The sequence below is a fragment of the Ceratotherium simum genome, chromosome 36, assembly GCF_057802395.1.
Source record: "Ceratotherium simum simum isolate JZ-2026a chromosome 36, ASM5780239v1, whole genome shotgun sequence".
Taxonomy (NCBI): Eukaryota; Metazoa; Chordata; class Mammalia; order Perissodactyla; family Rhinocerotidae; genus Ceratotherium; species Ceratotherium simum.
The window spans coordinates 6,041,746-6,618,461 of record NC_141935.1 but is presented as its reverse complement, the minus strand read 5'-3'; the positions used below and the strand labels follow the sequence as shown (position 1 = coordinate 6,618,461).

The window sequence follows — 576,716 nt, the reverse complement described above, 5'->3', positions numbered from 1 at the left end:
GAGGAAATTGAGGTTCAGTTACACTAAAAACAAAAGGAAATAAAAAAAAAAACTTGCTCAAAGTCACACCTTTAGTAAATGTCAGAGCTGGACTATGAGAGAGTCCTAGACTGATGGCTCTAGCACGTGATCACTTAGTCATGCTGGAATTGTTGTACACAACAGCTGAGCTGACTTTCCCTAAGCACACCTCAGATTGAATGGAAAGATAAAGACTTACCAGTAAAAAAAGGTAACTGTTGTGGTGGTGAGTCATCTCCAGCTCTGAGATGCAGAAATGTCTTGAGCAAGGGCTAAAGCCTTAATAGCCCCACTAATTCCCAGTTCCAATATTGTTTCCTGGAATGAACTTTTACAACTATGAAGAAGCTATTTAAAGCCTTCATTAACAAACTTTAGCATCTCACCATGAAGGATATTTAAGAGCAAAATGACCTGAAGTAGAAGTAAGTAATCTGTGGATAGAATAGAGTTCTGCTCCAGGCACAAGTACTGCTGTACACAAAATGCTGAAGAAGAGGAGGACTACAGGCTATCTATCCATGGTAAGACAACCCTTCTGTCTTCATGAAGATGCCAGAGGAATCCACCAGAGGTAGGAGTTGCTAAATTCAGATATGGAGCTAATGGGAGACCAATTTGAAATTATTTAGGAATAATGATAAATTTACAAGACTGAGGCCCTGAGTTCAGTGCACAGTAGTGGTAATTATGGGGCCAATGCCCTAGAAATGGTGGGGCAGAGAGAGCGAGAATCTAATACATGCATTGCACTTGATTGAAGGTTTCTCAATCCAGATACTCTCTGGATTGTTTTGGTGTTTGGAGGAGGTTCTTCTCTAGCTACCATAGGGCAGCATAATATGCCATCCCAAAATGTGCCTCCTTGGCTTGATTATTTTTAAGAACAAAACACTCAGGAAGAAACTTTGTCCCCCTAACTGCCTAAAAGAATTTAAGATAGCAGGCCTGTTCCAGGAAGGACCTATCACCATAGATAACTATAGAATAATATGAACTAGGTGTGGTAGACAGGGAGGAACCTAGCAAGGCCCATTTGATCAAAGTCCTCTCCATGTTCCATTGTCTCTGCAAGGCATGGCAAACATTTGTTTACCAAACATTTCCTTTTCATCTCCATGTGAATTGCCTTCCTCCTCTTTGAAGTCCCAAACCACTACCCCCAACATCCTACTTTGTCTTTAGCTGAAGACGATATTTAAGGCGGTGTCTTTGGCCTTTTTGCCAAGTTACTCAGTTTTCCTCTCCCATGTATACATATTATTAAATTTGTTTGATTTTCTCCTGTTATTCTGTCTCATTTTAATTTAATTCTTAAACAACCAGAAGAACCTAGAAGGGTAGAGGACTAGTTCTTCCTCCCCTACACTACTAAATCCCCCAACATTCACCTCAATAGACAGTGGGGCCATTGTTAGGTCTATGAAGAGTAAATGTCATGGAAAACATCTCAATGCAAGCCCAGGCAGCCTGAGGCATTCTGTCACAATTCATGTGTGAGGAGCCATCCTGTGTTTTGAAAATAGGACCTATCACAATGAAACTAGATGAGCTTGGGTTCCATATCATTTTGTACTATTCACTAATTCACAATCCATCTGAAAACAAACAACAACTAATAGGAAGCTGGCATACAGTAGCTGAGTCTCATTTCCTGCTCTCTCAACACAACTCCAACATCATTATTGAGATTTTTAAGAACTTCAATTCATTCTACAGAAAATTGTAACTTTTTTACAAAAATATGTTATGAAATAATCTGTCACATTTGCTCAATTTGATCATTTGATATAAATGAATATTTAATTTAATGATTTGTCACCAAACAAAATGGCTAGTGTCTATGTTGGTATGCAGAAATATACTAACTCTTTTGAAATCAATATAATGACTGGTATTTTTGCCATCAACATTATTTGAATAAACCGTGCCCTTAAATTCATCCAGTTATTGGAAACAATAAAACACTTTCAATATATACTGTGTATATATAATATGAGCACATAATTCAATTTATTAAGTAGCTAAACTAAGGCTGCATCCTTCAATATGTTATTTTGTGTAAGAGCAGAATCCTATATAGCATTTAATGCAAATATAGGGAGCAAAAATGACAGGAATGTTCTGGCCATCAAACAAAAGAAATTGTTAAATTGTTTTTGTTTGCCCTTAGGAAAAACAATCTTTTTGAAACATTGGAAAACTGCCTTGAAAGATGTATACGTATATATATATACATAGCCAATTTGCATCTTAGTAAACTAGTTCTTTAATTATGTGTACTTACCTATAAATTTCAAAAATATATTATGAGTCATTTATCCCCAAAGTTTGTTCTTTTTAGATTTAGGAATCTGAAATAAGTACATTAACATGTAACTAACATAGTATGAAAAAAAGATAAAGAGTCTATAGGTATTTCAGTTAGTTTTCACCATCTCTGTTAAAATACTTGAAAGTAACCCTAAGGCTGTGCTCCCTAAGCTGGAACATGTACTATGGTAGGCAGAATTCCAAGATGTCATTGTAATTCCCATCTCCTTGTTTCAATGCCTCTTGTGTAATTCTTGCCTTTTAGTGTGGATGGGACTAACAACTTGCCTCTAACCAGTAAAATATGCCAAAAGGATTTTGCAGATGTAATTTAGGTCACTAATCAGTTGACTCTAGGTTAATCAAAAAGGAAATTATCCTTGGTAGATCTGACCTAATGAGAGTCTTTAAGAGTCTAGAGGTGACATACTTAAAATGGTAGAGACACTCTCTTTCCTTATGGTCCTGAAGAGATAAGCTGCCATGAGTTTAACAACTTCAAGGAAATGAATTCTGCCAGCAACCACATGAATTTAGAAAAGGACCCGGAGATAGAGATGAAACTGTAGCCCTGGCTGACACCTTCAATACAGTTTTGTCAGAACCTGAGCAAAGAATCCAAATGAGCTGTGCCCAGACCTCTGACTTATGGAGATTGTAAAGTAATAAATGGCTGCTGTTTTAAGCCACTAAATTTATGGTAATTTGCTATGCAGCAATAGAAAACAAATACATGTGGTATGCAAGTGTATATTCAATGTCACAAGATGATAAACATGGACCAAATTAATGGAAATTGTGTATTTACTAATTTTGGAGAAGAATCACTATCTCTAAATTTTTTAAGAAACACACTTATTTTATGGATTAAAATTCAAAATTCACATAAACTTTTAAGAGACAACCTGAGTGTTCAAAGATATACGATGTTTACTAAACTCTGAGACCCTCGAGTGTTGTTTTTACTTCCCACTAAACTTAAGTGTTGTGAATGAAAAGATGAATGACACTCCTCCATCTTCCATGCCTGAGACAATTTTGGTATTGACTAGATGTCCTTGTAAACATATTGTTGAGATTTACTAGCTAGAAGATAACCCAGGGGCTGTTTAGGGTTGCCATGTACCAAGGTCTTATCTCAGAATAGTTTTAGCAGAGTATGCCTCATATATCTAGATTCCTTCTCATAAATAAACTGGCAATTTCTGGATATGAGCCACAGAAGCACTGGAATAAAAATTAGTCTTTTTTTTTTTTTTTTTGTAGCTTCTTTAGCTACATGATGAATGGAGTATAAAAACTTAAAGACTCCAACCTTCAGTGGCTCCCGTGGGCTATCTTTGATAGCGCAGATCGTTTATGCTCCCAAAATGCGCCCCAATGCAAAAAAGGGAATTTCTCAGGAAAGTGCATTGGATTGCTTGGGGCTTCAGTTACTAAAGCTGGCATGTGCACCTTCTCCAAGCTTCATGCGGAGGGAGCAGGAGTGTGGAGCAGGCCTGTGTTCGCTTTGCCTGCCTCAGAAGATGTGCTGGCATGTGCGGCTGTGTAAGCATGTTAGAGACTGTGCAGATGAGGGATTCAAGCCTTGAGGAGATGAGAGGCTTTCTCAAGCTCTCTCAGCAGCCAGTGGCAGTGGCTTCTTGTTTTAATGTTTTGCTAATCATAAGGAAGGCTTGGTGTTGGGTAGCACTTGTGATTCATGTGAGTCTTTCTGATGGTTCACCTATTCATGCTAGTACAGAGGTTTTACCTGTAAATGTAAGAGGAACACTCCAGAAGGCAGTTACAGTAAATGAAGGTCCAGATCTAAATTAGCCCAGGACCTTTTTCAAAATGTAGATTCACAGGTAGTCTACAATAAGACTATTAAATTAGAACATTGGTGGTGTGACAAGACTTACGTACTCTCGTTAACTTCCCCTAAATGACACTGAATGTTAAATGCTCAATTAGAATTATGGCTTTTAAGATGTGAAAAGATTGAGGAGTCAACTTTAGTAATCAAATATAAGCACATTAAAAAAAATGGGTTGTTTTTATTTCAAAATTTTTTGGTTTTTTAAAACAATAGCACATGATGTTAGCGAGTTTTAGTGAGTGTGTGGAGGATTTGATTTTCTAAGTGGTAATGTGAGTTTATACAATTATTGTAGAAGATATTGTAGCATTACACATCAAAATGCTTAAAACATTCATATAACACTTTGACTCCCTAGTTTTACTTTGACAAATACATTAGGAGGATATGATCATGGAGGCAATGCTAAAACGCTTTTCAATAGTAACACGATGGTATTTCAAGTTTCTATGCTTTAGTGAAGGAAACTATCTTTCCTAGAATATCCCTAATTCCTTCCCATCATAGAATAAGAGCAGATATTGTATCTTATTATCTTTGTAATCCTATTGTAATTCCTTGGGACATGATAATTCCTGAATGAATAAAAATAAAATCTATGTCTGACTTCTCAGATGAAGAAAGTGATATGTCACATTGGTTTACATATTTTCTTCCTCAGAGATTTATCATGCATATTTTGTTTTCAAATTAAGAAATAGGCCCCCTGTTTTTACAAATGAATACGTACAATGATGTTTGAAACACCCTAGTGTTTATTTTTCCTCTCTTCCATATATTACTTGTACAAAATTAGACCTGAGAATAAATTCTCCTGGTAAATGGAAACGTGAATATATCCTATGCTAAGGATGTATTCCTCTCCAAGCAATCACTGAATTGAGCCAACTTTTCTGTTTGGTTATTTGTTTTTTAATTATCCTGGTTGATACACTGTCAACAACCTCCTGCCTCTCTGAAATGGCTTAGTGACTTCATTTGGGTTTTATCTTAGAAGTTAAAATTTCCTGAAATTACTTAGGGATTAATTAGTTAGGTTGCTTTCTAATTAGAAAATTGCTGTTGATTTTTGGGATAGTGTAGGAAAGTTCCTGGTTGCCTGAGGCCACATCCAGAACGGTGATGGAATTAGATTTGCCCAAAAGAGTGCAATTTGGGTATGTGTATGCCTTCTTGATGGTTTGTGAGTTCATGAGAAATGAGACAAAAAAGAAAATGGGAATAAAGTAGCTCTGCCAAAATCTTCTGCTGTGATTATTTTTTATATCCAGTCTAAATGTTTATTTGAATAATGTTTTTGATATTTTCAAACGAATGTAAAAACATAATTTAGCAAGCATATATCAAATTCTTACCTTGTGCTGAGGTAGAAAATAATCCTTAAACACACACACACACACAGACTATCTCAAAGATTTGAGGGTTGACTAACACATTGCCTAAGATTGAATGTCATTTTTGTAGCTGCTGTAAACAGAAATGGATCAATGGGCAAAATTTCAAGGAGGTAGTTTTCATCTCTTCGGAAGAGAAATCTCTTGACATGCAAAGCTATAGAGAAAAGAAAGGTGCATTATTGTGAAGTGATCCCTTCTGATTGAAAATTTGCTTAATTAATTTATCTTTTAATGTATGTAGAGTATATTTCACTCTGTGGTGTACAGTTCTGTGTTTTGACAAGTGTGGTATGGTCACTTTTGTCATTTTTTAGCCATTATAACATGTATGTAGTGGTATGTTACTGTAGTTCTAATTTGCATTTCTCTAAGGACTAATGATGTTGAGCATCTTTTCATATTCTTATTGTTAATCATATATCTTCTTAAACTCTATTAAATAGAGTTTTTCTTTGTTTTATTTCATCAGTGTTTTCTAGTTTTCAGTGTACAGATCCTGTACACATTTGGCTCTACTTGTACCTATTTACTCCATTTTTTGGTACTATAAGAAATGATACCGGGGGGGGGGGGGGGGCGGAGTCAAGATGGCGGCGTAGGCAGACTCTGAACTCACCTCCTCCCGTGGACACAGCCAATTTACAACTACTCGTGGAAAAATTACCCCTGAGACAGAACTGAAAACTGGATAAGAGGAACTCCTGCAACAACAGACAATCCTAACTGGGGTAGAAGAGGCAGAGACTCCCTTCTGGAGAGGAAAAACGCCACCTTCACAAGCCGCCAGCTTCACGGCCGCCGGGAGCAGCTCACAGGTACGCAGCCTCCCTGGAGGCGCGGGGCCCTGAGCCGGGGAGCGCCCCCGCTGTGGGCATTTTGTGGACCCAGCACAATTGAGACCAGCGGCATAATATCTGACTTTGCCTGCTACTAAAGCATTGGGTAGCACCCCCAGAAAACCCGGTTCACAAAGAAACTAAAACTGGCTCTTAAAGGGCCCACACGCAAACTCACCCGTTCCAGAAAGCATCCTAAAATCACCAGAAAGAAAGGTGCACAGTGCTTCGGTGACAAGAGACTCACCTAATAGGCCCTGAGTGCATCTCGGTGAGGGGTGAGACCTCTCCAGGGACTGGGACATTGGCGGCGGCCATTGTTGTGGCCTGGTGTGAGCATGCTGACACAGACGCCATTGGAGTTCTCCCTGAGACCTGCTAGCCCAGGGTCTGCTCCACCCGCTAGAGCACCGATTTAATCCAGCTCAGCCAGGGCAGGCAGCCCACCCTAGAGACTGGCCCCACCCAACAACAAGCCCTCAGGCAACGTGTGGGCCTGCATAGATTGGTGACTGGATTCTCTGCAGCCTGGCAACTGAGCTGACTTGAGCGGGGCAGGGTGTGCACAAGGAGCGGGTGGAGAGTGTGGGGCGGTGGCAGAGAGTGTGGGGCTCCCGCCGTGGAGAGACTGGGTCCACTTGGGGAGGTCGGGGCACTCACACGGGGCAGGACTGTGTAGACTGTGTGTGTGGACCTGTGGGCGGCAGGGCTTCTCAGCCACAGAAGACTTGTACTTCTCAAAGACCCACATAGGAGGTTTGCTCCACCTTCCAAAACCTGAAACAATTGGGTGCTCCTGTGCCTGAGGCCAGCCCCACCCAGCTGCAATCCTCAGAGAGCTGACAAGAGACCTAATAGGCTAGAGGCTTACAGCAATTGTAAGGCCCTGAGCCTAACAACCTGCCACGGTGGGGGCCTACTCACTTAAAAGAAATACTGCAACACAAATGTGGTATTAGAACTTGCAGCCAACTGTGCTGGGGCTCCCCACAGCTGATAAAGAGACTGAAGGGCCCACAACAACTACAAGCAGCTGAGCATTACAACAGCTGGCCAGGAGCATAACTCAGCCTCCCTGGGCGCCTACAGGGAGGGCAAACAGGCCACAGCAGAAGGATACACGTGGCCCACATAGGGGTCACCCCTGGAACATTGAGAACTGAGAGAAGCACACTGGAAGCCTCCTAAGCCATCACTTACATAAGGTCACCTATCCAAGAGCAGGAGACGTAGCTGACCTACCTAATACGTAGACACAAGCACAGGGAAAGAGGCAAAATGAAGAGGCAAAAGAATACATTCCAAGTAAGGGAACAGGACAAAACCCCAGAAAAGGAACTTAGTGAAACAGAAATGAGCAACCTACCTGACAGAGAGTTCAAACTAAGAGTGTTAAGGATGCTCACTGATCTGGGGAGAAGAATAGATGGACTCAGTGAGAATGTCAACAAAGAAATGGAAGATATAAAAAAGAACCAATCAGAAATGAAGAATACAATACTGGAAATGAAAAACTCATTAGAGGGACTCAAAAGCAGAGTAGAGGATACAGAAGAACGGATCTGTGAGCTGGAAGAAAGACTAGAAGAAATTACCCAAGGTGAACAGGTAAAAGAGAAAAGAATTAAAAAGAGTGAGGACAGTCTAAGGGACCTCTGGGACAACATCAAGCGCACTAACATCCGTGTTATAGGTGTCCCGGAAGGAGAAGAGCGAGACAAGGGGGCAGAGAATCTGTTTCAAGAAATAATAGATGAAAACTTCCCTAACCTAAGGAAGGAAACAGACATCCAGGTACAGGAGGCACAGAGAGCCCCAAACAAGATAAACCCAAAGAGGCCCACACCAAGACACATCATAATCAAAATGTCCAGAATTAAAGATAAAGAGAGAATCCTAAAAGCCGCAAGAGAAAGACAAGTTACATACAAAGGAAACCCCATAAGGCTATCAGCTGACTTCTCAGCAGAAACCTTACAGGCTAGAAGAGAATGGCATGATATATTTAAAGTGCTAAAAGGAAAAAACTTACAGCCAAGAATACTCTACCCAGCAAGGTTATCGTTCAAAATGGAAGGAGAGATCAAAATTTTCACAGATAAGCAAAAATTAAAGGAGTTTGTCACCAAAAAACCAGTGTTACAAGAAATGTTAAAGGGACTGATTTAAGGGGAAAAGAGAAGACCACAAATAGGAAAAATTATCTATTTCCACGATTAGAACGTAATGGATACAAATGCACAAAAAAGAGGTTGGATATGATATTAAAAACATAAAAGGAGGGAGGAGGGTAGTTGAAGAGTACAGCTTTCAGACAGAGGTCAAACTAAAGTGACCATCAATTCTGTATAGAAGAAGTAAGGAACAGAGAAGGACTACTAAAACACTGAGGAAAAAAAAAAAAGTTAAAAAATGGCAGTAAGTACATACTTATCAATAGCTACTTTAAACGTCAATGGACTAAATGCTCCAATTAAAAGGCATAGGGTGGCTGACTGGATAAAAAAACAAGACCCATATATATGCTGCATACAAGAGACACACTTCAGACCTAAAGACACTCACAAACTGAAAGTGAAGGGATGGAAAAAGATACTCCACGCAAATGGCAATGAAAAGAAAGCTGGGGTAGCAGTACTCATATCAGACAAAATAGACTTTAAAACAAAAACTATAAAACGAGACAAAGAAGGGCATTACATAATGATCAAGGGAACAATCCAACAAGAGGATATAACACTTGTAAATATCTACGCACCCAATGTAGGTGCACCTAAATATATAAAGCAATTATTAACAGACATAAAAACAGAAATAGACAGTAACACAATAATAGTAGGGGACTTTAACACTCCACTTACACCAACGGATAGATCATCCAAACAGAAGATCAATAAGGAAACATTGGCCTTAAACGACACACTAGAACAGATGGACCTAGTAGATATATACAGAGCATTCCATCCAAAACGCGAAGAATACACGTTCTTTTCAAATGCACATGGAACATTCTCCAGGATTGATCACATATTAGGCCACAAAACAAGTCTCCATAAATTTAAGAAGATTGAAATAATACCAAGCATCTTTTCTGACCACAAAGGTATGAAACTAGAAATCAACTATAGGAAGAAAATCAGAAAAGCCACAAATACATGGAGATTAAACAAAATGCTACTGAACAACGACTGGGTTAATGAAGAAATCAAAGAAGAAATCAAAAATACCTGGAGACAAATGAAAATGAAAATACGACATGCCAGAATTTATGGGATACAGCAAAAGCGGTTCTAAGAGGAAGTTTATAGCAATACAGGCCTATCTCAACAAACAAGAAAAATCTCAAATAAACAATCTAACAATGCACCTAAAGGAACTGGAAAAAGAAGAACAAACAAAGCCCAAAATCAGTAGAAGAAGGGAAATAATAAAAATCAGAGCAGAAATAAATGAAATAGAGACCAAAAAACAATAGAAAAATTAATAAAACCAAGAGCTGGTTCTTTGAAAAGATCAACAAAATAGACAAACCTTTAGCTAGACTCACCAAGAAAAAAAGAGAGAAGGCGCAAATAAGTAAAATCAGAAATGAAAGAGGAGAGGTTACAACACACACCTCAGAAATACAAAAGATTATAAGAGAATACTATGAAAAACTATATGCCAACAAATTCGACAATCTGGAAGAAATGGATAAATTCTTAGAATCATACAACCTTCCAAAACTGGATCAAGAAGAAGTAGAGAATTTGAATAGACCAATCACCAGTAAGGAGATCGAAACAGTAATCACAAACCTCCCCAAAAATAAAAGTCCAGGACCAGACGGCTTCCCTGGTGAATTCTACCAAACATTCAAAGAAGACTTAATACCTATCCTTCTCAAACTCTTCCAAAAATTGAGGAGGGGGAAGCTCCTAACTCATTCTCTGAAGCTGACATTACCCTGATACCAAAACCAGACAAGGACAACACAAAAAAGAAAATTACAGGCCAATATCACTGATGAACATCGATGCGAAAATCCTCAACAAAATACTAGCAAATCGCATACAACAATACGTTAAAAGATTATACACCATGATCAAGTGGGATTTATTCCAGGTATGCAGGGATGGTTTAACATTCGCAAATCAATCAACGTAATACACCACATTAATAAAATGAAGAACAAAAATCACATGATCATCTCAATAGATGCAGAGAAAGCATTTGACAAGATCCAGCATCCATTTATGATAAAAACTCTGAATAAAATGGGTATAGAAGGAAAGTACCTCAACATAATAAAGACCATATATGAGAAACCCACAGCTAATATCATCCTCAATGGTGAAAAACTGAAAGCTATCCCTCTAAGAACAGGAACCAGACAAGGATGCCCACTGTCACCACTCCTATTTAACATAGTATTGGAAGTCCTAGCCAGAGCAATCAGGCAAGAGAAAGAAATAAAAGGGATCCAAATTGGAAAGGAAGAAGTGAAACTGTCACTATTTGCAGATGACATGATTTTATATATAGAAAACCCTAAAGAATCCACCAGAAAACTTTTAGAAGTAATAAACGAATATGGTAAAGTTGCAGGATACAAAATCAACATACAAAAATCAGTTGCATTTCTGTACACTAACAACGAAGTAGCAGAAAGAGAAATTAAGAATACCATCCCATTTACAATTGCAACAAAAAGAATAAAATACCTAGGAATAAACTTAACCAAAGAGGTGAAAGATCTGTACACGGAAAACTATAATGCATTTCTGAAAGAAATTGAAGAAGACACAAAGAAATGGAAAGATATTCCGTGCTCTTGGATTGGAAGAATTAACATAGTTAAGATGTCCATACTTCCTAAAGCCATCTATAGATTCAATGCAATCCCTATCAAAGTTCCAACAACATTTTTCACAGAAATAGAACAAAGAATCCTAAAATTTATATGGAACAACAAAAGACCCCGAATAGCTAAAGGAATCCTGAGAAAAAAGAACAAAGCTGGAGGTATCACACTCCCTGATTTCCAAATATACTACAAAGCTATAGTAACCAAAACAGCATGGTACTGGCACAAAAACAGACACACAGATCAATGGAATAGAATTGAAACCCCAGAAATAAACCCACACATCTATGGACAGCTAATCTTTGACAAAGGAGCCAAGAACATACAATGGGGAAAAGAAAGTCTCTTCAACAAATGGTGTTGGGAAAACTGGATAGCCATATGCAAAAAAATGAAAGTAGACTCTTACCTTACACCATACACAAAAATTAACTCGAAATGGATTAAAGACTTGAATGTAAGACCTGAAACTGTGAAAGTTCTAGAAGAAAACATAGGCAGTACGCTCTTCGACATCAGTCTTAGCAACATCTTTTCAAACACCACATCTGACCGGGCAAGAGAAACAATAGAAAAAGTAAACAAATGGGACTACATCAAACTAAAAGCTTCTGCACAGCAAAGGAAACCATCAACAAAACGAAAAGACAACCTAACAATTGGGAGAAGATATTTGCAAACCATACATCTGATAAGGGCTTAATCTCCAAAATATATAAAGAACTGATGCATCTCAACAACAAAAAAACTACCAACCCAATTAAAAATGGGCAAAGACCTGAACAGACATTTCTCCAAAGAAGATATACAGATGGCCAACAGACACATGAAAAGATGTTCAAAATCACTAACTATCAGGGAAATGCAAATCAAAACTACAATGAGATATCACCTCACGCCCGTCAGAATGGCTATAATTAACAAGACAGGAAACAACATGTGTTGGAGAGGATGTGGAGAGAAGGCAACTCTCATACACTGCTGGTGGGAGTGCAAACTGGTGCAGCCACTATGGAAAACAGTATGGAGATTCCTCAAAAAATCAAAGATAGAACTACCATATGATCCAGCTATTCCACTGTTGGGTATTTATCCAAAGAACTTGAAAACACCAATTTGCAAAGGTACATGCACCCCTGTGTTCATTGCAGCCTTATTCACGATAGCCAAGACTTGGAAGCAACCTAAGTGCCCATCAAGGGACGAATGGATAAAAAAGCTGTGGTATATATACACAATGGAATACTACTCAGCCATAAGAAACGATGAAATCCAGGCATTTGTGACAACATGGATGGACATTGAGGGCATGATGCAGAGTGAAATAAGTCAGAGGGAGAAGGTCAAATACCGTATGATTTCCTTCATTAAGTAGTAGATAATAACAACAATAAACAAACACATAGGGACAGAGATTGGATTGGTGGTTACCAGAGGGGAAGGGGGGAGGGAGGAGGGTGAAAGGGATAATTGGGTTCATGTGTGTGGTGATGGGTTGTAATTAGTATTTTGGTGGTGAACATGATGTAATCTATGCAGAAGTAGAAGTACAATGATGTACACCTGAAATTTTTACAATGTTATAAACCAATGTTACTGCAATAAACAAAAAATTAAAAAAAAAAAAAAGAAAAAAAAAAAAAAAAGAAATGATACCGTTTCTTTAATGTCAAATTACAAAGGTTCATTGCTAGTGTACAGAAATATGATTGAATTTTATATCTTGCAACCTTACTTATTTCTTATTTACTTAGTTCTAGGAGTTTTTCTGTAGATTTTTTTTGGAGGGGGTGAGGAAGATTATCCCTGAGCTAACATTTGTGCCCATTTTCCTCTACTTTATATGTGGGACGCCTGCCATAGCATGGCTTGATAAGTGGTGTGTAGATCCGCACCCAGGATCCAAATCTGCAAACCCTGGGCCGTGTGAACTTAACCACTATGCCACTAGCCGGCCCTCTCTGTGGATTTTTTTTGTATTTTCTATGTAAATAATCATTTCAACTGCAAATATGCATACTTTTATTTCTTCCCTTATATTCTGTATGCCTTTTATTTTTTTCTTCTTGTCATATTTCATTGGCTATAAGTTCCAGTGTAATATTTTATAAGAGTGCTGAGGAGGACATCCTTACTTTGTTCCTGATCTTATAGAGAAAATATTCAGACTTTCATCATTAATTAAATTATTTGTAAGGTTTTTTTTTTGGTGGATGCCCTTTATTAGGTTAAGGAAGTTTTCTTCTATACCTAGCTTATTGTGAGTATTTATCACAAGAGGGTATTGAATTTTGTGAAATATATTTTCTGCATCCATTGAAATGATAATATAATTCTTCTTCTTTAGCTTGTTAATTTGATGACTTAATGTTAATTGATTTTTCAGTGTTGAACCAGCCTTGCTTTCCTGGGGTAAACCCTCATTCTTAACCAAAGATTTTATGGAAAGATTATCCCAAAATAGAGACATGAACCAAGGACCCCCCCCAATTTGAACAATTGTAATAATGGACAGTATAACCAAAGAAGGAAAAAAAAAATTTTAAGTAAGAAGATATGAAAAGGATAACAAGAAAAAAAGTCTCATTTCTAACCACTTTTTAAATTTTATTTAATTAATGTTTTTTCAGTTCATATGTCTTCTAAGTCTATGTATATGCTAAGATCATGCTAGCTACTTTCATATATATCTTCAGGTGTAAACACATGCACACACAAACACACACACAACCCTAAAATGTATAATGTTTCAAAATATGACAGGCATTTATTTTATTTCCTTACAAAATTAAAACTGCTGTTTCTTACTAGCAGTCATACCTCTCCTGATTGGTGATATAATAACTCAGTCTTCAACACTGGGTTCTACCATACTCAATATTTGACTTCCAGGATCATTACACCTTTCCAAGGCATGCTGGCAAAGAGAAATAGCAAGGAGGATCACATGTGCGTGGTCTTTATGGTAGAAGTCTGGGAGCAGCAAACATTACACCCTTTACATCCCAATCGATGGCACTCAGTCACATGACCATGCCTTACTGCAAATTAAGCTGGGCTGAGTGGTTGAATTGTGTGCCTAGGAAGAAGAGCTTCCTGGTCTTTCTCATGGCCACCAATGATTTTATGGTTGATCTTGAATATTAAGATACTCATAACCAAATTTACAAATACATGACTTGAATTTTTTGGGTTTTCTTTGTCTTTAAAAACTGCATCCTATAAACACATATATTAATAGAGTTAAAATTAATGTAAAGTAATGCTTCAATTTTTCACATGAAATTCTTTCTAATACTTGAAGCATATTAACTTATATTTATGGCTATATATTTATATATATTTATGAATTGCTTTTGTTTCAAGAAAATGCTTAAATTTTTCTTCATAACAATATAGTTTTAAAAACTGACAGATTGATGGCCTTTTGTATACATTTAAGCAAGTGTTTTCTCAGATATGAGGGTATAAAATATATACATACACACTTGGTATATGTCATATATGTAAATATAGCAGTCCATATAAAATATTCATATGTTCATATTCAGTGTCATAATTTTGGAAATAAATTTTAAAATATAATATAATTTATATAATTTATCATAAAATACAATTTTGAGATTTTATTATATTTTATATAATATCAATCAACAAGCTGATAATAGATCTGTTCAGATACAGTTTTACAAAGTTTTAACCATTAGCATGAATTCAGTTCTTTAAGAAACTGCTTCCCCAGAAGCACAGAAAATGCTTCCCCAATTTTCTTCAAAGTACTTTGAGTCCTTCACCCCAAATGTCATACTAGGAAAGAACTAGAGAAAGTACAAAAGGTAAGAATGTGTGGAAATATGGCTTAATGATGAAATTTAGTAAATTAGAAAAATTGACCTCAAAACAAAGATTTAAATATTGTGAATAATTGAGATATTGTTGATATTAATAAGACAAATTAAATTACAGAAACTTATGCTTAGTGGAACCAAGCAATTCTTTTTTAAATTATAACTGCAAATAAAATATTTGACATCTAAGATGAGCCTAACATATTTGTACACAGTGCTTTTAGGGAAAAAAATAGAATAGCATCATTTTAAAATTATATATCATGCAAGACTGGATTTTAATGTGCTTCAGAATACCTCAAAGATGATATCAAATACAACACTGCTACAGCAAAAATGCTATGTTAACAAGCACCCTATTTGTGCTTCATAATAAAATAATATTTACATTTAGATTTAGATTTTATTATGTTGGTGTTTTATTTACACTTTGAGTTATAACATAAATAACACTAGGCTAAATCAAGTTTAGCCTAATTTCATTTTTCACAAACTTTGCTTTTATACCTATTTGCATAATTTCTAGCAAAGAGTAATCATAGTAATTCAGCTATCTATAACCTTTTCTAACCATGTCATTCATAATTGCAGAAAATAGAAATTAACCTTTCTAGGAGCTCAGTAGCATAATGTTGTTTGCTGTCAACAAAAAGGTAGCAGGTGTGGCAGTGGGCAGTAATGATTTGTCAACCTAAGTAAACCATGATGGTGGTATCAAGAAGGAAATTATGCAAATATAAAAGTAATGTTTCTCAGTACTATTATTAGCTCTCTGCATCAGCAGAATGATATGAAAACTAAATCACTTCTGAATTTCCAAATGATATTTTCCTCACGGTAGAGTGTTTTTTAGATTCCTTTTTAGATTCTGTGAGTGCAAAATTAGACACATAAAGGTGCATAATAAATTGTAAATGAGTTGAATGTAAACTAAAGATAGTCATAATTAGATAATATTGTATTCTCTCACATGAATTTATTAATTTTTTAATAAATGCAACAGTTTTCAGCATTTATGTTACTTAGATGTGTAATAACACATTAGGATTCCTTCTCTCCTTTACACATGTTTAAGTTTCTTAGTAAATGACATGTCAAAAATATTCTGTACTTCATGGTGGCTGACTCAAACCTACAATTTGATTTTGAGGAGTGAACCTTCCCTAGCGATGTGAACTTCAAAAAGTAAATTAATCTCTCTTGACTTTTAATTTCTTTATCTGTTAAAAAAAGGAAATAGTAACCACTCTATTTATCTTAAATTGTCATTGTAAGGGTTGATGATACTATGTGTACAAAATCACTTGGTCAATTTTAAAGTACAATATGTCATTTAAATATAATTGTTACTTAATATGGCTAGACAAAAATTAAACTCCACCAAATAAGTCAGTCAATGTTGAGAGAAAATATGTAATCCATCGTTTGAAGAATCCAAATATTGAAGTCTCATTGGGTTTGCGTTTTTCTGATTATGTCCAAAATCTGATAAATTAAAAGGATATCAAATAGCAGAATAATCTGGTTAAATGCAGAATCCTCCACTCTACCACTTCTACTTGACAAAGGACTAGGTTAAAGATAAGCCATATCACATTTAATAAAACTAAAATGTCTGAGGCGGGCATATGAGTCCCAACAAGAGAAAGGTGAAGAACAGAGAAGTGTTCTCCTCTGTCATAGACTTAAAAACATCAAGAATTGGGATTTTCACATGGACTACTTTATTGCCCAAGACCATACTCATAATTTCTAAGCCAATGGTTCACAACCTCTCTATGAATCCATTAAATTCTATTCAACAAAATTTCTGTGGTAGAATAAAGATGGCCACAAAGTCTTTGCTGATCCTTCCATTGAGAGGTAGATTCTAATTCCCCTCCCACTGAATCTGAACTGGCTTTACAGACTTGCTTGACTGACTGAATGTAGTGGAAGTGACATTCTGGAACCGGCAAATCTAGGTCATAAGACACCTCATAGCTTTCACCAGAACAACTTAGAACACTCATTCTAGGAACACTGAGTTGCCAAGTAAAAGATCAACTACCTTATTCACGATAGCCAAGACTTGGAAGCAACCTAAGTGCCCATCAAGGGACGAATGGATAAAGAAGCTGTGGTATATATACACAATGGAATACTACTCAGCCATAAGAAATCATGAAATCCAGCCATTTGTGACAACATGGATGGACATTGAGGGTATAATGCAAAGTGAAATAAGTCAGAGGGAGAAGGTCAAATACCGTATGATTTCCTTCATTAAGTAGTAGATAATAACAACAATAAACAAACACATAGGGACAGAGATTGGATTGGTGGTTACCAGAGGGGAAGGGGGGAGGGAGGAGGCTGAAAGGGATAATTCGGTACATGTGTGTGGTGATGGGTTGTAATTAGTATTTTGGTGGTGAACATGATGTAGTCCATGCAGAAATAGAAGTACAATGATGTACACCTGAAATTTTTACAATGTTATAAACCAATGTTACTGCAATAAACAAAAAATAAAAAAAAAATTAAAAAAAAAAAAAAAAGATCAACTACCTTGCTGAACAGGCCACACGGAGAGGCTCTGAGACTCCCTGGAGAGTGTGAGGCCAGCTGAACCCAGCCTTCCAGCCATTCCTCTCAAGATGCCAGGAATGACCACCTTGGAGACTCCAGAACAGGTAGCTGTCAGCTGAAAAACACCAAATGATCCACGTTGATATCAGGTAAAATAGAAGAAGGGACAAGAAGGAGGGCAAGCTGATCCTTGCCCGAATTTCTGACCCACAAAATCATGAGATATAATATAACGTTTGTTGCTTTATGTCACAAAGTTTTAGGGACGTTTTTAAGCAAAACACATGGAAACTAAAAATTTTAGGAAAACCAAGAAAAAGACTCTATACCACTTTTATAATAAATCTTGATATATGTCAGTATTAATAATAATAGTAACGTATCAGGGAGAGGGTGAATATTACAGAGAATTTTGGATGTGTGAATTAATCCTGGACCAAGGCATTTGGAGAGACTTCTCACTGAAGGTCACTTTCATTGGAATACCAGATGCCAATCAGATCTTACATTGAGATTTTTAGAAAGTCATTTTAATCTACCCTGAAAAAGAATGATTTATATTCTGTTGGGTCGTTTTACATGGGTTTTATGCTTAATAATTCTACATTAATTTCTTCATGTGTTGAGTGAAAAACAAATTCAACAGCTACGAAAAAAGGGCCATATGATCAAACCATTAGGACCAATGATTGGAAACCCTCATGTTTTTTCCTCAACTTTAAAAATGACGTTTTGTTTCTGATGTGATAGGTTTAGTTTGTGCTCCTAGAAAATAGGTATAGTCAATGCTGCTTATAAAAATCATGCAAATAATATTTTGAAAAACATTGTCTTCAAAAATTCGTAGGTGGGGATATCTCTGACAAGTACAGGTGGAAGAGATTCAAAATGGAAACCCTAGCACATAAGTCAACAAATATATGTTCTTAGTAACCTGGGTTCTGTAGTAAATAGAATATGAAAGTTGGCAAAGAGTACCATTCCTTTCAACCCAACTGCTTTTAAAAGAAATTGAATGCCTTTTTGATTTAGAGGACAGAGATATAAATCTTATAAAGACATTTCAATTTTTTCTAGAAACAAAAAAGATAGGTCCTTTTAAAAAAATAAACCACAGAATTGTCATCTTAAAATAGTCAAAATTACATAAAATACATACACGAAATCCCCTTGGGAAGAAATAATAGTGATGATTACAAATACCCAAATTAACACTGAAGAGGACATCTTTTCCCACAGCATCGTTCATATGGGCTGAAGAGGACATGACATCAAATGAATCCTTTACCTCTTCCCATCATACACTCTGCAAAATGGAAAGAATTGTCACGTTTTCAAACAAAAATAATTTTTTTATTTCACTTTAAGATGACGAAAAGTAACCATTCTGGGTGTCACGAAGTAATTGTTCTATAAAAGCAGCCACAGAATTCTTAAATTCAGGTGCTGAAGATGAGAGGAAAAAAACAAGATTATCATTATTCAAAAATATAAATAAATAAATACATAAGAACATGTGTTTTCCTCTAGTAAATAGATTAAATATCTGTATCAATGTCATTAAGAATTTAAGAAAATTTAAGATATATCTCCCCATTTCTGTTCTGAAAAATAAAAAAAATTAAATAAAATTGGAAAGCACCCTACTTGACATATAATAACAAATAAAATTTCTCCACTATCTGCCCAAGTAGAGTAAGCTTATTAACACAACAAAGAGAAAAGTTATTAATGTGTTTTTTACAGAAACTGGCACTATAATAATTTATATTAAAACTGGAAATATACCTAGAAACATCCTTCCCCAGATGTGCCTTCACAAGATGTCTCAGCACCTGTCTGGCTCTTCCTGAAACATTCTGGAAAGCACGTGGTGTAGAGAAGGCTGAAGTTCCTCCAACACATGCGGTCATTTTTATGCATAAAATCCCAGGAATTCAGAGATAATCCAATCGGCAGTCAACAAATAGTTAACCTATGCTTCTCAGCAAATAAACATCTGTCTTTGTCACTTCTATTTTTAAAATCATATAAATTAACACTTAATTAGTCTTTAAACCACAGCTTGTCTGGAAACATGGCTCATGGCGGCCTTTGCAACATCAACACTTCTCCTTTTCTATAAGATTATTCTCAAGAGTAAGGGTCAATTCTTGCAGCAAGATCCATACAATAGCTTTTTCTATTCACATCATACTGTTGGGGTGTTCTTAGGTGTTTAAAATATTTTGGAAAAGCGGAAATGCATAAAAGCAGGATTCATTTTTGTATCTGTCTTTGTTTTTTCCCAGTGATGTCTATGAGGAATTAATTTCTCCAAGCTGGAGAATATTCTATTTCTAAACAAGGATTAGGCCACTGGGGCCACCTAAATGTAGCAACATATGAATATTTATGCTTCAATTCCTGTCAAAATTATGAAAATAGATTGTTATAAATAATATGACATAGAATATTTACATGGCGGTGTGGTGGCGTCTAAGCAGATATTAGCATAAGAGATCTGAATTTATAGCGCACAATCCGCCCAGCACAGCCTCTCAGCAATCAGTGCCTGAGAGTGCATAAGTTTTAAAAGCTTTCTAAGAATGCATTCCTGTTAACCCAAGTGGTGTCAAAAGAAATTTCATCTCTTTTTGACAGAAATTGAAGGTGAGATAGAAAAGTACAGCAATGGGGCTTTACTGACCTTCTTAAGCAGGGACTTAAAAGAAATTAAATCTTTCTTAACTTTCTTAAGAAAGCAAGAGATAATGCAGGAACCCCAGTCACCAAGTCCTTTCAGTAAAACGTTTCAACATACTAAATAGCATTGCCGAAACCGAAAAGTAAAACTGATTATACCACCAAATTTGGCAAAGATGTGGAACAGATATATATATACACGTATATATAAAATATATAAATATTTTATGAATATGTCTATAAAAATATATAAATAAATTTATTAAATTATGTGCTTTTAAAATTTGCACATTTTTATGTCAAAGTTACCTTAATACAGCATGTAAAAAAGTATAGATCCATTTCTGAAAGTTGGTTTGCCTATAGCCAAAGTCCACAATTCCTGGTCTTCTTTGCATCCAGTTGGGGCCATGTGACTAGTTCTCACCATAGAATATGAATGGAAATAATGTGTTCCATTTTTGGACTGGGATTATTAAATGGCAGATGTGCATTTTTCAATATCTGTCCCCTTCCAGTAGCTGGAAGCAGACAAGTCTGAGGAACCAGGGCCCCTCATCCCTTGGACAACCCACAATACCCACACAGAATTATTGTGACAGAAAAATAAAAATTACTGTGAAAAAGCAATAAAATTTACTCTGTTAAGCCATTGAAGTTAAGGGTATATTTATTACAGCCTTTAGCATTAACATAGCAAATACATATAACAAAAGAAAAAAGTTACAATTATGTTCGTTAAATGTGAATCAACAATTATATCTTCTTTTTGGTAGTGGAAATAGATTGAGCATTAATTATTATACAGCTTATAAAAACCTAATATGCATTATAATTTTATATATTATAATCATCAATTTTACTCTCTAACAGAAAAAAATCAATTTTGTGTGATAAAGAAGTGAAATAAAAGTTTAGATAAACACTAAAGTTTCTCAGTTTTTATGCACTTTAAAAGATGGAATACAGAAATGAAAGTTTAGTAAAAAATATATATATATTTCCTCATTTCCAAATGTCAATTGAACTTGCATAGCTCATTTCCATCTACAGTTGTAGTTAAACCAAGCAGCTGTACTAATTATTAACAGAAACATGATGGAAGATGCCCATGTATAGAAAAGGATCTACAGAAAGGGAAAAGGAAGAAATGGTGATTTTCTGAGGCAGATGATTTGATCTTCTCTACATTTGTTTACGAAACAAAGGAGTTTCTAATATAGGGAAAATTTAAGTACAAATATATACAGTATATATACAGTAAATAAGTGTATTTAAAAAATGTAAAAAACTGTATAAAAAAATATACAGGGGCCAGCCTGATGGTGTAGCAGTTAAGTGTGTGCGCTCCGCTGTGGCGGCTGGAAGGTTTGCAGGTTCTGATCCCGGGGGCTCACCGACGCACCGTTTGTCAAGCCGTGCTGTGACGGCGTCCCATTTAAAGTAGGGGAAGATGGGCACGGATGTTAGCCCAAGGCCAATCTTCCTTGGCAAAAAAAGAGGAGGATTGGCAACAGAATTTAGCTTAGGGCTGGTCTTCTTCACACACACACACACACACACACAAATATATATATATATATACACACACACACAAGTGTATATTATTTTTATATCATTTTCTGATGCCAAATAAAAGTCGTTCAGAGAGAAATCAGTTTAGAGAGAGAGCTATTGCAACATTTCTCTTTCTACTCTTTCTTTAGAAATGGCAGTTAATGCTCTAGGTAGCCTCTTTTGATATTTTAATATTAAAATCTTCCAAAGACTTACTACCACATCAAAATAAATTCTTAAACTTCTTACTCAGACGTACAAATCCCAAAAAGATCTTGTCCTGTCTACCTCTTTTACATCATCACATACAGTTCTCATAATCACTTACTATATTCCAGACACAGTATCTAACACTCATACTTTAGAAATTGGTGGTATGAACATAGAGCAGATGGTTACTAGTCTTATCAAGGTGATTATTTTGTAATGTAAATAAATATCAAATCACTATGTTGTGCACCTGAAACTAATACAATATTTTATGTCAACTACACTTCAATAAAAAAAATTAAGGAAATAAAAACAATGAAGGGATTAGACTACCTAAAAAAGAAAAATAAAAAAAAAGAAATTGGTGCTGACTTTTTCTCTACTCAGAATGATGATCAACCCAATTTTTGCAAGGCTAGATTCACCTTGTCACTGGATCTAACTCAGCCTGTCATTAAATGTCACCTCATCAGAAGAGTCTCCCTTGACGTCTAACCTCTCATCCAGAGACATCTTATTTTAATTTTCTGCACATCACTTATAATAATCTGATATTTTGAATTTATATGATTAAATATTACCTCTCTCCATAAGACAAGCTTCCTAAGAGCAGAACATTTGTCTGCTTTGTACCTAGAGTGTCAGAGCAGAGTTGCCTGGGACAGCAGTCAACCTGATGGCTACACGTCCTTCTGCCACCATTTTTCTTTTCTCCATGAAGAAACTTTCTTGGTCTACACTCTTGCTTCTGTTGGAGGAGGTTTTGAACTATCCTCGCTCTCCACACTTTAAATAGCTGGCAGCAAACATACACAGCCAAACCTACCCTTTCATCCATTCCCATTCCCAATACCTAACTTCAACCATGCGTTAGGTAAACACAAGCTCCAAAAGTCCAGGAGCTGGAACTGTAGAGCTTCCTTTGCTGTCTTCAAAAGGCATAAGTCAGTGTGGACTCTTACAAAATTGTAAGAATATTAGGCTCTCAAGAATCGATAGAGCCATCTGACCATTATATTTTTGAATTTAAACCAATGTTTGCCATTACTCTTTTTCCCATTAATAAAAATTTTTACATGTGATCTGGTATACAGGTTCCCAAATTATATCCAGTTATGTAACATCATTTATATTACTAAAAAATCATCTGGCCTCTGTGTAGCGAATAGAGGATAGGGGAAGGGCAGAATGAAAGTATGAGGAACAATTATGGGGATGTTGAAGCAGTCCAGGTGATGGATGTTGGTACCTTGTATTGGATACATCCCATTGGAAAGAAATAAACCATTTCTGTTTAGGTTGCAAAGATAGAGGAGTGAAGCGGGAGTGAGAGAATAAGAGGAAGCAAGGATGTTTCCTTAGTTGCAGACTTGATCAACTGGGCAAATTGTGGTATCACTTAGAGATGGAGAATACCAGCGTGGTAGATTGTAAAAATAGCTACACTTTGCAGTTTCTCTCCTCAAGAGGTGGAATCTATTTCCCAGTTCTTAAGTCTAGATTGGCCATGTGACTTTTTCTAGCCTATGGAACATCAGCAAATGTGACACCACAAAGACTTGAAAAGTACTTGCGTATTTGAATTTACTTTCCTACAGAACTTAGAAATTTCCTGCCGTCTTGGAGAAAATTCTAGAATACCCTGTACACATGGAAAGAGGACCAAGTTGATAGTCATCTCAGCCAAAGCCTTTATGAAACATCCGTAGCTGTTGATATACCAACTGACAGACAATCGAGCCAATCAGTACAGACCAGAAGAACTATCCAGTTGAGTCAAAACCAATTGCCAATCTGCAGAATTGTGAGCTAAATAAATAGTTATTATTTTAAACCACAATTACTTGGAGTTTGTAGTAGTGACCTATTGTGTAACAAAGTGCAACAAACTTAGTAACTTAAAATAACATACGTTTATCATTTCACAGTTTTCATGGGTCAGGATTCAGGGCACGGCTTAGCTGGGTCCTCTGCTGGTGGTCTCTCAAGGTTGCAGTTACGTGTCAGTAAGACTGTTTTCATCTAGAAGTTTGACTGTAGAAGAATGTACTTTCAAATACACTCAGGTTGTTGGCAGAATTGTTTCCTCATGGTTGTAGGACAGAGGGCTCAGCTTTTTGCTAGCTTTTGGCTGGAGGTTGCCTTCAGCTACTGAAGGTTGCCCACAGTTCCTCGCCATACGGCTTTCCCAACATGACTGCTTTTTACTTCACTAAGTCAGCAAGGAGAGTCTCTAGTTGAATCTGCCAGCAAGACTGAGTCATACATAAGGGAACATAATCAAGGAAGTGACATCATATCGCCCTTGCCATCTTCTGTCAGTTAGAAGCAAGTCACAGGTCCCACCCAGGGGAGGAGATTACACAAGGTCACCAACTCGCTAGAATCTATCTGCCACAAGGTACTTTGTTACACAGGAGCAGTTAACTGATATAAGCAGGTAAGAGGAGGTTACTTTTACAAAGACATTATGATATTGTGCTTAAATTCTGTAGCTAGACTGCCTGAGTTTATACCCCAGGTCTGCCACTTAGCTGAGTGACGTTGGGCAATTCATCTAACTTCATCATTAACTATATGCACAATTGCTCTTTTAATAATGTTTACAGATTTTTTTTACCTATGGAAATCCATATTAATAACAACCAGACAAGTCACAACTATACTGATACCTTCTGCTCATATAATAAAAAGAAAAGGAAAATTGAAATAAGATGTTGTATATCTGTCACAACTTTGTACTCAAACACAACTTACCAGTAAGCAAAAATAAAAAAAAAATCTCTCTCAGCATTGGCACTGTAGAAACAACACAAAGCAAAGTGGTGCTCTGCCTCAGGCAGCTTTCAGTGACATAAATATTGAAGCCACTGAAACATTAAGCTTTAATTTGGGATTCACGCTGCAGTGATTTTACTGTGTTGCGTAGTCTGCTAGGATCTCCCACCTGTTTTTGCGTAAATTCCGAAAGTAGGAAACTGCTGAAATTTAAGGAGGTGTTTACTTAAACTTGATTCTCATTTGTCACATCTGAAAAGGCAGGATGTAACAGCTAAGAGAATAAACATTGTGATGCTAACAAAATAATTCTTGTAAACTTTACTCTTCTGTTTAAAGTAGAAACTATCTATAAATGGTCTTCCATTGCACGTATCATTTACCCATCTGATCTATAATGTATATTACCAACTTGATTTGTATGTTATATTACAATTTAGGCTGAGTATTGAGTTTCATACATTAAAATAACATATAAATGAAGCATTATTATTTTTATTCCTACGTTTTAAACATTTAAGTAATTCAAGAGTATATTAAAACAAGTTTGACATTTCCCTACTTTAGAGAAATAATTCACTCATCATATATAAACAAAAAATTGTGGAAACATAACTATATTGTTTTAATTTATTAATGGCAAGTTGATGACATCATAGATTTAGAAATACTTGATACCCTGTTAATTTTTGTACATGGAGTTCTTACATGTTTCTGGATCTTTTATAAAGCAAAATATATTCTTTATTGTAGTATGCTTCTTGCTCATACACAAAAATGACTTAGTATCCTCTGCCCTACACTCTCTTAATGGTTCATTGTCATTACTTAAAGCCCTGATGTCCTAGTTGTTAAAATTCGGTGCTCTCACTGCTTCAGTGGCCAGGGTTCGTTTCCCAGTCCAGGAACCTCAGCACTCGCCTATCAGTAGCCATACTGTGGTGGTGGCTCACACAGAAGAACTAGATGGACTTACAACTAGAATATACAACCATGCACTGGGGCTTTGGGGAGAAAAAAAATATGTGTTAATGAAAAAATGTTTTCTTAGGAAAAATATCTGAAGTTTAACTCATTTAATTTCATCAAAAAGCTTTGTTATTACTAGGCAAATACACCTTCTTTAAGTTATTTAGGTCACTACAAACTGGTGAGTTGGAAAAAGTAACTTGTGGAATCATTAGGACGCTAAGATGAAAGAAAGAGAGAAAGCAAAGCACTGCGTATTAAGCATAATGATCTGCACCTGGCTTCAATCACGACTTTCTTCCTAAGCATCAACCATTTTGGAATACAAATATCAGTGCTTGCACAGCTGGAATACAATGCTACTTCCTAGAGAGTGGAAAGTCATGAAGAGTACACAAATACACCACAATATGATGTTTGTTTAAGATTGGACGATGAAATTTACTGAGGGGTAGGATTGTTTAAAACATGTTTGGTTTGTTCGGAATGACTTTTCTCAGATACCCTAAAAGTAAATACAGAGCAGATCATTTCACTGCCCGTCTGTGATTGATTTACAAGGAGCCTATAAAGACACGCATGATTACCATCTAATGTGGGAGCTAGGGCTGCTGTCCGAAAATAAGCCTCCGTGGATGGCTCCAAGGGTAGAAACTCTCCTACCAAGGGAACAGACTTGATTTTCCACTTATCTTTTAATGACTTTCTGCAGGCAAAAACCTGGAGCCAAAATCCTATTGACATCTGTTTGTTGGTATGGGTCTTATTTAGATCCCCAGTACTAGGTAATTATTCATTATTTGTTGGCAATAGGACTTTGCAGCTCACAATGTTTCACAACATTTAAGCTGTAATAAATAAAGTCATAAACAAAACTCTTCTCCTAAATACTCACTTATATATAGCATCAGCAAAACAAACAGGGGAACTTATAACAATTTATTGCCAGATAGTCACTGCTTAAAGTTCACCTTCATCATTAACAAATGCAAGGGAAGAAAAGTGTGAAGTTTTTCATTTTAAATCATGTGCGATATTTTAATGATCAAGGACGTCTCATATTGTAATTTTTTTCTATTAAGTCATCCTGAGGAGTATTTTATTTTATCTTTAATATTTATTTTTAAGACATTATGATTTTACTGAAGAATAATGGGTTTTGACTTACAAAAATGTGGATTTGAGGTTAGATCTGACTTTAGAGATCTAGGAAAATCACAACCTTTCTGAACCTCTTTGCTCATGTATTATATGGAGATAACATTTACCTCATAAGGTCGTGGTGCAAAATAAGTTAATAGACATAAGGTGTATGACATCATTATCTAAATAATGTTTTATTTTCTCCCTAAACTCTTCCACTACTTTGTTTGAAGTATTTAGTTTAAGTATAAATAAATGCTGACCAAATGAAGTGCAGCATTGAAAGACAACCCAAGCCAATTCAATTTAAAGCTAGGTATGTGGGCCACCTACATGATAGAAATACTAGTTAGTCACTTATAATTGTGAGAATGACCCAAATATGGACCATGTTTATGATAGGCTGTAAAACATTCCCCAAGATATCAGGACTTAATCCCCAGGACCTATGAATATTACCTAATAGGACAAAAATATGTGATATATAATGATTTTGAAATGGGGAGATTATCTTAGATTATGTAGGTGGGTCCTAAATGTTATCACATGTGTCCATATAAGAGAAAAGGAGAAGGAGCCTTAACACAGAAGAGAGAACACACAAAGAAACACAGTGGAGTAGACAATGGGTCCACAGAGGCAGACGTTGGAGTGATATGGCTGCAAGTCAAGGAATACTGGCACCACCAGAAGCTGGAAGAAGCAGAAAGAAGATTCTCCCCTGGAGCCTCCAGAGGGTGTATGGTCCTGATGACACCTTGATTTTGGTGCAGTGATACTGATTTTGGACTTCTGGCACCCAGAACTATGAGAGACTATAGTCTTTTGTTTTACATCATCGAGACAGTGGTTATTCATTACAACAGTCTCTAGATACTGATACAGTGTTCTTTATTGTTTATAGAGGAGTGGGATTTACTAACAAATGATCCATGATAAACACTACAAGTATGACCCAAGGGCTAGAGGACCATGAGAGAGTAACTACTGAGTCACAAGATGTGATATTTGAGTAGGCATTGAAGGTTGCATAGGTTCAGGGGAATGACAAAGAAAAAGACATTCCAAATGCATTACATACATGAAGGCGAAAAGGAGGGTTAAAAAGTCAGATAAGCACTAGTCAGTGTTGGTTTTTTCTTGAATGTGAACTTCCTCCACTGAGATGGAGGAACTGTGCAGAGAGAAGTCTAATTGTGACACCTAGAAGTAAAGGACAGAATGGAAACAACTCTTGGGAATTGGAGTGAGATATTTGCATGGATAAGTGTGTGAGCAAGCGGAAATGCAAGAAACAAAAGAAATACAACTGATAGACGTTCTTCACTTGAATATCTGAACCTTATGCACTACAGAGACATCTTGATAACTCTCTTTATGTAATAATATATATGCTCTGAAAGAGGAAAAGTAACTTGTCTGGTCCAAGGCACACCGTAGGGTGCAAAGTGGAGTGGGATGCAGGCTGGTATGGTGTATAGAGTCCAGGTATGATGGATAATGGAGACTCTGAAAGAAAACTAAGTAGATAGATTGAAGAGACAGACACATCCCTTAGCAAGATCTGATTAAGAGTCCCAACCTCACATTAGTGAAAGGAAGTTGAAGGAACATCAAAACCACATTGTTTTTAGATATGTTTGTCAACAGTAGTTGTTTTAGTGTTATTGCTATGTGGTGAGTGTGACTGGGTCATCATATTAAATTAGCCGTTGAGGGGGCCAGTCCCGTGGCTTAGCAGGTGGGTGCTCGAGCTCTGCTGCTGGCGGCCTGGGTTCCGATCCCGGGCACGCACAAATGCACTGCTTCTCTGGCCATGCTGAGGCGGCATCCCACATACAGCAACTAGAAGGATGTGCAACTATGATGTGCGGCTATCTACTGGGGCTTTGGGGAGAAAAACGGAAAAAAAGGAGGAGGATTGGCAATAGATGTTAGCTCAGGGCCGGTCTTCCTCAGAAAAAAAGAGGAGGATTGGCATAGATGTTAGCTCAAGGTTGATCTTCCTCAAAAAAAAAAAAAAAAAACTGTTCAGTAAATTACATTTATTTAATTGCTTTGTGTGTGGTTCATGTATCTGAGATGAACGTTTGTATTGCTTGTCCCTGAGTTAAAATACCCATTCAGGTATTTTTGTGGAGAACAATATTTCTAAGGGAATAGGGTGGAAAAAAACATAGCCGATATTTTGAATCCCAGCATATGCAAATTAGGTAAGTATTACCATTTTAATAAAAATGTCTCAACCATTTTTCTTTCTTTCTAATTTTGAAGGAGCTTATTCATGCAGAGGGAAGACTATCTGCAAAGATATTGAGACATGAATAGGCACGGCCTTTGGGAAAACTAGAAAAAAATATCAGTGCTTGGAATATTGGGTCTACGGCCAGAAAAAAATATAGAAAAGACTCAACAGGTGATTTGCAGCAATATTGAGAAGATCTTATGTGGCAAGACAAAGAGTTTAGAGGCAATGTACATAGGATGAATTAAAGAAGAAAAACTGGAAGCAGAATAACCATGTAAGGCAAAAGAAACTAAGAATGGGAAAGAATTTTAGACAAGAGGAAATGCTGAACTAAAACAATAGCAAAGCCACAGAAAGGATAGGTAACATTTAGTATAGAGGGCTCATTTTGAGGACACTGTGGAATGACAAAATGAGGCAGCAAATTCATATCCTCCTTTTGTCCCTCAATATACTTTCTGATCTGATTATTACAATAGTACTTAGGTCTCCAAGTTTGACTATGTCAAGTATTTATAACACTGTTGAGTTTATGTCTAATATTTAATATGTAGTAAAATACAAGTGAACAGAACTATAATGATAATCTATATAAAGAAACAAAAACTAAAAGCTTTTAAATTTCTCATCAAGTTGTATAGGTTTGTCTAAAATAAAAATACATATTTTTCAGATAATATTGTCTCCGGTAATAGTTAGCAGAGATATCAAATGCTGCATTTCATTCTAAGCCAATTCAAGTTAAAATAAAAACTCTATCACTTAAAAAGTTAATAATACTGGTAAATATATAAGTGGGAAGAGTTACTCAAATTTTGGGAACTATTAATTCATGTCCAGGGAATAGAGTTTGGTGTAAAGAAAAATATTAAAAAGAAACTTGATTATTGATCTAGAACAATAATAACAAACAAAAATGTGTTTTTTCCCAAAATAGCAGTTTTATAGCACGAAATTTATTTTTCTGATTTTTAAAACATTCTATTGATTTATTGAAATGTAAGGTATATGCTATAGCCAGATAAAATCTTATTAAAATTTGATGAGACTCCTACCAATCACAGGAAAAGGAATCGGCTTTGGAAATTAAAATTATTGCCTAAAAGAAGCTATGTGTGAGGTATTTGAATAAACTATTGAGACAAAGGAATTAAAAATTCATTTTTCATTTGCCACAAAAATGCTAGATAGAAGAGGGTGTATTTATTGGTTTTGGCTAATAATACATTGCCTTACCCTAATGGAAAAGTAATTTGAATGCCTCAGCCAATAAAAGTTTTGAGTTGATTTTTTAGTTTAAAATAATATTTGTATAACTGTATAGCTATATTTTTTGTTGCATTTGCCATACTAATTTGATCACAATACCAAAACGTTTTCATCAATGGAATTAGTGGTCCCCCTAAGCAGACTTTTGAAAATGCTGAAGTAAGTTCATGCTTCACTGAACTAAAATAAAAGAGATGTATTATTTTCATTGTCCTGTGACTTTGTATGGACAACATTCTTTAATACAGGAAATATAATAAAAGTTTTTGAAATTACAAAGTAAAGTTCATTCCCTTTTTTTCTGTGTGAGGAAGATCAGCCCTGAGCTAACATCCGTGCTAATCCTCCTCTTTTCGCTGAGGAAGACCGGCTCTGAGCTAACATCTGTTGCCAATCCTCCTCCTTTTTCTCCCCAAAGCCTCAGTAGATAGTTGTATGTCATAGTTGTACATCCTTCTAGTTGCTGTATGTGGGATGCGGCCTCAGCATGGCCGGACAAGCGGTGCGTCAGTGCGCGCCTGGGATCTGAATGCGGGTGGCCAGTAGCAGAGAGCACGCACTTAACGGCTAAGCCACTGGGCCGGCTCCAAAGTTCATTCACTTTTAAGTTTCAGAAATCCACCCAACCAAGGTAAGATGAGAAAAGAGAGTAACAAAAATATACCAAGACCCTTGCAGTAGCCAGCTGAAGGATTTGAAGACTATGAAAAAAATCAGAGTAAGGCAGATACTCTTTCCTAATTCTCAAACTCTTTCACATATTCTCTCTCTCTGTCTGTCTCTCTCTGTCTCTGTCTCTCTCTCTCACACGCACACACCCACATCTTTCCCAAGTTTCCCTCCCCTTCATCTGCTACTTGCTCTTACTTCTTGCTGTAGGTTATTATTCTCAGATTACTCACCTACTTGCACACGACACACAGTGTCTGCTCAAACACTGGCTGTGCGCTGAGACTTCTGTTCAAAACCTGATTGTTAATTGATTATTTTCTGTGCATTGTTGTTGTTATTGTTGTTTTATGTTCAATTTTGTAGGAGGAGAGGAGAAACTCTACTAATACCATTGATTGACATATGAAATTAGGATATATAGGGAAAACATAGAAAAGAAATTCCAGATCTAAAATTGATATCAGATGCATAGTGTTGTTGCTTGCAAAGTAATATCAATCTGTCTACAAGCAATACATAACACTAAATATTTGTATCTTTTCTCCATATTAAAAAAAGTGTATAAAACAACCATGATGCAAAAAGTTGATAAGGACTGGAAGGAAAAAAATCCCAAAGTAAAGTTTAACGTAAGTGGTTTATTCTGTAAGTGAATAAATACATGCCATAATTATAAGTGATTTTTTTTGATCACTTGCGCTTAATTGTCTCCAGAGAACAGAGCAAACTGTTACAGTCAGCTTTGTATTTCTTCAGTAAAATAATTAACTGTAACGTAAGATGTTTAGTTTTAATGGTAGAGTATGGTTTAACACTCGGAAGAATTAAGTAATGTTTTTAGATGTTAATTTCCTACTATCTGTAAAAGTATATGGATTTTACTTGTCTGTAATTATCAGCATGTGGAATCTTCTAGATAGAAAAATGACTTATTTACCATGCATACAACGCCTTTCTACAAAAGGCATACAGAGTAAAGGTCTAATTATAAACTCATCAATGACATTGATTCTCTTGCTCCCAAGGTGATGGTATTAGAAGATAGGGTCATTGGAGGATGATTAAGTCATGAGAGAGGAACCCTCATGAATGGGATTAGTGCCCTTATAAAAGAGACCCCAGGGAGCTCTCTCCCCTTTCTGCCATATGAGCACATGGCATGAAGACAGCCATCTATGAAACAGGAAGCAGGTTCTCACCAGACACCAAATCTGCTGGCACTTTGATCTTGGACTTCCCAGCCTCCAGAACCATGAGAAATAAATATTTGTTGTGTAAGTCACCCAGTCTATGGTATTTTTGTTATAGCAGCCTGAACTAAGACAAATTATATAGATTATATGTAATCTATAGGCTGACACTTTATGTTAATTATATACAATTATATCTCTTTCCCCTCTGTGGTTTATAGGGAAACAATCTTCCCAAACAAGGTCTTCCTGAGATTGGATTCTAACAGATGCATTGGCATATTTTATAGGGTTAAAGCCATTCTTATCAGATTCTAGATGATAGCCCTGCCTTTCAATTACTCCCTGTCTGATTTCACTTCCTACCACTCTCCCCTCATCTCAGTCTGCCTTTTTCAGTGTTTCATAAGCAGGGTAATCACTCTCAATGCAGGGTCATTGCATAGAGTTTTCTTCCCTACTAAAACTTTGGGTTGTCTTTTACGTCAGCTGACGGTTGTTAAGAAAAAAATGAAAATCAGTTTCATCTGAGACAAGATACCGGATGTCTGGCCAGCTTCTTTTGGTGGGATAATTTAGGGCATTCTAGACATGTTTTCCGGAGATTCTTTAGAAGTGAAGAAAGACTTCACTTCTTTAGTGAAGTCGCAGTAACTGCTGACAGTAGAGGTGCACGTAGAGCATCCTCATGTTCTGGAAAATTTACGAGAAATAGTAGGAAGGTATTCTTCTAGTTGTAGAAGAGGGGAGGTGTCAATATGATAGATTTCTCAGATGCAGTAAAATATCTAATCACATATTCCTAGTCAGATGGCTGAAATGCATAGTCAGCTTGAAACTCAGCAAGTACTTGGAAGAAAAGGAAAATGCTTGGGAAATTTCACAAATACAAAAAGATCATATTTGAGGAAAAGCAAGTTAACTGAGTATGATTCCTGTAAATAAGATATTTAAAAGAAAAAGCAAAATAGAGAACTTTTGGAGACAGCATGAAAAAGGAACATTTTGTAAATTTAGGAAATTGTAACAGATGATTAATTTGTATCAACATATGAACTAAAGCACAAGAGGAATATAATGGATATACGACGTTATTTTTCCCCAATTTGTGCGTTTCTTTATTCAAAAAATAAAACTAAGTATTAGAGATAGAAGAATTAATATTATATAGACATGTTCCTCAGAAACTCGAAGTCTAGCGAATTGAGATGCTCAGAGGTCTGGAGATATAGGTTAAATGCTGCGTTAAGACCTCATACTGAATCTCTCATAAAGACTAAAATGTTAAATTGTCATACTTTTCCCCGTAAGTGGAATAAAGAGATCAAACATTGCATTATCAACACTCCATCTCCTGCTGTTGGAATATGTCCTTGGGCACTCAGAGCTGAAAGTCAGAAGGTCCACCACTTCAAAAGCTTTAGTAAAACCTTGGTAAATAAAGCTGTATTATTTTCTCCACCATCGCTTTCTGGTTTCCTACTCTGCTCTCAACCTCCTTGCTGTTCTGAGACGTGCCAGGCCCATTCTCCTCACCAGTCTTTTGAATTGCTCTTTCCTCTGCTTGGAAAGTCCTTCTCCCAGATGTCTGCATGACCCATTTCTTACCTCCTTCAGGTGTGTACTCACATGTTCCCTCTACAGTTAGTTCCTCCTCACTTACACTATTCAAAATTACAACTCCCCATCCTGGCACCCCATCCCCGGGTCTTTCTTATTGTTGTCAATAGTACTTTTCACCATTTAACATCTTATACATTTACTTATTTATTTTGTTTATTGTCTATCTCCCCTCACTAAAATGTAAACTCCATGAAGATAGGGATTTTACCTATTTTATCCAATGTTATATCTCTGTAGTCAGAACAGTACCTGGCACATAGTAGGTACTCAAAAAATATTTGTGGAGGGAAGAAGGGAAGGAAGGGAAATAAGGATTTTCTGTTGAAGTCCTATTATAGCAACAAAGGATTAACTTGTCCACAGGCCCAAGAGCAGTAAACATCAGTTAACTTCTGTAATAGTTTTGGTGGGCTAATGTGAGTGCAAAGAATTGAGAAATGTACACTTTGATGTGCTCTGTCTACTCTGGACTGAATAGCCTGCAAAACCATCAATAATGCTCTGGAATGGTTATGCATGTGCTCAAACATATACTCCATTTTACATGTGCCTTTGGAATTCAGTGGTAAGAACTTGAACCTAACCGTTGTCCTCCTAAACATACATCTATACGTGGTTATTGCTGATGGAACTGGAGGGAAAAAGATGGAAAAGAGGTTGATGATAAAAAAGAAACAGCCGTGTGAGGACACAGAGAAGGCAGCCATCTGCTAGCCAAGGAGAAATGCCTCACCAGAAACCAACCCTGCTGGCACCTTGCTCTTGGACTTCAGCCTCCAGAACAGGGAGAAAATAAATTTCTGTTGTTGCAGCCACCCAGTGTTTAAGCCACCAAACCAGCAGGATGGCAGGGAAGTGGAGATTACAGAGTTGGCTAGTAACATTTCTGATAGCAAGACACCTAGAGGAAGTGATTTCTTTAGATGTCACCCACAAACCAAGTGTGTATGTCTGACACCCTTCAGTTTTCAGCATTCAAAAATAACGAAGTATCTTTTTAAATTTTTGAATAATTTATTCATGTTCTATGTTCTATTTAATGTCTCTCATTTAAATTTCAGTGTTGCTCCATGAGTTAAATTCACTGACTGTAAGAAATAATCTCCATGAAGGCAGGGACATTTTTGCCCTGTGCAGTGGCATATATCCAGTACTTATACAGTTTATAACACATTATCCATAGGTCCCCAATGAATATTTTTTAATATAAGGGAATATTAAAGCATGGGTAGTTTAAGATTCCTAAAGGCTTTGGAAAAAAATTAGATCAACATTCTTATAAAAATACAGTTCATAATTTTTGAACCAAATAAAATGCCTTAAAAATGTTAAAATAATGTATCCTAATGTATTAATCAATATAAATCATCCTTCATGGTATATATCCTAGAACTAACAAAGCATGTCTTAATGACTCTGTATTTCTTCCAGCAATTCGTCCTAAATTGTATTCTGAATAAAAACCTAGCTTCAAAGAACAGCGGTTAGTTAACTTCTGAAAGTCTTAAAGATCTCAATTTATATTTTGCCTTATTTTAAGTGAATAAATGTAGATAGACATTTAAAACTTCATGTAGAAAAAAAATAATTTTTCTGACATATCTAAAATCAGTGAATGGATCTGAAGCAATTCATTTCATTCTGCTACAAATTGAAGAAAACCCAACTGGCATAAACAGTAATTAGATTTAAGGCAATGTTCTGTAATACACGTTCAGCTTCTGTAGAATAATCAGCTGCTTGTAAAATGTGACAATCTCTTCCTCTTAAGAGAGGAGCAGAAAATCTCTTGAAAAGCAGAAAATCACACGAATGGAGGAAGTTAAAAAAAAATCTATGGATGAATAATAAACTTGAATTTGAACAAGCAGAAAAAATGTGATGCTGGTTTCCATAAAAATATTATAGAATGTTAGTATTTCCATTAATTTCTTCTTATAAATTTTCAGATTTAGCATAAATCATTTAACTGTTTAGAAACTATAAACTCTATATTTTATCCTATCTGGAACAAAATGTAACATCAGAGTACACAATGTCCAACATAAAATCTAAAACTATTTCTAACACAGCTCAGTCGGTCATGCTCACAAGTATTTCAACTTATTTTCAGATTAAATTTGTTGCAACGGTTTCAAAATAAAGTACCGTATCTGAAATCTTAGCACATCTTTTATTTGAATCAAACTACTTCAAACTGAGTCACTTTTCTCTGATTAAAGCCTTGGCAACCACCACTGAGAGCTTGCTTTTAACATATCAATTCACAGACTCCAAGAATTCTACTTTTTGTAAAGTTCACTCAAGGTTTGACAAATAATTTTCAGATTTCAATTCAGGGGAGGAATGGAACCAAGAGAACCTACTGAAAGATGGTCACCTTTTCTCCTATTTTCTATTCCTGCTGAAAAACTTGTAAATATAAAAATTAAAAACAATAATGATAGAGGGAAGTTTATCAAACTGGAGTCGAGGAACCCATCTAGTTTTCTGCTGGCAAGATAAAGTCAGGATGCCACCACCAAGATAAAGAGGCATAGCTCCTGTCCAGCACAGCATAAGCTTCTCAAATATTTTCTAGCATTTTCCCTTTTTGCAGAAACTACACCAACTTCCACCACTATCTTAAAATGCAGCTAAGAGAATAGAGTGAGGGAAGAAGGGCTCTAAACTTGCTTAAAATTCATCAACCAAACCTAAACACTTGACTCTGAGGAGGATTCCCTCTGAAGGTTATTCAGAATTTATTTACTTTTTATTTATACACCATGAATAACTGATTTCTCATAAGGCAGAAAACACACAAAACAAATTTTAGTTAACAAATTGGTTGTTTTATAAAATCAGACATGACAACTACAAGGATGGAAATGGGCAAATACAGTTTTTCATTATAACACAATCAGGTCAAAATGATAGCCTAAATGATCAAAAAGATATCACTTCTGTTTAGTATATTTTATTTAAGAAAACAAGAAGGCATGCATTAAATGATTTAGAAATATTTCCCCAAATGGCAAATTTTTAGATTGTTGTCAATGGGCAATAGGCAGATTATTTACAAAAACAATAGACAAGAATGTAGAACTTCATCCTTAAGGTTACTTTTTAAATAAGGAGCAATCCTCTGTGGAAGATTCTTGTTGGAAAAGGCTGGTTTCTTCAGTAGCTTACCAAGTACTTAGGGCCTCAAGAGAATTGCTTCAAATCATTTGAACCAGACTAGTAATAAGAAATAATACCAATAGTATCTTTCCCCCTTAGATGAGTAATTTAGTCACTGGTCAACGGTAAATTGGGTGGATTTCTATCCAATTTGTGGAAGCACTTGGACAGAGAAATGAATAATTTCCTATAAAGGGTTGAGTTTGTAAAAGAGTATGTATCTTTTTGGTTATTTGGGATTGAAAATATAAAGTAATGAAAATCAAACAAGTAGAAGTCAAATTGTGATTAAGATACCCAATGTATTTTCTAATTTAAATAGATTGAGTCATAATATAAAGAGAAAAATGTTCCTTTCTTCCCACTTCTGTCTCCACCTGCCATTCCAACTTCTGCTCTCCTATGTGGCTTCAGAATAAGCTACCAGATTGCAGTGGCAAGTTAAACAAGGCCATTGATGAATATAGAAATGGAGAACCTCAGTGCACCTTTATACCACTATGCCAGGGCTTTGACTACAAAGCATTTTGTGGGTAAATTTAAGAAGACCTGAATTTCAAAATTGACTTAGAACCCAGGAGGCGAGATTCAATGACTCCATACTTGAGTTCGTTACATTTGTTCTCTCACAAAATATTTTTCTGCTTTTAAAAATGTCTGATATAAGAAATAAAGTAGTGCCCTTCCCCTCTCCAAAAAATTACAAAATCCTTAGCCAAGATATTTTAGTGAGTGACTTGCTATATCCAGAACAAATAAAAATGAGAACCAGTTTTTGGCCAGTACCTAAGAATGTTTTCTTGTTTCTTCCATTTCTCGTAGAAATCTGACTAGGGAAAGGATGGGAAAAAGAACAAAGATCTAACCAATAATCCCTATAAATTCCTGAGTCATGTAATTTGTACTTTTTGGAGGAAAAGAACCCCAGGACTTCTATAGAGCTAGCACTTTAAAATACAAGGCTATGAGAACTAACAGTTTCACGATCTCTGGATAATTCAAAAGAGAGAACTCATAATAACAAGATTATTCACTGTTCTGAGGTATATTCTCTATTCATCAAAAGAAGAATATTTGTAGCTCATGTTCTTCTCGAATTTTATTTGGGAAGCAAATATTCCAAAGGAAATTATGCTGTGTACATATTGAAGAAAAGAAGATTCTGCATTGCTTTACAAATTCAATGAAACCTAAGTAACAATAACTTAAGAAAAACACATTCTACAGTGAAAATAGTTTTTGACCTTGTACAACACTGTCAGGTCTTCAGCATCAGGAAGAGATCATTATTCCCAGCATGGTGCCATATATATTGCAAAGTGTAGCATCCAAAGAATTTTTTGTAGAACACAATTTTGTCATATTATGTGCTTAAGAAAATTAGCCATTTGGGACAAAAAAACTTTGGTTTGTGAGTTAATTCTTCGTTGACTTGAATTCTGAATCGAAACTGAATGTGGAGGGGCTGACCTGGTGGCGCAAGCAGTTAAGTGCCCACGCTCCGCTGCAGCGGCCCGGGGTTCGCTGGTTCAGATCCTGGGCATGCACTGACGCACCGCTTGGCAAGCCATGCTGTGGCGGCGTCCCATATAAAGTAGAGGAAGATGGGCACGGATGTTAGCCCAGGGCCAGTCTTCCTCAGCAAAAAGAGGAGGATTGCCAGATGTTAGCTCAGGACCAATCTTCCTCACAAAAAAAAAAAAAAAACTGAATGTGGAAAACAGTAAAAAATAATATAACTTCATAAAATGCTGTGAAGTTCAAATGAGTTTCCTGTGTGTCGAAAGTGTCCTAAAAAGGACAAAGTACTATAAAAAAGCTTCAGTTTGTGATGATCATCACTAATAATGATAACAAAAGTGTTTGCTTCAAGATTTTACTATTGCAATACAATGCAAGTTTTCAGAAATGTAGGAGTTACAGGATTAATAAAAATATCAAGATATTTAAAACGAACCGTTCACTACAGCCATCACGCCGTGATCGGATTCCCAGGAATTGACAATATGAATTAAATAAAATTTAGTACAAAATAAAGATAACAAGATGTGTATCAAGTAAGATAAAATAACTTTCAAGTTTTTTTCATATTGCAATAATAGAAACAATTAAACTATTAGGGAAAACCTATGTATAAAAAAGTATATATAAAATTTTAGGGAAAACGTATATATAAAATTTACATATGAAATAACAAAATAATTCACTGCAATGTTGTATTTAAGCTCTGATGGTATTAATAACATAGTATTCTAATTTACATAGATTATAGATGCCCTAAGAATAAATGTTTGCCTTCATACATTATGTCCCAGAATTCATACTCTCTTTGATCTTGCAAACATTACTACATATTATTAAGTGCCTATTGATTTAGGCAGTAATCAGTTTTCTTTTCAATGTGTTTGATAATGCATGTATTTGCGTAGAAGGCATCCTCTAAGATGCCCACAATGATCCCAGGATCCTGGTATTTGAGCCCTTGTGTGATGCCCTCCCCTTGAGTGTGGACTGGATGTATCGACTTGTTTCTAAAGAACAGAATATGGCAGAAGTGACCAGATGTCACTCAGATTAAGCTACAAGAAGACTGTGGCTTCTGTCTTGGTGCTCTCTCTCATTCTCTTGCTTGCTCTGAAGGACACCAGCTGCCACGCTGAGTGGCCGTGTGGAGTGTCCCTCTGTGGTGGGTTTGAGGATTTAAGTGCTGATTGAGGAAAAAATAAGCTCACGAGCCGGCAGTGTTACACCACAAGTTTTTAGGGGCAGTGCCTAGGCAGAGTTACAGGGTGAGGGGATGTCCCTCACAACAGGGGACCTTCCAGAGACTGTGACATGGGGCCACCGTCCAGAAGGGGAGGAGGACAAGGGAACTCCAGGAGGAGTGGGGAGTTAAAGAAGAGGTTAGGGATCCAGGTGATGCCACTCAGCAGCAAAGTGGGGAGGTTCTGGATCCCAGAGCTCCCAAGGCCAGCGGTAATTTGGGGTCTTTTATAGCCACAAGGTTTGTTCTAAGTATGGCTAGCAGATATTGGGTACAATTTCATGGAATATCCAAAGGGTGAAGTCTTTAAATAGCTAAAAACAGGTTTGTTTGAGTCATATTCAAAGAAATTGGATGCATAAGAATTTTAGTTTTGTGCCAGTGGGCTTTGAGTTAATGGTCGTAGACTGCTGTGAAGAAGTGAATAACATAGGGCCAATACAGAAGGGCCATCTTTGGCACATTTAAGTAACACTCACGTGACACAGAACTGAGTTTTTCAGCCAGTAGCCAGAGGTGACGAGGTCTATCAACAGCCACCTGGGTAGCTTGAAATCAGATCCTTCCCCAAGCAAGCCTTGAGATGACTCTAGTCCCAGTGGACAATTTGATTACAGTCTTATGAGACCATGAGCCAAAGATGCCCAGGTGAGCCACGCCCAGAGGCCAGAGCCACAGAAACTATAAGATATTAAACGATGGTTGTTTGAAGCTACTAAGCTTTAGGGGAATTTGTTCCCCAGTAACTATTATTATAAAGGAGATAACCTTATGTTATCTTTACCTAGAGCACTTTAAGAAGTTTATTGCTATTTTAGATTAAAAAAAAACTGAATTTCACCTTTCCAAGTTGGAGTGGGTATTCACTCAATAAATTTAGTAAAATGAATGCTCATTATTCCCACAAATTGTATAATTTGAGTAAAATGAATTAAAAACGAAGTATCTTTTTAAATATGTTATATTTATTAGGGTAATGATACATCTTATGATAGAGAAGCTCAGAAATACGTAATGGATCCAATCAGAGAGAAATTTATTTCTTGTCTAACAGAGTCTAAAATCACTAGCCTGACTGGTGAGCAGACTTTCCTTTAAAAGGGAGGAGTAGGGACCAGGCTCCTTCTGTCTCTGCCACCTTCAATAAATGGTTTTCCAAAGTCATCCTCATTTATAAGTTACTATCATCATTCAAATCAAACTAGCATAAGGTGAAAAAACTAGAGTAAAAAAAAAAAATTGGAGGAGGAATATCTACTTCTTAATCACCTTGGCCTAAAAAGGCTATATATCACATCAACTCTTATTCAGTTGGTAAAACTTGTCACACAGTCACATCTAAATGAAAATGTAGGGCTGGAAAATACAGTCCTTGGCGAGGCATCCACTTCCCGGACAATATACTATTGCCAAGAAAGCATGCATCTTTGGTCTGCCTTATGGATACATATATTTCCAGATACTGAATGGAACGTATTTTCCCCCCCTCCCCAAGAGCAGCAACACAGAGCATAAGATGATTTAAACTGACTGCAAAAATTGTTAGGCTTCATGCTAGCATGTCTGATGATAAAAGAATGATACTATTTCACTTATAGAAATATGAAGCAAGATGTTTTGGCCAATATTCATCTTTTCATTCAACTTTTAATATTCATATATTCCTATATTAAATTCTGTGAACCTGTATAGTTCTCATATTTCTCCTTGTGTGTTTTAAGTTTTAGTTTTAAATCAAGACAGGAAAATGCCAATGAAATCAGATGCATGCTTTTAGAAATGGACCAAAATAGAAAGCAATAAAGACCTAGTTAATGAAGATGATTAGATAGAATTTTTTTTAGCATTTAGTGCATGTATAATATAGTTGGGGCATCAAAATAATAGAGTTTAAGTGTGAGTTATACCACTTATTAGATGTGGAATTCTAACATCTCGTTACAGGCTTGCAGTTCTAAGGAAATTTATTTTAACGACGAATCTCACTATTAACACTCCACGGTCATCCCTTTTCCACAGTTTTGCCATCCAATACCAGGAAAATTAGGTGATAATACAGACTAAAACTCTGACATTATGAATTTAGGGAAAGGGAGACTTATTAATGATGTAATAAGAAAAATATGTAATTATATACCAAATGGAGGCCACAGGAGCTTATATCAGAGTAACTCTACCACCAAATATAAATATAAAAGATGGAAAAAATATTTACAATACCTGGAAGATATTTGAGGGCAACAAACATAAGCAAGACTTGAGGATTCCATTACTCAAGAGAAAGAACAAGGAAGTTACATTCCATTGACCACAGCTTTGTCCTTGAGTATATTTTGCAAATCACAGCAATGGAGAAGTAGAACCCAAGTTGAAGGCAGCACTTTTCACAGGACTGAGAAGGCAGAGTTTGAAATGTGAGACTGCCAAAATGACTAAGTCTTGAGGGGGTGGGTGTGAGGGTGGACAAAATCCCTCAAAGGAGGGAACCACAGTGTAGCAGTCGGACAGACAGACAGTGTAGCAGCAGAAGGTGGTCTTCATAATTCACACTTCCTAGTGTTTATAGCTTGTGTGGTCCTCTTTCCTTGAGTGTGGACAGGATCTGTGGCTTGCTTTAAACCAATAAAATAAGGCAAAGACGATAGTCACTTCCATGATTACATTACATGAGATTGTGTTTTGCTAGAACACTCCCTCCTTTGCTGGTTTTGAGGAAGCATGCAGCCATTTGTGAGAGGCCAAGAAAGCAAGAGCAGCCTCCAACCAAGAACCAGGTATGAATTGAGGGTGGCCTCTGACTGACAACCAGCAAGTCATTGAGGCTGCCAGCCCTACAACAGCAAGGAACCACATGAGCTTGAAAGTGGATTCTTCCCCAGTTGAGCCTTGACATGAGACCACAATGCCAACCAACAATCTTATTGAAGTCACGTGAAACCCAGAAGCAACAGACCCAACTAAGCTGTGCCCACATTCTTAACCCACAGAAACCGTGTATTAATAAATGCGTGTTGTTTTAAACCAATAACTTTGTGGCAACGTTGCTAAACAGTAATAAATAACTAATAAACACAATCCAAGACTCTACTCAACAATTTCCTCAAAATTGTGTTTCCTTACTCTTTTCTGCAAAGAGCTAGATAGTAAATATTTTAGGCTTTGAAGACCATATAGTACATGTGGTAGCAACTCAGCTCCGCTGTTGTGCAAGAGCTGTCATAGGTGATACATTAATAAGTGAGCGTGGCTGTATTCAAGATAATTTTATTTACAAAAACAGGTGATGAGCTGTATTTGGCCTTTGAGTCATAGTTTGTCAATCCCAGGTCTAAAATCACCAGTTAAATGACAGAGATTGCCAAACTGAATATAAAATCAAAAGCCAACTAAATGTTTTCTCGGTTATCGATAGACTAAGTAGGCAGAAAATCAAGAATATAGATGACCTAAAGAGCACTATCAACAAATTGTTGTAATTGACATTTATATAACACTCCATGCAACAGCAGACTATACATTCTTATCAAGGTCATATGGAACAGTCACTTTAACAATGTTCAAAGACATAAACCTTAACAAATTAATTAAAATATAATAAAAATTACATAAAATATTTTATTGATTGATAGCAGAATTAAGCTAGATATCAATAACAGAAAAATAAATGGAAAAACCCCAAATATTTAGAAATTTAAAATATGTTTCTAATAAAACATGAGTTGAAGAGGAATAATAGGGAAAACGGAAAAATATTTTGAATTAAATAAAAATGAGAATGCAAACTATCAAAATTTAAACCTTCAGATTAGAGAAAAATTTATAATATTAAATGTATGTATTAGAAAAGAAGAAATACCTAAATCAGTAACCTAAGCCTGCACCTTGGAAAATGAGAGTCAAAAAAGTAACTTAGACCTAGAGCAAACAGAAGGAAATAAATCATGAATATTACACCAAAAAATAATAAAATTGGAAACAGAAAATTAATGAAACCAAACGCTGGTTGATAAATCTGTAGCCAGCCTAACCAAGAAAAAAAATAAATTTGATGGACCAATTTCTTGAAACACGCAAAATACTAAAACTCATTCAAGAGAAAGTTGATAACTTGAATAACCTTGTGTCTATTACAGAAATTGAATTTGTAGTTAAAACCATTTTAATAAAAGTAAATTCTAGGCCCAGATAAACTCATTAAGGCATTCTGTGAAACATTTAAGGAACAAGTAACACCAACTGTATAGAAAATAGAAGAGGAGGGAAGACTTAACTCATTTTATGAGGGCAGCATTATTCTTATAACAAATCCAGGTAAAAATATTAGAAAAAAAGAATTTAGTTGCAAAAATCCTTAACAAAATAGTAGAAAATCAAATCATGAAATATATAAAAAGGATAATCATGAAGACTAAGTGGGATTAATCCCAGGTATTTAAGTCTGGTTTAAGATTTGAAAAATCAATTGGTAAAATTAAAGTTATTAACAAAGTAAATAAGAAAAAAACCATAAGATCATACTAATATACACAAAAAAAGTATTCAAGTATTCAACAAAATTCAACATTCATTTATGATTTAAACTCTCTGCAAACTAGGAATGTAAGAAGACTCCTTTACCTAATGAAGAGTACCTTCAAAAACCCTATGGCTAACATCATACTTAAAGATGAGAGGCTGCATACTTTTTCCCTAGGATCACAAACAAGGAAAAGATGTCTCTCTGTCACCTAGTCAACATTGTACTGGAAGTCCTAGCTAGTGCAATAAGGCTGGAAGGAAGGAAGGAAGGAAGGAAGGAAGGAAGGAAGGAAGGAAGGAAGGAAGGAAGGAAAAGAAAAGTACACAGATTGGAAAGGAAGAATTAAAACTCTTTGTATTCACAGAAGACATGATTTTCTATGCAGAAAATTCCAAAAATTCTAAGAAAACAAAAAGCCTCTTGGAACAAATGAGTTTAGAAAGGTGGCAAGATACATGGTAAATATACATAAATCAAATGTATTGCTTTATATCAAAAAACTATGTACAGGATCAGGATGGTAAAAACTAAAAAATACTAATGAAATAATTCACAGAAAATCTAAGTAAATGGAAAGATATACTGTGCTCATGGGTTAGAATACGCAAACTTATTAAGATGTCAATTTCCCCAGATTTCATTTTTAGATTCAGAAAAATCTCTATCAAAACCACAGCATAAATCTTTGTAGTTATTGATCAGTTAATTCTAAAATTAATGTAGAATGGCAAAGGACCTAGAAGAGCCCAAAGAATTCTGAATAAAAAGAACAAATTTGGAGAGCTGACGTTAGATATCTCAAGACTTATTATAAAACTAAATTAATCAAGAGAGTGTGGTATTGGAAAAAAGATAGGCACATTCATCAAAGAAACTGAATAGAGAGCCTAGAAATGGACACACAGAATATAGTCAATTAGTTTTCAACATAGGTATAAAGGCAAATCCGTAGAGAAAGGAAAACCACTTCAACAAGTGGTACTGGAACTATTGGATGTACATGTGCAGAAAAATTTAAACAATATGTATCTCAAAACTCATACAAGCATAATTCAAAATGGATCATAAATCTAAATACAAAATGCAAAGCTGTTGTTATGAAAGGTTTGGGGATTCGATCGGAGACGTAAAAGACACTTTCCACTCCAAACAAATGGACTGAAGGTATATTTTATTATATAGAGGATAGTAAAGGCGATAGTCTGCAAACAGATCCAAATAGGTCAAATATTAAGAGGGAAAAAACATCAGCCCGACTGGAAAGGGAAAACACCTACATCGGCTGAAGAGAAATGACACAAATCAACCGGAAAGAGAAACACCAGGTTGACCGAAAAGAGAACACATCAAATCAATTACTTCATATCAAATCAATTACTTCACATCAAATCAGTTACTCACAATATCCACGCCCCACTGCCGGGAGAGCCCTGTCAATCGACGCGGCTGGACAAGGATCACACGTCCTGGGCAAGGTGCCCCTTCCACAGGTGGAACTCTCACCGGGTCTCAGTCTCCAGCAGTTTATATAAGCAGTTACAGAGTTTACAGATCAAGCATCCAGTGTTTCCATGCACAAATGGTTATCAGTGGCGTACGTGCAGTGAGCCCCTTGGCTAACGTCCCAGCCCAGTAGTTGTGTACGTGCATTGTTTTCTTTGGTTATTGTCTTAGCCCGGCACAGATGGCCAGTCCATCCGGTGCTACGACGCTCCAAGAGCCTTGAAATGTTACAACTTGTAACTCTCTCCGTGGGAGAAAGGCCAGTTCCCGGGAAAAGGCCAGTTCCCACCACACAGAAAGCAGCTTTGTATTTCTTTTTTGTGCATGTGGTGTCTTATGGTTAATGGAGACGGCCACGGCCGAATATGTCTTGACATGAGTACAGCCATGTTTGGCCGCTCCATTGACCTATAGCCACCAGCACAAAAAAGAAATACAAAGCTGCTTTCTGTGTGGTGGGAACTGGCCTTTCTCCCATGGAGAGAGTTGCAAGTTGTAACATTTCAAGGCTCTTGGAGCGTCGTAGCACGGGATGGACTGGCCATCTGTGCCGGGCTGGGACGATAACCAAAGAGAACAATGCACGTACACAACTACTGGGCTGGGACGATAGCCAGGGGGCTCAGCGCACGTACGCCACTGATAACCATTTTGTGCATGGGAACACTAAATGCTTGCTCTGCAAACTCTGTAATTGCTTACTCTGAAAATTACTGATGGTATAAAAACTGCTGGAAACTGAGACCTGATGAGAGTTCCACCTGTGGAAGGGACACCTTGCCCAGGACGTGTGATCCTTGCCCAGCCGCGTCGATTGACAGGGCTCTCCCGGCAGTGGGGCGTGGATGTTGTGAGTAATTGATTTGATGTGAAGTAATTGATTTGATATGAAGTAATTGATTTGATGTGTTCTCTTTTCGGTCAACCTGGTGTTTCTCTTTCCGGTTGATTTGTGTCATTTCTCTTCAGCCGATGTAGGTGTTTTCCCTTTCCAGTCGGGCTGATGTTTTTTCCCTCTTAATATTTGACCTATTTGGATCTGTTTGCAGACTATCGCCTTTACTATCCTCTATATAATAAAATATACCTTCAGTCCATTTGTTTGGAGTGGAAAGTGTCTTTTACGTCTCCGATCGAATCCCCAAACCTTTCATAACAGAGCTATCTCATTGAACATTGAAGCCATTGATAGTAATACCAGAAGGAGGAAAAAAATATTCATAGATTTAAAGCTACTGCAGACCTGCCCTAAACAATCTTAAAACCAGCTTAAAAGTGATCAAGCTGATCTGAAAGTAACTTAACTGCCTATTGTGAAAAAAATAATCAACATTCTATCTAGAAATCCGTAATGTAACACTCATGATATGCAATAAATATTTTTTCAAAAATTACCAGATGTGGGGGCAGCCCAATGGTGTAGTGGTTGGGTTCGTGCTCTTCACTTTGTTGGCCCAGAGTTCACAGGTTTGGATCCTGGGCACAGACCTGTGCACTGCTTACCAAGCCATGCTGTGGCAGGTGTCCCACATATAACGTAGAGCACAGATGTTAGCTCAGGACCAATCTTCCTCAGCAAAAAGAGGAGGATTGGCAACAGATGTTAGCTCAGGGCTAAACTTCCTCACAAAAAAAAACAAACCAAAAACACCAAAATTACCAGATGCAAAGGACCAGAAAAGTGTGATCAATAAGCAAGAGAAAAATGTCAGTAGAATCAGACCTAAAAAGAGCAGAGATCATAGACTTGGAAGACAACGTTGTTAAACCATCTTAAATAGAAATATTTAAAGAAAAACAAAAACTTAATGAAGAAAGGAAAAAAAAGAACTTCTAAAGCTGTAAAACTCAATATTCGAAATAAAAAGTTTACAGGATGGGCTTAATACCAGATTAGAGAAGGCATAGGAAAAGGTCAGTGAACTTGAAGATATGGCACCACAAACTCCAGATTGTTGAGACAGAAACAAAAATCTAAAAAGAACACAAAGAAGAAAGGAAGGAAAGAAGGAAGCAAAAAGGAAAGAAAAAAGGAAGGAAGGAAAAGGCATCCTTCGTGGGGCAGTATCAGTTTACTATGTATGTAACTGGAGTCCAAGAAAAAGAGGAAGGGATAAAAAATATTTGAATAAGATGTGAAGGAATAGTGGCTAAATAGTGTTCAAAATTGATGACCTTTATAAACCCACAAATCCAAGAAATTGGTGAGAAAATAAACGAAGTCTTTTAGAAACAGTGTTCTTGTGTCCTGGGGAGAGAAGAGCATGCGTGTGTCTGGAGTTGGGGAAAGGAGAGAACGAACGATATTCTCAGTCTTAGAGTGCCTACAGCACAGCACAAAAAGACATCCTTACATTTCTTTAATAAAACATCCTATTAACTCACATATATTCATCAATGAAAGTAGAGAATCAAAAAGAAAAAAGAGCAGAAATCAATTCACAAAAACAGAAACAAATGCTTAAAAAAAGCAAAGAAAAAAGTTCAAATTCTCTAATAGTGAAATAAATGCAAATTTAAAGCAGAAACAATTTTTGGCCATGAGAATGACATCGTTTGTTTTTGTCATTTTTGTGGTTATGTATTGATGATATCCTAACTTTTTGGCATAAATGTAGTGTTCAATAGGATTTGTGAACATAAATTTATAGTTATTATATAGGACACTATGAAAATCTAAGGACAAATCAATCAAATCAATGGAAATCATTAACAGTCAGTGAAAAATATCTCAATGTGCATGCTCCAGAGGTGGTAAGAGTGGTAGTTTTATCTTTCTCCTTGCTGGCTACAAAATAAAAATATTATCTATATTAGACTTTTGCCCATCTTCCCTGGATACAATATATACAACTCAAGTCTAGATTTTCTTCTAAACCTTAGTATTGTGATATTTGTAACAGCAGATATTTATAAAAGGCTATATTGAGATTTGGTATTTATAAAAGGCTATAAATATCCTTTGTGTGGACAATTGGGATATCCATTAACACATTAATTCATTTAGACTTACGCATTCCTCAAATGCTTTGCTCCCTTGAACCAAGTCCCAGAAGAAGTGTCAGTATCATACTCTTGCCTTCTGAATATATATTATATGTTATGTAATATATATAATGCAATATAATATGAAATTAGAAATAGAGAACATTTGGACAATTAATGTTCATTAAATGTCAGCTACTTACCAGGTTTAAGAGAAGGACATAACTGTCCTTAATCAAATTTATTCTATGTCTCTTGGAGATTACTTCATGAAATACTCTTCCCTGTGGATTGCTACATTTTAATTAAAACTGTGATAACTGATCGCAGTCTTGGGATAAATTTGCTTCAACTTTACATATTTTTAAATTGCTTTTATATTCAGAAACTCACTCCACCTTAAAAGTACCTCAGTATACTAGCAGCAAGTGTTTTAAAAGGCCCGTTTAAAATATAATGAAACTGAGGTCTATAGATTTACAAGAAATAAAGACTGGGATGTCCATCGTCTTAATTCAGTATTCTCTCCTCTATGGCAGTGACTTATAAATTGTCTTCTTTAAACCCTAGAGTTATACATGGGGTACAAGTATGCTAATAAACATGCTTTGTGTCTCTGCCACAGATCATAATGTAGATGCGTTTTAAAACTTTGGTTTTAGGTTATTGATGCATTTCAGGATGACTAGGAGTGGAAGAGTGTTCTTAATGTTTTACTGGAATTTAAAATAAATACTTATAGGTTTAATAAGCTTCTGTCAGCTGTTGGAACTGTAGGTGTATTTTATGCAAGTATTCATGAAGATTTTAGACAGAAGTCTATCCCTTTGAGTCCTACCTAACCGTAGGCATAGGCTTAAATGATGATATTGTTTATTCATATTTCATCTCATTCTTTACACTTCACGGCCTTTAAATATGTAGGGAATCACAGAGTTGAATTGCCCTGATAGGCTTATACTAATTTCCCTATAGCAAATTAGTTAAGTATGTATACATATGCAAATATGATGGTGTTTGGCAGTTTAACTATAATTATCAGTGGGCTGTTACACTATATGGCATATAAATAGGAAAAATAGGCTAAATTATAGTTATAATAAATAACCCTTATATGCATTTGTAATATATATATCTCCCAATCACAAATATATATCCATATATATTAGACATACGTGAAATTTGCAATTGGTATAGCTTGTTATAGATTTGTATAGTAACATACGAATTTTTATAACGTGTGCATTTTTATAGTCATTACTTTTCTATTAATTCACATGTGTTTCTTTTGTACTCAGAAGTCAACGAAAAATACAAAAATCTAAAGATACTCATTTCATTTTGTTTGTAGTCATCTTATCTAAGAAAATATCACAGAAAAAGATAACCAATATTTTCATGGTCATAAGGATTCTAATGAAAAAGAAAGGTAGGTAAGACTCATTGATGCTTAATGGTGAATAGACCTAGAAGAATGAAAATTTTAAATAGATCATGAGGAGTGATTTGAAATCTGATCTGCACATAGTACCCACTCCTAACTACTGCAGCAGTGAAAAACTATGCATATGCCATGATCAGATTTACATAGAGAGCCCTTTATCCCTCACAATTCAAGGATTATTTAGAACTGTATCGGGAGAGCCCTGGTACAGAATGCCTTTGATGGGCACAGTGGTTGAAGTTGTTTTGAAAAAGGTGTATGAGAGAGGAAATAACAAAGTTAAAGAATATCTTTAAAAATATTTTAAACATAACACTTCATTTCAGATTTTAGAATGAGAGAATATAATTAAAATAACTGAAATCTGAAACATCTAAAAATGATATAAAAAGTCAAAAAAGGATGTTTTGATCAATACATCAAAAGTTTTTATTGTATGTTAGAGAATAACCTTGATGCATCATTGGTCGATTTGCAAAAGTAGGCAAGTTTTTGTTTGTTTGTTTTAAAGTTCGAATTCAAAGTACTGTGTCATACCAGATGAATTAACCAGTTAGTTAGGAACTATAGAGATCAGCATGAATTCATCATGTACTTACTCTACAAATATAGTTCAGAAGCTTGGGCTAGAGAGATTCAGAGAGAAATAAAATAATTACCTTTCTTTATGATACCACTGATGAAAATATAAAGCTTTATACAGTTATTAATGATTTGCCAAATCCTAAACCATTATAATTGCTCAAGTTATTTCAAGAAAAACAAGGTAGTCTAAATTCTCTACAATTCAAGAAATATAGGTTCTCTAAATCAGAGTGAAAGGCAGTGTAGTGGAATAAAACAAATGTGAGTGTGTGGGTATGTGTGTAAATTTGACTCTGGTGCAGAGTCCAATTTTTAGCCCTAGTACTTATTTACATGGCATTGGGAAAGCTACTGATTTCTTTGGGACACAGTTTTCTTCTGTAAAATAGTATTGATAATACGTACCTTGTACTGTTGTTGTAGGTATTCATGTTGACAGATGTAAAGTTCCTTGCTCAATGCCTGGCACATAGAAAGACTCAATAAATGTTGTAAATTATTGTCAACATAGCAAATTACCGGGAAAAACTAAATAGTAAATTTATTCGGTTCTTAAAAACTCAGAAAAGAAATATGCAATCATTTATATTTAGTAAAATCCTGTTTATCAGTAATTTAGAAAGCGATAGATACTATTCTTTTGTCAAATATTTTCTGAATGTCACTTCTCCATAGGAAATACAGATATTAAAAGGAGATAAGTACAAGAGAAGTCACACCTCAAAACTGCGTATGGTTAATATCTACTTTTAGATACTCACAAATTTCATAGTAATTTATAGTTTTTAAAGACGGTTTCACAATATGGATAGAATGATTACATAGTATGATTCTGATTACATTTGTATTTCTTTCTCCTGTTCCTCTCATCCATATATACTCTATTCCAGCCATTAAAAATTATTTGCATTTCTCTGAATACCCCAAATTCTTTCACAACTTGTGCCTTTAATGATGCTGTTCCCTTGGCCAGGAATGTCTTTCTTTACTATAGACTGTAAGCTACAAATGAGCAGGATTTGTTCTCTGCTTTTAATGCTCCGTGCTCACTGTATATCAAGTAGATAATATCTGTAGAAAGAATGAATATCCCTCAAGAGAATTCCTCTTTTTTCCTCAAGATTTGTCCAAGAAAGTTTCAACTTCTTCCTTGGTAAATCCTTGTCTTGTACATTTTTACAGCCATCTGCAGAATTACATACTTTATCCTTTGAGCTTGCAAAACATCCCATGTTTGTGCCAGTATAAAATTTAAGATCAACAGAATCTGTTCAGAAGTGACTACAGAAAAGGAAGAAATGTCATTATCTTCTTAGAACTCTCTCTAAAATAATTTTTTCATAATACATGTAGCAATTCTCAGATTCACAATTCTGTAGCCCCAAAGATGTAGTACAATGTTGTGATGTGGTCTTTAATAAATCGTGATCCTTCTCAAATTAAAGCTCATTTAAGGTAAACTGTAAAAGTCTATCATAATGTTTCTACATGGCTTTTGATGAAACCATGCTTTTATGATAGATTATGAAAATTTAAATAGACCAGTTACTATAGATCCCAAACCATAAAAACACAATTAATACCTATAGATTTGGAACACTGACATCTCCAGGTATCACAGATTTTTGTAAATTTTTTAAAAATAGAAAATACGTAGGGCTGGCATGGTGGCATAGTGGTTAAGTTCATGTGCTCGGCTTCAGCGGCCTGGGGTTCACTGGTTCGGATCCCGGGTGTGGACTTACATACTGCTCATCAAGCCATGCTATGACGTGATCCACATACGAAAAATAGGAAGATTGGCACAGATATTAGCTCAGGGACAATCTTCCTCAAGGAAAAAGAGGAAGATTGGCAATAGATGTTAGCTGATGGCCAATATTCCTCACCAAAAAAAAAAAAAGAAAATACATAACCAATTAATGATTGCAAGTTGAGCTATTAGGAGGAAAAAGAAAATCCATAGATTATAGAAATTCAGCTAGTGGAAGGAAAATAGCAAATGAGAAAATTAACTAAATTTATATAATTGCAAAACTGCTTGAAGTTTATTTTAAGCAGAATTTAAGACAAAACACAACACATCTTGATATTTTCTGTTTTTCTAGGAGTGTAGTAAAAAACAAACATAACAATACTTTTCTAGGTGGAGAAAATGGGTCAAAAGTAATTCTTTTTAAATTTATGTGTATCATACATTTTGCCCATGGACCTGCTGTTCCCAGTTTAGATTAGAAATTGAAAGTACAAACTCCTTGGCTCTTGAAATCCTCTGTTCTTCTCTTTGTTTTGCTCCGGACTGCATTAGCAACACGTCCCAGTTTATTATCATCAGCATCTATTTTTAAAAACTGTTGGTCAGAGAGCGTTGGTCATTGTTGGTCTTAGGGTTTTCTAAAGTGATTTATATCATGCCTGCTTCCCTTCTATGAGTTCTGTGGTTGCCTCTCTCTTTCTCTGTGACATTTTCATATTGTATAGGAAACAGCCTCAAAATAGCCTAAGAAGTTGTATGTCTAGAGGATTCATGGATTATAGCCTCTGTTTTCTTTCTGTAGCCTGCAATTATACTTTTTACTGTAAATTTGTAGACATGGTGATAGTGAAGAAGTGAGAGAACAGCCAATTATTTCTCGAAAATTTTCTGTGGTAGACATGACTTTTCCCTTAGAGCTGCTCCTAATTTTCCACGTGAAAATAACTTTTCTTTCATAGAAGTAAATATTGTAGTTTGAAAATTGTAGCCAATCTCAGATCTGTTTAATTCAATAAAATCCTAAGCCTGGCTCTTCCTAAATAATTTACTATTTAGTCTACTAGTCCACAGACTTTACACCATTCATAGCAATTTCCCTTATTTTCTAAAACACTAAACTTTAACTCTCAGCTAGTGTTCTGTACTTTATGTATTTTTTATAATTGATGCATTCTACTATAAGAAGATTAAAACATAGAGTCAGCTAATTGGATAATAGTGTTAAATTAATTTAGCATTTCTTTTTTACCTCAAGTTGTATTTTTTTTCTTTCTTTTTTTTTTTTTATCTTGAATTGTCTGTTTGTTTTTGTTTTGTTTGTCATGGGTATTGTAGCTTTAAGGCTAGTAGATAAAACAGGAATAGACTTAATATTAAAAACTGCAAATGATTTTATGCTCACCATGAGCTGAATTTGACCAAGCTGATTGATCAGTGATATTATTATTCAATAATCACAGAAAGACAATAATTGGTGAACACAAATATACTAGAATGTAACTTTTAAATCAAGTCCTATATTATTAAACAACTTGCATCATTAGCAAAAGAATGTATTCTCCAAATCATTCATTCATTTATTCATTGAATAAACTTGCCCTGAGTAATTTTACCAGTCACTGTGTCTTTGAACAATGACCTGAAAAGAATTTTATTTCACCTCATATATCCCTGCCCTAAATTTAGTATTTTCTTGTTGTTGTTGTTGAGGAAGATTGGCCCTGAGCTAACATCTGTTGCCAATCTTCCTCTATTTTGTATGTGGGATGCCACCACAACATGGCTTGACGAGCAGTGTGTAGGTCCACACCCAGGATCATAACCCGCAAACCCCAGGCCACTGAAGGGGAGAGCACAAACTTAACCACTATGCCACCAGGCCAGTCCCTAAATTTAATATTTTAATATGTGAAAATTTTAGAATAGCAATTTTCTATTTTTATATGAAATGATTAAATGTTTAGAGTTGCATAAAGTAAGGCAACACGTAATATACAGTCCCAGTTTTTATCACTTTTGTGTTGCCGTGATATAATCTAATAATCTGGAAGTTTTAAACTCATTAGACTTGAATTAAGTCACCAAAAACTAATTAGCTATTTCTTATTTGCATTCATACCTCATATTCAGGCAGTGTTAGGCACTTTAGATTCATTAGTCTAATTTCTCTTTAATTATGTTTTTATTCTTGATTTTTCATTATGAAATTTTCTTATAAATGTAGAAGTTTTGACAAGACAAGAAGCCAGAAGAAAATGTAAAAGTCTGCAATCCTACTTACCAGCTATAAAACACACTGTTAGTCTTATGTTTACCTATAAAAATTTATTCTGCTGGGCAAAACAGTGAGCATTTAAATGCATTTCTTTTTTTTTTTTTTAATTTTATTTATTTATTTCTTTTTCCCCAAAGCCCCAGTAGATAGTTGTATGTCGTAGTTGCACATCCTTCTAGTTGCTGTATGTAGGACACGGCCTCAGCATGGCCCAAGAAGTGGTGCGTCGGTGCGCGTCCAGCATCCGAACCCAGGGCCGCCGGCAGCGGAGCGCGCTCACTCAACCGCTAAGCCACAGGGCCGGCCCTAAATGCATTTCTTTATGAGAATTTTGTTATCCATATATAAACATTTATTTTTTGGAAAAATTGGCATTCTCCTACATCTAAGTAAACTGTTGTCTACATCTTAATATTAACACTATAATTCTGAGCATTTTCCAGTATTACTAAATATGCCTTGAAAACAGTTTAATGTCACCATAATATTAATGTGCTATACTTCATGATTTAAGATATCCAAGTATATCTTTTCAAACATTATTATAACTGTTATAGTAAAAAAATATATATATAGTAAAATACCTATATGTTTCCACAGTTCTGATTATTTCCTAATTTTGTATAGAAAATACAACGAGTTAAATATGTAACTTGAAAGTCTTTGGTAGGTATTATAAAAATAATTTCGAGTTATGCCTGTTGTTTGCACCTCATGGAACACTACTTCCTTTCTCATGCTTTATGATACAACAGTGAAATGCTTATCAGTTTCGCGCATATGTCTTGCTATATTTTGTCTCTGGATTTTTGCCTAACTAAATTTTATTCAATAATTAAAATTTAGTCCAAGAGCCACTCCAGAAAGCTTTCCGTAATCTCCTTACGCTGGATGAGATGGCCTTTCTTGTCCTCTCGTGATGGGCTGTACATATCCTGAAATAGGACATGGATATTTCTAGGTCTCACCCAAGAATGATTGTCATACCTCTTCTTGTACCCCCTGTGATCAGCACAATGCCTGGCACATGGTGGACATAAAATAATTCTTTTAAAGTTAATTAATCATCCAACTGATATACATTATTCAGTCAATGAATTTGATGCTCACAATGAACTTTCCATATGGGCAAATATTATCTTCCACACTTCATATCGAAATAAATAAGCATAAAATAGATGACTTGCCTGGAGTCATACAGCTAGAAAATGTATTAAGGGTTTTTCTGCAGCTAGATACAGATTTTATGAATCCTACTATATTAATTTTCTCAAATAGTGAAATTTGACATGGGACATCTATGCTGAAAATGGCCAAATAGGAAAAATAGGTTTGGATCTTAGGAAGTATGAGATCACAATAAATATCACTATCTTTGGCTAGATGGTATTAATAGTGGATTTATCTTATCTTTTCTATCATTCTTTATTTCGACATTTTTAATTTCCTTTTAATTAAAAAAAAATGAATGGGCTGTCATTACATAATACATGATATAATAAATCTTTATTAATAATTATTCATAAATGAATCTATTTAAAGAGAGAAGATATGAAACATACAATATTATTAAAAATATTATACATCATAACAGTATTTGAAACATGTTTTGTCAAAAAGCATCTTGTTGGCATGTATATAAGATTGTTCTTTTTTAAAAAACTTGGTTTCAGCTAGAGGAGTATTTCTAGAAAGTCCATTTGTATCTACCACAATAGCTTCCAATGTTTTAAAATGGCATTCTTTATCAGTAAAATGGCATGGTGGAAATAGCATGAGTTTTGGAATCAAACAGACCATAGGATTGAGCCCCAGGTCACCCCACTTCAGGATATATGATGATAGGAAACATTATACTTTCTCATCTTCATTGTATAATGGAGATGGAAATAAATGCCCTGATAATGGTACTGGAGGCTTAAACAAGGTAATAACATAAGCAATCTTATATGTTGTAGATATTCAATAAATGAGAGTTTCATTCTGTTTCCACCTTTTTGGGAGTAAGATGGTGTTGCCAAACAAAATGGTGGGGAAAATAAATGTTGGGTCTGTCCAGACTGGCTTGTATATCCCATGTAATGAGTTTTCCTTTGGATGATCATCAGATTTATGATAGAAGACTCTGGGCCCTTAATTGTAAACAATTTTGGTGTGAATATATAAGGTTGGTTTGAATTTTGAACAAGTACGATTGATTGGTTGTGATGTAGTATAGCAGTGAATTAGCTTGGGTTGTTTAGTGGCAGCTGATAAAATCAATAGCCTTACCTAGTTAACTTCACAAAGAGAATTGCTGTGTCTTCATTTTGAGGCAGTTTGAGGCAGCAGTTACAAACTGACTACTGCCAGAAATGTTCTCTCTCCTCCAACTAGAGAAAGCATAGCTCTTGGCAAATCGAGGGAGCTGTAGACCGTGAAATGAATCCCAGTTCTTCTAGCCCTTGTGAGGTGTTGAGATTTCATGTGGCCAACAAATAATATTATATTTCTTTACCAAAGCCCAAACCAACTGAGAGACATAGTAGTAAACTAAATGTCAAAATATCAGTGTTATTACTCAAAAGCAGGATTGAGGGATGTAGTTAAGATAAGGGGTTACAGAGGGCTTCTGAATGCTTCTCTCAGAACTGGACGGTCTTCCTCACTGAGTCACTGGCAGACCTGGCCAATCATTGATCCCTTCTCATAAAGGCCAACAGTTTACTTGAAGGGAACGAGCAGATCAGAGTGTTCCCTGTCTGCAGGCTGGCAGATCCACAAGAATGAGAGCCTGGAAGAGACGGAGAAAACTCAGTCGCTTCTCCCGATTTCACCAGCCAGCTCAGCTAGTTTTCTTTCCTTAGAAAGCAGTTACTAAGAGGTGTGAAGTAAGGCCCAGTGCGTTAATGTAGAGCAGTGGTTCTCAAAGTGTGGTCCCCAGACCAGCAGCGTCAACATGACCTAAACTTATTCAAAAGGGAGTTTCTCAGATCCCATCTCAAACCTACTGAACCGGAGACTCAGGGTACAGGGCTCAGCAATCTGTGTTTTAACAAACTATACAGGTGATTCTGATGAAAGTTAAAGTTTGAGAACCACTGAGGAGAGGAAGTCTCCCATGTTAGTTTTCTATTTCTCTGTAACAAATGACCACAAATTTAACAGCTTAAAATAACGCCTGTTCATTATCTCACAGTTCTAAGGGTCAGAAGTCTAGGTGGGCTCATCTATGTTCTCTTCTTAGAGTTTCAAGCCAAAATCAAGGTGTTGACCAGGCTGTTCATCTTATCAGGAGAATCTGGGGAAGAATCTGATTCCAAATTCATTCAGGTTTTTAACAGAATTCATTTCCTTGATATTCGTTTCCTATAGCCTGAGGTCGCATTTTCTTGTGGGCTTTTGGTGGAGGGTCACTCCCAGATGACAGGAGCAGCTCTCAGGTCCATTCTATCTTTCTCCTTCTGTCTTAAAAGCCCACAACAGAATATCTTCTCATGCCAAATCTTTGTCACACTTCAAATCACTTCGATTTCTCCTTCCTCTACTAGCTAAAGAAACTACTCCCTGCTTTTAAAGAGCTCATGTAATTAGATTAGGTCAACCTGGATGGTCTGGTAACTTTTATTTCTACATTTTAAAATAATTTTCCGCATTTCTCAAACTTTCAATAATCAACATATTTCTCTTATATTTTAAAAAAATCCTTGTTTCAGAACAGATTTTGGTCTTACCTTGTATAATGTTTAATTGGTCATCTAAATGAATAGAACCATATCATTCCTGTGAAGCAGGAGAAAATTGGTAATTTTGTGGGTGCCGAGCACGTGAACTGCTGTTTAGATGGATGAAAATTTCCTGCTTTCCAAGTCTTGTTGAGAGACAAGCATTTCAGATCCCGAATTTCTTAGCACCTCTTGGGAGGTAGAGCTATTATTGCACTTCCCTTAGGCTCAGCTTATCAGATATCCCTGCCCTGGATATTGTATCTAAATATCTAAAATTTTTTAAGCTAATGGTGCAGAAACAGAGAAGACATTTCACTTTGGCAACACAATATTAGCAGCAACATTTACTCTCCAGATAAGCAGATGTAACAGTGACTCCCCAGTTTTCTTCCCAAATTGTGAAAGTTTTATCAGAGAATTTCTCTGGAACCTGTTCAATAAATAGAGATTTTACTACCATTCCACTACCATTATGATTATGTGAATATCAGTTGCCCAAATATAACAACTAAAAACTCTTGACAAGATTAAAAAAGAAAAATGCCTGAAGACACGGTAGAGCAGGCAGCCACTGGAAGGTAGTGAAAACGTGGAAAAAGGAAACAATGCTGAGAAATAAGGATAGAACAGTCCGTACCATGTGGGGTGGCCAAACTCCAGTAGAAAATCCACACTCTTTCTGGCTTAAACTAGAGGACAGGGTTTAGGGTAACCACAGCCATTCTAATGAGGAGTGGAAATTCTGGAAAAGAGAGAGGGCAAGATGGTAAAACCTAAAATACGTCAAACTCAAGAAGAAATAGATTTCCCAGCGTCAAAAGAAAATTCAGAGACCTTTCCTCGATATGAATATTTTATTGAGCAGGAAACAAACTGTTTGCAAACAGGGAGACTTCAAAACTGAAAGTTACAGTTCAGTTTATAAGGCACGAATGAGGAAGTACATTGTCTTCTATTGTGATTGGTTACTAGAAACTTATGTTCCTTTTTGAGTCGTAGACTGTATGTACTTGCGGACTTGTGTGTAGCTGATTGGCTAGGAAGCTGCAAGAGTACACTGACATGAAGAAAGCTTAAGTTTTGCTTAAGGTCAGAGTCAGCATTTGGGGGAAATTGGGACAGTTTAACTTCTGGTTCCGTGGCTATGGGTGATTTGCCTAGAGGTACATCCAAACTGTGGCCTCCATTTTTGTTTTTTCTTTAACACTAATAATAATAATACTTCTTCAATCATAACAAAAATTTTAATTATTTTATAGTTTACAAAGCACTATTACATACTTTAACTTCATTAGAAATTATACAATACATAAAAAATTATTTTTATTTTCAGAAGGAGATTCTGAGTGTTTAATTAACTTGCCTAAGATCAGAGAAAGTGATACAAATGAGTACCAAAAACTGATAATATGGCTTTACATTTTTGTGGTCTTTCTTCTTGATCCAGAGAATTTGATTATGTGGATCTGAGGTGGAGTCCAGACATTAATATTTTAAACATGTGTCAAGGTGGCTTTGATGCATGTGGTTCTTGGATAAGAAATCTAGTGAGGATGGAATGGTGGAGATTCATCGAGAAGAAGAATGATTGCAGAGGACCACCCCAGTCCACCCCAGTCCTGCTGAAGACTGCCTGCTTTAGTTTTCCCATTTTCTTGGCCAAGGTAAAGCTCATTCTGCATTTTAAGTTCTCAGTATGTGTCAGACCTAGTATCAGAAGTTTTTATACCCTTCATCTATTACTGCTCAAAACAACCTATCAGAGTAGGCATTCCAAACTCCATATTATAGATGACTAATCTGTAGTGCAGAGATTAAGTAACCTGATCAAGGAACACAGGCAGAAAGTATGTTAAATTCTAGTCTATTTGATTCCTTCTAGTAAGTCGTGTGTTATCCTAAGCCTTTCCTGACAGTTAAACTACTCTCGTGCACGAAAATTCAAAATACAAGAAAGAAATATGCGAAAAAAAGATGTTATTTTCCTGAACTTCTTTCAAAATATTTATTATAAATAGGCGGGGAAGAACCTTTTTCCTAAATCTAGTGACTGTTTCAGGGGAAATTTTTCTCAACCTCTGATACTAACATCTTAATATTAGCAGATCAGTTCCTATAATTTCAGATGCTTATTAAAGAAAGGAGTTTATTTAATATCACAAATTTCATTTAAAAATAGTTTATTAAAGATTAGAATTATTCAAATAAGCTTGTAATGACAAAAATAAGTCTTTAATTTCGAAAGAAAAGGCACAAACGATTGGAATATTTCCATTGATAACACATATTTTTTAACTTTCTTTTTTTCCCGTTAATGGTGACTTACATTTTCTTTTACACTGAACTCTCTACCTCCCCAGTAAGGAGCTGCTCACTCTGTTCTACCTCTTCCTCTGCAAGTAAAACTTGGCCTAAAAATGTCTTGGTTCTTTGTTGACGTAAAATCAACCTTACTGAAATTTCCTCTTAATGTGAAGTACATGTATTTTGGTAGAAAATACCCTGGATTTAGATTTTCTTTGTCTTCACACTGAGCTGTGTAACATTGGTAGAGTGCCTTACATCTCAAATTTTACTCCACTGTAAAACAGGAATTAAAATACCGTTCCCAAAGCTTACCGTAAGGAATATTAAATATATATGTCAAATGTTTTTATACAATAAAACAATCTTTGCCTACAACAGACTCATATTTGCCAATGAGATTTTTTAGTTCAAATGACTGATTATCCAAGTAGATAGTAGCTGTTTAACACCTGGGTAATAATCACTAAGCCTTCGACGTTGGACTTTCCTATTTAGGAGTGAATGGTGCAGAAGCACATTAATTTATCAGAATTAAACTCATCAGGCGCCGTTTGCCTTAGAGTTTTAAAATTGGTCTTTTGGCCATACTGAATCCCAAATATGAAAAGTTCTTATCTAAATAATTTATATCTCTAGAGCAGTTACAAGTCAATTCTTGGAATATTTGTAAAAGAAAAGAACAGACTATCTGAACTGAATCATTCATCTCCCGATATGACTTTTTGAATAGGTTAAATCTTCATTATTAACCTTCTTAAATATATCTTTACCTCTTGTTGTTTAATATTAAATCACAGTAAAAGATGTAAGATGTCTCATTCCTGGAATTTTAGCATGATTACAGCTTTTAAAATGAAAATTATAATTCTCTAGTCTAGAAAGATATGATTAAAGTGTAAAAATATTTAATATTACTGTATTTGTACTCCAAAAGTTAACTTTATCTATGTTTTGTTTCATTCATCATAACTGGTTTAATGAGTAATATTATTTAACAAATATATATTTCCTCTAAGACAATTTGAGGTTGCAGTATTAACTGGCCTAGTAAGCATTCTGAACTTGTCAGAGAGTTTTCACATATTACTTTAGATCAAGTGAAATCATATTTCTAAGTATCCATTCACCAGTGCTAAACTAATGGGCCATTACTACAATCCTGTTTACCAGTGAACAGGATTTTGTTCCTTCTGTTTTGAATAGACCGCCTGTAGTTAATGATTCTACATAGGCATTAATCATATCCTCTATCAAATAGCCTAATGATGCTGAGGAGGTGGTATCATTATGGTGCTAAATTATATTTTGCCTGACAGGGGAGGAAAATTCTCTTTTAATAATTAATAAAGAGATAGGTAATGAGAACAAGAAAATGACATATTGAAAGTATTATTTTAATTTTCACTTAGAGAAAAAATTATTTGCAAAAAGTGAGCTGTCCTTTTCATCTCTTTGCCCTTATTTCTTGTCAAGGTATAATGTAGTTTGTGTTATGAAGTTCACAGTTTAGTTTGGACATGAGAAAGGTGCTTTCAAGGTATGTTGGAGTATTATATTTTTCTTACACTAAGCATCACTTGTAAAACTTAACTAGATTATATCCTAACAGCAAAGGTATATTTTACTGGTTTTATATTTGCGAAAATGATTTCAGAACTATGAAGCCCTGTATAAATGGGCTGGAACTCATTGTCAGTTTTAAATTTTACCCACAATTAATTGACAACTATTAAAAACTCACACACACACAAAAATAAACCAATTAAAATAGAGAGACTTTGGAAGAACACTATGCAGAAGAGGATGAATATTGCAGATTAAGATTTCTGGGGGATAATTATAATTGGAAATTAGCAGTAGTTTGCTTTAAAATGAAGGAATAGAAAAGCTTCCATTTTAAAATCTAATTAATTATGGAAGGATAGTAGAGTCATTCTTGATGCCTACCTTTTCCTTATTTTCTACATTATATATACAATCACTTACTAACTGTTGTTAATCTTACCTCCTTTACATCCGTCACACCATCCAGATAGTCTTCTAGATCAAAACAAGATCAACCCAATTTATCGCTATCCTCTCTGGTCTGTATTCATGCATCATCCTTAGTGACACTTCCATCTTCGTATGGGCTTTCTCTTCCCCATGTTCTTCCATCCCCCAAAATTACCTTCTGAAACACAGAACTCGTCAGGTCACCGTGATTAAAAATTCCACTTGATGGGTAATTTTATGTGGCAACTCGGCTAGGCTATAGTGCTCAGTTGTTTGGTCAAACAATGGTCTGGATGTTGCTGTGAAGGTATTTTTAAAAATGGGATTAACATCCAAATCGGTAGACTTTGAGTAAAGCAGTTTATCCTCCATAGTGTGGATGGGATTCATCCAATCAGTTGAAGGCAATGATTGGTTTCCCCAAGAAAAAGCAAATCTCTTCAAGACTTCAACACAGAAACCCTGCCTGCCTGAGTTCCGGCTTTCTCTCTCTCTCTCTCTCTCTCTCCACATATTTTTGTTGGTGGTGCCATTGAGTTGATTCCAACTCCTAGCGAACCTGTGTCCAGCAGAACAAAATCCTGCCTGGTCTTTTTACACCATCCTCTCCCCTTCCCGGGCTATATCTGCTAGTCATAGAGTTTTCATGGCCAATTTTTCAGAAGTGGGTGGCCAGGTCCTTCTCCCTAGTCTGTTTAGTCTGGAAACTCTGCTGAAACCTGTCCACGTTGGGTGACCCTGCTGGTATTTGAAATCCTGGTGGCAGAGCTTTCAGAATCCCAGCCACACACAGCCAGATGGGTGGTGAGGTTCCCTGACCAGGACATGAATCTGGGCCATGTTGGTGAGAGCATCAGGTCTTAACCACTAGAGCATCTGGGTTGGCTATACACAGATACACACACACATACACACATATATATATATATACACACACACATATAAGTACATATGTTTATATATGTATTTTTATATTTTAGATAGATAGGTAGATAGATAGATAGATAGATATCTGTTTCTCTGGAGAATTCTGACTAATACCTCTCCCCATAACCTTAGGATAAACTATAAGCTTAATATCAGGTGCTCTATGGCCACCTTACATGTTCAGCCTCATCTCTCTCCAATCATCTAGCTCTCTGCTCATGTTGAATCAGCCGTTATCTCTTTCTCATCTTCTGGTCTGCATATATGGCCTTGGTATATTTGCCCCATTCAATACCTGGTTACTATCCTTTAGAACTCAACCCACTCGTCATCTCCTTTTCCTCCTCCATTCCCCATGCCTGCAAAACTGGATTAGGAAGTTTCTGCTCCTAGAGCATTCTTTGTGTACCATTATGATACCATTTATCACACGATAATCATGGATTTATTGTATAGCTCGCCACTGTAATTTTCTCAAGGGCAAAGACTACCTTTTAACATTGAGTACAAGCAGATAAGAACCTACATTTAATTGTATTTTTCTTTCCATCACCAGAGTCTATTGCTATTCTAGGCCTTATTAATTGTTGAATGAATCAATTTGTAATCAATTCATTGGATCATGTAACACTACCAAGTAAAGGCTGCTAGATAGGCTACTTCTTTCTCTTTCCTGTTTACTTTATTCATTTGTAAATATACTTAAAATACATGAATATTTTATTTTTTGAAGGAGATTTGAAACTACTGTAGATTTAAGAATAGAAGGAGAAAGAAGTGACATCAAAGTCTTTTATTGTGCATAACAAATGGAACTCTGTGTCAAATGTTCAATCTAAAGAAGCTGATATACTTTAATAAGAGTGTTCATTGTGTGTAAGCACTGGTCTAAATATGTTATGAACTCAAAGTATGAAGTAGATAATGTTCTTACCATCTGAATTTTACAGGCAAAAACCAAGGTACTGAGAGTTTGAGCAATTTACCACAGATCACACAGATAGAAAGGGACAGAGGTGGAAAGGTGAACCCACAAAGTTTAAATCTAGCATCTATGTGCTTAACCACTCTATAATATCTCAATTTGTGAGGTACCAGATACACACTTGGGGAACGATAAATATGTGTAACTAGCTAGCCATCTGTTTCTTCTAGTTCAGCCATAGATTATTTGTGCAATAGCTCTTGTTAAATTTAGTCAATTTAAGCAGTTAAACAAAAACAGTAATTTGTAATCAGTGACTATAAACTTCTGGTTATTCTCTTTCTTATGTTTATTTATTTTCAATATGTAATTGGCCCACACTTCTAAAGTCACTTCAAATACATTGTAGCCAGAGGCTAAAAACCAAACAAAACAAAGCAAAGAAAAATAAAAACAAACAGATAAACATAAATCTTTCTCATGGTAGTACCTTCCTAAATGTGATAACCTGGTCTAATTTGGGTGTTAATTGCCAGTAAGGAAGAGGTGATATAAAAAAAAAAAGTTTCCTATACATTTTGGAGTTTGTGTTTAATAATGGTGACCCAATATGGTTACCTAGTTTCACTTTAGAAGTAGAAAAGATATGTTTCTTAGACATTTTTAACATTGAGTACATGCAAATAAGAGTCTACATTTAATGTTAGCAATAATCTGTGTACAGTAACATGAGCATTAGCTTCTTTAAGAATCCATTGCCAGTTACCAAGTGACAGCTGTGAGCCATTTGTGTGCAGATTGCTTAAAATGGACAATCTTAGAATTTAACACGTTATTATTGAACTCTATCTCTCTGTAGTAGATGGAGATAAACCTATAATAAGAATTAAGGGAGGGGCTTTAATTCTTTTTTGTCATGTTCTTTAAAGACCAATCTAAGGCATCTTTTATCTACTAAAGAAAATAGACAATTGAATTGTTTCACTTATAGTGTACTACTAAGTTATACTCTTAAAATAAATTGTGTATTATATATATATATTTACTTATTTATGAAAGCTACAAATGCAGAGAATGGAGATTTTCTTAGGCCATACAGAGAAAAGGTGGGTTTGTAGTGGAACGCTGGTAGGATGGTTCCGGGACTGGGAATCTATTCAGGGCCCAGGGCAGCTCTGGGGCCCACACGGTCTCTCTTTTGTGGGTCTTAGCTTCTTTACACAGAATTGCTCCACTCTCAACTTGCTCCTGTCTGGCCAGTCCTCTCTGGAGTTGCTAGTCCAACAGCAGGAGGTTGCTGCTCTGATTGGTCAATATCTATCACCTCTACTGGGCAGTGCCTTTAGTGACAGGCCCTGTCATGGTTTGCTGGTCAGTGCTGGGAGTCCAGGCCCTGGGTCAGGAGCCAGTGGTACTTCAGAGAGTCACCAGCTCTGCACAAGACCTGGCCTAGCCCTACTTCTCTCAGCCAAGGGCTGTAGGTTGAGCAGTTCTTGCCAGAGGGGACATTGGCCATAATACGTCCTGGTCTGGTCAGGGTAGCTGTGCTGTCTTATATGAATCACCAAGGAGGAAGGGGTTCAGTACAGTTTAAGCCATGCCCAAGACAAAAGAATCGAAACTATTACAGTGGACACATTGTTAAGCCCAATAGAAAACATGTTTATGTCAAGGATCAGATAGAAACATGAATGCTGTAGTCCTCCTCAGCTCAGTCTTCAGTTTATAACCTTTCCATCTGGGCTAAATTCCCATGGGGTCTGGGAATCATAGATGACAGATTATCTAGGAACTCTGATGTATATTTTTTATCATTAAAAAAAAACATAGGACACTGCACAGATGCAAGTTTCAAGCCTTAGCAGTGCCCTTTGATAGCTATTTGATCTTGGCCATGTCACTTGTCCTATTGTATCTACCTATCTGATTGTTACGAAAAAAGCAAGATAAGGCACGGAAAGGATCACTCAATTTTTGTTTGCTGTTTCTACTTTTACTAGCATAACCATTTCTAGGCTGCCATTTTTTTATTTCGATTGACAATGAGAACACACTTTGTTCTCAAACTATGTAACCAGCAGTAGAAATAACAAAGAAGTCAACAGTTTTCTCTTCCTAAAATTTCTATTTTCTCCCTACAGTTCTTCTTCACGGAGAGATTATTTCTTGATCTTTGTGGTGGATGTTTCTGGATTTCAGGCCATTCCTCTCCCCACTAATGAAAAGCCAGTTTTAGCTATGTCCCAAATGATCAGTCTTTCGTTCCCACATGACTGGACAATTTGAGTCCGGTTAGTTTCAGAAAGGTTTACCCCCTGAAAATTCATTTATTAAATTTCCTTTTAAAATGTTTCAAAAACTTTGGCGGAAGGGGTCAAAAATCAAAGGAGATCATACAGAAGCAATCGAAGGATTTAAAAAATAACTTTTCTTTGAAAAAATAACTCTTTCAATTTCTTAAATCTATGTTTTAAATGACAAAAGAACCACATGTTAGTTATAATAAATCCAAAAATGTAGAATATATATATGTAGACATATGTATAAATGAATACCACCACTTCCCCACCTCCTGCAACAAAGTAATCCATGTTAATAGTTTGTTCTGTAGCTTTCCATACCATTTTACATTTTCATGTTACAGTTTGTGATTAGTAGACGATCATTTTCAGATCATTTGCTAAATTTTCACAGCAATCAATACTTACAGAATTATTACTTTTAGAGTAGTGTTCACGATAGCCAAAAAATTTCTAAGATAATAATTTTGTAAGAAGGATGGTGTTGCTTTTTAAGAACGCAGACCAATGTAGGATCATTTAGGAAACTATCACCTAATGTGAACTTATAATATTTAAGCTTACTAAGAATGCCCACAATAAACAAACGTTCTTCTGTTGCATGAGCCTCCTGTGTTATTTCAAGTATTAGAAATCTTGTCAAAATTACTTGAAGCACAAAATTTTCAGAAGTTTTTGGACTATAAATGGAAAGAGGACCAATAGTGAAGGTCCACTGGGTAAAGTGGTGTTCAATAACATGAAACTCTGATTTGGTGCAATTGCCAACCCAAGTTAGTTTCTCAAACTGGGTAAGCAGCCTAGGATATCTTTAAATTTTCAATTTGTCTTTAAATAAAGAGCTGCTACAACTCACTGCACCTTAAAAAGTTTTAAAGGGTTTCCCTACTTCATCAGACCTTGGAACATCCATTGTGGTCATCTTCAAACAGTTCCTGTTGCAGTCTAGTATGAATGCTACTTAGATGTGACCAACAGAATTAGTCAGAATTAAAGAGAAGAGCCAAAATTTTAAGTCCTTTAACATGAGGTCATATCAGCCATTTAGCTTGATTTTCACCCTACGTTTCAAAGGCATTGTTATTAAAATTACTCATATTTCTATTATATTTAAAAAACATATTTTATGTTTAAATTTTCTACATGTACTCTTTTTTTGTGATTCTATCCATTTTTATGGCTTTTAGATATTTAGATTTCATAATCTTATCTTCTCAAATGTAATGCTTTGTTTGATGGGTTTGCAAACCCTGAAATATTTTAATTCCTGTTATCAATGATCACAACAATTGATTCCCTACTGCAAACTCTTTGAAACAACAGTGTCATTCAGTGATTCTAAGGTTATGCCTATTAAGTGAATATTAGGAATTCACTTTATTTGTTACCTCATACTAAAGGAAAATGTATTTATTTAAAAAGAATCATGCAGCCCAAGAAAAATACACCTTGAAAATAACAGCAGGGACTCTATTACCTGGACTTCGTTCCTGAAATTATTGCTTTTAGAGTCATACCAATGGTGTAGAGAATCAAGTTCTCTAGTTTTGGGGAGAAAGGCATATACCTCTACCCTTTTAGGTTCTTCAGGCTGGGCTAAGAACTAAATTGACATAAGATATAATAACAGGAGAAAATTAAACAAGTTAAATAACACGTATTCATGGGAGAAACCCAGGAAAACTGAGTAACACCAAAATGGATGAAGCCACCACCTTAAATACTTAAATCTTCTGCTAAAAACAAAGAAAGATGTTGGGGGTAATGGTTTGGGACTTCAAAGGGGAGGCAGGCAATTCATATGGAGATGGAAAAACAAACGTTTGGTAAACAAATGTTTGCCATGCCTTGCAGAGACAATGGGAGGTGGAGAGGACTTTGATCACATGGGGCTTGCTAGGTTCCTCCCTGTCTACCACATCTAGTTCATATTATACTATAGTTATCTATGGTGATAGCTCCTTCCTGGAACAGGCCTTCTACCTTGAGTTTTTTTAGGCATTTAGGGGGAAGGTCAAAGTTTCTTCATGAGTCTTTTTTTCTTAAAAATAATTAAGCCAAAGAGACACATTTTGGGGTAGCAAATTCTGCTCCCCTACACTAGTCAAGTAATAAAATGTATATATTTCTTGGGAAAGGTGACATATTGATTTGCTAACCCATAGTAGTATATGGAATCAAAATGACTAATTTGATTATCTAGATGGTACTGGAGACTAGCACATAAAGCTAAAAAAAATATATTAAATAAGAGATAAGTTTAGATTGTGGCTTTGGGCACTATGGTAGGTTGAATAATGGCCCCCAAAGATAGCCAGGTCCTAATCATCCAATCTGTGAATGTTATCTTATATGGCAGAAATGTTTCACAATTATGATTAAAGTAAGGATCCGAAGATGGGGAGATTAAACTGGATTATGTGGGTGGGCCCTCAGTGAGATCACAAGTAACTTTATAAAAGGGATGCACAGGAGATTTGACTTAAAAGAAACAGCCAGTGTGAGGGCTAAAGCAAGACCCTATACTGCTGGCTTTGAAAAGGGAGGAAGGGGCCCACCAGCCAAGACACGCAGCTTTGGAAGCTAGAAAATGCAAGGAAATGGATTCTTCCCTAGAGCCTGCAGCGGGAGTACTGCCCTGCCAAACCTTGAACTTGGCCTGGTGAAACTAATTTCAGACTCCTGACCTTCAGAACAGTAAGAAAATAATCTGTGTTGTTTAAACCACCAAGTTTGTGGTAATTTATTACAGCAGCCATAGGAAACTAATACAGGGATTGGTATGCCTTTATTATTTGGTTTGTTATTTGCCTAGTATTTAAACTGTGATTTGAATGAAGGCCCTGTAATGGGAATCCCTGTTTTTCCATGAATGACACTTAATAGGTATTCAGGAAGTGGCCATGACATTGATGATAGCAATAATAGTACATATAAAATAAATGGCAAACTGGAAAAGATGGATTAACAATATCTCAGGTTGGGGGAATGATTTAGAGGAGCCAGGGTCTCATGAAATAGGCATTCCATTTTATATAAATCTGAAGTGTTACATAATTTTAAATTTTATAGTATAAATTTAATACTAAACTCATCAGCAAAATGGAACAAATAATACTTAATTCACAAGTGTGATGTGAAGATTGAGGAACATAAAATCTTGGGCATAGCCCTAATATATAATGGATAACAAGTAAATCTTAATTAGTTCCCCTCTTCAGATCTGGAGTCAGAATGGCACACTGGCTACAAATAAAACATGGAGAAAAGGAGCAGAATGTTTTAAATTTTAGCATTTATAAGTAGATCCAGGTACAATTATTGTTGAAGGTAGGTGTCCCAACACATACGAGAACAAAGAGGCTGCTACAAGAACATGACTTTTATGGGAAGAAACACACAGTTACACCTCAATTGTGACATTATATGTTCCTATAAGTTCTGAGTTGTTTCTTTATCAACATATATGACATTCAAATCTAGTCTATAAGTAGAAATAACCGCAGGTCCAGAGACCTAAGGAGTAGAAATTTTACAATGGCAACATCAATCATCCAAGACTGTAACTAATTCTGCATATGGTGGCTTGGTGCAACTAGAAACTGAACAAGCAGATGATCCAGAAGAACACTTGGAATCTTTCTTATCTATTAAATGACAATTTCTTGAAAAAGCCTTCCCACTCTCTTCTAAAATGGAGGAATGGAATTAAAAAAAAAATTAATTCAAGAAAACAATTTGGACAGTTAATACACTATCCATCTAGCCATGTAACTTTTGAAGTTTATCACAAATGAGAAGATTTGGACTATCAGAGAAATCAAAAATGAGATTTAGAATGTAGTTTACATTAGATGCTCAGTAAATGAATTGTGATGTAATAAATAAATGAATCTGTGCTAAAATAATGAATAAAGATTTTATCTGACATGTCATCAAAATCAAAACTCTTATTTTGAAGGTATAGTAGAGAAAAAAGTACTTGGCAGCTGTCGGGCACAGAGAGAGAATCTCCCTCTGCCCTTTTCTTTAAGGTTCGTATGGCTGGCCAAATAATTAACAAGACAGGTTAGCAGGAGAAAATAATACCAAGTTTAATAACATGTATACATGGGAGAAACTCAGAAACGAGCAACTCATCCCTCTGTCTAAGCTGCTTGCTTAAGTATTGCAGCTAAAGGCGAGGAGCGTGTTGGGGGTGGGTAGTGGCCTGGGACTTCAGAGGGCAGGAGGACAATTCTTTTCGGGGTCATCTATAGATAACGTGGTCAGGGAGAGACAGAGTTTTTGATAAAAGGGGCTTGGTGCCCCTCCCATTGTAACATCTATTTTACATTATCTTTATAGCCATCATGATAGAAGATCTGTTCCAGGAAGGAGCCACCATGTCAAATTCTTTAAGCAGTTATCGGGGGAGGTCAAATGTCCTTCAGAGAAAACAATCAAGGTAAAGAGATATATTTCAGGGTGGCCAAATTTTGATCTCCCACACAGCTTTAAAAAAAAATCGGGATGGAGGTAAGATGGGAAATGCATTCGTTAGGTTTTAGTTTCATGGTTTATATCAAAATAAAAATTATTTTGTTGGATTTTTACCAAGTCTATTAATTTCCTAGGGCTGCTGTAACAAAGTGCCACAAACTGGGTGGCCTAAAATAGCAGAAATTTTATTCTCTCACAGTTCTGGAGCCTAGAAGTCTGAAATCAAGATGTCAGCAGGGCCGTACTGCTTCTGAAAGCTCTGAGGAAAGTCTACACCTCTCTCCTAGCTTCTGGTGGTTGCTGGCAATTCTTGGCATTCCTAGCTGTGTCACTCTGTCATGGCTAGCTGCCCCGGAGAAACTCAAAGGTGGGTTTGGAAGCGTTTAACTATTTTTCCATGTTGTTTTTCTCCCTTTTGTTATGTTAAGGAGATGCAAACACTAACCACTCTGAAATTGACCAAGCCTCACCACAAGAGCTACGGCCAGGACCTGTGTCTTATTTTTAATGCTAAGATCTCTTAGCCCTCATTATTGTAACCTGCAGCGTATGAGAGCATGTTTTCCAACTGAGCCTGCTCAAGTGAATACCTGCCACTCCCTTTTGAATATTCTTTACCCATCCGAAATAAAAGGTCCCTGCTTCCCTTTGTTCAAGGACTCAGGACTTTGGAAACGATTCCTCAGGATCTCCTATTTGCTGCAAATACACTTTACTTTGTGAGACAACTTCCCCTGGTGTAGAGCCTTATTTAACTCACCAGGAGGCCAGCCCACTTTGTTCAGTGACAACTCCATTCTTTGCCTCTTGGCCTATTTCCCTCTTTTTTGTGTCTATGTCTCTGTGTTCAAATTTCCCTCTTCTTATAAAGACACCAGTCATTGGATTTAGGGTCCACACTAATTCATGTGACGTCATCTTAACTAATTACATCTGCAAAGACCCTGTTTCCAAATAAGTTCCCATTCACAGGTCCTGGGTGGACAGGAATTTGGGGAGGCACACTATTCAACCCAGTAAACCAAGTCTTTCTCCCCAAAGTTTCTTTTAGGAGTGTTCTATTGGTGGTGGTGTTTTTTTACAATATAAACTAGGTATATTTTAAAAATATTGAAGTCATTTTTCTTTTTCTATGTTTAAATATTTTCCTGCCTTAATTCAGTAAAGTTTATTAATCACAAGTAGATTGAAGACCTATTATTTGCTAATTTTCAAGTGACTAGTTACAAAAGGATTTTGTATAGTTTTTCTCGTGTCTTTATGGTGACTCAGACGATAACTCATTCCTCCTTTTTTGGTAAGTGTATAATTTTGTTCAAACTGCAGCTTCATTTTCCTCCAAAGCTTTTTAATACCACAGCATTTTCAGATGATTTGAGTATTTTTTTTCTTTTACATTGATCCATGTCTAAAATAATGGTGCTTTTCAGAGGGCTCGACACCATGCCTCCCACTTCAGTCCTACATTTTCTTTCGCTGATAATGGTTATGCAATTGGAAGTGACTTTTTTTAACATTTGAAGCTATCATCTCTTATTATTATTGCTTTTTTCTCATTCTATTTCTAAAGAGAGGGAGCTGAAACGTAGTACTATCCAACCACAAAATTGTTTTTACTGATTTTAGTAAAATGATGGAATTAATACTTAGTAAAACTCATATTCTTGTCTGTGGCATTTTTAATAAAATTCTCATAGAAATATATTAAGTTCTTTGGAAAAATATAATGGCTTTTAAAAGTATAGATGATCTTAAACTAAAATTCTTATCTCATTACTATCTTATAAGAATAAAAGACATGTTTTTATTTTAGGTATTTTTCTATATATCTGGTAGTTATTTTAATTTTAAAAATTGTCTTATAATGGTTAAATATAAAACCAAATAGGAAGGATACTTACATACTTGTGTTTTAATATATATGTATATAACAGGATGAATATACGTTATCTAGTACAACCATATAAACCCTTCAAAATTGAAATGATTGAAATTGAGGCTTTTTCTATTCCATCTCACTAAAATCTCTTTAAATTAGAACTTGTGGTTCACTGAGTTTTAAGATACCCTTGATGTTCAAAGTCATCTTAGTGGCAGGAAGGGGTTGCTGAGATATCCGCATAGAGCTGTTGGGTTCTTCCCATCTCCACGGTTATGTCCCTAGGCCTCCAGGTCCCTGAGTGCTCCGCTGGTATCTTATAGTAGCATTTGTAATTAATGAGCACAGGTCTGTCCTTTGAGCTCTGGCAATGCTCAACTGGCTCTGTGGCTTGAAGTTTGGCTGTGACCCCCCTTAGGTCCCTGACCCAGCATGTTATAGGTCCACTTCCCCTCCTTCTGTAGTGACCCACTCAGGCACACTCACCAGCTAGCACCTATGACTCGCTAATGTTTCACACGTCAGGCCATGCATGAACCTCTGTAAGTAGTCCAGACCACAGAGGTCTCTTGGTGGCTAAATTCAAGACCTCTGTCAGCCAACCAGCAATGTGTCTAATAGTATGCTTTCACCAGGTCAACTCATGAGGCCTTCTCCTTACAGAGTTAGTGAGAAACGTCTATCTTAGGTCTCCTTCATAGTTGAATGTTTGTAAAGCCACATCCCAGGCTCAGATATGAGAGGGATTAAGAAAAAGCTGGAGCCTTAACACTGGTCCACAAGCCTTCATTAGGAATTCTTAGGGCTAGATGTGTTTCAGAGTTCAGAATTTGGGGGGTTTTAGAAAGGCGATCATGTGCATATACTACATATTTCATTATATGCTCAGTGGGATCTGGGATGGTACTCCCAATAAAACACATTAACATTTCTGTAGCTAGATATACAGATAGACACACACACTCACAATAAGTGTGAGAAACAAAGATAAGATATAGCCTCCTAACAGTTCAAGTTGATTTCTGCCCATCATTCCTATAGTAGAAATGAGGACAAATAACCCAGACCACCAGACTAGACGTTACTATGCTAAGAATAGCAAGGATATCCCTGCCTCCTGGGAGGCAAAACAAATTTATAAAGGATCCTTCTCTCTCTTCACAAACCCCAACTTTCACATATTTCCTTACTCACAAAAGGCCAAAATCTACTCCTCCTGCTTTGGCTCAATAAGTATCCTGGGTCAAACTTAGGTAAGGAGGGCTGCAAAGAGATATAATTTAAAAGAGCAATTGAACATCAGTAATCTAATATTAGCATGTTTTCACGTATACTATGCTAAGCAGAGGTGAGGCCATGATTCACGTCCCAGTTTCTCTAGCTGCAGAGTCCACTCTGAACCACTATATTGTCTCTCATCCATACTTATGAACTTTCCTTGGATACTTACTGTGTGTAAGACTTTTTAAAAATGTTCACAAATATTAAATCATTAATCTCACAATAACTTTGGAAGGTATTATTATTCACATTTTACAAGTCATGAAACTGTGGCACAAAAAAGGACATTAACTTGACCAAGTTGACATGGGCAATAAGGGAAAGAATCAGGATTTGAATTCAGGTATCTGACAACCTTTCTACTATCTCTCAGGACAGAATCAAGATTCTAGATACAATCCATTTAGAAAGGATTCTACCCTCCAAATGACTCATGTACTATTGAAAACTTTATATTTGCTGCAAGCTAAATAGAAACCACTAATTTTTTACTGTTGTTTGTAATATTTTTTTACTTATATTTTAAGCAAAATCTATCCTTCAGTGATATCACGTGGAGAAGTTTCAGTCTACCTTTGTCATCATGCTATGTGATGAGTTTCTTACTGTAATGAGCTCTGAATAAAAAGGAAGTTAATGAAGAACTTAAGAATTAAGTGAAAGGCACTAAGGCCTTAGTTCCAAAGGAAGTGAAATAAGACACTCAGATCTCTTCAATTCAGATGATCACTGTTGGTGTTTAAGTCACTCTCTGAAATCTTTCTTGGCCTGAACATTGCTGGAGACAAGCCAAAGCCAACTCTGTATTTCAAAGAGAAAACTGTATAGGAAAAACTAGACCTGGTTTCTAACCTCCATTTCATCATTTCCTAACTATGTACATTTATACCAAATGCTCTTTAAATATGCACAATTGGCATAAACAAATTTCTGAGATCCATAAAGATTAAAAATTAAGATAGTGAATGATAAATTTCTTTGAAAAATAAGACACATACATATATATATATAAATAATGTGTTTTACCAGTTTGTAACTACAAATTTTTAAATTATTGTAGGCAAAAATCATCACTCGATGCTAAAGCCCTTGGGTTAGTTAGGCAACAAGATATTCAAGCATCAAAGTGTCATTCCACAGATTCATTACTTATTAATTGCAAAGGGAATAAAAGGACGTTTACAAATCTGGTGCATGCCATCCTTAAAAAGTTATAAAAAGCTTACTTAGCATTGCTAATAATGACAAATTGATGTTGTACTGAGAAGTACACATATAACCTATGTAATATTCTCGGGGAAAAATGATTCTAATTAGGAGGAAAGAATCAGATTCAAATTAAAGTTTATTCTACAAGCCAACTATCCAGTACTCTTAATATAAGACCAAAGCAATAAAAGCTGTAGAATGACTAAAGGAGGCTCAAGAAGACTTGAAAATAAATATGTGATTTTCAACTGGCTCCTAGATTTAAAAAATGTAAAGTCATTATCGGGTCAACGAGAGAAATATGAATATGGATTGTATGTTAGATTATATTATGATAGTAAGGTTAGAATTCTTAAACCTGATAAAGGTATACTAGTAATGCAGGAGAATACCTTTTTTTTAGGAGATATGATGCAATAACTAGGTTGAAATGGTTAAGTTAAAAAAAATAGTGTGTTTGTGTGTGGGGGTGTGTGGATAAAGAGAGAGAGAATGGAGAGAGAGAGAGAGGAAATAGGAGAAATAAAGAGAAAGAGAAAAAGCCAACATGGCAAATGTTAACAAATGATAACTCTAGTTGAAGGAGGAATAGATGAGTGTTTACTAAACTATTCTTTTTTTAAAGACTTTATTTGTTTAAAGCAGTTTTAGGTCCACAGCAAAATTAAGAGGAAGGTACAGAGATTTCCCATGTACCCCTTTCCCCACACCTGCATAGCCTCCCCCATTATCAACATTCCCCACCAGAGTGCTACATTTGTTAGAATTGATGAATGTACACATTGACACATCACAATCACCCAAAGTCCATACTATACACTACCATTCACTCTTGGTGTTGTACATTCTATGAGTTTGGATAAATGTATAATGACACATATCCATCATTATAGTATTATATAGAGTATTTTCACTGCCCTAAAAATCCTCTGTGCTCTGCATATTCATCCCTCCCCCTCTCCAATCCCTGGCAACCATTAATCTTTTTACTGTCTCTATAGTTTTGCCTTTTCCAGAGTACCATATTGTTGGAATAATACAGTATGTAGCTTTTTCAGATTAACTTCTTTCACTTAGTAACGTGCATTTAAGGTTCTATATTTTTTCATGGCTTGATAACTCATTTCTTTTTATTGTTGAATAATATTCCATTGTCTGGATGTACCACAGTTTAGTTTTCCATTTACCTATGGAAGGAAGTCTTGGTTGCTTCCAAGTTTTAGCAATTATGAATAAAGCTACTGTAAATATCTGTGTGTGGGTTTTTGTGTAAACATACATTTTCAGCTCCTTTGGGTAAATACCAAGGAGTGCAATTGCTGGATTTTATGGTAAGGGTATGTTTAGTTTTGGAAGAAACTAAAATTTTGCAGAAAAATTTTATTTTAAAGAAGTCCAGCCTCTTAATTATTTTTTTTGTGAATTGTGCCTTTGGTCATCGTCATACCCGAGGTCATCTAGGGTTTCTCCTATATTCCAGAAATTTTATAGTTTTGCATTTCATGGTTAGGGCTATGATCCACTTTGGGTTAATTTTTGTGAAGGGTGTTAGTTCTATGACTAGTTTCACTTTTTTGCATGTGGATGTCCAGTTGTTCCAGCATCATTTGTTGAAAAGATACACTATTCTTTTAAGGGGAGAAAATTTGTTACAGATATAAATATAATTGTAAACATTCAATGTTTACTTGTGATTTATTTGTGATTTGGGGACAAGATTTCTGTAAAACTGTTGGGAAGCACAGTGTTCTGATGATGCTCCCAATGGTGCAAACTTGCTGCTTAACTTCCTTTTCAGTTTCTGTGTTGGTCATGGGTTAAATAATCTACAGTCTTTTTATTTCCTAATTTCTGTGAACATGAAATATCAGATTTGAACTGATTCATACAAGTACTTGAGGAAGAGTCAGTTAAGAGAAACCTAACATGTTGTTTAGCATGGCCTAGACACAATCTTAGAATCAGTGGAATGCATTTTAGGAAAAAGTGGAGGAGGAGCCCTTGGTATAGAGATGAGTAACCTTAGCTCTACTTCTGCCTTTATCCAGCATTTTCCTATTGTATTTCAGTTTACTCCCCTTCGTCAATATTCTAATTCAAAAATTATCCGAAAAATGCCAATTTTCATGAAACACTTTTTCAACATAGAATTGTTCACTTAACACAAAAATGAAATACAAATCACCAGTGTTTTTATTGCTTACAAGACAGGAGTTGGACAACAATTTGATACATTGATGTAAAGTATTCAGGTAATTATCATAAAATTTTGAAGTTCATAAAAAATCACTACACTCAACAGACCTTCATAACACTACATAACAGATTGATTTTTAATGTAGTGTAGTGATTAGTCTCAGTGAGTAGAGATTACTGACTATAATTAGTTTTGGTGACTTAGGAAAAATATTATCTATGGTGATTGATGATACTCTAGCTATGTATATGAGAGTCAATAATTAAATTGAATTACATTCAAAGCATAGAGGGATTTTATGCCATTTTATTTGTGTATAATATATTTATTGTCCTTATCTCAGAGTGCTTCTGTAATGTTTTGGCCACTCTAATTTTATTTCCATGGGTTTATATAAAATTTTTAGTATTATTTAGTTGGAAAATTTCAAATCTGATGTGTAATACTGCTTTACATACACACTTTTGATAGACTATTTCCAAACAATTATTCTGATTAAGGGATATTTTACAAAATATTTTCTATTGCAAACAATCTTGTTTTTTTCCTCTGAGACTGTGATTATGTCAATGCTAATTGAATAAACCAATGGTTTGATCAGTCTAATTAATTTCCTTGATTCATGTTATAGAAACCTCTGACTAATATAGAAAATTATACAATTTATTATCTTAGTCAAATCTACATCCCAGATGCTAAAATAATGAGCCCAGTGTGTTACATTTCCAAATTTTATGTCAATATTTTGTATAATCTCCCTTCATCAAAGAATCTATGCTCAAAATAGAATGACTGAATTATAATATTCCAAAATATAGACATGATCCTGTCTTCTCTTTCCCGGATTTCTTTTCCAACGCCTCCTTTACCATTCTAAGAAAAGGATATTACACACATTTCGTATGACTTGCATAGTCCTCACTGACCTGACCCCACAGATGTTTCCATCTAATCCTAGAATAGTTGCGAAGCTCAGCTCACTCTAGACCATCAATCTCCAACAGTCTGTGCACTGTCATGTTTTAATGCCTTTACTTATGTTTGGTTTGGTAGCCATAACAAAGTCATAAGTGTTCTCGCTCACCTTCTTTTCCAAGAGAATGGTAACACTGTACTTTTTTGCTCCCTTTGAAGAGAGATGTGGACATACGGCTTACCTTGGCCAGTTAAATGTGAGCAGAAGCCTGTCAATTCCAGGAAGGAGCTGTAAGAGCTAGTGAATTAATTACTGTACCCTCTTCCTTTCCCATGAGGATCACAGAAACATGTATTGAGATGAGTCTCCATGAGCCGAAGCTCCTGAGTGTCTACAATGTGTAGAGCTTCTATCAGTCAGGGTCCAGGCAAGAACTAGAATTCAACTCACTTGATTCAAATGAAGATAATTTAATGAAGTACTACTTAGAGAAGTGGGGCCAGGCTTAAGGAAAATCACAATAAATGTTGAGGCCCCCAGAGGTGAAGGTGGGGAAGAGAACATTCCAGATGGAGGAAGTAGCATATGCAAATGCTGGGGTGCAGCTGAGTATGGGTTTTTCAGCCACTAAAACAAACAATATTATAGCTAAACTACAGAGATTAAGAGGGAGATAATCATGAAATGAGAATGAAAAAGTAATACTAATACTATGGCAAATTGATGTCTAAATGAGTGAAAGCCACTACTCAAAGTTCTTTATATATATTAGCTTATTCAATCTCTAAAACAATTATATGAAGTAGATACTACTAACAACTCATCCGAGAAGCGAGGCTCAGAGAAGAAAACATCTTGACTAGTTCACTCAACTGAAGTGTGAAAGAGCTTACATTTGAATCCAGGCAGTGTGGCTCCACCACTCTTGTTTATAATGATTATGCTAAACACGCTCAGACAGCTGAGTGAAGGACCGTGCAGGACTTACATGCCAAACGAAGGATTTTTTCTCTTTCTCCCAAGAGAAACAGAAATCCATTGAAGAGTTTTAAAGGGCAACCTGAACAGATGTGGTTTCTAAAATGGCTATTCTTTTCATAGTGCGGAGAGCTGACTGGAGAACAGAAAGTACATATTAATGATACTAATTAGGAGGAATCTGTATTAGTCCAGGCAAGAGATGGTGGTGTTTGGCTTAGAGTGATAGTGGTATTGATGTAGAAAAATATGAATGACTTTGAGAGATATTTAGGAAGTGAACTTGAAAAATCTCAGTGGTCAGCTGCATATGGGACAGAGAGAGTGGAACCACTAAGGACAGCTCCTAGGATACTGCCTTAGAAAACTGAATTCATCATGGGGTTGCTCATTAAAAAGGGAATAGCGAGCGAGAAACAGTAAAAGAGAGATGGTGAGTTTGGGCTGGGATTGGTTGACTTGACGTTCATTTATCCATATGGAGATCCCGATTAAGTAATTGATGGTGATGTCTGGGTCTCACTAGAGCTATAAATTCAGAGACTATTTTCTAGAGTGACATTTAAGGCAATAGGCATGGATCAGATTACCAGGAGAGAGAATGTAGAGTGAAAAAAAAAATGGGGTCTGGGACCAGGTCTTAATTGCTCTGACATTTAACAGCTAGGTAGAAGAGGTAAGTTTTTAGCAAAGAGGTAAATTCTCAGCAAAGAAAAATATGAGAAAAAGACTATAAATAGTACAAAGAAGAATACAAAGACGAACATAAGCAGATACTTAGAATGGAAAGAATAGAGAGCTGCCAATGAAACTAAGAGGGATTGTTTGAAAAGAAAGAGAGGCCACAATTTTGAAAGTTGATAAGCGTTCAAGCCATTAGAAAAATACGTTAATTGTTCTTGGTGTCAGATATTACCTTAGAAACCAGTTATTATAAATTTCCTATTGTTAGTATGTGAAATTGAGATCCAAAGAAATTGAGGGATATGAAACATATATTTTTTTGTACCATGTTATGTTTAGTATCCATCATCATTTTCTCATTTAACTATGTAAAATGGTTAAAATGCTTTACGTAATCATATCAGGAGAAATATGTTGTCATTTATTGGGGAAAATGATCCAAAATTTGGAAATAAGGGAATATGATGTATCCTTTCAATGTTATGCAGGGACATTGTTTAAAAGAACCACCCAAAGATTATTTAAATCTCTAAGAGAATATGCCTGAGTTAGACTTTGCTCTTTACTATTGGATTAGTGTCTAGACACTGTAAAGTCACATCTTAGCTTATAGGTTTCTCAACAGTAAACAAAAAGATAAACCCAAAGTTTCTGATTTCACTGCCCTATGAGATATTAATCCGTGTCATGTCTAACCTGGTATTTTTAATACTTCTTATTCTAATATTTTTAAGCGTCTGTAACAGTTCTTCAAATGTTCTTTGAATTAGCTTTACTATCTCTCTGGTCCCCTCAATAATGAAATAATTTTTTGATATATTCACTTTATCTTTGTATGAGTAACATATATTTTTTAAAAAGTTATACTTCAGCATAATCAGTTGGTTTACTAGGTTAAATTATTGTTTTAATATAGTAAATGGTCCAGCAGTCACCTGAAAACACTTGATTCACTACAGATTATCTGATAAAATACCAAAACAATAGCTTACCTGAATATATTATTCTCTACCAATTATATTTTACTATGCATAATATGATATCAAAATTGAACGATTTCCGAGACTGGCCCAGCGGTGTAGTGGTTCAGTTCACATGCTCCATTGGAGGCCCAGGGTTCGCGACTTACGCATTGCTCATCAACCCATGCCGTGGTGGGGTCCCACGTACAAAAATAGAGGAAGATTGGCACAGATGTTAGCTCTGCAACAATCTTCCTCAAGCAAAAAGAGGAAGATTGGCAACAGATGTTAGATCAGGGCCAATCTTTCTCACCAAAAAAAAAAAATTGAACTATTTCCATCTCAGTTTTAGGCTGAGGCTCGAACACAGAAAATGCCAACTCTTCTCATATTCCATATTGAATTGTGAGTCCACTATTTGAAATGGGGTAGAAAGCAAGCTTTTTTTTTTAATCTTAAACTTCTCAACCTCATAAAGACAATAAAGGTGTAAGGATTTAGAGATTAAGAGAAGACTTTTAGAGAAAGTTCTTGATGTGCTGTGAGTCCCAAACACAGTCCCAAAAGGAAAAGAGTGGGAGGCACTTCCCTCTTCATACAATGTGAAAAGATAGAGGATTTAAAAAGACCACTCAGATGCTTGATATGGGTCCCCTTGAGCTTGAGGTACATTGTTGTCTGACTCATCTCCTCCTACAGAACAAAAGACTGTATCACTAGATGTTATCACATCAAGTCAAGGATAGAGGTGTCTGAGCTGAAACTGGCCTTCTGTTGAGAACTGACAATAGTCAATTTCTTCACACTGTCACTTGTAAGACCAGAGCTTCAAGTGATTAGAGGGGCGTGAGCATTCTAAGCACTCTCTCTCAAAGTCCCACAACCAGGTGAAAGCAAGGCTTAGACTAAATTCTACCACATTCATAGAAAACTTCATTTACTAACAGACCCCAAACAGTCATGGGACCTATTATGGTAGCAGTATTCAGTTCCACATTTGCTAAGTTCAGCAGTATTCATTTCTACATCTAGAACATTCTCATCTTGTAAGACTACAGATTCCTCCATAACATGGGGACACATTGCACTGAATAAAGGCATGGACCAGACCCCTACTCGGGAAGATGTTAGGCTGTGAGCTCCCTAGAGCTTGTTCATGGACCAAGCGCCTGTCCAAGTTTACTAGTCAATAACCATATCTTGGCCACACTTATTTAGCGAATATATATAAATATATTTCTAAATTCCCTTATGCTGATTAACAAATCCTCTAGTGCAGGTTAAGATAATGATAGTTCAACAGTTTTTAATTGAAACATAGCTTTGACTTTAAAATTCTTCTGTGGATTCCTTCTTTCTTTCAGTAGAAATGGAAAAAGTTCTTAATTTTTAAATGCTAACTTACTACCCCTGGAGTAAGTTTTCCTCATTAAAGTATTTCAACCGTTAACCAAGTCCCTACAGGATATAATACAAATACACATTGTGTAAATACCACACATGTGATGTTGAATTATTTTTAAATAAATTCCTGACAGTATAAGACCTAAATTTCTATAGGTTTTCCTGGCAACAGAATGGGTAGGCTGTTTGCATGGGACAAGATGTAGGCAATAGCCAAGAGTATCCAGCCAGAATAGAGTTGCTTTTGGTCTCCCTTAAGGGAACCACAGGAGAGAGGCTCCCAGTGACAGGGCAGTGGGCTGTGAAGAACCCACAAATCATGAGAAAGTGTCCATTTTAAACATCTACCAGGCAGGCACAACATTACTAATCAAGTAAGAACTTTCACTCCATGCTCCAACCCCTAGTGTGGATTGAAAACTTCTTTGACGGTGAGATGAGTTTCAACTTGAAATGAAGTTCATACTGTTTAAATTAATGCACTGGACTGAACAAAATAATCACTGAACTGAGAACATGTGGAAACTGGAAGTTACTTGAGGATTTTTGTTATCTGAAAGTGACCACGCAGGCACTGGGATATGGTCTACTTTTCACCCGAGGGAAGCAAAGGCAAAATGAGTCTCATGGCATGAGGGGAGTGGACAGTGATGGAGAAAAATAAGGTTCCTTCATATTTGCACTCAATGAATCCCATTCTTTCAATATAATGATTTCGATTCCAAATTCTGTCACAGAAAAGTAACTCGGGTAGCTCAGGGGTCAAAGTTAAATGTTTAAGTTCCACATGCTAGCACAGTCATTCCTCGTATCTGTAGGGGATTGGTTCCAGGACCCCCGTAGATGTTCAGGTCCCTGATATAAAATTGCATGGTATTTCCATATAACCTGTGCACATTCTCTCATATACTTTAAATCATCTCTAGATTACTTACAATACCTAATACAATGTAAATGCTATGTAAATAGTTGTTATACTGTATTGATTAGGGAATAATGACAAGGAAAAAAGTCTGTACATGTTCAGTATAGGTGGAAGCCATGGATATGGGGAGCCACGGATACAGAGACTTTTGTTACAAAAAGTCCCTCTACCTTACCTTTCAACATCCTAAAGACTTTTAATTGAAATGTCCAGAAATTCACACATATCACAATTAAGAGAGGGGAAGTGTCAAGTACTTTGTGATCCCATCCTATTACACTAATGGCTAGGAAGAAGAGATTGCCTTAAATGACAAGATATGTGGGGCAGAGGTTCTGGCCACACTAAAGTCTACTGAACCATCACTTCTTGGGCTAAGGGCAGAGGCAGGGGAGATCTGTGTCTAGTGGGAAACATAAGCCGTGGTGAGAAAGTACTGCCTGAAGTTATGAGTGGTCATGTCTAGAAAGTAGTAACTGTATTTAGGTACCCCATCCCAGTCACTATCCCAAGTTCTGAAGGGAGTTTTCCTACAAGCACAGTTCTTTGAAGAAAGCTACTGTCTTAATGTTTCACTCAGTTAAAAGAATACCATATCATTACAGACGTACGCCGAGTAAGTAATTTTTTTGACTAGCATTTTAGTCCATAAAGAGTCAGCCTCACATGGATGTCTTCTCCTCCTCTCCATGTCACAATCAGTATTTTCATCTTCTGCATGAAAGGCATGACTTCATTTTAGCAGTATACTGCCGAGTTAGAGCCTGGGAGAATTTCATCCCTGGCTTTATTCTGGGATGAAGATAATAGACAATACTTTGTAAACCTCCATAGGAATAACTGCTTCACTCAGATTATTCAGAGTGGAACATCCTTAAAACAAACTTTTATTTTTTACTGTTCACGGTCTTTCATATCATAACTTTAATGAGTTAATATGCTAAGGGAGATTCTTTTACAGTAAGAGTGAGAAAAGGAAAGAAAGATCAAGTAAGTCAGGGAAAGTGAAGACACCATCCTGCCTCGTAAGTTTAGTACACTTTATCTGCAGTTCTTCAAAATTTCAGATTTTAAATAATATATCAACTGATGGCTAAATAATGTCATTCAATATGCCTTCCACCAGCTATCTATTACATACAGGTTTTCTCTGGGCTATAGTTCTTTTCTAACAATCTCTAAAGTGACCATTCTTACTGCTTTTGGCTTTAAAAAATATATTCCAGAAACAGTATGATTGGAGAAAAGATTGCAGATTGGACAGGAATTCGAATAACATTATAATTTTTATGCATTGTTAATTACCTTTTCTGCTTGCAGCAGCTCCAAACTTCCACTGTTTGACATCATTATGTTCACTCATCACGTATATTTCTCCAGGAAATTATCAAATGTGCCAATAAATTTATGGAAAATTATTGTCAACTAATTTTAGAATAAAATAAATGACTTATGAAATATTATACTTGATGTATGGTCCTTGATAAATTAACACTAGTTTTTACTGTCCTCCGTGACACTTTTGTTTGCATACATAGAACTTCCTAGGGTGACCTGATTCTGCAATAGAACAAGAGTCACCCCTAGATTTTAGAGGAGGAATGCATGCTTGTGAGGAGTTACTGTTGACCAGCTACGTTGTTCAGGTGTTCACACTACTTAGCAGTAGGTGAAGAACTGTGTGCCAGAGGTAACATGGCAGAGCTGTTCAACGTCATCCTGACATTGTCATAAACCAGTGTCACCACTGATCAAGTTTCCTCATCTAAGTACAAACCCCCCACTCCCCTCTATAAACTGACTCTCACTGTACTCTCACGCCTTGATATCCAATATTAATCAATGATGAATCCAAAACCCTATAATCAGTGAGAAAACTGTATTCTTGGTTAGGTGAAATAAGTTATAATTAGAGCTAAATGGACTGCATGCTGTTATTCTTAGGATAACTATTAGTAATAAATGAACTATAGATACACACGTTTCCTTTGAGATCATTTCAAAGAAGAAATGAGAAATGTAAAGAACTAGAGAAAATTTAATATAGTATCCAAACAGTGCATCCCCAATTAAAATTCACACAGTGCATAGCTTCCCTTCAGAATAAAGGGTTAATCAAGTTCCCTTAAAGGAGACTGCATGCCAACAAAAGCAGAAATAAGAATTGGGAATAGAACTGGAATGAACTTTTCCATGAACTCATAAGATGTAAAATAAATGTGTGTGTGTGAGGTTAACAAATATGGGAGAAAAAAGAAGGATCTGCGACCTTTCTGCTTTCTGCTCTAAAAAGAATATGTTCAGGAAGTTCTGAAGATTCTGCACTTAAGAAATATATTGATAGAATGAACTCATAAAACTCCCAGTTATAGGAAATGTAATTTTTAGGAATTGCTCAACAGGAAAATAATAAGCAGGCAAATACCTGCACAAAATATAGAGAGTCAATCTTGAGGATTAGTAATCCTGCGATTTTTCCGTGAAGACTTTGAGCTGCTGCTATGTTTGTATTTGTCATAAAATAAAACAAGTAAGTACTTATATTAAAACTTGAGAGAAAAAAATCACTTTTTCTTATAGCCTAGTAAATTGCAATCAATACTCTGCTTACCTAGTAGTTGAGATATTTTTATCAATTTATCTGCTATTACCAAAGAAATGTCATGCAGAGGTAATTACATGCTGTTCCCACTTTTTGAAAAGTAGTGTTTTATCAAATACTGCTTGGATATCTATTGGCCCTGCACAAATTCAAGGGGAATCTGGAGAAACTACTGAGGGAAATGTATTGTACTTTACAACTTCATTTCAAAGTTTTGTAGCATTAAATCTCTAACTGCTAGTTATAAGACAGTTATGTGCATCTATTGGTCTTTTATTATTTCAGCAATATTTCTATAGAGGCCCATGTTTAAAAAATACATTATTTTACTTATTGACTGAGACCTTGACTCCTTTTTTTGGTTAAGTATAAGTCTTCTCCTTTAGGTCCATATGTTTTCATAGTTTATTAGCAAGAACAGAAGACAATATTATAATGGGTAACGTCATCGAGCATTTACCGTATGCCAGGTACTGTATGAAGGACTTTACATGAATTAGCTTATTTAATCTGCACAACAAATCTTGGAAGTAGATATTTTGTTATCATCTCAGTTTTACCAATGAGAAGAAATAAGGCACAGAGACATTAAGTCATGCTGCTGGTTGCACAGCAGGCGAGGAACAGAGCTAGGCTTTAAAGCCTGTGGTTATCTCTGAAGCCCAATGCCTGCCCGCAATGCCATATTCCCTCTGCTATAGAAAACTCAGCCAAACAAAAGGAAAAGAACGTTTCTTACAAACAGCCAGCCTTTCAGGCAAAATCACCAGAGGCTTGCAAAAGGTGATATTATTTAACATAAGTAAAAATTACTACAAAGCAAAAATGTTGTAAGCAGCTTAGGAAGAAAAATAAAAGGGTAAGTATAAATAAATGGTTTCTGTACGTGAACCATGTACTGCGATAATGCCAAAACCTCTCTAATGGTGTGCACATGAAGTATTGTTTTAAAACATAATACATCAAGGACTTAACATATTAGGGGATTATTGTTCCTTTGACATGTTGGCTCAAGGGTAGGGGGAGGATGACTTTATCACAGGCAAACTATTGTTTTTTAAAGACTACAGAATTATTTGTTTTCATGCTATGGCATATAATAATTTTTAAATGAAAATGTCCTATGTTTAATATTATGTTTGAAAAATTTTTGCACAACCTCTCGGCAGCAGATATTGGAGAATCAAATGTAAGAGCGCCTCTCTGTGGTGGGAAGTTATTACTATTTTTAAAGAGAAAAACTGACATAGTCTAGTCATCACCGACTTTTTCAGGAGCTAATGATTTTTTTTTGGATTTTCTGAGCCATTTGTTTTTCTCCTGAGTCTTATTTTCCCTCTTTTTTTCTATTAATTATTGCTAGCAGAGAAAGATAAGCAATATTTAGGGTATTATGCAACCCCTGCCTTTCAGAGAAAAAGGCATGACTTAATTCTGGATCTTGAGGAAAATAAAGGGTAAATTAGTGACGCCATATTTCTTTCCTCTATACTTCTAAGAAAGAATGTACAGTAGTCCCCCCCCCTTATCTGTGGTTTCTCTTTCCGTGGTTTCAATTATCCATGGTCAACCAAGGTCCAAAAATATTAAATGGAAAGTTCCAGAAGTAAACAATTCATAAGTTTTAAATTGCTGCCGTTCTGAGTAGCATGAAATCTTGCACTGTCCCACTCTTTTCTGTCCAGGACATGAATCATCCTTTTGTCCAGTGTATCATGCTGTATATGCTCCCTGCCTGTTAGTCGCTTAGTAGACGCCTCTGTTATCAGATCGACTTTCACAGTATCACAGCGCTGGTGTTCAAGTAATCCTTATTTTACTTAATAATGGTCCCAAAGCGCAAGAGTAGTGATGGTGGCAATTTGGATGTGCCGAAGAGAAGCCATAAAGTGCTTCCTTTAGGTGAAAAGGTGAAAGTCCTCAACTTAATATGGAAAGAAAGAAAATCATATGCTGACTTTGCTAAGATCTATGGTAAATTTTATTACAGTACATTGTTATAATTGTTCTCTTTTATTATTAGCAGTTGTTAATCTCTTAATGTGCCTAATTTATAAATTAAACTTCATCACAGGTCTGTATGTATGGGAAAACACATAGTATATATAGGTTTCAGTACTATCTGTGGTTTCAGGCATCTACTGGGGGTCTTAGAACAAGTATCCTCTGTGGATAAGAGGAGGCTACTATATTACTATTCATTTCCAAAATAAAAAGGAAATATTTCAGTGTAGGTTCCACCAGAGAAGCAGATCACGTAGAAATTATATACATCTATCCATCTTCCCTCCCCAACTACCTGTGTTGTGGACTCTAACCTCCAATATCAGACACAAAGCAACAGTCTTAGCTAGACAATTGCATAAAGTCAAATCCCTAGGATTTGTGCCTGATGCTGGAGCTTAGTATTCACGAAGTAAGCAATGAGGGGGAGAAGATGTATGTAAAGCAGAGCAAGAACAGTCAGGAGCCCATAAACACAAGCTGGAGGCCATGAGAACTGACTGAAACCTATGTCAATTCTTATCGCCTCTGACCTTGGCTGTGTGGTTATCCTGCAGAAGTCAAGGCTTTCACCCTGGAACTAAATGCTCACACTGGTCCAAGAGTAGAAGAAGCTGAAAGAAGATCCAGTGGAAGGTGAGGCAATTGCAGACCTGGTCACTGCCTCTCACCAATGAGATAAGCCAACAGATAAATGACAACATGCGTGAGCTACAAAATGACTGCTGCTTCATTCCCTCCCTCCAGTTTCCCATAAGAAATTCTGTTGTACTCCACCCTAACCAGAAACATACAGAAAAGAAAATTCTGGAAAATGTAGTTAGGCCTAGCCAAGTGGAAACATCACAAAGCCACCACAGTTCATGCCTTGTTAACTTGGCACCCATACATGTCTCCTTAGACTATATTATCTCCAAATATTGAAAACTTCAAAGTCATGCTTCCACCTAACATGGTATGACTATCCCAGATACAATTGAAAACAGATTAACCCTTTCCACAGAAAGAATACAAAAATCTCTCTTTTTTGTCTTTGGGTGATATTCATTTTTCTACTAGTTGATTGATACTCCCTCATCGAGAACATGCAGCTTAAATACAGAGATACAAATTAACTACTATTAACAGATCTTATTTTACATGATTAGAGGATGAAAAAGAGGATTAAAAAATTGTGTGATGTGTGTGTGAGATATATCACACACACACATACATATACACACAAACATATTCATATCAAAATAAGAAAGAAATACTCTTAACTATCGTGTTTCTCCATCTGGTCACGTGGTCATACCTGGTGTGTATAGCAAGCTTCTTCCATTAGCATTTCACATACCCTAGGCCCTCAGCAAGCACTTCTATTGGTCATGTTTCTTGCCTGTGGAGTTACCCAAGCCTTCATTCCTGAAGGATCTGGGCCAATAGTAGTCCAGCCTGAATTGGGTTATGATAGTTTTCCAATGACTTTTATCACAGGACATGAGAGTACTAAGAGGCACCCTGGAGGATCTCATGCATTCCATACATATTCTCCTTTATCTGCATTGTTTAGTAGCAACCCAATTTCACCTTGATGGAAGAATCACTCCAACTAGTGCAGAAACCCCATTCTTTGCCTGTTAATTCAGGAGCCTCATCTGGCTACGTCAAAGTTTCAACCTCTAGTTCAATGCAGTCATTGCCGTGTTTCCTGGCAGAAGCATTACTCTCTTTGGAACTAAGATCTCTAGACTCATAGGACTTGAAGTCATGGGGATGAGAAGCAAACATTTTGCTAATGGATCACCTGCAGTAGTAGTGAAGGAGCCTCTCCCATTTCCCTCCCTTGATTTGCTAACCCATGAACTCTGACTGTGGGAGACATAGCACTATACATGAATGCTGAGCATACAGAACATCCTGGAGATATTACTCAGCCCTGAAAGGTATTGCCATCCAGCTGGCACCATAAATGAGTCTTCATAAGGCCGTTCCACCATTCTATCAGCTGTTCTATAAGGAAAATCATGGCTAGACTAGTTAATTCCATAGGAATGGACCTATTGCCATATTTCATTTGCTGTGAAATAAATTCCTTGGTCAACAATGATGCTGTGGGGAATAGGATGATGTTGGGTAAGGCATTCTGTAGTACACAGAAGGTAGTCTCGTTTGCAGTCTAGGCATTCAGCAGTGCCTGTAGCCAGTAGACCTTGGTGAGTGGAAGTCCATACTGCTGAGCTTATGCAAACCTCCATCCCTATCACCATGGCCACTTTTTTCTAAGCCCATTTATCAATGACAGGAGTGGCTAGGGAAAGAGATTGACTGGTGTCCACAGAACAGGTCGTCCTACCCAACTGATTATTAAAATCCTTTTCTGTTGGCATCACCATTTGAGACACAACTATGTTTACATCATGTGTCTATTTGGAGAGGTATCTACATGTAATTCTTGTCACCAGTTTTTTCTTTCTATTTTTGTGAGGAAGACCGGCCCTGAGCTAACATCTGCCAATCCTCCTCTTTTTGCTGAGGAAGACTGCCCCTGGGCTAACATCCATGCCCATCTTCCTCTACTTTATATGGGACGTGGCCATAGCATTTCCTGACAAGTGGTGCATTGGTGCGTGCCCGGGATCTGAACTGGCAAAACCCTGGCCGCCACAGCGGAGCGTGCGCACTTAACTGCTTGTGCCACTGGGCCAGCCCCTTGTCACCAGTTTTTTAATCTCTTTCCTTCCAAGACCTTGACCACCCAACCAAACAATTGGCCATAACCCTGCACCTCTGGATATTTCTCCTTCCAAGCAAAATGAACAACCAAGTGCACTTTTCAAGTTCTGCCCATTGGGAAGATTCCCCTTCACCACTGTCCTTCTGGGCTATCCCACGGTGGAGCTGTAGTGCTGCAGCTGACCTCTATTGAGAGGTACCTCAGTATTGTACAGGACCATAGATTAACCAGACCTGAGTTTTCTTTTCCTCATTCAATTGATTATAGGGAACTTCTCATGAGACCGTAGATGTGGGCTGGGAGAGAGGAGTTATTATAGCAGGAGTAGGGACCAGGGGCACTTGGGTCCTTTCCTTGTGCAACTTACTTGTGTCTTCAGGGCCTGTCAAGCTCCATCACATATACTACTTCCATTTGATAATGGAGTGCTGCTGTGCATGCCCAACTTTATGGCTTGATGGGTCAGACAACATCCAACTCAAGATGGGCAGTTCACGTTGCATGGTAACTTGGTGGTGGTCCATAGTCAAGTCTTCAGCCTCAGCTAAAGCCCAGTAGCAGGCCAAGAGCTGTTTCTCAAGAGGAGAGCAGTTATTCACAGGGCTTTTTTCCAAAATTGTTAACAGTCAAGGCAGCAATTCACTTATGATGGTCTGCCCAAGGCTCCAGTCAGCATCCTTATCTGCCACCAACACATCACGCACCATCAGATGTGCTGGGCCATATGGCGGTCAGGGCTGATTGTTACATACACACAGCAGCCTGGACCTGTTGCAGAGCTTTCTCTGCTTCGGGGCCTGACTCAAAACTGCAGGTTTTGAGTCACTTGGTAAATGGGTTGGAGTAGCAAACCAAAATAAGAATTTCTATTAAGTCATATAGTCTTTGAGGTAGTTGAAATGATTTCCTGGAGACATACAAATTTAATATTGTATAAGTATACTCTGATTTCTAGATAATAACCAGAAGTTCAAATTGGATTTGGAGACATTTATAAAGATACATGATAAGGGAATTTCAAAATGTCCATTTGCCACTCTTTAAAGATTTGATGGTTTCTTAATCAAAAATAAAATGTATTTCAATTAATGCCTCCATTCATTGTCCATATGGTAATGTGTACCTGTGGTTCTATTAATGTGATAATTTCTTTGGTTAAAAATCCCTGAAAATATTAATGTAGTAAGTTTAATAATTTCAGTAGAATCAGTTCATGCTGATTTCTAGAGGTCAAATATTAAGATTGAACACAAAAATCTGTAAATGAAAATCCATAAAATGTGGTACTGTATCGGTAAATATAAATAATGGAGAAAATTGAAAGGAATGTTGATGATTTAGCCTATAAAAGAGAAAGCTAAAAGGAACTATGTTTTGAAGAGGATGTAAAAATTCCTTCTCCAGTGAATTCAAAAGAAAGAAAAAAAAAAAACAGAAAGGAAGGGAGGAACGAAAGAAGGAACGAAAGAAAGAAGGAAGAAAGATAAGTGCAGATTCTCAGTGCTGAAAGTGCACAATATAGAACGAAAAATGACAGAAGAAAGGGATGTATTTGGATTTCTTTTAGCTTCATTTTTGTAATTTATGTTTATAGTCCAGAAATCATAAATGTTTCTACTCATCACTAATATTTAATAGTAAGGTGAAGCCAAAATTTTGAGTAAACAGATGATTTCTACTATTAAAAAAATGCTCTGCTCCACTTCTTGTTTGCCTAGATCTGTTTCCACCATGGATAATTGTTTGGCCCCCTTCTCTGCTACAGGTATGCAAATTAAACAGAAGGTTTATTCAACATGCTGTGTACTCAAGTTAACGCCTTATTAAGATACAGTGAATTTGCTAATTTATTTGCTATATTTAAGACCAATACTTTACTGTATGCAGATTTTATTCCATTTTTTTGCAAGAGGGGCTGATGCAAACCTCTGATCTACCAATGCAACTGTTAAGAACTCCTCCTCCTTTTGTTCAAGTGCCAATACTCATTTCTCCATGCTGTGACTTTTACTGCTTTCTTATGTGGAGACTGCCTAGTGTCTCATCCTTCAGGAAGCCCTTTTTAGTCAGCAGCATTGGTGAGCGGGCTCCTTGTAGGGATACAGAGGATTAACTGCAAGCTCTCCTGCTGTTCTCAGTCAGCCACCAGCTCTATAACTGGTTCAAACAGATGTTTCTCTTTTAGATCTTTAAGAACTATAATTGGGTGGAAAAATAGCATGTTTCACTTAATTCAATTTACTACTTGCATTCATTTGCTAGAAAACATTTAAATCCACAAAAATATGTTGTTTTGAATAAATGAAGGGACTATGAGGTATGTGATTCTGTCCATAAATCAATAAAATATATTACACAATAGATGACACTACTAAAGGCCAGCTTAACTCAAATTCAGAAAATTCTGTCTGAACTTATGCTCAACTCACTTGATAACAAAGATCTTGATCTAGTCTCAAGTTCTCTGAGGTAAAGTAAATGAATTATCTATCTGGGTTACTGCTACATATCTATCTTCTGCCTAGAATATTAAACATCTAATAATTTTTAAGTAAATATATTAAATATATATGGTATATATTTAAATATTTAAATATATATAGTATGTGTCATATATATTTAATATATATGATACGCATTTAATATATTGAGTATATATAGTAGTAATATATTAATTATCTATATGATGTGATATACAACAGAATAATTAAAGGAAAAGTATGAAAATATAATTGCATTATTATTTCTTATGTATATAGTACATACCTTTGTTATATGCTAATATCAATAAGTTCTTTTGATTTACTTCGTATTTTAATAGACACTAAAACCAGTGTAAAAGGATATATAGGAAAAACCCAACATATTAAAGTAATTATTAATTTATGTGAAAGGATCTAAAGAAATGATAAGCTTGAGAGATGGAGTATTCATAAAATGCAATCTTTGATTTTGAAATTTTTATTGACAGATGAGTGTGGTTGAACCAACATGGCAAAGTCTCCGTTCAATTGATCATTCAACATTTTGTATTTGTTGCTGTTACATAATATTTTTACATTCATCTGAATTTGAACCAATATGGTACAATAATTTATCAGAATGCTATATAATTATATTTATGGGTTAGTTGACCATTTTGATCAGTACGACCCAGTAAGAATTTTCTTCTGGATATTTCTTTTGTTAGACACATCTTATTCAAGATTATTCACTATGGTTTACATATTTTTAATATGAAGTAGAAGACTATATTACAACTTAGATTTTGTTTTAGAACATCTTAGGAAATTCTGTGGAGCCATAATTTTGGAGTTGGGCCTAGAGCTAACATTAAATGTATAAATTGTTTAATAATTTAATGTTAGAATTTTACTGTATGTAGTTGTTAGGCTTCTAAACATTTTTATGCAGTATTTCTGGGATAATTTACACTAAAATTAGCTCTTAAAAATCTCATAAAATATGAGAGTTAACTGTAAATCCAGGGAATCACTTTTAATTTTAATTTGCTTCACCATGGCATGGTAGATATCAACAAAGTCATCTTTCTTACAGAATGAAGAATATCTGTGTATATGGCACATAATTTTCTTCTTTAATAAACACCTTATCATTTCAATGAGGCAGTTTGTGGGGCATATTAATGAGTTCAGAACACATGGGAAAGCTATTTTCTATCTCTTCATAAAGTCATAAAAAATCATTTGTTAGACCAAAGGAAGTCACATAGTGAAAACCTAAATAACTATAAATATTAACCTTTATTCAAGTCATATCATCATTCAAATTTAGCAGGTAGGAGAGGGCATTCCTAAAATGCTTAATCAGAAATATGGCACATAAAATTTTTTAATAGCAAAACATCATAAAGTCCACCAACAAAATACTAATGAAAACATTAGTGTTACCACACCAGGTCTATTTTTGCCCACTGCTCAGAAAGCCAATCACTGAGACAACGATGTTGCAGAGAGAGGGTTTATTAATCACAAGGCAGCCAAGTGTGGAAACAGGAGAATGAATCTCAAATCTGCTTCCCTGAAAATAGGGACTCGGATATTTATGGGGAAGGGGGCAATGTAGTCTGAAATGATTGGAGGTGAGGAGAGATGAGGTAACTGATGATCTGCGCAAGTATAGTCGGGCTTTATGCCTCTTCGTAGGAAGTATGTTCACAGAATGGCTGCATTAGCATGCTCTGAGGGTGGAGTTCCAACCTCTTGCTGTCAAAAATTTGCTTATTGGACACATGTCTGCATGGGTCCAGTTGATAGATTGGTGGTCTCAATCCTGCTTGAAGTGGACAAGGAGTTCAGTTCCTGAAAAAATTAGCTCAAACATCCATTACCATGGTGACCCCAGGTCCGGGTGGATGTTACCTATAGGAACCTAGTGGGAGTCAGATAGCATAGTGCCTAAACAGCACAGTTAATAATGAGTAAGTTTATCATGTAGATTTAAGTCCTTGCCTTCCACTCTGATAAGTTTCTAGGTAAGGCCATTCCCCCCTTCTTCCTGGTACAGGGAAGAAGATACTTTTAATTTACTTTTTTTGTGTGTGAGGAAGATCAGCCCTGTGCTAACATCTGCCAATCCTCCACTTTTTTGCTGAGGAAGATTGGCCCTGGGCTAACATCCGTGCCTATCTTCCTCCACTTTATATGGGACGCTGCCACAGCATGGCTTGCCAAGTGGTGTGTCAGTGTGTGCCCGGGATCTGAACCAGCGAACTCCAAGCCACCGCAGCAGAGCGTATGCACTTAACCACTTGCGCCACCGGGCCGGTCCTGGAAGAAGATACTTTTACAAAGGGAGATTTTCTTTACAAATGTAAATGTCTCTTATGAAGGGCAACCAGAACCAAGAATGGGCTTAGCATGGACCCACCTGGATACCCAGAGATGTCTATGGTAATGGCCTGTTCTGGTGGCAGGCCTCCCATCCCAAACTCCTTTGGTTAGTTAGTGGGGGTGGGGGTCAAATTGTCATTCAGGCAGAGACACATTTTGAAGTGGCCAATTCCAATCCTCCATAGTTAGTAGCTGCTTAATCATCAAGGCTAACTGTTTGCCAATTTCATTAGTTAAAATTAAAAAAACTCATTTATCAGAATCATAAACTGTGTCATATTTCTGATGCTCTACAAATTATAGTCATCATTTTGTCACTCTATTTTAGGTACAATAAACGCCTCAATCTAGTTCCATAAGCCTCAAAAACATGTTCAGTTCTGTTATGGACAGGTTTTCTCCTATTCATATCTTTCTTTCTATCTCTCAATCCATCTTCCATTTCACAAATTTATTATAGTGTCTTGGACCATCTACCTACACCCTTCTATATACTCTCAATATTACCAAAGAATTCTGATAATTTTTGAAAGTCAAATCGCCCTGTTAATTTTCTCTCTCATTAGTAGGGAGTGTCACTTTGAGGCAAATTATATTTCCTCTCCCCATTTTCTCACCCCAACACTTTAAGTCATAAGTATTCAAGTTAAAGAACAAAAGAAAGTCTTCAAGGAAAAGACAAACCACAATATAATGATGTAAAAGCCAATCAATTCATGTAGAAATTTAGATAATAGAAACCTAGCTTCTTATAATGGGAAAGAATCCTTTCCATGCATGCAGAAAGCTCCTATGTAATATCCTGGAAATATGGTTAATAGTCTGCTTGAATAATTCTAGTAGTGGGGAGCTCACTAACTTATTAAAAAGTTCATTTTATTACTGAACAGCTTTAAAATTTGAAAGTTCCACCTGATCATTGTCCATTTTTCCACTTAGATCATGAACAAAGTTCAAATGTAATGTAGTTGACTTCTTCTAGACTCTGAACAGAGACAACTTCCCTGGATTTGTGTACTTTGTATTCCAGATGACTTGACAGCAAATAGACACTTTGGATTCACCATTCAAAATATCCACATGTAAAAATGTCTTACCTGTGAAATTTTATAAAAATGATAAAATGTCTTCTTGATAACTGAACTCGTGCTCTGAAATGAGAACCCAAACACACAGGGAATTACAAATCTCCCTTTCCTCCTCACTAAAGATATGGGGAAACTCTTAACCCATGTGCCTGAAATGACTATTCTGGTCTGGCCTGGATCCTACATAGCATGCCCTCTATAGTTTTTTCCCTTTTCAGAGTGATCAGTAAACACATTTGCTTCTTTTTAACCAAGCATGCCAATCTATTGCTTTTGCCCTGGCTTAAAATATAATCTTTTATACTAAGCATTATGTCTTTAAGAAATAACCTTGCCTTCCTCCAGTGTCCCTGGCTAGATGCTGACTGCGAATGCATAGGGATTGCCTGAGATCTGGACACTATGAAGATGGGAGGGAGATTAGCAAGTGAGGAGAGTGGGCATTAAAGCCCTTTTGCAAGGCAAATCCAATCCTGCTCAGCATTTTAACTCAAAAAATGTAATACATCTCGAGAGGAGTGACATCTCCCCTTAGACTCTCCCCCACAAGAAACAATGAAAAAGACATTCATATACCAACAGAGGACAGTCACACAACACAAAAGACGTCTGAGAGACACACAGCCAAACTCTGAAGATGGAAGTGATGGATCCCCTGAAGGAAGTGAAAGGAGGTAAGGAGAGCTCCTCTACCTCCCCAATGGAAATGACTTGGGGGCCACTTGGCTCTCAGAGAGGGAGGGAAAAGGTGGCCCTCCATGGGGAAACTGTTGCTCTCCAAGTTCCCTCACAGCTGTGGGAAACTCCCATACAGAGGTGACTGAATTGTTGTGAGGGTGTCTTCATCAAGCTATCACCCCACGAGAGCAGATAGTGTGGGAAGAACGAGAAACCCCCAGGATCGGGCAGGCAAAAGAAAGCACCCCTCCCCCAGCCCATTGCCCCAGGAAAGCACAACGGATTGTGACAGGCTCAGAATACATAGCTCTTGACCCCTATTCCAGTGGTGGCAGGTGAAAGCTGCTACCAGATGTTATAACTATGTGGAGAAACAAATCTATGCCATCAAAAAGTATGAAAAAATATATTAAATCTCCAGACCAGAAGGAAAATGATGAGCACCCAGAAATCAATCCTGAAGGCACAGAAATTTATATTCTAAATGACAGAGAATTCAAAATAGCTATCATAAAAAAGTTCAATGAGTTACAAGAAAATTATTTCTTTGAACAGGTAAACAGTTCAATAAAATCAGGAAGTTCTTCACAAAAGATATTGAAACTATAAAGAAAAACCATTCAGAAATGGTGGAGATGAAAAACACAATGGAAGAGATAAAGAAAAATCTGGAATTGTTAAAGAACAGAGCTGAAAATATGGAGGATAGAATTAGAAATCTAGAGGATAGGAATGCAGAAATGTTCCAGATGGAGGAGGACAGAGAACTAAGACTAAAAACAAATGAAGAAATTCTCTGAGAAATATCCAACTCAATTAGGAAATGCAACATAAGATTATAGGTATTCCAGAGGGAGAAGAGAGGGAAAGGGAGCAGAGAGGCTGTTCAAAGAAATAATAGCTGAGGACTTACCAAATCTGGTGACAGAGCTGGAAATACAAGTGAATGAAGTCAATAGATCTCCTAACTATATCAACATAAAAAGACCCTCTCCAAGGCACATAGTAGTAAAGATGGGAAAAGTCAATGACAAAGAAAAAATATTAAGGGCAGCAAGACAGAAAAAAATAACATACAAAGGAACTCCTATCAGGCTCTCAGCAGATTTCTCAGCAGAAACTTCACAGGTTAGGAGAGTGGAATGATATATTCAAAATTCTGAAAGACAACAACTTTCAGCTAAGAATACACTATCTAATGAAAATATCCTTCAGATATGGTGGAGAAATAAAAACTTTCCCAGATAAACAAAAGCTAAGAGAGTTCATCACCACAAGACTCCCACTACAAGAAATGCTCAAGAAGGCCCTAGACCTGATTAAAAAAAAAAAAAATAGAAAGGCGATACAAAGCCTTGAGCAAGGAGAAAAATAGGTAGATAAAATCAGAAAAATTGCAGGTCTCTATCAGAACAGGTTAGCAAACACTTAATTATAACATCAAAAACAAAGGGGAGGAAAACACCAAAAATAAATATAACCTTGTTACTTTAACCAGAAACTCACAACACAAGACGGAATAAGTTGTGACAATAATAACTTAGAAAAGGAAGAGGAAAGGGATGGAATCAACTTAGTCTAAGGAAATAAGAGGCTATCAGAAAATGGACTGTCTCATCTACGAGACTTTTTATACAAACCTCATGGTAACCACTAAACCAATAATGAGAACAGAGACACATATGATAAATAAAGAGAAAACTAAGAAAAGCATCATAGAGAACTACCAAACTGAATTGGCAGTCTGAAACACACAGGATGAGAAACAAAGGAAATGCAGAACCGGAAAATGAGCAATAAAATAGCAGCCTTAAGCCCTCACATATCAATAATCACCCTAAATGTAAATGGATTGAATTCCCCAATCAAAAGACACGGAGTAGGGGGATGGATTAAAAAACAAGACCCAACAATATACTGCCTCCAGGAAATACATCTCAGCTCTAAAGACAAACACAGGCTCCGAGTGAAGAGATGGAAGACAATACTCCAAGCTAATGGCAAACAAAAGAAAGCAGGTGTTGTCATACTTATGTCAGACAAAGTAGACTTAAAGACAAAACAGGTAAAGAGAAACAAAGAGGGGCAATATACAATGATAAAAGGTACACTCCACCAAGAAGACCTATCACTTATAAATACATATACACCTAACACAGGAGCACCAAAGTACATAAAGCAACTATTAACAAACCTAAAAGGAGATATTAACAACAACACAATAATAGTAGGGGACCTTAACACCCCACTGATATCAATGGATAGATCATCAAGGCCAAAGTCAATAAGGAAATAGTGGACTTAAATGAAAAACTAGACCAGATGGACTTAATAGATGTATATAGAGCACTCCATCCAAACACAGTAGGGTATACATTCTTCTCCAGCACACATAGAATATTCTCAAGGATAGACCATATGTTGGGAAACAATGCAAGCCTCTATAAATTTAAGATGGATATCATAACAAGCATCTTTTCTGACCATAATGCTATGAAACAAGAAATCAATTACAAGAAAAAACTGGGAGAGTGACAAATATGTGGAGACTAAACAACATGCTACTGAACAACCAATGGGTCATTGAAGAAATTAAAAGAGAAATAAAAACATATCTGGAGACAAATGACAACGAAAATACACCGTACCAACTCATATGGGATGCAGCAAAACCAGTTCTGACAGGGAAACTCATAGAAATACACACCCATCTTAACAAACAGGAAAAATCTCAAATAAGTAATTTTAAACCATGCCTAACAGAATTAGAAAGAGAAGAACAAATAAAGGCCAAAGTCAGCAGAAGGATGGAAAGAATAAAAATCAGAGCAGAAATGAATGAAATTGAAACTAAAAAAAAAAAAACAGTAGAAAGGATCAATGAAACAAAGAACTGGCCCTTTGAAAAATAAACAAAATTGACAAACTGTTAGCCAGAATCACTAAGAAAAAAAGAAAGAAGCCTCAAATAAATAAAATTAGAAATGAAGGAGGAGAAATTACAACAGATACCACAGAAATACACAGGATTATAAGAGAATACTATCAAAAACTATATGCCAACAAATTCAACAAAGTAGAAGAAATGGACAAATTTTTAGACTCATACAACCTCCCAAAACTGAATCAAGAAAAAATAGAGAATCTGAATAGACAAATTACAAGTAAAGAGATTGGAATAGTAATCAAAAACCTCCCAAAAAATAAAAGTCCAAGACCAGATGGCATCTCTGGAGAATTTTACTAAGAATTCAAAGAAGATTTAATATCTATTCTTCTCAAACCATTCTGAAAAATACAGGAAGATGGAACACTTCCTAACACATTCTATGAAGCCAACATTACCCTGATACCAAAGCCAGACAAGATCAATACAAAGAAGGAAAATTACAGGCCAATATTGCTGATGAACATAGATGCAAAAATCCTCAACAAAATATTGGAAACTGAATACAGCAATACATTAAAAAGATCATATACCATGATCAAGTGGTATGTATACCAGGGACACAGGGATGGTTCAACATTCGCAAATAAATCAATGTGATACACCACATTAACAAAATGAGGAATAAAAACCACACAATCATCTCAGTAGATGCAGAGAATGCATTTGACAAGATCCAACATCCATTTATAATAAAAACTCCCAACAAAATGGGTATTGAAGGAAAGTACCTCAACATAATAAAGGCCGTATATGACGATCCCACAGCCAACATCATACTCAACAGGGAAAAACTGAAAGCCATTCCTCTGAGAACAGGAACAAGACAAAGGTGCCCACTCTCACCACTCTTATTCAACATAGTACTGGAGGTTTTGGCCAGAGCACTTAGGCAAGGAAAAGGAATAAAGGGAATTCAAATAGGCAATGAAGAAGTGAAACTCTCGCTGTTTACAGATGACATGATTTTATATATAGAAAACCCTAAAGAATCCATCGGAAAACTATTAGAAATAATCAACAACTACAGCAAAGTTGCAGGGTACAAAACCAACTTACAAAAATCCGTTGTATTTCTATCCTCTAACAGCAAACTAACAGAAAGAGAACTCAAGATGACAATCCCATTTACAATGGCAACAAAAAGAATAAAATATCTAGGAATAAATTTAACCAAGGAGGTGAAAGACCTATACAATGAAAACTATAAGACATTATTGGAAGAAATTGATGATGACATAAAGAAATGGAAAGATATCTCATGCACATGGATTGGAAGAATAAACATAGTTAAAATGTCCATACTACCTAAAGCAATCTACAGGATGCAATCCCAATCAGAATCCCAATGACATTCTTCACAGAAAGAGAACACAGAATACTAAATTTCATATAGGGCAACAAAAGACCCTGAATAGGTAAAGCAATCCTGAGAAAAAAGAACAAAGCTGGAGGCATCACAATCCCTGACTTCAAAATATACTACAAAGCTATAATAATCAAAACAGCATGGTACTGGTACAAAAACAGACACACAGACCAATGGAACAGAATTGAAAGCCCAGAAATAAAACCACATCTATGGACAGCTAATTTTCGACAAAGGAGCTAAGAACATACAATGGAGAAAGGAAAGTCTTTTGAGTAAATGGTACTGGGAAAATGAGACAGCCACATACAAAAGAATGAAAGTAGACCATCATCTTTTGCCATACACAAAAATTAACTCAAAATGGATCAAAGACTTGAAGGTATGACCTGAAACTATAAAATTCAAAGAAGGAAATATAAGCAGAACACTCTTTGATGTTAGTCTTAGAGGGATATTTTTGAATTCCATGTCTACTTGGACAAGGGAAACAAAAGAAAAAGTAAACAAGTGGGACTTCATCAGACTAAAGAGCTTCTGCAAGGCAAAGGAAACCAGGATCAAAATTAAAAGACAACCCACCAGCTGGGAGAAAATATTTGCAAATCATATATCTGACAAGGGGTTAATCTCCATAATATAGGAATAACTCACACAATTGATCAACAAATAAAAGAAACAACCCAACCAAAAAATGGGCAGAGGATATGAACAGACACGTTTCCAAGGAAGATATACAGATGGCCAATAGGCACATGAAAAGATGTTCAACATCACTAATCATCAGGGAAATGCAAATAAAAACTACACTAAGAGGAGCTAGCCCAGTGGCGTAGTGGTTAAGTTTGCACGTTCTGTTTCGGCAGCCCAGGGTTCACTGGTTTGGATCCTGGGCACAGACCTACTCACCGCTCGTCAAGCCATGCTGAGCCTCCCACATAGAGGAACTAGAAGGACCTGCAGCTAGGATATACAACAATGTACTTGGGCTTTGGGGAGGGAAAAAAAAGACAAATAGAGGAAGACTGGCAACAGATGTTAGCTCAGGGCCAATCTTTCTCAAAAAAAAAAAAAAAAAGGAAATATTCCTTTAAAAAAACCCATGTTTATTAAAAACAAACAACTATACTAAAAAATCACCTTATACCCATTAGAATGGCTATAATCACCAAGACAAAAAATAACAAATGTTGGAGAGGTTGTGGAGAAAAGGGAACCCTCATTCACTGCTGGTGGGAATGCAAACTGGTGCAGCCTCTATGGAAAACAGTATAGAGATTCCTCAAAAAATTAAAAATAGAGATGCCCTCTGATCCAGCAATCCCACTACTGGGAATCTATCCCAAGAACCTGAAATCAACAATCCAAAGAGGCTTACACACCTCTGTGTTCATTGCAGCATTATTCACTATAGCCAAGATGTGGAAGCAACCCAAGTGTCCCTCAACTGATGACTGGATAAAGAAGATGTGGTATATATATACAGTGGAATATTACTCAGCCATAAAAAAAGACAAAATCATCCCATTTGCAACAACATGGATGGACCTGGAGGATATTACGTTAAGCGAAATAAGCCAGACAGAGGAAGACAAACACCGTATCACTTCACTCATATGTGGAAGATAAAGTAACACACGGACAGAGAGAACAGTTTGGTGGTTACCAGAGGAGAAGGGGGTTGGAGGGTGGGCACAATGCATAAAGGGGCGCATTTATATGGTGACTGACAAACAATAATGTACAACTGAAATTTCAAAATGTTATAAACTATTATGACATCAATAAAAAAAAGTGTCACATCTCTTCAGCATTGGGCCAATGCCTATGTAACAATAATGGTCCCCAAGTATCAATAGCTGAGAAATTTACCATGTTTGAGTTTTACAGAGGACTGGAAAACCCACCAGCAGACCTTTAGCAGTTAAGGACAGCAGCTGTTGTCTTGGTCGGAAGATATTTGGGCTGGTACAAACACAATTTTAATTTTAAACATGTTCATATATACACCATCCTGTATGCCTTTCAACCAAGACATCAAGTACCATCTTGAAGTATCTGTATTATATCAACCAAGTGTGTAAAACTAAAAAGCCTACCCCTCATTTTAAGTGACAGAGGCTCAGGCATTTATCTACCCTATCACAATGGTATCAGTACTGGTTCTTTGCTTATACTTATATTGTCTAAAGCCTTACTGCTTTTTAGCTACACATAATACAAATTAATACTTTATCTATAGTCTGTAGTACGTCCAGATAATCAGAAGTAAGACATTGAAAATTAGAACTATTATAAAGGTACAATATTTCTAAAGATGTGTTTTACTTAATTTGACTCAAAAAAACTGCAAGACAATAAAAATAGAACAAATGTGGGGCTGGCCCGGTGGCCCAAGTGGTTAAATGCACACGCTCCGCTGCGGCGGCCCAGGGTTCACCGGTTCGGATCTCGGGCACGCACCAATGCACCGCTTGGCGAGCCATGCTGTGACGGCGTCCCATATAAAGTAGAGGAAGATGGGCACGGATGTTAGCCCAGGGCCAGTCTTCCTCAGCAAAAAAAGAGGAGGATTGGCAGATGTTAGCACAGGGCTGATCTCCTTACACACACACACAAAAAAATAGAACAAATGAGTCTGCTATTTGACACAAAACTAAGTTGACACTAAGTTGTGCTAGTTTTGACACAAAACTAAATTGAATTGTGTGGAGTGTACACTTAAGGAATTGTTTAGACTTTTTGCTTGGAAAACACACTCTTACAATGGTTTCAAATGCATGAGAACAACCCAATGATTTACTTATTTTTCCCAGGTTAAGGGTATTGACCTTACATTTATTTGTTATTTGAGGAATTTTTCCAAACAATTCTGCAAAAAAGTGTGAAAAGTAGAGACAGGAGTTTCTGCAGATGATAAAAGAGATTCTTTATACTATGTCTTCGAAAAGGAGAAAACACATATTAAAGATTAAGAAAGCAGAAAAATTAGCATTCAAGTATTGCATTAAATTCAGAGAGAAGTTTCACTAAATGAATAATAAACATATGGAGCATGTCACCAAGGAGACCAATTAAAAACGTTATAAATCAAAAGTACTGTCATCATTTCTAGTGGAACAGAAGTAAAGGGAATAAGACAAGAATACAAGTAAATGTTTTGTTTATTGATGAAGTTCAGCCGTTATTATTTCTTTTCTTAATACGGAATATACAAATTAGTCTCTGTTGGCGTAAGTTCCTGACAGCAATCTCGCCTCTGTATATACAATTTTTTTTTTCCCTTTTTCTCTCCAAAGCCCCAGTAGATAGTTGTATGTCATAGTTGCACATCCTTCTAGTTGCTGTACGTGGGACGCCGCCTCAGCATGGCCGATAAGCATGGCTGGGATCCGAACCTGGGCCACCAGTAGCGGAGCGCATGCACTTAACGGCTAAGCCACGGGGCCAGCCCCTGCATATACAATTTTTTAAATGCACATTTTTCCCATCAGAATTCTATTCTAAAATACCCAGTCTTGTATTTTTATTCTCCCATGATCCTAATCATTCGTTTTGGAATGACTACATAAAATTCTGATTTTTCTTAGAGAAAATTTTGAAGATTTACCTTTTTGGTATTATTATAATAGATCAACACACAGCCAGTTCTACATACCGAAATAAACTTTTACACGTGGTAGAAACGCGTACCTTCCTTCACTTCCTAAATGCCTTCACTGTTTCTCCAAATGTCGCTTAAAGAAGTAAAAATTTAATATTTCTGGTTAAGGCATCCTGATCTTTCTGTTAAAATGCAAATTCCCCTAAATAGATAATGTATTCAAACATAATCAACTGTATTCTCTAATAGGATCTGTTTATTGAATGACTTTCCAGCTTGACAACTGATTGAGAGAAACTGTAACCTGGGTTAGGGTAACTTTGATAGTGCAGAGAGAGTTGAGGGTGTTGCAAAGAACAGAGTTTTGCTCATCTCTAAATAATAGGCAGATAGGGAGACAAAAAGGAAGGACATAGGCCAGAAAATGGATGGGAGAAAGAGTGGGGACAGCAGAAAGGATATGGAGACAAATTTTTTTAAATAACTAATTTCACAATGTAATCGCTACATTTGAACTAGCCAATGTGTTTTATTATCTTAGCTCTATCATTAAATGTTTACGAATTATTATGAAAATAAAATAGTGTAAATCAGTTTATCAAAACTAAGATTTAAAAGTTTTAAAATTAACATTTATAAAGCATTTGGCAGAAAATGATGAAATAGACCTGGTGTCTGTTCACTCACTCTGCAAGTAATTGTTGAACACTTACTGTGCACAATCAACTGTGCTTACACATAATTCACAATGGGGCATAGGGTATGAATGATATTTCTTTAGCACCCTGCAATTGGTTCTCGCAAATATTTTCATACCTTCTGACTATTTTAATCCTATAGGCTTTAAAATTTTGAGTAGTATTTGAGGATTACAGTACTAAAAGATGAGTTATTTTATAAGATGACCATTCAGAAGGGAAGAGAGGAGAAATATTGCATCAGAATGATTTATGGAGTTGCATTTTTTTAATTAATGTTGTGCTTATTTTAGAGAGGATTTGGAGCACATATACTTGGAAGATCTATGTGTCTATGGTATTTTAAACTTTTGTTAATGACTTCTGGAAAGGAAAATCATGTTATCTATAATAGATTCAGAATTGATACATTTGGGTATCAAGTTTCTTTGGAAAGAAATGATGGCTCATTGAAGTGTTTTCTAAATCATTTCATAGTCCAATATAAAATTTTAGTAGTAGATGCAATCTTTAGGAATTGCTGTTTAGGTAAATTATTGTATATTTCATTTAGTTTCCTATTGAACTATATAAAATTGGAGCTGGATACTTCTGGAGAATAATTTTAATGCTAAGATGTTATTGAAATGCATAACAGAGTGTGGCACACTATAAATTATATTAAAACCAGTATTTTCTGATTTAATGTTCTGATTAACATGTCATAAATATATAGATGAAAGATAACCAGTTTGCTAAATATTGGGATAAAAGCTTCTGGTATATTTATATATAAGCAGTACACAAAAGAGTGCCAATTGCATTGTAAAAAACTTAATAAGTATTGTTAAGTGAATGAATGAATTTAAGTTTAAGTAGACAAAGTGACTGCTTCCTTGAGCCGCTCACGTTGAACTCAAATCAATACATTTCTTGAAAATATTCTGTTTAAAGTTCTGTGTTAACCAAAGATGTAAATCTAAGTTGAGAACAAAAAACAAGAAGGAAATAGAAAAATCGAGAAGGGAGGAGGAGACAAGAGAGGAGGAGTAGGGCGTTAGGAGGAGGAGGAAGGAGAAGAGGAGACGAGAAGGAAGAGAATGTACCATTTACATCTACCTCTGGCCTCCTCTTCCCTCCTCTTAGTACCTTTCATCCCTTCCTTGGTACATCCATCCCCAATTCCTACTAAGGGGATCAGAGCTACCATGATATTTCTGGGATACCACTGAACTTGCAGTGGCCCATTAGTGGCTTGTCCTGGGAATCATCAATGCCATAAATCTCCCTCAGAATACTTACAAAATATTCTATTCACACATTATTCTGCAACAACACCCTCAACAACATTCTAAATTGAAAATTACCTAATAAGATCATGAGTAACCTTCTAGTTTGTAATTAAGGGTGATTGCTTCCTAAGCTATTCCTTGATCACCAAAAAAAAAAAAAAAAAAAAAAAAACCTAAACAAAACAAGCAAACCAACAAACAAAGAAATCGTGTTTCTTAATCTACGCCTAAAATGCCCAGCATTGCCAGGGAAAATTAAACCACACTGCACATCTAAATGTAGTTCAACAACTTAATGTTTTAGTTTTGCAAGAGGGCATTTGACTCTGCTGATTAGTCTCTCTTCTCAACTGCTCTTTCAAACTATCCCTCTCCTCAAATCCCCGTCTCTGGTGGACTCCCTGGTAACTCTCAAATGATGATTCATAATTCATAAACTCCCTCAACTTTTTACACCCATAGAGAAATGTCTGTGTCTCCACCTTTCCCTCCAGTCTCATAAATAATAAAAACATAATAATACCCTGAGTTAACATATACAAAGAATTGTGCTAAATACAGTCATTATCAATAATTAAGTTATTCAGTAATTACAACAATACTCTGAGATAAATACTAAAATTGCCACCATTTTTTTAAATAACAAAAACGAAGTTTAGAGAAGTTAGGTAATATTTTCCATTATCATGTAGTTAGTAAGTAGCAGAACCAGTATTTTAACCCTCCTGGTTGGAGACCTCCTCCTCGTCACTTTCACCTAAATTGAAAGAGACTAAATGTTCTCCTTTGGACCAAATTGAATCCTCAGCTTGTGTCACAGTACTTTCTCCATAATTATCCATTGGGGAAGTAAACGGAAGACAGTTTGAAGAACGAGATGTGGGCAATAAATTTGTTTCTTAATTTCCCAGCCTCTTTTCTTACCTCTACTGATGGCGCTTATTCTACATTAGCACTCTACTTTCTAATAATATTTAAATTCTTTTAGTTGTTTTCCATTATCTGTGTACTCCCTCACCTCCGAGCCTTCAGAGACGTCTTTCCTTCTGCCTCCCTCTTCATAGCAACCTGTCATACCCCACACCTGACTTCTGCTTCATTTATGGCTTCTGTTTATACGTTGCTTCCTCTCTGACGCTTCTATGACTCCCCAAAGGCAGATTCGCGTCTTCTCCAGTGTTCCCCTATAGAAGTGTGTATCTCTGCTATTTTGCAACTTATCTCGGATTTTAATTACTTATGTAATTAACTTCATTTCCCTCTAGCCTTAAGCTCTTTGTGGACAGATGCTCAGGCATTCTTGTTCTGTGTATTATCTCTGGGATCTGACTGAGTAACTGCCAGAATTGATGTGCATGATTGATACTCAGTAAACATGTTTTTAATAAATAAACCTCAATTTCTCCTTTATAGCCAAGAAAAACCATCTTCTTCAGGGTTTTTTCTACACTCTGTAGTAACTCTTTTGTTCATTCATTGATCTGGTACTTAAAGGCTACTGAAATCCAGAATTTTATTCTTAGTTATCTTTCCTCACTCTAACTTCTTTCTTTGGAAAATTTATCCACATCCAACAGTTTCCACTTGTAATATGCTAATTTACTTCAAATCATTCAATATACTGTGCTCGGGCTTCTATTTTCTTCATTTGTCTCATATAGTCAACTTCTATTTATACTTGAATGTCCTATATGCACCATGTATAAAAATAAGCTTATTTTCCCCCACAATAAACTTGTCCCGTATTCTCTGTCCATGAAAGGTACCAGCAATTACCTAGTACCTTAAGCTAGAAGCCTAAGGGGTATACAGGATAGCTTTTCTTTCTTGCCCATGTTATAGCTTTTCTATACCAAAATATAATTTATTTTCCCCTCCTTGCCATCTCTGCTACTACTGTATTAGGTTAGTACTTTATTATTTTCTTCATGTAATAATGATTTCTAATATATAAAAATTCTCCATTTTTCACAATGCATTATAAATGAATTTTCAAAAATACAACTGTGATTCTGTAATGCTCTTATTTAAAATTCTTTACTGGTTCCCATGATCTTCAGAACAAAACTCCAAACTCCTCTATATTACAAAACATCCTTCATGTTCTGGATAGAAATATAGCACTTACTTCCCAAAATTCTTCTTCTACTTTATCTATACCCTCACTATAGGTTCTAATCATTCTGAATGAATTAATTTTCTGAAAATTAGACATATTCAGTTTTGTCCCTGGCTAACAATATGGGTCTCAAGATTCATTTCAAGTAGCACCTCCGCTGAGATATTTTTCCTATGACCTCAAGAAAATGTCCCCAAGCTATGACAATGTAGCATTATTTGCAAAATTCTCTCATAGCGTGTATCACATGCTGTTGTCATTATTGGGTTGTGTTTCCATCTCCCTCATTAAATACCGGCTCCTTGAGAGCAGGGAACCTCGTCTATTCTTGGACCCCTAGAAACTAATACGATGCCTGGCACTAAGGTTTTTTGTTGTTGTTTTTCTTTTATTAACTTGGTAGTGGGAACTAAATCACTACCATTGTAATTATAAGCATCAGGGATAGGCCATTTGGGGATATAGGTTGCATATTCTCTTAATACATTATGTTTGAAGAGGGCTTAAATATTTCAATTTGTTTGGATATTAATTTTAAAATTTTGTAAATTATAGCAGTTATTAATCATTCTCATTTTACAAGTAAGACTAATTTTCTCTGAATCCTCCAATGTTGTGATGTCATCACATCTTCATCACATTACATCTTAGAAAGCATGTCTTCCCAAACCTACTCCTAGCCCAGAGACCATTGTTGTCGCCCTATTACATTTCTTTTGCTTCCTCAGATCCTTTAGTCAAAATCTTTGGATAAATTAGTATTTCATGAGAGAGAAACTGAATGACAATAATTCTAAATGCAATTGAAATTTAATAATGGTCAGTATGGCCATTAGAAATTGTGATTGAGGAAACATAAAAATTCTGTATAACAAGTATTTAGGTATACATGGATAAAGAGAGACACACACATATGCACGTATAAATATATATAAATACGCACGAGTTTATATGTACTTTTACGTGTATATATACACGCATATGTTCATATACAAACATATGTGTATATATATACATGTATGATATATATTCATTGCATACATTTGAGTTTAAAATTGCATAGTAATTAACCTCTGTATCTGTATCTCATTCTATGTAACAAATCATACATCTTATTTCTTACAGAGAAAAAGGCAATAGTAATTTATGACACTAGTATTGGAAGTCATATTTAATTTTATTATTTTCAATATATTGGAAGTCATATTTAACCATATTGTTTTCAATATTTTATACCCATAAACTATTGGTTTGTAGTATTACCAGATTGGTCTTTCAAGTAATGTTATAATGATACTATATATAAAGCATAAGGAGATATTTATGAAAGAAAATCATACGTTTCTTATGATTGTACTTATCAGAAAAATTCCTTTTGTTTTTTCTCTTCTGATAGGGAAAGAGATTCTGAAATCATACTTTATAGTTGTACATTAATGTCCTCATCTTTTCTTTGCCATAGTTTCAATAATGATTTCCTGTTCAGATTCATTACCTAGAATTATTAGCTACCAGAGAAATATCACTCTCAATGTAGTTTCAGTTCCTAAGGAAGTCATGAGGGAAAAATCAGAGAAGAATGTTAATAGATTACTAAGTTCTAAACCGGGTAAATTACTATGCTACAATTATCCAGAAAGTATTATATGGAGAACGTTGTTATTAGTCATCAAACAGTAAAGTCACAAGATAACTATCCTTTAGTTGACACTATGACGTATCTTTCCACTGTCTCTCCCTCAATTACTCTGCATTCCAACCCTGCCCTTGGTGGTAGGGCTTTTATTGTTGTTTTAAAAAGTCAGAAGCGTCAATATAATCTGTGAGTGAATAAATCAGTGTTGGAGGAGGTCATCAAGAAGACATGACTGGTTTGACCCACAAGCTGGACCCCGTCCATGGAATGTGCATTCTGTTTGCCTTCCCTGCTCCCAGAAGCTGCCCCAAGGATACAGCTTTGAGATAGTAATGTGACGATGAGACTATCTGGACTGTGTACATGACTGAACCCAGTTAAGGTCGCTATATAAACTAAGATTCTGGAGGGTGGGTGCGGAAATCCACTGTCTTGCAGGCACACAAGACAATTCTTGTAAGTAAGCTCTCTTGCTCATTAAACCTGCCACCTAGCAAACTGGAGTGGGCTGCCTCTTCCTTCAGTCTCTCCCCACCCTGCGTCCACAGAAGCCGATTTCAACTTCCCTTGGAAGCTCCTGGGGTTGTGAAGCAGCAGTCAGTCTTTTTATCTACATCTATACTGACATCTAAGCCCATGTCCCTATCCATATCTAGATGCTTCAAATATATAATGAATATGATAATCATAACAGAAATTGGTAAACATTCTTACATATTTTATATCAACATGATCTTCCCACTATCAAATAGAAATTTCCCATAATTCCCAAAATATCATGTTCATATTGATGTAATTGTAAATATTTTATTACCTTTAAAATAAAGGCCGTTATTAGAAGTATTTGGGGTATAGAGATAGCTGAATAATACAGACTCCCATGCCAAAATGTCGTTAATTTTATATCATGTTTTCTTTAAAAAATTAGGATTGCTTCCATACTATCTTTTGCATAGATAATGACATACAAGTTTTCAATTTTATTCGTAGCCAAATAAATGATATGATATCTGTGTTAACCAGATTGAATAGTTGCTTTTTTGTGCAGAGAAGTATCATTATAGCAAAAGCAAAATAAGGGTCATTTCTTTTTCTCTCAATTGGTACCTTTATTCAATTCAGACATTTTTTATAGCTGAGCATTTTCTCAGTGTTTTTCTATTCTCTTAGTCAAAGCTGCACATCTAAGATTGCAAATGAACAGTTCAATTTCAGAAATGTTGTGAATGTCAGTTAGACTGCAGGCTTTTCCTGGTTACTCTGTTAGAATTCCTTTCCCTGAAGACACCGTTTTTATTACATTCTCTATATCATGTAACAAATTGCTAGCATCCTGCAGACAGAAAGTCAAAAGTCAGTTTTAAACCTGATGTGAAATTGATTCACCATCTTTAGCAGAAACACATACCAATAGGAAAATTAAAAATCTTATTATCTCCTGCTATGATGTCTTCTATTTTCTTCCACAGAAAGAAAAAGACAATGGTATTGGATAATTTATTTAAGCATACCAGTATAGAACTATTTGATCCTCTAATGTTAAATTTTTTACATTGGTTGTTTAATTTTAGCTCTGTTTAATTTATTACTTGAAATTAGAGCATAAACGTTCAGTGTTTTGATTCAAGCAGCACAATTTTTATTTCTGACTTTTATTCTTTTTTGATATTAAATCTTTATAATTCAATAAATAAATAGATAAATAAAGAAATATCACATTTTAATGAAAAGCCTATTTTCAATGAAAATCTACTTTCTAGTATCCTAACTAGCCAAGCTAAAAAAGTAAAATTAGCTTTTTTCAATAGTCTTTGTTCTAAAATACTTAACATTTCTTGCTGCTATTTACGCCTATTCTGTGTGTTGTTCTTCCTATGCTTTTTTTGGATTATTTCTTCCTGCAACTATTTCAGACCCTGATTATTTTCATGCGAGGTTTAATTCAGGTGATTTTACTGAACTTATGCTAAATAACATCTTAGTTATAAAGAATACAAATATGAAACAAGCACAGACTCTGTCCTTCAGTGTCACAAAAAATGGAGAAAGCCAATATTTATTGAACACCTACTGTGTGCCAGACTGCCTCTGGTATGTGTTACAGGCTCTACTGCTCATGTTCAAACTACCCTGCAGAGAAGGTAGAGAGAACTGAGAAATAGGTAAGAGAAAATAATGAGATTCTGCACAGGGAAATGGTATGTAACACAATACGTGTGTGGAAAAAATAATAATCTGAAATACAAACGAAAGGGCAAGAGTTACCTAGAAGGCTGTAATGCCACACAAAGCACTGCGAGATGGTAGATAGCAAACTGTATATGAGATGATAATAGACATTCAAAAGGCCAATTATTCCCTGTGCTTCGTGTCAAATTGCATTCTGCTGCCAAGCAGTGAGATGATGGTCTCCATGCATTAAAAATAAAAGCAGCACATGATAATTCACCTGCTTCTGTTGGGCAATATGTCATGAAATATATAGGAAACTGGTGAGTAAAAGTTAATTTAGCACATGGTTCTGGATGTTAGTAATATATGTTCAGAGCTATTGTGGGGATGGGAGAGGAGGTGATAACGCTAAACCATTCACCATCAAAATATAGTTCTGCTATGAACTGCTGACAATTGGGTTTCAAATCTCCTTTTCTGTGAAATTCTTTGCTCTTCACTTTGTGCTCCACAGACCCTTTGTCACATCAGTATCATTTCAGCCTTGTTCATCAACACCAGTCTACACTGTCCTACTGAAGAATTTCTCAAGTTCAATTTCTTTTGGCAGTAGGGATATTGGTTAATGTTTAATTTATGACTATAACTTTATTTTCATTTATATCTCTTTAACTTCAAGAATACCTGATAATGGTGGAAAAACCATACACGCTATTTGGAACCTGAGGAAAAAACTGTTTAATCTTGTTAAATCGCTTATTACCAGTTTCATTTGGGCAAATAATTTAACTACAAGACTTAGATTTCTTATCTAAAAGATGTAGATAATAAAAATTTGCTTGTAATATTATTATCTCTTGAAAAAAGTGTTTCTGAAAACTACCAGAAACCCTTCAAATGTTAGTTTCTCTTCTCTTTCACTTTAAAATAATGATATTTTATTTTTTTAAAATTTGTGTGAATGAACAACATGAACTTTATCTGGCATTTTCTCCTCTGTAATCTTTATGCAGTTGGACTGAAAAGTGTTTCCACATTGTCTGAAATACAGTTTGATTAATTAAAGAAATATTTTTTATAGTGCACATTATGAAATTCTCTAAAATTAATGAGATTAAAATTTTCATTTCATACCCAATATTTACTATTATGCTAGTGATAAGATTGGATTCATAATGTTTCATCACTTGACTCAGAACTAAAATGTGAGACTTAAAATCATGTGCATGGTTTCTTGTGTTAATCATGGCAAGATATTAACATCAATATGAGGTAAAAGGCAGATGAAATTCCACAGACCATTGAATCAATAACTTCATATTGAATTATCCTACATGATTCTACTGTGAATGATATAAAAGGCATATCACAAAATGATCCCTAACTTTAAGTGTTATTTTCTTTTTGAAGTAACAACTCTTTATATTCTAAAAAATAGCTTATTTTTGTCATTATGAAAAACATAAGCATGGAAAAAGAAAGAGTGATGGATTAATTTTTAAAGAAAAGATAAAATACATAATCACTGAAACTTACAAAGTCTGATTTTGGTATAAGATTTCTACTACTACGTGATGGTCATTAGGAATCAAATGTGAATTCCCTTTTTTTTTTTTTGTGAGGAAGATCAGCCCTGAGCTAACATCCATGCTAATCCTCCTCTTTTTGCTGAAGAAGACTGGCTCTGAGCTAACATCTATTGCCAATACTCCTTCTTTTATCCCCCAAAGCCCCAGTGGATAGTTGTATGTCATAGCTGCACATCCTTCTAGTTGCTGTATGTGGGACGTGGCCTCAGCATGGCCGGAGAAGTGGTGTGTCGGTGCGCACCCGGGATCTGAACCTGGGCTGCCAGTAGCAGAGCGCGTGCACTTAACCGCTAAGCCACCCGACTGGCCCCTGAATTCCCTTTTTATGGTAGGAATCAGCATCATTTCAACCCTAAAGGTTTGGTAAAGTTTCATTTTTTGTTTTTTGTTTTATTTGTGAGGAAGATTAGCTCTGAGCTAACATCCATTGCCAATCCTCCTTTTTTTTTGCTAAGAAGATTGGCCCTGGGCTAACATCCGTGCCCATCTTCCTCCGCTTTATATGGGATGCCGCCACAGCGTGGCTTGACTAGTGGTGCGTTGGTCTGCACCGGGGATCTGAACCTGTAAACCCCAGGCCACAGAAGTGGAGTACGCGCACTTAACCACTATGCCATTGGGCTGGCCCCTTGTTTTGTTTTAAAATCAAATGTCAGTCTAATTCAATGTAGTAATTTTAATTTAGAAGTTAAATACTAACCTAAACTCTTGTGCATTAACCTGGAAGTTATTCTTTTATATTATATTCCATTGTTATAAAAGGGAAAAAGTGTTTGTCTATAAAGGCCATCAAAGAAAAGAAAAAAAAGTAGTGAAGCATCGTGTTCAGAAAACAAGCATCTTGTACATACACATAACCTTCAAGTAAGCCCTTGGGTGGAGCCATTCCAAGTTGAATCTAACCCGGCTGGAGTTCACAGCACCCCCTGACCAGGGCTCTCTCTCCTGGCACTGACATCAATGGAGGAGCAGTCGTCAATCCTGTCTACACCAGGGGAACTCCGTTATCTTCTTGATCGTCAGTCTTTTATGCAAGTTGAGCACCAGACTCGTACCTTTCACACTCTAAGAAAGACATATCAACACTTCCAAAGATCTCTCATTCTCAGGTGATCCCATGATGGTGCTGACCTTCTAGAGGTCTTGGGTTTGGCCTGTGGGAATTACCATGCTTCTCCCCCTCCAATGGCTTGGGGAAGGAAAACACCACAGTATTCCCTACTACTCAAAGGGCTGTTTGCAAAGAAATCCTGACTTTGATCAAGCTCCTTCATGGCCCTCCAGGTTTCTCCTACACAGAGAATGGAAGGAGAGGGTGGGCTGGTGAGTCCAGAAGACATTTTTGGCCACTTTTTAAAGAATTCCGCCAGGATGTGTCCAGCATCTCTCTTTTGAATGTGTGGGTATTTAACGCTCGTTGTCATCAACAAGAGGGCATCAGATAAAACTCTGAGACAACAGGAAAAGCCAGTTTGATATCCTCCTAACAAATACCATTAAATCCTCACAACTTGTCTTTGCAGGTGTTATTTGTTTTACAGGACAATAGCGTAAGGAGGTTAAGTAACTGGCCTAGTATCACACGGCTAGAAGGAAGAATTTCAGGAACTCCCAAGCAAATCTCTTAAACCCATTACAATTCTACAAGGTGAAATCTTAGTAGGCACATAAGTTTATTGGCTTATGTTTGTCAAGGACCCTCCTCAAGTTTAGGGCAGCAAGACTGATTTCTAGTTTCCTTCGCTGGATTAAATTGGGCCATTAATATACTGTCAGGATTTTTAGTAATTGGTTCAGGAAGAGAACAGAGCCAAGTCCACATGGTGAAGTTCTTCAGGTCTTGTATTAATTAGATGGAGTAAGATAGCGTAAGGGCAAATAGCCAAAAATGCAGTGCCTTATAGAAAAAAAAATAATTCGTTACACTCAGAGTATTTTAAGCAGGTTGACTGTTGTGTTTCATGTGTTTTTTTAGGAAGAGAAGTAACAGATTGTAACTTTGCCATTCCATAGAGTATTGTCATCATTGTCAAGGCCAAAGCTAGGCTGATATATGCAGATTCCAGCTAGAGAGAAGGGAAAAGTGTTTATGAGACATATATTACCGTCTGAAGGCTCCATCAAGGAAGTGGCACATCTCCACCAATTCCATGGATGAGGACTTAGTCACATAGCCACACTTAACTACTAGAGGAGGTTGGATAATCCACAGAAAGACTGTGACTTACCTTATGTTACCTGAAAATCAATGATAAATTGATTTCATTTCATTTTCCTCCTTAACTAGAGGAGGTTGGATAATCAAGTACAGCTGGGCAGCCAAGTACCTGACTATAATTCTAGTATGATGGAAGAAGGGATAAACAAATTATTACGGGAAACTAGTGATATTTGACTTTGGCCTACCGTAAGAGACAACTGCAGAATGCAAAAACTGAGCAGATGTGGAGAAAAGACAATAAAGTTTGGAGAAGGGACACCACACACAAAGGCAATGGGTGCCCATAATATATGATCGGGACAATCATGTCAGACCCAGGGATGACAACGATATTTACAACACACATGACAGAGTTGAATGTTTGACAGCAACGACAAATAAGGTTGGGTAGGGAGGAAAGAGCCAGATTTGCAAGGGGAGTTAGAGGGTGTGCAAGAGAGGATATAGTGGAAATTGTGTGGTTTAGTAAAAAAGCACAATCAAAAATAAAACTTGAACAAAGAGCCCAGACACTTGGATTCCAGGAATGAATTTATCATTGATTTTCAGGTAACATAAGGTAAGTCACAGTCTTTCTGTGCATCAGTTTCCTCACCTAGAAAATGAGGATATTACAATATTATTAAGAAATTTTGCAGCTCTAATACTCTCAGTTGTGTGAGAAGAAACTCTAAACAAAAGGAGCTGCAGAAGGTTGTGGCAATTGGAATGACATACTAGAAGCACTATTTCTGGAAGTTTAGTGGTATAAGAAGGCATTTCTGGAGGCAGAGAAAACAACAAAGCTGACCTCATAAAATCCTGCTTGCATAAAAGATTTAACAAATTCTGTACTAGGATGATGAGAGTGGGATTTGAAAGGAAGGTCCAACTTCTAGAACTGTGCTCTTCAATATGGTAGCCACCAGCAACAGGGGGCTATTTTTTTTTAAATGTAAGACCTTTATTGAGGTATAGCTGACATACAATAAATTGCATATGTTTAAAGTATACGATTTAATGCGTTTTGACACCACAATCAAGATAATACCCATATGTGTCACCCCTCTACATTACCCTCTGCCTCTTTATAAACCCATCCTTCCACCCCTTGTAATTCCCTTCCATTCCCAGGCAACCACTGAACTGTTTTCTGTCACTAATGGTAAATTTGCATTATCTAGGATTTTGTATAAATGAATCATACAATATGTTTTCTTCATTTTCTTAAAATCTAGCTTCTTTTTTTTGACAAATTATTTTGAGATTCATCCGTGCTGTTGTGTATCTCAATAATTCTTTCCTTTACACTGCTGAGTACCATTGCATTGTATGAATGTACCACAGTTTGTTTATCCATTCACTTGTTGATGGACTTAGGTCATTTCCAGTTTGGGGCTATCATGAACTAAAGCTTTTATGAACATCTGTGTGTAAGTCTGGTTTTCATTTCTTTTGGGTAAAAATGTAGTTATAGAAGAGCTGAATCATACAGTAACTGCATGTTTAACTGTTTTAGAACCACCAGGCTGTTTTCTAAAGTGGTTATACCATTTTACATTCCCACCAATAGTGTACAGGGGTTCCAGTTAATTCATACCCTTATCAACATATGATATGCCAGTATTTTTAATTTTAGCCTTTCCAATAGGTTTATAGTGGTATCTGGTGATTTTAATTTGCATTTCCCTCATAAATACTGAGGCTAAATATTTTTTCCACATTCTTATTTGCCATCAATATATCTTCCTTAAATGTGTCTTTTCAAATATTCTGCCTATTTTTAAAACTGGATTTATATAATATTCCGAATTCATGCCTTTCATCAGATGTGTCATTAGCAAATAGTTTTCCCAGTCTGTGGCTTCCTTTTCCATCCTCTTAACACTGACTTTGAAAAAGTCAAATTTGTAAATGTGTTATATTATGGATCATATTATTTTATTTTGTTATCTGTCTAAGAAATCAGTTGCTAATTCAAAGCCACAAAATTTTTCTCCTGTTTTCTTCTAGATTTTACAGCCTTAGATTTTACATTTAGGTCTATAATGCATTTTGACTTAATTTTTGCATATGGTGCACGGTATGAAACAAAGTTCATTATTTTGCATACGGATGAAAAATTGTTCCAGCTGCATTTGTTGAAGAGACCATCCTTTCTCCAATAAATTGCCTTTGACCTTTCTCGTAAATCAATTGACCATGTATATGTGAGTTGGTTTCTGTACTCTATCCTGTTCCATGGATCTATCTATCTGTCTTAAGACCAACACCACACTGTCTTGATTACTATAGCTTTATAGTAATTCTTGAATTCAGGTAGTATAACTCCTCCAAATTTACATCTCCCCATAAATTTTAGAATCTATTTGCCACTTTTTACAAACAAGCAAACAACACATGCTGTGTGGGGACGCATTGGCATTTTGAAAATATTGAATCTTATAATCTATGAACCCAGTGTATCTCTCCATTTATTTATATCTTTTTTATCTCTCTCAGCAATGTTTTATAGTTTTAAGTGTACAAGTCTTGCACATCTTTTGTCATATTTATCCCTTTGGGTGCCTTGATCTTGGACTTCTCGCCCTCTAGAACCGTGAGAAATAAATGTATGCTGTTTAAGCCACCCAATCCATGGTACTCGGTTGTACAGCTCAAACTGACTTAAGACAATGGCATAATACAGTGATAATGTTTGTACGGCATGCTAGAATAAGCAGGAGGGGAGTTGGGTACGTTTATGGAACTGGAGACAATAAATTCATTACTTTTCCATTTCATAATTATAATAAAATAAAATAGACAATTTATTAAATACTGAATTTGCGTGATATTTCCAAATAAGAGCTTCCAAATAAGAGTTTCAAGGTAGTTTATATTCCATGCTCATCCACAATATTTCATATCTAATGGTGCTCTAGATCTTTGCATCAGAACTGATGTATCATCTATAAAAAGTTCTCTACTTCTCTGTTCAAGTTCCACCTTTTATGTGTACCTTCTTTTGTGTATTAACTATCAAAGACACTTGATAGCTAAAGCACTGGGGAGCATAAAGCAAGGAGAATTTCAGTAGGATTGAATCTATAAGTTGTTCTCCTTGTGTGGAAATCAGAGGTCTATAAAATATAGTCATCGACAAAGGGGACACCTGGGTAATGACAGGTGGGCAGATTTCAGAAGACCTCATCAGGGCAAATTAACCAGGGAAGAATTATATCTTTAGCTATAGTACCTTGGTTGCCTTGAGCCATGAAGAAAAATAGCAAGAGTAATATAAGTTCAGTACGTAACGGATAGAACGTTCAAAGAAAACTGGACACTGCCCAAGGCCATTTTGTTAGGGCTTCAGTTTTCCTGATCTTCATATTGGGTACGAGATATTTATTATTTTCAAATGGACCCATCCAGTTCAGGTAACTCTCCCTAAAAGTATTTGACTCATTGATGAAACTAAGAGCTTTATAAAATTAAGAAACAGATTTATTTGAAAATTATTCAACTATATATATATAGTATATTTATACTATATATATAAAATATATATATATATATAGTTTTTCCATTACATATTAAGTCATTTCCAAATAAATATATATAATTTTTTTATTTACAAATTGCATCCAGGGAATATGAGTGTATTTTTGTGTAGAAACTGTTGACTGACTGGAGTTTTCCTGATTAATTCTTTTATACTTAATCACATCTCAACCGGAAGTAACCATATCTGAATTTTAAGATATCTTTTTACCCAATATACTAACGTTCATTTATTCCTTGTTTTTCTGAGTCCAGAGGTAGTCTAGGTCAATCTCCTTAGACAGAACCTCCAGTCTACTACTAGGCATGGCTGAAAATTTCTGAAAGACCAGCAAATTTTAACTTTGTTCAAACACCTTCCCAGTTCACCATCTCTCACTCTCATCTTCTGAAGTAACTGTGACTACAGCTCCCGAGGCCTTCTAGGATTCTGCAGCCACAATTTACTTATTTCTTATCGACTTTTCTCTCTACAAGCCTAGGGTTCAGATTTTCATGTACTGATGCAGTCATTGACAATCCATCTTTATATTTTTTAGCTTCTAGAATTTTGTTGATGTATCCTCTCTCCTGTTTTCCTTTTCTTCTCTCTCTTCCCTTCACATTGTCATGTTTTAGATGCTGTATAAATAATATCTACTTTTCAGTACGTACTACCTTCCTCCTTTTTTGCTCAAAGGCACCATGGCAAATTCTGTGGACTGACCACTCAAAGCTACACTCAGACCTCATTTTCCAAGGCTTCCCTTAGATTAGAATAGGAAAAATATAAAATACATGTCCTGCCTACCTTTTGGTTGGGTATGGCCCTTTAAAAAAAGGCAGAAGCCATGGGGGCTTTTAAGATGGCATTTAAAAAGAGCCTGTCAGCCCAGGGTTCACTGGTTCGGATCCCAGGTGCGGACCTACACACCGTTTATTAAGCCATGCTGTGGCAGCATCCCGCGTATAAAGTAGAGGAAGATGGGCACAGATGTCAGCCCAGGGCCAGTCTTCCTCAGCCAAAAGAGGAGGATTGGCATCAGATGTTAGCTCAGGGCTAATCTTCCTCAACAACAACAACAAAAAAATTAAAAAAAAATAAAATAAAAAGAGTTTGTAAGGCCCGTTTTGATTTGGTTTTGGTTTTTGGTCTTTTCCTTTCTCCTCTACTCCTTCTAGAGTCTTAAGGTAATGCTTAGACTCTCACCCTGAAAACATTCGTCTTAAAGCTACATGATAACAATAAGAAGAGAAAGTTAGGATCTTTGTGTACTCAGTAACATTCCTAAGTGGCTACAGAAACCCTGGACTGCTGAATCTAGGCTTCTTCATACTGGGAATAATCAACTTGTTGTTTCTTAAGCTACTATTTATCAGCCTGTCTTAACTGACACAGCCCCACTGTCTAAGCAGCACGTGCTTAGTGTCCATGTATTAATGAACATCTAGACCTTTAAAAATCCAAAAGTAAAGAAATATTATAGCTCTAGAGTTCACTCTTACAAATTATTCTCTCTAAAAGTAAATACTTTCTTTTTAAATATTGACAGACTAAAACTTTCTTAAGCTTAAAAGCCCCACTCTTTGCTTTCAACTTCTCATATTTCATTTTTTAATTGTCCCTTGCCGTTATGGTGACCATATATTTCAGATCATATGCCACTAGATACTCTTTTAGGAGCCTATTTCAAATATTCTACATAAGGAAGAATGTAATCAACATACATAGATGCTTTAGCTGTCTTCTTTCAATATACAATAAATATTGGGACTCAGAATAAATAACAGTAAATATGTCACTGGCAAAGATATCAACAACAATTTTAATATGACAATACATAAATTATTTACTCCTATTAAATAAAAAGAAAACATTCTATAAGAAAGCATGTCATATTGATTTCTGTAAGTTCAAAGTGCTGAAACATCTTCTCAATACTTTTCGTTAATTATGTGGTTAATTAGAATGTTCGGAAAAAATACATTGAAAAACTGCCTGGTTTCCTGAAAGCATTGATGTTAGAAACAAATTACGTGCAGAGGGAATTGTGTGATGTATTTGCCTTAGACATCGAGTCCCAGGGGCATTATAAACAGCAACAAGTACCGTTTTTGTCACGCTAGTGTTACCTTTCACTGTAGTTGAGACATTTGACAAGAAAAGTCTCCACGCTACAATACACACACTCCCCGGACACCTGAGGCTTTCAACAGTCTTAATCCAGCTTGTTGGATTTCAAGAGTTTCAATAAATCAGAAAAACCAGGGGGGTTCTTTTCTCCATACACACTGCACAAACAGGAATCATATTATTGCAAAGTTGGAGAAGATTAGTGACTATGCCATCTGCCTTTATTTTTTTATTAACACCATTTTTATTCTCAAGTGAAATAAGTTTGGGAATTCTTAACTCAGTGTTGAAGTTGGACCATATCACAACAGAAATAAATCAGCTTCTCATTTTTTTTTATTTAATGCCACATGACAATATTCTAGAAAAAGTGTGATTTGGTTACAGTAGAGATTAAAGCTGATACTTTTCCTTTGATACAATTTAGGGAGTAATTGAACTTTGAATAACATTTATACAATTCTGCATCATCTTTCAGTTGACATGTTGTTATCAATACCTCAATCCAGGTTAGCATCACCTTTTGCTTGGATTAACAAAATAGCCTCACCACCAATCTTCCCAGAGATTTCCTCTAATCAATATTCCATCCATAGGTATCGTTCTAAAATCCAAATCACGTCACTCCCCTCCTTGAAACTTCTAATAGCTTCCCTTTGCTTTTCCACTCAACCCTCTTAAATCCTTCCTTATGATCTCTGTAACAACAGGTATAAAAGCCCTCTCTGTTGTTGTTAGAATTACCACACTTATTTCCAATACAAATTTTCATGAAGAATACAGTATTATTCTCTTTGCTTGGACAAGACTCTACTCTCATTCACCCAGCATCACTTTCTACTCATTCCTTAAAACCTCAGCTTAAAAATCCCATGATCAGGAAGTTCTTCCTAATCCCTGAGGCTCAGCAATTCCTCTATTTTATAATCTCACAGTAACCTGTATTTCTCTTGTACAACAATTGTGAACAAATTACTAATTGTATGTCTGTCATCCTTCCTAGAATCGAATTTCTATGAGGACAGTTCTGTCTGTTTTGTTCATCACTGGACCATCATCAACCTGAATAGTAGAAAGTCAATAAATATTTCTCGAATATACAAATTAATATGCTTCGCAATTCCAATGCACAGCCATAGCAATGACAGATAATAAAATGCTAAACTAATGTGTAATTATCATTGTAATGTACCTAGAGAGCTCTGTCATTGACAAATTAGGTAATCTATAGTGTACAGTTAGCACTGTGCAAGCTATGTGCCTTAAACTTTCACCACCATCTAAAAAAGGATGTTGGATAAAATGAGCAAGAGTGACGTTGATATAGGAATGACCTGAATAATCTCTAATTTTGTAAAGGAAAGCATTCAAAATAACTAGTTCCTTACTATTAGTTATAAATAACCTGCAAAACATCTCACAGTATTGTGGTTGAGGACCAGCAAAGTAGGCTATAAATACTATGAAATATCTTCTAGACTAAAGACAGATTTTTTTTCAAAACATTCAATGAAAATTATTTCAGACTCTTTTTTAAGTATTTAAATTTTGCCCTGAATTCCTAATTGCTATTAGATAAGAATAATAGATGAAGATAACAATATTGCAATGCATCTATAAGTTATTTCGATTGAATTTTGTCTAATTTTGTGGGGTGGGGAATAATATTTACCTTTTCTAGGCCACTGCCCTTGAACTCACTAATGCATAAGAGAAGAGGTAAGAGTGAAGAAAGTTAAAAGCTAAGGAAGGTCTTCATCTCACAAAATTGTTGGAAATGCTAAAGGTATCTTGGAATGAATCCCATGAGCTAACCCATCAGAACTAACCCATCAGAGTCATCTCTGAGGTTGCTCTGAAGGCAAGAGTTCATGAGCACAACACTCATCTGCCCTCTAAGAATTAGGGAACACAAATAAATGTGTCACTGATGCTGCATAGCCACCCAAACTACCTTTGGCCTCTTTGGAGGCCAGAGAATGGATAATGGAACACTACAGCAGAAAGAACTCAAACTTCCCCAAGTTTGCTTACTAGCAGAAAGGACCAAAAGGAAAAGGAAGATGGCCTCTGTCTCTTTTCTGGCTCATTAATTGCAAACAAGAGCATCTACATAAGAAGACCTAATCTGCATCTTGAACCCTAAGCATCCAAGCTAGGAAGGGTGGAAGAGGCCCATATGTTTTTAAATCTACTGAATGGAGAATATAGCTCACTTGCAAACTCATTTCCAATAGTGACAAGGCAAACTTTTACAGGACAGTTTATGAAGGTAACCAGAATGCTATAACTTCTACGCTGAGAGCATTATTCTTCTTCATAAACCCCTTGGTTCCTCACCTTGAGAGAGAGAGAGTGTTGGGTGAGAGAACAGTAAATCCTACAAATTGTATCCATTACTGATCTGACATTTACCTTATATTTTTCACTTTGTTTTTATCAATGTTAATTTCTTACTTGAAGCAGTACTAGTATACTAGTGTCTACTATTTCCACCATTTGTGAGGGTATATTATTTGTCAGGACCACACGCAGACACACAAATATACAAATACATATATGTTATTTTAATTAATGTCCAATTTTATTTATTCTACACACCAACTGATGATTATTATTAATTTCATATGAGAGATGAAGAACCAGAGACATCAAGAGATGAAATAATCTTCCCAATGGCACACAGCAAAAAAATAAACAAAAAATAGAAAAAAATAATAAAGTGACCACATAGAAATCCAAATCTGGATCAATATGTGCTTATTAAACTAACTAGCAAATCTTTAACACTCAAAATAGATTGGTATCTAACAACATTGTTGTTATCACACTAACATTACTAAATGCAACATAAAATAAAATTTCAATCAGTTTAAAGCAAATAGAAAATTGATAATTTTGGACCCTTTGTTGGTATGTATGTTATAATACTTAACCATTAAATTTTTCTAAAAATTTTCTCATAGCTGACACAAAAAACAAAACTTGTTAAATTATAAAGGTTTCAAGTTAGCCTCATAAAATTAACTGTCATCTTCAGCCTAACAGTATAGGCTACAGAACTAAAATGTCTTTTTTGAAAAAGTAAAGCCAGAATAAAATTTAAAATATGGCATAAATATTATCTAAAATGAGTAATGGGCAAATAAAGAGCTCTGTATTATAAGTATTGTTTAAAATATTACAATCTTTATATATGCAATTTAAGTTGAAAATAATACATTGAACTCTATAAAAAGCTTTATTTTAAAGTTTAAGAAAGAAGACAAAAACAATACAACTAGGAAATAGTCCTAATTTTTTCACTTAACAAGTATTTATTAACATATACAATGTTCCAGACAGTACTTTGAGCACTGGGAGATAAAGGATGGGCGAAAGTTGATATTGCCCCTACCTTCACTGAACCTTATATTAGTAAGAGATCCAGGCATTAATCAAATTATCAAAAAATAAGTAGAAAATTATAATTGTGATGAATATACGAAGGCAGGGCACATGACAGTATGAAGGCATATGACAAAGACACTTGACCTTGTCAGTGGATTTTGGAATTTGAAGATAAATAGTTGGTTAAGAATTGACTCAGTGAAGGTTTGGGGGAACAGAAAATGAATACCTGGTAAAGGAGATATTAACAGATTCAACAATAAAAAATTCCACCAGCCGGTTAACAATATAATGAGTTATTTTTCTGTCTTTCTCTGTGTGCTGTAAAGAGATCCTCCGTTGGAGAATGGAGGACGTTTTAGACACACACACATACACACACACTCATATTCTCTGTATGATACACATTTAGAGAATAACACACACATACACACATATGTATGTATGAAAGATCAAATGGAATAATTTAAGAAATTTGGAGGGAAAAAACTCAAACTCAGATCCTCAGTCTTGGTAGAGAACAATAGCCTTGACTAGTGGCCAAAAAGGATTTTAGCCTTAGTTATACTTTCTTTCTTTTCTGGTTTGTTTGTCTTCCTTTTTTCCTTTTTTTTTCCCTCTTTAGATATAATCTATTAATCAATTAGTTGTGTAGTTTAAAGTTAATGTAATTAACTTGATAACCCAAAAATGCATTCATGGCTACATATTTTTAAATATTCATTTTACTGAAAAAAATTTCTTGAGTTATGCTTAGAGTAATACATTTTGTTACATATTAAATATTGATTACTTAATGTTTTAATGAAATTTTATGGTGCATATGAAGTAATAAACAAAGTTTCAACTCGTTAATGTCAAATGAGTAATTATTACACCAATATTATATGTTACTATAAATTTCTATCATCACCTCCCCCCCAAGTGTGTGAATTGCTATTCACAACCCAGGTTCAATTAAAGAATTCTAGACTTGCTTACAGGGCTATACAATGTCCAATTTCATAAAATTCTAATTCTCCAGTGAACACTTGCTACAGCAAAACAGTACCATATAGACTCTGCAACCCAACAGACACATGCATAATTTCCAACCACCACTAATTGCATGAGTGAATCATTTAATTTATCTCAGCTACAATTTTGCATTTGAAAAATAGACATTCTAAAATTAAACTTCAGGGTGGTTTTGAGGATGAAGATAATGTGTTTAAATTACCTGCCACCTTTGATGTGCTTACTAAATTTGCCACAATAGATGCAATCCAGTGAAAAGAAAATTAGACTGGGGATAATATGATTTAGCTTTAAGTCCTGGCAAAAGCAATGAGCTATTAGACTCTTCTATAGGACACTTAACTTCTGAGAGTCTATTTTCTTATATATAAAATAGAATAAAACCTGCCATGCAGTTCTATGAACATCAAATGAGATAATATATGAGAAAAAGTAGTAAAACTAAAATTGATGCCATTGATGCTCTTCACGTAGGATCTATGAGAGCTTCCCACATGGTGTTTGTGTAAGTGGCATTGGTTGGCCAAGGAAATAGCCAAAAAGAAGTAGGTAGGCTGCGACTACTCAATTGCACTCTAAATATCTAGAAAAAAGTCCCTTCCACTAATTCCTATTCCATTGTCCACTCCACCAAACCCCACGACTTCATCTTTGCGTAAAATCACACCACCTATGGGACGGAGAATGGAAGTAGCACCCAAAGAGACCTGTGTTGGATTTTGCATCAGGGTCAATTTGCACTAGTTATTCCACTGATGTGAGGGTGCTGTATTTATGAGTTACGATTCTTCTTACTAATAGGTCCTATTGCTTTATGTACTGAAAACAAGAGAATTTCCATTCCATCACCAAGGTGATGGTAATCTTACTTCAATCTTTATTTATTCTTATCTAATTTTAAAGACGTAGAATGAATGCACATGTTTTTTGCTTTTAAAACAATAGACGAGCACAGCAGATGTATTACACAAAAGAGTAAAGTCTTATGTTTATAGTATTTGGAATTATATCCTTTTCAAATGGTATTTGAGATCTGTATGAAAAACTGTAGAGGGAAACTGATGAAAACAAGCAAATATAACCATATTGTTCTAAATTGTTGCCTTTTAAATTCACATAACTCCCCTGATTTTTTAATTTCTCATATATCCATATAATGTAGAATATGTTTAAATGATAATAGGGTAATTCTTTGCCATCTTATTTAACACTACTACTTCAACACACACACACTTGTGCCTCCATGTACATATCACACACAATATCAAATACTATCATCAGCCTTACATAGAGTGAAACTTACTGTCGGCACTGCTCTATTTAAGACTGCTTTTTTAAAGAAAGCATACAGCCTTGGTTTTTCTTTCTCTGAGGATTATGATGTTGCTTGAACAATGGCAGCAATTTCAATCTGGTGTAAAAAAAAATACGAACAAAAGAAGAGAAAAAGAAAGAAATTCAGAAAGCAGGGGATTTAACTGGAAAAGAAACAATGAATTTCTCTCTGACTCCATCATATGTGGTAAAAATCCTGTTGTGCATACCTTAGATACCGAGGTTTATTAATATTTATGAATCCTAAATGAAAGTAGATATGCATACTCAAGTTTAAAAATCAGAGATTTATGAAAGAAAAATTATTCAGTAACTTGACACAGGTTCGCATTTTGCCTTTCACCAAAATGAATGAACATCAGTTTGCCTGGGCATTATAATCGATTAATCCTGGATCAATTGCTGCAAGAGCCATTTCAGACGGAATAAGGATAATTATTCGGAAAGTGTCCTTTCAGATAAATGGTTTATGATATCCATTACCCTATGTTTTGCCAGTATGACTTTTTAAAATAATATTTTATTGAAGAGTAGGCGAGAAATAAAAGACTGAAAAATTGAACCATCTCAAGGGTTTGAAATAAATTTCATATCTGTCATAGTTAATACATGAGAAATCAAGTAATTTACGTTTACACTGCAATAGAATTCCAAACAAATTATATTAACTATCTGTTTTGTATTATTCATATGTACCCCTGTAAATTTGATTTCTTTCCAGAAAATTTCAAGCCTCATTTTTAAGGCTGCAGCTAAAATGCGATGCATGATTTCCGCTAGATGTCATATATCCCTTTCTGATAATATTTTATGAGTCTCTGTGGAGTCATTTTTAAATTTAATGGAATAAAAAGATAAATGCTATTATACTATAATAATAAATCCCAAACTTTCATAAATTATTTTTCTATTACAACAAGAATCATAAAATTTGAGGATTCCACAAATATTTCTTGAGAATTTCACTATGGCTTCTTGGGATTCTTGGTTCTGAGGATAAGAAAAATAAAAAATGAATGGTCTCAATGATTTCATAATTTATTACAAGAGTCACACACTCTTACAAGCAATTATCAAAGTGATCAGAACTATGAATTCAGCATCATGAACTATGATGCAGCATTATAAAGAACATTCTCAGCAGGGATGAAGGAGCAATAAAGTATACTGTTTGTGGAAAGTGAGATGAGGCTGTTATGGCGGGAAATGTTGATTGGTATGAATCCGAAAGTTCTAGAGAAATGAGAATAGTCTAGAGTGCCAGAAATACCTGCAAACTGGCTATGACATTGTGACTTTGGGTTTAATTTACTCATTCATATGTACTTAATGCATTTATGAAGGCAATAATGCCCTTTTTACAGAGATAATGCATCAAATTTGGGATTGAACGCACGCTGCCTGGCACATATAAGTTCAGTAATTTCTAGCTATTAATTTTATTCACAAAGAAAGTAACATTTGAACTCATTCTAGAAAATGACTACTACTTCTCTAGATGGAGTATAGAGAATGCTAATTTCAATTTGGGAGAAAACGTAGACAATAGATAGAAATGGAAATGTAGCACATGTACATGGAATACCAAATATTCTGTTACGACTAGAAGCAGTACAGAGAGAGTGGTGGGAGATAGGGCTGGAGAAGTAGACTGGGTCCTGAGAGTAAAATATTTCATGAGTGTGAGAACCAAGAATGAGTGACGGAGGGCTCAAGCGGGTAGTGATAAATTATCTATAAATAAAATTTATTTTCAATTAATCAATATGAGCAATACTATCACATGATACTCTATCTATATTATATGTTGAATAAAAATCCAAAACAGTTTAGCCGGTGCCATGATACTTCCAGTGATACATTCTCTTTCCATACTTTTTCCCTTTCTTTTTTAAAACTATAAAATAATACAATGCACAAACAACAGAGAAATAACTGAAACCCATGTAAAAACCAAGTTTTAATCAATGTAAACATGTTGTCATCCTTACTTCAAATTTTTTGAAAAGCAAAACCTTATGTAAAAATTAGAACTGCCAGAGACTAACTTTGGGCGTGATCACATGAGAAGTTCCAGTGACCTGTTCTCCAGGGATATTGGTGAAAATTATTAAAACACATACACACAACCATTTAAAGCCTCTGCAAATGGTCCTAAGAGCAACAAGCAAACGAAAAGAGCAGATTCAAGAAAATCTACAAAAATTTGTTGAGAAAGAGGAGAACCTGTTGTTTGAATCCAAACCATTCCCTCCCTCTGCATCTTCCATCACAGGGAGACAGAGACTCTACTCCAGACTGCAGCAGCCAGAAGCACAAGGTTCCTTTTCTCCCAGCTCCCAGTTAGAGAATATTCTTTCAGAGAAGCATGACTTGAGAGTTTCTTATCTTGTCCCAGCTACATATTGCTGAGGCTAAATGCCAGAGTATTGCAGTCAAGAGAAAACTGAAGTGGCTATACTAATACCAGACAAAATAGACTTCAAAACAAAAAATGTTACTAGGGTTAAAAAATATTTTATAATGAAAAAAGGATCAACTCATCAGGAATATATAACAATTATAAATATATATGCAGTCAACACCAAAGCACCTAAATAGGTAAAGCAAACATTGACAGATCTGAAGGAAGAAATAGACATCAATGCAATAATAGTAGGAGTCTTCAGGACCCCATTCTCATAATGAATAGATCATCCAGACAGAAAATCAATAAGGAAACAGAAAACTGTGCAACACTATGGATCAAATAAACCTAACAGACATATGCAGAACATTCTACTCACAATCAGCAGAATAAATATTCTTAAGTGTGCATGGGACATTCTCTTGCATACGTCATGTGCTAGGTGACAAAATAAGTCTTACCAAATTTAAGAAGATTGAAATCATCCCATGTCTCTTCTCTCATCACAAGACAATGAAACTAGAAATCAATAATAGAAAGAAAATGAGAAAATCCACAAATATATGAATACTAAACAAAACATGCTTAAACAACCATTGGGTTAAAAGAAAATTCAAAAAGGAAATTAGAAAATATCTCAAGACAAATGAAATAAAAATGCAACATATCAAAATTTATGGTTGTAGCAAAAGTAGTACTGAGATGGAATTTTATAGCAATAAATGCCTACAGTAAAAGAGAAGCAAGATCTCAAATACACAAACCTAATTTTACACTTCAAAGAACTAGAAAAAGAAGAACAAACTAAGCCCAAAATTAGCAGAAGGGAGGAAATAATGAAGATTCAAGCAGAAATAAGTGAAATACAAACTAGAAAAACAACAGAAAAAATAGATGAAACCAAGAGTCGGGTTTTTTTGAAAAAATAAATAAAAACAAAAAACTCTTAGCTAGAATAAGAGAAAAAGAGAGCAGGCTCAAATAAATAAAATCAGAAATAAAAAAGGAGACATTACAACTGATACCCCTGAAACAAAAAGAATCATAAAGGATTGTCATAAACAATTATACACCAACAAAGTAGACACACTAGAAGAAATGGATAAATTCCTAGAAACATGCAACCTACCAAGACTGAATCAGGAAGAAATAGTATGCCTGAACAAACCAATAACAAATAAGAAGATTGAAGTGCTAATGAAAAAACCCTCCCCTCAAAAAAAGCACCGGACTAGATGGCTTCACAGGTGAATTCTCTCAAACATTTAAAGAAGAATTAATACTAATCCTTCCTAAACTTTTCCAAAAAATAGAACGAGAGGGAGCACTTCCAAACTCATTCTGTGAGGCCAGCATCATCCTCATACTAAGTCAGAAAAAGACACCACAAGAAAAGAAAACTACAAGCTAGTATCTATGATGACCATAGATGCAAAAACACTCAACAAAATGCTAGCAAACTGAATCAACAGTACATTTAAAAGATCAGACACCACAACCAAGTAGGATTTATCCCTGGAAAGCAAGGATGGTTCAACATTGATGCAAATCAATTAGCATGATATACCACATTAACACAATGAAAGAAAAAAATCACATGATCATCTCAATAGATCAGAAAAAGCATTTGACAAAATTCAAAACCATTTTATCATAAAAAATATCAACTAATTAAGTATAGAAAGAACCTACCTCAATATAATACAGGCCATTTATGAGAAGCCCACAACTAACATCCTACTCAATGGTGAAAAGCTAAAAGCTTTCCCTCTAATATCCAGAACAAGTCAAGGAGGCCCACTCTTGCCTCTACTATTCAAGATAGTACCGGAAGTCCTAGCCAGAGCAATTAGACAAGACAAGAAAAGAAAAGTCCTCAAAATTGGGAAGGAAGAAATAAAATTATCTGCTTGTACATGACATGATCTTACATATAGAAAACCCTAAAGACTCCACACACATACACACACAAAAAACTGTTAGAACCAATAAACGAATTAAGTTATGTTGCAGGATACAAAATCAACACACAAAAATCAGTTGCAATTTTTATACTCTAACAATGACTTATTTGAAAAGGAAATCAAGAAAACAATCCCATTTACAATTGCATCAAAAGAATAAAACTCTTAGGAATAAACTTTACCAAGGAGGTGAAAGACTTACACTGAAAAGTTTAAAACATTGATGAAATAAATGAAAGAAGACACAAAAATGGAAGGACATCTTATATTCATGGATCAGAAGAATTAATGTTATTAAAATTCATTTAAGTTATTAAAGTTCATACTACTCAAAGCTAAAAATTCAATGAAATCCCTATTAAAATCTCAATGGCATTTTTTATAGAAATAGAAAAAAAAACTCCTACAATTTCTTTTGAACCACAAAAGACCCCAAATAGCCAAAACTATTTTGATCAAGAAGAACAAACCCACAGATATCATACTTCCGGATTTCAAAATAAATTACAAATCCCTGGTAGTTAAGACAGTATGATATTGGCATAAAACAGACATATGGACCAGTGGAACAAAATAGAGCACCTGGAAATAAATCCACTCATATATGGTCTGCTGATTTTCAACAAGAGTGTCAAGAACACAGAATAGGCAAAGGAAGCTCTCTTCAACAAAAGGTGGTGGTAAAACTAGATATCCACAATCAAAAGAATGAAATTAGACCCTTATCTTACACCATAGACAAAAATCAATTCAAAATGGATTAAAGACTTAAACATTAAGATCTGAAATCATAAAACGTGAAGAAAAAAGTCACAGGGATAAACAGACAAGTGGTATTAAATCAAACTAAAAAGCTTTTGCACAGTGAAGGAAACAATCAACACAATGAAAAGGCAACCTAAGGATTGGAGAAAATGTTTTCATACCATGTATCTGATAAGGGGTTAATATAAAAAATATATAAGGGCGCCTAACACTCAATAACAAAAACAAACAAAAAACCCACCTCGTTTAAAAATGGGCAAAGGATCTGAATAGACATTTTTCCAAAGAAAGACATACAAATGGCCAATGGGTATATGAAAAGGTGCTTAATATCCCTAATCATCAGGAAAATGCAAATCAAAATCACAATGAGATATCACCTCATGCTCGTTAGGATGGTTATTATCAAAGAAAAAAAGATAATAAGTGTTGTTGAGCATGTGGAAATAAAGGAAACCCTTGCACACTGTTGGTGGAAACTTAAATTGGTGCAGCTATTATGGAAACAGTATGGATGTTCCTCAAAACTTAAAAATAGAATTACCATTTGATCCAGCAATCCCACTTCTGGGTATATATCCAAAGGAACTGAAGTCAGAGTTTCGAAGAGATACCTATATTCCCAAGTTCATTGTAGCATTATTCACAATAGCCAAGTATGGAAACAACCTAAATGCTCATCAATGAAGTAATGTATAAAGAAAATGTGGTATACACATATAGTGGAATATTATTCAGCCTTCAGAAAAAGGAATTCCTGCCATTTGTGACAGTGTGGGTGGACCTGGAAAACATAAGGCTAAGTGAAATATGCCAGACACAGAAGAACAGATACTATATGATGCCACTTTTAGGAGGAATCTAAAATGGTCAAACCCATAGAACCAAGAAGTAGAATAGAGGTTACCAGGGGCTGAAGAGAGGGGGAAATGGAGAGATATTGGTCAAAGGATACAAAGTTTTGGTAATGTAAATGAAGAAATCTAGAGATCTGCTGTACAACATAGGGCCTATACTTAACAACACTGTGTCATGTACTTAACAACTTGCTAACAGGGTAGATCTTATGTTAAGTGCTCTTACCACAAAAGAAAAACCAATATAAAAAAATGCAGGAGGAGGAATGGGAGGAAACATTTGGAGATGATGGATAAATTTATGGCTTTGATTATGGGGATGGTTTCATGGCTTATACAGCCATACAGATGTACTGATCTCCAAACTCAGTAAGTTGTATGTATTAAATATCTATAACTTTTGTATATCAATTATACCTCAATAAAGTGATTTTTTTTAAAAAAAGAATTTGTCTCATGTATTTGTAAAGCCACATAGGGGTAAGGAGGAATGGATACAAAGATCACCAGGAAACTTTTGGGTGTGATGATTACATTTATCTTGATCGTGGTGATGGTTTCACAGGTGTACACATGTCAAATCTTATCAAAGTGTATGTTTTAAATGTCAAGTACACCTGAATAAAGCTGTTTTTAAAAAAGAAAAAAATAATTTAAAAATCAATATCCAAAGGCACCTAAAGAAAATACACTCTACACAAGTCTGTTGCTTCTAAAATAACATTAGGAAGGAAGATTGATAATTGAAAAATAAATTTATTCCATGCCCCAGCTTGTAGACCAAATTGTTGCTAGAGCTGTGACCTTTGAAATCTTCAATTACTTATTAGTAACTGAATTTTACTTCTGAGTTTCTTCACAGAGATTGCCCAAGAATTCATATCAATCTCTGAGCAAAAGGTCATGGTGTTCTGCCATGTAATATGGGTTTTCATTATTTCCTTAGAAACTATGACATTTTCAAAATGTCAGCATCAGAAAAAACTAGAGTTTTTTTATTCTTTCTTCTTGATATCTACTATGAAGTATATTACATGGAATACATATGAAAGAAGTTCACATTGTGATGTGCAATAAGTCATGATACATAATAGTAATATAGAGGAATTTTAAAAAATATTCCTTAAAGAATTTAAAGGCAAATTGAGGTATGTTTCTAAGTTACCTAAGAATATAGATTGCATGTGTATTATCAACCATATTTTCCACTTTAACCTATCTGACACAATTTTTTTGTGGAGTCTGAAGTCACATAACAAATCAGTGAAATTCATATGTAGTCTTAAAATTAAGAATATAGAAATCAATAAGATATGCCATGTAAATTTAGACTAATTAAATAAGCATAAATAATTTTCCCACCAAAGTAAAAATGCTTTTAAATGGTTCTGTTAAAAAAAGGAAAATTCCATTAATTTAGTAGTTAACTAAAATCAATACTCTATTGATTTTTAGGCATGTTATTCTGATCTCTACTCAGTACAAAATTTAGAAAGCAATTTCTCTTAATCGATTGTATATACATCCATAGACAACTAGTAGAAATACATCACATACTTTTTCATTTAAACTGGCATTTATATTTTCTAAGACCTCTGACTTCCATTAGGCTACAATAATTTAATATTTGCTACATTATATCCTATTAAGTTTAATTTATTCATTATTAATACTGGAATTTTGGAAGTATATGGTGAAAACCAAAATCATATCTAGATATATTTTTTTTCATGAGGAGACCAGCCCTGAGCTAACATACAATGCCAATCCTCCTCTTTTTGCTGAGGAAGACTGGCCCTGGGCTAACATCCATGCCCATCTTCCTCTACTTTATTGGGAGACCACCACAGCATGGCGTAACCAGCAGTGCGTCTGTGTGCACCCGGATCCAAACCGGCGAACCCCGGCTGCTGCAGCAGAGCACGCGCACCTAACCACTTGTGCCACCGGCCGGCCCCCCATATTTTATTATTTTTGACAGCTTTTTCATGTCAGCAGAGTAGGAGATCATGTGTGAATTCGAGAAGGCTCTGCTCCCTGGTTGTCCTTTATTTCTCATAGGATCAGGCCTATGGAAGGTATTATGTGAAAATCAGTATTTTTCATCAGAGGGACACATAGTTGTTTTCAGAAAAAGAAAGGCCTAACTAAGTTGTAAGTTGTAGTCCTCATTTTACTGTTTTTCTTTTCTAATAACTAACTAAAGCAATTGCTGTGATTGTCTACTGAATGAGTAGCATCTGAAAGATGCATTAGGATTGACTGTAGATTTTTATTATTCTAAAAGTGAGATGGGGTGATTATCATCAATATATTAATCATAAGGCTTGTGATTAGATATGAAATCAGCAGCCATGACACTGCATTGTATCCATACAATAATATTACTTGAACTATATGATGCTAAAAAATATCACATAACATGAATATAAGGGGAAATAAACTTTGGCATCTATTAACCACTGATCACCAGAGTTGATTCAGCTGGAATTCCTTATTCTTATGGAGAAACTGGTACAGGACATGCCTTACAGCAGTAAACTACTATGAAACTGGAAAATTTTGAGGCAACAAAAATTCCAATGCAGGAATACAATCCTTGAAAGAAGGAAAATGCATAATTTTAGACCCATGTTTGGACTGGATTCTTGCCTGGGGGCACTTTTCGCTGCACGTGAAGGGAGGTTGAGTCCAAACAAAACACGACAGTTCCACTACATTGAGAGTACAAAGGTCAAGTCTGGAAAGGAGGCAGGATCCTCAGCGTCGACAGGAGACAGAGCTGCACAGAGGAAGGGCATCAGCTATTTGCATGGGGATTCATCATGTTTCCTTAGGTAACAGCAGGGCTGTAATGTGCTAGCCAAGACTCCATGAAGGCACCTGAGAGTGCCCACTGCCAGTTGCAAAGCCCAACAGATGTCCAGAGATTACTTAATACAGGGAGAGGTTAGAGTTCCAGTCCAGCCAGAGTTGGGAGATTCTTGTCAACCTGAAAGACCAAAGTTTAGGAGTAAAGTCCATTTCTTATTACTGAGGACAAAACTAAAATAGATCTGCCCTAACCAAGAATGAAAACTAGGCCTGACAGGATCAAGAGGATTCTTCGGTAATTCAACTGCCTGCCATAACAAATCGCAGCAATGAGATAGCAGAAGTGTACAGATCTGAACACCAGCTGAATTAATTGACATTTACAAAATGTTATATCCAAAAAGATAAAAGATAATTGAATGGTTCCATATCTGCTTTTTAAAAATTGTTTGTATATAAAAACCTTAAAAAAAAAAAAACTCGAGGCCCAGGTGGTTTCACTGGTAAATTATACCAAATCATATCAAACATTTAAGGAAGAAATAATATCAGTATTACAGATGTGATTCAGCAAATCTGTTCTGCTTACCATTTCCTCCCATTCAGTTCCATAAGTATTCATTCCTGACTTCTTTTTGATGTAGGAGAATATCGAAGATAATACAATTATAAAAATATGCACCCTGTGGCAGAAACTGCCTGGTTATTTGCCAACATTCATTTTATCTTGACACACTGAATAAATCTTATTGACCAGGCTCCTTATAAAATCACACATGGTTGTTCTCACCAATGGAATGAGAATAGAATTGGCCTGTGTCACCTGTAGCCAAGGTAGTTGAGAGCTGGTGTACCTTCACCACAGTCTGAATCTCACTTGCCTGATAGCCAGAGTAAGAGAACTCAGCCCTTCAAACATAGTAGGGTCATAGGTACAAGAAACGTGGGTCTCTGACACCTGCATGGAGCAGCCCTGCTTTGAACATCCTCACTCCAGTGATGCAATCATATATCCACCTGTAATGTGAATGAGAAAAAAACCTCAATTATGGTAAACCACTGAGATTTTAGGTTTGCTTTTATAGCAGTTCATCCACCCTAACTAAAAACACCTCCACACTTCACCTCCTCATGACAAACATTATAGTTAAACAGATACTTAAGAAATGCAATATTTTATAATTTTTAAGTCACTCTAAGTTTTCCCTCTCAGTTATGACACTCACCTACCTAAATAAACCTTTGATTTAAGCTCGTTTAATTCTCCTGGTTACATTTCACTTAAAGCGACTATCTTACTCATAATTGGCAAATTCACAGAAATTCCACATTTATTATTCAAAGGCCATCCTATTAAAGAGTCATTAATATCTTCCCTTTCATATAGACTCATATTTTTCTATGCACACAATGAACCTCCATTGAATCCTAAGTAGATATACCATCTTATAACTATTGTCCTTAGAAGAGGAAGGTTATTTCTAAACATGACTGGTTTGATGCTGGTTGAAAGCATGTAATCCTAAATTGATGGTAGAAATACATTAATCAGTAAAATTTACATTCATTAAGAGACAGATGAACAAGCTGAAGGTAGTATAAAATGGTAGGAAAAAAACAGTGATTACAGAGTCTGCAAGTTGACTCATAATTAGAGCTTTGTTATTAAAAGTATTTCCTTAGGCAAGTCTTCTAAATATAGGAGTCTAAGTTTCCTCACTAAAACATGATGGCAGTTAGTAGATAGCATTTATTGAGATCCATTGCTGTGGAACAAATTACTTAGGGCTTAAAACAAACATTAATCAGCTCATAGTTTCTGTAGAACAGGGACCCAGGCCTCATGGTGCAGGCCTGGCAGAGAGGAACAGCAGCTGCGGTGTGAGGGATCCTAGATCCTTCTTCCCCATCTCTTCTACAAAGCAAAGACTTCAACTGCTTCAACAGGCCTAGTAGAAGACAAGGCAAGTCCACTCCAAGTATAAAACTATTATCTCAGCCTCCACTATCCTAGACAAAACGTTCACATTTCAACAACAACAACAAAAATCATAAGGAGACAAAGCAATCTATAGGACAACATCCGTATATGATTCAGATACTGCAATATCAAATAGTGAATTTAACATAACCATGTTTGTTATGTTAAAGGCTATAGTGGACAGTATGCATGATCAGATGAGGAATTTTAGCAGAGATGAAAATTATAAGAAAGAATCAAATGGAAATAGTCAAAATTTTTAAAAATCTTATACTGGATAAGAAAAATGCCCTTGACAAGCTCATCCTTGACCCAACACAGCCAAGAAAAGAATCAGTGACCTTGAAGGTATATTTAAGACACACCAAGATAAATCTGCAAAAATTATACAAACTGAAACACAAAGAGAAAAAGAAGATTCAGATGGGGGAGGGGTTTCTCAAGAGCAAACATTCTAAGAGACAAAAAGTTAAAGCTGTTAAGAGGCAGAGCATTATTCTGTCCTATTCTATTGACCAAAATAGGCACAATTTCTGCCTAGATACAAGGGGGGGGAAAGGCATTATACTTCTTGATGAGGAATAGCCAGTGTCACATTGCACAGGAGCATGTGGGATGGGAGTTATCACTGCGGCCATCTTTGTAAAATATAATCTGTCACGTTAATATTTATTAACTTTCCAGCATGTGAAATTGCTAGATGCTTTAAGATATGTAGTCCCTGAATCAGCTAGCCATCTGGAATGGAGTTTGGCAACAAAAATTTAAATAACATAATACAAGGTAGAATGTGCCAAATATCATAATAAGCAAAGAACAGAGTGCTGCGGAGTTCCAAAGGAAATAATCAACATTCCAGTGGGAAGAAATTGAAAAGTAATGCATGCAAGAGTCAGAATGTGAGATGACCCTTGAAAGAAAGGTAAGATTTTTACAGGTGAGAAAACAGGAAGGAACATAATAACTAGTGATTATTCTATTTGTGGAAACAAACAAAAAAAGATAGGAAAAGCTTCTGGAATCTTTGTAGGAAACAAGAAAGAAGACCGTGAATTAAAGAGCACTGAAAGATTAAAAAAACAGACAAGTATGTGGATTTTAGAGAGCAGAAGGAAGAATATATGAATTTGAGAGCTAGCAATGCATCAGGAAGTGTTCTGGGTATCTTAAGTATCTTAACTCACGTTATCTTCATAGCCATCCTGTAGGTTTTAGTACAAATAAAGGAAGTGGGGCTTTCAGAGTTTCAAAAACTTGCCCAACTCAGAATAGAGAGTCAATTCACGTCCAATTCAGAGCCCATATTTTATACATTTCACCAAGTACCTCTCCTTGAGTGGATCTGATTTGGTATTTAGTGGAGATTCATATAAGGGTGCGGACAAGACGGTACAATGATTTTAGTTGTGTTTTAGAAAGATTTAACTGTCTTGAAAAGAGAAGTCAAAGAAGGCAAGGAGAGCAGTCAGGAGGCCACTACAACATTCCATTACAAGAGACATGAGACCTTAAATTATTGCCAGACTCAAAAAATGGAAATGAGAGAACAGATTTAAAGGGACTTGCAAACTTAGCATAAGACTTGACAACCAACTGTGCATGCGTGTATGTGATATGTGGAGAGCAGTGGGTCAACAGTTAAACCAGAGCAAGAGAGTGACTAGCACAAATTTTGTCAGAGAAGGCGGTTGAAGATATATTGGTCTTCGAGATAGAGATGAAATTTTTTTTAAAAAGATCAACCGTAAAAATAACAACTGACATTATCAAAAAAGAGATCTGAGGGCATCACAGAAAAGGCATTAGTGATAGCCTTGAATATTAAGGATAAAAATTCTCTGAAAGCTCTGTAAGCTTAGCTACTGAAAATATATGAGAGGCAGGTGGAGTTTACGATGGACCTGGCATGTGGTTTTGTTACCTGCAAAGAGTTCTGAGTATTTAGAAATGAGCCAGCTATAAAACCTTCAGCAATATCTTACTGTTTCTGAACCAGGCAGAGGCCCTTGATAACTGAAATATTAAAAACTGAACGTATATCACAATTCTAAAGTTTTACTAGTCTATTCCTCTCAAAGAATGATCCAATATTTTTATGGTAGGCAGATGGTCATTTTTCAGTGAAACACCCACCTCCCCTTACTGAGAAACAAAAGGAATGGGATAACATTTCTTTCAGATTTATCAGCATGGTCTCTTCCCTTGCAAACTGTTGATTCATAAAGTAATACTGTGTTTCTATAGTAATTTTAATTAAAGTCAGTATTATATATTAGCTTAATTTTACCCCTACATCTCCCCTGAGAGGAGGAAAATTATGATATCGTATTCTCTTATCTCCTTTAAATAATTGTGGAAAGTGCTACCTAGAAGGATGAATTAACTTACCCAAAGTCTTACAGTCATAAACTCAGCACAGATATTAGAACCCAAAACTCCCAACACCTGGAATTGATATTATTTCTCCCAAATTGAAATTCTTCTTTTTGTCAATAACAAAAAACGAGATACATGTAGCTAAATAATATTCTATTCCATGCCCATGCCCAACCTATTTCCAGGTTTTAAAATTCTTTACCCCCAAGAAATACACATACTCAAAAAAAAAAAAAAAAAAAACTATATGTACAGAGGGAACAAGAACTAACCGGCCAGCACACAGGGGCTCTGCCGCATTTCCAGCCCAGCTTCAATCTTGCTCATAGATTTACAGAGATATTACAGACCTGTTCTCACTCAACCCGCACGACTCTATGAGGTAGCTTTTAAAATACCAATTCAAAAATGTGGAGCAGAGTGATGTCGGAAAGATGGCAGAACAGGAAAACCTAGACACTCCTTCACCCACAGAGATGCAGGTCTGACAACAAACTGCTAAAATACCTCGGTGAGAAATCCAGAAACCAGTTAAAAGATTCCTGTAGCCAGGTGAGCAGAAAGCCAATCACATTGAAGCTGGGTTGGAATTTAAGATATTCTTTACTCTGTCTCGTTCAGAGACCCTCCCCTTACCACCTTCACCTGCACTGCCCAGAGCGTTTGGGAGTGAAAAGGAAAAACCTCAGTCTTCTACCTTCTGGATAGGAAAACACCTAGTTCTCTCCTCTTGTGAGTCTCTGAGTCTCTTCACACAACACTCTTCACAGAACACTTCACTTCTGACACTTCTGGTCGCCAAATGTGTGGAGGTTTTCCCCCCACACCAAGCAATTCTTTGTGACACCAGCTAGGTGTGTTACAGTTTAACTCAATTCTGACACTGTCTACCCAGAGATAGCATCAGATCCCACAGGCTAAGGGTTCTGTCCCACAAGACTGCCCCCACGCCACTTCAGATGCCAAGCGCAAATAGGAGGTTCCTTGGTTACCCACAATTTCTGTCCAATTTGGCTACAAATCAGAGGTTCCCATGACCCCTTCCTGGGGTTTGATTAATTGCTAGAGTGGCTGACAGAACTCAGGGAAAAATTATTAACATTGACCAGTTTATTAAAGGATATGATGAAGGATACAAATGAACAGGCAGATGAAGAGATACATAGGGCAAGATCTGGGAGCATCCTGAGCTCAGGGGATTCTGTCACTGTGGAGTTGGGGTGTTTTACCCTCCCAGTGTGGATATGTTCACCAACCTAGAAGCTCTCTGGACCCCATACTATTCAGATTTTATGGAGGTTTCTTCAAGCAGGCATGATCAATTATTAACTCCATTTCCAAAATACTAAGCTTTTAATCATGGCTTTGTCTTCCTGGTTACCAGCCGCCATCCAGGAGTCCACCCAAAGTCACCTCAATAGAACAAAAGACACTCCTATCACCCAGGAAATTACAAGATTTTCAGAAGCGCTGCCAGGCACTGGAGTCAAAGACCAAATGTTAGAACAAATGATGCCTCTAGTGCTCTTATCACTTAGGAAATTATAAGAGTTTCAAGAGCCCTGTGGAACTGGGGCAGAGACCAATATATATTCTTCTATTATCTCACAGAGAGGATACCTCCAACTCCCATCTTCCCCGTTGGAAAAGAGAAAGAAGTGGAATATCCATCCAACTGACTTTTTGGGGGGCTGCCGAGGGACTGGTGTCTGTCTTGCCTGTATCCAAGTACAGGAACAGGATGCTAGGTTGAGGGTATCTGAGAACAAAGACATAAACCATGCACCAGAGTCTGCAGTACCACAGACAGAAACTAGGTGGAGACCCAGGACCACAATTTACTTCAGCATCAGAGAGGTTGCAATATCTCAGACAGACATCAGGGGAGCTTCTGAGTAGAAACCAGCAAACCTTCAAAAAGGAGATTACACACACAAGCCAATTGGACCTAACAGACATATATAGAACACTCCACCCAACAACTGCAGAATATACATTCTTCTCAAGTGCACGTGGAACATTCTCTAAGATAGGCTACATGTTAGGCCACAAAACTAGTCTTAACATATTTAATAAGGTTGAAATTATACAAAGTATTTTCTATCGCCACAGTGGAATGAAACAAGAAATCAATAGCAGTAGGAAAATCTACAAAAATATGAAAATTAACATACTCATAAACAACAAATGGGTCAAAGAAGAAATCACAAAGGAATTTAGAAAATATCTGGAGACATATGAAAATGAAAATACAACATACCAAACTTATGGGATGCAACAAAAACAGTACTAAGAGAGAAGTTTATAGCAGTAAACATTTACATTAAAAGAGATGAAAGATCTCAAATCAATGACTTAACTTTACATGTCAAGGAACTAGAGAAAGAACAAACTAAACCCAAAGTCAGAAGAAGGAAGGAAATAATAAAGATTAAAGCAGAGATAAATAAAATAGAGAACAGAAAAACAGAAAAGAATCAATGAAACCAAGAATTGGTTTGTTGAAAAGTTCAACAAAATTGACAAACCTTTAGCTAGAGTAAGAAAAAAATCAATGAGACCAAGAATTGGTTTGTTGAAAAGTTCAACAAAATTGACAAACCTTTAGCTAGAGTAAGAAAAAAAGAGCGAAGTCTCAAATATCTAAAATTAGAAATGAAAGAGGAGACATTACAACTGATGTCACAGAAACAAAAAGACATACTAGAGACTACTAAGAACAATTATACATCAACAAACTGGATAACCTAGAAGAAATGAATAAATTCCTAGAAATATACAACCTACCAAGAAAGAATCATGAAGAAATTAAAAATCTAAACAGACCTGTAACTAGTGAGATTGAAGCATTGATCAAAAGCATTAATCCAAAATGCTTTCTCCCAACAAAGAAAAGACCAGGAAGTTTCAATGGCGAACGCTATCAAACACTTAAAAAAGAATTAACACCAATCCTTCTCAAATTCTCCAAAAGAATCAAAGAGGAGGGAATACACCCAAACTCATTCTATGAGGTCAACATTACCCTGACACAAAACCCAAAGACACAACAAGAGAAGAAAACTACAGACCAATATCCCCGGTGAATTTTGGCAAAAAAAAATCATAAACAAAATACTAACAAATAAATTGAACAGCACATTAAAAGGATCATACATCATGAACAAGTGGGATTTACACCTAGAATGTAGGGATGGTTTAACATATGAAAATCAATCAATGTAATACACCACATTAACAAAATGAAGGACAAGAACCACATTATCATCTCCATGCAGAAAAAGCTTTTGACAAAATTCGACATTCTTTCATGATAAAAACACTCAATAAACTAGTAACAGAAGGAAACACTCTCAACATAATAAAAGCCATTAATGAAAAGCCTACACCTAGTATCATACTCAATGACGAGAGACTGAAAGCTCTTCCTCTAAGGTCAGGAATAAGGCAAGGATGCCCACTGTCACCACTGCTATTCAGTGTAGTCCTGGCAGTTCTAGCCAGAGCAATCAGACAAGAAAAGAGAAATAAAAGGCATACAGATTTGAAAAGAATTAAAATTATCTCTGTTCACAGATGATATGATAATCATATGTAAAAAAAAAAAAAAAACACTAAAGATTCCAAGAAAAAATAATGTTAGATCTAATAATCAAATTTCTGCAGGATACAAAATCAGCACTCAGAAATTAGTTACCTTTCTATACACTAGCAATGACCAACCCAAAAAGGAATGTAAGAAAACAATCCCATTTACTAAAGCATCAAAAAGAATAAAATACTTAGGAACAAACTTAACCAAGGAGATGAAAAACTTGTGCACTGAAAACTACAAAATATTGTTAAAAGAAATCAAAGAAGATACAAATAAATGGAAAGGCATCCCATGATCATGGACTGGATAACTTAATATTGTTAAAATGTTCGTATTACATAAATATAGGAAAGTGTAAGGAATTGGTTCCATTACTATAATCAACCTATTAATTCCCAAACTATATACAGGACGGTATATTTTACACATTGTTCTGCACCTCCCTTTTACTGCATTAAATATCATCTAGATTATTTTCTATCAGTTCATAAGGAGCCTCTTAGCCATATTTCATAACTGCCTAGTAGTCTATGGTGTACCATAATTCATTTTATTCTATACCTTTTGTTTAAGAAACAATGTTGTCTGTAGCCTTATGTATTAGTAAACTAGTCATTTTGAACCTGAAACACTATATCTATAGATTAGGTTTCTAGAAGTTGAATAACTTAACAAAAAGAGAATGTGCATTTGTAACTTTTATAGATATTGCAAAAATTTTACCATAAAGTTTGATCCAATTAATACTCCCAGCAGAAATGTGTGAGTGTACTGGTTCCCTATACTCTTGCTCCACAACATTTAATCTAACTTTTTGAACTTTGCCAATATGATAAGTAAAAAGTAATGTTTCAATGTGGCTTAAATAAATAAATGTGGCTGAACATCTCTTCCTGTGTTTAATAACCATCTGTACTTTCATTCATAGTCTTACTTGGTTATTGGTTACCTAATGCCAGTGATTGAATTTGAATTTTTATAAATGAAAATGTGTGTAGTCTTCTCAGCCGTTTGAGAATTCCTACAAAGGTGTTTACCCTGCTTCTTGGATATGTGTTTGACTTAGCCTGATTTATATGCTTAATTTGCTCATTCTCCATTTTTTTGCATTTTTATTAGTATATATCAATTCTTTTTATTCGCCCCTGGACACTGGAGATATACATTTAAATAAGACCCTTACCCATGAAGGAATTATAGTTTTGTGGTAAGACAATTAAAACAGAATGATAGGGCCGGCCCTGTGGCTTAGCGGTTAAGTGCGCACGCTCCGCTACTGGCGGCCCGGGTTCGGATCCCAGGCGCAGACCGATGCACCACTTCTCCAGCCGTGCTGAGGCCGCATCCCACATGCAGCAACTAGAAGGATGTGCAACTATGACATACAACTATCTACTGGGGCTTTGGGGAAAAAAAAAAAGGAGGAGGATTGGCAATGGATGTTAGCACAGAGCTGGTCTTCCTCAGCAAAAAGAGGAGGATTAGCATGGATGTTAGCTCAGGGCTGATCTTCCTCACACACACACAAAAAAATCCAGAATGATAAGTCATACAATAGTCACGCATAACAATATATAGGACCACATGGAAAATTGCCTAATCCAGAATTGGGGACACAAGAAAGTGTTACTGAGGGTCAATCTTGACAGTTAAATAAAACTCAAACAGTAAAATAATGGAGGGAGGGCATTTATTAAAGTGAGAGGAACATTTCTTGTGGCTCAAAGTCAAGAAAATACACTTTTAATGTAAGAAATGTAAATCAAAAATATTCTTTGGATTTCAAAAGTTGAAGTAGTCTTGGAACTAGAGTTCCACAGCAAATGTGAAGGTAAGTTTTGTGAGATGTGAGGCTGGAGAGATAACTAAAAGTAAAGGAGTCTGGAGTTTACACTAAAGATCTCTAAAGGATTGTAAGCATCCAAGTGACAGAAAGAGCTATGCATTTTAGGGAGAACACATTGATTCGGTAAACACTGGTGAATGAATTGGAGCAGTAATAATGGTGGAAGTAATAATGCAGCAAGAAATCATGTTCACTGAATGTGAGGAGTCAACAAAAGGTCAGCGGATGGTCATGCAAACCAGACTGCATTTACCTGCAATGCATGATTTTAAATGTCTGGAATTGTGTGGAAGTGACTTTCAGAAACAAGGAGAATATAAAACTGCCCCAAACTTGAAGATATGCGGGATCCAAAGTTACAGAACAGTATAGAGGAGCACATGGGAAGTTACCTAATCCAGAACTGGGGGCACAGGTAAGTGTCTAGACTGAGGTGTTAGACACTGAGCACCCTCCAATTTGGAGATCTGATATCAAGTGGCATCGTTAGGGATGGAACTAATTTTTTTTAAAGGCAGAAGATATATTGAACATTCTGTAAACAGGTTAAAGATATATTTTGCTTATCATATAGTGAACTTTGCAGAGCTCGCAATCAAAAGTGTGACGAGCAAGAGCCAGCCCTGATGGTCTACTGGTTAAGATTCCGTGCTCTCACTGCTTTCGCAGACTGGGTTTGTTTCCCGGTCGCAGAACCACACCACCCGTCTGTCAGTTGCCATGCTGTGGCAGTGGCTCACACAGAAGAACTAGAAGGACTTACATCTAAGATATACAACCATGCACTGGGGCTTTAGGGAGATGAAAAAAAAAAGAGGAAGATTGGCAATAGATGTTAGCTCAGAGCAAATCCATCCTTGCAAAAAAAAAAAAAAAAAAAAGGAAGGTGTGAAGAGCAGAGTGAAATGGAAGGTTGGACGACCCTGGGAAAAGAATCTCAGGGTATTTTGAGGATGAGAGTTAAGGAAAAACAATAGGTGACCTGAAGGGGATAACATAATGGGCTAACAACAAAGAAGAGAAGGAGGTAAGTAATGCGAGATTAATCAGCCTCAAACGTTCAGATAAAATCCAACATGAAAAAGCCAACGGAGGGGCCGACCCGGTGGTGCAGCATTTAAGTGCGCTCTCTCTGCTTCGGGGGCCTGGGGTTCGCAGGTTCGGATCCCGGGAGCGCAGGTTCAGATCCCAGGCGTGAACCAACACACCGCTTATCAAGCCGTACTGTGGCGGGGTCCCATATAAAGCAAAGGAAGATGGGCACGGATGTTAGCTCAGGGCCAGTCTTCCTCAGCAAAAAGAGGAGGATTGGCGTTGGATGTTAGCTCAGGGCTGGTCTTCCTCACAAAAAAAAAAAAAAAAAAGCCAGTGGAGGTGTAAGCTGAGGCCTTAGTTGGAGGTGAGAGGTTTGGCAGAGCCAGCAGGAAGTCTGAACTTGATTTTGTATGTGTTTGTTTCCCAGGAGTACTTGGGGACTCATGCAGACCTCCCTCACCTAGAAACTTTTGTTTCATTGATAATTTCCTTTTTCTCATTATTTATGAAGTAGCTAGATCATCTCAGCTAACAGTTGAGCTTTAAGAAAAGTTTCATTTTCTATATAATAATAGAACTGCATTTTCCTGTGGAAGTAAATATGCTGTGAAATTTCTGAGCTTTCTGTGTCACATCTGTCTCAGAGTCTATCAGGGGAGAGAAACTAAAATTTTAAAAAATATATTCACTTGGTGTAAAGTTATGAACTTGACAACAGAAAAGGCATAAAGAGAAGTCGTCATAGAAGGAGCAATTGCAGGGAGCAGCTACCACACCTGGACCTGGATGAACAAATGGAAAAGGCTAGAGTTACTCAACTCAGAAACTTGGGGAAAAGGCCCTGAGGTGCTGAGATCAGACCTCAGAGAAGCGCATGCTGCTTCTTGGCTGGTGCCGGCATTTCTGAGTTTGGAGAAGGCACCCCGTGGACTGGGACTCAGACCTCTGAGTGGGGGCATCTGAAGGAGAGCATTGAGACTGGTCCTGTGTTAGAAAAATTGCCAGCTGGACTCAAATGCTGCATGATAAGGTACTGTTGTTGCTGGTGCAAGAAAAGGTCGCTGGGATGATTCCCACAGGAACACGAAGCCGACAGGAAATGAAGTGGAAGAAATGAATCCCAAACCTCTGAGTCTGCTTCTAGCAGCTTCGATTGGTGGAGTTTAACAGGGAGACAGCTGGCAAAGCAGAAATGCGGTTTGCAGAATTCCAGCCCCAGAGTGTCTGTGGTTGTCACCCTGTGGCAGCTGCGTGTGACTGTGATGCTGAAAGTTTTGTCACTGGGATTTCAAATGTCAGCAGGGTCACCCACGGTGGACAGGTGTCAGCGGAGCTTCAGACTGAGACAGACTAGGAAGAAGGACCCGGCCACCCACTTCCGAAAAAATTGGCCATGAAAACCCTATGAATAACAGTGGAGCACTGTCTGATAGAGCGCCGACAACAAACAAACAAACAACAACAAAGCCCCAGTGTCACAAAGCTGAGTATACAAGGATGGAGTTAGACCTAAGAGACAATAGCTTAATAACCAGCACAATATACATTACATACAGTGTATAAAATATGCCTGAATACCTGAAGGAGAGAGACTTCCTATGTGTAATCGTATGTGTATGCGTGTGTGTATGTGTATATAACGTATTTACTACAAAGACTCCCCCTAGGGTGCAATTAAAAAGCCTTTGTCCTTTAACCATCCTTGACATGAACTTTTTTTAAATGTTGTACTGTGGATTTATTTTAATTTTGTTTTTCTGGCACTGTTTCTTTACCTTTAGTAATCTGATTTAATATTTGAATAAATTGTCTGCTAGAAATATTACCCATTGCAGCAATAAAATCTTATTGGCTTTAGTACATGAAAAATGCATTAATATCTGGCTTGGATCTCTAGCTGAGCATCCTGCTTCGTTATGAGAGAGAGGAATCCGCAAATCTGCCATCTGCCAGCGTCTCCCCCGGTACAGACTCTTCTTTTGCCTGCTACTTCACCTGTGAGCTGAATACTCACAAACGCGGTTTTCCAGGATGGTGGTGTTACGCTTGGCTCCTCTGGCACCAGCGTTTGGCAATCCATTTGTCTGACTATCTTAAATCATGCAAACAATTTTTTAAAATCTTCTGTGCACTTTTCATCAGGCTTAAATAATCATCTTTTTCTAATTTAAATTGCATTTTCATTCACTGAAATAGAAATAAAATACAAATATTTATGTGCATATAGTAAAGCCATTAGTAGAGCTACAAAGGCAAATTAATATACATTTAAGTAATTTGAGTGCTATTTTTTCACAGAAGCTTAAGCCTTTAGAGGCAAAAGGCAGTCTGAATTCTCATGAAAGTTTGCTCAAGGAAAGGAACAAACAACAAAAGGCTTAAAAGAAGTAAATCATTAGAAAGAATAGTGAGGGCCGGCTCCGTGGCTTGGCGGTTGAGTGCGCGCGCTCTGATGCTGGCGGCCCGGGTTCGGATCCCGGGCGCGCCCCGAGGCACCACTTCTCCGTCCAACGCGAGGCCGAGTCCCACGTACAGCAACTAGAAGGATGTGAGCCTATGACATGCAACTGTCTACTGGGGCTTTGGGGGGAAAAAAATGAACAAATAAAAAATCTTAAAAAAAAAAAAAAAAAAAAAAAAAGAAAGAATAGTGATACATGTATATTTTTAAATTGAAGTATAATTTACATACAGTGAATGCACAGATTATGTGTGTCCAGTTTCATGAATTTTGACAAATACATACATATATGTGTATATAACCCACATCCCTATCAAGATATAGAGCATTTCTAATTGATATATATTTTTTAAAAATTCTATTTTTAAGAACTAAATTTCTCCTAGAGCATAACTAAATTTCTCCTAGAGCATAAGTTACTGATGCAGTCCTTTTATGGAAAAACTGACCAACAGAAAAGGATGATATTAAAATGCACATATTTCACTAAGATTTTTAGTAAATATTTGTCCTAATAATATTTCAGAACTTAAATATATATTCGTTCACATCATTTTGTTTTAAATATTGGGGGTGCTATAAGATTGGAGGTTCATATTCACATAACCTAAATAGTTATTATTATTCTTTAATGAGTCCTGTTATAAGGCTGTGCAGCTGTATAGAAAATAAAAAATCACATGAATTAAGATTAGTTCTGTGACAGAAGGATAATGCATTCAAAGTATTGGAAGTACAAGTTTAAACGATAACATTTAATGATAATATTTTAGAGAATAAGCTTACTGTATTATATAAATTAAAAGATGATAATCTGATGTTTCACTTGGAAAAGAAAACCTAATTGTGGATGGAGAAAGAAAGTAATTTGTCTAAATTGGAGCTCAGTGTAATAAAGAACTATTTTTAGAATGTTTATTCTAAGTACTGTTTAAGAAATATGAGACCGTGCTAACATTACAATAAAGACACCCGATGTAAACTGAAAAAACTAGAACTTTGTATTGGTGGGTTTCAATTATATCATAAAAGCCAGTATAAATTGATCTTACTTTTCCCCAAAGAATTGAGGCATAATTAAATTACTTTTAATTTTTTTCCAATATTTTAATGGAAATTATGAAAGGATTCCAAGCTACTACATATGTTGTGGTAGCCAGGCTTCAAAATGGCCCCTAATAATTCCTGTGTCTTGGCATTCACGCCTCCTGTAATCCCTTCCCATATTGCTTAGATCTGACCTGTGTAAGCAATAGGATATTGCAGAAATGATGTGTCATTTCTGAGGATAGGTCATAGAAGATCGTGTTTCTGTCTTTGCATGGTCTTAAATCACTGCTCTGGGGGAAGCATTTTGCCATGTCATGAAGACACTCAAGAAAACTTATGGAGGGACACAAGTGGTGAGGAACCGAGGCTTCCCATGAATAGCTGGGAAGAAACTAAGGCTTCTTGCCACAGTCATGGGAGTGAGCCATGTTGGATTGGTACCTGCAGCCCCAGGCAAGCCTTGGGTTAATTGAAGCTGTGGCAGACATCTTGACTGCCACCTCATGAGTCACTCTGCGTCAGAACCACCGGCTATACTACTCTTAGAATCTCATCCTAATCTATAGAAACAACGTAAGATAATAAATGTTTACTGCTGCTTTAAGTGACTATATGTTTTAATGTGTTGAGCATCAATGGGTAACTAATACAAATGTGTTTAATATTAACCGTGAATTCATTGTTACAGTGATTTTTAGGCATCAGTAAGTAACTGATACATACATGTTCAATATTAACTTTGAATCTTATGATTTCATGTGAGAAGAAACTCAGAGTTCTACTTAAGATTACTCCAAATCAGTCATAAAAGTTTCTCATGTCCTTGAAGACTAGCGTGGAAATTATTGTAAGGTTATTCAGTAATTGCACATTGAAAAATGGGCCTGAACTTGGAAAGCTTTCTTTTTAGCCTAAGAGCCTGTGCACGCAGAGTATCAAAGGAGAAGGGATAACTGCATAGACATGAGGATTATGATAATCATAGGTGATCATTAAAGGTATCAGATGTAGCAGAAAGATCATTCTGAGGCCAATAAGCCAATGTGTATAAAACCTAAAGATTCAGTGATGTTCTTGACACAAATTTGAAAATGAGAATTTCCTTGAGAGGTAAGCTGGTACAATGCCATGCACATTGGATGTGACTAGTCATTAGAGGAACCAAACCTATGGACAGACTCTACACTAATGACTGAAGAGTCTTGGGGAAACACAACTGAAATCAAGGTGACTTGAGTGCTGTCTCAAAGAAAAAACAACTGTAATGTGACTGTAATATATACAGACCTAGATTGTTTATTTTGTCCCAGTTTGTAGGAAAAATAATAAATTCAACGTTTTTCCAGTAACAAATGTCATAAGACTTTTTCAGAGAACTTGAAAAGTTGATACAAAATTTCATATGCAAAAATAAGAGGCCAAAAATGTCCCAAGAAATCATGAAGAATGAGTGTGGGGGCAATTCATCCTACCAAATAGCTTTCTAAATTTGGTAGGAATAGACAAAATAATAGAGAGCTGATAAAAAAATATGTATGATAAGTTAATATATGACAGAAGGGTATTATAAATAAGTAAGGAAAAGATGGACTAGTCAAATATATATATATATATTTAAATGCATATATTATATATACATATATTACAACTATCCATGTGGAAAAAACTAAATTGTATCCATATTTCAAATCATACAGAAAAATAACATGCAGATGGATAAAGTTCAAATGTGAAAACTCGGACCATCAGAGTAAGCATGGAGACTATCTTTAAGATATCAGAATCAAACAAGACTTCTTAAACGAGTATCAAAAAACATGAACTATAAATAAAAAGAATGAAAAATTGTCCACATTAACATATATTTAAAAATTCTTTAAGTACAAAGACAACACAAAACTAGGAGTAGATTGGAAGAGGATATTTGCAATGCATATTATCAGCAAAGAATTAGTTTCCAGAGTGTATAAATGCCTCCTACAGTAAGAAAATATAAAAATAATAATAACCAATAGAAAATATTGCCAAAGTATAAGAATATACCTGAAATGCAAGTAATACATGGAAAGATTTCCAGCCTTATTAGTAGTCAGAAATGCAAATTGAAACATTTTATTGTTTCAATAAACAATAACAGTATTGTTACTAATTTTTCAGCCAGATTGACAAAATATGATTAATCTACAAATATTAAATATTGTCGAGGATATAAAAAAATAAGAACTCTTACAGATTGCTGCTAGAAGTGTGATTTGGTTTAACCATTGTAGAAGCTAATTTAAGAAAATCCATTAATTTAGAAAATGTGTACACCCTAACACACAATAATGACTTTTATACGTTTACCCTCCAAAAATTTTATTTTTCTGCACAAGAATGTTTGTCATAACACTGTTTCTAGTAAAAAAACTGGAAACAATGAAACTGTGCCCCATTATTAGGAAAAATAAACTATTCCTAATTCATACAAAGGAATATTGTACTTAATATGAGTGAGTGAAATCTACATACGGTACCATAGATAAATCTCAAAATTCAAACCCAGAAGGAAAGGAGCAAGTTGAAAACAGATATACTGAGTAAGAGATTTATGTAAAGGTTTGAAGCACACGTAGTTATATACTGTATGCACGGAAATGAAATAAACCAAATCCCTCTGAGGAGGAAGGAGTCAGTGGAGAAATGGGAAGGATGGGGGAATGACTTTTAGCTCTATCTGGTTTATTAAATATGGCAAAATGTTAACATCTTTTTAATTGTGGGGTAGGTATATAAAATCGTATTATGTGATGGATAATAAGAAATTCCAGAAAGGAACAGATACATGCTGCTGGAATATTCTAAAATAAAATGAATGAACAAATATAGTTGAAAGAACAAAGGATGAATGGACTTGGAGTCAGGGGCCCCAGGCCCCAGTGTTTGCTTTGCCGCCACCTTCTGCTGTGATGGGGAAAGTTAATATTCCCTCTGGGCCTCACATGGTCACCGAGTGCCAGCTTTGACATTCCAAGAACCCCAGGTCTGTGGCTGTGAGACATAAATGAATCTCCTCACAACAGTATTTAGAAACAATTTAGAAAAGTAAAATAAAATAGGTATTATTTAGCATCAGAATATCACTGTAAATGTTAAATTGAGTCTCCTTTTGTTTACTTCTGGAGTTTGTCTTTCAAAGTGATAGTTATAATGCTACATCTTGGGTGCTTGGGGGAGCCCTTTCCAACAGACTCTTAACCTATCTGCCTAAAAACAGAGTCATGAAAAGCTGGGCATGAATTGAAAAGATGGAATTTCCTCCTGGAGCAAGAGAGCGACTTGGAGAATACTTCTGTATTCTATAAATGCTCTTTCAAACTAAGTACCAGTTCATATGCATAAAAATATATATGTGAATTTGTACTAAGACAGAATCAGAGGAAGCATTTATTTTGCCAACATGTGATTCCTCTCTTAATTTTCGAAAACAAAATGCTCCTTACTAATGTCAAATCTGGACTTTGCTGAAGCTAATACTTCCACAGCCCCCGGTTTCATTATGAACCTAGATTTGATAAAGAATTATAAAACTAGACTGATAAAATTGGACGTGTATTGGGCTGGCCCGGTGGCAAACCAGTAAGTTCCAGCGTTCTGCTTCAGTGGCCCTGGGGTTCACCAGTTCGGGATCCTGGGCGCAGACCTACTCACTGCTCATTAAGTCATGCTGAGGCAGCATCCCACATAGAAGAGCTACAACTCTACAACTACGATATACAACTATGCACTGGGGCTTTGGGGAGAAAAAAGAAAAACAAAAGACAAAGATTGGCAACAGATGTTAGCACAGGGCCAATCTTCCTCAAAAAAAAAAATTGGACGTGTATTAGATTTCAATACAGAATCAGATGGTACACATAAATACACACTCAGAGTTGCAAAGATGGCACCATAAACACCTGTCTGCATCTACAACCTTGTTTCAGTTCATGCACACATCCATGTTTTGAGTACCCAACATATACGAGGCACTAGGATGGCATATACAGTGAGAAGATAGATATATCTGTTCCCACTGCATAAAAACATTAATGGGAAAAGTGAATAATAAATAAATAAATAGTTATAAGTATAGCAGGATGCTCAATAGAACTATCTATATCTCATTTTCAGTCAGTGCCCCAACACAAATGAAGCCACGCCAAAGTAAGGTGGGAGACTGCCATGAATGACTTCCATGGAGGAAGAAAAGAAAATAAAATTAAATATCTGCTCTGTCCAGAAAAGATGGATGCTAGATGAACACAAAAGGACCAATCCATTAGCACTTTTCCAGTCCTTTTATCCCCACTCCTACTCTACAGCTCAGTCCCTGGATGGTGAAAAGATCCTGTGGGTGATAAGTTAGGAGAAACAGGGCAGAAACACTAGGTGGGAAAGAGAGGAGAAATTGACTATGGTCCCTCCTTCTCCAGGGCCTCAAACAGGGCAAGAGAAAGTCTTTACTCTAAATGAAATTTGATTTTTTTAATTACTCTTACACTGGGGTAGATACATTAATTACTAAATTAAGTCTTATGACCAGAAGTAACCAAACAGATTTTACTATTTAAAGGTGACCAGGAAAGTCCTGGGACTTGTCCTGAAATTCATGCAAATGTGAAAGGGAAAATTAATCCCATGGTGCAGGTATAAAAACACAGAGAGGGAAATAAACAACTTTTAAAAAAAATTATATATCATGAATGTTGCTTGTTCAATGTGATGTGATGAGCTGTCAGAAGAGAAGTCGAGTGTGCTATGAGAGTCTATAAAATAAGGATCTAAGCTTGTCTGGAGATCAGAAAAAACCTCCCAGGAGATGTGGAATTTAAGCTCTCACAGAAGGATGAGTAGAAATTAGTTAACTAACATGTATTGTGTGTATCATCTATATCAGATACTGTATGGTGTAAGCATGTAGATATTGTTACTATTTCTATTTCACAGACAAGGAAATTGAACTGCAGAAAGTTTGATAAACTTGCTTGAGTTATTAACTAGTGAATGGTGGTACCAGGATTCAAATTGAGATGTATAGGATTTGAGAGTTTTAGTTCTTAATCAGTATGCTAGATTGCCTCATGAAGTCTGGTTCAATCTGGACTCAATAGGCAATTTAAGCAAAGACAACTCTGATGCTACAGAGATATTAGATACTTCTGGAGAACTGGGACCACTATACCTAAAGGAGAAAGACAACTTCTACTATAGACAAGGGTTGGTGTCAGGATGGTGACAGAGCCAGTTACCTACATGTTATGTTTTAAGGGGCATTAAAAGGACCCCTGACTCCAGTATATCTCCCTCATAGCATTGTCTTTATACCTAAAATTCTAATAGGCAGTCCCATGACTTAATGTATTGACAAGATCTAATCAAATATATATTTATTTTCTCTTACCAGATAAATTTTATTACCCTAGAAAAAAAAATTATCACGTTAAATTCTGAATAATAGAGGCTAAAGGAATAGGGCAAAGAGTGTGATGTTTTGAAGAAAGGATAAAGATTTAGGATGCAATATCTTTTCTGGAGATGTAGACCTGGAATTTCATCAGAACTGGAAATGCTATGAAATAATCTTAAGACACAGAATTGGTGAGAAGTAGGGAAAACTATGGTAGTGAAAATGCAGAAAATATACATGTAAAAGAGAGAAGATGCACAAGTTGAGGGGACACTGTCTTGACAGCTTTGACTGGCCAGTTCCAAAGCTAAAATTAGATTGAGCCTACATGTGAACCCCATACAATTGTGTGATGATATTTATTGGTTTTGATAAATAGTATGACTGGGAACCTTATCAGAGTAAATTGTGGCAATTCAAGCTTGCCTGCATCATTTGATAGAGAAAATGAGTTTTGTAGATGTAACTAATGTAAAATACATTATATTGTAATGAAGTATAAGCAGGTAGGAAATAAAATTTATAAGTTGATGCTTATAAAGCAATGCAAAAAATTTCCCCTGGTAAAAATATCAGCTCAATTAATAGATATTTACTGAAAAGACTATAATATGTATGGGGTATAAGGTAATCCATCAAACAAAGTGTCTTTATTCATTGATAGGAGGATTATCTATGGCAAGGAAGGGCAAAAGATAAGTTGATAATTTAAAATCTTGTAGATAATTTAAACCTAAAATGGCAATTAAATGATTCATAATGTAGGGAATATCATCGTTTTCATCTCATTCTTTACTGGAAGGCTAGAAAATAGAGAGTTCTGCCTTCCTGGAAGTATTAGACAAGTAGATTCAACCCTTCATTCTCTCTCTCACAGGCTCCTCACCATGCAGGAGTGACTTGTCCACTTGTCTGACTGGGGAGATTCGCAAAAGCTCAGAGAACACATGGATCACGCAGTCTGGGATCTTTCTTTTTAAGGAATGGCCCTCCCACTACATCAGCTTTGACTCCTTGTGTTCCATCGCTAGGGGAGGCTTCATCCCTTGATGGGGTTTTGCATTTCCAAGCTATACTTCTTGGCACCATCAGAGTCAGTGTAAACCTCATTCTCCCCTTGGTTAGTTCCCAAGGTCTGGACTGGGGAAGGCAGAGAAGCCCTGATTCTGACTTCAAGTCCAATCCCAATCAATGTTCCCCAGTGCAAACCTACCAGAAATGAATCTTACATTTTTATCTCTCTGGTCCTGGGTCTATTTCTGCTTCAAATTCAGAGTGGAAAGGTTGGGATAATTTGATTATTATCTTCAGAGACTAAACATATAAGAATTTTTGAATACATATACTCACTTACATCTAGAAAGTTTAGACTTGTTTTTTCTTCTTCTATTACTTTTAATATATAAACTATATAACTATGTTTTACACATTAATTTTGTAATAATTTGTTTAAATATTTGTCTGCCTCTAGTAAACTGTGAGCTTGATGAGGGCAGTAATCCTGTCTGTTTAGTTCACACCTCCATGACCCGGGCCTAGTGCTATGCCCAGCATATAGATGGTTCTCAGAAAATACTTTAGTAAGTGAATTAAACAATTATTTATTGAATTCCCATCATTCTAGTTCCCCAGAATGCTATACTAAACATTATAGATATGATTCCAGGTTTCAAAGAACTTTGCATTTTCTATCGTCTCTCTTAAAACCTCTGTCTCAGTGACCTGAATGGTAGCGCCTCTCACGAATTAAATGTCCACTGAATAAACACTGAGAATGTGCTTGTGATGTTATCAGAACTGTCTATGGGTCGAGGAAGTGAGAACTCTCGAAAATTTAACTTGCAAAAATTTTACTTTTATTCCCTTTATTACAGAATCAAGATCCTCGTATAATTTCAGGTTACTCTTGCTTATTTTCTATTTTTATCCTATTGAGAGCTAAGCGGATAACATCCACAATTCAGCATGGCCTTTTGGATTTCAAAACAGAAAGAATCATTTTTCAGGAGACAAACTTTCCTGCTAAAATGCTTTTCTGCCTTCCTCTCCTCACTCCTTCCATGAATAATTCATTCCTTGCCTACAAGGTTCTTCTTTCTAGGAATAGTTCATTCAGTAGAGGTAGTAATGAGTGTTGAGAAAAAAACAGCTGAGAAAAGGGATAAAGTGACTGACGGGGTGGGGTGTGGAGTTTGATATATAATATATTTCTCTGATGGGTGATAATTGAGCAGAAATCTGGAATAAAGAGAGGGAGAAAGTCATGCCAAACTGTGGATGGAAAATGTTCTGAGCACACAAAACAGAGAGTGCAAAGGCACAGAGAGGAGAATTTGTGGTCGCCTTGAGGAACGCCAAGAAGGCCAGTGTGGAATGGGCCATAATGGCTGTTGAAATGAAACGCTGCCCATCTCTCTCTGTCCTCTCTCTTTCCCTTTGACCTCAGTTCTTGCTGGGCTACGCCAAGAACCTCCTAAAACGTTCTCTTCTCCTTTTTTTAACAAAAGCCTCAGACGCTATTGTTAAGCCATAGTAGGATGTAATCAACTTCTCAAGCTGTAATTGCGTGTGACTGCAAGAAACTATAGGACAGGCATACGTTCAATACAAAGGCAATCCTGCAACTCTTAGAGGCAAGTTGATCACTTCAAACCACTTATGTGTTTGTCTTAGCTTCCCCCACTTGTTTCCAGACTTATTCAAGAATTTACAAATTTAAATTTAAAACAGAATAAAACACATTATATTAAACACTTTATATTAAAACAAAATAGAAATCTTGAACCCTCTCCCTCAGCAGTCCATTTATTCAGTAAATCCTTCACATTTACTTTCCTAAATACCTCCCTTATTTATCGTCTTGGAAAATGAGCCAGATGCTATACATAGTAGCTTTTGGGAGAATTAAGACAAGAGGCTCAGCCATCATCAACTTATGCCTATGTTATAGCAACAATATTCCTTACCCCAACCTCAGACTATTCTCTAAAGCTATTTTTGTTCCGAGAACACTGATTTGATCACATCATGATCTTGCAAAAAACTCTCCTTGGCCTCACTTTGTTTAGAGGATAAAGTCCAAACTCTTCAGCACGGGCTAAAAGGCCTTTAAATTGGACCTTGACCTGATCTCCAGATTTGGTTTCTAGCTCATCCTCCACAACGTTGCTTATATTCTTGCGCCATGGTTTTCAACTCTAGCAACCTATCGGACTCACCTGGAGAGCCAATGCCCAGGTCCCACCCCAGAAAAATTAAACCAGAATCACTGTGAGTGCAGGCTGGGCAGCAATATTTATTAAAATTCTCTAGATGAGTCTAACGTGCATGTGTCTGAAAAGTGGTTGAAAATTACCACTACCACGAACTGCTGTTTCTGTTGGCAATTTAGCCTAATTTTCAGGTGTATTCATTCAAAATCAATAAAGGAGGGAGGGATGTAAAGGTGACCACATTGAGCTCTTATTACTTAAACATCCACAGGTTTCTCTGTTCACATGTCCTTTCAGGCTGCTTGGAACAATCTCATGCACCTTCTCAAACTGGCGGCCTCCTATTTATATTTCAAAATTTAGCCTAAATATCACTCCTTGACAATGTCCACAATTTCACAGGACAGTTTGAATTTCTCTCTCTTAAAACATTGTAGAAAGATTACTTGCTCACCAGCCAACCTCCTGCATAACTAACTATCACACCCTTAAGGGCAAGGAACCAGATATTTTTTATCTGTTGATCTGCTCTGTTTCTCTTGAGAGCTATAACCAATGAGGTAAGAGGAAAATTGGAGGAATGTGGAGTCCCAGAAGCTGATGGAAGACAGATTTTTGAAAAGGAAGAAATAATCAGTTTTTTAAATGCTGCTGATAGGTCAAAGAAGATGAGGACCAATGATTGATCATTATGTTTAGAAGAAGGAGATTATTTGTGAGCTATAAAGGTAATATAGTGTAGTGGCTAGGAGTATGGACCTCAGAGGCATCTACCCAGATTTTAATCCCACCTCCACTTCTTACTAGCTACCTTGCGGTTTGTCATGAGGATTAGACAAACTACCAAATAGTCTTATAAAATGTTTGGAACATAGTAGTATTATATTAGTGGAGCTATTATTAGTAATATTTTTGCATAAGCGTATGTTTTGCTAGAGTGCAGAGAATAAAATCCTATTTGGAGTAAGTTTAAGAGAGATTTGGAGGAGAGAAAGGAGTATGTGTATTCTTTTGACTATTACCATAAAGGAAAGCAGGGAAATGAGTTAATAGCTGGAGGGCAATATTAAATCAAGAGAGAGCTTTTATTTTTAAGAAAAGAGAAATAACAACATATTTGCACGCTAAGGGGAATGTTTCAGTAGAAAGAAAATTTCTCAGTGCAGGAGAAAGTTAGCGGAATTACTGAAGTAATGTCCTTGAGGAGAGGGAGAAAAACTTGGGAACTGGTGTGCAAGTGGAAAGATTGGACTTGCAAGTGCAGTTTACCTGTGGTAAAAGAAGGCAAAGACAAGATTATGATTCCTGAAACTTTGGGCACAGGAATGGTAGGTGGATGGTTATGGTGGGGGAAGACTGTGGAAGTTCTTTTCCAATTGTTGTGATTTTCACATTGGGATAGAAGGCAGAATCATCAGCTGACCAGAGGGGAGTTGGTGGAGCTTTGAGGAGAGAGCTGGGGATGTGAAATAGTTGCCCAGGAGAGGAACTGGACTATTGCAAGGTGGCATTATGGGCCCGCTTAAGATTCAAGGTTATGAAACAAACACATAGAGACAGAGATTGGATTGGTGGTTACCAGAGGGGAAGAGGGGAGGGAGGAGTGGGAAAGGGATAATTTGGCACATGTGTGTGGTGATGGATTGTAATTAGTATTTGGGTGGTGAACATGATGTAATCTATGCAGAAATAGAAGTATAATGATGTACACCTGAAATTTATGCAATGTTATAAACCAATGTTACTGCAATAAACAAAAAATTAAATAAAATAAAATATGCACTATTAAAAAAAAGATTCAAAGTTATGAATTTAAAGTGAGATCAGTCAGTATTTGTGTGTGTTTTTCTCCTGTCTCATTCAGCAACATAGCTGCAGGTACAGAAATATCACAGAGCTGGAATAAATGAGCGTGTGGCGGATTTGGCAAAAATGCAGAGGAGAAACAAAGGAGTCGTGAGTGGGTGCAAAAGAGTGGTTATAATGGTGAACCATTGATGTTAAGGTGGGTTAGATGGTCAGTGATTATACGAATGATCTGAGGGAGGGTGAAAATGGAGGAGGAGCAGTGGATTATAGGTCCAGGTGGGGTCGAAAGCCACACAGACATGAGTTTAGGTGATTGAATTCATGTGTTTCTCTTTCCTTCCCCTCACACCACGTGCAACTTACCTGGCTACCTACCATTCATCCTTCACCTCTTCCCTTCCCTGTGGCCTCCTCCAGAAAACCTTCCTGAGCCCCACAGATTAGGCTGACTGCTCCTCCAACGTGCTCCTGTAACACTCCACGCTTATTGATCACGATCCACTAAAGCAACTGAATTATCCACCAGACTTGTCATGTCACTTGACTGTAAACTACTTGAGGGCAAATTCTGTGCTCTTTACATGGCAAAGTACCCGGTAGGAAGTAAGCATTCAAAAAATGTTTTGGGAGGCACATGAAAATATCTGTGAGAGAATCAATAAGGTGTATTGATTCAAAATCAAATAAAGGAGGGAGGGATACAAAAATAACCACACTGAGCCTCTTATTACTTCTCAAACATCCATAGGTTTTTATGTTCACAGGTCCTTTCAGGCTGCTTGGAACAATCTTATGCTCCTTCTCATTCTGGCAGCCTCCTATTTATAATTCAAAATGTAGCCTAAATCCCACTCCTTGAAAATGCCACAATTTCACAGATCAGTTAGTAACTTCTAGCTCTAACCACCACAGCACTTTGAATTTCTCTCAAAATATTGTAGAAAGATTACTTATTCACCAGCCAGCATCCTGCATAACTAACTATCACACCCTTGGTGTGGTAGATGGAATAATGGCCTCCAAAGAAGTCCACATCCTAATTCCCAATCAGTGATTTTGCTGCCTTACATGGCTAAAAGGCCTTTGCACATTTGATTAAATTTAAGCTAGTGAGATTACCCTGAATTATCTGGATGGGTTCTATGTAATCGTAAGGGTCCTTATAAGAGGGAAGTCAGAGGAGCTGTGAGGATAGAAGCAGAGGATGAAGTGATGCGCTTGATAATGGAGGAAAACGCCATAAGCCAAGAAATGCAGGCAGCATCTAGCAACTAAAAAAGGCAAGGATCTGGATTCTCCCCTGGAGCCTTGAGAAGGAACACACACCTGGATTTTAAGATTCATTTTGGACTTCTGACTTCTAGAACTGTAAGATAATAAATTTGTCGTGTTTTAAGTCAATAAGCTTGTGGTAATTTGTTACAGCACCAGTAGGAAACTAATAGACATCGTAATTAAACTGATTATTCCCTTGAACTGTAAAGAGTACACTCTTTAACTCTGTAAAGGGGCTGAAGCCACTCCTAGCAGATATCATTGTCCTAAAGGCTGAATTTCTATCTCACTCCCACAGCAACACTGCGATAGCTTTCCTCTGCCTTCTATTACCCCATCATTTGATCTTAAAGATGGAGAATTAAATGAATTTCATTATGATGATAGATAAGTGTGACACAGTTTTATCTTTATGCCATGTGTGGTTATAAGATGATAAGAAAAGCCCCAGGATTATAGACTTGTTTCATTTTAGTTGTAGATAACATTAGATGTATTCCCATTCTTACACACTTTATAGCAATCCCTTATGTGATTTAGTCTCAGAAACTGTTTGGCAAATAACATGCAGGTGAATTCAAATTTGAGAAAATGGCAACCAGCTAATAGCTTTTTGCACAGTCAGTTGTGAAAGTGACTTACAGTGACACAATATATTATACACACTAAAATATTTAAGCTTTCTGGACATATCATGAATCGTAAGGCAATGGCTATTTTATTTTTGATGCAGCTAAATGCATCCGTAGCTTGATGGCCTTCATAAGTAATAATCTGAATTGCCTATCAGAGAAAAGTTCTGGAGTTATTTACAAAGAAGAAACTAACCCAATAACCCAAGGTGTCACCATTTTATGAAGAAATAAAGTGAATCTGGCAGCCAAGAATAATGCAATGAGATAAGCCACACACTTGAAATCTTATATTTCACATAAAAAAAAGTCGTCATAGAAACTATTTATATACATCTATAGGTTTACTGAAATAGAATTCATATAAATTGCGTAGCTGATCAGCCAAAGAGCTGAGTCTGAAGGTCCTTGTAATGACTCCAATCACCAAAATGTCTATACAAATTCATGTCTTCGACAGCCATGTCTTAGGCTGACTACTTCTAAGTTTCCTCTTTCCCTCAATTCCTCTAAAACAAAGGCTATTTATTCCATAGAGTGTGTCTTATCTCTGTCATCTGTCTATGGCTTAATTGAACCAGTTGTTCCAGAAGATGCTCTCCATATAAGCTTTAATTTTATTCAGTTGTAATTATGCAGATTAAACAAAAATCTGTTTTCCTTACATTTGACCTATGACTTCTGTTCATTTGTAGCTTCTTCACAAAAGACTTTTTTCAAGTCCTTTCATTTTTTTATTTATACTATGTTCAGAGATAATCTTCATTTCTGCATAATTCATAATTATTGCTGTATTGTATAATTATTGCTTAAAGGGAGAGCACGAATATTATGGAAAGAACATAGTCTTGTGAGACCATCACTGGTATTATTTAGTTGCACATACTAAGTAAAGTTACTTACCATCTTCAACTTCGTTATCCTCCTTTGTAAAAATGGATATTAACAATTTCTGTTAGGAGAAAGAACAATTCAGAGTGTTTAGAGGAAATAAGAAGATAGAGCGAAAGCATCAAATACCAAGCTTGGCACGCTTGAAATATGATATGTTTTCTCTTCTTTCAGTGTTTAAGGATATTGGTGTCTTGAACAGGGCAAGCCCTAGCCAAAAGAGGGAGGGACACCATATTACCTTTGGCAATGTCCTACCCAGAAGCAGCAGCAGCTACAACCATCCATCCTTACCCTCTGATTCCTTTAGCCCTGCATTTCTCTAAGTGTGGTTCCGGGACCCCTGGAGGTCCCTTGCAGAGGGTCCATGAGGCCAAAAATATTTTCAAAATAACACTAAGACAAGATTAGTCTTTTTCACTCTTATTCTCTTAAATCTATTCAGTGTAGTTTTCTAGAAGCTGCATGATGCCTTTATTGCAATGGAGTAAAGGAAGAAGCAAATATGAGAATCTAGCTGTCTTCTATTAAGCCAGTGGTCAAGAGATTTGCAAAAATGTAAAACAATGCCACTCTTCTCACTATATTTTTGAAAAATAGTTATCTTCCATAAAAAATATGTTGTTATTTATGTTAAAATGCAATGGGTGTACTATTGTTAATTTTAAGCAGTAAATTAGTTAATATTTTTAAACGTCTCAGCTTTAGTTTCTAATCTCGATTAGATTATCTCTAATCAAGATAATCTGCAAGCACAAAAACTTTGGGGAGGTTCCTCAATAATTTTTGCTAGTGTAAAACAGGTCCTGAGAAGAAGGTGTTGGAACTGCCACTTTAGATTTTCTTCTCTTGGTGGATCACTCATTGTCACCTCATTCCATTGGAGTCACTTTACTACTCCACTGCTTTCTACTGTAACATGACTTGTTACGGTTCCCTGTGAGTATTAATACATAAGACCATCTTTAGGGCTTAAATATATTCAACCATGACAGATACATGCAAAGTCCTGCCTTACTAGAAGAATTCAAATGCTCCAGTCTATATCTGCTAAGCCCACGAAGGAAGACTGCTCAGAACAGGGGATATGGGATCTTCTCAGTTGTACTGGATATGAAGGCACTCTTCTCTCATATGCAGTCTAAATCCTGGACCATTCATCTCCCTACATGTCTTTGGATCCTGCCTTGAAGTTTGTCCCTCCAACCAAGAAGGAACTCTAGACACTGAAGCCTGCTTCTCTGCTCGGATGTTCCACCTTGCTTCTTCCCTACAATAGCAGCATGGACTCTGACATCAGCATCTTGCTCAAGAATGCTGGCATAAACTAGCTTCTTCCTGTCAAGTTAACTTATTCCTAGGGAAAGGCTTATTGTCTTGTGCCTATGAACTACTAGAGTCTTCAAAAGAACATTGATTTAAAAAATTATTGTGCCCTGACCCTGCTAGATTTTTAGAATTTTTAGAATATCACACTCTAATAAGGGTTTGGTTTTTATTATTGTGTTTTGTTTGTTTGGGAAAGCTGTGTTTTGAGTGCATTTCAATTCCCGTAGCCTAGAGCTGTGTTGTCCAACGTGGCTATTGAACACTTGAATTGAGCTGTGTTGTTAGTGTAAAATACACACCAGGTTTTGAAGACTTAGTACAACAGGACACAGTCCTCTTTGTTCTGTTCTTCCCACTTTCACTCTTCTCTCCCTGCAATCCATTCTCCATGTAGTAGCCATAATGAAATCAATGAATCACTCCTCTAGATTGTCAAAGTCATGAATAACAAAGAGGCGGAGAAACTAACAGACCAGAGGAGACCACAGGTCCATAACAACTAGACCAGAGGAGACTAAAGAGCGTGACAACTAAACGCAATGGGAAATTTGGTAAAATCCAAATACAGTCTGGAGTTTAGTTACTAGTAATGTACCAATGCTTTACAGATTTTGTAAGTTCTTGCAAATGGACCATGGTATTGTAAAATGTTAACAATGAGAGAAGCTGGGTGAGGTGTACACAGGAACTTTCTGTATTATCTTTACAACTTTTCTGTAAATCTAAAATTATTCCAAAGTATAAAGGGTATAAAAATTAAATCAGATCATGCTATCCCTTTCCTTTGAGCCCTGCAGTGGTTTCCTATTTTTCATACAATGAAACTAAACTCTTCTCATAGCTCACAAGGCCCCTGGCCACCTCTCTGTGCCCATCTCAAATGCCCCCTTGCCTTTCCCACTATTTGGCCACTTGGGCTTCCATTCTTCTCCTTGAGCGTGTCAAGGTAATTCTCACCTGAGGTTCCTTGTAGTTACTCTTTCTTCTGTCAAGAACCTTCAAGACATTCCATGGCTGGCTACTTCCACCATTCTTATCTTAGTTTACTTATCTCTTCAGAAAATTTTGTCATAATCTTCCTACCTTAAGTTACCTCTCTCCCCTGGTGGCACTCAATGTCTTACTTTGTGATACACAGTATCTTTGTTTATGTGTGTATGTATGTATTACTTTATAGAACTTATCACTATATGAAATTAAATCTTTTCTGCTTACTATCATATTTTTTTTCTATTTCTCTCAACTCAAATATAAGCAGAATATTCTCTATTTTATTCACCGTTGTATATCCAGCACTGAGAAAAGTCCTGGTCTATAGTAGGAATGTTCTGGTTATTTATTGCTGCATAATATTCTGAAAGTTAGTGGCAGTAAACAATCCCATGGTTTGGGGGTTCAGCAATTCAAATAGGGCACAGCAGGGATGGTCTATTCTTGTTCCCCAGTGTTGGAGCCTCAGTTGGAATGGAGCAAATGGCTCACCTGGAATATGCAACATGTCCCCTTCAGTCACACGGTAAACTAGGAACATCAGTCAGAGGCCTCACTTCTTCTCCATGTGGTCCTCTCCAAGGCTTCCTCACCGCATGGCAGACGGGTACCAAGAGAAAGCAAGCAGAGATTGCCAGTCCAGTAGAGGACTATACCCAGAACTTTCTTTTACCTTATTCTGTTCATCAAAGCAGTCATAGGCCAGAGTCAAAGAGATAGAAAGAAGGACTTCACCTTTCTATGGAGCCATGGCAAGATCACAAGGTAAAAGAGCTTGTGGGATGGGAGATAATCTGGCCACAACAATTCACATGCAAAAAACACTCACACCATACCTCATATACCCAAAACATCATCCAATTATGGCATTAGATCAAAATTTGCTACATGGTATCAGAGGCCTCAGCCGAGATAACGCAAACAACAGGCGGTGAAGCATGAAAGATGGCTTCTTCCTCTTCACTAAGCACCCAAGATGTAGCATTGTAACTATCACCTTGAAAGACAAACTCCAGAGTTAAATAAAAGGAGACTCAATTTAAAGTTTACAACGGTATTCTTATGCTAAATAATACATATTTTATTTTACTTTTCCAAACAGTTTTCTAAATACTGTTGTGAGGAGATTCACTTGTGTTTCACAGACACAGACCTGGGGTTCTTGGAATGTGGAAGCTGGCACCCAGGGACCATGTGAGGCCCAGAGGGAATACGTGACTTTCTCCATCACAGCAGAAGCTGGTGGCAAAGCAAACGTTAGGGCCTGGGGCTCTTGGCCGCAAGTCCATTTCATCCTCACTAATGTGGTGGGCAGTTGATACTGGCTGTCATTTGGGAGCTCAGCTGGGACTGCCTGCTGGAAGTACGATTCCTATTCATTTGGGTCTCTCCAGGGATCTATTAAAGCTGGCTTCTTAGAGGAATGAAACAGAAACTTCCAGGCCAAACAAGGCCTATGTTTGTATTTAATCTGTCAAAGTAGTCAGAGGGCCACGCAAATCAAAGAGGTGGGGAAATAGTGTACAATAGTGTGACGTTTCCAAATATGACCCCTTGTGGCACAATGCCTAAATCTGTACTCTTGTTTTCACCTAATAGTATCCTGTGACCTTGTACAATTTACCTAAATCGCTAAGACTTGGTCTCCTTGTCTATACAATGAGAACGAAAATAATGAGGAATTTATTGTGTTGTTATAAGGATTAAGTGAGTTAATTCAAATAAAGTATTAAGAGCAGTCTCTGGCAAAGAAGGGTCAATTTTTATTATCTCTGCATTTTTCTTCAGCCCTATTGTCTAAATTCTTATTCCTATGTTTAAAGCCTTCTAAGGAATATAGATTTTCTGGGAGCTAGCATATAGCCTTTTCCTACTGAGCTCTGATTATGTTTTTTATTTCTTAATTTATTATACATTATGAAAGATAAGAGAATATAGGATTAGCTTCTGGAGGGATAAAAGAAAGTTGAAATGCAGCAATAGAATATTGTTCTATCAGGAAGCTAACATTATTAGAATTTTACCTACATCACTTTCTTTTTTTTTTCTTGATATAAGATGTGCCAAACATTGGTGATATGATATTCACTGTATAAAGTAATTCGACTCCCTTAGGAATATCACAATTATCTAGAATGTCATCCATAATATTATTTTAACAGTTCAAGAGGTATAGCCTATGACTACACAAACAAGTTCACTATTTTAAGCAACAAAAAAAGAAGCCCCAATGACTGAAGGAAATTTATTATATTCCTAATAGTGGTAACTTTGTTACAAATTCTCACTTACATATAATCAATTTTACTAGAAAAGAATTTGCACAGGACCGTTTTATAACTTCAAAAGCTAGAATAATGTAAGTGGCATTTTGCTATACAAAAGTTAAGAAGATATAAGAATTTTTGAGCTACATTTATTCATAACCAAAATGAATATATAAATATGCACTTTGCAAAGTGTACACACTGATTCCATCAGGAATATTGATTGGAAGTAGCGGAAACTAAGCCAGCCCATTTAAGCAGAAAATACTTAAACAGATATTGAATAATTAATAGATGTCAGTAGCTCACAGAATCACCAGGAATACTGCAAACTAAGGAGAGTCATCCACAAAGTCCTGAGGAGTGGATCCTGTCATGCCAGGAACTGGACCACTGTTGCTGTCACTTGCTCTTCACGGGACACCACCTAACACTGCCTGTGCTGCAGCTGGAAACCTGGTAATGCTGGAGAGATTTTCCCATAACCCCCTACTGCTTTCTCTCTCTAGATCCAGCTTCAACATCGTGGGCAGGTTCACCTGATTGGCCTAGCCTAGATGACATACCCAAGCTAAAGGGATGCTAGGAAAGCAAGTAATTGGTGTCCTCAGCATTAGTGGGCTCGTCCTTCTACCCAGATATATAAGTTGTGAGATCCTCTAAATATGGGGTTCAGATTCAAAGTACAAAAAAAGAAAAATGCCCATTACAGAAACGTTTATGATTATGCCAAAATGTACTGGAAAATAATAGTATAACTTTTTTTTTTTTTTTTTAAAGATTTTATTTATTCATTTTTTCCCCCCAAAGCCCCAGCAGACAGCTGTTATGTCATAGGTTCACATCCTTCTAGTTGCTGTACGTGGGACTCGGCCTCACGCCGGACAGAGAAGTGGTGACTGGGGCGCGCCCGGGATCCGAACCCGGGCCGCCAGCATCAGAGCGCGCGCACTTAACTGCCAAGCCACGGAGCCGGCCCTAGTATAACTTAACTATAAATTTATTTTACTGTTTTAAAATATGCACTGATATATTGCAGCGTTTGTTTTTTAAGGTCAGAAGAAATGTTTTGCACTTTCTAATTATAAATAAAATATATCCTTAAAGCTAGGGTGAGGTAATAACTTGGAAATTCCTTTTTTTGTTCTATACGTGGGATTGAAAATATTTCTGTCATATTATTGTAAATATGTTATGATTTATCTCAATTAGCTACTAAGGTAGTAAAAGTAAACTAAGAAAAAGTTCTCAACACCATATACACAAAATCTGTGTGTGTACATGTCTGTGTTTCAAACCAGGTTTGGATATAGATTGAAATCAAACTGCAATTTTGAACAGCATGCTCAAGTTCCTCATTGGTATCCAATCTAAAAAGCATTTTTTTCTATCTCTAATACAACTTATAAAACACACGTGAAATACAAAAAATAAAATATTAAAATAGGAACTAATGAGATGTGGATTCAAGCATAATACATGTCGAAAAAGGAAAATTATTTTATTTCTAATGTGCATATTTTGTATTCAAATTTCTTTGAATCTGTTTTATGAGTAAACTTGAAGGGAAATCTCTAAGTTATCTTGATCTCTTTGTAAAGCATTGATTGGTTGGTGTTAGTGAAATGGATCTTAAACTATGAGCAAAAAAGTTACAAAGAAAGAGAAGAAAAATTTAGCATGAATTTTAAGTGATGGTAATGAATAGTGTACAATTAACATTAAATTATGATACTATTTGCCTGGGGAACAAGTAAGTGGTCTCCCCGCAAGCTCCTCCAGAGTTCCCTAAGGGAAATTTATGTACAGAGAATGAAGCAAGAAAAGTAACATTTTGTCATTAATTGGGACTTTAGTATCACATCCCCAAAGCAGAATTCTTGTGAGCTAATCGGCCCCCAAATATTTTATATCTTCTGATCACTGTATTCAATGCCAGAGACAACAAAATAAACAATCAACATGGTACTTGCCCTCTCGGAGCTTATAGTTCAGTGGGAAACACAGATCAAACAAATTACCTCAGAAAATTAATTGAATAATTCAATCTGTGGTAAGTGGCGCAGACAAGGTGCATGGGAGTGTCTAATAATAGACCTAATTCATGGTGGAGAGCTGAGAAGGGGCTTGAGCTGAGATTAATTAAGATGAGGTTTGAAGGATAAATAAGAGCCCGATGGAGAGAGGAATGAAGAGGAGCTGCAGGTTGGAAGGCTTGGAGGGGAGAAAAAAACACATGAGAAATTTGAATTTGCATAAATTCAGCACAAGGAGTGACAGGGAGGGTGGCGTAAGGAAAGTCTTCAAAGTGAGGTGAGGGCAAAATCATTGGGACCTTGCAAAGCTCTTTGTGGTTTGTAGCTTTGTCTAAAGGTGACAGGGATCTATTGTCCTAGGGAATGATATATGATTTGCATTTTGCAAATATTTTTCTAGCTCAGATCGAAACCGGGAACTAAGGAGTTAAAAATTCATCCCTAGAGGGCTCGCCCAGTAGCGTAGTGGTTAGATTCGTGCTCCACTTTGGCGGCCCAGGGTTGGCAGGTTTGGATCCTGGGTGCAGACATAGGCACCGCTCATCAAACCATGTTGTGGTGGCATCCCATGTAGAAAATGGAGGAAGACAGGCACAGATATTAGCTCAGGGCCAATCTTCCTCAGCAAAAAGAGGAAGACTGGCAATGGATGTTAACTCATGGCCAATCTCCCTCACCAAAAAAAAAGAAAAAAAATCTTCCCCAGAACAAAAACTTTGAGATAAGCTTTGCTAACTGCAGCTGTGCACATTCAACATGATCACTGTTGTTCAAAACTAACCAGGTCTGTCTGTCCCTCCTTAGGATACGAGTGAGCTATCTTTCCCAGAAATTCAAGGTCCAGATGTCAAGATTCAGTCTTCAGGGCCAAACACAGGCTGGTGGGAAGGCACCAACTAGCAAGGCCACATGCTCCCCGTCCCCTACCTAAAACCCCAGTACACACTCTCCCTCCCTTACCTAAAACCCCAGATAAAAAACCTCTACCTTTTTCCCTTCAAGGAGATGGATCTGAGTTCTAACTCCTATCTCCTTCTCTGGCTGCCTTTCGGTAATAAAAAAACTCTTTCCTTGCCACAAGCCTGGTGTTTCAGTCTTTTTTTCTTTATTGGCCCTATTGTGCAACAGGTAAGCGAATGTATGTTTGTGACTGGTAGCATAATGAGGAGAATGGGTTGCTTGAAAAAATTCATGGAAGAGGGCAGAACAGTAAGTGCCAACTGCAGAATCTGGGCAGACAGCTGAACCCTGGGAAATTCCTTACCTGAACTAATGGCCTAGAAGTAAAGAAGACCAAATTGTCAACCCTCCTATTACCTTAAGTCTAAACACAAAGCAAGTTCTCATGGAAGCATTCAGTGGCAAGTTCTAAGAGTGTGTTTGCCTGTGTTGTTTAAATTGTCTGCTGCTTTGTACCCCATGAAATATGTTTAGCAAGATTCAAGGATGTGTTTGAGTCAGCAGGATCTGAAATGCAAGTGGCCTGTCACTGCCTAAAAATCAAAACTAACATCTGGCTATGATATCAGAATGTATTGGCATGAAATCTACCTGCTAACATTACACAACTTTGGGGTTTTTCACAAAAATAATTAGCATATTTTATGAAGCTTTTCCATTTTCAACAACTATTTTAAATCTTCTCACTAAGGAGGACATTACCCAGTCATATTAGACAAAGCCCAAACTCTTTTTCTCTTTGGATGAAGTGAGTATGTACGTGTGTGTGTATGTGTGTGTGTGAGTATATGAGTATTGGCAGTGAGAATGTGGGCAGGGCAGTAGAAAGGGCGTATAATAGAGAACTTTTGACCTTAAAGCCTAATAATCAACTTAAAAAAAATGACACGGATTATGAATCCAATGACTGAATCACGTGTTCTTTTTAATGTATATAAGTCTCAGTGTGTGATATCCTGTACCCAGTGATCATAGTGAACAATGAATAACTCTGAGATTAATGAGACTCACCTGACTTAGTATAGCTGTGTGTTGAATTGCTCAAGCCTTGGTAATAAAATACCAGGACTGAAGGAATTCTGAAATGGCCCTCCACCCAGATGGCATCCTCTGAAACTAAAATCTCTGGTAAGAATTTTGAGATCAAAAGCTTGCAATCCTGAGTGACCTGACCAGCATTGCTAATCGCTCAGCCATAAGTGCCAACAGCACCGACCTCCCTGTACATCCTTTAAATAGTAATCTTTGCTAGATTTGTTGAAGTGGTGTCTGAGGCTGCTCTTACCATCAATCCAAACAAACTGTTGACGTGACAGCTGTGCGCATTTCTGGCAGAAGTATGACTATTTGGATTCTGAAAGCATCATGGCCTACTTGTGGATGCACACTTGGGGTCTATATCCCAGCGAAGACATAAAAGGTGCATTTCTGAACAAGTAGGAGAGCCGCAGCAGGCACTGGCCGAGATGCAAAGACTGAAGTCCAGTCGGCTCCCCGGGGGCCTTGTGAGAACCTGCTCCTCTGATGTTGCAAACGTGGCTACAGAGACCACGCCGAGGGCAGCCTCTGGCAGAAGTCAGAAGAGTTCTACAGCATCAGTCGTTGGCCTTTGGGATTAGATGTCCATCTGATCCAGCTGCTCACTACCCACCCTTTAAAAGACATTTATGAGCCTCCCACCAGGCACTGTCTGTTGCCAGACATGCTGCTGAAGACACCAAATAGCTCTGAGACCAGTGATTCTGATGACTACATATGTAAGGAAAACATTTAATTATGAAAGGAGCAGATTTTTAAAAATTCACTAGTTTAATGATAATAGCAATTAACCCCAACTCTTTGGAGAGAGACAGCACCTGCAGGCAGAAACAGGCCCCAAACATTTACTTACCTGCAACAGATGTCACTGAATGTCACATGGAAGTTGATAAGCAGATCGAGCTAGAAAACTTTAATTGATTGCTAAGGACTAAATATGGGCTATGGTGACAGTGTGACGCCTTGGTGGCTGCAGACAAAGGTGGATTCACAGTCTTTTGTAGGCTTTTCCTCCAAGAACATCACCAGGCTTCTACAGTGAAGCTTGGGGGATCCTGATAAAGGTTTACCTATGTTGCTGCCTAGGAGATGCGAGAGCAGTCACCACTCAAACTCTATATGGATCCATCTCCTCTCTATCCTCTGTGGAAAGCTTTCATCTGCCTGGGGAAGGACCACAAGACTTTTATCCTGAGGGCAAGGTAGAAACCTACAACACCTGGCATATGAGAAGTGGGAAAAAACATCTCTCCCCCTGGGGATGGGGCAAGAATGCATATTAGCTCAACATTATATCTACAGTACATAACAGCTGGAAAACTTGTGAAAATCTTATCCCAATGTCCAGGTTTGTAGTGCCTGCCTAAGAGTGAGGCTTAATCAGAACAGCAGAGAATACCCCCTACCTCACTCCACCCACCATGCTAACAAGCATGAAATAAAGATAGAAGTGGAATGCACCTGAGAGAGCTGCGACAGGCAGATTTTCTTGAGGATCAGCACAAAGCAGAGGAAAAGACAAGCAGGGAAAAGACATTCAGGGATAAAAACACTGGCAATTCACTCACCATAAACACAAGGTATGACCAGAGTAATTTGAAATCTCTTGTGCAGTGAGAATAACCACAGCAGCAAAAAGCATTAAACTCAGTCCAACTCCTGAGGAGACTGACACAAATCCCCACACAAAAGTCCTGTCAGAAGGAAAAGAGGATTCACTTGCAGGAAACAAAGATATTTACTTAGTATCAACTGTCTTATACAACATGTCATATACATATATACACACACACACATATAAGAGGCACAGAAAAATGATTAGCATGTGAAAGGTATGAAAGGGAAATGTAAAGAACATCCAAGATAAAATACATATTTTCATCAGAGAGATGGAAACTCTAAGAATCAAATGGAAATTGGCAACCTGCAAGATAGATCATTAAAAATTATTTAAAAAAATGAAATGGAAAGAAAGAGTGGGTGGGTAAAACAAAATGACCAGAGCATCCAAGAGCTGTGGGACAATATCAACTGGTCTAATATATGTAAACTTGAAATTCCAGTTGGAGAAGACAGAGAGAAGGGGGTAGAAAAAATATTTGAAAAAATAATGGTGGGGAGATAGACATGAAACTGCAAATCCAAGAAGCTCAGAGAACTCCAAGCAGTATGAATAATAATTTTAAAAACTTTAGTATGTCATATTCAAACTGGTAAAACACACAAACAAACAAAAAAGGAAAAAAGAACATCTTGAAGGCAAAGAAAAAAGACACATTAACTCAGTAGGAAAAGGATAAGAATTTTCGCAGATTTCTTGTCACAATCCATGCAAGCAGGAAGAAATGGAGTGACATCCTTAAATGCCAAAGAAAAAAATAAACTATCAACCCAGAATTCTACTCTCAGAGAAAATATCCTACAAAAGAGAAGGAAAATTAATATTTTTTCAGTAAAACAATAACTAAAGGAATTTCTTGCTAGCAGACCTTCTATATAAGAAGTATTAAAGAAAGTCTTCTGTAACAAAGAGTGAGATGTAGGTCAGAAACTTGGGTTTACAAAAAAAAATGAATTTTCAGAAATTAAATAATTTAAGGTAAAATATAACTTTTTTTATCTTTATGCTAAAAGATAACTGTTTAAATGAAAACTAGTTACAACATACTGTGCAATTGTAGCAGATGTAATAGTGAAATGCATGACAAAATGATGCAAAGGATGGGAAGGAGAAATTGAGATTACACTATTATAAGTGTCTCATATTGCTTGAGAGGTGGTATGCTACTCTGTGAATGTAGACTCAGATTACTTAAAAATGAGTATTGCAAAGCCTAGGAAATCACTGAATTAGTTAAAAAGAGGCATTAACAATCAGTCAATAGAGGACATAAAAAAGAATCATAAAAAAGACTCAAACTCTGAGAAAGCAGGCAATGAAGAGGAAAAAAGCAAAAAACAAATGGAAAAATAGAAAACATCTAGATCTTAGATTAATTGAGGCATATTAACAATCACTTTCAATGTGAATGAACACTTCAGTTAAATGTCAGAGATTGTCAGATTGGGATTTAAAAAGCTAAACTCACCTCTATGCTACCTACAAGAAAAAGTACTTTGGAAAAAGTTCTTCACTTTCAGGGTCTGGATTTCCTCCCTGGCAAACCGAAGTGGTTGCACTTGTGAAATCTAAATTGTCTTCCAGATTAAGACTCTGGGTTCTATTCCTTCTCACCATACTTTGCATCTATAGGCAGAGATGCTGAATATGACTGAATAATGTAATAAGCTCACAGTCTAAATTAAACAGTCACAGGAAATACATCCTAGGGAAGAAGATTGAAATGGGGCCAAATTCCTTACAACCAGACCCATGATCAATAATCCGACACTTTGCATTATGGAGAAAAATTGATATTTGATTTACCATGTTGGGAAAGGTTTGTAGAAATTAGGCACTATGAGATGGTGCCTGAGAAAAAAGAAATAGATTGAAATGGCCCCTCATTCCAGCATAAGGAGTGGACCACAGGAAGTCTAAATTTGGAGATATTTGGTGCATGTGCACTATTAACACTTAATATGAATAACACAAATTTTGATGGCGTTTTTCCTATTACACTTTTTACACTCATGTTTCTTATAAAATAAAGGTTCTTATTTTTATCTTATCAAGCCCTTAGATTCTAAAATATTTTAAAAGTTTAATGATAATATACTTTCTTTAACTTTTTCTAGAATGTTTAAAAAGTAACTTCAGGGACCGGCCCAGTGGCATAGTGGTTAAGTGCGCACGCTCCACTTCGGTGGCCTGGGGTTCACAGGTTCGGGTCCCAGGGCACGCACCGATGCACCACTGGTCAAGCCATGCTGTGGTGGCATCCCATATAAAATAAACGGAGATGGACACAGATCTTAGCCTAGGCCCCATCTTCCTCACACACACACACAAAAAAGGTAAGTTCATAGGTGGAAATATTTCTGATTTTAAATGAGTTTGCGTATATAATGCATGATAAATAGCTTTTTCTTATCTCAAATATAACCTTGGTTTTTAAAAATATTAAAAACTTTATTTTTTTTGGTGAGGAAGACTGGCCCTGAGCTAACATCTGTGCCAATCTTCCTCTATTTTGTATGTGGGACGCCGCCACAGCATGGCTCGATGAGTGTTGTGTAGGTCCACGCCCGGGATCCCACCCTCAGACCCCAGGCTGCTGAAGCAGAGTGCATGAACTCAACCACTATGCCACAGGGCCAGCCCCTTAAATACTGTTTAAAGTATTAAATTAGCCTTGCAGAGAGTAATAAGATCTTTCTCAATAATTTATATACTGCTAAATTTTTGAATTTTAAATAACACAAAACCAGTTCTTAAAATTACAATAAAATCAATAAAAAAGACAGCGTTGTGTAAGCCTAATATAGTAGATTACAGTAGTTGTAGGAAGCTTTATATGCTGATAAACCTAGCCTTGATCTGTTTGGAGTGGAAAACTACTTTAAATTGGGCCACAAGATGGTGCTATCGCAAAGCAATTCCGAAAATAAGCCAAATATATTTCAAATTGTTTGTACTTGGTGTTTCTTAACAAGCCGAGCCCTTAAATGTAACAATTCTCATCACTTAGTGTCTTCCTCCAACTTACTCTGTATGTCAAGATCTGTTCCATGTCTGCATTTTTGTGTCTTTTTTTCTCTCACACCCATTGCTGACTGACTACCCCTCAAAGCAGATCTATTAAGACTACTTTTTTGAAAATTACATGCAATGTTGGTAAAATAATATTTCAAAAATAAAAGACAATGTACTCCTATTTGTATCCATTATTGTGATTTCTTTCTTTCTTGTTATTTAACAGAGAACATATTTCCCTCTCCCAGACCCACAGTGTCAATTAATGGAACAGGCACAAACAGAACAAGCCCTTGGGAAGATAACAAGCTGAATAACAGGCTGAAAGAATATTTTCACTTATTCGATCAGGTCCTTCTCCTTCCTCACCATCTGGATCTCCATGTGTTGAAAGGTTTGCCCAGCCAGCAGAGGAGCAAACAATTAAGGACCTTCTCCAAGACACACAGAAATTGAGAGGAATTCTTAACAAAGTATTTTTCCCAGATGATTTGACATCCTTCACACCGCATCCTGTGGTCTGTGTCAAAAGGGGATGGTTACTAACTGTTACTGTTCTATGAGGCTCAGAAAAAAAAATTCAGGATTGTAATACCGCAATTTGTCTAGAATCTAAATGTAATAGCTGAAGGTCCTAGAGACCCTCAGTGTGTCATTTAGAGGATAGCAATTTAAGGGTTTGTTGAAGCAGAGAATAAACTGTAGTAGAAATTGCAGAGGCTAATGGTCCAAGAATAAAAAATGAGATACTCTATGCACTCTGAAGATTATTCAGTTGTAAATCTAGAGAGAAAACTTAAATTTCTCCAAGTGTTTATGGAAAATCATTTCTGCTGTACTTGTTAGCAGAGAATACATTCAGGAGACCTCTTCTGGACGAGTGGTAGGCAAGCTTTTTCTGTTGCAATTACTCTGCCAGCAAGAGCAGTCATAGAAAATATGTGAGCAAATAAGCATGACTGTGTTCCAATAAAGTTTAGTTGCAAAAATGGGTGGATTTAAATACTTGGGAATAAATTAAACAAAAGAAATGCAAGACTTGTACACTGAAAACTGCAAAACATTGCTGAAAGAAATTAAAGACCTAAGTAAGTGGAAAGGTATCCCAGGTCCCTGGATCAGAAAACTTAATATTGTTAAGACGACAATACTCTCTCAATAATTCAAAGCAATCCCTATTAAAATCCCAGCTGACATTTTAAGCTAATCCTAAAATTTATATGGAAATGCAAAGGATCAGAATAGCCAAAAAATCTTGAAAAGAATAAAGTTGGAGGGTTCACAATTCCTGATTTCAAACTTGTTATAAAGACACAGCAATCAAGAGACATAGCCATTCCCTGGGTGGATAAAGCTGAGTGAAAAGAATCACTATTCTCTGGAACTCAGAGCAGATTTACATCTCATACCACATTAACATTATCGAGATTCATTACTTCAAATGTGTAATCAGTGCCGGTTATGTAGCAGGCATTTTGTGAGGCTCAGAGCTTAAACAGGTAAGGTTCTTGACCTTGTGGCTCTCACAATCTCTTGGGGGAAACAGGTAAAATTTAAACCCACAAGTGCATCATTCTGATAAATAAATGGCAAGCAATAGGACATATTGGAGTATATGAGGAAGCCATTTGGTGTAAAACTAATTCGATCTGACCTTGTCTTTCCAAAACGGCATGGCATGGCCTTTGAACATGCATTGTATATCTGCTTTAAGCATTTACCATGTCCCAAAGACAAGAACAAATGCCTTTAAGGTAAGCATGCAAGTTCCCCCACATTGGCATTTCCTTAAGGATAAGCATTTCTCCCTAGGCTAGGATTTGATTGCTGTGCTCATCCTCTGACCACCCAACTCAAGACAACAGACCTGCTACCTGCTGTGTCATTCAATTGCTGTGCCGACAGGGCAATCTTGTGACTATTGTAAAAGGGACACTGCAATCATATGTGATACATGCTCTTTGACGGTATATAACTGCTCTGTACACCCCACTTCTTTGGTGCCCTTCCTTCCTTGGTGAAGGAAGGCCACTGGCTATATGATCCTCAAATTTGGCTCATAATAAACTTATCCCAATTTTGATTTATAGATTGATTATAGATCATTTGCTTCGACAATTCCAATACATGAATTATTTTCCAAAAGTATTGATTATGGTCCAATAAACCTGAAAATCTCGCACAACAAAATATCTAGAAATGCCAGCTAAAATATCACATACAGACTATGGGATCATATTTCAGAACATAGCAGAATGAAAAGTATTTTCCCATAATAGGATTTGAATATTCCTGATATTTGAAGCTCAGTGAAACTTTGTACAGCAATCAAAAATTAGTCAAAAAAATTAATTTCATTTGCTTTATGTAATCTTGGTCAAAACACTTAAACTTACAAATGTAAAATGATAAGTTTTGATTAAATAATATTTTATCTCAAAATTACTAAATTTCATTTATCCAGATTCCCTCACTCTCTCATTCATCATTCTCCTTGTCACTGATTTAACACATATTTACTAAGCAACAACTGTGGCCAATCTCTGTTACAGGTGCTGAGGACGGAATGTTGAGCAAACAGACATAATCTCTGCTCTCAGGGAGTTTAAACTAGCAAGGGCTTACAGATATTAATCAAATCCAACAAATGTGCAATAACACTTGAGATACATACTGCAAAAAAAAAAAAAAGTATTTGGTGCTATAAAAGCTTACCCTTGCCAATAAATACTATCTTTCTGAAGTGTCTTGCATATTTTCACACCTTATAACTTGTCTCCATGCTTCCAATTTTTACTCAAACTGAAACATCTTAACCACTGCTGCTGGATCAATTTTCTCCTCAAGCAGGAATTTGGTATTGCCAATCTGCTGTTCATTTTTAACTTTCTCCCACCTCCAAAAAAATTAGAAAATTTCTTGTTATCATATTACAAATCTCCATTTACTTAATCTCGTCCTGGCTTTACTCTCCTCTCTCTTATTTCTATTCATGTGTGTTTGCTTTTTCTACAGAAAATCAGGACTGTCTTCTTTGCTACACAGGATCTAATGTTTTCTGCTCCATGTATGCCTTCATTCATAATATTCTGCCTACTTGAACGTTGTTATAATTTGTAGACATAGATTTTAGGAACATTCTTGGACCATCTCAGAGTTCGCAGAATGCTTGCACATCACGCATATTTGGTCACTAATGCTAATTAACTGATCAGTTTTCTCACATGTTTGTTAAATAACAGATGTTGAAATTGATCTTCTGGGGGGGTGAACTCAAGATGGTGGCGTAAGCAGACTCGGAACTCACCTCCTCCCGTGGACACAGCCAATTTACAACTACTCATGGAAAAATTACCCCTGAGACAGAACTGAAAACTGGATAAGAGGATCTCCTGCAACAACGGACAATCCTAATTGAGGTAGAAGAGGCAGAGACTCCTTTCTGGAGAGAAAAAACGCCGCCTTCACAAGCCGCCAGCTTCACGGCCCCTGGGAGCAGCCCACAGGTCCACAGCCTCACTGGCGGCGCCGGGCCCTGAGCCGGGAGCGCCCTCGCTGTGGGCATTTTGTGGATCCAGCACAATCGAGACCAGCGGCATAATATCTGACTGTGCCTGCTACTAAAACATTGGGGAGCACCCCAAGAAAAGCTGGTTCACAAAGAAACTAAAACCGGTTCTTAAAGGGCCCGCACGCAAACTCACCCAACCTAAAATCACCAGAAAGAAAGGTGCACAGTGCTCTGGTGAAAAGAGACTCACCTAATAGGCCCTGAGTGCATCTCAGTGAGGGGTGAGACCTCTCCAGGGACTGGGACATTGGTGGAGGCCATTGTTGTGGCCTGGTGTGAGCTTGCTGACACAGAGGCCATTGGAGTTCTCCCCGAGGCCTGCTAGCCCAGGGTCTGCTCCACCCGCTAGAGCACCGATTTAATCCAGCTCAGCCAGGGCAGGCAGCCCACCCTAGAGACTGGCCCCACCCAACAACAAGCCTCAGGCAACTTGTGGGCCTGCATAGATTGGTGACTGGATTCTCTGCAGCCTGGCAACTGAGCCAACTTGAGCGGGGCAGGGAGTGCACAAGGAGTGGGTGGAGAGTGTGGGCGGTGGTGGAGTGTGTGGGGCTCCTGCCGTGGAGAGACTGTGTCTGCTTGGGGAGGGCAGGGCGCACACACAGGGCAGAACTGTGTTGAATGTGTGTGTGGACCTGTGGGTGGCAGGGCTTGTCAGCTGCAGAAGACTTGCATTTCTCAAAGACCCACATAGGGTGTTTGCCCCACCTTCCAAAGCCTGAAACAATTGGGTGCTCCTGTGCCTGAGGCCAGCCCCACGCAGCTGCAATCCTCAGAGAGCTGACAAGAGACCTAATAGGCTAGAGGCTTACAACAATTGTAAGGCCCTGAGCCTAACAACCTGCCACACTGGGGGCCTACTCACTTAAAAGAAATACTGCAACACAAATGTGGTATTAGAACTTACAGCCAACTGTGCTGGGGCTCCCCAGACCTGATAAAGAGACTGAAGGTCCCACAACAACTACAAGCAGCTGAGCATTACAACAGCTGGCCAGGAGCATAACTCGGCCTCACTGGGCGCCTACAGGGAGAGCAAACAGGCCACAACAGAAGGACACACGTAGCCCACATAGGGGCCACCCCTGGAACATTGAGAACTGAGGGAAACACACTGGAAGCCTCCTAAGGCATCACTTACATAAGGTCACCTATCCAAGAGCAGGAAACGTAGCTGACCTACCTAATACGTAGACACAAGCACAGGGAAAGAGGCAAAATGAGGAGGCAAAAGAATACATTCCAAGTAAGGGAACAGGACAAAACCCCAGAAAAGGAACTAAGTGAAACAGAAATGAGCAACCTACCCGACAGAGAGTTCAAACAAAGAGTGTTAAGGATGCTCACTGATCTGGGGAGAAGAATAGATGAACTCAGTGAGAATGTCAACAAAGAAATGGAAGATATAAAAAAGAACCAATCAGAAATGAAGAATACAATACTGGAAATGAAAAATTCATTAGAGGGACTCAAAAGCAGAGTAGAGGATACAGAACAACGGATCTGTGAGCTGGACGAAAGACTAGAAGAAATTACCCAAGGTGAACAGGTAAAAGAGAAAAGAATTAAAAAGAGTGAGGACAGTCTAAGGGACCTCTGGGACAACATCAAGCGCACTAACATCCATGTTATAGGTGTCCCGGAAGGAGAAGAGCGAGACAAGGGGGCAGAGAATCTATTTCAAGAAATAATAGATGAAAACTTCCCTAACCTAAGGAAGGAAACAGACATCCAGGTACAGGAAGCACAGAGAGCCCCAAACAAGATAAACCCAAAGAGGCCCACACCAAGACACATCATAATCAAAATGTCCAGAATTAAAGATAAAGAGAGAATCCTAAAAGCCACAAGAGAAAGGCAAGTTATATACAAAGGAAACCCCATAAGGCTATCAGCTGACTTTTCAGCAGAAACCTTACAGGCTAGAAGAGAACGGCATGATATATTTAAAGTGTTAAAAGGAAAAAACTTACCCAGCAAGGTTATCATTCAAAATGCAAGGAGAGATCAAAAATTTCCCAGACAAGGAAAAATTAAAGGAGTTTGTCAACAAGAAACTAGTGCTACAAGAAATGTTAAAGGGACTGATTTAAGGGGAAAAGAGAAGACCACAAATAGGAAAAATTATCTATTTCCATGATAAGAGGGTAATGGATACAAATGCACAAAAAAGAGGTTAGATATGATATCAAAAACATGAGGGAGGAAGGGAGTTAAAGAGTACAGCTTTGAGACAGAGGTCAAAGTAAAGTGACCATCAATTCTGTATAGAAGAAGAAAAGAACAGAGATGGACTACTAAAACACTGAGAAAAAAAAAAAAGTTAAAAAATGGCAGTAAGTACATACTTATCAATAGCTACTTTAAATGTCAATGGACTAAATGCTCCAATTAAAAGGCATAGGGTGGCTGATTGGATAAAAAAACTAGACCCATATATATGCTGCATACAAGAGACACACTTAAGACCTAAAGACACTCACAAACTGAAAGTGAAGGGATGGAAAAAGATACTCCACGCAAATGGCATTGAAAAGAAAGCTGGGGGAGCAGTACTCATATCAGACAAAATAGACTTTAAAATAAAAACTGTAAAAAGAGACAAAGAAGGGCAATACATAATGATCAAGGGAACAATCCAACAAGACGACATAACACTTGTAAATATCTATGCACCCAACGTAGGTGCACCTAAATATATAAAGCAATTATTAACAGACATAAAAAATAGAAATAGACAGTAACACAATAATATTAGGGAACTTTAACACTCCACTTACACCGATGGATAGATCATCCAAACAGAAGATCAATAAGGAAACATTGGCCTTAAACGACACACTAGAACAGATGGACCTAGTAAATATATACAGAGTATTCCAGCCAAAAACCAAAGAATACACGTTCTTTTCAAATGCACATGGAACATTCTCCAGGATTGATCACATATTAGGCCACAAAACAAGTCTACATAAACTTAAGAAGATTGAAATAATACCAAGCATCTTTTCTGACCACAACGGTATGAAACTAGAAATCAACTATAGGAAGAAAATCAGAAAAGCCACAAATACGTGGAGATTAAGCAAAATGCTACTGAACAACGACTGGGTTAATGAAGAAATCAAAAAAGAAATCAAAAAATACCTGGAGACAAATGAAAATGAAAATACGACATGCCAGAACTTATGTGATACAGCAAAAGCGATTCTAAGAGGGAAGTTTATAGCGATACAGGCCTATCTCAACAAACAAGAAAAATCTCAAATAAACAATCTAACAACGCACCTAAAGGAACTGGAAAAAGAAGAACAAACAAAGCCCAAAATCAGTAGAAGAAGGGAAATAATAAAAATTAGAGCAGAAATAAATGAAATAGAGACCAAAAAAACAATAGAAAAAATTAATAAAACCAAGAGCTGGTTCTTTGAAAAGATCAACAAAATTGACAAACCTTTAGCTAGACTCACCAATAAAAAAAGAGAGAAGGCACAAATAAGTAAAATCAGAAATGAAAGAGGACAGGTTACAGCAGACACCTCAGAAATACAAAAGATTATAAGAGAATACTATGAAAAGCTATATGCCAACAAATTCAACAATCTGGAAGAAATGGATAAATTCTTAGAATCATACAACCTTCCAAAACTGGATCAAGAAGAAGTAGAGAATTTGAATAGACCAATCACCAGTAAGGAGATCGAAACAGTAATCACAAACCTCCCCCAAAATAAAAGTCCAGGACCAGACGGCTTCCCTGGTGAATTCTACCAAACATTCAAAGAAGACTTAATACCTATCCTTCTCAAACTCTTCCAAAAAATTGAGGAGGGGGGGAAGCTCCCTAACTCATTCTACAAAGCTGACATTACCCTGATACCAAAACCAGACAAGGACAGCACAGAAAAAGAAAATTACAGGCCAATATCACTGATGAACATCAATGCAAAAATCCTCAACAAAATACTAGCAAATCGCATACAACAATACGTTAAAAATATTATACAACATGATCAAGTGGGATTTATTCCAGGGATACAGGGATGGTTTAATATTCACAAATCAATCAACATAATACACCACATTAATAAAATGAAGAATAAAAGTCACATGATCATCTCAATGGATGCAGAGAAAGCATTTGACAAGATGCAGCATCCATTTATGATTAAAACTCTGAATAAATGGGGATAGAAGGAAAGTACCTCAACATAATAAAGACCATATATGAGAAACCCACAGCTAATATCATCCTCAATGGTGAAAAACTGAAAGCTATCCCTCTAAGAACAGGAACCAGACAAGGATGCCCACTGTCACCACTCCTATTTAACATAGTACTGGAAGTCCTAGCCAGAGCAATCAGGCAAGAAAAAGAAATAAAAGGGATCCAAATTGGAAAGGAAGAAGTGAAACTGTCACTATTTGCAGATGACATGATTTTATATACAGAAAACCCTAAAGAATCCACCAGAAAACTGTTAGAAGTAATAAACGAATATGGTAAAGTTGCAGGATACAAAATCAACATACAAAAATCAGTTGCATTTCTATACACTAACAACGAAGTAACAGAAAGAGAAATTAAGAATACCATCCCATTTACAATTGCAACAAAAAGAATAAAATACTTAGGAATAAACTTAACCAAAGAGGTGAAAGATCTCTACATCGAAGACTATAAAACATTTCTGAAAGAAATTGAAGAAGACACAAAGAAATGGAAAGATATTCCGTGCTCTTGGATTGGAAGAATTAACATAGTTAAGATGTCCATACTTCCTAAAGCAATCTATAGATTCAATGCAATCCCTATCACAGTTCCAACATTTTTCACAGAAATAGAACAAAGAATCCTAAAATTTATATAGAACAATAAAAAACCCTGAATAGCTAAAGGAATCCTGAGAAAAAAGAACAAAGCTGGAGGTATCACACTCTCTGATTTCAAAATATACTACAAAGCTCTAGTAACCAAAACAGCATGGTACTGGCACAAAAACAGACACACAGATCAATGGAATAGAATTGAAGGCCCAGAAATAAACCCACACATCTATGGACAGCTAATCTTTGACAAAGGAGCCAAGAACATACAATGGGGAAAAGAACGTCTCTTCAACAAATGGTGTTGGGAAAACAGGATAGCCACCTGCAAAAAAATGAAAGTGGACCCTTATCTTACACCATATACAAAAATTAAGTCCAAATGGATTAAAGACTTGAATGTAAGACCTGAAACTATGAAACTTCTAGAAGAAAACATAGGCAGTACGCTCTTCGACATCGGTCTTAGCAACATCTTTTCAAGCACCATGTCTGACCGGGCAAGAGAAACAATAGTAAAAATAAACAAATGGGACTACATCAAACTAAAAATCTTCTGTACAGCAAAGGGAACCATCAACAAAACGAAAAGACAACCTAACAATTGGGAGAAGATATTTGTAAACCATACATCTGATAAGGGCTTAATCTCCAAAATATATAAAGAACTCATGCATCTCAACAACAAAAAAACTACCAACCCAATTAAAAAATGGGCAAAAGACCTGAACAGACATTTCTCCAAAGAAGATATACAGATGGCCAACAGACACATGAAAAGATGTTCAAAATCACTAACTATCAGGGAAATGCAAATCAAAACTACAATGAGATATCACCTCACACCCGTCAGAATGGCTATAATTAACAAGACAGGAAATAACATGTGTTGGAGAGGATGTGGAGAGAAGGGAACTCTCATACACTGCTGGTGGGAGTGCAAACTGGTGCAACCACTATGGAAAACAGTATGGAGATTCCTCAAAAAATCAAAGATAGAACTACCATATGATCCAGCTATTCCACTGTTGGGTATTTATCCAAAGAACTTGAAAACACCAATTTGCAAAGGTACATTCACCCTTGTGTTCATTGCAGCGTTATTCACAATAGCCAAGACTTGGAAGCAACCTAAGTGCCCATCAAGGGATGAATGGATAAAGAAGATGTGGTATATATACACAATGGAATACTACTCAGCCATAAGAAACGATGAAATCCAGGCATTTGTGACAACATGGATGGACATTGAGGGTATAATGCAAAGTGAAGTAAGTCAGAGGGAGAAGGTCAAATACCGTATGATTTCCTTCACTAAGTAGTAGATAATAACAACAATAAACAAACACATAGAGACAGAGATTGGATTGGTGGTTACCAGAGGGGAAGGGGGGAGGGAGGAGGGTGAAAGGGATAATTCAGTACATGTGTGTGGTGATGGGTTGTAATTAGTATTTGGGTGGTGAACATGATGTAATCTATGCAGATATAGAAGTATAATGATGTACACCTGAAATTTTTACAATGTTATAAACCAATGTTACTGCAATAAACAAAAAATTAAAAAAAAAAAAGAAATTGATCTTCTGTGTATAAGAACTTACATAGAACACCATAGCCGCCCATGTATATAACTTTGGTATATGAGAACTGGTCATTTCTACACAGTAATAATTAATATTTGTTGAGTGCTTATTAAATATATTAACTCTAGTAAATCTCACAACAACCTTCTGAAGTACATAGCTTTATGGCCATGTCATTACGAAGGAACTGGCGCACTGAATCAAGTAACTTGGCCAGTGGTCATATAAATAGTAAATTGGGGGCTTGGAGACTCACCCAGGCTGTCTGATTTCAGACCCCACACTCTTAATTACTTTGCCATAATGCCAACTTAGTCCCATTAAACAAAATCAATTTTAATCCATCAAAGCAAAATACATTCATGGCACCTGTACAGAAATGAGGCTCCATTGAAGCTGGTTCTTCAATGACTGAGAACAATTCTGTTAGTAATTACATACTTTTATTAATGGAAGAATTCATCTTCCTACGTTAGAAACAGATTTTTACTTTTTTGTTTTCTAGGTATGCTGCTTTGGGAAAGTTGCTTAACTTCTCTAGGGCTGTTTCCTTGTCTGAAATGCAGATGATAAAATCGACCTTACGTGATTGTTAGGAGCGTTAACAGACAGAATGAATGCAAAAGTGCACACTGCAGACCTCGACAATTTACACATCCCAATGATGCTGTGTTCAAATTGCCTCAAAATACGCTGGCTTGAAATAAAAAGCATCTATTTTTGCTTATTTCTGTGGGCCCTCTGGGGGTCAGCTGATCTGGGTGGATCACGGCTGGAGGATTTGACTCCACGCAGCAGGTGGGTTCAAGAGTGCCTTTGTCCCTCTCATCCTCCTTGGACTAGCTGCTTTGTTGGGACACATTCTTCTTACTGCAATGATAGAAGAGCAAGAGAGCAAGTCCAACCCAGCCCACACATCTCAAGCTTCTGCTTGGACCGTGTCTGTTTACATGCCGTTGGCCAGAGTAAGTCATGAGGCTAGACATAAAGTCAAGGGGCAGGAAATTGCTCCCTGCCTCTAGTAGAAGGAACTGTACATTCACAAGACAGTGTATGGAGAGAGGGAAGCGTGAAAATAGAGCAAAATTCAGTCTCTAACTCATGGAGACTGTGCACACATCAAGTCAAGCAAACTGTCATCTACAGAAGCCAAAATGACAGTGATAGTTATTTCAATTGGCCTTCATATAGTCAGTGACATAGATTTACAGAAATTATTTCTTATTCAATAAATTTTGAGGGCCGGCCCTGTGGCTTGGTGGTTAAGTGCGCGCGCTGCGATGCTAGCAGCCCGGGTTCGGATCCCGGGTGCGCATTGAGGCACCACTTCTCTGTCCATCCTGGGGCCGAGTCCCACATACAGCAACTAGAAGGGTGTGCAGCTATGACATACAACTATCTACTGGGGCTTTGGGGGCAAAAAATAAAATAAATAAAAAAAATCTTTAAAAAAAAAAAAATAAATAAATTTTGCTTCAGGTCCACACAACCATTTCTTTCTGCCCTTTTTTTTTTTTTAAACTTTGGCTAGAAAAACAAGAATAAAAGTTTAAATCAATCTTCTCTTCTCAGTCATATCTAAAATGCACTACTAACAGTGATTATTAAGTAGGTTTGGCTCTTTTCCCAATATTTGTGGTAATAAGCTATAGCACTCTAAGTGATAGTTTAAAAATACTAAACAAATTACATATAATTCCACCAATCAAAATGTCTTATTAAAATAATAATAATATTTAGCCTTAGTCAGAGAGCTGTTATTGCAATTTTATGTCGGCATTACCTGGCTTGACAATATATTCTAAAACTCTTACAATGTTCAGAAACTGTCACACAGAATTCCTATAAATAGCAACGTTTTTCTCTGCCTGAGAACCGAGCCACTGACAGAGCTTCAAGAGAACATGTCTTAGTTATGTGACGGCATGGTGTTTCAACACTGAAGCCCCAAATCAAAGATTTGCCCATTTGATCACAGGCTGCCCTGAAGAACCACAGGCCTTCCTGGCAGGGTAGGGCCTTTATTGATAAACTTAAGGCACAAAAGCCCAGCAGGGCACATGCTCTCTTTAGGCCTGCAGATCCCCAAATGAGGAGTGGATGGACAGGGGATGAGCTCTGAATGTTCTCAGTTCCTGCTCCCAAGTTTATCCTTCTGAGAGGCCAAGAATGTTGCCCTGATGACTGTCTTTACGTCTTGGGAAACATCAGGGGTATGGATAAGTGTTCTAATACATGTCTAGAAATGGATTGTTAGCCATAATCAGAGATACAAACATATATATCCAAAAGTATTAATTACAATATTCATTATAGTGCCATATAGGGAAAAGGGCCTAAATATTCATTATATAGTCAGGATTCATGAAGCAGAATATAAAGAAGGTGGGTTTGGGGCCGAATAATTGACCATATGAAAATAGTTACATTCTGGTGTATGTAAATGATGGGATATTATGTAGTTTTAAAAAGAATGTTTGAATAATGCATCAAAGCTTTGGAAAGCCCCACAGTATAATACTAAGTTTAAAAATCAAGATGCAACGCTGCAGATGCATCTAATATTCAATATACATACTACATTGAGATAGTCCTACAAGCAAAAGCATAAATATATTAATAGAAAATATGTTTGGATGCTGGTATTGTGGATTATAATGATTGTATTTTTTATGTTTTGATGTATAGCCCTAAATTTCTATAAGCGTATGTATAATTAATAATAACACAAATTATTTAGATATAGTGTGTGCATTTGCCTTATTCAGGCAAAAACACTGTTGAGATAAGTCTTAGTGATAAAGTGTTCTATTTTTTTTTAATATCCCCTGATTATGGATACAGATTTATTGATGTTAGATGATTTCTCTTTACTGATTGGATTAAATTTTGCATTTCCAATTTTATATTCTGTAAAAATATTGTACTATAGCTACACTTGTGGGAAAGCTTCTATTGATCATTTTTATTGTAGGAAATCCCAAGTTTTCACCCTCCTGTTGAAAGCTGCAGAGCACTCCCTTCTCAGGTTTAACTAAATTCTTGACCATACTTCAGATTATAAAATCATACTATGATAAATTCAATGTTATTCTTTTCTTCCATTGGTATAATACATACAGTTTACAAATTTCTTACATATACCAAAACTACTGAGGATAGATATAATAGAAAAAATTCTTTACTGGTTTCAAAAATACGTACATTTACGTGTATTCACAGATATGTACACACACTCATTTTAGACAATATCTTAGGCAGTGGATACAGTGATCATTGAAATATACAATAATTGCTGTGAATGTAATGGAAAATAGACATTAAGCAAATGATAACAATGTAACTGTGTAACAAATGGTGACCATATAAATGGTGCTGTGAATAAGTATAATGGGGGATGCAGTGTAGATTGGAGGATAAGAAAAGGATTTTGAGTAAGAGATTTTGACGCTGAGACCCAATGTATTTAAATTTGGGTATGTAGAGGAGGAAGAAATATTCTTTGACCCTCTAGGTTCTTCCGGCTGGTCTAAGAATAAAATTGACATGAGACAGAATAACAGGAGAAAATCAGAGAAGTTTAATAACATGTACATATGGGAGAAACCCAGGAAAACTGAGTAACTCGCCAAAATGGCCAAAGCCACAATCTTAAATATTATCTTCAGCTAAAGACAAAAGAAGATATTGGGGGTAGTGATTTGGAACTTCAAAGGGAAGGAAGGCAATTCTCATGGAGATGGAAAAGCAAATGTTTGGTAAACAACTGTTTGCCATGCCTTGCAAAGAAAATGAGATATGGAGAGGACTTTGATCAAGTGGGCCTTGCTAGGTTCCTCCCTGTCTAGCACACCTAGTTCATATTATGCTATAGTTATGTGTGGAATTAGCTCCTTCCTGGAACAGACCTTCTATCTTAAATTCTTTTAGGCACTTAGGGGGGAAAGTTTCTTCCTGAGTCTTTTGTTCTTAAAAGTATTCAATCCAAAGAGACACATTTTGGGATAGCAAATTCTGCTCCCCTTCAATGGAATGAGTAGAAGTTAGATGGTCAAAGGTAGGAGGAATATAATTTGAGGCAGAAGAAATGTCGTGTGTATATCTTCATTAGAAAAAGAGCATGTGGCATATTTGAAAAACTGAAAACAGTTCAAAGTGAGTGAAACATAGCGAACAAGAGGTGAGACAGAGATGTAAAAGCAGAGTCAGATCATACCTATTAGAACTGCTAATTATTTTGGTCTCTATTCTAGAGTATTGAGAAAGAAGCCTTTGGATGATTTTAAGTAAGAATCAACTTAAATTTTTGAAGAATGTTTCTGACCATAATTTGGAGCAAAGAATGGAGGAGGGCAACGTTGGGTTTGGCAGGTTTATTAGAGTAGCCCAGGAGTAGGCTAGTGTCTGTACTGGTCTAGGAAAGCAGTGGTGAGAATATAGGATTGGAGTCATTTAGGAGGTAGAAATAACAGGACTTGGGAATTAACTGGTGGGTCGAAGTAGTAATGAAGGAGAAGAGGAAAATCAAAGATGGTCTTCAAGTTTGTCTTTAGACATTTCAGGATCTCTTTCTTGTGCTACTATAAAACAATAGCTTTGTGTTTATATCCTGTGAGCAGATGGCAATCTGATTGGGGTGATAAAAAATGGGTATCATCAGCTGAATATATTTTTAATAATTTTCAACAGAGATCTACATCTGAACTTTTAAGGTCCTCATGTCAACCATTTTTTAGTTAATGACAATGTACAATTGCAACATAATATTTTGAGGTGTCCAAATCTACAGCGATCTTCTTCTATAAAAGTCATTTGCAATTTCATCAGCCGGGTACCAACACCAGTGGTTTCGTGCTCTCCAGAGCCTCTGACATAACCAGCTGGAACGAGTACTGGCTCCAAGAGCATGCTCAACTCTTACTCTTTTCAACAGAGACTTCTGTGACTTTAAGCAATCCTCCTCTTGCATCAGCTCAGTAAGGAATGGGCACAGACACAACTTCATCTTTGTTGGCTCTCAGAGCACCATCTCTGCCATGGGGAGTTGATGCTAGGTGACCAACCACCTTTACATGGGGGAAAAATGCCCCACCATTTAGCTTCTGCATGTCCCAGGGCCAAGCAGCTGCCTCTGTGAAAGTAGGTGCAGTGAACCATTGCAGGATGCAAGATGTGACAATTACGACACAGATAAGTCTAGAGAACTGGTCAATATTGTATACACAAAACAAATTACTTACCCTTGATCATCATCTATACCCTGTAGTTTATTCTGTGATAATATTGGAAGAGTTACAAAGAAACAATTGATTTCAGACTCAGATGAAAATTGTCTTCTATCTATGATACAAAAGGATGTTAAATTACTTTACTAAGTCACTTCAAGGTTATACGAATTTGGTAATTACTTTGGTGAATATTTTATATAAAGAGGTAAACAAAAGGAGTGTGTTGAGGAATATTGAAAGATATCAGGGAAGTTTAATTCTTTTAATATCAAAAAATTGCTCTGAAAGTCCAAATAATTATGAGGCAGGGAGATCTTGTCAATATCTTTTAATAACGGGTAAAAAAAACTTTACAAAACTTATGGGAAATATTGTGAAATACTAATTTTTTGCTCTTGCAAATTCTTAGTAATACACTTTCGATAGTTTGTTATTTACAGTATGTAGATATTAATATTTCAGCAAACTCAAGAAAAAAATGATAGTATGACCCCAAAATGACTTAAGTAAAATAATTTTATTAACTGATTTTAATTTTTAGTATTATCTAATAAATATCACAACCATATTGATAAATAGGTAGAAATTTTTCAACAGATAGATTCCTTGTTCTAAAACTATGTGCCCTGAAATATTTATATGGCCAAGTGATCAAAGAACCATCTTCTCTTCTGCTAATTTAGGCTTTTGAGTTTGTAACAGTGACTTGGAGGTAACTGATTCCTCTTCCTGCTGCCTCGAATTCGAACGCAACTCGTTTCCTTGTGCAAGAATAAATCTTAACTTCACTAAAGTGAGAAATGAGGATTGCTGACACTAACTTGGGAGACATTGACTACTTCCAAATAAAAACTTTGGGGCCGGCCTGGTTGCATAGTGGTTAAGTTCGCGCGCTCTGCCTCAGCAGCCGGGAGTTCGCAGGTTCGGATGCTGGGCGCAGACATACGCACCACTCATCAAGCCACACTGTGGCGGCATCCCATATACAAAATGGAAGAAGACGGGCACGGATATTAGCTCATGGCCAAACTTCCTCATCAATAAATAAAAAATAAATGAATAAAATAAAGAACTTTGCTCCTGTAGTTAGCGATAATAAATCAAGAACTGCTACTTAATTATTTTCAGCAACATGTTTTACGGTAGAAATGTCAGTCATTTCATAGTCATTTCACAGCATGCTTTTTTTGCCAAAAACATTAAAAATCAATTAGTTTTCGTTAAAAAGTTATCATAAGATATTTTTCAAAATCAAGTCATTTGTAGCTTAGTTGGCTCGAACATCTAAAATTGAAATACTTTTCAAGTAGTTGTTGTTTTCTCAATATTTTTTGTCCAAGTTTGAATCCTTAGTTAAGGTAAAAATATTTTCATTATATTTATATTACTCCAATGATTTTGACACTTGTACTATTCCAATGAATATGTATTTGTAAACTCTTTTATCCTAAAATTAGATCATTGTCTGCATTGGACATGATCCCAGATAAAACTACTTTTATTTTTATATTAGGACACTGAGATTATGGTGTTTATTTATTAGTGCTGTAGAGCCAAATCTGTCCTGCCAAATATATGCCACAAAGTGCCAGTTTCCTTGTGAGATCATATGAATGTTATAGATTGAATGTTTGTGTCTCCCTCAAATTCATATGTTGAAATCCTACCCTCCAATGTAATGGTATTAGGAAGTGGGCCTTTGGGAGATAATTAGGATCAGATGAAGTCAAGAAAGTGGAGCCCTCAGGAATGTGATGAATGCCCTCATGAGAGTTTGAGGGAACTTGCTTCTCTCCACTCTCTGCCATGTGAATGTATGATGAGAAGACGGCCATCTACAAACCAGGAAGTGGGTTCTCACCAGACACCAAATCTGCCAGCACCTTGGTCTTGGACTTCCCAGCCTCCAGACATGTGAGAAAATAAATGTTTGTTGTTTAAGCCACCCAGTCTATGGTGTTTTTGTTATAGCAACCTGAGTGAAGTAAAACAGCAATTGGCACTGAGAAGTGGGGTACTGTTGTAACAAATACGTAAACACAAGGTAGTGGATTTGGAACTGGATATGGGTAGAGGATGAAGGAGTTATGTTACATAACTTATAAGTTACATAGCAAGTTATACCCTTGTTAATAGTGGCAAAGAACTTGGCTGAATTGTGTTTGTGTTCTAGTGTTTTATGGAAGGTAGAACTTGTAAGGGATGAAAATTGGATATATAGCTGAGGAGACCTCTAAGCACACTTTTCAGGGTGTAGCTGAGCTCCTCCTGACTATTTGTAGCAAAATGCCAGGACAGAGAAGTGACTTAAAGATGTAATTGTTAAGGAAAAAGGAAGCTAAACTGACAGATTTGGAAAATTCTCAGCCTATCCATGTTGCAAAAAAATGGGAACACTAAACGTGTGGCCAAGAGACCATTTGATAAGAGGATTAGTATGGATCAATGGAAGCCAAACGCTATTCTTCAAGACAGTGGAAGAATGATCCAGAAGACAAAGATCATTAGAGCTGCCACCCTCATCACAGGCGCAGAGTGCAAGGACCCAGGGGCCAGAGCGGTTTTGAAGGAGGAGCCCCTGTGCCAGCAGGACTTTAGCATGCACTGCCCAATCTTGCCTCAACTCCGTGGGCTCCACCCCTTGCACTCTGATGCAGCACTCCTAGGCCATCCCCGGTGTGGCTCCAGAGGGTCTCATTGCAACATGGCCACGGTGGCTGCCACTCCAGAAGGCACAGGCTGCAAACTTTGGCAGCATCTGCACAGACTATCTTTGCCAGCCTGCAGAGTGCACGGGTCTGGGGGGCATGCCTGCCTTCACCTAGGTTTCAGAGAATGAATGTGCCTTGAGCCATGAATGTAACATCCCATCCCAGGAGGACCACAGCATGGAGGGTAGCCTGGCAGAGAGCTGCTGCAGGGGCAGCGCCCAGGCACAGAGCCACCACGGGCAGGGCCCAGGCAGAGCGCTGCTGTGGGGCGGTCCACTGAGCTGTGCAGTGACATTCTAAGGCAGATTGTTGAGTCAAAGAGGGTTATTCTTAAGCCTCCGGCTCTAATGGAATTTGTCCCGTTACATTTTGGACTTACTTGGGACCTCTCACTCCTTTCTTCTTTCCTATATCTCCCTTTTGGAATGGGAATGTCTATCCTATGCCTGTGCTACCATTGTGTTTTGGAAGCACATAACCTGTCTGCTTTCACAGGTTCACAGCTGGAGAGGAATTCTACCTCAACATAAATTACTTGTACCTGAGTCTCGCCCATATCTAATGTAGATGATATTTAGATGAGATTTCGGACTTTAGACGTTAGAGTTGATGCTGATAGGAGTTAAGACTTTTGGAGCTGTTGGGATGGAATGAATGTATTTTGCATGAGAGGACATGAATTTGGGGGAGCCAGGGGCAGAATTATATGGACTGAATGGTTGTATCCTCCCCAAATTCATATGTTGAAGCCCTAGCCCCCCAGTATGATGATATTAGGAGGTTGGGTCTTTGAGAGGAAATTAGGATTAGATGAGATCATGAGGGTGGTAATCTCATGAATGGAATTATGCCCTTGTAAGAGTCCCAAGAGAGTTTGTTTCTCTCCACTTTCTGCCAGGTGTGGATAAAACAAGACATCCATCTAAGAACCAGGCAGTGGATCTCACCAAACACTGAATCTGCTGGCCTCTTGATCTTGGACTTCCCAGCCTCCAGAACGGTGAAAAATGAATGTCTGTTGTTTAAGCCACTCAGTCTATGGTACTTTTGTTACAGCAGCCCAAATGGACTAAGACAATGATAGACTGACAGATCTTTTGGGGGTCTCATTCTGTGGTCTCTATTAAAATTTGGAATCCATTACATTTGATGCAAATTGATATAATATTTGAAATATGACAATATCTATATTAAAAAGTACTGACAACTCTAAAATTATTACTTTAGCATTATACAATGTATTTGTGCCTATATGGCTGTGCAATGTATTTACAAACCTCAACATCTGTATCTACCTCAGGTCTAGTAATGAGCATCACGTAGTCCCTGTCTCTCGCAAGTTGAGAGTTTTCAGAGAAGAAGAAAAGTCTTTGAATTTCAACGACCGACTCAAGCTTTCTTATTGTATATGAATATCAGTAACATACAGATAAAAGAATCTCATTCTATAAATTGTGGAATGTTTCCTCTTGGACTTGTATTTAATGTTCAAATGCAAACATATCTAGCCTGCTGATACTTGAAATGAAACATATTTGTATATGGGAGAAAAGGGAAAATATAAATTTTGTGTAGAACTATATATTTCTTTGGAGTGTGATTAAATTATAGTGCCATTTGTTAAAGATTTCTGCTGTTATATTTACGAAGACAGATCATTGCTTTGTTTCTACTGAAACATTTTTAGATATAAGTAATAAAATATAATTCTGCTGAATACTAAGATGGTACATAGACTTTAATTATAAGCCAAATAACTGTTTTTTTAGAAACATTTGCTACGATCTTAGATTGATCTACCATAATTAAAGCTGACCTGACCCTGCAAATAAAATAGACCGGAGAGGGGCTTGCCGGGTGGCTTAGCGGTTAAGTGTGCGCGCTCTGAGGCTGGCGGCCCAGGTTCGGATCCCGGGCATGCACCGACGCTCTGCTTCTCCAGTCATGCTGAGTCCGTGTCCCACATACAGCAACTAGAAGGATGTGCAGCTATGACATACAACTATCTACTGGGGCTTTGGGGGAAAAAATAAATAAATAAAATTACAAAAAAAAAATAGACCGGAGAGAAGTCCTATAAAAAGAGCAGAGAAGATCAAAATGAAATAAACGTGGTCTAACGCTCCACGGGATGAACATTGTCTGTCTTTGAAGTTTCCCAGCAGGTGCTGTTCAATTTGTTGTATTTTCCCAAAATCTGTCCTTCAGATTGCAGTCTTTGGAATCTGATATCACCATTATCTCAGACTTAATCAGATGGAGAACTGCTATATGTGCATCATGTCTCAGCCAGAGTCCAATCTGGAAAGAGAAACCACAAGTGATTTGGACAGAGAAAACTTAATAGAGAGAATCATTAACTGTAGCAGAGCTTTGGCATAATGACCAACAGGGTAGTCATAAGTAAAGAGAAGTTGAAAATAATACAGAAATAGCAGATATAAGGAGCCGGCATTATCTTCAGGGCTGAGATAAAGTGCCCCGTGAAGAGACTCCAGGACTGAAATCCAGACTCTGTTGGAGATGGCACAGCTGTGGCTCAGAATTGCAGTCAAGTCATTGTGGTGCTGCGCTGGTGGGACTTGCTGGAAATAGAGGGAAAGTGGTTCATGGGGCAGTGACTCACTGGAGGCGCTTGGCCACAAAACTGTCCAAGGCGGTGCTGAGGGAAGCTGCTGGCCGGTGGGTGTGTTGACTTCCCTAAATTCTAGGAGCCATTCTCTGGAGAAACCGCCCACACTCCAGGGGCACCAGGAGGCTGGTGCTGGGGAAGCTGCACTTGCTGCAGGAGTCAGTCATTTGGAAGAAGAGAGCAGGCTTTTCTTGGGACTTCTTGTCTGTGCTCATTGGTATTTCCCACTATCCATCCACGATACACAGGAGGCAAAAAGAAAATGGAAGGAACTCCCCACCATGCTGTTCTTCAAGTCCCGGTGTCCTAGTCCGTCTTGCTTCTTCTCTCCTCTTTTCAGTCACTTGTGCTTGTTTGATACCTAATATCTAGGGGTTCTAGCTGTACTTAGCAGGAAGAGTAGGGAGGGATGTGTCTACTCCATTTTCCTGGAACCAAAAGTCTACCTTTGCATTTAAAATTATTTTTCTTTTCTCTAACCAGTACTTATCTGTCCATTAAATTAGTGTATTGGGACACTATTCTCTGTTTTGTAAAAAAAAAATATTTTTCTTCTGGCACCTACGTTAGTTTTTTCCATCACTTTCTTTTTTTTTCTTCTTTCCATTTCTTCACTTCCTCTTCTCTATCTCCAGGCTCCCTGTCCTTCCCTCCTCCCTTCTCCTTTCCTGCCACAGAGTAATTCAGAACCTATTGTATGAAGAAGGAATTCAACAACAGTTTATTCATGGCTATCTTTTCCAATGAGATCACCTTCATGTTTATGTTGCCTCTGAAATATGAAAGTGACAAATGCATTTTGTAGCTTCAAAACATAATTTGCCTAAACAATTAAAGTTTTGGCAAAAAAACACGAAGAGTTTTCATCATCAGAAATAATTTTATTATTTATTTTAAAGCAATTCAATGTAACCAGTAGCAAAATGGTACATAGACAATAAACAGAACCAATTCCCGTAGGGTTACAAGGACTAGTATTGACTTGATGTTTTATTTTCATGTGCAAGTGTAAGTATTTTAAAAAGGCAACAGTTTGTTAAAAGGCTTTCATAAGCATGTTTTTATTCTTTAAGTAACAGAAAGACTAATAAACTATCATTATTATAGCAAGCTGATATGAATTGTGTCAAATATTAAATTTGGACTAATGTTCATAATCAAAAATAATTATTGTAAAATTTATGAAACAAAATTTTCAGTTTTACAGGAAATATCCTCATGTCCTAGCTTAAAAGCCTAGTCTTGCCACCTGTCATAATGCAAAAATACTAAACTTGTGGGGACATCTTGTGGGGAAACAGAAGATTTGTAATATCTTACATTTATTCCTGAAAATAACTGTAATGGAGTAAAGAAATGGCAACTCAAACAAACATACTTGACTATTGATGTGCAAATATGAAACATGTTCATTAAATTCATTACTGTTCTCCATTACATATATCAGTTCAATTCTGCCTTTAGTTTGAATAATTTACATGTATGTGTTTGTCAAATATATTTCACCTGTGTTTATAACATATACATGTATATATGCATACAATCTTTGTTTTAAGATATGCTTCCAATTTTAAGTAACATGTTATAAATTCTGCTTCCCTGTCTGGTTAAAGAAAATTAAAAATAGGCTCTCACTGTTTTAGGGGAAATTCTTGGTGTTCTTGTCGTTCCGAAATGAGAGTAATGTAAAATACTAAAAAACAACAACAACAAATAGGCATTTCATATTCTCTAAGCCAAATTATACAATGGCTATAATCTATAATTTCACATTTTATGGTTTATATTTTTATTTCCACAGAATTATTTGGGGGAACGTTAGGCTTTCTTTATCCATGTTTCTTTAGTCCTTCTATTTTCCTTTCAATTTATCTGCTTCCTTATGAAAAGAAAAGATAAAATGTCTCTTTGTAGTCTTATATGTCTTATTTTCTGTTGAATTAAAATTCAATGTCAAGTTCAGAAATAAAAACAAATACAAAATTAGAAGAAAAATATCTTTTTAAGTTTACCAATGTCTCCCTCATGGGAATACCTTAACACATTCCAACTACCTGGCAAACCATTCTCTTGTGCTTTACAGTCTGTTTCTGAAGTGGAATAAATCAATACAGATAAAACCATTGGTGTCACCAAGGGTCAATTTATATTTAATTTGAAACTGTCAAATTCTGCATGATTTATGTCAAATTTAAACAGTAAAAGCAACTTGTCTTTATTATATGCTTTTTTTCCTCACAATGTTAAAACATAGTTCTTATAGATGATTTTTCAAAATTAAATCAAACTTTTTAAAATACCATTTTTTTGTGGATGATTATTTCAATACTAAAGGCATAAAGGGGGACTTTTCATATTTTGAAATGTCTTTGTATTTCATAAAAAGTATAATTTTGCTTCTTTGAATTTTAAAGTATCTTTCTAATGAAATATACTGTATAGATACATGAAAAATATTAAAGCTCAAGAGTCTATTGAAAAATCATTACTGCATATTTCAGCTAATGATCCAATACTTGGATTAAATTTAAGTCAATGAATGTGTTTTAAGTACTGTCTCTGTTAGGCGTTCTTTTAGGAGAACAATAAATATTTGCTTTTTAATACACTTTTCTTGGCATACAAGGTATGTCAGACATAAAATTAGCAAAAGTTCAGGTCCTTGATATTTCTTTTTGTTTGTTTTGGTTTCTTCAGTGTAATCAAACATGCTATGAACATCTGAAACTCTAAAACGAATATGATAGAGTTTCATAAGAGAAGGTAACAAAAAAGGTTAAAATGACTTAAGGATTTATATTCTAAAGCAAACTATGATTCTTACACAAAAGTCAGCCACACAAGTTTGTTTGTTAATCTCTGTGCAGAGAAGACTAGACATTTATGATGAGCTCCATTTTATAAAACAGCCACTTTAAAGAATTGAATATGACATTTAGTATTTAAGAGGGGCAACAATCATCTACGTCCATTATGATGCACCAAATACAGTTGGATTTTCAGTTTAATTTCATAAAACTTTAACACATTTTAAAATTGGCTTCATACAGTTTGGATTATTGTCAAACAATTAAATATCAGATTTAAATTTTTGTGTTTTGATTTGGGTTTTCAAAATCATTCCATTGATGTCTTTATATATCAATAGGAGTACCAATAAGCAGTACTTTAAATTTCAAAATAATCTACACTTCTAAGAGAATAGATTTTTTAAAATATGAGAGAATTGAATATACTCCAATCTAGTTTATTACATGCCAGCAACATTTTTTTTTTCTCTAAGATTTAGAGTTGTTCCAAGCAAGATCCTTGTAGGAAAAAAAAAAAGAGTCTCTTATTTTCTTTTTATCAAAGCTGAGTTTCTTCCCGAGAGTCTTGAGTGGTGGTGTTACAGATGCTGTTTTTCCGACTGGGTTCACTGTTTGGAAGGTATGCCAGTGGATCTGGTCGGATTAAGTATCTAATAAAAGAAAACAAAGAAAATAACTGTAATAATATATAAAGGCAAAACTAATCCACACTAACACTTCAGAATGCTACTTCAAATTTATCTGCTCAGTTTTTATGTTATCTAAACTGTGTCTCTATATATAGCATTGGTAGGAAAACTCACTGTTTAGTTGGCCCATAGAATTTTGCAGGGCTTGTATTATTTCTATACCTAAGAAGATTATGATGATGAATGCTGCTGACTTAAGTATCATTATCTTTCAGTTATGACCCATTTCACCACTTTCTTCTTATCAAAGGTTTATGTTTCATTTTAGTATTTTGTTGATGTATTATCCCCTACTTTGGCTATTTTTCTATCAAGGAGATGCAATTCCTAGGCATGATTCTTTTATTACTTAACTCCTCTTAGTCTTATTTTTATCATTCATAAATAAATTTGATATAAATAATTTCTATAGTCTTTTTAATTGAAATAGTCTATGATTCTATAAAATTAATGATTTAGTAAATGTTATGGAGAACATTATGTGTAGATAATATTTTATCTGGAAATTTATTAGTCTAACATTTAGATTATGCTATAGTAAGCAATTATGCAAAAGAACAAAAAATAATTCTTAATTCATTCTACTAGTAAACAGGAAAATGTTCTTCTGCCAAACTCACACATTTCAATAATGTTAGAATTTGTTTTAAGAGAGATGTTTTACTTCAGACTGTCAAATGATATGAGCTTCCACTTCTTGAGTGCCTCTAGAATACTGAGCTAGGATCTGGAAATATAAAAAGTCACAAACCCTGGCCCCTGTCCTGCAGAACATTATTCGAGTTTAATTTATGAAGCAGATCTAAAAAGAAGCAGAAATTCCAAACATCATGGAAAGAGAAAAAGAACAGAGAGAATTAGGGAACACTTTATTGGAGAGGTCGGCTCTAGCTGCTCCCAGGCTGGAGTGGAGAGGAGCAGAGAGGCAATCCCAGACTTGGACAGTAGGGCGTACAGGGGAGGGATGTTCCTGATGTGTTTAGAAAACGTTTGACTTTAGAAGACTGGTTAGACCAGAAAATAGCGGTAGGTAAACTCAGGAAGAAAAGTAGAAAACAGCTAATGAAGGACTTGAAGCTTCAGGATAAGTAGTTTCAATTTCTGTTCCAAAAGCAGTGGGAAGCCACTGAGGGTTTGTGGGGGAGGAAGGAAAGTAACTATACGTAATGCAGCATTCCAAGCAAGTCTTGTTTCAGGTTCAAATGAAATTAGTATTTCATAGTTTTATAATAATTTTAGTAGGGGAAAAAATGAACAGAGAAACTAATTTAAAAGTAAGAACTCTAATGAAGATTGTGCTTTTCCTCTTGAAAACTAAAGGAAAACTATTCATAAAATAGGTCCCTTAATGAAAATGAGAAAAGGTAATTTAAAACTCTGCAGTTTATTTTCTTCCATCAAATAAAAGTTGAGATTAGTGTCCTTGGATCTATTAACTGGATTTTGTTATCTATGCACTCTGCTTTATAATTATTTAAATATCAATAGCATTGTAGATCGATGAAGAAAACTAATAGTGCCCATTAAGCTTTTTAACGCCATATCATCTAGTGATTTATTGTTCTTTGAATCAAATTAATGCTGCTCCTTCATTTAAAATGAACTTCTGAAAGTGATTTTTTAGAAAAATATAGAAGGTGTGAGTATAATCCATTATCCCCTAAAAACATTGGTGTAGCTGCAAAAGTTTCTTTCCCTATTATTATCACTACTAAACCTATGAGTCTATAAAATAAATTTCTTAAATGTGTTTTTATGTACTACTGGTCACAGTAGGCATTTTTTTCATGATATTTGTCATTGCTCCAGTTATACTAAAATTTAATTATTCCAATGCCACCAATACAGATCATTGCAAAAAAGGTCTTTTATAGCAGTCAAACAGATGTTTTAGCCTAAAAGTAATAAAAAATACTAGTATCCAAAAGGCAGAAAATGTCATGTTTATTTTACCTGTATACCTTCCAACATACATATTTTATTTGTAAGTTTAAAAGTTCGGGGAATTATTTCAAATTATAAGTATCTATTTGATGGAAGGACATGTTCATAGACTCAAAAGGTTAACAATATCTTCCCATTCTATCAAAAATAATCATGGTAAATAATTATATTAGGCTCAAGAAACTTAGAATTTATTATAGAATACGAATAAGGTAAGCATAGCTTTTAAAAAACTCTATATAGTTAACACAGTTAAAATTAACTTGAAAAAGAGGCCTGAGAAGGTTGGACTTACGGGGCAGATTGGAGAATTAATAAAAATTGCCTGATTTTATGAGTTTAAAGGAAAGAAGACATATATAAATATGGACACAAGAAAAAAAGAGCAGTTTTGTTTTATTATAGTAATATAATAAGTGAAGTCTCCAGAATGGGCAGTTGAAAGCCAGGTGCATCATAAATAAGATATTTTCATCTAACTTGAAGTCCTCTGTAAATTCAGCATCACCCCTGGATGTAATTTTTGACAGCTGCCTTAAGAACTCTAACAGCTGAAATTACCTTTCTGATCCCCCAAAGCTCCTATATTCTAACCAGTATCATCAGATGGCAAAATAAAGCATTATTATACTTGCTAGCTGTATCTTAGGTGCGTTGTAAAAATCTTTTCAAGCTGATTTTGGGTTAAAGTCACCCCTGCTGATGTATTTTCCGAAGAAGTTTGTGAAACACATTCATGTCTCTGCACTAAAACTGAATGCTAGTCAACAATCCAATATTCATTCTTCTACTTTTTCTAATTTATGTATCTCGTCTTTGGAAAAGTCATTCTCTTTTTAGCTTTATTCATCTAGAAGATGAAAAATAAATGTTTTCTATATAGAACTAGCTCCTCTTTAAAGCTCAAGAACTCTATATGTTTTCTAGTCATTTCCACTGAGCACATTGAACAATGTAACTAAACTCCAGCCCATCATCTCTCTTTCCTCCCCAGCCAACAACTTTTTCCTGCTTAAAAAATTGCCTCCCTATTCTGACTTGTTTCAGTGAACCAGCATTTTTTTTTTTGCAATCACATAGATTTGAAATCTTAAAGCCATGTTAGACTCCTTCTTTTCCATTTCCCACACCAATGAACAAGTCTCACTCTGCCTTCAAAAATTTATCTACATAGGAGCTTGCCTTTACAATCCATTATCCTGATGCCATGACAGATTCTTATCTCCCTCACACCTGCATAACCGCTTTTTAGCTGGTTTCTCTCTTTAAAGGCTTACTTCAACCCTAATCCATCCTGCCAATCAACTCTATTGCTTCTTGCAGAGCTCTTAAAAAAAAATAAATTGTACTCTTTCCATCCAGCCAAAATCGCCCACAAAACTGGCAACATATAAAAGTAGGCTTCTATCTAATTCTTGGCATATTACTAGCTTTAGTTCTAAACCACTTGCATGGAAACATTTTATACTCTGCATCACAGAATGTTCTCACTCCTCCTAGGCTCTGACCTAATTACAAATATTCCTGACTATAGATACAAGCACATCCTGTGGACCTAACACCCACAAAGACTTGTAGATCTTTCGCATTTATTTTATGTCACTAATATGATCTGGAGTTGGCTACTGGGGCAAGCAGCTCTTGATCTGGCTCAGCCTCAGGACCATGGACTTCAGGGCAGATTCTTATTAAGAATTTCTCTTCTAGGAATATACCAATTGCCAAAATGTCTTTTGTAAAATATTGCTACTTTCTTGCTCATGTATCTAAGTGCTATCCATTGCCTGTAAGGTTGAGTTTAAATTCCCTATTTTGTCATCTAAGGTCCTTCCAAAGTCAGGTTTAATATGTTTCCAATATTATGTTTAACTAATTAATAGCAGAAATGCTAATAGTACAAACCTTTTATTCTGGTCAAACCGGACTATGTAGTGTTGCCAAATGGAGCACATTATGCATCCCCACGTGGTGCACTTTCTCAAGCCATTTCCCTGTTCTGGAACATCCTTTGCTCTCCACCTACACAAATCCTATCTACCCTCCAGAGTCTAGTTCAAACCTTATATCCTTTGTAATCACTGTAACTCACAATAAGGCCTTCCTCCTTGAATTTGGAAAAACACTGTCTCACTCAACTGACGTTTACTTCATTAGTGACAAAGTCATATTATATTGCTATTAAATTTTTATGCTTAAATTGTAGTTTTGTTAATTAGAATGTAAGCACTTTGAAATCAGAAGAAATGTCCTTATTCTTCTCTGTATCATAGTTTCAAGGCAACATTGGTACAACTGTACATGCACAGTACATAGTTTTTGACAAAGCAAATTACTACCTTTTCCTAGTAAGTGTTTTGACCTGTTTCATTTTGGCTTTTAGGAACACTAAGGTATTTAGAACTAGAGAGTATGGTATATTCCAGGTTTTCCTTTGGGCTGTCTTCTTCTTATTTCACATATTTGCTTTCATTTCCCCAAATACATATTAGCTCACAGAATACAGAATTTATGCTGCTATTTCCTTGTTTTATACCTCTGCGATCCTACAATGCTTTTTTATAGTATTACACACAGGAATACATATAAAATGCATTTATTTATTGAACACAAACATTAGAATTGGACTTTCTAAGCATTTACATTGTAAGAAAAATAAGGAGCTATAATGGTGGAAATAAAAATATAAAAATAAATAAATTCGTGGTTTTCTAAAAATAAATGCCTCTTGTGAGACATGGGTCAACTTACACAACATCGTTCAGCTCCAGTCTGGTATCTGGAGATGGATTAATCAGGATGTAGGAGAGGGTACTTTGATGGTCATTCATTTCATCTAGAACATAAATAAAAGCCAAGTTTGTTATACTGCTTACAGAAAATTACAGGAATTATTGTAGAGCGTCTTAACTTCAAACCATATAACTGTCAACAAGAACTTACTATAGTTTTGCCCACAATACAATTGTGTACATAACTTTGACTATTTTCAAATTGCTGTCATTGGAAATATCTGACAGGTACTCATTTTTTGTTACAATAAATGGTAAAAATAAAGTATCTACTTCTGTTCAGAACAGCCACAGTTATATTCTACCCTTTTTGTGTGTGTGTGTGAGGAAGATCAGCCCTGAGCTAACATCTGATGCCAATCCTCCTCTTTTTGCTGAGGAAGATTGGCCCTGGGCTAACATCTGTGCCCATCTCCCTCTACTTTATATGGGACGCCACCACTGCATGGCTTGACAAGCAGTGTGTTGGTGCTTGCCCATGATCCGAACCTTGCGAACCCCAGGCCGCCAAAGGGGAGTGCGCACACTTAACCGCTGCGCCACCAGGCCGGCCCCTTTACCCTTTATTACACTGAAAAAGTATTTCTATTAAAGAAATAGCTAGACAAGACGTTCACTTGATTTATTATGCCTTTTCAATTATAAAAAATAATTGTGGTTATAGATGGTTACGCCAGACAGGAATATTCATATGGGATATGCTGTGAAAAATCATCTAATGACATTGTGTTTAGAAAACACCACAGAAATATATCTAAAAAGGTGAAGGCCCTAAATATGTTTGACTTCATTACATGATGTATCTAATATAAGCCATCCTAATGTTTTTGCAGAATGTAAAGAATCACATGGAAGAGAATTTAACTGTCAGTTTTAAGAGAAGTATACTACTGAATCATTTCTTTTTCCTCTAAAATAATATATATTTTTAAAATAAAAAGCTGTGCCCTTTTAATTTTATGAATTCACTCTGAAGACATCATCAGGCTTCAAGTTTGAAGAGCTAACTTGACATTACATAAGACACCGAAAAAGAAAACAGCTTTAGGATCTCCAATTTTAGCTGCCAAGGCTATGATAAGACATAAATGTAAAGCCATGTGGACGCACACTTCAATAAACATTAACCCTCCCAAGAGTAAAGTCTTCAGGCTGTGAGGGAACTGTTTAAAATCCTGCTCTGGAGCCATAGCATCCTTCTGGCCACCTCAGTTGCAGACAAGTTTGGATCCTGAGAGAAGTACCAAATTTTGCAGTTTGACCCAAAAATCTAAGAATACATTTCATACCAAAAGAGATACATCGATATTCAAATAACTGCATAAAATTAAAGTAAAGGTCTTTTTCAGGATAACATAGATGAATAATTTACTGCACTGGAAAATACATATTCTTTTCATAAAATAATGTCTACCATTGTGTTCATCTAACTAGAAACCTGTCACTTGAATGGGAACGACTTAATATTTTCAGTTATGATATTGCAAGTTGATATGCAGATATGTGCCCTATTTTTAAAGTCTATAAATGAAAATCCTTAGCACAAAGTCAGATAAACTGCAGTATTGAACCCACAAAAACTTTGCCAGTAAAACTATTATAATCATAAAATCATCAAATTAATATTCAAATAAAGCAATATATTTGGTTGCATATATCTCTGGGGTAGATACCAGGAATTGCATCCTGCTATAAGGATACAGTTGCCAGGCAAAATAGAGAATTCTCAGTGAAAATCTTTTATTTTATTATTATTTTTTTTGTGTGTGAGGAAGATCAGCCCTGAGCTAACATCTGCCAATCCTCCTCTTTTTGTTGAGGTAGACTGGCCCTGTGCTAACATCCATGCCCATCTTCTTCTACTTTATATGGGACGCCGCCACAGCATGGCTTGCCAAGCGATGCATCGGTGCGTGCCTGGGATCCAAACTGGCGAACCCGGGGCCGCCACAGCAGAGTGTGCGCACTTGACAGCTTGTGCCACTGGGCCGGCCCTCCAGTGAAAATCTTAATTTCAGATAATTTTTTAACATAAATATGCCCCGTATATTGCCATGCGACATACTTATACTAAAAAATGATTTGTTGTTTTTCTGCAATTCAAATTGAACTGGGAATCCTATATTTTTATTTGCTAAATCGGTCAATTATACCTAGGGGTAGCTGACTAATTCAACTGGCTAGAGATTGGAATCCCAATGAGTATATAATGATGAGCTCACTCCAGACAAGGTACAATTCCAACTCAAAGCACATTGTATTGGCAGTAGATTACCAGGATCATCTTTCTTTATAAAAAGAAATTTTTATTTATTTATGCTTCCTGAGAAATTTTCCCCTTGTGTGAATTTCCACAATGGCTGGACAAAGGAACAGAGATTGATAGCACATTCTGGAGACTAAAGCATAATACTCTAAACTGTAATAGGTCTACTAGAAAATCTCCATCTCCTTTGGCTAGGTAGAAGTCAATTTCTTATATAAACAGTGGCATTTAGAAGTTTCTTATATAAACAGTAAACATTGTTGAACAGTGGCATTAGAAGGAAAACAATTTTAACAAATAACTTCTCAGCCAATAGCAATACTCAACCTTTCTCCTTGATTATTAACATGATGCTGTACTCGTTTTTGGTTCTGGGATCAAGTCAAAATCTATTGGTGACTTAGTTTGCCTGTTACAAATGTAAACACTGTCTAGATAACTGAGCACTTTATAGCAGTAGATATAACTATTATGTCAATATTATTTTCTGCTTGGGTAGCCTGTTTTATTTATCATTCTGAAGATTTTAATGTTTTCATGGACTCCAGGAATGGCAGCAAATGTTTTGCTAATGTGCTCAACTCAATGATCCCATATAGTTTCTCTTGAGACATGGGTAACATCACAGAGTTCATCACTCCTGGTTTCTTTCCTCACCCACCCCTCACTGACTTCTCCTGAGTGTTAGGTTAAAAGAAGCGAAAAGAAGTTGCCGAGTTCAAAGCCATTCTCTCTTTCTCTTTCATGTCTGCCTTGCTGTAGAGTTAATTCTGGTCTGCTTGCTCTCTGCCATGCAGCTTTGTTGGGAAGTTCTGTGGTTCACCCTCTTTCTCTTTGTGACTTTGTGTTTAAGAATTAGGAAGTGAGGTTTGAAAAGCCCATTATCGTCACATATCAAAACAACGTTCAACAATCTAGTTTTATCAGCCGTAAGTCTGGTATTGTTGTCTCTATGGGTCATTCCCTATGTTTAGTTTTTAGTTGTTTCTGTATTCTGGAGGGGAATATGTGGTAAGTTTCCTGGATCTTTAATATCCTACCATAATCATCGTCATTGGTGGTGGCAAAGACACAAGTGGATTAAATAAGACTCTTTAACAAAAATATAATAACATGTGTAGTGAATAAAATAAATTTTCTTTGAAAAATTTGGCTCATGAACCAGAATCGAGATTCTATTTCCTATCCACCAAAAATATTTACTAAGGAAATCTGTTTTGAGGATATTCACTGTGTTTCTGATAAGTAATCTTTGATCTTGGCATAATAAAAAGTTTAAATTGTTGTACTGAAATTGTTGCATCATTGACATAATTATCTTAATGAAACTATTCTCATGAAAAATTGAAATAAATGTACTAGAATATTGAAAATGTTAAAAGAAATTCTATAGAGTCAAATTCAACAATTACTAGCAGTATTTACCAAGAAACTTATTTTGCTATATTAATTGGCATATACAATTATTCAATCAAAATCTTCATGTAGCAAATATTCTGCCTAGAATGTTTCATGTAAAATAGATCATATTAGAAAGGAAATAGAATTATACTCCTATTGTTTTTACAAAATAATCAAGTGACTCCCATTCCACACACATAAACGTCATTTTTTTGGTTTGTTTTGGTTTTTAAAATTTTCCTGTTGAAATATTTTAAGAGCAGTTCTGAAAGAAGAGAATAAAATTTGATAAGAAAGAAGTTTAAATCTTACATATATTTGTATAGTTTCATTAAATAATAGTTTCAAAAACACATATCCATTATGTGTTGTGTAATCAGAGAAACATTTCAAATAATACAAAGAGTATCATTGAGAAGCTCAGTTAAGAACAAAGGCTCTGAAACCAGAGTACCTGAATTGAAATCCTGGCTTTCCCAATTACTCACGCTGAGACCTTAGGCAAATTACTTAATTTCATTTCATCTCTCTGTGCTCAGTTTCCTCACCTGTAAAATGGGGGTAACAATAGTGCTATCTAATAGATTATTGTTAGAATAAATTATAAATCAATAACAAATACAATTTAAAATTAATATATTCATATAAATATATAGTTCCTAGAATCATTACCTGATTCATATCAAGTGCTATATAAAGATATCCTATCGTTATTGTAGCAGGACAAGTCAGTCTATAAGTTGTATATAATAATTGTGTACGTATTGTGATATGAAGGTGTTGGCATGCAAAGATAAGGAAGAAAAGTATTCCAAGAGAACAGCAAATGAGAAAGGCTGAGATGGTTGAATTTTAGTTGCAGAAAGCAGACCCTTGGGGATGGGCTAAAGTGAGCAAGGAGGAAATTAACTGTTGAAAAGGCAAGCTAGGACAGATCCTGCAGGGCTTTATAGACCTTGATCAGAAGTTTGAATTCTATTATAAAAGCAAGGGGAAGCCACTGAAAGGTTGTAAGGGTGGGAGATTTGGTGGCATGATCTTATTTCCTGTTAAATATATCACCTTGGCCGCTCCATGGGAAATGAACTTTGGGGGCTCAAATTGGACTCAGGAATAGTAGATGAACAGTACAGAAGCCCAGGTGAGAGATGATGGTGGTTTGGTAGCAACGGAAATGGAGGAAATTTGGAAGAAGGGAGGGAAAGATAGATAGAGCGCTTGAAAGAGGGAGAGAGAGAGAGAAAGAGAGGAGGATAGAGAGAAAGACAGGGTGGGAGGGAGAGGGAGGGAGGGAAGGAGAGATAGAGTGTTTTAAGATGGGAGACACCACAATATATTTGAATGCTGATGAAAAAAAGATAGTAAAAAGGAAGAAATCGGTGCTGTAGCAGAGTGAGGGCACACTTTTCTTCAATCACTACAAGAATATTTTATCAGAGAAAATACTCTCAGTTGCACAGTGTTTATTTCTCCTACATAGTCCGATAATCCAAATAATCAGCCAGATAACCCACTGATGATTACATTTTCCCTCACCTGAACCTCTATACACATTATGTATTATCTACTTGTAAAACTGCCAAGTTCATAGTACTGATCTAATCTGCTCATGTATTCCAGTTTAGTACCAGACTATGTTTATGAGTACAACTATTTGGTCCATTTTACTGAACTTACCAGTCTATTTTAGGAGAAAAAAATGGTGGTTGCAGATAAGGATAAAAGAATAATTCTATGTAATCACCTCTATTTAAAATGATTTTCATTACCTTCCAATAATTTAGAACTATTTTTATGATACACAAGATAAAAATCAAGAAGTGTACTCTCTTAACCTCCCTTCATATAAACATTCAGAAATCAAGATTAGATGAAACAATTAGCAGAACAAGAAGCACGATATAAAGCGAAGCTTCAGAAATTGCTCAGTTTCAACTCTGCCGTGAGCCCCTCCATCCTTTACTAGCTTCATACACAAAACTAGTTACTTTAGACTCAATTTTCCCTTTAAAATGGATTATTCAATATTCAATCTTTTAAAATCTGTATTACTACCTTTTATAAATACGAAAGGACCAAAACCACTTGCTTTTTTTTAATGTGATAGAGAATTTTTTAAAAAAAGTGAACTATGTGTCTAAAAACATATTTTCTCTTCCATGGTGTGAAGTTTAGTTTAGTTTTGTTTTGTTAAAATGCTTTCCTCCACTGCTTCCCCGCCCCTTACCAAGGATTGACGTACAGAACTATTGCGTGTCCCTGGGGAATGGAAGCTCCTCGAAAAACGCTAGTTTCTTTCAAAATACTATAATGACAGCTATTTTATATTAAATGATGTGAGCCAAAACTATACAGATTGCCTGCAAAGTAAGCAATGTAGGTACGGTTATTTTTAAATAGAACACTGATTACATTTTCAAGTAATGGGTTCAATATGTTTTCAGGTGAAATACTTCTAAATTTAAAACTATGACTCTAGTTGATAATCTGAAAAAGTAAAATCAATATACTACAGAAAGTCTAAAATATTTTGGAAAGACCAAATTTATTATTATTATTTTCATTTTAACAATTGAACCCACTGCTTTAAATTTATAAGTACTTTACCTGAAATAGTGCCTGAGGTTGGAAAAAAATATATTGAACATATTATTTGAAGAATTTGAACATAAGTATATAGCATGTTTTCCAATTTTGCTGCTGTCCTGTAGTACTTCCATATGACTTACAGGAGGCATTTTTTTTTTTTTTTTTTTGGTGAGGAAGATCAGCCCTGAGCTAACATCCATGCCGATCCTCCTCTTTTGGCTGAGGAAGATTGGCCCTGAGTTAACATCTGTCCCCATCTTCCTCTACTTTATATGGGACGCCGCCACAGCATGGCCTGACAAGCGGTGTGTCGGTATGCATCCAGGATCTGAACCTGGGCCACCAGCAGCAGAGCGCGTGCACTTAACCACTACACCACGGGGCCGGCCCCCAAGGAGGCATTTTTATGATTAGTTGATAATCATAATTTATCATATGATATTCATTATTTTGTTCTTCTATTTACTAATGTTAACTGGGCATGATTAGAGTCATAAACAATTTTAAATCTGGGGATGCAGCAATAAACAAGATAGGCATTTTAACAATTTTCTTGAGAGGCAGTACACTATGTAATACAATCTTCAGACTAGGAGTCAGGCATCTTTAGTTACAAGTTTACCTATTGCTATAAGTTAACTGTAAACTCCCTTTATTATTTTAAGCATATCACTTAAGTTCTCTTAAAATAATCATCGTTGTTCTGTTTATCTCATAGACTTGTAAAACAAAATAAGAAATTCACTAATTCCAAATGCACATTCAAAGAGTTTTGATGAATGCATACAGTAATGCAACCTCTACAATAACCATGATATAGAATACTTCTATAATGCCAAAAAGTTCCCTCCTGCCCTTTTGCAGTCACTTCTCTCCTGTCACCCCCAATCCTTAGGAAACACTGATTTCTAGGAACAATCACTTTTATAAGAGTCATACAGTGTGTTTCTGTGTGGCTTTTTTCCTCTTTGCATAGTTTTTGACAGGCATCCATGTTATTGCATGGATCTACTTTGATATTAATATAGCCACTCCAGTTTTCTTTGGATTTGTGATTGCATTAAATATAATTTTATGCTTTTACTTTTAACCGATTTGTTTCTTTAAATTTTAAGTGGGTTTTTTCCAGACAATATAGAGTTGGCGCTTGCTTCTTTTAATCCCATCTGATGACTTTTGCCTTTTAACTGAAGTTTAATCCATTTATATTTAAAATAAATATCAATATAGTTGGGTTTAAACCTACCATCTTGTTAGTTGTGTTTCGCTTCTCCCATGGGTTCTTTGCTCCTCTTTTCTTCTTTCTCTGCCTTCTTTGGACTCATTGAAGTTTTAAAAATTTCTTGCTATAATCATTCCATTTTATTTGCACTATTGATCTTTAGTTATATCTTTTTGATTTAGTTGTTTCGTAGTTTCTCTAGGTCATGGGTTGGCAAATGTTTTTTCCATAAAGGGCCAGACACTAAGTATTTCAGTCTTTTGAGGCCATATGATCTCCATTGTACTTAAACTTGTGTGTACACTGTAAAGTGAAGCAGCCATAGACAATTCATAAATAAGCAAGGATGGTTGCAATTTTTACAAAAATGCTGTAGTTTGGTTTGCTGAAGTTTGCTTTTCCCTGCCCTAGGGCTTACAACATACAGCTTTAACTTATTAGTAGCTACTCTTAAATAATATACCACTTCACATGTAGTGTAACAGCCTCACTATTTTATTTCCATTTCTCTTTTCCTATTGAGTTATTGCCATACATTTTTGCTTCTACATATGCTATAAACCTCACAATGTTTGTTATAATCAGTAAATTATCTTTGAACAAAATTAAAAAAATAGAAACATATCTTTTATATTTACCCATATTACCTTTTTGTTGTTGTTGTTTAGATCTAAAATTCTACATGGCATCATTTTCCTTCTGTCTTAAGAAATTCTTTTAACATTTTTTCATAGTTCAGAGCTGTTGTTAACAAAGTCTCTCAGCTTTTGTTTGTCTAAAACTTTCTTTATTTGCTTTCATTTTAGAAATATATTTTTACTGTGTATAGAGTTTTAGATAAATTATTATTTTTTTCAGAGCCCTAAAGATGTTTCTCCATTACGTATTGGTTTGCAAAGTTTTTGATAAGAAGTGTGCTGTCATCCTTATATTTTTCCTCATTCATGAAGTCTCCTTTTTCTCTGGCTCCTTTTGAGGTGTTTTATCATTGGCTTTTAGCAATCTTGCATATTGTGTCTTGGCATTATTTTATTTGTTATAATTATATTGCTTGAGTTTCACCAAGCTTCTTAGATCTTGAATAGAGTTCCCATCAAATCTGGAAAAAAATTGGTCGTTATTTCTTCAAATATCCATTCTCTTCTCTCCTTCCAAGACTCCAATTACGATTACTTTAAATTGTCCTTCCAGTAACTAACACTCTTTGTTTTTTTTATTTTTTTTCTCTCTATTCTGCATTTTGGATAGTCTATGGCATTGGCTTTAGGTTTATTAATATCTTCTTCTGCAATAGTTATTTTGATGTTAATCCTATCCAATATACTTTTCATTTTGAATACTGCATTGTGAATTCTAACCTGCGAGAGATTCAGTATGTTTTTTTTTATATCTTCAGTTTCTTTCCTTATTAAGCTCTTGTTTTCCTCTACCCATCTTGAGCAAATAGACTATATGGTAATAACTACTTTAATATTTGTGTTTTCTGGATCTATTTCTATTGATTGATTTTTCTACTGGTACAGGTCGTATTTTCTCATTTTGGGTCCACATGCTTGACTTCTAGCCTGTAAAAGGCTTAACTCATTTGTTTCCCTTTTCTCAGGGAACAAAGTTATATGTTTTCTTATATCCATTGTCTACACACTACTGATTTCTATTTTTTCTAGTTATTTAAACTAAGAGCATAAACAGTTGTCAGAATTGGAAGTTTCTTCTTGTTTTAATCCATTTAGAAAGCTCTTTTTTTGCTATCTCATTGACTATTTCTACTCAAGCCATAATAAAATGTTGAAAGTAAAAAGTTCACTCAACCAATTAACTTTTTTTCTCAATGACAAAAAATATTTTTATTTTATTCAAATTGGCCACATTTTTCTTACACATACGCCAAAATACAGCATTTGAATTTCCAACTGTAAAGATAAAATATATGTATATTTAAGTGCAATTAAGTTAACTATGGCATTAAATTACGTAGAAATATTGATATCATTGAAAAATTAGTGTCCTGGGAAGGATCTGATACAACTCCATGAAACAACACTTTACAGTTTTAATTTAGGGAGATATGGAAAATTTATTGCCCAGATATTTTCATTTACTATAAATCATTATCAGCTCAGCAATTACCCCCTTTGAAAGCTTAATTACTTTATTTATTAAGAAAAGCATTGAGTTTTTTTTTCTATTAACATTCTATATACAGAATGAGATCAACATGAAACAAATCCATGTGTGTATCCTGTTTCTGACTGCCTCCTTGTGAGAAAGGATCGGTTCTGCAAATATAGAATAATATAAAATTATCCATTTTCTAGGAATCTATACTAGGAGTATATTGATTGTATATCAATATTATTGTATTCATTTATATTGAGAAAAGGTAAATAATATATTTCAAAAAAGCAATAAAAATTCAGTGTCAATTTCTTTCGAAATAACACATTGTTGATCAAGTCACTACAGTGATCTCAAATACTTATATTATTCCTCCTAAGTACTACAAGTTGCAAAACATTCTAGAAGAAATATCTAGCTATGGTGCCTTTTCCGTTTATGGTAATTTGTTTTAGAATACATTTGTGAATCATTTTGTGATAGAAAAAGATACCTGACATTGATTAAGATTTGGGGGAATTTTTAATTAAAAACTTAAATGAAAATGATCAATGATTTATAAAAGAGTCTGAAATAGAAGCTGATGGTGTTACTATTACTACTACTATTACTACTATACTGCTACTACTACTACTACTATTACTGCTATTACTATTGCTATTAATACTACTACTGCTGCTACTGCCACCAACACCACCACCACCACCACCACCATATCTATCATAGGTTTGGGATAAGAAAGGAATAACAACCCTTTCTTGTTAATTTTGCTTATTTCTTTCCCATAAGAAAGGGAATGACTAAGAATTAAATCAGTATGTTAGCTATAAAAACAGTTCTTGGTTGATCTATCCATTATCTCAGGCAAATTGTAAATTTACAAAGAAACTAAGGCTTTCTGATGGATGTAATGAAAGCCAGCATCTCACTGATAGTTAGCTCTTAGTCACTTAAAAGGATTCCTTTTTTTCCTCCTTGGTGTTTCATATTTTACTAACAGTATGAAACTTACAAAAATCCATGTCAAAATTGGTTGGCACCCATAGCAGCCATCACATCATGAAGACTTGCTTGCCAATTTACACTATTAAAAATGTATGTCATTCTATGGGCTAAACATTAAGAATGTGTCAACAGAAAGAATAATTTTTAGTCACTGTGAGAGCCATTCTAAATAGATTGTTGAAGAATAATGCCAATTATTAACATAAGAACAATAATTATTCATATTTGCAGTGTAGTTTATAATTAAAAAATCTTTTTTTCACAAAAATTCTGTTATTTCATATCACATCCCTTAGGGAGGACTTTAATTATACTTATTTAATGGTCAAAGAACATGAAGTTCAGAGAGACAATGACTTGCCCCAAAACACATAGCTTGTTAGTAGTATGTAATGCTGTGAACTTTGACGTGACTAAGTTTTTAAGATTATATTGAAGAAATTTCCCAAAAAATTTCAATGAAAAGCCCGCAGAATTTGTAGATTGCCACTTTGGCTATTTTTCCAAAACATACAGGTCCTCAAATTCCATCTCCCAAACCCATGGGGCCAGATGTGTTCCAGAACTAAATTTTTTAGCTTTAGAAAGCAATATTGGGCATATAATGTACATTATGTGATATCCTCAGCAGGATGTGTAGCAGCAGACAAATTCATATTTCTGTAGCAAAACATATGAATATTCACAACAAATAGGATAAATAAAGGTTAGAAATAGTTTCAAGCAGTTTAGGTCAGTTTCTGCATTTACATAAGTTTTAGTGTCAAATTTACTTAAAAACTCAGTTTTCAAAAATTTTAGATTTTGGAATTGCAAGTGAGGGATTATATACCTGTAATCTAATCAATATCTTTTGATGGATAGATATATGTTTATCTCAGATAATAGATGCATGAGCGTTTATATTATTTTAAGCTAGCCTGTAGAGACAGGCCCTGTATCAGGAAATGTTAAACATTTTATCCTTTGGTTTTTGAAGACTTACTTTTCTTTTGGAATTAAATACAATAAAAAACATAAGTTGCATCTTTAAAAAGAAATTTAATGGTGCTAATAAATTTGCGGGGAAAAAGTGAGTACTTTTTCTGACTTAATCACCTTGGGTAACGTGATTTAACGTCTCCAAGCTTCGCTTTCATCTCTCAAAAAGTAAACAAAATGTGTCTCCACTAATCCACAGTTGCGAGTTTTCATGTACTATTACATAAGCATAACACAGGTATAAAAAACTTGCTGTTGGTCTTATAATTTTCTTTAACGATTTCTTTTTGATACTTGTCTTCATAGTTTCCCTCAATCACTGCCAATTCCTTCGTGATCATCAAGCAGTATTTTCTAGTCTCAAGCAGCAAAGTTTCAAAATTTACTGAAGCAGGGTTATCAACTTGGTACCTTTGAGGTTTTTTTTAGGCCTGACATATCTTTCATTATTAAAGAAAGACTAACATTTTTCTCAAATTTTAAACTCTGACATCAATCATGAAATTATTAGGCCACATAAGAATGGCATCCCATGTAAGCCATGGTTCATGAGAGCACCTTCTATGAATCATAATTTTACATCCATCAATTTCTGGTCAACCAAAAATAATTTGGAAATATTTGGCCTAGCATGTCTTATATTTTATGTCTTATGTCTTATGTATTATGATAGTGTGTTGACTGCCCTAAGTCATTAGTGACTCACTAAAAGTTACTGCCAATTGTTTCAAAGAAAAGTTATACAAAACCTCACAGAGCTCAGTGGTAGTCCTGTGCCATTTTATTCTATTTATGATTAAATTATGCAAAAGAGGTCATGTTTGTCTAGGCAGTTATGAAAAAACAAATCTGTAGTTAAAATTTTATTCCATAGACAGAATTATTAAACACAGATATTTTAAATTTGCTTTATTGTCAATTTTTGTTTGAAAAATACCACAGCTTCTTTAATTTATGAAGCATGGATCAAATCTTTATTTAACATAAATTTAGCTGGTTATACTTTAAACCTTAGTTTGAAGATCACAGAAGAAAGTATATTTCTAAGAGTGTCTTTGAAAAGATAAGCCATCCAAGTCCTAAGCAGAATTTATAATAATTATATTTAGCCACATGTCTCTCTTTAAAATATTATAGTAATTATTATTACTTTGGCCATCATTGTTTCATTATGTTATTTTAAATTATCTGTGTATTTAGCTTTTTTTAACCTTCTATATTTCATACCACAATTCAGAAAATTTTGCTTTCTACTGCACACTAGGCTTTATCTACCTACTAGTTACTCTATACCAGGAACTGGAAATATAGACGTGGACAAGTGACAGGTAATTCACACCTTCAGGAAACATAGTTAATTATCAGATATTAACAATTTAGAGACTTTTAAAATTTTAAGTATTTTTCAATGTTTCTTTATGATTTACCTATTATTTGAGATAGTTTTTTATTTCTTTAGACTGTATAAAAATAAATTTTCCAATATATCATTTCTGAAGCATCATTGTTCAGCAAGTTTGATAATTTTGAGGTGGTTTTCAACTATGTTTGAGGCAAATACTTAGTTGAAAACTTAAATTCAGAAGAAGAACAGAGAAAGAGGACCCAGGAAAGGATAGTGTTGTAGACAGATCAAGGAAAATAAGGATGATTTGTATTTGAGAACGTTCTCTGAAGAGGGGGTAGGAGAAGGAGAAACGTGTTAAGTGTAAATGTGAGATGATAAAGTGAAGAGGTGGCGTGTAATTAGTTTGATAAAAGAAAGAAAAGAGGGAAGGTGAAGACTAAGGGGTGTGTGTGTGCATCTGTGTGTGTTTGCGTTAGGATAAGGGAAGGAGAACTGGTTCCTTAAAAGAGGAGCTCGGAGAAAGAAAAGAGAGAAACATGAAGGATTAGGAAAAAGTGAGATTAGATGGTAGAAATGGTTTTCAAAGAGCCATGAAGAAGTAAGATTAAAAGTAAAGAAAAACAATCTTTTCTTTTTACCTGGATCAAACAACTTAATTATAAAATTAATTCAGAAGAGGAAACATTCAAATATAGCTAGAAAAATACTGAAAAAGAAAAGTTCAGGGCCTCTAGGTCTACTAGATATTAAAATATACTATAAAGGTGCTAATTAAAACAATGGGTGCTTTTGTCTGAATAGGCAGACAGATTCTTGTAACACAATAGAAAGTCTATAAATAGACAAAATGTACAAATTTGGGATCTGAAAAAAGCGGGATCTAAAATCATTAGAAGGGTGTATTTTAATAAGTATGTTGTGTAACTAAACATGGAAAAAATATATTGGAAAAGATAAAAATGTGTTCCCTTGCTCATCCTATATAACAGAATACATTTCAAATAGATCAAATATTTAAAGGCAAAATGTGAAACCAAATAAGTACTAAAAGAAAATGTGAGAGATTTCCTCTCTAAATTGGGAGAGAGGAAAACTTCTCTATTATTCAAAATCAATAAGCAATAATGGAAATGACTAAAAAGTAATTATATTAAGAATATTGAATAGCAAAAGTAAAAGAAAACACCTAAGCTGAGAAATAAATATCTGTAATTAATATACATAGAATTAATATACTTAATACATAAGCAGCTTCTAAAAATATTAGAGAATAAGAATAAATTATAAAAATTGGCTAGAGAAATAAATAATTCACAGAAAATGGCTCTTAACCACATGAAAAATATGCCAAACCTCATTATACTAAGAAGTTACACTGTGAAGCCATCTTTTTAAACCTATTAGATTGGCAAAATATCCAAAAGTCTCTTAACACAGTCTGTTGGCAAGGTTTTGGGAAAACAGACTCATATTCTGTTGGTAAAACACAAAATTTTAAGGAGGAAAATTTGGCCAAGACCAAATATATATATAATATATATAATCTTTAATCCAGTAATCTCATTTTCAGAAATACATCTGAAGGATACATTGGGAAAAATATGAAAAGATGTATACATAAGCCTATTAATTGCAAGAATCTTTGTAATCACAAGGGACATAAGGGACTAGTTTAATAGACTATGGTACATCTATGCAATGGAGTATTAGGCAGCTGTAAAAAAGAAACAAGGACTATTTCTATACCCAACTAAGCCTGTGATCTCTAGGATATACTCTTAAGTGAAAGAAGCAACGTGGAAAAAAATAATATCATGCTACCATCTATATTTTAAAATTTATATTTAAAAAATGGAAGGATAAATCATAAAGTAAAAAAATGTTTACTCATGAAGGAAAGAGATTATGTGGTGGTGACAGGGATAGATGTTAAATTTCTTTGACTATACCTTACATTAAACATTTGATTTTGGAACTTTATAAATAGTTTACATAACTAAAAAAAATAAATAAATTTTAGAAAAAGCAATCCCTAATCATCGAAAAAAGAAATAAGTCCAAATTTATATCCAATTGGTGGTGTAACCACACCAAGAATTACTATTCCAAAACTTAAACAGAATCATTTTGCTATACATCCCTATTGGGCTATACCATAAAGAAAAAAATGCATAAACAAAAGAAAAATACATGTTTTTAGCAATTATATTGTTGATATTAGCATCATATTATTATTCTGAGTTTTATGTATATTGTGAAAAAATACAATATGATTTTATAATTCTATCATTTCTGTCGTTGTTGATAACCATTAATCTCAGCGTGGGAGAAAGAAAGTACAGATATAAGACAGAAAAAGTTAAATAAAAACCCTATAGTTCTGGATTTTAATTGTAAGTATCTGTATGAACACATGAGATATTTTGTATCTATCTATCTATCTATCTATCTATCTATCTATCTATCTATCTATCTGTCTATCTATCACTATCTATCTCATAGCTCTGTTTGCTGAAAAGACTTAGAAACAATGACAAACCCTGTAAAAATGAGCATCTCAAAAACTTGATTACTATCTTGAAGTATCATTTCCCACTAAAAGAAACTGAGGATCCTGGAAGAGATGATTTATTCCAGGTGGGGAGCATTTAGTCCTACAGAGAGCAAGGAAAGTCTATCATAGATGATTGACATCATGACAAAAGGGATTCACGAGGCAATTTGAAGAGACTTCCACTGGTAAAACTTAGGACAACCTGATCAATAATATAATAATTGCAATGGATTAAAACATATCAGATACATTTAAATTCATGAGTTCATAATAATAACAAAAAACTGGTTAAAAAAAAGGAAAAGAGGGGGAATAGAATGGGCAAATTTAGACAGCAACCTCAGAGCATAGGAAACCACAGAACAAAGAGTGAGTTTCTTCAAGAAATAGATTGCATTAGAAAAAATATGAAATGGGGAAACTCAAAAATGATTTAAACTTGTCACTTATCTCAATCTGTGGACCTTAATTGATTCTTATTTAAATAAATTGTAAAAAATTATGACATTTGTGAGATAATTGGAAATTTGAACACAAAGCAAATAGTTGAAGATATTAAAAAATTATTTTTAAGCGTGAAAATGATAGGTGGCTGTATTATTAAAACTAGTCCATAAATTATAGAAGTGTATACTGACATACTTGATGTCTGAAATTTACCTAAAAATAATATGAGAAGTGAGGGAAATTGGTGGGAATCTACATGAAACAAGACAGGCCATGAGTTAATAGCTGTTGAAGCAGGATAGTGAGTACATGTGGATTCATTATAATATTCTTTCTACATTTATTCATGTTTGAAATTTTCTGTTTTAGAATTATAAAAAAAAATTAGAGAGATTAGTCTCGCACAGAAGGACACCCTTTACTCTGAGACTGCAGACATTCTGAATTATTTTCAAAACACTCACCTTTCCACTCTTGCCATCATTCTCAACAAATAATTCTTACCATCATATGAAATGTTACTCAACTTCTTGTCAAAATACCTACACATTTACTGCATTTAAAAACATGGACCTTTTCCTCATTTCCAAATATCTAAGCAAAGGGTTCCAACCGTGATCGTTTTCCTGTATTTTCAACTTCTTCACTAATGGCTCAGTCTTAATAAACATCCTCCTATCTCTCTGTCTTCATAACAAGTAGTCTCTCTTCCCTCTCCACTTTCCCAAACAGGGCTCTCCCTATTCCTCACCTTTCCTTCACAATGAAACTTACCAAAAAAAATATCTACAGTGGCAGAGACTGATAGTTGTCTCTCGATAGCCACTCTTCTTGTCTTCTTTAATATTAGATGTGGCCACCAAAAATAAAACATACTTCCTTGACAGTGGGCCTTAGTGGAAATGGCGTGTGCAACTACTTGGTGGTATCTTTTAACTGCACAGACAACCCTTTCTTCTCTGGTATCTCCCTTGTTTCCGCTGGATGAAATGTGGACAAAATAATTAGAGTTCCAACATCCGTCTTGTACCACGACATGACTTTGGCAATGGAAGCAACAGATGGCGGTGCAATAAGATAAAAGATTAAATTTCCAATACCTCGGGGTCCCTAATATATTTAAATCTACTATATCCAAATCCTTACCTAACATCATTCCTCAAACTACTCAAATCTGGCTTACACATATACCATTTTACCGGTGCTGTCCTCACTGAGGTCATCAATGACCTATCACTATACTTGCAATACCATTTGGCACTATTAATCATGGCCTCCTATTTCTCTAGTCCAACACTTTCCAACATTTTTTCACATCATAGAACACACAGGACATAATATTTGTACTCACATTGGGGTAACAGACAAAACTGTTTATGGCTGGAAGAACAAGTCTGAGGGATGCCTCTGACCACTCCAGGCGCCACCTGGCCTTCTGAAGGTAAAAGGTTAATGGCATGATAAAACATGCAACCAAATGATAGCAGACTGTTGTGCTATGGCACATCTTTTGGGTAAAACTCAGTTCTAGACACTTCAGTCTCTTGTTTTTTAAAAATATTTCTTCTCTTAACATTCCAGAAATGCGAGTATTTTCTAGAGTTTCTCGTAGTCCTTTACCTGGGGTTATTTCATCTAATCTAGTGCCTTTAATTAAAATCTATATGCTGATGACTCTCAAGTCTCTATAAACATCTCACTCTTTTTCTTGAGCACCAGACAGCAGAAATTCAGCTTCTTATGCAACATCACCTATTGGAAGTTTTCCAGGCACTCAAATTAAATTTATCTTCACTACACCGTATTTGTCTTCTTCTTCTAAACTTAGTGACTGTCACCACCATACACTTAGTTGTTCAAACTAGAGTCCTCAAAGTCATCTTTTGACTCTTCCCTTTCCCTCTCCTTTATGTCCCATACCCAATAAGTCAAAAGAAATCTGTTCATTCTCTCAGAGCAGGCCAGATCTACTTAGAAAAAATTGGATTATGACTCGTGGTTAAATCAGTAGCACGCATTGTGTATGAAGTATTTAAAAACATTTTTCATCTGTAAAGCACTACAAAATATTGACAAAAATATAGGAAGAACATATGGTAGAGTGGAAACATAAAAAGATATAGAGTCAAAAGTCATGAGTAAAAGTACTGACTCCAGTGTATATAGGCTAGGTGACCCATGGAAATCATTTATATTTGAGACCTGCTTTTTCACCTGTAAGCACTCCATCTGTTCATGCATTCAATGTGCAGGTACTGGGTTCCTACATGTCAGGAAATGTGTGATTTGTTGAGGATACAAAGATGAAAAGACGAGTGAGACATTCCCTTTCCCTCAAGGAAGGAAGGGAAACACGCAAAATAATAAGTGTTTTAGAGTATGCATCCTCAATGGAAATCATATTGCCCCCAAGTGTGCAAGATTTGTGGGTTTTTTTTTTTGTAGTGGGCAAAAAAATTTACTCTTTATATGTATAAAGCACACATATACATACAGTACTTAGATATACAGTAGATCTGTGATATTAACTGAATGCCAGTTCTGGGCTAATAAGCACATTACTATTCATTATTCCATTGTCCTCCACAACAACCTACAAGATAGGTATTATTATTTCCATTTCATAATGATAGATGGTTTGGAGAGTTTAACTACTTCAATAAATTTACTGGCTGACACTAGAACATAAGTTCATAAATGAGTCTTGTCTGAGTAGGTCTTTGTCTGAGTAGGTCATTGTTCTATTCCCAGTGCCTGGAACAGTTCCTGGCACTGAGAGGGCAGCCCAATAATATCTGTTGAATGGGTGGATTATTGTGAGTTAGGAATATGTGGAGAAGTCCAGAAGCCCATGATGTGTTAGATTCCAAATCCGGTTTCCCTAATCTTTATGTTATTGAAGGTGTCCAGTACACGGCTTTAGAATGGATTAATTGATCCATGGATAGATAGATGGACAGAACGGTCAGAGAGAGAAGAAAAGAGAGGAAAAAGAAGAAAAGAAAGAAGAAAAGAGAGGAAAAAAAGGTGGAGAATATCCCTTTTGATCTATAAGAGCTAGTGTGGGAATTAAAACAACAAATTTATATAAAAAAAAGGAACCATAGAGAATAACTAAATGCAAGGTACCTGATAGAAGCTTCTTTGGCAAAAACATAATATGTTCCCTGACGATTCTCCCATGTAGTCAGTTCCTGCATTTTTATATCTCTTAGAGTCAAATTGTTATCTGCCACACTGCTTACGGACCAGCCTGTGGTTCTAATGCTCACAAAGCACTGCTGGAATTTGGGTGAACAATTATTTACCAAAACTTTTCCAAAAAAGTAAAAATTGCTGAATAATTAATTAATAAACTAACAAAAATACACATAAATATAGGACTATATTTCTACAAGAAATACAATCATACTTAATGTCATTAAATTGTCAAAGAGCTATTAATATAATTTTTTCAATGAAAATCATCTTTTTTCCCTTTAATTTGCTTCTTAGTGTAAGATCTCATGTGGTTATAGTAAAATTATTGGTCATGGATAAGTCTGCACTACATTTATGTTAGTGAACTATAATTATGAATTTCAATTACATATGGAATCCTGACTCAAACACATTTCATCTATATGTCCGTGAGCAAGGTCTTTAACTTCTGAGCTTCAAATTCTGACACCTATCTAATCAGAGTTATAAAGAGTAATAGGAAAATATACGTACAGCATCTAGCATAATATCCTGGCATAGAGGAGGTATTCACTAAACATGGTTTCTTTTCTTGCTCAAAGAAACACAGGTAACTTCTTTTAAACCTTACCTAATTCAATAATTAAAATTTCTCCCTATTTCCATTGTTTTGAGTTGAGACTTTAATAATAAAGATGAGGTGGTGGCCAATATGGAATTCATTCCGTTTTATCCTTAACCTGCATGATACTGACACTATCTTAGCGCTGGCTTACTCAAGTTATATATATAACAAAACAAAACATCTTATTTATCATTCGGTTTTCCCCTAAGTTGACTAAATTTCTTTTTAAATAAAATTCATACACTGTTAGATGATATATTTTAAAATTATTTCTGTATTATTTAAATTGTGCTATATGATCTATATTGCAATCACACATCAACATAGTAACCTAACAATTATTGAGACAAATCTGCACTATATGAGATCAAGCACTATTTGAGCTTCAAATTAAAGATTTTGAAGACTTTTTGTTTTTTGGACCACAAGAAACTAAATAAATTTTATAGGAACATTTTGGTTCATCTATGGCTGGTACATTTAGTAACTTGCCAATGCCTCAAATTCATTTTATCCCAGGACCCAGAATAAGATGTGGGGTGTGTGTTTGTGTGTGTAGGAGAGACTTTGGAGTCAGACTGAACTGGATATAAATCTCAGCCATGCTATTAATAGCTAATTAGCAAGTTATTTGACTTAGTTTCCTTATCTCTAAAATGGAAGACTTTTTGTGAAAATTAAAATGAAGATAATTCATGTATTGGGTTTAGCATAGTGCCTAGAGAACTAATCAAATACTTAAAATTTTTAGCACTTTATTTTTATCATCATCATCATTTTCTGTAGGAGATTAAATATGTGTGACTAGTCCCTTCAAATTGACCTGTGAAACAAAAATGCGATTCTTAACTTACTAAATTAGAGCCAACTATAGAACGACTAATGGCAAGAAATCACAAGTCCATATCATACAATACTTTTAAAGAGCCTACCATAGCCCACTGTAGAAAGACCCAAGTGTTTCATTCTATTTTTCACAAGCTCAGCAAGCTCTTGTCTTTCTGACCTCCTGTAGAAGTTCAGTCGCTGCTGGGTGATTTTCTCAGCTGTTTTACCGGAGTGTTTGGGACCTTTTCTGCTCAGCCTTCGGGCCCACTGCATGCTCTTTCTCCGCAGCAAGGGATGGTCAGACTGGTCACTGGAGGTCGAGTTGCGGTGGTTGCTCCGATGATGACCTTGTTCTTTGGAGTCTTTAGTGTCTTCCCATTCTTCCACACTGATAGATATTTGAGACTTTAAAGGAAATGGATATTGACAATTAGATATTTTAGGAATAACTTTAGCCTGGAGTTATACTAATATTTTTTGTTAATATCTTCATATAATTATATATCTCATGAGTTTTCACAGAAAGAGCAAAATGATAATCGATACTAATTTTCTGTTACTAAAAATATTATTTGAAAATACATTCTTTTGAACTTATATATGAACAAGATAAAATATGTTTGCATCCTCCAATATAAGTCAAAAGATTTACTTTTTTATGCGTCAGTTATCTTATCAAATGACTACCAGCACAGAGTTGTTTGAAACGACAAACACAAACAGCTAGACATCTTATAATTTTATTCAAATAAAGTCCATGCAGTGGACTTTTCTAAATCTACTACAAGTATTTCACGTAAAATTTCAATAATGATTATAAAAATTGTTTTGTTTTTTGAATTAATATTTATAAATGCTTTTAAACTATTGCTCTTTCTAAAGATGGCATTAGAATGAACTTTATAAAAGCAAATTTTTTTACTCCCTCATATGACCCAGAACAAAAAGCACTTTTTAATTCATGCATTAATTATTCATCAAATAAAATGTTTTCTGATTAAATTATTAAAACATATTTTAGGAACTGTTCTCAATATTCTAAGTGAAAAAATATGTTGCAAATATTAATATTTCATAAATGTATTCTAGAATCACAAATAAAACCTAAGTCAGGCTATTTTCCATAGGTGGGAAAAACAATGAACAAACTCATAAAGTCTACTTTGATTTACTCTCTTATTACTAAATCTGATTTTAAAGTAAGAACCTCTCCTTTGATTATAGGCCCTTAATAAATAAAAGCTTCCTGTTTTAAAATTGTTGCTTTTCATACCAGGAAGTCGTATGAAATGCCACATGATCAAAGCAGAAAGTCTTACTTTCTAAAAGCATGCACATGCAAATTAATAGCCTCCTGGACTTTAGTGTACACAAGAGCAGCATTCATGAATCTGCTAATTGTGTTTCCCATCTATGGATGGAAGTTTGAGCTTCAGCTCTAACATGCATGTGTTGCCGGCTTTCAAATAGAACTGAAATTACCAATTTAAGTAAGGTCAGGAGGTACGTCCAATAAAATCCTTTAGAAGTGAATATAAATTATGGAAGCTCCGTTAATGCCTTACATACAACTCCTAGTGGCAAGCTATGAAATTACCTCACACTTAAATTCAATAAATAATGTAAATATTCATCCACATTTGTTTCAAAACAGTACTGTATCAGGGTGAAATCAAAAATAATTTATTTAACCTTCATGTCTTCATGATAAGAGAACAGTTCATAAAAAAATTTTTACAAACGTTATTTAGCTATCAGAATTTAAATTGGAAGTATTAAAATTTTTAATGCCATGGGTTTGCAATAATGGATAACTTTATAAGTGTTAACTTACTCTAGTCTCACCTACTTGATAATATACCGAAAATCCTCTTCTATGGAAGTAAAATACATAAACACTTGAGTACTATCTAGCATCAGTAAAGAATATCAATCTTTTTTCAGTAGTTTGTTTATATGTACTTTGTAGCAAAAATGAGTACGTTAGTTCATTCATATTTAGACACTTGGCTTGCAGTTTGAATTTTTTGTACTTTTATTGTCAGAAGCCTAATATAATTATTAACTTGAAAAATCAAGATTTAATACTAATGTTTGTGAGAATGAAAAAAGATATTTGCATATTGCTATGGTCTGATCTGAATGTCTGTGTCCTCTCAAAATTCATATGTTGAAATCCTAACCCCAGAGACTAAGGTATTAGTAGGTGGGGGATCTTTGAGAGGCGATTTGTTCACGAGAGTAGAGCCTTCATGAAAGGGATTAGTGCCCTTATAAAAGAGATCCCACAGAGCTCTCTAGCCCCTTCCACCAAGAGAGGATACAACAAGAAGTCTGTGACCAGAAGAGGGCCCTCACCTGACCATGCTGCCACCCTGATCTCAGACTTCCAGCCCCCAGAACCGTGAGCAATAGTTCTCTTGTTTATACACTACCCAGCCTGTGGTATTTTGTTATAGCAGCCCAAACCAACAAAGGCACATATTTTATATGAAATGCTTCTAGGAACATATAGTTCAAAAAGGAAATGAAAAATTTATACGGGTACTTCCAGCAACTTTCATATAAATTTAAAACATTATCATTTTTTGAAAGTTACATTATTTTCCAAATATTTATCAAACCTAATATGGTTGAAAAAAGGCTAAAAACATTTCTTCACAAGAAAAACAACTGAAAACTTTATAAATGAGAAAGTGTTTCTTATGCTTAAAATAGCTTAATTACATTCATTGTTTTCAGGGAGGTAGAAAGTGTCAGATTCACAAAATATATCAAACATTCTTTTCTACACTCCACACACACACACACACACACACACCCCCCCCCTCTCAATTCAACTTCCTCTCAGTTTTTTATTGAACAGTTGTTCATGTCACAGGTTACTGAGCAATCTGTGGAACAAAGTGGTATTTTAAAACAAATCCATTCACTCAGTAGTTTGAAAGCGACTGTTGGTAATCTGGATTCCTGACTCCCTTAAGAAGAGTTTTATAGCCTTTATAACAGACTTAAACTGTGCTATTTGATTTGCGATTGAAGACATTCTGAAATATTGCTAAAGAAGAAAACAGAGGAAAATGAAATCACTGAGGATGTGTTAGCTTAACTTTTTATAAAAGAATTTGTATCTAATGTTCTCCATTAAAGAAAGGTTAAATTATTAAAATATTTGAGAGATCATGTAAATTTAAATCCATAAGCACCATGGCTAGTGACCCTGGGTCCTATGGAAATTTCTTCTTATTAAAAACAAATCCACAGAAAGATGTTTCCCTATTTTCCATAAAAGCTCAGCTTAATATGTTCCTTTCATCTCTGATCTAAGAAGAGACAGAAAAGAACTAGTTACATTGTATTTAGATGTATTTTCAGAATCACAGGAATAATCAGAGAATAAGTAACATTATAGTCTAAAAACTGCTGGATTTGGAATCAAATACTAGGTTGTATTTTCAATCACATCAGGCCAATACTTCATGACTTGAGCAAACCAAGTGAGCTTCTTGAAAAATAGTGATAATACATATCCCGGTTTTTATGACAAAAACAAACAAAACTTATGAGAATCTAGTGGTAAATCTCTAACATAAATCCTAAAGCCAAATAATTACTCAAGAATTCAGGTTCAAATAACAGCTTTTTTCAAGCTAATCATTGGGTCGAATAATAAAAACTATTTCAATCTCTTGATCTCATTTTCCATATCTAAAAATAAAATATTCATCTACATGTTCTCTTAGGTACATTTCAATTTCATCTATTATTCTATGAATATAAGGTTTACCCATAGTAGGTGGAACCTCCATTAACTCACCATTCCAATTTGATAACTTCAAAAGTAAAAATTTAATTTTATATCCAAGTGAAAATAATTCCAGCTTCTCTATTTAGAAACAATGTAAGTAATCCACAAACATGCCATTAGTTTTCTACTACTGTCGAACAGAGCACATCTCCCTATCCTCTCTTCTTTTTCCTTCTCTCTCTCTCTCATATCTAGCATCTATCTTTCTGTTATTATCCCTGAAGGAAATTCAAGCCTAGTCACTTTTATTTTTATGAGGTAAGTCTCCTTTTTTATTATTTGTTCTAAATTTACACATTAAGTTGTATATTCACACATCTTTGGTGATGTGGTTTTCTGTGTATGTGCGAGTGTGTGTGTGTTTAATTAAATCTTTGCTTTCTTTGGCATCTGTGGAAACCTAGCTAATTTATTGTCTTGCTATTATTTCTCACTTTGGTGGTTATTTTTTCCCCTGAGCCGTCAAAACTGTTATTCAGAAACAACTAGTGTACAGGGGTTTCAATTGTCTAATGCCTTTCCTAGTGCCTTAAGCCCGGAAAATCTTACTTTTTTCTTCCTTCTTTAGAACCTTGAGTACTATCATCATGTAATTGCTAACAACATGGTGGCTGTCTTCTCCTAGAATTTAAATAGCTCATCTGAGTCCTATTAAAGTGACTTATAAATATGTAGATGATAGATAGATGGCATATATGTTACTTATTTTATTTTTCATCACATGTTTAAGAACTTACTCCAAAAGAACTACTTCAGTTTTCTAATTTATACAGACTAAAATATGGGGAATGTATGTGGGAATGGATAAGGGAGAGGGATAATGGTGGAAGAAACACAAATTTGGATCACACAGAATTTAGTGATATGGGCTCACTAAGCAGAGGTTCTGCATTTAAAGTTGCAGGCTGGGGAGTTAGAAAGGACTCAAACAGATTGGTTGGTTCACTGAAAAATGGACAAAAAAGTGGGCCGCAGTAAGTAAGCTGAAAATGCTGGACCTAACATGGTTTAATCTAAAGCAAGGGATTCAAAGGCTCAGGGAGATTGGATTGTAAGAGTAGATTTGTCATGTAAGACCTACTGACCCACACTGAGAGGGTCCCAAAGGCATACCTTTCATCACAATTATGAGAAATAAATTTGTGAGGGGAACCCCAGTATCCTTGAAGAGCTCACGGCCCTTCTCTCTAGGCCACAACTTAGAGTAGCAATGTTACTGCACAAAATTGGGGTTATCTTCCCTGATGCACATAAAGAGCCAATTATTATAGCATCAGCTTTTGAGAAAAGAAAAGAGCTTTATTGTGAGATTGATCTGCAAGGAGACAGGAGGCATAAACTCTCAGATCTGTCTCCCTGATTCAGGATTTGGGGCAAAATTTAAGAGGTTATGGAAAACAGGCTGGTACATGGAAACACTGGTGGGGCAGGTGTCGATTGGAGGGCTTTCAGTATTTATGGTAAGGTTTTCAACATTTATGGTAAGGTGTGGAAGGGGTTTTAACACCAGATCTTCCTACACAACGGACCCCTTGCTTCTGATAAGAGTTCGACTTTTGAGTTCCAGTTGTATCCTGGTCCTTTGGTTCTCTGGGGGGAGAATCTTTGGTTCCGGGGTCATTTCAGGTCAAGATTTTCTCCTCTGCACATGCTTTGTCTATGTGACTCTGCAAATTTTCTGAAAAACAACTCTCAGTTCCTCTGTTGATAAGACGAGCTCAGTTTGGACTGGTCTTAGAGTGCCCGTGTTTATAGCAACTGCAGTCACTCACTTGGGAAACCTAAATGCAATGGGAGTAATTAGATCCCAAAGGGTCTAGTCAAGTGGTGGCACTCAACGCCAAAGGCAAGGTGGGCGTCATTACTGCGATGAACAGCAGAGTCAAAGCAGCAATCAGAATAGTCTGACTTGAAAAGATGTTCAATATCACTAATTATCAGGGAAATGTAAATCAAAACTACAATAAGATATTACCTCACACCCATCAGAATGGCTATAATCAACAAGACAAGAAATAACAATTGTTGGAGAGGATATGGAGAAAAGAGAACCCTCATACACTGCTGGTGGGAATGCAAACTGGTGCAGCCACTATGGAAAAGAGTAGGGAGATTTCTCAAAAATTAAAAATAGAAAAACTATATGATCCAGCTATCCCACTACTGGGTATTTATCCAAAGAACATGAAATCAACATTTCAAAGAAATTTATGCATCCCTTTGTTCATCGCAGCATTATTCACAATAGCCAAGATGTGGAAGTACCCAAGTGCCCATCAAAGAATGCATGGATAAAGAGGATGTGGTATATATATACAATGGAATATTACTCAGCCATTAAAAAGACAAAATTGTGCCATTTGTGACAACATGGATGGACCTTGAAGGTATCACGCTAAGTGAATTAAGTCTGACAGAAAAACACAAACACCGTATGATTTCCCTCATATGTGGAAGATAAACAAACACATAAATAAGGAGAAAAGATTGGTTGTTACCAGAGGAGAAGAGGTCGGGGGAGGGCGAAAAGAGGTAAAGGGGCACATATATATGGTGACAGATAAAAACCAGACTATTGGTGGTGAACACGACGCAATCTACACAGAAACTGAAATATAATCATGTACACCTGAAATTTACACAATGTTATAGGCCAATATGACCTCAATAATAATAAAAAAAAGAATAGTCTGACTCACACAGACCCATGGCATTGGCTAATCGATCATGGTGTTCCTAAATGTGAAATACATAGGAAGCCTATTAAATTCTTACTTGATCTGCATAAGCAGAAAACTTTTAGGTCAAGTGAACAAAAATCTAACCTGAATCATAAATATAGAAAGTAACCAGCCCCTCAGGAAATTCCCAGATTTGAGCCAGTTTACAGACGCGGGACCCCTTGAGTGAAAGAGTGGCTGGTTCCTTTTGAGGAAGGACCCCAGTATACTGCCAAAGATTTATACCAATAGTCTTTTTCCCAGCCTTCCCCGAAGGGACATATGACCTTTTACCAGGGTAACTGTGCACTGGGAAAAAGAAAATAATCAGAACTTTTGGAGACTACTGGACACTGGGTCTGAACTGATACTAATTCCAAAAGACCCAAAACATCACTTTGGTCCACCAGTTAGAGTAGGGGCTTATGGAGGTCAGGTGATCAATAGCTCAGGTCTGTCTCACAGTGGACCCAGTAGGTTCCCAAACCCAACCTGTGGTTATTTCGCCAGTTCCAGAATGCATAATTGGAATAGATATACTCAGCAGCTGGCAAAATCATCACATTGGATCTCTGACCATACTCAACTTGTGTGGTGGGAAAGGCCAAGTAGAAGCCACTAGAACTGTCTCTAGCTAAGAAAATAGTAAACCAAAAGAAATACTGACTTCCTAGGAAGGGATGGCAAAATTAGTGCCATCATCAAGACTCGAAGGACGCGGGTGTGGTGATTCCCACCACATCCCCATTCAACTCGTCTATTTGGCCTGTGTAGAAGACAGCTGGGTCTCAGAGAATGACAGTGGATTATCCTAAGCTTAACCAGGTGGTGACTCCAACCGCAGCTGCTGCACTTGAGGTGGTTTCACTGCTTGAACAAATTAACGCATCTCCTGGTACCTAGTATGCAGCTATTGATCTGGTAAACGTCTTCTTCTCCATCCCTGTCAATAAGGAACTCCCGAATCATTTTGTCTCAGTTGGCAATCCAGCAATACATCTTCACTGTCCTACCTCACTGGAATATCAACTCTCTGGCCCTACGTCATAATTTAGTTTGCAAGGATCTTGATACACTTCCCTTACACAAGATATCACACCAGTCCATGACACTGATGACATGCTGATTGGCCTAGTGAGCAAGAAGTAGCAACTACCCTAAACTTATTGGTAGGACATTTGCATGTCAGAGGGTGGAAAATAAATCTGGCAAAAACACAGGGGCCTTCTACTTCAGTGAAAATTCTAGGGTCCAGTGGTGTGGGCCATGTCAAGATATTCCTTCTAAGATGAAGGATGAGTTGTTTCATCTGACTCCTCCTACAACCAAAAAAGAGGCACAACATTAGTGGGCCTCTTTGGATTTATGGGCAACATGTTCCTCATTGGGTGTGTTACTCTGGTCCATTTACTGAATGACCCCCCAAACTGCCAATTTTTTAGTGGACCCCACAGAAGAGAAGGTTCTGCAAGACCTTCAGGCTGCTGTGCAAACAGCTTTGCCACTTGGGCTATGTGTTTTAGCAAATCCACTGGTGCTTGAAGTGTCAGTGGCAGAGACGGATGCTGTTTGGAGCCTTTGGCAGGCCCTTATAGGTGAATTGCAGCTCAGGCCCTTAGGATTTTGGAGCAAAGCCCTTCCATCCTCTGTGAATGACTTTCCTCCTTTGAGAATACAGGAGACCCCTTAAGGCCTTTCTTAGTATTATACTCTGTGATTTAGGTCAATGGATGGCTGCAGCAACCCATTCTGGACAGAACTACTCATGGCCTAGACCATCAGTCAGGAATGAAGGTTCCAGTCACTTACCCAGGGGAGGTGCTTGCTGAAGGCAAAGAAACTACAAAATACAAAGGGTAGTGGAAGAAAGTAGTTATAAATACCAGCTATGACCACATGAACAGTTACAGAAATGAGGGCTGTAATTGCCATGCATATTTCTTCCTTATTTTGTTATGAATATATTTGCCTGTGTGTGTGTATTAAGCAAATATTTTTGTTTTCTTCCTCCTCTTATCCTTGATCATGTAACATAAGATGTATAGATTTTATATCATAGTATTTAAGTATTGCTAATTTTACATTTTAATGTTAATTTACATTTACATTGTTTATTTTGTTTAGAAAAAATTGACATTGTATTTAAGTTACAGGATATCAGGGAGATGAGTAAACACCACTCAAGGACTTTAGCTCCTCTTTTGTGAAGGAGTTAGTGTGTTTCCATTTGTATGCAAGATAGCTGTATCGTGTTAGGTAGAATCAGGACCTTGTTCAATTGTCTTTATTTGGAAATTAAATATGGCTTAAAGAGATGTGTAAGGGTGCCAAATTGACGAGTGGACTTGTGATGGTTAATTTTACGTGTCAACCTGACTGGGCCACCAGGTGGCCGGACGTTGGGCCAAACATTATTCTGGGTGTGTCTGTGAGAGTGCTTTTGGATGAGATTAACGTCTGAATTGGTAGGCTGAGTAAAGCAGATTCTCCTCCCTGATGTACGTGGGCCTCATTCAATCAATTGAAGGTCTGAAGAGAAGAAAAGGCTAAGTTAGAGGGAACTTCCCCTGCCTGACTGCTTCAGCTAGAACCTTGGTCTTCTCTTGCCCTTGGACGGAAAATTCCACCACTGGCTCTCCCGATTCTCAGGCCTTCAGACTCAGACTAGAACTATGCCATCAGCTCTCCTCGGTGTCCAGCTTACCAACTGAAGGTCTCGGGACTTCTCAGTCTCTATAATTGCATGAGCCAATTCCTTATAATAAATATACATACACATACACCACATATATACATCCTGTTGATTCTGTTTCTCTGCAGAACTCAGATTAACACAGTGCGTTACAGCTCTTTACCCTATGCTCTTGGTGCAGGTGTGGAATCATCAGTCTCAACATCCTGACCAGATTTTGGGTGGAGGTGTCCATCCTATGAAGTTTGGTCTCAACAATTGGCACAGCAAGCAGAGAATCGAGGCAATGGCCACCGCCACTGAGGGTCTTTCTTCTTTTGCTTTGGCTTGTTAACTGGTTGTGCTCCTGCTGGTAAGCATGCTTTGTGAGTTGTGTTGCTGTCTACTGTCGAGATTGTGCTTTGACCTGTGTAGTTTTATGCTGCATTTGTTGAGTTCTTTCAAGCTTCTGTTTAGATTTAATCAATCTAATTTGGAAGTTTCAATAATTGGCATTTAAGGACAGGAGTAAGGGATTGGGGCTCCTGGGAAAGTGGCCCTTTGTCATATGTCTCAGGACTATCTGTGGGTTTCATATTGAATTGTGTGTCTAGATTCCAATGAGAAGCATGACTGACACTAAGTTCAGAGGAGCGATGCTTACCCTGTGACCATGGGTTGTGTGTTTCAACCAGGTATGGGTTTCCATTCTATAGAGCATTCAGGGCAAGACTGATACCCTGTGCATTATACAGGTCCATTGTGCAGCTGCTTGTGTGGAGGAAGAGGAGTTGCCATGCAGAGGTCCACACCCCTGAAAACAGATAGCCCACTAGGACCCTACAAATTGCTTCTGCTTCTGCTGCTGCCTATGCCTCTGTAACAACAAAGACCCCGATCCCCACAGTTATAAGAAAAAGTACCCGTGGGCATAGCCAAAGGGTTAATTCAAAACTGAGTTAAAATCCAATAAAGCAACCGTTGCCATCAGGGAGGCCCATAACTCTGATGATACTGATTTGAGACCCTCTGGAGGAGGAGACTTACAAATATGGGCAGGGTAGAAAAGATCCCCCAAAGTGTCTAACACCCGAAGACAACAGCAACAAAAAGCTGGGGATACACGAGGAGGAAACAAGATTACTGGATACATGGGAGGAAGCAAACTCCTGAAAGAGAAGTCCACAATTTGTCCTACTTGAAAATTCCTAATTTGCTAAAAGAATTTATGTAAGACAAAAAGACAAAAGGGAGCTGATTGGATTTGTGCCTTTGCAACGCAGGTTCCAAATGAACTTGAACATCTGAGGTGTAACCAACTGGCAAACTTTCAGGGCCTCTTTTTTTTTTTTGAATTGGGGTTCAAATTATAGTTATGACTGGAGATCCCACTAAATTTAAACAAAGTACCCTAAATATGGAGAGTGTGCTAAAATTAAGGCAATCCCTACACTCAAGGGAATCATCAAATATAAAATAGAGGACAAATAAGTAAGCTTCATCTTAACCATCAGAACTATTGCCTTGCTTAAATTCTCCATGGTCAGAACACCTACTGCCCTAAAATATCCCCTAGTAGACATGAACACTCTGATTCAATGAGTAACAAGTTAAAATGAAATGAAATAATAAAATCTTTGGCACTTACAATCGGTTTGACAAAATGGGACTGTATGAACCTTCTGTCTGCCCAATATAATTAGTTAATATGGCCTGCAAGGACTGAACAGGGCTTTCAAAGATTGAAATCCATTATATAAGAACTATTTAGAAAAGAGATGATAACCACCACAGTTTCTCCATTTAACATCTCAATTTGACCCATTTTTAGATCTGGAAAGAATGAATAGAGCCCCACAGTAGAGTATGTCTACCTCAATGTCCTGGTCCTACATATTAAGGTCCCACACCCAATGTTATTGAAATTACTGCCTCCATTCAATCAGCAGTTGGTAAATATTTTGCAGTCATAGATTTGACTAATATGTTCAGCGTAGTGCTGAACATATGGCCGCACAATGGACCTGTATAATGCACAGGGTATCAGTCTTGCCCTGAATGCTCTATAGAATGGAAACCCATATTTTGACAGCCTCTCAGCTAGTTTCCCTTCACCTCTGGAGGGACACAATACTCTTTTACCTGGCTACACATAAAGTACCTCAACAGCCCTGCAATCACACACAATCTTTGCAGGCAAGATCTTTACTGCAGGAACACAGGTGTGATGATTTCTCTTCCAAGGAGATTTTTTGACACACTCATTCAGGAAATACAAGCATTCACAAAGGAGCTCACAAAAAGGGAAGGGCCATTGTCCCACACAAAGTACAAGGTCTATCAACTTAGTAAAATTTCTGGGCGCTATTTGGTCAGTCAAAAGTTGCCCCATCTCTGACACTGTCAAGAAACAATTACTGACGGACAATATTAAGACAAAGCTAACATGTCTTATGTCTTTTTAGGTTCTAGAGGCAGTATATTCTTCATTTACAATTTTTTTAAAGCTGTTATGCTGTTGCAAATTGGCCCACACTGAATGAGGTCTGTTTCAACAAAAGTTTCTAGATTCTCTCCAAAGTGCAATACAACAGGTAATTTCATTAGTTTTCCCTTTCCCTCCTCTGCTCCCCACCCCTAGATTCCTTCACCATAGAATCCTTCACTAGTACCCTCTGGAGACTCTGAACCACTCAAAATGGCCAAATTACCCATGGGCTTCCAGCGTAAGAAACCATCCTCCTTGGTCACATGCCGTACACCATTAGAGCAGCAGTTTCTAGCTGCATACTAGGCTCTACTGCAATCAGAGCCTCTCACAGGCCCTGAGCCCATGACGCTCTACACTCAGCTGCTCATTATGGCTTGGATCATGGAAATAGCACCCTGCAAGGTTGGCATGGCTATCAAGGCCTCCCTGCTAAAATGAAAATGGTACCTACAGGAAACAGCCAAACTTGAGTTCTCTAGCATATCCTGCTTACAGGAGGGGAAAGCCTTCTCTGTCCTCAGTCTCTTGTCAGATATCATGGTGCTAGAGATGGTCACCCTTATCCCAGATCCCTTGGTCACTCAGGGAGCCCCTTGGGATCAACTGAGTGAGGCACGTATGGATGACCTCAAAACCATTCAATGTGATGGATCTTGCTGGAGAATGCTGTGTTGGGTCTCTTAAGAGGACATCCCTGATAAAGAATAGAGCCCAAGGCCCAGTACAATTGGCCAAACTTCAGAGAGTCCTCTTAGCACTGGGTGCCCTGGATGATAATAGGTCCCATTTGCACATTTTTAGAGACTCTTGTGCCATTCTAGCATCTGGTTGTCTGGTCAAGACAATGGCAGCAACAATTCCTTATCCAACATTGCCTTTTGTGGGGTAAAGAAATGTAGTAATCTCTTGTCTCATAGATACACAAAATATAAATCAAGACCACTCATGTTGTTACACATATTAAAACCACAATACAAGGCTCATCAAAACATTCCTTATTTCCTTCTGAGTTCCAGACATAATATAAACACAATATTTACATTTACATAGTGACCAAGCAAACATTTCATTTCTCCAAAATACATGACACTGGGCTTTTGAACAAGGCATGCAAGGGGACCTTCATCTCCCTACCAATCACAGGCTACAGGCCTGTGTATTATGTGTTGAGAAAGATACCTGTGACTGAGTTCAATAAATATATATTGAATATTTGTGCAAGACCCTGTCCAAGGCACCTGGGGTACAACAATGAAAAGATGGGTGTGGCTTAGAGATAACCCCCTTATTTCAAGTTTTATCTCTCAATATCCTCAGTTGAGGAGTATGAAGTAGAAAAGAAATAAGAAATTAAGAGTATGAGAATATATAGAAAACTTGACTATCATGGAGGCCAAGGAAGAAATATTTTTCATGGAAAGGAATGGGTGATGAATATTATCAAATAGTTCTTACTATAACTTTTTTTCTCTTCTAATATCCATGTCATAAATAATATCTATTGTAGTAGAGACCTGGAGGAGGAGGAGAAGTAATAAGAGGGCATTAGTTTACTTAGCACCATAGCATTGCCTCTGATGTGAGTTTTTTTAATATAGGTTATGCATCTTCCATTCGTACAAGTATGGTATAGAGGTTACTGGTGACCTTGAGAAGTGAATTTTCTAAATAGCAATTTGCAATATTTAAGGGTTAATATTTCTCTAAAGCATTCATAACTCTTTTGAGGTGTGGTGTTCAGAAATATTTTTAAGTGTTTAATGAAGTTGCTTTTACGTCATGTTGCTACATCATATGGCTCTACTGATGCCACTAACACTAAAACTTTTTTCATTGTTTTTCTTATGGAGTCAGACAATCTCCACATTCTTTCACCGGGCAGTAGTGGAATGTTTTCATCTTCTCTGAAGGTATAGTACTTCTTTTCTCCTCAAAACAATTCATAAGTTCTTTTAAAGGTGGAGAGATAATATGATCAGCCTCAGAATTATCATTACTGCACATTTTCTAATGACTTTTTTTGTAGGTCTCAAGACATTTCTTCACTCTTCTAATAGTTATTTAATGTTGACTGTAGTGTCGCATGTTGATATGTGTCCCATAGGTCAAAGTCTGGCCCAAATCAAGACTGATTTCATCATCATTAGCTTTTGGTTTATAAGGAAACTAAGAAGTGGTTTTCCTTAACCAAATGATTTGTTTTATGTCCAGAAATAACCAAATGTAAGAGCATATTTGATTTCTACATAAAACGACCTTTTTGGGTATATATGTTTAGGTTTTTATGAGTTATACACGCTTACATATGTGTGTAGAGTATATTCTTATACACCTGAATAGCTTTAAACTCCCAAATTGACTTACAAACAAACAAAATCAACAAATAGAAGAGTATTGTATAAGTAGACAGGTTTAACATACCCTTAAAGGCATTCAAATGGTTTGTATAATTAGAATCAGTTTCACTGCCAGCTCTGTCATTTTCACAGTACAGTTTTCACTTATCATTTTCCAGAGTTACAGGACTATATAGCCTAAAGCAATGGTGCTGAACATGTGTATATGTGTGTGTATGTAGACCCTACACGCTGTAGGGTAGCTCAGGAGGCTACCATTCTGTCACCTCCAGCACACTACAGTCCAGAAGAAAGGAATGAAGCACGTAAAGTTTTGAAAAACTATTACAATGATTCTGAGTACAGCACCAATTCCACTACATCAAAAACATTTTAAACACACACACAACCACGCACACCCACACACATACACAATCCCATTCTCTTTTCCACCATTTGAGAACCGCTGCCTAAAGCATATGCCAGTTATGGATAAATGAGCCTGGGGAAAGAAAATTTCTCTGATATATGCAATGTCTTAATGAAAGAATAGATACAGACTTGGTAGGCAGGAATATTCATATTCTTATGTAAAGAATCTACATAAAACAGTTCTATTGATCCAAGTACACTATTGTTTACAGATCACCACTCCCTTATGAAGACCTAGGTGACTTAGATCAATCTGATAATTTTCCACTAGGTTCTGATTTTGTAGACTCCAGCAGCCATTCAACAAGGAGGTGTGACTAAAGGCTTAATTACTTCCTTTGGCAGTGCAAAGTGAAAGGATGATCTCCACAGGGTTTAAGATGTTAAATGGACACAATGCCACGGCTACATATTTAACTTAAATCAAATAGATTGGATGCATTTAAATAGCTTCTCGCTAATAAGTGTGCCAGTAAGACTCTTACTAAGTTAAAAAAGTAAATAATGCAAGTAAGAAATGCTTTCCTGGGGTTGGAAATGAGCAAGAATCAGTAAAGCTAGAAAATATTATAAATAAAAATTGTAAAATAAAGTATAAAAATTCAAGAGTAAAATTTTTATAAGCGAGAAAGTAAAAGAAAATTACAAATGAGCTCAGACTCATGGAGTGTGTGTGTTCGAATTAGAATGAACTTGAAGTTAGTGAATATATCTATGTTTGACTAATATTACAAGGTATTTATCCAAGTAACAAGAATACTTAGTATTACCTTATTTATAAATTTAAGTGTATTGACAAACATTTTCTGAGGCAATGTCATCCACTCAAAAAGGATGCACCAGTGAAAAATGATGCAATAACATCTATGTTACTCTAGGTACTTGGTCACAGAATTATTTGCCACTTACTCTGAAAATTCACTTAACACCTTCCTTCCTTTTTCTAACTTGTGAAATGATAATAATATGCTCCCTACAAAATATTTCTTCTGCTCTATGTTGGGAATCGGCCAAATTCACATATAGACAGTAAAAGGAGAAGCCAACATTTAAACCCAGATCATCTGATACAAGTCCGGTGTTCATTTGGCCAGGCAAAATACTTGGATAAATGATTTGTACCAAGAATAGGACTGAAGGAGTATCAATACAGAATGGCTAGAATATAGAGTATCTTAAAATTCAGCAACAAGAAATTTGACTCGATATAGTAGGCATCAAGCATCCATTATAGATTTTTCATCATGTGGGTAAAGTAAGGAAAATGATCATTAATCTGTCTGTACTACGAAAGATATTGAAGGGAAGAAAATTTGGAAGTATCAAATCTAAGAGGTAATTAAATCCAAGAATAGGCATAAAATTTTTATGTCAGCTTTCTGAGTAATCTTTCTCTTACGTTTAATGATGCATTCCAAGCTTAGATAAGTGCATTTGGTCCCCAGTGGTGCTCAATAAATATTTGTAATTCTAGTAGATGATAAAATGGCAGGATCTGCCATTTTGGAGATAATATGCCATAATGAAGAGGATCTGGCAGATAATGAATTTGTTCTTCATGTCTAGGAATTAGAACAGTGAGGGCAGAAAACACAAATTTGTCATCCATCAACATAGAGGGAACCATTGAACCACAAGAGCCAGTGAGTGTTCCCAAATCACGTGTAGCAAAAGAACAAAAGACTATAAACACAGCTTTAGTAAACACTTGCTTATTTTTCAAGTGTCAATTCCCATGTTGATTCTCAAACAAAGCATTCGGAGATCTCAAAGAAGATGGTGGAAAAGAGAGAGGTGGCCAGAGATTGGTAGAGGCTGCTGCAGTGAAACCTAGTGATTAAAAAAAGAGGCTCTGGTGTCAGTGATAAATTCTAAAATCAAGTTGGCTGTGGCCTAAGTTTTAGATCTTGGTCAAGTTAACCGAATCTCTGCTCATTTAAAAATGGGAATAATATTATCTGCCAAATTGGCCTGTTGTGAGGATTAAATAAAATAATAAAGTGCTAGGGCCAGCCCCAGTGGCCTAATGGTTAAGTTCAGTGTGTTCTGCTTTGGCATGTTCTGCGTTGGGTTCCCAGGTGCGGACCTACACCACTCGTCTGCCAGTGGCCATGCTGTGGCGGTGATCCACATACAAAATAGAGGAAGACTGACAACACGTGTTAGCTCAGGGTGAGTCTTCCTCAGCAAAATAAATAAATGAATGAATAAATAAATTAATTAATAAAAAATAATAAAGTGCTTAGCATTGTGCAGGGATCAAGATAAAGGCTCTGAGAGAGACTAGTTGCAATGAAGCTTAGCCTACCCTCAGGTGGAATATGGAGTACTTTCTGGAAGCTAAAGATGAAGCCCAGTCCTAGGAAAGGAGACAAAGGTGGACTGATGCATCTCCTTGGAGTCTTGAGTTCTAGAGCCAATCTCAGGGACAATGGGTTAGAAATAAGCCTTCAGATGGAAGACCACAGTAGCATCACCTAAAATGAGCTGTTATAGGCAGAAATTGAGGAGCAGAAAGAGGAAAAAAGTTTAAGAAACAAACAAGTGAAAACAGATAAAACAGGAGTAACTCATAACATGAAAACCAAGAATAAGAGAATTTTAAGATGTAGGAGATAATGAACCTTGTTAAATTTTATATGATATTAAAGCAAATTAAAGCTAATTTAAAATGCCAATGATTTTGGCTAAAAGAGATCTTTAGTCATGTACGAATAGGATTAATAAAGCAGTGGGGAGAAACTATGGAAGATGAGGATAAGAAAGAGAATGGACAGCATATCTGAACTTTTCTCAGAGTTCATCAGCAAGAGTGAAATAAGAAAAAAAATAGAACAAAAGGGGAAAAAATTTCTTGAGAATTGGGGAAACCTGTACATATCTGAAGCTAAAGGGAGAGTTGATGGGGGGGGAACAAAAACAAAAAACTAGAGTTGGAAAGGATAGAAATTGTGGAAGAAATAACTGGAATTACAAGGATAAATATCTTAATATCCAAAGTACAATTAGAGCTCTTTTCTTCATAAAAAGGATTGTAACAAGGACGCCTATATTGGAAGACTCAAACTTCCCAGTAAATTGGAGGGAAGACACTCTACTTACATGGGGAATTGATTGGAAGATTTTGAGACCTAGAATAATAACTATGAGAAAGAAAGCAATTAGTGGCAAAAAGTTGTGAGTTAACTTGCAATTGGCTACCAAGATTCAGAAATGAGCCAAACTTTTGCCTTCCTGCATCTGAAATGGTTAAGTTAGAGAAGAGAGGTGATACTGATGTTTGGCATCTGAACAAAAAGTGCAGAACATATGAACCAACATACAGAACTACAACATAGCCAAAACCCACATCTAAAAGATTCACTCCACTTTCAAACATGAAACTATAAAGTTTTTAACCAAATACAAACTTTCTTCTTTCTGGGACATGGACTGAACTCGAACTAATGTTTCTACCACTGTGGACCAGGTCTGGACTCATGCCTGAGAATTCCCTTAGGAAAGATAAGGTGAAGCAACTTTGCTTGTGACATGCTATTAAAATGCTTCCTGAAATAATGTATGCCAATTCAATGCACTTGAAATTTTATTTGTGCATCAGGTCAGGCCAAATAATAGTATAAATTAAAAATTTTAGAAATATATGTTTGATCTCATTTGACCTCAAAATGTTATAAAACATATTCTAATAAAGCAAATATAAGAACTCTAACATGAGCTCCACAAAACCAGTATGTGCCAGGGCTATGTTCTGCAATGAGTGAAGATTTTAATTTGTTCAACCTGCAAGCAGCCTTGGTAGCTGAAACCCCCGAGCAGCTTCATGCCAAGCAAACATTACCATTTTCTATGTGTACCATATGTGAAAAAGGTCAGAAAGCTCTGCTCTAAGATTGTATTCATTGAGCCCAAAGTGGAGCTTCCTTGGCAAATATTTAGTAAAGTCCAAAGGATTCAATATATGGGAAGAGAAAATAAGAATATTTAAAAATACAATAGAGTTAAAGCTTATAAAATCTTAAATAAATAATTTAAGATGTTTAAAATAATTTAATAAACAGAATTTGCTTTTATTATATGAATTCAAATCTATGATGTACAAGAAACAATAGTCATTATGTGTCAAAAATTTGGATGTTATGATAATACAGAACTGTTCTCCAAAATTCTACAAGCTCAAAAATAGACTTACTTTTAGTTGGTGACTTTGACACACAAGGTTATACTTAGTGGTCGGCCTTCTACCTTTGCTTTGACATTCAAAATGCAATTTTTAAAGTTGAATATGTTTCTATTTGTAATGGTTTCATTAATTACATTAATGCTCTGGAGTTTGTGTTAAGAACTAAGACTATAAAGACAATTATTTAGAATAGTTTATACGAAGAAAATGGGAAATACAATTAAAAATGCAAGTCACATGAAGATAACATCAAGGTTTTACGACTATAAGAAGTGTATGTATACATACATGTGTTATTAAGAATTTTATTTTTAACGTAGTAAATTATTGTCTCAGTTTAATATTATTAAATGTTAAAATTATGGCCTTTTCAAGACAATAAGTTAAAGCTATTAAAGAATACATTCAACATTAAAAAGTGTGCTAAAGAAATCCATCACAAGTCTTATTGTTTCCATGAGTCTTTGTAGGGGGACCAGTCAACAAGAAAGCTACTAAAGGAATGTTTTATATCACATTACGTCCACTCCCTTTCAGTCCCAGCTGATTGCTCAAGGACAGACTATCCATAGCTGGTAAGTGACTAGCTGGAAACGACCCCATACAGTCGAACATATGATTGCATTAATACCTAAACATGATTTGAAGACAAACAGGTAACATTAATTTGCAATCTTATTAGGAAAATATGAATACACTAACTTAAAAATAGAGCCTCTAAAAGCATTTTACTTAATTTGTTTTATTTTAAAATCTGAAGTATTGAATTCAGTCTTTAAAACGTTTGCCTTTAACAGCTCTGAATTCCTATATGAAACCATATGAGGAAAGGGAGACAAGCAAAATACTTACTTGCGACGCTATTTCTCGAGACTGACACAAATGGAGGGAAAAAGAAACATACAAAATACGGTTTAAACAATGAGTAAACAATACATACATGAAACAATCAGCAGCAAGGACAAAATAGAACAGAAACCCACAGAACACTTATACTCTAATTATGTGTTTGATTATTTATCATACGGCTTTTGAATAAAATTAGGTAAAGAATAAGCTATTATTTTTAAAGTTTACGGGAATCCAGAATGTTGTTCTTGATAGATTGTTTTTGTTTTGTTAGTTTTTGCTAAAATTATCTTTCTAAGTTTTGAAAGAAAGAAAAAATGGTCCTAGCAGAAGGAAATAAAACAATTGCCAGAACTTATGAGACTACTATATTCGTGAGAGAATATTTGACATAATTATTGATATTCAATAATCATTATTGATATTAATATCTGTACTATATTTTAAAATTTATATCTTACAGTAAGATTATTTTCCCACTATGTATACATTTAAGTAGGTTTATAGAAATATTCTGAGCTTTCACATTGGTTATAGAGTTTAAAAATTGATCTGTCCAGTCACCATACAACCTCTAAATTTTAGAGGTTATAAAAATCATGCTATCTTATTCTTCACTTCTAAGGAATAATATTCTACTCATTTTTCGATAGGTAGAAGTGAAATTTTCAATTATATTCTTTGGCGTAATATAACTCAAGTCTAATTCATTATCTAGCATTTTAACTATTGTTACAAATATAAAAATTACATAAAAAACATTTGATTATAGGCTTCTTGACACTGTTTATCTCAGGATTCTTAATGCATGGCCTAATGAAATAAACATTGTTTGAGTGAATAAGTTCTCAGCAGAGAATGGGCAGCTAGAATTTCAAAACTATTCTATCTTAATCCTTATGAAAATAATATTATTAATGTGATTTTGTAAAAGGTACACTTTTATTTTAATAACATATTTAAAATATTGTGTTCCAATTTAGTAGTAAAGAGTTAGCGATTGGTAGATGGGACAGTCAACGATTATTCCATTATGCACATTTTTTTAAAGCTATAGGATTTATTGACTATGAAAGTAACCAACAATCAGAGTAACATATTCCACAAATTTATTGTGTACTTTGTAAAGATGTTGGTTGGTACTTCAATATGCTTTAAAATGATCTCTTTCTAATTTCTAGTAAAATTTCACTAGTTACAGTATACTTCAAGCAAATGTGATTTTCAGTACACTGGAAAACTGGAGGCAAATACAGGTCTACATATTCTACCAAAAAATACATAGGAACAAATACGTTTATTAATTCAGAATTTTTAATATTTTTAAAAGATCGTACCATATCATATACTGTATGGTAGATAATACCCCTAGTGGGTCTTGGGTAGCATTTTATAATAAAAATTAATAATTCTGCAATGAAAAGTATGAATATTCACTTTAAGTAGAATAATAAACATTATAAATAATCTCACAACAATTCAAGTGAGGTTTTGTCACCAAATGAGTTTAGTGAGCTTTTAGATTTCAGAATTGTGGATAAAGGATTGTGGACAGAAATATCATTCTTCTTTGTCACCAAGAGGAACATGAGTCCTTGTCCATTCTCTATTTGTTTTTTGACCCAGGAGATTCTGATGTTTATCAAAATTTCCTTAAATAGACACATATGGAAGGTGGTAGATGTTCGTCTGGCGTGGTGATATAGGACTAGGAAACAGGAACAGACTCAGCTGTACCCTGCTTTCCACGGACTGATTTTCCAGTCTCTGAGTGCACCCCCACTTTACTCTGTGTTTGTATAAATCCTCCTTCCACTGATATACAGTCCACCAAAAAGACTGAGATTGTATTACAGGTCTTTTATAAATTTTATAATTTTAATTTTGAATATTCTGTATCATCATTTGTCTTTTCAAAGATGTCTGTTAAAGTATTCAGTGTTTCCCCTACTCCCACAGCCAAAGCAGTGATATAAGTTATAATAACTTTTTTTTTCTCTGCATAGAACATGGGACGATACTGAAGACAGACTAGAAAATGATGTGGCATGAAAACCTACATCTTCCTTTAAAATGATTTTTTTTTTAACTCCGTGAAATAACAGGGAAGCAAGAGTCTTTATATTCGTTTATCCCTATTACATTCTTGAATGAAATGTTGGCTTTTAATTAAAAATTCTGCATAAAATAGGATAGAATTTAATACTTGAAAGTATAAACTGAAGAAATAATCAATAAATGGGTCTAATATGACTACTTTATAGACATATAAGTTATTGTTTTTATTAGATATAAATATATGGTTTAAATATTTAGAAAACATTATGGTTTATTTTGAAAAATAGCAGCTCCCACCACAATCTCTTATTTTCCTCAGATAGGAACCATCTACTTTTACCTCTGTAAACTGAATAACTATTGGTCTTTATCTCTCTGTTTCCACAAAACACACTTGATTGTTGTTTTTTAATTTTTTCCGTTTCTGCTTTTCTCTATTGACTTCTCACTCTGGAAGAAAAGGAATTAATCTTTTCTACCTATTCTCCCACCTTTGCCATCTCCCATTAATTCAACATGCTTCAAGAGTAATATTGGTTAGATCAAAATTGAGGGCGTATTATGACTAAGTACAATTTACAGATAAGCTATATAGGAAACATGGTTACTATTTATTTCCTGCATAAATTTTTTGTTGTTGGTGCTGGAATTGTATTCCTAGAGTTAATAACTGTCATATTTTCTTGATTACTTAATTAGATATGTACTTAATAGTTCATCCTGGACTCTTTGACAATTGTCTAATCTTTTTCTGCTACGTGGAGAGGTATCAGGTGTTCTACAGACGCCATCTTCCTGAAGAAACCTCTCTGAAGCCTTCTGACCTGCTCCAGGTTGCCCTTATGCCTGATGGTCCTTTCATCACCATCCTGGAAATCTCCTTGGCCTCATACTTGTTGCCTGGTTTCCATAAAATATCTGGTTTCCTGCATACCATGATTCCTTTCTCAGTTTACTCCTTCTTTTTGGTGGGAATAGTTTGTTTAGAAAGCAGGCATGGGAAGAATACTTTTGGAGAAAATGCAGAAATATGATTTATTCTCCTCTTACACAAATTTGGTAGTTTTGGTTGAATACAGAATTCTACTTTGGAAATAATATTCCCTCAAAATCTTGACGGCATTCTTCTATTGTCTTTTGGCTTGTAGTGTTGCTGTTGAGAAATCCCAAGTAATAGTGTGAATGTGACCTACCCCTTGGTCTCCTCCTCTATGTTCTCCTCTCCTTCAGTGTTCTGAAACTCTGTGATGCTGTGTGAGTCTACCTTAATTCACTGTGGGGTGCACTTGGTGACCCTTCACATTTGGAAACTAATACGCGTCTGTTCTAGGATTATTACACTGCTATTTCTTCAATTTTGCTGCACTTCCTCTTTATGGAATTCTTATAATTCAGATCTTAGGTGTCTTGGATAAGTTCTCTAGTTTTATCTTATCTTTACTATTTTCCATGTTTGAATTTTTGCTCTCGTTTCTCAGTGATTTCCTCAACTTTATGGCACAAACATTTTCACTTCTGCTATCATATTTTCAATTCCCAAGAGTTCTTTTTTTTCTGAATGTTCTTTTAAAACTATAGCTTCCTGCTCACCTTTCACCCTTGTAACATCATTTTAATATTAATCATAGCTTTTCGGTATATAACTTTACTAACACATTTCACATATCACATAATTCATACACTTCAAGTGTAAAATTCAGGGACATTTTAGTAAATTTACCAAGTTGTACAGCAATCACCATAAGTCAGTTTTAGACTATTTCCATCACCCCAATAAGTCCCATCATGTTCATTAATTGTTAATCCCAATTCCTTCCACCTCCCGTTGCTTTAGGTAATCACTAATCTACTTTCTGTCTGTATAGCTACCTTTTATAACATTTTATACACTTGACATCATACAATATGTGGTCTCTTGTGTCTGTCTTATTTCATTTAACATAATGCTTTTGAGGTTCATCCAAGTTGCAGGACATATAAGTAGTTTGTTTCTTTTTATTGCTAAATAGAATTCTGTTGTATGGATATACCACATTTTGTCTATCTGTTCACTAGTTGAACATTTCGATTGTTTCCAATTTTTGGTTAATATGAATAATGCTGCTAAGAACATTCATGTGCAAGTCTCTGTGTGGATATATTTTTATTTCTCTTGGATAAATACTTAGGAGTGGAAGTCTTTATTTTACGTCTTGAAATTTTCTTTTCCCTTCATGTCCTGTTTTTCCTATAACTTATTTTTTCTTCCTGTTTGTTTATTTTGGTATCTATATTTCATGCTATTTCCTGAAATAAGGAATTTTTAGTTGTCTTCTCATATTTAAGAGTAGATGACTAATAAGTTGATTGAAAGTTCTAGGTGAGATTCTTTTTATTGTGAGTTTCATAGTCATCTGGCTGGATCGTTGATCTGGAGAATCTCCCATGCCTGTATGTTTAAGCCTTTCCACTTGACTTGGTCAGATTCCCTAAGGAAGACTCTTCAATCTGCTGCTGAAGAGTAAAGTATACAGAATGTACCTTTTCACTTAGCTCTCTGAATTCAGCATGGTACTATTGCCCTCAATGGCACCCAGTGTCCCCTAGTCCACAGAACATCTGTGTACCCTCGCCATAGAATCAACCGTCAGTCTTTGCCAGTGTGGGGTGAGGGACAGCAGCACAACTGTGTGAACTGTCAGGGAGATTGGGGATCTGACAGCTATCTAAGCAGGAATATGTCAGACTCTTCAATTCTAATTATTGGATGAAATTTCTACCTTCTGAAATCTGGTGTCTTTCTTTACAGTAAGAGAATATTGGCATTTTGGGCAATGATCAATTATTTGAATTCTAACACTTGAATTTTTTTGAACCATATGATATTTGAGAGAGATGGTAAAATGTATGAATCAATTTTTCACTTCATTAGATTGACTGAGCTCTTATTCTGTGTTTTTATATGATCAGGAAAAAAAGAATGTTTTCCTTTTTGCACAAAACCCAACATCTTTAGTGAATTAATATTTAATTGATGTCTTCCTCTTTTTTATTAAATAGAAGATTGTCTTAAGGGATATTCACTTTAACGGTAATTTGCAAAACAAAGCTTGAAGGTAGATACTGTTCATCATGTTATCTTAAAATCTCTTATAAGAAACACACAATATACTCATTCTTTTAATAGTGACCAGGAAAAACAACTCTTTCTCAAGATGAACTTGTGTCCTTTTATGTATCAGACTACAGTTATTATCTAACTCAACAGCTCTATTTTTTTGCTTTATTGGTCAGGAAAATCAAAGAATTCTAGCTCAGTTCATTTTATCAGTAGCAGTCAGTTCATTTTAGATGCAGAGTGATATTAATTCCTCTGCCCCTATTTAATATATTTTGTTGTAAAAGTGTTTGATAGTTCTATTTTTATCTTTCATTATTTAAATTGTCTCATTTTTTCTACAATAGGCAGAACAGAAAATTTAAATAATAATATGTGTGCCAAAAGATGAATATAATTCAATACAGGAAGACATGAGGTATCATCTTTATTTAACCCAAATTCCCTTTATCTTCCTAAGGATGTGTGTTTTTCATATGAGCTAGAGGTTTGGGGATTTACAAACATTTTACTGAGGTGATCTTTATTTGCGACGGGAGGAATTGACCAAAATGTAATGTTAAATGCTCCTTGATGACAATGCTCAATTACCCTTTCCCTACCTACACTATAAACAGCATACAACAAAGTCCCTTAACAATACAAAATGACTGATATGGATATGGACTTGACCAACGGCAGAATTTACAATGTTCAAATACACGAAGCTTATATATAAGAATATGCTAATACTCTGTTGTATGGAAATCTTCTTTGTACTTACTGAGTTCAAATATCAAATGGTTAATTGCTTAGGCATGAAAGCACTTGTCTTCTCCTAATCTTTAATCAAATAACAATTTTTTGAATCCAGTATTCTTAAAATTTTAGGTGTATCTGGACAAACTATCTTACATATTTAACTATCTGGTATGTTTCTCCTTTCAGTCATTCCTGATTTTCTCTGATTTGGTCTTGCTCTTTGTGGTGTGAACCACAGGGACTACAGCCAATGATGAACTCTGATTCAGCAGCAGATATAGCAATAACGCTCCTTTTAGCATTCCTGAAGCTACAATGAAACCGCCAAAAAGCACCTCAAAGAAACGGAACTATTTTCTGTTGGCCTCAATCTCACTAATTTAAATGTCAAACTATAAATTTTAACAAGAAAACAAAAATCTACTCCATGACTCTTTTGCTTCCTATAAAGCTCTTTTCTATACTTGGATTCACTGATTTTATCACAAAGTGGTTTAACGATTACATGGACTACCAAAATGCATGTAACTGATCTGAGCCTCATAGTTGAGGTAATTTTGTATAAGACCGAAAAAAGAACTGGCTAACCAAAATTTCGAATAACTTTGAGGTATCTGAAGAAGAAAAATATTTCAAGAATATAAACCATAACTTATATTAAATAATTTTATAGATATTGCTGGGATAGTGCGTTTATCCAAAATTTTTATTTCATAAAATAGTCTAATTTAAAATATGATGTGTTACTAAGGATATATAAACTCTTTAGAACCACATAATGTGACCAAATCAAAATGTTGATACATTTGAAGCTGCATGCAGTCATCAGAAACCAGTTCCGTATTAACAGAATCTAGTTTGCTTTTAAAATTACTGAGCTTTTCTCAGGGAAGGTCTGGCCTGGCTATTGGAGTATTTTCTTGGCTTCAGAGTAGTCTTCATTCTAGAGTTTGAGAAATGTGAATTTCAGCACTTACTAACTTATCTTTGTTTGCTTTTTTCCAAATGCTAATATACGGAGTTGAGGAATACGTTAGAAATCTAGACTGCTTGCCCAAGAACTTTTCTTATGTGTCAGAAGGTTACTTAGAATTAACTTGTTCCTGATAATCTTCTAGAAATGAAAAATCCTAGATCTACAAAAGGCATTCAGAGTCCAAAATCCACAAACTAGAATAGTCCCTTCGTCTACAATATTTTGTGAAATTCTGACACAGTTTACTAAAGCAAATAATTGATAAGATTTTTGCATCTGAAAAGTGACACTGTGCTCAGACAGCATTCTTTTTCACTTTCTATGACATTTTTCAGAAATCAATTTCAAAGATTAGGCATGGCTGTATTTAATCAGATTAAACATTAAAACTGGAATATTCTGATATTTCCAAACCTCAGATGTAGTAAGTTTCTGAGATTCAGTCCTGTAGATTCCAATGGGCACGTCTCCGGTAGAAGAACACAACTTCTGATACAGTCTGGCGTAAGTTCTGATCCATAAGTCATCCTCAGTGATTTTCATCTGTAACAAGATGAATTACTTACATATTAAATTTTTAAGAAATAAAAGTCTAGTGGTTATTTTTCACATCTTAAAGGTAGAATTTGTTGATATTTTGAAATCTCAAAGTGTCATTTCATAAATGCTTATCCATGTATTAAACTGATTTATTGCATCCCTGGGGTTCACTCAAACTGAAGAAACCAACTGCTCAATTTGTGACAGCATGACATTGTATTAGCTCAATATCAGTAGGCAACAGTCACTGGTAATTGACTGGGAGATGTTGGAAAACATGTGGAGACTTTTAAATGCTGCAATAACTAGACGCTGCTACTGAGATTTAGTGGACAGAGTCTGCTGATGCTAAAAATCTTAAAATGCAAATACCACCACAGCACAAAAAAAAACTGCCCATCCAAAGTACTAATAACACTCATATTGAGAAAGATGTGTAGCAGAAGGAGCACAGGGCTCACAGACAGGAGGCATAAGTACTAGTCCCTCTTTGCTAATCATAAATCTGGATTGTTAGTGTTGGGAGAGAGGGAGAATCCCCCTCTGCCCTTTTCCTTAAGGTTCTTACGGCTGGCCAAATAATCAACAAGACGGGTTAGCAGGAGAAAATAACACCAAGTTTAATAACATGTATACATGGGAGAAACTCAGAAATGAGCAACTTGTCCCTCTGTCTAAGTTGCTTGCTTAAGTATTGTAGCTAAAGGCGAGGAAGGTGTTGGGGGTGGGTAGTGGTCTGGGACTTCAGAGGGCAGGAGGACAATTCTTTTCAGGGTCATCTATAGATAATGTGGTCAGGGAGAGAGAGAGTTTTTTTGATAAAAGAGGCTTGGTGCCCCTCCCATTGTAACATCTATTTTACATTATCATTACAGCCATCATGATAGAAGATCTGTTCCAGGAAGAAGCCACCATGTCAAATTCTTTAGGCAGTTAGTGGGGGAGGTTAAATGTCCCTCAGGGGAAACAATCAAGGTAAAGAGATATATTTCAGGGTGGCCAAATCTTGATCTCCCACATTAGCAAGTTGCTTCATTAAATACATTTGGACTTAGTATACTCATTTATTAAACAAAGGGGTTAAACTGCACGATCACTGTTTTCCTTTGTGGGAGATCAAGATTTGGCAACCCTGAAATATATCTCTTTACCTTGATTGTTTTCTCTGATGGACATTTGACCTCCCCCACTAACTGCCTAAAGAATTTGACATAGTAACTCCTTCCTGGAACAGATCTTCTATCTATGGCTGTAATATAATATAAAATAGATGTTACAACAGGAAAGGCACCAACAAGCCTATCTTATCAGAAATTCTGTCTCTTTGGCCACATTCTCTGGATGGCCCTGCGAGGAGTTGCCAGACAAACATTTACATTTATAAGGGAAATCTCCATTTGTAAAGGTATCTCCCTCTCTGTATTGGGAAGAGGCGGGATGACCTCATTTCTAGAAACTTATCAATGTGGAAGGTGAGGCCTTAAATCTGCATAATAACCTTACCCTTGTTTACAATGCTCTAGTGGTAATCTCCTGTAACTGACTCCCCCCACCCCCAATATCCTCCTTTGTCATTGGTTGAACATGGTATTTAAGACAAGAATTTCTGCTATTGTGTTGAGAAACGCAGGGTCCCTGCTTTCTCCCATGTATACATGTTATTAAATTTGGTATCATTTTCTCCTGCTAACCTGTCTTGTTAATTATTTGGCCAGCCATAAGAACCTTAAGGGAAAGGGCAGAGGGGGATTCTCCCTCTCTTCCCACACCTTGATAGTACAGCGCCCTGTGTCAGAAACCCTCAGTCTCAAATTGACAGCTAGAAAAAAATACCTCTTGTCACTTTTTTACAGAATGGCTATTTATCATGATTATTAATTTAAAATAATATGTTTTTCCTGAAAATTGTTTTAGGGATTAAAAAAACTATGATGCTATTCTCTGAGCACATATTAGACAAAAAAACGACATAGAAGAGTTAGCCCAAAGTGTATTATAGATGGATTTCAGAATCTATGAGAACAATCTTCTGTTCTAGAGATTATTGACTTACAGAACAAAGAAACCCCGATCCTGGCGTAGTGTCCAATCCCAACAGAAGTCTGGCGATAGAAATCATATAATCTTTCACAAATGACTGCAACAGAAACAAAATATGCATTTATTATGTGTATGGAATGTATAGAATAGCCAAGTATGAACATCTTACCAGTTGTAAAAGGTTACTTCTCATAACACATCATTAGGTTTCCATAAAAAAGGAAATAAAAATTTATTTTGCCAGTACATGTACACTTAAGTTATCCATAAGGAAATTTGGGAAATGATTATTCTCTACAATATCCTGACATGCTTAAATTTTATGCATGCTATTAGACATAATAAAGCACTGTCAGATTTTTTTTAATAACAAAAAGCTATGAGTGGAAATAAAAGAGAATATTAAAGAAACTCAAAAGAACAAAAATTTGCAATGAAATAGTTCAACACTTTTTTAGGATTAAGCTCTATGATAGTAGAATAAATTTCTAATATTTAAGTAAATCTAAATATTAATGAATTAATAGTTTAGTATTAAATACTATCAGACTTTTTTTGTGCTAACATATCAGATATATTTTGATTTGTTGCTAGAGTACTACTCAATAGTTAGAGTATTAACTTAATGATACCTCCAATTTCTTCAATTTATTCTTAGCTCTGAGTGAAAGGAACAGCTCAACCAATACAAGCAAACTTCACCATGACATGTAACAATGATTTAATAAATTGTATGAAATGACTGCCTTGAGTTTGACCTCAAGTGTTAAAAAGCTAAAAGTTTAAATAACCATCTAGTTATTTTGCATAGCAAAGACTTTTAAAAAGTCGTAATTCCTTTAAATAAATCTACTAGACTACTTTGTTGATTACTAGTTTATTTTACCAACAGCTAGTTTCAGAAAAGTACACCCTTCTATCTAAAGGAGAACATAAGGAAACATGTCCATTACTTTTTTCAGGGCAAAGAAATGGCATTCTAATTTTCAAAGTATGTGAGTCTCCTAGTAGTTAGGACATGAAAACATTGGGAACCACCAGGAGGAGTTGTGACTGGCATCGTTAGAGAGCATAGTTCAACCTCATGCGTTAACTCATTGTGTGCTAAAGAAGAGGAATTTTTAAACAAATTCTCAGGCACTTTAAACTATTATTTTCCAAAACCAAAAACACAAAGTACTCATGGAAGAGAAAGTAAACTGAAGATTTGGCAAATGATGATTTTAAATTATTTTAAAGCCAGATGTGGTAATACAGCTAATTTGTTTACTATCTTAGTCACTAACACATGGCCCTTTGTTGTGTAACTTCATCAGGGCATAAACAAGACGTAGGAATGAGCCAAAAAGATGTAGACAGCCCTACTTGATAGCACCAAATCTGTGCATTAAATCTCACGCCATTCAATTGTAGAAGAATATTTTTCAGTTTCACTTAGTGTCTATTTAATTTCATTGTATATAATACTTATTTTTTTAATAATTAGTTTTCCATCTCAAAGATGAGATTTAGTAAAAACTATTAAAAATATAAGTGACCTGTGTTTTGAGTGGGAAGGAAAAACGGTACTACTGAGAAGATATAACAAAAGAAAATAACCTTCCAATAAGTTAAAAAAAAAAAAAAAGGGCCATAAGAAACTCCAACATTACACAAGTGTGGGATCATTTACCCCACTGATTGATAATACTGTCTATCACAGTTTTCTTTGGAGCAGCAAACGCAACGATGTCTAGGATAGAAGTATATTAATAGTAAATCACTACACAACTGTAGTCATTAATAATAGTTCTTGAATATATAATATAAACTTTTATCCTTAAGAAGATGGGCTTAAATCATTAACCAAAACAATTAGATGGTATTTAGCATATTTTAAGAATACAAGAATGTTTATTATATAACTTTAGGAATTATACATATAATTTCTAATATCTTTTTTTAACACATAAATGAATAGTCTCTACCTATCTAAAAAACAGAGGATTAAAATATCTCATTTAAAGTCAGGAAAAGGTAAATAGGCAGTTACTACTTTGGAAATTATTGTTCTAGTTCATTCTTGCTGCAGTAGCTTCAGAAAAAACACAACTTCCTGTATCTCTATTTATAAGAGAAAACACGGGGCAAAAATGAAGAGAAAGAAATAACTACTGCTTTCCCCTTCTGCCTAACAGTTTTCCTTCTATTTAGCTTATATATTAGACTTTCTCATGAAATTTTATTCAAACGAAAGATCCTGTTGTTAAAAAAACCACTGGTGCATAATGACATGCTATTGATATAAATCCTTCAGTTTCTGCATTTCTCTTCAAACAAGCCCTCCCCTCCAATCCTCTCTTTAAGAGATTAGAAGCACGTGTGTTTGGGATGAAAGCCCTGCCTCCTGGAGTGCCCAGATAATGTGTCTGGAAACTTTAGGGCAAACAGGAATGTTTATTCTCTTCTGTTGTGTTTGTTCCCGCACTCATCTGGCAGAGGCAGATGGTTCGTGACACTGCTAGAGGCATACTCACGGGCATAATTAGCCCCAAGCCCAGCAGAAAAGCTTTAACTAACTTTGGATTGCTTTATTCAGTCAAGCATTATAGAAAGGGGTACATAAAAGTTGTAATCAAAAAGAGAACAGGCACAACAAAATATTTGAATGCTTAACTTGAGATTAAAGTTATCAAATAATTTAAAGCCCTATGCATATCTTTTTTCTCTTAAATAAAAATATTTAGAAATTCACTTGAATCAGGAAATATGAAATATTCCTGCTGTTCAGTTTCTGGCAAAGTTTTAAAAAAAGATTAAAATGTATTTGTGTAAAATAACATGATGAACTTATGCAGTTATGATAAAATGACAATGTTAACTTTGGCATGCTGGAACAAACTAAATGGTTCTTAGTTGTTGTAAAATGTTTTCTTTGTTTTTCTAAAGTAGGCAATAATTAGTAGATGTTTAAAATGTCCTTGCTTTATCTGTTTATTGACATTAACTTGGTATCTTATTTAAAAAACAAAAGACTATGAAGAAGACTGTCTTTTTTTTTAGCCTAGTAATTTTTTCCCCTTAGTTTTTTTTGTTTGTTTGTTTTTTATTGTTTTTTTTTTTTGGTGAGGAAGAATAGCCCTGAGCTAACATCTGTTGCCAATCCTCCTCTTTCTGCGGAGGAAGATTGGCCCTGGACTAATATCTGTGTCCATCTCCCTCTATTTTATAATGTGGGATGCCTGCCACAGCGTGGCTTGACAGGCAGCGTGTAGGTCCCGGGATCTGAACCTGCGAACCCCTGGCCGCTGAAGCGGAATGTGTGAACGTAACCACTATACGACCAAGCTGGCCCCACCTTAGGTTTTTTTTCAGTTTAGTAATATGCCTAGAGTTATACACAAAATGTATTAAAATGTCACATTAAGCATTGTAGGACACTAGTGCCAAAGAGAATGCCTAAAAACTATTTCATAGATTATGCTAAAAAATGTTTTTCTTACAAAATGTTTCATGAGCACATTTATGTCATTAAATACATGAAATAAAATATTGAATTACTTCCAGAGCCAATTTTAAGTTAACAGTTCCATGAGAAATATTAGATGTATTATTCATTTAATAAAATCTAAATGAAATATAAAATAAACATTTTAGAGAGAAAAACAGAAATACAGCATACCTGATAGAGAAGCGTGTCCAACATGCTGATGCTAAACACCCTTCCAGCAGCAAAGGGCAGTCGAAACATAAAGGCCAAGTTAGAACCTCTCTCTCGCTCTTTCTGTTCAGAAATTTGAAACAGAAAAATTTGTGAGCATTTTATATTTTATGGCCTTTCTGCTTAGTTAAACTTTTCTGGCATGTGTGAAGAAAGACATTCTCATTATATGGTTCTTAGCTATGAATGTCGTCACTTCACTTACAATTATATTTTTAATATGTCCCTTTAATTTTCATAACCAAGTTTCCTTAATCAATTAAAATACCCAATACTTAAAACAGGTTAATCTATTCATCTGTTCATTAAATATTTATTTACTCTTCTTTTACCTTCAGGGTTTACACTGAAGGAAATAAACTGTCCTATCTCCACACGTCTGAATCCTATTGATAAGTATCATTTTATAAGCAAAATAGTAAACTTATTCCATTCATTATTAAAGGTTCCAATCAAACACTAACTCATTTATTAAATTAGTCACTTAATATGCATTGAGAGTCTATTCTGTGTAGGGCATTATCCTCGGTGGTAGGGACACAGAATTCCTAAATAGAACTAATAAATTCTGTTAATATAGAATTAGTATGTGTTGAATATGGCGAGGCACTAGTAAAGAAAGATGGATACTTCCCTTGCCTGCAAGAACTCACAAAACTGTGAGTGGTACCAGTAACGAAATAGGCAAAAACACCAAGGTAAGTATACGTAATGACACAGAGAGAGATGCTGTAGCAGCATGTAGGAAGCGCCTCTGGCTCACTCTTTTGGTGGAAAAGTGGAGAGGCTGAATTAGAAGTAATGTCTAAATTGAGACCCAAAATATGAGTAGAAATTAGCCAGTAAATTTGGGGAGGGTGGGTGATAAGTACAAAGCTATAAGCAGAAGGTCTAGCATATGCTAGAAGCTGGAAGAGGAAGAAGCTTGAAAGACTTGAAGAACTATAAGCAATTCTGCAAGAATAGAGTATGGAGTGTGAGTGTATGGGCTGGAGGAAGAGGGCAGAAATGAGACTGGACCGGTAACCATGAACTAGATGTTAAAGTACCAGGATGCATGAGAGCAAAGAGGATGCTATCAAGAATTCCACTGAAAAACAACGGTGTGAATTGAGACTGTCCCAGGAAAAACAGAACATATGCATACTGGTTTGAAACCATGTTAAGCATTTTGGACTGCATCTTAAGTGCAATGAGGGAAAACTAAAATATTTTTAAGAAGAGGAGTGATGCAATGAGTGAGTTTTAGAATACTCACTCTGATGACAATGTGGAAAATGGTTTGGGGATGGGGAGGTGGCATGGGGAGATTGAGCAAGATAAACTAGGGTGTTAAGGCAGCAATTCTAATGAAAAATGAAGGTACCGTTTGATGATAGTGAAAAATGTCAATACCATAATATTTGCAGAGACAGATCTTTTTCAAATTTATTTAGATATCAGATATTAAATTTGAGAGGATTTTTGACTGAACTTGGCAGTAAAGTAGAGAGAAGATGAGGATGATACCCAAGTTTCTGGACAAATGGGTGGGTAATGGTGCCCTTCTGTAAAAAAGAAAATGTAGAAGAAGAGCAGATCTGAAGTTAATTTGGACTCGAGTTTCAAGGTTAGCAGAAATGTCCAGTTGCTAAAAATACGGAACTGACAAATGTATAGCATACAGTGGTTTGAAGCTTGATTCTAGAAACACATATGAGGTTCTAGTTAAGTACTGCCACATCTAGTTGCATGACCTTGTACAAGTTACTTAAACTCTCTGTTTCCCAGGTCCATCACCTGTGAAATGGGATTCATATTGGTGACTACATCCCACTGTCATTATAATAACTAAACAAGATAAAACATCTAAAAGTACTGTATATAGTAAGCACTTAAATTATTATTATTAATTCTTTGAACATGCCAAATTATGCATCACCTCGAGGACTTCATATTGCTTGCTTTCTTCCTGTAAAGCTGCTTCCCAAGTTTTTACAGGGCTGGTGTGTCTAGTGTGATCATTGCAGCTCAAATGTGACCTCCCCAAAGAGACTTCGCTTTATGACCTTACTTAAAGTAGCCTTCCCTAGTTACTTTGGAATATAACCCTGTTATGACTTTCATAGCTCTTTTGAAATCTCTAATTCCTGGTTTCTCTTTTTATTCCTCAACTGTCTGAGCTAGACCACGTGTTCCAGGAGGGAGAGACCAGGCTTTCGCTTTCTGTTTCATAAACAATGCTGAACACAATGCCTGGCACACAGATGGTCAACGAAATTTTGTTGGACAAATGACTAAATCTGTTCTGCTTATGGTAGTGGCCCACATCAAAAGGAAAGTGATTGAAAAAAGTTTATAACATTCATATGAGGAAGCAAGAAACAAAAAAACCTGAGGTTCACTCAATGCTTCTCTCTTCTCACTTGGGGTCTTTAATGGAGGTTTGAAGATGTAAAGGGTGGCAATGTCCGCATTAGGCAAAGTTCTCTTAGCTTAGTATTTCCTTTGACTGTTGTGTTTTACAAAATACAATGATAAATATTTCTATGATTGCTTCTAGTACAAAAATATACTATATAGTCGTCCCCCCTTCTCCGTGGGGGATACTTTCCAAGACCCCCTGTGGATGTCTGAAACCTCAGATAATACCAAATCTTGTATATCCAATGTTTTTTCCTATACGTACAGACCTATGATAAAGTTTAATTTATAAATTAGGCACAGTAAGAGATTAATAACTTCTCTTTGGTGTATCCCGATTGCCAGCATCACTACTCTTGCACTTTGGGGCCATTATTAAGTAAAATAAGGGTTACTTGAACACAAGCACTGTGATACCGGAAAGTCAATCTGATAACCGGGACGGTTACTAAGTGACAACAGGCGGGCAGCGTCTACAGCGTGGATCCTCTGGACAAAGGAATGATTCACGTTCCAGGCAGGAACACAGCAGGAGTGTGCGATTTCATCTTGCTACTCAGGATAGTGCACAATTTAAAACATGAATTGTTTCTTTCTGGAATTTTTCATTTAATATTTTCAGATTAACCATTTGTGGTTGACTTTGGGGAACTGAAACCGCGGGAAGCAAAACCTTGGATAAGGGGTAACTACCGTAATTCCTTTTTTAAAAACATATCCTATTTCCTTCCTAGTAGAATTCTGCATTCAGTTGAAGTTTCAATGATGATTTTGTTTTTTCCTAGCAACAATTTATCTAAACATACCTAAAAGGAGTCTGAGACATCCAAATCATTATTAAAAGATCCCAGAGACTTTAATACACTTGGTCTTACCTATCTCCTCCATTTGGTTTGCTAATATGAACATGTGTCCTTGTTAGAAGAAGGAATTAATTTCTGGCAGAAATTTTATTTTCTCTAAACTGTGTCCATCCAATGCCATATGAAATGAGATGATAAAATTATTGGATTTAGCAGAACAGTGTGGGAGGTGAAACAATATCAAGAATTTTATCAGCATAAATTAATGATTGCCATCCCCGACTTTCTCGATGACAATTCTTCTACATGCCTTCGTTCTTCTGCCTGGATTCAACCACATTTTAATCCCCAAATCTAGTGGCTTTGCTCAGCATTCATCCTACTTGACCTTTTGTACAGTGTTTGACAGTTTTTTTCTTTTTTCCTCTCTTCCTCCCTCTCCCTACCCTAGTCCACCAACAGCTTTCAAATCTCGTTTCCAAATTCTCAGGCCCTTGGCAAACTAACCCATCCTTTTCTGCCCCCCAGGGAGGGGTCTTTTGAATTCAAGTACAGAAAATCCTCATATAAAATTAAAAAAAAAAATGCTTCAACCGGTTGCTAGGGTTTTGTGTATCCTTCTTATGGCTCTTTGCTAGAAAACAGACTCGTCTCTATGGAAACTACCACATCACAGCGGCTCAGAACAGCAGCTCTGAGACAGGCTGCCTCTTCCCAGAACAGGTTTCCTATCAGAGCCTCTCACTGCATTGTGTGCCTGGGAAGTGGGGAAGAGAGAGGCCCCTGGAGTCCTGGGTGGCTTTAAATCTTTCTCTCTCTTTCTTTCCCTTGTCATCCCTCTGTATAGCGAACAGAAGGAGGAGGCAATTTCAGTAATAAAGAGCATCTCTCTCTGTATTTCCACTTTTCTTCTTACCCTTTACCCATTAGGTTCTTCCCACACTCGTGCCCGCCTTCGAGCACGCGCGCGCGTGCAGCACCACACACACACACACACACACACACACACACTCTCTCTGTTCCAGTTAGATAAATGGTGCTTAGAGGGGGCGCATTTGATGGGGCACTCAGGGATCCGTCTTGTTTATAAGGACTCAAGACCAATTCAGGCCCGAGTTCCAAAATGCCCTTGAGTCAACCCAAGGCAAGTTCATCCTACGGGAGTTTAGGGTGTGAGGGACCCTCTTCCTTATCTTAGAGAGGAATGCAAGGTCATGTAGGCAAAGTTATTATTCTCCTACACTAAAATACAAGTAGTCCTTGCCTTATAAATAGGGTGATCATATAGTTTATCCTCCAAATCAGGATGTCTATGAGAGGAGCTCTTAGTAATTATACTGTGACAATAGCCATACACCAGGAGAGTCTGGGCAAACCAGGACCTTGACCACGCCATCTATAACTTAGGAATATGTGCTTTACAAACAAGACACACAAGAAAGTGGCTTCCTGTACCCTGTTCTTCCCTGAAGGCCCTCCTGCTCCTGAAAATTGAGAAATTTGGAAAATTGGAAGCTTTTGAAAAATATGTGGGTTCAGAAGTGAAGAAAAGAATGATGTTGAAGGATTAGAAGATCAATTTTCAAGAAGAAAGAGTCTTGTATATACAATATTTCATACACGTGTATCTGCAGATAAACATCTGCCAGGAATATCTGAGAATGCCTGTTTCCATACCCCTCACCAACACACGTCTTCTTACATCTTTTAAGCTGTGGTCTCTCCAATATTCTTTAGAATTATGTCATTTTTCTTATGTCTGGTCCCTCCTGCTCTGTTCACAGCCAGACTTTCGTCTCCTCAAAAATTCGGCGCTGACTTGATGAAGACAAACACAGTGACTGTAGACTGACACAATGTCTTCTAATTGTGGGAATCCCTCTGTCTTCTGACGTCACTAGCTTGGCTTCCAGCCTATCTCTTGGACTCCTCACTCATTTTTTCTGATTTATCTTCTTCCTGGACTCTCCTTTATGAACCTCAAGATTAACTCCTTCTCTAAACTCATCTCCTTTATGGCTCTCTTCTTTCGAGAACTTATCTTTTCATAACACTTTACATTTATACATTTATGTGCACAACTTTTAAGTCTATATGTATGTCTCCCGTTCCTTTTCTGAGCTTCTTTTACATAGCACCACTTATTTATTACATACTACAGCTTTAATTTATCTTAAAATAAATAAATGTTCTATCTACCTCAGTAAAGTCAGTTTTTCCCAGAGTTCCCTCGTTAGTCGTAACGACACACATCTATCCTGCCAGTCCTAGATCAGGCTTTTATTATCTCATGACTGATTTATTGAAATAACTTGCTCTTTCTCTCTTTCCCGCAACGTCACTGTGTTCTCTCCCAGATAAACACAGCAATGTCACATCAACTTGATGAAAGCACAGTCTGCTGACGCCACATCCCATGTCCTCACTTAAAAACTTGCCATTGCTCCTCATTCACTACACAAGAGATTCCAAAGACTCAGTATCCAGGGTGCACCACGGTCTAGCTCTTCATTAAAAATAACTTGAGAAGACATTTCTCCAACAAAGACATACAAATGGTCAACAGGTATATGAAAAAATGTACAACAACACTAATCATCAGGGAAATTCTAATCAAAAGCACAATGAGACATCATCTCACACCCGGCAGTTATCTAAAACAGTCAAATTCATAGAATCAAAGCGTGGAATGGTTGTTGCCAAGGGGGCAGGGAGAGGGGGAAATGGGATGCTATTAATGAACGGGCATCAAGTTTCAATCAAGCAAATGAATAAGCTCTAAGATCTGCTGTTCAACATTGTACCTATAGTCAATAATAATATATTATACACTTAAACATGTGTTAAGACGGTAAATCTCATGTTAAGTATTCTTCAGAAAACAAAATAAATAAAATAACAATTTGCACAGAAGCACCTCTTCTTTTTAGTCTTCTGGATACCAATCTTACTCCCTTGTGTGTATATTTGTTCTAAGGATAACTGCAGATGGTTTCCTGTGGTCGGTGCCTGTCAAGCCTTCCTATTTTAGTTCTCTGCGTCATGAAGTGGAGGGCTGGTTAAGTGTACCATCTTCTGTGACTCTGGATTCAAAAGTGAGTTGTGCCTTGCAAACTAGTAAAACAATCAAATGATGAAGGAAACGCTTATTGATGTGGAGGGAGAAGTAATAAGGAAAAAATAACATTGGCTTAAAGTCCTCGTCTAGTGTAATATTCATTTTAACTTTTCAAACAGAAAGAAAACCCAAAAGTTACCTTTGTCATCCTAGATGGCATTTTTTTGTGACTCATACGCATGTTTTTAGCTCATCAAAAAATAGATTCTGCAAACTCTTTTTCTCTCACATAAATATCTATATATTTATATCTATATCTACATCTAAATCTTTATCTATATCAATTTATGTAAGTTTATTAAAAGACAAGTAATTGCTGGTCTCCTTGCAAATAATAAATAGTTAACCACTATATTATAGTTATTTATTTTCATAAAATATTTAACTCTATAAAATTATAAAATTTTAATAATTGAACTTTTCCAACTTAGTTATATAAATCCATTACTTTCCTGCATTTGATATTTCACTTTGAATAGTTTTAAGAGTTTGATATGTGTTTTCATATTCAAAATAGACACATATATGGTTGTTTTGGATACTGTTCAAAGGGAAGCCACTTACATCGTAGTATATATGAATGTATATCCTGGACTGTGCACTGCATGGTCTTATTGGCCAAATGTCAAGACTTTCGTCTCAGTCTATTTGGGCTGCTGTTATAGACTGGGTGGCTTATAAACAACAGAACTTTATTTCTCACAGTGCTGGAGGCTGGCAAGTCCAAGATCAAGGTGTCTGGTGAGAGCCCACTTCCTGGTTCATAGATAGCTATCTTCTCCCTGTCCTCACATGGCGGAAGGGGTGAGGAAGCCCTCTGGGATTTCTTTTATAAAAGCAATAATCACACTCATGAGGGATCCACCCTCATGACCTAATCACCTCCCAAAGTCCCTACCTCCTATTACCATCACAACAGAGGTTAGGTTTCAACGTATGAATTTTGGGGGGACACAAACATTCAGTCTATGGCAACTTTGGACCTGTTGTGTGAAGTCATAATACTGTGCAATACTGTGTGCATTCTTAATAGATAAATTTGCACATTAAAATAGTTATCCATATAAATCACATTTTATCACTCCTCTAGAGTAGATCAGCCAATGCTTTTGCACACTGAAAAAAAAATAGAAACTAGTTAGTATTCTCCTCAAATTCTTTCTGGGCCAATATGGGGAAAGGTAAATATTTTCTTAAACACAGGATAAGAAATTCTCCTAATGAATCACATCCAATGTGGGCAGATAGCACCAAACTCCCACTCAGCCATTCTAGTACTTAGATTACGAACAACAAGTGGTCCAACTTGCTTACACAGGAAAAAAAAAAAAAAAGAGTAAGACAATGTGTTTTCATTTGTTCCTATATATCTGCGTCTCCCATCAAATTATAAATTCTGTGTGTTTTATTCAAATGTGTAATTCCTAGCATTTAGCACAGCATTTGCTCATAGTAGGTGTGCAGTAAATATTTACTGGCTTGAATTTAAATTGAGAATATGTAAAATTTTGCCGTCTTGCTTCTACACAGTGAATATATTAAAAAATAACTTTGACATTCTTGCCTATTTCGCCCAGAAACTATGTCCACTTTTTATCACCTTGCTTTACCATTACTAAAAATTGATATATGATTTACAGACATGACTATTTGCATTCTGACATAAATTCTCTGACATCAACTGGGTGTCCCACGATTCAATTTAATTCTAACACTAACTACCCAGAGTTGGCTCAGAACCCACAGGTTAAGGGATTCAGTTCCACAAGACTGCGCCCATTTCAGACACCAGTCGTAAATCCTGGATGTCTCCAAGCCAACTACACTTTTGTTCAGCCAGCTACAAATTTGGGGCTTTCCACAACCCCCTCAAGTTTGATAATTTGCTAGAATACTTACAGAAGTCATGACGTGCTATACTTAATGATTATCATTTTATTATAGAGAATGCAAATGAATGAATGAACAGTGGATGAACAGGCACATAAGGCATGTCTGGAAGGGTTCTGAGCACAGGAGCTTCTGTCTCCATGGAGTCAGCGTGCAGCACCTTCCTGGTATATCAATATGCTCACCAACCAGGAAGCTGTCCAAGCTCATGTTTCAGAGTTCTTATCAAAGTTTCATTATGTAGGCATGATTAATTAAATCATTAGCTACATGATTAAACTCAATCTTCAGCCCCTCTCTCCCCCCTGGAGATGAGGAGGTGAGGAGGGGCTGAACGTGTCAATCTTCTAATCATGTGTTTGCTTTTTCTGGCAACCAACCCTCATCCCAAAGCTATCTAGGGGCCCCTCCATGAGTTGCCTAGTTAGCACAACATCAAGTATGATCAAAAGGTATGAGTAACAAAGACACTCCTATCACTCAGGAAATTCCAAGGGTTTTTGAAGCTCCGTGTCAAGAACTAGGGACAAAGACCAAATATATATTTTTATTATACCACACTATTCATCTCACATTTTCATGACTTTGCTTATCAGTGTGTAATTACCGTAAGATTGCTAAAGTGTAATTATGATCACCATTGGGGAATGGTGACAGTTCAAAAGCAATTTTAAAAGAAGTGGTCTTGAAGCAAATTGTGCCATAAACATGAATGAAAGGCTTTTTTACGAAATGCATCAAAACAAGAGAAATGAAATAAGTCTTTAGAGGGAAATGAGATGATGAAAATTTCTCTTTTTTCTATTATTGTCTTCAATTTCTTTATTATCTGTCACATTTTCCATCTCTGCTTAGCTCTTATACTGCGTTTCTTAAGCCTGCTACACCTACTTTATTAGGGGGAATGTCAACGACCCAACATGACCAAAGACCAAATATGGGAAGGATTATTGGGAAAACTGTGGCAGTAATGGGAATATCGAGGACAAGAAAGATAATGTAAAACAACACAAAACAACTCAGCAACAAATGTGGATAACAACGAAAGAAAGACAAGATGGAAAGGAATATGCAAGGAAAAGGATGATGTTCAGGAAATGTTTTGATAGATTTTATAAATTTGAAGAAAATAGGTGTGATATATTCCATGTGACAGAGAATGCGGACTGCCCACCAAAATTCATTGCCCACTTCTTCTTAGGCCACCATTGGACTACATTTCCCAGTCTCCCTTGAAGTTAGTGTGGCCATATGATTGAGTTCCAGCCAACGGCATATGAGTGGACTTTGTGTGCCACTCCCAGACCTGGCCCATAAAAACTTGCCTCTGTTTAATATTGGTGTGTGTATACCATTACTTGCTGCATTTAGTTGGACATTACAAGACAGCAGCTTAGGGAGGAATTAGTTTCAAGTAGAGACTAAAATAAATAAGGAGCTCAGGATTAAGATCCTCTAATGTTTAAAAAGTATATGCTTCTGGATGCCAACAGAATAGAAGATAAAAGTGAAAAAAGGCATTAAACAAAGTCCAACTCAACTCTGCTGTCTCAATAACCTCAAGATAGCTTCCAAGTAGAAAAGAGAGAGATGTATGGGTTGAGGAGGCAAAGAAATAAAGAACTTAATTATGTTTAAGAAGTAACTTTGGGTATATTCTGGCCATAAAAATGAATGGAAATGAATATATCAAGAGTTTATCAAGTTTTTGAGAGAAATTAGCAGTCTAGTCTGAAAAATCTTTAGACTTTAAAAGTCTAAAAAAAAGTGTTTTTATAAGCTTGAAAATATTTAGATCTTTTTCAAATTTGCATTAGTAAATTTGAAGAAGCAGGATACAAAAGTTGCATAGGCTGCAAGAAGTATGTTCTCCCAAAGTGACATGGATAATAGCAGCTCAGGAGGAGGCTTGAGGTGAGAGACAAGGGCCACAAAAAACTACAGACAAGGGAATTCCTCCAGATAACAAATCTAAAAAAGTAATCAAGGAATGATCAAGAAACTTCCTTTTCACAAGAGCAGGGGGGGGGGTCCTCACAATCATTGTTCACATCATTGTCATGAACCAATGATCCTTCTGTGTTTTCAGTTCTTTCTTTTTCCTAATGGAAGTTATTATTGTGGATATTCTTCAGTGAGTAGCCTCTTCCAGAGCATCCTTGCAGAGTACCACTTCTGTTACCAATGGCAACCATGTACCTATTAAAACCCGAGGTCGGCCAAGAAATGTGAAAATGTAATCAACACACAAGTAAAGCAACCAAGGTCAATGCAGTCTAACCTTCCACACACATCTTTGCAAATCTTATCACTTCTTAAACTTGAATGAGAACCACTTGGTGGCAAAAAGTGTGTTAAGCAGCCATGCTGGTATTTATTTCTAATTCATAACCTTGATTGTGTTTCTAAAGGTGAAGGCCCCATCTGCGAAGGTGCAGGCACATCTAATTATAGAATAAAATGATATTCATAATTATGTTCGGAACAATAAAAATACACCTATTCCTCAGCCAACAATAACTCTAGAAAATGTTATTGGGAATTTATTTAAATATTGGAAAGAAAGATCAGTTTCCTAATCCTAAAAGTACCTCCTTGTACCCAGAATACGAATATAGAAAGAGAATTACTTTAAACAGTCAGTTAGCTGTATTTATATCAGTGATAAAAATACTGGTTAGAAATGAACAGTTACCATGTCATTGATGGCACATGCATTAGTTTGCTAGGGCTGCCTAACAAAGTATCACAAACTGGGTGGCTTAAACAACAGAAATTTATTGTCTCGCAGTTCCTGATGCTGGAAGTCTAAAATCAAGGTGTTGACGGGTTGGTTCCTTCTGGACTGTAAGTGAAAGGTCTGTTCCAGGCCTCTCTCCTTGGCTTATGGATGGCTGTCTTCTCCCTGTTTCTCTTCACAGGCGTGTCTGTCTGTGTCCAAGTTTACCCTTTTTCTAAGGATGCCAGTGAAGGTGTTCAAAGCAAGTCTCCCCAAAATATGCTACTTTGGCATGAGGATTATTTTGAGCTGAAGGCAATTTAAACCCAGCAGATTCAGGAAAAGCTCTTTCCCTGCCCCTCAACTGCCTAAATATACATTGGAAAAGGGGTTCTACCAGAAAGAGAGCTATTACCAGAAGATACCTTTTTCCTGAGAAACTTATCCGCATAACAGGTCAACCTTTGTTTTCCAAATATCTCCTCAGTCTTCTGGTGAATGGCCTTCCTCCACTTTCCATCCCCTGATCCCTAAGCCTTCCTTTCCTTAGCTCAAGATGTTATATAAGCTTCAGTTGCTTGGCTGCCCTTTGGGTCTCATATTTTATGGGGCTCCCGTACTGAAAAATTAAATTTACTTTTCTCCTCTTAATCTGCCTTATGTCAATTTAATTATTAGGCCAGTCAAAGAACCTAGAGGGAAAAAAGGAAAATTTTTCTGCCCCTACATCAGTTATATGAGATTAGGGCCCATTCCAATAGCCCTCTTTAACTTGATTACCTCTATAAAAACCCTATCTTCAGATAAGATCACATTCTGAGGTACTGAAGGTTAAGATTTCAACATACATTTATTTTGAGGGGAGGGACACAATTCAACCCATTACAGCACAAAAGTCTAAAAGATTTCTGTGTGACAAAATCCTTATTTCAATGGATAAAATGGTAATAAATGAATTAAAAAGAATTTTCCATGGTTTTATAACATTCAAATCATTGGCCTCAATTCCACTTTCCCTAACTCCTCTATTCCTGAATAATTAGGAAATGTATTGAATTCCTTTACCGTTCTTGGGAAACATCTAGAAGATGTAAGAATAAATACAAATTTAAAAAAATAAGTGAATTTCCCTGGTGCCAAAAGAGAAAGAAAACTCCCTCCTCTCTCTTTTTTCTAGAGCATTTCCTTTAAACAAGTTGCAATTGTAAATCCATTCTCTGTCTCCTTGGGATGGATGCAAAACTTTTGAGAATGTGAGTAACCTCTAGCCAGTTTTGTATCCTAGGAATGTCTTTCCTGGGGGCCTTGAAACTATCTTTTTGAAATGTGAACATAAAGCTTCCTGTCTATTTCTTTGGGAGTTTGTCCTAGATGCCTGGTTCTAAGTTGTAACTTCTTGCTGGTTGCAAAGATACGACAAGTTTTATTTTTCCTTTGGATCAAGGCAATTAATATGTATGTAAATGATTATATCTGTCTAGCTATATAAAAGGATGAGATGTCCTTCTGTCTTTGCAATCTCTTTATTGGATTGCCTGAGATGCATATCACAGTCTGGTTTAATGCCTATTCAGATGAAACTTTTCCACATCTGTGGAAAGGATTTCTATGTTGGTGAAAGGATTTTATTTTTAATTAATTCCCCAACAAAGATCAAAACCTCATTCTGTTCTTATCCTAACACAATAGACACACAATAATATAGACACACACATTCACCAATATTGAAAATAACTCTCAAAATTATGACCGTGCTACATCAACTGACTTGGCATAAAACTGAATACACAGAATGGAATATTTATTAGTGACAATGTCAACAATAACAATTTATAGTTATGCTTTTAGTACCATTTATTTGAGTACTGATTATATGCCAAAACTGGGCTAAATATTTTGGATAGATTATGTGGTATAATCTTTACAATGACCCCATCGTTTAGCTATTACCACTATTTTCCAGAGAAGAATCCCAAGGCTATGAACATGTAAGTAATTTATCCAGGTTCCATTCTCATCTGGACCCATCTGACTCCAGAGCGTGTCTTCTCCATCACTAGGTGATCCTCCCTCACTTGTCATGAAGGAGACCACACTACACCATGCCAGCACGGATTCCAGCTGGCTTCCTGATTGTTGGGTTTGCTTGTGGATGCTGAGTCAGCTTAGCCATGCTTGCGACCCTTTCTATGTAGTCAAAGTAGCTTTGGCATAATGGAAGTTTTCTGTCCTGAACATTAACGGCTTTACGTTTCTGCTACTGTACTGACTTGATAGCTATGTGATCTTGAAAAAGTTATTTAACCTGTCTTAAACTCAGTTTCCTCATATGGAAACAGGGCCTAACAACAACTTGACTATAAATGAGCAGTGGTAAGGCTCTACCAACATAATGTATGTGACCAGTTTGAATTCGGAAATGAACAGACAAGAGTATAGAAATGACGTTACTCAACAATATGTCTACCAGGAATACGGACAGTGTCTGGCATAATAGGTAATCAAAATAAAATTAAGTGAAAAAAAGAACTAACCAAAGTAATGTAAGGCATCATTTATCTCCATGTCTTACATTGTTATAAACAATGAAGATGGCATAGATTTAAAACATTTTCACATGTACAAGATTGAATCTTATTTTCTTTTCTTACATCAAATTCTCCTGATATACTAGTATCAGGCGAATGCTGAATGCAAAAAACATTTACCCCCACACTCAGCCTGGACATTACAAATGGAAACCACACCTTTCTATCCACATTACATGACTTTGCAATTCCACTGTCTCCATTAGCATTATCCAGATCCCTTCCCAATCCTAATTAAGTCCTGCTTTGAAAGACCCTCATTAAATGAAATTTCCAATTCTCAATAAACTTTGACCTTGCTTTTCCCCTCCTCAGGCATTGGGAAAGCTCTTCTTAGATGACAGTCTCCCTTACTGAGGTAAGCAATAAACTCAACTTTGTCTCAGATTGTCTTGGTGACAATCTTGTAGACTTTCAACAAAGTCTACAACTTTTCTAAGACCTTAGGGATTTCTGAAAACTGCAAAGCCCTATATAAATACAGATTTCTTGACATAGCACTCATGATATTATCAATATAATTGACATTGTAAGTGAACATATACATTCCTGATGCATTTCGTTCCTTCATAAGTTATGTTTTCAATTTATGATTGATGATGATACAACAAGGTATCTCCATTATGTTCGCTTGTGATATATATGGTTCAAATCCATCAATTCACATTTTTAAAAAAATTATAAATTAAGATTTTAGCCCCCAAATAGTAATTCAAAACAGCATTTTTATTTTTACTATCTCATGGCATTTCTTTCTAGAAATTTCTAAAAATTTCCAGATTTATTCTTTCAAGCAAAATAGTCCAATGCAACTTAATAATGGGGAGTCTTACCTTTTCCAGTTTTGAAAGAGCAAGAGAGTAACAATCTTTGGCTCTGAATTGCATGAATCTCATGTTGGCTGGGTGAGTAAGCTCTGTGATAATACTGAGACTGGAAAACAACCTACATTTCAAAAAAACATTTGCATTACACTAACAATCCAATATCGTATTTTTTTATAACAACATATTTATGAGTGAGTGATTCCTAGCCTTAGGCAAAAAACTACATGCAATTACAACAGCAGGGAGTGCCACATAAACTGTTCTGTACAACGGAAGAAAAATGAAACACTAATTTCCAAAGAATATTTTAGCCAACACTTTAGCACTGTAAGGAAAATAAATTCAGTAATTTGCCTTTTATTAGACATTTTCTCTCTACAATTATGAAACAGCATAGAATAGAAACCCATAAAGCTGACTTAAGAAGTTACAAGGTTACTTTGCGGATAATATTGAAATGGAAATTTATAAGATGAATATGGTGATTGGCAAAAATTTCACGTGATGAGCTTATTGTCCATAATGTCAGCTCTTTGATCTCCTACAGCTCCCTATTCTCAGAATATGCAATTTTAAATGTCAAATCTTGCTACAATGAACTTCTGAGAAGAGGAAATTATTTTAACTGAAATAACATTTCACTGTAATGAATTGAGGCCAAGGCTCAATGGATAGTGTTGTTCTAAAAGAATCCTGAGAATTTTCACATGTTCATAGCTTTGCATTAGCCTTCTTCTCATTCACCTCCCTCCCCCAAAACACACACACACACACACACACACACACGTGCACACATATACACATGCACACGTGATTTTTTTCCCCCAGAAAAAAGGGGCAAGATAATACCACGGCAAACACCTTTTTATTGTTACTGTTGTTGATGATCTGATCTTCAGTTGATACTGTGCATCATCAGCAGCTCTTCTGGTTCAAATATTTTGAGATTCTCTGTGGAGCCACTTCATGTGATAATCAGCTTTGTTCTCCACACAATACGTCTTTAAACTCAGTTCTGGCCACTTAAAATTTCTACCGTTAAGCTGAGCCCACATACCCTGAACTCAGGCACTAGAACCGACTGAAAGTATGCGGGCTATAAACATCCCGTTAGTGGCTCAAAAACAAATCAGCCTCTGCAGCTGATCTTACTCCCATTTTATGTTAGTTCCAGCAGTGAGGGCGCTGCCACGTCTGTGTCCCTGAGAGCTTGATTTGGTGCCTTAGAGAGGAAAGCACTTCCTTTAAGATGAGAGCGCTGACCCTGAACTCCAGCACCGCATAAGAGTTTATAACTTTTCTCAGCTCTCACACCCTAATGCTGACTGATGGTTTGCAAGGACCTCTCCCTCCTCCTGGGAGAGTGGGTCCGCCTGCCGGCTTAGCAGCCTGAAGGGGTCTGGTCTCCAGCCTGTGGCCGGGCCTTCCCTGATGCCCTGCCCCTCGGGTCTGTCTCCACTGAGCTTTAGTCACCATCCCAGTTAAGACACTAAAAAAAATTCTTAAAAACACTTTCTTTCAGAGTCATCTATAAAAACTGTATGCTCTCTTCGCTACCTTAATGAACTAATAATTGGGCCTTACCCAATCAAAGCCTTGGAAAACTATGATATCATCAGGTGTGTCATGAAATCCACTCTTTATAGGGAGAAATACAGCCAGTACTATATGGCTTGATCTCCATTTTGAGAGCTAATATTACCGTACTACTTTTTTTTGTGTGAGGAGATCGGCCCTATGCTAACATCTGCCAATCCTCCTCTTTTTTTTTGCAGAGGAAGACTGGCCCTGGGCTAACATCCGTGCCCATCTTTCTCTACTTTATATGGGACGCCGCCACAGCATGGCTTGCCAAGCAATGCATGGGTGCACACCCGGGATCCAAACTGGCGAACCCCGGGCCATCGCAACGGAGCGTGCTCACTTAACCGCTTGTGCCACTGGGCTGGCCCTGTACTTCTTGATCAAGGTAAACTGTAATAAGTTGATTGAAATAATATCAGCAAAATAATCAGAACATAATTTCTTTTGCTGATTTCTAATGTTAAAAGTATAATTTTAGGGGCTGGCCCAATGGCATAGTGGTTAAGTTTGTGCGCTCTGCTTCAGCGGCCTGGGGTTTGCAGGTTCGAATCTGAGAGTAGACCTACGCACCGCTCATCAAGCCATGCTGTGGCGGTATCCCACATACAAAAAATAGAGGAAGATGGGCACAGATGTTAGCTCAGGGCCAATCTTCCTCAGCAAAAAGAGGAAGACTGGGAACAGATGCTAGCTCAGGGCCAATCTTCCTCAAAAAAACAAAAAAGAAAAAGAAAAATATAATTTTCTTTGTGCAGTTGATCACTGTTTACAATAGTTCTGTTACTTGCAGTTGGTTAAGAAAACTCTAAATGTCAGATTCTGTAAAGGAGGGGTGTTCTGAAGCTTAAAGACGTGGTTTGTGAAAGACAGCACAGGGTCTGACACACAGTGGGCACTGTTTCTTAGCTGTGGTGGTATTACTATCTTCTTAGCTTTTTTCTTTTTTCTCATGTTGTTATTTCTGCTTGAAATGCCCTTTCTTTCCTCCTTACTTTCCTCTTCAATCTCTATATTTTGAAATCCCAAACGTTATTTAAAGTTCCTCTCAAATCTAATTGAGAAGAAGTTTTAAAATCGCTTAAAGTCAGACTCATTGTCTCTCGGCGGGCTCCCTGGTGTTTAATTGATGCTGCTTATTCCACTGTGTCTTGTGTGGGGGATCAAAATTTGCCAGCCCAAAATGTGTCTCTTGGGCTTGATTTTTTTATTTATTTATTTTGGTGAGGAAGATCAGCCCTGAGCTGACATCCAACGCCAATCCTCCCCTTTTTGCTGAGGAAGACTGGCCCTGGGCTAACATCCATGCCCATCTTCTTCTACTTTATACGGGACGTAACCACAGAATGGCCTGACAAGTGGTGTGTCGGTGCACACCTGGGATCCGAACCTGCGAACCCCGGGCTGCCAAAGCGGGGCGTGCACACTAACTGCTACACCACCAGGCAGGCCCCTGGCCTGATTATTTTTAAGAACAATAGACTCAGGAAGAAACTTTGACCTTCCCTCTAACTACCTGAAAGAATTTAAGATAGAAGGCCCGTTTTGGCAGGGAGCTGTCACCATAGATAAGCATAGTATAACATGAACTAGGTGTCGTAGACAGGGAGGAACCTAGCAAGGCCCATTTGATCAAAGTCCTCTCTATGTCCCATTGTCTTTGCAAGGCATGGCAAACATCTGTTTACCAGACATTTGCTTTTCCATCTCCATGTGAATTGCCTTTCTCCGCTTTGAAGTCCCAAACTACTACCCCAAACATCCTCCTTTGTCTTTAGCTAAAGATGGTATTTAAGGTGGTAGCTTTGACCACTTTGGCAAATTACTGAGGTTCCTGAGTTTCTCCCATGTATACATACTATTAAACTTTGTTTGATTTTCTTCTGTTATTCTGTCTCAAGGAGCAGCTGGAGGATCTAGAGGGTAGAGGTATTCCTCCCCTACACTTGCACTAAACTTTGGTTGGTTTTGTCCATGCCTTAGCTCTCCTACTAAATCGTGACAGCTAGAAAGGCAAAGTCTCCCTCTCAGTTCCTAGTAGGGCACGTTATATTCCAGTAATTAATAATTCTTTGTTAAAATAAACTATTTCTCAATTCGTTTGTGCATTTTTTCATTTAGTAGATAAAATCTTTATGAAGAGAGTACTGCAATTTAACTAGATTAGTTTATGGAGAAACAGTATAATCTGCATTCCTCATGACTTTCATTTAGAAGTTCTATTCTTCTCTCTCTAAAGTTGCCGATGATAGCAAATTTGATAAATTAAAGTTCATTTTTTCAGAAACTTTTGAAACATTAGAAGAGCGGCATGATGGAAAAAATATCAAGTGACTTTTGGGCCGGCAAACTCCATCTGGTAAGCCTAGGAAATGCCACCAACTGCCAAATTTCATACCATCTGGGAGTTTCAAAAGTAGTTATTTAAGATATTTTAAAACAACAATGTCACTAAAGATATTTACCATAATACTGTTTGTCACAGGCAATATTCAATAATCTGTGACAATGGAAACTAAAATGAATAAATAATAGTTCCAAAATGACTCAATGAACATGAAGTCCTATAGACTTATTTAGAGAATAAATCCCATCTTCATGATCTGAGCTTCAGAAAGGAAAATTAATTAACCTAAGGTTTTCCTCTTTGCTTTTTTCCTTTTTTATCTTTTGGAAAGGTAAAAAAGATCCAAAAAAATGATAAGATCTAAAATTATAGAGCATTATTCTTAGAGCTTTCCAAGTATTAACTCATGTAGACTGCACAACATCAGGAGGGACCTCCTTGTATTGTGTTTCCATCTGCACCCCCTCCTTCCCTGGGAGGAGTTGGGGGCATGCTGATCAACCCTGACTCTATCTTTGCAGCATCTTTGGGCTTGTGCTGGTCTCTGCCAGGCCATGAGGTGAGCTCAGCCCTACAGGGCAAGTCCTGTGGTTGCTCAGCATGGTCTCTTGGTCATGGATCTCGGGGGAAGATTCAAGAAGGCCACTATTGCCAGACACCAAAGCTACATGGTCCTGCCTGATGTCTGGATCTCCACCTGCCTGACTTCTTTGGATTTCAATAGTTTCCAACTTGTGTTGGAAATCAAGAGAGTCACTTATCCTTTCTTCAAATTCTAGAAAACTATTCTATGATCTACTTACAATTATTAGTTTATAGATGAGGAAACTGAGGCACATAGAGACCGAATAAAATGTTTAAGGTAACATTCTAGTAGGTATCACAGCCTGAGTCACACTCAAGCAGTCATGTTCTAGAACAAGTCCTCCCCCCCATTCTAATAAATAGGTAGATATATCATTGGAAAGAAAACTCAAATGACCCAGATAAAAATAATAAATTATTAAGAATATCTAGCAACATGTTGGAGTTTCAGATCTTAAAAGTCAACTCTATTTTAATCTTTCATAATCTCTATTTCTCTATTTACCCCTAAATAGTAGGTGTTAGATCATAACTTCATTATTGTTATTTTTATTTACTGAGGACAATATTTAATATCTAATTTAACAAATAACTATCAGTGTTTGCAATTGGAAAGCTCTGGTCTCCAGGAGATAAGAAGTATGAAGTGAAATTCCTGCCTTTGAATTAGACTCTACAACTTTAATAGAAGAAACTACAAAAATTCATGAATTATAAAGCTGTACATATTTTTCTAAGGGTGATAAATGTGTCTGACTCAATGTTCACAGATTAAGTAGCATTAAGACATATTAACAATGGATGGCTTGTGAGAAACATCTAGGTGGTATTAAGAGATAAGGCCAGAGAAGGAATTTATGAGGAAAATCTAGCTGCAAGAAAATGAAAATTTATTTCTCCTTTTGGAAATGTTTATTTTCTCTGAGAAATATGGCCTTTGCTCTTTCATATATATTATTTTTCTAACTTTAGACAAATTTGTGATTACTTGAATTCTTTTGTTTATAATCCTTTTCTAACACATTATATTAAATAGAAATATACACATATGTAGCTAGATATATTTGAAGTCTTAGTGAGAGTGAGTGATAAATATGATTGAGTGACCTGGTCATTGTATTTAAGTGACTTGTAGAGTTGAAATTCGATAGGACAACAAAATTTATGTAATTGCTATTTCTTTTTTATATAAATAAACTTACACCATATATGTTATTTTAAACTGAGAAACTGACTACATTATCTAAGTCTGCCACCTAGTGAAAATCTAGAACTAAATAATACTTAAAGAATGAAATGTTTTACTGCAGTGCCCTTCAGATCTATAAAGTATTACTTGTATTCAATTATAAAATTTTATATTTACGAATTTGGTTATCTCATAGATCTAATTATGTATCTTTAAAATACTAATACTGTAAATCTATTTCTGGGCCTTAATATGACCTACATTTTGAATATATAACATTTTAGAAATGAAATGACATAAGAAGTCTCTTTTCCCTAGGTACTAGGATCATAATAAAGCAAAATTGTAATTGAAAAATAATATAGTTTGTTCTACTTAAAACTTTTCTACAATTATTTTATGTTCTGACTCGACGTAAGTATAATTGTGTAAAATGTCTATGGAATAGTAATCTGTCTGAATTAATTAATTCAATAAATATTTTTGACATGCCTAGTTATGTTAGCCAATACAAAGATGAAAAACATCCCTTATACACTATTTCACAGACTACTGGGAGGACTCTGAGACTAGCTGCATTTGTATATTGAAGCAAAACAAACATAAGAACAAATAAATCTGGCAAATGTTTACAATATAATAAAAATATTACTGAGCTAGTGTATTACACTATAAATTTTGATCTGATATGGGGGCTAGGAATGGTGTTTTTGAATACCGAAGGGTATATACTAACATAAAGGTATATAGACATAGACGAAGCACGGGTTTTAGAATACAACTGACTACAAACAGTAAAACAAATATGGATATATTTTAATTTTTCACAAATACTTTTAAAATACATTAGATCTAAGTCTGAGGTAGTAATAAATGAGAATATAATAAATATCAGCTATCTCTTGTATTTAAAAATTTTATCCATGTAAGCCAATCAAAACATTAAAAATATTTTTGCATCATATAAAGGAACCACTCTTGCATTTATACATATTCAATATCAGTATTTTGAATTATGTCATTTTCCACGTGCACATGCCTGCTATTTCCTCAATAAGACTGCAACTACTTGTGCCAAGCTAAAGACAATATTCCTTTTCTATTTTTATTTTTTAACTTGACATTTATGCTCTTATAGTCCTGGCAATTCAACAGTCTTCTGCCTCGTTAATTTTCACTCACTCTTGCTTTCCTCCAAACCATTCTCCACGTTGTAGCTGAAATAATATTTTAAAATTCTCTATCCTTCAATGATTTCCTATTATTCTTAAAACAAAGCTCAACTTATTAACGTGCTCTACAAAACCATGGATATTCTGGCTTCTGATTTCCATTTCAGTCTCATGTCAGAGCAATCTTCCCCTTGCTCTGCTCCAAGTCCCTGAATATGCTAGTCTTAGCACCTCAGAGCCTTCGTACGTGCTGCCCCCATGTGGGAGGTTTGACTCCTCTCTTAGGCCACTTAGTCTCTTTATCTTTCAAAGAAAAGACTGAGTATCATTTTCTCAGGGAGGCATTCCTTGACCCATTGGACTAAATCACACATTCCTGTTATCTGGGTCTATATAACATTCTATTTTTTTCAATAGTTGCCACAGTTACAGTTTTTTATTTAAATCTTTAATTGACTTGCTTAATACTTTCCATGCTAGACTATTAGCATCCTGAGGCCAGGAGCTATGTCTGCCTTAATCATCACTGCAGCCAAGCATCCTGTATCATCCCCACACTTACTGGATGCTCAGTAATACCACATTAACAAATCACAATGGCAGGTGGTTGTAGAGGTCATCCTGACCTGCCACCCAGATAACACAGGAATTCCTCTGTTCCAAACAGATGACGGATCCATAACTTATTTGAATGTTTCCATCAACAGAGTATTCATTATCTTACAAGTCTGGCCAGCTAAATTTTAGAAAACAAAAGCAAAAACAAAAATATCTTCATATTGTTAAAAACAAGACAATAGGACCCAAATGGAGTGACTTATGCTAAGCCCCATGTCACCAAACTGAGATTTAATTACAGTTTTGGCTTTCTCAGAAATGGAATCGTAAACTAGTCAATCAGGAATCACCAGGTCAGCACTAGTTAAGTCATCTGCCTAGTAGACCCCTGCCATCCCTTAAAGGAAAGTAACTTTGCAATAACCAACCCACTTTTGGCCAGTATAACTTCCTCGTTCCCACTCCCCTCTGCCTATAAAAGTCCTTCATTTTGTACAGCTCCTTGGAGCTCCCTTTTATCTGCTAGATTGGATGTTGCCTGATTCAAATCAGTTGTTGTTCAAATTAACTCTTAATATTTTTAATACGCCTCACTTTATCTTTTAACAATATTGAAACAAAATCAACCCCAAGGGACTTCTAAACTAAATCACTAGTGGACTTTTACAATGCAAATTAAACTAATAGGTATTTAATTTTGTGCCCATTCTGCACTAAATATTATTCTGTGTGCTCCCCAGAGAAACGTTAGCTTCTCAACAACTAGAGGAAGTTTCTCATCCTCTCTGTCTGCTGACATAGACTTAGGCCTGAAGCTGCCATTTTTTCCCTATAAGGACTGGGATGAGGCAGTACATTGCTCTCAATGTTGCTTGCTTTCTCAGTAAGATGAGAATAATGAGATGCCACTGACATGCCAAACATTCCCAAAGTAGGTCGTTTTGATAGATCGACCGAATGTGGCCATTTTGAAGTGGTTGTTTTTAATTCAAAACACACTTTTATCTGCCTCTTTAAATTTAGTTTAGATATTAATACTTATTTATAAAAATGTGAAAACGTGCAATATTTTCCCAATGTACTCAGTGCCTTGTTAGGTAAAACTTCAACAAGAGAAATTTAAATTTAAAAGTGAGGACCTGCATTTCTTTCAATTTGGAAATCAGACTTTCACTTTTTAGGGATATTTGTGCTAGGAAAACTCACTTGTGCGTTTTCTCTTAGATGTGTAAAGGAAGGTCCTTAAGCATGTGGGAAAGAAAGGTTTAACAGGATCTAATTTGACAAAGACTTTTTCTCCTAGTGTCTTTGGTATTCTGAAATGGTCTCGGAGAGAGGTGGTGGACCAACTGTTTAGGATTCAAGGAGTGTCTTCTGAGTAAAGTACTGGAGATATTCTCTAACCTAGTGAATCTGGAACCTCTGGGTTAGAGGTTTTCCCAGAGGAAGTTTCCTACTAAGAGCCCACAAAGGGAAACTCACCTTGAGGGAAGGAACGAATCTGGGTGAGTGATCAATAAAGGGGCCATTTCGGTTGTTCTGGCTAGACAGCTCATCTGGCACAGAACATGACTGAGGCTAGAGGCTCCTCCTGGCCCATCCTAGCACAAACTTCAGGAGTGCTCATCAACTGAGTGTTAAAACTTTGGATGCCATGCTCTAGACTTTGGATGTTAAAGATGAAACACTTTCTTGGTAGGTTCTCCGGAAGGAACATGCAGGGACAAAACTAGCAAATGCATAATTGCCCCACTGGATGAAGACACGTTGAACTGCATAGCCCAGTTTTCAATCATAAAACTATGTTGAAGTTATAGATGCAACTCCAGATGAAAAGGAATTCTCTCCATGCTTCACATCTCCCCTAACTCCTCCCCCAACTCCCACACACATACACACTGCCAGTGAATTAATGAGATGCTCCTGTTTGCCTTGGTCTTTTTGGACTGAGTAACTCTCAAGGGTCCTTGGGCAATTTAGGGAGAAAAGAGTCCTGTCAAGTGAAAAGTGTATGTCCTAGTAAGCTGGGCAGGTAGGGGACCAGGTGATCAATTTGAGCCTCTGAATAATAATTTAACCTTACTCCAGACTGGCAAAATAGGTCATAACAGTTACATCAATAACTTGTGAACCAGAGCACTCTAACTTTCATTTCCTTCTTAAATTCCATCTCATTCTTGTCTCCTGGGCTCTAACATAAGCACAGATGGAAGATTTTCTAACATATTCCTTAGTAGTTTTAAATGCTGAAAATGTAAGTCAAAATGCCCCGCATCAAAATGGAATGTCAAAATAATCAAGTTAAAATGGCACAAGCCCAAATAGTTACACAGTCACTTACAAATGCTAAAATAAAATGTAGCATCACCATATAAAGTGACATCATGCAGTATCTTTATTTGCCTCATATATAAAGATACTGAGTAGATCACAGATTTGATTTTTTTCTAGAAATAAACAAACCAAATAAAACACTGCATCTAACTTCTTGCCCAAGTATTCCAATTAATAAAACAATCATGATGTCTGCTTACACATTTTTGGGACCACGGTATTTTAGAAACACGAACTTGAGGACGTGTTCTTTTAACAAGCAGCAGCCACCAATTACCATCTGCCTATTCTACGCCAGGCACAGCTCACTTACTCATTCCAACAACCTTGCCTGGCAGTATGAGGCAAGAGTATGGGCACATTCAGACTGCCTAGACTGAAGTAAAGCTGACATCAGACTTTGGAACTCTTCTGGTGGAAATCCCAAACTCCATCAATACCAGGTGAATGACTCTTAGGATACCTTTCATTTACTTTAAAATACTTCAGCATAAACAGTACAAGACGTTCAAGCGTTGGTTTAAGATAAACTCCTGGTACAGCGAGCATTCTATTTCACCACCCAGGGTGGCTCAGCTTGGTTTTCTAGCACACATCCCAGAATTAAAACTGCTTCTGTTACCCATAGTTCTATCAACACCACAGGCCTTACTAATTAACCAATTAGAAAATGGCTCTTGTTTGAGGAAATTAATGATGTTCATGGAAATATAAGGATTGGCTGAGCTATTTTAGAGATACTATTGTTGACATAAATTTCTAGGCCCGAGATGGAGCCCTAGATGCCATGTCAGCAAACTGACACTGAGATAATTTTCCTGTCCCTGTAAATGCTCTGCTTGACCAGAAACACAGCGTACGTACCCAGTCAGCCAATCCCCAGACACCAAGCCAACCCTGGGCTCCATATGTGCTTAATTCCTTGTTTCTTATTCATTTTCTCTTCTTTGTTCCTTATTTTTTATCCTATAAAAGTTTCCTGTCTCCCACCCCATTTTGCAGTTCTCTGGAGCCTTGGGAACAGAGACTGCCCGCTTCATGAAGTGTTAAGTCAAGTTGTTTGAATCACCTTAATTGTCTTCTTTAATCATTTTTAACACTAATAGCTCATGCAGACTCAATGTGTAGGACTCTACTTCCCTTGGAGATGGGGCCCTAGGCTCTCATCCTAAATAGCCTGGTATCCACCCACTGTGCCTGGATTTCTAGTTGCCTGATGCTTGCTTGTAAGAGTAGCTGGATCCTACCTCTGGAATGTTGTCATCTGCCTCTAGGGAATTTCATGCAAGATGGTGGGTAGAGAACCTGAGATGACAGAGATCTGGGAGTAGGAGGAAGAGAGAAAAGGAAACAGAGTTGAGATCAGTGTCAGCCTATAGTAGATAATCAGTGATTATGTGTTTAGGGTTTCAGCACAGGAGTGATTATAATGATTGACCTTGCAATGTAATCTGGGTAAAGAGGGAAGAAAAGCCCCAAGTGAGCAAGGAAAGTGAAAAGGTGTAGAATCAGTGGATGGTAGGTTCCAGTGGGGACAAATTACTGTTAGGAGTTGGGGGTATTAGAAGAAACAAAGTAGAAAATAAACAGTAGTTCTCAGATAGTTGAATGAAATGGAGACTGAGGAAGGTAAAACTTTTGGTACTTCAAGGTAAAGACTATGACCATGAGGATAGGTGGCTAAGATAAGATACTGAAAAGATCATCTATGTAGGATCGCTGAAATCATCAAGAATTACAGTAGAAGCAGGGTTGGCGAGAGTCACAGTCAATCAGGAACTAAAATTTTCAAGGAATGCAGGAGAGCAACCTCAAGGGCAGTACCTGACTGCACCTATAAAATGAAACTACCAATCTGCATGATTTGGGTCATTTATCTACATAAACGATATTTTGTGTATCATAGGGACCTGTTGGTGTCTTATTTTTTTATTAAGTAAGACTAGCCTAATGTAGCATGCATAGATTAACAGTTTATGAATTACTCCAAAAAAAGTTTCATAGAATTTTTTTTCCTGAAAAATATTATGTACTTAGCAAAATAATGATAATGCCTTTATAGGCAAAGGAAAGGAAAAAACAGAAGTAATTACTTTATAATCTGGGTATCTAATAGTTCTTTGAAAGTTCTGCTTAAAACTGTTCAGTCTAGATGTGTTTATGCACCATAAAAAATTGCATAATTTCTAAAATATTCTGCTGAAGATAAGTAACCTTAATACTTCAGGGATGCAAAGTTGCTCATTCATTCAACCATTCATTCTTCCAACATATGATTGCCTCCTCAGCCAAGTACTCAGGGAACGCAGCCTTTGCACATGTCAATTACCATGTGTATGACTGCCCTTAGTTATTCTGGTCAGTTAGCTTGTTTTAAATAATTAATTAGAGCCTTTGCACCTCTGAGTAAGATGAGGATTTATTATTAACTTGGAATCAAAATAATTCATTCAGAGAATATGCAATAAAAGTTAAATCAATAGAAATTTCACCATAATAGAAATAAACTCACAGTAAGTTGAAAATTAAAATGGAATGTTTAATCAAAAAGACCCTGGATCCTCCCCTGTTAAAACTATAATTAGCTTTTGCCAAGCATGGAATTGAAAAGTATGACTTGATTCATTGGCTATAAATCTCATCCCTCTGAATTAACTTCCTACCCTGTAATTTTTTTCATTCTCTACAGAAAAAAAATTGCTTATATCTGTCATATTTTAAACATATGCTATGCTATCTTTAAACGTACTATTTAATATAGCTCATTGACTAGTTAGCTATATTCTAAATGAACTGGTGCATTATAGTAACTTCAGAGGGTGTATATCGCCTTCTGGCACAAGAGGTTCAGGGTAGATTTTCCAGGTGCTGTGAGAGATTCTTTATATACTTGATTTCCAGCCTTTACATTAACACTACAGAAAGGGCTAATTATTTCCCATATGCATTTTACAGATGAGGAAAACCGAATTTCAACGAGATTAAGAAACACACTTAAGGTCCAGAGTTAGTAAGTCTCTGCTGGAACCTCTGGGATAGAGGTTGTGCCAGATGAAGTTTGTTGCCATGTCATTCCAGGGTCTGTGGCTTTTCCACTCGGCCACATGAAAGTGATAATTACACTGCTAATAAATATAGTAGTTAACATTTTTCAACCAATTGAAAACTACCAGCCATGTGCTAAGGCATTATATATTTTTAAATCTCAAACAACCTTGTGATTAAGACATTGAGGTTTAGAGAAAGAAATTAATTTCCCTAAAATCATATAATAAATAATCAACTTAAGTGAGACTTATACCTAGGCTCTCTCTTCTGAATTCTGAAGCCAAACTATAAACAGATCATTACCCTCAATATCCACCTTGCTACAATACGAAGGTGGAGCGAGGACAGAAGAGCATCAAGTTCCCACTGTTGTGTTTACTTTTGTAATTTGGTACCTCAGATGTTTCCTTTAGACTTCTGCAAAACTCATCAAACTGAAATAATGATATTTTAGATATGTACATTTTAAAATGATTTTAGGAAGAATTATTCCAAGTGATGTAGATGTCTTGATTTATAGGTGATTTTGGCTTTTCTTATGTCATGGACTTTTCTCCAGTCAGGATTGCTCTTTCTCACCCAAAGATGACCACAGTGCGAATTCCTATCTGGCTGAGTTTAATTAATGAAAGACAGGAAACTAGTGAAGATAAGGTTATGGTGTGGCTCCTAACACGGGTAAATTACCTGCTTGCAGCCTTGCCATCTTTCATTACTAGTTATCCAGTATGTAAATGCATACCTTTGGCCACTGCTAGGCATAAAACTAAAATTAAAACCTGCATGATCTGTCACAGATCGTGAAGGCTACAACATATAGTTTTTTAGAACTTGTTATTGTTAAACTAGACAAGAAAATAGATTTATTATTCTACTTATTTTTAAAAGAATTACTGACCCGGTGTTTTTTTGTTTTTTTTTTTTTTATAATTTTATTTTTATTTATTTTTTCCCCCAAAGCCCCAGTAGATAGTTGTATGTCATAGCTGCACATCCTTCTAGTTGCTGTATGTGGGATGCGGCCTCAACATGGCTGGAGAAGCAGTGCCTCGGTGCGCGCCCGGGATCCGAACCCAGGCCGCCAGCAGCGGAGCGCGCGCACTTAACCGCTAAGCCATGGGGCCAGCCCTGACCCGGTGTTAAAAATTAAACTTCACACAGTGCCAGTCATACCTTAGGTGGTAAATAAGTATTTGTTTTATGATCTAATACATGAACATAACTTCAGTGTGAGTGTCTCATGTTCATTCCTTATACACAGAATCAGAGGCAAATATTTCACAGACAGTGAGCAGTGAGTAATGACAGGGCAGAGTTATCCAGAATTTACCTGAAAAGGGTCTGCACGTTCACAATCGTTTTGGCATCCGCCATGTAGTCCTCCTCGGCACTCATGGTGCTCTCTTTGTCCACAACCACCATGTTGGCAGCAAAAGTCACTCCACACCTGAGTAGGTCATCTAGGCTTTGATAAATATCAACAGAGAAAAATGGACTTTCAATAGATCACAGTACTAGGATCAGTGCTAAAACTTGCTTACTCCCTGTGTCTGTATAGGTTGCCCTCGTAAGGTGGCTTTCCCAAAGTGTGCAGTGGTAGACGTTAATGGGCATTATAACGCAATATTCTCTACTGATATGAAATAATTTGTATTTTTGGGCTCTTTATGTTTCATCAGATCTCAACCATTTCAAAGCATATGCGTTAAGAATCTTTATTTAATAATATTCATTCATTATATAAATAAAACACGGAAAACACCCATTTGCAATTAAATAGAGCATGTTAAAACTTGGTTTTTACAGTTAGCACACTATTTCAAAGACAGGATATTTGTATTTTTTATCCTTAAGGTGCTTTGGTAAGAATAGAAATAAATACTTCTATTAATTTAAATAGTCAAGCCTAATAAAGAAATACAGAACTGTGAAATGTTTATTTTTAAACGTCTATTATTTCTTTGTGTAAAGCTATGCATTATAGATTGGCTCCACACAGCCAAGAGTATGTAAAATATATAAATGTCACTTGTATTCAAGCCTACAAAGTTGTAGCCAGCCTTAAGTTTTTGAGCAAGTGACTGAATAACCTGATTTCTTCGGTTTCATGAAATTACTGCTGCACTAGGATACGAGTTCCTATGAGGTATAACAGAGTCCATCTTTTCCCCTACCACTGATAAAAACTTTAACTAGCATTCTTCCACTGAATTAAAAGAAAACATTACCATTAAAGCTGAAATGAGGAGACCATTATCTCCTTACCTCTGCTTCATACAAACTAGAAAAATAGGATTGAATTAGATCAGAGAGACTAAACTTGAATGAGTATAAGAATGTTCTAGGTACACAGTTAGATTGCAGTCAGATAAGAATGTCTGATTTCCACAACTTCTGATTTAAAATAGGAAGTGTAAAACTTAAAGAACAATAGTTCCTTTTAGATTCTTAAATTGAAGAGTCACTTCCCTGAGGATCTCTTCCAAGTGCATGATTGGTTTATTAGCCCTGTTACATTAGAGAGAATTATTTTCCTTTTATGGGAAGGCAGGAGGCAGGATTTCTTACTCTGTTATAAGGCGAGAGAGTATTACCAAAGCTTTGAGTCCAAGATCCCCAGGAGTAGCCCAGAAAAAAATATTTCACCTGAATCAGGAACAATGTTCTGTGGAAGATATTTTAGGGCTAAAACTGTGGAAACAGAATGTTATTCCAAATAAATTTCCTATGGTGAGAGGGGCCAGGACCATAACATCCAATCAACATGATGATCAAGTTTAAATTCCTAAGAATACTTCGGTGTTCCTTTTATCTAGGAAATTCATCATCATTGTTCTTACATCTATTAAAATATATTTTTTAGAAAAAAGAAAGAAGTAGGTGGAAAATGAATGTGATATGGTCCCTTATGGACCATAAAAATGATGCTTAACTCATATGTCTTCAACTCACCTTATTATAATTCTAAATCACTATCTTATATTTCAGCTCTTACAATCTTTTATTCCTCATTAAAAAAAATCTCTCTATTATAATTATTTATAAAGAAAAAGAGAAAGATAAGGTGATAAGAGTTAAGCTTGACTGGAAAAGGGTACAGATAGAAGTTATGATAGGAAAGATGACTATTTCCTCAGCAATAACTCAATGAAGTTGAAACTTGACAAAAATTGCACTGTGAGAGCACTTGTGCTAAATAGCTAATAGCTACCTATAGCTATATGTACCAGTTAATTCCATACTCAAAATACTGTCTGTTGTAGTTTACACATAACCTTGGCAAATTATTTTAGCAATTATGATTGCATATGAGTTTAAAGCTATAGAAAATACATAAAATTGGAATGGCATTTCTGAACTAAGTGGAAACTTTTTGTTCTTCATGTTTTAACTTTAAATTATCATTTTTATATTCATTTAATATTGCATTTTATTCTTTTTTTTTCCTTTTTTATGAGGGTACCAATTTATTCTTATAACTCCATGTCCAACATAATTTCTCCCCACTATCCTGTCTACAAAGCCACTCTCTATTTTTTTCTTCAGCGTTGCTTTACACAGTTCAGCCACCAGATGGCTACTCAAGAAAAAAATCAATATGGATGGAAAAAAGGTACAGATAATCTAAAGGCAATGCGTGCGTCCTATCCTTCTTTAAGACTTCCTTTTCAAGGAGAACTAGAATGTGAATGTACGAGTAGAAGGGAGTGTTTGTGAGTGTGTTTTAATTCACTCAGAGGTTTTTGTTGTTGTTGTTACTTTTAAGAAAAATTTCAAACATAAGCAAGAGAGGAGAATAGTTCAATGAATCTTCACGGACCAATCATCCAGCTTCGATAATTATCAACTTGTAGCCAAAACTGTTTCATCTCTAATCCTACAAACTTGATTCTCTCAGTTCTTCTTTTCCTCATCATAAATACTTTTACCGAGGAAGAATCCATTTCACAGTTCACATCAGCAAAGACAGATGGGAGGTTTATTCTTTATCTTTTCAATATACTATTTTTCAAATGAATTTTAATAGAATACTATCATTTCAAGGTAACATTACTAGTGGGTGGATTTCACTTTCATGGATTTAAACTGTAGTTTAGTACATCTAACTTCATTTAATTAGTATCATAACAACTGATAATGTAAATTATATTGATGTAGAATGGAGGCTAAATATATATTAGTCTGTTTGGCCTTTCACATATCCACAGCCGTAGACAATTTCAAAGCTACAAAACTTAGTTTGTTCAACATCTACAGGATGAAATGTTAGCATGCAAGTTCTCAAGTGATAACTTTTAGCATTTTATTTTGAAGGCTCTGGCTGACATTTTTTTTAAGTGGAAAATTAACACATTTTATAAGCATATTAGTTTTATGATCTTTTAGTTTTTATATCTTTTATAATGTCATGTTCATGCATATAAAAGAATTCATATTTTAATACTAATGCATTGCACACATTCGACCTTTTAATTAACAAATTTTTAGAAATTATAGACTGATACATTTTACTAAAAGAAACTCTTAAGGAAATGCTCCAGTTTATAAATCTGACTTAAAACGAGCATTTCTAAATTATTTTGAAGGTTTCCAGAAGTTACGATAATATCAATACAGCAAAATGTTAAACCTTTAGGTTTTCTCTACCACTATGTCAATAGTAATACTATAACGTTATTGCTGTAGACGACACGAAACTGAAATAGCTTTAGAAACTGAACAAAATTGGCAAAATTGGCATGCAGCAAGATTTGTTTTAATTCAACAACAGATTACTGCTTAGGAAGTTTGAATACAGATGTATGACACAAGAACATAAGCTCTACATGCAAAATACATCATATTTGCAATTCTGAAATGCTAAATTACACTCATCATGCAACACGGGGGCACAGCACATGACAAACCACAGGACACCACACTAGTTAGTGTGCCAAAGACTTTGTCACCTACTTGTCAATAGAGCCCACCATGTAGTAAACCATTGGAAACCAACAGATTGCATCCAGAAAATGCATATCTGGCCTAAGTAGCAGATGGGTTACAAAATGAAACACAATGTCACAACAGTGGCAGCACTTCTAGGGAAAGGAAGTAAGTTGACTTAGTTTGCATTTCCAAAACTAAACACTAGTGACAAGATTAATTTTAAGTACCTTTGTTCTTAACATTAATCAGAAAATGTCATTTGTACTTGTTATGAATAATACGATGCTAAAAGCAAGTTGTAGTTCTGTTTTCTAAATCAGAAACATTATGGCATCATTCTACAAAAATACTGATTGATACTCTCAATTATGACTAAAAAGTCTTATCAATGAGCTTAAAAATTATTCATGCAGAAGAAACCTTGTAAAATGAGAAACTAATAATTTTTTCTTAGATGACCCAAAGCATAGGGAACTAAATTAGCATGCCTATTAAGAGCAATTTCCTCTAAGGGATATATAGAATTACAACATGCCCTTTAATAGAGCAACATATCAATAAATAAATATGTATACGTACCCATGCTCTATATGCATTATAGAAAATTAAAATTAAAGTAATTCACCTTTTAAATTATTGATTTACTCAATACTTATTGTTGAGCAAATATTTATTATAACTGAAATCTTTACTATATGCATATTTAGGGAAAGAATCATAAACTTAGATGCTTCCTTAGCAATCACTTAATCTATTGTATTCATTTGATAAAGTTATTAATTCTTTCATGCATCTATTCACTCAGCATATATATATATCCAAAACATTTTATATAATAGACATTTTAATATACTCAGCCATATGCAAAAAATAACATCATGTTTCCTTGTATTCAAATAGAGTTTTTGGAACATATGTACAAAAGCACACAATTATATGTTTTAATATGAAAAAATAAACAATAGGTTGCACTTAGGAAGCAGAATGGGGATTATGTCACAGAGGTGATATTTAATTTGGATGTTGAAGGATGAATAGGAGTTTGCCTAGTAAAAGAGAAGGAGGACAATTCTACGCAAAGGGAAGCATAGCAGCTATCATATCCCAGGTGCTTATTGTAGCTAGACGAAGTCTCTTCCTTCCTGACTTATTTTCTTCCTATTGATCATCCCCTTATCCTTTTACACTCTTAAGAAAAAGAATGCTCTGGGGCCGGCCCTGTGGTGCAGCGGATTAGTGCGTGAGCTTCGCTGCTGGCGGCCAGGGTTCCGATCCCAGGTGCGCACCGACGCACCGCTTGTCAGGCCATGCTGTGGCGGCATCTCACGTAAAATGAAGGAAGATCGGCATGGATGTTAGCTCAGGGCCAGTCTTCCTCCTCAAAAAGAGGAGGATTGGCATGGATGTTAGCTCAGGGCTGATCTTCCCACAAAAAAAAAAAAAAAAAAGAAAAGAATGCTCAATACAGTGAAGCGTAAAAAGAAATCTTCCAAAGAATACCACGGTTGTAATGTTCGTTAAATTCCTCCCATCACTAAATTTCTTCGTAGCCATTTGAAATGGCCCCATATTATCACATATTATAAGTGTACCACAATTCATTTAAAATATCCTCAATTATTCAGTTTATAAGTTACTTTCACTTTTATGCTATTAGTTATTGAAGTTACAAGTTATTTCCAATTCTGACTACTATAAATGATATTGGTATGGACATCTTTGGCTTTTTTCCTACCATTAGTTTTTATCATTGACCCCAAAACATTCATAGAAGGAATATTATTAGTGAATCACAGACTGTAAATATTTTTAAAGCTCGCGATGTATGTTGTTTTCAACAAATATAACAATATACACTCCCGATAGCTGCCTTTGAATGGTGCCTTCTAGTTCTCTTTCTGGGCACTGCTCTGCTTCTTAAAATTAGAAGAACCACTCTAACTGCTGATTCAAGAGCCTTCATGTCTCTCTTACTCTACCTGGTGATTGTAGAAACACACGTGAGGATGCACATACACAAGACTGTGGCAGCACTGAGATTTTATGGTGGTTTGAAAAATCCGTTGGCTTATGCTTTTTTTTGGTTACTTTTTGTTTTCTCTGTCTTTGCTCCTATATAGTTCCAGTCAGATAAAGGGAGTAGCTACAACTTATGTGGCAGAGTTGGATTCATAATTCTTCTTTATTAATTATAGATATATACTCAGGCTGAAATATTCTCCTTTTTAATGACTCATTCTTTTAAATTCAGATTATTTTAATTTCTTGATGCTCTCTTCTCTGAGCATCTGTCCACTGTGACATATCTTTCTTCCAAAGTCTTGTAACAGTATTTCATGTTATTGAATAATTCAACTTAATCAAGAAACTGAAAATCTTCTGTGCAATATGAGTACACTGGGGTCACTGGGGACAAAGTAAGTCCTTACCTTATGTCAATCCTTCTGTTAGAATTAAAACTGAAGCTGTGGCCTTTGTATTTTGTTGCTTCGTCCAGTAGGAATCATTAAAAGTACTTGGACATCAAAATTATTGCCTTGTTTTAGGAAACTCATGAATTCTAGTCACATGCAATTCTGCCACAAACGTGTATTTACAGTGCTCAAGCAATCTTCCACATCCTTAGAAATTAACATCTGTAGTGTGGTAGTAGGGTTCATCTTTACATGACTTCAGCTGTGTTACAAGGTAAACCAAGTCTCCTAAAACTTGGTAAATATATAATCCTGATGAAGAGTACCTAATGTAGGGAGCACCTACATTATTTTTGTATGTATATGTAATGCCATACTCTTTGCAAAATTTAACTTGTATAACAAATAGATCACCCACTACTTCTCTTGATAAGGATGGCTTAAAAGGAAACCTGAAATATAAAGAATATATTAATTGTACATTTACATATATCATGTTGCCCCATTTAAATAAATTGGCAACAGTGTTTATGACAATAAACTGCTTAGTAATTAAAGAATAACATAAATGATATCATAGGCTCTTAATAGACTAATCTTTCTGATTATTGAGAGACAGTTAATTGGCAAGTATAACCTTTACATTGAGAAGCATTATTATTGCAAAACATTAAGGAAAAAATAAAACATTCATAAAAATAGATGTCCCTTTCTTATGTTACACCCCCAAAGTACAGATGAAGAGTGGAATGTAGAAAAATAAAACCACTAATACAATATAATAAAATGTATGCAATTTTTTTTTATCTGACTGCTAAATAGAGAAGGTCTATCTATTTAGCAATTACATTAAGGAAAAGTAGTGACAGTGATTGATAGATTCAATTGTAAAGCTCATCACAATGACTGAAAGATTCAATTGTAAAGCTCATCATAAATATTTTAACATATAAAAAACATATGTTTAAAATATTACTTATACAAAGTTTGTAGATCAATGTGCTTAATATAGAAAGAAATTTAAAATCAATAAAAGAAAGATGAACATGACAAGAAAATAGATCTAGGACAAAATGAACATGCATAGACCAAAACAAAATATGGTGAAACTAACTAGTAATAAAAGAAATAAAATTTTAACAAACACAAAAAGTAATTGACACTAATAAATAGGAAAAAAAATGAGCATATCACTAATCAGTGTCTTAACTGTAATTCTATTAAGAAAGATGACTACTTATGAGTCTAAACATCATATCTCACAAAATCTTTCATTATAAAAATTACCATTATATGCAAATATTAATTAGCTAGTGATTGCTAGGAATTGAAAAGGTTGGTAAATTTGCATGGATTTGCAAAGTTGAAGACATTATCTCCCATTTAATTAATAACCATAATGAACTTAATTTCTTTATTTCAAATTCAAAATATGAATGTAGTGAGACAATTTATTTTGTTAGCATTTCATAATTCCACTTTTAAGTAGTTTATTTCTTCCTTAAAAATATATAAGAAGTTTTGTTTCAACTACTTGAAATAAACTCCCCTTTTTTGTTAATTGGGTTTCCTCTCAAATTAAGATAAATGTTCTACTCATTTTACAAATGAGAATATTGAGCCTTCGAGAAATTCAATAACATGCACCAGGTCTATCAAGAGAGTAAGCTTAGACCATATTTCAGATTTGTATGAGCCCAAAGTTTGGATGTCTTCATAAGAACCCTGATATATCAGACATTTTATCATTACTTTTGTAATAAGCTGAACTGAAGTTTACTTGGCACTCTTTGTGAAAAGAAGATTGATTTAATAAAGGGATAGTGTAAACAAGATGTAAAAATTAGGAAAATAAGCCTGAATCTTGCACTTCAACTCTATGTAGCGTTAATATATTCCAAAGCTTTTGACTGTCTTTTTCATCTCTCATATGAAGTGGTATTATCAGATGACTAGATGACTTTTAATGTTGAGGAGGTAATCAAAATATTTAAAATCAGTATGGCACAATACCAGACCAAACAGAACAGATGGCCAGCCAATCAGAACTGAGACAGCTCTAATGAACCAGTATCAAGTGCAAGATGTTCTCCAAGGTGACTGGGTTTTATTTAATTACCATATGAGATCTAGAAGGCGTTCTATTTGGAAACATTGTGAATACTTATTTTGACATATTGTGTGTGTGACTATTATAAATTTAATTTACAATTTAAAATCCTATAATTATGACATCTGTTATTATTTATTTCTGTTATATTGAATTAATTGGTCTTTCAACTTAATTTCCTAAATAGCCATTTATTGAATATTATTTTCAGCAACGTTAATGTGAATTTAAAATAAAGTCAAGCCACAGGAAGCTAACTAATAATTGTAGAAGTGTGTACAATCACTAGTGTATAAATTCTTATAACATGAAAATATTTTAAGGAAGAAAGCATCATATTTCTTTGTATAGATTGCAAAATACTAGCCTCTGCAGAGCAACAGGCATCTCATTGTTAAAAGAAAAAAGTCACTTAAAACTTCCTGGAACATTGTTTATTGGTGTTTAGTTTTTGTTTACTCATTCTTGACCAAAGAAACAGAGGACAACAAATAAAAACATTAGACACCACTTTCGGGAAGTACACGGGAAGCTAATAAATTTCACAGTGTGCACTTTGATCCTAACTCTTTGAAAGAAAGTCAAACCCCACAAAAATCATCTAATAAACAACATCATGTGAATAATTGAATTCCAAAATGTAAGTCATTACAAAAACAAAGGAAAATTTTAATACAAACTAATCCAAAGTTAAAATATATTCTTGCTTCTAGAAAGAATTGACAATGTATTTTTTGTATATATCAAAATCCTGTAAGTTAGGTAAGATCATGTAGTTGAAACAACAAAGAACTACAAATTGCAGAGAAAGTTCTAATCCTAGAATTGACCTTGGAAAAAGTCATTTAACTTGTTTGGTCTGTTTTTCTTTGTCTATAAAATAAGAGACAGTGGTGTAAACAAGTCACGCAAACTGGTTTGTTTAAATGTTATCATTGTTAACTTGTAAGCTTTGAGATCTTCAGTTGCTTGGTACGTCTCTCCAAGGATAAATCATCACTGTGCAATGTGGATATATTTCTTATGGGAATAAAACAGAAAATAAAGGTAAAGTGTCTAGTGTAATGACTGACATGTAGTAAGTGCTCAACAATTATTACTATTATGAACAGTGGGTAGAGGTAAAGAATATTAATTTTATTTAATTATCTCTATGGTCCCATTCAGATAAGATATTCTCTGATGAAAGGTACATCTATATTTATACAGAATTACTGACCAGTTTGCCAGTAATTAAGAGAAACAGAGTTTCCAGATTTTTCTGTGATTGATCAGATTTAGGAATGAAGACTGTACAAACAACCACTTGATTTTACAATTCTAATATACAAATCAATCAATCATTCAGTAACTGGGCATTTTGGCAACCCGTTTATTAAAAACCAAACAGAAAGGGACTGACTCAGTGATAGCTATTCCAGTCTATACAAGGTACACACGTTAAGGAACTCTAGCTCCAGCCACTAGCTCAGTGGGATAATAAACACAAGAAAGGAGGATTAGTGATTCTGAGATGGGATTACTTAGCAAGACTGGATACTGAAAAAGAGAGGATCCCATCTCCATTCCATGGAGTAAACTCCACTCCAAAATTTGGAGACTGATTCTTTTGGAAGGTGTGATATTTCTCATATATATTTCCTCAACATCATTGAGGGTTCCTGGCTCACAGCTCCCAAAACCCTTGAAATTTTCTGAGTGATAAAGAAGGACAAAGGGAGGGAGTATCTTCTGTCATAATATTTGGTCTCTCGTCCTCAATTCCTGAAATCACTTCAGGGCCATAAAGGGGAAATGGGTGTCTTGTTATTCCTAACAAGCCCCTTTCCACCACAACTGGGTTTATGTTAATGAGGTGACTTTTGGAAAGCACCCAAGAATGGGGGCTGGTTGCCAGGAAAACCAACCATGAACAGAAGGTTGGAACTTTCAGTCTCATCCCCTGAGTTCCGGGGAGTGGAAAGGGCTGGAGATTGAGTTCAATCCCCAACGGCCAATGATTTAATCCACCAAGCCTATGTAATGAAGCCTCTACAAAAACCCCAAAGGACGGGGTTTGGAGATCTTCCAGGATGGTGAACATGAGGAGATTTGGAGATTAGTGGTGCCCTGGGAGAGGGCATTCCCCATTCCTTGCCCTACGCATCTCTTCCATCTGGCTGTTCCTGAGTTGTATCATTTTATAATAAACTGATAATCCAGTAAGTAAAATGTTTCTCTGAGTTCTGTGAGCTGCTCTAGCAAATTAATCGAACTTGATTTATAGCCAGTCATTCTGAAGTACAGGTAACAACCCAGACTTGGAGCTGGCATGTGAAGTCCAAGGAGGGTGTCATTGGAACCTCTAATCTACAGCTGGTTGGTCAGAAGCACAGGTGATACCTGGGCTTGTGAATGGCTTCTGAAGTGGGGGGGCGGTAGTCCTGTAGGACTGAACCCTTAATCTGTGGAATCTGATACTATCTCTGGGTAGTGTCAGAGTTGAGTTGAATTGTAGGATACCCAGCTGGTGTCCCGAGCATTGCTTGTTGGAGGTGTGGGGAAACCCCAACACATACTCGTTGAAATTGGGTCCAGGAACCTAATCAGGAGATTTACACATCAGGACAAGAAATTTTACCTTGAGATAATGAAAAGCAGAGGAAAGGACAGTTTTTATCCTTTGTTTTACCACAGGGATGATATAAGTACAGTTCCACTTCTTTCTTTTCAAGCCCCTTCCTATCTTCCCCTCTGTATTCTGGGGTCTGAGTTGATCCACACTGATCCAAGCCATATGAGGATGAGGATGCTCTAAGGCAATCAGCTTGTAAATGCTCCTGCCTTATATTCTATCCCTAAGGGAGTGGATATACCATAAGCAAAAAGGGCCAAAACCTGACAGGTTTGAATTCATATAGTTAACTGAGCATCTCTTGTGGCCAGCTCAGCCAGTCTCTTAGAGCTTCCTACCAGAGAAGTTTGAGAATTAGGGATATATTCAAAGGCCTTGGACGTTCTTTACAACCACTCTATCACCATAGCCATCCCGCAACCCAACTTTCATTCTCCTAAGATTTGTTTTATTAAGCTTTTATTTCTTCTGACATTGGGTCCAAATCTCTGTTCCCCTAGACCTGCCCTAAATCTACCTCACCTCTCCTTGGATGCCAAAGTGGTATCAAAAAAGTCATTAAGTCATCATACCTGAAAATTCTACAACTGAAACCTCTAGAGGTGAGCTCAATTTTCAGAGTTGATTATCATTGTGATAATGATGCTAAAACAGAAGCCTCAATGACTATGTTCATATTGGTATATTCAGAATAAACAATGCCATGAAGTTATAATATATTTGGGAGCTATCTCTGTTTTGAGAAACTTCTTTTGATAAATTTTAAAGGCAGAGACACGGCAACAGATTTTGGGCCCATTCAGTTTATCCAGAAATTTGCATCACTTTGGAATTTAATAAGAGAGTTGGAGGATCCTAAAATACGGTATTGATCTAAAGACCATCTGCTACTAATTTCGAGTCACAGAGAAGAATACCATAATTTTAGGATACAATGTATTTGACCATAGCTTTCAGTGACTTATATTTATAGTTGCACAAGGATATTGAAATGCTTAAGTAGTCTTATTTTACAAGAGTATATCCAACACTTTCAAAATAAATGAACATGTTAAAGCATTAATTATTCATGTTATGTTATAGAATGTGTGTTTTAACAGTGGAAGAATCACAACTTATGACGATGTGGCATGGTATAACATAAAAATGGATGATTAATATGCTTCTCTGATAATTAATGGTTCTTTAGAAAGATAACAAAATTATCCAGTTTTGGCAGAGATTTTCCAGGCTAGTTGGCTAATTTAGGGAAAATAACTATAATTATTTCAGTGGCATGTTTCCCACTGGTATTAAGTAATGACCACTTGCAAAATAGTTTTAAATAAAAAGCTCTGAGTATTCCAGTGATGTTTTAAGTAGTAATTGTGAAACATAACCATACTCAATGATTGTTTTGTACCAGAGCACAGAAGATACCTTCCAATGAGTCATGTGCCATAATGTATCTGATTTAAAATATTCTAAGCAAATTAAAATGTTATTTTTGATATAATATTAAAAACTTTTTGATTTTTGTATATTTCAAAATATACTTACGGGTTATCCAATAGCAGTACTACGGGATTAAGTTCTTTCTTTGGTCTATAATATGCCCTGAGAGGAACAATAAAATTATACAATCCATTTCCAGCTGTTTCAGCTGCAACTATAATTAGTTTATTTTTGAATCCATAGGCTTTTGCATCCTCATAGTAGTTATGCTGGCAACTCTAGAGAAGAAAAATTATACAAAGAAACACCATTTTTATACTCCACTAAAATTTAGGATATGTTAATCTAACTTAGGAAATCCTTTATTTTTTAAGAAATTTGAAAATTGTGACACTTGTCTATGCCTAGTTCTCCAGGCTGCTTTAGGAAAGGAAGGTGTGCATGGACAAGAAGAATTGCAGGTATGTAGCTTGATGTGGGGGAAGAAAAAGTTAGCAATACATGTGTACATGTGTTCTACTGTGAACCAAAACTCGTTGCAAGATGACAGCTCGGTATCTACAGCTAAAAATGATCACAATGTATATGTATATCAAAATCTCATATTATATGCCTTAAATATATACAATTTTTATTTGTCAATTATACCTCAACAAAGCTGGAAAAAAATGATCTACCTCTGACTTTCATTTCCAGAAATATACCTATATTATAAATAAATAACATTGGCATATTCCAAGGACTGAATATCTAAAGGGACAGACACCAAAAAGGATTTTTTTTGTTGTTGTTAAAAAACAAAAACATAAAAACCTTAATTGTCTAAATGTGTACCTGACCTGGCAAGATAATGATAGAACCACTCAAAAGTAAAATAGTAATACAAATAATAACAACAACAAAAATAATAATAACCCATTACCAAAACTCATTGTTGTCCTGAGGGTATTTTGCTATTTCCCGTGGGGCTAGAATTTGCTGGACTTGGCATTATTATTATTTTTTTTTTTTTTTAATAATTTTTATTTATTTATTTTTTTCCCCCAAAGCCCCAGTAGATAGTTGTATGTCATAGCTGCACATCCTTCTAGTTGCTGTATGTGGGACGCGGCCTCAGCATGGCCGGAGAAGCAGTGTGTTGGTGCACGCCCGGGATCAGAACCTGGTCCGCTAGCAGTGGAGCGTGCGCACTTAACCTCTAAGCCACGGGGCCGGCCCTGGACTTGGCATTATTAAACCAAGATTCTTTTAAACTAAATTACGTGCATGAAGAATTGCTTTAGTGTTCTGCTTTTTCATCTTTATGGGTCTCTATGTGGGTTTCTTTTTATTTGGGTTGAGATTAGTTGGTTCTCTGTAGATTCATCATCAACTCTGGAATATTCTCTGCCTTTATTCTTTAACAAAAAATTACAAAACGCTGTTGGGAACAAGGCACCATGAGTTAGTAGAAACAAAAAACAATAGAATTAGCCTCACAAAGACTACAGATTTTGCTGTTATTAGATTCAGAATACAAAATGAGCATGTTTACTATGTTTAAAAAAATAAAAGAGAACATTTAAAGTATGAACAGGGAAGAAGAGGCTATTTAAAATATTCAGGTAACTATTTAAAAATTACATATATTCTCTTCTAGAACTGCAAAGTATAACAATTAAAAACAGAAACTCTAAAGATGGTTAAAATTGCACATTTGATGTACCTGAAGGGATCAACTACAGGATAGAGTTGAAGTAATTACTCAGAAGTCAAGAAGAAAAGAGATAAAAAATAATATGGAAAAATTAAGGCACTTGGAAAATAGTGTGAGACCGTCTTACATATATTTAAACAGAACAAATGAAAAAGATATGAGAGAATCAGAAAGAAGCCCTATTCAAGTAACTATTGTCTGAGGATTTTCTAAAATTAATGAAATACCCAAATCCTTAGTTTCTGGAAACCCAATGAATCTTAGTCCAAATAAATGAAAAGAAATCCAGTTCAGACATGTAATAAAAGTGCAGAACCACCAAGACAATGAGAAGATCTTAAAAGCAGCCAGAGAGAAAAGACAGACTACCCACAAGGAACACAGATTAGAATGATGGCTGACTTCTCAACAGCAAGGTGGAGCCCAGAAGGCAGTAAATAAATCTTAACACGCTAAAACAAAAAGAAAACTCATAGTCTGGAATTGGACACCCAGAAAAACTACCTTTCAAGAAGAAGGACAAAATAAGGACATTTCTAGGGAAACTGAAATTAAAAGAATTTACCAGTAATAGGATCTCATTAAGAGAATTTTTAAAAGCTGGAAACTAGGAAATAGGAAAATGAATCCAGAAGGAAGGTTTAAGGTATAAGATCGAATGGAGAAAAAGGGAAATGTTGAAGAAGAAGGGCAATAAGTCTTCATTGGAAGTCTGATTGGAAAATTACTAGTATAAGCAGGATCTGAAGCCACATGAGGGAATAAGGTCACTCACAAAGAGGTCATGGGAGAAGAAGAATGACAGGTTGATGTCGAGAACTTCAAGAATCAAGAACTTCAATATTTATGAGATAAGATGAGAAAAAAAAGAACTAATTTAGGATATTTAGAAGTAGCTCAATTAGTAAGGAAAAAAAAAAAACAAGCAGAGAACAAAAAATTTAGTGTTGATAAACTTTGACGAGGAACCAGCCTACTGCTACTGATGCAGAATGGACTGGGCAACATATTCCCAACTCACACACTTCACAGATGCAGTAGGATTGGCCGCATAATCCTGTCCCCTAATGGCAAAGTGGGCACTCGTTTGCATAGCAGATCACCACCTCCAGCCAGCCAATGCTACCTAAATAATGGATGATCCCAGATGTCACCAGCCAGTTAGCAACACTCAGAAACTTTGCCTTCTTAATATGGTCAACAGCCAGTTCACAGTCATCTTTTAAAGCCAAAAGGCTTTAAAAGGCCCTCTGTTCCTCCTCCACTAATCCTGAAATCTTAGCTTTTCAGTTGTATCAGGTTCCCTGCTTGGAGACAAACCATTTCCACTCTTTGGTCTCCCAATATATTTTTTCTCTTTAACTGTATGATAAAGTAAAATGTCACCAGAAGTGAATCCAGGTATTGTGAGCCTAAAGCTTATATTATTTGGGGAATCCTCTTTATGGAAAATAATATAAATATTATAAATAAAAAAATTTGTCACAGTTTCTTGTACGGGGCCGATACGGGTGAAAGACCCTGAAGCTTAAGATTCATTAATGTTGCCAAAAATACACAGCTAGCCAGCACTATCAAATGCTGCAGAACACAAAGTAAAACAACAACTGAAAAAAGCAGTAAAGCATTGAGAGAAGGAACTGTCCATCTTAATGGGCCTAGATGAATATTTGGGAGCAACAGCAAAGATTCATAAAACAACTTCAGGAAGATGAAGGTAGAAATTTCCTAATGTTCTGTTAATTTTCCTCAAAAGTGACTGCAACAGCCAAGATTCATAATGTTTATCATATGAAAAAATAATGGAAGCAAGAATGTTAATAAAACATATTAAGTGCCTACTCATTTATTAAGTACCTGGCAGTGTGTTAAGCTTTTTGCATGCACTAATTTAAATTATCCTCACAAGTGCCCTATGAGGTTCATATTAAAATTACAACTATTTTACAGATGTGGAAACTGAAATTTAATGGTGAAGTTATTTGCCCAAATTGCAAAGCTTATAAGCAGAGAAGTGGCATTTTAACTCCGGCTAACTCCAAAATTTAGAGTAAAAGAAGAAATTCCTGCTCAGAATTAGTGGCATATTTTAATTTCTGGGAGGTAAGGGATTTGAGAATCTTTTTTTATCTGCTTTCTTGTTCATCAGGAGAATAAACTCTTACACAAGTCACGCCCAATGGCCATATTGCGAAAGATAAAAATTCTTGCATTCTTAGAATTCTTCTGTTTTGGATGGATTCTCTAGAACATTCAGGCAGGAACCAAGAACTATAGTAAAATATTTAAGAAAGGAAATATCAAGCAAGACACTGGTATTAGCTTTCAGCCTAGTCAATAATGAATCTTTGTGGTTGATGCACGGACTAGCTACTTTCATCATGTCAAGCAATTCCACATTGAGATTTGACACAAAAACACCTGCTAAAATAAACAGTCCACGTTTGGTCAAAGTCATTTTGGGAGACTGGACGTTGAGAGTTCATAGGTTTGAGATTCTGGCACCTTTGTTTTCCCCTTTGAAAATATGCCTAATTGACTCACTGGGTATTTTAGTGGAGGGGTAAAGCATTTGGGTAATTTTTAATGCAGATAAGAAAGTAAAATTCACCATTTTATGTATTACATTTACATTTGAAAAGATAATACTTTTTAAACACACTTTAGTTGAAAGACTGTACAAAATTATTTAAATATATAAATATTATTAAAATATTTAAAATGCCATCATTTTAGTTTTGGAGAAAATAACAGCAACAAGTACTTACCTTGTCTAGTCTTAAGCAGCAAAATGGCACTTTTTCATGAAGGAGATGACAAAAAGTGGGTGAACTTCCTATATACGGAGAGTAAGGTGGGTAGCCTTTAGCATATCTGTAAAACAATATGAAATACTGAATTACCTTGAATAATGCATGCAAAGTTGGACAATTATGTTATAGCCATGTTCCTTCATTTTGACAAAGTTACATACAGTAACTCTTTATGTTGCAATTACATTTGATAAAGAAATAGTTCAGAACAGGGATAGGCAAAATAAGGCCCATGGACCAAATCTGGCCCATTATCTGGTTTTGTAAATTGAAAGTGGTTCTTATATTTTTAAATGGTTGGGAAAAAATCAAAAGAATAATAATGTTTCATGTCATGAAATTCAAATTTCAGTATCTATAAGGAAAGTTTGTTTAGAACACAGCCATACTCATTCATTTTATGTATTGTCTATGGGTGTTTTCATGGTTCAAAAACAGAGTTGAGTAGTTGCAGTAAAGACCATATGGTCTATAAAGTCTAAAATATTTACTAGCTCTGTCTTTCCAGAAAAAGTTTGCCAATCCTCAGTTTAAAAGTATAAAAGATTTATATAGATTTTTTTTAAATAGTAATGTTAATTTATAAAACATATTTAAAGCAAAATGCATCACTACGATTCACTCTATCAATATTCATTAGTCATGGATGCCGACTTTATAAAAACAGCCACCTGCACACATTTTAAAAATAAAACTTTCAAAAAGTAGCAGCATAAATGAAAATTAAGAAATAAAAGAAAATTTAGCAGAGGCAAAATTCCTTTATCCAACATAAAAGCTCTTTTTTGATAAAAATTTATCCTCTAAATCAAGAAATTTCAAACCTAGTTTGACATCATTAGCTAGAAGGATAAAATGGAGCACATTTCACAAATCTAGAAGTTGATAATCTCCACTATTACTTCAACGTCTGTTTCATTTTTCTAGAAATAAAAAAATTCCACCTCTCAATTTTTTCAGGAGTGCATGTAATGAAAGAATTCACTCCCACCACACAACACCATTTCCAGAAATATACTGGTGGTCTAACCTCCCCTTGTTCCCACCAACTATTTCATAAATGTATTTGAGTACTATTGATTTCTTGGAGAGTGGATTGCATTCTGTGGGCACATCAAAGTTTCTTGTAACAAATTTTTAAAAAGTGTGAAGAGGGGCCAGCCCTGTGGTGTGGTAAAGTTCAATGCACTCTGCTTTGGCAGCCGGGGTTTGTGGATTTGGATCCCAGGCGCAGACCTATACCACTCGTCTATCAGTGGCCATGCTGTGGCGGTGACCCACATACAAAATAGAGGAAGATTGGCACAGATGTTAGCTCAGGGCGAATCTTCCTCAGCCAAAAAAAAAAAAAGTGTGAAGGATTAAAAAAAGGATTTTTCTAAGTTTCAATGATATTTCAGTTCATTTTAGTTTAGTTCAACATTAATTGAACATCTCTTGTATGAAAGGCATTGAGAGAAGTGTTTGAATGGTGTTAACCACTGCCACTACCACTAGGACCACACCTAATAGTAATTAACACTGAATGCTTACTCTGTACAAAGCATTGTCCTAAGCATATTTTCTCCATTATCTCAGTTCATCTTCATATGAACACTATGAGGCAGTAACTAGACTGAGTTTACAGGTAAAGATATTGGGGTCAAATTGTTTAAGCAAAGTCACTTGCACACAACCAGTATGAGGTAGAACTGCCATGGGAAACAAATTCTTTCAAACTCCATAGTCAAGGCTGTTAACCACCATGCTTTCTCAAGAAATGGCAATATGATATGTGAATAAGACAAGACTCTCTACTGAGGCTAAAATGTAATTAACAGCATGTACATTGGTACTATTTATTATGAAGGCTTAGTAAAGAGAATTAGTACTTCATTTATTCATTCCTTCAAAATATTATTGATGTATACTGCATGAAGGACTGCTGAATTCTGAGATAAGCAAGGGAAGCTTACTGGAGGAAGATGCATTACATGTCATTGAATAATCGATTGAACTTCAATATAGACATGGGAGAAAATAAAGGCAGAGGTACAACATAATTTAACAAAAACATGCAATTATGAAAATGCAGCTTATATCATGGAAATACTAATTTATGTATTTTTTTCTTTAAGGATAAATGATAATTTAGAGGAAACTGGCCCTGGAAATATATGTTGAAACCAGAAATTTGAGGGCTTGGAATACTTTATAGTGGAGAGAGATACTGGCTAATAGGAAGTGTGTTTTGGTAGAAGTATGTGGGATTGATTCTAGGATGTCCAGAAGGTACGGACATTAGCTCCTCAGGGCAAGCACAAATCTCAGGAAATCTTAAGCCTTAAGAGCACCTAAACATACTCTAAGTTTGAGGAAATTTCTTCATCTGGTGTAGTTTCATCTTCCGATTGATCACTTAGAAGATCACATGTTTGAATTGATGATGTATCTGCAACCTCTAAAACAGGAGCAATGCTAGGTCTTCTGATTTCTTTGCTTCCCTCTGTAGGAAGAGACAGGGTAGGGCCGCTTGCTGATCTACAGCTTGTGTCTTGCAAGTCTATAGCCACAGTACCTAAAACAACGAAACATGAAAATCCATTAAAGCATTCGCCACCTATATGACATATTGATCATTTAATGATCAAAGTGAAATAAAGTACAATCAGTATAACCAGGAAATATACTATTGTTTACCATTTAAACTCAAAGGTTATTTATTCCTTTTTCATGTGGGCATTTTTATCCACATGGGTACAAAATTCTTTATTTGTGCAAAAAGTGTATTTGCTGAGTCTAGCTCTATAGCACAAAACATAAGATCTGTGAAATCCTGATATACTCAAAGATTAAGTGAAAAAAATACTTTGTTTCAATTTACATTTATTTAAAATTAACAAAAAGAATTTTTGGCCATTTCAGTTTTGTGGATTTCTCCTTACATCCTTTCCCTCCTTTCTGTTGAGTTATCTTTCTCTTATTGATTTGTAACCACCTTTTTATATTAGAATCATTAATATTTTATATTTATCCAACACATATTTATTGAGTACCTACTATGTGACAAGCACTACTCTAGGCACTTGGCATATGCAGGGAACAAGACAGACAAGGTCTGTCTACATATATGGATTTATTTGTAAAATAACCAAGTAGACAAATAAATGAAAAATGTCATTTTAGATAATGATAAATATCGTGCAGAATATAAAACACATTGATGTTATAAAGAATAGTGGGGTTGGGGAGCAAGAGGAGGAATGAACTTTTCACTAGGTGGAAAGGAAGGCTACTCTGAGGTCATGACATTGATTTTTGACCTGAGAGACAATAATGAGCGCACAAGCCATGGCAATACCGGAAGCAGTAAGAACAGCAAACCTAAAGAGCTCAAGGCTTTTGAATACTTGGGTACTCAAGGAAGAGCCAACAGAAGAAACAAATTCTTTTGGAATATTTTTATTGGAATTTAAAAATTAATTTAAACACCAATTTATGGAAAGTTTATGTCTCTCCCCTTCTGCAGAAAGTAACACAATATAATGTTGAGTGCCATCATTTTAATGATCTCTCACTTCATTTACGTACTCAGTGATATCTGGTCATCCTTCTAAAAGCCCTTAGTCCTACTTTGTTCCATTTCTTTGAAGCAACTATTAAAACACTCTCCCCTTCCCTCAAACCTCTGTCTCACCCTGCCACCCTCTTCTCCACTATAACAGCATGAGTTTTTAAAAAGGGGGGAAAAAACTAATGGGTTTTAGCATCTCTCGCTCTCTTTTTTTAATATTGATTGATTGATTCATTCATTTAGTGTGTGTGTGTGTGTGCGCATGAGGAAGATCAGCTCTAGGCTAACATCCATGCCAATCCTCCTTTTTTTGCTGAGGGAAGACTGGCCCTGAGCTAATATCCATGCCGATCTTCCTCCACTTTATATGGGACGCCACCACAGCATGGCTTAACAAGCGGTGTGTTGGTGCACGCCCGGGATCCAAACCCGGGCCGCCAGCAGCAGAGCGCGCCCATTTAACCTCTACGCCACGGGGCTGGCCCCTTTAGCATCTCTTTCCTTGTACCATGGGAAGGGAGGTCAGCAACTGATTTCTAAAAACCTCTGAGAGCAATTACAAGTCTTCGTAGAAGAAGGGATGAAAAGGGAATGACTGAGTGTGAGAGTTGGTAGAGACAAGACTGGTGAGAATATCTGGGTATTCCTCAAGATTGGAATAAATTTTGGGGGTCAAGTTTCAGAGGCTTGTACCTCTTCATGCATGCAATACTTAGACAAGAGGGATGGGTAGCCTAGGCTGTCTGTAGTAGGTGGGGAAGACTTTTGTGAGGGACATATATGAGTACGTCCAGAACTGCTCAGCCAGAGACAAAAGATATGGCTTCCAGCACTCAGCCATTCTGATACCTGAGCAGCAGTAACGGTGGTTGCCATCAGAAATGATACACTCAGCCAATTTTTTAGCAGCATAAATGAGGATTAATCTGTAATTCAATCTATGTTTTGGGGCAAGGGGGATGGGGATCCAAGAGAAAATGAGATTGAATTTTCCATTAAGCAGGTGAATGGATTTAGTTAAAAATTAAATTTTATAAATTTGAGTTATAAAATAAAGAAAACCCATGTGATTTGCATCCTAATGTTATGAATTAAAATTCATATTTATGACATTTATCCTCTGCAGATGAGCACATTGTCTGATTCAGAGAGAAAAGAGGAGTTATCATAGAAGAAATCCTTCAACTCCCTGTCTTCAAACAAACAAATACGAGTTTCACCGAACTTTTCTTCCCTTATTTCTGTTTAGAAGGAAACAGACATACCTCCACTTATGTAAAGCTAATCCCTACTCTTGTTTTCGGGATTAAATTCCCTCCTACTTCCTAAGGAATCGCGATCTTTTAATTCCACCCCCTCCTAAATATATTTGACTCCACATCACCTCCAACTACCTCTTTATCATTTTCCTGCCCAACTCAGGGAAATTTGGTCATTTCCCAATTATTCTGCCAACATTGATATCTGCCACCAAGCTGGGCATGGGGGATATGATCTTGAGAAAGTCAGAATTTAGCAGGGAAGACGCAATTTAAAAAGCAGTTACAATTACAGAAACAAGCTCTTCTTTGATCCTTTACTTCCCCCCCAGCAAGAAGTGGCTCTTCCCTGACATTTTCCCATGCAAGACTTTAAAGAAGTATCTCGTGTTTTGGAGGTGGATAAAGCCCAAAATCAAGGTGTTGGCAGGGTTGGTTTCCTCTGAGCACTGGGAGGGAAAGATCTGTTCCAAACTTCACTCCCCGGCTGGTAGATGGCCATCTTGTCCCTCTGTCTCTTCTCACTGTCCTCCTTCTATGTGTCTCTGTGTCCTAATCTCCTCTTCTTATATGGACACCAGTCATACTGGATTAGTCCCCTCAACCCCCCAATAACTTTATTTTAACTTTATTACCTCTGTAAAGACTCTATCTCCAAATAAAGTCACATTATGAGATACTGGGGGTTCGGGCTTCAGCATATGAATTTTGGTGAACACAATTCAATTCATAACACTATTCCTGCCTCATCCAGTGTTTTCAAAATACAGGTTAATAAACTTTCCCACATCCTAATCTCTCACTTCCTTGAATTCACTGAAGAAATTGTTTTTCACCTTTTCTCATCCTTTCACTTCCACAGTCACTTTTTAGACCTCATTATAACCATTAACAGCAATGCTGCATTTGTTCATGTCAGGCATTCACCCTCTGACTGCCACTATTTCCATCTTTTCCAATCACTCTCATTTATTTCGCAACTCCAGCTAAGGTTTCACTCTACTGGAACCTCAACTCTATTTATGATACTCACTTTTCATTGTCTCCTTCACTCCCTTGATGTTCTGTCTTCTCTTCTTACCCATCCTACCCATCTTACCCTCCATGTTTAAGCATTATGATTGTTTTCTGGCATATATTCTTGGCTCCCTTGACACATGTTTGCTTCATTACACTCTCTTGACAAGAGAGTCAGTTCCTTGTCCTTTCTTCCACTAATGACTTTTTCTTCCACCATTCTTTAGCCATGCACTCTTGTGGTCATATCCTAGATTTTATAACTACTATTTACTACACATGAGCTCTATTTCTGGCATCTCATTCTCTGATACTTACCTTCACCTCTTCTTTTTCCAGCTCCCTCCTTTTTGATTCCCATTGGAATTATAATCTGTTAATCCACCACCTTTTCAGTCTCCTTCAAACAACAGATGTCTTTTCTTACCTAAGTTTCATAGTGTATCATTATACTTACTCTCTTACATATACTCCTGATTGTCTTCCCCTTTGCACTTCCTTATACATCCTCCATCAGCTCTCAAGGCATCTCTTTGCACCCTTTTGCCAGCAAAACTTTTGAGAGTTGTCTAGACCTAGTGTCTCTACTTTGTCTTCCACCATTCAGTCATAACCCATCCCATCTGGCATTCTCCACTAACACTCCATTGAAAGAGCTCTCATCTAGATAAATCATGATCACTGTTCCTCAAAATTCAGTTCTCAGTTCTCACGTTATTTGACTTATTAGCAGCATTAGACACGGCTGATCCTTCTGTTCTCTTGATACACTTGATTCATTTGTATTCCAGGACACCACACTCATCTGGGGTTCCTACTACCTTGCCAGTAGCTCCTTCTTGGTCTCTTTTGCTGGTTTCTTCTTATCTCCCTGATATTTAATGTTGATGTGCTGAAGAATTCAGTACTTTGTCTATATCCTTTTTCTGTCCATACTCATCTCCTTGATGATCCCATTCAGTCTCACGGCTTTAAATATAATACATAAGCTCACGAGGCAAACATTTACTTTTTCAGCATACATCTCTCTCCTGATCTCTAGACTCTTATATCTAACTTCCTATTTGACATGTTCCACTCAATGTATAACAGACATTTGAAATTCAGTGTGCCCCAACTGAACTCTTCATCTCCCTTGACCCCCACCAAACCTGTACTCCCCCCAGCCTTCCCTATCTCAATAGACAGCCATTCCCTTTTCTCGGTGCTTAAACCAAACACCTTGGAGTTCTCCACACTTCTGTTTTTCTCGTAGCTCACTACCAATTCTTCAGCGAATCCTGGTTACTCTATCTTCAAAGTATAGCCAGAATTTTCTCCTTCTTACCACTTCCACTCAAAAATACTCTGATCTTTGGCCCAAACCATCTATTCTCAACAGCAGCCAAAGTGATTGTATTAAAACACAGGTCAGCATAAGGGAGATCATGCCATTGCTCTGCTTAAAACCTTGCAATGACTCCCATTTCACTAAGAGTAGGAGCCAAAATCCTGACATTTACTTAAAAAGCTCAACATGATCTGGCCTCTTTTTACCTCTTGTGCCTCATCTTCTCTACTCTTACCATCGTTCACTGTGTTTGAGTCGCAAGAGCCTCTTTACTGTTCCTGCAGCACACCACTCAGGTCCCACTTTAGGGCTTTTGTACTAGCTATTATCTCTGCAGGATCTCTTCCTCCAGACATCCACAGGGCTAATTCCCTCATTTTCTTCAAGTATTTTCTCAAATGTCACCTTTTCAGTGAGGCTTACTAACCACCACATTCAAAAATCCAGTCCTTTCAGAATTCATAGACCCTTCTTCTAGCTCTGTTTTCTTCTCTTTTTCTTATTACTTACCACCTTATAACAAAATAAATAATTTACTTATTTTTCATATATATTGTTTATTGCCAGTCGTCCCCATGATAGAATGTAAGCTCCGAGAGCTAGAGATCTTCGTCTGTTCATTAATTTATCACAGGTACTTATAAGAGTTCCTGGCACATATTAGGTACTCAATAAGTAGTAGTTGAATTCATGAAAAAAAATGAGTAGTGCTACTATAGAAGAAAAATAATATGTTATGTCAATGACAAACAGGATGACCTAACAAAGTCCAGGCAGGGCCATGGAATATGTCTTGGAGGGAGTGATATTGAGACTGAGTTACAAAGGACTAGAAGTAGTTACATAGGCAAAGTTGGTGACAGGGGAGTAGTTCCTGTGGGAGATAACTTAATGTGTTAAGGTCCATTAGCAAAGATTCAAAGGAATTTAGTATAATTGTAATTTAGGAGAACGACTGAAAGAATGGTAAGATGTGGGACTAGAAAGAAGGGAGGAAATCATTAAAAAAAAACTTTAAGTAAAGTCATTGTGAAATTTATCTTCTAAACTAGGCTACTCCTGAGAGTCAAAGGGGATGCTCTTAATAATTATACCAGGACAGTGTACGTAAACTGAAACTGTCCTGGGAAAACTGGGATGGTCTCATGCAAACAAGAAATTTCAGTCATCCAATTATAAGCCATGTTATATTATAGAATTTAAACTTTTTCCCAGTAGGAAGCAATTACAATAATTTATGCAGAAGAATAACATTATTAAAATTATCTAAAAATTATTACTCTTGTTGTAGGGTGGAGAAGAATGTGGGACAGCAAACCGGAGGTATGGATAGAAGATGAGGAGAGTAATCTTGTGCTTGAGGGAAAGGGTGATGGAGGCTCACACTGGGGCAACGCTGACAGTGGACATAGAATTGAATGACTTTCGGGGCTACTTAATGATCGGATTTAATAGAATTTGGTGAATTATGAGGTATGAGAAGAGAGAGACATTGAAAAGTCTGAATTTTGATATTACAAATTAGAGGATAATGGTGTTATCTGTTTTTTAGCAAAAAATGGAGAAGCGAATGGTTTTAAATGAGGGCGGAAAGATTAGTTCCATTTGAATACACTGTGTTGGTTTTCCTGTAAGACATCCAGATAGAAATAACCAGTGGACAGTTGAAGAGAAGTTTAAGTTAATGATTTGGTAAGGGAATTATCAGTTTATGAAGGACAACTGAATCCATGGGAGGAGACGCAACTATTCAGGGAAAATGAATGTAAATGATGCAGAGAAAAAGCAGTGGAACGTTTCAAGAAGAACATGGTCAATTATGCCATATGCTGTGAAGACGCCCACTGGATTTAGTGACAAAGAGGAGAGTGTGGTCTTGCCAGCCCAGTTTCAAGAATATAATGAATGCAGATTTCAGATTGAACTGGATAGAGACATGAGAGGACAACAAGATTTCAAACCAGTAACTGAAGACAACTTCTTTGAGGAATTTATCTATGAAGATGTCATGGCATGAGGTCCAGAGGGGTGTGTGTGCGTGCGTGTGTGTGTCTGTGTGTGGAGAGATATGAACAGGCAGACAGAGAGACAGAGGAAGGGAGGGAGGAATGGGCCAGAAAAAAATGAAATTTGGTAATGAGGATGAATTAAAATAAAGAACGAAGCCCTTGAGGAGGAAGAAAGAGATGGGTCCTCTGTATAACTGAAGACATTAATATTAAAATATTAAAAGTTAAAAGAAAGGACACATTTTCCTTGTGATAGAAACTAAATGTTCGTACGTTTGTAGGTGGTTTGGTGGCAAAATTTTAAGGACATTCTTATTTGTCTGGATCTATTTTTTTTCTTTTACTTCTGCCTGATAGAAACCAAGTTCAATGGTGAGAATGAGATGGAGGATGGAAGGACAGTTTTAAGAAAAATGGAGAATATTTGAAATAGCCTCTGTTGATAACTGGATAGAGAACCTAAAAAGAAAAATATAGAAGTGCCAGGTGCTTCTATTCTAATCAGAAATATGAAATTATTGTTGGCAGTTTTGAATTAGTTTAATTTCTTACCAACTTAACAGCTTAGAAATTTTGTTCTGTAAACTTAGTTACACCAAGTTTGTAATATACACAAGTATGTTTTAAATTGGACTTAGAAATTTTAACAAAAATTGAAGTATAATTATTATTCTTTTTTTAAAGAAAGAAATTAATGGTATTTTCAAATTTGTTTATACTTACCCATGCTGGCAATAATGCTATGTACAGGTAATCTAGAAGGTCCATGATAAAATGACCTTGAGACATTGCTTTTTTTCTGCTGGTCTTGGTTTTTAAATGCTGAATTCTCTTCTTTGGTAATATTAATATAAAAACATATATCTGTTGCATTCATAATGTATCGAGGACCTGGATTCAGCAAAATGTTTTTATTTTCCTCCCTCCTAACACCAATCAAGCAGACACCAAACCTTAATTTAAAAAAGAAAATAAAAGAGTTTAAGAACTGTAACTCAGCAAAAGTCTTAGATTTTTTTTTTAAGTTTACATATGTAAGGAAATTAGTAAACGATTATAAGGCAGAAGAAAATTAAAACTTCAAACCAGAGCATTTTAAAGCTTGAAAGGATCCTAAAAGTTCAAGACTCTCATTTTTACAGGAAAAGAAACTATGTCTTTAGTGTGTTGGGAAATCAGTTTAGTTGATTACATATAAATATGGTGACATATATATATTTTTTTAATGAATAAGAATATAAGACAATAGAAACATCAGAGTGCATATCATATGGTAAGGGTAATAATTTTTTGTAAATTTTTTTTGTGTGTGTACTGGGTCTTACCACAAAGTGTATATTGTACTGTGGTCAAAAGATGTAAAACAACATTTCTTACTACAAAAGTTTGAAAGCTGTTGACCTAAAGGAGAGGAAGAAACTTACCCAAAGCCTCATGAGAAAGCATCAGGGTCCCTAAATTTCTTTTTGTTCTGTTTTTACCATATTTGATTTACTCTAAATTTTAGAAAAAATATTTTTTAAGTAGTCTTGAATAGGTATGCACCCTAATAAGGAGAAATAACAACCACTGAATGAAACAGAAGCTACTTAAAAATTTCTTATACACTTTTTCAGGTTATGCTCCAAACACAAATTGTCCTGAATATCTTTATTTAAATATGTCTTATAGTGTTACAAATAAATCAAGCTTAAAAATATTTTTTAAACATCAAAAGTATATGTATAGATAGAATCATATTGAGAATTAAAGTGAAATATATTAGATATCAGATTAGTGAAATATACTAGATTTATTACAAATACTAAAAATGAGTTATACTAATATATTTATAATACTGATAATACATTACTTCCATTAGATAAATACATTATTATTTCTTAAGTAAGTAATTTTTCTCAAAAAGAATATTCCATGTTTGAATTGGAAGGTATTATCATTCATTTTTTAACTTATTTCTTTGGTCAAATCAAGTTTTTAAAAATGCCTAGTTTTTATAAATGTTATTATTACTTTGTTTAAATTTTTAATCAACACTTTAAAATTTAGATCTATAAAGAAGATTCATTTTCAAGTATTTGTGAATTCTTAATGGATTAAAACATTTTTAAAGATAATTTAAAAGTTACTAAAGTCAGTATTCCTATTAAATTATACTTTACAGCTGACTTTAGAGACCATACGGAAGACCAGAGTTCAAATATCTCAGTAATTATGGCAAAAATTTCAGAATACTTGCAACTCATGAGCACCAATATGGGTTGTATTTTAGAAACTGTATTTAAAAGGTGTGGTATATGTTAATTCCACTCTGGAAGCGGAAACATACTTTTTGTGTGCATGGAAAGAGGCATATGTAAAACTCTTTCCTTCATATTCAGCAAAAAATGTACTTTCTTCCAAAACAATGTGGTACACTTCGTTCCCAGAGCATCTACCGTACGTCTTCTGCCATTGTTCTGGCGACTGCTGGCCTTCTCTGCAACAAAAGCACACACACATACACACACACAAAGAGAAAAACACAGTGAATGTGGTTAAAAACCAACTGTTGTCAAACATAATCTGGAGTGTCCCAGCTGTAGGAATTGGCAAGCACAGTTCAAAGAAGTATTTTGTGGTGCTCTAAATGATATTATTTTCAAACTTTGAAAAAGTTACCACCAAATTTTTGAAACACAACATATAAGTTTGAGAGACGGCAGATTCCTAGCAAGTAGGAGTTGTTCACAACCCAGTCAATGAAGGCATTTATCCTGACCATGAACTAATGAGATATAGCATTTAGTTTTTAGTCTCTGTTTATGCAGATCCTGTCATGCACACCCTATGTATAATACTTATTTTATGGTCTCAACAATATGGCCCACTTCATCTCATTTGCAATACCTGCTTGGCCTTGTAGGTAATTGATTTTGCTTTGTATTTAAAATTATAAATGTATATATGTCAATTTATCAATCTGATTTCATAGAAAGTATGCTCATAATTTCTGTCCATATTATAACAATGGCTTTCTTTCAATTGTGTAGCAGGTAAGAAACGATACTTCTTCTTAATAAGTAAGGGTCTCCAAAAGAGATTCCAAGAAGTATTTTTAAAAAGAAGATGTTTAGGGGCCGGCCTGGTGGTGTCCTGGTTAAGCTCATGTGCTCTGCTTCGGTGGCCTGGGATTCTCAAGGTCTAATCCCGGGTGGGGACATGCACACTGCTCATCAAGCCATGTGTGGCGAGGTCCCACAGATAAAATGGAGGAAGATGGGCACAGATGTTAGCTCAGGGCTAATCTTCCTCAGCAAAAAGAGGAGAATTGCCAACAGATGTTAGTTCAGAGCCAGTCTTCCTCACTAAAAAAAAAAAAAGAAAAAAAGATGTTTATCACAGAAAGTACAGCTTCTTTTTTCTGGAATGTTCTGCTCAGTGGCCTTGGAAATATACAAAAAAATTCAACTTATGAAAACTTTGTGAATATACAATAGCTCTTTTTGCCCATTTTGTACAATAAATTCCATTTACTTTTGCTGAATAAAGCTTATGGACCTTGCAAGTACAAGAAATTGTACTTCTTGGAAGTACACAGGCAGGAAGAAAAGTGACAAATTTACAAAAATCAAAATACTTCATCATAATCTCTGTAGATTCTGAAGAAATAAAAGCAGATAACAACTCATATCTACCATCTTTAGAGTTTAAGAAGCCATTTTAAACTGAGTTTTGTCTAAAGCATTATTAGGAAGATAATACATTTATTAACATTTTCAAAGTGTCAATAAGGTTTAAAATAATCATACATTTTCCAAGTATGTTTCACTTGTACTTCATTCTTTCTTAAGTATGCTTAAGAGTCAAGAGTCTGGGTCTTGGAGTCTAATTACCTGATCTGAATCCCAACTCTGCAATCTTGGGTGAGTTATTTAACTTCTCAGTGATTCTTTACTTCTTCCGTGAAAAGCAGCATCGATCTCATTGGGTTGGGTAAAATGAGGTAATACAAATAAATCACTTAGCAGAGATTGGGATCACAGGAATCACTCAGTAAATGTTAGCTTCCATTATTATTTTGCTGTTAAATTTTTGTCATTGCTAAATTTTGGAGCCACTTTCAACAAGCCTAGCCAATTTATTAAACAATAATGCTCTTAAAACCTTTACCTTTTCTTCTATACTGTTAATATAATTTTGGAAATAGGAACATAAAACAAAACACTTTGGACTACTGACTGCATATGTTACGCCTAATTACTACCTCCTAAGAATGGTTGTTCCTGATGGAGAAAACGTTTCCTTTGGCAAACACAAATAAAATTATCTTTGTTATGTACCATATTTGCTACTTGGCGAGATGGTACTTGGCAAAGATAGAATCCATTTAAAGGGCTAGAAATGTAATAGAAGGTGCCGGTAATTCATCAGGGTTTGTTTAAGATCCAAAAGGCAGCATGGGGTCAGATAATTGTCACACAATTACTAAAAGCTATCCTAGAGAATCATAAATCTAATTCTAGGGGCTAAAAGAGGAATATAATGTGGTAACTTGGAAGGGAACAAAAAAGGACAGGGTCAGACAAGGACAATTTGGATGAATTTCCTTAAATCATTTGCTTGTTCTCATGCTGTTTTATATATTGTCACCTTTCACCTCAGGGAACATCTTTTCTTTACGATTTCTTCAAAAAGCTCTAATACGTAACCGAGAATCTCGAAGTTCAGCTAATTGTAAAGATACAAATTTTTCTCCTTTCAGCTTATGGCAATTGCTTAAGAAATGTTGGGAATTAGTAATTCCATCTAATTCTAATGGGTACGTCCCGTTCCCACTTATTCATTCCCATGCAAAATATTTATTGAACAGCTGGGATGTGCCAGGAAAAGTTCTAGATTCAAAGGTTATGGAAGTTAGCAATAAAGGCAAATGTTTTTTTGTTTTGAGGCTCTAGTGGAGGATGACTGACAAACAATAGAAATAAGCAAATTATGTTATGTGTTAGAAGTGATAAGTGTTGGGGAGAAAAATACAGCAGAGAGGGAAATAATTTTTAGGGGTGGATTGGAATATAAATAGTATGATTGAGAAGATGACATTTGAGTATAAAATCTCGAAGAGGGTGAGAGAGGTAACCATATGGGCACCTGGGAGAAGAGTGTTCCAGGCAGAAGTAGCACAAGAAGTTTCCTGAGGCAGAGGAAGGTCTGGTCTGGCTAAGGAAATGCCAGGAGGCCCATTCTGCTGGAGTTGAGGGAGGCAGGGAGAAGAGACCAGAGAGGTAACTGGGCAGGAAGACGGTCATGTAGGGATTTATAAAATTTTACAATGACTTTGACCTTTATTTGGGATGATTTGGCAGCCATTGGAAGATTTCGAAGATGGATGCAAAAGATTTTGACTTATATTTTACAAAAATCTCTCAGGTCCTTGTGCTGAGAATAGATTGAAGAAGGGGCAATGACCAGTGAGGAGGCAACTGCAATGATCCAGCTAGATGGTGATGGTTTGGACCAGGTTAGACTCTGGGTGTGTTCTGAAGGTGGACCTGAAAGGATTTGCTGATCGAAGGGAAAAATAAAAATAAAAACCTTAAGTACTCATGTTCATCAGAAATATGGAAAGTAAATAAATAAATAAATCATAAATGTCCATACAGATAACAGTGAAAATGCAAGTACTAGTGTTTATAAAACATCATGGAGAAATCTCAAATATAAAATGTTAAATAAAAGAAGTGGCTCCAGATTCAGCACTGTAGTTAACTGGGAGCTGGGAAGGAAGAGACATCAATCTGAGATACTATATATGGGCTTCCCAAACATTTAGAGTGTTTATTTTTTAAATCTGGAATTCTAGGTAGCTGGATGTTCATGATAATATTCTTATAACTTTTGAATGTCTGAAATAGTTCTAATAAAGAAAAAATAAAATGCATCACAAAAGAGAAAAAAACAGGACTGGTAGTGAAGGCTTAAGCTTTTTATTCATTTATTTTTTACTGCTACCTTTCAAGCCAGCATTATAAGCTACATTATAGAAGGCCCTCCTTGCTTACCAATTTTGTGACTAACAGTTAAGTTAGGCAGAAAGTAATCACTTTTTCCCTCTTCTGATGATAAAGGTGTAAAATTTCATTTTTTTCTAAATAGCTGCCCAGTTATTCAATTTATTGAATAATCCATCTTTTCACCCACTGATCTAAAATAATTTCTCTATCAAACACCAAATTCCTAATTATATGTGCCTCTATTTGGACTTTTTGGTCTGTTAAATCGATTTGCCTCTATTCATTCACTAATATCACACTATTTCAAATATTGTAGCTATAGAATGTTTTAAAATATGTAAGAATAATCCCCTCCCATTATTATTCTCCTTCAAAATTTTCCTTGCTATTCTGGTTTCTTCATTTTTCCACAAGAACTTAAAATCAGCTTGTTTACTTCAAAAATAATGCTGTTTACATCATTATTGAGATGGCCTTGAATTAATAAATTTAGAAGAAATTGATATCTTTGTGATATCGACATATTATACTTTCATTTGTAAATCTATTACTTGTCTATTTCCACCACAGTCTCTCACCCATTGTCAATCCTCGGCAGAACGTAAGCACAAAAACCTCTGAGCCCCATTGTCTACCTTATTCTCTGTGGGATCTTCAGTAACTACAACATTTTCTAGGACATAGTAAATGCTCAAGAAATATTTGTTAAATGACAGAATTTAATCCCCCTGGCAATATGTAAGATATATGCAATTATTACGTTCATTGCGCAGATAAAGAAACTGAGGATCAACGGTTTCAAGTATCTTGCCAGCACTAGTAGATCAAAGAATTCAACCTAGACAGTCTGGTTACAAACACTGTACTTTATGCAGAAGCTTCAGTTCTGAGTAACTTCAATATTCAGCGTGAATGTGTCTTTTCTTTAGGCTACTAGGAATTTAAGAGCCGAATTTTCTTGTTACCTTTGTTAATAAGTTATAATAATGAAAACATTATAGTATTAGCATAAAAACAGACATATTAGATCAATGGAACAGAATAGAGCACCCAGAAATTAATCCATGCATATATGGTCAATTAATTTATGACAAAGGAGCCAAGAATAAGCAATGAGGGAAGGATAGTCTCTTCAATAAATGGTGTAGGGAAACCTGGATTGCCACATGCAAAAGAATGAAACTGCACCACTATCCTACATCACACACAAAAATCAACTCAAAATGGATTAAAGACTTGAACATAAGACCTGAAACCCCATAAAACTCCTGGAAGAAAACATAGGCGGTAAGCTCCTTGACATTGGTCTTGGCAATGATTTTTTGGATTTGACACAGAAAGCAAAGGCAAAAAAGCAAAAATAAACAAGTGGGACTACATCAAACTAAAAAGCTTCTGCACAGCAAAAGAAATCAACAAAACAAAAAGGCATCCTATAGAACGGGAGAAAATATTTGAAAATCATATATCTGGTAAAGGGTTAATATACAAAATATACAAAGAACTCATCGTACTCAATAGAAAAACAAACAATCTGATTAAAAAATGGACAGAGGATCTGAAGTGATATTTTTCCATATAGATGGTCAACAGGCACATGAAAAGGTACTCAACATCAATAATCATCAGGAAATGCAAATCAAAACTACAATGAGATATTACCTCACACCTGTTAGAATGGCTATTATCAAAAAGACAAGAAATAACAAGTGTTGGTGAAGATGTGGAGAAAAGGCAATCCTTGTCCATTGTTGGTAGGAATGTAAATTGTTGCAGTCACTATGGAAAACAGCATGGAAGTTCCTCAAGAAATTAAAAACAGAACTACCATGTATGATCCAGCAATTCTACTTCTGGGTATTTGTTCAAAGAAAATGAAACATTAACTTGAAAAGATATCTGCACCTCCATGTTCACTGCAGCATTATTTACAATATCCAAGACTTGGAAAGAACTTAAGTGTCCATCAATGGATGAGTGGATAAAGAAAATGTGGTATATATAGATAATGGAATATTATTCAGCCATAAAAAAGAAGGAAATCCTGCCATTTGTGACAACATGGATGGACCTTGAGAGCATTATGCTAAGTGAAATAAGTCAGACAGAGAAAGACAAGTACCATATGATCTCACTTGTATGTGGAATCTACAACAAAACAAAACCCAACTCACAGACACAGAAAACAGATTGGTAGTTGCCAGAGGTGGGGGTGGAGGGTGGGTAAAATGGGTGAAGGTGGTCAAAAGGTACAAATTTTCAGTTATAAAATAAATAAGTCCCAGGGATGTAATGTACAACATGGTGACTATAGTTAATAATACTGTATTATATCTTTAAAAGTTGCTAAGGGAGGGAGGAGGGTGAAAGGGATAATTCGGTACATGTGTGTGGTGATGGGTTGTAATTAGTATTTGGGTGGTGAACATGATGTAATCTATGCAGAAATAGAAGTATAATGATGTACACCTGAAATTTCTACAATGTTATAAACCAATGTTACTGCAATAAACAAAAAATTACTTAAAAAAAAAAGTTCTCTTCACAAAAAAAGAAATTGTACCTATGTGTGGTGATGGATGTTAACTAGACCTATTGTGGTGATCATTTCTCAATATGTACACATATCGAATCGTTATGTTGTACACCTAAAACTAATATAATGTTATATGTCAATTATATCTCAATAAAAAAAATAATACAAGGCATTTTATGGCCTGTAGACCTTTAAAAAAAAATTGTCTTCAACTTATCATTCTACCCAAATTTTCTTTGTCTTATCTTACTTTACGTATCTAGACAGAATTAATTCAAGATTATTTTTGAATGAGAGGAAAATAGTCACATAAATAAATAGCTAATATATTTCCAAACTTTGTATACAAGAGAATTCTCTAATTCTAACACCTAAGTGGCTCGTGAACTCACCACGTATTCCTTTCTCCATCATCAATTCTTATACTTTTAAAACAGTCCTAACTCGTCTTTTTTGCCTTCTTGCCTCCAGATTGGCCCTGACAAACCTATTTCTGGTGCTGTAATAAGAGTGAATTTCAAAATCTCAAATCCCTTCATGTCATTCTGCTGTTGAAAATGTCTACAGGGCTTCCTCATTCCACTTGAAAATATGAACTTTCTTATTATCATTACTAAGCTCTCCTGACAGATGCTATGCCTGTCTTTCAGATACCATCTCTTACTTCTGTCTTCTCTTGTGTGCTCCGGCCACGAGTGCTCTTTAGTTTCCCCGGAACAGAAACTCTCCCGCATATCTAGGCCTTTTCAAGATGCTGTTCCTTCCTCCTATGCCCTACTCATTCTCTGACCACAGCTTAGTCATTACTTACTCAATTTGCAGTGTCGTCCTTCTTTCATAATAACATAACACTAACTTATATTAATTAATCCTTAATGTCTTGCTTCCCCGTGAAATAAGCTACGTGAAGAAAGAGATCATGCCTTGTTTACTGCTATATCTCTGCGACCTGACATCCGTTCTGACACAGAGTAAGTGCTTAACAAATGTTTTGTTAAGTGAACAAAGAATAACCTAACAATGTTCTTCACGTTCAATTACTAAATGTTCTGCTTTTCGAATTCGATAATTCCTTTATCCTTCACCAGAATCATTTTTTAGATCTAACCAATTACTTTCTCTATGATGAATTTGCCATTAGAATTATAAAAAAAAAATCACTGAGTTCAGTAATCATTAATGGGCGTGAATTTAACCTCAGGAGCAGGAAAAATATAAAAGACATTAGGGATAAAAAGCACAGAACGGAAGGCTTAGTGAAAACTATGAAAAGCCATTTAATGAAGATTTAAGATGTGTTTACACTAATCAAATGAACATTTAGGAAGAATAACTGGCTTGTGCATTTACTTATTGTTAACTTCGAATTACACTCCAACCTGTAAAATAGTGTAGTCTGAAGTCTATTTCATACCCTTTTGAGGCTGCTCCACCATATTGACTGAAAATTGAATAGTAATAAATCCTTCCCAGACAGGTTTATTTCCACCTCTATGTTCAAAATAATTGCTGGCTCCAGCTGTTTGTAAAAGTATTAGTGAAAAAGAAAGAAAACAAGAATAGGAATATGAAACTGAAATATTCTACTAAGAAAATAAATGGAGTACAGAAGAAAGTACATACTTAATACCTGAAAGCATCTCTTTGAGATCTCTATTTCTCCTGAATGAAGAGGCATGCTATAGAATTCATGCACCCAATACCATAGTCATGACAGCCTAGAAAAACTTCGATGGGGCAGCCTAGAAGGAAAAGAAAACTTGTGTCTGCTATTCTCTGCATTTTGAACCCGAAACAAATGTCTTAGTGAGAAAAATATTTGGAAAAAAAGGAAAGTGTAAAGAAAAGTGATAGAGAATTGTTTGGGAGAAAGGAAAAAAATGTCTAGTGAAGTAAATAAATTACAAATTCTATGTCAAAGTCTTTAAGACCTTGTAGCCTTCAGCCATGCTATGTCAAATCGCCCATTCTTGTCCCTTAACAATGACTTGGGCAGATCCCATTTCTTTCAAATCATATTCAGTTATTTAAAAGCCCAGTCCCATCCAATTTGACACTTCCATCTTACCAGCTCAGGCTTGTTCCCCCTGGGAGGTTGTGCTCTTTGAATTCTAACTGGTCATCAGTGTCCTCTATGAAGGTGTCCTGTAAAGGCATGTGAAAATGCTTTGTGGGGAGTGAGGGGTAGGCTTCTACTGATGTCAAAATTGTGCAAGAAACTCTCTTCCACTCGCCCCTTCTTATTTCCCAGTGGTACATCTTGCAGCCTCTAGCCTCTTGGGTATCTCCGCCAACATCCTTAGATGGGGGTACCAGAAAGACATCTCAAATCTTTTTAAGCTATCATCAATTGTGCTATAAGAAACCCACGCAAGGGAGAGAAGGCTGTTCTCCAGCTCTGCCATCTCTCTCTAATTCCTTTTTCCCCATGTTCAAATAATCACAGAAAACTACATAACCAGAAGTCTAACTGGGGAATGAGATGCCAGTTTGCAGTTCCTGCCAACACCCCTATTCTCCACGAGTGATGGGTAATCCTTTTGCACTTCACCTCACGTGGCTGGGGGTAGGTGCAAATGCAGCGTGCTCCTCTGGGTGGCCCCCTCTCTGATCTTCTCTTTCTACAGAAAGGTGAGGAGATCAGAAAATGGGAGGCTTGACTCTTCTGTCTTCTCCATTTTGGGTTATAGTCACCAATCCTGGGACAACATGAAAAGTTCCTCTCAATACAGTAAGTATTTGTTTAGAAAAAAAAAAAAAAAGCTATGTTTGTTCTATTCTGTTTATTGTTCCCAACTTGGAAATTTCATTTGTTCCAGTTAACTTCTAGATGGTGCCAAAATCAATTTTGACAACTGATTTTATTTTTCTTTCAAATGCAAGTTGCGCATTCCTCATTAATCCATGATTACACCTTCAAGGCCAATGGGTATTTATTGCCCGAGAGCAAATTAATGCACATACCAGTCTCCTGTGCTTCAACATGATCAACCAAGTGGAACAAAGACTGTTTGCTAATAAGTACTTGGGTCTTTTCTCTGTAGAAATGTATTTTAATTCAGGCCTCCAAATGCAGCAAAAGAATCTCATATAGTTTTGTTTTTGAGAGTGTCCCCATATCAAATTTTCCCAAAGGGGGAGAAAAAGGATTTAACTGGAATTTCCTGTTCCAGATACAGTAAGTTGAACTCATTATATTTCAAGAATGTGCTGAACTACTCAGTAGTCAGTAATGTAGTTTCCATCAGGAAAAAAAAAAAAAACCAGCATAAAACCTTATTCTACTGACAACTTCCTGTTTTTTATGAAGATATATGTTTTTGAAAAACTCATATGAATAAGTTTTAGAAAGTAAAATTTGATTTTTACTTTCATGTTTTCTGTATGCACAGAAGGATGTCATCAAACTAAAGGTAAACTAGAGAAGAGTGACCATGGGATTATGGAAGCACTGCCTTCAAGGCTGTAAAATGCAATAATTAGTGGGAATCTCCCTCTTTCACAATATTATTTTTGTTGTTTTAAACGCCTCTGCAGTCTAATGTTTGGATTTAGTTGTGCTGGTACAATTTGTTCTCTTCAATTCTAAATAATGTAGTTAAATATACAATAAATGATCAGTTTCAGATTCACCAAAATTGACATAGATTGTCAAATTAGCTGCTTTTATATACTTATTTTTATGATCAAACTAAATTATTTTCACATCAATGGGAATAAAGAGCACCTTGTTACAAGGTATCTTTCATATGAAATCCATTCTTTGTTGTGTGATAAGAGACTTTACATGTAACTAGGTGGACATTTTTGCCTTAGAAAAAAGGATGTCATTTAGATTTATGTTTGAAGAGTTTATTAAAATAAAATTTCCTTATTGATGCTCCATTTTAAAGAAGATAAGAAATATATCTACCTCTTTACATTGACTGAAAGTAGATTTAAAAAGTCTAAAACAAGTGACCCAAAGGTTTAAATCTAATGAAAATTAACAATTTTATCTTAATACTCTAGGATTTCACCAATTTAATGTCAGCTTGGTTCCAAGTGGTTGTTCATATCTTTACAGGGTGCTTTTCTGCAAACACACACGAATTGCATTAATTTACAATGGTCTCGAGATTTTATTTTATTTAAAAATTAAAATATTTAAAGGGTATTACAATCTTGCCTTTACTACCAACATTAGGAGTCTGCAGTTAACACTGTAGGTCAAACAAATGACTGGCATATTGTAGCCTGTGTCACTAAAAACATAATTCTAATTTATGAGGTGGAGAAGGCATATTAGAGTACCCAGAAGCTTCCAAAACAGGTGAGGTTACAAAAGAAACAGCTAACAAATCTTTGGATGAACACTTATTCTTGCTAGTCTGCAGATAGAACTGACACACAAGCATGATGTGTTATCTTTTCGTATCTAGAAAGAAAAGTATTCAAGAACTCTAGATAGAAGAAGTAACAAAACACAAGATTAAGATGCCTCAGCCTACTAGGAAGAGGCTCATGCATTCCTGCTCTTGACTAGAAGAACTTCCTCAGCTTTTATGTTATCAGACATCAAAATAGAAATTTGAGTCCTGAATAAAACAATATAGAGAATGATACTCAATTTTCTACCACTAGATGGAACTGGAAAGCTGTTTGCCATTCTCAGGATAAGAAAAATTGCTGTTGAAGTGGAGAGAACTGAGAAATACTGCATAGCTTTCAAGCATTATTAATAGTGAACATGAACAATGAACACTCTTTCAAAAGGGATCTAGTTCAAGAAGAAATAAATAGAGCTCAAACGTTAAATCTGAAAGGCTGATTGCACATGAAAGTGGCCAAACTTCATTACCCTTAAAGTTGGTTCGTCCTAAAACTCCAATGTGGTTTTCTGAAGAACTCAATTCAAGAAGCTGCCTAATTATCACAGAAAAAAATCTTAAAATTCTGTAAAGACTTTTACCTACTTTTTAAACTGTCAGGTGAAAAAACAAATTCATCTGTCATAATGAAACTGCATTCTCAGCTCTTTAACTCCATTATTAAATGTCATATCCCACTGATTTTAAACTGTTCTCCTTCAGCACTAATAAAAATTTATAGCTAAAGTGTACTTTTCTCTCTCTCTCAGAACACAGCCTACTTGCTAAGTGAATACCACACATTTGGCTTCTGTTCCAGGGCTCCGTGCCCTGGTGCATTTTCACTGCAGTGCTCTCTCTATCCTTTTAGTTTAGAATATCATAGTGAATTTTCCGGGAAAGTTATATCCCATATATATTAATATTTAGGGATATAGGAGTTTCAGAAGCTCCTATTGTTGTTATTTACATTTTATCATTTCAGTATTTTTTGCCCTTTTAAAATTATTTGTAACTAGAAACTTTCTTTACTGGCTCTCCATGTTGCCATTTGATTTATTCTCAAGGTATGTAATACCACAGCTTCAAAATACTTTGTTAATAAAATAAATCTACTAGGGGAAATTTATAATACATTCCAAATCCATATATAACCCTTGCTTACATTGTGTCCTGCCCTGTATTGAGTACTAGTCTTTTGTGATCAGAATGTATTCATGTCTGCATTTGCCAAACTCCTAACACAGTGCCTTACACTGGATGGATGGCTGTGATTATTATTTATGGGATTATTTATGGGATTATTTATGAATGGCCAAACCGTAACAATATTCTAACTCTATTCGGTGCTATTTTTAGCATGTTACTTCATCCATAACTTAAATTTTGACCCAAAAGAAAGGTTTCCAAATCCTGAGCTTAATTCAAAGCGTTTTGAGGAGTCTCTCTTAATAATAACGTCATCAAACTTGTTACTATGTCATTGTAGGCATTATCTATTGACTGCCTTCTCTGAGGTATGAGAGAAAAGAATTATCTCACAACATATTTCTTACAGGTCTGTTCATATAATCATATTGCTATTTTCAATTTCTCCTTGGAATTTCTCTTTTGGAGTTATTCTGTAACTCCAGTGTCGACAGAGGAAGTTTAGTAAAGTAAATACATGAATCAGACCAAATCTAAGACAACGGGGAGTGTTCAGGCTTGTGGGGAGTTGGTTGTTGCATGTCCACTGAAAGGCCAATTCAAAGAAAACAATTCAAAAGAAAAAATATTTACAGCAGGCTGTTGGCCAAGTAAAACCTATCTGCCCACAGAATTTGGTCCATCGGTTGTTAGGTTGCAACCTCAGATCAACTAGTTACTTTTTAACTCTAAATAACATACTTAAAACTCTGTTCCACTAACTGCAACTAACATAGTCTCTTGATTTTGCATTTTGGAGCTGAGGATATTAGTTACTTTCTTCCCTTCCACGCCTTCTCCATACTTTTACTCCAGTGTTATTTGCTGTACATTTTTACATTGTTGACATTGTAAATATTGGTATTTTGTTCACTGGCTGAGGTCAATGGCTTCAGACTAAAAGTAGAGAACATGAGGGGCCGCCCGTTGGCGTGGCGGTTAAGTGCGCACGCTCTGCTGCTGGTGGCCCGGGGTTCAGATCCCGGGCGCGCACCGACGCACCGCATGTCAAGCCATGCTGTGGTGGCATCCCACGTAAAGTAGAGGAAGATGGGCACGGATGTTAGCCCAGAGCCAGTCTTCCTCAGCAACAAGAGCAGGATTGGCAGATGTTAGCTGAGGGCTGATCTTCCTCACACACACACAAAAAAAATGTAGAGAACGTGTTGTACACTTTAAACATACACAATGTTAAATGTCAATTATATATCAATAAAACTGGAAAAAATAGAGAAACCGTGTACAGTGACTACATTATTATGATTACTGCACCATAGTTCACTTAGGAATTAAGTGGAGTGCTATAATTATATAACCTTCTCTGTAGTTCCCTGAGCTATTTGAGAGATTATTCAAAAATTTTCTCTTCACTTACTGACCACCTATTTTTCAGTATTATGGTATATTTTAATTTGCGTTATCGTAGTTTCTTTTTTTATTTTCTTAGAGTTTATGATTGCCCTTTTTTTTTTTTCCCAGTTGAGAGGGAAAACAGACACCCCCTTTGCCACATCCCATTGTATGTGTTGCTTTTAATCTAGTCTGGTCTCTTGTTGAGACTCAATATCTGACTTTTCACATCGTAACCATAACTTTTGGGAATCTTTGGTTTTAGCTACGACGCTCAATCAGACACAAATGCAGGAGTTTATCGGGAAGGGAGATTAATGAAAAAACAGGCGAGCAAGGGTATCCATTTTGTTGCAGCGGGTGGCTATAGAGGTTGTATGGTTCTAGGATATTTAGAGGTCAAATTTCCTTATCAGGTTAATTGTGTGGTGTGGCAGTGGGAGTCATTCATGCAAGTTTAGCCTACATAGAGGCTAACTTTCTTCTTCTGTGAGTTATCCATATTTCTTCATAAATCTCTTTACAATTAAACTAGTTAAATGGATACTTTCGTCTGAAGTTAAGAACTCTAGTCAATACTGATATTTTTCCTACTTTCTACAAGTTTTAAGAATTTTTTCTTCACCATTAGTGCCTTGTAATTCGGCAATGTTATGTCTCTAGGTGTGGTTCTTTTTCATTCATTATTATTTACAAGAGACCCTGTCAATTTAAAGATTTGAATTTTCCTTACTCTGCTATAATTTCTTCCATTCCATTTTCTCTAGCCTCTCTGGAACTCTCATTAAATCAGATCTTCTCTCTCTTGGATTGATCTCCTGTGCTGCAGATCATTTCTCTTATATATTCTATCTCTTTGATATTATCTTTCAAAGTTTTTGTTGAATTTTTTTGAAGTATAATTGACATATAACATTATATTAGTTTCAAGTATACAACATAATGATTTGATATTTGTATATATTGCAAAATGATCACCACAATAACTCCAGTTAATATCCACCCCCATACATAGTTAAAATTATTTTTCTTTTGATGAGGACTTTTAAGATGTACTCTCTTAGCAACTTTCAAATTTGCAATACAGCGTTATTAACTATAGTCACCGTGCTGTACATTACATCCCCATGACTTATCTATTTTATAACTGAAGTTTGTACCTTTTGACCCCCTTCACCCATTCTGCGCTCTCCCCTCAGCTGCCGCCATGGCAACCACCAATCTGTTCTCTGTATCTACTAGCTTGGTTTTTTGGTTTTTTTTAGATTCTACATATAGGTGAGATTATATGATATTTGTATATTTGACTTTCTTTGCCTGACATATCACTTAGCATGTTGTCAGAAGTGGTAAGATTTCATTCTTTTTTTATGGCTGAATAGTATTCCATTGTATATATAAATCACTTCTTCTTTATCCATGTATCCATCGATGGATATTTAGGTGGTTTCCATATCTTGGCTATTGTAAATAATGCTGCAATGAACATGGGGGTGAGGGGGCGGTGCATATATCTTTTCAATTAGTCTTTTCATTTTCTTTGGATAGCATAATTGCTGGATCATATGGTACCTCTATTTTTATTTTTTTGAGGAACTTCCATACTTTTTTCTATAGTGGCTGCACCAATTTACATTCCCACAACAGTGTACAAGGGTTCCCTTTTCTCCACATCTCGCCCACACTGGTTATTTCTGGTCTTTTTGATATTAGCCATTCTAACAGGTGTGAGGTAATATCTTATTGTGGTTATAAATTGTATTTCCCTGATAATAGTGATGTTGAGCATCTTTTTATGTACTGTTGGCCATTTGTATGTCTTTTTTGGAAAAATACTATTCAGATCCTCTGCCCATATTTTAATCAGATTGTTTTTTTGCTACTTAATTGTATGAGTTTGTTGAAACTTATTGAGTTTTAATTTCAGCAATAACTCTGTTAATTTCAAAAGGTCTTCTTTACTTTCTATTTTTCCATCATAACTCCTGTTCTTTTTTTTTTAAACAGTTTTATTTATTTATTTTTTTTTGTAAGAAAGATCAGCCCTGAGCTAACATCCATGCTAATCCTCCTCTTTTTGCTGAGGAAGACCAGCTCTGAGCTAACATCTATTGCCAATACTCCTCCTTTTTTTTTTTTTCCCCAAAGCCCCAGTAGATAGTTATATGTCATAGTTGCACATCCTTCTAGCTGATGTATGTGGGACGCGGCCTCAGCATGGCTGGAGAAGCAGTGCGTTGGTGCGTGCCTGGGATCCAAACCCAGGCCGCCAGTAGCGGAGCGCACGCTTAACCGCTAAGCCACGGGGCCGGCCTCTCCTGTTCTTTTTGAATCTTCTTGAGAATAATAATGACAATTATTTTAAGCTATTCCAAATTTATTTATTTATTATAGCTTTTTTCCTTATTATTGAAGAGAAAATCAGAACCATAATCAACAGAAATTTAAGATAAATATTTGTAAAATTTAAACCTCTATGAACAAAAAAAATTTCCTTGGCATTTTATTCCTTTGAACAACCATCATTACCTTTCTACAATCCTTCATTATTTTTCTGAACTATCATTTATACTTCTCTACTTTTCAAAAATACTTTTAAATTTCTTTTTAATGCATTTTTTTAATCATTTACTGAGACTCTCCTTGCTTCCAAAATATATGTTTCTTTCTCCTATCAAATGTTATAGTCTTTTGACTCTTTTTTTTGGTGAGGAAGATGGGCCTGAGCTAACATCCATTGCCAATCCTCCTCTTTTTGTTGAGGAAGATTGTCCCTGAGCTAACATCTGTGCCCAACTTCCTCTGCTTTGTATATGGGATGCAGCCACAGCATGGCTTGAGGAGCAATGTGTAGGTCCGTGTCTGGGATTCGAACCCATGAACCCGGAGTCAGCAGAGCAGAGTGCGTGAACCCAACCACTACGCCACTGGGCTGGCCCCTCTATTGACTTTTTAAAAAAAAATTTTTTTACTAGTGAGTACAAAAGCAACATTCCGTACAGACCCAAAACTATTCCAGAGTGAATAGAGATAGTTTTGTCCATCTGGCTGGATTTATTTCCTTCATTTCATCCTGCAAACTGACAGTGAATGACAAGAGCCATATTTCAAAATTCTGAATATGAGATATAGGGGCATTAAATGGATTCTTTTGTTTGTGAATAGGATTTGTTAAGTGGCAGGTTACACATTATGGTGAGCAAAAAAGGATCAGTCACTTTAGTCTGGGACCTCCAAATGCCAGATTACAGAAGGTTGGATCCCAAACCCAAATTATGTACTAGCATATAATTCAGACATTTTCTTCTAATTCATTTAGGAAATATCTTATTTCTCCCAGTGGTTTGCGTCTGACCAAACTTAATTGCAGGGAAATGGTACTGTGGTGATGGAAGATTGGTAACTTTGTCTGTATACAGAAATTTAATTAAAATTTGTCCTCTTTTTCTAGGAACCTTGCACTTCAGAGCCTCAATGGGGCTGGAATTTTTTCCTGCTGCATCACCCTCTAAACATATTCTAGGATGGAGGTTTCATCAGAAAACATTCTTTTATCCACTTTCCATGTCCCAGCAATTCATTGCAATCTCTCACCCCTTCCACTTCTATTTCATTGATGAAAGCTTATCATCTTTTGTTTCTTTGTCATCATTTCAGTGGAGTCTCATGAGGGAGATCAGATGACGGCATATGGTTCATAAACTACTTAGAACCAGGGGCCTCAATGAATCATCTTTACTACATCCGTTACTTTATTTATTTAACTAATGTGTGTTGAGTGGCCATGCAGTGAAAAATATTACAGAAGGTATAAGAATGAGTAAGACATGTTCTCTACCTTGAATGAAATTACAGCCTACTACGTGGAAAAAAATAAATACATAAAAGGACCATAACACAGGCTCTGGCAGAATATAATGAAATTCTATGTGAGTTTGTAGAAGGGAAAAATCACATTAAATTGGAGAGTTTAAAAATATTCATGAGGAGATAGGATTTTTGAATTAGCAAAATCCTCCAGGAAGGCAGAAGAAATTAACTCAAGGCAGAGGGAACAGCATTAAAAAAAGATGTAAAAGGCAGAAACCACAAAGTATATTTAGGATCCTGTTATGTGGAGAACACAATACATGTAAGAGAATCATGGGCTACAAGGATATAAGAATAAATTAGGACGAGAACATAGAGGGTCTTAAAGAAATGAAATGGATGTATTTGAATCTAATCTGATAATGAATGACCAGCTATTAAAGGCTTTCCTGGGGCCAGCCCCATGGCTTAGCGGTTAAGTGCGTGCCCTCCGCTACTGGTGGCCCGGGTTCGGATCCCTGGCGTGCACTGACGCACCGCTTCTCCGGCCATGCTGAGGCCGCGTCCCACATACAGAAACCAGAAGGATGTGCAGCTATGACATACAACTATCTACTGGGGTGTTGGGGGAAAAAAGAAAAGGAGGAGGATTTGCAGTAGATGTTAGCTCAGAGCCGGTCTTCCTCAGCAAAAAGAGGAGGATTAGCATGGATGTTAGCTCAGGGCTGATCTTCCTCACAAAAAATAAATAAATAAATAAATAAAACTGTTTAAAAACAAAAAAAAAGGCTTTCCAAGCAGAGGACTGCCAGACTAGGGCAGTATGCATATTTCTCAAAATATGTTTAACAGAATACTATTCTAGTTGATCTTTTAATAGGAGTGCTTAGGAAAACATTTCTCAAGTAATCAAAGAGATTTTGGATACACTTAATAAAATGTATTTCTGTGGAGATTTCCAGTGCACATGGACTTCTCTAAAAGAAAAATAAGAGTAACTTTTAGAGGTACATCATTTTCCTTTCTTGAGATTACCTGAATTGAGACTTCCACTCTTGAAGTCATTTCTTTTCTTTTTTTTTTTTTATTTTTTTGTTGTGGGAGAAATACAGAAAGAATCACCAGGAATATATAGACATTACCATTTTCCTTAATTTCCATGATCAAAAAAGCAGGCTCCCGTGGAACCAGCAGAACTATTTGCATAGTGGAAACAGTAACAAATTCTAGATGTGTTCTAGTAAAACCTACAGTGTCGCCCACTTCCACAGCTGTTGTGGGTGAAGTATATCCTGCCAAAAGTCATATGTTGAAGTCCTAATCCCCAGTACCTCGGAACGTGAATATATTTGAGGATAGGGCGCTTAAAAAGGTGATTCAGTTAAAACGAGGCCACTAGGGTGGCCCTTAATCCAATCTGGCTGGTGTCAGCCACCTGCAAGCCAGGAGAGACGCCTCAGGAGAAACCAAACCTGGCAACACCTTGATTTTATGCTTCCAGCTTCTAAAACTGTGAGAAAATAAATTTCTGCTATTTAAGCCACCCAGTCTCTTTGTTATGGAAGCCCTGGGAAACTACAACAGTCAAGAGGATCCATGGAGCTTAGAGCAGAGTAGTGTGACGTGGGAGAGTTTTAGAAGAAGAGCAAGTGAGAACTGTTGAGTACTTTCTTCATGCAGTGAAGTTAATTCACATCCCATGGTGGGAAAGAAGGGAAGGATATCAGAAAGAAATAGGAAAAGGTCTTTTCCATGCAGTCTGGAAGTCTGAGCAGCAGAATATTCCACATTCCTTCCCAGGCTATAGTCAGCTGAAGAGCAGCCTATCCTGAGGCATGAAGCAGGTTAAAAGTATTGGTAGGTTGCCACAAGCCAGGTGAACCACAAACACACACACATACACACATTATAGGGAAATGTGTTCAGCATGGAAGCTATCTATCTATTTCTCATGGGCCTGTTAATGATCTATTGTATAAGCCCATGAAGTCACCTGGCAGAGCCTCAGGAAACACTAGAGTGATGTCTGGACAGTCAGGGGTGTCTGAATGGGAGTTGGAGCTTGGTGGGACCATTCACCAGAAAGCTGGTAGGATAAGTGGGACAGACAGACATATGCCCTCAGAACAAGTGTTAGGCATTGAGCTTAAGGTTTACCAGGAAGCCAGCCAGAAGATGACATCATCTGTGGTCAGCACCTGAATAGTAGACAGTGACACCGTCCACCTGAGAAGTGTGCGAGACCAGAAGGAAGCATGGAGCCGTTATGCAGCCAGTTGCACCTTTTTTGGTGAGGAAGATTGGCCCTGGGCTAACATCCATGCCCGTCTTCCTCTACTTTATACATAGGACGCCACCACAGCATGGCTTGGTAAGCGGTGCATTGGGCAGCGCCTGGGACCTGAATCCACAAACCCCGGGCCGCTGAAGCAGAGTGCGCGAACTTAACCACTACACCACTGGGCCGGCCCCTCCAGTTGCCCTTTTGATACAAGACATTTTCCCATCTTGTTGCTGTCAGAAAGTCACGAGGTTACTAACGGTGTGGGGCATTGGTGATGGGAAGATGGCAGGTTTGGTAAAAAAGCCTGTTAATACTCTCAAATCTGACTCGAACCACTGGAAAGTACGCACATCAATCTATCAATGGAAATCGAGGCTCAGATTTAAGAAAGTTCTTTCAAATAAAGTCCCAGTTTTATACTCCAAGTGACAATTAGTTGAAACAGAGCAATAAAACTTATTAAAACTTAAAAACTGTTTGTGTTTCACTCTAAAGGGGAATCAGGTGCCTCTCATCCTCATGGGCACTCGACTTCGTCCAGCTACAGGAGGAGGGTGACTGAATTAGATTAGCCGGATTACAAACTCTGTCACAGTTTCGGAGGGTGAAACTTCCAACAGAGCTAAAGATAGCTTACCTGAGCATGCTCCCCGCTCCCTCCAACTTTTTTTTTCCCTTTTCCTTTATTTCGGTCAGGGTGGTAATTATAATTTCTATCACTTTTGAGAAACTTTCCTCCTTTCTCATGGCAGCTGAGTCCCTGGGCCCTCTGTGCCCAGCTCAGTAATGCAGGCAGAAACTCTCCCTCCCTTTCTGTCTCTACCTTCTTCCTGTGTCCCTCCCTTGTCCTTTGAGACAAGGACAGTCCTTCTCCTGGTGATGGGAAAAGACATTGGATTTTCCTTTCCTCTCATCACTTAAAATTGGGAGTCTGTGGACGTTGGAGTATATAGACAAGGGACGTCTCACAGCTAATGTTCATCTGAAGTCATTGACTCGGTGGTCAGAGAAACACTGGGGCTTTCTGCACATTCTAGCCCAGGCCTCTGTAGTTCCACTTGGGATTTGGGTTCAAAGCAATAGGGTATAACAAAATAATGCTTTGCCTGACATTTGCGCTTTGTTTTCATCAGATATATTTTTTCTTAAAGATTTTGCTGGGAGAATTCCTCCAGTCAAAATACTATCTAAAATATTTACATCACTCTCAAATAAAGCTGACAAATAAGTTTAAAAATAAATATATAATTCTTCAGTCTTTCCTTGTCTATCACCACCTTGACATTTTGAAGACTACTGGTCAGTTATTTTGTAGGATGCTGTCAGTATGGGTGTGTCTGATGTTTTCTCATGATCAGAAAATGTTAGCAGGAATACCAAAGAAATTATGTTATGTACTTCTTAGGGCATCATAGGGATTACATGCTGTTGACATCTGTTTTTATTGGTGGTGTTTACTTTGATCTCTTGGTTAAGATGGTGTCTCCCCTGTAAAGTCAATTTTTCCTTTCATAGTTATTAAATATCATGGAGAGACATATTGAGACAACACAATTATCCTAGCTGTCCTCAAACTTTCACTCACTAATATTAGTACCCATTGGAGGATCTTTTCTACAATAATCATTTGACTAATGATGATTTTCTCTTTTTCTCTTTCCTTTTACATTTATTAATTGGCATTCTTTGGTAAGAAAGAGCTATCCCTTTATCACTATTTATTTATTCCAGTGTTTATTTACATCAGTATGGTCTCATGGATATTTATTTGATATGGGTTAAAAGTTAATTGTATCATTATTTATTTTGTTTCTCAGATTGTTCCAAGTTAGCTCAGTAGGAACTCCTTTAGGTTGGTTCTTGTTCATTATGACAAGCTCCCACACTCTTCCAAGCAATTCCTCCCTTTCTGGAACACAAGATTTTTCCAGGCTCCTCTTGTATTTTTCCTGCCCCAGTCCTGGAGTCAACAAATACTCCAAGGAGCCCTGATTCCTTTATTGGAGAATGATGCTTAGTAACCAAGTGTGCTCATTGCTACTGAGGTATCATTGCTTCCAGGCTCTCTCAGTAGACGGGACTAGGAATTATATGTTTATATTACTAACAGACACATCCAAATGCACATCTATATTTCTGTATCTATATTTTTGTATATATGTAGTAAAAGTCATGAGTTTATACTGATTCCAATCTCACCTATTAGAACCTCCACCAACTGGAGGAGGCTTAGGAGAAATAACAACTAAAGACAATGCAGGATCTTGGAGAGGATCCTGGAACAGAAAAGGGGTATTAATGGAAAAATTGGTGAAATTAAAATAAGGCTGACAAGTTAGTTAATAGTATTGTATCAATGTTAATTCCTCATTTTGATGACTGCACTATGATTACGTAAGATGTAAACATTAGGGAAAGTTTATAATGGGAAAGGTATTTGGGAATGCTCTGTACTATTTTTGCAACTTTTCTGTAAGCCCAAAATTAGTTACAATAAAAAGGTAAAAAAACAAGCCATTAAAAATGTAACGTGTAATCCAGAATCTCCCAATCTTGGGTACATACTTTCATTTTTCAGGGAAAGTATTAACATCCACCCAAAGCATTATTAATTGTGCCTTGGAACACAAATTTGGCAATTGTATGAAATAACAGAGCCACTATTTATATACACCACACACAAATTAATTATACTACATTTTGACTTAATGTGTTTCCTGTGGTTGCAGATTTCACAAAACTATTAAGCAATCTTGGGTGAAATAGTTATTTGAGAAAGCTTGAATTTCATCTAAGTTTAAATGTACACAATTAAATGTTCATGAAAGACAGTTGAACAAGGCCATCTCTCTATAATTTTATAAACACTTTGCGTTTGGTTAGAGATGTGATAAAATTTTGCAAGCTAAGAAAACAATCATGAATGAAGGTCTTCTATTTTAAAAGATACCAATTACTTTGAAAACAACGGATAAAACTTAATAGTTTGTGTTTATAAGTTAATTTTCATTTCACAAAGAGCATTGCAGCAATATCCAGACCTGCAGTTTCCAGATCCCATTGATGAAAGTGACATACTTGCTCAGTAAGTTAATGAAGGGCTTCTTATGTAATAACCGCCCTTGAGGAACATAGTTACAAAATTGCAACTTCTGACTCTGTTACAACATAAAAGCAGTTTTGCTTCTCCTTTACTTGTAATATGTGTTTATGGAATGTAGCATTGGAATTCTTAACTTTTTATCCATTCAAAATACTTCAAATATATGTTTATATCATATACCAATTGATTTCTATTTGAAGCCTCCTTTTTTGTGGTCACATAAATAAAAGTAAAATTATTTCAGCATATTGTATTAATGTGTTATCATTAATTGAATCTGCTAACAACTGTTATTTGCTTATGTTTATGTAACTTAACCATCATTTTCTCTGATATCTTTTTTCATCTTTGTCTTCTGCTTTATTTTAAAATAATTTTTATTGCATTTAATCATTTTCTCCTATTTAAATTATTCTTATGATGCATTTCTTCCAAACAAACTTGAATTCAAATGGTCACTAAAAACTTGAATACTTTAAGGAGACAAAAAACTTTTATACCTCCTATAACTCTATTTGGCTTTCTTCTATAAAAATCTTCTATGACTGAATAATGTGATATATTGTTTGAAAGTAAAATGCCTGATGTTGTATGTATTTCAGTCATCCTTTTCAAAATATATTTAATCCTAATTTCTGTAATACTTAAGACAGTGATTCAAAAGATTGACCATGGTGAACATATATACGACTTCACTCTATTGCTTGGAAGCATTCTACTACATATTTCCTCATTCATGTCATCCTTTGTCCCCAAAAAATATCCAAATAAAGTTACAAACATTTATTCTTTTACAGTCATTAGAATTGCCATATTTTGATAGAGGCCCTGAAATATTCTGACTTGGATATAAAATACACGTGTGCAAGGCCTAAGTCTTTTTCCACTCCATCACAAACAAAATATATGGTGCTGTGTGTCCTGCTTTGTCTTTAAAGCATCTCTCCTGCCACCCTCAAACTGTCTCTAACACCAAATTAAAAGAATGATTTCGATGCATATAGAATCTAACTCACTTGACATAGACTAATAGAGCCAATGAGAGAACTAAAGACTACTACCTACCATGGTCTGACATGGCTGTACGTAATCCTTAAAATAATCCTGTGAAGTGACTTTATTTAGCTGCATGGCTGTAAATGATGTCTATATGCTGATGACAGCTAAAATCAGAGTTCAGTGTAGAATCCTCCCTCACCTCCAGACTGCACATTGAACAAAATTTTGGGAGTCTAAGAAGTATCTTCAACTTAATCATGTCCAAAATAAAAATCCTGATCTTCTGTGATTTTCATTATCATGGTAAACCATAATTATATTCTTCTGGTTGCTCAGTCCAAAACTTGCAATCATTCTAGGCTCTTCTCTTTCTGTTACACCCCACATCCAATCAGTCAACAAATCTTGACAACAGTACCTTCAAAATATATCTAGAATCTGAGCACTTCTCATTACTTGCACACTCGTACTCTTGTCCAAGACATGGTTTAAATTATTTTGGCTTGGATTATTCCCATAATATAATTGCTTTTGCTCAACCAAGAAGCCAATGCGTTTCTCTGTTATTATTCAAATCTTATCCCTCCTCTGCTCAGAATCTTCCAATGATTTCTCATCTTAGAGGAACACCCAACATCCTTCTAATGGCCCAGAAGACCCTACATGATCCGGACCCTTGTTTCCTCTTGGATCTCAGCCTTTACTACCTTTCCCTTCTCTCTGTTCTAGCTCCATGGGCCTACTTGCTGTCTCTCAAATATCAGATGTGCTTGTATCTCAGAGTCTTTGCTTTTCCTTCTGCCTGGAAAATTCCTATCTCAGATATCTGCATGGCTCACTACCTTAACATGATAAGCTCATTGCTCAAACATTGACTCCTTGATGAGGTCTTGCATGACTGTATCATTTAAGTTGGACCTTGAACTCTCCATTGTCCTCACATCCTTGAACTCCCCATTGTCGTTCCTGCTTTATTTTTCTCCATTGCACTACTGCCTTCTGAGACGTTATATATTTTACTCATTTATTTTTGTTTATTGTCTATCTCCCCAATTAGAATAAAAGCTCCCTGATAGGAAAGATTTTTTCTGTTGGTTTCCTTGTTGAAACCACAATGCCTGAAGTCACACAGTAAGCATTTAATAGATAATTGTGTGATAAATGGATAAAGGAATGGATGAGAAAATTTCATCTTAGATTTTCCATATAAAATGATTGAGAATTAAATGGCGTATATAATTGGCTCAACATTAGTTGGCTTCACCAGTTAGTGAGCCAACCATCTCTATCTACCAAAACTAGTGTTCTTTCCATTTTGCCGCATTTTCTCCCGGGATTTAGGAGGTCCATTTACAGCACAAACACTAGCAAGCAGAGGGAATTTTAGTTGTGATTAGGACAGGCAGTTCCAAAAAGGTCCTACTTCAATGAGAGAAGTTTCTGAATCATGCATCTTATAGTAATAACATGCTCAGTTTGGTTCTTTGACAAATAACATATTAAAAACTCAGGTTAAAGGACTAATTATCAAAAAGTAATCATAATTAACAACTATACTTCAGATTTACTTAATACTATTTCCTTATTTTAATAGCACCAAATTTTCATCACCAGATTTGAGCCTTCTCTTTAATGAACAGCAATGACCTTCATTGTATTTCACATATAAAACTTAGGCTATCATGGTTATTTGTATGATTCAATATAACTCCTGATAAGATCCTTTGATTGACTTTCTCATTTCTATTACATATAACCTAATTATTTAAAAAGAGTAAACATATCATTTTAGATTATGAGTACATATATGTGTATGAATATAAATGTGTGTATATATACATATATTTTTCAATTTAAAATCATTTACATTGCTAATAGATATAACTAGAATCAAGTGCATCTTCTAATACGCAAAATATACCTGTATCCTTAGAAGTTAGAAAGCAATGGGTGGGACTTCATGGAAAGTTTAAGTCTCAGTTGTCAATACTTTGCCCCATTGTCATTCTGCATTCTTCCCACCTAGAAGCAGAATAGCCTGAAGCAAAGCAGGTATTTTGTGATTACAAGGAGAGAATCTTGAGGATTAAGGTCTATGGGCTAAATGTTAGAATAAAAAAATGGAAAGAACTAGGTGCTCTGATGGCATTGTTGAGTCAGACAACCTGCTCTGAATGCTGATCCTCAGACTTTTGATGTGTAAAATAAATATCACCCGTACTTTTAGTCAGATACTACGTCATGTGGGCAGAACATATTTTTAACTAGTGCAATATTCCTTATTATGAATGAATAAAATGACTGTAAATTACCCCTTTCCTTACCCATTCCATTCTGAGGAATAAACATTTTCCTCCTTAGCTGGTAAAGATATTCCAGACAGTCTGTGGATCCCATCCCCCACTCTCTCCTTGCATTTTCAATCTCTTCCTCCTCACTGATACTTACCCTGTGAATTAAACTTTAAAAGCAAACAAAAAACAAATAGATAAATACATACAGACATACACACAAACATATATAGAAAACGCTTTCCTCAACATTTCTATGCAATAGAGCTTTCATTATTTTTCTTTCTTATCTTCATGCACAAACCTAATGAAGCATAGTCTCCCGCCAGGCTTCACTTTCTTAGCATCTCCTTATTTGTTCACCCTTTATCAAAATGAGAAAGCCTCCATTGTTAAAATGTTTTCTCAGAACTCCCCAGCGACTGGTAACCTACTAATCCCATTAATTCTGCTTGCTTAGTCTCCATCAATCTTAAACCATCTATATTGTTAAGTGTTCAGTTCTTAGAAATCTTGACTCCTTTCTATTCCATTATGCTATACTATATTTGCTTTCCTTTTCTTCCATCTGTTTCCTAAAAGTAATAATTTCCCAAGGAAAAGTCTTAAGTTGTCATTTCTCCCCAGTCCCCACTATTTCTACTTTCCCCTCTATGGCCCTGAACAGCACTGATCCCTCCTTAGGAACCAAGAGGAGCGGCAATTCCCACCATCAGTTATATCTGCATTAGGAAGCAAATGTATCCAATATCAAACTCTTTTTTCCTTCTGCCAAACTACATATTTTTTAGGTCTCTACTGTCCAGACTCAAAGTGCGAGGAGATTTTCTCTTTTATCTCTTTTCTACATTCATATCTAACCAGTGGCTAAGTTTAGTAAATTCTAACTTTGTAACATTTTTAATCAATTCTCTTTTTCTTTCCCATTGATTACCAGTGAGATCAAAAACATTGCCTCTTGGATGGAACTAATGAAATAGATATTTTCATAAAAGTAAATTAAAAGAAACAGAAAATGAAAATTAAATGTTGATAAGAATGAAATGTCATCAAGATGGGTCAGTGGAATGTCTAGCAACTGGTCTGACAATTCGGCGTTTCTTTGCTAAAACCACCACAGTCCATGTTCAACAGCCTACAGTAATTTTTGCCCAAAGAATAAATTTATGTTCTAACAAGCCTGCCAAACTAATCGAAATGCTAATTTAATTAACAGTAGGAAATACCACTGCCAAGAGCACTGAACACTCAAATTACAAATAAAGTGAGCAAGGGGGAAACTGTAGACTGCTGAAATACAGAGTAAACGCTCAATGAATAAAAGGGGCACAGTTACTTGAAGTCATCTAAAAGTTACTTTATGACTCATAGATCAACTAGAACCAGAATGATTATGTTAACATACAGGAAAAGAAAATGTAAGATCGTACAATGCCGATCAGGCTTGGGAACTTTATTAGTCAGGGTACTGGCTAAGTTGCTGTAGAGACTGTAAAATACAAGACAGAATTTTTTTAAAAATTAAGATTCCTCTTATATAAAAGTGCAGAAGTAGGCAATTCATCCTTAATATGTGGTTTCCATCTTGTCCCCATCTCCACTGGCTAGAACACAAGGAGCACTAAGAAAAGGACGAAGGTGTTTGAGTGGGTTAGTCTGTCTAATTCTCTGGCTGAATTAGGAACTTCATGTTTATTGTGAAGGAAGGCAGGTCTGTCACTAAAAGAGCTGACCTTATGATCTCCAATTCTCGATTCCTCAGCCTAACTCATTTGTTTCAGAACTCACATTTATTATTTTCTTTAAATACCAACCATCTACATAGCACTTCATTTAAAAAGATATATTTTAAAATTAGATCATTTTAGGTTCTGTGTTACATTTGTTTCTATGCTTGTTGGATCCTAAAGTCTTAGCTTCTTTTATCACTTTGTATCAACTAATACAGTACATGATAGCCTGTGAATATCAACTATTTTTAGTCAAAATCATCATTTATTATAGAATGGAGTTTTTTGTTTTTTGTTTTGGTAAGGAAGATTAGCCCTGAGCTAACACCTTTAACCAATCGTTCTCTTTTTGCTGAGGAAGATTGGCCCTGGGCTAACATCTGTGCTCATCTTCTTCTATTTTATGTGGGATGCCTGCCATAGCATGGCTTGATAAGCGGTGTGTAGATCCGCGCCAGGGATCCGAACCTGTGAACCCCGGGCTGCTGAAGTGGAGCACACAAACTTAACCACTATGCCATTGGGCTGGAACCTAGAATGAAGTTTTAATAATATTATTCTCTCTCCATTTTCAATAGAGAAATTTGAGTATTATTGTAGTATTGAGTATTGAGTAAAATTGAGTATTACATAAAATTGAGTATTATTGTATTGTTTTTAATTAGTAGTTTGATAATCCTTGAATAAAGCATTTCTCAGACTGTTCAACATTTTTCCCATTATACTACGTAATTCAGCTCTCAAGTTTGTTCTCTTATTATTAAATCAATATATTTGAGCTCTCTAATTTCTGCTAATGCTCCAGTGCAAAATTTCAAACATGTTCTGTTAATAAGTGAATCTTGACTATATCTTCAATTAATGTATGATACAGAAGATTTGATACAAATTACCTGAGCCAAAGAATATTCTTAACAAAATATATTGGATATGTTAAATTAAGTGATCTCCTGTTTGGATGATTATTTATATTCAAATGATGCTATATATCTGATTAAGGTACTTGTATTTAGAATATATAAAAACTCTTACAACTCAATAAGCAAAGACAAATAGCCCAATTAAAAATTGGCAAGGAGTCTTAAGATGTTTTTCTTCAAAGAAGATATATAAATGGCTAAAAAACACATGAAATAATGCTGAATGTTAATTAGTCATCAGTGAAATGCAAATGAAAACCACAATGAGACACCACTTTGCATCCACTAGGATGGTTATGATCAAAAAGGCAGATAACAACAAGTGTTGCTGAGAATGTGAAGAGATTGGAACCCTGATACATTGCTGGTGGGAATACAAAATGTTATGTTTCTTTGGAAAACATTCCGCCAGTTCCTAAAAAAGGCTAAACAGCGTTACCCTATGATCCAGCAATTCCATTCGTAGATATATATCCAAAAGAAGTGAAAACATATGTCCACACAAAAATCTTCACACAAATGTTAAGAGCAGCGTTATTCACAATGCTGGAAACAACCCAAATATCCATCAGCTGATAAATAGGAAAATAAAATGTGACATATCCATACAATGGGATATTATTCAGCCATAAAAAGGAAAGTACTGATGCATATTATAATACGGATGAAACTTGAAAACATCATGCCAAGTGAAAGACCCAGTCCAAAAAAAAAAAAAAAAGCACATATTGCATGATTTGATTTATATGCAATATACAACATCCAGAATAGGAAATTCTGTAGAGAGAGAGTAGATTAGTGGCTGCCTAGGACTGAAAGGGTTGGGGTGAAATGTAGGTGACTGCTAAAAGATAGAGGGTTTCTTTATGGGGTGATGAAAATATTCATCAGTTTGTGGTGATGGTTGCACAATTCTATGAATATACTAAAAAACATTGAATTGTATATTTTAAATGGGCGAATTGTATGGAATGTAAATTACATCTCAATAAAGCTGCTGCAAAGAAAGTTATTCTGGCGGCCGGCCCAGTGGCGCAAGCGGTTAAGTGCGCACACTCCGCTGCGGCGGCCTGGGGTTCCCCGTTCGGATCCCTGGTGCACACCAACGCACCGCTTGTTAAGCCATGCTGTGGCGGCCTCCCATATAAAGTAGAGGAAGGTGGGCACAGATGTTAGCCCAGGGCCAATCTTCCTCAAGAAAAAAGGGAAGGATTGGCATCGGATGTTAGCTCAGGGCTAGTCCTCCTCACAAAAAAAGAAAGAAAGAAAGAAAGTTATTCTGGTGGACTATAGCATTTATTGTGACACTTAGTTGTGAAATAATTTTGCTGGTTAATCTTATTTATGAGAAATGCTTAATTATGTGGTAACAATGCCTTCAACAACAGCACTTTCTTTTTAATAAGGCAAAATTCATTAGAGTGTATATTGGGAAAGTTTCTTTGTTGAGGGTCACTGAAATTCTTTCCAAACTTATGTCAAGTGCAATTTGTTCACCAGGCAATATTGTCTGTCAATAAATAATATTTACTAGGAGTTGGACAACGTAATTTAACCCATTTATGAGTACTGATGTGTCTTAGGGTTCACGGGCCTCATTTTATCATTTGTACAATGAAGCTGCACTAGATATTCAGCTATAAAGTTGTATTATTCTATGACAAAGACGGACGGCAAAATAATGAACCCATGTGAGGAGTTCTATGAATGTTCAATTAATTAGTGTCAAAAGAGTTTTCAGTGTTTTATTTAATTTCATCAAAATGCTCAGTACTTTCTTCAAAGAGAAACAATTTCACTCATGATTCTGTTACATCCTTTCCATAGCACAGATTAAAGGCTTGTAAACATATAGAATAAACATATTTCTATTCAGAACTTTGAGAAAATTGCTTCTGGGAAACTCTTACTTGTCCCAACAGAGCAGAGACGTAAACAGAGGTAAGAGAGTAAAATCTACTTAAAAATATCGCGAGGCGTTTACTATTTTTCAATTAGTAACTTACTCCATATAGTATTAATCCTAAGAAAGAATTTTCCTTTTTCTTGATTTGACTTGGCAGTTCACTTAGATAACTAACAAATAATTTACAAAATTTAAACAAATCATAACCACAAGCGCCACAATGGAATTTACTTAGAAAAATCAAGATTTTGTCTAAAATACCAAGCAAGGAGTATGAAAAGGTGTGAAATGCAACATTTGTCTCTTTCAATAAGAGAGGTGACTACGTTCACTGATTACATTTTTCTTGATCATCTAAGTCAAAAACAACCTCCATTTTATGAAACTATTAAAATAAATAAGAACAAAATGTTCTGATAGTATGACTTTCCTCATCTGTCTTTAAATGCATATTAAAAAAAGTGATTTCTTTTATACTACATTACCTAATTTTATCAACTATTTTGTTATCATTCTATAAGAATTGTAGACTTTTAATTTTGAGGTCAATGTTGTACACATAGCTTTAAGATAAAAACTTACTTCAGGAAATAGAAAAAAATGGCTTTAAGGTCTTATACTAGTGACCTTCATCATCCTGTTTCTTAAAGTTTTATTTGCTAAGTATTAATACAGAAAACAGAAACAATGCCCTAATCTTGGGCCTAACAAACGATGTAGATACTTAGAATTTAGTATGAAACAAATGATCTCAAGATAGAAAAGAAAGCAAATCCCTGTCAATTTTCTGAATGTCTTGGACCCCTTAACATGTCTGTATTTTGTGATACCTCACACAAATACAAGTATAAGGTACATATCTAGCGGTTTACTGTGGCGTACCGTATTTCTAAATCACATAACTGCACTTATATTATTTTTTTATAATTTAAAATGCATTATCTGAAAGAAAAAATATACTTACTGCCCTCTAGAGGTATGAACCAGTAGTGTAATAAGTGTAGATGTTGCTGGGCATATACAGTTTAAAGCTAACATGGCGTATTTAAACTCTTCTTCACAAACAACATGATCTGTTTGAAATAAAATAGGTAAATTAGAATAATTTACCTTGGGATAGTAATATTTTAAAATAATATGAAAAATCCAACAATGAATAAAGTTACAAAAGTTTCAACATAAACACACTTGTGTTACAGATGTTTTTACATGTGCAATCTGATCCCCAGGAAAAATGTTTCATGAGACAGAGTCCTAGGCTATGCGTGATCGAGAGGGAAGAGGGTTCTCGCCGCAGTTCTGTCTTTAACAAAATCGGCAGCTTTTGGCAAAATGTTTAATTTTCCTATGCCTCATCTGTACAAGGAGGTGAGAGGTAGATAGGTTTGAGGTGCAGTCTGGAAAATAAATCAGAGACTGTATAAAGTCTCCTTTAGTTCTGATAATTTTACGGTATGAAATACAATAGTATTGATTTAAAACAGTATTAATTTATCAAATTCATAGTCACACAGCATAAAGACTTAGAAAGTAATTACTAAAAGACGTAGTAGATAATATTGGCATAATATATAAGTAATAGATTTTGTACAATCAAGATAACTATAATATCAATCAATAAAAATTAATGCTAAGATAAATTTATATTTAAATTGTACTTTAACATCAAGACTCAAGGTCATAAATTCAAAGGATGATAGAGTCCCACCAGGAAAGATAATAAATGGCAACTGAAATTCAATGACATAAAAACAATAAAGAGTGCTAGAGCTGATGGCACAGGAGAGGGTGCAGGTCACATTAGAGTGTGATGCTACTCAATCCAGTATATTATTTTCACGCAGAAATGAGAACCCAATGCCAGACATTCAGTTTTCCACAGAAGCCACATTTTAGAAAAGTAATTAAAGTACTGTTTATTTTGGAATAAAACCTTCCCTTCGAAGTAAACAATTATTTCTGGCACTGGAAACAAAGACAATGTTTAAAGTCCTAAAAAAATAAATATTCTTAGGCGGAAAATAGCAGTTTTAGGTAAACTAAAAAAATAGAAAGTTGAATTAGTAAGAGAGCAGATCTATAAAATGAACACATAAACAATACAATTTGTAAAGAAATAAGAAAAAAATACTCCGGAAATGGTTCCTCAATGCTCCACACAGGCAAACATTAACCTTACTCCTGTTTTTATAATACGAGTTAGCATATGAAAGAGCCCATTTGTTTTTCTTTTTATTTCATTTCCTTATTTATTTATTTTTTTCACATTTTATGGAAGAAATTGTATGCTATGGTTATGTCTCAGGATTTACTCTTAAAAAATCAAGGATCTGCTAATAATGTCTTTTTCTCTCTCTGTCTCATTTTTACTTGTCAATATGTTATCTTTAAGAAAAGTTTAAAAATACATAACCACAATACTTAATATTTTGCAGAAAGCCAGGTAGATTCTGAATCCAATTTTGAATGTGGAAAAGTATATGAAATATTTGCAAAAGGACGGTGACTTTACACCACTATTTCAATATTTCTCAAAATAATTTTTGAGCATGTATGCCCAATCTGTGACAATAAAGCAGTAAAACCACTAAATGCAGAGTTATTACTTTAGAATCATGCGATAGCAATACAGATGGGGTCCATAAATTTCAAACCCAAAATTGGAACATATGACCTAAGAAACATGTGTATATTTATTATGACATGAAACAGAATATTTTAAAATTCAAACTGTACCAGAAAATTTGGAAAGTATGATTACCATATATGCAATACCACATGCAATTATTAACTTTCCCTTGCTATAAAGTAAAAACCAAAATTCTTCTAATAAAGGATCATAAGAAAATACAGTACTTATGGGATAGTTTGAAAATATTCCATCTTATTTTCTTTCAGTGGTTAAAAATGAAAAAAAATTGGGTTCCATTCTTTCCCTTTTGCTCAATGAATGTGTGCATTGGGGTTTGAACGGAGATGGTTGAGACAGGATTGTGTTGCACTGGCGAATTTTTCTAAAACAATACCAATCAATGGAAAGAATGGAAAGATTAATAAATTTTAGGTAGTCATTTTTATTTCTGCATATGCTTTTTTTCTACAGTTAAGTAAAAGTTTTCCAGTGTCTATTAGTCCAGCAAGCAAAATATACATTACTGGAGGCAATTTACACACAAATGCAAAGTATGTTTTGCACTGTTTTAGCATATACTGAATTATCTAGGAACACAGCTACTGTGTAAATTAAGAGGAAATTCACTTTATTCTGTTTAGCATTGTATATGAGTCATTAAAACAAATTGAGGATGTTTGATCACTAGTATCGCCAGTGTCAGTAGCTGGCACATACTTATTGGTGCAAGCATCTCTTTTCCACTGTCTTTTCTGAGGTATTCATACCTGTGCATTTACATATTGAAATATATGCCTCTTCATTATTAATTATTTCCCTTCTGTTTCTCTTGCATATTATAATTAGAATATTATATTAATTATTTAAAATATATTTATATAGACAGTTATATTTACTAGGAATTTCATTCCAGGATAGTAACGGAAGCGTTACAAAGTATTTATTGTAAAAGGAAGATATTGGATCAGATAGGTTGAAAACCACTGTCTTAGATAAATGAATTAATATATAATTAGCATGGGATTCCTTATTAGATAAAAAGAAAAGTCAGTACTCTTTTCATTAAAAAAACATCAATTTAATCAATATGGATGGTTAACACAGGAAAAAGAATATGATAGAATATTCAATTAGATAATGACCTTTATTTGCGTAAATTACAGAAAGCTGAAACCCAGTCTGCAAAACAGAATTGAATCTATCTCTAGACCTCTCCTCTCAGGTCCAAATCCATCCTTCCTCCTGGGACGCTTGTTAAATACTAATCTCTCTCCCCTAACCTGAATTTAAAAACTGAGAATATTCTTTCACGCTACTGTGCTCCTCATTTCCCAATGTCATATGACTGCCAAGGTTTATTGATTATTAAAGTCCTTTCTCGCTCTCTCTTACTCCCCGCTCCCCCATTCCCATGCTAACTACTTACTACAGGCTTCAGATCCTTATCCATAATTCTTAAGGGCCAGTTATCAGCTTTTAGAATTAAAAAAGAAAATTTTTTTTCAGATTTTAGAAATACAAAATGAGTCATCTATCAGACCCTAGGAAATACATCTAGGAAGCAACCTATGTTTAAAAACACTTATTATTTCTGTTTAATTAGTTAAACTAAACACACTTAGTTAAATGTGTGAATATTTATACTAAGTGGAAAAAATAAAGTTCAGTGCAGAGATTGCCACCAAATAATTTCAGGTCAGGCCAGATTTTACAACCAACAGAAATACTAAAATATTTTCTTTTTTTAGAATTTTCGGGTTTTTGGGTTTACAGCTAAGGGATAGGGGACCTTTATTCAAACTCTGATAATCTCTCACCTAGACTAATGCAACAGCTTCCTACTTGCTCTTCACGTCTTCCAGCTCTTCAGCGTTCCACCTACTACCCTCCTAATACAGTTGCCACTGCCACGTGTGGCTATTTACATTTAAATAAATTAAAACTAAATACAAGTTCAGTTCCTCCATCACACTAGCCATATTACCATAACAATAAAGTGCTCAATAACACTTGTGGATATGACTATAGTATTAGACAATGTAAATCTAAAACATTTCCAGCATCACTGATAATTGGACAGGGCTGTTTGATGTGCCAAATGGATTAATGACTTTTCATAAATCCTAAAGCTTATAGGTTATATTTGAAATTCTGTAAAATGTCACTCATGGACTGTCAGAATTTGGATAATCTTACTGACATAATATACAATTCTTTTTATGTCCCCTCTCAGTCACATAACTGCTAAAACTGCTCCTCTGTAAGAAGAATGTAGAACATATGGGTGTACAAGCAGGTTGGTGGGTAGATACATAGGTGGAAGTTTATGAAAATTTTGTTTTGCTTCCTTTGGTTTTATTTTCTTAGTGAAATAGGTGGAAATGATGATTAGAGAAGAGGGTGGAGGTGAGAGGAGAAAATATGGCATAGTTGTTTAAGAGAATGGGAGAGGAAAAAGAATAGAGAAACAGAGAATGATTGTTTGACAGCTTATGGACCCCTAGAAATCAGTGATCATAAACTTAAAGTGGGAATAGTTTGCAGATTCTCTTTTGTTTATTTTGTTTCCTCTGACCACATTCAAATGCATGGAAGTGAACACCACGAGAGAGAGTTAGATTTCATTGGAGTTGACTTTTGACAAACAAGTCTAATTAACGGAGAGAGGGTCAATGGACTGAGGATGAATTGAGATTATGGAATAGAGTGGTGTGCCATGGAATTCAAACAGGTTAAGAAGGGAAGACAGGACCTGCAGGTACAAATAATAGTGAAAATTTGGTAGCATCAATGAATTGTAGGTCCCAGTGTAGTCAAAAGAGAGTTGGAATTCTGTATTAGAGGATATGAACTGGAAAGATAAGAAGTGGTGGTCAGAGAGGGGGGCACTAGGAATAGGGATTGAGTGGTCACATTTACAGGTAATGACATAATCCAGGGACTGTGCCTCTGTAAATGGGTGCTGAGGTAGGATGGAGGGCAAGAACACTGAAAGAAGGGAAATTACAGCAGCACAAGTCTAGGGCATTGATAGCATTTTCATGGCTATCAATATCATTAACTATTATGACCAAGCAGCGTTGGAGAGAGTGACAGTGAGCCAGGAGATGAAGTATTTTTTCAGGTTTATCAGCTACTTACATTTCCCTTTTGGGACATTTCAAGTCACAAACTGTCAATTTTTATCAAATAATTTTCTAATTAAAAACATAAGACAAAGTTACATAAACCTTAAGTCCTATAGAAATGCATAATGTAGAATTATATCTGTCACAGAAATTGCTATTTTCCCCTATTGTCCATTTTCCCCTCTGTGTGCAGAAACTACATGTCTATGGAGACATGTCTAGAAGAGGTGTTTGGAAAGGAGGAGAATACTAATAATGTGTGTTCACAGCACCTTGCTGATTTTAGTCAAGTCTACACAGAGAGGTGATCTGCGGTAAGAAATGATCAATTTGTAAATAGAGAGAGAAGGGAATAGAGCTCTCTTAAGTAAGGCATTGTTTGTTTGAAGCCAGAAATCTAAATCAAGAGTCCAGGAATCTGGAATTTTGTAGAACCAAAAAAGTGAACTGTACCCTAAAGAGCAGGAGATGATACTCTCTTTCAGAGACTTTACCAGAGGCCTTCGGTTAAGACTTCTCAGCCAGACCAAAAACCAGACCTGTGGCAAGGATCAGATTAAAGGGCTGCCTTACCACTAGCCTATTGTTTCAGATGATGCCAAGGCAGCTGCCATTACAATCAAGAGGGAGATATGGACAGGGCAACAAAAGCCAGTGAATAAGGCAGGTTTAAGAAAGTTCTTAAAGAAGAACTTTGAGAACAATTACTGACCCAGGGAAAGGAACAGAAGAAATCTACTTCAATTTCAACTTTGTATGTGGCCACAGAAACTAGTGAACAAGGAGTCATGCTTATGAATAGACAAAGGAGTTACTCTCTAAGAGCAGAAAGGGTGTCTCATCAAGGAATTTACTGCAAGGTGTCTGCAATGCATGTCCCACAGGATTTCATCATTGCTATGGATCAATCACTGCTGTGTGTCTCCTATTCTTCCCTTTTTCAAAAACCAGTATTTTATTACAGTTATCTTGCTCCACTATTGTGTATGCATGTGGGATGAGGGCGGAGGTCGCTCACTAATTTCTTAGTGTGTGTGTTGCCAGGCCATTAGGAGCCACATCTAGAACTGACTGCATTACCCAGATATCCTGGACTTCGAGTTGGATGCAGCAATTGATGTAACTCTGGAGTGGTTTTCATAATAATGGATAAGCATCTTAGTATACAGGGAAAATACTGTACATGAATAGTTGGGTGGACAAAGATTTGAACTGTGGCTGAAACTGCTATCACTCCATATTCATTCTCTACTTTTTCCTTTTAGTAATAGAGGCTCTCATTTCTTCTCACCCATCTCCAAGTTTTAGCTGGCTGCACGGCTGCCCAGGGAGAAATTATATTTCCCAGCTTCCCTTTTAGTTAAATATGGTCACATGACTATGTTTTGTCCAACTTCTCGATTATTTTTTGTAGACGAAACCACTTTCCATAAACACTTTCCTTCTTGCTGGTGAAACCACATACACGGCAAAAATCCCAACTTTGATTCTGCAGGTAAAGACAACTCCTTAGCAATGATCAAATCTGTCCATTTTTTCTTTATGGTTTCTAATTTTCCTCCCTTGTTGAAGAAAGCATTTCTTCTTTCAAAATTAGATACATTTCATATTGTATTTTCATCTCGTCCTTTTAAAGTTTCTGTTTGTTTTGATTTCGATATTTCTCCTCTGTTTCTTACTGATAAAGTGTAAGCACATGAGATCAAGTGGTGTCACCACTGAGTGTGCCAGGCCCCAGGCGAGTTCTTGATCCTTCTAAGCCTAAATTGCCTTATCTTCAAAATGGGATTAATAATAGTATTTACCTTATAGGGCTTTTTGAGGAGAAAAGTAGACAATGAGTATAAAATGCTGATCAGAATTCTAAACAAGTATTATATATTATTACAATCATGCATTATTAAAAATAGATTTCAATAAACTCTCTAGAAATAATGCCAATTATATAATTTAAAAATTAAGTAGCAGGCCAGCCTGATGGCACAGTGGTTAAGTACGCGCACTCCACTTAGGTGGCCCGAGGTTCGTGGGTTCAGATCCCAGGTATGGACCTATACCACTCATCAGCCATGCTGTGGCGGTGACCCACATACAAAATGGAGGAAGACTGGCACAGATGTTAGCTCAGGGACAATCTTCCTCAAGCAAAAGGAGGGAGATTGGCAACAGGTGTTAGCTCAGGGCCAATCTTCCTTACCAGAAAAAAAAAGAAATTAAGCAGCAAAACCATATAACATAACTCCATTATTATAAGGCAATTAAAACATGATCCTAGTTTTATAAAAATGCTGACTTCTGCATATATGCTCATTTGTGCACAAGGATGTCTGAATAAGCACAAACAATTGTCTATAAGGAATCAAACTGTTAAGAGTAACTACCTCAAGGGGTAGGAAAGAGTTTTCAAGGGATATGACTTTAAAATCGTAGGATTAGGCAAGATTCTTGGTTTATTTTTTATTGTTATTTTATTATTTTTAATTTAAAAGCTTTTAAGATAAACAATTATAATTAAAGATACAAGTTTATGGATGGATAAGAATCTAATCTATTTCCAACTCCCTTTTACTTTATAGAAAATAAAATTGTTAATTACATTTTAACAAGTCAGAATATTTTTTTAAAAGTCTGCCTCACAGTATTTTCTGAGCTCTTGTATGATTTAAAGCACTAGAAGCTTCTTCTAGGCAGTTGCTAGGTAACAGCTCTTTGGAAAGCCGTAAACAACAGTGGAAAGTGCGCGAAACCAGTTTAGTCCTGGGTTTTGATTTACAGAAATCAAATATCCTTTGGAAAAGAGCTTTTAAGCAGAAACACAAACCAGGGTAAATTTTAAAAATTGAATGTTATTTGTTTTCATTTTATGGGGAAAATGTTTATTCCATAGACCAACTGAACAAATTGCGTTATAAAATCTCTTACATACACTTTGCTTATTAGATTGTGTTTATAAGCATGAGTGGGTTAGTTGCTATGAAAATTGCTTCCTTTTCTTAAAGGAGAATAGACAATATCTAACAATCAAGTTTTATTTTGGTCCTGTTGCTTTAATCAATAAAATAACCAATCAGTGAATGTATGTGTGTGACTGTGTGCGTGTGCGTGTGTGTGTGTGCGCGCGTTGATGCGCACACATCAGAGACTTTTGCCGGTTCTAGGACTGTGAGCCATTCAACCACTAAATGGCTAAGAAAAGGTTTAAGTAAACCTTTAAAAGTCATTTAGTTTCACAAGATTTAAATATAAGAATGCTTATTAAATATACAGAATTCAACACAGTTTGAGATTGGAGATATTCCGTAAAACAGATTTATCTCACTTGAATAATACTAAGTATAAAAAGCATTTTTATGTTTTTCTAATTGCTTGAATCTTTATATTATTTTAATGCTATAATTTTTTTAATGTATCATACTAATTAAATGCTCAAAATGGGTAATCAAGATTCCTGCATTCTAGAGCAAAACAGTTTTAATCTTATTAACCTCCCTTTCTTTTAAACACATCAGAAAACCATAGCTGTCTTGATATTTTTAAAAAAATTATCATCCTCAGAATTCTAATTTCTTTAGGTTCTAACCAAAAGTATTCTCAATTCATGACAGTTATTGATATCATGATAATTAATGATATGGTAATTGAATCATCATAATAGTAATACAATAATAATACTAAATAATATTTCAGCTTCCGTGTTAAATGATACATATGTATGTAGTGTCTATATATATGGCTGTGTGTGTATTATTAAACCTCACAAAAGCTCTACAATGTATATTGTGTTAAACAGTTTTCAGATAAGGAATCAGATGTTCAGAGAGGTAAAGTAACTTGCCTAAATCCATTACTAATTAAAATTCAAACTGGCTATAAAGAATTCTACAAAAGCTATACAACTCTAAAATTGATTAAAATAAGGGACATATTCAAGTGGTTTTTCCCTCTTCTGAAGCCACTTTAAAGGTTGCTACCAGATGGACAAATGGCTCAAACAGCCACAAAGTTGAACTGATGACTGAAAAAATACAACCACCATGCTTCCCATACACCCATACATTTATTGAGGGAGCTTGGGAGAAATGTTTGCCAAGTTTGCCCTTGAAATCAATTTCGTTACTTTTCAATCACAAAAAAACAAAATTGTAGCTGGACTGAAATGTTTTGAGTCACTGATTCAAAGGGATTTTGAAAGATCTCTAGGAGATTTATTAGTAGCAAATAAACACTGTGATAAATGTTATAAAGGAAAGAAATGCGGGTGCTATAAGAGGATACAAAAGGACATCTTTCTTGCTCTGGGGGAATCAAGGAAGGTATTCCCAAGAAAGTGATATTTAAACTAAGATTCTAAGGATAATTAAGAATAAGTGAGTTGAAAGGTAAAGAAAGTGTGCAGAGGTATTTTCTTAAAAATAAAATCAGAGAGGTAGGAGAATATTTAAATTTCTATGGAAATAAATAACAAAGAAAGATTTGAAGGTTAAAGAGAGAAACATATTGCAAGGTTGCTGACAGGGTATGAGGCAATGGGGTCCAGCATAGAGGTGAACAGGAAATCCTATCACAATAGCAGAAAAGCAAGACGTGGTAAGTGAAGATGAAGTTACATTTAGAAAATATGGCAGCAAAAATTTGAGGAAATGTTCAAGGACTGGTTTCCCAGATCTAAGAATTAGGAAATGAGATAAAGTTAGAAACTGTAACTGCAAGAGTAAGAGTGTTTTGTTAAGAAAAAATTCCACACTGTTCTAGGCCTCTGAGCTGCCTGAACTTGAGTTTATGGTGAATGAACCTGAACTACTGTGTAATTTCTTTTCCAGCAGTGCTCAGTCAGGAGCAGGAAAAGAGGGTCCATCTGTACAGGACTTTGTTTGTTTGTATGTTTGTTTATTTTCAATCAGAAGCTATAAAAAAAATAAAAACAGAGGAAATTAGTATACAGGTATGAGGTTGACTGAAACGGCTGCCCATAGAGTTCAAGTTGATTAAAGAGGATGGAATCAAACAAAGGAAAGTGAGGCATGGGAGAATCTGGACTGATGAGGCACTAGAGTAATGCTTCTCAGCTATTCATGAGGAAGGACCTGTGTTTCTTCTCTTTTCTTTTTAATTTCCAACCCATTGAAGAAAAATATGCAGTTCTATTATGCAGGACTGGTATAGAACTCATGCCATTTGTGGCTCACCAATGATTTTGATATGACCCCAATTAATCTACACACTTTCCAAAGAGACAACACACTGATTATGCACTTGGATGTCATGGCAATGTCAAATTGCTATCAGAGTTTCTAAATGCTTACTCTCAATTGCTATATTTACGTTGTAGTCTAGTAAAAGTCCGTAGACTAAAACTGGCCTTTGGACTACACTTGATTAGCACTGCATTAAAAGACTTGATGAGGAAGAATGAGAATGTTTTGATAGTACCGGACGGTTGAATAGGCAAAACAGAAAGACAGAAGATTGAGTTTGGGTATTGTGAAGTTTGAATAGTGTAAATTAGACTGGAATCATTTGGGATGATGTCAAGGTCCAGGCATATCCTCCATTATTTGTCTTTTTCACTCAGGAAATTCCTGTCAGTTAAACTGAATGGATCTTCTGAATCGAGCATTGTATGAAGATTACAATATAACATAATCCCAGCACTTACAGAAATGCAAAGTAGGAAAATGCTGCAAATGTTGTCCTGTATTTGATTTAAAGGATCATTGGATTCAGAGTCGTAAGTCATAAGTTTGACTCTCATGTCTTTAAGTATGTAAATCTTTGGGCAACTATGCTTAGTGTCATGTTAGACAAATAGTTCTATCTCATAAAAATATAAACTTCAGATTGAAGTAACACAGGACAGCATGCAGTAAACTATAAAGTCCCACAGCAAGCAAAGTTTTTTTTTATAGAAATAGACAGTAAGTGAAAATATGCATTTATATGAGTCCACACCTTTCCCTTACCAATGCTATGATTTGCCTGATTCTCCCAGGCAAACGACAACCTATAACCATATTTATAGTTGTCATGTATAATCTGTGATAGCTGTTCTTGGTAGTGCCATAAGTACTTAATCACATAAAATGGCAGTGCCATTTACTCTGGACAAAATTGCAAAGTAAGGTCTCAATTCTTCTCTTGTATTAGGCATTTAGGACACACTTATTGGCCAGTGCTTGTCTTCTGGCAGTCCCCCACAATAACCAAATCTTTCCCTCTCCCTCCAAAATGTCCATCCTTACTGAATTGATAGATAGATAGATAGATAGATAGATAGATAGATAGATACATAGATACATAGATACATAGATACATAGATACATAGATACATAGATAGATGATAGATAGATAGATAGATGATAGACAGATAGATGGCAGATGATAGATAGATAGATAGATAGATAGATAGATAGATAGATAGATAGATGGTTGCTACTATCAACTGTATATTCATCTAACAATCTGAATAAAGTAACATATAAAAAAAAGACCGAAATTTCAGTTTTACCAGGAGACACATGCAATTTAAAAGGAGTTTCTGAAAGCAAAGTGAGGTTGATTTAATGGGACAATTGAGCCAAATGTTTTGCTTTGCTGAGTCCTTGCCCACTATGGATTGTCCTTCCTCAACACGACCAACCTTCCATCAAACAGCCCCCACAACTCTTCAAGATGATAGTCACATCAACAGATTCCAAGAAGTAAAATCATTTTGGCATTTCAGTCATTCACCATCCACACACTCTTTTTTTTTTTTTTGGCAAGGAGGATCAGCCTTGAACTAACATCCGATGCCAATCCTCTCTTTTTGCTGAGGATGATTGGCCCTGGGCTAACATCTGTGCCCATCTTCCTCTACTTTATATGGGACACCGCCACAGCATGGCTTGACAAGTGGTGCGTTGTTGCACGCCCGGGATCCAAACCTGCAAACCCCGGGCTGCTGAAGTGGAGCACGCGAACTTAACCACTGTGCCACTGGGCCGGCCGCCCACACACTCTTTTTGACCTTAGGGGATAATTCTAGGGGTTGCTAAAAATTCTGTCTTAAAGAAAGTAACTTTTGGAAAAATAAACTGATTTGTGAACTATTAGAGATGAATCCATGGATAATCTAGAGGCAAAAATCATAAAGAAAGCATTGATAAATGTTCAAAAAAGAGATAAAACTTGTTAGTTAAAAATACCATAAACATAACCCAAAGACAACTTGCAAAATGAAAAAAAAATGCAATTTTTAAAAAGTCAAAATGTTAATAATTTTGGGATTTTGAAAGATCTCTATAATTCACTACAAGGAAAATAGTCACCTCTGTAGAAAATAGGGGTACAGGATTCATTTTATATACAAATGCACACAGAAATTAAATGGAGTGTAGATATAGGAAAATGTGCAACTCTGTTAGTAATCAAAAACTGAAAATTAAAATGAACTGTTAGTGGCAATACCATACATCTCTTAATCACACAGATTCTGGAGACAGAGAACGTGGATTTGAGTCCTGGCTCACCACTGAGTATGGCACCATCAGCATTTTACTTAATATCTTTGTGTCTCAGTTTCTTCATCTGTAAAATGGGAATAATAATAGAATCTACCTGTGGTAACCAGCCTCTCCGACAGCCACTAATGATTCTCATATCCTGTGTGGTTCCCTCCTACACACAATAGGACTAATCTATGTAACCAACAGAATATTGCAGAAATGACAATGTGACAGCCAAGGCTATGTCATAAACGACATTGTGGCTTCTGCCTTGCTCTCTTTTGAATCAGTTGGTCTGGGAGAAGCCAGCTGCCACATCATGAGGACACTCAAGCAGCCATGAGGAAAAGTCCATGAGGTGAGGAACTGAGGCCTCCTGCCAACAGCCAGCACTAACATGCCAACCATGTGAGTGAAGAGGGAATCACTTTGCAACCAGATCTTCCAGCCCAAGTCAAGCCTTCAGATAACTGCAGTCCCAAATGACACCTTCACTGCCATATCATAAATATCCTGATTATGGCTTCTCCCAAACTCCTGACCCACAGAAACGATGAAATAATGAATGTTTGTTGTTTATACCACAAAGTTTGGGGGTTGTTACCCAGCAACAGATAACTAATATACTACCTTATAAGGTTGTGATGAAAATTAATTGAGTTAATCTACAAAAAGTGCTATAAAGCAGTAGTCCTTGCACATAGCAAGCACTACAATAATAATAATAATGATAATATAGTTCTTACATTATTTTTCATTCAACCAAGGAGCAAAAGTTAAAAGCAATATTGCCCACTCTGCAAAGGTAAGTTATACATTTCTGGAGAGCAAGTTGGCATTGTATATTCAAAAACAGAAAAGTACACATACCATTTAACCTACAAATTACGCTAGATAATCATCTTAAGGCTATTATCACACAAGTTTACAAAAACCCCTTTTACAATAATTGAGCTTTTATTTATTTTTATTTATTTTTAGTTCCAGACAAAACTGAATCTTAGCAAGCTGAAAAACAAGGAATATTGTATAAACAAGGAGAAAGTGATTTCATCAAAATTACTAATCTCTACAATTTCAACATATTACAAATTTGTTTTTCTTATTTTCAAACACATTAACTTCCAAAATTTGTTGGAAATAACTTATCTCAGTTAACTACATTCATCTTGGTGATGTTTAAAAATTGCTACCATTTTTAAATTGTCTTATATTTTATCCCTTATTAGAAGCTGGGTTAACATTCTCAAGAAGAAAGTAGCTATTCGCTGATTCATCAGGTTTAGTCCCAGGAATTTATTATACAGAATAGCTTGATGGTTTAAATGAAAACTTGGTACCAATAAAAGTTATTGCTATATTAAAATATTAAATGAGATTTGGCCATGGGTTATAAAATGTAACAATACGCTATTTGCAGAGATTCATAAATTCATACACATTATCTTTTACCAACACAATAATGATATTTCAGTTCACATAAACAAATTATTATAGTCTACAGGAACATAACCTCTAGTTGTAATTAAATGAAGAACATGTTCCCTGCTCACATATAACCACTCACAAGTTTTTTCATGGCATTAATTACACTAGATAATTTGGACCTTGTGGGAAAAAAATGAGAAAAGTAAAATCTATAAATAAATTAAAAAAGCCATCATCAACAGACTCATCTTCTAGCTAGTATTATATGTTTCTATATAAAATGAAATAGAATTTAATGTACTTGATTAGTATTAATAAAATTGTTACCCTACTTTAAGGAATTTCATATCTTGTTTATTTCAGTTGTATTGCCCTTCATTTTAACATAATTTCTGGTAATGACTTATAGTTGGATAATATACACCCCACATCTCATGTATCTCATATATCTATTCTCATATGTCTAGACATTTTGCTTCTTTGTACATTTATTCTTATAATAACTAAAATTGTAATGGATGTCCTTTAATTTAAATGTTGTGTGCAACTCATAATATTTCCTCCTGAAACCGTCATGTAAATGTGTAAACAGATGTTAGCTAATGTCTCCATCCTTTCTGGATTTCTGCGTATGCATCCTTCTACTACTTTATATAAGAAACACACTCATAGCTACGCTCCTTGTTAAGCAATTTCCAGCATTATCTCCAGAGTGGTATTCTAAGAACATACAGTTTAAATGACATTGTGCTGGAAAAAATGAATGATGCAGAAAAAATTACAGGGAACCGTATATAGATTTCTGGTGCTCTTTTTCTGAGTCACTCCCTCTGCTCCAGAATTCTTTTTTACCCCATCATGATGGAACATTACTTGTATATTTGAAAGCTATTTCATACATTTTTTCATATTTCTATTTTACTGAATTATAGTATTACTTTTTAACATTCTTACTGGATCTTTTAAGTTTTCAAATCTCATAATATACTCTGTATACTATAGAAATGGATACTATGTGTCAAGCACTGTGCTTACCACTGGAGATACAAAGCACTTAAGAAACTCATTCTAGAGTTAAATTAACATGTAGGCAACTATAATCAATTAGCTCACTGCTATAATAGAATTCATATTAAATGTGAGAATATACAAAAAAGAGATCAGAGTTGCCAAGATAAAATGAAATGATTTCTCACTCTTCTTTGGTTCCCACAGTCAACTGATTACTAAGTCTACAGAATATATCTGAAATGATTCATGAATCAGTTCTCATTCTCCACTTCTACTATCACCACTCTGATTCAATCTCTCGGCATCTCTCACCTTAACAACTTTACTAGCTCCCTAATTAATCACTCCCATGAGGTCCTTTTTGTCCTCTCCACTGCGCTTAGCATTTGGAGTTACTTTGTTATCTAAAGTTAAAATTTTATACCTTTACCTAAAACTTTAGTTAGCCTCTCATTACTTCTCCAATAACGTTCCAATTCTTTAGTAAAGCCTAATTCACAATCACTCACGCACACACACACACTAGTGTGTGCACAATATGTTCTTACACAGTATGATTTGAGGCCATGTTAGATTTGATAACCATCCCATGATAATACTTGCCCATCTCTGCTTGCTGGCCATCCTAGTATGAGGATCTCCTCCTTTTGGGGTTAAAAATTGTATTTTAAGATTTCAAAACAAAAGTAATTACTCCAGGGGTTGGGATATTATATTAAATCATGAAAACATTAACCACCTAAAATAGGTCCATCAGATTGATTAAATTCATCAAGCAAAATCTGGTAAGACTAGAACCTAATTGGAATCATGAGTTTTGATATACATAAGGGTGGAGAGGGCGGGGGAGGAGGGCCATAAAGTTTCAACTGAAGCTCTGTGTAGAAAGACTAGGCACAGTTGGAATGGTATTCTTGGGCAGAACGGGAAAGCACACTGGCTCCCTGGTTATTAAAGGGGGAGAGGGAAAGAAAATGAGAATCTGCCATTGGAACAGACAGCTAGTCTGTCTTTTTCATCCTTATACCACTAATGCCTGGAACAACAAATTGCTCACAGTAGGACTCAATAAAAACGTTTGACTGAGAAAATGAAAGTGAAAGAGGATATACCTAATCTTCTTTATGAAACATTGATAACAAGAAACTGCTTTACAGACTGAAAATCATAGGTCTAGGATATGATAGAATATACCTGGCACTTTCCAAAGACAGAAGAAGAAATATACTACTCTAGTTTTCAGAACCATGAAATTGAGTTTTTGAGAACTATACAACTACAAGAAAAATAATGGAGAAAAACAGAAAAGATGCTTTGAGTTAATTGAATTATAAGTGGTCTGCAAGAAAATGGCTTGAAATACCTAATGTTCAGCAGCAATTTAATCAAGTGTCAAAGAGAACAAACAGGAAAGCTCATTTGGCTATTTAATAGACTCATGTATTAAATTTTAAAAGCTACAAAAAGGAAAAACAAGTTATTGGTATTTTATTAGGAGAAGCGAAACACAAGAATATATTTCAATTAAAAATAATTGACACCAATGTTAATTTTTTAGTTTTGATTAACTCGACTATGGCTTTATAAGAAGTTAACATTCCAGGACGATGCATGATGTGAAGGGTATATGGGAATGCTCTGTATTGTCTATACCACTCTTCTATAAATCCAAAATTAGTTCAATAAAAAAATTTTAAAAATAATAAGGCAAATGCAATGCAAAATAAACCATTGATTTAATACTGAATTTTAAAATACAGTTATAGGAGATATTTTGGACTCAATTGGCAACATTTGAAATATTAATTAGACTTATGAAATTATTTAACCCTCTTAGGGGTGAAAATGTTATCGTGGGTATGTAGCAGAATGTCATTCTTAGGAAAGGCACGCTGAAGTAAAAATGTGTGTGTGTGTGTGTATCTGTGTGTGTAAAGAGAAAAGATTAAGCAAATGTGGAAAAATGTTAATGTTGAATGTAAATGAAGGGAATACAGGTTTTTTAAATTTTTAAACCCTTTGTGTTTGATTTTTTGCAAAGTAAAAAATAGCGAGGAAGGGGCCGGCCCAGTGGCGCAAGTGGTTAAGTGCGCACGCTCCGCTGTGGCGGCCCCGGGTTCGCCAGTTCGGATCCCGGGTCCACACGGACGCACTGCTTGGCAAGTCATGCTGTTGCAGCGTCCCATATAAAGTGGAGGAGGATGGGCACGGATGTTAGCCCAGGGCCAATCTTCCTCTGCAAAAAGAGGAGGATTGGCATATGTTAGCACAGGGCTGGTCCCCACCCCCGCCCAAAAAAAAAAAAAAGCAAGGAAGAACAAAAAAAAATTAAAGACTCTCCAAATTGTGCTGGTTTTGAACATGGCCTTATGTTAAGTGGTTTCTGACAATTTCCACAATAAGACAAAAATCAAAGAGAAAATATTTCCATCTAAAAATGAAGAATTTTCAAAGTTTTGGCGTTTCATCTTTTGAAAATATAGGAATTCAAGGCATTATGTTCTTAAGTAGGTTGTAAGAATGAAGTATAAAATGATGTCTATGTGGGTGTTACACGGGGAATGAAGAAATTATTCAGCATGAAAAACTCACACTTCACCATTTGGTGAAAGTCAAGCCTTGCACATACATATGTTATTTAGAAGCAGCTAAGATAATTTCCAATATTTATATCACTTGGAAATATTTTTCCACTCTCTTTTTTTGGTAGGAAAAAGTGAGGCTTTGGAATGTCTGGTATTTCAGAAAAAAATCAATGGTGACTAAAATGAGACAAGACCTTCATTTTTTAGCCAAATCATTACTCCAAGATGTGTGTGTGTGTTTGCACACGTGTGTGTGGGGGTAGTTTAAACCATATTGTTTTTATAATGGTAGCTTTGACTAGCTACTATAAAAATATATATATATTTACACAATACTGTCAATGATATTGTTAAAAAGTATTTTCTTTTGCCTATACTTTTAGTTTTTATTGCCACTGATTTTTTTTTTTTTTTAATTCCCCGAACTAACTCCTACTGTTCTAGTATAATGAATCATTCTTCCAGGCAAGTTTTAGTTGTGAAGTGGAAAGTATTTCATTCAGTCAACACTGTACTGTTAAGGTATGATTCTTTCTTTCATTCATGAACTTTAATTCGAATCGTGTTACTTATGAAATATCATTCTCAACGCATGGAAAATAAAATTCATAGAAAATTCACAAATTCATTTACAAATTGATTTTTACATTCTTTACTCCTACCTGTGGCTGAAAATCTACCAATTTGATTTTTATGTCTTCTTTCATCTATTAAAATGAAGTGGGAAATTTTCAGAGGACCCAGCAGTCGAAAGAAAATTAGTTGACAAAGAAAAGGAATTGAATATACACAGATGACATAACACTTTGTTTGGGGGGTGGGGATAGAGTGGTAACCTAAATTTAGCAAGTAATTTACTCATATAACACAGATTCATCTCCCACTGATTTTCTGAGTAATTTTATCTGACTAGGAGACAAATAGCACACATCTTTCAGATTCAACTGACTAATTTGAGAGCATAGTTTATTCTTTAAGTTCATTCAAGGCTTTTCAATAAAGCACTTCTTTGGGGCCAGCCTCATGGCATAGTGGTTAAGTTTGGTGAGTTCTACTTTGGCCGCCCCAAGTTCATGGATTGAGATGCTGAGCACAGACCTACACCACTCATCGGCCATGCTTTGGCAGCATCCTACATATAAAAAGTAGAGGGAGATTGGCACAGATGTTAGCTCAGGGCTAATCTTCCTCAGCAAAAAAAAAAAAAAAAAGTTCTTTGCTAGTAAAGTTCTTTTTTTTTTTTTAAATAATTTTTGGAATGTAGAGTGGAGAAAGAGATAGGGGTTTGGTTTTATTTTGATTAAATTTGGACTAAAGAAACAGTCGGAAAACTGAACTACTATAACGTTTTGCCTTTTTCATCATGGTTTTGCCACTAAGGGTAGACAATTTATGAAGGGCTCAATGATGTGGAGGCATCACCTTTTTTCCAGCTGATTTCAGATCAGATATTTGACCTTGGAGAGGCTTTACTAGAATTGCTAGTCCCACAAGAGGTTGACAGAGAACACAAGAAGTTGTAAAACCACATTTTTATATTAGTCATAGCTGTGGAACGCTACCATTACCTCCTCCTATGTTTTAGTACCAATTACCATGCTTCAAAGAGAAGTGTATTGATAAGAAGATTTCTCATTGGAAAACAGATTTAACATAACCAAAGCTACATGACCATTTGGCTTTTGATCTACAGAGGTTGACAAAAAATAATCCACCAGAATCTTTTAAAAATAATGATATTGTAAAAGAATGTTGACATCAGTGTATTGGAAAGAGGAAACTAGTGAGTTTAGGAGGTGACATTTAATTAGTGACATTGGAGGTATGAAGACGTGGCTGCCTACCTTGAACACACAAATGGTCAATCTCTATTGCAAATGTGCTGAGGGATACGAAGAGCATCAGTAAGCTTAGAAATACACCTTGTGAACAACCAGGTAAAAAGGGAAGGGGAGGGTTTTGAAATAGCCTAAATGAAACAACATCATGGAAAGGACTAGGGTTGTGTGATTGGACAAGCCTGAGATATTCAGGGAGTGTAACCTACAGGACTCAATGGATTGGATGCCAACGATGGAAGAATGACACATAGGGTTTTGGCTTGTGTTCTAACTAGATCGTGCTGGGAAGAATGGGGGAGAAACAGACTTTAGGTGAGGGAAAATCAGTAACTATTTCTAGATATCTTAATTTTGAGACCAGTATTAGAAACATGAGAGGGTAGACTGACTATGCAGTTAGAGATACAAGGCTGGAGCTCATGGTGGATAATGAGGGAAAGATTTAATTTTGGAAATCATATAAGTGGATGAACTCCCTTAAGGAAAAGATATATAGGGAAAAAATAAAATTATTTTGAATTTTCTTTGTAGAGAATCTTATGAAATGTGGATAATGGAAATTTTATTTCTTGATTTCCAATGCTTATTCTTCTATTCATTTTTGCAGCCTTTCTGCACTCCTTTGGATTTCCAGGAAAATGCTGAGTAAAAGTGGTTTTAATAGGCACCCTTGTTTGTACCTAATCTTAAGGATAGACTTTCAATATGTGATCATTAAATATTCTTTTTTCCTCTAGGTTGTTTTTTAGCTTACTTGCCTTAGGTTAAGGAGTTCTTTAACCCATAGAAAGCTATACTTTTTCTTTCTTTCTTTTTCTTTTTTTTAAATTGTGAATGGATATTGAATTCTCTCTTAAAAATTTTTTTTGTAACCATTGAAATGATGATAATATTTTCTCCTTTAACATGATCTATTTCTGGAATAATTTCAACTTTGTGATGATATATTATTTTTTAAATACATTACTTTGCTAATTTTGCTAACATATTTCATATAATTTTCAACTATATTAATCAATTAAATTGGTCTCTAATTATCATTTCTGATACTATACTTAATGTTTTGTATCAAGACTATGTTAGCCCCATAAAATGAGCTGGGGAGATAGCTTTCTTTTTCTACTCTCTGGAAAATATGTGCATGCTGAGAATTATGTGCTTCTTGAATGTCTATAATAAGCTGTTTGTAAGACATCACAGGCAATTCTCAGTTACTTTTCCTGGAAACAAAGATAATACAGACTTGTCTGGAGGGTGAGAAATAGGCACTCAAGATTAAGGATAATCATCAATTTGATAGGTACCAATTATTAGTGGTTGATGTTCTTCTGAGTATTTTTTTTTTAATTATAACAGCTTATAGGATAGTGTCTCTTATTATCCTCATTTAACATATCATATAAATCAAGCTTAAAGAGATTAGGAAGCCTGAGGTCATTCAGTTAATATACAGCAGAGTGAAAATTTGACTGAGGATGATCTCAATCCAGAATTTGCAATATAAATCTCTTTACTTTGACAAATTTATCATAAAAAGGATAAATTGCTGAAAGTAAACATTGTTTTTCTAAGAGCCAATTTGAGTTTATTTCCTTCTTAGGAAATTTGTGATATTAAAAATAAATTATCTGTGACATATATTTTTATGTTGAATGTTGAGTCTCATTACAATTTGCAATGTACTTGTATACAGTACATTGTACATTGTAGTGTTGGTTTAAATGAAGAAATCTCTTCTCAAAACTATTTTTCTACTGAGGATTTTATTCCTTCTGTCTATCTCTAGGCTTACTATTTTTACCTTCCTCTCTTGGTGATATGAGTAAGAGCATATCTTTTCTATAGCTGAAATCATGTCCATATGGACTTTTCCCCTGTGATTCTGATCAAAGTGCAGAAGATTATTTTAATTATAATTAAGAGTATAATAATTAACATAATAATTCATTCAAATAATAGTGTAACAATTCAATACTTTAATGAATGCCTACAGTCACTTCGTTTAGGAGGAAAGGACTATAAATGATATGAATGGTAGATCTGCATAAAGTAACAGTTGCTAGGTTGCTACATTGTTTTTGCTTTCCAATATTTTATATACTTGTAAGTCAAATTCTGAAGTTTCTCTTTTTCATCTTTTGAAAACATGGATTTTACTTTTTAAAAATACATAAATTATAATCATAGTAGCAGTTCCACAATTTAGGGTGTATTGAAGAAGGTATTTATTTATTTTTTTGTGTGTGTGTGTGTGAGGAAGATCAGCCCTGAGCTAACATCCATGCTAATCCTCCTCTTTTTCTTTGCTGAGGAAGACCAGATCTGAGCTAACATGTATTGCCAATCCTCCTCCTTTTTTTTTTTCCCCAAAGCCCCAGCAGATAGTTGTATGTCATAGTTGCGCATCCTTCTAGTTGCTGTATGTGGGACGAGGCCTCAGCATGGTGGGAGAAGTGGTGCATTGGTGCGCGCGGGGGATCGGAACCCGCGCCGCCAGTAGCAGACCCCGCGCACTTAACCGCTAAGCCACGGGGCCGGCCCTGAAGAGGCTATTTAAATAAATGGAAATAAAAATTTCTCATTTTATATCTTGTGATAACTGGAATTGTGCCATTAAGACTCATGAGAATACAAGAACTAAAATATAGTGAATATTATCAAGTGAATACGACTTAAGATTAAAGCAATTATTATTTTATTACAAACTACATTAGTTACCTATTGCTAAATAACAAATAACTATAAAACTTAGTGACCTAAAACAACTAACACTTTATTTCTCAAAATTCTCTGGGTCTGCCTGATTCCTTGGGTTGGCTAGTGGGTAAAGAGGGAGCTAGAGAGGTGAGGTGCCTGAGACGGATGAGCATCACTTTCCGCGCGAATTTCACCCTTACAGAGGCTAAATGAGGATTCTTCACGGGCAGTCTCTGGGCAGTGTTCCCATGAAGGGAAAGCAGAAGCTGTACGGCCTTTTGAGGTGTAGCTTCTGGAGTCATACAGCATAACTCTTGTCACATTCTATTGATCAAAGCAAGTCACAACACCAGCCAATATTCAAAGGGGGAGATATATTTCACCTCCTTGTGGAATAAACTGCAAAGTCACATCAGAACAGGACACAGACACGGGGAGCGTGATTCAGTGACGAACATTATTGTAACAGTTTACCACACAAACTAAGGGACGGCTTCATACACTGGTTTTGGAAAGGTAAAGTCCATAACCTTTTTAACTTCATGCTGAGATATAAAATATACTACTCTATTGGTTTGAGAGTCTCATGTGTCACCCCAAACTGCTTTTTATGGCATTTGAATGAAACTAGGGTGCTTTCATCTTTTCATAACATAAAGAGAGCTCCTCTGAGATGCTGTAATCTCAGCCATAAAAGAATACAGACATTATGAAAAGGAATTTCAGCAGGTGCCATAAATGAAAAATATTGAGATAAACCATTGGGAGACAACTTTTAAATGTTCCATTCATTTCAATGAGTTTACTAAAATAATGGCAAAATAAGAATATGAAAGAGAATCAATGCAAATAGTCTTTGTAATTTTCCGTTTGTAAAAGTAGACTATTTCAGTGAGTTTCATCTATCTGTTGTGAGCATATCAATGGCTTGCTAAAGAAGGAAGAACTAAAGTCTGTTCTGAATTTTAGTTTTAACACATTCAAAATTACATATTGTCTTCCCAAACTACAGTTTAAGATCCACATTCAATACCCACTTATTGAGCACCTAATAAGTTTCAGACATTATTTAATCCTTACTGCCAATTTTAACCAATAGAATACAGACATCATATATTATGGCCATGTAACAGGAGAGGAAAATAGGGCTCAGGATACTAATTTGCCTAGCTAAATCTTAAGTGGTGACACTTGAATATAAATTCATATGTTTAGAACTTTGCCCAGTGTTTATAACATTACTGCCTTCCTAAAAATTTTTCATAGCAAGTAATTACCAGATATGATAAAAATTTGCAAAAATATTCCTTTTGCTAAATAACAATAAAAATAAAGCAGCTTAGTGGCAAAGGTCTTTTTGATAAATAATCGGCATTTCTTAAACGCTAGTTACATATATAACAGGTATTAAATAGAGTACTTTACATTTATTTTTCCATTTAATTTCACAAAGTCGTTTACAGAGAAAGTACCGTTATTTTTAATTTTCACTTTAGGGAACAGGCTTAAAGAAACCCTGGCACCATCTCAAACATTTAAATCAGAATATCTATGACGAGCACTTAAAAAAAAAATCTTCCAAAGAGATACTAAAATGCAGCCAAAGTTGAGAGCTATCGCTTTAAGTTGTTTGCTATACATTTTTAGAAAAAATTTATGTCATTAGTAACGAGGCTAAAAGATAAAAGACAGAGCACATTGAATACCAATAATCTTACGGTTTTCTTATCATTACTTAAAAATGTCTTAGTGTTTATAATTTTTCATTTAAACATCATGTACTAATAGGTAAGCATTTTAAGATATGTGAATACATCTTCTGAAGGAAATACATTTTGTTAACACATAGTTAAAATGATTTACATTTTAATGGCTTTTGAAGCTTTAGGCTGTTAAAGTGAAATATAATATTAAAAAACAAGGTTGTTATATTTGAAAAAACAATGTATGTAAGTTACTGCCTGGACCAAAATTAGTTCATACAGAAGCATTTAGGAAAAAAATAAAATATCATTTTACTGTTCAATTTCCTAACATTTTAAAGTATAATCTCATACTTTCACATATATTCACATACGTGAATAATTACTTTAAAAGCAGTGCCTCCATGAAAAACTCACATACATCTTTTCTTGAATTGTTTTCCAAATATACCCCCAAATTAAACCTATTTAAATGTACTTGAATACATTTTAAAATATGACTCTGTTGATGGTAAGTTTACAGGTATATTAAATAATCTATAGCAAAGTATTATCTATCTATGTGTAAACGTTAACCATAAATTAATTGATATAGCATTTGAAATCTGTGTCTCTATTATGCACAAAAATTTTTACAATGTTATAAACCAATGTTACTGCAATAAACAAAAAATTAAAAAAATAAAAAATAAAAAAATAAACCTCTACAATGAAAAAAAAAAAAATCAGTGCTAATCTATTTAGGCTTACCAAGGTATCCACTAAGTTTAGTTGCTAAAATCACTAAATTATATAAAGAAGTAAAGATTCATCCCAAAACATTATCTTCTCACATTTGAAACTGAATAAATTCTCTTATAACAAGTAGATGATAAAAAAGAAATCCTTCTGTTTCACCGAATCATTAATATATTAAGTTGCTACTAACTTCAGAGACATAACTCTTACAATCACAATGGGAGTTTGAGGAAATTCAAAGTATCTCATTCGAGATTAAACTTACCAGCAAATTTGATATGGAATTTATTTTCAGGCTTTAATATCTGGACATACAAAGGGCAATTTGGAGCAAAATCTTTTACAGCCCATGCTCTCAAAATTGTTTGGTGGTCCTGAAATGATAAATATCAAAATATCCTGAAATAAATAGAAAAATTTATAATATATAAACAAAAAACCGTCCATCAGTGTGTTAAATGGTCACATCAACAGTTTAAAATTAAACATACAGAATAATTCATTGTGAGGACTTATTTTTAAAGATACTTATTATTTTTACAGAATAGAGTAACAGCATCGAATCGAACCAGTGCTAATGACCAGCACTTAGAAAATTAGCAGAGATTAAGGCAGGATGCTCTTGACAAGCTCAAAACTAATTTTTCCAGAAAATAATTGAGGATCAGAAGCCTTCAGAAATGCAGCATAACTAAAAGTTTGTAGTAACAGTTTCCATGAAAAAAAATATGGATTTATAATAATTTCAACATGCTTAGAAAGATTGGTAAAAGGGGAATGACCATACATGTAGAGAATACATTATTTTACTTTTTTATGTAACAGCAAAGGTAAAAGAATTTTGACTCTGGGGGTGTGTGAGTGTGCATGCACGTGTGTGTGTGTTGGAAGAGATCAATAACTCTCAGATATTAAAAAAAATCAAAAAAAGTTTAAAAATTATGCTAAGACTTAGAAAAGAAGTGAAAATCATGTTTAACATGAAATATTACAAATAGTGTCACCTCATAAATTATTATTTACCAACTGAATAAATCAAAGCAAATTATAAGAGAAATATGCCACATAATTAGCTAATACATTTTGAAAAGAGAAGCAAAAACATGTTCTAGGTTAGCACTGGTCCATACACCAGCCATTAGCCACATGTAGCTGTTTAAATTTAAATTAACTAAAATGAATTAAAATTAAGAATTCAGTTCCTGTATCACACTAGCCATATTTCAAGTGTTCAAAGCCACATTTGGCTAATTCAAAGCTATCTTGGACAGTGTAGATATAGAGCATTTTCATCGTCACAGACAGTTCTGTTTGACAATATTGTTAGGGAAAGAAAAGAAGGATTAGAAATACAGATGGATATGAGAGATTGCTTATAGAAGTGCAGAAAGAGGGCCGGCCCCGTGGCTTAGTGGTTAAGTGTGTGCGCTCCGCTGCTGGCAGCCCGGGTTCGGATCCCAGGCGCGCACCAACACACCACTTCTCCGGCCATGCTGAGGCCGTGTCCCACATGCAGCAACTAGAAGGATGTGCAGCTAAGACATACAACTATCTACTAGGGCTTTGGGGAAAAATAAATAAATAAATAAATAAAATTATTAAAAAAAAAAAAAAAAAAAAAAAAAGAAGTGCAGAAAGAAGCTGTTGTCAACGGCTGGTAACTTTAAGTTACGTGCAAGTTGATGAATAGTAAACCAGAATTCCTTAAGTGAACAATGTGCCTCTTACAGCAAACATTCAAAACATGACAATGAGCCTAATTAAGTGTGATGATTAATTTTATGTGTAACTTCACCGGGCCATGGGGTGCCCAGGTAGCTGGTTAAATATTATTCTGCTGGGTGGGAAATCCCAGAAAAGGGACAGGCAGAGAACAGAAACCACAAATTCTGTGTATAAATTTACACAACATTGGCTGACTTCTGAACCATTCATGCATGGGGCAGAATAAAAGCAATCTCAACTGAGAATTGAATCATTGCCAGCTGCTAGGCTGATAGCATTTGCATTTTGAGTTGAACCAAATTAACTGTTTGCTTAAACAAGAACTTCAACACTCTTTGGAAGAATATAAGAGAATCCATGTCTCCACAATGTAACATAATATCCAGAATACACTGCAAATTACTCAACATTTGAAGTGCCAGGAAAATGTGACCTGTTGTCACGGGAAACAAACAAAACAATATCCAACAGATGTTAGACTCTAAATGATCTAGATGTTTGAATTATCAGACAAGGACTTAAAGCAGTACTACAAGTATGATCAATGAAGTAAAGGGAATATGCTCACAATAAATAGAGAAAACCTCAGCATAGTAAGGGAAAATATTCAGAAAATTAAACAAAAAGCTAAAATATCTGAAAAATATTCACGGAGTGTCTTTGAAATAGAATGGAGATGATATAGGAAGAGTCAATGAACTTGATCATAGATCAATAGAATTTACCCAACTTGAAAAACAAAGAGAAAAGGGATGAAAAAAGAATTCAAGGACTTGTGGAACAGTGTAAAAATGTTTTACATAACATAATTGGATTCCCAGGAAGCAAACAAAAGAGAAAATAGGGCAGGAAATGATTTGAAGAAATAATGGCTGGAAACTTCCCAATTCTGTAAAAGCCATAAATTTACAAGTTAAAGGAGCTCAGCAAATCCAAATGACATAAACAAAAAGATTACCACACGTAAGCACATTGTAATCAAATTATCAAAAAATAAAGATAAAGATAATATTTTGAAAGCAGCCAAAGAAAAACAGTCGTATGACCAAGGACTCTCATCAGAAATCATGGAAACCAGGTGACAATGAAACAATGACACCAGAGGGAAAGATAGAACTTCAGAAATCAAACAAGAGTATCAAAAATGGTTAATATTTGGGGCCAGCCCCATGGCCTAGTGGTTAAGTTCGGCATGTTCCACTTCAGCAGCGCGGGGTCAGTTCCCAGTCGCAGACCTACACCACTCGTCAGCTGCCATGCCGTGGCAGCGACTCACATACAAAATAGAGGAAGATTGGCATGGATGTTACCTCAGGGCAAATCTTCCTCAGTTAAAAAAAAAAAAGGTTAATATCTGAGTGGATACAAAAGACTACTGTGAGGTTTCAAATTTATGAAGATAACCAACATCTGACAACTATAACAGAAAGGACAGTAAAAGAGGAATAAATGCAAAGTTTCTAATTTAACCAGTTGCACAATATTAACATGAAGTAAACTATGAAAAGTTGGATGTAGGTCCAACTAAATTGTTTTGTTTTTTTCCCACTGATTTTTGTTCCTCTGTTTCCTCTTTTCTACTTTATTTTATTATTTGATGTTTTTTTTTTCTTTTAGAAATTCAAGTTTAATATACCTATTTGCTTTTTAGAAATATCCTTCAAATTTTTTTTAGTGACTGCTCTAGGGACTATAATACACAACCATAACTTTTGAATGATGACATTAAAGGTTAATGGACTAAACATACTAACACATAAAGAATATCAGAAGGACAAAAACAGTAAGACCCAATTCTAAGCTATTTGGGAGAGATGCATTTTAAATATAAAGTTACTGATAGGGTAAAAGCAGTAAATGATAAGAAAACAAACAACTAAATTAAAAAATGGGCAAAACATCTGAACAGACACCTCACCGAAGAAGAAAAACAGATGACAAATAAGCATGTGAAAAGATGCTCAACATCATATGTCATTAGGGAATTGCAAATTAAAACAAGAATGAAATACCACGACACACCTACTAGAATAACTAAAATCCAAAACATTGACAGCACCAAATACTGGTGAGGATGTGGAGCAGTAGGAAGTCTCATTCGTTGCTGGTGGGAATGCAAAATGGCACAACCACTTTGGAAGACAGTCTGCAGTTTCTTATAAAACTAAACATACTCTTACCATATAATCCAACAACTGGCAATCCTTGGTATTTACTCAAATGATTTAACCACACAAAAGCCTGCATTTGATTGTTTACAGCAACTTTATTCATAATTGCAAACACTTGGATGCAACCAAGATGTCCTTTGATATGTGACCAGTTAAATAAACTGGTACATCCAGACAATGCAATATTATTCAGTAATAAAAAAGAGCTATAAAGCCATGAAAAGACACGCAGGAAACTCAAATGCTTATTGCTAAATGAAAAGAACCAATCTGAAAAGTCTACCTACTGTATGATTCCAACTATACAACATCTGGAAAAGGTAAAACTGGAAAGAGTAAAAAGTTCAGTGTTTTCTAGGGGCTTGGCAGAGTGGGGGAGGGGGAAGAGAGGGATGAACAAGTGTAGTACAGGGGGTTTTTAGGGCAGTGAAACTAATTTGTATGATATTGTGAATGGCAGATACATATCATTATACATTTGTCAAAACCCATAGAACATACAGTGCAAAGAGTGAACCCTAATGTAAACTATGGACTTGAGTTAAAAACAATGGATCAATATTTGCTCATTAATTGTCACAAATGTACCACAATAATACCCGATGTCAATAATAGGATATATGGGGGGAGGGGGTGTATGGGAATTCTCTATGTTTTTTGCTCAATTTTTCTGTAAACTCAAAACTGCTCAAAAAAATTAAAAAAAAAAAAGTGGGAAAAGCTGAGCTTCAAAGTCACAAATTAGAAGTGAGCGTCTACTCTTACTCCAGAATTTACAAACTGTGTAAAGAAAAGTTACTAAATGGATCTGATTCTCAGACTGAAATTTTGAATTATTCTGGTAAAATGGATGTGGACAGCTCGCTCTTCTTATTTTACTTGACTCAAGGCAACATGTGACATATAGACCACTGACTTCTTCTCTGGTTTCTCTGACACTGTGTCCCTGGTTGTCCTTTGACCTTCTTGTCCCAAATTGAACTATCTTCCTGCTGGTAATTATTCCTTTTCCCAGAGGTGGATGCTACCGGACACCAAATCCTAAACTCCTCCGTCTCCCTTACCCCTACATTGAGTCAGTTCTCAAGTCTCATTGATTATGCCTCCTCAATATTGCTCTAATATGTCCACTTCTCCCCAACCTCACTGCCACAATCTGTGTCCGAATAAACTACTATCACTTCTGGCTTGGAGTAAAGGCAACAGCCTGCAAGTCCACCAATCTATCTGAAGTTTCATATATTTTTTTTTACTAGTTTTTTGTTCTTAGATTTATTACACTTTCGAACTAAAACATGATTGTTGTATTTGGCTGCTTAAAATCCTACAGTGGTTTTCACCACTCAGCATCAGATGCAAACCGCTTAACAGGGCTTGCAAGACCCTTTATTAAACTGTCCCCAAACTACTTCCCTAGCCTTTGGACTCTTTATTCCACTGACAATGCATTCTCCACTCTTCAGTCTCCAGGACTTCTGACGTGACACAATTTGTCTGCAACCATTTGTTACTGACCCTAGTAAGCCCTTTCTTCTACTTAAGCCCATGCTACTTGTTCCCATCATATTCTGTATTTGTCCTAACATAGCATTAACCCCACCTAATTTTTATTAAGTCGATGCCCACTAAACTGTAAGTTCCACAAAGACAAGGGCCAGGTCTATATTTTACTCACCCTGAGCACATCCCTAGCACCTAGTTTTCATTTGCATTTCACAGATCAATAAGAAAAACAGTATTTACTTCAGAGATATTGTGAGCATTAAATGAGATAATACAAAGAGCATTAGGTGCATGACAGTATAGTAAATATCTCAATTCAGTGGATAAATGGATGGAATGAAGTACTTATCCTAAAGGCCCATAAATCTTCCTTGTTTTATTCATGCATTGTGCCCTATCAAGATATAATAAACATCTATGATCCTGTGAGTGGAGCAATTAAGGAAAAAGGAACTCAGTATACTATGTCATAAATGTCACATGAGGAACAGAAAATAAATATTTTCCTGATATAGATAATAAAACTGGCACAAAAACAAGATTTTTAATTCATTCTTCTAAAAGCAGAGGATGATATTGATTTTATTTTTTTACTTTCCTTGCTGACAAATTCATCCTTACATCAGATATGCTACACTTAATTGTAATCAAAAAGTAAAAGTATCGACTGTGACAATGTTGGAATAGGCAGCCTATAATTATAATAGAAGGTAACATAGAGTATTATCGGGTCAGCCGATAATACTCCTGTGAAAACAGAATATTTCACCTCAAGTCAGTTTATCTAAAAATCAAACTGGCTAAAATGTCTACATAAAATTCAACTTGTATAATTTGAAGTATCTAAAAATCATTTGTTGGCATTGTAAGGATTTAAAATAAATTACTTTAACTATGGCAGGGATTTTTTTTACTGAACTCCAAATGACCCATGAAAGAACTCAGACATTGTAGATGAAATTTTGTACATGAACTGTTTCCCAGTCTTCTATGAGAATTTGTAATTTTCATTTGATTTTCCATTACAGTTTATGACCCAGAAAATGGTAAGACCTTGGTCTGACCAAAGGTCACTTTCAACCCAATTTTCAATTTATAATATGTATCTGTAGCAGTCAGCATATGATAGACTTATTTTTTATGTTTTGAGTATATTTTGCTAACTTACCTATTGGGCATTTTATTTTTTTAGGATCACTAATTTATAAAGTAAAATTGAATTGCTTAACTTAAAATAAGTAAATAAATTCGTCCCCAACTTACAGGCAATTTGTACAAAGTAGACACAACACTTAATAGAGTGTGTATATATATATTATTATTTACATATACATAAATTATAAACATATATATTATATACACATATATATATTATCCTATGGGTCACTGAGGCTGGTCTTATTTCTTTCTTTGCTCTTCTCTTTTTTTATTGTTTGCACTTCAGTTTGAATAGTTTATATCATGCATTCATGAAATTCACTGATATTTTCTTCTGCAGTGTTTAATCTACTCTTTAGCTCATCCAGTGGCATTTTCATTTACCGTATTTTATTTTTCAGCTCTAGAATACCCTTTTTGAAGAAACAGTTTCCATGTCCCTCTTCAACATGCTCATGCTTTCACTCACGTTCTTGAGCATATTTCTAAAGTTACTTTAAAAGGTTTGCTAATTTCATCATTTCTGTCACTGCTAGACCTTTTCATGTTGAGTGATTTGTTTTTTCTGGGTTATGGGACACATTTTCTGCTTCCTTGCATATCTGGTACTTTTTTTATTTGAGGCTGGCCATTTTGAATGGTACATTGTTGACTCTCTAAATTTTTTGTTATCCTTCCAAGAGTGTTGAGTTTTGTTCTGGCAGGAAGTCACTTGTGGATAAGCTTTATCATTTTGAGGCTTGTTTTTAAGCTCTGTTAAGCTATTTTTAGAGTTCTTCTATTCTAGAATGACTTTACCCTATACCTATAGTGTGGCCTTTCTGAAATCTCTAATGAACATCTAGGGTGTTCAACAAGGTCTCTCTACACTTTTTGGTCAGAAGTCTGTATTTCCTAACCCTGCACAAGTTTTGGTTCTTCTACATCTCCCTGGTAGTTGTTCTTTTCCTAATTATTGTTCTTTGCCTGGCCTCAGGAAGTCTCATCCTACACATGTGTGGCTTATTATTCAGCCAAGTTTCAAGGGGACCCCTGTGTAGATTACTTGAACTTTTTCATGCATAGCTCTCTCCTCTGGGTTCTCTGCTATGTACATTCCCACCGTCTCTCCTTTCTACTCAGATCTCTGTCTTCTCAGCTCAGGAAAACTGTCACGAACTGCCTGGATTCACTTTTTCTGCACCAGGATCTGGTAAATGCCTCCAGGTAGAAAGCAGAGTTGGTTTTAGGGCTGATCTCACTGGTTTCCTTCTCTTCATATATCAAAGTCCTGCACTGCCTGCTGTCCAGTCTGAAAATGATTGTTTTGTATATTTTAACCAGTATTCTAAACATTTGTGTTGGGTTATTCCAGTCCTAACTACTCTTATATGGCCGGAAGCAGAAGAGTTTCCTATTTTCTTCTAAAGCTTGTTTCAGGCTAACTATCCAATATTCCACCAAAAACTGCTTTTATTATGGTTACTAATGACTTCCATGTTGCCAAATCCAATGACCACTATTCGGTCCAAAGCATTTGAAACATTCTTTCTTTCTTTGAATGCATCTTTCACGTAGTTTGCAGAGCCCCACTTTGTGTTGGATCTCTTCCTTACTCATTTTTCTGTTTATTCTTCTTTGCTGAATTCTACTCCTCTTCATGACTTCTAAATAATGGACTGCACCTAGCTTCAGTCCAAAGACTCCTCTTCACTAGTTATATGTAATCTGTATGTGATCCCCCAGTCCTGCAGCTTTAAACTTCATCTATATGTTATTACTCCCAAATTTATATGCTTAGTTTCCCCTGAGGGCAGGCGTTAAGAACAGAGCGCTCTGGCTATTTCAGAATGGTTCCTTTTCCCCTCCCCATGCTGGAGAAAGGGGTTTTTCTCAGATATTTACTCTGGGAACCTGGTTGAGCTCCTGGAGGTAAACCTCACAAAATTGTGGGCACCTCCAATGCCTGGGTCCTCCTGGAGTTTTTAATTCTCAGAGATGTCCACATGGAGCCTCTAGTAATTCATCCATTACAGTTCAGGTTTTCCTGCCTCCGCACTGGTTCTCATTGCAGTTTCCACTCTTGAGTCTCCATTCTGGTAAATTGTTAGTCTCTGTATTTGCCGACTAGTCTCTCCAATCTTGGAGGCAGTGGATTGCCCTGTGTGCTCACCTGTCTTACAGATCACGGAAGAGTTGTTGATTTTTCAGTCTGTTCAGCTTTTTACTTGTTGTGTGGACAGAGTGGTGACTTCCACACTCCTCACATGGGGAACAGGAAACCAGAAGTCTCCTGTTGGGTTTTTAAGGATTTACTTGCTCTCTCTATCCACTGACACCTTGCTACTCTGCTAAACTTTTCACAGATATGGTATGCTACCTCTTCGAACAATAGCTGTTGAATTCTACTTCTTTTACTAGGCTTCTGTTGGCATGAGCTGTAGCATCTCCTGAATCACAGATGTGAATAACATAGAATAATTTAATTAAGTTTTTGGATGAAAGTTGAATTAAAAAATATATAAGTATATAAAAAATATATGCAGTTCAACTGAAAATCTATCCATTTGCTGGCATCTCAAGACTTAGATGGAGCTGGTACGAAGAGGAAACTGTTTACCTCCCCAAAACAAAAGGCTCATTTCTTAGCCTAATGAACTTTTTCCTAGACAAAGAAATATTTCCAAATTCAACTTAATTAAAAATATTATCAGACCTATACACACACATAGTTCAAAAAGACAAATAATTTTACAAGCTTCATAACAGGTAAGAACACCCTCTCACACCATATTTCCACTCCACATAGGCAATCACTAAAACTTATTTTTCTGTTATTTGCCTCTATATTTCTAAATATGACTTTATTACTATTTCTCTTTTTTTTTAAAGAGTTTTTTTTTTTTTCCTTTGGAGGAAGATTGGCCCTGCGCTAACATCTGTTGCCAATCTTCCTCTTTTTTTCTTTTTTCTCCTCAAAACTCCAGTATATAGTTGTGTATCATAGTTGTAGAGTTGTAGTTCTTCTATGTGGGTTGCTGCCTCAGCATGGCTTGATGAGCAGTGAGTAGGTCGGCGCCCAGGATCCAAACCCGTGAACCCCGGCCCCCGAAGTGGAACGTGAACTTAACTGCTACGCCACTGGGTGGGCCCCTTACTATTTCTGGATCTTTCAACTGACTTTCTACCATGGAATAGAAGAGATAGCTTTCTTGTCCTCATCCTCACCCCACTTTCAATTTCCCTTCCCTCAATCCTTTAAAGAGAGTTCAATAATAATTTTGGTGAGATCAATATTCAGTGTTCATATTATTATGACTATCATTTATAGTAAACCATGGTGAGTGCTATCACTATATTTCCATCTTGAATGATCTGTTTTCCTCCAGAGGTAATAATGGCCTCTTTTGGCATTTGTTTCATTTTCCAACCACTCATCGCTAATTCAAAATCTGCTTTTTTAGGTTGCTACAGATGCCATAACAAAATACCTGAGACTGAGTGGCTTCAACAACAGAAATTTATTCTCTCATAGCTCTGTAGGCCGAAAGACCAAGATCAGAGTGCTGGCAGGGTTGTTTCCTTGAGGCCTCTCTCTTTGGTTTGCACATGGCCGCCATCTTGCTGCCTCTTCATTTGGCCTTTCCTGTGTGTGTGTACCCGCATCCCTGGTGTCTCTCTGTATGTCCTAATCTCCTCTTCTTATAAGGAAACCAGTCAGACAGAATTAGAGCCCACCATAATGGCCTCATTTTAACTTAATTACCTTTGTAAAGGCTTTATCTCCAAAAACAATCAGATTCTGAGGTACGGGAGGTTAGGGGGCACACAATTCAGTCCGTAACATCTGCCCAGAAGTGGAAATCTCCTCTCCATACATTCACCCACATCAGTAGCACCAATTTCATCTCTTTGCAGAGGCAGCCCACCCTATTGCCCTCAGAGCCTGCTGCCCAGCTGCTATCCTAGCATCTGCTTTTTCCAGAACCCTAGGAATTCCCATTTTCTCCTTTGAGTAGTCTTTTATAGTCACTCAGTCCTTGGTTTTAGTAAAACACATTTTCCATCAGCTTCCTGAGGATTGTGCATTTTTGAAATCTTTAATTTCTATAAATATCTTTCTTGCTACCTTCTTCCTCGACTGAAATTTTGCCAGGATACAGAATTCTAAGTGGCAAAACATCTTTCTTCAGAATTTTGACAGCATCGTCCCATTGTTCCCTGGCTTCTAGTATTACTGCTGAGAAGTCTGAAAACCTTCTGTTTCTCCATCCTTAGTTTTGAATGTTTTCTTCTTTTTCTCCTCCTCCTCCTCACTTTCATTCTCCTCTTTCTATTGGTCCTTCTCTTTTCTCAATCTTTCTGATTGGCACAAGTTTTTCTAACTATTATTCTGTAATAAGTGGGTCCTCTCAATTTGACAATTTCAGCCTGGAAAATTTGAGTGTATCATATCTTTGATAATATTCTCCTGCACCATCTTCTGGATGTCCTTTTGTAAATTCTAACTATATGGATATCGTTTCTTCTTGACTAATTCTTTAATTTTCTCATGTTTTGACTCCACTTTTCCATTATTTGGTTTATTATTCATTTTATTATTCTTCATTCTTTCAATGTCCTTAGATTTTTCTTCTAAACCTTTCATTTAATTTTTCACTTATTACTCTCTACTTAATTTCCAGGGGCTCTTTTTGGTTCACTGAATGTTTCTTGTTTTGTCTTGAACTGTTTGGTTCTGCAGCCTACAGTGCTTGTTTTATATATGTAGACTCTTCTCATCTTCTCATATTACTCTGAGGATATTTATTATATGTTTTAAAACCTCCTTCTTTTCCCAGAATTGTAAAGTGTTGTTGTGCTTTCTCTTTTCCGTGTGCTTTTTGTTTGTTTGTTCATTTATTCTTTCGTTTTCTTGTTAGGAATTTCCTTAAATGTCCAATGATCCCTACTGTCTGAACATATGCAGGAGTGAAGCACTCGAAAGCTGTTTGGGACCTGAGTGAACATAGGGGCCTTGTTTTCACATGGACTTTACTGTAAGATGATCAGTTTATGATATTGCACTGGGGAACTCCAGACTTTATATCTTTACACACACACACACGTACTTTATTATATATTATACATACATATATATTTATATACATACATTCTCTCTTGAGATGGACCATTTCCCTGGAGAAAATTCCTCCCACTTTGTGTCAGTGGAGACGTGGACCTGGCTGTAAGGGTTCTCAGAGTCATTTGGGAGAAACATCTCACATTCAGTGAGGCGACTTGCTCTTTAATTCCCTTGAATTTTATCTGGACCTTCAGCTGCACCCAGAGTTTCTGAGTGAAGGTCTCCCTGGATCAAGTTCTCCAAATAGTAACCCTCTTTTCCCAGGGTGGGGAAAGTGACTGGCAATGGATATGTGGAGTGGTTCAGGGAATGTAACTGTTTCTCTTACAGACTTTTAATTGCCATTCACATATTTAGTCCTACATATAACCCTACTTGCAGAGGCATCTGGTACTTCTATTTCCTGAGACTTCTGAGGCTCCGTTGCAAAAAGCATACTGCTTCTTTTTTGTTTCCTCTCTCAACTTAAATTTTAACTTCCTTCTGTCTGTTAAGTCAGTTACCATTCATCCATCTGCTTTCTAGGTTCCAAACTTGTTAGTGTTGTCTCATCTATCACCTCCTTTGTCCTTAAGAGTGAAACCTTTTTATTCCTTTCCTGTAAATTTAGTAGAGTGTCAGGAGGAAATGGAATGCATTTGTTTAACTGAAATTAAATTCTCCCCCAAATTCTCATTGTAAAGAGTAAGCTAAAGGCATTATGTATTTATTCTCTAATGTTAAATTCCCCTTGTTACTGTGGGAGATCAAGATTTGGCCACCCTGAAATATATCTCTTTACCTTGATTGTTTTCTCTGAGGGACATTTGACCTCCCCCATTAAGTGCCTAAAGAATTTGACATGGTGGCTCCTTCCTGGAACAGATCTTCTATCATGATGGCTGTAATGATAATGTAAAATAGATGTTACAATGGGAGGGGCACCAAGCCCCTTTTATCAAAAAACTCTATCTCTCCCTGACCACATTATCTATAGATGATCCTGTAAAGAATTGTCTTCTTGCCCTCTGAAGTCCCAGACCACTACCCACCCCCAACACCTTCCTGGCCTTTAGCTACAATACTTAAGCAAGCAGCTTAGACAGAGGGACGAGTTGCTCATTTCTCAGTTTCTTCCATGTATACATGTTATTAAACTTGATATTATTTTCTCCTGCTAACCTGTCTTGTTAATTATTTGGCCAGCTATAAGAACCTTAAGGGAAAGGGCAGAGGGGGATTCTCCCTCTTCCCCCACATTACACAAAGGCATTATAGATACTGGAGGACTGCAAATATTTTGAAACCAAGCTACCACTTGAGGGGCACAAGATTCACATTTCCATAAGTTAAATAACTGTATAAATACAAGGCAGAATATGTTCAATTCAAATTCACTTATTCAATAAACATGTTTGGAGCACTTAATGTACCAAACCAATTAAGAATCTATTGAAATAATACTTAAGCGAACTGAGGAAAGTCTGGTCTGAATTAAGATAGTAACTGTGGAGAAGGAGAGGAGCAGATGAATTTTTAAAAATATATAGAGAAAAATATTTTACAAATTCTGCAATGATTTATTTGGTCTATGCCCTTGTATTAGTTTGCTAGGGCTGCAGTAACAAAATACCACAAAGTGGGTGGCTTAACTGAAATTTATTGTCTCATAGCCATGGAGGCCAGAAGTCCAAAATCAAGGTGATGGTAGGATTGGTTCCTTCTGAGGGCAGCGAGGAAAGGATGTGCTCCAGGCCTCTCTCCTTGGCTTATAGATGGCTATCTTCAGGTACACATGGCGTTCTCCTTGATATTTGTCACCAAATGTCCCCTTTTTACAAGGACACCACTCATACTGGCTTAAGCCCCCGCTAATGAGCTCATTATAACTGATTATCTCTGTTAAGACCTTTTCACCAAATAAGTTCACATTATGGGGGTTTGGACTTTAACATATGAGTTTTGGAGGGACACAATTCAACCTGTAACAGCCCTCTTCAAACGAAGGATGAGAAAGTTGGTTTAAAAATGAATAAGAAGTTTAGGTAAATTAGAGTGAGGACAACACAAAGCCTGCCACACTCAGGACTTACAGTCCTGAATTAATGTAACAGAGCACAGCGATTAGATGTTCCAGAAAAGGGCAAAACACGTCCCTGAAAGACCCATGCATATTTTGCCTTTTCTCTGGTCACTACAGAAGCCACCAAGGCTCTTAATTGTCTGTGCACCACAGATATATGGTTAGAGACGGACTCATTGGCTTAGAAACACAGGAGGTAACTGTATCTACTCAATATAAGATAAAAAGGCACTTGTTAAAAATAATAGAATTAAAATGCATGTTTTAAAAAAATGGAAGTTACAATTTAGTAAATTATACTGTTTAATCAATTAAAAGTTTACAGGGGGCCAGCCTGGTGGCGCAAGCGGTTAAGTGCGTGTGCTCTGCTGCGGCTGCCCAGAGTTCGCCGGTTCGGATCCTGGGTGTGCACCGACGCACTGGTTGGCAAGCCATGCTGTGGTGGCGTCCCATATAAAGTGGAGGAAGATGGGCACAGATGTTAGCCCAGGGCTACTCTTCCTCAGCAAAAAAAGAGGAGGATTGGCAGATGTTAGCACAGTGCTGATCTTCCTTATAAAAAAAATAAAAAATTATAAGTTTATAGAAATTTAGATCTAAAAAAATACATCATAGAGATCATATAAGCCAAAGGTTACCAAATTAGAAGGTATTTCAAAATCACCTGGGTATCTTTAAAATACACAGATTCCCAATCCCCATCCTATGTATCCTGAATAGAATTTTCACAAATGCATATTTTTTAGAAACTCTCCAACTGAATCTAATGTAGACTGCCTGATCCATCTGCCTTGTTTTTGAGTTGAGGAAATTCAGGTCATTTTAACAAAATTACATAGCATGGGATATATTTAATTAAAAATGGTCTAGCTCTGTTTGTAAATGACTCATTTCATTGTGATCAACAGAAAACCCAAGGATTAGTAGAAACTACTTCAAAACCACTTTTGTTGACACAGTTAATGATGCCACTATTTTTATATTATGGCAAAGACAGTTTAGAGATGTTTGTTTCCCTCTAGTAAAACTTTAAGGTCACCAATATTTAATGTTGACAGATTTAAAAAGATCAAAGTAGGGCCGGCCCTGTGGCTTGGTGGTTAAGTGCGTGCGCTGCGATGCTGGCGGCCCGGGTTCGGATCCCGGGTGCGCATCGAGGCACCACTTCTCTGTCCATCCTGGGGCCGAGTCCCACATACAGCAACTAGAAGGGTGTGCAGCAGTGACATACAACTATCTACTGGGGCTTTGGGGGCAAAAAATAAAAAATAAAAAATAAAAAAAAGATCAAAGTAAAAAAAATCTTCTAAAGTGAAAAGAATAGTTTACTAAAAGAGATTTTAGAAACTTACAGATGATGTCCTATCCACTTCACAACGGCTGCTCAGAATAAAACAGGCCTCAGCATCATCCATCCTAAATGCAGACAGAAAAACAAAATAATCACACACTGAAACATCTGTGTATTATCTGAAAACTAGAATTTCAATGCTTAGTTCAATGCACACAATGTACATGTAAACTGAATATCCTTAAGCTTAAATGAAAGTTAGATTTCAGCAGATCTTGACTGTATATGTGAACAAAATAATGGCTGTTGAACTGGCTATATAACTCAATAGTTTATAATGACAGAAGTTAAAAAAAAAGTTAAATTTTATTCTCTCTTTTATGATTATATGTTTTTTCATATATATGCTTTGTTTAAATTAAGGGAGTTGTATTGGCCTTTATTTTATGATTAATTACATTTTAACTGCAATGCCTCAGTTTAACTAAGAGAGACGGAACAAAGCTACTTAGGCTTTAGAAGTCAAATTCTACTATAAATTCATATTTCCTGGAGATAATTCATCATCTTGTTCCAGACCCCTTCCCCTCATGCTAAAGTTCCATATTTCTTAAATTTAGTGATAAACAGTATGTTTCAGTGCTTGGTAAATACTGTTCTCAAAACATATAATGTTTATTTCCAAAACAAGGAATGATTTATCTTTCTGGTTTTTGTGATAAAATAAATCTTCCTCCCCAAAAATATTTTCTATGGAGAGGAAAGATAAAAGTCTACGGAATTAGACCAAACAAAACTGTTCTCGGAAAATGTTTAGCCATAGTTATTAAGATGATAAGAGCATTGCCTAACATTTTCTAAACATCATCTTTGACCAAAAATCCAAAACTCATGCAACTGACTTTTGTGACTGGCTTGGAGAATCCTACTCCTTGTTTCTTGCATGGAGAATTGTGTTGAAGAATGTATTAGTTAACATTAAATCCCAAATCTTTATATGACACAAGGATAAGAAATGAACACAAAGATGGGGGTCCTGTCATCTAACTTCTTTCTTAACCCAGTTACTAGCCTGTGACCTCTCTCTCGTCCTCATTTCCATCCTTTTTCACTCCTATGGAGGAATGCTTCTTGCAATATGATTGATTTTGCTAAGAAATCATTTTTAATACTATTAATAATAAATGAGTTACGTTAACCCTAGAGAGCACCTAGCTAAGATTCTAACAGCTAATACAAATAGCTTAGATTAATTTATTAGGTAGTAAAAAGCCTTCGTTTATCACACAAATTCATATTGAACATAATATAGGCATTACTAATTCTCAAAATGTGAAGAACTTAACTCTTATACAATAAATTAGGCATATTGATTATCTACCCATTTGAATATAAAGATCCAAATTAAATATATGTGTCTAAGTAACTATTTCTTTAGAGCTCTCAAATAATGAGTACAGATAGAAAATAGCAAACATCTAAAGCTGTGTTTTACCTGAGGTACTAGGAGAATGTGACTTATTATAGAACTGTGGCATGTACAATGACAACATATTTGAAGTATTTAATCACCCAAAATACTAATATATACTCAAAGAAGCTTAATTTTCCAATCATGTACCATTCATTATATCCTGATAGTTTCTACTGACTTTTTGTTTCAGAAGTTATTATATCATTGAAAAAAATCTCAGTTAAATTGACCTATTATATATAAATCAAAAGTAATATCAGAGTTCCTGTTACAAGATATATAGTCATCACTTGCAGGATTAAGCAGCAAAAAGGAGTCTTGGAGTTTTCTTTTATTCTTTTCCATTAACCTCACCCCCTCCCAACGCACACATAGAACATGCATAAATAAACACAAAACATGCACACACACACACATAACCACTAAAAACCCACATACTCAAGACATCCAGAAAAAACAAAACAACAACAAATAAAAAACACTTATGCCGTAAAATTCAATGAAGAGACTTTTAAATCTAAAACAGCACACAGGACAACTCAAGGATAAACATGAAGACATGTTCAAAACTTTAAGCAACAGAAAAATCGAGCAAAGCCAACTCTGCTACGGATGTCTTCTGGCTTCTGAAACAACAGATGTTGTTTTGCAGATGTCCTGACTTTCTGGTGTCCATGGTCTAACCAACCCTGCTCTCACTCTGCTCATGTGCAATAAACCCCAGGACCTGTGACAAACGTTTATGACCATGTCATCTTCAAGCCACATGTTCAACAATAAGAGAACAACTACATAGGTTCTGTCACTTTTCTGATTCCTCCAGCCCCCAAGGACTCTCATCTCTGACACCAGGCAACTCAAGTGTTATCTGCCCAGTACATAATACAAACTCTTTAAAATTTAAACCCTAACTCAACTGCTTTGGTATCTCACATATTGTTTAGCCCAAGATTTTTATTTGTGGAATAAAAACGGTATTCAGAGATTTGGAAACTATTCTAACAGCAAGTCTGGATAACTCAGCTCATCCCTGACAGCCTGAGATAATTACAGCACGCCACCTTCCTCATTGTGTTGTGTGGACATGGTCTGCTGAACATCCTAGCACTGAGAAAGAGGAGCAAACACACTGATTTTATATTTTTAACCTTGCAATTTCACCAGCAGTGGTACTAAGGCAAAACTCTGTATTCGAAAATACTAAAACACATCTTACAATACTGAAATTACTAAAATTTGGAGGAGAGAAAAATATATGAAAGCATGGAAAGATGGAAATAGATAGGAATACCTACTTTGCTCTCAACAGATCCTGATCTTTAAGGGCTGATCCTTGAAGGTAGATAACTCTTTGTGACCACATTGGAATCTGTAGTACCCTTCGAACTTGCACATCCATTTCAGTAGGACACAAAATCACCACGTAATAATCCTATTCAAAACAAAGTCGGCAATGGGATAGAAACAACAATGCTTTGTTTTATGCTACGTAGGTAAATAGAATATATAAGGACATTTTGAAATATGGTAAAATAGAAATGATCTCTTGCTAATAAATAAAATCTTGCATTTAAAACCTATGGATGTATTAAAAAACATGATACTATCCCTCTTCCTGACCTTTTCGAATCTTCTTAGTACCATGGAGAGAAGGTAATTATCACTAGGCATACTTTTCCAGCCTATAAAGTTTTCAGTTATAACTTCAGGCTGACTCTAAAATACACACTGCATACCAGGCAGAAGTTCTTAACTATCAATTCCTATTTCAAGTTCTTACTTGTAGAATAAAAACTCTGATGGTGATTTATATTGTTTGGTAATATTATTATGAACTGACAATTTTGAAAAATTTCTGATGAATAGCTGAGTGGATAAGGATTCATAACAATATTGATAATACTGATGAAGTAAATTAAATAAAAAAGTTTGAGATCAAAATATTTCAAAATACCGGTCCTTTAGAGAAAATACAAAGGTACTCAGTGCTGGAATGATTTAAAACAATTGATCTATAGGAATTCAAATTCTCTGGTAAACATCTACCATTTTGTCACTCTAAAATATATCTAGTGGGAATTTTTGGAGTTTTAAGAATTCCCTATACTGATATTAGATGAAATCAATTACTAAGGATCAAATTTTGAGGGAATCTAATTTTCCCCCAAATGGATTTTCTTTGTGGGTTATAATGAGCAAACCGAAATTATTTCATATGAATAATAAAAAACCCAACAGACAAGCATTGAGTTTCTCCAAAAATGCAAATTAATTAACAGGAAAACAAAAGAATATATCATTTAAGTATCACTTACAAATTAGATTTTTTTTAAATATTAAAAAAAATAGTATTTAAAAAGATCTCCAAAGTATTCATGAAAAAAATATCTTTACTTTTTCTAAGGGAAGAATAATTAGATATACTAAATATGTCTTAATCTCAGATTATCCAATCTCTTGACAAAATTATGGAGGAAATACAAAATCTTCAGGTATCTCTTTGCTGTTTGGACTGGATTAAGCAGGAAGGGAGATTACCTAAATCTAATTTGGCCGAGTACCATGGTAAATGGAGGAAGTATCTGAGGATTTTATCTGCCTAAACAGATGAAGAGATTATTCTGAATTCATGTTCTCCATTCAGCTAGTTATTATCCAGTTTTTGGTCACTTATTGCTACCATAAATAGGACCTAGTTAAACTCTAGGAAACAACAGAAAAAAATGGAACTTCTAGACTTTCACATTTCCATCAGCAACACTTGATAAAATTCTGAAATATTCAAGTGAGCAGATGATATTGAAATGATTTTTTTATTGTTTTATTATATTTTATATTTCCCTGTTTCACAAAAATATCATTTATGCATTACCCAAGGGAGAAAAAAGCCGTCCATTTAATTCAAAGAAAACCTTTCTTTGTAGCATTAACATAATTCCATCTGTCTTTTAGTGTAGATACAGAAGGAAACTTAAAATAATGTGTATTCCTCCAGCATTTTTTCTATGTTCCTGGTTATATTTGTAGTTCTTCATTTACTCTTTCTAAATTTGAGTGTATAAATAAAAATCCTCCAGAATGCAGGCTGCACCATCAGTTAATTGACTTCGACAATATGTTAGCAGGTACGATCCAGTATAGTGCGCAATGTAATTTAAAAACGTACCTGTAGTCTTGGATGAGCGTAGAATTCATTCAAAAAGTCCATAAGTAAGTCAATCTTCAGTGAGCTGACACACAGGACAACGTGCTTTTCAGTTTGAGCTCTGTGTCGACTGTAGTTTCCACCCGACTTTTGTCTCTCCATCCACAAATAGGCCAGCTGTTCAAACTGTAATGCATTTTCCACAGGTGAATGAGAAACACTGGACATGAAAATAAAAATCAATGCAATACATCTATTGTTTATAAGGTATACTCAATTTATTAGATGGAACTCATTGATTATCAATTTATCAGTGTTTCCTTCAACAGCAGACTTTTCATTTGGTTGCTGCAGAGGTTGCTAAAGCCTCCCAGGGGCTTCAGTCTCTAAGGAAACATATCAATGATTTTCCTATTATCTCATAACAGGGCACTAAGAGGTTTGTGCCTCTGCTTTATGCCCAGTAGAGTATGCAGCCATGATATGTCATGTGCTGTGTCAAAGACAAAAGCCTCATTCGCATTTCTTCCACATTCTTCCATCAAGTTCAGCCCACATTTCATTCAATGGAAGACACCCTTGCCACACACACAAGGCTGCGTTCTAGTTGTATAGTAGCTGGCATGTAAGGGAAGTGAAGGGTATAGGGGAGGGACGTCAGGAAGAAAGACCTGCATGATTAAATAGAATAGGAAGATCATTTTTATACCTATGTAAAGTATATTTAGATACACTGTGGCCAAAGGTTGTGGAATGGAGTATACACGTTTGCTTTGCATTTGTCATATCCTGTTTCTGACCTGCCTGCCCATGGACACCCAGAGCTCATTGTAAAAGAGTTGGAGATTGCATCTACTTATCTTTAGTCTCATCTTATATCTCTGTTCCTTTGCAGTCTCCTTACTCACTTCCCAAAATGCTGCAAAAGTTACATATCATCTTCTGATTCTGTTTGTTTCAGTTGACCAACATATGTAATCAATTTTTATTCATTATGATGGATGGCTTTTAGATTATTTCAAGAATCAAGAGAAATCAACCCTTCACAAGTTTATTTCCTTGATCTAACATTCTACAATGAAAACTATATTATCCTATAATTAATATAGTTAAATACCCTACATGTAAAAGAAACATCTTGGAGAACTGAAATGAGATGTGAGCTATCGGTTGTGACTGGAGGAAAAAACCCTCAGTGTTTCTAGCATAACGTAAAAAAGCACTTCTGAGACAATTTTAACTAACTAACTAGATGTAAAAACAGCATGTGTTAATACATTACTGGTAGACTAATAAGCCACTCTACATTTCTTTTTAAATATGGAAGATTTGATTTTGTAAGATTTTGCACATTTCTAAAAAATTTAACATGGTTGTGTTTACCTGTATAGGTAGAACCACAAGAGCAACACAGATCATTGCAACAACAAAGAGCTTGGAGGACCATGTTTCCGGAGTGACATCGCCGAAGCCCACGGTAGAAAATGTCACAATACAGAAATAGAGAGAGTCAAAGAGATTCAGCTTCTTTCCTATTCGTTCCAGATGTTGGATTCCACAAATACTAAAGAAACAAATGTGCATTAAAATTAAAACTTCCAAATTGGGCACATTATTGCTCACCATTATTCTTTGGAAAGCTAAAGCATATTTCATAAAGCCATGTAGTAGCTGGGATCTTATATTGTACAATGTATTTTTTTCTCAGGAAAATGTTATTTTTAAGTTTTTTTCTTATACCAACCAGATATAGTCTTATTTCGATTAATAGCCAAAAATTGTAGCCAAAATACCACAAAGTATATTTGAGTAGCATGTAAAATGAATAGACTGAATTTCATGCGTGACTTAAACAAACATTTTGAATGCACATCAAGGAAACAGAGACCAGAAGTTGCTAAATCTATTCCCTGTCAAAATTTCAATAGTCTTCTTTTTTTTAACAGGAAGAGAGACATTTTACTGCATGTGTGTGTGTTTCATGTTTATATATATATATATATATATATATATGTATGAAAGGTTTGAGGAGTTATCAATTGCCAAGTGACTCTCAAAAGGAATCCTTAAATGGATCAATCATCTTTATGAAGCTTTTGATGGTGTGCAAGCAAGGGAGCAGCAGAGAAATTGTTACAAGATGTCCCCAAAGTAGAATTGTTAAAACAGCATTAGAAATAGCACTGCTACGAGCAAAAAATAATGCAAAGTGAGATTATGAAAGATACATATATATTGTACAATATTGAAGGGAGATATGAGATTTGCAACCTAAAAATCAGTATGTCATGGAATATTATTCCACAAGAAAAAGGAATCGAGTACTGATGCATGTTACAACATAGATAAACCACAAAGAATGCCTTCTGAGTGAAAGAAGCCTGATGTAAAAGATTACATATTGTATGATTCCATTTATATGAAATGTCCAGAAAAGAGACTGAAAGCAGATTAATGGCTACCTGGGGCTGATGTTGGGGACTGGGTAATGCAAATATTCTAAAACTAGGTGTGGTGATGATCGCAGAACTCTGTGAATATATTAAAAATGACTGAAATTTACACTTAAAATGAGTAAATTTTATGGTATGAGTGAATCTATGTTACAATATGGATAAACCACAAAAAAAGCCTGCTGAGTGAAAGAAGCCAGATGTAAAAGACTACACATTGTATGATTCCATTTATATGAAATGTCCAGAAAAGAGACTGAAAGCAGATTAGTGGTTGCCTGCGGCTGATCGTGACAACTGGGTAATGGAAATGTTCTAAAACTAGATGTGGTGATGATTACAGAACACTGTGGATATATTAAAAATGATTGAAATTTACCCTTAAAATGAGTGAATTTTATGGTATGTAAATTATACCTCTATAAAGCTGTCAAAAACATCAGCGTATACTTTTCGACACTCATTACAACTTCTACGCACAACCAGCAGACATAATTCAATTATGATGACCACGAAGAAGTAATATCCAATGTTTAAATTCCGGAAATTCCTTTTCTTGCCTTTTAACATTGTCTCCCTATTTGTCTAAGTTACATATCATAAACATTCAACTATCTTAAATCATTTTTTTTAAGGCAGAGTATAAGCTGGTGGCTAGTTAAGTAGATGGGTGGACACACAGAGAGGAGGATAACGGCACAGAAGAGAAAGAGCACATGCTTGTCATCATTGTACTTTTGAGGCAAAAACTGTTCTCTTTTCCTTTTCTTAACTCCAGGTCTCTAGAATGGTTCAGCAAAATTGTCCTTGTTCTCTGTTTAGGAATTTTGTGTGAGCTGCCAGGTCAAATGAATTGATTCATCTCAGTTTATTTGCTCAGCTGCCCCTATGCAATATAATAGTCAAGCTAATTGTAAGACCATTCAACTGAAGGCTTAAGATAACCAAAGATAACAACTGTGATAAAAATAAACATTTCCGTGGAGTAGGTTTATTTATTTTATTTAAAATAATATACATTTGAGAATGCAAACAATTTATGCATAACTTTTCCACTTCAGTAGAAAACTGAATGAGAAGGATGATAACTAAGTTAATATATTTTTAAGGTTTCACATGTTATTTAAAGGCTTACTATATTTGCATAACTATCCATTAAAAGCCAATCTCTGTTCATAAATAAAACGTACATTTCCTAATTCAGACATATATTACCTTGACCTAAACTACTGGAAAAGTCTCCTATTGTGCTTCCTGGTCCTCAGTTTGTCATTCTTTTAATGTAACCTACTTGTAAGGACAGTATTCATTACACACACTTGGATATGTCAATCTCAGGTTCAAAGAAGCCATTGGATTCTACTGTTTAAGAACATTCTCCAATTTGTGGTATGACAGATTATTATAATAGCTGCCAATAAATCATCATCTCCCTATGTTCACGGCCCTTTGCAACGTGATATTGCTGTACCTGCCACCAAGACTGAAATCTATTTCTCCATGTCCTTGAATTTTAGCTGGCCTAATGACTTGTTTAGACCAATAGAATATTGTGGAAGTGATGCTTCCCCATCACTTACTGAAGTTAGGAGACCCTGAAGCTCTTGTTCTCTCTCTCTTGGAAGCCTGAGACTACGATGCTGTGAAGCAGACCAGATCAGTCTACCGGAGGATAAGAGGCCATGTGGAAGAAAACCAAAATGTCCCAGGTGACAGACAGCATCAACTGTCGGACATGAGAGTGAGGCCATCTTGGACTCTCCAGCTCTTGGCAGGCCATCATACGACTGAAGCCAAGAGTAATCACGGGTGACACCAGCAAGAAAACTGCCCTGGTTATCAACCACAGAACTGTGAGACAGCAAACTCTTTTAAGCCACTACATTTTGGGGTGGCTTATTCAGCAATAGATATGTGGTACACAGAGAATTAAGTAGATTCCAACATCTGGATCTAATCTGTTTTTTCTTGACCTTTTCTCTCACTTATCTCCCTTCACTTACTATCTGGACTGTTTACTTATCACAATATGGAATCCTTGCCCCCTGTGTCCACTTTTGTCCAATCTACTCCTTTCAACTGAAAGCTGTCTCTCCCCAATACCTATTATAATTCCCCTTTTTTGGAGCCCTAGCTCAAATATGACCTCCCTCATAAAGCCTTCCTTGAATCTCAACTTAGAGTGCTCCTGCTGAATTCCTAGAGCATGTATGAGTTGATGTCTTAGCTGACAAAACTTTTACAAAAATACCTATATTTAGGGTTTACTATTTCTCACCCCAACTCAACTATTATCTACCCTAATGATAGTATTTATACTTTATATTTTTATTTCCTAGAGCACTTACTACAAAGTGCATAGTAGCCACTTTAAATAACTGCTAAATGAACAAAAGAACACCTGGTTAAATGATACTCAAATAATATATGCAAACAAACTCCAGAAAATAATTCGTTCATGTGTTTCAGTTTTTTATTACTGCATAACAAACTCCCCAAAACTTAGTAGCTTAAAACAATAACAATTTATCATTTCACGTGATTATGTGCATTGGGTGGGACGCTTCTCTGGTTTTCTTGGGCTCACTCATGTGGCTGCATTGAGCTAGAAGTCTGGCTGGAATGAAAGGTTCAAGACGACCTCCCTCTTGTACGAAATGGTCCGTGTTCACTGTTGGCTGTGTGCCTTGGTTCTTCTCTACGTGACTTCTCATCCTCCAGTAGACTCCACTGGCTTCCTTACTGTCTCAGGGCAGTGATGGCAGCTGCAAGTCCTCTTAAGACTTAGCTTAATCTGCCCCATTCTATTTGCCAAGCAAGTCACAAGATCAGCCCAGAGAGAAGGGTGTGGAAATAGATTCCATCACTTTATGAGAGGAGCTACAAAGTATTGTGGCCATGTTTTCCAATCTGCCAAACCATATAAATGATAATACCAAACACAACCTATATAAATCCTAATAAATTTTGTTGAATAAACCACAGTACAAGGAATTTAATTTCCTTGATATAACTGTAGTTAAATCCATACTTACAATCATTTTTTACAATCCTTACGTAAAATGCCATTTTACTTGACCTAGGAAAATAATGTGAGCTTTTTACCTATTTATTAATATCACACTTAAGCTTAAAGACTTGGTATACCTTAGTGCTCTCTAAGTCAATATGAAAATGAAGACTCCCATATCAGCTGTTACATGTTTGGTATTATTACACAAAAACAAAAATCAGCTTTTTTTAAACGGCTAATCAAGGTGAATATACTGAATTACTTTTAGAGTTTTTCTCTAATTTTGAATAGCCCTACCAGTTGGTTTCTCTTAGGGTCTCATTAAATGAGTCACTGCTTATGTTCATGGATTACAATGTCATTATATTTTTAAAAATATTGATGTTAACATATTATCTTTTGAGTCAATAAATATTTTTGTAATAAATAAATGAATTTAGTTCCTTCCCCTCAAGAGAAATTAAGGCGGAGAATACTTAAATATCTACTGCAAGATCAGAGCAACTCTTTTAAACCGTAGGTCAAATCTTGTTCCCTCTCTGTTGATAACTCTCAATGCCCTTTTGTCATTTTCAGAATAGACTCCAAAAGCCCCTGGCCCTTCTCTGACCTCATCTACTGAGACCATCCCCTAACTCTCTGCCCTCCAGTCACACCAACCTCACTGCTATTCCTTAAATATGCCAAGCGTCAGCCAACGCCTCTCTCAACTTCTTCCGTTTATTTCTAGTAGACATCTCAAAGTTACATGCCCAAATCAAATCCTAAACTTTCTTTCTAAATTTGCTCCTCCCAAATTCTTCGACATCAGATGGTAGCAAATTCATCTTTTCTGTCAGTTAGGCCCAAATCCTGGAGTCATCCTTGACTTCTGTCTTTCTTTTTTTCACAACCCACATCCAAACCCTTAGCAAAATCCACTGTTTCTAGCCTCAAAACATAAACAGAATCTGCAATCACTACTCACCATTACTACAGCCACCACAATGATCCATGCCATTGTCTTCTCTTCCCTGCACTATAATAAAAACTTCCACTCCAATAGCCTATTGTCAACATATCAGCCAGAGTTGTCCTACAAAAACATGGGTCAGATCATGCTATTCCTCTACTGAAAACCGTGAGAGGGTTCCCTATTTCACTTAGACTAAAAGCTAATGTTCTTTCATTTGCCTACAGCACACTACCCAATGTGACCCCTCTCTCTGCTTTTTGACCTCGTTTTATACCATTCTCCCTGTGGTTTATGCTGCCCCAGCTACACTGGCATTCTTGCTTTTTGACCAACATGACAGGCATGTTCCTGACTCAGGACCTTGTCATGGACTGTTCTCTCTGGTTGGAACCCTATTGTCCCAGATATTGTCATGACTAACGCCTCCCATCCTTCAAGTCTTTAGTCCTATTCTGACCATCATATATGCTCCTAGTCTTTCTTATCCTGCTTAATTAAAAAAAAAAATGGTTTGGTCATTTGTTGGGTTTGGTGTCCATTGCCTATAACCATCAATAAGAATGGAGGTCTATTAGGGCAGAGAGCCATGTGCTTTCTTCATTCTTGTTGCCTGAGCATCTAAAATAGTGTCAAGCACATAATGATGTTAATATTTCTTGAGTGAATGAATGAGGGTCTGAACTTAAAATACATAGATCTCATTGACCATATTTAAATCACCAAGCCATTTAGCCTGTTTAGATATAAACTAAAGACAATTTAAGAAAGAAAAGAAAAAGCACACAAAAAGTTTTATCTGACCACTGCCTTAGCTGTGGAATCTAATATAATTAAGTGACAAAACTAAACACTTCGTTAAAGGAGGTAGATGCAATATTCCATAAATCTATTGACTTTCCCACCACCTTGTAATCAGTATCAATTGAGTTATTCAAGTACTATAAACAAGCAAATTAGGTTTTACTCTCCCTAGTAATTAGTATTGGTAACTCCAGCTTTTGTTTCAGATAGCTCTACTTAAATAATATAATAAATGAGAAATTGGAAAATTTGAAATGCATTGACTTACTTATTGAAACTCATTCTGCTTGTGAAATACACAAGTAAATTGTATAACTAACAGTTTGTCTTTTTATAAAATCAAATTGAATATTCAAATATAAAACTTGCAATTATGTAGTCTTGTTACATTCTAAACTTTCTATGTTATTAGCATATTTAGAAACTATTTGAATTATTGAATTAAAGTTGCTACATTTAACTATTTACTAACCAAAAGCTTTACCTGAAATCCCATTCAAGTCACTGTTAGTGAATGTTGCATACTTTAATACTAAGTCAGTCAATCAGGTTAGTTATATTACTATCATAATATGAAAAGTGTTTAGCTTACGTTTTATGGAAGAAAAAATTACTCTCAATATTAGAGAGAGATCTGCCTATAGTCAACATACAATCTGGACTCTGTTGTCATTTTCATATTAAATTCTGCAACTATTTCACTTTTTCTCTCTTGTGTTTATGTAAAGAATCACATTACATGATGGTTAGAAATAATTTAGAAGGGAATTTTGCAGAAATTTGCACTAGCTAATCAAATACTTTTTTTTCAGTAAGGAAGATCAGCCCTGAGCTAACATCAGATGCCAATCCTCCTCTTTTTGCTGAGGAAGATTGGCCCTGAGCTAATATCCATGCCCATCTTTCTCTACTTTATTTGGGATGCCACCACAGCATGGCTTGACAAGTGGTGCGTCAGTGCACGCCCAGGATCCGAACCTGTGAACCCCGGGCCACTGAAGCGGCCACGCACGCACTTAACCGCTACACCATCGGGCCGGCCCCTGCACTAGCTAATCAAATTCGAAAGACAGAATATTCACACTATTTAGGGAAACAAAATACTTTTTCAAACCTCCTCATAGAATCATAAAATTTAGATTTAATGAGTATTTTGGAAATTACTTGTTTCATATTTTTATTTTACAAAAGTAAATACCAAAGACAAGGAGTGTAATAAAAAGGCAGAGACCAGACTACTCCGATCACATTACATGGCCATAGCATCATTTCCTGATACCAGTTAGGAAGCATCTATATGCAACATGTGCAGAATGTTAAGAGTACCTGCCACCTCATTACATACTCTTTTGGTTACAGGCAACACAACTAGGAATGTTTTGAAGATAACAAATATAAAAACTTAAATTACTGCTTTAAGTTAATCATTCAAATAAAAAATATTTTTAGATTGATCACATAAACTATCTTTCCAAATAGTAATTCAGCTACTTTTATGAGGGAATAAAGTGTATCTTCAAGATAAGTAGATACACAGATAGTTTGTTAATTATATTATTCTTAAGGATAAGACAGCTTTCGCATTGAAATATCCTTGATTTGCATTATGCATAAACATTAATATTTCATTTATATGTTAGCTATTTTTCCCAGAACTGTGAATGCTACAATATGCTATACAAGGATTTGAAGATATTCAGTGATTTATAATCCTTTTTAATATAGACTATTATCTCATTTCATCCACAGATGTCTTTGGAGCCATTATTAAATGAAAACTGCCTCTTCTCCCTGATCATAATTGATGAATTTCAGTTAATTATTATTTTGTGTCTGTACCCAGAAGTGATTTTAGTGATGGGCACAGATTTTCTGATAAACTAAATCCAAGAATGTGCTCAAATACTGCACATTCATAATCGAAATATCCTATTTTGCCTTGTCGTAAAACAGACACAGCTTTTCAGTCAAAGACCAAGTTAACTATTTAAATCATATTCTGAATTGAAAGTAGCAGGAGAATTTAATAACGCAGAATTAAAAAATAAATAATCATAGCTCGTGGATATTAGCAAACACTGTTATCTTTATGAACTTTCTAGTAATCAAATTTAATATTGTTTTGTGACTGGGCAATAGTATTTTTTTAAAAAGCCTTGCTTAAAATCCTTGATTTTAGTGGACATCTAATTGTAACAAAATTTTTTTTATTATCCTGTATCATCTGCCTAAACATTTGAAATTAAATAATTTACTGCAATTTAAGATATAAAAAAAAATCAATATCAGACCATGTTGTATTTATCTTTTTGTTTAGTTAATATGCATAAAAGTTACTCAGTTTCATTTGTAGTGATTGACTTTGAAATGGAAAGTGGGAAATGAATGTAATTTTCTTATAATTTGTCTATTGTAATAATACCTGTAAATTTTAAATAAGAAAAAAAGATTTCTATAACACCAATAGGTGCTATAAAATGTTTCATAATCGAGAAATGGTAACCTAGTATCATAAAAGTAACTCATGTTTATTCATACAAATACATTTAATGATGGTTTACTAGAATCAGGCATTGTGCTGTATGTTAGTGATGCAGATATAAATATGACACCTTAGTCTACACAAAAAAGAGTTTCTAAAATCTAAAGTGAATGATTTTGACCTCTTCTACTCCTAATAATAATACCATAAATTAATAATCAAATATTTAACTTGTAACTTGATTAATGCTAACTTAGGTAAATTACTTAAACTTTTTAAACTTCATGCTCCTCAATTGAAAAGTAAGTGTAATAATATTAACTTCTTCATTTGGTTATTATGAGAATTAAATGAACGACTGCTCAGTGAAATGCCTGACACATAATAACATTCAATGAATTCTGTAGTATTTTGTTAGTTATATTCTGGCCCCAGCATAAAAGTAATAGAAGCACAAAAATGAGTCAAATATAAGGATGAAATATACACACAAAAGTGTTACAAAACCTCTGTTTTCCACTTGACAAAAAAATAAACGTACTATTAACAAGAGAGTCAGGGACTACGGAGAAAGAGAGTAGCGATGAGAAAATAGCATGTCTATTTCTCGTTGCTACTGATTTGTTAACAGAGTTATCAGCAGCAGAAAATCATCCAAGGATTAATGAGTAGCTATAATCTTCTCCAATCTTTTCTCGACCCTGCAGCTCTCAACTGCTGTGGAAGTGGAAACATGGGCAGGCATGGAGGGATCCAAAAAGAAGAGTTAGGCAATAATCTTTAACTGTTTAGAAAGAGCAGCATGCTGATATTAGTTGACCTTTGGAGCTTCACTGTCATCGTTTACAGAAACTGACAACTAATTCTTGGAAATGCAGTAAGAGAAAGAAAAAAAGATTAAGAGCTATTTCTGGTCCAAAATGTCAATATCAGGCTAGTGATTTGTTTTAAAAAAGGACTACCTATCACTGACATTGCTTGAATGAAAGAATTTCTATTGTAATTATATAAAAGACTGCATATATGCACCTCATATATGTATATATTTATATAGTTCATTGACGTAGGTAACTACTAAGTATTTCATTATATGGTAATATTTTAAGAATTAAATGTTACAATAGTAATATTTTGGAAAAAAAATCCCAATAGAATTTTTTTCTTTTTATATTATTTTACACATAAACTCACATTCAGTTATTTAAATCGGTATTTAATTTTACATAACTTATGGATTTTCTATTTTATGTAGATTAAATATACCTGTTTTTTGAAATTCTGTACATTTTGGGAAGCAGAGAATTCCTCCTATGCACATATTTATGTTTTTGCATAACTGTGGTCAATATTCACAATATTGAGCTTAAACTGGACTTTCAAAACTATTTCACATAGCCATTTCTGCCTTAATGCAATTTAGTTTTCTATGAATACACATTTGTGACAATGTCTATTTTAAAGATCACTGTCACAGAATAAAAACCCTTTAGAAATATTTATAGCATGATACTTTTGCAAGTTTTTCTAAATCAAAGCAGACATGCATTTAAACTATGCAGACCAGAGGACAAAATGCCAGTTAGTCAAATATATCCTTAGATACCTGCTCAGAACTTGATTACCACCAACATACACCAGAAACATAGAGAAATGCCCTTGGAAATTTCACAGCATCTGATACTTCCACAATCAAAAAGGGTAAGAGATTGGCTGTATGTCTAGAACCATATGAAACAAATACAGCTCTTGAGAGGTACAATGTTTTATTTGGTTTTTAATCAATATTTATTGATTTTCCACTACGACCTATAAATAGCAGGAGTTAAAGGCAATGGATAATAATAACATAAGGTAAGGCACATTAGAGAAAATTTTGCAGGTGGAGAGAGGTGAAAATTATTTCATTTTTTGGATATGTTGAATTTATCCTTCCTGTTAAGATACGTATGTCCAGTCCATTGCGATAATGTATTTCATTAACATATACTATAATAAGCCATTCTTACAATCCTTGAGTATACTCTACTTGATGGTAATTTTTTTACAGTTCTAACATTTTCAATTCCAAAAAAAAATAGTAATATGTGCTTGTTATTACAAGACAAATAATAAAGATATAAATGAGCAGTTATTAATGTCATTCCACTCATATCTACCCTTGAGGTATTTAATATTTAGTAAGTGTGCCTTTGCTTGTTTGATATTTTGCTTTGTTTTGCTTTAGTTTTTAATGTAAATGCACTTTTGACTTTAGCAATTTATTAATATAGAATTTTTATATCTATCTTTTTAAAAGTGATCTTGGTTTATAGTTCTCTCTGTCAATTTATGTTCCTCAAAAACCCAGTTTGGCAGTAGATGTTAACCAGATTCAAGGTTCTGCAGTCAAATATATTTGCCAACTCTGGGTTAAGGGTATTTTCTTTAGCAAAAGACTTTGCAGATCCTTTTAACGTTTAATGTTTATTGAGAATCTCTGAAAGTGGAATAATTTTCATAGCATTAACCAAACATATCTGCCAAAGTTCTTAGTTTTGATAGAGTATCTAAAGGATGAAGCTTTTATGAATTAAACTAGGAGAACATTAGTCCATAGTTTATGCTTTGTCTCTATTTCAGAATCACAGTTTAATCATTAAATGATTTGAATCACTTATTACCTTTGTCCACACTCTGGATTAACTCTTCCTTGAAGGAATTTAACAGTGAAACTGTCAGGCCCTGAAGTTGTCTTTTTTTTAATGGAAATCAAAAGATATAATTTTAAAATGCAACATTTTAAAAATGCTCCATCTCTACCCTTCATCTCAATTTAATACTGCTGAAAAACCTGTAAATATGCATTTTGGAATGACCTGCCCTTCCTTCCATAGAGCCGCAAGAATCAATATGCCTTACTCATCATTCCTTGATCTTTACTGACTTCCTACAAATCTGAACTTCGAGAACATTTGACAAAGTACAGTTTACAAACACAGGCCTACAACAGCTACACTGAGCACTGGAAAAGCATAGAGGCTTCCTCTCCCTGCTCACAAAGGAGCTAAGAGAACAAGACAAATTTTTTCACAAGCACTGCAATTATTTGAAATGTGGATCACTAAACTGAGCATGTCAAATGGAAAGGAAGACTCCAAATTGTATCTCATTAAAAAATTAAAAATTCTACTTTTTTTGTTAACTGGAATACTATTAAATCTCACAAAGGATAATTTTAGTGAAAGAATCTATTAAAATACTTACGCAAAAATCATAACCACATTAATGAAAAAAGGATTAGGGCCCATTTTGCTCTAAATACATAGAGCCATGATATATATCATAGCAAGCATTTAACTTCTAATTATCCTTAGAAATGAAAAGACTAATATAAAGTATTCGTTTCTTAAGTCTCACTTCAACTAAATACCCCTCCATTTAGAAAAGCTAACATCTTAATTTACATATTTGAAAATCTACCTTTTTTTTTTTTCACTCACCCAGTGAAAGAAGGATCATCAGGGTATGAGATAGAAACTAAGACTATATCAACCATAAGAGTCGTTAAATGTTCCTTCATTCTTATAGTAAATACTTCAATTAAAGGGATTCCACATTGCCCATTACCAGTCCTATAGAATATATTTCTTTTAACAAAATTACATTAAATTGCAGTTTATTACATTTCCTCTCCTTTCATCATTAATGATTTAAAAAAAAAAATAATAGCATCTGCTGAACAGTCTTTGTAAATTACTCATAGACTCATCAATATGGCCATTACTATTACAATGTATGCAGATAGAAGTAGGGTTTTTTGGTTCATGGTAGGAAGAATGGAACTAAGAATCACTTAGTTTTGTGTTCCTCAGGTTATGTGCTGCACTGGGCATGTTCATATTCATCCATAATCATTTATTAAGAAATGTGTGCTGTATCTCAATACAAAATATATTTTCTACTATGAATTGTGAAGGGAGTAGACAAATAAACAAGGCAGTGGGATAAAAGAGATGATTAAAGAGGATTAAACTGGGTGAAAAAAAGGAGATAAAATCATTATGGTCACAGGTAATAACAGGGTACAGTCAAGAATCTGGGAAAATCATGATCATATTCTTCTTGAAATTCTCATTTTACAGGACTCTAATATTAAGAAATTAAACCCTTACTGGGAAAAATGGGTACCTGGATCACCAGCAGAAAACTATTATAATTATTTTTGTATTTTTTAAAACAAAGTAACATGGCTAAGACAGTAAATAAAGGCAGTGTGGTATTAATCATCTTCTATTGCTGTTAATAAAGGAAAACATTTTTTATTCACTACTTCTTGCTTCCTGGAAAACTTTTAGCGTTTTTCTTTCCTGAACCTTCAATAAAGTGCTTGTAATTTTATCTTTGCTCTGTTGTAGATCATATGCATTTGAAAAAGCTTTACATTTATTTGTTCACCCATTTATTTGTGTTACTATGTCAGGCACAGTAGTAGCTACTGGGGGAGTCAGTGATACGGAAAAACTGGCATGACCACTTCCTTGATGGAGCTTAGAGTCTAACGAAAAAGATAGAAAATGATGACTAATGTAAGTATATAAAAATATACAAAGAAAAGCCCCGCAGTGCTACAAATTTCTATAACAGTGCGATTTGACCTAATCAGGCTTCAATGAAAAAGTGATGTTAACGTTAACATAAATAAGACAATTCAGACTTTACTCTGCATAAAAGGAAAGTAGAGCCTTTTAGGGAGGTTAGTGGGATGGAGGAAGTAGGAAAACAAAAAGTAGCACCCCTGAGCAGAGAGGAAAAAACAAGGATATGAGATGAGAATGAAAAAATGAGGAGAATCGTGAACGAGCAGGAAATGTAGAACATATTGAGTTTTGTATTCATCCCAAGACACACAGAAAATCTTTAACAAGCATTAAGTAAGTGGGGACACAATCGTATTTACATTTTACAAATGTCACTTTGGATGCCATGAGTTGGTTTGGAATGGAGCCAGAGTGGACATAACTAAACGAGTTATACCCTGTTGCTGTAAAGAGATTATGATAGTTTAGATAACAGAGGTGATGACTGAGAGGGACAGAAGTGGATAGATTTGCAGGATATTCAGGAGGTAAAATCTTTGGCATTTGTTGATTGTGCATTGTGAACAGAACAGGAGGTGTTAAGAATGACTCCATTCTTTGGGATTGCCCAAGAGAATGGACAGTAGTTGCTATTTCAGAGATGTGCACAATTTACAGAAGAAATAGCATAAATTTGCTTTGGGACACATTTAGTTTGAAGACTCTAAGAGGAAATGTCACAGAAACAGTTGGATGTAAAGGATGTAATCATAGCCATAGAAATTTTTCTGGTCACAATTATCAGCATCTTTTGGGTACATATTTGTGACTTCCAATATAAAGAGAAAAAGTGGAGGCTTCGGCCTGACCCCCCACCCCAAAACCTTGCTGCCAAACATTATACAATGAAAGCAAGTCTTAGACCAAATTCTGCCACATAAAACACTTATTTATCCCTGTTCTGTAGGATCAAAGAGATTTTTGTTCTCTGTCTTTCTGTGCATAACAACAAACGCATTGAAAGAGAGGTTCATACCAGGGAAATGTGAAAATGTTCCAAGGGCAGGTTCAGCTAGCAGTCTTCTGGAATCAGATGACAGAAACCTCTGTTAAGTGGGAACAGATTTGAAAGCGTCTCTAGACCTAAGGCACCACTTCCCTAAAGGGTTGGGCTGTTGTGCCCACCATATTCTTATAATCCAATTATGCAAGGGCAGAAATAATCAAACAACACTTTTGTGCCAACCACGTGTCTTGAAAAATATTTCTAATTCCGCTTACGTTAATATGTAAAGATGCTGACACAGATATTGATGCTTGAAACTGGTGATAGCCTGATCATGGGTTCCCGATTAGAGTCTGTCACACGCTTATTAGCCTTTCCTGGATTTTAACTTGTCTGGACACGTATATATCACACTCTACTGAAATATTTATAGGATTACAGAAAATATAGCTAAACTATATGATATATTCCTAGGAGGTAAATATGAAAAGAAATGAAAAGGCTGAGAACTGATCACTGAGAGACTATATCATTTAATGATAGGTTATAGAAAAGGATGGGCTTGCAATGGATGTAAAAAGAGTGTGTGTGTGTGTGTGTGTGTGCGCGCGCGCACTCACAGACACCTATGGAGTGTGTGTAAGTGTGGGTCTACAGATGTCCCCCACGTGCCCACACAGATGCTGATAAATTCCATGTACATGTAAATGATTCTTCATGTAAATTTTTCTGACTTTAACATTGGGAGTGGTTTACACTGGCTTTCTGAGTCCCATTGTAATATTTGAGATCTCTACCAACTAGATCTTTGCTGCATTCCCAGTAATAGAAGAAGGTCAAGAGATCTAAGGACTGTATTCCCGTTTTCCCCCTTTTTAATGTTTAACTTTCCAAAACAAACAGACAAAAAAGCACCACACCTATTCTGCTTTCCTCTTTATTTGTACTTCTCCTTCTCAACCATTAGTTTACTTAAAAAAAAAAAAAAGGGTGTTCTTGATAAAAGAAAAAGCTTCAAAATCAAGTCATGAACAGTTCAAAGTAACTTCTACTGCAAAGAAGATATAACAGAACTTTGCATAAAAAACTCAACTGTGAAAAGCGTTACTATAGTGCAATATGTCTACAGTACAGCCTTGAGAATAAGACAAATAAGGGGAGATGAGGCCAGTGAAGTAAGTAGGGACTAACCATAAATTACTTTATAGACAACACTAAGGAATTTATATTACCCTGAAAACTCTGAAAACCAAATGAAGAATTTAAAGCAAGAGAATGAATGATGTGATGAAATTGAGTAGGGGTGAGCACATTAATAAATGTCTGCTGACACTCTGAGTGGTTACCATGGCCCCAAGCAGCAACTATATTTACATGAGACTTTTAGTCTCCAGGCTGACAAATCACCTTTAAGATACTGCCCATGCAAATCATCCAAGTGAAGTACAGCTCTGAGCAGAGGAAATAACGGATTTAGAAAAGCTACTAAATACAATCCTAAAGCATTTTCTAAGTTGTGAGCTCCTGCCTCTTTGCAATTTACTTTTTTTTTGCTTGAATTTCTTTTTTACCTCTCTGATTTCGGTTCTTAGAAGTGAAGTGCATAGCCAATAAAATATTAGTTTTATTCACCATTAATTCCCATTATATATTTAAAGGTATGTTCATATTTAGAGTTGATAAAAATAAGATATGTATACATCCCAATTCTCCTCAGAAAAGGTTTGATTCAGCAATGCATTTCTTTTTTATTATCAAGAAGTAGTAAGATGAACATTCAACTTATATGTCTTTGCACAGGTGAAGTAGAAATGGCACCAAATAAATATTAGTTAATTTAAGCTGATTTATACTCATTTAACGTGTTCCCACAAGAATGTCTTGCCAGTGACTGCCACGTAACAAGACCGATCCCAAATATTCAGTCTCTAGTCAATAGTTTCTGGAAATTGAGTAAGATACAAAATAAGGCTTTATTTTACTCTATCTCAAATGATCCAGATTTAATTAGCCACTAAAACTAAAAGAGAACACACAGCTTAACATGTTACTTCACATTGTAAGCAGTGGAAATTACTCTCATAGCAAAAGAGACATTTATTTTTATGTAATCATTTACTAGAATCTAATGTTTAAAATGTAATATTAAAAATGTCACATTTGGCAACAGAAAAACTTTGTCATAATGATAGCACTTTTACTTTCATAATACTTAATTTCTTTTTTTTAAATAAATTTATTTATTTATGTTTTTTCCCCCAAAGCCCCAATAGATAGTTGTATGTCATAGCTGTACATTCTTCTAGTTGCTGTATGTGGGACGCGGCCTCAGCATGGCCAGAGAAGCAGTCCGTCGGTGCGCGCCGGGGGTTCCAAACCCGGGCCGCCAGCAGCAGAGCGCACGCTTAACTGCTAAGCCATGGGGCTGTCCCTCATAATACTTAATTTCTGCTTAAAATCAATTGAAAAATTTCTCCTTTCTAAGAGATGGCTAAGTGAATTTGTATCTATTTCAAAGAGTATCATATTCACAGATAAATCTGAAATATACAAATATAACCCCATGTGAGTAAGAACACTCTTGATAAGTATCCGATTGGCTTATTTGAGCATTTGACTAAGCTTTCTGTTGATGGTGTATTTAATTGCTAGTAAGCTAACGTCAAATATATCACTACCTAGGTAGAATGGTCTCCTAGGTAAATATTTATTCTTCTTTTTCACCGGAAATTACAACCATTTTCCTGATCAATGATATTTGTTCAAAGAGCAGTTTCAGGAGGTCAATGACTCATTCCAAACTAAAGAAATTTACTGGAAATCATGATTTGTGTTAACATTTACCTAATGTACATTTTGCTCCTATGACTTCAATTTTTAAAAAATTTGTAAGAGCTTTATCATATCAGATTATTTATACTCAAAGAGATTAAACTAGAAATTAATATTGCAATAGAGATACTACCATTCAAGAAATTCTTTGACTGTATTTTTTTTGACATGAGGAAAAAAATTAACTAAGCAAAGAGTGCATTTTTAGAATCTAACATATACAAAAAATATGCTATTTCCTTTACTTTTTCTCATTATGAGACCCATTCAGCTCAAAATTTTCATTTAACAGAGATTATCCTCACAGCATTTGCCCTCATGCTTACCAATTATGGATGTCATAAAATGATACAGCTTTGATGACACCATTGTGCATGTTCTGGGGCGTACAGGAAACCACAGCACGCTGGCTAAGAACAACTCATCTAGTCTACTCCTCTCTCTACAGAGGCAGCATCTTAGGAAGAAAGAGTCAAATACTTGACCAAGGATCTCTCTATTCATAAAAGGTAGCACTGGGGACATAAAGTTTTTCATCCCTTCCCCTCAACCTTGTAGAAAGCAAATAATATAAGCCTTCTCTAAGAAAATGTTGAAATTAGATGTTTCATTTAAGAGAGAAATAGTCAGGAAGGAAACCAGTTACCTCAAGGAACTTTAGTTTATTTAGGCACTATGTTCTAAATCCTACTCTGTACCAAAAGTAAACCAAATTTACAATCTAGGGAACTAAATGATGAATTAGCTATTTAGCTACTATTAACTAGGGTGAATGTCCCAAATAAGATGAAATTTCACTAAGCTGTACTGTCTTTCCTAAGTGAGAAATTCGTCTACATTACCTTTTACTTAAGTAATGTAAAGAGAAAAAGATTCTCTTAACATCAATCCTTTTACTACAACCTGTTTTTAACCACCTGAAATAAAAACCTCTAAAAAATGTTTCTACATGTTTCTAATACTTGTGGCAAGGTGTAAAACATGGCTCGTACAGGAGAGAATAATAACCCTCAAGGTGTCCATTATTATTAATCTCTTTCAATATAATTGAACTTAAAATCACTTTTATTTTTTACATCTTCAGTCAAATATTTTTCCTCAAACATACTGTACAAACTAGTTTCATTCTATAATGTATTTTTATATAAGTAAAATATAAAAACCTAATTTCTGATAAAGGCAAATGATCAAAGATAACAGAAGGCTAATATATTACAGAACAAGTGGTGGTAGATGGTGTAGCAGAATTGTCAGGACTCTTGATTGAGTTGTAAGAAGGGTTCATTAAGGATTTAACATATGAGCTAAGTTCTTCAAGAGGCCAAAAGCTAAGTGAAGTTTATACAAGGCAAAGAGAACATTAAGTTAAAAAAAAAACAAGCCGAGAATCATCACCATATCCAGGAACAGGAGGAAAGCAGTGCTGTGGAAGCCCAGTGATTGAGAGGAAAGACAGTATCAGTTGAGGTCAGAGAGGTAAGTATGGGCCGGACCATGGAGAGCCACACAAATATGTTCGTTTGTTTGGTCCAAGTGCTTTGGGAAACAAATGGAAGTTATTAAACTTGTAAGAACATTCTTACTGCTCCGTGGAAATATACTGTAAGACAACAAAGGTGTCAGCAGACAGATCAGATCATCCGAGCAAGAGAGAACGGCTGTTTGATGAGTAGGGACAGTGCAGACAGAGAGGTGGATGGAGCCCAGAGAGACTGTGGCCTAGAGCCAATCAGGCTTGCGGATAGATTGGATGCTCAGCATGAAGATAGATGAGGAGTCTAGATGTCTCCAAGCATTCTACTTTTCTAAGGGACTGGGACAGCAGTGGGATAACTGAGAAGATAGAGGAAAAAAATGCCTGGAAAGAGAGAAGAATCAAAAATACTGTTTTGGACTGCTGAAGTTATCAGCTTATAGATGGTTTCGGAAGCCACAGGCATCTATGAGCAGATAGAGGAGGCGTGTCCTGGAGGGCAAGAAGAACCTTGATAACCTTCTCTCTAACTCCTATCAAATGTCTGGAAAGAAAATTATGTTGGGGACCGGCCCGTGGCTTAGCGGTTAAGTGGGTGCGCTCCACTACTGGCGACCCGGGGTTTGGATCCCGGACGCACGCGCACCGACGCACCGCTTCTCCAGCCATGCTGAGGCCGCGTCCCACATACAGCAACTAGAAGGATGTGCAGCTATGACATGCAACTATCTACTGGGGCTTTGGGGGAAAAAAAAAAGGGAAAATTATGTTGGATAAAGTCAGGTGAAAGTATAAATTGCCTTCCACTCCTCTATGTGTTCTAATTTATCTCCTAGGATAAAGCTGAACCCTGCAAAGCACCATAATTTGTACCACAACACACTGTCCTCTGAAAGAATTGCTTTCAAGCAACTGTTAAGACCTGTTATGCACAGAAAAGATGAAGAGCCTGGTCAGACAAACCTGGGCTCGTTGCTGGCGTCGCCAAAAAATTGCTTACCTCCTTCCTTGGAAGCTTATTTGTTTCCTCTCTAAACTAGAAATAGTAATTCATACGTCAGAGTGTCACATGGCTATTATGAGGGCTTAGAAAACATCAAGCGAATAGGCAGGAAGCCAGTGCTATTTTTGCCTTATAAAAATTTTTATAAGAAATAACATATATTGTGCTTCTATAGCGATCATCTACATCTCTATATCATTCTGCCTACAGAATGAGACTCCTGAATTCGGCAGGAAAGGGTCAGAAAGAGGACATTAATTCCACTGAGGAACTGACATGCTTTCTTCTCTCTGATAATGAAGGCTAAGTAAAATTACATTTCTCCCACTACCTCAGCTGACTAAAAGCTTCATATCAGGTTTATACTTCATCCCTACTCTGTTGATTTGTTGTTTCCTCTATTTCTGTCTTAATGACCAAATTTCTTGTCTGTCTTTAAAACTGCCTCAAACCTTTTGTGGAAGTTTATATACTATGTTTCTATCTCCATTTGACAAATGAATAAATTAAGGCTCAGAGAGGCTATCATTTAATGAAAGTCACACAGCAAGAAAGTGACACAACCAACATATATTCCAATCCAGTGAATTTCTGTCTTTCCCTAAAGTCCCTCCAGATAGCTTTATTTATACATATGCCCCTGTGAGAAATAAAGCCTAAGATGACCAATTTTTTTTTTTTTGCTAAATTAGAAATCTGTCCCCTAAATTATGGCAATAAAAAACACTACTTGAGATGGGGCGGCCCCGTGGCATAGCAGTTAAGTGCACAGGCTCCACTGCTGGTGGCCTGGATTTGGATCCCTGGCGTGCACCAACGCACTGCTTGTCAAGCCATGCTGTGGCGGCATCCCATATAAAGTGGAGGAGGATGGGCGTGGTGTTAGCCTAGGGCCAGTCTTCCTCAGCAAAAAAGAGGAGGATTGGCATGGATGTCAGCTCAGGGCTGAGCTTCCTCACAAAAAACAAAAACAAAAACAAAAACAAAAAAAACCACTACTTTAGGGGCAGGCCCGGTGGCATAGTGGTTAAGTTCACATACTCCACTTCAGCAGCCCGGGGTTTGGGGGTTCGGATCCTGGGTGCTGACCTGTTCACCAATCAACAAGCCATGCTGTGACAGTGACCCACATAAAAAATGGAAGAAGATGGGCACAGATATTAGCTCAGAGCCAGTCTTCCTTAAAAAACAAAACAAAACACAACACTACTTTGTATTTAAAAAGCACTTTATAATTTACAAAATGTATTTATAGAAATTACCTTGGTCTTTGTGGTTATTCAGCAATGGGCTTTGTTTGAATTTATAATTATAAAATAGAAAAGATTTAGTGAAAGACAACCAAACCAAAAGCCCCTGGGGAGAAAAGTTAAAGCACTTGGGGGATATTTTGCTTGAAGAAAGGAGAATGGCGAGCTTCAGTTGTCAATATAAAAGATAATTACAAAGCAGGGGATTGAAAGTGGGTTTTCACCTTCACAGTAGGCACACTAGAGGGAACAAGCTTATATTAAATTCAAATGAGATATTTAGAACATCCTAAAATCAATTTGCCAGCAAACCAGGAACCTAAAAATAAATACCAAAAACTTATCTATAAAGATATAGCAAATGTCTATAATAAATATAATTCAATGGAGAGACAGGAACTAAAAAAGAGTAGTAAGTAGTCAAACAAATCTGGATTATTAGGGATAATCGGAAATATTCTGTAAATTTGCATAGCAAAATATTGGTGAAAGTTAATATAACCCTAACGTGGGAGACAGTATTACATTAAGTGATGAATCTAGAGAAAGGGGCAAGACTGAAATGGGTCTCTCAACACTGAATCAAAATACATTAAAATGGATTGGCAAAGACTATTGGCAAGAAGGAGGGTAAATTATAATACGATGAAATAATTTACAGAATTTACCAATAGGAAATTGTGAGAAAAACAGCAATGATACATGATCCTGAGTATAAATATTCTAAATGTCAGTTGAAATGCAAAAGTGTCTAAGCAATTTAAGGAGTTAGGTAACAGGAGCAGAATTCATAAGAAGGGAAAAACAGGAGGAAAATATGAGGAGGAATTTTAAAAGGGAAAAAAATAGAGTTTATGATGTTTTAAAAAGATGTATGAATTCTGCACAGATTTGGTTGCTTGATGGTAAGAAAATGCTTTTATTATAATGAAAATGTACTATAAAATCTCTGACGTCGACTGTGGTTTAAAATAGACATCCATCTGGGTTGGAAGGTATAGAAAAGGCTATGTTTGGAGAAGTGGAAAATAAAAAATATTCACAGATCCATTTTAGCAATGTGATTCTTTATTAAAATCTTCTGCTACAATGCTATTTTTATCAAATTCTTGCAATTTCACTAGTTTTTACTTAATATATTTTACTACCACCTTTTTTGTACACAAAGGTGAATGAAGATCTTGTCTCCTTATAAATTGTGCCATTTATTCTTATACAATGTTTCTTACTATCCCGTTAAGTTTTTTGTTTTCCTTTGTTTTTAATAAAAAATTCCACTTTGTTCATCCCTTCCTAATCATCTGCCTTTAATGATTACCCATAGTCTGATGATTTTCAAATTTACCACCTAGTCCCAACCCCTCTCCTGAACTCTAGGCTCCTATAGACAAATGGCTAGTCAATACCTCACCTTAGGTTTCTAGGAGGCATCTCAACTACAATGGATTCTTTCTTCTCCTCTTATGTTCCTATCCAGATTTCCTCATCCTCACATATGGCACTATCATTCAGTCAGTTTCCCAAAATGCAATCTCAGTCATCGTTCAATTTCTCTTTCTCTCACTCATTACATCCAATTTGCCATTAACACTGTCAACTTCTTTAAAAAAAATTGTTGCATTAAGAAACCTTAACAGGAGATCTACCCTCTTAACAAATTTATGTGTTCAATAAATGATATGAAGGTATACTCAGGGAATTAATTAACGGAAAAGGCAAAATATGAACTCAGGATCATACAGTTCCAATTCATGATTTTTACCATTATAGCAAAGAGCAAGCACACCCTAACGCTTAGCGAAGAAAACAACTCTGTAGTCACTCTGGTGTGACAACAGCTGTCATTAAGATGGACACTCAGGAAGTTCATAATAAGTGACAGAAAATAAGATCGTGTTAAGAACCACCCGAGTGAAATGCACATGAAGGTTTAAGCACAGACTGAACCAGAATGGAGAATCTTTTTCATCGATTGTAAAGCTATCTATTTTTAGTCAAGGTTTCTCACACATCACTCATAAGAAGGAGCCAGCAGGTAACGTAACTCAGTGTACACTTGTCCTGACCTAGAGGAGAATGTGCTCACCCACTGCTGAGAGGACTGGTGGGAGAGCACCCAAGTGTGTTATGGCCTCAAGGTGCACCATTCACAGCACTAATGGACCTGGGCTCTTAGCAATCATAAGAGCTAGCATTGCAAGATGGCGTCCTGGCACTGGGAAGCTTCTGGAGTCATTCAGGACAAAGCTCCCAGTGCAGGTCTGGCTGGGGCTGAACAGGTGCAGCATGAGACTTACCACACATCTCAGCCCCAACCTGTATCTGGTCAAACATACCCTAGTACAAAGTCATACCTATTTTTTGTTAAAATATGGCTGATTCATAAAAAAGCAATACTAAAAATGAAAAAATAATACAGGCACTGAAAAATTATACTAGATAAGCATATATTTCAAATATTAAAAGAATTTAAATGAATTAAATACATTTTTTTTTAAAGTTTCAATGTTAAAGTTTTGGGGTTTTTTAAATAAAAATAGACTATTTTTTAAATGTTCCATGAATGTTAGATTTAAGAGTCTACTGTGAGGTTCGCTTCTTTACAAAACATTCTTAAGTGTTATCTTTGACACAGATCCATACAAAATTTCAGTGTTACGTAATCCTAAAACAAAATCTGAACAATATCTAATTAGGATTTAAAATACAGACTCTCATGTTATCCTCTTTAAACCGACTGAAAAATCATAATTGGTTTGCTTACTTAAACAGGTCCTATATATAATAACAAAAGCACCTTAATTACTAATCACTTGTACTTAATGCGTTTTAAAATTTGCTTCTTTTAAAATGTTAACTATACATTTAGTTATACAAATTTTTCAAGTTTTGGCAAGGTTTACCCAAAAAATATTAATTTAAATGAGAGGAAATATTGAGATCGTAAACTTTTTCACCACCTGGTAAATGTCAATTTGTACAACAAAATGTTTTCAGAGAAAAAAAAGTCACATGGCAGAAATAAATAACCTTAAATATCCATGCACTCTCTACAAATCCCATGGCTGTGCAAAGTTACTGAAAAAATTTAATTAGCAATGGCATTCTGTGCTGAAAGCATCTCACACTTTGATTTTATGCTTGTAATTCAGACATTAGCATTCAAATCAGCCCACAACTTGCACTTTGGTATTTACTAAATGAATACCAATTAAATTGTTCCAAATAATCATTTTCATTTCCTGTAGAGTATCTGCCTAAAACCTAATATTCCCATGGAATTTAAGATAATTTGAGATATTAGGATTTTATATTTTCTAGGGAGAAATTTTGTTTTTGAAATAATGATAAATCTAGTTTTTCTATTGTTGAAAAAAAGTTCTCACTCTCTTGGGCATTGTCTTTGTCTCTATGCAAAAAAGGTTAGTGAATCATGCCATAAGCTGTTGATCTAAAATCAATATACACTGCAATTTAGTAATTCAGGAAAAGGGACCACTTGCCCTCTTATACTTTGATGCACAAACATGCATTTTCTTTATTTCAAAATAATAGATGATGAGCAGACTTTTCAGGAGTCTGCTTTTCAGGAGAGGATCTGATTTTAGGTCGGATGGGACAAGCAAAAGTGAGATTTCAGAACCAAAAAAATCAAAGCAAGAAGTAGAAAAAAACCTAAAAACTCCTAAAAGATGATTGGAAGAGAAAAGCATGATAGCACATGTATTACAATGCTCTCTAGTATTTAGTCAATTTGTTTCTGAGCTCAACATAGGAGGTGATAGTTTCAGTAATTTTATTACATTGTTCTGCTTTTACAAATTCTATAATTAAAGGAAGAAAAATTCTCAAGACAAAAATTCAGAAGTTATATTGAGACAAAATTAACAGCCAAAATTTGATTTATGTGGAAGTTCCTATTCATGAGGTATGTGTATGCAATTCATAAAAATTATTTCAAAGAGTATTTCTTTTTAATTAAAAAGTTGTGGAAGTTTTACTACCCAGTTGTATCTCTTTGGTAGAAGATAACAATCCCAGTATGTCTTCATAAAATCATACTGGCATTGAAGGTTATGATTATAAAGATTCCTTCCATGACCTCACACCAAAGTTAACTGTGAAAAGAGGGTATTTAAAGGATCATTTTCAAAATATATGGCTTGAATCTGCTTAGCTTACAATATAGTTAAGTTATCTCCAATTGATAAGGATATCACTCTGGGATTTTAACCCCTGAATGTTATTGTCTACCAGTTGCAAACATTTGTTAAGCATCTTGTATTTTCCAACCATAGGAGATGCTCAACATAAAACGGTAAGAAAGGAAAATTAAATCTTTGTTCTTATATATCATAAAAATCTAGCATGAAACACTGATAATTAATGAAACATTATACATTTTACAATTTTTTCCAACACTGAGAAGCATAAAGCTTGGGCATCTCCCACCATTCAGATAGCCTTCAAGAAAACCTCATAGAAGAGCTTCAATCTAAAAGTTGACACTCAATGAATAAATGAAAGAGAAAGGTGGAAAATTTGGATTTTTGAAAAACTTAATATGAGAATCGTTTGACTAATGGGAGGAAATTATACAAATCATATTGAATGTGATCATTGCATTTTGCATTTTGTGTTAAATTTTGGTGTCTCTTTTTACATTCCTTAATTTTTGTGACTTTGTTTGTTTTCAAAAATTATACCTATTCATCATGAAAACTTAAACCATAGCACAAAATATAAAGAAGAAAGTTGAAAAAAATCATACATAATCTTATATCCATACATAATCACTTGATATAATCGCATCTATATTTTTATAGATACACAGAAATATAGAAAGAGAGATGGATGAACAAGTAAAAGGAAATAATTTGAACAAATCGTAATCATGAATATGTGGTAATTTTATCTAAATGTATTGTATTTATTTTTGCTAAAATTTAAAAAAAAATAAAGATGAGAAACTTTCTGAATTTGAGGTTACTAAAGATTCACACAAAAGAGATAGTAATGACTAAAGTTTTCTTTTATAGTTAATCAAAAATGTCATTAAAAATTAAGAGATTGTCACCTTAATGTCTTATTAAACTATAATTCTACTTCAAACAGTAATTTAAAAATTCACAGTAATAGAAATGAGAAAATTATCATAAATCTATCTGATTTATTTTAATTTGATTATTATTTTTATATATCTAGGTTAATAACTTCTAGAACATCAGACAAATAATATTATGATGGTTAAGCGTGTGGGTTCTGGAACCAATTCACTTAGGTCCAAATCCGAGCTCTGCTTCTTACTAGTTGTGGACCTTAGATAAACTAAGGTTTATCTTTTTGTTTAACCTGTCTTGTGCCTCTGTTTCTTGTCTGTAAAATGAGAATAATAATATCTACCACAGAAGGTTGTTGCACAAAACTAAACAATTTAATATACATAAAGCATTAAAAAAATGCCTAGCAAAAAAGGTAAGACAAATAAATATTAACTATCATTCTTATTATTATGTGACACTTTAGGATCTCTTTGGGAACTGAGCATTCATGTCTGTTCTTACAATTAAACCGATTTCTCTCTTCTCTCATCTCTTTTATCAAGTCTTTATTTTTCTTAGTTTTATTTCTTAATTGGCTAGATTGTCATAGAGTAATTTTTTCAAGGAGACCTCATAGGTGTCATATTCTCTAAGCGTATTCATTTTTGAGATTATCACCTGATTGCTTTATACATGTCTGACCATCTCGAGTGGTATAAAACTAATGTCACAGAGTCTTTCCCACAGAACTTCTCTTATAAAGACGATTAGAAGTTGGTCCCAGGTTGGTGTGGTATGACAACTTTGGCTTTCTCTCACTCCTTCACCCCAGCTTCTAAGTGGAAACCTCCCTTGCCTAGGTGCCCAAGCCAGAGAAAATAAAAATAGTGTCTCCGCCTCTGCCTGGCCAGCCTTCAACTGTACTTCTGATAGAATGCAGTGTGAAAATGGGGTTTCCCAGCGACAGAAACAGTGTGTTGCTATTGCATGTACCATTGCTTCTCATAAACTATATTTTATTTCCTTTTCCTTTATCTTTTTTGTCTTATTTCTGTAGTACATCCTTAATATGTAGTAGGTAACATACTTTGTACGTTCTTTTATGTCTGAAGCTAACTATACCTTACCCTTCTTATTCAATGATGGTTTACATTCTATCAAATTTTAGGTTGTAAATTAATTTTCCTTGGAAACTTGGGAAAAGTGTTGTAGAAACTATTAGCTCAGATGAGAATATAGATATCAGATTGATTCTTATTCCTTTGTAGGTAATGTCTTTATTTCTTCCTCAAGTTTTAGCACGGACCACAGATTAGTGGACATTTAAACAGATCTACTAGCTGTTCCTTTGTGCAAGTTCCTTAACTATTTTGTGCCTCAATTTCTTCATCGATAAAATGAAGATAATAGAATTTACCTTATACGCTATTAAATATTAAATTACTTAATACACATAAAGTGCTCAGAAAAGTGCCTGACATAGTAACCACCTGAAATGTTAGCCATTATTCTCAGGATCTGCATGCTTGAAAATAACTATACATTTTTTTCATATTTCAATATTGCTTGATACAGAATTTTAATTCAAAACCATGTTCCCTAGATTCTCATATTAATAATAATTACATTATTATTATTTATATGTTAAATAACCATATTTTCCTTTTTCCCAACTTGAATTTACTTTTCTTGGCTAATTAACTGCCTAAAATCTGGCAGCCCACTTAGGCAAAATTTAATTGGGACAAATAGTTTTCTATTTGTTCTAGTTTAATACAAACCTGGGGGTTGTTAGTCAGTTGCCAGATCTTCAGACAAATGCACTTTCTGTCATTCGTTTATAATGTAAGCAAAACAAATGTGATCAAACAAAACTAGTAATCAAATATCATGTCGGTGGTAACATCATTAGACCATGTTCTAATACTTTCTCCTAACTATGGTACTTATCTTCCCACTGTCCACTTCCCAAGCAGCTCTTTGTCTTAAGAGTTGAATCAGTAAATAGAGTTCAAGAACTTAAGCATCCAGCATTCAAATAAGTGTTAATTAGAGATGTGCAAGAAAATCCCAAATGCTTTTGAATTAAGCATGCTAATAATGTTTAACCAGATCCCATTTTTAAACCATAAATAAATGGATTTATTTTCACCTTAAATAAGACTGAGGAGGTGAATTGAACTTTTTACATTGGACTAAAACATAAAATATCCATTAACCTAATATAGATCTTTATGTTACAACTCTATGAAATAATATGAAAATATGTAAATATACATATTCAAATAAAAAATTAAAGTTTGACATAAAGTAGGCACAAAATGTCTACTAGTGTAAAATTAGAAACACCAAATGCATTATAAATTAGAGTACTTATTATTGGTTAGAATATGCTGATAATTAATCTAAAGTCATGCACGTAATTCCCAGATGTACCAGTTTCCTCTGCTTTGTTACAGAGACACAGGCTGAATCACAATCCCCAGCTGTCTTGGAAGTGTGCATTATTGATCAAGAGGAGTACACAGCCAACGTGAGGAAAGATGAGTCCACTTCCATTACAATAACACAAAAAACAATTCTGAGCACATTTGCTACAGAGAGCGGGTTAGCAGCTTAATTTTTATTTCCGTTTGGCACTGAGCACGTGTCTCTTGTAGACAGATGCTTAATGATAGTTCTTTGTAATGTTAATAATGATGAAGAGAAGACATACTTTAAAGCCATATAGCAGCTTTCCAAAACAGGTAATTTTAAGATTGTGAGGTACGTGAACAATACAGCCAGTTCATCAGATAGTTCCTGAATCTTTTGGGGCTTAAATTATAAAGTATATATTAAAAGTTCTGAATTGGAAAAGCATTGCATGTCTTGCTCTATGACAAAATGTAAGAGGAATTAAGTACGACTAATCTCATCATGATGTAAAATATATATATGTATGTATATATGTATAATATGTGTATATATATGTTATATCGTGGTGAGATTGTACACGCATATACTCTCTCCATATATATTCATATTCACAAATATATATATATTTTATATATATATACACATATATCTGAGATATCCTTCTTTGATAGGTCAGGTAGGAAAAATAATGGTAATTTCTGACATGGTATATGGCTCAATATTCAGTGAGTAGGCCAAAAATGATAGAATCTTTATTCATAGGAGAAAAACTCCTAAATAGTCTAAAAAATAGTTTTTACTTTTATCTTTAAAAAGCAGTCACTCCCTTATCTGCTGCCTAGAATCTTTCCCCTACTTATCATTCCCCTTGTTTCTACTTAACATCTTATTCTAAGGCCAAATAAAGAAACTGCCCTAAAGGAAATCAGATTGCAGCCATGGGCATGTTGCGATGCTGTGTCCATAAAATTAAAAGTATTAAATGGAACCAGAGAGAGAGGAAGATGTTACCACTATCCTTAACCTAGTGAGACTAAGCAGAGGAAACAAATATTAAAAAAATGTAGGAAGTGCAGAAAACCTGAATACATTACAGTAGAGGAAGATGTTTTCTCATATTACCTATTAAATATTTTAGGCATCCTGGTTCTGTTTCATAGTATTATTAGTAAGTTACTATGGTTTTAGAGTAAATTAGTTTTTGGGGATTCACATGATAATTTAATCCTCTTATATAAAGAGGATATTTCAAGTAGAAAAAATTAAATTTTTGGAGTGTTCACACCATATGCTATGCTCTCTGCTAGACATTTTATAAACATATCTAATTTAATCCTCATTAAAAAACACAACAAAAATCTTATAAGGAGATTAATATCATCCTCATTTAATGACATGAAAAATAAGGCTAGGTAAATTACGTAAGTTGCCCAAGGGCTCTAAACTAGGATAGCCCTCAGTTTTAAACAAATGATGTACATATGGATTTTATGACTTATCAGTGCCAGAGTTTGTTTATTGTTCCACAGTATCCAGTTTTTCTGTTTCCCATGATAGTACAATATTCAGCTGGGTATATTGTTGCCCAGCAGGACTACATTTTTGCAGACACCGTTTCAGCTATGTGTGGATAGATGACCAAATTTCAGCATGCAATTTCTTATGCATGCAATTGCTGGGTTCTGTCTTATCTTCTTCTTTCCTTCAGGCTGGAGTTAGGATGTAATTGCAACACTAGAGCAGCCATATTGAACCATGAGATGGAAACCATGTTTTAAGAATGGCAGAAAACAAGATACAAGGAAATTCAGTCTCTAACAGCATTAAGCTGATGTAACAGTTTTGGACACACTGCGTAGACATTTCTGTTCATTTAAGTTATTGTACCTTTGTGTATATTTGTATTTCATAGTGTCTGTGGTATAACTCGTGGTTAAAACAGCCTGCATAATATAACTAATATAACATTGTTTATATTTTTCTCATAGATGACATTTTTTATGGTGAATTCAAATTAGACTTATTCTACCTTACTATGATGATCATGATTTATGAAGACATTTTTCTTGTTATGCTAAAGAAGAATATACAAAGAAATCAAACTTTGGTTTCATCATTGTAGATATTATAATTTAAAAATATATTAATGTAAATGTATTAATGTACATACGATTAAAAACAATAATATTTTATGTATCTAAACATAAGTCTATATAATAATTGCATGTTAAGAGACAGACTCATATCCACATGTTGGTGACAACTGTAACATTAGATGATACCTGTCAAAACTGCCCCTCAGATGTCAAAAATTGAAATACATATACACACAACAAAAAGAACAAAAGCAACTATAATTGCAAATAAAACAAACAGTGGAACACAAACGATTTAAATAATGAATAAATTGCATAACAGAAATTTCATATAGATCACGAAAACCTTTTATCTAGCACTGTCGTATCCCTTGGCATAACAAAGTGGCAAAATTAGTCAAGTTGTTTCCTTCGAAAATAAAAACTACTCAAGAAATAGACATATAGCAGAAAATAAGAGCAAACAGAGAGACCACTACAGATGGTTCATCGTGATGAGGATGCTTCCACAACAAAAGTACTAAGTTAGGTGTCATCATATAAAAATAATTTGTCCTTATTTTAGCATTGATATTTCAATTTCCTCTTTACTAAATTTACTTTGACTACATATAATATTTAGAGAGCATTCATTTTACTTTTTGTAATTTTTCAGCAACTGAAATATTAGCATGTGCATACATATGCAAACATTTTTAATTTTAAGTACTTTTCTTTAAGTAAAAAAACGCCAAAATTCTTCAAATGATGTCATTATTTTAAAATTATGAATTTTAGTGACTTGGGAAGTCATTGCTGTATTTCATATTTATGCAGTTAGATAATTACTAGGTGAGCAATAAAAACAGTTTGTGAAAAGTAAAAAAAAAAATTTAAACGATAAGATGGCATTCTGTCAATTTTAGAGGGATCTTTTATATTTAAAGACATTAAATGCCCTAAAATAGGTTTTTTTAAAATATAAAAGTATCCAATAAAACATACTTTAAATCTATTTAAGAAATATTAACTGCATAGTACTGATGCAAAGTAGTTGTCATACCTATATATCTCTATGTATATTTACATAATATGCATCTATAGCTATATTCATATCTAGTTCAGTTATACTAGTGTATGAGTGCATTCTTCCTGTTTTAGAACTTCCTAATTAGCTTTTTCTCTTTCTCAATAGGTCAAATCCAGGCGAAAACACAATTACATATAATATCGAGGACTCCTGACAAACAGATATATCATTCAACCTCATTTTTTGATTTTCACATGTTTTTCTCCAGTTAAGGATCTGCATGAATCCATATGTGCAGCGCACCATTTCACATTGGACTACTCTATAATTGTCAAAGTGGGACTTTCCAAAAGAAGAAATAACTGTTTTCTACAATAAAGCAAAGTACCAGACCCTGCCTTGCACTGTCAGGAGATCTGCCCTTGCTTTCTACCTGATTGCACACTAAAACATCTGGAGAGAAGCCACAGGCAGCGACACTGATGGGCAGTGACAGTTTTCTCAACAGTGTTCCTGCTCTGAAGATTGTAGAAAGATAGGGGCACCTCTATGTCAGAGGTTTGAAGGAAAAATTCTTGTTTGACAACTATGACATGCAGTGAAAATCCTTATGATTTGGTTGTTTACAGCATTTCGGAAAACGTCAGGTTTGCAGTAAATATCAATACCAAAGGATAGATGCGCTTTCTTGTTTTTTCTGTAAGACTGAAGTAAGAATTTTACTTTGATTCCTGTAGATGGTTCACCACATTTTATAGCGAATATTTATCTATTATTTATTTTAGCCAACTCTAAATCAAAATGATTTATAATATTGTTTTTTTAGAGACTATAATTAAATGAAATGTAATAAAAATGCTGATATGTACAATCTTACCAGGTGAAGATAAGGCATAGTAATGTAGATATTAAAATCAAAACTTGATTAAACATTGCAGACTGTGTGCGCTGAATGGCTCTGTGTAGATCATTCTAAAATAATACAGAAAAAGTATATTTAAATTTTGATACACACTAAATGTTCATGAATTTCATTACATTTAGTACTATGTGTTACATTTCAACAATCTTGTGCATATTCAATACATATACTTTAAATGGATATAGCAGCAAATTTTCATTTTTGCCTAGTTCTAAATATATCTTATTATAGCATTCATATTACAAAGATAATACTACGGGAGATCACCAAAGCACCAAATTTCAGTTTACTCGCCTTACAAACATCTGTAGAGATGTTGCACTGACTCCCCAAAAGCCATCCATGGAAAGCATGATTTCTTATGTGAAATTCTAATTTTAAAAATCAGAAAATAGGGGCTGGCCTGGTGGCATAGTGGTTAAGATCGAATGCTCCGCTTCAGCGGCCCAGGGTTCACAGTTTCAGATCCTGGACACATACCTACATACCACTTATCAAGCCATGCCGTGGCGGCGTCCCATATAAAGTAGTGAAAGATGGGCATGGATGTTAGCCCAGGGCCAATCTTCCTCAGCAAAAAGGGAAGGATTGGCAATGGATATTGTCTCGGGGCTAATCTTCCTCATTAAAAGAAAAAAAAAAATCAGAAAACAATAAATTCAATTAAGGGGAAAGTAATAGTAGGTGAAACTACAATCATATCTCATTCTCTGAATCAGGAAAAATAACATGAATTATGTTAGACAATGTATCATAAAAACAAAAAAATTAAGTAGCCAATGAACAAATTTTTTAAGTTTAATTTCATTAACACTAAGAGAGATGTAAATTCAAGACATATTTTTTAACTTTCCATTTGAAAGATATTAAAAAATAATAATACCCACTGCTGTTTATGCAAAATATTTTTACACAAAAAAATGAGCACTTACATATGATACTGCTCATGTAATTGTTACAAATTTCTTGAGGGTAATTTGGTACTATGAGTCATAATTCATAAGTATGTCCTTTCTATTTCATTCATTCATTCACTTAATGAATATTTACTCAATAACATAATTTGTAAAAATTAACCACATGAAAATCATCAGAGACAGAAATCAATATGTATGTATGTTCATCTTTATTGCAAAATTATAACAGTGTGAAATAATGAATGTTCATTAGTATTAAAATGACTAAAATATGCAATGACAATGGTTAAATAAATTGATCAAAACTATACAGTAGATTCAAATGCCTTCATTAAAAATGATTTGAAAAGGGATATTTAATGACACAGGAACTTGTCCATTACACACGAGTGTATGACAAAAAACTCAAATTATAAAATTGAACATACAACATAATTTCATGTATCATATGTGTGCATGGTTTTTCACAGAAAATATTAGAAGGATATTAATTATTACCAGTATTTAGTCTGTATGGTAGATTTGTAGGTTTTCATAATTTTTTACTTTATAGTTTTCTGTTCATCTCAAATTTTTTATAATAAAGTTTTAACAGTCTTAAAATCAGTATTACATGAGATAAATAACGTCACCAACATAAAATCTCAACCATCCATTATTTTATCTCTCTCTACCACACATTTACGCAGAACTGTTTTTGAAAACAAAAAACTAAGTTGACTAAAATTTCACCTCTCATCCCCTACTTTCTTCTGACAGCAATGTTAAAGAGCAGAAAAATGAATAAAATTTCAGCAACCAGCGAGAGGAAGAGAAGCAAAATATAGAAATACAACAGAAATTGAATCCTAAATTAATATTGCAAAGCACTGCTTTTACTCACGATGACTGACTAATGATTCCTCTCTTGGTTACGTTATTTTTTCCAACAGCTAATAACACAAATTAGCCAAGAGGTTTATTTTTTCCTGGCGTATGTTTTTCATTAGCAATTTAGGCAATCTATATTTAGTGAAACGGTTTTATTTTTGGACAGTTAAGACAGCCCAGTGTTTCTGCAAACCACTCCACTTGCTACATTCTCCCATCCTTTGGCCACATACTTTCATGAGACTCCAGTGGTTACTTAATATAAATGTTTAGAAACATTCATCTGGTTGTGAATACTCAAATGCTATTCAAATATTCCTTTTGGTCAAAACTTTTGTCATAATTTCACAATTTTTTAAAAGAAAAACAAGTTCACCTCTAAACAAATTTAATTTCCATGTAGTAAAATTAACAACACTGAGCCCTTACTATGTTTATATTAGATACAATATTATATATATATATATATATAAACATACACACACACATACATATATATGTATGTATATGTAATTTCATTTAATTCTCACAGCAAGTCTGTAATGTAGGTAGTTTTATTCTCTTTTGAAGATGAAGAAATTAGCAAAGAAGTTAAATCATTCACCTATCATATCAGAGTACTTAGCTTATGGTGGACTCATATTAACATCTGTAGAATGAAGGACTAAATAGCAAATGTCTTACAGCTCACTTACAAGTACTGAAGCCTATAGTAAGCATGTTTTGATCATAGTTATAAATCAGTCCTCCCCAACAGGGTCAGCCTTGAGCAAAATGCAACTCTGGCACATCTCCGAGTTCTGCATCTCTTATTTCCAGCTTCCCTTTCTCCCTCCTAATATCTCCCTCACAACCCAGCCCAACCCAATCTAAAAAGATGACTTTAAATGAGGGGCTTCCAGCTCCAGTACGGAGCCTTATAAAACCCATAGATTTTTATGGAATGTGAAACTACCCACAGTTAAGAAAACTTTGACAACATTACCAACTGAACCCTTAAAACCAGGGGTCCCATTATGCATCAACAGATTGCCTTGGAAGAGAGGCTATTTGTCTTCAGAAGACTGGCTCACTAGTTGGACTGGTCCAAATAGCAGTGAGCTTTGGTTTGGTGATATCTGGAAAATCTGAACCACTTTGTTTACCAGGTCATAGGGTCTTACAAAGGTAGTGACTTCGCAATATGGGCATTTTATAAGTTTTCATTCTGATTAGGATACAAGCAGACTTAAAGTCTATTAGCTTAGACATTTATGCAACATATCACTTTAATTATTTAACAGTATTTTACCAAAACTCTTTCATTTTTACCAACATTTAAATAAATCTATTTACTAAGATACTAAATTAATTTGAAAGCAGTTTAAAAACAAAACATTTAGAAGTTTAATTATAACTAAATAAATTCAAATAGTATGTGCTTATATTTTATGGAAGAAAGCAAAATGAGGAAGTACAAGACTAAAACCTCACATCATCTTCTCTCCGTGTTTAATCTGAGCATTGAAAGTAAGTAAGAAATAATGGAGGAGTGAAAAATATTTTTATATTTGCACTTAACTTAACTTTTATACTTACAATCATATTTTCCAAGGCGTGTTTGGCAAGCCAACAGTTTAGAAAGACCGGAACAAATAGATTCCTTAAGGAAGGCCAGAATATCTGAAAAACAAATCAAAACTAAACTTTTATCTCAAAGCAAGAAATCATATCCAACCGATTGAAAAGAAATGCAAAACAAAAGTTATGAAAGATAGTATAATGATTTAAAACGTGACAAATACTTTAAACTCATTAATGAAATGCAAGAAGCAGATATGATCTTTTCATTCATTATCTAAGTCTTACTTAGGGGAAAATTCTTTGGGAAATTATTGTAGAAGCAGAAAGAAAGTAATAAGCTCTCACTGGGAGTCAGCTATAACTATGCTAATTCTATCGTTAAATCTTTAGTGTGACAGTTTATAACAGACATCACCTCTCTCTTCTCTGCAAGTTGGGGTGAAAAGTAGGAAAAAGGAGATAAGGCTTTGCCATTTTATAACATTACCACTTCCTCTCTTTGGATTCAAATATTTTAAGTGGCAGTGGGGAACCATATTCAATTGGAATTTTACTTAGCCTGGTTATCTAATTTAGTTGCTCCTCTAGATAAATCACTCAAATTAAAATAATTTTCAAAAGTGAGCAACAGCTTCAGATAATATCTACTTATTTTCATAATTTTCCGAATAAAACTCAAATAGAGTGTTAGAAAGCACATTCCCAACAGACATTATTATACCTCTATCAAACAGAGATTAAAGTCTGATTTTGCAATGGGAAAGTGCTGGTTACATATTTATGGGACCACAGTTGAACAGGATCATCGTGGAATTGGTACTCCACAGTACAGTGATGAAGAAACAAATTGCTGGTTGTTGGGCTGCTGGCAACTTTCTTACGAAAGAGAGAACTGGACTTAGTAAATCCTATGATTAAACTAGAGATAAATATACTCTCAGCAGGAGAAACGTTTATAAATACTTAGTTCCACTTGATTTCTTTTTTGTTGTTTAATTCCAGCATACACACAAGAAATGGAGTGATTAATTTCTAGTCAGTTTAGACAACATTGACACTTGTTTAAATGGCACCTTTAGAGCATATATTTCTAAAAAGCATTTCATTTTGCTATTGTACTAAATCTCATTAGTTTTCATTTAATTTCACAATCCAGTTATCCAACTGATTTGACTATTTTTTAACACCATGATTCTAACCAAAGAGAAATTCACTTATCTGACCTAATATATTATTTATTAGCATTTAGAGTTAAAGACTTTACTTAAGACTAATGATAAAATTATTTATTTTAAAGATTCTTTTAGGACTTACTGAGATAATGAAGGGAACGGCATTAATTATTTCCAAGATGAAGGGTATTCGTAAAATCTGTTCCCAGATGTTTCCCTTCCAAGAAAAAATGAATTAAAATGAAAGTCAATTATACTGAATTCCATTAAAGGGAAAAAAGACAGCACTCAGAATTTCTCTAGCAAGAAGGATGTTTACATTAACAGAATACCACATCATTATATGAAGATGTACCAATGACTTTTAGAGATCATTTTTCTAAATGTAATTGTGCTCTCTCAATTTTCTGGTAAGTTTAAGAAGTAAAACTAATGTTTATAGTAATCCTTGAATATTGAATATTGATCATACAATATTTTATGGAAGAAAAGTTACTGGTAAGAATAAAACATATTAAAAACCTACAGAATCAATGAAAAAGTGACAAGCTTATTTTTTTACTATAATAATTATGTTCAAAAACTGTAAAGTATATTAAATAGTTCGTAAACACACACGCTTGTTAACGATGTTCATTGGTATTAACACTGTCTTTATGTTAATAAAACTAAAAGGAAGGGCATTTTCAATCATCTAAATTCTAGTCTCCCAACCCACACAGTACAACAATATTATTCAGGACTGGCCACATAATTTGCGGGAACCAGTGCAAAATGAAAATGCAGGGCCTCTTATTAACAAATTATTAACAATTTCAAGAAGGTGACATCCATCAGAACATTAAAACAAGAACAGGCCCTTCTAATTGGGCAGCTCTGTCCAACTGCACAGATCACACACCCATGAAACAGACCCTGATATTAATAGGTCATCACTGAAACTTCCTTGAATGGTGTCCAATGAAAAAGAACTCAGAGCTTCCTAAAGCAGCTTATTCTTCCATGAAGAGATCTATGTAGTAGAAAGGCAATTTGAAATCTGGCTCCCCGTAATTTCCAATTATTTTATAACACTGACTATAAAATTGGGAGTCTTTCTTAATTTTCCTTGAGGTCCCAAATGCTTAAAATATTACAGTGATGTAAAATACCTCCACATCACAAAGCGAGGCTCTAGATCAGCTATTGTCTATGTGCTGACATTAAGTAATAGGTCTTGTTATCATTAGTTCACCATCCATCTCCAGGCTATATAAAAGTGGTAGGAGGGGAGCAGGTGGAAGAAATAGAAGCAATGGAAACTCCTCTGTATAGAGATGTTAGAGGTGCCCTGGTACTTCTCTCATCACTTCAAGGTAAGTGAGAAGGGCTCAAAGGAACCACTTAGAGAGCCTGGCTCAGACATAGAGACTGTGTTTGGCTAACGCCTAAAACGTGAAAATGAGGAGAGAGCACAGCAAACAGAAAGAGGGCTGAGATGAGAGCAAGCCACAATTATGCCAGTTTTAAGACAAAGGTACTTGCCTTCTGGGAACCAGATAAAGACCTTAAAGAACGAAACCTGCCATCATTTTTAAAAAGTTTACACTCAGGAAGGCTACGTGCCTGAAGGGGAAATGGCACCGCAACAAACGGGGGACCTCAGAAGCCCAGAGTCCGCGTCAGAGCCCTAGTGGCCAGCCTGAGGCACTGAGGCAACCAGGGAGCTTCAGCCTGAGGCCTCAGGAGGACCACAACAGCCCTGCTCATATCTGCCAGGCAGAGCAACCCAACACCAGGCAACTTGAGCCCGTCAGGCAACTTCATTCCAGACACTAACTTCACTTCCTTCCCTGTGCCTCCTCAGCCCTGCAGGGGCCCAAATCAGCTGCCATCAAATAAGAGAGCAGGTAGAAATAGGAGAGAGCCCCCACGATGATTCCCTGCCCCATGGAGTTCTGAGCTGAGGACAAACGGAAGCCTTAAATTGGATGAGAATTTTAAATCTATATATGTGTATATATTAATCATAATTTCTTAAATACTAAACAGAGATTTGCTTTGCAATTGAAGAGACTAGAAAAACTATGGAACCTGCCCAAGGTTTCATCTGATCAGCATGGATCAGAAGGAGGATGCATGGATTTGAAGAAGTGTAGGAAGACTTTCCTACTTGCACTGAGTCAGGCCTGTTCACTCCACCAGTTATAATTGATTTCAATTATGCTAAGTTTTTTTCTTATTGTGCAAGTTAATATTACCATTTTTTTCATCAGTTTTTTTACATGACTCCATTTCCAGAATGCTTAATATTTGGCTTACTCTTTCCTTGCTGTCTTTTTACTTGTCACTGTATATCTCTCCTTGGTGTCAATGATTGCTCACAGGAAAAGAGACTGATGTGACCAGTAAGGAGAGGAGAGTATGCGGACAGTTACCACTGGTGGAAAGATCTTTCTACTGCAAGATTAGCATTAGGAGTTTTCTTAGCTGTGACACACTGGATAAACTTAGTTCACAGTACACAAAAACCTTTCATGTCTCGGATGGCGCTCTTCATTTCCATTTATAACACATCAATTTGATTTTTATGATTTTTTCTCGAACTATTAAAAAAGTCTCATAACTGATATCAGACTTAGTTGGGTTCATTTCTGAATTATCTTCCACATTAAGGCCAGAGGATTCTTTCTAAAATGCCAAATTTCTGTTGCCTAAATAATAACATCCAAAATCCTCATTATATTCTATGAAGCATCATAATTTGGACTCTGGCTATTGGTCTGTTTTGTACCTACTGTATTCCTATCTCCATCTTGAATTCAGCCACAGCTTCGTCCACACCGAATTTTATACAGTTTCCTGAGCAAGTGAGGCTATTTCATACTTTTATAACTTTGCTCAACTTCTCCCTCTGCTTGGAACGTCCTACACCCCAACCTGCCTTCACCACAATCTCCTTGATGAGTGTTTGTAACATTTTATAGAACTTATTTGTTTATATGCCTGTTGGGGCTCAATAAGTATGTTAATGAATAAATGAAACTACCAAATATTTTATACATACTCTGCTCCTCCTTGGTATAATTGTTTTATTTTTTGAACTTAAGTATTTATATTTCTTTCTATTGGATCCAAACGGAAACACTGGAAAGAATTTTATTGTTTACAGCCTTCCTGAATGTAGTTATATACAAGTTGTTAAACTTGTAACCACAGAGCTCAATAGAAATGATCTGGAGGAAAGCATTTCACAAGTACCTGGCTATATACCCATCTTAGGTAATTTCATCTGTGTTTCAACTTCAACTTATTATCAGTAATAAACCAATGACTTCCTGTGTTGTATCTCTAGCCCAGATCAATATTGTATCTCTGAGATTCTGTTTTAGATCTCCACTGCTTCACATGGATGCCTCAAAGGCACGTTGTGAGTAATATGTCTAAAAGGAAAATTGACTTCCCCAGTAACACACACCAAAAATCCTGGAGAAACTCTTTACATCTTCCTTTCACATTACCTAAGTATAATTGGTCAGTAAGACCTCCTGATCCACAAATAGATTTTTGAGTTTGTCTAGATCTCATTCTAACTCCATTCCCGTTCTCTGACCTGGTCTAGCCTCCCAACTGGTCTCCTTCCCTTCATTTTTGCCCCGTTCCAATTCACCTAAAACAATATCGCCAGGATCATTTGTCTAAAGGCACATCTAATATACCAATCCCATGCACCCTCAACCCATCCCAAACCCACTCACTTTGAAATTCTTGAACTGTGCAGCTATTTTCACAACAAAGACAACAATTCTATTACAACCTAGAAGGTACTACATCATTTGGCTCTTGATGACCTTTCCACCCTTATTTTAAAGGTCATTCTTTCCAAAGAACTTTCAGTCCTAGAATATTCCAGGGCCTTTGCTGTGCTCTTTAAGAGGATTGAAAAATCTTCACCTTCCTTTCCAATTTCATTTCGCCTAGTTAACTCACATACGTCTTTCAGCTCTCAGGTCAAAATCCTGAGTTTTTTGAGACTTTTCTCACCCCCTTATCACACACAATCTAGACAAGATCAGACTCCCACATTAGTTTTTTTGATTCTCCATCAATGTCCTTCACATGACTTTTTTCAGTTTGTATTTATATATTTAAAACAACACTTGATTTTAAATTTCATGAAGTCCATTGAGCATCAATTTAGTTCAGGACTCTATGCTCTGTTCCTAGCACAGTGCTTGACAGCCTGAAGCTCCTAAATGAAAACTGTAACCACATTTTGTCAAACATGCTACTGTTGATTCATAGCAAATGCGTGTGTGTGTGTGTGTGTGTGTGTGTGTGTTGTGGCAATTGAATGAACTTCCCACTGGGGACTAATTTTCATGATCTAAAATTACACAACAGGGCAATGTGCTCATTGTTAAAAATAAATGACTATCTTTTCAGTTATATTCATTATGTTTAATTCTAAGATCTCAAGTTGTCTTCTTAATTTAAAGGTACATTCATAAATTATCTCTCCTAAAATTAGCTACTGAAAAATAAATACAGAAAATATCCCTGGATTTCACTGGCTGTTAGGGAGTCTAACATATAAATCACATGATATAAATCCACATGACAAAAGCAATTATAATGAAAAAAGAGAGCACATTTCTATAGAATGCCACTATAGAGAGAAGCATGAAATAAAATCCAAAAGGCAGGCAGAGTACCTTTCAAAATTATGTTAAATACTTATTTCATTTAGTCTTATTTTCACCAAGTAGATAAAAGACATTAGTCTTCTTCCACAAGGTAACTTCTCAAAGAAAAAAAAAAATTTCTAAGAGGTTGCTTTATCTGTTCTAAATGTGTAGAACTCTCTATGTTCCTCTTCTCATAGACAGAATTCAGTGAAATATAAATAAACCTTAATCCAACCATTCTACAACATTTGGTATGAACATAACTTTCCTTAATCAACAAAAATGCAAAAAAACAGATGATTTTCTAAAATGTATCAGGCTTTTATATTTATCATAAAGGAAAGTGGCAGTTAAGAACTATTATCTAGTTAACTCTAAAAAGCACTTTAAAAATTATAAGACTTATGTTAATTTAGTTGTTGTTAGCCCGGGTTGGACCAAGGGACTTTTTAAAAACATTTTCTTCTTCAATATTAAGAATATATTTAAAATATTTAACAAAAAAGGCTGATACCTTATCTTCTTTCAACGAATTTAAAATAGTGCAGTAACTCTATGGCAGTCTTATTTTGTATATCTGAATGTAAACTCCACAATGTTTAGATTGACCATTTCCATGGATTTGTAAGCAGAATCACTAGTATCTAGGAGTATCTAGGAGCCCTAGTTCAGATGCTTTATTCTTTTCCAGAAATAACTCCATCATGGTACTAAAATTTCAAAATTGTTGCTTTTTATAAAGTGATTATAGGAAAAAAAATTGTACATTTAACAAAAGCCCTCTAGGTGTGTTGAATTTTTATTTGCAGAGGTTTGAGAACTATGTTGGGGTTTGTTTTGTTTCCTTTTGATTTAATGAATGTGTGTGTATAAATAGAGTTCTATTTTGAAAGCAGTTGATATAGACAAAAGAATAAGAAATTTACTGTTGGGTGAATCACGTGGGTATTTTGCCAAGCAGCTATAAACATGAATGGAATGATGATTTAGGGACAGACCTGCTCTTCTGTATGAGAGAAGATAAAGTTGATGTCAGGGATTTTTAAATCATTATATGCTAACCTCAACATATATTTTAAAAAGTTGTTGCTCTTTTTGCTTTTACTCATCAGTCTTTGTTTTTCAAAAACCGCAGTCTCCATAATAGTTTAAACTGTTTTAATTGTTAAGGATTAAGTCATGCTCATTTTAGAATGTCTAATTTCAAGAATTATAAGATGCTTACAGAATACTATATTTTTTTATTAATTTTAAAATATTGCATATACATATATATTGTATACATATCTACATTATCTCTCTATATAAGTATACATATGTAAACAAATGAGAAAAGTGTATGTTAATTTGCTATTAATATTGATATTTCAGAACTGAAAGTATCAAAGAACAATATTAGGTGTGGATACAGTTGCTAATGGAATATCCACTTCTGTGCACTTGCCCTATAATTTTTTAAAAAATCTAATTTGAGAGGAGGAGCTTCTTTGAAGTTCTGCTCTCCAAACTTGCCTTATTTATAGGCCATAAATAGTTACCAATTATATAATTTATTCATTCCAAAAATTTTATCCAACAGTCTATTGAAGGAGTCAAAATAGTTCACGAGTTTGACTGAATTTATGAGAGAAAAAGAAGGTGATTAATAGCAACCTATCCTTCCAATGTCACACAACTCCTTTTTATCCTTTCCTTTGTAACACACAGGATTCAACTACCATCTACTTCTCCTTCATCAAAGCCATTAACGTTTATGAAGGTCAGAATGGAAATAATATATATCATTTGGCTCTGTCTACAAGGTCTTATAATGTTTTCCTCTCATTTTATAAATGGTAGGAAGTAATTAATTACAAATGTCAGCATCATATGACTACAATGGAAAATTATCTTGAATCTGTTTTTTCTTTTAAATGACTTTTTAAATCAAGGCTAAGAGTTCTATTAGCAAAGCACAAAGTTAATTTCATATTACTTTTTAAGTAGAATTTGGAGCAAATACATTCACAAATACAGATTAATAGTTTAGCCAGTTTATACATCTGTACGCACACTTGTGTTAGTAAAAGAGATTTAATCAATTTCCAAAAACACCCACATGCCTAATTTTCAGTATGTCACTTTTCATATATCACATTCAACATTCATCACATCCTTGAATACTAAGGAACTTAGAGGATAAAATCTTGGATATTAATTTACTGATTTTTATTTTGTTCTTCTACGTATCCAAAATCCAGATTAGTCAAGCAGTACATATTTATAGAACACGTATTTTGACAAGGAGATATACTAATAAACCATTAAAAGATCCTTCCTCAGCATCTTAGTCTATGCTGCTCATCACTGAGGTAGTATTTTCTAGGTAATTTAGAGATGATGACTACCCACATATAACCTCTTCCAGCTTCCCTCTGCTAGCTTCAAAATATTCTTTCAAGCACTATGTTCCATATTCTGTGCTCTCAGAAAAGAACAGAATATTATCAAAGCTAATCAATAGACCTCAAGTTCCTATTCCAGCTTATTCTTACTTTTTATAAACCTTGCTTCATTCATCATTTTTTCTTGTCCCATCTACTACCTTCTTTAAATGATTAAGACTTTTTCCATGATTAGGCAATCTTCTCTGGCTCATTCTACTATTTCCGTTGAGCTCCTGCACCAATCAACATTCTTCACTTAACATTGACTTTCAATAGTACTCTTAAAGGTGAATAGCAAATGATCTCCTAAATTGTAAACTCAATGGCCTTTTCTCAGCCTTCTTCCTATACTTGCCATTGTTTGCATGCTTTCCTATAACACTTTTCTTCCTTAGCCATTTCTAACAGCCTATTTTTTCTCATAAATGTCAAATCAACCCATCTATATTTTTTGGAAAGCCCTCATTCTTTTCTTTCTACATTTTCTAATTCATCAATTTCACCTCATTAGATATTGGTATTATTTTCTTTAGATGGAGTTAACAAGAATTAAAAAAAAAAAAAAATGAAGCCAGAGAGAAAGGTGAAAGAGTCTGTAAAGACTTCTCCCTCTAAATTTAGGATTAAAAAGCAGCCTAAGAAATATCTTCAAAACCATATGTTTTAAAAAGTGAGAAAGAAATTTATATACTAGATAAGAGTTCCCCAAAAACATAACCTTGAGTACACTTGTTGATATAGTACATGCAGAAACTGTGAACTGAACATTAGTGATGAATATGACAACCATTCTTATGACTTTCTACCCTTCTTGCCTATGTCTCTGTCTTCTCTGTGGCTCCATTCTTCTTCCAAAAACCACAATAAAAGCATCTCCAACAACATGAGCCTTAGCTTCTCCCTTGGTTATTATTCCATACTCAACAGACTTGCAAGCTTCCTTCACCATTGCTGTGAAAATGCCCGCCAAATCCTGATAAACTTCTCTCTTCTGCAAATCCAAGATCCTCATTTTCAATTGTCTGCATGTCACGTCTACCTGTTTGTCCATAAACTCCTCAAATTCATCATTTCCAAAACTATTTCCATTATTTCATCTATCTCAATGCCAATCTGATTTTTTTTTTCTTCATATAATTTTTCTTAGTTTTACTGCCACATGCCCAGTCATTCGGACTTTGAAAATCTTAAAATGACATTTGACTTTTCCTTTTCTTCACCTATCTCAACCAATCAGTTGATTTCTTTAGTTTCTACCTTCTTAATTTATCTTGAATCGTATCTGTCTATTCCTTTCACCCAGTCGAACATTCACTCCCAGTTTTCTTTTCATGTTGCAATTGTGTCTGAACTGAGCACACGGCCTCAGTGTGATGTCTCTTTGACCAGTGTTGCACAGACGTTCTAAACTAATACTCCCAAAACTTAATTACAATTATAGAATGCTCAAGTTCAACATCCTCTATCAATTTCCCATTATATGTTGCTATTCAGGCCCTCACAATATCGTCCCAAACTTTTTCCACCAATATTATCCCAAATACCCTATATTCTGCCTAAACTTAAATATTTATTCTTCTTCCAATTTTATATGCATATTCCTTCCTTTATGCCTTTGCTAATTCTATAAACCCCTATGTCCTGTCTTTTCATCTTTCCTTGGTGAAATCACTGATTCAAGGACTCTGCTTAAAGCAGTCAAGTATTTTCTTTTCATCCCATGATATGATCTCTCTATGAGCCTGCATAGGACTTTATTCGCACCTCACTGGAAGTACATATTATACTGTCTTGTATTATTATTATCTGTATAATTTTCTCCTTCCTCACTCCCTTTTTAGATTATAAACTCACTGAGAAAAGAACAATGCACAGTGTGGAGCTCTCCATCCAATAGGAACTCAATAAATATTTGTTAAATTGTTCCAACCAAATAAAGTTTCACCAAAAATTAAGAGAATTCATTAAAATAATTCCTAACAGACATATTTTTGCTCCCTCAATGTTTTTTGTGCAGATCAGGAAAAGAGGTTGAGAACATCAAAAAGCCACACTATTCCATTTGCTTGCCTTAAATGAGCATTCATAAAATGGGTAAATTAACCCATAAGAATTAGTGAAATATTTTTAAGCCACCAAGGGAAACATTACTACATTGCTACAGTTTTATATCACATACTAGAGAAATCCAAAATAATTAAAGTGGTCTAAGAAGAGCTTGCTATATCCCCAGAGTATGAATTACAAATAGAGGAATACTGGGTAAATGCTAGTAATGTGTTCTATCAGCAGAAAGCTTCTAATTAAAATAACTTACCTTATAACTGAGATAACCAAGTAGTATTGTTTCAAATAGACTTATCAATGCCACTGAAACCTAAAATATAAATTGTACCTTAATGAGAAAATGCAATGAAATTAAAATACATATTCATAATTATAATACTATTGCCTTTATAAATATGTACATAATATGTGTGTATATATGTATATATATTTGGCATATAGGTGTATACATATCTATGTACATTTGTAATGATATATATATGTGTATATATATGATATACGATTTAGGAGATATTATGTGGCACTTCGGTATACAGATGGCAGGCTGCAGGCCGTCCCCAGCACTACGGCTTAGATTTATAATTTCTAATACTCCTTGATAAACATTTTTTATTTATTATCTCAAATGTAAATGTGGGCTACGAATAGACTGGCTGGAGTTTGCATGACATGTGAAGGATGGGTTCTTGTGTGTGTGCTCCTAATACACACAATCACAATCACAGACAACTGCCTGCCCCAGATAACGCCCTCTCCCAGCACCACCACCACCAGCTCCAGTACCACCACCAAAAACAGCAGTTCCTTTCAGAAAATAAAAGAACACAAGCTTCCAGTTGAATGATATGTTCTATCCTGTCACACACCTCAAACAAACTGAAACAGCAATGTCCTTGGACACTGAACGGTCTGTGCAAGCACTTAAAGATACTTTCAGATTTTTTGTGAATGCACTTCACAACCAACTCCCTTTTTGCAGCTGAAAGTGCTAGTCCTGCATCCTCCTAGACAAGCCCCATTTTTCTCTATATTCTCTACTGCATATTCAGTTTTCACTGCTGAGCTACCAAAGCTGTGGTTCCAACAGAAAAAGTAACTAGAAAAGATATCCAAATTATTATGTTAAATAGTCTATGCACTTTAGGATAGATAAATAGAATCAGAATAAGCTAACATAAACAAGAAATGACTCAGATATGCAATATATTTGCTTATAGATGTTTGAGGTTTACGACAATCTTCATTAGAAAGCAGATACTCTGGAGTTTTACATTTTGACTGCAGTTGGAATGAAAACTTTGATCTAAGTATTATTAAACCATAAGGACAATAAAAAACATGGAAGTGCACGGCAATATAAGTCAAATATGTTCAGAAGTGCATACAGTAGCCAGGCATTGTTATGATAGAAAACTCACACCACTTAAGATTTTCTCCACAAGTCCTCTAAATCATAATCATCTATGCTTTTTTCTATAGGTACACAGTGTTAGTTGATCTCTAGAAGATTTTTAGCATAGATTAGTTGAAATCCTATTTGGAAATGAGTATTATTATTATTTTAAAATATCAGTGTTAGATAAAAGCAATTTGAATAGATCAAAATATATTTCAAGGCCATGTATAACTATTCATAAAAATATTAACTTACTTTAAATTTGCACCTCACTGAAAGATTATATAGGAATCTAGCTGGAGATTAAAAGACTGCATTTGTAGTGAACACTTCAATATTTGAAGAGTATTTGTAAATTAATAACATTGCAATGAAAGTCAGTGTAAAAAAACAGAAAATACAACTTGACTTCAACCAAGTATGAAATATTCAAACACAGTAAAAACTTGATTTCATAGTTATGATCACAAAGCATACATAATTGAAATAATTCATTATCACATATAAAATGTATGGACTTCACCAACATCGTGACTTTAAAAGACAAACCAAACATTTGATTTTAAAGTATTTTAAAGGTTGTTTATTAATAATGAGTCTTAGAGTTTTTCCAGACTCAACTGTCTTCCAATCTCTAATTTTTTTTTTTTGTTAGTGACTCTACTCTTTGAATAATTTTCACTTTTGAAAAATAACAGAAAATAAAAAGTATCTGTAGGAGAGAGACAGGAGTAGCGGAGATGGGAACTTGTCAAAAGTTTGCTGGGCATGAAATTCAACAGACAAAGGAGCAAGAAGAGACACAGAGGACTCTGGGGAACAATGATGAAATTCAGACACGCTCCTCTCCTTTTCTTACTTTTTCTTCAGGACTCCTTTTATGTCCGGGCCTACTTTTTGTTTTACTTACAAAATTATCTGCATAGGGACCAAGCTCTTGCTGTTGGTAACATAAGCCACTCATTCATCAGTCTATTCATTTAACAATTACTTATTGAGATTCTACCATGTTCCAAACACTGAGGATATAAGGCAAAAAGCAAACATGGTTAAGCATGGTTATGGGCTTTTGATTAATTTTTCATGGATTATATAACAGGAATATCTAAAGTAGTTTGGGTAATTTGTGGCTCCTTAAACACTGGTTTATTTTGGTTTTCTCCACACCCTCAAAAGCTTTCTGAAGTGTGATCTTGATCCTGAAGAAATTCTCAAAAGATAGAATGGAGGCTTTAGGCAAACATGAAGAAAGGAATAAAAATGTTAGTCTAAGATGTGCATCAAGATTAATTCAGCAATAAAATAAACTCATTTTTAATATCAACAGTTTTCTCTCCAATTGTATTTCTCTGAGAAATATAATAAATCCAAAAATATAGGGATAAAACAAAATTGTACATAACCTGTAAGCCCCATAAAGGTAGACTTCTGTTCACCCAAAAGATATGAGACCTATGAAAAGAATGACAAGATGTTAGTTTTAAAAAATGTGAGAAATGCATTCATTTTAAAATTTCAATTGAAAAGGGAAATAAATAATGCTAGCATAAAAAGACAATAAAATGTCAAAATTAAAATTAGGAAACTTCATATTGTTTCAGTTTTCTTTTAGATAATATTCATTTCTGTTCCAGGAAAAAACTCTTTTAATTTCGTTTTTGGTCTCATGTTAATAATAAAAGAAAACATAATGGGGCCTTATTTAAAGAGTGATTATGCAAGGGTAGAAAAACCTCAAACCTTTTACCAGTCAATTCTCCATTGAAAAGTCACGTAAGTGTCTTCCATAAACTCTAAGATTTTGTTATTTTTAAAGCTGTTAATATTTTGGCAATACAAATTCAACAGTATAAATAATCAGAATAAAATCAGTAACTCAGATTATAGAGCACATTAATATTTTGAATTTGGATTTTTATAAAACATTTAACATATCACCAAAAAAAACCTGTGATTGACATTAGCATAGAACATTATGCAGGATAAGGAGTGACTGTCCTTAAATAACTCTTAAAAATCGTATTATCTCTGATGTTAAAAACTGTTTATACTCTTCAAGAACACCATACACTCCTAATGTCCCACTAGTTATAATTTTTCTCTATTTATACCCTACCCTTATCTACCTCATTTGTTGTACAGTTGACTCAAATGGGGGGTCATTCACAGCAATATAATCTACTTGGGAAAAGATGAAAACAGTTACATTATGCTGCCAAAAAAATGCAAAATGCAGATCAAACAGAACAAAGACTACTCACTCTCTAGTTATGAAATATTGGAGGAGCCCCATAAAATATTAAGTGTATTTTTAAATCTTTAAGTCATTTTCTTTTTGGTAATATGTTAAACGATAACAAAGAGCAATAAACTTTGGAAAATTCTTATTTTAAAAAGAATTATAAAACTTTAAAATATTATTCAAAGAAACTACCTAGTATATTCAACTAAAGTACTCTGTAATTCCAAAATGTCACATCTACCAGAGTAATTGACATCTTCAATTGCTTCAAATTAAACCTGTGACTTTTCTCCCAAAAACTGGTCCTCAGTTTTTCATATCTCAGTAAATGGCACCAAATTCTATTACGTTTGATTACCCAAAAACTTAGACGTCATCTTAATATATTTTCCGATCTTGTATTTGTAAATACTTACTATATTAGTCATCAAACCTTTTCAATTCTTCCCATCAAATGTCTGTAGAATTTATCTACCTCTCTTCATCTCTACTACCAGAACCAACTTAATCTAAACTATTATTTTTTGCAATATGTCTCTTACAAAAGCCTATCAACTGGGACCCAACGCCTCCTTCTTTTGCCTTCTACATTTTTTTCTCCAAATTACAACCATGCTGATTCTTTCTAAATGCATTTTGATCACAGTGCCCCACTGTGTGTTGGTATTACACTTTTGTTAAGATCAAGACCAAAACTCTTAACATGGCACTCTTAGACTTATTCAACTGTGACATGCTCCTTCCTATCACAACACTTTTTACGTTGCTTTTCCCTCGTCCTAGGCTCTGAGCTCAACCCTGTCTCAGGAAAACCTTCTCTGAGGCTTCCACTTGATCAATGCAGTCAACTCATCTCAGGCCACGTCACTCACCATACCTCTCCTGCCACTTATCTCGGTTGTAACTTTATATGTTTGTAAATCTATTTCTTAATAGATGTCTTCTCACTAAACTGCAAGCTCCATAAGATGAAACAGTGTGTCTATTTTACTCACCATTGTAGTCCCAATGTTGTTCTGAGTACATGTGGATAGTAGGCTAGGCATTCAATATAAACAAACGGATGGTGCCAGTAGAGGCAAAAATACAGCTGATGTCTTTTCCAAAATACATCTCTTATATTCTCAATGACGTTTGAGAAATCAGACCAAAACAAGGTATGAAGGAGTAAAGAGTGATAGATACATAGTTCTGTAGATAGAAAAATGATGTGCTACAAAAACTACTAAATAGTTAAGTAGACAGCAATATCTGGAATACTATAAAATAAATTGCTGAACAGAAGTTTGTGAGCATTTTAGAAAGGAAATTGGTAATTAACATGGATTTACTAAAAGCTAGTTATACCAAACGAAAGGCATTTTCTTTGGTCTGGGATGTTGTTTTCACAGGTCTTGAAATATCATAGAGTATTTAAATTTAAATAAGATTTTGAATAAAAGATTTTTATGGACATGATTATGTCATGTGGAATAGGTTTCATAATCCGTAAACAACACTTCCAGAAATCTCTAATATATAAATTTCAATGGGAAGTGAGATCTCCAATGAAAAGCTGTCTCTTTTGCCCATTTACTAAGCACTAAAGTGGATAAATACATAGAAGGAAAATGTACAGTTTCTAATAAAAGCTAATGTCCAAACTCTCCTTCATAAAATGGATTTACGATGAAAAAAGAAAGTGGGATCTGATCTGCACATTCCTAGATAACGTCCAAAATAAAAGAGGGGTGAAACTGAAATAGGAAGCCAGACCATAACTCTAAATGAAGCTTCAATCCCATTGACAAAAAAGCACTAGGTAGAAAGAAAACCTGTACGTGAATATCTATTGCAGTGTCAAGTATAGCAGGAAAGTAACCAGAATCTACCTGAATACTCAAGAAGAAGAGAAATAGTAGCCTCATGATCATTAACAGTAGCAAAAATGCTGTAAATGAGAAAAAGGGCATTGATAAAAATGATGTATATACTATTATCCTAACTACGTCAGTATGAGTGTGTTATATATCTGTGTGTATATGTAGAGAATTTACAAAAGATTGGTCATCAAAATACTAAAAGTGCTTATTTATAGGTGTTGAGATTTTAGATAATTTTTACCTTCTTTTCTCTTGCCATATTTATTTGTATTGTAACATTCATGAACCATTGATAGAATAATAAAAAATAAAGTTCACTTTTTTAAATTATAAAAAAGAAAGCAACTAAAGCAAACATAAAAACAAAATTGATATTCTGAAATATTTATATTAAAATTAGTAAAATAAAATTATGAAATGTGTCTTATTCTGAATTAAACCAGGCCTATAGAGAAAATTCATGTTTGAAGCATCATTGTGAGAACTGGAAGAGCCATCTCAAACTACGGAAATCATGGCAGAAGTCAAACAGAGAAGGTTCGTGATGTGTAGCCTCAGCCACTTTTCACAGCACGCTTATTTATGGTTTCTCCTAAAGGTAAGAAAATAGCTGTTGAAAATGTCAGATCAGCTTTGGCAGCTGAGGTGGAGGTCGGGGGGTGAATACGTTAACCAGAAGGATAAAGCATTTGGTAAACACATGAAAGTAATAGGGTCAACATGCGGGTCATAATTCATGTGAAAAGACCTGTGCATCACAAAGTTGAGATGCACTCAGATTGATAGCTCACCAAAAAAATGAACGCAAGCTTGTATTGTATTAACAAAACTGTAGTATACTAAACCAGAGAGGAACATTACAAAACTCTCCTAAACATAAAAAATACCAAGAACTGAATAACAGGTATGGTACTAGGCCCACATTTCATGGACATGCAAAATTTAGTATGTGTCCAAAACTGAGGTGACTAGGATACTGAAGCATGGTAGGGTCTTGACAATACATTAGGAAGATTTTTCAATAATGGAATGCTTTCAAAACACTGGATGGACTTCATACCAGGTTAGACAACCAACTGTCAGTATGTTGTGGAGAGGACTAAACACTGACTCTTTGAGAGAACAGACTTTAAGGGTCTTTCCATCAGACGTACACTGGCTGAGGCAGAGGTGGCTTTCTATCTATCAACATGCATGCTCCTCCTTCCACGGTATAGAGGTGAGTGTAAAAAGCCCCTCTTCAGCCAAAGGTGGCATTTCTCAGCCTTTGTGTCAAGGTACAAAGATGTGATTGATTCTCACATGAGATCTGAGTATGAAATACAAGAAAATCATGCTTGTCATTTGTTGGCCAAGAATTTTAAAAAGTGTATGTGACTTCTTTATGCTCTCCTTACCTTTCTGGAAGCTGATTACAAAGGATTCTTAGGTCTTAGGACAGCACAGAGCCACAAAATGGCTTGTATGTATAATATTGTACTTACCATACTATATTTATGTATTGTATTGTATAGTGTGTGTGTGTGTGTGAATCACCACATGGAGAAAAGGTCTACACTGACTAGGAAAACTAACATTAGACTCTAGGAAACAAAAAAATCCTTTTGAATTTTTGAGATTATGTGTTAGAGTACTTGATGCTACTTTAATCTATACTGGAACCAATATACACGAGAGAAGAAAAGGTCTACATTACACTATTCATTCCTATTGGTCATCAGATATTTAAAAGATATTGTCAAAATTTTATTTCTTCTTTTAATGGTTGTTACCTTAAAGAAGAAATAATCTTTAAAATTTGAATGTCACCTGAACACATTTGTTGCTATATTAGGCACTGATTTTAAATGCAAATCCGAATTCCACAAAATATAAGCACATTCATGTGTTTCTTACCTTTGTCTCTATCACTTGATGTTAAAAACTAATAATCACTTTGACAGCTTTTAAACTGGAAAGGATGCATGAGTTTTGACACACAGTGAAGAACTGTAGGCACCAGCGGACACTGAGTCAATGCTGATGGCTCATCTCTCAATGAAATTCACAAACTACATGCTGGAGGTGTTTCCTTTGTTAATGCCTTTAAATCATTTACTACAAAGTGTGTGTACATCACAGTTTGTCACTTGCACAATTTCATACATTAACAGTAAAATTTTTTGCATATCCTTCAGCTTATCCATACTTGCAACATTTTCTAATCAGTTTTGACTCCTGGAAGGGACTTAAAAATAAAGCAAAGCCGCACAAAATATCCGCAGCTTTATTATGTCAGGAGCTCTAATCAAATAAATCTCTTTGCTGAATTAGCCCTCATTATTTTAAAATAGAGCCTGTGCCCATAAAGGCCACTTCTGTTTTTCATTAACCAATACTGCATTGACAATGGGAACTAAGCAGAACATTGTATTCAAAATGGAGCCATGAGTTATTCTGTTATGTTTTTTAATTGCAGTAATCTGATTTTTCAAATGTATATCCTCTATAATTATGGTTGAATATTCTTAGTAATATGGCATAGAAGTTAATTGTAGGAAACTTTGTTCCTCTTAATGTTTTCAAATAACATAATTTTACTTCGCTATCACCAGCCAACGCCCTTTTACCCTAAAAGCATTCTATCATGCCTTATTTTATGATTTTCAAGTCTCTCTAATGTACATTTTATTTATAAATCACCAATTTTTAAAAGCAATTCTGGAATGTTCTTAGAAGGATTTGTAATGTGAACCATTTTTAATAACACAGTCAGAAAAATGTAATATGCACTGACATCTGTAGGCAGTGGTCTTGAATCATCTTGATTGTGCAAGATTATTAAAAAAACTGTCGAGCATAATTCCATTAATTCAGCAACATTCACTGGCGCACCAAGTCCTCCACTAAGTATGAGAGCTACAGAGGCAAATACAACATGGGCTTTGCCCTTAGTGAGAGTTTAGGGAAAACAGAGAAGTAAATAATAAAATCAATGGCAATGTGTTAAGTGTTGTGACAGAAGTATTCAGGGGATGCTCAGAGAGTTCCCAGAAGACACTCCTAATCAGAGTGGAATTGGGCAATAGGTCATGATGTCAGGTAAGAATTTCAGATTAAGTGTTCTCCAAGAAATTGTTATCCTGAAGCACCAGGAGTCCTGAAGCAGCTTAACAAAGAGCCGATAGTGAGGGAGAGGAGTGGAAACAGGGGTCCAAGGTGAGGGAGCAGAACGTTCAATGGTCCAGAGACAATGCAGAGCAGAGTATGTTTAAGTTGCTTCCAGTAGGTCAGCGTGCTGGAGTAGCAGGTTGGTGAGATGAGGTAAGCAAAGATCAGATTATAAATGACCTTCATTTACTCCTTTAGTCACTCATTCATTTAATAATTACTGAGTGCCGAATTTGTGTCAGGCTCTGAGGATTCAGACAACAGTGTCCTCATGGAATATCCATTGCAATCCACATGGAATACACAGAAAACATAATAAACAAGTAAAATATGTTCAATATATAAAAGAGAGAAAGGTAATGGAGAAAAATGAAAAGGAAGAAGGGAAAAAAAGTATTCGAGGGAGTCTTATAAAGAGATTGCAATTTCAAACGGGATGTTTAGGTAAGGCTTCACTGAAAATGATTTTGAGTCAAGATCTGAGGATCTTATCTGCCTATCTTATCTGGTGGCAGAGAATTACAGACAGAAGGAATAGTGGGTATGAAGGCCCTGAGCCAGAAGTGTGTCTGGAATGATCCAGGAACAGACAAGAGGCCAATGTGGCTGGAGCAAAATGGTGAAGGATGAGCAGTAGGAGGTGAAGTTACAGGGAAAACAGGGGTTCTTACAGGTCATAGTAGGCACTCTGGCATTCAGAGCACAGCCATGTCAAGATCTAACCTATGTTTTAAAGGAATACTGGCTGCTACAATGAGACTAGACCAAAGGGGAGCAAAGGCAGAATTAGTAGGACTGATTAGGAGGCTTTGCAGTAATCCAGGTGAGAGAAGGTGGCTTGTGCCAGGGTGGTGGCATTGAGAAGTGAGTGTATGCTGGATATTTCTTGAAGGTAGAAATAACAGAATTTTCTCAGGGTTTGCATATGCTGCAGAGTGTGAGACAAAAGAGAAGAATGACTCCAAAGCATTTGGCCCGAGCAGCTGTTAGGATGGAGTTCTTATCAGCTGAAATGTGGAAGGCTGTGAGTGGAGCTGGGTTTGGGGGAAGGATGGAGTCATCATTCACTGAGATGGGGGAGAGCACAGAAGAAGCCCACGGGAACACAGCAAGTTGGAAATGCCTATTAGACTTCCAAGTAGATAAGTTGAATACACAGAATTCGGGGGAACAAGAAGGTGCTAGTTTTCTGTGGTCAGTGAGTTAAACAGGGATAAAAGACATGAAAAGATTAGTGCTGAGGGCCTCAGAGCAGAGGGCAAATATGAGAAAATTTCTGCTTCTTTATATGGAAGGTGGGGATAATAAGATTAAACGTATACTGAAGGAAATCACATACATAAAACAACTACCCAATGCCAGAAAATAGCAAGAACTCCAAAATATACCACCTTTCCACAAGCTGAAAATTCCCTGAGTGTAGTAAATGTTCCTTTTCATGGCTATATCTTCACTTACAGCAATATGAAAACACAGTAAGTATTCAATAAAGATATAGTGAAATATTCATAATTGTATTTCATCAAATAAATTATGAGGAATTATCACATAAATTATTACACAATAAAATTTCATTTAATCTTTAACTTGTCTCCAAACCCTTTAATAAATATGTAATCATTTTCACCATCTAAATGAGATGAAGAGTAACCAATTCATTTAAATGTGTATTATGCCCTCACTTTCCATTTTACCTTAATCTTTATTTTTTCATTTTCTTAGGGCAAATCTCTACATGAAAAAATAATGACACAGAAGTTATCCATCAAATTTGTTTTCTGCTTTGAAAATTATTTTAAATTTAGTAGGCTGGACAGGGAGCCAAGGTGGTGAGATAAAAATTATTCACGCCATTACACACACAGTCCCCTTCCCGACTGCTTCTTACAAAAGATAGACCCTAGAAAGGAAAGTCCATGAATGAATAGAAATGCAATTTAATAAAAGCAACGTGATAATGAATGGAAAAAGAAGTTAAAATAAATCAATAAGTAATTTAACTCAAATAAGATAAAGAACTATACAAGCAAAATCTGAGACTTGAGATGGTCATTCCTCCCAATAAATGCAGGAGTGTTTCTATTCAAGAGTAACGAGTAGATTTGCTCTTTTTTTTTAGATTCCACATATAAGTGACATCATATGACATTTCTCTTTTCCTAACTTATTTCACTTAGCATAATGTCCTCAAGGAACCTTAAAAAAAGTAAAGTAACAACTAGACTATAACTGAAAATACTTATAAAGCTGGTATAATAATACTATTATTAACAGTGATAACAATAATTAATACTAACAATAATTAATACTATTATAATATTAACAGCAGAGTGAAACTTTTCGGAGTCTATGTAAATCAAGAACAGAAAGGTATTTGGGTCTTTAAAGAGACTGACCCATATTAAGCAATTACTTAGAGTACTTTGATTAGCAATAAAAATTTTATGGGTAAGTGTCCAGTATTAGCATTACACTGGTAATAAACAATAGATAACGACAAAATAAACAATAAAAGAGGAGATGTTTAAAAAGAACCTACAAGAATTATATTCACATATTAACTGAAAGCCAGATCAATTTAATTGTGACAAACATCTAAAACGTCCTTGAGAAAAATGTATCCTATATAACATCCTTTAAAACTATGATACAATTCAAAGTGATCTAAAGAATATTGTTGAAGGTCAGACAAAGATACCTTACCATTCATTTCCTTGTGAAGGGTTTTCTAGAAGCACTCGGATTATGTATAATAAACAGCTTAATAATTTGAGAGAAAAATTGAACAGACGTATTCTTAGACCTTTAAACAAACAATAAAAAATTGATTTTCATTTGAACTTAGTTCACAAAAGACTAAAATGAGTTGTCAAAAATATCAACTTTAAGTACAGCACTTAAATTGCATTTAGAAACTACAACACCATAATTGTCTAAACTCTCTGAAGTTCTAGGTAGCTGATATTTAATTAGCTGAATATTGAAACAAAAAGTGAGAATGACAGAATTGATGTACTGCAAATGACAGTGACTATTATACACTGAGAGTAAATCTAGGTTTGAGCATTCAGAAGCTATAAAAATCATGTCCAATCAAGATTAGTTCCAATATGCTTAGAAGTAAGCATTTTATTTATCCATCAATTTGCAGACAAATTTTAGCTAGCTAGAAAATCTAGCTGGTTACAAACTCACAGAATAAGTTATAAATCTTATATCAGAACACCTTGTAGATTTGATTATAGAGAAATTATAATCATGTATACAATTATATATTACACATTTAATTAGTAATTACGTAATTACAGAGAAATCTGAATAGCATATGCTGAGAAATACAGACACATTCACACACATTTTTTAGTTCGACCAGTTGAACCTAACTTTTCACTTTAAGTGAAAATTTTTTTTTTTTTTGTAGGAATTAAGACTGCCATGTATGTATCTTTGAAACTGTGTAGGTCACAGTTATGAAGCCTCTAATACTTGATTATAAAGAAGAGCAACTAACATTAAGCAAAACATGCTTAAAATCTGATGACTAGAAGCATCACCTTTCCCACAATTATCAGGCGATATCTGATTCATGCATCATAAAATTTTGAGAAAGGCTTTCCTATAATTATAACTTAATAAAATCTGGAAATGAAATGTCTTTTTTCTACTCTGCTATATGTGAGTGTACTTGAGGTAACATTTCTTAACAGTAAAAGGTTAATGCTTATTAATCGTGTAATTTTTCCTAAGTTTTCCTGTTAAAATGTTAGGGACATTTACGGGTTAGGCTCTTTAGAAAGTCTCTAAACTGTTAACGAAATTGCCCTGGTTTTATAGAACTGGTCTCCTGAAACGATGGCTTAGTCAAAGGTGGCTGCAAGTGAAGTGTTCAAATAAGGCATCTATCCTTTCTGGCCTAGAGAGATAGGACTGTTAGTATTAAAATCAAGAAAACCTTCTATTCAGATGATGTGGCTTGTTTAGGTAATATCTATTGGTGGGGCTTCCTTGGAAATTCTAAACAACCAGATTAGAGAACCAATAATTATTATTAGCCTTAACCCTGAAGCTAACTTACCATGAAGAGCCTCTAGCCAGTGTGCCTTACATATTGAAATATTCCCTACTGTCAGTATTTGGGTAACTTCTCACAACTCAGGCTTTTCTCATTGAGGAAACCTATGGAGGCACAACTTAATTTAGACCACCCCAAGAGGATTCAGGGGTCAAAGTTCAGAGACAGCAAAGTCTACACCAACCTAATATAGACCTCTCCATGGCTTGTTGACATTTTAAGCAATAATCATATGGAAAATTGCATATCGGTTCATTATACATGGCATTTAAAAATATATGGTACTATGGGGAGGTAACAAATATCATCGACATGTCAACCTTGAATGGGACTAGGAGGTCAGTGACTATGCCAAATTCATGTCCTCTTGACGTTCCACTGTTTCCCAAATTCATCTGATGATAAGAATCATTGGGGGGCTGGCCCCGTGGCTTAGGGGTTAAGTGCGAGCGCTCCACTACTGGCGGCCCGGGTTCAGATCCCAGGCGCGCACTGATGCACCACTTGTCCAGCCATGCTGAGGCGGCATCCCACATACAGCAACTAGGAAGATGTGCAACTATAACATACAACTATCTACTGTGGCCTTGGGGAGAAAAAGGGAAAAAAAGGAGGAGAATTGGCAATAGATGTTAGCTCAGGGCCGGTCTTCCTCAGCAAAAAGAGGAGGATTGGCATGGATGTTAGCTCAGGGCTGATCTTCCTCAAAAAAAAAAAAAAAAAAGAATCATAGGGATGTTAAACTGCACTTAACCCTATACTTCCTGATTCAAAATCTCCAGGGAAGGATGCTAGTAGTCTATACATTTCAGAACATCCTAAATGTTTCTTGTTTTTAGGCATAACTGGGAAACATTGAACTCTTCCTCACTAAATCACAAAATTATTCCCCATTAAGGTCAGTCAGTACAACCAGTGTCTTCTCAAAGTAAGTTTTAGGTGTCCCTCACTGTTAAAATATGGGGACCTCTCATTAAATTATTTTTCTTAACGTTTGTTCTAATTCAGATAGTCCCACTTTGAAGTCTACTTATTGGTGTGGGATATGGAAAATTAAATTACTCAAGAGGGCCGGCCTCGTGGCTTAGCGGTTAAGTGTGCACGCTCCGCTGCTGGCGGCCCAGGTTTGATCCCGGGCGCACACCCACGCACCGCTTCTCCGGTCATGCTGAGGCCACGTCCCACATACAGCAACTAGAAGGATGTGCAGCTATGACCATGCAACTATCTACTGGGGCTTTGGGGGAAAAAATAAAATAAATAAAATTATAAGAAAAAAAAAAAACTTACTCAAGAAACCTTAACACCACCAGATGTAATATCCACAGCTTTCTAAAATCTCACTGTCTGGCAGACAAGATTATCAAGTTTATTCCTCTCTATAAAAGAGTTTTTGCAAAAGGACTGCACAGTTGGAATCTTTTGAGCTAAATAGATATACAAACACATAGACAGGGGAATAAAATGAATGACTTACTTGATCTCTGGTTTTTAATAAAAAATAACTTTAATCTCTCTTTAAATGTGTTTTCATTCATAAAGAATTCAACTTGTACCCTGCAAACAGAAAATAAAAACATAATTAATCTAAAGACTAATACTTAAGAAAATCAAAATAAATTACTTGATTGAATGCGTTGAGTGAATTCCCACCACAGAAAATAAGAATTGAGTAAAATACTGAACTTTTTAGATAGAAGCAGTTACTTTTTTAATTTTAAAGGTATAGTCAGTTCAAATATACGTAGTTAATTCAATTATCTGTATTAGTGGATGTAATGAGCGGTATGGATGATTCAAATCTGCAATAATGCAAAAGTCTTTCATACGTCTATGGAATAATTTTGAATCAGTGTTTTCCCAATTTTTGCCCATATCATAAGATTCAATTGGATGCTTGAGAAATTCAGTTTGAGCAACACTACCCCAAGTCTACTACATCAGAATCCTAAGGGACTGGGCCTGAAAATCCACTTTTAACGAGCCTTTCATTCCACTTTGACACTATTTGGGACATGACATTATGGGATACTTTACCTTCTTATTTATTTATTTAGGCTCAAATTAAAATATATATGGGTCAGTCAAGGAGTGGTAATGGCCAGTAGAATGTTCAAGTCACCATAGATAGGTTACAAACTAGACAAATCACTTAACTGAATGTTATATATTTGTTCCACTATAAAATAATATCAACAGAGTAAAAAATTCTAATACATTCTAATACATACATTTGCTTTCTCCCTAAATTTTAGTAAACCGTCTCTCATGTGATAGGGCATAAGTAATATTTTCAAAACACTGAGTGAAAAGAAATATTGTGTTCAGTGCAAGGTGACTTGTTAATAATCATCATTTGAAATTTTCTTAATTAAATAGTCTCAAATATATGCATTATAAGTTAGGATTCCCAAAACAGCTAAGAAAGCATTTTAATGTTGATACAAACAACAGATTTATTTTAATTTTTCCTAATATCACAAAATTTTGATAATGTAATCCATATAAACTAGATAGTTGTTTTTTGTTTTTGCAGAAGTATACATGGGAGATAAAAGTGGAGAAAAAATTGACATATGAAGATGCTCATGTACTAGAGAAATACTTCACTACTATATTCTATGCTGTATATTGAAGAAGATTCATGAATATTTTAAAAGCTGCCTGTTGTGTCACAAAAGTAAAAGGACATTTGTTATCAATTGCAAACCAAGTTTTATCCATTATACCTTCTAAAAGATTTGAATGCTCTCTAACTTTATCTCTTATCCCTAAAGAAAACATTTCCATCCATAAACATTTTTTCATTCCTTTTCATCATTTTCTGATTTACTTTCCACATTTTTTTCACCTGATATGTAAAGTGAAAAAAAGGACAGAAATCAAGATTCTCTTTACTTGCTAATTTCTCCAGAAAGAAGCCATGAAAACTGCAATGATATCTTTCAGCAGAATACTTCCATATGCATGCCTATGTACATGCACACACCCCACACACATACACAAGCCTACACACTCACACATGCTACAAAAGTGGATGCACCCACACACAGACACAGAACTCCACTAGTATCTTGGAAATCCATCATTGGATCTGTTCCCCTTGTTTATCAAATGAAAAAGGCAGTTCATTTTAAATAAAGTTACTGTAATACTGGTATCCAGCTAAATTAGTTCAAATTTGCTATGGATACAAAAGTAAATTTAAGAGGACATATGGCTATTACACAAGTAATTCAGCAAAGGCCATGGAGATTTGCTTCCTACAATTATCAAATTTATAAGAATATGGGTCCATTCTTCAAGATAATAGCTGGAATTCAGTACTGAGTATTTAACAGAGGTGCATTTTTTTAACTGAAATGAGATCATCTAAAGCCTTGCACAAAATAATAAGGGATTTGGGAAGCATATCATACGTGGACAACTTTAAGGAACTGGAAATGTTTAGTCTAAATATGAAGAGTTAGCAGTAACAGAATGGCTGTCTCTTTAAACACTGACATGGCCATCATAATTAAAATGAGGTGACTCATAATGTGATGCTCTATTGTATAGAACTAATCATAGAGAAATATGAGAATTATGAATGAGATTACCCAACTTTGAAATGGCCATCATTGTGAAGTGGAGAGCTCTCCAATACATACAAATGTGCCAAAGACTGGATAACAGCTTGCAAGTAACTGGGTTTTTTCCTGAAGGTAAAGACAATTTTGCAAGATGTGAGGTCTCTCATTAAATGAATCCCAAATTCCCTTCTAATTATAATACTACATGAAGTAAAACTCTTAATTAATCTAGAGATCTCTCTGATTCAATATTCTCACTGAGGATCATGGATGATATTAAATTATAAATTTATACAAATGCTTTCTAAAGTTAGAGGTAAAAAAACAAACAAAAAACAAGCAAAACACTTTTTGATCCATGTCTTCTCTCAGGTACAGAAAAACGTCTGTTAGGTTTTCTATCTACAATATAAAGTGCAGCTTTCTTTTTTTCAATCTAATGACAACCCTTCCCAGAATCAAGGCCAGTTAGTGTTAGCGTACTGTTGTGGGCCGTTCCCCATTATCATCCAGTTCTCCAGTACTCAGGGATATAGTACAGTTTAGTGTGCATCCTTCCTAATTTTTTTCATGATTTTAAATATCCTCTTATTATTTCCTTTTCCAGATTTAAATGTGCTTTCACTTTCTTCCTTCCTTCCCTCCTTCCTCTCTTCTTCTCTTTCTTCCTCTCTTCTGACCTCCCTCCTTCTATCTAACTTTATCGGAATTTACTTTGATCAAAAACAGGTCAATTTAATGCACTCTTTCTAGACCTTCCCCAGAACATACAGTTCTGAATAATACACTAAGGTATATCTGACCTCATCACTTCTTAAAATGTCATTTTTTTCACATGTTTATACTCAAGATGAAATGTAGAATCATTTGGCCACATTTACTCCAATATAATAGTACAATTATAATTGTATTTAGTAAAAAAGTGGAATCATAATGATTACTAGGTGGTATCTATTACTATTGACATGTTTTCATTGTTTAATAATGCTATATTTATATTGGTCAACAACGTTTTATTGTTTTTCTTGGGTGGATATTACATATTCTGTGTGACATTTATTTCTGGGTATTTTATAATTTTTGTTTTTGGTATTGTAAATGGCTACCATATTGAATTCCTTTATAGGCAGTGATATTTTTTCAGGATTTTTTCTTCGGTTTTTTAGGCAGACAATCATGTCACCTGGAAATCTTCCCCAATATTTCTATTTACATTTCATTGTTCTTGTCTTATTACGTTGAATAGCACTTTTTGAAGAAAAAGATCAACTATCATGTGCATTCTTGTAAGAGAAGGCATCTTGTGCTTTAGCAGTAATTATATCATTGACCCTGGAATTGCAATATATATTTATATTTTACTAAAAATCATATCAGGGGTGGATGGATGTCAATTGTTATCAAAAACCTGTCTTGAATCTATCAAGTTGATGGTACACTGTTGGGGTTTTTTTGACACTGATTTGGTGAATTGTTTTAAGTTTTTTTATTATGCAATTAGTTTTTCCATTCTGGAATAAATTGTTTTTTTAATAGTAAACTATTCAGGTAATTTACTGCTGGATTCATTTTCCAATATTTTTAGGAGTTTTTCTTCTAAAGTCTTAACTAAGATTGATGCGCTATCATCTTTAGATTACTCTAATATCTTCTAATATGAATTGAAAAATTTTCCAGATTTTTCTATGCTCTGGAACAATTTTGATTACTATAGAGAATTTTTTTGTATATCCATTAGCAATTTGCCCTAACAGTATCCAGTGCCTTAACATTGATTTTAATTTGTTACCTTTGTTTTTCTGTGTCATTTTCCTTTCACTCCGTTGCTCTGGGTACTTGAATTTATTGTAAAAATCATGCAGGTTCTTTTTAAAGTGTAATTTTCTTGCTTCACTCTTAAAATTCTTATTCAGTAACTTTAAAGTAAGCTTTACCATTTTAACAACATAAAAAATAATTTTGACCCGGGTTGTTCCTTCAGAAGCACTTATTTTGCTTTTTTCATTAATGCCCTGGACTCTGTTTAGAAGGCCAAACTTTTGCAGAAATTCTCTTTTGGAACTTATAGTAGATATAGATCATTATCAAAGGAAAATTCTTCTTCTGTTTTACTTGGTGCTATTCCCTTCTTGCCTCCCTCTGATTCTGCAATATTGGCCACGGAATCCATGTTTGAGTTTTTTATTACTATACTCACCTCAAACAAGGCAGTATCTGCCAGGATTTTCTGGTCTCAGCAGGCAGGATCAGTGGATGAATGTTAGTTCTGCTCCCTCACTATTTATTGGTTGGTGGTTTTCCTTTGGAAAATCTACATCTGGATGGCAAGTTAATATACACATCTCCTAGTACAATTCCCATTTCTAAGAACTTTTCACCTGGCATCATTTCTGTGCTTTTATATTGTACCATCCTCCTAATTCCATGCTTGGTGCTCTGACTCCAGTGAGTAAGGAGAAAGATTAAAGTCTCTCCATATACTACTGCCAAGGCTCTCTCACTCCATCCTCACCACTACCAAACTCACAGTTGGGTTTATGGGTTTACACTTATGAGAATTACCCCTTTCCAAATGTATTACATTATTGTGTGTACCCTTATTTTCCCTAAAGTCATTGTTATGTGTTGAATTATGTCCCCCCAAAAGATATGTTGAAGTCCTAACCCCCAGGATCTCAGAATGTGACATTATCTGGGACTAGGGTCATTGCAGACATAATTAGTTAAATTAAGATGATGTCATATTGGAGTAGGATGGGTCCTTAACCCGATACAACCGGTGTCTTTATAAGAAGAGGGAAATTTTGACACAGACACAGACACAGAAAGAAGATGGCCATGTGGAAAGAGAGGAAAAGATTGGAATTATACTGCCACAAGCCAAGGAACACCTACCAGAAACTGAGAAGGCAAGAAAGGATTCTCCCCTAGAGGCTTAAGAGAGAGCATAGCACTACCAACAACTTGATTTCAAGCTGTTTACTCCAGAGCCGTGAGTCAATACACTTCTGTTCTTTTCAGGCACCAGTTTATGGTACTTTGTTACTGCAGTCCTAGGAAACTAATACAGTCGTTTTCTGATGGTGACAGTAGCACTTCTAGGTTATACAAAGTCCATAAGAATGTATGCTCCATGAGGGCGGGCACCATATTGAATTTTGTTCACACTTATAGCTTTAGCAGCTCACATATTACTTGGGACCTATTGGGCATTAACTATTACTGGCTGAATGCCTGAATGAAGGGATTAGTGGGGTCCCCAGTTCTTTCTTCAGTAAAAACCTTAAGGACTCTCACTCAACAGTATGGTGGGAGAGACAAAAGCATCTTCCTTTCCTTCCTTAGGTTATAAGTACTTGAGGATGCAAAACTTGGGACTGTGGTAAGCTGAAATCTTGGAAGCTCTTTCTTATTCCAAACTGATCTACCTTGTGATTAATGATAATTCCCCACAGGTTTTTAATTTTTTCTCAATTTTATTAATTTAGATTTGTTTGTTTATTTGCACTATCTCCCCATGATTTAATGAATATTTAGGAAAAAAATTACACTACTGTTGATTTATTTAATTTTTACAATGTTGCTATGACTTGGGTAAGGAAACCATCCACTTTATTTTATAGAAAAAGAAACATAATTTAAATAATTTTAGTGACTTGCCTAAATTGACACAGCTAGTCCTTGGACAGAATTGGGACACTGGTCTTTCCATTACTTCCTCTTGCCTCTTGCCTCCTCATTAAGTTGACTCTTCATTATTCGGAGAGTTCTACGTCATGTGTAAAATATTACAAAAGAGCATTGCAAACACCAGATTCACACAGGAATACTGAGAAATGTTTATTTAATTCTGCCCTTTGATTATTTACTCTAAACCAGGTTCCTATCCATTTCCAAATATTCACTCCTAACTTCTGGTAACTAAATTATTTAACAGAGCAACCATTCAAATGGAGCCTTGTAAAAAGTAAATTAACAAGTAAGCCTACTATTGATTTTTCATCTTAAAAAATTAGTTTCACCAGTTTACACTCAAACACTTCCAGGGGATTTCTGCCTGGCTTCCAACCGTTACTGTATGCACAAAAATAACCTCACTTTAAGTACTTCAAAGTCCCTCCTAAGGAATTCCCCAACTTCTTTTTGCCCATCTAATTCTTTTCATAATTACTCAAGCCTAACTTTCTCACCTCCTTTAGTCAGTAACATCTTATAAGGAGGCAGAGATTCATTCTGACAACTTTCGATAGCATTCTCTGAATTTTTAAAATAAGATTTAAAATAATGTCATTTTTGGAAGGGGAACCCAGCTACTATATGTACATACATTATATGTATATATATATATGTGATTGTGTGTATTTAAATATATATATATATTTATACACATATATGTACACACAGTGATGTAATGGTAATGAGAAAAGAATCTGGAGTGCCAATCATGCATCAATTTTCTTTCATTACAGATGATGCTGATAGCCCCTCAATAATTGCATTTACGCTCCTGTAGCTCCTTGGTAATCATGGCTTGCAGGTAGCTGGAAATACACGATCTGTGGTTTCCATGGTAAAACACATTACAAGTCCACCCAAGAGTACTTTTGTATTCAAGTCTCTCTTCAGTTAGAAAACTCATGTCCTCATGAGCAACGTTCATTTGCAGGGCCTACTCTCTGTACTTCCTCATTTTATTTTAAATAATTAAATTTAAGCAACCTCAATTTAACTCAAGTCTAAGCATTGGAAGCAAAAGATAAAGAAAGCTAAGATAAGTATATAGGTACATTTTTTCATCGTTAAATTGCAAAGAGATTTCGCTTCTTCATACCCCCCCGCCCAGTTGTGTGAGGTGGGCAGGTCTGGGTCAAGCAGTTAAAAAATGAAAAAAAAAGAAAAGAAAAATTGCAAATAAGAGAACGTTTATTCACTTTTATTCTGTTAAGTATATAATAAAGAGTATCAAAAATACACAGCATTTAGGCTTGTAACAAATTGCTTGGTAAGGATTATGTATCTTTACCACCAGCACCTCAAAAAAGGAAAGATCAGAAGCTTCAAGATCATTTCCACTTTTTCTCTTTCCTCAACTCAACTCCTTCCTAATACACACATGCTCACACATGCGCACACACAGAGAAGCCCTCAAAGTTAAAATGCATGCATACGTATATGTATATATATACATAAACATACATACATACATGCATACATTTACACATACATTCTGGAAATATAAAGCTGTTAGCCCCAGAGAGGCTTATAAACTTATATAATATGCCTATAGGCAGCATGGTCCCACCACAAACCTAACAGCCTCCCAATCAAAAGGCATAACAACTACAACATGTAAATCCTTTTTTCTATTTCTCTATACTTAAAAGAAGAGAGTAGAAGATATAATGTAATCTCTAACTCAGATTGGAATATTGCACCAGTCATTTTAAAACTTTGAAGGAAAATACAATGATGCTCCCACAGCCCAGGATTGCTAGAAGTGGCATGATTGAATAGCAAAGCACAGTTTGGGGAGAAATGTGTGTGTTTTGGGAGAGGAAACCATTGGGTCTCAAATAGTCAGGTCATGTTCAACAGATGCTATTTGTTAGTATGAAACTGGAATTTACGTGAAGACACTCATATGCAGTGAAAGAAGCATCTTTTAGTTTATTTAACTCTTTGCACCAATGACATAAGATTTAAATCCACCCTCCAGACAGCCTCTTCCATTCTGCAGAGGGAGAAGTCAGACTTCAGTAATTGGCACAGCTCACTGAGACATATGTATTTCTTTAGGATTTCTCAGTACTTACTCTTCTTTCTTAAGTAAAAGTAACATACATGATTTTTAATAGGTAAATCATTTGGGGTTGAATAAATTTAAAGACAAAGTGACACAATTTGGAAGAGGAGAAAATAGTCACAAATAAAATATTACAATAAAATTAATGGATTTTCTAGGAAACTGACATTTTTCCCACAATAGTTTGTATGTTCATTTGTTTGTTTATTTTGCAGTACAGTGTAGGGGCTAAGAGGGCTAAAAGCATGACCTTTGGAATCAGATGATATGCATTTGATTACCAGATTCGCTAACTTTTATTCTCGGTAAAATGCAGATATTACTTCTGAAAACAGGGCTGTTATTAAAATGAATAATCCACCATTTTGTCACGAATCCATTGCATACATAAATGAATCTTTAGCCTTTGTTTTCTATTTTAAAAAACAATAAAGGAAAAAATAATCTATTTTCTAATAAATAATAAATATGTTTTCTATATTTTCACTAAAAAATCTGAAATCAAAATATCAAATTATTTTAAAATCTATGTATATGACAAAAATATATCAGTAATCTAAAAATCTGGTTATCATCTCACTGTTTTAGTAGTCAAACAAGTCTCTCTTGTGGAAATTTCTCAATACATTTTTCCCAAACTGTCCCACAAGGTAGACAATGATATAGTTAAAATGTGAAAATGTTATACTAGAAGCAAATTTGCTGTCAGATTTGTCAGAAAAATTATCCAAAACTCGGAACTAGGCAAAACCGAGTGCTAGATGCTCTTTCAGTGAAATGCTGGTCTTCATTTTTGATTTTCTGATTTTGATTTTCTGATTTTACAACTGTGAAGGAGCAGACGTTAACGCATATTGTGCTTAGTAGGCACGCAAAGAATTTCCACCCAATAAAAGAGACAACTGCAAAGATTAAATTTTATGACCCTGTGGACATTTGGGAAGGGGTGCTAACCCGGCAATCTTATTCTAACGTTGCCTAGAAATACCCGGCTTCTTAAACGCTCTGTGGACCAGTTTTAAAGTATTACTGTTTCCCTGATTAACTAACGAGTTGAATATAATTTTTGATATGTTTTCAATTTATATTTGTATGAGGGACATGTTTTATAACCTTTTGAAAATTATACTTTAACAGTTCCTCCTGAAATGAATAAGAATTTCTTAACAATTACCAGTATGATTTAAGTTGGTACCATCACTTTGGAAAACAATTTGGTATTTATATTACAAAACAATCCATAGATTCAATAAAATTCCAATGAAAATCACATGGAGAATTTTGTGGCACTTGATAAGCTGATTCTATTGAGGGTGAAAGATCAAATTAAAGACTTTTGAGAAAAAAAATAAAGAGTCAACATTTTCCCTACCTGATATCAAGACTTATTATGGTGCTACAGTAATTAGGACATTACAGAAGTGGCACAGAGAAAGAAAAATTGATTAGTGGAATAAAACAGAGATTCAAGAAATTGACTCATGCATATATTGAATATTAATATATAACAAAGGTAGTATGCCAGATCAATAGGAAAAAGGAACTATTCAATAAACGGGTTTTTAAATGATTATCCAAATAGGAACAAAATGAAATTGAACCCCTATCTCACACCATATGGGTTAAATCACCTCTGGACAGATTTAGGAAACTTTTAAACTCTTATTAAAAAATAATGGTAAATACTGTTTTTTGACCTTTGAATAGTCAGAGTACCTAAGAGACAAAAAAACAAAAAAAAGCAAACAAACTAACAAATAAAACCAGAATAGCATAAAATATGTATAATATCCTTTTCTGGAAAGACAAGTGTAAATCAATACATAACTTCACTGATGGGCTCAGGAGAATACAGCTCAATTTATAAATTTTAAATTTAAATTTTAAAGAGAACGAAAACCAAGCTCACAACTGGGAGAAAATACTTGGATACAAAACCAATAAAGGTTAAAAACCAAGAATATATGAAGAATTATTATTAAATTGTTAAGAAAATAACAAACATGTAACCAAAAGATGTGAAACAGCATTTCACAGAAGAGGAACTATATTGGCTAATAAACTTAGGAGGAAATGATCAACCTCATCAACACTTGAAAACGTAAATAAGACTACAGTGAAATAACATTTTACATCCATTTGATTGGGAAAATCCAGAAGTATAATAACACCAACTCTTGGCGAGAATGTGAATCAAAGGATTTCTTAATTGTTGGTAGAGTGTAAGTTTGTGAAATCACTTTTGTAAACAATTTGGCATTATCTAATAAAATTGAATATTCACCTATTTACAATTCAGCCATTCCACTCCTACATAAATGCCAGAGAAACTTACACATGTGCACTAGGATGCACGTACAAGAATGTTCAAAAAAGCACTGTTAACGAGAGCACAGAAAACAGAAGTAACTCAAATATCCACTCATAGGGAAATGGGAAAATTGTGGCATATTTACATAATGGAATATTGCAGTAAAAATTAATGAACTATGGCTATATGCAACAATATGAATGGATCTTAGTAACAGAATGTTGAATAAAAGATGCAAGTCTAAGAAGACTACATGTAGCATGGTATCCACTTTTATCAAGTTCAAAAATATCTAAAATCAAACAATAACTTATTTAGGGATACACATCCATCTGTTAAACTACATTTTTGAAAAGCAAGAAAACGAAAAGCCAAAATAAGGATAGTGAAGACCTCTGAGGGAGGCAGGGAAGAGAAGGGAGGAATCCAGAGTTAGCTGTAAGTTAGTAATCAAGTATTAGTCCTTAAGTGTCCATAGGTGTCTATACATTATTAATAAGTTATTAATAAATTAAGGAATGAATGAATGAATGAAATGAATGAAATGAGAGCCTGTCCATAGAACAATAAGGAGAGTGTGCCACAAAGTAAGAATTATAACTAAACTAATTCTGAGCCTCTGGGGATACAAAAAATCCTTAAATATTCTATATTTATTAAAAAATGGGGGGTGAGAGAGACTCCAGGGTGCTATGTGAGAGGAAATTTCCATACTCTACCAAGTAAGTATAGGAATCAAATATTTAGCACAAGTAGGAATTTGTAGGGAGCCATGTAGAATATGACTGCCAAGCTTAGATGGAAGGAGAGACACAAAGAAGACCTTTTCTGATGTAAGAAATAGCAGGTACCAAAGGAAAAAGTGTATGAGAAAAAGTTAGTACATTCAGGGAATTAAAAGAAGTTAAATGGCTAGCACACAGGAAGCATATTAGGAAATAGCAATATGTGAAATGAAAGGTAGAAAAGATAATTAAACAAACTTGAATAAAAGCCAAGAAATGTATCAATAAAGTGACAACAACATTATCAAGAGGAACTACTTATTGAAAATGCCCAGGCACTACGCTGAGCACACTGATGTGTTACCTCACTTAATTCTCAAGATGAACCTTTAATAGGTCCTAATATCTGCATTTTAAGGATGAGGCGACAGAGGCATTTGCCCAAAGTCACACAAATCATAAGTGGTGGACTTGGTATTCACACCAGGCAGTCTAACTCCAGAGCCCACACTTAACCTTGATGATATACGAGCTTTAGCAAGAAAGAAAAAAATATTATATCATATGAATTAAATTTACTTTTTTTGCTATTTATTGAGATATAATTGGCATATAACATCATATTAGTTTCAAGTGTACAACATAATGATTCCATACCTGTATATACTGCAAAATGATCACCACAATGAATCTAGTTAATAACCATCACCATACAGAGTTAACAAAATTTTTTTTCTTTTGATTAGAACTTTTAAGATCCGCTTTCTTAGCAACTTTCAAATATACTATACAGTATTATTAACTATAGTCACCATGCTGTACATTACATCCCCATGACTTATTTATTTTATAGCTGGAAGTTTGTACCTTTTGACCCCCTACATTCCAAATTTACTTTTTATTTTTTATTATATTTTTTTCTGATTACAAAAGGGACTGAAACAGATTATAAAATATACTGCTATGGTTGATAGACATTTTAGGAATTTAGTGGATAAAATTTAATTTCATACAAAAGAATTCAGTTTCAACTACTTTAGTAAGTCAATATTATTTCCTAAGACTGTCTCATGTGTTAAGCACCATATGACTGGATATGGTAGACATGGAAATATGGCACCCAGATCCCCCTCCTTCAATAATAGCTGGATAATTTCCAGCTGTCAGTGGCTATGGGGTTGGCCTCAGGCACAATGAGCCACTTTGCCTGAGGTCACACCTTTCTCAGAACAGCCCACAACCCAAACTCCATATCATTGTCTGCTTCTAGAGAATCCAACCAGATACACTGGCAAGTACATTATACAGACTGTTTATGAGTTTAATGGTAATTCAACTTGATAAAAAAGCAAGCTATTCATTGTGATTAAACTGTCAACATACACATAACAGCAAATTGCTTTACTCCAAAAAAGATTTCAAAGTAATTCATGATTTTGCTTCCGACAATATGGTAGAAGAAATGTCCTATAAATCCTCCCCAAATGAAATACCTAAAAAAGTTAAATAAATTAAACACACACACCCCACACTGCTGTTTAACATGTATGGGTTAGCTAGTAGGAAAGTAAGGGAAATCCTTAGAAGCCAGAAAAGACAAGAAAATAAGAATCCAGAGAAGTAAGCTAGCGTTAAAGCTGCTGTTCCCCCTGGTGCTATCTGCCAATTTTTGATGGCATAGCATTTGTATTTTGACAGGCAGAGGACCTAACAAAGAAATACCCCACAAAGAGCCACATAGAAAGTCCCCACAGAAGTCCCCCACAAAGAACAAGTTTCCTGAAAATCACCACCATTAGTGCATAAACTAAGAAAAATCCCTTAAGCAGAAAATGGTGGATGCACTTGGCCATCTTGGCCGTGGTTCTGATTGGTATTGAAGGGAAGAAAGAAACACTAAGACTTGCTGTATTCATTTTCTAGGGCTGCCATAACAAAACACCATAGATGGGGTGGCTTAAACAACGGAAATTTATTTTCCCATCATTCTGGAGATTGGAAGTCCAAGATCAAGTTGCCAACAGGGTTGATTTCTCCTGAGGCCTGTCTCCTCAGAGTATTTCCTCTGTGTTCACCATCCCTGGTGTCTCTCTGTGTGTTCTTACAAGGACGCCAGTCAGATTGGATTAGGGCCCACCCTAATGGCCTCATTTTAACTTAATTATCTCTTTAAAGGCCCTATTTCTAAACACACTCAGATTTTGAGGTACTGAGGATTGAGGCTTCAACATATGAATTTTGCAGGTCACGATACAGCTCATAACACTCACTAAAAATAAGTCTGAAATCACTGACTCCAATTCCACACCTGTTGTTCTTTCTTCAGCCTACTCCACCTCTCCACCAAATCTACAATTGTCAAGGCCACCAGTGACCTCTATATGGCACAACACAGAAATCAGGTATCAGTCCTCATCTTACTTATCCTATCAGCATTAGGCATGGCATAGTTGACAATCTCCTCATCCTTGAATGACTTTCTTCATTCATCCTTGACATCCTTTTTCTCCTCATCCTCGACTTGACTTCCAGGGTACCCCATTCTCTTGGCTTTCTTCCTACCTTAGAGTTTACCCCTTCTGAGTATCCTTGGCTGTATCCTTGGTTCATTATCTTCTGTTCTTCATTCTGAGTTCATTCTGAGTATACTTGGCTGGTTCTTTCTCTTCTGTTCTTAAAATTGGTCCTCTTTTATAGCTATAATCAAAGTGTAATCCATCTATATGCCCAAGATTGCCAAATTTATATCTCCAGCCCAGTCCTCTCTCCCAAACTCATAAACTCAACTTCCTACTCAACTTTTCTACTTGGATCTCTAGTGGACATCTCCAACTCAGCAGAACCAAACCTAAATTCCTGATTTTTCTTCCCTGAAATCTTCTCCCAATCTGAGCTGATGTCAAATCCATCCTTCTGGTGGTTCAGACAAAACTCTCGTAGTTATACCTGAATCTTCTTTTCACTTGAGCACATATTAATATTCTCTAGAGTTCTTTAAGTAGTAAAAGTCTTTTTAGCAGAGTAAGAGAGAAGATAATGAAAAAAAATGCTTGTAATGAACATGTTCAATTAACACTAGCTTGCAAGAATGACCTAAAGGCCTTTAAACTTGCCTACAGGTTAAAATTGATTTTCAAGGCAAGACCTGGAAAAAAAAAGCAAAACAAAACTTTAAGTGATAAATAGAAATATTGAACCCAAATGGAAGCTCCATCCATGTATCATTCTACAAAAATAGCTGCAAAATATTTTACATCATTGAAAGCACTGTGATGTGCACAGTCTTCTATTCTCAGGCATGACCTTTAATTAGATATGACTGCAAAAACTGCCAGATTGGATCCTAGAGTGAGTGATGTATAGTGACACAAAGGGAAGTATTGGAAAGGAAATAACCACTCATTGTCTTCTTCCCATCTCTTTAGTGTGTCTGAGACAGGAGGTACTCTGATGTACCTGCTAATCTTCCCTAGGACTATCCTCTCCCTCCCTCAAATTAATTCCAATTATGGCATCCCGAGTTCCATAAAAATTCAGAATTGGTTTAAGGGAGAATAAAGATTGTCATCGCACAGTTTCTTAACGCCTCATTGAACCTCAAGCTCCACTAAAGAGATATTGACCAGTTTGGGCTTATCACTGTTTGCTCAGTGCCTGGAATATAGTGGATGTTCACTAATATACGGAGTTAAAAATTACTCGGCAGTAGTTGCTTCTAACACTCCGTCAGCATCCAAAGTTGACAATTATCAGCATGCAAAGGCTGGCAATCTGTGGCTAACGCCATCTGGCATCTATGCTGGGAAACAGAAACTCCCAAATAACCTTGCTCCAAAAGGAAGAACACATTTGTTAATTTGAGAATGCATGCTTCTGATTTGCTATGGGTGATATGAATACTCTAGCATACCACAATTCCTCTTTATTTCCTCAACCAGACTTCATCATCATACAAGTTATTGGGGTTTTAAATCTGTTGGTGACTACTTTTCAATAAAATATTCAGGTGGACCTTAAGAAACATGAATGACTCTTAAATTAACTAAGCTTTCTTTCGCTTTCCTTTTGCATTTCCTTTGCATTTTAGATGTGACTTGAACTTCTTCCTCACCAAAACCTTTGTTAAGTGACACACATATATTTTGCTTAGCACTGTATTCCTTTACCATAGTACTTATTACAGTGTATTGGAATCGCCTTTTTAAGTATCTCTATCCTTCAAGTGGACCTTAGAGATGTAATAACTGGTTCTATGCCATAGAACTCAAGACACAGAAAGATAAAAGAAGGAAAAAGACGACTTTAAAAAATATTTATATCATTAGAAATATGGCACATTTACATTTTGAAAGTGTATACCTTCCTTGAGCAAAGTAGAAACAGCTTAGCTTAGTGCCTTGCAAGAATAATGAGCAAAAATAGACTAACATAGGCAGGAAGCTACCAAGTACCAGATGGAATGCATCATTAATAACATCGAACTATAAGTCTCATCAAGAGTTGATTTCAGGGCAGGTTTCTTGCTGTGTCTCCCTCCAAAGCTGCTAGCAATGGCTTCGCTTGGCTCTAAAATTATGAGAGCAGGAACTGTGTCTATTTTGTTCATTTTGATTTGGTTTTCAGAACCTAACAGAGACAAGTACACATATTAGGTACTCAATATATTTGCTGGGTGTTGAATAAGTTTTGCTATATAAAAGTTTGCTTTTTCTCTGGCTCTTATTTACACTTTTATCTGACAAAATCATATTATCATTTTTAAATCTCTTCTGATGATTTTTCTAATTTTCCATCATCGCTTCTTTATATGTTCTCATGTCGGGGCTTATTTGGAATTCTCACCCAGCAATCTCCTACTTCCCCTCCATAGTCCACTAAAGGAGTCAGTAGTAATATCATTATTTTATTCTGTGTAGGAGAAAGATCATTGAAAATATATATATATATTTTCCTTGCTGGTACTTTCATAATAACTATTACACTTCACATAAATTACTGATAAATGTGGCTAAAAATGGGTACTACATGAACATTTAATTAAATATTCACTTAAACATCGAAATAAGTACATGTAGTATATTTAAATATTAATTTACACATTTCACTAGTCAATTGCTTCTCTATATATAAAAATATAACATAGTTGATTTCCACTTATTTAATTCTGTTGTATATTTTTCTTTTACATACTAATAAATCATTAAGTTCCAAAACTATCACTTTAATAATTCTGCTAAAACATGCCTTTTAGAATCATGAAACTATTAGTCCCTGAAATGAAACATGTAAGAAATTTCCCAGACCAAGTAAGCCTGAATTTCAATCATCAGTTTTTAAGAGAGAAACAAAAATGATTATAACTCATCTCAAAGAGCAAATGAAACAAAGCCACCATCAATGACTTAGTCCATTCTAGAGACTCAGCCTCTTGTCCAAACCCATGTCTCTGGTTTAGGAAAACTGAAAAATATGTTTTAAAATACTAAAGGAACATTCCGGAAAATTCCAGGTCCTGGCTCACCCTGATTGCCAATATTCATAGAGAGGAACTACGAAGATTCCGTTGTAAGCCTTTATAGCATTTATGAGATGAAGAGAACTTGACTAGGATCCAGAGCTATGGGAATAATTATAGCACGCCTCTTGCAATGATCCTGAACCTTGTCCACAAAACTCAGAAGGCTACCACCTCACATTTAACCTCTATTAAGAAGCCTTCCAACTCTAAGTACAAGGCTGGTAGGTTTCTGTTAACAGAACAGTCATTCCACACTATAAAATAGATGATAAAGTCAGGCGTACTAGTAGCATGCAAACTTGCTTACAATTCTAGTACTTATGAAAATATGCATATTTCATTTTTACATTCACAAAAATTGAGCAAGCAAGCACTGACTCACCATGAACAAGGAAGGTGTTCCTTAGAACTAGAAAAAAGTTGATGTGAAATTCAAGTCTGACTATAGATACACCTTGTGAAAATAATTGAGAATCGATTGTAATGCAATTGTTCTTAATGATAGAGTCACACTTTCTCTCATTTAAAGAAAAAAAGGAAATGCCAATAATACTTGTAGTTTTGCCTAACAATATACCACAGAATATGAAGATCTCTGTAAATTATATTTAACCAATATATTTATGCAGAAAGTATCTGTACTTGGCTCCATTTCAAACCAGCTTTCATTTTCTTCATGCATATTTGAAACTTCTACCTTTTTTTCTTATTAACTTTTTTGTAAATTTACTTTGGTGTCAATTCATGTTTTAACAAAAGTTAAAAATTAAATGAAAAGTTAATTTACTCGTCCATAAATAAGCTATAAGTCTATTACATATAAATGCTGAAAGATAGTACATATGCAAAAAGTATTATTATTAGAGGTGCCAGCGTTTCTGATGAAAAACAGATGTACATATACCAAAATGATGCAATAATACATATGAGGAGTCAGTAAAATCTGCTGTGATGAAGTTACTAAACTTACACATTTATGTTTTGACTCTTAAAATAATTTTCAGATGCCTGAACTGACTATATTATTTGTTATGCATTACATCACTTAGGACACTTTATTTGCAATAGAGAAAAAGAACCTACTCAAACTATCTTAAATTTAAAAGGAATTTGAACTCTCTCACAAGTGAAAAGTACCAGCCTGGTGTGACTGCAAGGATGGCTTGAACCAACAGCTCATCACTCACACAAAGACCTTATTTTTCTCCAACTCCCAACTTCATTTCCCTTACTTTATCCCAAAACAGATTGTCCTTTATGGTAGCAAGATGTCTGCAACTGCTCCAGAAATTGCATCTGTTCATGGTAAGTCCAGAAAGAAAGAGAAGCAAGTTTTTACCGGAATTTCAAGAAAAACTTCCACTGGGTGTCAATGGATTCCATTGTTTCATATATCCACACCTAAACTAAACACTGAGGTCAGGGAATGAAGTTGTCTGATTGGCTTAGCCTTGGTCATATTCTTCAATGTCAAATTGGGGCTTGGATTAGGGGTGGGCTGGAGGAGGGCACTAAAGTCCATGGACCGAGAAGAAGGAAAAGGTGGTTTTCCAGAGAGAAATCAAGAATCATTACCAAAAACGAGCAAACGGATGCAAGCAGTATAAAATAACTGATATCCACTAAAGAGGTGATATGGTATATGGTATGATGGAAGATGTATGATATGGTGTAAAATAATGAAGTTTATATTAAAGTAATACATGATAAGGTTTATTTTCAGTGCTAAGCAAGATCTTCATGTTCCTATATCTTCAATACCATTACCACAAATAATATTGAAAAATGACATTAGAATTGCGTTACGATACTTCTACATCGGTGCTATTAAATCTGGTATTTTGGATATCAGCCTATTGAGGTATTTCCTAGCTATTAAAATTTCATTTTACATATATCTTTAGCTACTGGTAGGGAGGAGAATTAAAGTAGATCTAATCTCACGTTAAATAAACTATCTTCTAGCTTAGAAAAAATTAATTTAAATTAAATGCCAGGTTTCAACTTTAATAAATACAATGTGTTTTATTATATAATTTTCAGCTTTTCTTCTATTCTATATTGTTATGATTAGAGTAGAGAAAGTGAAGAAAGGTGATCATGAAAAGGTGCCAGGGTTTTCTAAGCCATGTTAAGGAGTTTGAGCTTGAACTTTAAAAACAATGAAGAGCCATTTAAATAGAGAATCTTTTGTTACATCTGTGGTTTTTGATAGCTCATATCAGTATAGAGATTGCATTAAAAGGGTCAAGATTAAATGTGAGGAAACCTCAGTAGTCCAAGAAAAAGATGATGTTAAGTAAATGAAAAAAACACACACACACACAAATACTTATTTAGGAACAGAAAGAAGACAATTTGGTGATTTGTTGTATATCGAGGTCCCTGTGAAGAACAAGAAGTCAAATTTGACTCCCAGATTTCTAGCTTGAACATCTGATTAGTTGTGGGTGTCATTTAACAGGAAAGCAAATACCAGAAAAGGATCTGCGATTGAGTGGTTTTTGACTGTTGAAGAATGGTGAACGGACTGATAGAAAATGATCAAATCAATACTCGAGCTGTTGTCACAGTAATTTTTGGATTTTTGTAAAGCAGCAAAAAATTTGAGTCTTCTGTAGGGCAAGTTCCAAGTTGAGGCTGAACAAGGTCATGCTTTTTCTTTCTTCTTTCAGCCCCATACATTAAACAAATGTCCTTTCAGTGGTCTAAAGAGACTAAATAGTGTCATGGTCTTGCACTTTTTGTGGGTGATTTTGCTGTTTAAAATAATCCTCAAGCCGTAGTGCTGAGGTGCTGTTTAGTGTTCCTAAATGCAAGTAGGCTATGATGTGCCTTACAGAGCAGAGATGTTTGTTAGAAAAGCTTCCTCCAGGAATGAGTTATAGTGTTATTGGCTATAAATTCAACGTCCATCCAGAGAGAAGAAGAGGAAATTCACCCATCTGTATGTAAACCTGCTCTGGAAAATGTTAAATTGACATTGATGGAGCATGATGAAGCTATAGAAAAGAGGGAAAACCAGCTAAATTTGTGGATTCGTGAGATGATGACCAATAAAAAGAAAAGCATAATGCATAGCATTGTCCTAAGTCTGAAAGCCAAAGAAGTTTATGGTCATGTTATTCAGGATCAAGAAATTATTAAATCTTTCTCCGTTAGTGTCTTATTATAAGGAAATATCACATATATTTAATTATTTAGAAAAAGTATATATTAAATAAGGTGTCTCTAAACAGAAACACACTTAAAACAAGGTTATATATTGAGCAGTTGATGAAAATGTGACCAGAGGCTTGCAGGAACCTAATCCTGTATCTACCTAGGAGCAAGAGCCAAGGATTCGCTAATTCACTGTTCACACAGACTTGATAGAACATAACCAGTGCGGATAACGAGAATTGACCGTGTATGTGTGTGTGTGTGGGGGGGCAAATTATATATACCTGTGAACAATTCAGATGTTCAAACACACATATATGTATATAAATTATGTGTATATCTATTATATAAATATAGATATAATATGAAGGATCACTTGTTCTGACCCTTGGTCAGGACTGACCTTGTATTTTTACTTGGATGATCCATGTATTTTTTTTTTCCCCTGAGGAAGATTCACCCTGAGCTAACATCTGTGCCAATCTTCCTCTGTTTTGTATGTGAGCTGCTGCCACAGCATGGCTGCTGACGAGTGGTGTGGGTCTGCACCCAGGAACTGAACCCAGGCTGCTGAAGTGGAGCACGCCGAACTTAACCACTAGGCCATGGCTAGCCCGCAAATGTTTTCTTGTCTCTTCTTCAAATGCTACCAACACAAAAGCGCTGACTATCTTGCACTTCTTTGCATTCCCCTCTGTACTGATTCCGTAGTATATCCCTCAAAAGTTCTTAGTGGGGAAACAAAAGGGCTTTTGAAACGGCAAATTATTGCTTTTATTCATTTTAATGGGAAAAGGTGGACCACGTAGCATTTACCAGAGCATTTATTAACTTCAGTAATTTTCCCTTTGTTATTAAAATATAACGTATTAGTACCACAAAGGCTGAAAGTGCACACATAGCAACACACCATACCACCATAAAGTTGGGTAACATTACCTGAAATCAGTTCAGAATTACTCACACGTAAACACTGACACTTTACTAGCAAAACGGGGTGACATAAAACCAATGATATTAATAATCTAACAAATTTCCCCAAAATGAGGCCATTATCTGTACAGTTTCAAGTACTTTAAAAGCTGCTTGAACTTTTTTCATGGGGAAGAATATTAATAGGAAACCATTATTCCCTTTGTGAATCAGCATGTGCTCTTTGAAAGTAGCATAGATTTCTAGCACATGAAGGGTATATGCTTAATTACTCAGAAGCTTTCATTTAAATAAAAAATACAAAGTTACAATTTGAAAAGTTCCAATTAATTTAAATAATTTCATGTAACCAAAGTTGCTGGTGCATATGAAGGAACATAATTCATATGAAGAAATATATTATACGAAGCATAGAGTTGAATTAATTGCTCACTGTAGTCTGCAGATGTTAACAATGATTTACTAATTTTAGTTCAGCAGTTGCCATGAAAAGGTCCAATTTGGAGGTCAAGAAAGTATTCAAGAAACCTGTTTCTCCACCTGTACATCTTCAACAACTGGCCCAATCACTTTATCCTAATTATGTGCAAGGCATTTAGTAGGAAATTCACAAATATGGGTAAAAATAAAATAAAAGGAAAAAATGATCCCAAATGACTAATATGAACAAGGTGGAAAATATTTTCATCATCAATGAAAATTTTCATTTCCAAAATGTACTTGTATTATATTAATCAATCATACCATTTTAAGTACCCAGGTGGATGACAGCATTTTAACATATGCCTGCTGTATGCTAGGTATGTACTTTTTAATTTAATATTACAAAACTCCTTTGCCCTAAGAATTATTATCTTTATCATACAGATGAGTTTTGTGAGGCTCGGGAAGTTCAGGATGCTGCCCAAGATCACACTGCTAGTGAGCCATGAAGCTGGGATCTGATAAAAGTGCAATTTTACAATGAAAATAAAAATGCATTTTGAAGACTTACTCCCCTATTTCTTATACTTTTTCTTGTACAAACACTAGAAAGTCCATAACTCCTTCTACACAAGAAATTCTTTAGAGCTAAATTTTGTTTATAGATAGAAAACTGGAACCCAGAGTAGATAAGTGATTTGAACTGGACCTCTTTCATACATAGTGACAGTGTAAGCACTGAACATAATTCAGTCTGATTCTCAGATCATGGCTCTTGCTAACATACCAAACTTCTCCTGCCCCTTCTCCTTTACTTTTTAACTTACTAACTTTCTTAGCCTCAAATGGATTTCAATTAACTACCTCTAATAAGCATTTTTGGGAAAAAAAAAAAACAGGATAATGATCAATAATGGAATGTGAGCTATCATGTCACTAGTCTAATGATCTCCATAATCAGTTCTAGGGGAGAATGACCATGTCTATTACACATACTTCCAGATAAAAAATTAAAAGCTTATGCTTTTTGTCAAAATATCCTGTCTCATTTTGAAACAACTTTTCAATTTATGTAGTACATTAGTGCTGTGATCATGGTAAATCCACAGAAAGACAAGTCCTTTTGATTTTGCATAAGACAATATTCCCTGGAAAGTTAGAATAAGATGCAGAATTACTCTGAACAAATATTTTACTCCCAATATCACAATCCTGGGCAGCTCCAAGTATTTACAAAGGCAGAGAAATAGTCTTTATACACCACTAGCTTTATTACTCTTTGTTTTGCTTTGAGCACAACAGAAAATTCTAAGCTGCCATTTCAACTGCAAAAACAAATTATGTGTGATCCTTTCCTCACTCTCTCAGAGTAACCATCTTTCTGTTCAAGCAAGAATCAAATAGAAATGGCATCCACTGACATCTAATTTTCTAATGATATCCAAGCCAAAGAAGGTGTTATTGACTAACAAGTCAATAAGAAATGCAATAAATCTTTACTCATTATGGGTTATTACTCAAACACTTACTTTACCCTAGTCCTTTTAAAGAAGAAGCATTTTAGTTTGAAGTGTTGATCATAAAAAATATAATCATTAATGGAGTGGAGATTTATTTTTTGTGGGAGTTTCCTTTTTTGCTGGCTCATGACTGTTTCTCAGTAATAAAAAGTGGTTAGCACTTCCCTTGCTCATTAGGTAGAATTATTCCCTTGACTGGTGACATCAATGCATTTGTAACAACCCCATCTGCAATGCTGGCAGCCTGGCCTAAAACGTTCTGATAAAAAGAGCAGAACAGGAGCAGGCATTTGAGAGAAAGCTATTGTAGTCAGTCAAGAGCAGAGTCAGGCATGAATAGTTGTGCGTTAGACTGCTCCATACCTTTCACGCCTACAATTATGCTACACATCAATATTTAACTCTTCAATATGTATCTTAATGTGATTGATTTTTTTAGAACAAATGTTAGGCATAGCACATTCAAAATACCTTCCATTTAAACAAGAATGTTAGAGAAAGGATATTATGTTGAATTAGAGCAATTTGATAATGATTTAAAGTGGGAGTATAACTTTATATACTCAATTATTCTAAAGTATCTCAAAAATAAATTGTTGAATTGAATATTACTAACGCTAAAGAGAATTTTCTGAAATGTATGTCTCTTGATCATTAAAATAAATATATTTAAAACATGCAATATAAGTTCATTGAAATTACGAATCAAAAGTACTCTATTTTGGATGAATAAATAAGTAAAGAACAAATAATGATAGCTTTATCCATGTCAACAAAAACATTTGAACACTGTTTTCATTATCTCATTGATGTTATAGCTTACTCTACGGTACCTTTGTCTTGAATCAGACATTGATGGCTGAAGTCGTGGAAAAGGCACAAATGTGGAGCCACAAGGAACTAGCTGTGGAGCCATTACGATCTTCTGCTCAGATATGTGTTCAAGAGAAAGAAATTTGTTTACGGCCACAAACTCCTTTCACCGAGTTGCATGATCAAAGGAATGGAGTCTTTTGTTTTTTACCACTACTTTGGAAAGATTTTATAGGATGTAAACATTTCAGCTCCAGCATTTGATTCTAATTTCTTTAATGCTATCTTTGATTCAGCATTGCTTGACAGACTATTAAGGAAATGTTGATGATACAGGAAGACCAGTGTACTGGTTAACATGATTATTTTACAGAGCACTGTGCATTCATTAATAGCAATAAGTTGTCACAATATTCCTCTTTGCTTCTTTCTAAAAATCTTTTTACTTATATTCACTTAGTCTCAAGACGTTTGATTTTCAAAATATAGAACCTATCACTTGTTTCAGAAAATATAACCTATAACCTTTTCTCTGGCGAACAAAATCAGACGTTAATTTTAAGAAAAGTCCATGATACTGAGACCATGTATACCAATGACACAAACCTTACAACTCAGAAAAATGTGGGTGGTCATATTTCAAACATCAATGACATTCTACAATAAAAAATGCATACACACTAAATATTAAATTCCAAGACGATGCTATTGTTTAACAAGAGCCCTAAGAAATGGCTGACATATTGAGAGACACGACAAATGTGGAGAAGTTTCTTACAGGCATAACAGGAATGGCAGAATATACAAAAGAAAAGACATACATGTATGAATTAATAAAAATGCAGAAATATATAAAATGTACAAGTCTCATTAAAAGTTAAAGAAGATGTTAGGAATATATTAGCAATTTATATGATAACAATGGCACAGAGTAGTATATAAAAATTTTTTGTAGTCTTGCTCATGATAATCTTGGTTTGCTTGTGAAAAACCAAAGCAATGTAATTGCCCAATAATAGAAAATCAGATAAATCTTTTTTGGCACATGGATAGTATGGAACAGTATGCAATCACAAATAATGATGGAAAGCTATTCAGTGGAAAACCAATAAATAAATCAAACAAACTAAAAGAGGCTACTAAATACTACTGTGCTTTGATCCTCTTTGGGTAGAGCCTATACATTTAAAAATAGAAAAAAAAAATCTGAAATCTATTCCTCAAATTATTAGCACTGATGAAATTATGTTTTTGTTTTTTTGAAATTTCTGGCGACTGTTGTTAATCAGTATTTTCCACCTTTCCCATAGTCACCATGTACTACTTAAGCAATAAAAATAAAACACTAATGAAATAAGACATGCCATCACTATCACAAGGTTTAACCATGATTTTACTTCCTAAAATGCTTATCCCTTCACAATCACTTGCTGAATGTCATTTACCAAGATCCAAACAGCTGCTCGCTGAGACATTAGGTCATTTAAAAATACGTCATGCTGGAAATCACATCAGACTCAGAGTCAGAAATGAGAGATCCTTGTCCTAACTGCTACTTGTTAGTTCAGCCAACTAGCCTTCAGCCCCCTGCCAACTTCCCAGGGTTATTTGTTAGGTTCAGACAAGAATTTTCAAAGGCCAGATATTTACTGTAAATAGTGACTTTATAGAAAACATAAATTCTTGACCTTATTACTACCCCAGGATCAAGAACCATATTATCAAATATCCTCAAAGCCTTTATGCTTCTGAATAGTCTGTGGGGGTTGCTCATTCCATTCCTTCAAGTACAATGTGTGGACTTTGCTGTTTAGAGCTTAGGAAGCATTTTCTTTAACTCAAGTGAGCTGGACCCATACTTTCCTACCAGCCCATCACGGAAAACATATCCTCTGAGTTCTCAGAGCAGAATCCCCAAGCAGACTTCCAAAAGGACAGGTTGCCATCTGAGGATTATAATCTTGAGGGAAGTGGACAAACTTCGGAGCCATGTGACTTGCATTTAAATCCAGCTATGAGGCGGACCAACTACAGGACTTTGAACACACCAAGGTTATTGAGACTTACAGTTTCCTCTGGGTAAAATGGAAGTAATAATTCCTACTTCCTAATATCAAAGAGAATGTATGTGAAATATCTAACATAGAAACTGACATGTAGAAGCCTCTCAATTAATGTTTCCTTTCTCATACATTTATGAACCTGGTATTCTTATGATAACCATTATTATCACATGATTTGATAAAATTTCACCCCAAAGCAAATAAACATTTTAGTAAGGCTTCACAGTATTATCACTGAAAAATATCGATTTGTGCTAGGTTTACTGAAGCAACAAAAATAACTCAAGAGCCCAGTGATTATTTCAGCAGGATCTTTAGTCTTTCTGTCCTAGACTCTCTCTCCATGAAGTAATAAGAGATGCCTTTATTTCAGCAATTTAATGTAATTAGACTAAAATGGCTGCTGGTAGACGCGAACAGGGGGCTGCTGATGCTGTTATTTCCTGCATTTAGAAATTATATAAAGTGGTGACTGGGAGTACCTGGGTAGGCTTATCTGTGAGTTAACTTTCTTGTTCTGACTATACAGAGCTGTCAAGATTCTCAACTTTGTGGCTTAGCTTCCTTTGCTCAATACTACAGGAAAGTGGGTTTTTAGTAAACCAAGTCTTCATTAGTCTTTTTCCCCTTAGGAAGGGGATGCCTTATCACATGTTCATATTTATTTATTTCACAGTGATTGCAAATGAGGATCAACAGAAATAATATTCTGACTTAAAACTTTAGTCCATGAAACATCTTTTCAAAACATTAGAGTTTGGGCTAACAGTACATGCTGCCAGGAACAACTCATTCTGACTCTGAATAGTATCATAAACACGAGCAGTAGCCAAGCAAGAAACAGGAAAAAGTAGGTGATTTGTACAATTTCCATGTAATGTATTTGGACATCACTTGAGTTTCCAGAACTAACATCAACAGAACTCAACAGCTAAGTTCATTTTTAAACTTAACATCCTGGAACTCTTTAACATTTCCAAGCTTAAACTTGGAACATGGGTCTTATTAACCAGAAAAGAAGGAAAATGTTGAGATAAACAAGAGGGAAGATACATATAATCCTTGAGACCATATGTTTCTTATCTCGTCCTTGAATTTTCATCATCCCTAGCAGAATTCTATGAGCATAATATTTCTGAAATGAAATAAAAAGAAAAAAGTAGAAAAATTGTGAACATATTGCAATCTCCAATAATTTATCAGCAGCAAAATAATTTTAACATATTTAACAAATTCTCTGAGCTGAGTCAAAATCAGTTATTTTCACTCTCTATTTGAACTTTTGCATATGTAAAGGGATGTTTATAGGATAATATTCCATTCTATTAATATGCTTTGATGAATAATCAAGTTATTGAGCTCTTCTTATAAACCAAGGCTTTAAACCATATGACTTATAAAGCATTGCAATGAAATAAAAGGGCCCAGAATGCTTACTTCTCCATACAATTCTAGGAATATTGTTTCCTCCCATGTACATTTTGGTCATTCAAATTTTACCCCTTCTCAAGGAGAGCAGTAGCAATTCAAAAGCCAAGGAGATTCTCAAATGATTGACATACACAGAGACCTCTATCTGGTCACACTAGAATTCCATTCTTTTCCTGGGCAAACCAAGGATTATATAAATGATGTAGTGAATGGAATTTGTATTGTCAAAACTAGTGTCTTAGGTGATTATCAAGGATATTACAATCCAATTTAGGCTTATACTTATGTCTACTAATATCTTCTAAAGCACAAGGTTTTCTTTCTAATGCTGACAGAATGACTATGAGAAAAGCTACTGATGTGGTGAACCACTCTTCCAAAGTTCAACATTATTGGCCTTCTGAGGACTCTATGTAACAAGAAATTTATCCCTCAATTACAAAAAGAGATCATGGTCCTTATTTCTCTGTAAAGATGTCTTTATGTCTCATAACTATAAGAATCATTTAAAAAGGGAAATATGATGATCCAGAAAGAAGCAGGTATGAATAGGAATCAACTGTACTAGTATTCACTGATAGCACTCTCATGGACCAAAGTGAATTCAGGAACTTTCCCAGTTCTTCCATCTCTGAGATGCTTGGTTTCCCCACCTGTAAAATGAGATTTGACTAGCTTCCTCCCAGGTCAGAAATCTAGCAATTCTTTAAATCAATCCATGTGGAAAGAAAAGTCTCAGCTTGATTACAGAAGCATTTATTTATTCATTCATAATTTTTATGTCTTCTATTGTGCTTGGCATAGTCTATAAAGCGGTGAATAAAAGATAAATAGTCTTTGTACTCTCAGAGCTCACATTATAGTCAGAAGAATCAGAAAATGAACAAACATAGCAATAAATGTTCAACTACACATTGGAATAAGTGCTATGAATGAAAAGTCCAAGGCGCTAGAAGAATGGGTAGATTGAGCAGGTGGGAAGCAGCAAAGGCCTCTCCACTTGTACCATGTTGCCGGGGCCAACGGGCTTCTCTTCTCATAGAGTCAGCCCCAAAAGTAATTTTGTTCATTGAAAGTTGGCTTTCGTTCACAATTCGGAGATAAGGCATGATATCTGTCATTAAGGCCCATTACTCCTGCACTCAGTGGACAAAAGCTTGGAAAGTGATATTTGGGGGATGGAAATTTTTTAACTTAAGACATATAATGCACTATCTCAGAAAACCACAATTTGCAAAGACCGCTTCCCACAGCTGATGGTTTTCCATATTTCAATTTTGAATGCCTTTGATAGATAATAATTTTCAATACATTTATACTTTGAGAGAAAATCATAAATAGAAGTATTGTTCCATGGAGTAAACTGATTTCCTACTAGATTATGAAGGAAATTGTCTCTGCATTCAAAGTACACAATTGGCTAGGTACATTACTTTAAAGTTTCTCATTTTGAAGTCCTGCTCCAAGCAATAAATATGTGCAAGCCACAGAATTATTATTAACATAGTATTTGTTAGACTTAGGAGACTAATTATTAGAGCTGATACAGAAATGCCTATACCCTGAGATTATTCTCAGATGAAGAATAAGAAGGAAATGGGAAGACCAAGAAAGCTGTTGCCAACTAAATTAACATTAAGTAGGAAAAAACATGTTAAAAGAGAGCTCGCATCTTAGCCTTTAAAATTTTTAAAGGGGAAAAAAAGAGAATGAGATCCTGTTTCTTAGACATTAGATTAAATGGTAAAGCTTGAGATAAAAGAAAGCAAATTCAAAATCTACAAAAATCAGATTTATACATTTTTATCAACGTATAATAAATAGATCTTCAAGTCAACTGCAAGAAAAAGCAGACAACTTTATAGAACTGACTCAACTTCACTGATTTCTCTCTGCTGAATCATCTCAATGAGGGGAAGACAAAAACAGATGAACTGTCAACCTTCCCAACACCAGAGGAAAATTCTTACATTATAATTCTCCTAGTAGAGACTAGCTACAACATGGACTACACACTACAGACCACTCAAAATTGCACACCTCCTGTCTCTCTATTTCTCTGATTCCATGTTATCAAAGTATAATTCTGATTATAATTTCCCTTCTCGTGCATATGATTTAACGTGAACAAAATCACTACCCTTACATTATGGTTTGTTATAGTTTAGCTTGCTGAGCATGAATCAGTTGGTGTGAAATTGCATAACTCTGGAAACTGCCCTCACAAAATCAGATGCATTCTAAGATGAGTCTGAGACATTGTATCATGGGCCTCATCAAGGTAAGGCCACTATGATGTATTCACCAAATGGCCAACCACTATCTCATTTTTTCTGTGAGTTGGCTTTATCTTTGAAATTTTGAAGAATAAACTTCCAATTTTTCAGTTGTTACCTATTTGTTAAAGTGTTTGTCCTATTATGTAAAGGTTATCAGTAGCACATAGATAATGAAAAGCCAGAGAAGCCTGAAGCAGTTCATGATAATCCCAATTAAAAATGACAGTTGAAAACAACTCTAACAAATTTGAGAAAATGCAGTAAAATTTATCCCAATTTGGGCTCTTTAAAAAGACTCCAAAAACTTGTTTTTTGAATCATGCTTATTTTCTTTGTACATTTATACAACCTTGATTTTGCTGGCATCAGGACCTTAAAGGATAAGGGTGTTATAAGAAACACAACTTATAGGTAATTATGTTTATAGGGAACCCTAATCTGAAGTATCTATGACTGTGTATAATGTCAAGCCATATTAAAATTAGGTTCTACTAAATTGTAAGACTCAATTTTCAATGGACCATTCGACTGTCTTACATTGATTATTCTTAAAATTGCCTAATTTCTGCTTATTATCCTAGCACCACCCAGTTGAAAAATTAACTTAGAAATGTGTTAAAAGGTTTAGAGCTTGAGAAATGAAGCACGCACTTCCATGAAATGTATCTCTATTTGAATGAAAAATAAATAAATGGCTTCAATCTCTTCTTTGTGCCTTATTATGTTACAATTTTGTATTTTGTCTAAGCAAGGGCATTTCATGCAGTGTTGTTACATAACTTCCTGAAGACTGAACTCAGAAAGGAATACAAAGAAAAATTAAAAATAACGAATATATTTCAACAAAATTATCCACTATAAACTCACTCAGTTTCTTCAGTTATAAAAAGAAATAATAGTCCTATTTTACTGATTATTGATAAAAGGATACAAAAAAATAAGATTTTTCTTTGGGAAAACAAAATATACAGAAGCTTAGTGCCATTCATTAATTCATTCAATAAATATTCGAATACCTCACAGGTACTGGGCACTGCATCGACTAATGGGAATACTGTGCCCTCACTGGGCTTACTTAAATCATTAGTGTGCATACATAAAATGAAATTATTGGTATATTGAATATTTTTCAATAAGCTGATCATGTTTTGACTATAGATTTCTGACATGCCTATAAATCTCAAAATATTAATATTTTACACTGTCAAAAATTTTAAAAGTAAATCCAACTAATATTTTTAATGATATTAATGTCTCTAATGTAGGACAGCATTATTCCACATTATTCCACATGTGGCAGCTCCACATGCCAGCTGTTTTCAATTTAACCACGCACAGTATTTAATTTTTATTTTAAATAAACTACTCTTCTGAAAAAAACGGCATCCCTTCCATTTATCTTGGTAGTCATTAAGTAATGATTGCAACTCTTATCAACAGAATAAAATGCAATGGCATGATCTCAGTATTAGCTTTTGCTTTAAATTTTGGAAACATATATGAAATCATTTTCTCTGACATCTACAGGTCAATCAGCAAATCTAATTATTAGCCTTCAAACAATCATTAAAATTAAAGAAATTATGTGATCTCTAAAGCTCTATGATTTAAGAATTAAATTATTTATTTACAGAATGCTCTTGTAGACTGGAGACTAACCCACAAATCCCAGTGTATTTCCCATGGCTAAAGAGAGAATACCTTGCGGCATGGCTGATGACTGTAGAAGATCCTAACCACATAACCGATTAACATATTTCAAGCTATTAGTGCAAGATTTAAATGCAAACTTAATATTTTGCCTTTTGCTAACAAACGATAACATTAGTTACAAGGGCATGCTATTAGTTTTTGCTTTTACTTTAACAATCCTATTCAAACATTTTCTGTTCAAATAATTTAATAAAGTCCTTAAATATTCTGAAATAATCTCTATGAAATAAATCAGTATCTATCCAAATTCTTAAATTTGAAGAATAACAAAGTGAATTAAAATGCATTTCCTGTGTTGTTCCAAAAATTCTCTTTTGAAGGGTAGCCAAACTTTACTATCAACATTGTGAGTGTAATTCAATGCTGTTGTTGAATACAAGGATCACTCTTAATTGTTTTTAAGTCCACAAAAAAAGAATATGTGCTTCAATATATTTTATAATCCCCATAAAAAACACTTCATTCTTCCTCTAACCACTGTGAAAAACAATCTCCTAATATTGGTATGTGATCAAATGTTCTGAACATCTGAGGATTCAAGAGGAAATGGACTGAAATTGCAAAATTAAAAATTAAATTATACATATAACGTCAAGTCAGGGAACTTATTTGAAAAAAAAAAATTACCCTGTATTTCAAACTCCATTTGCCAATTTTCCAATTCAATTCCCATTAAAAGTTTAAGAAGCTAGATAAAGCTAAATCAGTCAGGCAAAAAATATGTAACGAAAATAAATATGAATTCAATTTTCCTTCTTATATCTTTGAGAAAATAGCAGCACTGAACATCAACCAACCAATGAACAACAACAAAACTTCGAACACCTAAACATGAGCAGACTGTTGTACTAAGTGGAAGCACTGTGTTTACGTGGCTGAAAAATAGTTGTTCAGTTTTGTAAACATGGAGTCTAATAAATCTATGTTAAAAACTACAGTCCACCTCTTAGAACGTATATAAGCTTGGAAATGTTGCAAATCCCCTTCTTCCTCATTAATTCATCTATAAAATAGAACCAAGAATATCTACTTCAGAGAGTTGGTGAGAGATTAAGGATTCAGTGGATTAAGTGAGAGAAAGTCCAAAAAGTGTCCAGCACCTAATCATCACTCAATAATTGTTACATCTTCTTCCCTAAATACTGTATTGATTTGAACATGTAAGACAAAAAACAAGTAATACGTTTAATAATCAGTATTTTAAATACAGTTAAGCAAAAGAAAATCAATTAGAAATGAAATGAATTGTGTTGTAGAACCCAACAACACACCTTGCTGTACTTTAAGGATCAGCAAACAACAGCCCATATGCCAAATCCTGCCCTCTGGCTATTTTTTTAATGACCTGTGAACTAAGAATGGTTTTTGTATTTTAAAATGGCTGGAAATAAGTCCGAAGAAGAATATATTTCATGACATATGGCAATTATATGAAAATCAAATTTCAACGTCCATAAGTAAAGTTTTATTCATGCTCAAACACGCTCATTCATCTACATATTGTCTATGGATGCTTGTAAATTACAACAGCGTTGAGTAGTTGTAAAAGAGGCCTTATGGCCTCCAGGGCCTAAAATAATTGCTATCTGGTCCTTTCCATAGGAAAAATTTGCTGATCTCTGCTCAAGTGAGCAAGAAATCCTAACTTCTGCCATGACCTATTTTGTTACGTTTTAGCAGGACTTTTAAGAGACTCATTTTTGTGTGTGTGTGTGTGAGGAAGATCAGCCCTGAGCTATCATCCTGCTGAATCCTCCTCTTTTTTGCTGAGGAAGGCCGGCTCAGAGCTAACATCTATTGCCAATCCTCCTCCTTTATTTTTCCCCCCTCCAAAGCCCCAGTAGATAGTTGTATGTCATAGTTGCACATTCTTCTAGTTGCTGTATGTGGGACGCGGCCTCAGCATGGCCAGAGAAGCAGTGCGTCGGTGCGCGCCCGGGATCTGAACCCGGGCCGCCAGTAGCGGAGCACACACACTTAACCGCTAAGCCACGGGGCCGGCCCAAGAGACTCATTTTTTGATTATAGTCAATTTATTTTAATTATCTGATAACACACGCTGCACTTTTAACTAATTCATTTTCTATGAGATGAGATGATATACTAAAAATAATGCTTATCGAATAGGAGTGCAGATGAAAATTGGGTAGAGGACAAGATTGGGAGAAAGACTTTTCACTATATTCTTATATAGTTTTTGGTTATTAACTTATGTAAATATGCCACCTATTCAAATATTAAAGAAATATTTTTAAGAGATGAGATGATCAAACACTTTAAGCAAAATCATTTCCTCTGACAAATTACAAAAATGCATATACAGTTTAATTTACAAAAGAAATATAAAAGAACATTTATAATTTTAAGATAATGATTTAAAACATTTAAATAACTAATTTATACTCATTTACACTGAGCTAAAAGCTACCTTAAATATTCTATTGAGAGAATATATAGTTTCTAAAGTGTACTTTTCACTTAATTAGAATTTCTTAATTACTTTCTACAAATTGACCCAAATATGCATTACCCTTCCATAGACACAATAACGAAACAACATCAAGTCTTTTCAAGACAAGAAAATGGAGCAACCTGATAGCATTTGATTTACGGATATAAAACTTCAGAGATCATAGATCTGAAGTAAACACTTAGACATTTTTACAGAACTCTGATTTCCCAAAAGACAGAATACTGGATAAAGGAGATGGAGCTATAAGTCTAGATTATCTAAAAGTGGTTGGAGGAAACTAAATCCACGACAACTTTCTATAGGTCTCCCTTCTGACATAATTTTCCTTCTGAGTTCATCAACCTGCTCACCCTCAAAGAAATGGGAGTCAAGAACAAATTACTTACTGGAAAAAGAATAATGAACATGTCCATGGAATTTAGAAGTTGGGAGGTATTTTAAGCCCATTATTTCATTCCCTAAACCACTCAACAAAAATACACGGATTTATTGAGTGCCTACTATGGGCAAGGCACCCAGCTTGACCCTGGGGAAACAGCAATGAGCAAAAGAGACATGGTCCTCCTCTTGAAGACAATAAACAAGAGGCTCTGTTAAGGGATGATGAATAACACTGAGGAGCTGCCGCTATGTGTATTATGAAACAAGAGCTAATGAAACATGGAAGGAGGATTTAACCTGGTTTGGAGTTCAGCAGTGCTCACATCAATAGCAAACATACTAAAACTGGAAGGACAGAGAATATTAGCACGGCCTCTGTGCAAGGATGACAGAGTTCAGCAAAGCCCTCGTTGAGGAAATAACCAAGGAACAGAGATCCAAAGGGTAAGAGTCACCTAGAGGAAAAGCTGGTGGAACATCGAGAAGCAGAAAATGCTCAAGGCACAATGAAAAAGGGAATAAATACTGTGAGATATTTTATATTAAGCTATAAATAGATAATATAACTGTTTAGCAAATACGTAAGCAAAGTATTAATTTTAAATATAGTTGTGGTGGTCTTGAAAGCTATTGACTTAGAATTCTTCAAGGCAATTCACTAGAGTTAAGCTTCATGCATAAGAAATTTGGTTCATGATTTAATTTGTAGCTTCCAAACAATTATATTTGATATGTAGATAATTATCCCATCTGTTTCTCGGCAATATCTTAGAGAATTAACATTTTAACATACTGCAATTGTGAGGATTCTAAAATCAGAAGACTAAAGTTTAATTTCAGTAAAATGCCTTGTGTATATCTCACAGGGTATTATCAATCAGAAGTCTCTTCTGGTGTAACCACAGAACTATGAATTGTGTCAGTGTGAATAGCAATAAAAAAATCACACATTATCATCTTAACACTCTCAAAGATAAATCTGGGAAGGTAAAAATATAATGGAAAAGGAAATATTGGGAGATAAAAGGAGTCTGGACAAAAATAAAACAATAAAAAAAAATTATAAAGTATAATCTTTGACTTAGGATTTGTATCTCTGAAGAATCATCCCATGTTGGAAAACTGGATATCTGCTCTAATTTTCTATAATTTTCTGGATAGCTCTTACTGAATGAAATTTGTAACATTTCATAATTTAAAAATTAGACCCATTACACACCCATCAGAATGGCCAAAAATAATAAAGTTACACCAGCAAATGCTGTGAGGATGTGAAAAACTGAATCACTCATACATTGCTGATGGGAATGCAAATGGTACCACCATGCTGGAAGAGTTTGGCTGTTTCTTAAAAAGCTAAATATGCAACTACCATGTAACCCAGCAATTTCACTCTTAGACATTTACGTCAGAGAAATGAAAATTTATGTTCACACAAAAACTTGGACACAAATGTTCGTAGCATCTTATTTGTAACAGCTCAAAACTGGAAACAGCACACATGTCCTTCAGTGGGTAAATGGATAAACAAACCATGGTACATCTACACCACACAATACTACTCAGCAATAAAAAGAACAAAGTATTCATTCACGCAACAACTTGAATGTATCTCCAAAACAACAAAAACATCAAAGAAAGGTCACTGTTTCCAAAAGTTATGGTATGCCTATGTAAGAGATCACACTGCAAATTTAAAACACATGAGAAACTGATGCACGGTTGTGGAATATCTCCAAGACTCTTATAAAGTGAAAAAAAGAAATGTACAAAATAGATTATATAGTCACCATCATGCGTATAAAGATGAAAAAAGAAATATGCATAAATGTGTATGTATTTGCTTCCAAACTTATAGAATGTTTCTTGAAGCATGTGTGTATCAGAAACAGAGAATCAGTTAATGCTGATTGTCATTGAAAATGAAAGCTGGGTGGAGGCAGAGAGAGGAAAGAATTTTCACTCTATTCCTTCTATTCTTGTTTATGCAAGTTTTAAAATGTTAAACCATGTACCTATTCAAAAACCAAATACTATTACAAAATAGATATATATATTTCAGCTTCTAATAACTTTCTTCCAAAAGCAACAGAAGTGTTTTAATGTAAATGGGATTGCAATTAGAAAGGTGAAAAGAGCAACTTGAAGAGTTTTAGATTTAGAAGTTGGAAATAAATTTGCCTAATATGTCTCTAGTCTGGAAGTGAATTGCTGGATGTCAGAAACACTCTGATGGTTTGGGCGCTTTCTTTGATATGATTCCATATTCTCACTGAGCAGCCTTTACATCCTAATTTGTTTTCAGACATAGAGTTCACTGGAGAAAGAACGTCCCGAGCAGCGTTCAGGCACATTGGCAGGCTTGGCACTTTCGTGTCTCACTATACACCATCAAATTTGTTTTGTAATACAAACACTAATGTCTCCTATGAGACCAAGCAGAGTGACTTTTCTCAGGATGTGTGCAGCTGAGAAAAAACTTGAAATAATAACTGACTTCACAAAAATAAGAAGGTTGGCTTTAAAACTAAAGTTTGTGAAATGTTTTTCTGGACAAGAGAAAAAAAAATAATCCTCATTCTTAGCAAAAGATTTTAAAAAATCAACAATCCCAGTGGACTTCTCAAACTCCTAGCAGGTTTGGAAAACATAATTTGGTTCAAATATATTTATACTTTCTCCAGACATGCAAAAAGCTACTAGCTGAACTTACAATTCCTATGAATTATTAGATGTTTCCCACAGCCCTAATCCCAAAAACAACCATTAAAAATTGTCCAGGTTTAGATTTTTATCTTCACAAGAGGTTTTTGGAAATCAAAAGAGAAGGTGTTGGGCCGGCCCCATGGCTTAGCGGTTAAGTGCGCGCTCCGCTGCTGGCGGCCTGGGTTCGGATACCGGGCGCACACCGACTCACTGCTTCTCCGGCCATGCTGAGGCCGCGTCCCACATACAGCAACTAGAAGGACGTGTAGCTATGACATACAACTATCTACTGGGGCTTTGGGGGGAAAAATAAATAAATAAAATTAAAAAAAAAAAAACTAAAAAAAAAAAAAAGAGAAGGTGTTGAAAGGCAGGGGGATATAATTATGCAATGACTATAAAACTAACAAGAGAACAAGGGAAGAATCAAAACCACCTTCATCCACTTAGAGCCAATCTTCACCATCATCATGAAGGAAATCACCTGGGTTGAAGGGAAGAGAGAGGAGCATCAACAAGGAGAGAGAAATGAAACCAGGGAGAGTGAGCAGAAGTCATGACCCTTGGGGAAACAGGATCTGGCTGGGGAGACCGCTAAGCACGATGAGTGACCAAACAGAAACCTGGAAGCAAGACTGCACTCCCCTTGGCTTTTTTCTTTTAATGACTTTATTGTGATGTAATTCACATAGCATAAAATTTACCTATTTAAAGTATACAATTCAATGTTTTTTAGTATATTAACAGAGTTGTACAACCATCATCAAACCTAACGTTAGAACATTTTCAGCCCCCAAAAGAAACCCTATACCCATTCACCCATTAGCAGTGGTTCTATATCCCACCCACCCACCATCCAACTTCCCCAGCCCCTGGCAACCACTAATCTACTTTGTGTTTTTATAGATTTGCCTATTTTGAATATTTCATATGAATGGAATCATACAATATGCAATCTTTTGTGACTGGCTCCTTGCACTTAGCATAATGTTTGTAAGGTTCATCTATGTTGTAGCTTGTACCAGTACTTAATACATTTTTATTGCTGAATAATATTCCCTTGTATGGATATGTCACATTTCATACAACCATTCGTCCATTGATGGGCATACAGTTTGTTTCTGTTTGGGGGCTATTACGAATAATGCTGCTATAAACATCCCTGTACACGTTTTTGCATGAACTTATGTTTCCATTTCTCTTGAGTATATACCTAGGTGTGGAATTGCTGGGTCACAGGGTAAACCTACGTTTAACCTTTTGAGGAATTGCCAGACTGTTTTCCAAAGCAGCTGAACCCTGTTACATGCCCACCAGCAATATGTGAGGGTTCTAACTTCTCCACATCCTCACCAAGACTTGTTATTATCTCTCTTTTTTTTTTTTTTTTTTGTGAGGACATCAACCCTGTGCTAACATCTGCCAATATTCTTCTTTTTTTGCTGAGGAAGACTGGCCCTGAGCCAACATCCGTGCCCATCTTCCTCTACTTTATATGGCATGACGCCACAGCATGGCTTGCCAAGCGGTGCGTCGGTGCGCGCCCGGGATCCGAACCGGCGAACCCCAGGCCGCGGCAGCGGAGCGCGCACGCTTAACCGCTTGCGCCACTGGGTCGGCCCCATCTCTCTTTTTTATCATAACCATCTTAATAGGTGTAAAGTAGGTTCTCATTGTGGTTTTGATTTGCATTTCCCTGATAGCTAATGATGCTGAGTATATTTTCTTGTGCTAATTGGCCATTTGTACATATTCTTTGGAGAAATGCCTATTCAGATCTTTTGCCCATGTTTTTAACTGGGTTGTCTTTTGCTAACTGAGTTGTAAACGTTGTGTATATACTCTGCATATATACACAAATATCTAGAATATTAGATATGTGATTTGCAAATATTTTCTTCCATTCTGTGGATTGTCTTTTTCACTTTACTGATGATGCCCTTTGAAGCACAAAAGGTTTTAATTTTGACAAAGTAAAGTTATCTTTGTCTTTTGTCACTTGTCCTCTTGGTATCATACTATTTGTCTTTATCATAGAGGAAACTATATATCTTCTGAGAGAGGGAGCCTAATGAGCTACTTGTCATTGTTGGGACATATGGGCCTTCTAGTGATAGCGGCCAACAATTTGACATTTCTATTATCAACAGATGGGCACCTTCCCATAGCTCTGTGTGTTTTCCAAGTCACCTCTGCTGGTACTCTGTGGCCACAGCTCAGAATAGTCATTAGTCTGCGAAACAGAAGATTGATGCTAATTCCCACTGGGTAGTGACAGAATAGAAGGAAAAACCTAAGAGTCAGGGTCTAGAGAGGGATGAAATCTCCCACTTGTTACAAAACCTGTTACTACAGGTGTTGAAATAAAGAAAAACAAAGAAATCTGAACACACAGATAAATGGAGTTACAAAAAATGAGAACAAGTAAAATGAGAAAGCAAACAATAAACAAAGGAATTTAAAAACATTATCAAAGAAAACCGTACTGAAATAAAGAAAACTCAAATCTGCAGCAACTTATGGCACACTATGCACCACAAAAAATTGATAGCAAAACTAAGAAATGTTCTGGTAAAATTACTAAACTTCATAGAAAAAGAGTTTTATATATATTCAGTAATGTACAAGAAAAGAGGGATAGGTGAATTAGAGTGCTATGAGATTTCTTCAAGTAAATAATATCCAAAAGCACAACAATGTCTACAGTATTAAGCAACAAAGAATAACAAAAGAATTATATATCCACGCAAACTGGCCTTCCAATAAAAGGAGAACATACTTTCTCAGGCATGCCAGAAGTTAAAAAAACAATACTCATTAGACTTGCTTGGGGAGAGAATAAAACTATTTAATGAAATCTTTGCATTTAAGAGATGCATCAGAATAAAAACTCAGAATGAGAGATGCTGTAAGTACTACTGATGAGATAATTATACTCCTAAATAAAGAAATAAGCTTAAGTAACTATTGAAATTATGATTGTAGAATGGAACGTGAATATTAGAAATCTTGCCATTGTAAAAAAAAATTGTTTTGAAGAAACAAAATTGGGAGGTGTAAGTGTGAGGCAGTGCGATGATATTTATTTCCTCATCCTTCATTGGACAGATAACAGATGTCTAAACTTGAAACACATCCATTTCATGATGTTATTACATTTTAGAAGACTCTTTTAAAATTTAATATCTCTTCTTGTAAAGAAACATTTGCTTCCAGTTCATCAATATCTTCAATTTAACTTAAATTTCTTTGTTTTCAGCAATTCTGAATAATTCTGGATTCAGAAAAATTAACTTAATATCTTTCATTTTAAAATGTTTTATATATGGCATGATTCCATTTCAGTAAAATTCTCTCTTATTGTCTCCCCATCCATCCATCTATCTTTCTATCTATATATACATCAGTATCTGTAGATAGAGATATCTGAAATTATCATATGTTAATAATGCTATTTCTGAGTGGCTGAGTTTCCTTATTCATATTTCCTTATATTATTTTTATTCTTAAATAGACGTGTATAATTAGTACAAAAACAATACAGCTATCCTTTAAAACATTGTTATTAAAAATTCATCATTTTATAAGGTAACAGATTAGAAGTAAATTCCAGCATGGTAGAGCCCCAAGAAAAAAGGTATTTCAAGGTAGTGCTTCTCAAATCTCAAAACAAATACAAAGCAGCTAGGAATCTTCTAAAATGCAGGTTCTAATTCCCTAAGTCTGGAGTAGATCCAGAGATTCTGCATTTCTAGTAAGCACCCAGGGCCATACATTGATTAATAGGTTTTAAGGAATTTCAGGGAGTTGCTCATTAAATAAGCAAAACAGTTATAAGCCATGAAAATGAGGATATCAGGGGAATTAGAGAAAACAACAGTCACTAATAAAGAAAAATAGTAAAAACCCATTCTTTGCATTGCACTTCCGTACTAAGTCACCTGAGGAAGATCTGTTTTTACAGTTCTTTAAAACATTCCTTTAGATTTTATGTTCTGATAAAGCAAACTTTCTCTATTTGTTATTCAATGAAATTTATAATTTTGGAAGTTCATTTTCTCCCATTTTTGCCTACTGTGATTCCATCTTTTAACATAGGAACTCCAAGTATTCCAAAGTGAACTAACTACTATGTGGGAATTTTCCTAGGAGAAAAGTAACAGAATTATTCTGCAGGCAATAGGCCCCCACACCAGAGAGTGAGAACAATCTAAGGAGTGAAACCTGTAAACATTATGTACAATTTTATTATGTGATTTGAAGCATCATATCATGAACCTCAAATATTTCATCTCTGGTCTACTTATAATTTGAATTAAATCCTCCTAATCTCTGGTAATATACAAAAATCCTAGAGCAATGTTTCTCAACCAGCATCAGAATCTGTTGGGGAGTTTGTTAAAAATAGACATTAAATGGCTTGGAGGCCAGGCTCTAAATATTGATTTTCAACAAGTAACTCATACAAAAATTGGAAAACCGTGTAAGTCTGTTATTTAGATACATTTGAGTACTTATTTTTTTATTGCTGGCTGAAAGCAGAGTTTAGTTCACTAGAACCTGGATATTTTGATAGAGGTTAAACTAAACAGCAAGTTATAAGAGACCCAATAAACCTTTGCAAGAAGAAGAGTGCAGTAGGAAATTTCGTGGGCCTGGAAGCCTGCATGGCATAAGCAGAGAGAGGATGAGCAAGAAGAAGGAAGACAGAGTGGAGTGAAATGGATGTGAGAAGGCCCAGAGATAGACTCCTGCGTTTTCCAAATGTTCTGAGACTGGCTCTTCCTTTCTCTGGTCAGATGAACTAGACTAGAAATGGCCTTCTGGTTCAATCCTGTTGGTTTACAAAGGAAGAGAGTAAGAATCAGCAAAGTTAAATGGCTGTGCTCATCTAGTATCATAAAGAAGAAGATGAAACCCAAGTCTCTCAGGGCCTTTGAGACACACCTTTGAGATGCACCACGTGACTTCTTAGAAGCCTACTTTCTCAATAGAGAACAGGAGAAAATTTATAAGTATATCCTTTAAAATCATTTATCTGTAGTGGATATTCTCTATATGTTCAAAATTTTTATTAAGAGTATAGACATATGTATATGTATACTACATAATATACATATGTTATTCCTAATTATATGGTTCCAAATTATATGGAATTATATATCTATAATATATTATTATATGGAATATATATATTAGTATATGGAATTATATGTATATATATAATTCCTAATTATATGGTTCCAAAAGTAACAAACCAAAAGATAACAAAAAATGGTGATAGGATATGTATAACAATAAATTTCTTACTGCCATTGTGTGAATTTCAGTATCCCTATTTGGTTCTTAATTCTTTCCCTTGAAAACTGTAAATTTATAACTCTAAGATCTAAGCAAAATAATCATAACCCCAATTATGAAATATACTCCAACCATTCTTTTCTTCCTATAAAGCCCACATCAGGATGATTTTACATCAATTTACTGAAATTCTAATACATTTTAGCCTATCACTGGATAGTTAAAAAATTTTTTTTGATACCTTACATTTTTTGAGTGTTCAATAGAAATCAACAGCTTGTCTCAAATTCAATCCCACTCCCATATGCTTATTATCAGCTTAAAGGGGAAAAAGCATTGCTCAAATAGACTGAATTTCAAAATGTATGCACTTTCTCAGCAGGAGTGAGAGAAAAAAATTTAAACCCAAAGGTCCTGGCAAAATCATTCGAAAAATCAAACATTTGGATTGTCTAGATTCCACTTAAGTGTTTTGCTTCAAGCACCATGTGTAAGAAAAAACACAGAATGAAGATTGGTTATTTTAAAGATGGTACATTTTGTGATCACTCTGTCAGAAAAATGTGGATTTTTATATTACATATAAATAATTTCTGTTAGATATACCATGGTAAAAGATTATCAAAATCAAGAAAATACCTTTAGCCTTGTAGTCTCTCTGTTATCTCTTGTGTTAACATACAGAACACCATTTAGGATTTTAAACATAGACCACATTTATATTTTATCCATGCACACAGGCTTAAAGATAAGCCCAGGATCACTTGGACAGGTTCTAAAATGAATCGGCCAGTAGACACCACAAAACTGAACACGCTCTGTTCCTCGCTTCTAGTCATTTTCTACTTAGTTATCATGGGAACCTCTGTTTCCTTCGGGTAGATGCTTCTGTGCTCTGAACCAAAGGCTGTGGGGACAGTAAAAGGAAAAAAGTATTGTAGGAAGAAAAGGGATTGCTGAGAGTAAATCCAGGTAGACCCCATGGAAAATTTGAATGCGACATGGGAAGATTATGTTCCTAATATTGTTTTTCTAAATACAAGAAACTCTTCACATTTATATATTTATAATTCATGATTTCATATATTTGCCAGACCATGCTCTCTCAGTTCACAGTGCATGTTTTTACAGCATTGCCCCCTGGGGAGCCACTGAAGAAAGTCAGTAGGCTCAGCATGGCTTCCAGAAGCAAAGCTTAGAAGTTCCCTGTCTTGCCTCTTCTATGTCTGACGACTTAGAGATTGAAGGGGATTAACTCCTGCTTAAATACCCTCTGAGATCATTAAATCTATCTTAAATTCATAACTTCTGTTGAATTATTTTCATCAGATTGTTAACACAAAAGCATTGATCAATAAGTGCTGATTTTGTTTTGGTTTGAGGAACACAACATAAAATTTGATATTTAGAATTGTTTGTATGAAGAGTAGAGCGAGAGGAAACAGGAGAGCCAGTATGTGGCAGGTAGACATGGGGCTTTTGAGAGTGTTGAAGATGGGAGAACTGTTGTAAAATGGAAAGGGATTCTAAAGTGAACAGAGGATTAAAAACTAAACTTCGACCACTTTGCTATTTCATTTAGGTCGTGGTGGCTGCATTTTTGTATGCTAAGGACATGTAAAGTAGGATCACATAAAATTAAAATGTGAATGTTCCTTAAAAACTACTTTCCTCTATTCCTTAGAGAGACACCTTCTAAAGTATCCATGAAAGATGAACAGTCAGCATTCGTGTTAGCGATAGGAAACCCTTCATTGGGATGAAGTCCATTCCTAAATATGGGACAACTCTTCTTCTATGTGTTTTCCTGCAGCTTCTTCTTATCTTAGTGTTGCTCTGAATTCTGACCAAAAAAAGTTTCCTTTCCCAATTACATTCACTTAAAGAACACCTACTGTGGGCTACATTTAGTGCTAGATAAAAAGGCTAACTTAAATAAGCATGGTGCTCACTTCCTCGAGGAGCTTAAATATCTCCAGGCTTTTTAACACAGTTCCCATACACACTCTCCACTCTTACATTTTAACCAGAATAAACATTTACTCTTTCTACCTGCCCTGGTTGGTATTCTTTTTTTTTTAATTGAGGTCATGTTGGTTTATAACAGTATATAAATTTCAGGTGTAGATCATTATATTTTGACTTTTGTACAGATTGCATCGTGTTCACCACCAGAAGTCTAGGTGCCATCCGTCAATGTACAAATGGGCCCCTTGACTCCTTTGGCCCTCCCCTTGCCCCCTTCCCCTCTAGTAATCACCAGTCTGGTCTATGTGTTTGTTTATCTTGCACATATGAGTGAAGTCATACAGTAATTGTCTTTCTCCGTCTGATTTATTTTGCTTAGCATAATACTCTCAGGGTCCATCCATGTTGATTTCAAAATATACTACAAAGCTATAGTAATCAAGACAGTATGGTACTGGCAGGAAAATCAGACACACAGCTCCACAGAACAGAATTGAGGTCCCAGAAATAAACCCACACATCTATGGACAGCTGATTTTTGACAAAGGAACCAAGAACATACAACAGAGAAAGGAAAGTCTTCAATAAATGGTGTTGGAAAAACTAGACAGCCACATACAAAAGAACGAAAGTAGACCATTATCTTACACTATAGAAAAAAATTAACTCAAGAGGGTATTCTTTTTGAATTGCTTCACCTGTAACTAACCACAACATGTGAGGCTAACTTTGAAGAGTTCAGAATGTAATAGGAATCTGGGCACTATGTTAAAAGTAATGTGATTTTGTGATATGTCAGAAATATTTATAAATATAATGAACTTGAAACTCTTGTCAATTCTGTTTTTCCTATCCTTGTCTATCAGGTCATCACAGCAGTTGCCTACCGAATTCCAACCCTTCTCTTGTACCCAAATAAAATAAGTAGAAAAAAAAGAGAGAACAAGGTAAGTATTTTTAATGCCAATGGGAAACAAAGAGACCAGACTCTAATTCTAAAATGACACTCCCCAACTCTCTTGACAGCTGTGCCCATCCCTACATTATGTTTGTTTTTAAAAAGAGAAATTACTGATTGTTTTATCATTAAAATTATGAGTGTTTTTCATTTTCCGGGTGTCTCTGTAATAATTCATAAAGGGCTAAACCATTCCTGTTTTAGAAAGACAAATAAAGATGCCATAAAATTTCATTTTTTCAGAATTCTAATAGTATTTGTATCAGAATTTTGAGTAAGAATTAAGCAAAAACAAAGCAAATATCATCCTATACCATTTCTGGAGGAATATAATGATCCCAGTGAACATTCCCACTGAAATTTATCACCTGTAGTAGGCAGGTTGGTATTAATTCATAGCCAAGATGTAATTTTTCATGGCTTCAGTGGATATTCCCCTCTTAACAAAGTTTATGATTCAACATGATCTCTGTGTAGAAAAAAATGGTGGGCTGATAAGAAAAATGACAATGTGGCCCAACATGCACAGAGAATTTATTAATTAACAGCAAAGTAATTCCATTTTACTTACCACAGCCTCATCTAATCTCATCAAAGTGATGAGAAGTATGCAAAAAGAAAAAAAAGAAAATTATGAGATTACTAAAATGGGGGAGTAAAAAAAAACTGATATTTTCAAAGTCTTATTTGTGAACAAGGTCAGGTAATTTACCTGATCAAGTAGGTTAATAAATCAGTTTTCAAGTTATCTATATTCTTTTAAATGAAAATATATATTTACTATTCTAAGGTGCATCTTCTGTTCCCAAGAAAATCAAGCTTCTTATAAAAGAATACTTTTCAGAATTATTAAGAAAAAGCAATGAGATCTAATTATTCTTATGTGGTGAGATGTGAGAGGTTGCACATTCTGACAGGGAATGATCTCTAATATTTTATCTCACTGTTGTCTCCAAAATGTTACAAATTAGCATCCTAGCAATGCGGCTGATGTCTAATACTTTCCAAAAAGCACTCTTTAACTGCAAGCTGATATTATAATAGAGTGATTTTTATTTCTAATTAGAAAATAACATGAAACCAAAGAAATTTCTTCAGTAGCAACAGTCCCACATCCTATCCACTGCTTAAGAAATTATATATGCAACTCTGGTATACCATACAAAAATGTGCATATAGAAATCATATATGCCGAATAGAATCAAATGGCTAAATCTATTAAAATCTACCTCAAGTTATCAGTTAACAAAGAAGATCATAGGGTAAGGATATTTTATCTGATATATAATTTTATAATAATTTTTAAATTTGCCTTAACTTGTATGGGGTTTTTTCTTCTTTTTTTTTTTTTTTCTGTTTTGTTTTGGCCTGCAGCTTTTGTAAGGAAATGGGAGTAATAATATTTCCATAACCAGTGCAATAAGCCAAGTAACATGTAACTTACCAGAATCTCTAATGTCTTTGGGGACCTGGTCAATGATTTGCCAGGAAAACAGAACCAAAAACAAATAGGCTGTGAACCAAGAGTAGGAAGACAAAACACTAACTTGAATAAGCTCACAATTCTTCTCTTCTATTTGCCTTTTTTCCAAATATTTTTCTGATGGTTTTCTATTTACTCCTCTTTTTACATAGTTAAGATGTATTTTATTTCAGAGTTGAAACTTACTTTTTAATTATTTTTGAAAATAGAGTAAAACCGAAAAATATACACTGAATCAAATGTGCCAGATTTTGAATTTTTCTAGTATATATAGAAAATTTAGCTATAAATCTCTAATTCCAACATTATATACCATTTTTTGAAAAGGTGACAATACATTATATCATTCTTAAAGCAAGTAATATCTTGAGAGCATATATATTTTTGAAATACAAATGAGATACACATAAACAAAAGCCATGCCTAAATAAAAAACAGGTAGGTAAACAGTAATTGTTTTACTTGCGGAAAAAATATTCAGTGACTGCTCGCCTTAACTTGAACGCACCTCAATAAGAGCTTTTTAAGGTTACCTAAAGGTAAAATATCTTTTCAATAATTCTTTTATGTGTAATCTACTTACTTTTAATATAGATCAAAGTAAATAAATGGAATATTTTGTTATTTAATATTATATACTAAATGTTATTTAATATTATATATTAAATAACATATATATGTTAAACCTGGCAATGATGAAAAAATATAAAGGAACATATTTCCCATGTGGTTAAAAACTATCTAAAAACATCGTATTTTGTGCCTGCATAGAAATGCATACTATAAATATACATATTCCATAAGTGTGTAAACTATTCCTCCAATTTTGAATATTTAGATTGTGCCCAATATTACACTATTACAAATGAACTGTGAATAGTAAGCACCTTTATGTGCAAAGTTCTTACTGCGTTTCAGAGTAGATTCCCAGAAGTGGATTTACTTGTTCAAAGAGTATGAACATTTCAAGGTTCTTGATAAATATTGCCAAATCATTTTGTAAGAGTTGAACAAATTTACATTCCCACTCACAATGTAAGAAAGTTCCTATTTTACTATATCCTCTTCCACGTTAAATAGTATAACTGTAAAAAGCACTGCTAAATAAGGCATCTCGTTTTAATGTACATTTCTCAGTTTAATGGTGACGTATTTTTTCTGTGGTTAGTATTTATTGGATTTCATCTTTCTGGATTTTTTTACCTGATTCTTTGCAAAATAGCCTCTGAAAAAATTTTATAATACAGCAATTAATCCATTGCTGTATTTTTCCAATGTACTATCTGCCTTTTTTTGTGTGTGTGTGAGGAAGATCAGCCCTGAGCTAACATTCATGCCAATCCTCCTCTTTTTGCTGAGGAAGACCGGCTCTGAGCTAACATCTGTTGTCAATCCTCCTCCTTTTTTTCCCCAAAGCCCCAGTAGATAGTTGTATGTTATAATTGCACATCCTTCTAGTTGCTGTATGTGGGACACGGCCTCAGCATGGCCGGAGAAGCCATGCGTCGGTGCATGCCGGGGATCCGAACCCGGGCCACCAGTAGCGGAGCGCGCGCACTTAACCGCTAAGCCACGGGGCCGGCCCACTATCTGCCTTTTGATTCACATATGAGTGTGTCTGTGTGTGTGTGTGTGTGTGTGTGTGTACACATGGGACACTTTAAATCAACTTTATCATTGTTTTTCTTAAAGAAACTGGTTCTACAGTCTTTTTTTAATCTTAGGAAACTTTCCTAAATTCAAATATTTGATAAATATTCAATTATATTCCCCTTTACTTTTGTACTAATTTAAGTTTTTCATGTTATTCTTTTTCATCCATTCTTCTAAAAATATTAGTAAGGTGCCTTACTATGCATCAAGAAAACATACTTTAAACTTGGCATAAAGCAAGAGTGAACAAAATCTGATACCGCCCCTGTGCTCATGTAGCTTAAAATCTAGTGCAACAGACAGCTATTAATGACAGGAATGCTTGAGCTGAAATGTAAAGATCTGGCCAAGGATAAATTAGGTGAAGGCAGTGGTGAAGGAGAAAAACAGTCTTGCGCTAAGGCAATGTGCTGTGAATTCTAATGAAGCAAAATAAGAACAATGCAGCTAAAAATGTGCAAGAGGAGAGCAGGGAGCGAGCTAAAGCCAGAGAGACAGGTGAGAGAACAGGCAGCACTGTAAGCCTCTGAAGATTTCTGGTCTCCATCCTCAGAAGAATGGAAAGCATTAAAACGTTTTTGATATTTTAAAAACAAACACAAATTAAAAATAAGAGGCTTAATTCTCCCTGTCGAAAATAAAGGAAGAGATTTCTCCACCTTCCTTTCTCTCTGAGCATTTACTTTAGAAAATTTGTATTCATAAGTATCTTTTGCAATGATATAAATCCTTTTGAAAACTAGGAAGTCTCTTCTGGGCTTTATAGACCCAGGACTGTCTTTCTCAAGGACCTAGGAGTTATCTCTTTGAAGTGTAAACATCAAGAGAGACAGTACCCCATCTCTCAGTGTCTGTAGTAGGATAGCAACCTAACTTCAGGGCTCCAAGTTGCAAAATTTCTTCCCCTTATAAAGACATGAGAAGTCTGTTTTTCCTCTGGATAAAGCCAATTACTTAACACAGATGGTCATCCCAATTACAAGGTAAAGTTAGGATGAACTGTGTGCAATAAATGGTGCTGTCAAGTCCTCTTACTCGAAGATTAGTTATTGTTTGTCTTGAGAACGTGTACGCAATGGGTTCTATCTGCTTGGCTCTATTAGAGGGTGAGATTTCTATGTCTGCAGTCTCTTAGAGGATTGCCTGTGACATGCTTCCAATTCTGGTTGAACGCTTATTCAATGATAAAAGTGTTTTATACCTTTGTGGAGAGAATTTCTGGGTTGGAAGAAGATTTTGTTTTTAATTATTTTTCCCCAACAGTGTGAAAGGAGGAAAAATATGCTTAGTTTTACATATCGAAATGATCTCTTTGGCTGCAAAGGAGAAAATGGGTGTGAAGAATGGAATAGTCTCACCTAACTAATAAATAGTCCAGGAGAGAAAGGGGAGGAGCTGGGAATACGATGGGAGTGGTAAAGGAAACAAGTGGATGTATTCACGGATATTTTGTGTATAAGAGCAATAGAATCTGGTCATGAATAGGATATCATGGTAAGAGGTGTAAAGATAACTCCTAAGTTATTTTATAACAGGATAGATAGTTCAAGAAATATAGACACAGAGGGAGGAGCAAGTTTTGGGGAAGATCATGTGCTTGGTTTCCGAAATCCTGAATTTGAAGTGACTGGAAAAAAGCAAACAAAAATGATAAGTTAGCCATTAGATAAGTTATTCTGAATTTTATTTGGGTGAGTGAAGTAGGGTTCTAATTTCTTTTTTCTTTTTTTCTGTATAGCTAATTACCTCGAGGGCAAATTCCGTTTAGCTTGGTGCTTTAACAAAGTCCTCTCTTACCAAATGCAAACAAACACGTAAAACAAAACCAAAAACCCTGAATACTCAATAAAAATATTCTTTTCCTTTACACCAGATATTTTTCTCTTCAGTTTAACTAGACTCCACTATCTAAATCTAACACAGCATCTTTGGTTGAAACACATTTGTGCCCTCCACCTACCTTCTGTGTAGAGGATTAATATAAAAGGGGAGAGATTTGATTCTTTAGAGACTCTCCCAGTATTTGAGCTTTCCTACATCTAGAACTTGGGCGTCGAATCATGATTCTTCCATGCATTCTGCTTTGGGTCTTTCCCAACAACTGCCAAGAATCTAGGGACCTTAACCTAGATCCTATTCCTTAGCCCTCCCAGTCACCCGGGAAAGTCAGGAAACACTCTGAATGTTAGGAAAGAGAAAGCATTTTGTTGTTGTTATTCTTTCTTAGTGGGCACAATTTTCCTTCCAATGCTCCCACCTGGCCCCTGCCATTCCTTTTCCAATCACCGGTAATGAAAAATTACGATGACTGGCTTAATATAATTGCCACTGGAAGTTGAAGAGTTATTGTGTTATTGAAATCATCTGTGTGAATGGCTACCCTGAAATGCAATCATTTGAAGGCAATAGACCTTGTCGTTATCATTCTATGCCAATAACTAAAAGAATGTTTGCCTTCCCTCCCAATTAAGACCTCAATGACTATTTACTGAGCTAAATAAACCAGAAAGAAGCAGGCAGTGAAGGAAAAGATAATTTGCGTCAGGAAATCACTAAAGATCCTTTATTGCCAAGAGGAGTGGGACCGCTATCTCCAGGTCAAATTTGATCAGGGTCAAACAATGAAAAAATGACCTTCCAGACAGGGAAAATTAATAAAGTAGTAAAGCACACAGTTACCTGAGTAAAGCAGTTTGAGTGATTTCATAGATAATTTGGCATCAGAATTTGTGGTCTTTACATGTTAAGTTGCAAAGTTTAGACTGTATCCTTTGGACCATGCAGAAGACAGGGGGATGCACAATAAAAATTGTTTCAATAAGAAATAACATGATCAAAGCATAAGAGTATGTAAGATTAGTCAAATGGGAGGGACAGGGAACCAATGTCTTAAGAAGTTATTTCAAGGCCAGATACAAAGTAATAAAAAGGCAAATTAAGGTGGTGGGAGTGAGAATGGAAAAAAGGGAAACTTTACAAAATCTAAATGGAAGCTTACCTGTAGTTTCACAATGAACAAACTATTTTTTATAGTTTAGTCATGCTAGTACCAACTGACAAAAAGCTATCTAAAGGGCACTTCATTAGAGATAAGAAGGAAATTGTATATCATTACCACAGCTAATTGTGGTAGATGAATGCCTTATAAGGATGTCAACTTAATATGGTACCTGCTATGCAAAAAGTATAGGATGTACATAAATACGTTATGAGATTTAGCACTTTGTTTGTTACAAGATATTTTTAAAAGCACGATAAAAATACTTCTAGGTTTTCAGTATACACTTAAAATAATTGTGACAATATTTCACAAAATCAATGAATAAATACACATAAGGTCCATAGACAAAAATAAGTACTAAAATGCATAACTAAACACATCAAGTAATACAGAAAAAAAACACAAAGTTCATATAACATCTAATTAAGAAAGATAGTTATTAATCAACCTACTCCTTAATCAAAAACTTTACTGGCCGAATATTCATTACAAAAGTAATTATGAATCCCTCAATTTAGAATAGGTCCATCACAAAACAGTTCAGTCTACCCAGCCACACCTCTCCCTCCTCCTCTACTTGGAGATCAACGTTTTAACTAAACTACACTAGACTAAGTCCCATTTCTTGAACAGAGCTAATTTTTGCATGCCCTCTTCCGTCTACCTGGAATGCCTTCTTGACAGTGTAATCTCTTGAAAATCTCCTTATCTGTCCACAACAAAACTCAAATCTCCCCATTCCCCAGAAGTCTAACCTTGTGATAACATTGCTTATAAGTCTCAGAGTGATGAGACTGAATCTCAAATGCTGTTGGCATAAACCTAGGACTTTCTAAAGTTTTCCCACAATCTTTACAAACAGGATTGATGCTTGAAATTCCTCAGGAAGTGAGAGAAGAAGGGTCCAGAGAAGACACATTGTTCACTACTTGGCAGGACGCCACTTCCTTGTGTCACGAGCAATGAGTATGGGTGTTGTACTTATTTTGGTACAGTTACAAGAAGTTGAGGGAGCTCCCCTGTGTGATGGCTTCTGTCTTATTCCTGAAGTGGAAAGTAAGGCCTTCTGTTAAGAAAGAGAAGAAGGTAGTGAAGAAGAACTATTTGAGGAGTGTGGAGAGCAATTCAAAGTGCTTATATGGGAAATGGGAAATAATGGATCAGCACAAGAACTGCCAGGCAGCGTTTACATCTTTAACCCTTCCTCAGTAGTCAAGGCTTCCTTCATCCAGGACTTTGATTTCATTTATGATAACTCTATGCCTTTAGCCTTGGCTTTCAATTTATGCCATTGTGGTTTTCTTCACAATTCTCAGCAGCTCTAATATATGAGCATAGAAGGCATCATCTCTCAAAAAAAACAAAAAAAAAACCCTGAAACTTGCTCCCCTCTCAGACTAAATATCTCTTCTCTGTTCTTCTTAATAGCCAGTGGTAATCTCCATCTACATTTACCACGAATTAAAACGCTGTCTTTATGTTATATAATGGGCTTTTTTTTTCCCTCCAGAGTCTGACACAATTGAAGCCAAGAGTAAATGTTGGTTGAATGCAGGCCAGAGAGACACTATGCTAGGAATACAGTAATAAAAGACATAGCTCTGGGCTCAAAGAACTCAGAGTCCGTAGATCAAATCTATTGATGTGTTCCCTTGGGGTAGTTTTCTATCCCTTTCAAGAAATGATAATCCAGGACAAAGGACGGGGCAGGAATTATTGAAGCAATGTCACTGCTCTTAAATTTATTCCTAATAAGTTTCTATCCTTTCCTTGATATCCTAAAATGAATTTCGACTTTCCCCTCATTTTTCTAGGACTTTTATTTTATGTTTAGCTTCTTAATCTATTGAAATATTTGTGAACTGATTTGAATTTTATAGTCAGTTATATTTCTAAATTTCTTTTTTTGAAAGTTAATTGATTACTTCTGATGACATATTAAATTCTTATATTAACTTCCTATCATTTCAGGACTATCTATACTGTTTCATTGACCTCTACAATTTTGGTCTCTATTTTGATCTGTTACATTGATCTCTCCAATTTTTGAATAACAATTTTAAAAGAACAATACTTCCTTTTAAATATACTTTAATATTTGGTAGTGTCTGTCTCTATTTTTCAAAATGACCTCTTGTATTCTCAACATTTATTTTATAATGTTGAGATATATAATATATATATTTATATATATGATATATAAATATAATTAATCTGAATTAATTCTCAGATTAATTTAGTAGTGATATGGTAATTTTTCAATAAAATACATATTTAAACTTTTATTGGAATTGTAATAAACCTATGAATTCATCTGATATTTGGTGACCACACTAGGATAAAGCTATATTTTCCATTTGTTTAGGTCTCTATTTTATACACCCCAATTAAACTTTGTAGATTTCTTCAGGATCATTTGGAACAATTACCTCTATAGCTATCTATAGCAAAACATTACAGAAGAAGTTCATACTTCTAGAAAGACCTAAAGATCGCCTGAATTCTTTTTGTTAATAAAGTTAATTCAAAAGGATACCAACAGGGAAGTAATATTGGCTGCCAGGGAAGGAAGAGAATAGCAGACCTGGGGCTACAGATCCCTATTCAAAATTAAGCAATTGGAGTTCATGTTCACCTAAATTGGCCAGATTGGGAAGAAAATTAAAAGAATGTGATTTCCTACACTGCTAGAAACTTCTATTAAAAATAAATTCATGCTTCTGTTTTTATTATAGGGCAAATGGACAATCTTATGGGGTGGGGAGAGGGGTAGAGATTGAAGAAAATCTACAACCCAGTTGATCATCTCCAAGGTCACTCAAGGGCTACAGGAGACTTCTGTATGTAGACGAAGTTCTGACCAACAGCAAGTCTCCAGGGCCCGGGAAGCCTGAGCCAAGAGAGAAAAGGCCCTTTGAGTAAAAAAAGAGTTTTGTGTAATGGTGGGCTAGGAAATTCAAAACAACACTTCATTCCACTAAAAACTGCCAAAAACAACACCAAAAATTTTTAAAAAGCAAGAATAACCTGTTCTTAGCGTAAAGTGCAGTAATCTTAGAAATAAGTTTCATTTGAGAGACTGCCGGAATTTGATCATTCTTATTGTTAAAAATCGGTTAAATATTTGTGTTGGCAGATTTTCATAATCCATTTTTATTACATAATTTTGGTTGAGCCTGAATAAATCTAACTTTAAAACAATCAGATAAACTTTTTCGTAATATAAAGAACGAAATCTGAAGATGTGCTGAATTGGAGAGTCGGACCTATTTGTGGGAACCTCATCCCAATACTTGCATACCACATATTGGTGTTACACTCTGACTCAATACCAAGTAAACTGAAAAGTTTTGAGCTTTGAGTAGAGAACACCAGTTTGAGTAGCACTCTCAAAGCAAGAAAATACACATCTTACAAGCTGGCAGATGCAATGGTACACAAATTGTCTGTGGCAGATTAGAGTGCTATGTAGAAGGTGTGACAAGGTCTCATAGGAAGAACAAAACAGGGATGCCTAGGATTTGGAAGCAAGAATAAATCTTCCTTGGGAGAGTACTGGCCTTTTCAGAAACAATAAGATTCTGGCTTGCTACTAGATCCAGGCGAAGGCTAATGGTCTTCACCAGTGGGTTCATCTTGAAGGCGCCCTATAAATAACTGAGTGCATATGATCCATTCAGCCAAAAAATCAAGCATTCATTTCCTCTAAGGGAAGTGTCCAGAAGGCTAAAGTAAGATACATGCAGACAGCTCACTTTCCTAGCCTACTCCTGCCACACTGTTTGACATGGTCCCATATGACAATCTATATTAATTTGTCTTCCCCTCCTCTTCCCCTGCCCCATGAAGGCAGAAATGTTTGCCTACATTATTCACTTGTATGACCTCAGTAACACTTTGAATAGTGCCTGGTACATAGGAGATGCTCAACACACATTCGTTGAAATAATATGTGCTTTAAGATTAGATATTTATGCAAAGAGATGGACAGGATGTTGCTATTAAACAGAAAAGGGAGAAATAAGCTCGAATGTATAAAATACTAATGGGTCCATTTACAGCATCTGTTGGAAGAACCTGGGCAGCATGGGAAAAGACCTGAAGAATTCTCCAGACTCTCCTTGCTCAAAATATTGATTTTGGAGGAGAAACAATGAGAGGTGATATGGCTATCATTGGGGAACATCCCAGAATATAGTAGCCTTGGGCCTCAATTCAAACAGAGAGCTGAAAGAAATGTAGAAATGAATAAAATAAGCCCTTTGATGTAGAACGTTTGGTACCTAAGAGATTAGAGTTATGCTAGTTTTTCAAGAAAAGTCAAGTGTCCTCAAGAGAGATCTAGGTTCCTGGTTATGAATCATGCTGATCATTTTGCCTCCATTGTGGAATTCCTGTCTATAAACAAGATATTTGTGATCAATAGGTCAATCAGGCCCTAAGCCTAGCAAATTAGAGTCCAAATGGTGCAAATCCAGAAGGCATAGGAATGCAGAGACGCATATATAGTCCAATAAACTTCATTATTGCCCCAGAGATGCAGAAATCTCTTTCCAGGGAAAAGGTCCAGCTCAACTTGGAATGAGCTGTGTTTACGAAGGGGTGATGTTTGTTCTTGGGACTTCACAAAGCAGAAATGCCAATTCTTTTGTTTTAGTAGTTAAATAGGGTATATTTTTGGTACACTATTATCCATGTATCCATGCTAAAAATCTGACCCAGATTGTGCAGATGTTAAAGCTTGCCTAAAGGAGGTTTTACAAATGAGAAGCACAGCCTACGAGGTCATGTATTCCAACACCATGAATGAAATGGTGTAATGGACACCATTGCCCTCTTGCCTTACATAAGGCTCAGATCCTGCTGATAGGGGCTAATGAGCATGTGGTGCTCACCTCTTAATCTCTTTCTGTGGTGGCAATAAATCTTAATTGTAAAAGAAGAGAGTATGGTAGTGACACATTTTGAGACTGAGAATTTACTCAAGATCCCTGCCAAAATTAAACCTCCAATGTTGAAGTTTGGGATCTGATACAAAGACCCACTAGGGACTTAGAACTTCTCCCAATGAAGAGAAAGAAATAGGATCCTCCATATCTAGAGGAACCTAAGCTTGGGTGGTAGAAGTGGGTGTGATGACCGAGTGACGGGGACAAGTGAATGAGGATCACTCCCAGCATCTAGGAAAGAAGGCAGATCTAGATAACAACACACAAAAGGGATCTTAGGTGTCTTAACCTCGGCCTTTTAGGAAGTAAAGAGTGAGAGAGTGCCATGAATTCAATCAGAGAAGGCTGAGGAAGAAGCATCCAAGTGAGAAAAGTAAATGTTTTGCCACCTTGTCAGCAAATCTGCCACCATCACCACTTTTGGTGGGGTAATTTGCAAAGCACCATTGTTATAGAAGGTAAATGCTTTCTAATGAGGGTGGATATTATTATTAAAAAGCTCTTTTATTGAGCACCATGATGCATGTGAATAGGCAAATGTAGGCTTTCAAGAAAGGCTGATGAAAAAGGAAAAGAGAATTTACTGAGATGATGGAAGGCCGGGCACTTTGTATAATGAAGTAAGACATGGGAACCACCAACAAAAGAGTTGCTGCAAAGCCTTTATGAACAAGAATGTCTACTATATGATTTTCAATTGTTTCTTGATGCATGCTCTTTCTTGCTTCTCAGAAAACCGAAAGTGTAAGTTCTACTCCTTATAAATGAGGATATAAATGGAAAGGGGCTCTAATGTTTCAGGTTTAGCTGGATGGTAGGATAAAATAAAACAATACATGTAATCAGAAGAAAAAAATCTCCAGGAACTGTATATCTGAGCTAGTGTTAACCATAGCAGGCCTTGTCTTTTCAGAATTTTGAAAAATTTGAAGTTGGTTTTGAATTTCTACAAGGCACACAATAGGTGCTCGACCAAATCTTACCTAATGCGGGTGTAGGAAACAACTGCTTATCTTTCACAGAGACTTGGTCCACTGCATTTAACTTCAAAGAATGACTTGAACAGTCATATAACAGTTATGACTAATTTTAAATTTTAAGAATAAAATAAAGACATCAAAAAGAGAGGGAGAGAATTCTGAGAGATACATTTAAAATTCTGTGAAAGTATAGAATATAATTCCTAAACATATTTGTGTATGTGCGTGTACTTGTGTATTTAACCACTTCATGGCTTACTTATATCTAAAACCAACTGCACTTTTTGGGGTATGAATTAGCAGAAATAGTGCTTTTGATTTGGTTATACATCTAGCACTCCATTTAATTGCTTAATTATTTTTTTTAAAAGTTACTGAGAGACAGTCTTGATTTCTAATCAGACCAGGTGAAAATGATCTTAACAACTTAAATTGATGAGTCACTCTGTAGAACTAAAAGTTAGATTCAAGATTTGATATCTGATATTCCTATTTTCTTCTAGCTGTTTATCCACTATCCTTCAAAGTGTTTTGAACACTAAATAATTGATGACTAAAAGAAGGAAGGAAAGAAGGAGGGGGGCAGAGAGGAGCATCATAATGTGCTACCTCATTGAAAACTAGCTGAAATATTCATAAGATTCAGTAAATTTATTTCTAACAATTTGCCTTGCTAATGGAGGAGACGTGAGAACTGTTTTCTCCCTGGCGGCATTTATTTTATTTATGTTTACTGCTTGCTTTTTTTTGTTTTTTTTTTTTTTCAATCTTTTATTTTGAGATGATTATAAATTCACAGGAAGGGCAAAGAAAAGTTCAGGGATGTTCTGTGCACCCTTCACCCAGCCTCCCCTAATGTTAACATTTGATGTAACGATAGCACAATACTAAAACTAGAAAAATTGAAATTGGTACAATCCAAAGAGCTTATTCAGATTTCACCAGTTATAAATGCATCCACTGGTGTGTGTGTTGTATGTGCACAGCCCTATGCAACTGTGTCGCACGCGTAGCTTCATGTAACTACCACCGCAGTCAAGATACTTAATTGTATCATCACAAGACTCTCTCATCCATCTGCTTATAGCCACATCCACCACTCCCATCCCTAACACCTCACAACCACTAATCTGTTCTCCACCCCTATAATCATGTTATTTCATGAATGCTAAATACATGTAATCATGTAGTATGTATTCTTTTGAGACTGGCTTTTTTCCTCTAGCATAATTTCCTTGAGGTTCATCCAAGTTGATGAGTATAGAAATCATTTTTCCTTTTTATTGCTGACTAGTATTCCATGGTATGGGTGACCCCAGCTTGTTTAACCAGGGGTTGGCTGCTGTGAACATTTGTGTACAAGTTTCTGCATGAAAATCAGTTTATGTTTCTCTGGGATATAAGCCTAAGAGTGAAATTGCTGGATGGTCTGCATTATTTGGATAAGATCCAGGAATATTGAAATGAAAAAACATACTTACATGGGAAAAAGGTTTTCCTTTTCTTCTTAAAAACTAACATCAGATAAAGAAGAGCTTTAATCAAGTCTCTCTCTATATAAAAATCTCTCCCAGATTTTTCTCCCAGAGTTTTCAACAAATAACACGATGCCTTGTGTTCAATGATTTCAAACAAGTCAAGGCTCATTATAAATTGATGGCAATTTCCATATTAAATAAATTGCACTGTGTCCATTTTAGGGGGAACTTAGTTGAGGCATTTTTCAAAATCATCAAGTTAGAACACAGAGAGGTTTAGAAGTGGAAATTTGCTATTATCCCAGAGGAAATAGTGAATTATTTAATTAATCAAACAAGGAGAGAAGACTTTCAAAGATTTTCCATACCTAACAATGATTGGCAGATATCCATATACAATTACTAACCACTTTCTTAAAACCCCCATTTAAATTGAGAATTGTTGGATCCAGCATGATTCAGCTGGGTAATTTTCTATTTCACCAATGATATCTACATCATTTTTTTTTCTTTTCACTCAACATCTCTCTTTTGAGAAGATGCACATAATAATACACTATAGTTTTACAGTGAATGAGTCATAAGTAAAATGACCATAGCACTAAACTGTGTCCCTGCCTATAGCAGAGCTGTGAGTGCCCTAACCTTTAGCCAGGAAACATTTCAACCATTATTTAGATTAAGAAAGATCTGTCAGTTGAGCTGACTTTAATTTGGACATTTATGGCACAAACCTACAGATAACTTGGCTATAGGTTTGTAGCCCATAGCCTGTATGACTACCACAGATGTAACTTACCATTTAATATGCACCCCTGTTTTTAATAGTTTCCAAATATGTTTATATCTATGTAAGATTCATTATCCCACCTGTTTTGTTAGCTTAAGCTGGGGAAGATATGGTAACTAACATTTGGTGAATATTTGTGAAGTGCCAGGCAGTGTTTCAGGTTCTTTATATATAAGTCTTCAATGAATCCTAACATCAGCAATGCAAATGGATATGGTTATACTCATTTTAGGCTGGAATTAAAGCTCCCAAGATTAATTAACTCAAGGCTAGTAGATATAAAAAGCAATATAAACACAGATATATCTGATTCAAAAGCTAGTGTTCTTGGTTTTACAACCATTTTATAAAGAGAAAACTGAGATTCAGGGTATTAAACTAATTATCCAAGGAGACACAAGCAGCGATAGCACAGGAATTTGAATGGCTTTTCTATTTCAGTATACTGTCTCCTAAAGGACTTACACTATTTAGAAAAACATTCCAGGCAAAATTCATTAGGAGTACCAGTCAATAGCACACTTCAGAGTAAAACAGATACTATCGTACATATGGTTATGTGAAAAGTTTGTACATTATTTCTAGTATACAATTCTAAAAAGATCTGTAATGTCTCATAGCCAAATTAGGAATAAACACGCATATCTGAAAATTATAAAGTAAATGGAAAAGACTGTTAATGTGTTCTTCAACATCTTATATTATTTTTTTGTCATCTGTACAGACCTGACCTCTTAAATAAAAAAGTATCTTTGGCTACATTTAAATATACATGTTTATATTATAGAGTTACTTAAAGCTTTTTAAATCACTAGGCATTGTCGGTTTTGAAGTTCATTTTTAAAGACTGCTAAATGTGAATTCATAGAGCAACTGATCTCATAAGTGATCTTTCCTCTTCCTTCTTGCCTATATTTTCTTTAGTGATGAAATCAATGAAGTTAATTAAACTCCTCTTTCCCAACAAAACATTTTCTTGGAAAAGTGATCAAGTTTTTTTTGTAGCACAAACAATTTCTAAGGAAATATCCATGTAAGGACTTTCAATGATACATTGAATAGAAAAAAATATTTCTTTGAGGAATTTCATCATTTTTTAGTTCAATGATGCCAACAGATTAGTATATCAACTGCTTGAATAAAAAAATGGAGTTCTTATAAGAATGTACAGTAATAATCAATTAAAAACCAACATCTATCCTGTAGCTTCTACTTCTGGAAAAGACAGAGTAACAGGCATCAGATTTACATGCTTCACTTCCCCACAAAAACAACCAAAAAACTGGCAACTATACAAACAAAAATATTTCAAGACAATGAACCTCAGGCAACAAGGGATGGTAATCCCCTAAAGGTGAGAAACAAGAGGAGGTGAGCCTCCTTTTACTGTAACTGCTTTGAGAAAATTTCCCACAGGGAGGGAAAATCCAGATGGATCCTGGCAGACTGTGAATTGAGAAGACAGAGCTAAGTGTCTGGAAAAACCAAGGCAGCTAGAATTCACAGGGTATAGGACCAGAGAGGAGAAAGCTGCACATAGAAACAACTCCGGAAATCAGCAGACATGCTCCCTCAAGTACTCAACTGACTACTGATTATCATATGCATGTTAGGAAACAATGGAAGGCTAGGGAAAGAACCAATGGTAACAGTGTCCAGAACCAACACAGGGCCAGGAATTGTGCCTGTTAACACCAACTGGCCTGGAAAACCTCCGGATCCCCAGGAATTTAGTACTCAGTAGAGACTTGTCTCAGTAACAAGGAAAAATAAGCCTTCATCTGAGCACTGCTCTGGGCCTGCCTGACAAGTCTTAAAAGCAAGACCTGAAAGGATCAAACAGTTTCCAAATAACAACATTCCAAAACAAAGCTCAGAATATCTATAGAAATACAAAATATCTGCCCAAAAAGGTAGAATTCACAATGTCTGGAATCCAATAAAAAAATCACTAGAAATGCAAAGAAGCCAAAAAATATAATCCATTGAAGTTTTAAGTTCTTTATTTCCTTTTCATGTATGCTATTTGAAAGTTTGTGGATACTTTTCTCATTAGGATAAAAGGACAATGGCCCATGAGAAATGTAATCTGCCCTGTTTTCAGCATGTTGTGGAATTTTACTTACTGCTCTACATTACTTGTCTGCTGTCCTCAATCACTGATAGAGTAAAGTGCTCAAAGCACAATGATGGATATTAGAAAAAGTTTTCATTTGTAATCAAAATTTGGAAATGAGTAGTCATTACATACTCCATAGTTAGGACAAAAACCAACCAACTGAAACTGATCCAGAACTGACACAGATGTTAGATAACACAGATGGACAAGAAGCACCTCGAAACTGGAAAGACACCTTTACTGAGGGAACCAGGAAACTTGGGTGTGGAGGAACAGTGAGAAAACAGAATGCACGCAAGGCCTGTTAGTACCAGTATCACCTTCTCCACCACATGCATTACGCAAATATCACTCCCTGACCCCCAGAACACTGCAGGAGGAAACAAAGCAGTTGCAGACCAGGAAGAAAAGAAAGTGAGGAGGGAGGTAGTACTGTCTGAAAATAGGGGGCTTATCCTAAAATGGACACATTGCAAGTTAATGTAGAAGGGACTCCTCTTCCAAGCTTCGAGAGGACTCAAACCTGGAGAAATTGACCCAAGACATAAGAACTACAAATACTGGCATTTGGGATGGGGGGTGGGGTGCGATGACAAAAGAAACAACCAGCTCCTCTCCATACCATCCATAGTAAAGTCTACAGGCAACAAATCTCATCCATTCATAGAGCTTCCAGTTAATTTTTGGTAATTCAGTATTAATTAATGGAAAGAGCAAATAAAATGACCCACAGCAAGGGACATCATCATGAAATATCAGAAGAGTGGGGACAGAAGTTTTCATTATCTAGAAGTAAGTCTGATTCACATGTTCGTGGTCTTCTCAACGGAAACACAGGAAGATAATAGAACATGGAACAATTCCTTCCAAATTCTGAGAGGAAATAAGTTTCCAAAATAAAATTTTATATTTAGTCACACGGAAAGGTAGAATAAAAATATTTTTAGACATGCACAAGCTCAAAATTTTTCCTCCTAAACACCCTTTTTCTCAGGAAGCTTCTGGAAGAGGTTCTCCACCAACACAAAGGAATAAACAAATTTAGAAAATAGGAGACCCAAATATACGAAAGTGAGAAGCATTCCCAAGATGATGGAATGATGATGAGTTGAAGTTCCCGATCAACAGACAGAAAGCAATGAATAAGCCTAGAGAGTTCTGAGTCCAGAATGAAGCATGAAGATGGTTCAGGGGGAGGGGAAAGAGTTCCTAAGTAACTCCACAGAGAACCACTGAGGATTTGAGACTGTTTCTGACCAGAGCATAACCTGAACCACCCTGACTGATACACTACGTGATTTATACTTCTGAGAAAGGATTCATAGTTCGGCTAGAGTGTTTGGGGAAGCACTATCAATGGGTAGCTAGAAAACTTAGCAGACAAACAAAAAGTGATTGAATACCTAAGAAAAAAAAATTTGAATAAGAAAACTATAATCATAATACACTATATTACTCAGCTCTGAGCAATATTTAAATAGTCATATAATATACATATTTGGTATTCCCTAAGCAAAAACTAGAACTCTATTGGGGGGTTGGGGAGTGGAAGGTGTGTGTGGTGGTGCTAACTCCTCATCTTCCAAAGTAGGGAGCCAATGGATTTGCCTAAAATTGAAAAACTAAGAAAAATACTATAGAGTTGAAAACTCTGGGTAGAAAAAAAAAGTTAAAGGACTGAAAAGTGTTTCTGAAGGGAGATCATGGAAGGGCTAATGAGATGGAGGTAGGGGCCAAGTGTCTTTGCTGTTCTTGTTCTCTTGTTGAGAGCTTTCTGATACAGCTGACTTTTTGAACTATGTATGCTTATTATTTTGATAGAAATATTTTTCTAAAAGCAGGTCATCTATTCTCAAGGAATTACAGCTACAACAGCTATTTACAAAACATACAAATTTTTAAAACACATTAAACATCTAAACATTAGTATATATATAATATCCTTTTAGCATTTTTAGCCTTTATATCACAAAGGCTCAGAATAAGATCACATAAATGTTAATCTGTGGCAAGAAAATACAGGTTAGGTTTCAGTGCTTCACTTTTTTATTAGAAAGATTATTTTTACATGATAGTTAGAGAGCAGCAAGCAGGGAATATTTCTCCTAAGTATTTCACCTTTGTAACTTCCTAAATCCATATGCTTACAAATATCTAGTATTAGACTCGTTTAGTAAAAATAGTTCTATTTTTATCTATATGTGACATAGACACATATATTCAAAACTAAGCAAAATAAAACTTTAAATTTAATAATCTGAAGGCTTTTGGGTTTTGATTACTCTTAACTAAAAATGAATGGCACCAGATAAATATTGCCTCGTTTTCTTTCTCATCTCTTATGCCCTGAGGCTACTCCAGAATTTGAGTCTAATGATCTTAATATAATCCAAAATTCTCTCAGTGGCCTGATTCATTCCAGAGAATTCCATAGTATCCCAAGGAAGGGAAGTCTGGTGGTGGGGAGGGAGAAGTTATTATTGGTAAGAAGAGATTTGCTTTCACTCATTTACAACAATTTTCTGAATACAGAAAGAAGTCCTACTGAAATACAAATTATCTTCAATTAATCTAAAAAGTATTTGCTAAAAGCCAAGTCTTACAAAAACACTCAATTTGCTTCCTTCCATTGCATTTCTTTATGTTTTGAAAACAAAGTCTTCCATTTTTTTTGGTCTCTTATTTAAATTATACTGATGTATACAGGAATAGACAGATGATAATTGTATAACAGGCATCACAAATGTCTAAATTTTCACACTTTGGGAAAATTAAGTCTCTCTCATACGATATTTCTATAGGAGAACCAATAATACTGCCAGTCCTTCAGGAAAGCTTCCCTTAAAAAGATTTATTATACGCAGTCATGCATCACTTAACAACGGGGACACGCTCTGATAAATGCGTTATTAGGCTATTTCATCGTTGTGGAACATCATAGAGTGTACTTAACAAACCTAGATGGTATAGCCCACTACACACCCAGGCTAAATGGGACTAATCTTATGGGACCACAGTTGTATACGGGGTCCATTGTTGACCAAAATATTATATGGCGCATGTCTGTATTTCAAAATCAACATGTGTTTATTTAGCATCTATTGATTATCTATTTATCAACATTAGATTTTGGAGAAATAAAGACTCACATCCCCACCTCCCCTTCCTACACTTTCCTATCCTCTTCCAGTACAGCCGAATCAAGAAGAACAGTGTTTGAGTTCCTACATCTGCGACTTTCTAGCTTTGTAACTATCGGTCAGTCACTTAACCTCTCTATATCTCAGTTTCTTCATCTATAAAATAGGGATAATATTATATTTCCTCATGGGGCATGTAAAGCACTTAGAAGAATGCCTGGTAAAGAGTAATAGTCTATAAATGATCTATTAAGGAGCTAAAGTCAATGAACAGATTTCAACCCATATTACTTAGAGCAAAAGGAAATACCCTGGAGGCAGCTGTAGAGAGCTAAAAAGGTCCAGCTTCCTTGATTCTAGGCCCTGCATCCTTTTATCTATCTATTACCTTAAATTTATATGTTATCTTAAACTTTGAAAAAGGTGGAGGAAGAAATGTGGTGGAAAAAACAGGGAGAAGGCACATCACTCTATTCAACATTTTACACTGTCTGTCTGTTTAGACTCTATGTGATAAGAAATAAATTCTAACCTCTGTTAATGTGTAACTAATGACATGGGTCAAAAACGCAATGTCTAATGTGGGCAGATTTGGAATTAAACAAAAAGAGTTACTTTCCTTCTTATGCAAACAGGGAAAGTGAATTTGCACAAGCGAAGCTGAGATTTTGAGAGGTAGTTTGGGATCAGCTAGAATGATAGAGGGCAAGCTGCACAAGCCGCCTTACCAAGGAAAGTCAAGTTCCTAGTTTCTTCAGTCCTGGCCACATCGTTAGGGCCTCCAGCAAACACTCAAGATAAGCCAGCTTGGACCGGGCTTCATTCAAAGACTCAGCACTTTGAATTGTGCTCTCACCGCCACACCACTTACACTGCAGTGATGCATCAGGGCAGAGTACAGATACCATGTCGGCTGCTTCAGCCTATCAAACTAGAGAAAGTAGAATAAATAAAGTCTGATGAAGGTTGCGAAAGAGTGAAATACAGAGGATTACAAGAATCAAGATCTACAGAAAAGAAAGTCTTCCAAAAATGCCGAGACAAAGGTTAAGTGATTGCTGGTCAAAAATATGGCTGACTGTGGGATAGCAGGCTGGGGTGCAGTGGAATGTCTCTAACGGTGGTTACTCATTCCAGACAGAGGAGCTCTCGGGCAGTAACCAGAGATGAAAAACCTGAGGCAGAACAATGAAGACACTTCTCAGTAGTCCAGATGAGAAAGATGACCATATCGATTGTAAAGTAAGAACTAAAACGGAGACAGGAAGGCACTTATATAAGCCATCTATGAGTTGAATCAATGACACTTGTAGTGAATCAAGCTTTATGTAGAATTTAACGCTCCTGGTTTGGGTGGCTGGCTGCGTGTTGATCCATTCCCCAAAACAGAAAGTACCAATGAATAGATAGCTTTAAAGAGATGATAAAATTAACTTTGGACATTCTGGACTAAGGTCTCTGTTGGACAGCTCTGCAAAGACGTTCAGTGGGAAGAAGTACATATAATTTTAGAGCTCAGGATCGAGAAGTCAGACAAATGTAGAGTTCTGGAAATCAGCAATATATCATTAAAGTTATTGAAATTTGAATGAAGTAAACTAGAAAGGGGTAAGAAGTAAAAAGAGCAAAGTGCCAAGAAATAATCCTTGGTAAAACACAATTTTTAGGAGTAAGCAAAAGAAGGGAAACCTGTAAACAAGGACTAAGAAAGAATGGGCAGGACATAAACTAAAGGAGAATGATGTCATAGAAACCAAGAGAAGGAAATTTGAAGAGGAGGAGAATCCAAGAAAATTGTTCATTGGATTTGGCGTGATAAAGATCTCAGAAACTTTAAGAGGAGCACCAGCGGAGCAGTAAGACTAACAAGTGAAGGAGGGAGAAGAGTAAATAAGAGGCAGAAAAGGAAAACACACGCTAAAAATGAATGGGAGAGAAGCACGGAAGAGGAGTGTACAAGAGACTGAAGGTCTTGATGATACGTAAAAATGAATCAGTTTAGTGACTGGAAGGACAGTTCAATGGACAGACAAGCAGTTACATAGTGGGATGCTGCAGTGTCAGTTACCAGAAGTAAAGCAATTCTGGTCATGCTAAGGCCCAGCCTTACAAGACAGTGCTGAAGAAACTGGACATAAAAGTCATCAAACTAAAGGAACTATAAAGCCAGTGTCTTGAACTGGTTGTTCACTGAGGTGAACGTGAAAAGGGTAATAGAAGAATCTGGGATAAGAAGAAAGAATGGAAGCTTGCACCCATACCCTCCATGATTGTGGAGGAACCACCAAAAAGTTGACAGAACACAGTGACAAGGAGAAAACAAAGGTCATAGTAAAGAAACATACACCACAAATGGTATTGTCCATAATTTGTGAGAACAGCAACACACTTCCAGATCTGTGGTATATGGGGAATAGTATGAAAATGAGCAGCTTTCATGGAAAAGATTCTAATGTTACAGCTTGGTTCCTATTAAAATAAGCAAATGGAATGAACTCTCTTTGAAAAAAACTGAGGGTGTAGGGAAATTTACGTATGATGGTGCGCGAATTCCAGAGGCTGAGAAGAAAGAAGCGTTGGCAGAGAGGACAGTGCCTACATAGTTAAATCAGCAGAGTAGGCAGATGAGACAAAGAGAGAGTACAAAGGAACGAACATATCTCAGAAAATTACATCATTAAACATTGTAGTCACTAGAAATACTGTTGTCAAAAGAAAACTCCTGTCAATTTTTCTAATCAACTTTTATTTTAATAGTAAATTGATAGGCTTTGCCAGACCAAGAACCTTGGGATTCAGCGTAAAATTAACTGGCTTCAAGATTCCAAATGGAATTCTGGATACATTTTATCCAAGTACAAATAAAATTTACGATTCATCACCAGTCTAATATTCAGGAGACTTTGCTCAGGGTTCCAAACAGAAGAAACACTATGATTTTTAGACGGGGACAAGGGAGAGGGCTGTTCTGCAAGATGAACTCTGTGTAGAGAGAGCGCTTCCACTAGGCCTGAGCCCCAAGGAGAAGAGGCAGCACACCTGCGTTCTGCTCAGAATCAGGATTGTTCCCAGGAAGAAGAGGCTGATCGCTCAGTATTTGCCAAGCCTTGTTACTTCAAGTATGAGTATAATAAGATGTAAAAGGAACCTGGCATCTAGTTGGGGGAATAAGAGTATAAAGAAAAAGGACAACCCAAGGGAGTAGTAGTTATAAATAGGAAATAAAATAAGAAGTACAAAAAAAGGTAGAGTAGGAATAAGGCTCAAGAGAGAAAGGGGAAGGCAGAAATCAGAAAGGTAAGAGAATTAGCGTTCTGTGTCAAATGGACACAAATTATTTCTTCAAAGAGAGGGCGGGACTTGCACATCAAATAACAGGTATTGTATGAATAAACTGTGAAGAGAGGGGAAGAAACCTAAAGGTCTTTACAGATTTTCTAAACGTAGATTTTATTTCTATTTTGATTATTTGGACCAGGCACATTCACTTTAACTACAATGAATACTAACAAATTTCCTTTGTCATTCTACCTACCCCAATAAGCAAATTGTCCAAATGAAGGGAATTGATTGGCCTATTTAGTGGAAATGACTGAACTATCTATTACGGCCAAGAGGAAGCCAACTAATTCAAAATAATGTTCATTATAAATATCATAAAATTAATTTGCTAACTTATGAATAACAGAGCAATAAGAAGTATGGAATTATGTTAGAATAATTATTTTCTTTTTTTAATGAAAGAGAAAGATTTTTCATTCACCCATCCATTAGCTTTATAAAGTCAATTCCTTGGACATAGTTTTAGTAATTCACAGAATGAAAATGGAATAGCTCATCTAAAGGTTTAAGACTTAAAATGTTAGATACACTTCATACTTTCAACTACTTTAGTGTTTATATCCCATCAACAATATTTTGATAGGGGCAATAACACTGATGACACTCAAATTTTTTTAAATCTAGGTAATGGGACCTTTTCTGCACTACTTTAAATACATACATACATTTATTTTCACATCTTTAGCATATTCAGAATGGCATCATCTTTTTGGATAATATTTAAATGCATATAAATCCAGAGATAAATATTTATTTTAAAAGCACATAAATCTCATCTCTATTGAATTCTTAATTATATAAGAACCAGATTAATCAAGCCCTTCATTTCTCTTCTTGCTACCAGATTTCCCATTTTTTAGGTTTGTGTAACCTCATGGGAGTTTTAAACTGTTGATTTACCATTTTAAAACTATTAGTAATATTAAGAATTTAATCATTTGGGGGCTTAAATTGCTTTGATACTAGTTGATTAATAATATATATTTCCCTTGTTGGTAGAAGAATAACATTTCTTACAATGCTTTAGTATTCATTTCTGTTACCATTATTGTCCCCTTCTCACCCTGCTATTGGTAGAACCAAAATCCAATCACCTTTTCTCTTGTGAGACATGAGTTCTTAGGAAGACAAGTAGAGAGAAATACACAGCCAGAGGAAAACAGTTTTGTCAGCTACTAAAATTAAAATTGGGGAAAACATTTTTTTAAAAATCCTAAGTGGTACACTTTACAATTTCTTCCACTGTATCTTACCATTACAAACTATATATTCTTCATGGGTCTCTTCTTTGATCTCTTAACTGTGGTATTTAATAAGTGCTCACATGAGAAAAAAACCTTGTTGTCTTTAAGTAATGAGAGAAAGAAATCTTTATCTTGAGCTTGGCTCTCCAAAGTACAATCACCATAGTATTGTTAAAATAAACTCAAAGCGTATGAAACAAAAAACAGCAATAAACTTTTCCTATCAAGATTCGACTTTTCTTAAAGCTACTTAGTGAAATAAAGGAAATATTCCACATGCAGAAAAATTCAAATGAAACTTTAAGAACTGGTACTTCATATATTTAAAATGTATTTTCAAAAATAATTATCCTAAATCATAACAAAAAAATCAAGTAACAACATATTGGTGACTTCCAAAGACTGACAAAGTGTCCTAAATTTTCTAACAGACGACTAATAAAATAACAAAAACAACTCACATTTATTTAGCAGTAATAATTACCATGTACTGAGCTAAGGATTTTTCACGGATTACCTCACCTCCCGGAGGTAGTAAAACTATAATCCTCATTTTGAGGATGAGGACACTGATAACAACAGAGATTGAAGAATTGTCAAGGCCACATAGTTACTAAATGCCTGAGGAGGGACCCCGACCTAACAGTAACAGTTGGTTAAGAGTGTATGCCCTCAATACCTACGCTATAGTGACACTACAAGTGTATGACCTTTCTTTTTTAATTAACTGCATACCATAATGCCACAATTCACCAAACAGTATCATTTATTAACATTCTATATCATAATTAAGATTGCTAAATATCATGTTTTAAATTCAGAGTCCTAATTTAGGTGGATGCTTATAAGATTCAGCTCTGCAGGCTTTAATTACAACAATTTATAGACACGTTATATAACTATTCAATACAGAAAAGTTATTTATTTTACTTTTCACTTAAATTCTAATCTACCGTTTTCATGAAAAAAAAGTGCCACAAATAACCCATCGAGATGTCACACAGCTCTTTGATATTAGCTTTTGAATTAAATGGACTATCCAATGGCCTAGATAAGTGTAACATGATAAAAAACAAAATAAAATAAAGGTCCGCTACAAAACTAATACAGCTCAGATTACCCCATTTTGACATACTGACATGCTCCATTGCTTCCAACTATCTAATTCATTCCAGAGAAAAATGGATGCATCTTTCAAAAACAGTAGAGCTCTCTGGCTCAAAGCCTGCCTTATTCTTGCCTTGATAAGACACTGTGGAGAAATTACTATCATCATAATCAATACTTTAAAAAATCTTTCCTGTCAGTGAGGCAGGGTGGGGGTCACATTCTCTTATTATTATTAAATCATACTGCCATTTCGAGAAGGAGTGGCTGTTCAGTATCTTTTGCTGTTCAATATTGCAGGGGTAGTATCCGAACGAGGATTAAATAGGCAGGAAAACAAAGCATTTAAAGCAAAAGCTGTTGCCCTGTTGTCTCGGGTGTAACGCGCCACAAATGCGATGATTTACTTGAAATACTAAAAACTGAATATTATTCATTTACATCATTAGCTTTTCCTAGAGGGCAAGGTCTGTGTCATTCATTCATCTTTTTCCTTTTTTTTTTCTTACCAGCACACAGCAAAATAGAGATTTTTATTAGCAAACAAAAACACTGTCTTATTGTAAGCATTTTGTGACTTTTTTAGGCAATAACTTTTATTGTTATTACTAATACATGCACTGAGTGTCAATTTCCTTGTTTTTTCTTTTTAGCTTTTGTTTTGCCAATGATACAAATATATAATGATACAAGGAAAATGCACAAGGAAAGTAAAAAGGACTAATATAGTGCCCTCTAGTCAACCATGTTATAAACTTGTGTTTTACAATGATCTAGAATCTGTGTAGTTATGGGGTCCAATTAATTTTTATCAAATAACAATAATACATGGAATAATTATTGTACATAGAAACTGAAACATATTTCTGGAGTACAATATGAAAATATACATTAAAAGCCAGAAAATATTCTTACTCATTGATATGGTAATTCCACATTTAGGAATTTACTTTAGGAAAATCATCAGCAAGGTCTTAGAGATGCCTAGAAATATTTAGAGGCAAGAATGCAAAGCATCAGCATGAAAGCAACCTAAATGTCTAATGACAATATGATATATTCATATTATGGAATATTATACAATCATAAATAATCTGGTTTCAGGAATCTACTTAAAGATACATTTCACTTAACAGATTTAAGTAGATCTACTTAACAACATGTTAAGTGAAACGGTAGTTGACGAAACTGTATTTTCTCTGGTATAACTCCATTCGTGTAAACATAATCCTCAAAGTCACTACCTATAAAATAAATGTATGTGTGTAAAGAGTTAAAGAATTTTACCTGTTCTTTTAACAATTTTATACCTTAAAATGTACGACTATATTAAAAAAATGTTCTCAAAAATACTATTTAGCATACTATTTATAGTCTAGAATTATTAGGATTAAAGGTCAAAACTTGATTTTTAAAATAACAGAATAAAATTATTTGAATGGGTTATTAGCAACTGAGTTTTCTAATAAGTTTAAACATAACATTTTGCCTCATTTTTCTGCTCTAAAACTAAAACTTATAAAAGTTTTTCCTTTCGTTATGAAAGTATACAACATTAGTACGTGTATTTGTGACATTTATTATATATATTTGGCTACCCTTACACGCTCCTGATATTCTGGGATCTCTATACGTGTTTTGAATAGATCTAACTGTCCCTTTAATTCATCGTCTCAGTAATTGATTCTATAGTCTATCAAACTCGTCCCATTTCATTAAAAGAGGTCTTTAATTTAGGCATATCCATTTTTAAATCAATTTTTACTAAGCATTACCTAGGATGTGCTCCTACAAAAACCTTCTAAAAGCTATTTTTTTAATAAAATAACTCGGACTTTCCCTTGCTTTCCTCATTCCAATACCAAAGTAAACATTTTTTATAGCTGTCGCTGTTTTAAAAACAGCATGCACCTGTAGACTTTGGGAAACACCAAAACGCTAAAGTAGATATTAAAAGGCATAAAGCAAAGTCTACTACTATTTGTCAAGCTTTACCTCTTCCACACTCTAACTTGTCATGGCCCTTCTTCTTACAATCCATTTTAAATATGCCAAATCAGCAAAAATATAAAAAGGCAGGGGGAAAAAAGAACTATATTAAGTTCCTGCATCTGCCATAAGTGATCACCAGATGCATGCTACTGCCAGATAATATTACATTTATTAACGAGCAGAATAAATTGTAATTGTCAAATGATTTGTTACAAGAAAGAGATATGGTGCGGTAGTCACTGGGATGTAGGCCAGGTTTTAAAAGACAACCCCAAGCCTACCGTTCTCCTCCTCCTCTGGAGCCCGGCCCTGCTGCTTCCCCCGCAGCCTGGCAGGACCTTCAGTCTCTCGTTCGCTGCTCTTCTAGATACTGTAGGATATGCTCTTCCGCGTGAGGGGTTGGCGTGAGCAAGTGCTCCATCACTCATAATCTTGATGGTTGGTCTACTTTAAATTTTAGGTCAAACAAAGTTTCTGCTTCTAAATTGATATTCTGAGGTTAGCTGGCAGGAAAGAAGAGTTCACCTCAGCTACAGCTTATAGACGTATTCCCTTCCTTATCATCTACTGCCCAGCACTGAAAATACCAAAACTTCCTCAACACCTGTGTGATTAAATGCTGATTTCGATAAAAGAAGGCTTGCATTCTCAAAACTCCTTAATCAACATATCACAGGGACAATTTAGAGTGACCTACAATTTTCCAAAAAGCCCAGTTACAAGCTGGTGCAGTGTTTATTGCATTATAATTTTCATAAGGGAATTTGAGAACATTCATATATTGGGCCATTCTGTTTATCAAGAGAAGACTTAGGATACCTGCTGAAACTATAATTTCCTCTGAGAACGGCTCAGAAGTGAAGGAAAACAATCAAAGGGTTAAATATTTATACTCTAAGTTAAAACTATACTTGAAATTAGAATTATGGGTTTCCTACCCTTGCTGAACCTCCCTCCCTCCTCATCCACTCACCAACACAAACACATACACATTTTTTTCCCATAAACACACTTGATTTTGTTCATCAACCTCGAAGTGGTAAAGTCCTTCAGAGGAGGCTGAGTCCACCTCCAGCCGCGGAGGTTGAATGGAATTCTTCTAAGCCATTTATAGCGGTCTCATCGCCCTTTGGTTTGGCCACGGCACAAAATCAACCCTAGCCAATAGCACATGAGAGTAAATCTGCTGGGATGCCTCTGGCAAGACTTTTCTCACTTTTCAGAAGGGCATAGCAAGGACAGTTCTTTTCTCTGCCTCTGGACGTTGTCACTGTATGTGATACAGTACTACCTGGAACTAGAGCAGCCATTCAGGGACCAAAGGGGACCAGCGCTAGGAGATAGAGTAACACAGGTCAAGGGATGCCGAGGGGAAAATGGAAATATCCTGGGCTCTAAAGTCAACCCTGAAACTACTCTAGTTCCAGACTTCTTGTTTTGCTGAGTGTATTAATTATTAAGGCTATCTTAGCTGAGTTTTCTACAATTTGCAACTGAAAGAATCAATAGAGGATTTCTGCTATTTTTGTCAGGCATTTAAATTATTTTCAGTTAGTTTCTATCTATAAAATGCACACGGGATTGCTTTACCTTTCCATCCATGTTGTGAAGAATACAAAAACAATAAATTTAAAATGTTTTAAATACAATATAGTCGCTTTTATGTGTACATATTACATACATAATATCATCACATAACTGTTTTCCCTCTGTGATAGCTCCATAATTTGTTCATACTTATATTATTTTTATATAATGTGCTATACAATAATTACTTGTTTATTTGTCCTTCTTCCCTTTCTGAGATAACTAAAAGTTGAGAACATCTTATCTTTTGGTTTCAGAGACAATAGCACAGACCACAACTCATGCTCAGGACTTAACTAGTGCTTGCTGAATCGAATTAAATTTGATCAATAACAAAAATGAGTATATTAAATAGCACCTTTCTTAGAGGTTTGCAAGGCACATTGATTAGATACTAGAAATTTTGCCCCCTAGAATTTATAATCCAAATGATTAATATCAAATTGTATTGAATGAACATGATGGACACTAACAGAAATTAATCCTCTTTTCACATTTCCTCTCATTTCCTGACATGGATATTCTTCACTCCAACCCATTCTCGTGTGTTAATGACACTTCCAAAGCTTTTATTAGATTTTTTTTTTTTGCCATTTTCACCATCACTGCTCTACCCGTTTTAGCCCATTAAAGTAGCTTAAGGAATCTCCCCACTCTTTCTCTTTCAGACCATGCCACACAGTTCTGAAATAATAATTCCACTAAAGCTACAACTTTGATCATGCCACTACCTTATTCAAAACCTTTACACAATTCCCCACAGCCTACAGAAAAAAAAATCAAACTCTTTCACTTGGCAATATAAGTTCTCCTACAGTCTTCCCCCCAAACTACTAATTTCCATTATTGATCCTCATGTATGCTATACTGTTTTCAATTTAGTTTACTTACCACATTTTTTCTAGAACATGCCCTGTTTTAGCAAGCTCTGTGGAAGACCCACTGTGCCTTTGTGCTGGCCTTTACTACTTTATTTCTAATCCATGAATCCTAATCTATAAAACTTACTTTCTTTCCAGAACTCTCCAAGAAGCTTTTTCTAATACTCCCATAATACTGTTCCTTGTACCATGCTCTAGTTTATATAATAGTTATTTTGTACGTCTTATGGCTCCAGCACAATATAAGCTCAGGGATAGTGTGAATCATATCATTCAAGTACCTTTCATACATCACTCTACCTCAGATGGGACCGGGAATAAGTTGAATTTGAACACAATTTTGGATGCACCGAGGAACTTCCCCCTCACTTCATTATATGGGTTTACTAAAAGGACATGTTACTTGGAATATGTCATAGGAGGAATAGAATCAGCAAGTCAGAGAAACTTTATGAACATTTTAATTAGTCTTCTTTTTAAGCACACATTTAATTATATATTTATGTAAGTGACTAGAGTTTGTCTCTCTTCTACCTGCCATGAGGTAGTAAAGCTGTAAGTGTAAAGAGATGTATTACAAGTTTCTTTCTTATACTGAAAAGGAGAGTGAAGGTAAATCAAAAGTGCTCATTCTGTGTGACAAAAACAAACGAGTAAGAATCTGACTTGGTAAACAGAATAATAATAGGAATATACATGTTTTAGAATAATGTGCCACCTCCTATTCAAAGACTTGGAACTTGTTTAGATAACTGTCACTGATACATTTCACAATTTTTTTTTTTATTCCTTGAGAGAATCATTCTATTCACACTAACATTCAAAATTAAACACACTCTAAACTATTACAAGCACTGTTCCTCAATGAGAAAAAACAGGTTTTTTTTATAATTTTTATTTATTTTTTATTTTTGTCCCCCAAAGTCCCAGCAGATAGCCATATGTCCTAGTTGCACAGCCTTCCAGTTGCTGTATATGGGATGCGGCCCCAGCATGGCCGGAGAAGCGGTGCGTCGGTGCGCGCCCGGGATCCGAACCCCGGCCGCCAGCAGCAGAGTGCGCGCACTCAACCGCCAAGCCATGGGGCCAGCCCAGAAAAAAACATTTTTTGACAGGATTTAAGACCAAAAAAAAAAAAATTCTTTTGGTTCGTCCCAATTATGTAAGTATTACTACCACTACCCATCTGAGCGTGAGCTCAAGTTGGTCTTCACAACACCTCCACAAGTCCCTTGGACAATGGCGCTGCTGGCTGCCAAGCAGATTGATGGCTTTCACTGAGCAGCTCCTTATGTAAATTTCAGAATTCACTTTAACAGTCATTTGAACTGTCACAGTATGAATTACGGACTGAAGCACATTCTGCTTTGCCACTTCCAAAGGAGAGCTCCTTGTGAATATTAAACTAGATGTGGGAAAGGCACTTTCAAGTCAAGTAATTTAAACTCCCATACCTGGGTTTAGAATGAGCTTTAAAAAACTATTTTGTTACCAGGGGGGAAAAAAATCTCAAATTCAAATGACCCCTTATTTTTATTATAGTAATATATACATATGTGTGGTGCACATATATATTCATAGCTGTGACATTTTTTTCTTTTAAAAATATCTTCCTTATACTACAGAATTAAAATTCTTGGGGTCTTTGTATAAAACACTTGTGTTAAATAATGTAGGAGGATCCAAAGTAAAGTAAAGACATAGTTTTTCCCTAGAAAGTTATGTTATACCTGAAATAACATGAGAGTAATTATCAAACAACATAATGATAAATAAAATATACTGAATAGCCTGAGTGATTTCAAAGATTTCATTAATAACTCTGGCTCTGTGTCCGGTTTTGGGTCCTGTCGCAAAGGAAGGGATGACATGGACAGGAAGAGATGCAAGACAGCCTCAGATCATGGTATGATCTAAGGAGAGTCAATGAAGCAGATATCAGCAGGTGAGGTGAGGGGTGATTTCCGTGGATAACTACAGTGATTAAATTTCAAATAGCAGTTTAGGAAGAATTAATGAAGGAATCAATTAATGAAGAGCATTGGATACTGAGCTGACTAGTTTAAATTTCACATAAAAAGCATTAGTGACATAGCATAGGTTTTAAAATATAAATAGTATATGTTAAAATCATGTTCAAGAAGATTATCATGAAAATTCATAGGTTGAATGGGGCTTGAGTTGGCCGTGGAAGCTGGAATGCAGAGAACAGACTTGCAACAATGGAGCCTGCTAGTAAGTGTTGTACTAATTTACATAAAAAGAAATGAAATCCTACTAAAAACGAATAGATGAAGATCAAGAACTAACTAGGAAAGTAAGCTTAAAAATTAGTACAAAACTACTGTAAAGTTTTGAAATGGAGAATTTGGAGGATTATAGTGATATTGGTGGTGATGGATAAATTCAAAAGATATTCTAGTTTGAGGCTATTTATATTATGTCAATTACTTAGCAACCAGAAGTCTGCTATAATAACTATGTGCTTAATATATATCTCTATCTATGCATATAGAGATATATAAGGCTATACAAATAACTAAATTCAGGATAATTACAAAGTCTTAATAGAATGTTCAATTGTATGATATTTACTTTAGGCATTTGTAGGAAAGGAAAATAAATGAATGAATCTAATATGTGTGAGGTGAGAATAACTACAATTCAGGCATGTGTTTTTGTTAGAATCCTTGTAGACCATCCATAAAGAAATGGCCATCCTTGCCTTTGACTACATTTACACTTTAGGTTCTTGACAAAGAATATAACTCTAAAGTCTTTGCATTCTTAATTAATCAAAGCCACCTATATTAAAAAAAGTTTTTGTGGGAAAATTACATGAAAGACTCATAATCTATCAGTAACTTCAGGTGTTCCTTTTTTTGTCCTACAAGATATATCTGAAATACATTTATGTGTGTCCTGTATATCTACTTTAAGTGAGTAATTCTTTCTAGTTATATCAGCACCTGGCAGTGAGAATGTTATAAAAGTTTTATGAAACTTGCTACTCTTTTATGATAGGAGAGAGGTTGAGAATGTTGTACACTAACCGAAGATCCATGGGAGCAATGTCCTTTCAATTTGAACACCAAGGAAAGCTGTACTTCTCCTGAACTACTAGTTTATTTCTCATCTTATGTGACTGATCATGTCTTCTTCTTTGCTCCAGCTAACTTTGTGGCCCATCTCCAGTAACTATATAGGAACTCACGGAATTCATATTATGTACCAACTCTATACCGGAGTTGGTTTTTCCCCCTTATTATCTTTTAGTTCTTCTGTATTTTCTATTTGTTTTGTACTATCCCATGTATTTATGTGAACCATTGCAAATCTTCTTCGGAACAAGTGAAAAATACTAACAGGTAGGGCTAAGAGTTAAGCCCAGTCAAGTATTCACATGGCCACATCTAAACTTCATAACGTCTCCGCAAGAGAGGGTTCATTATCACCAGTACAATGGTTGAGAAAAATGAATTTCACACAGGTACAAATACCTTAGGAAGTAGAAGTATAAGTAGGAAACCCCAAAGTTCTACTGAGAAACATGAGAAAAAAAAACAACAAAAAACAAAGAACACCCAGCCATATTAAAAGAAAGATAATTGTTATGGACTTTAAGTAACAAAGAGCTATTGGAGACGGATGACCCCAGCCAAAGCTTCCAAAGTGGACATTTTAGGAGTCTTGGTGAGTTAATTATATGATCTTATATGATGTCTTTTAGATTCATATACGTTCTGGTTTTATTTAGATAGATAGATAGATAGATAGATAGATAGATAGATAGATAGATAGATAGATAGATGGTAAATAGATAGAATCTCTGCTTTAGTTGTTTTACTAATTTCCTATTTCAATCTGTCAAAAGAACAATGCTCTACATCTAGAGGAAAAACATTATTTTCTCCCAGGAAATATTACCTACTTTGAAAATTCCACAACTTTCCTTTCGAGTAAGCATTGTAATACTGGCCTAGAGGGATGCAGATGCTATGTGATTTTGCTACCTTCAAAAGCATTTACATTTGTTTGCATTTTGTTCTTTGTGTTATTTAATAGCATTAAACCACATTTGTTTATGTTATAAATATAGTTGGTAGGCATAATACTTAGATTCTGGTTCTACCTCTTATAATTATATAACTTGGAACAAGTTACATACGTCTGTACCTCAGGTAACTGATCTGTAAAAAGGAAAAAATAATAGAATTCCTCAGCACCAATGTGAAGATGAAATGAAATAATACATGTAACATGCGTAGGACAACATGTGATAGGTATTAAGCTCTTGGTAAATGTTCACTGTCTTTATGATGGGTACCATACTCAATATCATCATTCATTGTCACTTGATCTTCTGTATTTTCAGTAAAAATAGGTGAAATAGCACATGAACTCTTGTGAGGAGAGAGCCAAGAAATAGAAACAAAACACTGAACTCTTCCATCTGTAATTTGCCAAAGTGATCACCACGTGCTGCGGCAATGACCAAAGTCGTTGCCATCACCCCTTGCTGGTACTTGTGCAGCTTACCGATCACCTTATCTGATTCCCAGGAGATCGAGTGGTATTTCAATTTCTGACAGACCTGAGACAGCAGGCTGTCCATTATTAAACCACACATCTGGTCCCTGTTGTTAATAGCTGGTTGTTTGCAATACGTGGACAATCTACAAGTTTTCCCACAGGGAGTTAAATGAGGTTGAAATGTGTTAATCTGCTTTTATCCCTATTCACCCAGTGATTTACAAGATGGGCTAAGTGCACCCTTGTAATAACAATTCATCATTATGATTCTGTGCAAAGTCCAGTGCCAGAAAGCCAAGAATGAGCAGTCCTTTGTTTCTCAGACTCACTGTTTTTTTGGCTTTGTACGCAAAGTCCATTTCTTCCACAAATTTACATACTGTGAAAATTGGAAGTAATACAACCCTGAGCTCTAGGAATTCATGTACAGAGGAAAATGTTTCTCACTCTTCAAAGCTGTGGCATGATTGCAGAACTGCTGAGAGTACTAAACCACAGTTCCAAAGACAGAACCAGTTAAGACTAAACAGGAAAGGGTCACAGAGTTGGGGACTTGCTGCCAGCCACAGTCCGCTATAGACCAGCCAAGCTTGACAGTCAAGGATTCTGTTCCTGTTTTCCTTCACTGCTTCTGTTTGTCAAAAAAGATGAAAACAAATACTATCAAGACAAAATTGTGGAGAGAGATCCCCCTGTCCTTGGTATCCCTTTTTTGGGGGTCTTCTTCTCCCCCACACCCAGGAGCATTTTCTCTCTACTCCTTTCTAGCATCTAACTTCTCCATTTCCCAATTCCAAACTCATCTCCACTTCCCAGCCAAAGGAGACAAATTTAATACCACTGGTGCACTGAATTAGTTTAGAAAAATGATGTATTTTGTCCAAGTATGTGCACTGGTTCCTCCTTCCCTTGACGTTATACTACATCCTAGATTCTCTTTAAGAGTCAGCTTGTTCTAGTTGTATCTAGTTCTTGAGGAATCAAGGTCAGAATTTCTAACCCATTCTTCTGCTTCCAGATGATCAGATACTAAGGATCCAATGCCATTTTCACAGTGTTCTCTTTCTTTCTTTTCTTTTTTTTTTTTTTTGGTGAGGAAGATTGGCTCTGAGCTAACATCTCTGCTCATCTTCCTCCATTTCGTATGTGGGACACCGCTACAGCACGGCTTGATGAGCGGTGCATCTGTCCGCACCTGGGATTTGAACCTGCGAACCCCGGTCCGCCAAAGCGGAACGTGCGAACTTAACCACTACGCCACTGGGCAGGCCCCTTCACAGTGTTTTCTTGACTACACAGAGCCTGGGTTTTTATTTATCTGCTGTAAGCATGTACATGGTCACTCTTCTACATGAGAGATATGAAATCAAATATCACAGTGGCCCCAGGTCATCCAGTGCCCACACGCTGGGGCAAATTTGAGGCCAAATGTGCATGAACAAAGCTTTACGTTGGAGAGATGGGCAGGAGGTGGTTGTATACAGGGAATACAAGGAAACCTCAGCTCCTAAGAAACCATAGCCTTTGTTCTGTAATATATGAGTGTATAACTAAGTAAACTACACTGACATACATAATATTAGAAAAGCTGTCAATATTAATGATTGTTTTAGGTAAAAGAAAACTAATAATGTGGTTTGGCTGACAAAGTAAAGCTCGTGATTGTAATATGTGGCAAATTTCTTGGTTTCTATGTTAATTAGAATGAAGTAGAATAATCATTATTTATAAACGTATATTAGGTATATGTAATATGGACTATATTAAACGTTTGACAGATTTAACAATGTTCCATATTTTATTTAATTGCAAGAGTAGTATATATATCTACGTTCAGTCTTTATAATTTGTTTGTTCATAAAGTTTGGTCACTTACGTACAACTTGAAGGATTTAAATTTAAGAATTTACATACCAGCACTACGTCTACCAGAAAGAAGTTTCTGGTCCTGCTTCCCCACATCTACTCTACCTGGGCACTACACTCAATATGAGAAGGGACTCCAATCCCCTACCTTCACTTACATCTCATTTTCTACAATTCCACACAACCAATTTTGAATTTGTACTGAGGATGAGATTTTGTCAGTGCTCCAGATACAACCTTTTCTTCTCACTCTGTTCTCCAAGTGATTTTCTCCTAAACTGCAACTTGATTGCCTCCTGATGATTAAGATCCTTGTGAGAAGAATTGTTTTTTTATGACCCACTAAAAAAAAAAAATCCCATATCTAGTCAAGGATTGTCAAAGAGTAAAAGTAATTATCTCTCTGGATCATTATCTATTGTTTTGATTACTTTTACAGAGAAAATTTTAATCACCAATTTAAAACTTAGGGAAAGCAGTTTTAAAACATCTTGTCGAAGGAATTAAATATTGCTCAGAAAAGGTCAAGCTAATTTAATTTCACACTATAAATATACAAAGCAACCGGTTCAATGTCACCGTGAAAAATATTTCTTTTTGTCTCATTTTCTAAAGGTAACTTAGACAGGCATGGTGCATAAGCAAAACGACATTGGCAATATATAAATACACTAATAAAACAGACAAACCATCAATGACAAAATGATTTATGAACATATAAAACATTTTAATAAACAAGAACATGATTTGTAAAAGCCAATAAAAATACTGCATTCACTATTAACAACAGCAAAAAGATAAAATCTAGCTACAGGTACATGTTATAACTAAAAGTATTGTTAGTTCAATTTTTATTTTGTACCAATAATAAAGACCAAACTATAAGTGTTTAGACTTCATTTGTGTTATTTCTCATCCTACCTTCCAAATCTATTTTTGCAGAAGTTGAGTTAAATTACTAAAAGAGAAGGAAAAAAGTATGTTCATGATTTTGATCAAACAATTATGCTAACTGAAATCATTTTCTTGGTCATCCACCTGGAAGAAAGTTTTTGCACTCCCCCCTCAAGACTAACCTGAAGCTGCAAAGGAGAAACTGTTTAGTAGAAAGTTTACTCTCTCCTTAAAATGTCACATACCTTATGCGGAAAATGAAATTAGTACATTCCAACTCCCTTTATCCAAAATTTATTATATTCAGAGGTACTTTGTAAAGTTAAAAGTGTAATACTCACAGAAGAGGTATTACTAATGCATAACCATATACAGAAAGTGGATATATGGGAGTGGTTAAATGGAATCAAACTTTAAAAATAAATTCTAAGTAATTTGAAAAGCTACATTTCAATTTTATCTATAAGACCAGGACAAAAGGAAGGAATCATACAGGTTTTCCACAAAATATTAATATCTGAATTCTTGGTAACTATTAAAAAACAATAATTATTAAACAACACATTTTTCTCCACATTTTATTTATTATACTATATATATCTAAACTCATTTTTTGCACCATTACCTATTTCAGTAGTAGGTAATTTTCTTTTGCTTTATTCATGGAGATTTCCCTCACTATAATAGATAGTGCTAAGAAACACAGCATTGTCTGGATTCTCTAACAATAAATACTTTTTTTGTGTGTGTGTGTGAGGAAGATCAGCCCTGAGCTAACATCCATGCTAATCCTTCTCTTTTTGCTGAGGAAGACCAGCTCTAAGCTAACATCTATTGCCAATCCTCTTCCTTCTTTTTTCCCCCAAAGCCCCAGTAGATAGTTGTATGTCATAGTTGCACATCCTTCTAGTTGCTGTATGTGGGACATGGCCTCAGCATGGCCGGAGAAGCGGTGCGTCGGTGCGCGCCCGGGATCCAAACCCGGGTCATCAGTACTGGAGCGCGCACACTTAACCGCTAAGCCACGGAGCTGGCCCCTAACAATAAACACTTAAATCATTTTTATAGATCTTGCAAATGCATGGTTGATTCCACTATATAATTAAACAGTAAAAATAACATTTTATTCTTTTTAATAACACAAAGTATTTTACAAATGTATTTATTGACCTGAATTTACAAACTCAGAATTAAATTTACACTAAATGACTACTTTTCAAAATAATATATAATTCATTAAGGGAGATAAAATTGGTAAGTTACATAAATGTGCCATATGCCAATCCAAAACCCATTCCCCCAATTTAATTTGATTATATAAAGTAACATATTTGCATTGTATGATATCTAAAATTACACATACTCCACAAGCTATCCAAACATTTCCCTCATTTTATAAATACTCAAACTATTAATTGATTGAATTGTACTCTTTGTTCAAATCCTTCTATGTTTTCAGTTACAACAATGCATTAGGTGACTTGCTTGCATTACTTTTCAGTGCCACCTATAAAATATGAAAGAATACTTAAAATTACTGAAGTTGAAACTGATAGATATTTGAAAATAGAATGGTGTTAATTAAATAAATGGCCTACTCCTGCATGACTGACACTGAGAATTGTCCATTAACAGTAATTTATCCACAGTTGTGATAATTTATCCAATATCAAGTGTAGTGTGTTCCAAACTTCAAAATTACCAAATCATGATGAAGGATGAGAAGGGCTGTTCTAACTGGCTGAAGGCATTTAAAACCTGAAATTTACCAATCTTTAACTGCAGGAGAATATTCTAAATCTTTATTGTTTTATGAATCTTAGAAACATTAAAACAGAAAATAATGGATTTTAACACTACAACAATTCTACATATTACAGAATGGCTCCCATATAAAACCAGTTAAATGAGTCTCTCGTCATGTTAGATTCAACCATAGAGTAACTTTGAAGACACTAAGTATTCTAAATATTAGATTCAAAATATATTGAATACTTTGTGCCATCTCTAATATAGTGACTTCAGCAACTTATTTTCAAGCAAACACTGAATATCCTACCTACAAATGGTGCACAATCTTCTCAACAGTCTTAAAATGGAAATTCTTCAAGGACATCATCATAACACAAACAATACTGTCAGTGTTCTGGGGCAAAGTTCACCTCTAATTGTATCTGTGAACACCTCCTGACCAAGCACTGTTTCATACTCTTTCCTAAATTCTTTCCAAAACCTAACTTAATGAGGCCCTGAAGAGTAGCATACATTCAATCATTAGTTGAATGGATAAAGGACCATTAAAGAAATATTATATGAACAATTTGAGTTAGATTTTTGAGTTTTACTCAAGATGGCAAAGAAATAAATGTGCATCATATATATATAACAGACATCCCTAAGGTATAAGCAGTGTTGTCATTTAGCAACTCTCAAACTTATTTCATGGCTCCCAGAACTAGTGTTATTCACGTGCTAAATTATCTGCACTCCTGTGTCTCTGTTCCCTTACGTCCTACTCAGAAAAGGATATCAGAATACAAAGGAAGGAGAGGTGATTATGTAAGGATGGCATTGATATATATATTACATATACATTACATATGCATTATATATATTTCATATAGAATACAGATATATTACATATATATCATGTATATACACATATATATTACATGTACATTATGTTTGTGTGTATGTTTCCCTACCAAAAGGTGGTAAAATATAAATTCACAGAAAATCTATGGTGTGGAGTACACACTTCCTGTATCCCGATAAACCCACCAGTATTCTGTCTATAACAACACACCTTCACACATCGATTCTATGCCTCACTCATTTTCACATGCCAATCAACCAGGCTCTATTAATATTGAATTTAAAATTTTAAAATGAAGAGCAAGGTAGAAAGTATCTACTTTCCCATCATCTAATTCCCCCATCATTTCTAGGCTGTGACCCTAGATCAAAAGATACCTATCTGGGCTCCGATTCCCCCAGAAGCAGACCTCGAAATTAGGATTGCAGCCTAAGTAGTTTATTTGGGAAATGATCCAGAAAATACCAGTAGGCAAGAAGGGGGAAGGAAGCCAATAAAGCTTGCAATATCAAGTCAGTTACCACTCTGGGCAACGGGAGCTCAGTCCCACTGGACAGTGTAGAACACGCTTCAGAATTACCCCAAACACGGAGCGAGGAAGCTAAGGTATTCATCTAACAAATCCCTTTTTACTCAGTGGCACTTCTGGCTTGCTCTCCAAGTGGGCCTGGTATGCTCTTAAGGCCAGGGAGAAAACAAAAAAAAAAACAGAAAACCTCAGGCAGAGGGTATTCATAGAAAACAGCCTAGGGAATATGGGCCGAGCACTAAAGGTATCTGTTGGTTGAAACTGTCTACCTATTCCCATATGAAAGAGTGCTTCCTTCTCAACTCTAGGAAATGAGTCCACGGAGATAACTGAGATTGCTACTCAGAATTAATTGCAAAGAGAAATTTGTGACCACATTAAAGACAAAAGATAGGACTTTCCTTCCTGCGTGTTAGTTTAGGGTTCCGAAGAAAAATAAAAAAGAATTGCAAACTGCAAATCAGAAGTGAAGAAGGGAACTAACATTTAATGAGCACCTAAACTATGCTAGACACTATAAAATTATCCTTAGAAATTCAAATTAATTGAGTGGAAAGAACTTACAAGCTTCTTGAAGAATTTGAGTCACAAAGAACTTAAGCTCAAGTGTCATCTATACACTTATAAAATATATTACCAAGACAAGTATTTAATTTCCCAGAAACTTAGTTTCCTAGTCCTTAAAATAATTACCCACTATTCAAAGATTGTATGAGAATTGACTGAGATAACATATAGCACAGGTTAATATATTTGCTTACACACACACACATATAACATACAGCGTAGTTAACATATAGCACTAACCAGTGCTTAGTGCCAACAAACAACTTAGTGTGTTAGTCTTGTACCTTACAGAAACAAGATTATTGAATCTCATAATGGCTGAACGACTTGCCCAAGGCCACTCAGCTAGTGAATAAATAAGCAAAGGATTGAAGCCTGGGTCCCTATTAATCAAAGGATCTTATCTTCAAAGATGGGCAACAAATGGAACCAAAACTAAATATTAAGTTTTCATAAAGCCACCAAATTAGTCAAATCTTTAAAAATGGAGAAACAATTTTTGAAATGTTTAATGCTGCATTTTAATAGTAAATTTGCCTAATTTTTAAGTTAAAGTTGGGCTAGCATAAAATTTTATCATAATAGATAGTTTAAATAAATATACAAAACTTTTATTAATATAGCAGTGACTTATTTAGAGAGTATTCGAATAACCAAAATTCTTAATTACTGAAATATATCTTCAGCATCCTTAGAAAAATGAGGGCAACCACATGAACAATTAATATCTTAGATTCAATATTAAAAACAAACCATGCTACCACCATCAAGTCCAAAATATATCCTCTATGTATTCAGCCTGCCTCACACTTTCCACAATGAGGATTTCTATTCTACATGATGATCCTGAGGTCCTGAAGTAACAAATATAGATTCAATCGCTATGATCACTGTGTTTCACTTGATAAGCCATTTAACTAGCCTAATACAGTTTATCTAAATGTCAACTAGCATTGCAAATTTGTTGAAATAGTCTTTTCTTTATCTTCAGTCAACCAGAACACCTTACTTACCACGCACACTAGTAAATTGGTATTTGTTCTTTTAATTTTTAACCAATATATATGTTTTTGCCTAAAAAGAAGACATTGAATTGAAATATTATCCTCTACAAAACATCCATATCCCTTTAAATTACTAATATGAGACCAAAGAAGAAGGCCATAATTGATGCCCAAGACAAAATCCCTTGTGTGTAGGGACAGGAGTTGGTATTCGGAGCTGAGACGGTGGGGAAAAGAAGGAAGGTATTGCCCAGTGGTGAATGGGGAGGAGATTTTGAACTGGACCAATAATGGATCTTTTACGTATTAAAACAGAACATCAATACCAAACTGAACTTCAAGGAAACATTTCAGTTGAGTTGAGAGCCTAGTTAGTATACATATATTATTTAAAAATAAGGAAATGTGGCATGCGATACATGAAATGACAATTCCAGAAAATACGAAATTCAATGAAACATAAAAAGTGCTTTTAAATGAGACAGAGACAGCAGGAGGAATTTCAAAAGTTAGGCAAAGCAGTGATGCTATAGTTAAAACACATGAGGAATATTTTGCTAAAAACGAATATTCTAGTTTTGAAACTTAGTTTTAATTTTGTGACATATATATTAACTAGGTTAAAAATATATTAATCGTGAAAAGGTTGGATCATGCTATACAAACATCATTATTCATAGAAGTCACAGTGATCTGTTCCAAGTGGGTATTTTCAATTGCAAACATTGTCATTTTCACTAACTACCTGTTACATATATAAACCAATTGTCTACCTGCAACTCCAAATGTTTAAAGAGCATAAAATCCCCAGTGGCAGGTCAAGATAGCACTGACCAGGAGCAAGTAAATAGGTGCAGGAGATTTTAAGTTTCTAATGTGCTTTTTCAGTCAACTTGGATACATTTTCGAATTTGATTAACAACACCTAAAGGAAAAAAAAAAGAAAATTGTTTGGCACTGATATTGCGTGCCATTTGGACGTATTGCACTTCTCATACCAGCCTTACACACACCCTAGGGAAGCACAGATAGACAAAAGAATAAGCACCAAATAAATACACTGCAAGAATAAGAAAGTGAAAAAGGGAAAGAGTTCCTTGTCTATAGCAATTGCTCTATAGAGTCAAAATGGAGAGACATAGCCAGGAGCCTCTTTACTCCCTCCCCCAGTCTCTGGCTCCCTTCCCTCCTATCCCTCCTAACCCCCCTGGAGCCTCTCCATCTCTGTCTCTTTTTCAGCTGTATTTACGGAACAGCACTGCACCACACCACTCACCTGTCGTCGTTTTGCCATCCTTGGTCCCCTAGCAGCAAATCCCGAAACCTGTACCTGGGAGGCAGAGGGGGCACTTCGCTCTCCAAATCAACCATCCTTCCTCAAAGAGTGGGACACACAAAACAACAAATGGAGGAGAGGAGGCAGAAAGAAAGAAAATATTGCGGAGTAGAGGGAGAGGACTAAAAAAATGCTGTGGCCGACAGAGGGACAGGAGAAGGGGACGGGGCCTGGGATAGGGGGAGGGGGTCTGCTTTGAGCCGGAAGCTGAGGCTGAAAGGGGGCTGGCTCCTTTCTCCTGAGGGTGTGATGGGGATGATGCAAAGCTAGCCCAGGAGCAAAAGTCTGGCTCTGGCAAGATTCAACGCTGCCAAGGAACCGCCCCCAGGCTCGGCACCGCCTCTGGTCCCCAGGACTTGGGGGAGGCGGGAATGCAAAAGTTACTTGGCCGAAAAAAGCCGCGCGATGCCTAGAAAGAGGGGAGGGGGTGGGAGTGCGCGCGGCGTGCTGGGGAAGCACCTTCCTGAAAGGCAGGTCAAGATCCTCCTCCAAGGGCAGCCTCCCGCTGCAGCTCCCCCGGGCGGGCGTGCACCCGGCACAGCCCAGGGCCCGCGCCAGGAGCCGGTGGGCTTTGGTCCCAGACGCAGCCCACCCGGCTCTCCCCGCAGGAGCCCGTCGGCGCGGCCACCGGAGGCCGGGCCAATGAGACTCCCCCTCATTAGCATAACACGGTGACGGCATGGAGGTGCCTTGGGGACAACCAATGGGGGCGAGCTTAATTAGCGGATTCCCGGGCTCCAGACCCATTTCTGGGAGGAGGGGGATCTAGGATGCTTGGAGTGTTCCAAGGTGCCCCGAGCTCCTTTGCTTTGGTAGCCTTCAGCTCGAGTAGGCGGGGCGAAAAATGCACGTTCCTGGAGAGGGAATCCCCGCTCCCAGCCCCAGGAAAGTCCCTGTTTTTGCCTCACCATCTGAAAGAAAGGGAGGTGTTTCCCTGATTCTGGAAGAGAATTAAGGGCCACTTTAGGCCGCTGAAGAGAAACATTTAGATGATGGCTGGGAAAGCACATTGAAACGCGTGGAGGATTATATACCAGTAAATTACTGCCGCTGCTACTGGTAGCGATGTGGGCTTCCAGGCTGCCTGGGCTTAACCTTCCGTGTGCTCCGATTAGTGGTCCACACAGTCAGAGGAAGAGGTGAACCCGAGAATCCAGAGTCTGTTCTTCAGTATCAACCTCTACTCACGTGAACCTTGCTGTACAAGCCGTGGTTCTATTTGTGCCTACCGTTCTTCCACCAACAACTGATTTCATCAGGGTATATATATACAGACACTGAATGCTTACCATCCGAGAGGCACTGGGCCTGAGGATACAGAGATTTTATTATCGCCCATGCCCTTAGGGATCTCATAGTAACAAACTTATAAATGAGGTGATACAACAGGAGACACAGTAATCAGACCACATACAAAAAGTTTGGGAAATACCTATGAGATAGCACACTAATTCATGGAGGAGTCAAGAAAGACATTGAAAATGAACTAAGCATTCTGTACTTGTTTGCAACTCACTTAAGGGAAGGGAAGAAAGCAGTGAGCAAGCAGAGAGAATAGTATGAGAAGAGGCAAAGTGATTTTAAAAAATGTTTGGTTTATTCAGAAGACAGTGATTAATTTGACGTGATTATTTCTCAGTGAGGTCGTGTAGTGGAGGGTTGATACAGAAAGTTAGAAATGCAAGAAGAAATCGGCAAAAAGGTACTATCTGATAAAATAGGCTGAGTCCCTAAACCTGAAGAATTACAGTGGAAATAGAAGAATCATATCCTATGTCTCTGCCTTCCAAATCCTGCCCACCCTTCCAGACCTGTCTCAGATGACATATCCTCGATGAGATTTCCTGATTCTCCCAGCTAGTTATGATGCCTTCTTCTTTTGAACCCTTCATACCTGTTGTATTTTGCTTGTAGTGTTTATTATCTTCTGGCCTGTTATATGATTAACTAATGCATTTCTCTCCCTGTGGCTTATCTTTCTAGCACAGCACCTTCAAAATAGCAAAATCTTAACAAGTATGTGTTGAGATGCCTTAAAAGCTTTTAAACCTAAGAAATTAATATTTTTTCACGTTTGCTTTGGCTCCACAGTTATGTGTTTGCTTATGTTTCTTTTGCATGAACTTTGTAATCGCTTTGCCAGATAAGAATGTTATATCGCTACATTGTTAGTTTGTGGGGGGTGGGGTAGATTCTCTGGTTTATATTTTGGACGTTATCAACTGCTATTAAGATAGCTCTATGAAGCTTACTTTTTTAATGTTCCAGGTTAATATTTATATTTTTATTTATCTTATTATAACCTGCCTTTACATATTTGGCATAAATCTGAAATATGCACATATCAGTAACAGACTCAGAAACAAGGCACTAAAAAAAGAAAAAAGTAGCTACTGTTGAGTGTTACACTCCTGAGATGCTGGAGGTTAGAGAGTAAAGCAAAAACATTTTACTTAAAAGAGAGCTGTGCACCCTTATTTTATTGTCACCTTTGGGACAATCTTAATTATTTGGCTTCCAGGTGCTCAGATAACATTTTAGGAGGGAGCAAGTACATTAAAAAGAAAAAAAACTTTAAAGAAATAAGTAAAAACCTGCTCGGTTGAAAATGTCACAGCTCAGCTGTTAAGGATTCACATGATATGAAGTACCCTAATGTGCCTGCCCAACCAGCAGGAGAACCTGCATTAATGATACACTAATTTTCTGTGTGCCTCAAAATTGTTGTCAAAGTGAAGAATCTTATACATACTTCTAAATTTAAGGAAATTAAAAGAATAATGCAATGTAAGAAATACTCTCCTGACATTCTTAAAATATAGCAATTTTGGGGCATTGAAACTTAAATTTATAATTGGAAGATCCTTTTGCTCTCCTTTATATTTTCTTTTCAGTTTTCTGTAGGCAGACGTTTTATTTTTTGTCATTAATTTCGACTTTTAGTTCTCCCACCTGTCCTTCTACACTTTAATTCTTTTTTTTTTCATGTCATGTCATGTCATATCCTGCTGTTAAAATTTATTTCCCCTTTCACTATTTTTATCTTGGTTTCTTTTTTTTTCACTGTGCTCTTTTAATCTCCATTTCATAGACTCTTTCTCTCTCTGTGTGTGAAGGCTTTCATTCTACTATAACATCAGATTTGATTTTTAGAAATAATTTTAAACTTGGTTCCGTACATTCAATTTTGCACCTTTCTCACTGGTGTTCTTAAGCCAACTAATCAACATCTAGTGTAGGTCGGAGCAATAGACTAGTCTTGGTCTCATACCAACAAAAGAGTACTTCCCTAAAATCTTCTGAATCGTTATGTAATGGAGAGATAGTCTCAAGAATTAGGATTTGGGAGAAGACTCATTCCCTAGTTTAAGAATTTTTTTCTAGAAAACACATTTTAGAATATTTTCTAATTTCTTCCCCTTATTTCAATAGAAAAAATATTTTTTTAAATCTCTGATTTCCAGTACATTGATTGATTATACTAACATTTAAATATAAAAAGAAAAGATTCATTCCTATGGGTGAAGAATGAATTTATTCATAAAAAACAATTTATTGATAATTGTCTTGTGAATAATGAACATAGTTGCAATCATAGAATATGATGAGGTTTCTTTACTCAAAACTAAAAAGTATGTGCATATTATGTACATCATTTTTATAATAAAATTCTCAAAACTGTCATGATTATGTCTAATAGCCTTGTAAACATTTAAAAATGAATTTTAAAAAGAAAAAAATAGCTTTCTGTATGTTAGGCTACTCACTTCATTAGATGCTTCATTTGTGTAGTCAGAAAAAGACAGGATAATCCACATCCACATCCAGATAGCATCATTAAGCTACATAACAACATCTCTGTGTGAAGGAGACGTGTTCAATTATTTTTTTAACAGATTTGTTAAATAGTCACTATGAATTGAACTTCTCATCCTCTAATGGGGGAGGGAGAGTTCATGTGGGAGGACAGACCATCCAGGAGTTACACTAGAATGTGATAGGTCACACTAGTGACTGTCACTGGCTGCTGTGTTGCTAAGGAAAACATAAAGACATCTAATTCTAGTTTTAGAAAATCAAGGAAGGCTTTCTGGAGGAGCTGACATCTACATTGAAGAATGAAAAAGAAAGGTGAGTGAGTCAAATGGAGGTAGAAGCAGTAGCAACTATACAGGTATAAATAATAGATGTAAGAAAGCAATGGCAGATTCCAGCAAATGCCAAAGTATCATGTAGTTTTGTCACCAGCCATGGACTCTAACCTGCTTCTCTTGTCTTATCTAAACTTTAACCTTTTTGTGTTTGACCTAATTCTCTTGTCTTCTTGAAAGGTGCAGATGTTCCTTTATCTAACACCGTGGGGTCTTGAGCTCATGCAGTTTCAGCTATGTTCCAGGAAGAAGCTCTAAGCGACAACCACCCTGGAACCAGACCAACCAGACTGACCCAGACCACCACCACAAGACTGACACCTGCACAGATCGGCCACAATTTGTACTAAAGTAACCTGCCCTCATTAACATCATAAATTCTCCTCCTCTGGGAAGGGCAAAGAAGCCATTTTTGGGTCATGCAATGTATGTAAAAGCACGATTTCAAACTACACATGTACAAGCTTATACCCACCTCTACATGTGATGATGAAACTTCCCCTTTGAATATTCATTCCTTGCTCCAAATAAAGGTACCCACCTCCCCGCACTTGGGGAGCCATGGCTTTGTGAAATTATTCCCTGTGGTCTCCATTTTCCTTGTCATATGCTTCAAATAAAATTTCTGCTCTGTGAGTCAACTACTTCTGGTGCAATCTGATTTAACTTGCCAAGAAGTGACTTGCATTTGGTCCAGTAACAGTTTGAGCTCAGAGTGTATGCGTAGGTGGGGAGGGGGCAGAGAGGGAGAAAGAAAAACTGGCAGGAAGATTGACAATCAGGAGCTGCCTTCATTTACTAAGGACCACACCTGGAGGGACCTCTCACACCATGCTAACAAGTTTGGGTTTTAACTTGAAGACAGTGATGAGTCTTTGGAGGATTTTAAGTAGAGAAGTGACAAAGCCCAATTCATGTTTGGAAAGATCACCACGGTAGCTGTGTAGATAATTGGTGGGGAGGACAAAAATGGAAGAAGGGAGACCATATATAAGCTATACAGTATTTGAAGTGAGTTATGCCAATTGTCTGAAATGAGGCAGTGGTTACAATGCAGATAGAGAGTGGAGAACAGATTTGCAAGAAATTAAGAAGACGGTATTGACAGGACTTGCTAATTGAGAGATGGTGAAAGTTAATGGAGAGTGAAGAATAAATGATAGTTTCTAGGCTTGTGGGATGACTAAGTAGGTGAAGAATATTACTATTGGGTGAAATGGGAATAAAGAAATAGGTTTGAGTGAGAAAATGATTTTACTTTGAGCCATCTGCAAAAGGTCAAGTGGAGAAGTCAAAAAGATTTGAATATATGGGTCTGAATATTAGGAGCAAATTGTTGTCCAGAGATATAGAAGTGGGAAGCATTAATATAGAGATGGCTATTGAAACTGAGGAAGGGTAAATGCATCTGGGTCTTGGTACTGTGAGAGAAGAGGAGGGCAGGGACTGAGCTCACAAAGGTGCCTGGGGAGAAGGGACAGAGTAGAGAGGTGGAAGCAAAGCCAGAGGGAATTCAACTTCTACCACCAGAGGAAAGAGACATGTGTTTCTCTATTTTCTTGATTAGTTTTATTCTGTGACCCTTGATTCAAGCTAAAATAGATTCTATCTAAAGGAAGAAAAATGTAACAAAACCTGTCCTATATTCTTAGCATGTCTAGCCACATGAGCAGAATCATTTTTATTTCAGCAACATTGAAAAGAAGAAGCAGTTCAGAGAAAATGAAAAGCAGAATATCACATTCGATTCACAAATTCCACCTGAAAAGCACAGGTACGTAATATAGAGGAAGGCCATTTGGAGATTTATGAAGATATTCCAATAATTAACATAATTTACCCAACACTTCTATAGTGTTTTTTGTCATTCTAAAAATAAAACTTGTCTGGGAGGTGATGTGTCAGGAGACAGGTAACATTTTATTATATTAATAGTAAAATCCTCTTTGATATTCCTCCTTGCTTCCTGCCCTCTTCTCATAGCTGTCTCTAAATGCACATCTTATTCAGCACCATTCTTAATGGTAACATATATCATTTCCACTTGTCTGCTTCTAAACCCTCTTCACTTTGACTGAATGTTTGGAGGGAGAACATTGAGCCAAAGGAGGAATTATTTAGTGCCAAATGTGATCCAATAACTTAGAAACATGTTCTCCTACAATAATCCGGGAATCACACCCACATTATTTTTCTACCTACATATATATATGTATGTAGAACACATATATATGTGTTCACATACACACACACACACACACACACACACACATATATATATATAAGGAAAAATACCCATCAGGTTTTATCTTCAATCTTCCCATCCTTGTGTTGCTAATGTTCCAAACCCTGCTCATAGATTAGACGAGGCACCCTGCTCCTGATCATCCCTCTGCCCTGACTCTTGTCATCTCCAAACCTGCTAAAGCAAGAAATCACAACTAAGACTTTGCCACAGTAGTTGTCAATTAGTGGATGATCAACAACTCTCTAGGGAGTGAATGAGAAGCTGCATATGTGAATGGATTAGGTCCTATCTTTGTCACTCTTCAAGCATAAGAACATACAAATGTTAGAAAATTAATAGCTGCAGTGTGAATGATTATTATGTGCCAGACACTATGTTAGGAGCTTTACAAGAATTCTGAAAACTAAATAACATTGTCCACATTTGAAAGATGAGAGGACAGGCTCAGATGACACCACCCAGCTACAAGGTGCTAAACCAAGATTCAAAGTATTGATTTTCTGACTCCAAAGTGCATGCTCTTTCCAATATAGCTGAGAAAGAAAGTTTACATAACTAGTAGCTATTTATGTTTCCCAATTGGTAATCTAAATTATAAAAGAAAAGTATAATATATGATTTTATATTTATAAGCAGTCAATACCCTGCTGATCACTATACTCCAGCCTCAATTATCTTCTTTTCCACCAGAAGGACTGGCCATCACCTGTTTGCCTTCTCTGGACTCCCCTTCTTCCCTTCTTCCCATGGCTGCCTCATAACTTCGTTATCACTCCATCAGAGAAGACTTTCCTCATCACCCAACACAAAGATGCCATCTAGTCACTCTCTATTACATCAAACTATTATATCACTGATTTTAGTTATCTTTTTAAATGGTTATAACTATATGATTTATCGTATTTATTTCTTTGCTTGTTCTCCCTGCTCCTCCACTGCCAGTACAACATAAGCTCCACAAGGGCAAGGGTCTTGTTGATCTTGTCAGCATGCAGAGCAGCGCCTGGTACATGGTATGGACTCAGAAACAAAGTTCTCCAAGTGATAGAAGACAAGAAACGAAAGGAAGGAGGGGTGAAGGAAGGAAAAAAGATTTGTTCAAATAATTACCTAGATTTTTCAATTCCAATATGGGAAAATTGCATTGCACATATAGACATTATTTTTCTTTAATTGAAGTATAATTGACATACAATGTTATATTAGTTTCAGATGTACAACATAGCGATTCGATATTTTTATAAACTACAAAATGATCGCCATGATATGTCTAGTTACCATCTGTCACCATACAAAGTTATTACAATATTGTTGACTATATTATATCCCCCTGACATTTATTTCATAACTGGAAGTTTGCACCTCTTGGTCCCCCTCACCTATTCCACCTATCCCCTCACTACCCTCCCTTCTGGCAACCACCAGTTTGTTCTCTGTATCTATGAGTCTGTTTCTGTTTTGTTTTGTTCGTTCGTTTTGTTTTTTAGATTCCACATATAAGTGAAACTATACAGTATTCATCTTTCTTTGTCTGTCTTATTTCACTTAGCATAATACCCTCTAGGTCCACACATGTTGCTGCAAATGGCAAGACTTTATTCTTTTTAATTACTGAGTAATAGTCTATTGTATGTGTATACCACATCTTCTTTGTCCATTTATCTATCGATGGACACTTAGGTTGCTTTCATATCTTGGCTATTGCAAATAATGCTGCAATGAAGATAGGGGTGCATAATCTCTTTGAATTAGCATTTCTGTTTTCTTCAAATAAATACCCAGAAGTGGAATTGTGGGATCATATGGTGGTTCTATTTTTAATTTTTTGAGGAACCTCCATACTGTTTTCCATAGTGGCTGCACCAATTTACATTCCCACCAACCGTGCACGAGGGTTCCCTTTTCTCACATCTTCGCCAACACATGTTGCTTCTTGTCTCTATGAGAGTAGCCATTCTAACAGGTGTGAGGTGATATATCATTGTGGTTTTGGTTTGCATTTCCCTGGTGATTAGTGATATTGACTATCTTCATGTAACTGTTGCCCATCTGTATGTCTTCTTTGGAAAAATGTCTATTCAAATCCTTTGTTCATTTTTTAATGGGATTTTTTTGATGTTGAGTTGTATGAGTTCTTTATATATTTTGGATATCGACCCCCTTTCAGACATATCATTTGCGAATATATTCTCCCATTCAGTACGTTGCCTTTTCGTTTTGATGATGGTTTCCTTCACTGTGCAAAAGTCTTTTAGTTTGATATAGTCCCACTTATTTATTTTTGCTTTTGTTGCTGTTGCCATATCTAAAAAAATATTGCTAAGACCAGTGTCAAAGAGCTTACTGCCTATGTTTTCTTCTAAGAGTTTTATGATTTCAGCTCTTACATTTAAGTCTTTGAGCTATTTGAGTTTATTTTTGTATATAGAGTAAGAAAGTGGTCCAGTTTCATTTTTTTGCATGTAGCTTATGCACTATTTTTAAATGCGTGTATATGCATGCGTCATATTTAACTAAGTAATGCATACAAATTTAAAAAGCATTTTAGTCAAAGCCTTATACTGAGGTGTAAGAGGTCCTCTTTCTTGCAGCATTTGATTTGAGAAATAGAACAATTCTTGCAAGAAGGAAAAAATATATAAGGTATGGGTGCCTTGATGTGCACTCGGGAACCGAACCCGGAGCCGCCAGCAGCGGAGTGCGCGCACTTAAACCACTACGCCACAGGGCCGGCCCCTATTGTCATTATTTTTAATTGATTCCTCTTAATTTAATTTACAAAGAGGAAAACTTTGGATGATTTCTGTATTATTTCTGTACTACGTGAGCAACTTATACAGTTACTGTCTGTTCATTCCGGTGTTAAAAATGATCCCAGACTTTTTATTTTAAAATCTATAATAATTTGACAACATTTCATGCTAATAAAATATTCTTCTCATTTTGAAGAAGTTTAAACAGAAGCGAAGGAAAGGTGAAATAAATCACTAAGTAACCAATTTCAGTATAAATGATAGGGAAGTCCAATTTTCCTGATTATTATGCAATGTCCCTAGGCTATAAGCTAACAGTAGTTTTCACTGCAAATAACATGATAGTGTAAACATAGCATGTAACAACAAATCCAAGAAATTAGAAAAATCTCACATTTTTCCAGACATAATAGTGTTAGATACATTGAGGTTGAGGTACTGGTATATATGAATACATGAGATCCTTGACATTCATACATTTTCTTTATTCATAAAGTGAAGTTGTAAATATTAATTATATTACCTTTATATACCAAATTTGGATTTTTATTTATTTTCATATAGCTCACCACTTCAAAGTATTAAATGGTAGCTCTGTGTCCATTACCATCTTGATTTGCACAGGTTGAGTTACAAATTATAAAAAATTTGAGTGTTACTGTACATTTTATATTATCATATAAAAATAGAAATAAAACAGAAAAATACTAATACTAATGACAGGATGTTGAATACTCATCCTTACAGATTGAGAAGACAGAGAAAATAAATAGACATGGCCATAAACAGCAACTGTTTAGCCTCAGTTGAACATTCTGTATTCAGTCTTCAAGAAAAAAACAAAATTATAGAAAATGAGATAAATCATTGAAGCTAGAGATATATCATTAAAGAGGTTGATATCTAAATGGTGATATATTATTAGTGATTTCACATTTTTTTAGCTATCTGAGATTGGACTACTTCATTTGGCATGTGACATCTATTTTTTGAAAGTAGTGAGTCAGGTGGCACAGCAGTTAAGTGCACGCGCTCTGCTTCGTCGGCCCAGGGTTTGCTGGTTCGGATCTGGGGCGGGCACTGACACACCATTTATCAAGCCATGCTGAAGCGGTATCCCATATAAAGTAGAGGAAGATGGGCATGAATGTTAGCCCAGGGCCAATCTTCCTCAGCAAAAAGAAGAGGATTGGCATCGGATGTTAGCTCAGGGCTGGTCTTCCTCACACAGACACACACAAAAAAGTGGTGAGTCAGCATATAGCTCATTTTTCAATGTAAATGTTACCTTTTCACCCCTAGATCACGCCAGCCTGAGGGGTACAGCAGTCATATCTTATCTTTTACATACACACACAAATAAAATCTTAGTAAATCCTTTCTTGCAGTTCTATCATTTAGGCTCTGAATTCCAGAAGTGGGCATAGTTTAGCTTAAAACCTACGCTTACCCTTTGCCTCCCTCCACACCTGGTTCCATTGCTCCCCCGCCCACCCCTCCAGCTACCTGGAAAGCAGTATTCTTTGGTCATCAAGTATATGAGATCTGAATCTGGACTGCTTGGATTTAAGTCCTGATACTGGCATTTATTAGCTGCTTGACGTTGGCAGTTTACTCACTGGGCTTCAGTTTCTCCATCTACAAAATAGAATATTTAGAGCACTTATTTTTTGAGGACGAAACACATTAATACATCTAAATATTTCAGAATGGTGTTCACCACATAGTTTGCCATTGTTATTACATGTGGTTTTCAAAATGAAGACATCTACATTTTTAGAAGTCTTTTTCTTAATATAAACTCGTCTTTGTTATTTAGCAACTAATGAATTTAATTATGCTTTTCAAATTTCACACAACGGGTTGAACAGCTTTGATTACCTTTTAAGAGATAAACTAAAGAATGTACCCTCAGAGCAATTGAAAAAACATAAATGTACTAAAGTTAAAAAGAAAAAAAAATCTGGCTGCTAAGTGGATGTTCTGAACTCCCATGGAAATAATAAATATGGATAATCAGAAAAGTACCTTAAATATTCTCTAGTTAGAAGACAGATCATGTAGGCATTTAAAATTAAAACAAGTGTCTTGAATTATATTCACATGCAAAGTGGAAAAAAATATGCACCATATTGAGTTCAGATGCAACAAGCTGAACATGTGCTACAGAGCTAAATGAGTAATGCAATTTTTACACTGGGTCCACGCAAACTTTACAGTTGCAGAAAATAAGGATATGGCAAAAAGCAATCTGGAAATGTCATAGCCAAATCAATAATTAAGAGGAAAGTTCACCACCTCCTACTCAAATACCAATATGAAATATATTGAAATACTGATTAGTATGCACAAATGCAATATACAATATTTAAGAATATTAAGACTAACATTTTTGACAAGGCGTTCACCCAGATTTAGGAAACATAAATAAGAAACAACTCTAATTTGTCCTTTGCACTTCTATTCCCCGCCCCCCCCTTTTTTTTTTTTGCCTACAAACCTACGAGCTCACTTGGACTTAAGCCCTGGGAAGATCACCAAGTTGTACAGTGATCTTCAGTGCGGTACAGAAAAGCTGAATGCCATTAGATGTTAATGACCTGACAGCCAAAAGTGAGCTTTTCAACTAATTTCCTGAATCATTAATAGATTATTTTCCTCAGTGTTAACTACCAAATTCTCTAAGACCATGCTTTCTCTATGACTTCTCTGTTTTACTCAGGCAACCCTTCAAAAATAATTTATCCATAGCTTAATTACACCAGAACATGGGTCAAAAGGGACCAAGATGGTAAATATAATAAATCAAATAACTTTGTTTTTTAATTCCCCACCAAGTGTTCCTTCTTTCTCATTTTCAGTCAATGTGAAAAACTTTTGCTGCAGATCAGCCCTCTGATAAACCCAATCACAGAGGGAGGATTAATTCCAAGTTCCTAGGTGGAGCTGAGTAGCATAGAAAGAGCAAAGTAGAAGCTAGGTCATTGATCCTAGAGTCCTGTGAGAGCTACTGAGTAGGAACGAATCAAATAGTAGGGAAAATATAGATGCCCAAATCATAACTCAATGGTAATAAAGAGATCCGTATTGGAGATACTGCAGAAGCAGAATTGGACTCTGAAACAAGAATCAAGTGAACAAGTCAAAAGTGAAATGTGGATGCCTGATACAGGGGGGAGATTGTAGGTACTAGACCTAGGTAGATAGACAAAGAGAAGGTATAGGAAGAGGGACCCATCAAAGAACATTAAAGTGAATAGGACCTATCCAGATTAGCAGATTGTTAATCCTCAGAAGAGGAGATTTTGACACTTAGTAAAGGCTAAGGGCCAAAATGTCCTGGTGTATCATTTAGGATGTTCTTAATTATTAGTAATAGAATATCTGACCTACTATGCTGTAAAAAAAAAAATCAGAGAAATTTATTATCTCACATATGGAAAAATTCAGAGTTAGAGCAGCTTTAGCCAAGGCTTGGTATAGTGATCTAATGATGCCACAAAGGACTTAGTTCCTCTGCATTTAACTGTCCTACCTTCTATATTCCTCCCTGTGATTTCAAAATGGTTGCAGAAACTCTGGAGACTAGTCCATTCACTTCTAAAAGAAACAAGAGAGCATCTTTAAACCCAGGATTCTCGGCAAAACTTGGAGCTACCAGGGTAAATATCCTGTGTCTTTGGTTTTCCAATCTGCAACTGAAGAATGAAGATCACTGAAAGAGTCTAATCTTATGGTTTGTTCTTTCCTCCAATCCTTTTCAAAACAAAACAGAAGAGAATTCAGGGACTCTGCACATACTTAAAGTAGAAATGTAAAGCCTTTTCCGAGATCATATTGTAATCACGATATTGAGATACATCCCAGTTAAATATATTGGGCTTCACTTTTGGTCCACCAAGACCCTGTTCTTGTATATAAAAGTCCTTGTATATAAAACACCTGCATGGGCATACGATCCGAGTTGAGTCAAACAGTATGGACAATAGGAAAGAAGAACTTTTCATGTATGGGTATTGGGATCAAGAAATCATTTTTCTGCTGGAATTTCTAACTAGGAGCTATGTGTGTCCTTCTTGTGAATGAGTTGGAAATGACCAGCATTTTGCAGCAACAAAAGGTATTTCTTAATATCTGGATCTGGCCATGACTAAAGTAAGCACCACTCCTAGAATACCCAGTCATAGGAATCAATAAGTACTCTTTTTACTTAATATAATTTGAACTGAATTTCTATCACTTGTGCCTGAAAAAATTCCTAACTAATGAATATATTTCTGTCACATATAGCAATATCCTCAAAGTGCTATTAATAATTAACAGCCTTTTTTTGGCTCATACCAGATCATTTCCTAATAAAACTAAGTAGTATGACAGCTTTACATTTTATTTCTCAGCAAATTCCACTATTATTTGGATCCTAATTTTCAAATCATTGTTATGCACTAACATTCCAAGTTCAGGTCATGAATTTTACAGTCTGCAGTAATCACACACCCACCACAAAGCATCAGGCCACCTGATCCCATAGAAAAATGTAAAATGTCACAATAATAACAGGCTTTAAAAGATAAGCAACTAGAAAACATTTTTACTGACCAAAGTTTTATGCAGTTTCAGGGAATTAAGCATAGATTCCTTCTGTAATTTTATCCATTTTCTTCTGTAATGCCGACTGAAACAACAACCAAATATAAAAAATAGAGACAGCTATATATAAATATCAAATCACTATGATGTACACCTGAAACTAATAGGATATTTTATGTCAATTACACCTCAATTTTTAAAAAAAGAGAACAGTGAACAAAGTTGAAGAGAATTCAAAATACAGAAAACTTTAATAAACTTTTGGGGGTGATAGATATATTAATTATCTTGATTGTGATGATGGTTTCATAGGTATATACATATGTCAAAACTTATCAAATTGTAAACTTTAAATAGTATATGCAGTTTATTGCAGGTCAGTTATACCTCAATAAAGCTATAGAAGAAAATTATAGAAAAAATAGAGACTGCCATATCTTCAATGGGACTAGGAGATAGTCACAGACCAAATCATAAACTCCAAATGGAAATTTTAAAAAAGCTACTGGGGCCAAAATGCCAGAAGAGGACAAGAGCAAGTGCAAACTTCTAGAGATATTTTAAATAGTGCAGCGGTCCCTCAAAATAGATGGCACAGCTCTGAAAGGATCAAAGACACCTGCACGGAAGGTGTGACTGGAATGCAGGTGTTCTAACGAAAGACTGAAGAGTGAGGGAAGGCTGAATAAGGAGCTACAGTGATATGTCATCTTTTCAGAAAACAGACAAGAAGAGAGTGCACACACCACCATTATCCTGGTGACAGCTAATCAAAGTCGGGTGAAAATAAATTAGTAACTGCTAAATATCTCCTAGACATCTGGACATAGGGCTTTACTGTGAAAATGTTGAAGACTATCTGCTCACAGACATGGAAAGATAAATAATGAGTGGAGACTTTTACTGAGGGGAGGACAAAACAGAGGTGATGATGACATGTCCTAAGCTTCCACTGCTTCAGTTTGCATCTCTCACCTTTAATTATATTTCAGCAAATATTTGAACCAGATACATGTGCCCGATTCAAGATTAGTAAAAATCAGAAAGAAATAAGCATGAATAACATACTCATAGATAAAAAATTAAGTATGACAAGAACAATGTAAGAAGAAAAAAGAACAAAGAAACATAATACCACTAGAAGAAGAAACATACCATAAATCAAAAGGTAGTTTGTAATCAAGTCTTCTTGAGTTCAAATCAATTAAAGAAAACATGAAGAAAAAAGCGATAAGACCAGAAATGAAAAATAAGATCGCTGAAGTCAGAAAAAAATGGAAGAGAGAAATAAAACAATTATAGAAATCAAATCAACATTAGAAGCAGAGTACACAAACACACACACACACACAATTTGTATTCTATATTTTGGGACATGAAGGACAGACTTGAGATAATCAAACAAAGTGGAACAAAAAAGAATAAGTAAAACTGATTAGAGATCAAATCATAGAGATAGGAGAGAAATAAAGAAAGTACAGTATATGCATAATGGGTGTTACTGAATATGAGAACCTAACATATATTCAGTAACACCAATTATGAGGACAGAACACCGTAATATATGAAAATAGAACATATATTTAAAAATCCAAAGGTTTACTATAAGCATACTTTTCTGAAAAGAAGGAAATCCTTTATTTATAGATCAAAAGGGCATATTTGTATTCTAGCAAATATTGATCAAGAACAATAAAACTAAGAAAAATTCTAGAAGAAGTTGAATTAGTAAACAAGTTATTAACATTGATGAAAGACTTAATCAGGATTGCTGTATACATGATAAACTTACAAAATCAATGGCTGTCTGAATGAAGGGCACCCGGTTAAAGTTAACAGACCAATGACAGAATGGGAATCTGACATTTACAATATCTAAAACCAATGAGGGGTTAATTTAGAATATATAAGCAATACATAAGAAATTTCTGCATATCAACAACAAAATGTAAGATTTCTCATTAAAAAACCACAAAAGGATATGAAAAGGAATTTTGTAGAAAAAGAAACAAAACATAATAAGTATATGAAATATAGGAGGAACTGTTTACTCACATTAGTAAATAGAGAGAGGCAAATTAAAACAATAGTGAGATATAAGGATATAGAAACCTTCATGTACTGTGTGGGAAGATAGACTGGTGCAGCCGTTCTGGAGAGCCATCTATTAGTATTAAATCATATTTGGTATACATAAACATTTTGGGCCAACAACATAATTCTAGAAGTTTTCACAATCATCCATACGAAGACAGTACAAGAGGTGTATCACATCATTGTTGGAGTAGCAAGAAGTTAGAGTAATGTGGGTGAGTGTCACTGAAGGGGACGGAGAAGTTACCTGTGATAGGTGCACATTATGGAAAAATCTGCAGCAGTATATACACAAACATGGAGAGAGAATACAAACAGTATGCTGAGTAAAAAGGATGAAGAACTAGTATGAGATCTACAGGAAAAAATAATTCATGCAAGTATGCGAAATACATGCTTTAGAAGAAAATGGACAAAAAATGTTTACCCATCAAATTATTTAACGTATTTGGCAATTAGAAGGAGAGAAGGAGAAACTAGAGGGGGATTTGCAGTAAGAGAATAAGTAAAGAAAATCAAACAGGTAAGGTGACTTTGAACTAGAGAGTAAGGTTATCCCCACTGCTCCTGGAGGTAAGTTAATACAAAATACATAATAAATTTAAAATAATGATTAAATAGCAAAAGAGAAAAACCAATATTTTTGAAATATTGAATTTCAAAGATGGGTAAAGAATTCTACAAAGGGAATGTTCCATTTCTTAAGCAGGGATAGGTTCATTTTATGGTAATTCATCAAATATATGTTATAAATAATCACATATATGTATTAAATGTTGACTCAAAATAAGAAGGAATGGAAAAAAATCTGTATATCTTTATATATGAGTATAGAAAAAAGACTCATGAATAGTATAAAACTGTTAAATAAGTTACCTCAAACGACAGTGCATTATCACTACAAATCCACAAAAAAATACTAAAATGAAAAAACCAGACAACACAGAGTATTGAGAAAGCTTCGGAGAACTCTCATTTGTTGCTGACAGGAATGGATATTGGTATAATTACTTTAGATAACTGTTTGGCAGAATCTAACTCTGAACACATGTGTATCCTACAATCTAATAATTCAATTTCTAGGTATTTTCTTTAAAAATTTGTATACATGTGCTCCAAAGACATGGGACAGGTATAAAAATGCCCATAGCAACACTATTTGTGATGGTCAAAAAACACCCAAATGCCCGTTAACAGTTGAATGGATAAATAAATTGTGGTTAGTCACACAAAAGAATGTGATACAGCAATGAGAAAGAGCAAAGTAAAACTACCCACAACAATAAATCTCACAAATATAGAGTTGAGTGAAAGAAGCCACAAAAGAGTAGAGAGTGTATGATATCATTTATATAGTATGCAAAAACACTCAGGTTTTAGTAGTCAGGAGTGAAGAGGGTCTATTGGTGTGCTGGTAATTTTCTGTTTAAAGATCTCACTACTGGTTTCACAGGTGCTGTATGGTTATGATTCAGGCCCATTTGTAGGTAATACTTCAATAGAATGTTTTTTCAAAACGTTGCTAAACCCTTGCTAAATAGGCTTGTAGTCACCAGCCTAAGGTAAAGGGAGAAAAAGCATTATTAAACATATGGCAATGAATCACAACTCAACCATCCTTTGCGCATAAGTACAATCATTGATACTTGCTCATGTGGAAAGTTAGTCTACTTTCAAATTGCTCACAACATTTAATTCAACCATGTTGACTCAAAATATATATGCCTTTTTGTACGTGATATTACACTATCTGTAAACAAATGTTTTTATTAATAAAAAATATAAACGATATTAATTTCTATCTTTCTTTGTGTCTATGTGAAATTTTATTTATCAAAGAACTTTGTTTTCTGTTTTTTAAAACATAGGCAAAACTATTTTAGCTTTTAGAAGTCAAGATAATGGTTACTCCTTGGGGAAGGAATGACTGAAATGGAGCATGAGGGGCCTTCTAGAATACTGGCATTGTACTGTTTTTTGTTTATCCATATGTTGCTAACCTTGGTGTGTTTACATTTATAACATTAACTCACTTCAGACATACGATTTGCATATTTTCTGTATCTGTGTTATAATGCAATAAATGTTTATATTTTAAAAGAATAGAAAGATAAGCTCAGAGAGATGAGATTGGTGGATGATATAAAGGGTATCGACATTTTCTATACCTCTGTGCTATATGACTTGTTAAAATAGCATATCTTATTTTGGAACTTAAAAAGGTAAATGGATTTAAATTGATTAAAAAATAAAAAGCATCCTATTGAAGTCTGGCGGGAAAATAATGCAAAAGAGAAAAATAGGAATGACATTAGACTCTTGCACATAATCATATGTTAAAAATGAGTGAAATAATATTTATGAAGCCCTTATAAAAAAGAAATGTGTCTTATGACTTTTTATATTCAGTCAAGTTGACATTTTAGTATAAAGGAAATAAATTCATGAATATGCAAGAAATCAAGGAATCGAGTCCAAGAGCCTGTCTTAAAAATTTGATTATGAAATGCAAGGGAAAAAAAAGATGAATCAGAATTAAGATTTCAATAACAGAGAAGCCACAGTTGGAAAGCACTGGTGGTAAAAAAGTAAATCCACTTAGACATAAAACTAAGATTTGAAGAAAATGGAAAAATTAATTACAAAATTGAATGTAAATGTTAGAACCAGAGCAAAATCAGGAAGTAATGGAAGGAGGATGTTAGAGGCACACAGGAGAAGCATACTTTACAGTTTTTATATTAAACACATGCATGGAACCTGCTTTGGACAATGAAATGGGAGCTGAAGAGATTTGTGTGATCTCCAGCAGAAGGTTTAAGAAATTGGATGCAATTTGCCAGATCTCTTTCCCTCTGTCTTGGTGACTGGTGGCATTCCAGATGGCCTAGATCTTGGGCGAGAACAACATGTACTGTCAGTGCATGCACTGCCCACTAAAAACAAGTAGCATGAGTGAGAAATAGTATAAACAAATAGAAAATATTGCTATATAAACATACTTATAAAACATATACAATGTGTTTAAATTTTTTGTATTTTTGTATATTGTATATGCAAATATAACATTTTGTATATGTTTGTGTTTTATATATTTGAATTTTTATATGTAAAAACAAATAGAAATATCATCTTAAACCATTGAGATTCTAGGTTTATTTTTTACTGCCACTTTATGTAGCTGCTAGGACACTTGGAGCTATCTAAAATGTTCCAAGGCACTGTGTTGACTTCTGGAACCTGGCAGAATCAAAAGAAAATATTCTCTCTCTTACAAAAAATAATAGGCCCTCAGTATTCTCACATATCAAGTAAATATTAGTTGACAAAGATCATCAAACACACAAGGGATCTTGCCTTCAAGAGTGAGAGTGAGCAGAAATAAAAACCAAAAGATTGACAATCATAAGGACTTCAGATATTGAATTAATATGTAAATCTGAATAACGCAGCACATAGGAAAGAGAAATCGAGGCTATAAAGAGAAGGCATAATCTACTTCTAATCTGAGTTCCAGAAAGAAAATATATAATATGAAAAAGAGAGAACATTTGAAGAGATTATGGCTGAGAATTTTTTAGAACAAATGAAAAACAGGAAGCAAAGAATGCAGAAGGGATATAAATAAGTAAATATAAATCCAAACCTAGGCATCTATTAATAAAACTTAAGGACACCAAAGACAAAGAGAAAATTTTAAAGTAGGCAGAGATAAAGGACGAATCACCAACAAAAGAAAGACTACTAGACAGTAAGAAGCCCTTTAAGCAAAGACGGAATCTCTAAGCTAGTGCAATACTCTCTTTAAGTTGCTAAGAGAAAATAAAAGCCAGACTCTAATTGAGTAGTCAGGAACACTATCTTTGAAAAAAAAATGTTTTAAGATACAAAAGTTAAGAATTTACTAAAAACAGACCAATACAAGTGATAATCTAAAAACATCCTCGCTTGGGCCGGCCCCATGGCTTAGCGGTTAAAAGTGCGTGCGCTCTGCTACTGGCAGCCTGGTTAGGATCCCAGGCGTGCCCAGACGCACCGCTTCTCCAGCCATGCCGAGGCCACGTCCCACATACAGCAACTAGAAGGGTGTACAACTATGACATACAACTATCTACTGGGGCTTTGGGGAAAAAAAAGGGAGGAAGATTGGCAATAGATGTTAGCTCAGAGCCGGTCTTCCTCAGCCAAAAGAGGAGGATTAGCATGGATGTTAGCTCAGGGCTGATCTTACTCACAAAAAAAAAAAAAACAAAACAAAACAAAAACTAGAATAAAACTACACTTGGAAATACAAAAATAAGCACATACAAATCATGGATTATAGAAATCACTGTGGAAATTACACAATATTTAGAAATTTAGAATACTGGGTTGAAACAATGCATAGAGGTATATGGAATATCTAAAATTCTTACATTAGAAATCAATAATATAAAAATTAATGAGCTAAATATCTATCTCATAGAATTAAAAATAGAAAAACGGAATAATTCCAATAGAGTAAAGTGAGGGAAATAATAAAGATAAGAACAGAAAATAATGAAGATACAAAAACAGAAGACAAATAAAGTCAAAAATTAATTTCTTTGAAATGACTAATAAAGTGGATAAACCCCTGATAAGATTAATCAAAACTAAAAACAGAACAGTCAGAATTAAATAATATTAAGAATAAAGAATGATGTTTAAATAATGCTACAGAAATTAAACAAATAATGAGGCTATTATGAACCAATTTATGCCAATATACTTGAACATATGTATGAAATAGATAAATTCCTAGAGTTCCTAGAATTCCTATTATTTATCTAATGTAGAAGCTGACAAAACTGATGTAAAAAGACTTAGAAATTCTAGGGCCGGCCCTGTGGCTTAGCTGTTAAGTGCGTGCGCTCTGGGGCTGGCGGCCCGGGTTCGGATCCCGGGCGCGCACTGACGCACCGCTTCTCCGGGCATGCTGAGGCCGCGTCCCACATACAGCAACTAGAAGGATGTGCAGCTATGACATACAACTATCTACGGGGACTTTGGGGGGAAAATAAATAAATAAAATCTTAAAAAAAAAAAAAAATTCTGAACAGTCATAAAACCATGAAAGACATTCAGTCTTCAGTTAAGACTTATAAGCTGATGGTAAGCAGTCCCGTGAAGTCTCACTGTTTCACGGCATAGGCCAGACATTGACAACCTGTGTGGACTACGGCCAGAAGCCTGGTCAGGATGGTCCCCAAAAGAGAGAAAGAGCCCTGCCTCCACTTCATGTTACACGTACTTAAGATAGCTTAAGGTGCACTTGGAAACACACAATTTAATTAGCAGAAAAGGTTTCAAGAAATTGCAAGGGAACACTAGGAAGAGGCCATTTAAGGACCAAAGTCTGTAAACCAAGTGCTATAGGAAAAATCTTGAGTGTTAGGAATGCTGACATCAGCCAAAGATCTTGTTTCTCCTCAGATTGCTTCAGTCAAGCTGGGCCAGATCTTTGCTATGCTACCAAAAGGAGGAAGGAAATGAGCCTCCAAACCATCCATATCTGTCTCTCATCCCCTGGGGAGACTCATTAATTGTAAGTAATTCTATTAGTTCTGATTGACACAAGCTCATCGTGAGTTTCCTAATGTGTCTGGAAGTAGAGAAGTTTGCCCAGTATTTTCTGAGAGTGGAGCATCAATGAGAAACCACACAGCTTGGGATCAAGTGGGATGTGGCATATCCAAACTTGAGAGGGATTCATACTATAAGGCATTGCCCAAAAGATTTGTAGAAGGATGTTTGAGGCTATGTGTATATTTCTGTGATAGGAAAAGAAAAAATTATTTATGCCCTCCCTTCTCCCACCCATCTCCCAGGGTTGGAGATTTTCATGCCCAACCAATTAAGTCTGGTTTCTCCCTTGGGAATGAGACACACTGATTGTCCTATGTCCAGAATGATGAGTTACGTAGGAACACAAAAGTCATCATTTTGTTCTCATAAGCGATCTATGGGGGCAGAGGACAGGGTCAACAAAACCACTTGAGGCAAAATCAGTGTCCAATTTCATGTCTGCTCAGGTATCCTTGCTTGAGCAACATGATCTTTGCCTCCACCCACTGAGGTTAAAGCAAGCATTTAAAAAATTGTACATATATCTTCAGAGATCACAATAGGCGCACGTGCACACACACACACAAAAGGAAGATGTTACATATATTTAACAATACCGTTATGAAAAGGAGGGAGATATACTCTTCTTTCTCAACATTTTCTCATTCTTCACTCCCTGACTCATGGGTTTCTAGGAGCATTGCTAAGGCAGATGTGGGTATGGCCGTGTGAAACCTAGGAATTTGAAGACAATCAGATCAATTGGCCCTGAAAAGGTCCTTGCTTGTGTAATCACAAATAGTAAAGGCTTTGAAAATAATGCTGGCTTTCTTATCTGATTTCATTAACTTGGTATATTTGAGTATACTATGCGGGCTACAGTAGTGATATACAGCTCTACATTCTTGATTGGTTTTGTCAGTGAAGATACTTTGACTTAAACATAGTTCCTTTACTTGGACATACGCCTGTGTAATGTAAAGATTAAGCTCATAAACAAGTTGTCATATCCAGTTTGACATAGGTGTACTTTTAGTATTATAGTCCTGAGTATGTGTTCAATAGACTGAGAGTTTTTAGGCCATTAGTGTCTGCTCATGGGTTTGTGATAAGGTACATTTCAGTTAGTATTGGGATGATGTCCCAATACTAATACAAATACAGTTAGTATTGGGATGATGTCCCAATCCAAAATGATGTCCAGGAGCACCATTTGATGTTCATCTCATTTTGCAGAGCAATCAATGCTGTGGGCTATTGGCAAGCCATCATGTTGGAAGACTGCATCATTCCACTGAATTTGTCCTCTCTGGAGGCATCCTGTTTTAAAGTGAACCAGGTTGTCTTTGTGTCTAAAGATGGATTAGTTAGGGTGCCTAAGGTCTCAAGGTCAGTTTGGCTCTTATTTAAAGGTTCCATTAGAGAATCATGATGTTACTTGTAGTGAGACAATCTGAATCTATTGGGCAAGCTACAGCCACTCTGCAGCGGGAAGAAGTCCTTTAGTGCAGAATCCTCAAGGCTGAGGGGGTACTGATGGTCTTTTGCCAAAGGTTTCAATCAAAAAGCTGTGAGGCTGTACACAGATATTTGTAATATCGTGGGGTCTGAAGGAGATATGAGCTTCAGGGCAGCACTTGAGTTATTAATGTTTGGATTGATTTCAAGGCCTCTAGCTGTAGGGATTTGGCTATCTTTCTGTTGGCTTGGTGCAGAGGCTGTGGCAAAATTTCCAACTGTGGTATGTACTAGCTGCAATATCCAAAGAAGCTGATTAAGTGTTGAACCTAACTTCTTTGTAGTCTCTGGCTACAGAACCAACAGTTCATCTTTACCATTTGTGTTAGTCAGTTAGGGCTGCCATAACAAGATCCCATAGACCAAGTGACTTAAACAGCAGGCATTGATTTTCTCACAGTGCTGGAGGCTTGAAGTCCAAGATCAGGGTACCAGGGCTGGTTTCCAGTGAGACTTCTCTTACTGGCTTGCAGACAGCTGCCTTCTTGCTGTGTCCTCACACGGCCTTTCCTCTGTGCATGTGTGGAAAGGGAGATCTCTGGTGCCTCTTCCCCTTCTGATAAGGACACCAGTCCCATCAGATTTGGATCCCACTCTTATGACCTCATTTAGTCTTAATCACTTTCTTAAAGGCCATATCTCCAAATACAGTCACATTGACCTAAGGGCTTTAACAACTTAGTTGGGGACGAGGGGGAACAATTCAGTCCATAACACCATTTCTTTGAATTATAGTCCAAATAGCTCCCAACATGGTAATTGAGGTGATACCTTGGACTTTGGCTTCATTCAAGGTCAACCATTTTAGTCAGTTGTGCTAGAATGGCCCACTATGTGATATAAGCAGTTTTCTCAGAAGGGCCACTTTCAAAAATGCATCATTGTAGGATGATGATATGCACTGAGAGTTAATATTGTTTTAACATTTGTCTAACTTAATAACGACTTGCCGTTAGCATGACTTGGTTTTTTCTTCACAGTCACTGCTGTGTCAGTGTGGAAACAACAATGGCCACTATAAACCACTGTAGTTTGAAGTGGCTTCCATTGTCTGGTCAGGGCTGTTAAAGTCGGAGATAATCTGAGACAGTGTCTCTGCTTGCAGTAACTGCCCTGTGAGAAGACCAAGTAGTGTTTCTTCTCCCAGTCTGAAACATTGTTTCAATTGTTCAAGCTAGGCAAGCATCCTAGGTATAGACCCTTCTAGTCATGCATTCTTCTGGCTTTTTTAGAAGCCAGACTATATCCAATCAAGATGCCTATGCATTTGAGCAGCTGAAAACATTCATAACAATATGGAGGACTTTCAGCTCCAATAAGTTGCCACTCCTGTCCTTACAAGAAGAAGCAGCTGGATAAGTTGAAAATCCATGACTTTTCTTGAACCCAACAAAGTATTGAGTTTGCAGGCAAACCACTACCTGGAAATCTAGAGAGGCAAATCCAGAGAGTCACAGCCCAGATCTGCTTATCTGGAGCAAAGTCACTTGAGCCATAAACTGGTAAGATTTAAATGGTAATTTTGACAAATTCCTGGAGACTAAGTATGGACTAGACTGAGAACAAGAAAATCCTAGGGGCTGCAGTCCTGCAGGAGATCCTCACACTTTTGTTGGTTTTATTTCCAGGAATCCCACCAGATTCTCACAATAAAGACCCAAGAAAGATTCTCCTCCTGAATCTTCAAGAGGAGTGTAATCCTTGTGAAATATGCCCAGAGCCTTCTCCATAAAAAGACCTACTTTCTAAGAGGAAAAATTTTGCTAGAGCCTTGTCCCAGAATCATGGGGAAGAACATTCCTCATTCCAGCCCCCTCTAGCCCTCCTGTCTCACCTTGAGAGGAGGGATTTTTTTTTTTAAAAGGCTGTAAACAAAAAAAAAACCACTATGGTGTCACAGGCCCAAGATTCAGGCCTATCATGAGAATGAGATTTAATTGGAAGATTATAGAGCATCCCCTCTTCCCCACACCATACCACCACACTAAAAGGCCCCTGCTGATTACAGATGAAAGAGTTGCAGACACAGGCTCTTTCTGAGGAAGAGTAGGTAGGAAGTCCAAAGTCCAGACCAGATACAGAAACAACGACACTGGAGGAATTGCATTCTCTGCCATCTCTAGCTGCAGCAAACATTAAACAAAGTCCAGTTCCTAAGATCATAAATCCTCACAGTAGAGGCCTATTTTCCTCAATTCCTGTTACCTGATATAACATGTCTGGCATTCAACAAAAAATCACAAGAGACTCCAAAGGCAACAAAGAACAGCCTGAAGAGACAAAGCAAACATTAGAACCACACTCAGATCCACACAGATATTGGTACTATCAGACAGAATATTTAAAATAACTATGATGAATATATTAAGAGCTCTAATGGGATAAAAGCAGACAACATGCAAAGACAGATGGATAATGCCAGCAGAGAAAAGGAAATTCTGAGAAAAAATCAGAAGGACATGCTAGAAGTCAAAAACATTATAACAGAAATAAAGAATGCTTTTGGTGGGCTCATCAGTAGACTGAAAAAGGCCAAGGAAAGGATCAGAAGGCTTGGAAATAGATCAATAGGAACATTCCAAACTAAAATTCAAAGAGAAAAGAAGGAATAAAAAAAAAGCATCACAGAACCTCGAAAAACTCTGGGACAATTTCAAAAGGAGTAACGTGTAACTAGATTGTCAGAAGGAGAAAAACATAGAAGAGAGCAGAAGAAATATTTGAAGTCATACTGGCCAAGAATTTTCAAAAATTAATGACAAACTCCAAACCACAGATCCAGGAAGCTTGGATAATTTCAAGCAGAATAAATACAAAAAAATACTCCTAAGCGTATCACATTCAAACTTCAGAAAACCAAACAGAAAATCTTAAAGAATCCAGAGAAAAAAACACCTTACTTATTATAGGAACAAGGAAGAGAATTACAGCAGACTTCTCAACAGAAACCACAAAAGCAAGAAGAGGGTGGGCTGAAATATTTAGTGTTGAAAGAACAATCTACCAACCTAAAATTCTATGCCCAGCAAAATTATCCTTCAAAAGTGAAGGAGAAATAAAGACTTGCTCAAAAAACAAAACAAAACAAAACAAAACAAAACAAAACGGAGGGATTTCATCACTGATAGACCTGTCCTACAAGAAATTTTAATTTCCTTCTTCCTTAGGAAGAACGAAAATAAGTCAAAAGCTTGGATCTACATAAAGCAAAGACGAGTGTCAGAGAAGGAAGAAATGAAGGTAAAATAAAATCCCTTTTTTTATTTTTAATTGATCAACTATATACTCTGGCAAAAGAACAGCAAGTACAGTCCAGACACAAAATCCAAGATAATAGGCACGTAAAATCCTGTATCTGGCAAGTTCAAGAATGTTCGGAGTCTTCCAACTGGGAGGCAAGTAGGGGATCAGATCCTACAACTAGTCCTTATCCCTGCTTACCCCATCTCTGTAATTGTTTTAAGTTCAGTCCAGGTTTTGTCATAAACTCAACTGCTGAGGGTAAAGTAGGCTTTCTTGGGATGGAGTGGTCAATTAAAAATTTTGTTTTACACTTGTTAGGTTTGAGATACCTATTAACTAGTTATTGGTGCCTCAATTTGGGGGGTCTCTTCACATAACTATACTAATAAATCAAAACAGAAACTCCCGTCTGATACATATCATATGTATGTTACACATTACATATGTAACATATCATACATTGTTACGTATCATAAAAAGATATTTGGTAAAATTCAGTCATTTTTTTAAATGAAACAATTAAATAGGAATAGATGGAAATTTGATGTTTGATGATAAAACACTGGAAGAAATTTCTATTACTGTCAGGATATGACACTATAGCCACAATGATGACAAACTTAAGCAAATAAAATTATTTAAGACAAATAATGTGTACAAAATTTGGATAAGGTGGCAAATTTATTATATATGTGTTAAGCTCTAGCCAGATTTGTTTTATTGACTAAATCCATTGAGGCATTAAGAAACAGAACTTGAAAGAAAGGAATTTTGCAGAGCTAGAATTCCTTACATGGTAACAACATGAATGTTTCAATATTATGCTCCCCTCCTCTCCCAGCCTCCATTATAATAATTCAAAGTAGAGACAATTTAGGGCTTTAGCCAAGATAGTAAGAGATTTACTGGAGAATAAGGGAGACTAATAAAAATTAGTGAGTTAGAAATTCACAATTTAATTAGGTGAAGCATGAAGGTTTTTTTTTTTTTAGGGTAGTTTATGGTACTGTAGTGGTGGATACATGATATTATGCATTTGCCAAAAATTCATAAAACTTTACAGCACAAAGAGTAACCATTATATATCTAAATTTTAAACAATCAATTAGGAGACTGAGGGGTCTCAAGATGCAATGCAGAATGCAACTACAGAATTAACTGTATTGCAAATGTATGACACAACCTCATTGAAGGGGGAGGGAGAAAAGGTGCTGACCTAAGTAACTCTGGAAATTATTGGAACTATAAAACTAAATCAAAGGAATTGTACATAACTACTACTCTAGTTAATGAAGTTATTTCTCATGTGGGTGTGGGTTAATAATTCTGAAAACGCTATACGTGTATACTGAGATTCAACAAAAGTAAATAGACATTGGATGATAAGATCCAGGTTTCTCACTGTTGGAGAAGAAGGTAACAGATAAGCAAGGAGGAAGGCTAGAATAAACTGTGTAGTATTGGGTTAGAGTCAGAGCCATTAGTCTGAACTCATGTTTAATTTAATATAGATACAGATGGTTAGATATGGAAATTACTATAGATATGTGTATAACATAGATTGGAATACATGAAGATATTTCCTGGCTCTGCTAGCTGAAAGAACCTAAAACTAATAACACCTCTATAGCAACAAGCACAGTCAGTATTGACTCTTGGTTTCTAATAGTATCTTCCAATAAAAGGAACCAGGGCTCCTTAGAGAAACAGCTGATTCTGAGGCTGGGGCAGGGAATATACAAGATGATCCTGAATCATCTTGTAGTGTCAGAAAGTAAAGAAGTGCTAAAACACCAAAATGATGGGGGCCAAAAGGACACAGGGGTCACTTGAAAGAGCTCTTAGTGGCCAAAGTTGGAACAATTTGTAAAACGAAATAAATAATGTAGTTTTGGATTATCACCCAAAGTTTCAACTAAACATCCATAAATCCATACTGGTATACATAAACGATTAATGAGAATGAGCATGAATGAGAATGAGAATGAGAATGAATGGGAATGAGCAAACACATTTCCTGTACTAAAGAATTCCAAATAATTTATGCAAATATTCTCTCTTCAAGGAGGTTGAGCTTAATTCCCCACCTCTCGAATATGAGCTGTGCTTAGTAACTTGTTTGCAATGAGTACAACATAGAAAGGGGAAAAAAGTAAAAAGTGTAGAAACCTGACAAAAGTAAACCTGATAAAGTAAAAAGAAACCTGATAAAAGTAAAAAGTGTAGAAACCTGACAAACACACTTCAGCCAGGTAGTCAGGTGAACACACCGATGATGTCATGTTGATAGCATGTACATTTGATGTAGTGACAATGACCCTTCCTCTCTGTGGTCTTCCTCCAAAAACCCATAACCTCAATATAATCATAAGAAAAACATCAGACAAACTCCAACTGAGGGAGATTCTTCAAAATAGCTGATCAGTACCCCTCAAAATGGTCAAGGAAACAAGGGAAGTCTAAGAAACTATGGTAGTCTAGATAAGCGTAAGGCGACGTGATGACTAAATATAATGTGATACTCTAGATGGATGGGATTCTGGAAAAGAAAAAGGATGTTAGGTAAAAACTAAGGAAATCTGAGTAAAGCACGGAGTTTAATTAATTACAATGTATCAATATTGGTTCATACGTACCATACCAATGTAAGATGTTAACGACAGGGGAAACTGGGTAGAAGTATTCCAGGATTCTCTGCGCTAACACCAAGAAAAATAGTAATATGAATATTATTATATCCATTAACAAAATGTACTTCATAATTAAAATCTTTCCACCAAGAAAAAAATGTACTAGAAATTTGTGAAAAGTAGCCTGTTGAACACTTACTTATTTTTTCAAAATTCAGTTTGACTATCTTCTCTATTTTGAAGGTTTTCTTGTTGCATTATTTATGGTCCCTTTCTACTCAGTGTTACACTTACTGGTATATGTACATGTGTCCCTCAATTTTGCCATAAGTTCCCAAGCGGGAATTATGATTATTTTTCTCTACATAGCCAGCGCCCAGCACATGTAGTTAGCAGTATGTGATTATTAAATGCAAGGAGATTGAGACTATGGAAGAGAAAGAACTAAAGACAAAATTATGGGAATGCTATAAAAAACACAACAACAAGCAGATAAAACAAGCAAGAAGACAGACTAAACTAGATTAGAGACAATTAAGAACAGGAAAATTCACTATCATGGAAGACAAGAAGGGGAAGTTTCAAAGAGGAAAGGTCAGAAGTGTCAAATGCATCAATTTTTATTAAGATTGAGTGTTGTGGGTTGAATTGTCTCCCCCCAAAATAATATGTTCAAATCCTAACCCCCATACTCATGAACATGACCTCATTTGGAAATAGGATCTTTGCAAATGTAATCAAGTTAAGATTAGGTTATACTGGATTAGGGTCCCTAATTCCCTAATTCGGTGATTGATGTTCTTATAAGAGAAAGAAGAAGGAGATCTCGACAGAAACACGGAGACAGCACACAGGAAAGAACACTACCTGACAATGGAGGCAGAGACTGGAGTGATGCCACTGCAAACCAAGGGATTACAGGGATTGACAACAACCACCAAAAGCTAGAAGGAAGCCCTGAAAGATTCTTCCCTAGAGGCTCTGGGGGTAGTGTGGCCCTGTGGACAACTTTACTTCAGACTTCTGACCTCTAGAACTGTGAGAAAACAAATTTCTGTTGTTTTCAATCACCCAGTTTGTGGTAATTTATTACAGTAGCCCTAGGAAATCAACATATTGAAAAGGACTAAATGATTAGGGAGCTTACTGGGAGTTTTCCAAGACAAGTGTTTTAGATGAGAGATATAAACCAAAATTGGTAATAACTGGAAAGCATGTGAGTGGTGAAGAAATTAATCCCATAATCATAAACCATTATTTCAGAATTTTTTGAAGTGATCAAAAGTAAATTATGCTTTTTCATTTATTATAATAATTATTATTTAAAAGTTTTATATTAAGCAATTTCTCAAGGTTAGCAAAGTCCCCAATTGTGTGATTTGATGTGCTAGTGGGGGTTTGGGAATTAGGATAACATTCTTAGGCAACAATTTGAAATGGTTTGTAATATAAAAATTCACAGCGTCTGTAACTTCACAAATTTATTCTCATTTTAGAAATTTCCTACCTAAACTTATTTTAGCCAATATTACATAATCAGTTTTTCACAGTTAAGTTCATATTGAAGAGATATCTCTTTCTTTCTTGTCTTTTCCTGCTGTGTAATCTAATTCAGCTTTTCTTTGCAGCCAGCTCTTGTGCAAAGAATCAGGATACCATTTCATTTCATGATACTAAGGTCAATAAGCAGTTCAATCTTAAACTAGCATAAGGACTTGATGAACACTTCTATCTGGCCCCTCTAACCCTGAATCCTGTGCTGTGTTGGCCATTGGATAGATACTGCTGGTAAAGGGGTTGAGTCAACAACTAGCAGCACCCGTTTTTTTTGTCAAGAATAGGTTTAACCGATTTTGACCATTGTTTTTAAGAACAAAAAAAAGTTATTAATTGCAAGTCTTATCATAGGAATGTCTTAGTATAGCCAATTTTTTCCAATTTAATGTCTTTTTAAAATTAAATGCTGTGACCATTTCAAGATATTTTTCTTATCCCTGTGTCCCGCAAAACAGATCATTACAATAAGCCTGAGTTTGGACCACTACTGAGATAGGACTAAAGATAACAAATGAAACAAGAATAATTGACTATTTTGTTCAACAGTTCAATCGTCTTTATATATAATACCTTACACTGTACTCTTTAAGAAATGACAATTTTAATCTATGAACAGTTAAAAAAATAGATTTTATATATAATTGAAAGGGATCTTCATAATCTTGACATTAAAATTTATCTCTAATCATTTTCCTGACAGAAAAATAAAAACTGAAATACTATTAAGGAGGCTCCCAAGGAATTAAGAATATGCTCCATCATTTGGTTTATTGAAATTATGTGTGAGTTAATTTTCAAATTATAGTATATCTATAAAATTAAATTTTGGAGAAAATTACTTTAAAATTGGTTTTTTTGAGAAGTAGTTTGTGAATGATATCTTATTCTCTCAGACTATCTGAAAGAAAAAAGTTTATGTTTTACAATCAAATGTCTTTTTGCTGATTTGCTGATGACATTAAATAGAAATATTATTAAAGATGTAATGATTATTAATTAATTGGATTTCTTAATACAATAAAAACTTTAACAATGGAACCAGCAGCAATCATGTTGTTTTGATATTATATAAATAAAATAAATAATATATATTATTTATTTGATAAAAATATAAAATAAAATAAATAATATATATTAGATATAAATCTAATTTACTAAAACCTGGTCATACACCCAGTGTGGTTTTTACATATGTTTTATTCCTTTTGATTGTTGAATAAATGTCAAAATTTAAACATGTGAACTCTCAAGTATCATTTTGTATTTGAATTTCATTTGAATGATGACATATAAGCTTACCTAAATGGTTATATTAACTGCATTAATAACCATTTATTTGCAACTAACTACACATCATAGGCAGGACTTATTTTATTTTCCCCAGTAAATGATTACTTCTATCTTGCAGTGCATAATTTATTAGGTATTTTTAGAAGGGTAATTTACAAAAAGAAATTATAGTCTTCCAAAATGCAGCTTAGCGTCATTACACAAAATATTACATTGCGTTCCTATGAGTCCTCATTAGAGACTGGAAAAAGACCAGCTCTAAGAGTTTCCTCAGTCCAGAGCAAAAATTGGTAACAAAGTTTGGGAATAATATAGAACTTGGAGTCAGAAAGGCAGTAAGCGTAGTGTTCAAATGTTCAACTGTGGAACCAGACAGCCTAGGTTCTAATCTACTTAAGTAAGTCACAGCTTCCCTATGTGTAAAAAGGGAATAATAGAATTATCTGATAAGGTTTATGAGGATTTAAAGTAGATAATACATTTAATACAGCACCAGACACACAAAAATGAATCATTAATCAGCAATTATTATAAGATCAGTAGAGCTTGGAAGGTTAAAGCCATGTCAGTGCAGGGTCAGACAAGTGACTTTGCTCAGAGATTTTTAATATAGCCTAGAAAAGACTCAGAAATGTGCGGTATATCGTGTGTTGTACCCTAGGATAAATGCCTAGGAACCTGGGAAAGAGGACTTTAGAGGAGGCAGCTAGTTTAGGGAAAGGAGAACCAATTTTCTCTGAAGCCTTTTAAAGCTTTCTGCATGTGCTTCAATTTGACCGAGGAAGTTGCCAAGGAGATGGCAGGTTTTTTTCTTTCTCCTCTAAAGGGCTGCATTATTTGAAGAGCTTGCAATCCAGTTTTAGAAATGCACCTAATAAAATAAGTGCAATAAATAGGAATGGAGGTCCTTGTGTTTTCACTTCCTCACAACTAGAATTAAACAAAATCTGGAGTAATTGTTCTTCAGTTCCATTCAAATTATTAAATTGGGTTTTGCTAGCAGGGTCCCTTTGGGAAGAAGGTACTAGCCTCCTAAGGAGTGGGAAAGGGAACTCTAGAATGTTTAGGGCTTCTCCATGTAAGTGAGGAGATATTTTAAAATAAATCTGAAAGACGACCTTTACCTTAGGCCATGCTTATATAGGGTAATTTGTACATTGTTTTTCATGTGATAGAGGAGGAAAGATAATAAGGAAATTTGTCAGGAGGTTTTAAGCTCTTTCTATCAGGACATAAAGAAGACCGTTACACCTCTGAGTCAGTTAGGGGAGGAAAATTTGACCTCAAATAAGAAATAGTGACAGAAAATGACAGGCTGCTCCTGGTTTGAATTAATTGGAGAAAGGAAAATTGATTCTTCACAATTTTTCTCTTGTTTTATTGCAACTGTAATTTGTATTCTGCATTAGTAGTGATGCTGTCAGTCGAGGTGGTGGTGGTTTTGTGAGGTTACAGATAGAAAAACCCAAACCATGACAACTGGAAAATAAAAATCACACACTGAGTAAAAGATGACTGAATCTTCCTATGTGAATTATACTACTGATATCTGTGATTATTAAAAATAAATTAGATTGGTTTACCTATCAGATGTATCTACGAGTTTCATTATTGAGAATTTATGATGCTGTTTCATATCCTCCTTTTTGAATATATATCAAGATCAGCCTATGGAAAATGCTGCCTTCTTTTTCATACCTTTTCAGAGCATAATGGGCCCTGAGTTCGGACCACCATGTCATGTACACAGCACCATCCAATAGAAGTTTCTGTGATGATGGACATGCTCTACACCTGTGCTGTGCAACATAGGCACTGCGCATGGGGCTATTGAGTACTTGAAATGTGACTGTGAGACTGAAGAATTGATTTTTTTAAAAGAAAGCTTTATTGGGGATTTATTTACACATGGTAAATAATGTAGCCGCAATTTCCATTTCCTATACTCTTCATACCATCATATAGATTCATATTTTCATGCAGTATCATTTTCCTTCTGCCTGAATTCTTCCTTTAACATTTCTCGTAGTGTGGATCTGCTGGTGGTGAACTCCTGAGATTTTATAGATCTGAAAAGTCTTTCTCTTAGCTTTATGCTCGTAGATTTTTTTTTTTACTGAATACAGAACTCTAAGTTGACAGTGTTTTTGTTTTCAGCACTTAAAAATGCAGCTCCAGGGGCCGGCCCCGTGGCTTGGTGGTTAAGTGCGCGCGCTGCGATGCTGGTGGCCCGGGTTCGGATCCCGGGTGCGCATCGAGGCACCACTTCTCCGTTCATCCTGAGGCCGAGTCCCGCATACAGCAACTAGAAGGATGTGCAGCTACGACATACAGCTATCCACTGGGGCTTTGGGGGAAAAAATAAAATAAATAAAATCTTTAAAAATGCAGCTCCACTTTCTTCCCACCTGCATTGCTTCCAATAAGAAATTGGCTGTCACCCTTACCCTCTGTATGTCATGTGTCTTCCTTTCTCTGGCTAGTTTTAATACTTTCTGTTTATCATTGATTTTGAGCCGTTTGCTTATAATGTGTCTTGGTGTAATTTTCTTCAGGTTTCTTGTGCTTGGGGTTCATTGAGCTTCATGGAACTGTAAGTTTATCAAGTATGGGAAATTTTTAGCCATTATAACTTCAAATAATTTTTCCATCCCTTCTCCTTTTCAAGTTGGAATATGTGCTACATCTCACTGATGCTCTCTTCATTCATTTTTTTTTTTTTGGTGAGGAAGATCAGCCCTGAGCTAATGTGTGTTGCCAATCCTCCTCTTTTTGCTGAGGAATATTGGCCCGGAGCTAACATCTGTGCCATCTTCATCTATTTTATGTGTAGGATGCCTGCCACAGCATGGTTTGATAAGCGGTGAGTAGGTCTGCACCTGGGATCTGAACCTGCGAACCCTGGGCCACTGAAGCAGAGTGCAGGAACTTAACCACTATGTTACTGGGCTGGCTGCTTCATTCATTTTTTAATTCTCTTTTATTTCTATGTTTCCTTTTGGATAGTTTCTGTTGGTATTTCTTCAAGTTCACTAATATTTTCTTCTGCAATGTTTAATCTATCTTTACTCCCATCCACTATAATTTTCATTCACTCATTGTAGTTTTCATCTCTGGATCTTTTTTATATCTTCCATGTTTCCACTTAACTTTTGAACATATAAAATACAGTTAAAACATTGTCATAATGTCCTTCTCTTTTAATTCTAGCATTGATGTCTGTTCTGAGTCAGTTTCAATTTATTGATTTTTATCTTTAATATGAGTTTTATTTTCCTGCTTCTTTGCATGCCTGGTGATTTTTGGTCAGTTACCAGACATTTTGAATTTTACTTTGTTAGATTCTGGATTTAAAAAAAAAAATTCCTCTAAATATTCTTGAGTTTTGTTCTGGGATGCAGTTAAGTTAGGTTAGTTGGACCCTTTGGCTCTGGTTTTAATATTTATTAGGTGAGAGTGGAGGAGTGCTCAGCTTAGAGCTAACTATCCTCAACTACTGGAACAAAACCCTTCAGTGCCCTCTAACTGTTTAGTCTGCTGGTGGGAACTGGCAATATACTCAGCCCTGTGCAAGAAGTGGGCAGTATTGTTGCTCATCCTTCCTCATGAGTGTTTTTTTTTTTTTTTGTCTTTAAATAGTTTTCTCACATGCACACAGTCACTAATCAGAACTCAGCTGAATATGAATACTTGCGGGAATAATCCACATTTCTGTGAATATCTCTCTCTGTGCAGCTGCCTCCTCTCCAGTACTCTGTCCTACAAACTCGAGCTACCTTGCTATTCCCTGCCCCATTTCCTTGACTTAGGGAAGCTATCTGGCTCTACGTGG

General features: G+C 35.6%; 1 protein-coding gene and 1 pseudogene across 3 annotated transcripts; one reads left to right on the top strand and one right to left on the bottom strand.

Annotated features, from left to right (window-relative positions):
- Window positions 1–200,137: 200,137 nt before the first annotated feature.
- KCNT2 (potassium sodium-activated channel subfamily T member 2) lies at window positions 200,138–541,677 on the bottom strand. Of its 3 annotated transcripts, XM_087424351.1 has the most exons (28): window positions 541,165–541,677; window positions 453,578–453,657; window positions 450,732–450,831; window positions 442,178–442,226; window positions 439,629–439,688; window positions 430,361–430,435; window positions 429,062–429,145; window positions 425,652–425,746; window positions 393,768–393,948; window positions 392,406–392,570; window positions 390,535–390,671; window positions 387,827–387,890; window positions 373,017–373,125; window positions 348,469–348,577; window positions 317,375–317,524; window positions 315,769–315,998; window positions 308,221–308,434; window positions 305,833–305,938; window positions 301,474–301,646; window positions 289,198–289,332; window positions 275,060–275,171; window positions 260,667–260,768; window positions 257,019–257,102; window positions 254,840–254,968; window positions 247,557–247,577; window positions 228,168–228,468; window positions 207,459–207,543; window positions 200,138–202,727 (listed from the first exon to the last, which is right to left on the bottom strand). In XM_087424351.1, exons 1-28 carry the CDS (start codon window positions 541,257–541,259, stop codon window positions 202,616–202,618), a joined length of 3,357 nt encoding a protein of 1,118 aa, XP_087280477.1. In that variant the 5' UTR covers window positions 541,260–541,677; the 3' UTR covers window positions 200,138–202,615. The 3 variants fall into 3 exon arrangements, with proteins under 3 accessions (XP_087280477.1, XP_014649633.1, XP_087280478.1); XM_014794147.2 differs by lacking the exon at window positions 247,557–247,577; XM_087424352.1 differs by lacking the exon at window positions 200,138–202,727 and having other exon boundaries at window positions 228,242–228,468.
- On the top strand, window positions 487,536–487,611 carry LOC147912339 (U6 spliceosomal RNA; annotated as a pseudogene).
- Window positions 541,678–576,716: the final 35,039 nt, after the last annotated feature.

What these genes read in the sequence shown, in the direction of transcription:
- KCNT2 (XM_087424351.1), bottom strand. Translation starts at nt 541,259, where the DNA reads ATGGTTGATTTGGAGAGCGAAGTGCCCCCTCTGCCTCCCAGGTACAGG. An exon ending in CAGGATCTGTTGAGAGCAAA is followed by an intron (nt 387,891 to 390,534) that starts GTAGGTATTCCT and finishes GTCTGCATTTAG; the next exon opens with GATGGATGATGCTGAGGCCT. An exon ending in GATCGGGGTTTCTTTGTTCT is followed by an intron (nt 254,969 to 257,018) that starts GTAAGTCAATAA and finishes ATCTTGTTACAG; the next exon opens with ATGAAAATCACTGAGGATGA.